A 525,719-nucleotide genomic window follows, 5' to 3' on the forward strand; every position below is an offset into this window, starting at 1 on the left:
AAACTAGCAATATTTTGAATCCATTTTTGTTTGTCTTGATTATTTGCCTGCCTTTCCACACATCCAGTTATTCCTTAGGGTTCCATAAACCTTCATTTACATTAAAGGTAAGACCTGCTCACACACCTGTAATTTAAAGTAAGTCGGAGTTCTTTTCATGAACCTTTCCAAAGACACATTTGCAAAAGCATTCGAGTAAAACAATGACTGTTTATAAATGACAAAATTTAAAATGATAGGGTTAGAGATTTGAGTATAGTGCTATTGTTAAACAACTTTGCTTCTTTGTAAGATATAACTTCCAAGATAACAATTTCTTGGTAAGTAATAATTACTATGATACTGTTACAGAACAAACAAGGGGGGGCCTGGGACGATATACTATTATTGAAAGAAGGCCCCGGGTCCGTTATGTCCACTGCCCAAGGAAAGACGTCTCTCAATGCCAGAGATTCGTGAAAAGGAAAGGAAATGTTTATTTAATGCTATACAAACTTCAAGTAGTGACCTAATGTCTTTATCAAAAATCCTAAAGTCCCTAAAAACACCCACAAACACACAGTCCTTCTTTCCTTCCCCTGTTGCCCAGTCCAGAGTACCGTATCTCAGGAAAGGAAATAGAAGTCCATGGCTCAGGCAGTCCTCTGGTTCTTCCCAGTTAGTACTCCATCTCGACTGGGAGACCTCCCTAGGTTCCCAGCACCCTCAGCTGAGTTGCTGGGATCTCTGCTAAAACTGGGTGGTGGTTCCCCCTTCTAAAGCTGTGGGGTTCCCCACTCTGGCAAAGGCACGTGGTCCTCTCTCCCAGGGCCACGGGAGTCCCCACTCTGTCAAGGCTGTGTGGTTCTCTCTCTCTCAGGGCTGCAGGAAGTGAGAGTCCCCACTCTGTCCAGGCCACGTGGTTCTCCCCCAGTCGCTGCCATGTCTGGGTTTAAATCACCTGCGCCAATCTTTTTCTGCAGCCCCATTTCCGACTCCTCCTACACTCGGCACACTTGCCCTCAATCTGCTGTCTTCTCCAGCTTTTCTGGTCACCATCGTGGGTCTGGGCAGGTGTCACCCCATGTCATGGAGCCAATCTTCTCCCAGCTCCCACACAGGTGCTGTAACTCAGGGGACCTGCCCCCCAGGTTCCATCTTGGGGGGGAGGTCCCTTTCCATCCCCCTGGCCTTCAGCATGGCCATAGCTATTTAGCATATCTAAGTGACCAGCCAAAGGCTATAGGTATGCTAAATGACCATGCCATGGATTAGCTGCAAAGCTGCCCTGCATGTTCTTGCTCTGTGTGCCCCTTCCCCCAACTCACACCTGTGGGGGAAGGGGTGAAGACACCTTAAAAATCTCCTGGACACCTTAAGTTCTGGACCCCATTTCAAATGCGTATTTGGGATCCTCCCTCTTGGCTGCACCCTGTAACAATACGACATAAAAGAATAATATAAAGCCCATATTTTAAGATTCACCACATAATTTCAAAATAGGTAAAGACCAAACACTGTGTAAGATTTTAAAACACTGCAGAGAACTTACCAGCAGTGTGCAGTGAGCATTGGAAATGATCCACAAATCCCCACCGTGTGGGTCACAAACACCCCGAGTACCACTGCTGGACGTCCCCGGAGGGGACCAGCACCCTCGGCTTGTCGGCTTGTCCCCTGTCGTGTCACTGACAGGACACCTGTTACCCCTGAGCATTTCCTGTTTGAACTTGGATTGAACTTTTTGCCAGTTTCTTCCTAGGGCAGGTTGAAATTTCTAAAGCATCTAGTTTGATAAAATAGTTACAGAATGACAAAACAACCTGAATAGTTATTATTATTCTGTTCAGCAAAGCTTCCCCTGTAATTTCAAGCATATTCAATAGGTCTAATTTTAAAAAACAAACAAACTTCTCTTTCATAAGGAGAGAATATAAATCCTTGAGGCATTCCAGGTGTCCATTGGAATAACCCAAAGTGATTTGTCAGGTTTTAAAATTTAAACTTTGGGAAGGTTGTCAAACAAGCTTGACTGAAAGATTATAACGTAACCTCATAAAACAGTTAAGGTCAGCCATGCTTTAGGGGGTCCAGCCAGCCCCGGGAAAGAGGGCCTGAGAAGGTGGCTTTTGCCCTGTTACAATATATCAAAATTTGTGAGGCACAGCTAAAGCGATGCTTAGAGAACATTTATAACATTAACCCCAATCAAAATATCATCAAGAATTGTTTTAGAAATCATTAAGCAATTTGAAAATCCTTTTGGAACTGCAAAGAACCTAGAATCTTCAAAACAACTTGGAGAAAGAACAAAGTTGGAGGAGTCATACTCCCTCATTTCAAGGTTTGCTATAAATGGACTGTGTTGCCAAGGCAACGTGGTATTGTCGGTCATAAGGATAGACAAGTAGGTCCATGAAGAATTAGGAGAGTCTTGAAATAAACCTACACCAGGATGGTCAATTGATCTGAGATGAAGGTGCCAGGTTAATTCGACGAAGAAAGGCTAGTGCTCTCAACCAATGGTGCTAGGATGGGACATCCATATGCAAACAACAACACAGACCCGTACGGGAGTGACCACATCTGAGGGAGCTGTACAGTTAAAAGCATGAATCTTACTGTGTGTCAATGATGATCTAATAGGGTTTTAATTAAACTTACTGAGGTGACACTGGCTGATGAGATTATATAGGCTTCAACTATACAGTCCTATGGTATAGGACCTGTACATTGCACTGCGGGTCCACCACTCAAAGTCAAACCATCTGCTGTCGCCACATACTGGGTTCCCTTTTCCTCCCCCCCTCCTACCATGCTGTTCTTCTGGTGACCGCCATACTGCTGTCTGTGTCTGTGAGTTTCAGTTTCATTCTCACATATGAGTGGAGTCGTATGGTTGTTAGTTTTCTGTGACTGACTTGTTTTACTGAGCATATTACTGAAGATAATCTGAATAACTAAACAGAACTTGTTACATCAATGTTGTAGGTCACATGATGCAATATAAAGCAACCAGTAAGAGGCATAGAAGTATGTTGGAAAGATATCCATGACATATTATATTAAAAGTAGGTTATAATTTTTAATACATGTGAATGTATATACACTTATATCTAAATACACAAAGATACACATCCTAACCTACTTCACTTTTTTTAGTCTTAATCACTTCTATTTGACTTAATCGATAAATAAACACAAGAGAATGGTTGTGAAACCACTGGCAAAATGGTAAACTTTAAAGCATGTATTTCAACTTCACTCACTATATCTCTTACAATGGGAATATATATTTTTCACCAATAAATGCTTAATGCTTTAAATTTACAATTATCCTATTTGCAAAAATTTGAAAATCTCTCAGATTCTTGAAAAAATCATTCCAATTAAATTAAAAGAACAAAAATTCTTTTATTCTTACACTTTAAAATATATTCAAAATGACATTTTTACAGCAGCCCAAACTTTTAACCAAAAATTCAGAACCATAGTCTCAGAAGCTAACCCAAGTGGCCACATCTAATCTCAGTATCCTGACTCTTTTTTTTTTAAGATTTTATTTATCCATTTTTAGAGAGGGAAGGAAGGGAGAGAGAAACATCAATGTGCGGTTGCTGGGGGCCGTGGCCTGCAACCCAGGTATGTGGCCTGACTGGGAATCAAACGTGCGATGCCTTGGTTTGCAGCCCGCGCTCAATCCACTGAGCTACGCCAGCCAGGGCTAGTATCCTGACTCTTAACACTGGGGAAAAACGCCCTGGCCCCTAAAACAAGGCAGACCAGCAGCTGGTACTGTTTTCCCTTCTGGGCACTCATAGCTTTGTCCTTGGTTATGATTTTTATTTCACCTGCTCAAACACAGACAACTGCTCCAACTTTAAAGAAAGTGTAAATGGACGTTGGGCATTTCATATGTCACTCCTGCCAAGATTTAAGACCTCCAGCAACAAGAATCAGAAGACCTACAGTTAAGGTTACTAAGGGATTTACTGCTACCAGTACGATCTGTTACCCAACATCAATAGTGGTTTTGAATTACATGGTATTTCTTCACATCTGTAGCGCCTCATTAAATATCAGGTAAACACTTTACAATCACAAAAAGGGTTGAGAACGAAATTCCAATGACAATTGTGTGATTTGCTTAAGATAGCCCTTCGAGACAGGGCTCAGACACAATCAAGATTGGGAATGCGCTCTGTAGGTTCCGGAGGTCTAAGAGGGCGACGACCTACTTCCCTTTAAAAGCCTCGGAGAGAGACCTGAAGACGTAAACAAGGGAAGCCCTCGCACCATGGGACGCGATTGCTGGCGATGTCTGCTTGTTGCCAGTGGAAGTGGGGCCCTTGTGCTGCCAGAGAAAAGCATTTTCAGGGACCCACAAGGGAGCAGGAGGTCTAGCGATAAGGTTTATTTGGGTGAAAATAAAAGGCTGCCCCCAGGTCCCAGGGTCTCATCTCCATCCGCCCCACTGTGGAAGACGTCCAGTCTCGTCTCCATCAGGCCCAGAACGGGGCCAGTGTCCGGACACTTGGCGCCATTGGTTCAGTGCATGTCTGTGTCCAGATGCGGCATAGTCTGTCCCCGCTGGCCCTGTGCTTGGCCAGCGCAGCCTGCCACCCGTTGTCCCAGGCGGCTGCTAGGGCCACAGGGCTGCTACAAAGAGAAGGCTCCCATGAACAGGGCGCGTGTTACCAGGATAGAGAGAGATTAAATTATTTTGGGCTGGGGAAGGACCAGGTGCTTTTTCAAAATAACCAATCAACATCCCAGTCTTCTGTGGCCTTGTGTTGGATCCTCCCCCTAATCAACCCACTTTCTAGATCTTTTGGGGCTCTGTGTCCCTTATCCAATCTGATCCTTTTCTCAGACTGCATCGACAGGCCTTCATGATTGCCACGCTGGTCCTATTTGCGCATGTGCTCACCTGCCCCCGCAGCCTGGGTGAGTGGACTGGGGAGATGGAGTGACGGCAACGCCCTCTGCAGGGCACTGCTGCCCTCCCCTGGGGAGTGCACGCGGCTGTAGCTTTCTGCGTGGCTGGGCTTCGTAATATCTGATTCCCTTTGCTTCCTTCCTTTATCAATATTTAGTACCTACGCTAACATACTTTTGCCAGTATTTTTAACTTTTTCTTAATTATGTATTTTACTCATAGAATTAAAACATAAAAACAAAAATTCCAAACAACACCAACCAAAATAATATATGGGATTTATTAGGAAAAAAGCTAAACAGTGGAAAGCAGGGAAGATTGAGTACAATTGTGTGTGTGTGTGTGTGTGTGTGTGTGTGTGTGTGTGTGTGTTTAAGACTTCCAGCCCTAAGATCTATGAGTAAGAGCAAGGCGAGACAAATTACCCTGGTTGGCCCGGCAGAACAAGAGCCATTAAACTGAAGGCGCGTGGAGGGAAAGGACCAGATCGTATTCATTGCTGTACTATCAGCTCTGAATTCAGGGTTTAGCAATCAGAAAATATCTGTGGAAGAGAGGGGGATGGGTCATGCTATGTTCCAGTCAATGGTGGGGGGAGAAAGGGAGGGAGGGGGGAGAGAGAGAGAGCGCACGAGCGCACCGGAGGTGGTGGGAAGGAGAAAGCGTCTACTTGGTGGGTTGAGCTGTTGAAACATCAATACCCATAGCTGCATGGGAGTGGGTTTTAGCACTTGGAAAGGCTGCAGGAGTATTAAAAATAAACAGGGGCTGAATGGGAGGCCAAGGCTAGGGAACAACAGACCAGGGTGAGGAAGGGCCAGGTCTCTAAAGCCTGTTACAGAAAGATCTGTCACAGCAGCATACAAAATCCACGCGAGTACCCGGTCTGAAGAGAGGCATGGGGATGCACAGGTCCCTACAGCCCTGGGATGCATACAGGAGCCTGTCACCTGCAGAGGAAGAAAGACCAGAAATGAGGGCCTCTGATCTATGGCCTCCAAGTTCAGGTGTTTACTACATAAGAGGTAAAAAAAAATAAACATTTGTTAAAAAAAAACGTGGTTCAATGAATGTGGAGAAATAGCACATTGTTCAAGAGGAGATGGACTGCCAAGGTAGGAAGGGACATTAGTCACCAGGTCCACACCCTTTCCCAGGTTCTTAAAAAAAAAAAAAAAAGTCACACTCAGCTTCTGCCCCCAGGGCTCCTGAAGCTGCCACGGGCTCTTGAAGCTCCCTCAAGATCCAGCAAGTTCATCCTCCACCCCAGAGACTCTTCAGGCCCCACTCACCCCTATAGACCTTCTTCACGACGCACTGCTGGCTGCCTTGCGTCTGGCAGAAGCTTTCCCCGCTCAAGCAAACCCCAGTGGAGTTGACTAGATTGCACTTGAAACATTTTAGAGCTGAAAGGCAAAACCGGCATGATGAGGCTCTTCCCGCCCAGCTGGGGGTGGGGGTGTGGGAGAGGACGGGGAGCACCGCTGGTGGCCCAGGCACAGCTGGACAATGACCGGTTGTCACCCCTGATGAATACGCAAAGCAGGTGATTTCAGAGGGACCTGGGAGGAGGCGTGCATGCCTCTGGGTGCAAGGTTTGTGCCCAAGTGCAGACGGGATCTCCCTCCACTCCCAGGGATGGAGTGAGCTGCTGGAGGAAGGTCAAGTCCTACCCCGTAGTCGATCTGACCTCACTGGTAAAGGCTGGGGAGCGTTCCTCCCAGGCCTCTCGGGGTAGCCCACATTCCCTGCCCACAGGCAGAAGACTTTCTTTGCTCACTTTCAACTCCAATTTAGGGCTCTCAGCAAGAAAGGCTGAGAAATGGGGGAGTACTAGGGGTTAGAAATGAGCTGGGAGTTAGGTGAAGGCCTAAGTAAAGTGGGGGCAGAGGGAAAAGAAGAAAGGGTGGAGGGGCACAGTGAGGCCAAAACTGGAAGAAGCAAAGGGGAGAGGAGGCAGAGGCAGAGGGTGTGGGGGTGGGGGGGGTAAGAATGGGGTGGGGTGAAGGCTGTGGTCACCCCTAAGGTTATGGGTTGGTCCTTGTACCTTTTTACTCACTTTCTCATGGCCCCTCAACCCGTAGCCCCCCAGAGGGCCTGCTCACCAAGATGCAGTACCCATGGACCTCCCAGATGCCCTGTGGGGGCTCACCTTGCAGAGAGCCCAAAAACAAGGAGGGGCCCAGCAGCAGCAGCAGGTGAAGATGCGAACCCTTTGAACCCATCGCCGACCCAGAACCAGGAAGAGCAGCAGCAGGTCAGACAGAGCTGCAGGCACCCAGCCCCGGTCCGGCTTTATAACCCAGCTGGGAGGGGCAGCCAATGGGAGCGGAGCAAAGGGCTGCCCTTCCCCAGGGCCCAGAGGGAATGGAGTCCCTGCTGCCTCAGGCTCTGCACACCCCCACTGGCCGAGGACAAAGGAGGGAGCCCTATTATTTTATGGCTCTTTTACTCAATTTTTTTTCTGAGCTTTTAAATGGGAGAGTTATGTGTGCCTTACTCAGCCCAAGTACTTGGGAGATGTGGGTGAGCTGGTGAACCCGGAGGGGTAGGGCACCCTACCCATGACCTTCCTAACTTAAGGGACCACTTCCCTACATGGGGCGTGAGTCCAGCTATGGAAATCTCCCGGTTTCATGGAAATGGACATGTGCCTAGACTGTTGCTAATAAAGCACTCAACTCAAAATAGCAGATTTAGGTGTATTTTCCAGGCAGGCTGCATTCCAGACAAAATAGAGATTTTTATGTGTTTGTATGCTTGATGGGTGTAATTTTAAAACACTGATCTTTTGAAACAGGGCATTGAGCTAGATGGGGTTAAAACTCGGGGTAACTGAGACAATATAAAAACAAAACAAAACAAAAATGATAAAAATTCTCCACACCTGGCTAGGGGCTGGGAAAAGGCAGTACAGTAAGTAAAAGTTACTTTGCATATAAATAAGAGCTGGCTAGTATTATAGAAATGCTAATTGCCGTGCAGCTGGAAGCAGGGAAATGGGGTCAGGTCAGTAGCTCTTTAAGGAGTCGGATGCCCTGCCACTAGAGGCTAGGAGCTTTTCACCAGGCCGTGCCTGCCCAGACTGATAAGGTAGTTGGGGAAAAGCTTTACCTGCACTAAAAAGCAAGGAACTCACATGAAATGTAAGAAATCCTGTAAGACGTAGAAGACTCAGCACAAGTGTTTCAACGGGCCCGCGTAGGGATTCTCTCAAACACACGGTTCCGGATTGAGAGCTGGAGAACACCCGGGAACTGTGGGATCCTAGCCGAGCGAGGGCCACGGGGAGAAGCTGGAATGCTGAACGGGAACCTGCGTAGCCCAGCTGCAGACTTCTATTTTTGTTCCTGAAAGACCGTACCTCTGACTGGCCTGGTTTGGCAAAGGGAAGCAAGACGGCGTGTGTTTATGGGTGTTTGGTTTTTGGGACTTAAAAACAGAATTCTGCCATCATTCTAGATCTATATCACTTTTAATAAAGGCTCCCTCTCCTTTTCACCTAACTCTGGCACTGGGAGTTGCATTTTTCGGCAATAGGCGATAGGCCCCTAAATCTGTGCCAGAACCACATAGCCTGGCGTTCTGTGACGATCTGGAGAAAAAGTGTTGTAGCCTTGGCTTCAGGCCGCTCTGCAGCCCTTAGCATACCCCATAACACGGGTCCACCTTCACCCCAACACCAGACTCAAGAATAAACACACGCCTCCCCTCTGCACCGCCCTTCTCCCCCAGCTGAAGAACAGGAAGCCGGGGGCTGACTCCACAGGCTGAACTACCCCCCGGCCCAGCTCTGAAGCCTGAGGAGGTTGTCACATCCTCCATACCAGAACCGCATGTGGCGTTGAGAGACTGCGACAGGCCGGACCGAAAGGAAGCCATCGGCCCCAAGTGATGAAGAGGACAACTGGCAGAACCGATCCCAGATCCGCAGACTCCATCGACCCTGTGTTCGTACACCCAGACCCAGGGAAAAACCCTGAGACTGAAAATCCACCTCCGGAAACAGAGAAAAACAGGAGGAAAAAAAGCCGCACCACTCCAGGGCGGTAATTAATGAGTTTATTAAGGGAAACTCATAGACGAGGAGTGTCTTAGGTGGCTGCAAGATAAAAAGGGTCCTGGTGCGCTCAGCAGGCGCTGAAGAACTCTGTAGGGTAAGGGGGTGTGTGTGGGGGGGGGAACAGTCATGGGCACCAGTCCGTGAAGGCTACCAGGTAAGGGAAGTTACATGCTTGACCAGGTCAGGACAACAGCCTGTTCCAGGAACCAGCACACGGCGCAGGCGAGAAAGGGGTGCTGATTCATAGCAGAATGAACAGTTACCGCCAGAAAGTCTCTAAGGAGGGCTTGCAGAAAGCAACCTCACCTCCGGCCCAGGTCCGGCTTGGGGACAGACAGTGGCCTTGTCATGGCACAGTCTCTCCTCCACACCCTGTCACTCTGCCAGGGAAACCCAGGTTTTCATAGGTCCCAAGAGCCTCCAAACTCCTGTCCAAGGACCAGAAGGCAGTTTTCCTGCTGCCAGAGGTGGCTCCTTTGGGCAAAGAAGGTCTCTAGCACAAGCTCCATATTGTGAACAAGAATGGATATGTTTCATCAGAAATAATTTTTATAATCTGCTAAGAGTAAGATGTTTAGTAAATGTTCTTCTGGGAATCCATTTAGCTCTGATCCTAGAATGCTCTGGAGGGGGAGAGGGATTGCGCCCTGCTGCTTTGCCCAGCCCTAGCGGCTTCTTTTCTCTCCACTTTCTGCAGCTTCTCCCTGACCCTTCTTCCAGAGCACCCAGGCGTCCAGGCTCCCCCAGGCCTGGGACTGCCCCACCTGCTGCTGCCACGGCCCTTCCTGCAGTGGGAAAACAGACAAGGCTCACTTTAATCCGTAGGGCGCTGAGGGACTCGGCATGAATTGGGACTGGGGACGGATAACATCAGACTCCTAGGGTGGGAGAGCATGTGTCATTTTAATAAATATATTAATATGGTTACTATAATACACTTGGGAAAAGAAAATAAAACCTAATTATATTCTCGGTACAAATTACGCAAAGCTTAACAAAGTGATCTCAGACCATGGAGGTTTAAGGAAGCAGTCAAATACCATCTCGGCCACCATCAAGGAGGTTTAAAGGAGGCCTCTGTATATTTACCCAAAAAATGGTATGCATGTTTTTAAGAGGAAGAAATCCTTTTCTGATGCTCTCTGTGAGGAGAGGGTGGAGGCAGGAGCTCAGTGCTTCCCGGGCTCATGCGGGATCAGCCTCCGCACCAGAGACTCGCCACCTGGGCAGCGAGAGCAGCGGCTCATCCAGAGCAAACCCCTGAACCTGCCTCCGAGGCCCCCTTTTCTCTGACTTCTCAGGGAGCCAAGGCCACCCCGCCTGGGCTCTCTCCTGTTGCGGCTTCTAAGCCCTTCTTTGTTTCACTGTCCCCAGCTTTAATAAATGTACTAAAAAAAAGTAAAAAAATATATACTGAAAAAATGAGAATAGTTTAAAGACCTCCAGGACAACTTCAACGTTAAGTGTATCAACATTTGCATTATGCATGGGGGTGCTGGAAGGAGAAGAGGGAGCAAGGAATTGAAAGTCTATGTGAAGTGATAATAATGGAAAACTTCCTTAAGTTGGTGAATGAAAAAGACACATAAGTCCCGAAAGTGCAGAGAGGCCAAACAAGATAAACCCAAAGAGGCCCACATCAGGGCACACCATAATCAAAATGTAAAAGGTTAAGGACAAAGAGAGAATCTTAAAAGCAGCAAGAGAAAAGCAGTTAGTTTCCTAAAGACTTCCAGCTGATTTCTCAACAGAAACTTGCAGGCCAAAAGGGATTGGCCCAAAATAGTCAAAGTGATGAAAAGTAAGGACCTACAACCAAGATTCCTCTATCCAGCAAAACTATCATGTAGAATCAAAGGACAGATGAAGAGGTTCACAGACAACAAAAAGCTAAAGGAGTTCATAATCATCAAACCAGTATTACAGGAAATGTTAAACTTTAAGAAAAAAGAGTCAAAGCAGCCCTGCCTAATTCACAGAAACAAACACAAGGAGGCTGCCAAAATGAGGAGACCAAGAAACATGGCCCAAATGAAAGTACAGATTAAAACTCCAGAAAAAGAGCTAAACAAAATGGAGATAAGCAATCTATCAGGTTGCAGAGTTCAAAACACTGGTTATAAGGATGCTCGAGGAACTTAGTGAGGGACCTCAGCAGCATAAAAAAGGTCCAGTTAGAAACAAAGGATTCACTAATTGAAATAAAGAACACCTTACAGGGAAATGACAGTAGAGTGGATGAAGTCCAGAATCAAATCAATGATTTGGAACATACGGAAGCAAAAAATAACGAATCAGAACAAGAAGAAGAAAAAAGAATACCAAAAAATGAGGGTAGCGTAAGCAGACTCTGGAACAACTTCAAGGAGTCCAACATTCACATCACAGGGGTGCCAAAAGGAGAAAAGGAAGAGCAAGAAATTGGAAATTTGTTTGCAAAAATAATGAAAGAAAACTTCCCTGATTTGGTGAAGGAAATAGACATGCAAGTCCAGGAAACACAGAGAGTCCCAATCAAGTTGGACCCAAAAAGGACCACACCGACACACATCTTAATTAAAATACCAAAGGTTAATGACAGAATCTTACAAGCAGCAAGAGAAAATAGAGAGTTACCTACAAAGAAGTTCCCACAAGACTGTCAGCTGATTTTTCAAAAGAACCTTTGCAGGCAAGAAGGGGCTGGCAAGAGGTATTCAATGTGACGAAAAGTAAGAACCTACAACCAAGACTACTCTCTCCAGCAAGGCTAACATTTAGAATAGAAAAGTAGATATAAAGTGCTTCCAAGACAAGGTAAAGCTAAAATTCATCATCACCATGCCATTATTACATGAAATGTTAAAGGGACTTAAGAAAAAGAAGATCAAAACTGTGAATATTAAAATGACAACAAATTCAGAACTATTAACAACTGCATTTAAAAAATAAAAAACAAACTAAGCAAACTACTAGAACAAGAAGAGAATCATAGATATGAGGATCCTTTGGATGGGGAAGGGGGAGGAGGAGGGGCAGAAAGGGGGAAGTGGTATAGAGATCAAGAAGCATCATTGGTAGGAATGAAATAGACAGGGGGATGTTAAAAATAGTATAGGAAAGGGGGGAAGCCAAAGAACCTATATCCAGAGCCCAAGGACACGAACTGAGGGGGGGATTGCTGGAGGGGAGGGGGTACTGGGCAGAGGGGGGCAAAGGGAAAAACTGAGACAACTGTAATAAGGGCATAATCAATAAAATATACTTTAAAAAAGCACAAGTAATAGTAAAATGTAGTAAAATAATTAAGAAGTGACAAGCTTTTGAGTATCTTTGTTTCTAATATAATTTGTCAATTTATATGTTACTTTTAATAATATGTGTCCAACAATCACGGGTAAATTTCCTGAATTCTTAACAACCAGCTCTCACAAGCCAGTTCAGGTCAGGTCTCAGCACACCACCGGCTGAGCACAGTTATGAAAAGCCAGTCAAGTAAGAGGTAGAAGTTACTGTATCTCTTTACTTACATAATTCCCAGTGATAGTATCACTCACCTTATTTCTGATGTGATCTGGCATATCACAGAAGGGGCAAATCTATATGGACTACCAAGGAAAAGATTCCCCCACCTTTGAACAGTCTTCTCTTTTTCGGGTTGCCGCAGTCTGACAATGGAGAATGCGTTGTCCCCAAGGGGCTCTGCGGTTGTGTCTGCCCATCGGGTAACAAGCCATGCTCTGGCAGGAAGGAGAGGCTGTGGGAGCTGAAGCGGCAGAAGCCTTGACCTCAGAGAGTTTTATTTGGAGTTTTGGCAAGACGATTAGGAGGGACCTTATTACTCAGGATTTTAGTGTTAGAAGTCAGTTTTGGCAACAGAAAAAAGAAAAGTCCTGATGAGGGTAACAGAGGTGAAGAGGGAGCTGTTACAGTGGTCCAGGGGAAGAAAATGAGAGCCTGAACTTGGATTATGTGAGAGGAATACATTGAAAAACTAGTTAGAGGGAAAACTGATATTAATAGGATGGTGAGGTGAGGACAAGGAAGAAGTCAATAGTACTGAGCTAAAGGTCCCAGGAACAGAGTTGGGGTACAAATGACGAAATCCCTATTAACAACTGTTGGGTGGAGGTGCTCTGGGAGATCCAGATAGAGATGTCCAGCTGGTAGTCGGCTCTATGGGTGGGAACTAAGAAGGGAGTCTGTGGGCCAGATTGGTGGACTCGGGAAGTCTTCATTTGTAGATGGTGATTGGCATGGGGAAGGCGTCCCGGGGAGTGTGTGAGGAGTTCAGATGAGGTGGAATGGTGCGATCTCATTTCCTCTCCCCTCCCGTCTCCTCTCCTCTCTCTCTTCCTCCCTCTGTGTGCGTGTCTATTCCCCTGTCCATCTCCCGCTGACTACACCCTATCTGAATCCAAACCCAACCACCACTCAGACAATCAAATCAACAGAGGTCAGCCTTCTGGGGTGCAGGGCAAAAGGAGGCTGATTCAGAGAGCTAAACAGAAAACAACCAGCCAGCCACACTTCTCTGTCAAGAACACTTTAAGAAGAGAGTTTATAGCTTTAAAAATTTATTACAGAATATATGTTATTTTGGTAATAAGATTTTTAGAAATAGAGCAGAGAGCCCCAATACACCACCTTACACATGACAAATATAAAACCTGCACCAGTGCAGTTGGATGGATTATTGGAGGGCCCAGCTGAGAACCTCAGAGCACAGCCCATTGTTAGCAAACATGGGCTGATTCTGAGGTTCTAGAATTCCCAGACTCGGTGGCTTAGCACCGGGAGCTTCAGCTCACAGTTTGTCTTCACGGCTCTTGGGCGACCCACACCAGGTCCCCTCTCTCCCAAAATCCAGATGAAGGAGTTTCTCCTACTAATGTGTCTTTATCTGCTTGGATCTGCCAGAGGTGAGTCCTCCACCTTAACTCTGGGTAGATATAGAAGAGGCCTCTTAAAGGTGTTTGTGCCCTTGAAGAAGCGAGACCGGTATCTTAGTTACCCAAACCAATCTGACTCACAACCACGAATAGCTAAATAATAGTTCTACTCTGAGCACTCCTGGACCAGCTGACTCCTAGTTATGGCTGTACTGTCAGAGCCCGCTGGCTTGGCACAGTCCTGCTCCTACTTCTCTCAGCCACTCGGTACTTGTACCTGATGCTCTGTGACAAAAGGAGAGAGGTCTAGGGCTTCTGTGGAAGTCCAACGAAGGCTCGTTCCAGTGAACTGAGTGCAGGAGATCCCATGTTGTTAATGTGGCAAGGAAAGATAAAAGGTGACAGAAATGTAATGTGCCCGGAAATCTATCCGAGACCCAGCAGGGCTGTTGGCCCGAGATGTACACGCTTCTCTTTCATGGCTTCCGGTTTCGTATTTCCTCTTCCAGGACCCCCATGCCTGGTGGGCTGTGTTCCCTCCTCCTTCGTCCGGGAGAAGAGGGAGGCCACGCATTCTGAGCTGTTGGTTAAATGACAAAGTGTTTCCTGTAACATCAGTTCTCAGACATTTTGTTTTCGGCTTTCTTAGATTTTCAATGGTTGACTCAGAGATGTAGATACGTAGCTACCTGCTGGTAGTAAAGTGACAGCCAGATGGTGAAGCAGTGACTCACGAACTACACGAATGACTAAGAAATCAGTGCACCTCTTCACGTTTCCTTTCTAGGGTAGAGATATCTCTTTATTAAGCTTCGGCTAACTATTAAAGAATCAGTCAAACAGACAATTCTGTAACAACTTTTTAAAAATAAAACCTCCTATCGTAAATCTTGCCTTTCCTCCTCTATCCACATATTCTCATCTTCGACTTTCAGAGAGTCATTTCTTTAAAGACTGCAAATCACACAGAGTTAGATGATTTTATATATATAAATATATAAATATAGATTTATATAAACATACATCTATATACATATATATATTCAGAACTCTTACAGAGCTAGAGTACTTTGGGGCCTTAAGCTACCTCAGTCTCAAAGATCTTGTAATTCCTCTCAGTTTTCGGCTGGGATTAATGACTCACTCGTTGTAGTTCACCCACCCTCCTCTAGGTTACTCTGTCGAATCAAGGAGTAATACTCAAATTCTGTTTGGTGCTACATTCAGTAAAATGAAACTCATAATTAAGGAATATCTATCTGTCTACAGTCGCTGATGAAATGGATTAAAGGCAGAAGAGACTGGCCAGAGGAGGATGGCCAGCTAAGAGTTTTGTAATTCCTAGTGTAAGGTGGGGAGAACAGAAAACGAAAGTGGGCTGAGCGCTTAAGCAAGGGGCTGGGCACTTCACAACTTATCTCATTGACTACTCATGACAACCCCATGAAGTGGGTGTAAATGTTATGTCACAAGGAATCTCAATTCAGAGATACATAAGCAAAGAATGTTTTCACCTTAAAATTGATAGAAACTTTGCCTTGAGTCTCCAGCCCACATGGATTGGGAATTGAGGACAGGAAAGAACTTGAAATGGTCAAATAAAGGCGTCTTAATTCCTTCTGATAATTTTTGTGTTCATTAGGTATTTGTCATCTCTAGTTTAAAAGTTATCCTGTCCAAATGTTAAAACCTTCCACCCTCAATTTCAGCTAGTATTGCCCTGCCACTGAAAAAACTTGCTTTCTCCCTCTTACTTCTCTGTTCCTCTGGCCTTCCACATGCAGAGGACCTGGCGTGAGGCTGGTGGGGGGCTCCCGATGACATGAGTTGGTGTCCAGATGCTGCTCTCTCAGGGAGGCTCATAAATGTCCCTTCGGGTGGTTTTGGCGCACGAGTGAGGGGCCTCTCTGTGCATTTCTTAATATTTCGCATCTTAAAGTTCTTCCCTTTTATCCCAGGGATAGTCTCTGAGTTTCATTAATACCTGTGTCCTTCATGGTCTCTAGGGTAATTAGCTGACTTCCTCCAACAACTGTAATATCTTTAGCTGCCTGACGTAAGTCCACAGGAAACCTAAGGGTCCCACAACATTAGCTTTACTCCACAGGAAAGTAGTCTTTACCCCGGACACACTTTCTCTCACCTTCATCATCTCTTTTCTCTTCCTTCTCCATCCCAGGGGCATCAGGCAAGCCTGATAAGCCTCCTGGCTCCACGAATCATCAAGCTTCTGTTCAGCGACTTTCAGGTGAGCACTTTTCACTCTCAAACCCTTCAGGCAAAGTGGCTTTGTACGTGACTTCTCCAGGCAAGATTGCTTTAAGTGAGCGCCCTTCCGAAGAGCACACTTTAGTTGGGCGCGCTTTGGGGGAGCACGGTTCAGGGAAACACACTTCAGGCGAGCCCAGTTCCAGTGAGCACGCTGCCGGGAGTGAGCCTGCTGCCGACGAACAGCCTTCCGGTGATCAGCCCTCGGGAGAAAAGCCTTTCAGTGACCAGCCTTCTGGTGACTCCGGTGAACAGCCTTCCGGCGACCAGTCTTCAGGTGAACAGCCTCCGGGTAGAAAGCCTTTGGGTGATCAGTCTTTGGATGAAAAGCCTTCAGGTGAACAGGCTTCGGGTGAAGATGACTTAGGTGAACCGGCTTCTGGTGAACAGGACTCAGGCGAAAAGCAGTTGGGGGAACAGCCTGCAGACATTCCATCGTCCAACACTTCTTCAGGTGAGCCACGCTGGGGTGGGCGCCGGCCCTTGGCTTCGGGTGGGTAGTGGACAACCCACCGAGAATCCCAGTTTTCAGGGAAGAGTGTAGAAGAGAGAACAGCGGACCAACACTTCACAAACAGCTCTCCTAAAGACCCTCTTTACAGGTTAAACAATTTGAAATGCCCTCTTTTAAGAAAAATAACACAAGTGTAAGATGCCAGCATTCCCTCCAACCTCACTTTACATAAGAAATTGTAAATACAAATGCCACAGCTCCCCTGGAAGGGGCTCCTGGAAGACTCACCTTTAGGAGCTCCACACTAAACCTGCCTCTTAACAAACTATGTTAGAATGCTTTGCAAACTCTGCCAAGAGATGTCTAGCTCTGGAGCTGGTGGCTCTTTGTGTTTTATTTTTGTTGTTGTTGTTGTTGTTTGTTTGTTTGGTTAAACATGGAAAGTGAAGCATGAAGACACTTTGTTAGATCCAGAAATATGTTCTCAGGACAATGGCACTTCTTGGGCTTTTACTAAAAAGGGGTTGTTTGAGGAAGGAAAAACAAGATCCAAGTTATCACCAGATATATATACTTCATACTTCACCCCACTGCATAAGTCGTAGTAGTGCCCCAAATTCTCAGATGAGAGAAGTGAGACTAACATTGCATGGCTGGAAAATGGGAAACCTCGGATTCAAACTCAGGTCTGACTCCAAAGCCCTATTCCTTCCTCTTCTTACACTTCCTTAACTAGGGAATGGGCAGTGGAGACAGTAAAAGAGGCAACGTGGGGGCATTTTGAAGAGAATGCCCTTTGTGACAAACTGACCTTGTCATAAAGGCAATCTGAAAATAGAGAATGATACAGACTCTTTACAGGTTGGCAAAATTAGAACATTCTGACATAGCTTATTCATCAGTCCAATCTGACTCCCAGTGTTTGTGCTTGTGGGTACGAGCATGGTGGAGAGGACGAAAGGGGGTCGGTCATGTAGTAAGTTACTCTTTGCTCCTATCGAGTCAGACATGGCAGAGGGCCATCTGATTATAAATGTCCAGGAAGTCAAGGGGGATATGAATTGGAGTAAAAGTACAAGAGAGATAAATCTGGGATTCATTAGCAATGGACATCATAGATGAAGCAGAAAGAATGAAGGGCTTTCCTCTGGTACAGAAGAGAGATTTATACTCTGTCAGACTCAGGACCCACAGATCCCCAACAAAAACCAAGAGACGAAATGTACTGTATTGAGGCTACTTGTTGCCCAGCATCCATCCCCAGATATGTGACTCCTGGCTACACACCTGGGACACAAGAGAATTTCATCTGGCTTCTCTTACATTTTCAGCCCCAGCATTGAAATGTGTCACATGCTCTTACATGAGTGATCAGGGAAAATGTCTTCGTGGAGAGGGAGTCTGCTCCGCTCAGAAGTCCCAGCAGTGCATGTTGAAGAAGATCTTTGAAGGTACGTGGGGACTTCATGAGACAACCTTCGCCAGAATGCACATCAACCAACTTAGCACTCAGGGGGAAGAGTGGGGGGATGGGGGGTTCACAGGACAGGGGCCTGAGGAGGGATCAAGCTTTTGTTCCCAGAAATTTGGAGATTCAGAAAAACCTTATCTTTTTTCAAGAATTAAGAGAAGAATTCCAGATACTGATGCAGAGGTAGAGACCCTTCCCAGAAGGCCTAGGATATCTTAAAAGGAGGCCAGGAGACTGGCTATCTCTTTTTATTAAGGAAGGATGAGTTGCTCCTTGAGCCAGTGACCACAAGCTCAGAACCGTGTCTATCTCGTTTACAGCTATATATTCCTAGCACTTGGCACAATGCCCAGTACATGGTAGGCATTTAGTAAATATTGAAAAAATGAATCAGCAATTGTCTACCAGTTTGTGCCCACAGGTTGCCAGACCTGTCTGAGTATGTTCCAAAACCTCTCTACCCATCGACTCACTCCTCATCCCCGAATAAGGGACCGTGGTTACTTGCATCCCACATTGCCCGAAGAGAGGGAGTGGGCAACCGATGCAAGGAAAGGCAGGTGGGAAGGGAGGTCTGACTCGTGCCTGCACGTGGACACTGGGGACCACGGGAGGACAGCTGAGGTTGGAGACGGGAACCTCCTGCCCACCACGGTCTGTCTCTGCTTCTTTCAGCTGGAAAACTCCAATTCATGGTTCAGGGGTGTGAGAACATGTGCCCATCCATGAACCTCTTCTCCCACGGGACGAGGATGCACATTATATGCTGCAAGAACCAGTCTTTCTGCAACAGGATCTAGAAGCCTTCCCTGCTTCTGGCTCTGACTCGGGCAGCAGAAATTCCCCATCAACCTCATGGGCTCAATTTATATTTAGTTTCTTTTCCAGTTAACAACTAATCACATGGGCCTCTGCCTGAGTGTCAGACAGGGTAGCCAAATCTCTCTCCTCCCCTATTCATGCCATTACCCGTACACTTCTGTCCTCCCTCTCCCCTGTTCCCCGAACCCATCTCTCAACATTTTCTTTTTCAATAAATTCCGCATGGTTAAAGAATGCAGAGTCTAGAGAGACTTCTTTTCCCATCCATCAGTCACAGAGTCAGCCTGTGTCCTGCGCCCCACACATGAACTGGATGCATTTTTAAACTACTCCATGTTCTCCCAAGTGTAGGGATCCTCCAGGGTACTGACCTCTTACAAGTTGAAACAGAAAGAGGACCCTTCTCTGACCCCCTTCATTCCCATCCCCGAGAGGTACCACTCCTTCTATTTCTCACAGTGTCCAAAACTTACCTCTTCTTTGGCCTTGACACTTTTAAGTCTTCAAGAGTCTACTCATAATTATAATAAAATGACTCCTTTTTATCTGTTGCTATAGAAATATATAGCAGGCCATAATGCTTAAATCTTTTTTCTCATACATGATGTTACTGGATCATCTCAGCCTAGAGGAGATTGAAGAAATACAATAATAGTCCCTCTTACCTTGTATTAGTGTTACATTCTTCAAGGTGTTCTACCTCTATTGCTGACTTCCAAGTTAGAGATGGGACTACGATTCAAGTGTGGGCAACCCATAGAAGCTGGAAAAGGCAAGGAAATGTCTCCAGAAAGGACCAGAGCTGACCAATACTTTTATCTCAACCAACTGAAACACTTGTCAGGCTTCTGACTTATGAAAGTATAAGATAATGATTTTATGTTGTTTTAAACTAGTGTGTGGTAATTTATTACAGCAACAGTGAACAACAAATACAAACAAGTAGACAGGAAATTAGCAAAGACATAGAACTCAAAATACCACAAACCAAAAGAATCTACTCAACATTTACACAACCTACTCAGCAACAGTTTATACATTCTTTTCCAATGCCCATGGAAAATACAAAAAAGACCCTGGGCCGGTGTGGCTCAGTTGGTTGGAGTGTCTTCCCATACACCAAAAGGTTGTGAGTTCAATTCCCAGTTAGGGCACATACCTAGGTTGCAGTTTCGATCCCCAGTTGGGGCACGTACAGGTGGCAACCAATCAATGTTTCAGTTTCACATCAATGTTTTTTTCTCTGTCCCCTTCCTCTCTCTAAGAGCAATAAAAACAAAATGTCCTCAGGTGTGAGGGTTAAAAAAAAAAGAAAAAAAATACAAGAAAACTGACCATGTCATAGGCCATAAAAATACTTAAATGTTAAAAGAATTGAAGTCATACAGATGATTTCATCAAACACAAGGGAATCAAACTAGAAATCAGTAACAGATAAGAGGAAAATATCCAAGTGCATGGAAATTAAAGAACATATCTCTAAATCCCCAGTCAAAGAGGACATACCAAAGAAAATAAAACATCACACTTAATGAGAAGGAACACACAACACACCATTTGTAGGACACAGCCAATACAGTGCTGAGGGGGCACTTATAGCAGTAAATGCATAGTTTAGAAAATTGTAACAGGCTCAGAGCCAATCATTTAAGTTCTCATTCTCAAGAACCTAGAAAATACAAAGCAAAATAAACCCAAAGTGAGCAGAAAGAAGGAAATAATTAAGACAAAAGCAGACATCAATCAAACAAAACAGAAACATAGAGAAAATCAGTGCAAGAGTTGGTTCCTTGAAGAGATCAATTAAAACGGACAGACCTCTGGCAAGACTGACAAAGGAAACAAGATTCAAATCACCAGCATCTCAATGAAACGGGATACACCTAGACACCCGAAGACTCCAAACAGATCCCAAGGGCATACTATAAACAACTGTAAACACACATAAATTTGACACCTTAGTTAAGTAAACCAATTCCATGAACAACACAAATGACCACAACTTGAGCATTATGAAATGGGTGATTTAAACAGCTTTAGATTATTAAGGACTCTGAATTTATCATCAAAAAACTCCCCTAAAGGAAATCTCCAGGCTGTGATGGTTTCACTGGAGAATTTTACCAAATGTTTAAAAAAAATTAACACCAATTGTATATCATCTCTTCCAGAAAACACAAGTGGAGAGAACACTCCTCAACTCATATTAAGAAACTAATGTTACCCTGATACCACAACCAGACAAAGACAATGAAAAAGACAGAAAGAGAGAGAGGGAGGGAGGGTAGGAGGGGGAGAGAGAGAAAGAGAAAGGAAAAAACTACAAACCAGTATGTCTCATGAATATAGGCAAAAAAAAAAATCTTGAACGAATATTATCTGATAGAATTCAGTAATATGTAGACAGAATTATATACCACGATCCCAAGGTTTATTCCATGGCAAGGCTGGCTCAGTGTTTGAAAATCAATGTAATCCATATTAGCAGGCTAAAGAAGAAAAATAACATTGCCATATCAATTCTTACAGGAAAAAAAGCATTTACCAAAATTCACCAATCATTCAGGTTAAACTCTCAGAAAAACAGAAACAGAGGAGTTTCCTCATCTTAAAAAAAAAAGCTACAGATACATTATCCTCAATGATAAAAGACCAGATGACTTGTCTCTGAGGCTGGGACCCTACTCAACATAGTGCTGGACATTCTGGTCAGCACAGTTGGGGAAGAAAAGGAAGTGGGAAGCATGGAGATCAGAAAGAAAGAAAACTGCTATTTGCAGATGCCATGAGGCTCCCTATAGAAAATCTGAAGAAATCTATAAACACTCCTAGGACTAATCGGTGAGTTCAGCAAGGTCACAGAATACAACATCAATGCACAAAAATCCACTGTACCTCTACATACTAGTAATGAACTGAAAATGCATGATCATTTCCAATGGCTAAAAACAAGAGAACTATCTGGATAGCAACCTAACAAAATACACATACATCATGTAAGCTGAAAACTACACAATGCTGCTGAAGGAAATCAAAAACATCTTTTTAGAAATGGAGATATGTACTTACTGTGTTTGTGAATTGAAAGACTTACCTTAGGAAAGCCGTCAAGTGTTGAAGCTGATAGGCCAGGTTTTAGCAGAATTCCAATCAAAAGCCCAGCCGTGGGGAGCGACGTCAGCAAGACCTCTTTTCCCTGTGGAAATATTGCTTAAAACATTAAAGACTGGCGAAATTAATTTAATAGGAGCTTTGGAAAACAGTCAAAGATTTACAGCAAACAAGTGAACACCCAACCAGGAAAAAGCCACATTAAAAATGGTAGGAAATTTCCCCGTGTTTTCACTCATCCTCGCCCCATCCCCGTTTCCACCGCGGCTGGCTGCCGCCCAACGGCCGACGCGCACACAGCCTCTAACCCCAGGGAAAGACCTCGTTTGCCCCGTTCTAACCCGTGGCAGGGGGGTGGGGCTGCCTGAGGACTGCCGTGTTGCGATCCACTCCAGAGCTGAGCTCTGGAAAAGGTAGGGAAAAGCAGAATCGCTCCGATCTCAGGCTGGAAAAAAAAAAAATGAGGAGAAGCAGTGAGCCCCGGAGCGCGTCGCGTCAAAGCTGCAGGGGGCCTGCCGGTGAACACAGGCCTGGTTAGGAGGCTATGGTTCGGTGGTGAGAATGTATATGGCGAAGCTACTGTGGCAAACAATACGATGGTGCCTCAGGAGATCAGGCGCAGAATTGCCAGCAATTCCACTTCTGGGTATATGAGCAAAAGAATCGAAAGCAGAGACGCAGGGAGGTATTTGCACACCATGTTCATAGCCAACAGACAGAAGCAATACAAATGGCCATTAAGGAATAAACGAATGAACAAAATGTGGCATTCGAAACAGCAAAATGATTATGGCAGCGTTACAAAGGAACAAAATCTGATACATGCTAAGTGAAGTGAACCAGACACCAGTGAACAAATACTGTATGATTCCACTCATATGAGGAACTAGAAGGATTCGAATTCATAGAAACGGAAAGAGGAACGGTGGGTGCCAGGGGCTGGGGAGGCAGGGTAAGTGGGAAGTTTCATTTAACAGGTAAAGAGCTTCCGCTGGGAAGATTATGGCGTTTAGGAAACGGACAATAGGGATGATCGCACAACAATGTGAGTGTTCTGACTAGCCCTGAGCTGGGGACCTAAAAATGATTTAAATGATAAATTTTATGTTTTATATTTTATCACAAAGAAAAAATAAAACCCAGCCAGGTATTTGGTAGACACAGAAAAGATTTGTCTGAAATTTATATGAAAAGGCCAAGGACTAAGCTAGCTAAAACAATGCTCACAAGGACAAAGTAGGAGACAAACCGGTATACCCGAATTCACAGTGCACGGGTGTGGTGACCAAGACTGTGAAGCATGTTACTGGAGAGACAGAGAGATACACACCAGTGGAACAGAACAGAGAACCCAGAAACAAACCCACAAATGCAGCCAACTTTTTTTTTTTTTTACCAAAGTGCAAAAGCAATTTGGTAAAACAGCAAAGGGCAAAAGTTATCTTTTGGAGAAAAGATAACCTTATCATCATATGGTGGTAGAAGAGGATATTTAGAGGCAAAATAATTAAACTTGAACTAAGGCTCACACCTTATACAAAAACTTACTCACAATGCATCAGTCTTAAATGTAAAATAAAAGACCACAAAACTGTCAGAAAACTTTCAGAACGTAGGAGAGAATCTTCAAGATCTAGGCCTAGACAAAGGATTATTAGACTCTCTATCCAAGAGACACAAAAATACCGGCCATCAGAGGAAAAATAATTGAATTTCACTGAAATTAAAAAAAAACACCTTTGCTGATTTTAGACCTATGAAGAGGACAAAAAGACAAGCAGCAGAATGGGAAAGTATATTTGCAAACCACATGTTTGACAAAGAACTAGTATCTAGAACTTATAAAGAATTTCCAAAACTCAATATTAAAAAACCCAATTAGAACATGATTGAAAGACATGAAGAAACATTTCACCAAAGAAACAGAGATGGCAGTTAAGCACATGAAAAGATTTTAACATCATTAGCTATTAGGTGATTAGCCACTAGCCAGCAGAAATGCAAATTAAAATCACAATGAGAATTACTGCATAGCTATCAAACAGAACGACTGAAATAAGACATAGTGACAACATCCAGTGTTGGTGAGGATGAGAAGAAAATGGATTACTCATGTACCAATGGCTGAGATATAAAATGGTACAGCCACCCTGGAAAAGGTTGGAAGTTTCTTTAAAAACTAAACATACAACTACCAAGTGACCCAGCAGCCGCATTCCGCAGCACTTACCCCAGAGAAATGAAGACTATGTTCATACAGAAACCTATATGCAAGTGTTTATAGCAGCTTTATTCACGATAGTCAAGAAGTAGAAACAACCCAGGTGTCCTTCAACAGGTGCAAGGACAAACACAGTGTGGGGCATCTGTGCCACGGAACACTGCACAGTCAGAAACGGGACTGAACTTGATCTATGGTAACCATCTGGGTGGGTCTCCAGAGAATTTTGCTGAATGATAAAAGCAATTCTAAAAGCTTAAAATACTGTATGATTTTATTTCTATAACATGATTATGATGGAAAAATATAGAAATGGAGAATAGGTCACTGGCTTACTGGCTGCCAGAAGATGGAAGTGAATATGGCTATGAAAGGGCAACATGAGAGATTTTCGTGGTGATGGGAATGTTCTGTCTTGACCATGTCCAGGTCAACATTCTAGTTATGATATTGTTTTATAAATGTTGCCACTGGGAGAAACTGGATAAAGAATATAAGGATGTTTCTGTATTACTGCTTACAACTATACACATGAATCTACAGTTTTCTTAACATTTTAAAAGGCACATTTACATTCTAACACACATATTAAAATACACAATAGTACATAAACTACAAAACTATAAGGTCCCTTGATTGTATAGAAAGAGTATAAGGTATTAACTTCAGAATTTGACAAGTATGTATATCATAAATTATACAGACCCCTCCCCAAATATAGAAAAGCTATAATTTCAAACTAGGAGAGAAAGAGTAAATGAAATCATTTGTAAAGAAAATACTGAACAAGACAAAAAAGAGAAAAAGTACAAATCCAGTGGGGCCAAAATAAGATGGTAGAAATAAATCTAAATCACGCAGTAATCATACGGAGTGTCAATGGAGTAGGTACTCTAGGTTAAAAGGTGAAGACTGTCAACTAGATTTAAAAAATAACATAAAGGGCTGGATTTCACACATGATTTAGAAAAGTGAAAAGTAAAAGGCTAAGAAAGACATGCCATGCGAAGCAAGCCTGTGATGCTGGCCTTATTCACTTGTTTGTTTTAATTTTAATTTTTAAAAATTAACATAAAAAACAAAAGCACAAAACCATAAAGGCAAATTTTAAAAATGCTTGTAGAGCTGTATGAATCAAGCTGAAAGCATTACTATATCTATAATGAGGACTACTTCTAGCCCTGGCTGGCGTAGCTCAGTGGATTGAGCGCAGGCTTGCGAACCAAAGTGTCGCAGGTTCGATTCCCAGCCAGGGTACATTCCTGGGTTGCAGGCCATAACCCCCAGCAACCGCACATTGATGTTTCTCTCTCTCTCTATCTCCCTCCCTTCCCTCTCCAAAAATAAATAAATACTTTTAAAAAAAGAGGACTACTTCTAAATAAGAAGTTTAATTCATTGAGAAAACATGACGTTTATACCTGTATGCAGCCTATGAACATAACTCCTAAAATACATACAGCGAAATTAATAGAACCACAAAGAGAAATATGCAAATCCACAATCATGGTGTATTTTAACCTACTTCTTCAGTAATTCATTGAATAAGCAATAAGAACATAAACAATTTGAATACAATTACCTAAGCTGAATACATACCCATACATAGAAGTCTACCCGACAACTCTACACGCCATATTCTTTTCAAGCACTCATTGAATATTTAGGCACATGTGGGGTATTATGAACTAAACAAGACTCAACAAATTTCAAAATACTAAAGCATAGAAAGTATGTTTTATGACTAACTTCAATTAGCTGAAAATCAGCTAAAAGTATTCACAAAGCCATTACCATACAGTAGTTCTACCCACAGGTGTACACCCAAGAGAAGTGAAAATGTACACACACAGAAAACCCTGTGCGTTGAAGCCCACAGTGGCCTTTTCACAAGAGCCAAAAGCAAGGACCCAAACGCCCAACAACTGATGAACAAACAAAACATGGCTTACACATACAATGAAATATTAGTCAGCCACAAACAGGAATGGAGTACCAATACACGCTACAACATGGACGAACCTTGAACACATCAAGACAAAGAAGCCAGACCTGAAAGTCTGCGTATTATACAGTTCTATTTCTAGTAAGTGCTCACAATGAGCAAATCCATTCAGACAGAAATTATTATAGATGAGTATTTCTCAGGGGCTGTGGCGGGGGAAAGTGGGAGGGACTACTAAGGAGGAAGAGGTTTCTTTCTGAAGTGATGTAAGTGTTCTGGAATCCAGCAGTGGGGACGGTTGTGCAACTTTGCAAACACACTGAAAACCACCGAAGGGACCCTTTGGAAGGGTGAATTTTATGGCATATAAATCATCTCAATGAGAGTTTTTAGTTAAAAACAATTCTCAAGGTTTTGGAAATTCAGAAACTTAATTCTAAATAATCCATGGGTCAGAAAAATCTATCCTAAAGAAATTAGAAAGATATTTAAGCCAGATAAAAAAATACAACACATGAAAATTTGTGGTATCAAGTGGTACTTGGAGGGAAATTTAAAATTTTAAATGTTTATGTATATATAGCACATATAATTGACAGAGGACTGGTATCCTGAGTGTACATATTTATAGAAAACACTGAGAATAGAGGAAACAAATATGAAATTGTACCACAGAAATACAATCAGCAAACTCAGAGCAGAGAAAATGACAGAGTAAAAGAGCTGCATTCTTTTACCAATAAAAATTGCAAGGGGGAAATAATTCAAAGAGAGGGAGGATGAAGGGGAAACTTATAGACCAAAAGTAACTTAAAAGACATCAGTCAATTGCTCATGTAGACTTTATTTGGATTCTGATTCAAAACATACTGTAATAAAATAATAAAATCCGAACACTGAATGGGTATCAATAAAGAGCTGTAAGAAAAGAATAATCTTTTCTCTTTATTGAATTTATTGAGGTGACGTTGGTTAATAAAATTATACAGGTCTCAGGTGTGCAACTCTGTGATACATCATCTGAATACTGGCTTGTGTTCACCACCCCAAGTCGAGTTTCCTTCCATCACTGTTTATCCCCCCATACATTCTTCTACCCATGTCCAACCCCTTCCCTCCGGCGATCACCATACTGTTGTGTCTGCGAGAGTTTTTATTTTGTTATTGTTGTTGTGTTGTTGTTATTTTTGCTTAATCCCTTCACCTTTTTCACCCAGCCCAGCAACGCCCCCTCTCCTTTGACAGCTGTCAGTCTGTTCTCTGTGAGCCTGTTTCTGGTTGTTATTTTGTTCATTAGATTCCACACATGAGTGAAATTGTGCAGTACTTGTCTTTCTCTGACTGGTTTATTTCACTTAGCAAATGGTCTCCAGGTCCATCCATGCTGTCTCAAAGGGTAAGATTTCTTTTTTTATGGCTGAGTAGTATTCTATTGTGTAAATGTCTCTATCTACTCATCTACTGATGGGTATTTGGGCTGTTTCCAAATCTTGGCTATTGTAAATAAGATTGCAGTGAATATAGGAGTGTATATATTCTTTTGTATTAGTGTTTCATATTTCTTCAGATATATTCCCAGAAGTGGAAATGCTGGGTCATAAGGTAGTCCCATTTTTAATTTTTTGAGATAACTCTGCACAGCTTTCCACAGTGGCTGCACCAGTCTGCATTCCCACCAGCAATGCACTAGGGTTCCCTTTTCTCCACATCCTTAGTAGCACTTGTTTATTGATTTTCCAATGACAGCCATTCTGACAGGTGCAAGCTGATACATCTCATTGTGGTTTCAATTTACATTTCTCTGCTGATTAGTGACATTGAGCATTTTTTTCATGTCTCTTGGCCATCTGTATGTCCTCTTTGGAAAAATCTCTATTCAGGTCCTTTGCCCCATTTTTTAATTGGATATTTCTTTTTGGTGTTGAATTTTATAAATTCTTTTTTTTAATATATTTTATTGATTATGCTATTACAGTTGTCCCATTTCCCCCTTCACTCCCCTCCACCCTGTACCCCCTCTCCCACCCACGTTCCCCCCTTTTACTTCATGTCCATGTGTCATACTTGTGAGTTCTTTAGTTTCTACATTTCCCGTACTATTCTTGCCCTCCCCCTATTTTCAACCTACATTCTATGCTACTTATTCTCTATACCTTTTCCCCACTCTCTCCTCCTCCCACCCCCCTGCTGCTAGCCCTCCATATGCCCTCCATTTCTGTGGCTCTGTTCCTGTTCTAGTTGTTTACTTAGTTTCTTTTGGTTTTGCTTTAGGTGTGGTTGTTAATAATTGTGAGTTTGCTGTCCTTTTACTATGCATGTCTTTTCTTTATCTTCTTTTCTTAGATAAGTCCCTTTAACATTTCATAAAATAAGGGCTTGGTGATGATGAACTCCTTTAATTTGACCTTATCTGAAAAGTACTTTATCTTCCCTTCCATTCTAAATGAGAGCTTTGCTGGATAGAGCAATCTGGGATGTAGGTCCTTGTCTTTCATGACTTGGAATATTTCTTTCCAGCCCCTTCTTGCCTGTAAGGTGTCTTTGGAGAAATCAGCTGACAGTCTGATGGGAACTCCTTTGTAGGTTACTGTCCCCTTATCTCTTGCTGCTTCTAGGATTCTCTCCTTCGTTTTTACTTTGGCTAATGTAATTATGATGTGCCTTGGTGTGTTTCTTCTTGGGTCCAGCTTCTTTGGGGCTCTCTGAGCTTCTTGGATTTCTTGGAAGACTGTTCCCTTTGCCAGATTGGGGAAGTTCTCCTTTATTATTTGTTCAAATAACTTTTCCACTTGTTGCTCCTCCCCTTCTGGTACCCCTACAATTCGGATGTTGGAACGTTTAAAGGTGTCCTGGATGTTCTTAAGTTTTTCCTCGATTTTTTGAATTCTTATTTCATCATGCTTTCCTGCTTGGTTGATTCTATCTTCCTTCTGGCCCACTGTATTGTTTTGAGACTCAGATTCCTTCCTTTCACTATTGGCTCTCCTCCGCGTATCTTCCTGCATCTCTTTTATGGTAACCTGCATCCTTTCATCTAAATTACGCCCAAAGTCAACCAATTCCGTGAGCTTTCTGATCATCAGTGTTTTGAACTGTGCATCTGATAGATTGGCTATTTCTTGGTCGCTCAAAAGGATGAGTCCTGGGGGACTGATCTGTTCTGCTGGAAACATGTCTTATGTCTTCCCCTGTCTCTCCTATTTATTTATTTATTTATTTATTTATTTATTTATTTATTTTCCGGTCTGGTCGCTCTTGTTACGGTGGGGGGCGGAGCCTTAGGTGTTCACCAGGGCTGGGCACCCCAGTCGCTAGATTGTGACGTTATATGTGGGGGCGGGGGCGGGGGCGGGGGCGGGGGCGGGGGGCGGGGGGCGGGGGCGGGGGGCGAACAATGGCGGCAGTTCAGTTCTCCTGGGCTCAGACACTTCCCTGGGATCCTGGGCTGCGAGCTCTGCCCTGGTCCACAATCGCTGCCTCACTGGTTTCCCCAGCCGCAGCTTGCGTACTCAGGGATCCCCGCTGCGTTCTTGCGCCCGGGATTGCTGTGGCGCCGATTTTGCACCAAATTTCCCCCGACCTCTGCGTGCCGCCGACCCGCGCCAGCCCCGCGCCCTCCCGGCTCGTCGTCCCCTACCAGTCTGGATGTACGGGTCTACTTCAGCTTCTTGGCTGTCCGACTTCCATTCAGATAAATCCTCTGACAGTTCTGAGTGATACTATATTTGTAAATTATTGTTGTTCTATTCTTGGTTGTGCGCGGAGGTACGGTGTGTCCACCTATTCCTCCATCTTGCCGGAAGTCCCTGTTTACAAGTTTTTTTTGAATTTTATAAATTCTTTATAAATTTTGGATATTAACCCCTTATCAGATGTATCATTGGTGAATATGTTCTCGCATTCGTGGGTTGTTTTTTCATTTTGTTGGTAGTTTCCTGGGCTGTGCAAAACCTTTTTAGTTTGACGTAGTCCTATTTGTTCATTTTTTGTTTCCCTTGCCTGAGATGATACATATCATAAAAAATGATTGCTATGAGAAGTACTTGAGCTTTCACTGCCTGTTTTCTTCTAGGATTTCTATGGTTTCAGGTCTTACATTTAAGTCTTTCATCCATTTCGAGTTTATTCTTGTGCATGGTTAAGAAGGTGGTAGTTTATTTTTTTCATGTATCTGTCCAATTTTCCCAACACCATTTATTCAATAGACTATCTTTACCCCATTGTATGTTTTTCCTCCTTTATCAAAAACTGACTTTCTATTCTGTTTCAGTGATCTATGTTTTTATGCCAGTGCCATGCTGTTTTGATTACTGTGGTCTTGTAGTATAGTTTGATATCAGGTAGTGAGATTCCTCCAACATCTTTCTCAAGATTCCTGTGGCTATTGAAGTCTTTTGTGGTTCCATATAAACTTTTGGAATATTTGTTCTAGTTCTCTGAAATACATCATTGGTATCTTGATAGGAAAATGTGTTCAATCTATAGATTACTTTTGGTAGTAGGGACATTTTAATGATGTTAATACTTCCTATCCATGAACATACCATATGCTTCCACTTGTATCTTCTTCAATTTCTTTCTTCAGTGTCTTAGAATTTTCCAAGTACTGGTCTTTTACATCCTTGGTTAAATTCCTAGGGTTTGTTCTTTTATTTTTGGAAGCAACTGTGAATGGCATTGTTTTCTTAGTTTCCTTTTCTAATAGTTCATTAATGATGTATAAAAATGCAACTGATTTCTGGATATTTATTTTATATCTTGCTACTTTAATGAATTTATCAGTTGTAGTAGTTGTTTTTTTTTTTTTAGTGGAATCTTTAGGGTTCTCTATGTACAGTATCAGGTCATCAGCAAATAATGTTTTTCTTCTTCCTTTCCAATTCATACATCTTTTATGTCTTCTTGTCTGATTGCTATGGATAGGACTTCCAGGCCTATGCTGAGTGGTGAAAGCAGACATCCCTTTGTTCCCCACCTTAAGAGAAATGCTTGTAGGTTTTGCCTCTTTAGTGTTTTTTGGCTGTGGTTTGTCGTAGATGGGCTTCATTACATTGAGGTATGTTCCCTCTACTCTCACTTTGCTAAGAGTTTTCATCACAGATGGGTGCTGGATATTATCAAATGCTTTTTTTGCATCTACTGACAAAATCATGTGATTTTTATCCTTCATTTTTGCTTATGTGGTGTATCATGTTTATTGATTTGTGGATGTTGTACCAACCTTGGATCTCTGAACAAAGCCCACTTGGTCATGGTGTGTATTTTTAATGTATTACTAGGTCCAGTTTGCTGATATTTTCTTGAGGAGTCTAGCATCTATGTTCCTCAGGGGTATTGGCTGATAATTTTCTTTCTTTGCAGTGTCTTTATCTGGTTTTGCAATTAGGATAATACTGGCCTCATAAAATTAGTTTGGGAGTCTTCCTCCTCTTGAAGATTTTGGAATATTTTGAGAAGGATAGGTTAGTTCTTTTTTGAATGTTTGGTAAAATTCACCTGTAAAGACATCTGGTCCAGGACTTTTGTTTGTTGGCAGTTTTTTTATTATTGCTTCAATTTTACTAGCTGTAGGATAATCTTCCTAATAACTAGCAGTACTAAACTGGATAGCCATATGAGGACAAAAATAATACTTGACCTCTATCTCACATACACACACACAAAAAACATTTTCAGGTGGATTGTAGACCTAACTGTGTAACCCAGAATTATAAAGCTTTCTAGAATACACAAGAAAATTTTCATAATCTTGAAGTAGGGAATGAGTCCTTCAATAAGAAACAAGTAAAGATCAATTCTCTGAAGAAAACAGAATAATGTGACAGTGACTGGAGGAAGTAGAAACATTCTGGGGTTTCCTGCAGAAGCTACAGAAGCCAAAGACTGGAAGGAGATAAGCCTGGGCTCATTCAATAAATAGAAAGAAGCTGACTCTGCCTACGTTACAGAGAACAGAAGCTGAGTCATGCTGGGCCAGGTCAGTCAGAACAAAGACTTTCGATTCCATTCTTGATGCAGTGGGAAGGCACCGAAGGTTTTTACGCAAGAGAATGTCATAGTACAACTTACCTTTTTAAAAAATGACTGAAGACCTACGTAAGAAGACTGAGGGAAGGGGGAGAGCTGGGAATTGGCAAGAGAGGAAGTGGGAGATATTCGTTGTTATTAAGAAATCCAGGAGGAGAGATGACGGAGGCTGAACCACAGTGGGAACAACAAAAATGGAGAAGTATTCAGCTTCCAGATACATTTTGAGGGTAGTTTAGATCAAATGAGTGTCTATTTCTTCATTAAACAACCATTTACTGCATGTTGTAATATAACAGGCACTGTTCTATGTATTGGAGATATAGGGACAGATAAGGTCCCTGACCTCAAGGAGCTTATATACTACATATTCCTATGGGGGAAGCAGACACTTAATAGATATACAAATAAAAATATCCTAGAATGTCAGGTAAGCGTGATAATAAAAAATAAAGTGACAGAGGTGGGGTGATATTCTAGGTAAGTCAGGGAAGACTGCATAGGAGGTAGCATACAAGTAAAGATGGAGAGCGAAGCACAAGCCACGCAAATATTAGAAGTAAAGTACTCCGGGTAAAGTGAACAGCAAAGGGAAGGGCCTTGAGGGGAAAACGTGCTCACGTTATGAGCAGAACAGCAAAGCCATTGTGGCTGTAGTAGCACAAGTGAGCAGGATAAGTGTCAGATGAGGTCAAAGAGGTGACTGCAGGACAGATCCCACAGAGCCATGTGGATCAGACAAATGTTTGAAGCTTGTTTGAACTGTGATGAAAAGCCAGGAGAGCTGGGAGCAAAGAAGGAATGCGATTCACATTTCAGAAGGATCGCTCACTGCTCTTCTGAACTCTGGGAAGATAGTAATGTGAAAAGATAACAGCGCCTCCAACTAGAGTAATGCTTGTAGAGGTGTAAAGTGGGGTATATTTGGGTATATTAGTTGAGTTGAATAGGAGTTGCTGAATTTAATGCAGAATAGGAAAACCACATCAAGGATGATTTCTAGTGTTTTGGCCTAAGCAACTGAAAAGCCATATGTAACATTTACTGGGATGGGGGAAACTAGAGAGGTGCGGGGTGCGACACTGGATCAAAAGTTGTTTGGGGTCCTGAGGTGGCTATGAGTCCAGGGGAAATATTAGGTAGACTGTAAGATGTCAAAGCCAGAGATGACTGTTTTTGAGAGCCACTGATGGATGGATGGCTGACAATCTTCAAAAACAAGGTTTCTTCGTATCTGAGAATTTACTGGCTCAATTTGTAGGAGCCACCTATCAGTTGAAATTTATTCTTCCTATGGGTATACTGCAGTGGCACAATTTACCAGTACATGAATACAAAGTCCCAACCTAATGCATTCAAGGTAATATAAATTTTATTAGAACAAAGTCTTAATAAATCTAAGATAAAAGAACCAGGAATCACATCTATTTCTATCATAGCTTCCTTATTTCTCCCTTCTCTTTTATTCCTTACCACCTAGAAGCTTAGTCACCAATGAGTGCACAGAGTTAGCTATTCAATTTCAAAATAGAATTTATTTCTGTAATAAAGAATTAAAATATAGCTGTGAAAGTAGAGAATATAAAAAATATTTAAAATGTGCAATAGTAATTTTAGAGTAAATGTAGTTAAGCATTAGAATTTGTGCTCAACTTCTACTTGAAAGATCAACCAATATTTTATATTTACATTTTATTAACTAGAGTGGGAAAACCATACCAACTTTCAATTTCAATGAAAAATTATCACTCAAGAATGAGTCTACATACCTTGTCATTGGGCCCTTTTGAGAATGAGTACAAATCTTGGGGATATATTTTCCGAAGTTGGCTTCACAAGTGGCAAGAATTTTTTTTTTAACTAATTCATCCACTTAACCCAATGTGGAGGCAATATATACTTTTTGAACATAACCATTTTGATAAATATGGGACAAGAGTATCATCCTTCACTGTACTGGTATAAAAGCTGGTAAACTCATATATCCCCAAAGCTTGGTTTTCCAGGTGGGTCTCAAATGTAGACACTAAACACAGATGAAGAAATATCTAATGAATTCTATCCCTTCCCCAAAGTTTTATTTACAATTAAAATATAGGTATTATTTTTATGCAGAACATACAACAATATTGGAAAGTGTTTGACCAGGATGAAGACAATTCTTCAGAGACTACTGTTTGCAGTTTGCAGATTAGGGTAATCTTCTCTAGGAAGAATAATGTCAACATAGCAGTACTATATTCACCAGGGATTCCAAAGCCAAAGGCTCGATCAAGTGGCAGGAAGCCACACCTTCTGGCTGCTTACAACATCACTCAGCTTCCCTTTAATCTTCAGGAAGTGTCTCTTGAATTCCAATCCATCACCCTATATTAGGAATAATATCCAAAAATTAGGTCAAAAATCTTAGAAGAAATGGCTAAATAAATCATCCTGACTTGACTTCAGGCCCATCGCTGTTCCCGCCACACTGGGCTCAGAGGGGCAACCCAGTGACATCCTGTCTGTTTCAAGCGTTGACATCTCTGGACCTAAGCCATTGTTTCCATAGGTACTGGAGGTCTGTAAACTAAAAAGAAGCTATGCAGCTACACTGAGCCTTGCCAAAATACCGTGACAAAGGAGCCAGTGATTCAGTGATACCAAAAATTTTGTTACACTAGGCTCTTAACGATGTAATTCCATACCAAGCAAGTGCTGGGACAACAGCGTTTCTGCACATCTCCAACACAGAGTGCGCGACCTCCTCCTCCAGCCTCCCTTAGGGCTGCGTGCAGCCTCTCGGGAAACAGAAGCCACTATTTTTGTCTTGCATGTCAAGGGCTTTAAAACTACATATAACCCCAGCACCAATAATTTCTAAGAAATAATAAAAAATGTGAATGAAACTCTATGTCTATGAATATTAATCATAGCATTATTAACAGATAAAAGTTCATTAATTATAATGTGCACATATGTTTGACAAATCAATATTTATTAAAAAGATATGTAAATTCAATACGAAAAATTTGAAATGCTTCAAAATTATTAAGGGTAATTATTTTAAAGGTAAAAATCATTTAGAATTATTTTACTTTTCTTATTCATTACTTAGTTACATATTCTACAAAAAACAAAAACTTTTACAAAGAAAATGACATTTCCATAAGCTATACTTTAGGATAATGACAAGAACAAATGTTTATAATATTATATAAAAAAAAGCAAGTTACGTTTCTAAATGTTACATATATGTAAACTTAGTACCATTTTAAAATAATCTCCACATAAGAGTATGTCCATAGTACATACTATTAGTTGCAGTAAGACTACTATAATGAAATATATCAAAAATAAACCTGTGTTTTCTCTGGAAAATAAGATTAAATTTGATTCTCATTTTCTTCTTTAAACTTTTTTGTATTTTTAAAATTTCTACAATGAACATGCATAAACACTTCTTTAAGCGAAACAAAGTTTTTTGTTTGTTTTTTTTAAATATGCTGTTCTACATACCTTAGAAAGCCGGAAGTCAACCAAAATCTTCTCATCCATCTCTACCAAATTCACTTTGAAAATCAGTTTATTGTTTCTTCGATCAGTTGTTGATACAGTAACCTAAGGCAATAAAAATCAGATTAAGCCAGGTGTGTGAGCAGAGGAAACTCTAAATAAAAACTGCAGTCCCGGTTGGTGACACCACTGAGATAAGACGTGGACACGCACACTTCTACAACGGGAGCCCGGAGCTGTGCCCACCCACAGGCTCACCCCTGCGGGGTTCTCCCTCCCTGTGGCTGTGCGCGCTCTGCTTGGGCCAGCGGTAACTAGCACACAGCTCCATAACCAGGGCGTGGGTCTGGGCGAACTCTCGGCCAACAAAATAAAGCAGTACGCTACCGAAAAAACAAGTGAAAGAAGAAGTAAAATGAATAAAAACAGAATGAGAACAAAGCAAGATTATTAAAACATCAGAAAGAAAGAGTCCAGATTTGTGGCTGAAAAGCTACTGTAGTTCTGATAAATGCTACAGCACGAAAACATCACAGGACGTGAAGGCAGACACGAGGGCCATGTATCACATAATTCCTTTTGCATGGAAAGTCCAGAACAAGCAGTGCACAGACAGAAGGTGGACTAGTGGTTGCCAGGGAATGAGGGAACGAGGAATAAGAAGTAACTGCTATTTGGTGCAGTTGATTCTACGGGCGAAGAAACATCCTGAAATTAAATGGTGACGGTTATACAGTCTAGTGAATATACTAAAACCACTGATCGGTACACTTTCAAAGAGTTAAAGTGATGATTTTCATGTTATGTGACTTCTGCCTTAATAAATCTTCCTTAAAAAAAAAAGAGTAAATTATCCATATTATCTATATAAGTGAGAGAAAAGTCAGTTTGGCTTCAGACTTCGGCACATAGCATTTTCTCTTAACTTTAATTTTGAAGCAGAAAAACAGAAAGAACTGTGTAATAAATCACACCAGGCCCTTCGACCTTACTGACCTACGTAAGTATGTGTTTACTTGTCTCTTTTTATGTGCTAGTTTTTTTTTTTGTTTTTAAACTAAGTTATAGAGAGCAGATACTTCACTTCAACATGTTTCTCCTACGAACTAAGACATTCTCTCACAAACTACAATTTTAGGATTATACCTATGAAATCGGACGCTGATACAGAACCATTAATATAAAACCCACATTCACACTTCCCCAGCTGATCGAATAACATTTGTTATAGCTTTGTTTCTTCAAGTCCACGGTCCAGTGGAAGATCACACATCACATCCTTCATCAGGACTCTTCGGTCCCCCTTAATGCGACAAAGTGTCCCTTACTTGTTTCTCATGTTATGAGGGTTTTTGAAAAGCCTAAAGGCAGAATGTCAATGTTACAAATATGCTATAACAATATAAACAAAAGGTGATGTGTGGGAGCAGAGGACACGGGGGGGGGGGGGGAGCGAGGGACTGTTAGTGTGTTCATTCCTTTCCCAAAAGGGAGTCAATTGCTGCTGTTACAATTAAGTATATATAGGTTTTAAGGGAATAATGACTTGAGTCTCAATATTTGTAACAACTTACTAAAGTTATTAATAAATCTTTTAAGAAATATTATTTCTTAAGGTAAAGAACATTTTACTTAAGTTCCTTTCATTTCAACTGTTTAGTTTTCAAACCGAACTAATTACTTTAAATTTTAAAAATGTACCAATGAAAAATTTTTACTCAAATATTTAAATTTTTCTTTAGGAAAGGGTATAATAAAAAAATCGATGAGATGTACCTGATTCATACAGCTCTTCTTCCACTGATAGCCCAACTTCTCGCAAGTCTCCTTCAGGCACTGGTAAGACTTGTCTGCATCCAGTTTGGTAAAGAACCGTGTCATCCTTTTGACCAAGCGCTGCCAGGGAGTCTATGTGCCAAGTGAGGAAAAGCAGGATTAATCTCATACCCTCGAAAGCGGTCACATAGCTATGGTATTTAGTGTGAAAATTCTTTTCTGTGACTTAAGATTCTCATACATAAAGGTCTCCTCTAATGATCTCTTACTTGTCAAAAAAACTGTTGTGAAGTATTAATACTTTAAGATTTATACATTGAAAAAAAAAAAGACTTTAAGACAATAAAAAATACACGGCTTCCATTATTGAGCTGAAAACTAAATCCTCTCACCTGTGAGGACCCCGGGGTGCCCAGCAACTGGCTGTTCAGGAGCATGTGATCCGGACACGCGGGCTGGGAGAAGCTGATGCCCTGCACCAGCTTATCGATGCACGAGGGGCCGGTGTCCCACAGGGAGAGGCCTGTCCGCGGCTCAGGCTGGGAGCTGGAGCACCTCACCTTCTCTTCACTGGCGTGTTAGGATGTGGGGAGAAATCGATCTTGGAATAAAATCTGCCAGGCCTTTTTATAATACATTACACACTCTCACACCAGTAAAAGGGACAATCATTATTAGGATAAAATATATACGTGTATTACTTTCCAGGGGAATATTACCTTCACAAGTACTTGATCTTTGTTCATCAATCTTACCTGGAGGCATTGTTTGCCAGGGAGAAGTCCAAACTGGACTGGATGTGCTTCGAGAACCCGCCGGGAGACTCGGACACCCCGCCTGAGGTGGCTCGGGGCCTCTTTGCCCCTGCAAACAATGAAGTAAAATAAATACAAAGGCTTTCAAGTTTTCTATGCAGAAACTTTTTAATTAACACAACTGGCAACCTGAAGCAGTAAAACTACATCTGAAGTCACTTAACACAAAATACTTACACAACAAATGGCTTCTTCTACACAGATTTTATGAGAACTGTGGTTATGATGAACTTACTAGGACTCCCTTGTCAAACTGCACAAGTCCTGATCAGGAAGTATGTCCCAAGAGTGGAGTACAAGGCCATAATGTTAACGGTACCATTTATGGTGACAGAGAAATGTTCTATGAAGACAGAGAGACCTAGCTAAAGAATAAAAACTTCTTAAAATAAGAAATAATTTATGATACTGGCAACGAACACTACGAATCTGCTCTACCCAACATCCCGTGCTCCACTGAAACATCTCTAACGAGAGTAACTGTCACACAGAAAATGAGTTGCTATATATTCGCGTTACTACCCTCGGGGCGGGGCCCTCGACACCGATACTCAGTGCTGCGTTCCTCTAGTCCGCTTCCTCCCCCTTTCTCCACAGGGACTGTTTCAAAAGCTCTGCACTCGCCTCAAATTCCGCAACCACCCCACAGGAGGCACCCCATTCCTTAGTGTACGATACCGCCTCTCATTTCCCAGACAGAAGGGTCACCAGAAACTCCCTCAAGCTGCACTACCGAATCTGCTGGTTCACCTGCCTTCCTGCCCATCCTCTCCCCCATCGAACATTCACCCCTCTACTTGTTCTTGGGCCCGCTCACCTCTCCTGTCTCCTCAGGGACCCGGACACCCCTTTACTCCCTCCCCAAGAATGCCAGCCTCCTCCTCTCAACTGGATGTGTCCCCAAACCATTCAAACACGCTGAAGCCTAGCCAACCTTTTTATTTGTTAACCCATTCATTCAAGCACTTTGGTAAGCCTACTAACATTTTATTAAGACAGGAGAAACAGCGTGCTGGTAATGCTGACAAGATCCAGGAGAGGGGGAGAAAGAGAAGAATGACGAGACAATGCCCCCGAAGAGGCAGAGGAGGACCGGGTCTCATGCACGAGAGGCAGCACTGGCTTGCACGTGGAGCAGCTTATCCGTAGCAACGGGGGAGAAAACAACTGTGAGCAAAGAGACAGCTGGGTGGGGGGGGATGGTGGTGGGAGCTCGCGGAAGTTCTCTTGTGACTGTCTCTATTTCCCAGTGAAACAGAAGTACTGGCACCCCCCAAGACTGAGCGTGGGGAAGAGGTATTAGGCGCTGAAGAGAAAAGGAGAGGTTAAATAAAGTGACTTAGGAGAGCGGCCATGAAAGAAGTGGGGAGATGCGCTATGACTGCCTAGAATTAAGGGCCCACTCAGGATTAGTGATCCTGAATTTAGAGTGAACATTGTTTTATGTTCTTCTCCAGTCGCCACGAGCTACGCAGGTGTAAGTGTAGAGCTCACAGAAAACTTGGGTTAGGTTTTACCTGTGAGTATGATGAAGAGAGAACGAGGCAAGGAAGTTGAAGGTGAATGTGAACAAGTATTACAGTGACTGGCCTCAGGCTTTAAAATAGTGAGGGTGAAACACAGGACCTCGGGAGTTAGCAGAATTAACGGACTGCCAGCCCAGGCAGGGGCAGCAGATTGCTGGGGCTAGGGTGCTAGAGGGGGGAGGAAAAATAAACCCGCATCCAGAGCAGAACGCCTGAAGATCAGAGAGCACTAGCAGAGAAAAAGGTCAAGAAAACGTGAGGCCAGGGTACTAGAAGGATCATCCAGATGAATATTTCAATCACCAAGAGCCATGACAAAAATTACATGGCCTTGTGATGGAGAGAGTGACAACGTGAAAGAAATTTTAATTTGGGGTTTAAAAGGTGATTGTAACAAGTAGGAATGGTGGGTGGTGGCAGTCCAATAACGAGGTTTGGAATAAATCAGGGGTTGGGAGGGGGAAATGAGAAGAAAGGAGAAAGTGACAATGAGGAAAAACAGGATGCCTGCCTCACCCCCAAATCCAAGGCACAAGAGTGTGGGAGAAACATCTACTATTTCAGATGCAGCAGTGCCCTCAGGGGAGAGCTGGACTTCAAATAAAGTAAGGTGAAAGCTGAAAAAACATCCAGAGAAGGGTTAAAGACTCCCCATCTGCCTCCAGCTGGTGTCTCCTCTCAGCCGTGCTTTTTGACTGGGCCGTCTACAATCTGCTCTCCCCCTCGCGCGGACTCCAGTCCCTGTGCAAACACCGTGCTCCAGAAACACCTCCCGACTCTCCCCCGGAACTGCTCCCGCCACGTGATGGGGTACACTGGACCAGCGTTTCCGCCCCTGGCCTCCACCCGCCCCTTAAATGCTGGCGGTCCTTAGCATTCTGTCATACACCCAATTTCATCACCGACCACTGACTACATTACCATCTACTTGAAGAAAACACCTAAATTGACATCTGAAGTGTAGTCCTGTCTCCCGGTACAAACACACACCTAATTTGACAGTTTTACTTAGCTTCTCAAATGCAACACGTCCGCAGTCAAAGAAACAGACCCCCCAAGTCTGTTTCCTCTTGAGCTACATCCAGCAAATGGTGCCGCCATTTATGTACAGTTGTTCCAACTAGAAAGGAATCGTCCTCGATGCCTCATGCTCTTCCTTTCCCACACGTACACCACCACCAGCCCTGTCCATTAAAGTTCTTAGGTTTCCTTGGACTCTGTCCCTTCTCTCCAATTCCCCTGTCACCAACCTAGTCCAGGTTACCATCTTCTCACAGCTAGGATGAAAAACATCAAAAGCAATGGGGAAAAAAGTAGCCAGAAAGAGCTTTTAAAACCGAATATATGATTATGTCATTTCCTTTCTAAAATCTCTCAAAGGTTTCCCCAACAGCCTTAAGGGAAAGCACAGAATTTGTAACAAAATTTATAACATGGCTTACAAGGTCACATGGCTTAGAAGGTCCTCCTCCACAACCTGGTTGCCATCTACCTCCCCCGCCTCCTCTCAGACCTCTCCCCTGCGCTGTGCACCGGTTCACTGGGCAAGCACGTGCTGACATCTACCTCCCCCCGCCCGGTCTCTGACCTCTCCCCTGCGCTGTGCAGTGGTTCACTCGGCAAGCACATGCTGAGTGCCTCTGATGACCACACGCTGCAACCACTGGGGAAACATGGGTGTACAAGCTGGACGTGGTCCACACCCTACCGGCCCTTCTTTCAAGTTCCTCAAATACCCACTTTCTCAACCTCAAGACGTCCCCAAGGCCACTCCCCCTGTTCGGAATGTGCCACTTATCTTGTCAGTATTCCTCTGGCTAACTCCCCTTTAAGTCTTCAAACCTGAGATGTAACGTGATTTCCTCAGGAGGACAAGTTTTCTCTGTCACTTAAGACTTGGTCACACAATTAGCTCTAGTGCCCTGACTTTCAACTCTATATGGCTGTCTTGTGCTGTTGGCTTGTGATAGCGACTCTGCAAGTTCTTTATGTTCACAGAAAAAACTACTTGTACGTGAAGGACATTACCTTTCTTGAGTGCTTTGTTGTACCATCTATCCTTTTTGATGTCTGGGATGGTAATCCTTACTGATGGGTTCTCCACTAGGATTTTATGCAGCAGAGCTGAAAACAAAACCCCGAGACAACATTTACAAAAGAGTCACGCGAAACAGAAAAGCCTGCAGCCTGTGGTATGGAACATTCTCTTGGTCTCCTTACGTCTAAATATTACGTGCGAGGGAGAAAAAGAATAAACTATTAAAGCTACTGCATTATGGAGTTCCTTTCACACAGTTGTCCTTGGCTACTGTCTACACCTTAGGACACGATGCCCAGATCTGAGCCTCAATTATTGGTAAAAAGTAGCCTACGGGGCAGGTAGAAATGTTTCTCCCCAGGGGACATTAACAAAAATATACAAAAAACTCTCTTACCCATGCAATGTCAAACCTGTTCCACTGTCATGCTAAGTCCTCATTCATGCAGTTTAAAAAAAAAATTTACTCTCCAGTATCTTAAGGTGTCTTAATTATCTTGACAAGGAACTCAACTATCTCCTACCACAAAAATAATTTTCTAATGGACAAAAGGCTTAACTGAAAAAAGTGAAGTCATAAAAACACAGGAAATTTTTTTCTAGTGATAGAGTAGAAAAGACTTTTCCAAACCTGACAATATAGTCAGGAACCACAAAGGACAAGAGATTTAAATAAATAAAAATGTAAGCTGTTTTGCATGTCAAAATAGCATAAAATAAAACTGTATGACAAATTATGAAAAATATTTGTAATAAATGCAAAGACAGGAGGTGGGAGAGGGACAAGGCGTGTGACTGGTGATGGAAGGAGACGTGACTGGGGCGGTGAGCACACAGTACAGTGCACAGATGATGCCTTAGAGAACCAGGCACCGGAAACCTGTGTCATTCTGTTACCAATGTTACCCCAGCAAATTCAATAAAAAGTTAATAAATGCGAAAACATTATCACAATATATTAAAAAAAATAATAAATACATAGTAGATATATAACTTCATTAGTACTAAATTTAAAATAACAAAAAACAGTGAATATATTTTTATAGGTCTATCAGATTAAATATTTTTTAATGTAAATTAATGAGACTGTGATGAAATGATATGAACTTTCTGAAAAGCAACTTGGCAAAGTAAACCAGAATAATTAAAAAGTACATATATTCTTGACCCTGCAATTCCACATCTGGAGTTTTATTTTGATTAATAATTTATATGGATAATCATCATATCTTTCATAACAGTGAAAAATTAGGAAGAAAATCTAAATCCCTAACAAAGCGAACCAGATCAGTGTAATAAGGAATATCCATTCAGCAGGATACCTACAAAACAATGATGTGGGCCTGTAATTGCAGTCATGGAAAAGTTCACAAAGCATTAACACAAAAAAGCTACAAAGTATCATGTATATGTAGTGTGATCCCATTTTTAATAAAAACACAAATAGTATACATATATAACAAATGTTACATATGAAGAGTATACATATGTAACCAATATATGTACTTACATATTTTTATGTTTTTACAACAAAGTACAGAAGCACATATCAAAATACTAGAAGGAGCTATTTCTGAGGGATTATAGGACTTTTTAAAAAATTGCTATTTTTTATGTTTAAATTTATCTACAAGAATCATGGATTATTTACCCGATTATTTAAAAGTTAAAAACATGTAATAAAAAAAAAATCAAACAGTAATACGCTTCATTATCCAAATCAGTGCTTTCAATCAGGACAACCCAGTTACCTAGAGGAGCAGAGTCGATTTTTTTCCAAGGGTTGAGGTATGTCTTCTTTTCTTTCCAATCGGAATACTCCTGGCAGCTGTCACTGGGCTGGTCCCACGGCAACTCTGAAAAGGAAACAAGTCCCCGTTTCCTGAGTGTTCAGATCATTATGCAGCAAAGGTTCCAAGGAAAAATAATCAACAATACGAGTCCATTTCTTGCAGGTTAATTCAATACAGTGTTCAAGCCAAGAGCACCAACTCACAGAAGTTTCAGAGGTACTCAAAGATGCACAAACCACGTCCTGCCTTACCCCTCCCAAAAGTATTCACATGAATCTTCAAAGCAAGAGCTACTGTGGTATTTCATTCATTTTTTAAAACTGTTGGGATTAGAAGTTCCAACCTAGTTATAAAAAACTCACTATTAAAATACTGTCATATAAATATGGATGCCTTTGGTTTCTTTCATTGATCTTGGTATAACAGATCTGTCTTTCCACAGGACAGGAGTTCTCTCACGAAGAAACAGTTCTCACCTCCAGCCAGCATTGCGGTGAGTACTATTCCACAGGACCAGACATCAACGGGTTCTGCATGGAACTCTTTTCTCTTTATGAGTTCTGGAGCCACATAAGGCAAAGTCCCGCACATCTTGTTCAACAAGCGCTCCCGGTTATTATGCCGGAACACTGTCGCCAAGCCAAAGTCGGAGATTTTGAGGTTATCTACACCAAGGAAAAAGAGATGGCACTGGGTACAAATGTTTCATAACTAGATATATTTAAAGAAACTAAGTTTTATTGGAAAATCACTGGTGTTACTTAAGGTTTATAGAACTTGTCTACCTTAAAATGACCAATTTTTAAAAAGAAGAAATAAGACATCATCCTCTAGCTAGAATTAGCGAAAGGACTCATCGCTTCTACTCAGAGAAATAGCATCGATGCACAAAACGAATTAAAGAAAGACCCTGGAGCCAAAAGGGCCTGCCCTTCTGGAAAGGGCACCACTCCAGACCAGTGCTGAGTGCAGAGCCGAGCCCTTCCTGGGGAGTGCAGCGGGCAGGAGGCATCGGTGATGCTCAGGCACAACTTCGCCAGCAGCAAACAAGCCCTGCCGGCCGGAAGAAAATACAGGGGTGGGCAAAGGTAGGCTTCAGTTGTTCATATGGAAAAAGACACGCGGGTTACGATTATTGCCATCGCTTTATTCACTCTGTGTTTCACACGCTCACAACTGTAAACCTACTTTTGCCCACTCCTCTATGTAAAGACACACCAAGACTAAAGATCTACAAACCAATAGAACTTCCTGTTGAAATGGGTAAGTTTAGAAAAGGAGGAGGAACTCTGTATAGAAAACAAACCAGAAAGGCAAACTCCCCCTCTAACTTCCCATCTTCAACACACAAAAACTGCAGGCAGAACCTTCAGTTTAACTCCCGCCCAGTGAGAGTCTCCTGGAACGGAGTGACACTGCGCTAGCCAATGCGGGGAGAGAAATTACTAAAGAAGACCAACCACAGACATCTGCTGTGCAGGTCAGGAAGACACAGAACATTTTAAAACCTTGTAGCAAAGGAATCTAGTCTTAGGGTTAGGGAAGGTTCCCTATTTTCAACCTCTTTAGAGGGTAATCTGGCAAAAGATGTCAAAATCTGAAACATTCACACACTCTTTCAACTATCAATTTCTACTTCTAGGACTACATCCAAAGAAATACATACACCTACAAACTCACAAACATAAGGATATTCTTGCAGTGTTACTTGTAAATAACTTAAATGTCCACCAATAAAGAAGTGATTAAATCTTATCATAAATGTACACAATGAAACTATCTAAGTAATTGTTTTTAAAAAGGTATATTTACATGTTCTGACATAAAACTGGGTATAAGGGGAAAAAAGGGCAAGCATCATAACAAGTATTCATAACATGACCCAATTTTTATATTGGGTCTGTGCTCAAATTCATAGAACAGTCATCACTGTTTTATTTGTTTTTAAAAGCTACAAGCTACTGTCCCAAAATAGGAGGATTCTTTAAAAATCACTTATATCTGCACAATATAATATGTAAGCCATTGATGACGTTTACCTGTATTTGAGTTGGAAGGTACCTCCTGCAATTACCTTTACATGTGACACAATCTTAATAAATCACTGAGATTGCGTCCCAAGTCACTTATTAGTACTGATCACTGAAAACACTAATGGATGACCACAGTATTCCTTGGATTTTGTTCTTTTGTTATATTTGCAACATAAAACAGGTTAGAGAACTGCTAATAATAAATTCTAAATTAAAGAGTGTGGTTATTTCTGAGAAAAAGGGAGGTATACCTGTGAAGGAATATACAGGAGGACTTCAACTATATTGGTAATGCTTTATTTTTTTAAGATTATTATTATTGGATAGAAATAAAAGAGTATTTAAATAAGATGCAAGACGAAGAACAATACAATGAACACCCACTCACCCAATGCCCAGTGTTAAGAACTTTTATCTCCTTTGAAATCCCCTTAAACACTTCCCAAAATATATTTTCTCCCTTACCTTCTCAGAAATAACCACCATTCGGAGTTTTATTATGCCCTTTCTTGTGATTTTCTCCATGTTCGTATTCCTAAACAATATATTTGGTTTTATATATTTTTGAACTTCACAGAATCATACTTGTATGAATTCTTCTACCATTGTTTTTGCTATATATCACATTCCAGAATTTTATCCACGTAATTAGTTGTAGCTATAATTCACCCATTTTGTAATTTATGTGTTCTATTGCTGAGAGATATTTAGGTTGTTTCCAGTTTTTGCTATTATAAACACAAAGCTGTGAGCAGTGCGTACACGTGTAAGGTCTCATTGTTTAAGCTGGGGGGCACACTGGTGTTCGTATGTATCTCCTTTATACTCACAGCCCAAGTAGATACTCTTACTATTCCTATTTTACAAATGAAGACAGTGAGGCAGAGCGAGAAGTGAAGCAACTTACCGGAGGCCACAGACCCTAAGAGGCAGCCTAGATCAAACCTCGGTTCCAATGACTCTGGAGCTCAAACTTTTAACACTATGCTATACTGCCTACCATATTTAGAGACATGCAATCCTTCTTTTCTTTCTTTCCTTTTTTAAATGGCTTTTCATTTAGTTTTTGAGATTTAAAAAAAAATTTAGAGGGGAAAGGAGAAAGAGAGGGAGAGAAACATCAATGTGTGGTTGCCTCTAGAGCTCCCCCTACTGGGAACCTGGCCAGCAACCCAGGCATGTGCCCTGACTGGGAATGGAAACCAAGCGACCCTTTGCTTTGCAGTCTGGCCCTCAATCCACTGAGCCACATCAGCCAGGGTTTTTTCTTTTTAAATCCATCTTTTTCATAGGATTTTATGTAGACTGAAACTGGCATTTAATTTCTAGATGAGGAAGGAGAACTGATTACAACACCATCAAGGCTTTTAGTATTCAAAAAGTAACGGAATGAAAAATAGAAGCAAAGGGAACTCCCCCAGCTTGTGCTTTCTTTTCTCAGGGTTCATCAACAGGCTGCTCTAGAGTTCCTTTTCCCCTATATACCAAATTTTTTTATTATCTAAAATTTTGCTATGTGCCTTATGAAACAATTTACAGAAAGCTAAATAACCAAAGGAGGCTCTTAAGTAGCTAGGTTGGTAAATGACCTAATACAAGGATTGCTGGAAGATATTCACCAAAGCACGAACAAAGGTACTCACTGAAACAGTTAACTGACTGGTGGGTTTTTGGTGATTTTTCACTTTCTTCTTTATACTTTTAATCTCATTTCATGATCACATTTTATTTTTAAAAAGAAAAAAAACCCCAATATTTTTAGTTTGGGAACAAAGTTTTCGGTTTTCCAGATATTTTTACACGTTCATATCTCTGTTATTTATACAAGCTGGCTTTTCTTTTTTTTTTTAAATGCTCTTTTTTTAAAAGATTTTATTTATTTAAGAGAAGGGAGGGAGGGAGAAAGAGAGAGAGAGAAACATCAATGTGTGGTTGCTTGGGGTCATGGCCTGCAACCCAGGGACGTACCCTGACTGGGTATCGAACCTGCGACACTTTGGTTCCCAGCCCGTGCTCAATCCACTGAGCTATGCCAGCCAGGGCTGGCTTTTCTTAATTTAGCCCCTTGTATGGAGGTCTACTAGGGAGCTCAGGAAGAAGTCGGGAAGAGGCAGATGAGACAGGACACTGTTACCTGCTGAGGGGAACAATCCTGCCAGAAAACAGTACATCTCAACGTTGAACGAGATCCTAAAAGTACTTCGGTCCAACTTTCCAAGCAATGTTTCAATTCCCTTCCCAGTGTCCCTAACAATCAACAATCCAGTGTTTGACTCACAAGTTACAAATCCACTGTTTTCCAAAGCAACCTACTCCTTTTCTGGACAGACCCATTAAGAGGGGTCATCTTGTACCACCAATGCAAGTTGCTTCTGCACAGTTTCCCCTCAAGTGTTCGGAAGAACTGTATGGAACAGTTAGCAGGTTTCCCTGAGTTTTTTCAATTATTCCTTATTTTACAAAGTTTTATACCTTTCATCATTCTGGTCACTCTCCTACAAAAGTACTTCAGGGGCCCACAGGCCTCCTACAGTATTTCCCCAGGATACCCATTATTTGTGGTGTGGCCTCACCTTAGCTTCCCAATGACCAAATTAACACTGGTGACTGTTACGAACTTTTAACCTATTTTGCTGCCAAAGATAGGCCATTCAACAGTACTTACCTGGTACTTTTTTCAATCCAGATATTGGACTTTAGATTTTTCCCTAATGGAAAACAACTCACTAAATCTGACTCACCTCTCTGGTCTGCTAAATTCATTCATTCAATAAATATTTTTGAAAGCCTACTATGTGCCAGGCACTATTCTAGTGCATTAAGTACAGCATTAAACAAAACAGACAAAAATCATTAGCTCATGCAGCTGACACTTCTGTCATCTTCGTAGATCCTTATTCTACAAACTAACACTTTCACTATATACCCTCTCAGTTTCATCCATAAGATATGACCCAACTCCTTGCACCTTTACCCAAGTCACAGATTAAAAAGTACAAACAGGGCAAAGCTAAAGTCCAGGCTATTCCAATAAAAACATTCACTTAATTCATTAAAGAGCTGTTTAAGACTATTCATATAGCTGTTCATCTAGGGAGCTACCCTGGCATCCAGCTTAGATTTCCCTATCTCATCCACAACATCATGAAGGACTTGTGAAGTCTAAATATACTACAAGTCACCCAAATTCCCAAGACTTTTCAGATGGTCTGCCCTGAAATGTCACTAAAGGAAAAGCCTCGAAACACCCTTCTTTGGCTGTGTTAAAATAATTTAGGTAGCAGTGACAAAATGCTAAACTTACCCCTTTCATCCAATAGGAGATTTTCTGGCTTAATATCCCTATGAGTTATTCCAATACCATGCAGATAAACCTAAGTGGAAAGCAAAGGGAACCATATCAGAATTTGGTAACTGACTTCATTCATGCTAACTTTAAGTAAAAGGAAATGAGACAGCTGCACCTACCACCCCTGCCATGAGCTGGTGGAAGAACCTCTGAGCATCTTGTTCGGGCATGCCTATGTCTGGCTCTATGAGAATCAATTACGAAAGTTAGTTTACCAGGTACGTATAATCAGGAATCAACCACAGAGTCTTCTTATTTCTAAGATTAAACATTTATGACTGGACCTCAGCAAGCACAATCTTATGCCAACAAAAGACTCTGGAGTCCAGTAACACAATGAGTAATAACTCTTCTTTCTTAACTTAGTAACTTAGTAACTCAAATTTCCCCATCTGTTACGTGGCAAAAACAAATTAACATTACAGGGAAATTACAGAGAGAAATAACACACTATTATCCAAACCAAGAATGCAAACCACCCCTTGAAAGCCCCTGCTTATCTTATATTAACCATGATTTGAGCTTTCAGATTCTCCCCTAATTTCATCAAAACATTACGCCCGTATTTTTACACTCCTGAAATGTAATTGCCAAAGTGGAAGCTTAGGCAAATCTAAGCTAATGTCACTAAACATTTAACGACAGATTTAAACTTCATATTTGACTTCTCACACCAAACAGTCACGAATGCCAGTGAAGTTTCTTTACAAAACACAGTTTTATTAAGAAATGTTCCACTGTCAGTTATTTTATTCTATCTTGATCTTCTTTATTAATTCTTGATTTCTTTTACACTCAACTCTCTCCTGAGATTAAATACTAGAGATTCTAAAAACCAATTTTAATTGTTAATATGATGGCTTTAAATAATAAATTTAGGACCACAGAATATATTTTATGTACTTCTCAGCGTCCTATAACATCAAGCCTTTGAGTCTACACAGAACATTCAAGTAGCAGAAACAGAATTTACTTCGTATACATAACAGCAATCATAGAAAACTGTAAATTATTTCATGTAAACAAATAATGAAGAAACATAACAACATGCTATTATTTGGGATCTGTAAATATATGCAATGATTTCATGTAACTAGTGTCTACAAAAAGTTGTACAGGCGAACAATGCATCTCATTTATAATACTTCCCCACGGGATTAGTTTATCATTCTTAAAATCCACAAAACAACATTACCAACCCAAATCACTTAGAAAACTTGGGAAGATCGTTTTCTTTACTGACTTCACGCTTTCAGGTGTTAAGAAGCAAAAACAAAACAATTTACTTCAATTTCTCTGTTGCAATTCTGAGTGGACACTGACCAAGGAGCACACCCAAGTTTAAAAAACAAATTTAGAGACTTCTTTAGCAGAATAATTATCTTAAATCTTTTCCATACCTATGCGATCAAAAAGCTCTCCCCCACTACAGTACTCCAGAAACAGATACTGGATGTTGCCTTCTCTCCGGTGGCCGTAGAACTTCACCACGTTCTCGTGATTTAACATTTTATTGATACAGATCTCTTTCTTAATGTTTTCTGGGCAGTCTACCGCACGCTTCATGTCGACAATCTTCACTGCAACTGCTTCTTCAGTTCTTCTATTCACAGCAAGTTGGACTCTACAAAGAGAAAGGAAAAGGTATAACACTCCAGACACATGAATTCCATTTCTTTTTACAACCTCAAAAGATTCAGCGCGACCCATCCAACACTATTTTACCTTCGTCAAATTCCTCCACCAAGGAGAAACCATGGGAATGGTTCCTGCCATATTCTCAAAAGATACGACTCCTTTCTGAAAGGTGAGGTACAAACAAATGCACCAAGACAGAATATGCCGGTCATATGCTGTACAACCAAAAGTCACTGAACAAACGCTTGAGAAAATAAAATGGGGTAATAGCCATGCTAGGCCCCATCATGAATACACATCCTCTACTCACTCAATTGTAGTAACATTACCCAACGTTTATTAATCCTGTGGTCACTGTTCTACGCACCCATGGGGTCAGCACCATCATTGCCATCTTACAGCTAAGAAAACAGAGGCACTCAAGGACATTAAGACGCTTGCCTAAGAACAAAACAATGACCCGCAGGGCAGGTGACAGAGTGACGATGTGGCTGGCGCCAGGCAGTCAAACTCCATGTGATAGTTCATTTAAGCATTACGCCTAAACCACAGGAAGGAGTATGTGGCAGGAGAAACTGACTTTAGCGGTCCCTTTTAGCTCTTTACAAAGAAAATGTAAAACAAAACAAAGTCCTTACAAAAGATCGTATAGCTTCAGTACCCACAGGTTTTGGATTTCAAATGCAGAGATCTGTTTTCTAAGCGCCCAGTGTATTAAAATGAACAGGGGTGGGGGTGGGAAGGGCGCCGACTCACTCTCCGTAGGCGCCTTCGCCCAGCGTCTGCACCAGGTCCCAGTCTTCCACGAAGGGCACTGCCATGACTCCGCGGGGCACCCGGGCTGCAAGGGGCAGGCACCAGAAAAGACGCGAGATGAGTTCGAGCTCCCATCACTTGGGAAGCCGCGGGGCTCCGCGTCCTACCAGGAGCCCTCAATATAAATAACAGCTCTGGTTTCCCCTGGCACCTCATCACCCATATTTCGCCCCGGTCTAAACCACAGGCCAGTATCCTAAACTGGGGGGTTGGGTCCCGTGCGCATCCACTGGCGCGCACACTGCATGCTCAGACGCGGCCGTTCTTGCCCCCGAAGGGGACAGAGCAGTGGTGGTGATGAAACCCCGGGGCCGGTGCCTCCTGGGGGATGGGGAGGCAGGTGAGAGGTGAGCGGAAGGTAGCTAGAACCACCGCAGTTCCTCCTCTCCGCCCCCTTAACGTCCCCTAGGCCGGGGAGATCCGGGGCGGGGCCAGCCTGCCCTGAGAGGCGGAAGGGAGGGCAGGGTGGCACACAGACTAGCCCAGGGGTGGCGTCTGCAGTCCCTCTACCACCCAGGTCCCGGGACCCCGGGACCCCCGGTTCCCCCTCCTCTGCTCTCTGGAACCGCCCCTCCACGGGAGAGTCTCCGAGCCCTGAACCCGTTGCCGTGTCCCCCGCATCCAATGCGGACCCCGAACTCCTCTGCAGACCCCCTTGCTACGCTGTCCGCCGCCTTCCTCACCCGACCGTCCTCTGCCTGCCACCACAGCAATCCAAATGCAGCGCTTTTCCCGCCAAAACTGGCAGCGTCACACTGCCGCAAACGTGGGCGCCCTTGCCGTAAAGCAGGGAGGCGCGCTTTCCTGTTTTCCAAGTTTGGAAGGGTGGCCACTGCAGTGGCCGGCGCTCTGATCCTACGGGCTTCAGCAGCGAGGCCCGGGCTCCTTTGGGGACCGGAGGAGGCCCTGGCTGCCGAGGGCGCCCCCGCGATAGCTCTGTGAGCCCAAAGGCGTCTTCGTCCTGGGCGGCGCTGGAGCCGAGCGCGCATGGCTGCGTTTCTGCCCGTGCGCGCCGCCTGTCCGGTCCTGGCACCTTCGCACAGTTGCTCCGCTACGGGACAGGAGTGTGTGGCCCATGGTCACTCTGTCACCTTCCAGTGCGGCTCAGACCGAGCTCGAGCCGAGAAGCTGGGAACGGGTGCTGAGAAGCAATGCTGAAGGGGCGAAGGAAGTTGCGGGGAGCCCAGAACCTGGTCCTTCCAGAACCAGCTGGGAAAGCAGCCGGTGCAATCTCTTGTAGTTTGCGGTAGTGGGGGGATGACCGGTTTTGCCCAGTGTTTCTTGAACCCGCTCCAGAGCAGCACCTTAGCCCCACCGTTTTGGAAGAAGGGCATCTGCATAGCTTAGTCCAACCTGATCTCGTTCTCACTGTGCAAGAAACAGCCGGATGGAACGAAAAGATTGCTTTGCCTCATTTCACAATGCCAACTATAAAAGTAGAGTAACTAGTTTACATGAGAAAGTGCATTCTGGAGAAAGGAGCCTGCTTGAGGATAAAATATGGAAAACTGAACTAGGTATTCCCTCTTGACAGTAAACGACTGAGAACTCCATAAAGTTCTCCGGTTCTGAAAACCGGGCCACATGCACTGAGCATAACTAGCTCGGTTGTGTTACCGGTAATGGAGTAAAATAAGTGTAAAATATGTTGTATAATTAACTGTCACCCAGTAAATTTAATTTTGGGGGGAAAAAAAACAAAACCCTCATTTTACAACAAGCCCAGAACAACCGAGAAGTGTTGAACCATGACATCACAGGTTAGGCTTCATGTAATGAATTAAGTTTTCAGGTCATTTACTACATTTTCTCTGATATGTGCAGTGTGTTACAAAGAATATGAAGAAACCAAGAGGAGGACCCGCTCAGTTTCTATGTCTCTGGGTGGAATTAGTTATCTTCGCTTGAAAATGGTATAGAGATTTTGGGCAGAATACAGGGTTAAAGACAGCACATGGGGAAGTAACTGCACACAAGAGCCTCTAAAGGCACAAGAGCAGAATATGAAAAACAAGGCTGGCAAATGGATAGTCTTTAGATAAAACAAAGATGAATGCTGAAGCCAGCAATGGGAGCACTGAGAAGCAACTCGATTTACATCAGAGCTTCCAGAAGGCTCGAGTTAGTGACACCAGGTAACTGAAATGTGGGTGAAGGTGGGGTTGAAAGGGGGTAAGCTGAAAGACCACTAAGAAGCAAATGCTTCTTAGCTGGATCCTCTCCCTTTGTGTACCCAAAGAACTGCCCCGCCCCAACCCCAGGCCGGTACAAAACCGGAGGGTAATACATGGTATGTGAGCTGGAGAGCATCAGGCACAATTAGAGGATTGGGCGCCTTACTGAAAACAGAGAGATTATGCACTGAAGGCTGAACTTCTAAGCCTTCTTTCTGCCCTTTCCTCTTAATCTGGCAGCCTGGCTTGTATCCTTAGAGGATAAATAAGCCTTCTCAAGGGCACGTTACCTATGTAAAAGGAAAGATCTACAGATTTCCCAATGGAACAACTCAGCCAGACCACAGAAGTGAGGCCCACATTCAATGAGCCAGACCCCTCTCCCCAAACAGACCTTCCAATCAACTTTTTAGGATCCCACTCTTAAAAAGAGCAGACAACCAAGAGTTTGAAAAGGCCTTTAATAGGAAAAGAAGTCAAAACAAAGGAATATTAAAGCAAAAAACCCTCTTGGACATTAAAAAATCTGAAAGCGGAATACAGGGAAACTATATAGGCAAGTTACAAAGATCTTTTTTTAGGAAACCTTCCAGAAGGAAGCATAAAGATAGTAAAAGGAGTAAGAATATTGGAAGATTAATTAATCCAGGAAGTCCAACATCCACATAGCTTTTTTTTTTTTTTTTTTCAGAAAGAAAAATGAAATTGGGGGAAATCCACAGATAACTCAAGGAAATTTCCCAGAACTGAAGAACTTGGCTTTCCATGCATACTTAAAAGTTTACCCAGCACAATGGATGAGCCACTCCAAGACACTGGAGAAATTTCAAAATACTACATAAGAGGAGGCCTGGGGTGGGAGTGAGAGGGAATGTACACATGCAAAAAAAAAAAAAAAAAAAAATCAGAACAGATTGCATTCCTCAACATTTAGAAGGGAGAAAACAATGAGCCAATGCCTTCAAAATAATTCTATAGAAAAGTTATTCACAGCCTGGACCTCTGCCTAGCCAACCTACTGAGTGTGGCAGGAGGAGACAGAGATCTCAGGAACTTTATCTCCTACACACTTTCTCAGGGAGGTAGTTGGAGGTGACAAATCAAGAAGGAAGTCAGGGGATTAACATACATAACGTGACAGTGAAAGGATACACCCACCCAAGAGGTGTGCAGCAAACTCAGAGTAAACCAAATGAACCCGGCAAACAGAAGACATCTCTAAGACATACCTTATGAATCTAAACATATTAAAAGGAAGTTGGCACAAACGAATGAGAGTTTGGGGAGAAATTAGTAAGCACAAAAAAATAAAAATAAAAAAACTCCCTCCAAAAAAGTTAGGCAGGGGGTGGGGTGGGGTGGGGTGGGGTGAAGTAGTAACAGTATACCACATGGCCTAGTTGTGAAAAACTGTAAGGTAAAAACTACCACGCTAACCTAAATCATAACTATAACAGAACCTCAAAATAGTCCGTGGGAATAGCAGGATGGTGAAAGAGATAAATCTTCACTTTGAACACCAGAAAGTCAACAAATGATACCTAAGATTAAAAAAAACAACAACACAGAGCAAAATAAAGCAACTTACTTAAGGAGATGGAGGTAAATAATGTGAGAATCAGTGGAGTTGAAAGAGGGTGTCTCCCAGAATTGGAAAACACTGTTTTGCTTTTTAGAATTGAGTTTCTTTTACACTAAGTGTACTATAACAATGAAAATGAAAAGTAAATTTTTCAAAGAGATAGCTTTATGCAGCCTAAAAAGTAACAAAATTAAAATTATCAAAGAAAGTAACAGCTATAGTGGTAAGTTCAAGGGTTATACCATATATATTATAGAGGAAGATCATTAATGATTTCTAAATATTATTCATGTTGGTAAAAAGAAATTTAAAAAATAAAACTCAGAATAACCCTTTCCACTAGGGAGAAATTCTGCATATAAATCAAGTAATGTATTTACATATAATAAATCAAATATTACATCAAATCTAAATCTAGTATATAAATTGGTTTGGAAGGATAAGTTTTCTGGGTATGTAAGTACACCTGAGTATACCCTCTGGGAGCACCATTTTGCTTTGCCTAAAAGCCATGTAATTGATCCTGTTCTTCAACAGGTAACAGTAAACAGTTACCTTGTACTTTTTAAAATGACTTGAGGTTTTTATACGTCATTAATATGTGTTATATTATAGCAATGTCCTACTATACTGAACATAAAGCTGTTTATCCTGACATTACGTACCCACGAGACTACTGTGGTTTGAGTTATTTCTTTATGTTTCTCTTCCCCTCTACTGTAGTAAGGCTAGCGCTATTCTCAGGCTACTACTAATAGCAACCCCCCCTTCTCACTTGTAGTTTATTTGGCAAGAACGTCAGAACCAGATCATTGAGATAGTGTTTCACAATGACAACAAACAGGCAGAGACTAAAGGATAAAGAAGCTCACCTTTACGTAACTGCAAGAGTTTTAGAGCATAAACTAAAGGAAATGAGCAGAGACATGAGCTATGTCGTGGTTAAGTGAGAATACTAAAGGGCTGGATTTCAAATAGATACGTATGGTTATACTTTAGTTGACTCAAAAATACCCACTGACCAAGTTTTATACATAACGGTGCAAGAGTTTCTCCCTTCACTTAGAATGAGAATAATAATGTCACTGTTTGCCTTGAATCTTCAAAACTGCTGATTTATTCTCACTTGATTTATTCCTGATAAACACACACACACACACACCCCTTGCTAGTCCCAAAGAAAATTTTTAAGATCCGGTCAGCTAGCCACCCTTTCCCCTTCACAGAGTCAAAGAGCCTCCAAGGACAAGACGTGTGGCGAGCAGAGACGCGGTGGCATGCAGCTACCATCCCTGCCCAGACACGGCCCTCCTTCAGTCCCACATTTATTCCGTCGGTATGAACTCACTGAGCACCCACTGTGTGCAAGGCATTGTGCTCAGTGCTGCAATTTTTGAAATGACGAAGTGTATGTAGGATCTGACCCAGTCCTTGACAGCTTAACTGATGCGAGAGAGACGGAATGCCCCCAGAGAGCTGACTCAGGGAGCAAAAGCATGGGTGAGGTCTGCTTTCTGTCCTCCCGTCAGCCCACCATAGACTTCTGCATTCCTCAAGCTGGTCAAAAGTAAAAACAAATAAGGCACATTTAAAAAAAAAAATTCCCTCCCTTTAATTGACCAAAGTAAAGCCATGACATTTCATTTGGTAACCTGCTCAGAATTATAAAAATCATTGCATTTGGCCCAGCCCATACTGCCCAGGGCAAAACTTCCAGACAATTCTAATCACGTCGTGTTCTGCTGTTATAAACTGCATGTTTAAAAAACGTCTTCGGCGTCCTAAGTGAGACGCACACAGTGTGAAGCATATCGGAGCTGGAAGAAACGTTTATGTCCTTGACAAGCCTCGATTATCCAGGTCCTTCACCTGCAACACAAAGATGTCAGTTTAATATTCACAATCAGGTCACCTTGGAGAGATTCTCTACCAAGTTGAGTCCCCCCCTGGTTTAAGACTAGCTCCTCTCTGCTTAGCCTTTCAAAATACCTCTGTGAGGAGCAGTATAAGTGATGTACCGTCAAAACACATCAAGGGTTCTCAATCTTCTCTTATGTTAGAGATGTAGCAAACTTATCTGTGACTCTGTGCCACAAACCCTTCAGTAGAAGAAAATGTAGTTCAAAACACACACACACTTTCTCTTCCCTCACTCAAAGCCTGACTAATCACTAAAAAATATCAAGTTCAACCCCAATTGGAAAAACATCACTGCAGCCACTGCCAAAATGACAGCAGATTGGGGGTCTATGCTCTCAGGACAATCTAAATGAAAATGGTAGCATTCTGACTTGCAAGCTAGTTTCCAGACACTAGAAATGTGCAGCCCCCTTTGAAGTACAGGAGCCCAGCCGCAGACAGGATGGCAGCTTGCTCCACACGACACCTGCCCACCTTGTATATCCTGACCAGCCAGTGCTCTGTGGTGTACGCTTCCTCCAGGACGTCGAGCTCAAAGTCTTTGTTCCCAATCTCAGCGTTCCGCACACGGTCGAAGCCTGGTGGGCGCTCTAGACAGGGACAAAAAAAAGAGACACACTTCTTTCTACAGTGCTAATTTCCTAAGGAAAGAGTAAATCAATTTGGTAAATCGCCCACTAATTGGAATGTTTTTCCTTAGCCTGCAGTGTGCTTAGAGAGTAGGACCTGCCCAGAAGGATGTCAGGTCGAAATGGAAATCCAGTGTTACCCTATCCAAGTCCTCTCCAGGAGGATGCTGCTTCTTATGTCTTTTGAGAGGTGGGGGCTGACTCCCAAGCCTCTTTATTCCTGAGGATTGCCACCCTGAGCCCTCTGTGACACACCAGTAACCCCCCCATAGGTCAGAGAAGAACCTGTCAGATATCAAAGGCTCACAGCTGGTTCAGAAATTGTTCCTAGTGCAGAACTAAGAAACTGAAGTCAGAAGGAAAGACTTAACCTAATTGAATTACTCTCAATGTATTTATCTAAGAAATGAAAAGTTCTTTATCTATCCTATCCCGCTTCATTTCCTTTTTCCACTGTGATACCTTGTCCTGAGAGACAATAAAAAGTAATGGGTAAGAGCACAGACTCTAGAGCCAGACTGCCTGAGTTTTATTTAACCTGACTCTGCTACTTAGGTGACTCTGGGCAGTTAAGTATCCTATTTGTCTCTGGATTTCCTCATATATAAAATGGAATAACATTAGTATTTATACCTTTCAGGTTATTGTGAGGATTAAATGTGTTAACAGATGTAAGGCACTTAGAACAGTGCCTGGAATGTGAAAAAAAGCTCTGTGTTCGCTACTAGCACTGCTCTTACTATTGGTATTAAAGTGGTCAGGAATCACTCACTGGCTTCCGTGTAGACCTGTCCAAAGCGGTAGTAACACATCTTGTACATGAGGCAGTTCAGCAGCACGGGAGAACCCTCACGATCCACACGGAACTCCCCTGTTGGAGTGTAATAGTCATGCTCCTTGATATGTCTGCCTGTGTCTGTGCTGCCTCCAATCCGGACCATCCACAGGAACTTGTTGATGTCTGGGGAAAAGAAAGAGGAAGAAAGAGCTGCTGCATCACAAAGGTTGCTAGAGCTAAATCACCTAAAGAAAAGGTCACTATTTCTAAGGAAATTCCCCAAATATTTTTTGAATGGGAAATGGTGCCCTTTAACTCATTTATAAAAACTGGAAAGACAATGTATGGTCAAAACTTTTTTCCTCAAAATATACAGCCTGTCCCATAGATTACTGGACTCCTGAAACCCTATACAACCAGTCCAGACTTAGGTCACAGCTGAGGTTTTTCTCAGATACTGGCTGGGCTGAGCGTCCAGCACAGTAGCCACTAGCCCCACGGAGCCACGCCAGAGGCACCGGCAATGTGGCTAGTCCAAATTCAGACAGGCTGCAAGTGTAAAATACACACCAGATTTCTAAGACACGGTCCAAAAACGAAACGAGTGATACAATATTCAGTTAAATAAACTGATTAAATCATTTCTGGGCGGGGGGAGGCAGAAGAGGGTCATGAGGGGGTCAGTGGTGATGGAAGGAGACTTGACTTGGGTGGTGAACTCACAATACAGTGTACAGATGATGCGTTACAGAATTGCACACCTGAAACCTGTATAATTTTACTAACTACTACCACCCCAATAAATTAGACAGTTAAAAATAAATAAAATTTTTCTTTTTCTTTTTTTTTTTTTACTTATTTTGATGTGGCTAACAGATTTTTAAATGACATGTGTGCCTCCGCTGTATTTCTACTGCACAGTACTGACCGAGGGAGCGGCAGCTGTTTACCAGGGAGGGACAGAAGACATGAACACGACGCTCCCTTTCTTGACCTACAGCTGCAAAGTTACAAATTCTGAAGCATATCTATGAGAAGTCAACACTTCTATGTCAGCATACCGATACCACTATCAACTCATCTCTGAGTATGTTACCCTCTGTATCTCCCCCACAGGCTTTAGGGAAATGATGGTTAGTACAAAAAGTATTACTGACCCACAAGAAAAAAAGATTCCTACTGTACTACTACAGAGGATTCCAGGGTGTATCACAGTGGGTAAGAACAGACTCTGGATCTGAACTGCCTGGGTTTGATTCCTAGCATTGCCAGTTCTACGTGGGTGACCTCTAGCAAGTTACTTAACCTCTATGTGCTTCAGTCTCCTCATCTTTCAAATTAGAAAAATGATAGTATCTACCATACAGCTACTAGAGCATTATGAGTAAGAGTATGTAAAGCATTTAATGCAAGGGTGTCAAACTCATTTTCACCAGGGGCCACATCAGCCTCACAGTTGCCTTCAAAGGTCTGAATGCAATGTTAGGACTGAGTAAATGTAACTATTCCTTAATAGTTAAGTGAGAGCTCGGTGCTGCCACTGGGTAGAAACAAAGTGGAGGGCTGGATCCAGCCTGTGGGCCTTGTGTTTGCCACCTGTGATTTAACGTATCATTTGTAAGCATTCAATAAATAATGTTGCTGTCTTCACGTAGTATCTGCAGTCTTATCTCTACCCTGTAAATGGGAAAACGAAGGCACAAAGACTTGCCTGGATCACATGGCCAGAAACAGAAGCAAAAACAAACCCCAGTGTATCAACTCTACTCTCTTAGAGAACTAATTCTGTAGCTTCCTTGTATGTCTTTGCAGTATGTTTGAAGGAAAAACCTGACAAGCTTTGAAAATGAAAGAGTGCATAGCAGAAGAGACAATCAACAAAACAAAAAGGCAACCTATGGATTGCAAGTATTTGCAAACCATGTATCAGGTAAGGGCTTAATACCCAAAATACATAACGGACTGATATAACTCAATAGCAACTCGCCCCCAACAACACACATATCCAACTAAACAACAGACAAAGGACCTGAACATTTTCCCCAAAATACTGAGATGGACAACTGGTACATGAAAAGGTGCTCAACATCACTCATCATTAGGGAAATGCAAGTCAAAACCACAACGAAGCCCTGGCTGGCATAGCTCAGTGGATTGAGTGCGGGCTGCGATCCAAAGCATCGCACATTCGATTCCCAGTCAGGACACATGCCTGGGTTGCAGGCCACAGCCCCCAGCAACCGCACATTGATGTTTCTCCCCCCCCTTCCCTCTCTAAAAATAAATAAACAATATCTTAAAAAAAACACACAATGATACATCACCTCACACCTGTTAGAATGGCCAGAGGGAACAAATGTTGGGGAAGGTGACAGAAAAGGAAACCCTTGTGCAGCACTATTAGTGGGGATGTAAACTGATACACCCTCACTATGGAAGACAGTATGGAGGTTCCTCGAAAAATTAAAAATAGAATTACTACACAACCCACAATCCCAGCTCTCGGTATACATCTGAAGGAAATGAAATCATCACCACAAAGAGACAATGCACCCCCATGTTCAGTGCAGCATTATTCCTGACAACTGGGATGGGGAAGCAAATGGGGTGCCCGTCAAAGGATGAGTGGATAAAGGAAATATGGCATACATTTGTATTATATACAGGTACATACATAGATACTACTGGTATATGTGATATGTACATATAATGGAATACCATTCAGCCATAAACAGAAGGAAATTCTGCCATTTGTGACAATACAGGCAGACCTGGAGGGCATTATGCCAAGTGACATAAGTCAGAGAAAGATAAATACTGTGTGAGCTCACTTACGTGTGGACTCTAAAAAAAACAAACTCACAGAAACCGATCAGATGTGTGACTACTGGAGGCTGGGGTGGGATGGGGGAATCAGGCAAAAACGGGTAAACGGCACAAACTTCCAGCTATGAGATAAGGAACTCCTGGGGATGTTATGTGCAACTGATGACTATAGTGAATAACACTGTGTTGTTTAACTGAAAGTTGTTAAGAAAGTAGATCTTAAAAGTTCTTATTACAAGAAAAAAAACTGTAGCTACGTGAAGGGGTAGGTGTTGACTAAACTTATGGTAATCATTTGTCATACACACACACACACACACAGAAAATCATTACATAATACAGCTTAAACTTATACAATGTATCAATTACATCTCAATAAAAACTGAAGAAAAATGGAAATACATAAATGAATGGGTATGGCTGTGGTCTTAATAAACAGACCCCTGGTCTACCAGATCATCATTCAATGAATACTATGTATCGTATCTTAAAATGTCCATATAATGTAATATCTGAGAAAACATTTTAAATCTTATTTGTTTTCCATAGGGATGTAAAGTATAGCATAGAGAATATAGCCATTAATTTGTAATAACTATGCACAGTGTCAGATGGGTTCTAGACTTACCAAGGGGATCACTTTGTAAGTTTTATAAATGTCTAACCACTACGCCATACACCTGAAACTAATTTAATATTGAAAAAGATTTTTTAAAAGAAATGCACTTTAAAACTGTATGTAGGTAATATCACTGCATATGGGCATTGGAAGAAAATACACCAGGAAGTAAAAATACCTGATAAGTTTACTAAAATTAACTTTTAATTTGTTTTCTATTAAAAATTTCAAATGTTAAAAGAACCAAAAAAAAAAAAAAAGGAAGACTGAAAAGTAACAGAAAATACAGGAAGGACGGCTCATTACTAAAAGATGTTTTTCAACCAAGGAATGCACCAATAAGTGGGACATTTTCACAACATTTTTACACAGCTACACGACCAATTTATGATGAAGGAGCAGCTGCTTCATCATCATTCCAACATCTGTATCAGCACTACACACATGCGCAAATGGAAAAGATTTGTAATGCCAGGTGTTGTTTAAGGATGTAGATCAACCAAGAACTTCAGAAAATGCTGGAAGGGACGTAAACTGATGCTACTACTCTAGGAATCTCTTTGCCTCTGGGACCTGATGTTATAAGAGGATGTAGGTTCAGAAGTGCCTAACATTTTAAAGTATGAAGAGGTATTGTTTAATTTTTTAAAAGTTTTTTTAGGCAGAGAACAATATTTAGATGATTCTTCTAAAACTATGGTTTTGTTAATAATCATAGGGAACTATGGTAACATATTCCATACATACATACATATCTGTGTATGTATGTACAATGTATACAAAACATTTTAAGCTGGCAGATCATTCTATGGCTTAAACCCACTGGAAAAAAACATTAAATCTTAGATTCATTTTCAGAAGCCTTATGTTGTTTGTTTACTGGCTGTGGAACTCCTCCTAGGTCTTAGACAAATATAGCAGGCCATACCTATATGAGAAATATTTACATTTACTTCCTACTTGTTGCAAAAAAAAAAAAGAAAAGAAAAGAAAAAGAAATCAAAATAACCAAAAGGCAAGTTGCAAATACTTAGGACCCTCCCCAACTAAGAAAATGTTAGTAACAGTACAAGCACAGAAAAACAGGAGCATCATCTGGTTTTCTTAGAGTCTATGCCCTGTAGCTAGAGATAGAATCAAGTACATTACCATCAGAGGAATACCCAGTAAGGCCTCCAAAAATGACCAGCACATAGCTAACATCAAGCTCCCTCATGATCTCATAGGCTTTTTCTTCTGTGGATGCCATTGCCTAGAAAAATACGTGCACATTTCTCAGAGTAAAATTCCAGGTCATATGGTACCTCAGGGAGAAACACTCCCCACTAGGCCCTGTGGGCCAAACACCCAAATGATCCCTTTACTTACCTGCCCTACTCGAGAAATGTGGGTATTATTCCACGTGTTATTGTCCACTAAGATCGTCCGATTCGCCATGGCTGTAATCTGGTAGCCGTAATCCCACCATGACATGACCTTTGCATCCTGAAAGAGGCATGGGAAGTGAAAACAACAAGCTTTCCACTGCATCCAAAAATCACATACACAGAATGGAGTGGAAGTGCATCTGACAGGAAAAGAGGCATGGACAGTTAATCAATTTCTGTACAAAATACTGCATGCCTCACTGGGAAACAAAGCTTTGCACCTGGCCCTGCATTTATACACAATCATAAAATCTCAGTGCAAACCACACAATCCAACATTCCCGAAACTTCCATCGCAGCTCACCTTTTACAGACAAGTGTAATGGAGTGGGAGTGTAGGGGCTGTTCAATATTTCCAAATAAACAGCCTGGCACCATCAGATGATTGTATTAAATAAATGGTTTTTAACAGCATCACAAACATCAGTTATAAAGATGGAGAAAACACAGATCACAGGTTACAACAGGGAAGGATTAAAAAAATTCTTAAAGTCTTGACTCTTTACAAATCTAACTCAGAAGTGCTATTTCCAATAGCTACTGCAAAGGAAATCACTTCAGACTCTTAAAAGGTATAAGCCAAAATGTTAAAAGTGGTTATCATTAGATGATCACTTTATGGAAAATTTATATTTTTTCTTGCTTCTATTTTCTGGTTTTTCTACAATGAACATGTATTATTTATCTGTAAGTTTTTTCTTCTTTTATAATTGGGAAGGTCTACCTCATGATGAAATCACCATGCTGACAATAATTACCAATAAGGGTCACTCCAGAAGAAACCCTAAATTGAATGGAGGTGACCTTTAAGGCTCATCCAACACCAGAGTTCCAGTTACATCTTCTCTAGTTACATCATCTCATTTTAGATGAGCTTTCCACTCATCTAAAAACTATGCTTCGCCGTAACATCAAATGTCCTGCTCCCCCCCAACAGCAATGCCACTCCTCCCAAATCTTTACCTCTGGGGTATTGTGACGAAGCCAATAGTACGCTTCTCGGAAATCATCGAAAATGATCCTGCTGCCATCCCCGCCACGAGCAGACAGCACAATGGAGGGGGAAGAGTAGGCCTCACTGGTAACCCATGTCGAATGAAAGGTGTAGGTGATGAGAAAGAAAGCCATGACCAGTACCATCCCACTTGCCACCTATAACACGGAAAAATGTGTTATAAAACCAAATTAAATTTACACAGCACAGACCAGCTTCTTACACACAGTCAATGATAGAGAGGAGATGAATCAGAAAAACTTGGGTTAATTCTGACCACTTACAACAGTCCTCTGCTCCCTTACTCAAAAAAAGATGTATCTACATTCACACACGCATAGGCACACAGTTCCCCAAGCCTGTTCTTGGTGTTGCATAATTCTCACTTCATTCTTAATAGGGTAGGTAGAATCCTGCTGCTTCTTGCTCTTCTTGTCTGGACGACTGATGTCCAGGTTCTTCATGTAAGTGGACAGCACCTGCGAGACTCCGATGCCAGAAAGAATGCACATCACGGGTGCCAACACCAGCATCAGACGCACCTAAAAGAGATCGCAGTCTAATCAGTGGTGTACAAATGACAGATTTCAACCTATGAGGAGGTTATGACATCAATTTAGGGGTTTTCAAAAAACATGACTTTTCAATGAAATAGAACAAAATAGAAAAGAAAAATAATTGATAAATCTACAGAACTATGTATTTCTTAAACTTTATTTTTCAGTTATACATGTATATGTGTCCTAAGTAATTTAATATAAAATAAATTTCATTTAAAAAAAATTTGGGGGGAAGAATTCTCAGCAACTTTAATATGCTGATTTACCTTGTAATTTTATTTTATTTTAATTTAATTTTTTTAAAGATTTTATTTATTTTTAGAGAGCAGGGAAAGGGAATAAGAGAGAGAAACATCAATGCGTGGTTGCCTCTTGTACGCCCCCTACTGGGGACCTGGCCTGCAACCAAGGCATGTGCCCTGACTGGCAATTCAATCTGCAACCATTTGGGTCACAGGCCTGCGCTTAATCCACATCAGGCCTGCGCTTGAGCCACATCAGCCAGGGCTACCTTGTAATTTCAAAAAATCTATTTCTTAACTGTGGTTTCGGATCAAAAAAAATGTGAGAAACAGTCTTGTTACATTATATAAAATCTCTTCTGTTTTTAACCTAGCACTGGACAATCCTCACAGGCATTTAAGAAAACCATTGTCTCCCTGTTTAAGACACCCAACAAGAGAGCGGAAGGAACCTGCCCGGGGTCACAGTCTCCAACAAGTGTCCAAGTGCCTTGCCCTCACACACAGGTACAAACGCAGGAATGCGGACCCACAACCACAATGTGTGAGCACCTCACACACTCCTGTGATGGTAAACAACAACAGTGAGCAGCTTTGTAACTCAGCCCTCAGATGCTCAGCGGGAAGCACCTGCACCATCATCGGGACCTTCTGACTCCTGCTACGGAGGAAACAAAAAAGCACCTCAGAGTCAGGAGTGGAAAGGTGTGCCAGGACTGAGGGAATTACTCACCATCACAGCTGAAAAGTACATGCTGGTCACACCATACATGATGATGAAAATCCGGGCATCAGACAGGTTGCTAAAGCAGTAATAGAGACCAACTACAAAAGTAAAAGAAAAAAGAAGAAAGCAGCTAAAAATAACAATCACAGACACATGCAAAATGTTCACTACAGCACTCCTTAAAATAGCAAAAAATCAGAGAGCACCTAAATGTCCAACATTAAGGAGATAAATTATGGTATATTTGTAAACTGGAGAGCAATACAGTAATTAAAATATTGCTGCACAGAGATGGACCATTTGCCTTCTCCTTTACACATCTCTGCAACTTTAAAAAACTAACAAATGATATATCTTAAAAAGTATTTCTCTAAAATAATACTAACCAGAAATTATCACAATTCTTTGTGAAATGAAAAAAGGGGAAAAAATGTATCATCTCATTTGTATTCAATAACTGGATGAATATACATCAAAATGCTAAAGTAGCAACAGATATGTGGTGAGAATTGAAATTTTTTTCACTTGTATATATTTTTTACAATAGATAACTTACTTTCAAATAATAAAAAAATGTAAAAGTTATTTTATTTAAAAAAAAAAAGGAGTCTGCTACATCATCGGTAAATTCTAAAACATGTTTGGATTGGCCAGAAAATAAGTTAGGTGAAAAGGCTTTACAATCAGCCATGCCTATTCTGGATTTCGGTACCACCAAGAAGATAAATGGGAGGAGTCAGGGGTGGGTGGTAGGAGAGAGGGACGCTAGAAGTATTAAAACAAAAACAAAAACAAAACCACCTGAGTATGAGTTAGGGTTGAATTTTAACTTATACATGAACAGAAAACTAGGAAGCTCTGAACTTCCCAGGCTCTGCAACTGTTCAATTCTATTGTCTACTCTCCTTCAGTATCAGAAGAGAGTGCTCAGCCATCTCTGTACTGCACGAGGTAAATAGGCAAAAAACAAAAGCACAAGGGCAAGGGTATTTTGCTTATTTTGAAAAAAGTGATTCCTACAAAGGATACTTCAACACTTGGCAGACAGACCTGGAAACATGAAGACAAGAAGCTGCAGGTCAAAATAGTACGAAGACCAGGTCGTGGGCTGATGCTCAGACACAGAAGCAATGATGGGGATGTTGTTCTTGGCGTAAGAGGGATCCAGCAGCGAGTAGAAACGCCCCGTCCAGGGAGATATTTTTCCTGGCAGCAAAGAAGCAGCAAATATTTCACAATCACTCCTGAAACAAAACAGCCCTAACTAATCACAACTTCTCATTTTAATTAGACTCTCTGAAACAGAGAAGGGCTAGGTCTTTGTTTAAATGCTATCACTACTTCGAGAATTTATTCCACGTCCAAATCCATTTACGTTTAATACTAAAAGCCACGATGAGCCTTCCCTACCTGTCAGCATGAGGAGAGCTCCCACGGTGAGAAGGACAAAGCCTACCAGGGAGATGACACTTCGGAAAAGGACTTCGAACTGCTGTGGGTTCAACTTGCTGCGCAGATAATCCACAAAGGCGTGGATCTGGCAGAGACCAAAGACCCCGAAGGCCGCCATGTGCTCTGATGACAGGACAGGCTGTTGGTGAAAGCACATGTATGAGAACAGTGTCTGAAAGAACGGGTCCAGCCTACACCTGAAGTATGCTGACCCTAGCTCAGACCAAAGGGTCAAATGAGTTCTGAAGCCCCCAAGGAACTAGGAACAATCTAGAGAAGGGTCTAATTCACCTGCTACATGGTTTGAAGAAAACATATCACATCTCTGGCCTTTCCTCAAGCTATTACCTTTCAGCCTGTACTGTAATTTTCTCTTCCCAAAAACTTGCATTCACTGAAATTCTCATCATTCAAGGCCCAATGCAAATACCATTTTCCCCTGATCTGCTGAACTAAAGTCCATCACTCCCTTCAGTGGTCACTGAACTTTTAGTCTCTTCTATCACTTAAAAGTCTCTGTTTAGACCAGCTGTTCTCTAACTCTAGCAGCCATCCTAATAATCATGGGGATCAGGGAGAGGGGGGCTGCTGAGCCCCAACCCCAGAGTTTCAGATTCAGTAACTGTGCCCTACCCACCACAATTTGCATTTCTACCAAGTTCCCAGAACCTGCTGATGCTGGTGGTCCAGGAACTACGTTTCCAGAACCACACGCTACAGACCACAGGCAGCTGCATGCAATTCTATCCCCACAGCAAGACTGTAACCTCCTTAAGGACCAGAGCCATATTGTTATACTTTTCACACTTCCAGGTTATTGGCAAATTGCATATAGGAGATGATCAGTAAAGAAATACTTGCTGACCTGTGAATTAGGATTCCATTCTCTTAAGACAACATGGGAAACCAAACACATCATATTATTCTGATTTAATACCTGTCTCTTAACTCTGGAGAGTAATGTGGCTAAAGGCTTGTGCTCTGCTTCCTGAAGGACTTTGGCTTAGCCCCACTAAGAAGTTCAGAGGTCATCATCTTTAAAAAGAACTACAAATAACTTTGATCACTCACAACAACTTGGCTCAACCAAAATCTCACTCTCTCCTCCTCCTTCAGGCCCAAGCCAAATAAAGTCATAAATTTATACTTCATGAAGCAAGTGTTAATGGACAGAGGACTTTAATGACTAATGATTGTTACTTCAGTTAACGTAAGCAGCCAAGGTTAGACCTGAGAGTAAGTCTCACTCCCCTCACCAAAGTCCAGGATAAATCGACCCAGTTGGAGCTGCTTAGGAAAAGCAGAAGCTAAAAAACCCACTCAGCCGCGGGCCCACCTGGAAGCCCACAAAGGAGATCTGCATGGAGAGAATGGTGCCCAGGCAGTACACCGTGCAGTAGGCCACGTAGATGCGGTGGGAGAAGCGTCCTGTGAGCATCAGCACCAGCACGTGGAGGGGGATCAAGTTGATCAGGAACACGTAACCGCCCCACGAAGAGACCTGTGGCAGCATAAAAGAGAACAGTTCCTCCGAGCGCTCCCCCTCAACCACCACCATTATACTGTAGGATGTAACCGGCGACCTTTTCAAAGAACACCTCTTTACAAAAACTGACAAACCTTATTTATGTCAAGTGGCATAAAGAGTTTAAATAACTGATTTCTTTCAACAGGAATTTCAAATTCCCACCCATAAATCAAATTCACACCCACTGCTATAACTCAATCCCATTGTCTATGGCTCCTGACATCAAAATCACAAACCGAGAGGCACTCAACCTTCAGGGTTAATCTGGACTCAATCTACTTGCAGTTCACATGGAGGGTTTAGGGATACATGCGAAACCTGAGCATGTGGAAGTAGGTAAGGGAAGAAATCTAAGTGCACACATAAAAATCAAACAAATAAATACATATATACAGGAAAAATTTAAGGAGAACACACTAAAATTTAAGGTGAATAGTACTGTCAGAAAAGAGAGTTGGCCAACCAATATGTACCCAGAGGAAAGATGGAATCTGGAGAACTTTAAAAGTTAAAACATCTCTATCTTGCTATATACAGTTGCTATCCATGCCTGCCTTGGATTAGTCTTCGTATGGATACAAGTATAAAGACCTCTAGCTTCCACTCCACAGTCTCAAAGCCTAAGAGCTACTGCCAGTTCCTATCAGCTGACCCCAGCAGGTATTCAGACACAGAGACTCCTAGAAGATAGGAAACAGTTACCATGTAGAAATAAGCAAGGGCACACTTGGCTGCCCAGTAGATGGAGCCAGTCTTCACCGCTTTGATCCACATGTAGTAGGTGAGGAGCATGCAGAAGATGGCAATCCCTGCAGAAAGGAGGCAACGCAAAGTCAACAGAGGGCCACGCAGCCATCATGTTTAAGAACACTGTTCTGGAACGGACCGCTTGTGTTCTCATCTCAGATCTACTGCTGATTTATAATATAACTCGTGTGCCTTCCTTTGTCTCAGCTTCTTGTACAAGTGAGTCAATAATAGTATCTACTTGCTAAGTGTTGTGAAAACAAACTTAATTGCTGCACACAAAGCACTTACCACGATACCCCACACACAGCAAGCACTGAGTGAGTGTTGGCCACGACCATTACAATTCTTCCCCGGCACTACGGTCCCTGCCAGTGCAGCCCTGAGCATACCATACCCTGTACCGTCCCACGTCTCCCTCGTCTACAACCTGGTCCGTATGTCCTGATGGCCCCTCTTTTCAACTTAATTTGGCCTTTGGAAGTCCCAACCTCAGGGTCCAGTTCAACCTAAACTGCTTCCAAAAAGCCTTCCCTGACCCCCAAATCTGAATTAATGTCCCCTTTAACTACATTCCCAAAGTGCTCTGTTCTTACTTCTTTACGGCACACAATACTAACTGCCTGTTAGTAGTAATTTTTATAAGTCTGTGCTGTATTTATCTTCCTTAATAGATTACGGACCAACATAATTTTACTCACTAATCTATGTCTGTAATTCCTTAATTATGAGCCAAAATAACCTTATTCATTATCTTTCTTTATAATACCTAACACTGTTTTCCCAATAACACTCTATAAATATAGGCTGAAGTGAAAATGAGTCAAAGTCATTGTAGTTTTAAAAACATTCACTCCTCTTATCTAGGAAAAGCAAGAAAATAAATGATGTTAAAACAAGAGTATCATTCAACACTAAAAGTTCACACCACTTTTATGAGTCCGGAGACAAATCAAACACCTTCCATAAGGAAAATTCCCAGTTCCCTTCCACAGGGGTGGCAGAAAGAGAATATAAACCTTCTCTGAGGTCCCTTTCCGCCCATTTCTAATCTTCTTGCCCAAACGCCATTATTGCTATTGCAAAACAATAGATGTGCACACAGATTCTAATGCACTTCAAGAAGTTCTACCGGAAAATGAAGTGACAGATCTTCTTTCCATGTTAAGCCTTACCTTCATTGTCGTAGGAGCCAGCCACTGACCGGGAGATGTACCCAGGAACCACAGCAATCATGGCGGCAGCAAGAAGTCCCGCCCCTGCATCCTGTAAGAAAAGAGGGTAGACAGAAGTTAACAGCAATACATCTACAAGAGGGGAGAAGAGAGGATCTACTAGTCCACTCTGTTCAAAATGGGCCCAGAGAACAGTCCAACACTTTCAAAAGTAAATGTGATGCTAGAAATGCTGGAAATGTTCACAGCACAAGACAGCTAAAAATTTCACACCAATTCTCCACGATGATACCAACTCTGAAACTAAGTACACATATGCTGAGGACGGACAATCATGCAAGCTGTCAGACATCAGACACTGTCCCAGAAGGGGCTGTTTGGGGTCTCCCCAGGCTCATGAAGCCCTACCTACTATCCCTAACAACATCTACACTCTGCAGGACACGACTCACACCTCTAAATGCTATGCAAGTACAAGCAAAGGAAGACAATTATTATTTGAGCTAAAAAGTTAACTAAGGTGATAACCTATCTGAACTAAAGATCCCAGGAGCTTAGATAATCAAGTTGGAGGATCACTAGGCAATCTGTGAGCTCAGATGAGGAGCAACAAAATGTAATCCACACCCAAAGAGGAAGAACTTATCTATTAATAAGAATCAAATTTGGAACAAGGGCAGCAAGGAGAAGCATGAAAAAGCTGCCAAACTAAACTCAAGTTCCCCAAACCCTCCTACAGTTTCCAAACATCCTCAGGTATCTCCCTGACTCCGTAGCCACAAACTACAGACAGCCTCCAAAGAGCCAGGGTCTGTAGAAACCTAGAAAAAGAGTCAGTATTACTGAGTCTACTACAAAAGCCAAGTGGCTTAAGAATTTTTAAATAAATACTTTTAAAAATCAACAAATAACTGCTAAGTGTTCATTTCCAGTACGAAGAACTAACTACTTTAGAATATGTCCTGTAGTTACTTTTCCTCTCCCTTAGACTGTGAGAGCTTCAAAATCTAAACCTCACATTCTGCATTTTAAATGTTTTCCCCCTTATGTAGCAATTTACACGTGACCCTCAAATGTTCTCTTTCAAGGACAAACAGTTGTGGATGGTAAGAAACCACAGACTCTGAGGAGGAGCGGGAGTGAACCCACAGGCCCAGCAAAAGCCGTCTTTAGCCTCCAGCTCCCTGCCCTCTAAGGTGCAGCCCCCACCCTGTACTGTCTCCTAGAGAGGCTCAACAACAGTCATCCCCCATCCTCCTGTCACCCCCAATCCTTCACCTTGAGCTCTTTGGTAAGGTGGTACGTGACGATGGTGGTGAAGGAAGAGAAGAGAGGGGCCAGGAACACACAGACATTCCGAATGTCGATGGTTATGTGGAAAAAATGGAGTACATGGTAGATTGCAGCAGAGGTGATCATTAAGCCTGTAACAGGAAGAAGAAACTCCATTAGGTTATCCTCGGACAAAATGGTTAAGGGAAGCCCTGGCTGCTGTGGCTCAGTTGGTTGGGTGCTGGCCTGTGAACCGAAAGGCTGCTGATTTGACTCCCGGTCAGGGCACATGTCTAGGTTGTGGGCCAAGCCCCGAGTTGGGGGTGGGCAAGAGGCCACTGATCCAAGCCCTGGCCAGGTAGCTTACCTGGTCAGAGCACTGTCCTGATACACTAAGGTTGTGGGTTCAATCCCCGGTCAGGGCACATACAAAAAGCAATCAATAAATGCATAAATGGATGAACAAGCTGATGTTTCTTTCTCTCCCTCTCTTTCCCCTTCTCCCCCTTCCATCCTTTCCTCCCTCTTTCTCTCCCTTTCCTCCGCTTTCTTCTTCTCTGTCTCTAAAACCAATTAAAAAACAAAACGGCAACTGATCGATGTTTCTCTCACACACTGGTATTTCTCTCCCTTTCCTCCCCTCTCTCTAAAAATAAATAGATCTTTAAAAATAAAAAAAGAACTTAAGGGAAAGAGAAAGGAAAAATCTGAGCACCAATAAAGTGACAACACAGGTCTTGACAAACCACCAAAAATACTAACATAGCAACTGCAGTAGGCCTATAAATTTCCCTCCTAAAGATTCAATCGGAAGCCCAGAATTTATGAGAAACCACCAATCCCTGCTCTCCTATACATGCTCTCCTATTTATATAAGATCCACTTGGAGGAATCTGTAATCAGAACGAAATTACAAATGCCACACAATGGAGACATCAGACATTTTAAAATGGTGCAATAATATACAAATACCTACTGGTTTAAAAGAAACACCCTGTTTCCCTCACCTGGGTAAATCGTTCCTCCGATGATCCGGCCCAGTGGGTACCAGGCCCGGTCATCAAACCAGTTATGGAATTTGTAAAATCCCTCCTCGGCAAGGAACCGGGTAGTCCGATAGTTAAAGTACCTACAGCAAGGAATAAAGGATCCATGTCTCCTCCTGTTCACACTCAGGCACTCACACCAATTTGCAGTCAAGTTTATTCCTTGGATCACAACCACTCAGGAACTTACCATTACTCAGTAAAGTCAGTTTGGTACCAAAAATTATGCCAAGCATGAAATCATCTTCTATTACTGGAAGCCTCATTTCTAGCTCCACACTTGTCTCAACTGAAGCACTGCTTCTCTCATAAGGAAATGCAATGAAAGCCTAACAAGATCACAAAGCTCCTGGTAGGATACTTCGGCAGGCTGGCAGGTCACAGGCATCACCACCAGACAGAGTGCCGAAGCACCCAGAAGACGCAGCAGCAGGGACAGGGGCACCATACCACACATAAGGACACACACCTGCGTTCGAGGGTGAGCACCTCTAAACATGTCAGTTGAACACCATACGCAGGATGGAAATTTTTTAACCCTCTCCATTAACACAAACTTCTTAATTCTCATGTTATTTAAAACAGTTATAAATGCCACCTACCTAGTAGTATAAAATGCAAATTACACGTTAAAATTATAATTGATATAAAATCCTTAGCATTATGCATGGAAAGGCACAGTTGCTTAGATCCAAATTATATAACCCCTTAAGTTTCACACTTAAAAAGAAATTTTTTAAATGGCACAAATATAAACAAATAAATAAAAGGACTTGTTTCACAATCAAAGGTAATCATCACCAACCATTATTCCTGCTCAGCCCTCTCACCCCATTTCCTCCTTGGCCAGTCCGGGTTTAGCAGCTACAACAGAAGTAGCAGAAATCTCTATCCTTCTGTCTATTGCTAATGATTGTTATTTTGGTAACTGTCAAGGAGACAAGGGATAAGAGCAACAGGCAGTCAACATGTGTCAGAACTGCATCCTTTGCCAAACGGTAGGAGAGGCAGAGGGAGACGGAGGAGGTGTAAGTTGGTGGGAATGGGTCTGGACTAGGGTCCCACGCTGGGCCTCCATTTTCTGCTCTGCGAGAGGAAATGTCAAATCACAAGATCCCTACAGCCCCCTCTGCTCTGTGACTACAGTGCAGGTACTCTTGCTTTCCCTGACCGTCTCACCCCAGAGCTCACCCATTTAGAGGGTCTGAGGCAAAGCCCTGATTGGTCATCAAGAAATGAAAGGATGTGAGTTTCCTCATTCATGAGAAAAAATAAACTGTTTTGGCAGAATCCCAAAGTAAGTATTTGCATGCCTTCAAAGTACTTTCAAATATCGATAAAGAACAAGATGACAAATTTGTAAATACACGCAGGAGCATTTTGAATCAATGTTTCATAAGCTGACTATACTATTTTTAAGATATCAATGGTATGTCAAGAACCGACGATTCTGGCTCTCAATTTTTAATTAAGCCTTAACTTTAAGCAATATAGCACAGTGACTCCGGTGTCCAGAGACAGACAGACCTGAAGTCAAATCCCGGCTCCTACACACACTACCTGCGTAACCCTGATTTATCGCTCCTGGATGCAGTCTCACTTGTGAGAAGGAGATAACGTGTTCCTCCCTTTCACAGGGTACATAGTTAGGTTTTAGAGATAATCTGTAAGACACTGCTTGGGACAAAATGAATGCTCAGTAAATGTCTTCCACCTCTATCTTTCATCTAATAAACAAAATCCCTAATCGAACTGGTAGTTTTCCATTTTCCTCAGAGTCTTAAAACTTGACCGATAGGCCCAATTTCTACCATATAAATTGTTAAATAGAAATAAAATAAGTCACAGATCTCCAATTCATGCCTTGTGATTTTCTTTTGAGCCTAAAACATACCAGCTCCCTTTCCTTCAGTCTGCATGGCTAACTGCTGACCAAGCTCAGAAGCCGGATGGCTTCTAGCGTAGCCAGATCTTAAGTGATAAGCAGGCATACCAGCAATGCCTCTGACATTTTCTGTAAGTTTAACAGACTACTTTGTTTATGCTAACAGAAATGTTTCAGAAGAAGACAATTATTTCCTTCAGAAAACTTGAGGGATTCCCCCGGTACAAGTATATAAAGTACATCCCCACCACTAAGAGCTGACTGGAATGTGAATTTAAAATCCATGAACCCGAACTCTTCTCCAAGAAAACAGCAGACCAAGCAAAGATACTCACGGGTCGAACTCATGGATGACACTTTCGAATCTCAGGACAGCAAAGAGACGAGTAGAGAATGCTGCAAATATTGAGAATTGACATTTTAATGGTAATGTGCCATGGAAAATAATAGTAGATAGTAATAAAAACAATAGTATTACCCAGCACAGATGTCCCAGGAATATAAAATGATTCCTAAATAAAGTATTTATCCATCCCCCTACATAAAAGAAAGTTCGCTTCCTCCTGACAATGACACCTGCATTTTCCACGTAGGCAGGACACACTTAACTAGTTCTTACCAATGCCTGCAATGGTGCATTCACCTATTAACACTGCACTCAACTTACACAATTATCTTTTATGTAAGGTGAGTCCCTAACAACTAACCTTAACTTTGCAGCAAACTGAGAGGTAAAGCAATCAAGACTATTCTTATAACTCATAAAAGACTAAAATACTTTAAAACCAGAAGCTCAAAAGAGACTTTCAGAAATACTAAAGTAGGCAACTAAACTGGAAAAAAATAAATGTCCTGCCCTGGCTGGCATAGCTCAGTGGATTGAACTCGGGCTGGGAACCAAAGTGTCCCAGGTTCGATTCCCAGCCAGGGCACATGCCTGGGTTGCAGGCCATGGCCCCCAGCAATGGCACATTGATGTTTCTCTCTCTCTCTCTCTCTCTTTCTCCCTCCCTTCCCTCTCTAAAAATAAGTAAATAAAAATCTTTAAAAAAGATATTATTAAATAAATAAATAAAAATAAATGTCCTTTTGAAATTATGTGTCCAAGGATCCTCAGTATCTCTTTCAGCCCTATAAAAAACCAGAATTAGCACAGCACGATTCCCATTCTTTCCCGGATGACCACTGGTCCTTTTAAAATCCTTGGGGATTTTTGCCTTCATAAAATTATACTGATGGAAAACAGCAAAAAGAACGTATTACCATCTGCTGAAAATAAGAAAGCCATTCTTGATTTTTTCCCATCCCCAAAGAAAGAGTGGTCCACATGCAAACTCACACAGCACAGCAGCCATTGAGAGAATGAGAAGCTTCAGAAGGGTGTCCTGCTTCTCATAGGACAGCCGCAAAAATCCCAGCTTAGTCATCTTGACATTGATGGGTGGCAACAAATGTCACTGAAACAGCTAAAACGGAAAATTCGAGACCATGAGATATCGGACACCTTCAATCCACCTAACTCATTTTCACATTTTATGGTGGCCGAGAAACATAAAGTGACAGGAGCTAGAGAACACACCAGAGAAGGTCAGGGCTAATACTAACACCCAAGTCTTGTTTGAATTATGGTCAGCTAACAAGACAGTAGGTACAGGTCAGGCCTAGGTGTCAAGACTGAAAAGGAATGATTAGATGTATCAACATAATCCTGTTTCCCACTTTCTCGCAGCTAACGAGTACAGAAGCAACACTGGCAATCGCGTGGTACAAAGACGAAAGACAGGAATAGAAAGATGGGGGTTGGAGAAAGAGATGTGAAGAAAATAGAAAAGCGTGTAAATAGAGAAAAAACTGTATGGAGAGAATATTCAAGAAAAGGCAGGAATGCACGAAAGAAAGCAAAGGATGAATACTGAGTACAGAAGTTGAAGTAGAAAGTGGAGAAAGAGAAGTCACGACTGAATTAGCACAACTTATAGCTCTAAACTGCAGCTTCATTGGCTTCTTCTGTTCCGAACACCAGTGGGACAGCAGGGTCACCTCGAAGAGCGTGACTGATGATGAATGCAGGTGTGCTTGCCATGCGCTCAAGAAGAGGGGCAGACACACAGATCACTGCACTTCCAATTGGATACATCACACCGTAATCACCGTTCAGATTTCTACCTGCTTCTAATCAGCTGTCTCAGGGCATCTCTGTAACTGACACTACTGATTCAAGCCACTGATCCCAGGGACAGCTCATGGAAGCAGATGACAATCTGGAGGACAAAGAAAATGTTTCCTGCTGAAGCAAGAAAAGCTCACGGGAAAAATCGGATGAAAATGAAATGCTCAGGGAAGCATTAGGCATGGTGATCACTTGATAAAATTTATTAGCACTTATTTACCAAAGGAGGTTTAGCTATTTCTGTTTAAGATAGTACTGGCTTCTTAAATCGTCAAGAGCTAAGTTATAAAGACTAGAATAACAAAGGATATGTAACATTGTTCAAGGCTGCAGGTGAGGGGGAAAAAGGAAAGTGCCCCTCTCTTAGTCTTTTTCCCAGTGTTACTAGAGGAAAGGAAAAAGAACAGAAAAAAAAAAAAGCATCGGACTGGGTAGAAGGCATGAAGAATCATACATTCCTAGCCCAACAGTGAGAAATTAAGCATCTTTTCCATAATTCACTGTCCCAGAGGAGCAGTTTCAGGTATGTTCTTAATTATAACCCCAAAGAAAGCCTTATCTTGCAATCAAAAATAAACACCTAACTCCAGGAAGTCAATATTCCAACCACATCCCTCAGGTTTGTATTTGTTCGCTGAAATGCCTGAAAAGAAAAAACTTAACACCACTGCGCTGATATTCACCCACACCTAGCAGAGGAAAGGAGAGTACTCGAACCTCTACCTGAAAGCTGAGTACAGGAGCTGGTAATTTAAGTCAGTTTTCGGTGTACTCTGTGGTCGCTTTTCGAACAGCTTCCGGCAAGTACGAGCAACAGCGCTTATCTTAAACACTGAGCAACCGTTCTCCTCCTCAACTGTGCCTGCAAGCCTGGGGCACCCTTGCCTGCACCCTTTCTCACCCTCTCCCACTCCTTCATTCCCCTCCACCCCCTCACACTCACTCCTGCGGGTCCCACCTCCGGTCTCCCACCCCCACCTCGAGACAACCGCCACCTCGACACCCTGAGTGTCTGCCCCTCCAAGACCAGCAGCCTCAGGATACTAGCTTCCCCACGCGCTACCGGCCGAAGTGCAACTGCTTCCCAGACTTGGACATCTTTCCCACCCCGGACCCCCGACACCACGCCCCACGCCCCTTCCTCCGCGCTCTCCAATCGGCTTCTCCTCCCCACCCACGCTTTCGGAGCCCCACCTCTGGTACTTCCCTCAGCCCTACCAATGTCCTGGGCCGCACCTGCCGCTATTCTCAAGTTTTATCGCACGGCCTTCTCACCTGGCCAGCGTTCCTCAGGAATCCGCTGGGCTCCCACTGCCATCCGCTCAGCGGCGCACTCAACCCTGGCAAAGGCCGGGTCCGCCTCCTGAATAGCTCCCTATTGGTTGGCCCACGGCCGACACGACACTTCTGGAGAACGATAGGGTCGTGAAACTGTCTATCAAACACAGAGGCGTTAACAAAGCCGCACTCCAATTTCTTAAATGGACAGCACAGAAGTCACTTAGCACCTGGGAGGCGGGACTTTATGCTCCTGCTGAGCTGTGACTGGTCCGCTAGTGAGAGCGAGAGCGAGGACAGAACGAACTCCAAGCAGTTTGGTTGAGGGCCGAGGAGTGACGTGTCGGTCAGCGGACCCGGAGGAAGTCGCGGAGTGGGGAAGGTGTTGCCCTTTGACCCCAGTTACGTGACCAGAAGAGGAAACTGCGCGAACGAAAAGCAGAAGCATCATATCTCTGGGCTTCGATTATAACATTTTTTTTTCTTTAAGGTACAAATTGATTGTTACCTAACATAAGGTTAAAGCTTCCTACCTGTGACATTGAAAATGTAAGCGCTTTCCGGTGCAGACGGGGAGTCCCGTCTCAGACTGGTAGCTCACGTGCTGTTTGCTGTCGCCCCGGAACCTGTGGTTGACGCGAGCCTGGCAGTCTTGGGGCGTTTCCTTTTTAGGCCCTGCCTGTGCGTTTCGCTTGAAGGGGCGGCGGGACCAGTAAAGGAACCCGCGACGGCCGCACGCAGCCCTTCCCGAGGAGCCGGCCTGCGGCCGCGCGCCGCACCAGCTCAGCTGCCCGGGAAAGCTGCGCTCTGCCCCCCGCTGCCCTCACCACGCACGCACAGAAAAGTTGCTAAAGACTGGCGGTTTCAGTTTCTAGGAGTACAACCCGCCAAAGCACATTTAAATCGGTGTTTCGGAATCGTGTGCCTTTTTCAGAATCCACGTGACCAGGCTCACCACTCGCAGACGTTATAACTCAATAAATGCTTGTTTTTATGTGTTCAATGTAATTTTAACAGAATGAAACTGAAGCTGAATCTGAAGGGATTGCAGAATCTCAAATAAATGCTTCCTCAAAACAACTCACGTTTTTTTCCTTAATAAGGGGGAAGGGGAATTAAGATTCCTCTAAAGTGAAAATAAAAAGTATAGTTGCAAGACCATTAAGATAGGGTCCTCATTAATTTTTTAAGTTACTGAATGTGTTTCCTAAAGGAAACTTTGAGAAGTTAAAAGATACTACTCAAGAACAAAGTTTAAAGTCTAAGCCCAGTTTTGGGACATTCTTTAACCCAATCGATAGGGAAAGACTTATTATCTACAAGCAAAATCAAAGTCAGGGCAGCAGTCATTATTATAGTGGTCATAAACCAAGAGTTCATACGTGAATTCAGTGTATCAAGTTAATCCTCCTGATCAAAAGTTTTGACTTTGTTCTTTCAGAAAAACTCTAATATTCCATCAGTTGTTAAAGATAAAGCTATTTTTAGATTGCTTTGTAGAATCATGTTATTCCCGTGGAACTTTTGGTCTCTCCCAAAGTGTTTTTTTACCTCTTTTATATAATTGTTCAAAAGAAACAGCTCATCTGGAGCACACAGGAGTAATAAGATCAATCTATTTTCTTCTTGATGTTCTCCCCAGCACCCTTTCCGGTGTGCTGCACAACAAAACTACCAGGATTTCTTCTCAGTGCACTGATTCCAGGTTGAGGTTTGGTTGGATGTTTTGTTTCCTTTACTTAATCTGTTTCTTGTGCTTTTCGCTTTGATAGATTTTTCAAGTAACTTTTTTCAGAAAAGCTGAATGGAAAGCAAACAGTGCCTTTATTTTGTCCTTAATCACTAGCAAAGATGGGTCTAGAATTACAGGAACAAAATTGGGACCGTTCTGTCGCATATACACAGGAGCACAGATAAAAGCACTTTTTCAAAGCATTACAATTTTGTCTTCTGTTGGGCTGGCCAAAATGGCTCTAGGAATGATTAGTTGTCTTGAACTTCATTCAAAACAATTTTGTTAGATTACATTGTGACAGTTCTTATATTTGTGTGCATTTAAAAAAAACATCAAAATTGGTGAATGGTTATGTAGCCATTTTAATATTGAAGATAAAAGAAAATAGGCAGCATTTTCAGCATGTTATACTTTATTATTTCGAGAAAGGTAAAAATGCAACTGAAACATAAGATTTGTGCAGTGTATGGAAAAGGTGCCGTGACTGATCGAATGTGTCAAAAGTGGTTTGCGAAGTTTTGTGCTGGAGATTGCTTGCTGGACAATGCTACAAGGCCAGGTTGAAGTTGATATCAAATCAAGACATTAATTGGGAACAATCAACGTTATATCACGTGGGAGATGGCCGACATACTCAAAATATCCAAATCAATAGTTATTGGTGAAAATGAAAAATGTGTCTTCTTTCATTTTACAGAACTCAGACAGACTTTTTGGCCAACCCAGTGTCACCTGGAGTTGTTCTTGAGAAGTCTGATGCCAACATGAATCACATTTCTTTGTAGGTGCCCCGTTTTTCTGATAAATTATTTTTCCTCAGAGATCACATCTCTGTGGGTTTTTTTCCTTCATTTTTCCTGCCCTGCACTTGTCAGTCCTTTTCTATCTGCAAACTCCAGTTTCCACCATTGGAAGAAATTTTTTATTTTAGTCTGTTTCTATTCATTTTAAGTTATTAGACAAGTACTGGATTCCTGATTCTTGGATACCTGTGTGACTCTTAACTTTTTCCATGTCTAGATTGTTTTGTTCTATGTTCTGGGAGATTTCCTCCGTTTTATCTTGCACTTGCCTCCCTGGGGTCACTTTTATAGGCCACCTCATTTTATGCCCGCAACGGCTTTAATTTGTCCACTTTCCACAACAGTTTTTGTTTCATTGATGCACTGGCCTCCTAAACTTCTGTGGAAGTAGTTAACATTTTTAAGATTGTATTTATTTACTTTCAGAGAGGGTAAGGGAGGGAGAAAGAGGGACAGAGACAACGATTAGACACCCCCTACTGTGGACCTGGCCCCCAACCCAGCCATGTGCCCTGACTGGGAATCAAACTGGTGACTTTCCAGTTCACAGGCTGGCCAGCGCTCAGTCCACTGAGCCACACCAGCCAGGGCAGCCAGAATTAAAACGTGTCTCTAGAATCACATTTCCCCCAGGAACAGATATGTATTTTGGGAAATCAGAGATGATCCTGAGGCTATTCTCTGGTTAAGAAATACTTACCTGCATGGTCAAATGGTCACTATTTTCCCCAAAGCCTGGAAGCACTAAAAAACACCTCAGTGTGAAATCACAGAATGAGTTAAAACAAGAATGAGGCTGATGGTATGGCCTAATCTCTCATCATACTCCGATTCTCTGAATTTCAATGTCATGTTCAAGTCGAGACCTGTGGAAAATAGTAGCTAGCTATTTTAACACATAATTTCTAAAAACTTGCTGGATCACTTTTGTCAGCCTCCTTCACTGTGCTGTGAGGTGCAAGTAGGCAGTAACCCTGTCTTTCTGGTTGATCCTGGAACCCACAGTGCCTGGCAGAGAAGGCACTGGGATGCTTGTTACATGGTAAAGTCATCTGTTCTGCCGCCTGAACCTTTTACTGGTTCTGTGGGTTCCTTTTAGGCACACTCACAATATCCAGATGTATGGCTCACATGGTTAAAAAGCCTAAGTTACACTGACCTAGAGTCAGCGTCCTTTCCACTTCTGAGTCCTGTAGCGTAGAATTGATCGTGGGGGTGGGGAAGGGGTGGTGGTTGTTGGAGCCCCTTCCATTGTACTGATGAACTGATAACCTTTACCCGGGCAATCTCAGTCCAGGTAAACACCAGAGTGTAGAAACTGAATAGATGTCCTACTTCTACACTCAGAAAATGTAAGGGGGTGAAAAATGAATAGACAGCAAGCAACTATAGTTGCCCTTTTATTCTCAGATGTTATCCTTTTAAGGTGGTTCACAAACCTCTAACCATTTATTACTCTCTCCTGGGTTTGTCCTGATTCCTCCCTTACAACATAAGAGCACTTAACAAGCCAGCTCACGAATCTGTTCATTTAAGTTTCCAGCAGACTTAACATACCCTGCCCAGGTCTGAAGCAACCATTTTCTAACCCCTCCAGGGTTGTTACAATGGACAGCCCATCTCTAGAAAGGATGAAAGAGTAGTGTTTTGAACCACGTATACCTGTCCAAGCTGTGATGTCTACCCCTGAAGAGAGTTTTTGTGAACACGATTCCTCAGATCTCACTGGTTGCATGATTAAAACTCACGCTGATTGTCATCTTTAGTAATCAACAAATTTCCATTGCAGACATGCCACAGGCCTGGCCTCTCCGTTACACTAGTAAAACTGCAGATTCCTCACTTCCAACTATTTCAACTTTAAGCATTTTCTATAGCAAGATGTAGTGCTGGGTAAAATCATGTGCCCTCATCCACTCAACCTCCTTCACCTTTCTAAATGAATACTAACTTAGTTGATACACATACAAATTTCAGGTGACAAACATGTGGCCACTTCAATACTAAGCTCATTTTAAAAACTTAAACAACTACACCCTGGCTGGTGTGGCTTAGTGGATTGAGTGCTGGCCTGTGAACTGAAGGGTCGACAGTTCGATTCCCAGTCAGGGCACATGCCTGGGTTGCGTGCCAGGTCCCCAGTGGGGGGCACGTGAGAGGCAACCACACATTGATGTTTCTCTCCCTCTCTTTCCCCATCCTCTCCCCTCTCTAAAAATGAATAAATAAAATCTTAAAAAAAAACTTAAACAACTAATCTTAAGATAATCAATGATCAGTTACAAGCTGATGAAATACTGAGGTGTTCAAACCATCCCCAAAGCAACCTGGCAATTCTCTGCAATACTACTGACAAATCACCAGAGATGTCACAGAGGAGTACTGCAAGTAAATCTCATTTTAAATGATGTCTTTTACAGTTTTTTGCACAAGCTGAAAAACAATACCTACTTCCGAAATGTCCACTATTTTAAAATCTTCTACACCTTGAACTTGGTTTTCATCTCCCAGCACTGATTTTTAAATCCTTGTCTTGTACATAGTAAAGGTTTCTGTTAACCAGATGTCTAATCTCTTCTCCAATGAGAATGTTCAATACAATGAAATCTAGAAGGATCTCTCCATTCATGCATACATAGGAGAGACATACCCATAGACTTTAAAGCAAGTAATTCAACAACCCTAAATTCTCTCCGAGATGTTAACATGATCATCATAACCACATAATCCAAACTTCCTCAGGGAACATTTTCAGGACTAATCGCTCAAAAAACTGTAACCAAATTTACTCAAGACAGTCTTGGATTCTATGACTGTTTCTTGAGGTGATGGTTTGTAAATTCTGCCATCACACACACCTTGTGGGAAACCAGCTAGCGTTTAATTGTGACATTTGAAAATTATTCAAGTGTTCTGACATCTGCCCCCTCCCCCCATAATTAGCATCTGTGAAAGGACAGAGAAACACCACTCACAGGTTTAATGGGTTTAATAAGTTTACCCCGTCAGTTCCTATTTGCAGCACCCAGTATGCTTTTGAAACGCCAGACAGACCCGGCAGTGGCCGACAGTGAGTTCAGACCCGCAGAGTTTAGAGATTCAGGTTCTCCGAGCATTCTGTGTTGCAGTGGCACTTGTCCCAAATCGGTACATCCCTGTAGTGGGGGACTTTAAATGTACCAGTGAAAAAAGCTTTTTTCCCCTTCAAGGGGAAGAAAAATCACTCCTCAAAACCCAGCAGATCTGGCTGTGAGGTCTGTTCCTCCTGGCCCATCTCTTCAGGCTTATTTTTTGCAGTGGAGCAAGAGAGACCAAAATCTAACCTGAGTTACAAGAAACAAGACAGTGATGGCTATAAAGGGAGTGGCCAGGAGCAGCTGGGAGACTCCTTTACCTCCCACATCCAATATATGTGCTTCACAGAAAAACAACAAAAATAACAGGTCCACAAAATACAAAAGCTAGAATTACAAAACCCATTCATCCAAGGGTGGTGGAAGGCAGGAAGGGGAGGTGGAGGGGTAAATGGCACAGGGAGAAAAAGTGTTTAAATCAGTCCAGGCGTGGGGGCTGGCAAATGCTAGAAAAGAGCTGCAGAAAAACCTGTGGTCCTTTCAGACTGACAGGTGTTAAAAACCCACATGTTGGTGTCAGGAAGATTGTGCCTTACGTGCACCAGAGACGAAAGTCCCAGTTCCTCGTAAGGGAATATGCAGAGGGCCCTTGGCAGAGTGGGTCCCGCCTTCCCTTGGCGGGGAGGAGAACGAGGAAAGGGCTACACAGCCTCCTTCCAGTGCCTCTCATGCCCAGTGGACGGCAGGTGAGTCAGTGGCCTGTAGCAGCCTTCGGTTTGGCAGGAGACGAATGAGGCGAAGGGAACTTCTCTGAAGAGGTGGAGCTACTCAGGGCAGACTGCAGGTAGACCGTCTTGTGGAAGAGTCTGTTGCTTAAGAAAACCACCAAGGAGAAGAGGCGCAACTGGAAAAGGCTAAAACGTAAGAGAGCCAACTCGTTAGATCCCCAGTTGACCAGAATTATTATTTAACAACTGAAATATGACTACATTAAATTTAATATGATGGGGGGAAATACGACCAGTGAAATTTGATCAAGGAAGTACAGATATTAGACACAGGGATCAAACAGGCAGCAACTAAACCCAGGTGCACTGGGTCTCATCCCCACCACTTAAGGCATCAATGTTTAATGGAAATAAGGTTGTGTTTCAGATTAATTCTGATTTGAGAAGCACTTTTTATAGTTGACTTTCAGGGCACAAACGTCAAGCTATGACTGAAGACATCATATGCTGTATATGTCTCATTTTCCAGAGAGTTTCAAGAGAAGGTTGGCTGTGCCTACTAAGATACCCCAGGCACTGCTGGACAGCAAGTGCGTGCAAAAACCCAGGACAGATCAGACACCCACAGAATATGCATCCTTACTGACTTAACCAAAAGTGATCACAAACTGAGTTTTGGGAAGTGATAAAACTTTTGGCCTGTTAGTTTTACTGCTAAAGATTCACTTTAAAACACGTTGTTTTACTCTTATTATCAATAAACTCCTAGAGCCAGATCACATGGCCCCAATACCTTTGTAAGAAAGTTGGCCACTCTTACAAAAATGAGCTTAATTACATTTACAAGTGCCTTATTCAGTAAATTGTTAAACTTTAAACATATGTAAAAAAGCATTTTTTAAATAAAGACTTTATTTATTTTCAGAGAGGGGGGAAGGGAAGGAGAAAGAGAGGAAGAGACACATCAATTGGTTGCGTCAGGCATGCCCCCAACCTGGGGACCTGGCCTGCAACCCAGGCATGTGTCTTGACTGGAACTGAACCAGTGACCTTTTGCTTTGCAGGCTAGCACTCACTCCACTGAACCACACCAGCCAGGGTATATAATAGCATTGATTTTTAAAACATATTTATGTACATATATATGCATGGGAAAATTTTTGAAATATATCCCAGAAGTGTTTTTCCCCCATTAAACTGTATATTAATGTTTCCAGCAATGTAAGAGGTTATTTTTAAAAATGTCTCATTCCCATAATTATGATATTAAAGCCCCAATCCTTTACACAGAAAAATACTTTTGGCTCATACTTACTAAGCTTTGCCAGGGGTCTTTGCTTCATTGGCGCTGATAATGAATAACGGAAAGAGAATAGAGAAGAGGCAGCCACTGTAAAAAAAAAAAAAAAAAAAAGAAAGAAAGAAAAGAAAAGAGATAGTCAGTCACCTTCATAACAGTCATGACTTTGGAGAAGACATGAGAAGCCCAAAATTCCTTCGCCTCTGGCGCTAACATCGTGGCTTGATAAACTTCTAATTAAAAAAAAAAGGCAGGGGGACATCTTCCTAAACACTGGCTATGTCTAACACTGCTACAGGAGGCAGCTCGGGAGAAATACGGTCTGTAAGATCCTGCCAACAAGATGTTAATACTGACAAATGTCTATGACTATTTGTCAAGGAGAAAAATCCTATGGGTATCCTGATGGTCAGCTAGGAATGCAGAACTAGCAGAGAACCAGGCATCCAGAAGATGCTCCCTCCACTGAGCGTCTGTACTCGTCTCCTCCCAGTCCCTGCAGCCAAATCACCTGATAATGTACGAAGACTGCATCGCCGTGAGGAAAGCCAGGGGCAGACCAAATCCGAAGTAGTAAGGCCAGTTCCTCTCTATATTTGACAACCGCTGGTGCATTTCAATTCCTAAAACAAGGGGCCGATGTAATTAAAATTCATATTTCCTTTTAGTAAAATGACTAAATGTGGTAGACACATTATCTGAGGTTTGAGTTTTAGATACAGAACTGCCATTTAGAACACAGCTAAAGCATATAATTCAGAATTGTCCAAATCTGATGCACAGCTTCTATGCAAAGTCTTTACGACTCAGTAATCAGAATTCAAAGCTGGCAGGCTAAGTGCATCATGAGTTTAACTCCAACACCCTTTGTCAGGAATAGTCCTAAAGCAAAGCACGATAGCAAATAAAAAGGCAGCCACCATCTAGAAATTAACCTCTTTCAACCACACATAGCCAGACAAATATGCCAAGGGCTTTTAAAATATCCAAAAGAATCTGAATGTTCTGACATTAAATTAACTTCTCTAATTCAGAATATCTCGTGCTCATTTATGCTGACTTACGGCTCAGACCTGCATCACATTAAGCACCACAGAGGGAATGCTGCATTACTGTAACCCTGAGCATCCAAGTTAAGGCCTAAATCCCAAAACCCAAATGTAAGTCCCCCCTTGCCAAAGATGCTGCTTCCTTTCAAAGACAGTTTGCTGAGGGCCTACGCAATAAATAGTTTTAGGAAGTCTGCTTAGCAGCAGCATTTCCAAACGGGGCCTCCAAGTTCTGAGTTTCTTTAGATGGACTTACCTTTATTAAACCAACGATATTCAAAGCAATACAGTGAGTAGAGAAGGGACATATGCAGAAGACTAACCAGCTGACCAACAAGGTGGATGGGAAAGAGACTCACAAACATCCCCTAAAGAATAAACAGGGAAAATCTTAATTCTGGAGCTTCAGAGACCTAACGCGATTCACCTGATACTCTGAGTCATTACTCTCTTCCTAGATAGCCACACGGTTGCTTTTCAAGTGCCTCAAGAGCAGGAGAGTAGAGAATGCGGGCCGGGGCGGGTGGGGCAGGGGGGTGCAGGAAAGAGCAGGTACATTCATGTTTCCTATCATTCTGTGATTTTTGATTTTTTTAAATTGCCTAGTTGTTTCTGTAAAAAAAAATGATTTAAAAATCATCACCTCCCATAAAGCATACCTGCCCCAACATAAATGCAAATACCCTGTCTTTGTAAACTTCCCTCTGGTGAACCTTGTCTTTGTAAATGTGTCCATACGCCCAGAAGGCCAGCCTCACCTGGATGAGGAAAAGAGCCTGAAGCAGAAGGTTGAAGAGCATGTCAGCAATGATTTTGCTGACACTAGGGAACGGGTGAGGCTTCCTTCCTGACACTTCGAATGCCAGATCGGCTATATCCTGTAACAGAGAAAGTGGCTCACCCAAACAGGAACTGAATAGTCTCAACATCCAGCCCCAAAGCTAAGGCCACTGATCTGCCCTTGGACCTGCCAGGTGAGAAAAGCCCCTGGACATCTGGCAATGAGATGCTCTGGTGGCCTGAGACAATAATCCCATTTTACAAGAGCACAAACGTCACCCGCTGCCCGCCTGACCAAGAAAGGCTGTAAGATTGCTCCCTGCATGGCCACCAACTTCACAGGCTAAAGCCTGCCACCTGTCCACCCTCGTACTGTAGGACCCAGCCTCTATTCTGCCCTAGACCTACCTGAAACCAAATGGCATTCACAACTTTGCTAAGCACAAACAGGGGGAGCACCCAAAGAGCGCTGAAAATCGACGTGAGGAAGAATTCCAGCCATGACCAAACATCTCCGTGTAGAGAGGGATCACCTAAGAGAAGGAAAAGGAGTTATTAGTTTAACTGGAGAAGTGGAAAACCAGAAGACCAAATAGGGAGCCCCTAGTTGTGACTATTCCCCCACTCTGACTGCCCCTCCACCCCACCCCGCACAGCTTTGTTCCTTGCCAGCACGTCGCTGTACCTATTTTAGACGGTCCTACTCTTTGGAGAGACACCATATTCTGGCTGCCACTCCCCTTCAGAGTGGCCATAGATAGGGGCTGCTTACCTGGTGGTGGCTGAGATGTCAGTGACTAACAGTGCCCAATACACAGGAAACCACCTGAGTATAAACCCCAGCTCTGCCATTCACGAATGATTTAACCTCGGTAACTCACTTCCTCTTCCTCCCCATAAAATGGTATCTATTAATGATACCCACTCAAAGCGTTGTTGAGAGGTTTGAGTTAAAAACATCCCGAGAGCCTGGTACTCAGGAAGCGTCCAGTACCCCAAGGAGACAGGAAACAGCCTCCTGCCTCCATCCCAGTGGACAGCACCGCGGGCGCTCACCGATAATCTGGGCCGTTACCGACTGAAGCACAGGAATGAACACGCGGTAGAACAGGAGGAGACTGAGCTAAAGGAAAGAAGCAGTGAGGTCAACATTAAAAGCCCTTCTTTAAAATAAGAGTTCTGAGTTTCAGGGTAATTATTTTCCAGATGGAGGTGACGTTATGAATTAGAAGGCTTGAAGGGACACCAAAACTGGACCCGTGCCTATTCCCATTATTCCAACTGACAGGCACAAACCTGACACCGCCTATGAACACAGTAACACTTTTGTGGGTAGAGTAGGACTTTTCAAATAGCGTTCAGGACTAAACACACAGTAACATTTGACGAATTCAAGCTAACACCTGAAACATCTGTAAAATGTTTAAATTAAGGAAACTTGAATTATGGTGAATTCCAAGTCAAAGGAAATATTTAACTACCTGTTCTTCAAAGTACTCAAATTTCACCTAAGCCTGCGTTGGTTCTCAGTGACTTGCAGGCCATGTCTCCTGGTGTGCGCTTGATCAGATGTCAGTTCTCATAGACCGCCATGACTACATGCGGGGAGAGCCTTGCCCTTGTCCACCCGTCCTTCCCCTCTGACCCCCCATAGATGCTCTCAGCCAAAATGTCCAGTGTCAAGAGGAATTGTTAATCTGTGACAACACTAAAACTTGGAAGTCATTTTTAGGAAAAATTAAAATGCTCTCCCTTTCTTTCAGGGATAGCCGTTTATTTACACACAAGTGGTCCCCGAGTGAGAATAAAATCACCGCAGTTGCACAGAATCCTGAGTTATGTTCTTAAGCATGTATGAGCAGGTGAGAGCTACCTGTCTCAGTTTAAAGAAGACAGTTAACTATTAACAGCAATGATCTAAGGATGCTTATAAGGCGCCTGGAAGTTAAGAAAAAAGAACTTACCCAGAATACTCCGCCATTCCAAGCGCAGCACTGGAAAATTCTACTGACAATACGTGGCTCACTGGAAAAGACCACAGGTATTTAGCTCATAAGGCACATGGGCTGTTCCCGTGCTGTCACGCAGTAGCTCTCCAGTTTACATCTCTCACTGGTATTTGTTCTCTAGTACCTGTTGTTATGTTCTCCTCACGGCAATCAGTGAGAAAAGACTAAAAATATTTCCAGAGAAGCAGCTTTTCTTAACGCAAAAATTTCTTTTCCAACACCCAAGACTGGAGAAGATGAAAAGAGGCTGTCTGAGGTTCTATCAATAAATAAATCCACATAGGGTTTCCTAAAAAATAATTTTTTGTGGTTCTCTATTCACCACAAAAGATACTAAAAAAAAATAAAAAGACCATGGCATTTGAGCAAGGATTATGGCTAGAGCCTAGTTTAATTCAATGTGGGAGTATGGGGGAAAATCACTGATAACATTTTGGGGGAGAAAGTACAAAAAGAAGGGGATACTAAAACTCCAAGTCACGACACAGGGTTTTGATGGTATGCTGAGGACGGGTCGCTGCCCGAGTGCCTCCTGGGAGAGAGCTCCGATGCCCCGACACCAGCCTCCCCTCCTCACCTCTCCTGCTTCCTCTCTGTGCTCTGGGCCCTCCTCTGCGCCAGGGCACTGCCTGCCCTTCTCCGACGCTGCTCCTCTCTCTTTTGCTGAATTCGCGCATCAAGCTTTGAGATGGTACAAATTCCCCAGATGGAGTCTTTGATTCCCTATAGGCAAGAATATTAGTTTTAAAGAGGGAAAATTATGGATCAGAGAATACTTTCCAAATTTATATGCAGCAAAGTGAAATCACAGTAGAAACCACTGCATTTACTTTGCTATGTGGCTTAAGGGAAGTTTGATGTTTTAAAAAAGGGAATTCTCAATTTGCAGAAGAGTTGCAAGAACAGAAAACTTCCTAGTACCCTTTCCTCCAGATTCACCAAATTAATATTTTACCACATTTACTATTTTTTATATATATATACACGCTTTTTCCAAATCATGAGGTTCCTCTATCATGTCCCTTTGTTTTTAATTCTTCAGTGTGCACTTCCTAAATAATGAACAATAATATTCTTTTATATCACTACAAGGCAGTTATCAACCTAAGAAATTTAATATTGAAATACTTTAATCTTACAGTCCACGTTGCAGTTCTTCCATTTGCCCCAGTACGTCCTCTGCAGTATGTTCCCCCTTGAGCGTCAGACTTCCGTTCAGAACCCTGGGTGTATTCAGTCTGCCACGTCTCTCTAGTGTCCTCGGCTCAGGGACAGCTCCTTAGCCTACTCTTCTTTTTGAAGTATACAGGCCGGTTATTTGGTGGTATTTCCTCAACTTAGGTTCGTTTCCTCATGACTGGGTCCAGGTCACACATTTGTGGCTGGACTATCACCTAACTGTGCTCTCCCAGGTATTACATCCAGAGGCACGCAGAGTCCGTCAGTCCTTGCTGGTGGTGTTAATTCTATAAACTCAGTCAAGGTGTTATCTGGCTTATCCTTAATATGGTTGCAGGTTGTTCCCCTTGCAACTAATTTGTAATCTGTGGACAGCCACTTCTGAGACCATTCGAATGCTCTGACCAGCCAAATATCCCACTCAAAGTCCTCTTACCTAGATTCAGCATCCACCGACAATTCCTGCCCAAGTCAATCTTAAAGAACGTGGTTGCAAAACAGTGGTTTTCTAATCCCTCCACACGAATCACCACTATAAAGCCAAGTTACTGCCCTCCCTTATACTCTTCCAATATCAATCAAATGCCTATAGTATGATCAATGTCCTGTACTAAACTAGTGACACAAGGATAAATTAAACGCTGACTTCTAAAAAGGACCAGGGCTAGACCAAGGTTAGAGAAAGACACAAAGAAATACTTACTGTGAAAATGTGAAAAGCTGCAGGAAAAGAATAGGCCAATGAGACAGAAAGAGCATGGCAGTACAGCTGGAGGAAAATGTCCTTAAAGAGTGCACTGGGGGACGGGGTTGTTACGTCTATAAAGACAGTGACGGAGGCACTTGCCGACCACACTGGAAGCGCTCCAGCAGCAGGAAGGTTACTGTTTACTGCAAGCACCAGAACCGCACTTCACCCAGTGCAGGCCCGCACTCTCTCACCTACCCATCCAGATACCAAGCCATCTTCAATGAGCCAGACACTGGCCGCGTGGAAAAGCTCAAGAAACAGAACTTGGCAGGAGAAGCATATAAGTAAACAGCAACAAAAATTACAGTTTAATTAAGTGCCACAACACCTATGTCCAAAGCAGAGCTATAGCATGGGGGTGTTTGATTTCAGGAAGCAACAGCACACAAAGGCAACCTGGAGGCTGTGGCCAGCCCGGGCTAAGGAAGGCATTTTCACTTACTGCTATTGGCTACAACACATTTTGGAGATAATTGCCAGGATACAGAGAATAGGGCAAGTGTATGAACTACTGACTGATAAGATCATACATTGGCATGGCTTGCACCTGATCTTTACCTATAAGTAACTTTTAGTCTCATTTTGCTTTTCACTTCTAAATTTTCTAAAAATAGTTTAAATATTCAAGATAGTTGAGTTCAAAGGGCTGAGGGCCTAGCATGTGCTGGAATGCAGACAGAATCCCCACCTGAGACACTTGAGTCTCGTGGGGCAGACAGACATGTAAAATGCACAGTGCAGAACGGACCCGGGGCTGAAATGTTATCACACCAGAACAGCAAGACGAGGAGGTACAGGTATTAAAAGTGGATCACATTGCATGATGTCTCTTTGGCCCTTCCAAGACCTTCAATTTCCCTTTAACGCAAAGATAATAAACTTTCAAACATTCCCATTGAGAAACCAATTCCCAGCCCCAGCCCCCGCCCCCGCCCTTCCCCTTCAGAGGCGGCCTCTCTCCTGCTCCTTGGAATATAGCTAGAGGGGGGCACAACTTGGACATTAGGCCTCAGACATCCACTGCAACAGAAGTTCATGCTACTGGAAATTTGGGTGGCTAGGTTCTAAACAGATCTTTCTGGGACGTTTTCCTGAGCATCACCATCTGCACCTCATAGAATGGAGGTGGGGGTTTCTCTAATGTAAATCCAAATGAAACAGTTTAGGTAACAGTAACGTAACCAATGTTTGCCACTCCGTTTTGACCGACACATCATGGTTAGAGAAGATGTTCACAGTGGCAAACCCTAGTGAAGTATACAGAAGAACTGTGTACCATTTTGCAACTATTCTGTAAGTCTAAAATTATTCCAAAATAAAGTTTAAAAAAAAGGCTCTGGACCCAAGCTGGCCAGAATTCTAATACTGGAGACACTAGAGAGATCTACTGAGCTTCTGCGAGATGCAGGATAATGCCTGTCTCTTGAGAAGAGTGGATTAGGATGAAAACCTCTACATGAAAGACCCAACAAATACGATATCAATTCTAAAACACTTAAAAGACTTCCTAGTCAGTTTCCACAGCAAAAGGATCAAGAGGTGGCTTGACGTACTCACCCTGGCAAGGTCCTGGAGAAAGGTTTTGACACTGTCGGCCATCTCTCCACCACCCACGCTACCAACTACATAGAAGAGAGAGAGGCATCCCAAAATCTTTCATCATGAAGAACCTGGAAACACACAGAGCATAATGGGGGGGGGGGGATATTTACCTAAAGATAAGTTACTTCATGTACATTTCTGCATGATGCCATTTTCCACATACTCGTGTCTCTAATAGGAGGACTGCAGACTCCAGCACTGAGACACCAGGACAGTGAATGAAGTAAGATTATCCCTGTAACTACTGCCATCTGCAATTGATAAACTATTTTGTACTCACTTACCACCCTTTCCCTTTCACAGAGTACATTGTTGTGGGACTAGCAGTCGCCTCACTGGGACCTGCTGTCATTAACTGCCTCCCCTACACATTGCAGTATCCTCTTACGCTGTATTTATGCTTGACGTACAACCTCAAGCACTTGAATGAAAGTACAAGAGCAAGATGAAAGTTCTAACAAAAACTACTAAATACGCACTTCATATACAAGGCCCTCCAGCACACAGTTGCATTTAAGGTATGATGTGAAATTTCCCACCCTGACCTCCAAATAGGTCTCTGTATGCTTTCCAATTTTAAATATATTAACATACAAGTGCCATTTTAATAAGCATGCAAGAAACAGTGGATTTTAAACTAAGTCAAAAAAGTTCACATGCATAAATATTCCTTAACTCACTATAGCTTTCCCATTTTATTTCTCAGCTAAATGAGAAATCTAGCTTCCAAAGTTAAGAACCTGAAAGTCCATATGTATAAACAGTCTTAAAACCTATGTTCCCATTTACTGTCTTTAAGGGGAATGGAAAATCCATTTTCAAAATTTTATTAAGAACTTGGGATTCCAAAGGTGTCAACCCTGACTAAGCCATCCTAGGGTATTGTCAGTTCAGAGCTAGATCATAATGACGGAATTTCACAGGCAGCTTGTTTAAACCTCAAATTTCAAAACAACCACACTTTCCCTGACCTACAACCACTCCACCATCCTGTCCCTAACTGACCCTACAGGACTACTGCTGCCCAGAACTTAAAGAGGAGGGAATATAACAGCAGCGGGGTGACTTGCACAACACAGAATGAACCCCTGCCCCTTAGGTCAAATCCTACACAGATGCACTCACTCAGGTAGAGTGGTTTCTAGGGAAGAAATTGCTGTTAAGACTCCCAATTAAAAACAAATACAAAAGCATCTCAGAGTGATTACTCAGTGCCAGGGGAAAAGTAAAATGTCCAATTTTGACACACAGACACTAGTTTGTAAAAGCCTATCATGAATTCACTCTTAACCAGCTACTTCCTAATCTGTACAGTAAGGGTATTAAAATCTTCATTTTTTGCTTTTAGTATAACATGCAATAACATGAAAACAGAAAGTCCTCCATAAACATAATCCCACTACAGCATGAGCTAGCTTGGGAGCCTGAGGAACCCAAAAGCCAATGACTCCGTCTGGATTTCTCAAAGGGCAGAGAGCCTGAAGCATGTCAGGCCCAGTCCAGGACAGCTTTGTTATCTGAACCATGGCCATTAACACCTGGCTTCTGCATGTACCAAGTGGCAGGTTACCTACTGACCAGCAGTGGCCTTTGAGAGACAAGTCACTGCAATTCTATGTGGAGATCCTAGCAGTCATCCTAAAGGACTATCTGGTGAATTATCGGTTTGACAAATTGCTGGGGCGTGGGGAAAAAGTAACTTGTCACAATTTGAGACCACACAGACTTAGGGGGAACACTCCCACTAAACTGGAAGGACAGGCGATGCATCTAGTTCACATCAGGTTACAGATGGAGGAACTGAGAATCCAAAGATAAATCGCCTAACCCAAGATTACAGCAAAGTGAAAGGTTAGAGCAAACTTGAAAACTCTGGTGTTCCAACTCATCTGGACCTTTACTCCAGAGGACTGTTTACCTGGAGCATCCCACGGACAAAATGTTTCTTAATCCTGGCAATACACCTGGCCATTAAATGCTCCCCATTCACTGGAATTTGGGAGGTATCTAGTGAGGCACTGACCCCAAGTGCGGAAGGCAGGGAGCGGTCAGACTCACTCCAGGTGCAGGAAAGGTGAGCACCCTCCTTTTCACAGGCTCCTGGAATAATGGCTCCAGGTCCGCTCGGACGCGGCTCCCCACAGTTCCTTGGCAAAAACCGAATGAAAGCCGTGGTCTTCCTCCGCAGCCACAGCTGGGCACCAGGCGCGGAGCCGCTCACCTCTCATCTGGGTCACACGGAGCCTAAGGACAGCCGCGCCGCACCTGGGCATTCTCTTTCCAGCCGGGGGACCCTCCCGGAGTCACTCCCGCAACCACAAGACCCCGAGCTCGGGCCCTGCTGACTGCCCTCAGGGCTCTCACCACACTCTCCTTACACCCAGGGCCCTGTCACGCGCCAGTGGCCTGGATCCGCGGAGACTTCACCTACCCGGCAGCTCAGCCGCCTGGGCTCGGCCCGGCCCCGGCCCGGCCTCTAGCCCACCGCCGGCCGCTCGGATCCTCTCCGCCCGACCGCCGGCTGCCGCACGGGCGCTTCCAGGGCCGAGGCCACTGCGCCCGCACTGGGCATGCCCAGGCCGCGCGGGGCGGTGGGAAGTCGACTGGCTGGGAGCCCAGCTGCCCTGGGCAGAGGGGGCGGGGCCGATGCGGCAGAGGGGGCGGGGACAACACGATAGGGGCGGGGCCTAGCTGCGCCTGCATTGGGCATGCCCGGTAGGCAAGGGGCCGGGGAAGTCGGTGGGAGCCGCCACAGCCGAGGGGGAGGTGTCGCCGCGGTCTTGGAGAAAGCGAGGGCGAGCTGCTCTCGCTTTGGGCGTGCCTAGGCTGCACGGGTACCCTGGGAAGTTGGGTGGGCACTGAAGAGAGCCGCGAGGGCGAAGGGGGCGGGGACGACATGGGGCAAAGGATCCTGGGAAATCCAGTCAATCCGGGGCCCAGCAGGTCCCCGGCCTCATCTGGGATGCCCGGGCTTCTCCGAACTCTTCCTTACCTTGGCTGTCCTGTTTTTTGCACTCGCCCCTTTACTTTTGCAGGGTTGCTTGTCCAACAGGAGAACAATAAAATACAAGTCGCCTTGGTTTATTTGGTTGGAGATTTTCTGTAACCAAAGGGTATACCGCAATGATCGGTTTAAGTCAAGCTTCAGATGATTAATAGGACAAACCACCATGCCATTCGGCTGCACTAGGTGTGCACTCTAAGACATGGTTGAGATAAAAACAGAAAGTAAACAGAAATAAGACTTTTCATCTCCGTCCCCATCAGTCCACTTCTACCTTGGGGACAACAATTTCTTGACATCAAGCCCTACCTATAACCTTTTTCTCCCTATTGCCAACCTTTTGTAGATATCTCACTCCCCATTTCTTCTCTGTTCACTTTCTATTTTCCTTTCCCTTTAGCTGTGCTTAGAGCTGCTAGGGCTGGGGCTACCTATAGAATCAGATTTTTACAACCGAAAGATACGTAGTGTAACCTTGTATTCACGGGGAACCTTAAAGTCCAGATGGCAGTGGCAGAACAACTATCCAGGCCTTCTGATTCTTCCAGTTCAGTGGTCTGGGCTGTTGACCTTGTCTCTGGGGACCAACTTCCAGTCCCATTCCAAAGCAAGCCAGCCCCTACCCTGAGCCTCTTGAAACCTTACCTTCTCTTTAAGGAAGAGGATGCTCGAAGTTGAAACTAGAAGATGGAAGTGAATGAAGCATTCAGAATAAATGAAGCCTTGATGTAAAGGGCCAACCAGGAATTTATAGATTTATATATGTAAACTCCAGTAGCGATGGGCGGGGGGAGGTCTTCGTATGTGTTTCAGCCGTGGGAAATAATCTCATTTTCACTGAGAACAGATCTAGGAATATCTACTCCTTTCCTTTTCTCATAAATATATTTATTAATTCCAGCACTGAAGTCATTACAAAGAGAAGACATTCCTAAACTTTGCTTTTGTTCTGTAAGAGTAAATTTCTTGGCCCTGGTTGGCATAGCTCAGTGGATTGAGCGCAGGCTGTGAACCAGGCATTGCGGGTTTGATTCCCAGTCGGGGCACATGCCTGGGTTGCAGGTCATGGCCCCCAGCAACCACACATTGATGTTTCTATCTCTCCCTTCCCTCTCTAAAAATAAATAAATAAAATCTTTAAAAAAAAGAGTAAATCTCTTCAACTGCTTATTATATGGAACTATATAGAAAACATTTTTATTTCTTTTGGAATTTTATTTTGATTCAAATGAACTATCTGCTAAGACTTAGATATCTTGTTATAAAGACATTTAAGTGGTTTAATGATAAACTGATTATTGTAATGATTAATTACAATAGTAGCAATTGCTCCAAATTCTATCCTTTCTCAAAGTGTGATTTTAGGAAAAATTTAGTAGATATGAATCTACTCCAACTTGTTTGATGGAAGGAAATCTTTTTTGGATGGGTGGGGGAAATTATAACACTTTACTTTGTGCAATATTCTGGTCCACTCTTATTTAGCTCCTTTTTTCTCCCTTTTGAATTATGCAATTAAAAGAGCACTCAGCACAGACCTTGACACAAAGCATGTGTGAGAATGGACCAGTGACAGGAACCCAGGCCTTCGACCTCATGTCCCAGGTCCGAGCTCCCCTTGCTTCTCCTGCTGGGGCACTGAGCTACAAGTCCAGGAGGGTGAAGTAGACAGCAGTTCGACTGCAGGAGTTCGCCTTGTCCTTGCTGGTACTTGGCTGTCAACACAGGTCTTGCCCTGCACCTGTGGCTGGGAGGGGAGCCCAGTGTCTTCTGTCCAGTAGGTCACCTTCCCTAGTTGCAAGTTGGGAGACTGAGACCCTCCCCCCACCACACACACACAGGGGCTGCCTCAGCCCAAGGCATCCAGGTCCACTTTGGGGATTGGATCTCACCTGGAGCAGAAGGAGCTGAATTCTGGGCAGGAAAGGCAGAATTCTGTTTCTTATTGAGAAGTGAGAATGTGTGCTCCAAAAGCTTGCTCAGTCTGTGACATGGTGATTTGTTTCCTTGGGTCCTTTCTTGCACTAAGTCACTCTTGGGGTTCACAGTGAACATTCTGTGATCTAGAACCCACTTGTGTGTGAGCATAGACATCCTTTGGATGGTTTCCAAAGGCAGCCTAAAAGGGCTGCTTAGGTGGGGCCAACAGATTCTTGATGTCATTTAGACACTCGATGTTGAATCTCTCTGGTTTATTTTCCATCACTTCCCTGTGGAAGGTAGAGAACAAGCTGCTGGGGGACAGCATCAGAGGACCCCACAGCAAGATCGTGTGCCCTTGCCATTGACCCAGTGCAGGTAGCCATGAGTCACGTTGGCCAGCAGTACAGACACTTGTAGCCATTTTTGATGGTGGTGTGAGAGAGCTTTGCAATACCAAGTGTTTCTTTTTTTTAAGGTTTTATTTATTTATTTTTTACAGAGGGAAGAGAGGGAGAAAGATAGAGAAGGAGACATCGATGTAAAAGAGAAACATCAATCAGTTGCCTCTTGTAAGTGCCCCAACTGGGGACTGAACCCACAACCCAGGCATGTGCCCTGACCGGGAACCAAACTGGCAACCTTTTGCTTTGTGGGACGATGCCCAACAAACTGAGCCACACGGGTCAGGGATGATGAGCCCAGGGATGATGAACAGATGATGAACAATATGTTCCAAAGCATCAGACTTGGTTATTGTTCTGAATGTATCAGAAATGACGATCTTGTTATTCCAGTTTCACAAGTAAATGGTGCCTGCATAGCAGCAGGTGTCTTGATACTGGGTTGTAATACTAAATATGGCATCATTTGGGCCATCTCAGAGCTTTTGTGATCTGGTCTGAGGAGAGGTGGAGAGACTCCTTCTACAAGGTCATGGTCATGGTCATGGTCATGATGCTGTGGCTCAGGGGCTCCGTGGGGCCGGGGTCCTCTTTGATTGATTCTTCAAGCTCCTGTGACTCCTCCTCACTGGATGAGTTATCCTCTGCTGGCCTGCCACTGGCTGGCTCCATTGTCCCTAATGGCAGGTCACTGCAGGGGTAGCACCTCGGGTTTCACTTCCTTAGCCTCTGGCAGCAGTTGAGTTACACTTTCTCTCTTACACCAAAACCACCAGATTTAACCAAAGATAAAATGCCAGATTTCTTTGGCATCTGATCTTTGACTCACGACTTGATGGTGGCCTTAGGCAAACTCTTCTGGAACACTTTCAAGCTAAGGATCATGGGAGCAGCCAAAGCCCGGTTTTATTAGCGGTTATATATCCATATTACAAGGTTATGATTACCTCTAAGTCCAGAGTTTTCTGCAAATTCGTGATAAGTAATGATATGCTTCATGAATTTTTCTTTAGAAATTTCTCCGTTCTCACTGAGGTCCCCACAAAGGGAGAGGGTGACATCAAGCAAGTTCATGGCAGAATCTGAGAGGCACACAATGCCACTCTTGCTGCTGCACATCCCACGGACCGTAGGGACTGGGAGCCAGGCAGAAAGTCTGACTTGGGCCTCTGTCTGGAACCAGGGTCTAATTCACTTTTAGGGAAACAGAGAGCTTCATCCTCAGGTTCGAGGGCCTTTAAGTCATCTAGGTAAATATCATCAGGTCCCCAGTGTTGGCTTCTCTTGTGGACACCTTTTTCTTTGATGGCGAGTCTACTTTAGCTGCTGGTTTTGATTCTGAGGGATGCTCCACCAATGATGACAGCTTAGGAATGTTGTCTGCTTCTAACAGATGAAACTGGGGTCAAGGGGAGGCCGGAAGAGTTCTGCTGCAGAAGTTGCATCACTCACCTGCTTACTCAGGGCACCGGGTGTGGGTTTCACTGTGGTACAGACCGTTTCTCCCACAGATGCATCCTTCTCAACTTGATGGAAGGAAATCTTACAAATCCCAACGATTATAACACCATCTAGAATTAACAACAATAATAATTACATCTTGCATTTTTAAAGAGTTCTCAAATATGTATGTAAGATTAGAAGCCACCTGTGAGACAAGTAGGTAAAGGAATTCTTTTCCTGGTTTTATGAATGAAGAAGCTCAGGCAGAGCACTAAACTCAGGAGATGTGACCTCCAGTCCAGCTATGAACTTTAGTTTCTATATCTATAACACAAGACTATTCAAGTAAGTAGTGTCTCTTTGAAGGTCCCTTCCGATTGTATGGTTCCATAACTTCGTGGATTGGTGACAATACCAGATCTAGAGGCCAGATATATCCTAGCTTCTAGCCTTGGAATCTTCCAGGGGTAAGGGATTCTATGATTTACTAAGCATGTACCAAGTATCAGACCTTTCATATTTATTATTTCACAACCACTGAGACTGGACAGTGAGAAGCTAGGAGAATTCCTTGGCAAGTGGAATAGGGAACTGAGACAGAAAACTGAACACAATGGCTGAGCAATTCACAGCCAGATGCAGAAGGTCACCTCTCTGGAGACAACATCTAGGCCTCAGTTGTATTTCCGCTCCAGACCCAGAACAGCAGCAAAACCAGGTGGGCGATGCCAGGATCAGTTACAATGACTAACAACCCCCTGCCCTGTTATTGACCAGTAGAGGAAACAACAACCCAGAAAGGGCAAACCTGGAAAACTGATGCCTGTTTTGCTGAAACCTTCCTCTGAGACCTCCTCTGAGTTGGGGAGGTGGGACCTGCAAGAGAGAGACAAAAGCCTCAAGACAAAGGACCCAGCACATGTGCTGTTCCCCTGGGGAGCAGCCACACCATCCCCTTTCCCCTCTTCTCCCCTCATTGCTTCCCCCATAGGCACACATCTAAACTCTAAGGGACCCCGAGATTTGCAATCGGGGAGCAATGGGCAGCGACAGCTTATCCAGGGCTAACCCCCTGAAACTGTCTCCAAGGCCTCCTTTCCTCTGACTTTTTCAGTGAGCTGAGTCAGCCCCGCCTAGGCCCCCCTGTTGCTTCTTCTACCCTAGGCTCTTCCTAGTTTCACTGCCCCCAGCTTGTAAATGTACAAACTATGAGGTAACCGTGCCCTCAGAGTCGCCTGGACCCATGTTGTGAAATCTTTCCTACTTGAACTCAAGAACCCAGACACCACTGGCTGGCCCTCGGCAGACCTGCTCGGGGCCAGGACCCCTGTCCAGCAACAGCATCAACATTTGTGATGAAGGTTTATCTAATGCAATTTCCCTTCCTGGTGTGTGTGGCCAGAGTCTTCCTGGGAGTGAGGCTCCCTGAGGGGATTTATGACGGTTTTACACATGGAAGGCTTTGTCTTTTATTCAGATAAAGAGGCTCTGGAAAAGAATCTTGGTCTTCAGTTTAAAGTAATCTTTACATGGGCTCTGGCCAGACAGCTCAGTTGGTTAGAGCATCATCCCCATATGCCAAGGTTGTGGTTTGATTCCCGGTCAGGGCACACACAAGAATCGACCAATGAATAAATAAGTGGAACAACAAATCGATGTTTTTCTCTCCCTTCCTCTCTCTCTCTAAGAAAAAAAAATCAATCAATAAAAAAACTTTTAATAATCTTTATATGAACTCTGGAGGTCCGAGTAAGTCTCCACATCTAGTATGTTTCATGTAAATGGAATCATACAAATGTAATCCTTTGTGAGTGGCTTCTTCCACTTAGCATAATGTTTTCAAGGTCCATTCATGTTGTAACATGGACTTATGTTGTAGCAAAGAAATGAAAGTATTTTATTTTTTATTGCTAAATTATATTGGTGGGGGACTCAAGAGTTGGAAAATTTTAGTTTTAGGTGATAGTCAAAAGGCTTAGTAATTATGCATGCAAAAAGCTATTGTTTCAGAAACTGAAGGTGTGACCCACTCAGACTCCAGGAGACCACAAGCAGTGCCACCTCTGTGCCCCAGGAGGACTGCAAACGATCACATTGGTGTCTGAGCCACTGTGCTCCAGGGAGAGAAGGCTACCGCCCACGGCACAGACAAAGAATCATCAGTCAACAGATGGAAGAATGCTGCAGCTTTTTATCTAATTAACCTTTTCCCTGAATTCCAAATCTGATGCCTACGCTTTTCTTCTCCTTATAAAAAGGGTCCATTTGAAATGGAATGTAAGATGGTCTGTTAGGGTGCATAGCCCACCCTCTTCTCAGATCACCGGCCCCCTGAATAAAGGGCCCGTAAAGATTCAATCCCTGCCTCTGCTTATTGGGTCCAGCAGTGACAGGCAGCACCAACACCGGCTTTTCTAGTTTCATATTCTGGCGACTCCTTTCTGGGAGAGACATGAGGACTTCCTAGTAAGTCTGAGTATTTGGCATAGAGTCCCATCGGCTTCCTAGACTGGGGGCCCTGGGTTGCGGATTTGGAGACTCCCTAGCAGCTGCCAAGTGATTTCACTTGGGGACTCCCCTTCTCCAACTCTCAGCACCTCCCATTGTCTTCAGTTTTTGATTGAATCGCTGCACTTTCTGGTTCAGGTTACAATCCTGGGTCATGACTTAGATCATCAGGAATTAAGGTGCCTTCTGGTTCACAGAGCTCTGTCTGGTAAAAAAGGTATCTTCTGGTTTAATTCAGGTGCCTTCAGGTTTTTATGCTGTTGCAGAGCTCTGTCTCATAGTGAAACCAGAAAATCTGGTGTTCATGCTGCCTGTCACTACCAGACCCAATAAACAGAGACAGGGGTTGGATCTTCATGGGCGCTTTATTCAGGGGGCCGGCGATCTGAGAAGAGGGTGGACTATGCACCCTAACAGACCGTCTTATATTCCATTTCAAATGGACCTGTTTATAAGGATAAGAAAAGTGTAGGTAAGGGGTTTGGAATTCAGGGGAAGGTTAATCAGATAAAAAGCTGCAGCAGCCTTTCATCTGTGTCCTGCGTGGTGGTCTTTATCTGTGTCCTGGGTGGTGGGCATCTCCCCCTGCAGCACAATGGCTCAGACACCATCCTGATGGCCTGCAGTCCTTCTGGGGCACAAGGGTGCTGCTGCTTCTGGTCTCCTGGAATCAGGGTGGACCATACATTCAGTTACTGGAACAACAGTTTTTTACATGCACTGATTGCTAAGCTTATTAGCTATTACCCCAAACTAAAATTTTCCAACTCTTGAGTCCCCAGTGAGTAGAATCGAGGGAAAAAGCCTCTGTTCTGGGAAACAGTCCTTTGGGGAAAATTTTGGCTGATTGGTCGACTTACGCTTATAAACCTATCACGAAAAAAGAAAGTGGTTTTTACTGTAATACTGTTTGGCTTACAGATGATATAATCTAGACTCAGGAGAGTGCCAGCTACCGAATGGGTCTTTAAATCACTGTATTATTCTATAATTAGAGCTGTTTTGTCAAAATCAAGAAAGTGGAACAAAATACTTTACTTAGAAACTTTCATAAGTTTACATAATAAGGATGCAGGGTTGAAAGGAAATAAATTAATGGTCCAGAGAAAAGGGAATTTGCTTGTGAAAACTAGTGGAAGCTCAGAGGAGAGGGCCCAGGAAGATCTAGGTATTCCGGCTGCTGTGAGCACGCGTGCCCACGGCCCCTCCAGCCCTGGGGGGATCTTCCTCCTCACTCGGCTGAGGGAACTGGGGGAAGTGCGCCTGAACTGGTCTCACCATCTGGAACCCATCAGGAAACCAAATTTGTGAAACCAATTTTGGTGAAACCAACTGGGGCAGGGCAATACCCTTTGTGAAAACTTCCAGTGGGAGTAGGGCCAGAGGGCCAGCCTGCTGGGTATTATTGGGCACATGCTCCATTTTCTACATTAGAAAAGCTCTGAAAGAACCCTTTTGGAATGGACAAAGCAGCATACTCAGGCTTTTAAGTCCCTGGAGGTGCACCTGGCTTCTGCACAGCCTTGGCAGCTTCCAAACCCACTGAAACTCTCTCAATTATAAGTTCATGAAAGGCAGGCCATTTCCTTAGAAGTCCTCACCCAAATGATTAGTGACCTTCCACAACCCACTGCATACTTGTCAAATAAACCAGATCACACTGTCCAGGGTGGCCAGCCTGCTTAAGAGCAACCACCTGCAAGCTCTTACAGGAAGGTGAAAACTTTCCCTGCGACAGCCTATCACCATTTATGTGCCCCAGTGAGTGTTGAGCCTGCTGGAGCAAAAGGGAGATTTGTGGCTCACTGCTGAAAAAAGGGGCAGGTACCAAGCAATTCTCAACAATCTTAACATCTCCCTAAAAACTTTAAGTTCAATCCTGCCTCTCTTCTCCTGGAGACTGACTCGGCTGTGCCAATACATGACTGTGCTGAGATAATTAACGGAGTTTATTCTCACAGAATTAATTTACAAGACCTCTAAAAAATAGCAGGCTGGACTCTCTATGCAGATGGAAGCAGTTATATAGACGAAGGAAACAGGAAGTCTGGGAGTACAGTTGTGATTCTGGAAGGAGTCGTGGAGGCCAAGGCCTTGCCGCCAGGAACCTCTGCTCAGAAAGTGAACTGATTGCATTGACGAGGGCACTGGAATCGTTGCACACACAAAAAGTGAATGTGTATACAGACTCAAGGTACACTTTCCTGATTTTGCATGCACATGGTTCAATATGGAAAAAAGAGGACTATTAACTTCCAATAAAAAGAAAATTAAGCATGCAACAGAAATTTCAAAATTGTTAGAAGCTGTTCAGGTACCTTTATAGGTGGCAGTTATACACTGCCCAGAGCGTCGGACAGAGGACCCTGAAGTGGCTAGAGGAAACAATCTGGCTGACTGAGCAGTGAAAAAGGCTGCTAAAAATACGTTTATAATGCCTTTGGTACCTGTTCTAGGCTTGTGATGGTTTGAACCTGAATATTCAACTGCATATGAAAGCTTAAGGTTGGGGTTTTAATAAAGAAGGTGCTAATAGTGAATTAAATTTTTTTAAAAGTTATATTGCTTCTTAAACATTCAATAAAGCCAGTCATGACTCATTTGCATAAGACCACTCACTAAGGAAGGGGCTCATTAACCACCTATATTACACTGTGGTTCACAGGTCCTGGAATTTCTAAAGCCATACAAAAAAAATTGCTAAGTATGTTATGTGCCAAAAGAGCAACCCCAGGGCAAAGTCCCCAACCAAAAAAAAAAAAAAAAGGAAAACAATACCAAGGACAGTGCCCACTTAAGGACTGGCAAATAGACTTTACCCAGAAGCCAAGGGTCCAAGGGGAACCATTTGTTAGTCTTTGCGAACACCTTTGCATAATGGGTGGAATCCTATCCTAAAACTGAGAAATCCTCAGAAATAGTGAAAGCCTTGCTGGAAGAAATAACCCCTCGTTTTGAACTGCCCAGCAGCATCCAAAGTGACAATGGACCAGCTTTTGTTTCAGAAGTTACACAAAACGTTAGTAAATTTTTAGAAATCAAGTAAAGACTCCACACAGCATGGATACCTCAGGCTTCTGGGAATGTAGAGAAAATGAATCACATCTTTAAAAAAATGTAGAGCCAAGCCGTGTCAAGAAACTCATCTCCATTGGAATCAAGCTTTGCTTCCAGCCCTGCTCAGGATAAGGGCGGCTCCTCAGAGTGGAATTCAATTAAGTCCTTATAAAATTGTGTGTGGGCGACCATTTCGGGCTATGATTGGGGTGGGAGATGTGTATGTAAGTCCAGAAGTAAAGGTAAAGAAACATGTGCAACACTTAAATCAGACCTTAGCTGTAATGGATGACCTTGCCTGTACTAGAGATCTCTCCCCTACAGGTTCGCTACATTCCTTTAAGCCTGGAGATGAGGTGCAGCTCAAGACTTGGACGACAGCATCTCCAGAAAGCCAACTAGAAGAAAAGTGGCCTGAACCTTGGGACGTACTCCTCACCACCCCCACTGCGATAAAGTTGACAAAAATAAAACCTTAAATTTATCACACCAAAGTAAGAAAAGCAAGAGGAACAATGGACCACTAAACCTCCAGAAGACCCAAAAGTCATCTTTTAAAACAATGACTTTTATTCTTTCCATTACTTTTGTTTAATCCCATGTTATGAAGAACTTGTTCCTTTCAAATAAAATAAAAAATATTTGGGTATATGTAGCATAAATGTTCTAAACATTTCTAAATTTTGTCTTGCGGGAAATGTTAAACTTTTACTTCATGTCTTATAGGTGTTTGCACTCCCCTGGAAAGCCTTCAAAATTACACTTTGTTTAAGCATATCAATAAGAAAATAACCTACTCCAACATTTATAATTAAGGGCCTGTGGTAACTCTAAAGGACAGGGAAATGTTTTCCTTAAAAGTCACTCAGGTAGCCCCAGCTGGAGAGTGTGTAACTTTTGTCAGCTGTGCTAGAACCTGTTCTGTGCCTCAGCAGAGCTTACTGTTGCACACAACGTGCCCCCTTGTGTGGACCTGCAATTAGATGTATTCCTAAGCCCCCTACCAGATGGTCTGATGATAGGATACGTGCCTAACAACAAAATAAGGACTTCCATATAAAACTAATCTTATAAAAATAAAATAGTTTAGACTAATACTGGGGGAATAATGGGGCACCCAAAAGTTGGAAAATTTTAGTTTTAAATAGTCAATAAGCTTAGTAATTAATGCATGTAAAAAACTATTGCTTCAAGAACTGGAAGTATGACCCACCCTGACTCCGGGGGACCACAAGTAGGCCCACCTTTGTGCCCCAGAAGAACTGCAAGCAATCAAAACACTATCTAAGCCATTGTACTCCGTGGTAAGATGTCCACCACCCAGCACACAGATGAAGACTCACTGGTCAACAGATGGAAGAATGCTGCAGCTTTTTATCTAATTAACCTTTTCCTTGAATTCCAAATCCAATGCCTACACTTTTCTTCTCCTTATAAAAAAGGTCCACTTGAAATGGAATGTAAGACTGTCTCCTACGGTACATAGCCCGCCCTCTTCTCAGATCGCCGGCCATCTGAATAAAGTGCCCATAAAGATTCAATTCCTGTCTCTGCTTATTGGTTCTGGTAGTGACAGGCAGCATGAACACCAGCTTTCCCGGTTTCAATATGATTCAAAGAATTGTAGAGTACCAGCTATTAATGCTTCCCACCGACAAAATGCTGAGAAATTCCTGTAATGTGCAATCAAACCATTTGCTTGGACAGTACAGTCCAGCAAAAAGTAAAGTAATGCTAACGAAGACAGTGAAATACCTGTCTTGTGATTGCAGACAGGACTTACTTCGTAAGAATAATGCAAATAAAGTCCTTAAAATAGTGACTAAAACCTATTAAGTATACAGTAAATGTAAGCCTTTTATTACTATCCTTATCTAACATTTGAAAGCTCGATTTCTTTTGATGTGATTACCAGATGTACAGTTGAAAAATAAAATAAACCTATGATGAAACGTCTTTTTTTGTAATGATTTTATTTATTTAATTTTAGAGAAGGGAAAGGAAAAAACAGGGAGAGAAACACTAATGTATGGTTGCCTCTCGAGCGCCCTCTACTGGGGACCTGGCCTGCAACCCGGGCGTGTGCCCTGACTGGGAATCCACTGGCAACCCTTTGGTTCTCAGGCTGGCATTCAATCCACTGAGCAACACCAGCCAGGGCCTGTGATGAAATCTCTAATAAGGTAAATGTATACTTTCTCCATTGAACTAAGTTTTGTGTTGCACTGGAAAAAGCCCACAGCTAGAAGTGCTCCTCATTTTACCAGAAACAGAAAGGTTAAAGGATAATTTTCAACAAAGGTGAAATAGGACTCTCATACAGATTTTTTTTTAAAGATCATGTTAAATTTTAATTAATTATTAATGAGGGGACCAGTAAGATGTTATAACCAGTTCAAAGGAGAAGTTGAAGAAACACAAGTTTATATGGAGTAAAGGAATATAAAAATAAATTTAGGAATGAATGGCAGTCTGACTTTTTCCAAGGTTCAGGGGAAGAGTGAAGCCATTGAATTTCCCCTTGAAAGAGTTAATTTGCATATATACAGGCAAGAATTGCTTTGCATTTCTATTAGTTATTTACTATCTAAAAGTAGCTCAAGGGCAATGAAGTTGGTCAGAATATGCGACCCAAAATACACAGCTTTAGCATATTATTTTGAGCTGAAGGTGTTTCTACCTAAAAGCAGGTCACAAAATTTCTCATGACAAAGGTGGTCTTCCTGGACCACAAAAGAACATTCCCATCACTGGTGACTGGGATCTGAGGCTGAGATAAATTTGTACAAACACACCTGCTAAAATAACCCTGGCTTTCCATTAGATTTCCCCCATATATTTCCTAGTCACTGTGCCACTGTTTACTGCCCCTCCCTCAAACCCCTTTGTCTCATTGGTGGAGATCAGGCTCTTTCATGGGATTGAGGAAAGCATTCCAGGGACCCATGCACGGGAGACCGTGGTGTGACACAATGGTTTATTCACGTGGAAGGCTGCCCGCAGGTCCCCTCTCTGTCTGTCCTGCCATGGAAAATCAGAGCCAGAAATAAAGTCAATGTCCACAGATCCTGGGCCATATTAAATGTCCAGAGATCCTGGGCCATATTAAAGCTCAGTTCAGTCCTGCATCCGGCCAGTTTAGCTTGTGCTCCTGGCTGCAATCTGTTGTTGTGCTGGGGTATTCAGGCTCCCACCTGGAGCCTGCATGTGCAGCCATTGACCACACAGCTGCTAAAGCCACAGGACTGTGGAGAGAGGATGCATGGGTGCACAGGGTGAGTGCAGGTCATGAGCAAGAGAAAGAGCTTCTGTGTTCCCTTTGGATTATATTAACTTGGTTTGGGATGGACCAGGTGCTTTTTCAAAATGACTAATCAATTTCCCAGGCTTCTGTGGGTTTTTGATAGGCTTACACCCCACAGTTAGACTGATCAGCCTCTATGGTTGAGCACCTCCTCCTACATCCCCCCAAAAATCTGGTATCAGAGGGGAAAAGGAGGGGAGCTTTCATCCTGTTGGTGCGGAAATGCTGGAATCCCCAGGAATATGTGAAGCAGTAGCTTCCTAGTGAGGCAAACAGGCTTGTGCTCCCCAGTTTATTAAGCGCTATGTCTAATTCCCCTTGCTCCCTTTCTTATTAATAATCAGCTAACTACTGATGGTAGGTAACATTGTGACTTCTCCACAAATTTAGCATTTTTTTGTTTAAAAGTAAATAAGCTCTTGGTCCTAACTGCTTTTTCAGATCTTCATTTTCCTTATGAAGACTTCCAGGAGCACATAAAAATGTTTTAAATATTTCGTGTTCTTTTCTCCTGTTAATTTGATTTATGTCAGTTTAATTCTCAGGCACAGAACCTAAGAGTAGAAGGAAGTTTTTCCTCTCCTGCAGTAGTGGAAGTCTAGAAACACATCCATAGCAATATGCTCAAAACAATGGCTGGATTTTCACCCAGGGTGGAAAAACCCCATAAAATTTTTTCTCTTATGCAAGGGAAGGGGTTCAGAACAAGTCTTCCACAATGTGCCACTTTGACATGCAGCTGATTTTGAGCTGAAGATAACTAAGGCACAAAGACTCCACAAGAACTTTCACCTCCCTCTTAACTGCCTAAAAGAATGTAGATAGAGGGCCTGGGACAGGAGGAGAACTATCACCAGAGATAACTACAAGGAGTATGGGCAAGGTGTGCTGGGCTGAAGGTGTTAATGGTGAACAACAGTAGATGTTAGACCTCGGTCCTTGAGTTTGGCTAAGAAAGGATTCAGAACCAAGAACTCAAATATAAATGCAAGTTTATTTAGAAAGTCACAGAAGTAGAAGTGAGCCATCCAGGCTGCGTGAGCTCAGGAAACAAGTTACAGAGGCAAAAGAAGGGCCCTTGGAGCTTAGGAGAAAGGAAGCAAAAGTACACACCTTTAGGGAACCAGGGGGTCGGGAAAGATGAGGGAGAGGGAGAGAAAGGGAGAGGGAGAGAGAGGGAGAGAGGGAGGGGGGAGAGAGAGAGAGAGAGAGAGAGCGAGAGAGAGAGAGAGAGAGAGAGAGAACTGGGTCCTTCATCTTAAGGAGCTTTATATGTTTTCCAAAGGTGGGGGTTTTTAGGGGAGGTCTTAGGGAAGGATCTCAATAGAATATTCATCAGCTTGCCAGGTGTGTCCTTTCAGGGGCATGGTGTCTACTGACTGGTCTGCGCTAGGGTAGGGGGTCATTAGTCATTGCAGCTCCATGATGTCGGCTGTGGCATTGCTTCACAGATTTCCTGCTTTTCTGGGCCTGGAGTTGAAACACTACTGAGGCCTAGATGTTATTCCCAGTTTGACCAAAATTCTGTCTCTGTGGCCCAGAGACCCTAGGCTTTGTTCCTAAGATTATTTGATGCAGACCAGAACCTCATTGTCCTGAGGGCTTAATTCTTAAGGGAGTGGTCATGCAAGGCTTGTATGGGAGTCCTATGAGGTTATTCTCCAGCCCCCTTGTTCTCCCTCTAAGGGGTCTACCACCTGCCTAGGAACACGTCAAGGGAAGAAAGGTCAGGGGACAGTCTGAAGCACACTATAGGAGATGTGAAAGGTCAGGTGGTGTAAACTGCCCAAGCAGCAACATGCTATGGAGGAAGGGTCACCCTGGGTGTGAAGCCCCGCTCTACAGTACTTTTTTCCCCAGTTTTGCCCATTGCTAGGTACTCAGGGCTGTCTGTCCTGGTGACCTTCTGTCTGACCTGGCACATCATTGCTATTCTGCTCACTTCTGTCTGTCTATTATATCAGGGGGAACTTGGAGGGCATATTTGTTTCAAGTTCTCTCTGTGTCCTTACGTCTTTGCAAGGCATGACAGACATTTGCTCACCAAACATTTGCTCTTCCCATCTTCCTGTGAATTGCCTTCCCTTTGAGGACCCAGACAGCTACTCCCTTCTCCTTAGGCCTGAATTGCCCAACCGTCTTTGAACCTCTCATCTCTGTGAGGCTCCCATACATACAAAATTAATTCATTTTTCTCCTGTTCATCTGTATTATGTCAATTTAATCACTAGGCTAGTCAAAAGAACCTAGGCAAGTAGAGGAAAATATTTTCTTCCCCAGCACAAACTAACAGGAATGATATTTATTACTGTTACCATTTTAGTTATGATGAAATTGAAGCAAAAGAAAAATAAGTTGCCTGAAACAAAGTGGTGTGTTAGGAATTTCCCTCTCAATGAACATTTAAGAAAGTAGCCCTCTTCACCTAGGAATTAAAGAAGCAATATATTTATGACAAAGTTAAAAAAAAAGGTTTGAACTGAATCTGCAGAGCCCAGGAATTAAAGCAAAAATAAAAGAATCTGTCCTTAGTGAGCTAGAGATTCAAGCCCAGGGAATGGCTTTGCTTGGCTTTTCACATTAAGCTACTAGATTGATTAGAACTCGGCAATTTGCTAAGACTTAAATACTTTTTTTATTGTTGCGCGTGGGTCTCCGGCCAGCAGTGACCACGGAACGCTGCGGATGGCTCGACGATAAACATGCGAGAAAAAACAACATGCACAGAGACAGACTAGTTTCTGTGGGGAAGTAGGGACGAAATGGCCACCCCCCCTAGTAGGGAGCATGCTGATTTACTGTCCATACCTGCTTTTATTGGGCTCATTTTGCATAATAATTCAAGTAAAGTACAGTACTCATTAGGGGGAAGTAAGGAATCATAGAAAACAAAGAACTCTGCCGGTCTATTGAGTCGGGGTCAAAGAGCTGTAAGACTGAGGAACAAACTAACTTCCTCCTAAGACCCTTCTCATTCAACTGAGAGCATTCTAAACAAAGAAGGCTTCACAGTAATTTACATGTTCTTTCTTAGGCCTGATCACTCTGGGGAATCCGCACTTCTCAGCACAGAGCTGCACCACCCTGTCATTGTTTCAGGCTTAGGTGGAGCAAGGGAACTAAGGCAACTGGGAGACAAGGAGGTTTTTTTCCCAGACGCTGAGAACTCAGGCTATGTCAAAGCCGAGGAGCGAGGGTCCATCACCCCCTTTTGCTGCAGCCCCCCCCAAGTCCTTCTTTTGGGGGGCCTCCCAAAGTGATCGTGCCTGTCTTAGGTCATTCCCCCGTGGGGAATCTTACCCGTCTTTGGCTAACCGACCAAGCTTTTTGGGGGTTCAGTTATGAATAAAGCAGCAGAAGCAGCATTCCTGCCAGGGAGATAAGCTTTTGTCTCCTTGCTGGCTTACAGTTCCAAGGGTGTTCCCTTAGCCTTAGCCTAGGCGGGGGTTACAGCTTCTGATACCAGTCAGGGTGGTTCCCAACATTTTATTTCAGGTTTTAACAGCTTCATTGAAATACACTTCACATACCCTACATTTCACCCATTTAAAGTGTATAATTCAATGGTCTGTGGTGTATTCACAGACTTGTACATCCATCACCATGCCCATTAGCTGCTACCGCCCTTTCTCACCTCTCTCTTCCAACTGCAGGCAAACACTAACCCTTCTGCCTCTGCCGATGCAGAAGGAGTGGGTGGAATAGATGTCTGCTCCGGGCATTTCATGTTAATGGCATCGTACAATATGTAGTTTTTTGTGTCTGGCTTCTTTCACTTAGCAAATGTTTTCAAGGTTTATTCATGTTATAGCATATGTCAACACTTCATTCCTTTTATAGCTAAATAATATTCTGTTGTATGAATATACCACATTTTGATGAACAATTCATTAATTGATAGACTTTTGGCTTGTTTTTATTTTTTGGCTATTATGAATAAAACTGATATGAGTGTTCCTGCACAAGTTTATATGTATAATATATATTATGTATAAATATACAAAATATATACTAAATAATATATAATGATATATTTAATATTATATTATTTATATATTGACTGCATATAACAACATATATTTATATATTATACATTATATATTATGCATATAATATAGGCTATATATTACATAATATGATACAGTATATGTAACCTACATATAACCTATAATACTATATATAGTATTATATAACAATATCATATTATATCATATAATCTGTAATATATAATTATATAGTTATAATATATTATAGATTACAAATAATATAATAATGTTATATATAATGTGTAGTATATATATCACTAGTAACTCTCTTTGGATCATATAGGATCTCTATGTTTGGATTTTTATTAATATATAATATATTATATGTATTATATATTGTAGATCATATAAATTATATATTATATAATATAATAATATATACACTATACATTGTGTATAATATATGATAATCTTATATGTAATCTATATTATATACATATCACTAGTAACTCTCTTTGGATCATATGGTAACTTTATGTTTGTTTGGATTATTTAAATTGTAGTAAAACACACATAACATAAAGTTTATTATCCTAACCATTTGTAGGTATGCAGTTCAGTAGGGTTAAGTATATTCACATTGTTGTGCCACCAATTTCCAGAACTTCTTCATCTTGTAACTAAAGTCTGTACTTATTCAATGACAACTCTGGATTTCCTCCTTCTCTCAGTCCCCGGAAACCGCCGTCCCATTTTCTGTTTCTATGAATTTACTCTAGATAGCTCCTATGCGTGGAATTATAGAGTGTTTGCCTTTCTGTGACTGGTTTATTTCACTGAGCATAACGTCTTCAAGGTTCATCTGTGTTATAGCATGCATCAGAATTTCCTTCCTTCTTAAGAGGCAACAGTATTCCATTGTATGGATGAGTCACAATTTGTGTATCCATCCATCCACGGATGGACACTTGGGTTGTTTCCATGTCTTGTCTATTGTGAGTTGTGCTGCTATAAACATGGGTGTGTCAGAGAAGAGAAACTTTTTCTTTACTCTCTTCAATCCAGTTCCTGGGGTCTGTGATTAAACTGACTAAAGATTAACAGTATAAAAAGCACATAATTTTTATTAATGTTTATGTGCACAGAAATTCACAGAAAAGAAGTAAAGCTCAAAGAACCATTTAGCCCAGGGGGCTTCTATATCTTTTTAACAAAAGAAAAAGTTTGAGTTTCAGTGGCTAATAAACTGTGGGGAATTGAGTAGAAAATACATGGAGGGAGCTAACAGATAGTAAGGTCTGTTTATGCAAAGTCATCTTGGTATTCACTTCCCATCTTCGAGATAAAAACTACTTTTCTCCCCTGATTTCCAGGAAGGAGCACTTTCCTCAACATAAGTTCATGCTCTGCTTTTAGGTGCAGAAGGTGACTATGATTTTTTTGAGGAACTGCCATTTTTTATTGACAAGTGATAAAAACAGAGCGGGAAAAATCTCACCATAGCAAAATCTGAATAAAGTAAATTGTGTTTCAAAAATTATGTGTTAGTGTTGTCGGTGAAAATGGGATTCTTCCACAGCATCACAAGAAAAGCATTGTGAGGACCTGTAGCAGAGGATGAGGTGCTGGTTAATTTATTGGGGTAGAAAAAATGCCCCCAGGTTCCCACTGCCTCATCCAGGCCAGGTGGCTCAGCTCTGTCCTGCTGCAGAAGAAGTCCAGTCTTGTCTTCCCCGAGCCCAGAAGGAGGGCCATGGTCCAGAAATTCTGTGCCATTGTCCTGACACCAGTGCGTTGCAGGGTCATTCAGTTCACGCCAAAGCTTAGTCTAGCTCAGTCTCCGTCCTTCTCTGGCTAGCGTGGTCTCTGCTCCTGATTGTGCTCAGCGGCACTGTGCTGCCTGCCTCACCCCAGCCTGTGTGGGCCCACATCTGGAGCCTCACTGGGACCTGCATGCTGGTGAGGCCCGCACTGCAGTTATGGAGAGAGAACGTGTGAACAAACGGGCAAACGTGTGCTGCCTAGTGGGAGAGAGGCCTTTGTTACTCTTTGATTGCTTCGCTTTGATAGCCTCGAGCTTGGGAAAGACCAGGTGCTCTTTCAAACTAACCAATCCCTTTTCCAATCCCTTGTAGGCTTGTGCTGGGCCCTCCTCCTAACCAATCCAGTCTTTTCCCCAGATTAGACTCCTCCCCTTTACGGTTGTCATCTTGGCTCCTACGGGGGCGGGGGGGGGGCGTGCCTCGTAGTAGAAGCACCTCCCTCTACCATCTTGGCTTCAACTGGGCATGCGCCCAGCAGAGGAATTTTTTTTTTTTTTTTCCCCTGCTGTTTTATGGGTAACCCATTCTTCCTGCTGGCTTTGTGGATTGGATCCTGAGAGTTGAGGTTGCGGTGGTCCCCTGGGGAGGCTGTGAATGTTACAGCTTCCTAGTAAATCAGGCTTAATGTTTGATTCAGCTCCCTAGTTTATTGAGCTCAGTATCTGATTCCATTTGTTCCTTTATTTATATCTAACTAGCTACAACTACTTAACTATAACTAACACTACAACTACCTAAGACAAACCAGTAACAAAAACTGTGTATTTTAAAAAGAAAAAAAAATAAACTTTTTGTTTTGAAATTGTGGATGATTAAAACATTTTTTCTTCATTTTTGAATTTTGCATTAAAATATATTTCTTTATATTTGAGAAAAAACAAAATTTGTTTTTTGTTTTTGAAGTGACGTGGCTTAGGCTAGTCAATTCAGGAGGAATGCCACAAGGAGAAAAGCAGCTCCTCAGAGGAGACACCCAACTGAGGAGACAGCGGAGCGTGTTTCGCACTTTGCCATTTTTCTAGCCAGACAAAGAGCCCAGATGTATTAGTATATTTACATATTAACAGGATCTTCACAATGTGGTGCCTATTGGACGCCACACTAGGCAAAACAATGGACTTGAACTAGTGCCAGGCGCTTCTTTCCCGGTTTAGGGAATGGGGAATTTGAGTGGGAGCAGCAAGATTTGGTCCAAGGTCCAGCCTGGAGACATCAGGATAAACAAGATGTGTCTTCCAACGTTCCCTGGCCTGAGACCCCAGTTTGTCCCTTTTTTTTGTCCTGGGGGCAATAATGGTCTCCCTTTCTCCTTTGGTGGATAGGCCCTGGCTGCTGGAATGCAGCAGCTCTTCTTAGTAACCATGGGAACCTTATTGGCATGGCAACCTGGCAGCTTCAGTGAAAGGCAGCAGTGGGGGGAGAGGTGGAAGGGGAGGGATGCAGTTCTGCAGAAGGAAGGGGTGGGCAGCCTTCTTTCCTGCTGAGGAGAGAAAAGGAGGAGGAGAGATGCCCTATTCTCTGGATGGTCCCTGGAAGCCCCTGATGAGTTCAGACCTCACTCCATAATCCAGTTCAGGAGGGGCTGGGGCAGGGTAACAAGCCAAACTGGACACCAAGACCTAGACCTATTGATGCTTTTGTGTTCTAAAGTGTGGCTCAGAAGCACTGGGAAAGGAATAGGGGCTGGGGGGACACAGAGCAAAAGGTCTCACATGTGAGCAAATTCTGACATTAAGTTTTCATTGCCAGCAAAAATATCACATGGAGCTTTTGTCGGGCTCCAAGAGTCCAAGCACCTTTTGTTAAAGACGTCTAGGGATGAGGACATTTTCAAGCAGCATCTAAAGCAAGAAATACGTCTATTCAATAAGGAAGGCTGAGAATGCAGTAAAAACACAAATAAATAAGATCTACTAGGGAGAAAGAATTACCAAAGAGGAAGGAGTGGGCAGCGGGGCAGCTTGCAGTGCCCTGCCAGGCCTCTCTCTGGGCTCACTTAGAATTCTTGTCATTATTGGTTTTTCTGATAGACAGGGTGTGAACCATGGCTATTCTGGGTTTTGGGATCCCATGGCCCTGGGTGAGAACCCTGCCCGGCACCTTCCTTACTCTGAGTCTATTTCCTGTTCTCTCGAGAGATGAGGATAGTAATACCTATTCTATAGTGTCACAGTGAAAATTAAATAAGGTTTTTAAAGTTTAGTTAACAGCAATATTAGTTAAAGCTCCCTGCATGACAGCCACACAGACAAGAGCCTCCCCGTCACAAAGCCATCTCCTTAGAAGTGGCCCTGGGTGGTTCTGTGGCGTCACCTGACAGCTGACCATGCTTTTTTCCCTTCCTGCTTCATTTTTAAAATATACTCTTTATTTATATTTTTTCTTATTTTTTTTAAAAAGTGCATTCACTTAAAAAAACAGCATTATTTAGATGTAATCATCTGCCATAAAAGTCACCCTTTTCAAGTATACAATTGGGAGGGTTTTAGTGCAGTCACGGAGTTGGACAGCCATCGCTGTTACCTGATTTTAGTACGTTTCCATCACCCCAAAAGAAACTATAGAGGCTACACACTCATTAGCATTCACTCTCCATTTCCCTGTCCATGAACCCCCTGACATCCACTGATCTACTTTCTTTCTCTATGGATTTATCTGGACATTTTACATAAATAGAATCACACAATTTCTGACTTTCTGTGTCTGGCTTCTTTTACTTAGCATACTGTTTTTAAGGTGCACCCGTGTTGCAGCATGGGTGAGTGCTCTTGTTTCTTTTTATGCTTGAATAATGTTCCATGGCATGTACCTACCACGTTTGTTTATCCATTCATCTCTCCATGAACACTGGGGTTGTTCCCACTCTTTTTGGCCATTATAAATAAAGTTAATGACATTCAGGCACAAGTTATTGTGTGTACCTGCTGATCAAGTCTAAGTTCATGGTGTATCAGGCCTCGTGGTCTGCATGTGATCAGATAGAGACAGGTGGATATCATTGCTTCTTTTTAAATTTCCTCTTGACTATACCTTCCTCTACTTCTATTTCTTCCTTACTCTTTTTTTTTTAAGATTTTATTTATTTATTTTTAGAGAGAGGGGCAGGGAGAGAGAAAGAGAAGGAGAGAATCATCAATATATGTGAAATATGCATTGACCAGTTGCCTCTTGCATACCACCATCTAGGGAACCTGCCTACAACCCAGGCATGTGCCTTGATTGGGAATCGAACTAGCTACCCTTCAGTTCACAGGCTGGTGCTCAATCCACTGAGCCACACTAGCCAGGGCTCCTCCTTACTCTTGTTCTCATTTCTGCCCCATAAAGCAGTCTAGTCAGTCTCATGCAGATTTCCAGATGTGGCACTTTGACATACTCGTAAAGTATATTATTTTTTTGCCCCACAAAAGGTATTCTTGTCCCTGGCTGGTGTGGCTTAGTGGATTGAGCGCTGGCCTGCAATCTGAAAGATCACCAGATCAATTCCAGTCAGGGCACATGCCTGGGTTGCAGGCCAGGTCCCCAGCTAGGGGCATGTGAGAGGCAACCAATCAAAGTTTCTCCCACACATCAGTGTTTCTCTCCTTCAGTTTCTCCCTCCCTTCTGTTTTCTCTAAAATAAATAAATCAAAAAGAAATAAACTGCGCCTGGACTTCAAAAAGCATAAAAGAAAGATATTCTTTTAGGTGGGAAAGGGGGAGAGGAAGAGAGGGACAATGATACATAGACCAGACTTATTTTTCAAGAACAATTAAAATAGAATTTAGAAACATTTTTCTGAACTTTTTCATTGAGATAGGCTATACATTCTAAAAAGTATATAATTAAGTTAATTATTACACAGACACCATTTAGGAATTGCCTGTGTCTACGAAGGTAAGGATTGATAGAGGGTCGCTCGATAAAATGCAGATGCACATTGAGTGCCTAGTTAAATCTGAATTTTATTTATCTATTTATTTTAAACTTATTTCTTTATTTTTTAAGACTTTATTTATTTTTAGAGAGGGAAGGGAGGGGGGAGAGAGAGAGAGAGAGAAACATCAATGTGTGGTTGCTGGGGGTCATGGCCTGCAACCCAGGCATGTACCCTGACTGGGAATCAAACCTGTGACATTTTGGTTCACAGCCCACGCTCAATCCACTGAGCTACACCAGCTAGGGCCTGAATTTTAGATAAACAATATTTTTTTTAGTGTAGTCTATTCTATGCAATATTTGTGAATACTTATTTAAAAATATTCACTTTATCTGAAATTCAAATTTAACTAGGTGCCCCTTATTTTTATTTAGTAAATCTGGCAACTCTGGAAGGGAAAAATTAAAGAACATCCAAGAGACATAAATCATTTTTATGATTGGATAGCAACTGAGGTTTGGTTATAGGAAATCCCAGAATAAAATGAAACATGGAGTTAATTGGTAGATTTAATTTGCTCCCTCCCTGATATCTTGTATAACTGAGTGTGTACACACTTTTGCCTTCTCACAATATCTCTATGAAACAGTCAGGAGACTACAAATGGGGAAACAGGCAAAGATACTAGAAGACACTTCAAGATCTCTCGGTGAGTTTAGGGTCAACTTAAACAAAATATCATGATTGACTTTTGAAAGAAAATGTAGATTTAGATTTATTAACTTTAAAAGGAGGAAAGGAATTTATCTTAAGCCTTTTATAGTTTATAAAGATTTTATTTATTTTCAGAGAGGAGAAGGGAAGGAGATAGGGAGAGAAACCTCAAGGAGGGAGAGAACCATCCTTTGGTTGCCTTTTGCACATGCCCAACTGGGGACCTGGCCTGAAACCCAGGGCATATTTTTGTCATTTTTTCCATCAGGTAACAGAGATGACTACTCTGGAATTTATCATTGTTCCTGGGGTTGATTTATTGTCAATTTTTACAATAGTGCTTATTCTTTTTGAAAGCAATATGGTTTTGCCCTGGCTGGTGTGGCTCAATGGATTGAGTGCTGGCCTGTGAATCTAAGAGTAGCCAGTTTGATTCCCAGTCAGGGCACATGCCTGGGTTGCAGGCCAGATCCCCAATAGGGGGCGCTCAAGAGGCAATCGCACTTTGACATTTCTCTTCCTTACTTTCTCCCACCCTTTCCCTCTCTTTAAAAATAAATAAATAAAATTAAAAAGCAAACAAACAACCTCAAAGCAATTGGCCTTGTTCTTGTTGCATGTGCTTTGTGGTAGGGAGTAATTACCTGCAGACTACATGGCTATGAATAGATTTTGAATCCTGGGGAATATTCCATTTCCCTTGTGGAAACAAATCAGGGAGTCTAATCAACCCTGGAGATCAAGGGTGAAGATGAATATAGGCCTGAATTGCATGTTGGTGTTTGAAAACTACCGGTGGTGGAAAAATCAAGTAGTCTTAAAATATTAGCAGGTACGAGCTCATCTTTATTTACTGGGCTGTGATTGACATAGGTTTTCAAGAAAGATTCAGCAGCTCATTTCCTGAATGTCAAGGAAAAGTGGCTTTTTCAATATGGATTCTTCTGAGGAAAATCAAATAAGATGAGCGTGATACACACCATCCCATCAGCGAATTCCTAATGTAAATGAGTCATTACTAGTTTAAAACCACTCAAGAAAATAAAACCACTCAAGAAAAAAAAAGGACTGGACAGCCCGTGAAGCCAAGCTTCTCCTTGCTGGAGGTATCTGCGTAGAAACTGTGTGTAATGTTATATTGGTCTCTGAGTCCGGTGTGTGGCTAGACTAGATGATTGTGAAATGTTTTATGTACTCCAAGAATCTTTGATTCTATTTAAGTAAACTAGGGACTAAAAGAAGTTTAGTTTAGGAACTAAAATAAGCCCCTAGAATGGCATTGGTGTGCTTCTAGCAGCAATTATTTGTGCTGTATCCCCACCAACCAGCAGTTTGTACCTATGACCCAGCCTTCTTTGTTTTTTTTCTTACTTAAAGGTGTGGTGTGCCTTTGTACATACCCAAGCTTTACTGTCAGTTCCCTCTGTATGGAATGCAGCCCCATCCTGGCAAAATGTTCACTTACCCCTTAAAGACCTATGTCGAAGCTAGTGGTTCTCAACTGGGGTGATTTTATCATTTCCCCTCCCCCATGCTTGGGGTTACTTGAAGTCTGGAGACATCTTTGGTTGTTACAACTCAGGGAAGAGGGTGGCACTACTGGCATCTAGTGGGCAGGGGTGCTGCTAACCGTGTACGACACACAGCACAGCTCCCAACAATAATCACTTAATCTTAACTAACTACATCTGCAAAGGCCTTGTTTCCAAACAAGGTCACATTCTGAGGTTCTGGGTGGATGCAGATTTGATGAAAGAAGCTTTTCAACCCATTACAGGTTTCAAGTAATAGAGTTTGGAAACCAGTCTCTGAACTCTCAACCTCTGGAAGGCATGCCCTCATTTTCACCTTCCCGGCTTCTAGCACAGGTCACAGAACGCAAAACAAGAAAAATGTTGACTGGAATTTGTACACCTCTGTTCATAGCAGCATTATTCACAGTAGCCAAAAGGTGGACACAACCTAAATGCCCTTAGACGAATGAGTGGATAAACAGGAAGTGGCATATCCATACACTGAAATATTGTTCAGCTTAAAAAAAAAAGGAATGAAATTCTAACATATGCTACAATATGGATGAAACTTGAAAGTACTCTGCTAAGTAAAATAAGCCAGACACAAAATGACAAACATTGTATGATTCCGCTTATAGGAGCTACTTAGACCGGTCAGATCCGTACAGGCAGAAGGCGATTGGCAGGGGCTGCAGAGAAGAAGGAAGGGGGAGTGATGACTTGAATGGGTACACAGTTTCAGGTTGACATGATGAAAAAGTTCTGCGGATGGATACCAGTAACACAACAACAGTGTGAATGCACCTAATGCCACTGGATTGCACACTTAAAAACGGTTAGCACAGCCCTAGCCAGGTGGGTCAGTGGGTTGGAGCATCATTCTATATACCAAAAGGTTGCGGGTTTCATCCTTGCTCAGGGCACGTACCTAGGTCAGGGCGCACACATATGGGAGGCCACCAATTGATGTTTCTCTCTCATATCAACATTTCTGTCTTTCTCCCTTCACCTCTTTCTGTAAAAATCAATAAACATATCCTTGGTGAAGATTTAAAAAAGTGGTTAACTAAGCCCTGGCTGGCGTGGCTCAGTGGATTGAGCACGGGCTGCGAACCAAAGCATTGCAGGTTCGATTCCCAGTCAGGGCACATACCTGGGTTGCAGGCCACGGCCCCCAGCAACTGCACATTGATATTTCTCTCTCTCTCTCTCTCTCTCTCTTTCTCCCTCCCTTCCCTCTTTAAAAATAAATAAATAAAATATTTTTTAAAAAGTGGTTAACATGGTAGATGTTGTTAGGTGTATTTCACCACAATAAAATGAAAGAAATGTTTGCTGGAAGAATAACTGCTTACGTTCAGGGCAGTCATCCCAGATGCCTAGAATGTCAGTCCTCAGCCTCCAGTTCCTTCAAATCCTCACAAAAATAAGAACAACAGAATTCACTTATTGAATACTCACTATATGCCAGCTGCTGTGCTAAGCATTTTGCGTGCATATTTTTTAATTTGCACAACAACCTTGTAGTAGTAGATATTCACATTCCCATTTTACAGACAAGGAAACACGCATGGGGCTCAGAGAGGGTAAAACTTGCACAGGGTAACCAGCTAATAAAACACGGGGGGTTGAACCCGAATTTTCTGCAGAGCCCAAGGTCTTTATCACTTTGCTGTACTTCCTGGAAAACTTCTTTCAAGCCTGTGAGCGCCATGCCTTGCAGATACGGACAGAAGGTGGCCTCTGTCTTGTACAGGATCCCCAAGCTTCTGCTAAGGAAAATAATAGCCAAGAGTTAAATAGCGAGTTCTGTTGTGCCCGGAAGCACTTTACACACAGTACTCTAACACCACAACAAGCCTCCAAGGTAAGCGCTATTAAATATCCTACTTTAGAGAGAAGGACCTGAGGCACAAGAGGGTTAACCCGCCCAAGTCACAGCGCTGGGTGTCATCCCAGGAAAGCAGACTCAGGGACCTTCTAACCCCCCATTTCCCTTCCTCTCACAGGAAGAAACCCTCTGCTTCCTGCCACCAGGAAGGCAGAATGACCAGCTCTTCCTCCTGTTTCATCGGGACCTTATTGCCTTGCTTTGCCTCTTTCTTGTGATTGAAATGTTTGTATAATGAATGAAAAAAAAGTGACGGAAAGGCTCCCTGCTGCTTTTAGCTGCGGTTCTCAGCTTAGCACAGGCTCTCACCACTTCCTCTGACTTCACCTAACTTGACAAAAGTACTTGGGTTCTCCGAGCAGACGCGCTCTTCCAGGTACCTTTCATTGATACTCGCAGTACTCCCACTTTTCATTGTCTGCTTTGATGAATTATTAGACAGCAGGTAAAAGCACCTGTAAGCACAGGCTTATGCATAGTGGGCCAGACAAATGAACGAGGAGTAAATTTTCATAAAGCCCTCAGCTCCTTCCTTATATCGCCTGGTGAGTTATCCTCATCACAAGTCCGCCGGGTCTGGAAACCTCACTCAGCATTATTAGCCTCGATCCAGCTCCCGTTCCGCACAGTTGGGAGGTGAAGTGTTGATCGCCTTTGACTGGAGGTCTGACCTGGCCTGTGGCTGGCAGGCATCCCTCGACTTGCCCACCTCAGCCCCAGTACGGTAGAATGGGCAGCCGGGAAAGTCCGGGAGTCCTTGGAGCGTGCCTGGAGGCATTCACTCGCTCACCCACTCAGGCACCGCCTAGTTTTTTCGAGAATTTACAGCGTCAGGCCCAGTGAGACTTCCATCCCGAGTTACTGCACGCGCACAACTTGGACTTTCTGCATATTCCTGTGGGAAGCAGGCCGATGTTAAATGGGGTGGGGGGAGGCACTGACTTATAAATATTAATAAAGGCAGCCACCTGCTCCAAAGAAGGCTATGAATGTTAACAAGGAGATGACGCATGGGTCCCGCGCGTGCCAGTGGGCGGGAGCCGGAGCGCGGGCGCGCTCCCGGAGCCCGGGCACGAGCGCGGGGAGGGGCGGAGGGCGGGCGGAGGGGAGCTCGCTGCTGCCGCCGCCGCACTGCCCCGCAGCCGCTGCCCCGCCGCTCCCTCGCACTGCGCTCCGGCCATTCTGTGGATGGAGGTGTCCCGCTGAGCCCCGGGACCCGCCTCCCTCCGCCAGGACCCGCACAGGTGCAGTCGCGGGGGGCGACCTTGGTCCGGACCGACCCACGGCCGTGGGTGGGGGTTGGACAGGGTGGTGAGGAGGCCCTGCGACCCCGGGCTCCCCTGCCCGCAGGTCTAGGAGAGCCGCAGCCTCGCACCTCTTGCCCCGTGCCATCCTGGAATCGGAATGGAAAAGCCCGGAGGCCGGCACTCTCTGTCCAGCCGTTCGCGGGAGCTCAGCGTGGACGCAGCGCCCGACCGGGGATGTGGGACCACGGGCACTGCAAGCAGCATCAGAGCCTGGGCCCCCAGCCAGGCCTGGTGTGTGTGTGTGTGTGTGTGTGTGTGTGTGTGTGTGTGTGTGTGTGTGTGAGAGAGAGTGACTGAGCGTGACAGTGGATGTGTGTATGTGAGTGTGACAGTGTGTGTACGTGTGAGCTGGCCCGTGCGGGGGTGCGTGTGTGCATGTGTGTGTCTGTGTGCCTGAGCACGCGGTGTGGGCCGGGGAGGCAGGGGACTCTGCGGACGATGCCGGGTGGTGCCGGAGCAGTGGGTCGGTGCCTCCTCCTGTCCGTCACCTTAAAAGCTCGAGTCGTCTGTGTCCCTAATAACCCGCCCCGCCCTACGCTGTGCTCTCCCTGGGGTGCCAGGCCTTCCCCAGGACTCAGCATGCCTGCAGGGTCAGCACCCTGGCCGCTGCCGCAGACGCTGGGGAGCGATTGTTGGACCGCAGGACAGGTCGGAGGAAGGAGGAGTGTGGTGGAGGGCGCGCTGCCTACTGGGGGCTCAGGGTCTCCGGAGCTCGGAGCGCTACGCTGGACAGAGCTCGTGGCGGGGGTTACTATCACAGCCCTCTGTTCTCTCTTGCCTACCCATTCCATCCTCGCCGATCGACACCCCCAAATCCTTACCCATTCCTGTGTCCCGGTCTTGTTTGGTCAAAAGGACCAGTGGAGTCTGTGTGCGGCCAGTGGGGTGAGCCCAGCTTTCTTGGAGCGCCAGCCATTGTGTTGCTCGCAGGAGCCTTTATTTACCCCAACAGCCCAGGGGCGGAGGGTAGGGGGGATGCGAGATGAGGGTGAATGGAGCAGCGGGAGGAGGGGAAACAGGGGGGAGCAGAACCGCAAGGGGATTGCTGGCTTGTATGTGATGAAATACTCTTTCCATCAAAATGTGAAGCTGGCAGGATCCTGTGTACTGGCTGGGTGTTGCTGAGTAGCAGCAGGAAACTGAAGGTACATTAGTGGAGGGCAGGTGTGAGGGATGGGGGGGCACACAGAAACAATTGATCTATGGGCAAGTAATGGGAAGAGGGGAGCAATGGCAGGGGGCCTCTGTGGAGGCACGGTAAATTCTCTGCTCTCTGCTCCACTCTGCTCAGCTCAGCAAAGCAGGGACTGGAAATCTGTACCGCAGCCCCGAGCTGCAGCCAGTGCATCATTATCCTGCACGAGAGAGAGGAGAGAGAGGCTTGTGTGTTTCCTGCCGGGCCTCCATGAAGCTCCGAGGTGCCTTTTCTTTTCCAAATTACACTATCCATTGGGAGCCAAAATGAAGGGAATAGATTATAGGACATAGTCAAACTATACTCCTGCCCTCTGTGCTTAAAGAGAAAAGGATAAGACAAGCCTTCTGTCATGCTTCACATGCTGTTTAAAAAATCAACTTTGAAAGTACAGAGAAAGGGGGTAAGTGACTGATTACATGGACCCTAGCTTTTAAGGTGGGGAGGAGACCTCGGAGGTGACCTGCAATGAAGACGGGAAGATAGGCAAGCCTGCCAGGATGCAAGAGCAGGACATATCAGTTGAGGGGGGCGCAAAGGCCCTCTTCCCTTAGGGAAGAGTGAAAGACGTTGAGCTGAAGGAAGGAGAGAAGGGGGCACCATTTCAAGAAGGGCTTCGAGCCCCAACCCAGAACCCCCTCCTCAAGACCGGTCAGAATGCCTGGCTCTCATCTCCTCTGCCGCAGCCGGAGCTTTTTCTACAAATTCTGGGCTCACTTTGGGTGTGGAGTGACTGCTCATCCCCAGCACAGCTTTCAGTCTTAGCATCGTGTCCAGCTGGCCTTTCACGCCAAGCTTCTTGGCTCCCAGGCAGTGAACTGGTGGAAAGCAATCAAGCTCCATTATGGATTGTGGTCATGTTTCTGAACTCTCGAACTATGATACCGATTTCTTCCTTAATACTCCTCTAGATGAATCTGTTTCTCTAGAGGCTGCTGAGGATGGGTGCTTTCAGCATAATCTCCCTGTTGCCAAGGCTCAAAACTCAATCTGAGTCCTAGATAGCCCTCTTGTTGCTGGTTAATTAGTGTAGATTGTGCTGTTTCAAATCCCCACCCCCTTGGTATCACCTATTCCTTCCAGCACACTGTCTCTCCTGGAAAAAAGCTCACATTTAAAGGAAATGTAAGTTTCTGGAACATCTGCTGGTTCACTTTCATGTCTCTCTGAAATGGGACCCATGAGTCAAAAGGCTTTGACCAAATGAACTAAAATATGGGTGCCTTAGCAAAAAAAGATGGTAAAGTTCATTCAGCAATAGTTCTCTCACTTGATGAGCATTTGGAGGATAGTATGTCACAGCAGGGACAGTTTTTCTGTCACTTGGAGCACTCTCACTCCACATTTCCATGGAACTAAGTTATTCCCATTTTCCTAAAATCACTGACATGCATTGGACACTATGTATTCCATACATGGTGCCTAGCGTTTCAAAGATGATCTTATTTACTCCACAAAATAACCTTCAGTGTGAGTGCTATTCTAAATCCCATTTTAGAGACGAGGAAACCGAGGCACAAGGAGGCTGATGATTTGCCCAAAGTCTCAGAGCGAGGAAGCGATAGGATGGGGGTGGGAACCCGGAGTCCAGGCACCTCACCCTCACGGAGTCCTCCCTCCATCGACACAAACTCCTCACCAGTAAAACCTTCCCCACTCACTGTTCACTCTGTGGTCTTGTCTAAACTCGCATTGGCACTAAGGGACCCCTGATCATTTCTGTGCTGTGGGTGGGCCCTTTTGGCAATGTGGAGAAACCTATGGGATCCTTCTCTGAATATGTTTTTAAATGCATTAACTAAAATGTAATTATACTTAAGAGCCCTTGGCATCTGTGGCCCCTCTGTGAAGAATCACTCTCTGACAATTAGTTGTGTATGGCTTGGTAGCTGTGTTGTCCAGTAGGGTAGCCATTGGTTACATGCAGCTCTTGGGTACTGGAAAGGCGGCTCGTCTAAACAGAGGCTTACTGTGAATGTAAAATATACCCTGGATTTCAAAGACAGTATGAAAAAGAATATAAAAGCATATCATTAATATTTTAAAATATGGATTACGATTTGAAATGGTGATAGTTTGAATATGCTGGATTAAATAAAATACATTATTATAATTAAGTTCATATGTTAGTAAAATCAAGTTCCAAAGGTGTTAGCTCTATACCACCACCTTCATTTTAACAAGTGAGGTGATCAAGACCCACCATGCTTGTCACTGAGCCAGACATTGGCAGGCCTGTTGGCCCTTAAGCCTGTGTTCTTTCCAAGATATCATCCTGCCTTTGTATCTTTTTATATTCTAAGGTCCTATCATGTTGCCTTCGTAAACTGTAAATACTCAGAATATGCTTTGATGTGATGCTGTGCCCACTGACTCAACCCCAGTAAAAGCCCAGGAAGAGCTGTCCAGGGCCTGGCACGCCCTTCGCTTTGCTTGTTTAGAGTTTTAGTTCCATAGAAAGAGATGGAAAATGGCACTCCTAGGGCCAAACCCGTAGCTTTTGCCGTCTGTTTGGTTCTCCTCAGGTAGCGGTTCCAATGTAAGCATCTAACTGGATCAAAGATTCCGGAGACAGGAGAGAAGAGTTGGGTTGCCTGGCTTTGTTGCAAGGAAGGGAGTTGTGTGCGCAGACAAGGGCAGGATAGATAATGGTGCTTGTGCTGCCTGAAATTGAAAATGAGAAACTGAACGCAGGGTGAGAAGATCGTTCTTCAGTGAGTGCGCAGTGACTGATGGCCTGGCCGCAGGGCAGCGTGTGCTAGGACCGGGGAGCGGGGAGGTGGTCAGAGGACGCCTGTGCCCTTGACAAATTTAGATGCAAATTGGCAAAGGGCTTGGGGCTGCACAGATGGATACATCACAGATGAAGGCAATGTATGAAGAGGGCCCGGAGCTGTTGGGAACTGAAGGGAGGCCAGAGTGTGCAGCCTTCCCGGGTACAGGGTGCAGGGTGCTGCTCATGGGTTCTGCTCTGGGACACATGGTCTGTCTTTTCTTTTTTTTTAATCAATGTGAGAGAGAAACATCGATTGGCTACATCCTTGTATGCACACAACTGAGGATCAAATCTGCGACCTAGGCACATGCCCTGAGCAGGAATTGAACCCTCGACCTTTGGGTCCATGGAACAATACTCCAACCAACTCCTACTGGCCTGGGCAGTAGTGGGTCTGTCTTTTACGGGATAATGGATCATGTATTCCATTCCTCTGGTCCCAGACATATGTTCTGTGTCTGGGAAAAACTCTGCTGCTTGCTTGAACGTCTCAGTTGGCATTCTATTAACCTCTTATTTATTGAGGAAGGTAGTCATATCCTGGCCCATGAATTCCTACCCCAAATCCTTGGGGTCATGCATGTTTCAGAACTTCAGTTATCTTGAATTTTGGAAGGCAGCAGTAGAGTGCATATTCTGTATATCATCCCCTGGGGGTGAGGGAAACAATCTCTAGAAATGGGGTAACAAAACCATACGCAGCTTTTTTCTTCACATAGATTAGGTTTACCTGCCAAATGAGCTTAGGTCAGGTCAGGTTTTGCCACCAAGTAAGTTATGAAGAACCACCAGCTTTTTGGAGTACATGGTTAAGGATTTGGGCATACACTGAATAATATTAACATTTACTGTCTGCCAGCCACTGTTCTAAGCTCTCCCCTGTGTTTGCTCCTTTACCCCTATGACAACCCTGGGAGGTAGGTCCCATTGTTATATCTGTCTTGAGAAGGCTAAAATGCAGCACAGAGAAGTTGAGAAACTTGCTAAGGCTGGCGCTGGTAAGGGGCAGAACAGGATGCGAGCCTAGGCGGTCTCGTCCAGGGGCTGCACGTGCACCGCTAAGCTTTGTTTTTCAGAGCAGGTATGTCTCTCAAGTTTACTCTATTTGGGTTAGCATTATTCATACGGACAGTGATGTTTGAACTCCTTAAGTGCACAATAATGGGGAAGTGCAGGAGCGAAGGATGCTGGTGAAGTGGAATCTTTGGTTTTAGGGAGACACAGAGTAATGGAATGTCATTCCACTTATCAGCAGAGCTGGCCCGAAAGCCCAGCCCAAGCTCACTTTGCCTCGTTTATTTCTCCTAGATAAACGAATCCTGAGAGCTGCCGCTGTGCCAGAATGGAGGCCCCACTAGTGAGTTTGGACGAAGAGTTTGAGGACCTCCGGCCCTGCTGCTCAGAGGAACAGGAGGAGAAGCCCCGGTGTTTCTATGGCTCATCTCCCCACCATCTAGAGGACCCCTCCCTGTCTGAGCTTGAGAATTTTTCCTCTGAAATAATCAGCTTCAAGTCCATGGAGGACCTCGTGAATGAGTTTGATGAGAAGCTCAATGTCTGCTTTCGGAACTACAACGCCAAGACCGAGAACCTAGCTCCCGTGAAGAACCAGTTCCAGATCCAGGAGGAGGAGGAGACCCTGCAGGACGAGGAGTAAGAAGCCTTAGTTGCCCTCTTCCTCTTCATACCGGAACCCTGTAGCCTGGGGCTCCTTGTCATAGAAGTAGTTTCTGGCTGTGAGTTCGTGGCTTCCTGCCTCCATTTCTATGTCGGGGGGCAGTGCCTGGCAACGGCTGACGCGGCTCTGCGATGATGCGGCTCTGTACGGTCGCCGGTAGAGCTTTCCCAAATGGGAAGAATGGCTTAAAGGAATGAAGGAATTTTAGGAAATAGAAAGTTTTTCCTCGATACAAAATAGAATTTCAGGAGCATGGTACATTTGGGGGGCTATCTTCAGCTTTCTTTATGTCAGTGGGAATCCACCCAGATATAAAAAAAAAAAAGACCAGAAAAAAGAAATTAACTATGAGAGAGGAATCTATGTCATTAGAACAATTTCCTTCAAGAAACACCAGAATTGTGAACATCTCCAAATTGTTTATAGTCTTTCACCACCGAAAAAAATATCTAGAAAGGTTAAGATGTGTCCAAATAGGAACACACATACACTGAACAGAGAGCCCATGGGATTACCCCGGGCAATGTCAGGGTGATAACTGGGAGAAGCGGCTTCTGGGTGGGCACATTCCCCATGTCACTTACCAGCCGCCTTCTCGGGTCTGACCTGTAGTCAAGAAAAAGGATCTGGGAATGGAGCTATTTGAAGAGGGACTAGAAAGAGAAGGGGTAATTTGTCATATAAATGAAAGAACAGTGTTTGGGGGCATTTAGAAAAAAACACATGAATTCCCTATAGAGATAAAATATGTACCAGTTGTTCTTTAGGCATCTCACAGGAATGGCACGTGGATGGTGATGGGAGTTTTGAGCAACCGTGCTTTGGGTTCTCTTTTCACGGACTTGAGTGGGAAGAGTTGACCGTAAACCAGCTGGGTAAGAGGCATGTCCTGGAGGCTTGGGTCTGACCATGTTTGGCAGACGGTTGCGTCTGTGGTGACTAATTAAGACTGCATCTCTGAGGGCGACCCATCTGTGTCTTACTATTATATCCCCGCTGTCTAATACAGTGCTTGGTGTGTAGTGAGTGATCAAATAAATATTTTTGAATGAACTATTGAATATGGAATGAGTTGGATGAGCAATAACAGCTAGCCTTGTAGGGATGTGTAAAGTATTTCTAGGTCTACCCCCATTTCTGTCTTTTCTTTTTAATTCAGTCTCGCCTAAAGACACGGGCATAGAGAACATTTCGCTCTGGTGACCGGTACCGTCTCTGTGCGCTGCATGTTCTGATTCCATTTTACATTTCAGACAAATCCTTTTTAGATACTGAGCCGATTATAATTTGCTCAACTCTTTTAAATCAAAAAATGGGTAAATGTGGGGCTTGACTGTACAGAGTATTTTTTCACTCCAGTTCATTGCACCAGGCAATGAACTAGAAATATAAGGACTATGAATCTTAATTTTCCTGCTCTCACTAACTCGCTGTGTGACCTTGGGCTGGTCTCCTAACTCGAGTCGGCTGCGTGCGGCCTTCTCTTCGAAACCTCCAGGGCCCGATCTTGATGAAGCGGGACTAAGGACTCGCAAAGAGCCTAATGTCTTACCTCATCCCGGCTGTGCTCTGAAAATGACATATTGAGATGTGTCTCATATCTTTTTCTTCCAGTAAATCATTTCTCCGTTATCTAAATCCCCCTCTGCCTCATTAAGGATGGAGGCCCAGCAAGCAGGTTCTTACTCTCTCCCAGCACATCGGCAGAGGCCACTCAATGTCAATTACCGTCATGTGGGATTATTGGTTTTATCCTGATTTTTCTCACTCGCCTGCCTCATTGACTGACTCGGCTAAAAGACCAAAGGTTGAATGATTCCTTAGAGATCAAATATGACTTGGGGATAGTGTAGAGGGAGGAAGCTGGTAAGAGAGATATGAACACTGCTTTCTAGCCAGTCCGTGTATCTAACTCTTTACAACCTAAAATAAAATCAGAATTAAATTGCATACTTTATTTTCCAGACACCTACTCAGATATTTCAACTGTAAAATTATGATGAGGTAAAGGAGAAAGATAATTGAATATCTAATCTGCTTGCAATTCTCCTGAGCCTAGCTCTCATGTTCTAGAAACTTGCTTAGGTTTAATATTTGGAGGGATATTTCACTTCCAAATGAATTGAAAGTGTTTGGGGTGGAATAGAACTAAATACAGAACCTTTTAAAACAAAAACAATGACGTTTTTGGTCACACTAACCTCCTTAAAGAAAGCACAAATCATAAAGCAAATGCAGTGATTCCCTCTGAAGTTTGATTCCTTTGATTCCCATTTGGAGTGTCCGGCTACTAGGGAACTGGCTGAGATATCACCTTATCTCTGACTCTTTGGGGCATGGAGCCTTCAAGGAGAGTCAGGCTTGAATATACCGCTCCTGTTTTTGAATTTAGAAACGATTTCAGAATCTCTTCTTGGCTTAGGTGTGATCACTCTTTCCTTTATCATAAGAGATTGAACCTGGGGACCAGAGCTTCTTAGAGGCCAATACAAAATGGGAACGGACTGTCTCACCTCACCTCTTGCCTCATTGGGGTCCCTACCAGCCCTCCTACAAGGGCCCTGGATACAAAGGGGCCAAACATGCGAGAACAGTGACAGTTCTCCTGTTCTTGAGATGAAATCATGGGTTTAAAGGTGATGTTAAAGACACAGGCTAAGTCTGCACAATATGTAAATAGCCTGTAGGCAGCCACACTGTAAGTTGAAGACAAATAAATATTAAATAATCAGCTAGGAAAAGCTGACAGATAACTGTGATTTTTAGGAAAGTTAATTCTTTTATTAGAGGTGCAGTGTTTCCCTAGAGAAGGCAGAGATAGCATTAATTCTGTTTAAGCATTGGGATGACTCTAAAAAGTTGTTCAAAGTCATTATTGTGCTAGTAATTAGTTACTTCTAAGTGTTAACTGCAAGAGCGTACTCATGTTAACACGCATCTAAGGGTGGACATTGGCACTAGACACAAATGGACACTGGACAAGGTCCATTTGAGGGGGTTCAGCCTGAGAGGGTTCAGGGACATGTTACCAAGTTGCAATTCTGAGGAGCCCTGTACACTACTTACCATATTGCCAGGAGTAGATGTGTAGGATGTGTGTGCGCACACGCGTGTGCAGCAGGATTAATGTAGCCTTGATGGCTATACTGCCGGCTTCAGATCCGAGCTCTTGTCTAGGTGTATCATCACCACCCATGCTGTCTGGTGTCTTCATCCTCTGCCAGCACCCTTTCCCCCTAGCCCTCTGCCGAACGACAGTGTAATCAGTTCTGCAGGCCTCTGAGCCCAAGCTATATGACATATGCACCTGAAAAGACTTTTCTGTTATTTTCAGCAAACTGAATCTCGGGGCAGCAGGACAGGAACTGAGGCAACCTGTTTAATCTTAGCTCTTCGATGAAAGATAGAATAGATAGCTTTCAAAGTCTCCTTTCTCCAGGGTAAGAGTACAGAGCAGGCTGCTGCTCAGGGAAGTGGGATTTTACGGTCCACTTCAGGGTACCCACAAAAGGGAATTTGTTCATTTCCAAGGACCCTGCTTGCCATCGGAGAGTTAGCCTCTCTGGGGAGAAAGTCCTTCCCTCTCTCTTCCTCTTCCCACGCTCCTTGGTCCCATGGCTGCCTGCGTCTCTGCGTTCTGCCTTTGCCTTCCATTTGCCCTTCCCTGGGATGGGGATGGAGGCAGAAAGCAGCGTGGGCCCCTGCTGCCCAAGCCATTGTCTTCTGCAGACTGGAGAAAAGCACTGCCCTGAGCAAGGTAGCTGCAGGTGCTCCCCGCACAGCCAGGTTCCGAACCGCAGTCCTAGGTGTGATTTGGAACTTTACAGTGTTCTGTTGCCCATGCCCGTCAAAAAATTCATCAAGAGTTTGTGGAGTTCAATGGTTAGGAAGCCAGGCTCTGTGGCTCTATTGCCTGGATTCAAACCCCACCTCTGTTTTAATGGCTGTGTCAACTTGCACAAGTTAAATGAACTTTCCTAGGTTTCCGTTCTTCCTCATTAGCATCTGCCCTACAGAGCTGTGAGAAGTGACTGAATTAATCCACAGTAAGTGTTTAGGATAACACCTGGCTTACCGTGAGTGCGTGTTGGTTACATGTTGGCTGCTGTGATTGCTGGTGGACGGGAACCCGATAAGTACAGGAAGGGCCTGCGAGTGACTGCAAAGAGATGAGAGTCATTCTGCCAAGGCTGTTCACAAACCTCAAAGGATAAAGAGCACCTTGAAAGGAAGAAGAAAACCTGGGCAAAACCTCAAAGAGAATGAGAATGGCTTGAAATTCGGAGGAGATAAAGGGTTAGGAAGTCATCACTAAAAATCTAGGATTAGGAGATAAAATACACTGTAGGGTCATGAAGGCTCAGATGAGGAAAGTTGCTGTTCCCTAAAAGATTGGCCAGAGTTTCCAGCAGTCACCTTAAGGATGTAGACAATTTGAAGATCATTGGACAGTGTGCAGCCTATTGAAGTTCCCAGCTTCCATCCTGCCTGGGAGAGAGGGACACGCGCTGCGGACTATTTTGGGCTTTGCTGAATTTCATTTTCTAGGCACTTGCTGCAGGGACAAATCCGAAGGTCAGTGCCTGTGTACATTTTTGTTACATTCTCACCTCCGAGAATGTGATGCAGTGATCTGATGCAAGCAGGGGTTGTCCCCACCTTTCTAGTGGGCGTGGCGTTTGGAGTTTGGTCTTGGAGACAGCAAATCACGTTTGCCTCCTGACTCTAGAATGCTAATGAGACATGGATTTGGAATTAGGCTGGATTAAGGAGGCGCTAATAGTGCCTGATAGAGATTGGATTATTGCAGTGTTTAGGGAGTAGACTCTGAAACCCTGCTGAATAGCCGTCTAATGAACGATTGGTGAGCGCTCACGAAGTGTTTCCTGTAATCGTAGGAAAACAGTAAATGAGCCGATCACCCAAGCACTGCCATTAAATCGTGTTTTTGAGAACTCATTTCATTTCGTTGCCAGTTCAAATTGTATGCATCATGAGCTAGGAAAATCTCTTTGCTTATACACTCATATATCATATAGTATTCCTGATTTTATATACATTAAGTGTTAAGAACACTTTCCTCCTTCATTTTATGTATCTGATTTTGATTTCAAGTATCTGTGCTCTGTTTTGCTCTCTTTATATATAAAAATTATAATGTCTAATGTATATAATATATTATACAGATAATTTGCACTTGTTTCAGCATTTTAATTCATATTTGTCATTTTTTCAATTTGATCCATGTATTACTTATTTTAAATGGCTATTTTCTTATATTAATATTATCTAGATAATATTATCTAATATTATCTGTTGGTTTCATAGGTATCACTCATGTTTGACATGCACAGGCACCGGAAGGATGTTGCATAGAGCCCTCCTTTATTGTTCTTTAGTGTTAGCTCAGGTGCTGCCTGCTTCCATGGTGGCAGTATTTTAGGGCTTGGTTTACTGATTCACATCAATCCCTTGCTATTGACTAGTGTATGTGTTTTCCTCTGCATGAGAGTTTGTGACTTCTGGATTTTCCCCACCTCCCTTTTCCCCCAAACAAATCGTTCTGAAATAGGTGAGTTGAGCAACAGGAATTGTAAAAACCTTTTTTTTAAAATAATGTACATGTCACAATTTAAAAAAGAAATACAATCAAGGGAGCACCATCTTCTCCCACTGAGAAGTGATGATGGAGACAGAGGTGTGTTCATTGCTTCCCCCCATATGGTTGCTTTAGAGGGTCCATGATGGAGGCAAGGGACACTCTGACTCTGCCATTAGAGGGCAGATTATGCCCCCCATGGGCTCGCTAAACCTTTTGGGTAATAAGTAAGCATCAGCAACATTGACCCAGATGACGACCCTGTTCTTAATGAGATCCAGCCAGAAAATCTGCCCAGATCTCCCCTCCTCTCCCCCCGTTCCTCTCTTCTCTTCCACTCTTCTCTGCCCATAAGAAAGGAAACAGGGGCATTACTTAGTTTCATGAGATGTGAACTATTTTGTGGAAGGGCAGATTTATTTTCTGGGGCAATTTTGTTATTGCCAGAGGTGGTCTCATCATACTGTCTACCATATGCATCTCGATGGTGAGAAATTTCTCTTCCCCGAAGCAAACACCTTGCACTTGGAAGCTCCCGGCCAGGGTCCATTCTCTGGGCCGTTTCTCTCCCAGTGGAGCCTCTGATTCGGTGTCTAAGCTGCCTTGCCCCTGCATGCTGGAAGACAGATGCCTCAGCCTGGCGCTCCTGGGGGCCCCTCTGCTCCCCTGGCCCAGCTCTTCCTTCCTCCAGGGGGGCGGGGCCACAGATGGGTGCTAATGAGAGCTTCTCTTTGTTTCCAGGGTCTGGGATGCTCTGACAGACAATTACATCCCTTCACTCTCAGAGGACTGGAGGGACCCAAACCTGGAGGCTCTGAATGGCAACAGCTCTGACACTGAGGTACCTCTCTGCTCCCCCCAACACTGCCCCCAACTTTATAGGGCTTGGGAAAATGTGGATTCCAGTTTGAAAAACACTTAGGGACTAAACGGTCTTCCCCATTGAACACTCAAAATCACCACTGGGAAGGAGGAGCTGTGGAGGAGGGGCACGTCCTGTGTACACAGGGTGACTGGAATTGTTACCTGTGAAAAACATAGTGCAGGTACTTCTGTGCTGGTCTGGGTGCTCCAACATGGAACATTAGGTGGTCTGAAGGAAGGGGAGGGCAGTGGCTACCATGAGTTTCTTTTGTGTTCAAGTAAGAGTGGTTAAAATGGACAGTTCAGTCCCATCAAAGCAGTGCTGAGAGCAAGTGCTGACGCTCTGTGGCCAGCTCAGGGCCTGGCTCATAGCCAGAGTCGGGGCCCATGCAATGGGGAGGAATTCTTTTTTTCTGAATTGTTGTTCTATTACAGTTGTCCCAATTTTCCCCCATTGCTCTCCTTTGCTCCGCTCCGCCCCGCGACCTCTTCCCCAGTCAATCCCCACCTGTTGTCCATGTCCATGGGTCATTTATGGGGAGAAATTCTTCATGGAACTCAACCGAGGAGACATTTATGTTGCTGGACCTGAGTCACATTCTGTGATTACTGATGTCAAAGAAAAAAGTAGCATAAAGGCTTCTGAATAAATAAAGACAATATTTATTTTGAGTTGATTTGCATAGGCTGTGGGGAGTGAACTTCCAGAAAATCCAAACCATCCCTTCTAGCTGGTTCTACATATAAAAAGGTGTACTCATTTAATGGCTGAAAGCCCATTTCTGCCTTGCTTGGTTTTCTAGTTGCAGCTAAAAAGGCACTTTGACAATTTCTCATCAGGAAGGGCCGGCAGGCACAGTGAATGAAGGAGGCAGGATGGATCTGCTGTTCCTAGGTGTTCTAGAATTAAGTTCTAGTAAAAAGAGCCAGAAACAAATTTCCCTTACTGCACAATATTTCTGCATATCATTGCCCAAAGTGGCAGATAATCAGTTGGTTGATTTTTTTTTGAAAGGTGGTTGTATATCCTTCTTAACTCTTCCAATACTTAGCAATCCAAAATACTCAAAAATCTCAAGGCTTTGTTGACTGTGGCAGGTAAGATGTTGACTTTCAGACTAAGAGATTTGTTACGAGACCCTCTCAGGTCCTGTTTTGAGCTCCCCACTGTGTATTTTCTCCTGCAGTGCTTATGTGTATGGTGTTTAGTACGTACCCAAAATGCAAAGGAGAAGATAGTCAATAATGCAAACAAATCTAGTTACCGAAATTAAATCAGGTCCATTTCGGTGCAAGAAGCAGATTTTGCTTTGCTATCTCTTTTGCCACCTTCCCAACTCATTCTGAGGATTAAGCCAAAGGACATATAAGATAGCCTGTCCTTCAAAAGGACCTCAATTTATCCTCATTTGCAGATTTCCCTCAAGAGGGTTAATATTTCAGGGCAAATTGAATGACCCTGAGAAGGATGATGATCTTGAGCTTCGTTCCTTGTAGAATTTCTTCCATCTCACCCAGGGGAAAAGGACAAGGTAGCAAAAGTGGATGGATCAAGGTTGTTTTATTTCATCCTCCTTAATGATCTGCATTCATTACAGTTGAAATGACTTGCTAGATTAACCAGGGCCCTGTGTTCCTTCTGTAAAACACACTGACCGGACGCCCTTGGCATGTGGGACGCACACGTCTGGTAGGCTTCTCTCTAGCAAGCTTGCATATCTCTGCTGCTTAGGTGGTTCATTGCCAAGAACCAGGTGTGTTTGTTCCCAAGCCTGTTCATGCTTGTACTTCTGACGGTAAATAAGTAATTTAATTAGGTATTATAGAATGTGTTGGGTTATGGCTGCAAAGAGGGTCATTTTTGCTTAAATTTTTTTATTTTTATTGATTCCAGAGAGAGGGGAAGGGAGGGAGAAAGAGAGGGAGAGAAACATCGATGTGAGAGAGATACATCGATCACTTGCCTCTTGCATGAGCCCCCACTGAGGGCCAAACGTGCAACTGGGGCATATGCAGAGGCAGGGAATCGAACCTGCGACCTTTCCCGTTGCAGGACAACGCCCAACTAACGGATCCACTCTGACCAGGGTATTTTTGCTTTTTTTAAATCCAAGTAACACATGCGCATAGTTTTAAAAATCAAATAATACTTTAAAATAATATAAGACTTAAATCATACAAAAAGGGCAGTCCTGACTTGCCCTTCCCTGCTTATGGAGGCGACCACATTTCTTTCTTTGAACTGATGATCTTTTTGGCAGATATCTTCCGTTTTCTACATAACACTTTTACATTGCTATTTCTTTGATTATTTGAAATGAACAGTTTTGGCTGTTACCTATTACTTTGTAATATGGAAGATAAGACTCAAATCTTTTACATCACCTCAATGCTCTGACTCAGCCCGCCCCATTCTAACATAGGGTTGTCGTCAATGTCTAGTTCAATCGGTGTTCAATATACAAGCCCATGGTTTACTCTGTAAATACTCCTTAAGTACTCTGTCTTGCTGAATCATGCACAGTGTGTTGTAAGAATGTCTCCTCTCTTGGACAACCTTTTGTTTAATCTGGAGGAAGCATTACCTTGTTTTTTCATTTGTTTCATTTCCTTATATACCCATCATTAGTTCGACCCCAAACTCTGAGAGAACTCTAAATCTCACGATCAGGTTAAAAAAATCAGATATTCTATCAATTCAACTTTTTTCTAGAAAACATCTGAGCTAGTACCCTCTATGTTCCTGCTATGACTAGCCTGGTTGTGCCCCCGCCCCACCACCCTGCTCCTGGCCCCCCCCACCTTCATCCGGGGGTTTCTTCTTGCCTCTCTCTCCAGTCCTGTGCCTGACATTTTTCTCTTTTTGTTTTGGTGAGAAAAAAATCAGTACATTCTTCAGAAAGAGTATAGAAGGATATGCATTTTAGAATATATGAGAATGTCTTTATTCTTCTGTCATCTCTTTGATGGAGAGTCTGACTTGATAGTTATTTTAAGTTGCAAATTTTTTGTTCTCAGAATTCTGAAGACATTGTTCCTTTGTCTTCTGGCTTTCAGTGGCTGTGGGGAGTCCCAAATCTATTTGATTCCCTGCCATTTTGAAGATTTTATAGAGAGGGGGAGGGAGGGAAAAAGAGAAAGAGAGAAACATTGGATGTATGAGAGAAACATCAACCGGTTGCCTCTTTCACGCCCCCAACTGCAGGCCTGGCCTGCAACCCAGGGATGTTCTCTGACTGGGGATTGAACCAGTGACCTTTGGTCCGCAGGCTGGTGCTCAACCCGCTGAGCCACACCAGCCAGAATGATTCCCTGTCTTTAATATGTGACTCTCTTTTGGTTCTCTCCAGAGCTTTTAGGATCTTTTTCTTTTCCTTTCTCATTTGAAATTTTACGGTAATGTGTGTTATAGTGAGTTAAAAAAACTTTTATTCGTTCAATCTGCATTAATTTAGTGGCTCCTTTTAACCTGCAAGCCCTCGACTTTATACTGTAGCCTATTTTCTTGTGTTATTTCTCTGAAGAGTAATTATTTCTGTTTTCTGTTTCGATTGAGTTGAATATATAGTTTTCTCCTTCATTATGTTAATGTGATGAAATGCATGAGTTAATTCTCAAATATTAAGTCAACCCTTTGCATTCTTGGGATAAACCCAACGTGGTCATGATGTATTTTTATTTTATTTTATTTTATTTTATTATTTGGGGAGTTTCTTTTTTCTTCTCACAGCTTTGTTGAGGGATAACTGATATAAAATAAATGGCACTTATTAAAGTGCGCATTTTGATGAGTTCTGAAGTGTGTATACATCTGTGAAGCCATCACCATAATCAAGATACTGAGCACATCTGTCACTTTTCCCGTTCATCCCCCAACCTCCAGGAGACCTGCTTCTGTCACTGTAGATTAGTTTGCACTTTCTAGAGTTCTGTATAAAGGGAATCATGCAGCATGTACTCTTTCTTTTCTGGTCTGGTTTTTAAAACTCAGTATAATTATTTAGACATTCATCCATTTTATTGTATGTATCAATAGTTCATTTTTTATTGCTGAGTACTACTCATATATATATATATAATACTATAATTTGCTTATTCATTTACTTATTTGGTGGGCATTTAGGTGGTTTCCAGTTTTTAAACGTAAATAAAGCTACTAAGAATAGTCTTGTGTAAGTCTTTTTGTGGACATATGTCTCCATTTTTCTTGGGTAAAACCTGTGAGTAGGATGTCTGCGTTATGTGGTGAAGTGTCTGTTTCACTCTTTAAGAAACCTGCAGAGTATTTTGTGGTCTGAGAGCTCTGATCATTTCACATTCTCACCCATGCATCTTATGGACAGACTTTTTTAGTTTTAAACACTAGAGTAAGTATACAGTAGTGTCTTCTTTTGGTTTTAATTTGCATTTCTCTAGTAACATATGATACTGAGCATCTTCTCATGTGCTTCTTTACAAGTGTGTCTTCTCTATAAGAGCGCCTGTTCAAATCTCTTGCCCATTTTCTTAGCGGTTGGTTTGTATTCTTATTATTCAGTTGTTAGAATTCCTATGATAAAAGGTAAATAAAATGAGGTATAGTAAGTTTATGAAGTGTTTGAGCAAAAATCAAATCAAATTGGGCAGTGGCAAGCCAGAAATGGTTGGGAGTGTTCCACCGACATGAGACAGGAGAAAAGACTTCTGCAGAGAAGAGACGGAAGCAGAGGAAAGAAGTTACTTGACTGGCTGTCGCTTGCTTCAGTGGCCGTGCTATGTGGGAAAGCCTAGCTGGTGGTTTGTGGTTGGTTGTCCTGTGGTTTGAATTCTTAACCTTGAGGCATTAGAGGCTTAGGTTTAGGTTTGCTTAACAGGCCACTGAGGTCGTAAAGCCTCTTCAGTCAAATAGCCCTGTTTAATTAATTTAACACGTATATTCTAGATATAAGTCCTTTGTCTGATCTATGTGTTATGCATATTTTCTTCTTACCCATGGATTGCCTTTTATTAACATTATCTTTAAAAGATCAAATGTTATTTAAATGTGAAGTCCAACTTATTGATTTTTTCCCCTCTTTGTAGTTTGTGTTTCTTGTATAGTATTTCAGATACAGCCAAACCCAAGGTCGCTGAGATTTTTTTCCTATGTTTTTTTAGAAATTTTGTAGTTTTAGCTGTCATATGGTTTATGATCCATTTCAAGTTAGTTTTTGTATATGGTGCAGGGTAATGGCCATGGTCTGTGAGTATGTGTGTGTGTGTGTGTGTGTGTGTGTGTGTGTGTTGTGTGTGGCTACCCATTGTTCCCGTACTATTCATTGAAAACAGCATCTTTTCCCTATTGAATTATTACTGTAACTCTGTTGAAAATCAATTGACCATATATGTGTGGATCTGTTTCTGAATTCTCTAGTCTGTGTCATTGATATATGCTATTTTTATGTCAACATCATGCTGTATTCATTACTACAGTTTTATAGTAAGTCTTGACCTAAATTAGCATGTTTTCCAGCATTGTTCTTTTTTTCAAAATCGTTTTGGCTGTTTTAGATCCTTTGCATTTCTATATAGAATTTGAAATCAGCTGATCAATTGCTACAAAAAAGCATGCTAGAAATTCAGCTGTGATTGTATTAAATACTGGGACTATATAGATTGTATGCTGGGACTTTTTCTTCCTCTATTTTCTGAAAGAATTGTGCTAGATTGGTATTATTTTTTTCCTTAAATCTTTCATAGACCACACCAGTCAAACCAGCAGGACTGGGGGCTTTTTCTGGGGAAGGTTTTTGATTACAGATTCAATTCTTTAATAAATATAGTTCTATTCAGACTTTTCATTTCTTCCTGGGTTGCTTTCTATGAAACTTTACTTTTTAAGAAATATGTTCCTTTAATCCATCATTAAATGTTTCACTACAGTTGTTTAGTTGTTTATGCTGTTCTCTTAGTCTTTTACTGTCGGTAGGATCCATGGTGAGGCCCCCTTTTATTACAGAGGTTGTTAACTTGTGTTTTCTCTCTCCTTCTCCCCCTCACCCCTCCCTCTCATTGGTCTGTGCAAGGATTTATCACTTTTACTCATCTTTTCGAAGAGCCCCTTTTCTTCTCTATTGTTCATTTTCTGGTTTGGAGATGTCTCCCCTTCACTTCATTATTTCCTTCCTTGTATTTACTAGGGACTCGCTCCGCCCTTCCTATTTTAAGCTTGTTAAGATGGCACCTTAGATTAAAAGGCCTGCTTTTGCCCACGTCCTCAAGTGGCACCAGGGCCTCGGGGGAATTTTGTACATTTACCCACATACTCACCATTTTTGGTATTTTTATATTTGTTCCTGGAGATCTGATTTCCCAGCATTTCCTTTCAGGTCAAAAAACCCTCCGTAGTAATTGTTGTAGTGTAAAGCCACGGGGGGCAGATTCTCTCAGCTTTCATTGACTTCATGTTTTTCTCCTCCGCTGGGGCCCGCAGCCTTGCACTGCCAGTGTCCGGGGCCGGCAAACAATTGGCTCATAGATTTGGCCCAGATTTATAGCTGTTCACGGCGGGAGGGGTAAGTCAGGCCCTAGCTCCCCTCTCATGGCTAGTGAGGCCATCTTTCATGTTTCCACTTTTTGAAATTCCTTTCATTCAAGTGTTGAATGTAGAAATCTCCTGATTTTTTTTTCCTTTCCATTTTCCATCTCCTTATTTTATTTTCCCCTCTAAGCGATTTTTCAACCTTCTCAAGTCTACTCTGCATTGAAATTTGCTATCACATTTTCAATTTCTAAGCACTCTCTCCTGTGTCAAGGAAGCAGTGTTTCCTTGCTATCCCTCCGAGGGGAGTGATGACAGGAAGGCATTTCTTCTGCCATCTGTATTGCTTTTCCCCCAAAAATTATAAGAGGAAGTTCATTTAGAAAGTCACAGAGGCAGTAGAAGCGAGCCAGCTGGGCTGTGCAGGCTCTGGAGACCAGTAACAGAGGCAGAAGAGGGGCCCTTGGAGCTCAGGAGAGAGCAGGGCAAAGGGAACAGGCTTGTGGAGGAAGGCAGGGAGCGAAGAGGGGCGGGCGAGGCTCGGGAGCTCTTACTGCTTTTGCTTTTCCTTTTCTGTAATTTGTTTTTGTTTTGGGAACTGTCCTCAAATGGCTGACAATCCTGGGGCAGCTTTTCCTATTTCAAAGTGAGGTCAGGAGGCCAAGCTCCATCGGCGGGGCGGGGCTTGCCTCCTGCTGGAACACACTGCACAGGGATCCGCCAGAAGCCAGCTGGTCATTCTGTTTGGGAACCCCCAGTACTGGCATGTATCTGCAGGACCTTTTTCTTAGACAGCATCCCAGAAATGTGCTGGCCACAAGGCGCACTTGTCCAAGGACAACTTGGCTGAGGAGAATAAGCCCGAGTGCTGGCGTCCTTGCAGCCTCGTCAGGGCAGGAGGCTGGGGTGTATGGTGACTAAGCAGGTTTTTACTCAGTCCCACTGCTTTTGGTAAGATCCTACACCCCTGGTTCCAGGTGACCTGGTGTCTCTGAGTCCAGAGCCTCCCTGGTTCAACCTTCCCAGAGTGAAATTTCTGGAAGTTTTTTTTAATCCTCTCCTGAAGATGTGTTTCTTGATTTTTAGAGAGAGAGGAAGAGGGGAGTGGGGAGAGAGAAAGATGTAAGAGAGAAACATCTATCGGTTGCCTCTGGCACGCACCCTGACAAGGGATCGAAAGTGAAACCTAGGTATGTGCCCTGACCGGGGATCGAACCTGCAGCCCTTTGGTGGATGGGGCGATGCTCCAACCGAGCCCCTCGACCAGGCCAACATCTCCAGTGCTTCTGAGGGTGAGAGTATGGTAGTGGCCTTTCCACACGGGGAGAGAGAAGAGACCTGGGGTCTCACTGCTCCTGATGAAAAATCCTGACAAATCCTTCTCAGCCACCTCCCACCGCTCCCTGAAACTCCAGTCCTGAGCCTTTCAGGCTCTTCACTGCAAATCCACTTCCTTTTGGCAGCTTCCTGCGCAGGATTTAAACTCTAACTCTCTCTAGTCAGGTAGGTTGGCATTTGCTTTCCAGGATCTCTCTTGCCATTCCCGTCCCTTCTTCAGTTTGTTTTGTCCCTGTGGGACATTCTGTTTTGATCCCGCTGCTCTCGCTTATGGAGGGCCTCGGGAGGACGAGGAGATAAACGCGTGTGCTCGGTGTCCTATGCACTTCCTTCTACTTTGAACACAGAAATGGGGAGCCATTTAAAATTGTGTTACCGTAGGGACGATGCAGGAGAGAATGTGGAACTCTGTTCAGAGGCCCACCGTAGAAGATGTCTTGGCCTTATATTAGGAGCTTGGTGAATAGATAAATGCACTTTTATTTTTTCACATTTATATTTTTAGGTCAAAATAATATGTTTAAGTCATGTGTGTCTGTATGTATTGTTGTTATTACTATTCACCATCTTCATTTTTATTGTTTTTTAAAGATTAATTAACCCATTCTGTTTCTGACTGTGATATGGAAGATGGTCTCTTGTCCCTATGGCTTTAATTAACAGGAGATGGTGGCTGTCTTGGACCAGAGGACGTGGCAGTTCAGGGTGGTTGGTTACATCTCTCTGTTTCCCAGGTGACGGAGCAGCTCAGTCACCTGTGGAGGTGGGGCCGAGTCCAGGAGGCCACGGTGCTACCCCGCAGCCCTCTCCTTTTCATTTGTTCCTTAATTCTTTCAGCAACTATCCGCCGGCTGCTTGCTGGTGGCTGTGCCCTGTGCGTCTGTCTCACTTTGGGGACCCAGAGGCACTGACTTAACCCACATGGACATTTCCCGAGGGCCCACAGCCCCAAAGGGATATGGCAGCTTTTCCCTTGGACTAGCTACATATTGGTGACTTCTAAAATTTTTTCTATTTTCTGACTGGAGGTGAAAGTATATCTTTGTTCTCTTAATTTTGGTCAAGAAGGCAACCCCCCCGTGAACAGGCATGGTGAGGGGAGGGAAGCACTGTGCTGCAGACAGTCCCTTCTGTTTACGGACACGGTAATTTGGAATGCTTGAGCAAAGGACCATGGGTAATGGTTGTGGTGAACACAAGGACTCACTGTAATTTTACTTTACTTTATTTTATTTATTTATTTTTTAAATCCTCGCCTAAAGATATGTCTATTAATTTGAGAGAGAGAGAGAGAGAGAGAGAGAGAGAGAGAGAGAGAGAGACATCGATGTGAGATACATTGATATGTTGCTTCCCATAAGTGCCCCGTCTAGGGATCAAACTTGAAACTCAGGTATGTGCCCTGATTGGGAATTGAACCTGCAACCTTTTGATGTACAGGACGACATTCTAACCAACTGAGCCACCCAGCCAGGGCAGGACTTGCTGTAATTTTAAGCCTCATCAGAGGACCCTGCAGTGAGATTAGCGGTGTTGCAGGCACCATGTCACAGTCCTGAAGCCACACTCTTGACCAAAAGCACGAGGAAGGAACGGCTTGCTGAAGAGTATGGCCAGACTCTTGCTGGCCTAGGTCTCCTCTTCCCAGTTCCAGAAAGAAGACAACTTGGAAGAATAATTTTTCTTGAAAGAGCCATAGTTCATGTCGGTAGTATGGCAACAGCTTGCAGTTTATGTCTGCAGAGAAATTCAGGCCCAAATGAGCTGCAGATCGTTTTTCACTGTAGCCTTCCCATTGTCACCGACTTCCCGTCATCATGCGAGAGGCTAATGGAATGCCTCGGGCCTCTGTTTCTGCGCCTCTGTCATTTGTTAGGACTGAGTGTGTTCATACGGTCTTCCAGGCACACAGCGCTCATCTACCTGTCTGCCTACCTACCTATCACCTATCAGCGCATCTATCAATCATATCTTACTCATCATGTACATAAATGCCGTCATTTTTCGCAACTCTTTCTTTTCATCCTGCTAGTTCCCTTCTAGCTTTCACTCTCTGCATAAGATATTGTCCTGGTCACGGAAGGCAAGTAGGAGTCTGTGAGTGACACTGTAAGGAGAGAGGGCTTGTTGGGAAGTGACAGCACACGCAGAAGTGGAAGAGAGTCTGGCAGGACTGAGAGACAGCGGGGACTGGGGGCCCAGGGAGAGAGGAAGGGAGAGAGTTAGGAGGAGGAGAGGCCAGGGACGGAGTGTGCGTGGTAAAAGCAGACAGAAGGAGGGGGTACGCCACGGGTAGAAGAGAAACAGGGCTTCCTGGGGAATACTTTGTGAACGCTTCTCCTTTTATTTGATTTTATGTTTAGTGGCAGGCTTCTGAGGTCTGAGAAAATATGGGGTAGGTACAGCTCCCATAATACTGGGAACTCTAGGTAGCTTTTACAAGCTTGCAGTTGATTTTCAAATCTCTTTTAACCCAAGCCTGACAAATCCGAATCTAGGCTTTGTGCCAGAGAAGGGGAGAGGGGAAAGCTCTGACTAAGAGTCATTCATGCCCCGGCCTAGAACATTCGAGCAGCGAGAAGGATGTGTCTAAAAGCTCCCGCCTGCCTTCCACCAGGGACGCCAAGGGAGGCTCTCGGGAAGGGAGAGGGTGTAGTTGAAAGATGCCGTGTTAGCAATCAGTGACGTAAACCCACTAACATTGGCCACATTTCAGAAAATATGAACCCTCTGTTTTTAAAATAGACTTAATATATTTTTTAAAAACCTGGTTATAGACTAACCCTTGCTGTCAGGTGCTTATAAAAAAAATAATCCAAACAGGAAACAGTATGAACCGTCTTCTACCCCAGGACTTTCTGGCCCTAAGAAAGTTCTGCCCTAAGAGCGCAGCTGTGTACAGGCTGTGGCGCTGGGAGTTGTGTTCTGCACGGCGGGGAGCTGGGCAGCCGCAGGCGGTGGGCTTGGCAGAGAGAGGAGCATCTGGGCTCGACAGCAGAAATAGATGCCACCACCTGGCACACAGTCCCCGAGACGGTCCCATTACCTCCCCATCCTACCTCTTCTACAGGTTGAGCGCAGATGGCATTTAATATATATCTGATTAATTTTTTTATGACATAGTCCTGGTTTTAAGCAAATGGAGACAGAAGGTGTGTGTTTTGTTAGGGGAGTCTGCCAAGGCGGAGCTCATTGAAGAGGGAGGAAGTTTCTGAGGGCAGACGGCTTCTGGTGTGGCTGCTTGGGCTGGAACCTGGTGTCTCCTGTTAGAATAGGAACATGTAGCCCCAGGGAAGCGGCGGAGGAGCATGCCAGCCACTGGCGAGCAGAGGAAAAGTGGGCTCTGTGGAAAGATTTCCTGAAGACACTTTGTGGCGGCACCTACATGACCTTCCAATTGGATTTCTGGACACAGGCAGCTTGTTAGGTGGTTTAGTGGCTTATTTTTTTTTCCAGATTTGAACATAAATGCCAGGCTATGGCTGTTTGGGATGTGATCGGTGAAGCCAGATATTCTGTGAATACCTCATTGGACACCGATATCTAGAATCTTGATGGTTGTGAACTTTCAGAATCTTACTTGGGATTATGGAGTTTTGGAGACACAGGGCAAAAGTTTGACAGTTTTTGTTGGTATTATGTCCTCTCGTTCATGTGGTCCAGCTATTCCGTGGCATGTCCCGATGGATTCATTCGTCCTCATCGGCTGTGACACCGTGCCTAGATTCCACCGATGGGAGGGCACTTCGTCAAACTCTAACGGCCCGACACTCTGTGCGGGAGCAGCCTGCCTCTTAAAATGCCTAATGAAGTAAATTCTGGAAACAAACTCCCAGATGGAAACTCCTTATACACAGAAGTCTGTCTTTGCTGCAGGAGTTGGGCACAGTATCACTCCCCTCGAGAAGGTTCCTGCTCACACAAGGGCGACCTGCCTTTGGGGGAAAGAACAGTGCTGTTCCCTCCAGCTCAGGCTGGTGCTGGCCGCTCACCTCTCGGTGTCTTTTGCTGACCGAGCTGCACTCAGAGGGGCAAGCAGTGTGCTGGAGGCATGTGTGAGGTTGGACTCTGGGTCCTCTTCACAGTCCCTTTAAAAAAAACATTTTATTTATTTATTTTTAGAGAGAGGGGAGGGAGGGAGAAAGAGAGGGAGAGAAACATGGGTGTGTGACAGAAACATCTACTGTTTCTCTCTCACACCCCCCCGACTGGGGACCTTGCCTGCCACCCAGGCCTGTGCCCTGACCGGGGATTGAACCTGTGTCCTCTCCATTTGTAGGCCAACGCTCAGTCCGCTGAGTCACACTAGCCAGGGCCAGACTCCTTTTTCACCCAGTGGGTGGCTAGCGTGGCCTCTCAGGCAGTGTCATCTGTCCTGGAGACTAGAGAGAGCCCTAGTTCTGCTGATGGTCAATCAGAATTCCATCCCCCCCCGCAGATCCACGACAAAGAGGAAGAATTCAATGAGAAGAGTGAGCATGATTCCGGCATCAACGAGGAGCCTCTACTCACAGCAGACCAGGTAGGGGCATCTCCTCCATTCTGGGGACTTTTGCTGTTTTTGTTTTTTTGACAGAGAAAAAGTTGAAGAGAATATACTTGTTACATTCATTGAAGGCAGAAGAAAAATGTGTGGATGACCTGGAGTGTCTTTTGGAAGGGGTTTCATTTCTCTTTATGCTGCAGTTTCCGTAGCTGCTGTAGATAGGAAGGAACCCAGTTTCTGACGCTTGGTTTGGGGGGGTGGGGCTCTGTGTTTGGTAACAGCCAGGGGCGGGCCTTGCTGACTTCGCTTCCCCCTAAACCTCACTCGAATTCATTGTGCCCGGAGCCAGGGCCCCAGAACAAGGGCCCCACGCACCTGTTCTTCCACAAACAGATGCGGTGAAGGAGGCTTTCGTGTGCTGGGTATTTGCCCACATTTCAGAGAACGCTGAGAGTTCCGAGCCTTCCGAAAGGAGCCTTAGGGACACTTGTCTCTCTTTGTTTGTCAAAAAATAAAAAATAAAAAAGATATAGTGCTTCACATGTGACTGAGTTAATTATATTTTGGGCTTTAATAATTTATTCCTGGAGGAGAATAATATTGGATCTCTGGGTGCCTCACTGAACCTTTTAGTCAACAAACAGCTGTGGATGGCTGTTCCGAGCAGGCTCCACACACGTTTTCTCACAAAGTATTTCTGAAAAACCTCCGTTGGGAGCGTTGGATGCCAGAAAGCTTTTCAGTGGAAGGAATGCTATTGTGTTTGTGGTAAAAAGTGGGATATAAATAGGTTAGGATCCAGAGATCGAAGGGAACCAGGTTAAGAAGGACAGGGTGAACAATTATTCCTGTGAGTTTTAGGAGCCGGACAGCTCAGGGACACAATTCAATGGCAACTACTCCGAGAGAAAGGGACTCAGCCATACAGTTCCGAGAGGGGGTGTCACTTGCTTGCCTTCTGTGAATGGCTTTCGGGAGCCAAAGATTGTGTGTGCTCTAAATTGATGACTAGAGAGGAGAAGGTCTGGGAATAAAACAGCAGTTATGCTAAAGGAGGGGACCATATGTCTTCTTACCTTTGCTTCAGCCCAGTGTGAAGAGACCCACTTCAAAGACCTCAGCCCAGTGGCCTGGGAGCCAGAGTCTGTCAGAGCAGCAGGCACAGGCCAATGCAGAGCTCAGGTCATGGCTGTGACCAGTCTCCTCTACGGGGTCCTTTCAGAAGTAGTCTTTGCTTATTCGCCTTCCTCTGTGTGTCAACAGTTAATGGACAAAGTCGTTCACCCTTATTCCTCTTGCTCATCATCTAATTTTGCTCTCACTTCCAGGAGCTGTCCTCCCACCAAGAGTGTAGATGAGAGGGGATTTCTTACCTATGTTCTGTTCTCCAGACCCTACACAGCCTTTTCTTACTTTATTATCTGGATTTTCACTTGTTGCCAGGCAGCTCTAGTTCCTGTCTGGAATTCTGGACAAATGGCCATTTCCCTCTCTGTCAGAAAACCTCTGCCTCTGGAGTTGTGGCAGGAACACTCAATGTCGTTTCCCCCCAGTCATACGCATTGTGACAACGAATGGACTGAGTGTCCTGTGAACGCTGGGTGGATAAAATGCTTTCCCACTTAGAAGTAAAGTACTCAGCAAATTGAAGTAAATGTTCCCTTCCGGGTAGCTCCGCTGCATTTCCTGAAAAAGCTGTTTATTTCCAATAAAGCACTCACCTAAACACTGTTCTTGGAAGAAGCTTTGCATTAAAGAAAGAGCAGGTGTACGCTTCTGGTCAGATCTATTTTTATTATTATTTAATATTTATTAAGTAACAACATGGCCTTAGGAATCTTACAGACAGCAAATGAGCCATGTCCTTCTCTGATCAAAATTCAAGCCCGAATGTCCCTCCAGCAGAGGACACAGTCAGCGGTCTCTCGTGTGCCTTCTTCAGGTAATTGAGGAGATCGAGGAGATGATGCAGAACTCACCAGACCCCGAGGAGGAAGAGGAGGCTCTGGAAGAGGAGGATGGGGGTGAAACTTCCTCCCAGGCAGACTCGGTCCTCCTGCAGGAGATGCAGGCCTTGACCCAGACCTTCAACAACAACTGGTCCTATGAAGGTGAGGGCTGGGGGAGGGGCAGCGGGCCCGCTGAGGATGACCCCTGCGGGGGCCAGGCACTGGGCATGCGCTCCACATGTGGCCAATAGAACCTCGGACCTAGGGAGTTGGCAACATCTTTCTTACGGGGCATCAGGGCAGAAGTTAGCATTTTTGGAAATAAAAAGGCAGTTGAGCGAATTAAAATGGTAAAACTAAGCAAAGAATAAGACTAAAGCAGGCTGAGTAGAAGAAATCTGAACCCACTATTCAAAACGATGCCACTACAAAAATTGATTTAAAAACAAACCCTAGAAAAGGTAGTAATAGTAGCTCATGAGTTTGAAGAGTTCTCTATGAGCCACCCTGTTCTAAGACTTTCTACGCACAATCTCCGTTCGTCCGCACACCAACCCCATTCTGGTTGAACTGCGTGTTCTGAGGGGTTAAGCAACCTTTGCAAGGCCACTGTTGCAAAAATGTGATTATGAACAAAATCTCCTTTCACTCAGAAAGCCTTTCCATGGAAGTAGGGAGAAAGAAAACAATTTTCTCACTGAAGAAGCATTAAGCCAGAACGTGACGTACGCCATGAGCCACCCTCAAAGGGACTACAGGACCAGAAAGAAACCTCACTCTTGTTGGGAGCTAAGTGGATGCAATCCATTACTCTAATTGAGGTTTGTAATTTGGAGTCAGGTGACCACGCAGGTCCCATTATCCTCCTCAATGATTGCTTTTCAAAGCATGGACTCCCCAATTCTTGAGGAAACATTTCTGAGCCCGGAGACTGGCAAGAGGCTTATTCAGCCATTAAAATGACTGACATCATTTGAAGAGGACAGAGAGAGAAATTCTGAGGGAACAGGGGGTCAGGGAGAGGGAAAGGCTCCTCCCTTATTTTCAGCAGGGAGAAGCAAGCCTCTTACTGTGAATTTGCATTTCCTCTTACACCACATACAAGTCAGAAGGGTCGGAGCCAAATCTGAAGCTAGGCAGGTTAACTCCAGAGTCCTGACTCTTACTCTGTGTATTGTATGGATTCTCTGCAATGGATTTATAGTAATTATGATCATGGAAAGAAACAGGTGGGTGAAGAATGAAATGCAAAGGGTCTGGCTGGTGTGGCTCCGTTGGTTGGCACATCGTCTGGTAGAATGAAAGGTCCTGGGTTCAGTTCCCAGTCAGGGCACATATCCAGGTTGTGGGTTTGATCCTCGATGGGACACATATGAGAGGCAACCTGTCAGTGTCTCTCCCTCACATGGATGTCTCTCTCTCTCTCCCCACCCTCACCTCTTCCTCTCTCTCTAAAAGCAATGGAAAAAAATGCCCTCAGGTGGGGATAAAAAATGGAATGAAAAGATATAACACAGCAAGGGCAAAGCTGAGTATAAGGTCCATGGATCTGTTGGGGTTGATGTCGTTCTTGCTGCGGGAGGGGCCGCGCCCCTGGGAAAAACTCCTTTGGATGGGGGTGGGGGATGCTGGTGGCAGGGACTTAGGGACAATGGAGGGAGAAGGTGGCTGGGTCAGGCATGCAGATCCAAACAGGGATCAGAATAGCGGTGAGAGTGGAGGCGTGACCCGAATCGCTGCAGTGGAAGTGAGACTGGGCAACGAGGATCAGAGGCAGGGCGGTGACTCGCAGGAGGAGCCTGTGTGGAGTCATGCAGGGGACTTGGCTGTGACTCCGCATTCACAGCTGCCCCAGCCAGGCCATTCTCAGCCACACAAAGGTCCCAAACATAGGCATGGGCCGCAGAAAGCTCGTGAGAACAGCTGAAATGCAGAGTGAAATGGCAAAAGCAGAAGGAGGCGGATGGTGCCACAGAACAAAATAAAGGGGGAAGTCGGACGGAGTCAGCAAGTATCCGGGCAAAGCAGAAACGAAAAGGAGGAGGAAATGGAGATTCTGAGGCAGAAACAAAAGATGCCCTTAGAAAATGGTACATTTGCCAAGATGCTTTCTGAGTCCATTTTGTTTTAAATCCTCACCCAAGAACATATTTAGTGATCTGAGTGACAGAGATAGAGAAAGAGGGGGAGAGAAAGAGACAGACAGACAGACAGACAGACATTGATGTGAGAAGAAACCGAGATTGGTTGCCTGCCATAGGGCCTCAACCAGGGATCAAACCCGCAACCTTTTGGTGTACGGGACGATGCTCCAACCAACTGAGCCACCTGGCCAGGGCTTGAATCCATTTGAAATGAAGAAGTCTTGTGGGATAGGAATTTGAAATGAAGTTATCTTGTCCTGGCCAGTGTGGCTCAGTTGGTTGGAGCATCGTCCCATACACCAAAATGTTGCAGGTTCGATCCCCAGTCAGGGTGCCTGTGGAAGGCAACCAATCGATGTTTCTCAGGTTGACTTTTTTCCCTCTCTCTCTTTCCCTTCCTCTCTCTCTCAAATCAATAAACATATTTTTTAAAATTTAAATGAAGTCATCCGTCTCTCATGATCTCAGGTTCCCTTTCCTTTCTCTGACAGTAGTAGTAGACCACTCTCAGCCCATCAGCGTCCATTTTCCACTGCGCATTGCCAGTCTTCCACACATTCCACACACGTGTGACTGCAGGCACTGCCACGCAGGACGGCAGGCAGAAAGAAGGCCTCCAACTGCTCTGCTTGTTTTGCTCTTGATCAGTTCTGGGGAGGAGGCAGCACCCTCCATTCCTCTTCAGCACCAATGCCCAAAGCTCCTCTTAGCGCCCCTGCCCACCACCACCAATACTCGATCCATTTCACATGAGGAATACAATAGTACACAAACAGGAAAATGTGCAGACTGAGCAAGGGATCGGGGAACCACATGTCTGTCCACGTACTTGTTTTGTGGGCAGAGTCCACTAGCTTCCCTGGGGGCTGTTTCTTCTTCCCCCTTTGTTTCCCTGAGAGTGATGTTCTTTTCTGAGGATGATACACTGGCCCCGCCCTTCCCCACATACCCCTAAATTGTGAAGGCCTTTCCTGGCCCTTCGAGGAGTTGGAAGGGGTCTCCCCCAGAGTGGCAGTCCCACTTCAAGAGGCAGCGGCCCCAGGACCCTCCCCAGGGGCTCTGGCTGGACTGCAGGTGTCACCTGTGGACGGTCTTCCTCTCAGGACTGAGGCACATGTCTGGCCCGGAGCTGACAGAGCTGCTGGACCAGGTGGAAGGTGCCATCCGAGACTTCTCGGAGGAGCTGGTGCAGCAGCTGGCCCGCCGGGACGAGCTGGAATTTGAGAAGGAAGTGAAGAACTCTTTCATCACGGTGCTCATTGAGGTCCAGAACAAGCAGAAGGAGCAGCGAGAGCTGATGAAAAAGAGGCGGAAAGAGAAAGGGCTGAGCCTGCAGAGCAGCCGCGTGGAGAAGGGGAGCCAGATGCCTCTCAAGGTACGTGAGCCCCCCAGCCGGAAGCCTGGCCGAGTTCCGCCTTACACCGTCAGTGCTTCAGGCCCCAACTCCAGCCCTGCAGTGGACTCAGAAATAGGCCTGTGCTGAGCAGTGACGGAGCAGGACACTGTGGTGGACAGGGGATGTAAAAAGGGAGAAGAGGCCACCTGTCTCCTCTCCTCCCCAGCGGACTCAGGTCTAACTGGAGGGGACAGAGGTAAACACAAGAAAATCACTGGATGCATCCTCTTAGTCAAGACCTTAGAGAAGCGGGGTGAGGGCATTTAGGACTCGGGGTCAGAACTCCTGCTGCTTGCTGAGCTTCGAGTCCTGACTTCGCTCTGTAGGTTGTCAGTAGGCTGTTTCAGGATTGAGAATTAGGATGCTTTATTGTTATATCGACAGGATTCTTCAGACCAGTGGTTCTTACTCAGGGAAGCTCGGGGTAGAATTATCTAAGGAGATTTTTCAAAATGCCTTTGTCTCAGCTCCACCCCATACCCACTGAACTGGGCCTAGGTCGGCGCATTTGGAAAACGCATCCTGGACAAGGACTGTTGCTTGACATCTGCCCTTCCCAGTGACTGGGCGTTTTGTTTTCTTCCCTGCGATTTTTGCATCACCATCTGTCCACGTTTTACTGCGTGGCTTTATCTTCCTATTTACACGGTGGAGGTGGAAATGAGGCAACCCTGGGGATGACTTGCTTAGATAAGAGTCTTTGAGACTCTTTATTCTCTGAAAACTCAGGTTTACATTTGACCTGTCCCAGCCCATGGCTTACATTTACTGTCCAGTCACAGGCCACTAAGGTAGTTGCCTGGACCGAGTGGTGGCTCGTGGGCCTGGGTGGCTGGGGGAGGACACTCGAGTCCTCCTGGGGGTGACCACCACGGGGCAGGAAGCACTTGCTCTTCTTCTGTCTCTTTCCCCCAGCGCTTCAGCATGGAAGGCATCTCAAACATCCTCCAGAGCAGCATTCGCCAAACTTTTGGCTCCTCGGGAACTGACAAACAGGTACGAGCTGTCTCCCTGGTCCCCGAGGTCCTCCTAGACTCTTGGAACTTGGCCCCCAGCCCCACCCGCTGCCGGCAGAGCGGAGAGGGGTGATTCCATAGAGTTATCCCAGTGCTCTGGCAACCGGGGTCCTAACATAAACACCTAACACCTAACAGAATAAACCTTAAAACTCAACACTGCTTGTAGACCTACAAGTTAGCTTGTTTTAAGAACTAAATGCATAGAAAGGGAAACGCATTTGATGATCCATCCAGTGTGAGACCTTAAACCCGCCCACCAGGACTTCCCCCTTAGCCTCCCTCCCAGGCTGTGAGCTGTGGCTCATCTCTGAGTTGGCTCTGTGCAGGCAGTTACGTGCCTGAGACGCATCTCTGGTTACTTAGCCGGTGTTCAAAACATGTCCCGCACACCTGTCCCGTACTGACCTCTGGTGCTAGGCCCCCGGGCACAAAGGTGAGTAGTTCCAGTAGTCCGACTCCCGCCCTCATCTAGCGCACAGTCGAACAGCAGCAGCCCGTGTGCGAATGGACAAGGGTGAGATTGTGCAATAAGTGCACATAAATTGTGTATGTGTTTTACACACGTTGATAGCTGAATTCTGACTGTTAGAATCCTGGAACACGTTAGGGGAAGAGATTTTAGGAACGTCTGACTCAGTCCCCTTATTTCACAGCACTGACAACTAAGACCCTGAGAGGTTAGACAAGATTTTCTCAAAGCCACACTGCTACTGTGCGTGGGAGCCACCGGGCAGAGCCAAGACTAACACACAGCCTTCTGACTTGGTTTGGAGGTCTTCCCACTCACTCTGCCGGGCGCCCTTAGAATCCCCTTCAAGGTCTCCCTGGCCTAGTGCCTGGTATCCCGTGGGGCCCCGAGATGATTTTGTTGTAGCAGCGCCTCAAATCCAGCAGAGGGCGCAAACCCAACATTCAAGCCCACGGGCTGGTTGAGGTTCTCCCGCCTGTCATTTTGACAAAAAAGAAATACTCATTCCCAAATTGCACTGCGAAGGGTAAGAAGATATAACACCCTTTCTGTGCTCCCAGCCCACATAAGGAGAATCTCACCAGGACTTTTTAATAACCAAAGAGTTTCTGGTGTCTGGAAAACGCACAGGTTGGAACGGGGGCGGGTGGGGGGGTGGCATTTTTCCTGGTGGTCAATTGTTAGTTTGTTGAGAGACACTCCCCAAAGACAAAGCTCCTGAAACGGTGGTGTGCGAGTTATTGTGGGTGTCGTCGAGCACGGACGGAGCGTGTTTCCTAGAGAAAAGCGCAGTCCCCGTGCAGGTGGTCTTACACGTCTCAACCCCAGAAGACTCGCATGCAGCGTCTCAAGCCCTGCGTGCTGTTTGTCTCGTAGTACCTGAACACAGTCATCCCTTACGAGAAGAAAGCCTCGCCCCCGTCGGTGGAAGACCTCCAGATGCTGACAAACAGTGAGTTACTCTCGTTCTCAGTGAGGTCAGCTGCTCGTTTTTTCTGCACCCTGCCCTGTGAGTCGCGTCCTTGGCGCTTCAGGCCTGAGGTTTCCGGGAACGGTTCTAGATGGGTCAGGCTGTGCTCTGTATCATTGCCTCGCTTCCCGGTGGGCGGGGGCGGAGTTAAAGCACTCTGCAGCGTTGTCTCTCCCAGTTCCCGCAAGGGAAAAGATTTGCCAGAGGAAAATGAGCCTGTGAAAGAGGTTGGGGGCGGGGCTGTGCGGGGATGTTCTGGCTCAGCCAGCAGTTCTCCATGCTCGGCACTCTCTGCCTGTGCCTGTTGCCTCCTCCGCAGCTTGAGGACGCCCCTTAGTCTGAATTCGTGTCCCCAAAGCAGGGAACTCGGTCTGTGGGGCTGGCTGTATTTTTAACGAGAAGTAAAGTTTCTTGGGTGGGGGAAGGCTGATTGGAAAGGAGAGAGTCTGGTTTTCTTTTCAAAAAATGACTGCCTCCTCTCCTCCACTTTGGCTCTATTGTCAAATATTGATAAACATTCTGAGCTAAGAGAGAAAACAGTGTGTATAAAGAGCCTTTTGCAGGTAAAATCTCTTTATATACATCTAACACTACAACCCCCAGAGCGCCGGGTCGCATGGGGTGAGCCGTCAGTGTCAGCTTGATTCTTTTAGGAAGAGAACCCTAGGCTGAGATGTGACAGGCTCAGTGAGTCAGGAGCCGTCCATCTCCCTGGCAACCGTGCACTGCGTGAGTGGCGTGCCAGCCAGGCTGCCCAGCCCACGGCGGTGCTGCGGGGCGGCACTGCGCCGGCCGCAGGGGTTACCTCCGCGGATGGGAGAGGAGCTCCCTCTGCCCAGCTGAGGGAGACGGATGCGTACTGGGCCCCAGGGCTAAAGTGGACCAAACATTATCATTTTGATCAATTTGGAAAACTGAAGCAGGAGGTGCTGGCAAATAGAAATCCTGCTGACATCGATGGGTACTTCGTCCTTGAGACTCCGGAATTTTAAATTCAAAAGACGTTGGCCTCCTCTTGACTCATTTTAAACTCCTTTATTTGCATAAATATGCACTGAGATTTTTTTTAAAGGGAGCAGATAGAGATGAACTGACATTTATAGGTGTTTGTGTTTTCACAAGTAGTCAGCATTTGGAAAATAAATTGGGCAAATGATGAAGGCTGATATATGGAAAGTGTTCTATCATGGTCTTAACAAAAGGAAGAGCAATGTATTTATTGCTCCTCGTTACAGATCCTCGTTAAGGAATTCAGTGTGAAATCCTTTCATTTTAATTAAGAAGCAGTGGGTTGGTTGACATTTTTTAAGCTCACTTAAAAAATCGTAGCTAGAGTATATCAATCATTTAGAACATGGGGGAAATACTGCAAAGTGAACAAAGGAAAATAAATAATTCATTGTCCCCTGCACTGTGGTTACTATTTTGGTGTTTTTCAGCTATGATATTTTATGTCTTTTTCATGTCGTTGGGATTAAACTGGCTATAAAATTTTGTATCGTGATTTTAGTCACATCGGTTAACATTTGGTTAACATTTTTTTTATGGCTCTCTCTTCGATCATGTGGATATACCACATTCCCATATTTTATTCCCATGAAAAGAAGAAAAATGTCCTCTTTCCTGAATACCAATTCTCTTGTAGGTTATGAAAGCTTTTTTTTTTTTTTGCCAAACCCTTGTGTGGATTCGTGGACAACAGTCCTCTGTACCCTCCTCCTGAGCAGGCCAAGGACCAGCTGTGGGCACTGGGCAGCTCATACGGATTTTGGATTTTGGAGATCAACTCAGACACCTATTGGCTGAGTGCCCTGATTGTACTTTTACGGCTATCCTCTTGGTGCAGCATCTAGTCTGGCCCCTGCTCAGCTGCAAAGTACTTCCAGCCCCTTCAGTGGACAGGAATACATCTCTAAAGATACAGAAGAAACACACAAAAGAAGCCAGCACCCAGAGGGCCTCGAGTCCAGTCTCTTGTTCTGGACCTGGCCGCTGACTCCTGCCGGCGCCAGCTCTGTTCTTCATGCACTCCTGATTTCTAGGGTCACGTTTCACGACCCTGCCCTGGAACTGCGCAGGGTCGTCCAGGAAGAGCAAGGGCGTGGACGTGGGTTGGGCGCCGGCCTCTATGGTCAGGGCTGCCTCTGCACCCTGGTGAGCCGGGCCTGCTGCCCTTTGCTGTTTCCTCCGCTGGCAAACAGCAGCACCTGCTCACTGAAAAGGGCCAGACACTGTGGACACATCATGGAGAAAGGAGCGTCCCCTGTGGCCTCGCTCTCAGAGATAACCCTTTTAACGGTTTCATGGACGTTCTTCCAGATTTTTTATGAATATTAGCATTTATTTAAAAGTTCTTTCTTCACTGTTAAGTATGTCTTTTACATATAGATCTTTCTCATTTTTCATACACCTATATAAGACTACATGGGCCCTGGCTGGTGTGGCTCAGTGGATTGAGCACCGACCTGCGAACCCAAGGGTTGCTGGTTCAATTCCCAGGCAGGGTACATGCCTGGGTTGTGGCCTAGGTCCCTAGTCGGGGTCCCACGAGAGGCAACCATACATTGATATTTCTCTCCCTCTCTTTCTCTCTCCCGTCCCCTCTGTCTAAAAATAAATAAATAAAATCTTTAAAAAAAGACTATGTGGGATAGAGTTTATGCAAGGAATCATCGATGAAGAAATCCATTGGTAGACCCCCTCCTCACCCTCCTTTTTGACGTTATAAACAAGGCCCAGCCACCTCCTTAAAGGATTTTCTGTAAGGTGACTTCTACAAGGTGAATTACAAGGATGAGAAGATGCTGCCTAGTTTAATAACAGAAAAAGCTATTTTAAAAACTTTTACAAAAAGCCTTTGGGCTGCAATAACACCTCATCGCGTGCTGCGTGTGGAGCCCTGTCCCGCTCCAATAAGAAGTCTGCACACTCCTCGGGGTTCACCGGGTCTTGCATCTCCACAGATCCTAGCGCCGTACCAGGCACGAAATAGAAAGTAAATATTTGTCAGATGAAACTCGTTCGTTATTAATAAATTGGAGGTGAGGGAGTTTTCTGATGACGGGTTTATATGAACAGAATGTCTCTAGAGACAGTTTCATTGGTTATTCCGTGATGCATTCCCACATTTACATTGACTGCATCTGAAAGCTGATTCTTTTAAAAAAATGTTTTGTTTATTTATTTTTATGACTATTAAAGGCATACACTTAGGAGATGATGTGGAAATTATAGAGAAGCAAAATAATAAAAAATAAAAGTGAAAAGGTAAAAGATAGAAAAGAAAAGGCAGTCACCGCCACTCTGACTCTGGTGGGTCCTCCACCACCGCGGTGGATGCTGACTCTCGGCAGACGGCTCTGCACTTGCGCTCAATGCTCAGCTGGTGTCTGGTCTCCTCGCACGGTTTCTCACGCACATCGGGTTGGCGGGTTGTTTGGCCCTAGACATGAGCTTTATGCCTTGATGGTACCCTGGCTCATCTGTCTCTCTCCTTCCCTAGTTCTCTTTGCCATGAAGGAAGATAATGAAAAGGTGCCAACTTTGCTAACGGACTATATTTTAAAAGGTAAGAGTGGCCCATTCCTGGATGGTGTGGCTCAGTTGCTTGAGTGTCATCCACAAAGTGAAAGGTTGCAGGTTCGATTCCCGGTCAGGAAACCTGCTTTGGCCGTAGGGCTGGTTCCCGGTTGGGCTGCATTTGAGAGGCAACCGATGGATGTTTCTCTCATGCATTGATGTTTCTCTCCCTCTCTTTCTCCCTCCCTTCCCCCTCTCTAAAAACAAATAAATAACATCTTACAAAATAAAAAAAAAGAGAGAGGGAGAAGCCCAGCCCTCCGGGACCAGAAGTGGTCCTCTGGGCTCTGCCTCCAGGACTCCTGCTGGAAGTGTGGACACTGCCCTGCCCCCTCCCCACACTAGGCAGGGCCGGGGAGGGGAAGGGGACAAGGGTGAGGTCCTCGAGGTCAGGGGGTTTGCCTTGGGGTGTTGCTTGGAGGCCTGAGAAGAAGATTCCATTGCTCCCAAGTCATCAGAGTGACTGTTCAGGAAAAGTGGCCAAACCGACAAAAGGCTTATTGTGACATTTCTGTGGAGTTGGGCTCTTCCGTTGGGAGAAACAAAGCCCGAGGAAGCTATTGACAGTGTTCAGCTGCGTAAAGGCAACAAACGCGAGTCACCATGAGCTACCTCTTTTCATGAATGTTTCTTGTTTTATTTTGTATGTATTCAACATCGATGAAAGCAGGGTGAGTGACATAAAGAACTTTTAGGTACTCAACATCCTGCTTTAACAATTATTAACGCATTGTCAATTGTGTTTCATTAATAGCCCTTTCTAACTTCGCCCTTCCAATGATTTTCAAGCAAACCCTAATCCTATTTTCCATACATGCATATTTCAGAATATATTTCTAAGACATAAGGATTCTTGAAAAACATATCCACAATCGTATCACAACTAGGCAAATAAAACATTTCTCAGTATCATTGACTATCCAATAATGTTCAGATTTCCTTATAAAAGTTTTTCCAGTTTGTGTGACTCAGGATGCAGTGAAGGTCTGCGTTGCAACTGGATCTGTCTGTTGGTCTGTTTTAACACAGGGTGTAGGCTCCCCTTTCCTGCCTCTCTCTCAGTCCTTATTTTTTTCTTGGAGTAAGCAAGTTGTTTGCCCCTAGATTTTCATCATTCTGGCCTTTGCTAGCTGGTTTAATTTAAGATGTTCTTCCATCTTTTGTACTTCCTGTTCATCGGTAGAGCTAGAAGCTTGATCAGATTCAGCCGAAATTTTTTGATAAGCGCTGTGTCATTCACGATTGTGAACTTCCATTAAGAGACACACACATGCTCTCCGGTTTTCTTCCTTTTCGTAGTGTTGATACCTGTGTTAGCAGTCTGCCCCGCTGCTAAAACAAAATACCACTGCCTAGCTTAAACCACAGATATTCATTTTCTCACATTCTGGAGGCTAGACACCCATGATGATAGTGCCAGCAAATTTGGTTGCTAGCGAAGGCTCTCATCATGACTTGTGGAACGTGGTCTTTCCTTCTGTGCTTGAGGGAGAGAGAGAGAGAGAGGTAGCGAGAGAGAGCTTCTGTCTCTTCTTATAAGGACACTAGTCCTATCAGATCAGAGCGCCACCCTTATGACCTTACTTAACCTTCCTTTTTCAGCAGCTCCATTTCCAAGAACAGCTGTCCCGGGGGGTTAGGACTTTAGCATATGGACTTTGGAGAGACACAAACCTTCAGTCCTTAACAGTATCCACCGACGGTCAGTCGTTGTGAAGATCCTTTGCTGGACCAGTTTTTGCTCTGCACGCACGCAACTCTGGGCTCGGTTTCAGAAGGCTGTGGGCCCCCGCTATGAACCTCTGAACTATATTGTTTCCATAAGGATCAGAGAGATTAATCTTAACTTTCTGCAGGAGGGATTTAGGCTAAACATTGGGAAGAACTTCTGACTCTTAAAGGTTTTAAAAGAGCAGCAAATTTCTCAAAGGACATTTTCAAAGGAGGTTTATAGAAATGGGTTCTGTAAGTCTGGGAACCTGAGGGCTGGACTTTTCCCCACGTGAGCCACTGAAATGTCAGTGAATTTATAAAACTAGTTAACATTTACTGGGCCCCTTCTACTTGCCTCTGAACAAGCCTTCGGGGTAGGCGAAGGCACAGTCTGTTGTGTACATGAAGAAACTGGTAAGAGAGGCGAAGTCATTCCCCTGAGGTCGTGGAATTAGAACCAGCGGATCCAGGCAGAGGGTCACCGAAGACTACACCCTCATTACACCAAACAGCCGCCCATCATCAACTCCTGCTGCTTCTGCAAGAAAGACCCGTGACTGCAATTATTTCTGATTCTAAGGGTGCGGCTCTCTGCTGAGCATGCCGGTGGCAAGCTGGTTTGACCCCTCTCAGCCAGGGCCACTGTGCCTTGACCTCTGTCTTCTCTTCTTTTTCCAGTGCTCTGCCCTACCTAACCTCGACCCTGGGAGCAGCCTTGCCGCGGAGGTCACTGAGCAAGAGTCATTCCATCACAGGGACTGCATGACGCCACGTAACCTCCGGCGTGTATTCAAACGTGTAGAGCTTAACCTGGATTAAACACGAGCAAACGCGCGGGTCCTTTGCTGTTGTTGGCTTCTAGTCCTAGTAACCATTGGATGCATGACAAGGGGCAGGGCTGGGGACGACTCGGCCTGCCCTCCGCCTGTGTGGGGGGAGGCAGACGCCCTTACCACTCCTTATGTAGTTTGGCTCCAGCCCCCCAAAACAGCTGACACTTTAACACTAATTTTGAAATAAACCTTCATTTAATTAATATTCTTCATGTGCTTTGGAGTGTGATGTCCGGTGGCCCCGTTACCAACTCTCCAGAGAACGGTTCCCTTGTGTGATGGCCCGCGTCTGCGGTGGCTACGTAGTGTCTGGGGACAGGAGCATACCGTTGTGGCCTCGATGGGGCTGCACGTGGCAGAGGCAAAGGAAGGGGCCATCCCCAGGCTCAGAGACCTTATGCCTTGGCAACCATAGAGGGAGCTGCAGGGTGTGTGGTGGGAACTTCTGGCTGGAGAGGCTGTCCAGCGGTGGGGAGGTTGTAAAGTGAGCAGATAGAACGGGAGCTCAAGAAGCAGTCAGGCAGCTGCACCCCTCCTGGTGAGATGGCCAGCCTGGCTCCCGGAGGTCCCCCACAGCCCCTCCCCAGGGACCTGGAGGCTCGGGGGGTGGGAGGGAGGCAGCTCTGTGAGCTCTTTGAATGTGTGGGACTTCTCCTGCTCTCCTGCCTGCCCCCAACGACCCCTGGGAATTGTATCCCATGACCGTGCATACCCAGCCCTGCCCTTCATGCCAACCTGGGGTTCCAGCAGCTGTGACCCTTGCGTGCTGTCTCCAGCATCGGTGCTGGGCAGCTGTCTTCCTTCTCCGGCTGGAATGATAACAATCTTGCCAGTTGCCACAGCTTTATCTTAAACAAAAACCTTCATCCAGCACTTGCTAGGCGCCTGCCGCTGGCCTGAGCATTCTCCACACATGGCCTCACATCACAGCAACCGCGTGTGGTAGGTGAGTGCCGCTCTGCCCTGATGTCAGAGACGACCATGCTGAGCAGCAGAGCTGCCAGACTGGCGTTCCGTCTCTTACCCCATTAGGCCTCCACTCACGTGTAGGAGCTCAGTGTTTGTTGAATGAAGGGTGGCGACTTCACAGGAGGCCACCTATCCACATGGGTGACAATAGAAGGCATCCTTGGTGCCTGCCTCTCACTTTCTGGGCCTCACCTGGGGGGAGGGGGACTTATCCTACTTGGGGCACTGCCCCAGTGCCTGCAGCTCCGATTTGGGCACCTACATGGAGCAGAATGTGGGTGTAGACAGAGCTCCGGCCATCACAGAAGAGAAGCAAATAGGTACCTGTGCACATTCTCAGGAGTCAGTGAATGGATGGGAGTTCCAGGCTTTGATGCTGGGGTGACTTCGGCTCTGCATTCATTGGTGCTCTGGCCAAGAGTGCAGGGGGTCACTGGCACTGGGTGGCCCTGAGCAAGTTAACACTGCCAGTGGCGGGGTTCACCAGTCTCAGCAAAACGGAAGCACCGACGGCCTGCCTTGGGTCCGTCAGATCTGGGTCAGCCCCTCCTTTCCCAGTTTATCTTGCTGGTAGGCGTCCGAAGCAGCACAGGCCAGTTCATCAAAGCTGCTGGCAGTTAAACATACATCTCATGTGGCAGGCAGGCACTCCCCGCTGGGAAGGGGTGTGTCCAGGAGGGAAGCCTTGGCTCCTTTTCTCCTTTCATCCATGCGGGCGCTGAGAGGGAATAGTAAACCAATTTCTCCTGGGTTTTCTGCACTGCCCTTCCCTCTGGCTTTGCTAGTCAAAGTGTAAACGCAAAACCCCAAGCCCTACCTCAGACCTACTGAGTCAGAGGCTGCACTGTGATAAAGTCTGCAGGCAGCTGGTGTTTGGGTTACGTCATCGTGGAGAAGCTGGCCTCTAGGTCTTCAGTGTTGCTGCAGCCCCGGCTCCGGGACGTAGAACCTGAGCAAAGCAGTAGTGTGAGTGCAAGCAGTGGTGAATGCCGCTCTTTCCCCCAGTTTCCTCTCTCCTGCTTTAGGACCCGAGGTCTTGATGGCAGAACTCAAGGCCAATCTTAGAGGTCCACACTCAGCAAGGAGTCCTGGAGAGTGAGCTCTGCAGGGTGGTCTCCTAGGTAGGGAAGAGGGTGGTCTGGACCTTGGGTTCTTTTTCTTAAATTATTTTTTTAGAGAAGGGCAAGGAGGGAGAAAGAGAAGGAGAGAAATATCAATATGTGGTTGCTTCTCACACTCCCCCTCCAGCCTGGCCCATAACCAAGGAATGTGCCCTGACTGGGAATCGAACTGGTGACCCTTAGATTTGCAGGCCGGCACTCACTCCACTGAGCTATACCAGCCAGGGCTGGTCCATGGGTTCTTTAACTGAGGTGTGTTCCCATCAATGAAAGGCCTTGAGGAGGATTTGGCCAAGCCTAATTGCTTCAGGTCCTAGGAGCGGCAGCTCCACTGCAGGGCCGGGCAGCGGCCTTCGCCAGGGCCGAGCTGAGAGGATCCCATCGGATCTGATCTGGGGAGGCCACGTCATTCTCCAGCTGGGTTCTCCCCACACTCCCTGTCCTTGCATTTCTGTTTCAGGATGGGAGACACAGGGGATATCTCAGAAAGGAAACCCCAAAGGAAGGGTGTTGTGGCCCTGATGCTGGTGAGATAAAATGGATTTTAAAAATTAAATCAACATTTTTCCTGCTCGCTGGAATCACGTCCGTAGCAGGAGCATCGTCCACTCGTGGCCAGGCAGGAAGGAGAGATGGAGGAGACCAGTGAGAAGGACGACCCATCAGCTGTGTTGGGATGAACAGTAAACCGAGCCCTAACGGACATCAGAGAGTCTATTCGGTGGCCACCTGGGGGCACTCACCGTGTCCTGGGTAGGGGCTCCTGCCACGGGGGCGGGGGGGGGGGGTGTCTCAACAAAGGTGTAAGCAGGGAGCCCAGTGCCCCCTTTCCTTGTGCTTGATTTCCACGGAAGGCAGGAGAGGTGGCTGTCCTCACCCAGCCAGCCTCCGTGATTAGTATGCGTGGAGAGTAATTAACTGCTGCTCTTGGAGAAAAGACGCTCCCGTTCTTGATGGCGCCTGATTATTTATTTTCTTGGGAGGGTGAGAGCATGTTAGGATTTCTGTCTGAGCCTGAGCCTTGCCCTCCTCCTCCCTTCGCCAGAGAGGGGAAGCACAGGCCACTCCACAGACCAGGACGGTGCTGTGGCTCCACATTAATGCCTTTCTTTTGAAAGAACAATGAGCCACCTTAGCCCACAGCTCAGCAGCTCCACACCGCGCCCAAGCCCTCATGCATATTCATCTCACTTTAAAGAGCACAGCATGGAATATGCAAATTAGTCAGGCAGGAGCTGGTTGGCATTTTGATAATAGCTTTGTCTGAAAAACCCCAGAGACATATGCACCTCTAGTTCCTCTCCCTCTCTCTCTCCTTCCCTCCCTCCCTTTCTCTTTCCTTCTCTCTCTTTCCTCTACCTTGTGTCCCCATCCCCATTCTCGCCTCGGCTCTCAACCTGCCAGAGAAGAGGGCAGCGAATCGCAGAGCCAGAGAGGCAAATCAGGGAAAGGGCCAGGTGTCTGCATTCCGGTCTGCTGTGTTTCCACTGTATCATCTAGCGCCTCCTCCTCGAACAGACCAGACGTGTCTTGCTTTTCCCCTTCCTGCGGTGGGACCCAGTCTGACAGCGCCCCTGGCCCTGGCCTGTCCTCAGCTCTCAGCAGGCCCCCTCCCCCTTCGTCTGGGCTCCCATTTGCTCTCTCTCTCCCAGACAGGAGCTCCCTTCCCTTTGTTCTTCCTTCATCTTCCAACCTGGTTTTCCCCTACCCTCAGCATTCAAGCCCCAAAACCAGGCCTTGCCCTCTGACAGGCTGGAAGGGGTCACCTGCACAGGCCAAGGGCTCGGAGGGCTCGGAGGTCAGCTGTCGCCCCTGACCTCATGCCTCAATCTAACACGTGACCGTTAGCAACCGTGCAGTGGACCTCCTGTTGCCCCCTCTGCACCCGGGTCTTCCGACAGTCCGCAGAGGCCTCTCCCCCAGACCAGCTCCTCCTCGAGCAGCACGCAGAGCCACTTCTTCGGCTCAGGGGACCTAGGCCCTTTCCCCTCCCGCCAAATGTAGACAGCTCGAGTTGGGAACAAGTGGGCTGTGGGGCGGGGCGGGGCGGGGCGGGGCGGGGCGGGGCAGGGAGGATGCTGGGAGAAGCCGGCTAAGGTTTGGATCCGCGTCCCTGAGAGCTGTTTCATCTGGGACCTGAGCGGAGAAGAGCTAGCGCCAGTGCCGGGCTGCTGGCGGCTCTGCGGATTTCGGGAAGCGGGGGCTTCTCCCTTGGCTCCGAGGGCCAGCCCTGGTGAAGCCGAGGCTTAGGGAGACACGTTACCTTCCAGGGGGAGCGCGGGTTTGCCTTTGGGTTGAAACCCCAGCTCCACTATGTAGATAATCTATTCAATGTCTTCGAGCCCTAGGTACCTCATGTTGGACATGGGGACAGAAATATTAATAATAATACCAGCAAAGCATCCAGGGTTATTTGGAATAATCTACAGTATCTAGTGTATAGGCTATGTGCTCAATCCATTGTGACTTTTGTTTTTACTCGTGAACTCTGAAAAGCATAGAGAAAGGGCGGGCACTAAGGCCTCCTGAGCCTGGGGGATCTGATCGTCTTTTCAATTCGTTGGACACAGAACCTGAACTTAAAAACGAAATGACTCAAAATGACAGGGTGTGGCCTGTTCCCCTAAAATCAGCCCTATTCCTACCCTTCATTCTCACAACATCCTGCTCACTGGTCGTCCATGATACCTGGCACCTGCTGATTTTAGAGCTGGGGGCCTCGGGGGACCCTGGCCGAGGACACAAAGTGAAGAGGCAGGAGTCGTGCCATATTCAGGTTCATTTGTGCAAAGTGGTGGAGGAGTGAAGGTCAAATCCAAGTTTATTTTGTGCTTAGAGAAAAGATTCTATTTTCACTGGTGAGAAGACAGGTGGGGTGATGGAGGGGGAAGGACAGGCTGCCAGACACCCTCAGAGAAGCTGCAGGCGCTTCATGACCAGGCCACACAGGCGGGGCAGGAGGACCAACGCAAGAGGTTGGAGGACGGCGTCCCCCGTCTCCGGAAGTGCCGCTCCCTCGCAGTAAGCCAGCCTGGAAGACCACAGGTACACCGTCTGGAGCGTTTCTCCACCAACCGTGCATCTGCAGAAAGCAGAGCTCAGATCACTGGTGGAAGTCAGGGGGCTGGGTGGCTCTGGACAGCAGTTTGCTCTTTCTGCCCCGAGTGTGCTGGGCAGTAGAGGGAGCTGGCAGTTTATAGTGCTGAGGACAGGAGGCCTGCATGGCGTGGGCAGGTTGGGCTTACGGACCCTTGGTGACCTTTCCAGGACTGAGACATGATGTTTTCACCCCAGGCTCAGATTCTCACCTGCAGACACAGCTGGGAGGGGCCGCCCTGAGAGCATCAGGCGTTTCGGGCTCAGAGTGACTGCCCTGCAGACGCTTCTGAAATCACGCTTGACTGTCATTGCTGCTCAGCGTCACTGGAGGGCTTTTAAAGTGTACCTATATTGGTCCCACCCTCGGAGAGCCTGATTTAGTCAATGGGGAGGGGAACTGGGGCACCTGCCACTCCTGGAGCCTGCAGCGCAGGTCTTGAGGACTCCTGGGGCAGGAGCTGGGGGGCGACAAGGTGCCCCTGGGCCTGGAGGTGCCAGGGAGACTCCCTCAGGAGAGCGAAGTTATTTCATCGCCTTCCGACATGTGGACATACAGCAGCATCCAGTCCGAAGGGCGGCAAGGCGAGTGAAGTGGTCTGGCCAGGGGGCGGGGCTTGTTCAGGAGGAGGAGCAGCACCCCAGACGCAGCTGGGGAAGCGGCTGCACTGTCGTGGCCCACGGGGCTAGAGTTTTGCAGAGTATCAGTCAGCCGAAGGGGAGCTTAGCAGCCACATCCTCTGACCCCCTCAGTGTGCGAGTGAGGAACGAGTGCACAGATGGTCCCTGTGTGTCAGGGGAAGTTATTGGCAGCGTCGTGGCCGACTCCAGGGAAACCAGTGTTCTCCCTTTTCCTGCAGAAAAGCATGGGAGGCCCACGGGTGAATGGAGTCCAGGGTGTCCAGCCTTTTGGTGCCTCTGGGCTGCACTGGGAGGAGGAGGGTTGTCTAGGGCCACACGTTAAATGCACAAACACTGACAAAACTAAAAAAAATCTCATAATGTTTTAAGTAAATTTACGATTTTTTGTAACCACCCTGGGCTATGTGCGGCCCGCAGGCTGCAGGTTGGACACCCCTAGGCCATACATGATTTTGGTATGACAAAAATTCTGCAATACTGGGGGGACCACCCCCCCAAATTCACAAAACAACAGGTGGATGTGAGACGCGCGTACCTGAAGTGAGTTCTCTGAATAATGCCTGGGTGCAATAAGATGAACACAAATCTGAAATGAAAAGGTATAATGAGAAATACACAACTGAAGGGAATTGTCTTAAATGGCTGATTGTAATGAGATGAACATAAATCGCAAGGCTTGTAATGAAATGAAAAAAAAATCTTGCCTGATAATACTGGGTGTAATGTCTACACCTGAAATAAGTGGTCTCAGTGCATTGCGTGTAATGAGATGCATATCATTTTAAAGAGTGTAATGAGATGAAAAATAAATCAAGCACTTGTCTTAAATGGAAGCCGTACTAAGATGCACACACCTGAAGGGCATTGTCCTAAATGGGTTTGGTTTAATGAGATGCATTCCATTTGCAAAGGGGCTAAATGAGATTGGCTCAGAGAGAGGCTGAGAAATAGAGAAGCACAAGATACCTACACTTGGACGTGGTGTAATAAAATCTGCGTCGTCTGTGGGATGGAAAGAAGACGCCGAAGTGGAAGGGCACACAGAGTGTGATGGGATCGGCGTCCCTCTGCGGGTCCTCGGGGCCCCTCGGCCTGGGACGCTCCCCCGGGCTGAATTGTCCTCTGTCCCCTTCCGATGTCAGCCACGGAGTAGGCACCTGTGGATGCTGACTGAATGCATAACGGGCTCAGGGCACTACAGTTCATATAGCGAGAGGGAGTTAAAACAAGGAACTGCTACAGGCAACTGAAAACTGTTTTCTGAGGGCGATGCTTCTCGGAGTCTTCAGGCATCTTACCCAGAACCTGGGGAGAGACGGGCGTGGGGCCTAGCCTGCATTTATAATGAGTGACCTAGGTTGCTTTTTGTGCCGAGGCTCACCACGACCTGTAGAGGGCAGGCGGGCCGGTAACACCTGAGTGAAGATGTCTGAAAAGAGACACAGGTACACTTTGCAACTGGTACACCGTCCATTGCAAAAGTCTTTACTTCCACCAACAATATGTCATCTCTGTGGTTTTTTCCCCAAAGGCAGAGCCGTCTGCACCGTCTGTTTTCTTGATGGAGCAATGGGCAGACAGACATAGTTCCCTTCTTAAAAACAACCTCTCAGCCCTGGCCGGTGTGGCTCGGTGGGTGGGACATCATCCCAGAAAGTGACAGGTCACCGGCTCGATTCCCCGTCAGGGCACAGGCCTGGGTTGTGGGTTTGGTCCCCTGTTGGCAACTGATTGACGTTTTTCTTTTGCACTGCTGTTTCTCTCCTTCTCTTCCCCTCTCTCTAAAAATAAAGAAATAAACTTGTCAAAAAACACCATTCAGATATTGGAAAGGCAAAAAAGGGTGGGGGAGAGAAAGGGGAAGCATAACTAATCAATGAGCCAACCAATGAGGGCCAGCCTGATAATGGCGGGCTGCTGCCCCTCAGGTGCAGTGTGGGGGCCGCCTCCGTGGCCACCGCCACGAGGCCTGGAGGCCACGCCGGAAGGAGTGGCTGTGGCCTGACCATACCCAGCTGCACCTTCACATGAACAGACGTCCTGAGCCTCCCGAGTGCCTGATGTTTCAAGAGAAACCGGGAATCTGAATTTTTATGTGCAAGCTTTTAACTTTCAAACAAATTTGAAAACAATCTATGGTCCAAACAAAACACGTCTGCAAGCTGAATTTGGCCTGCAGTCCGTGTCTGACCTGAGAGCCTCCGGCTCCGCCCCTCGGAGTACTGAAGTCTGAGGTCACGTCTAGGACGAGATCTAATCTTAGCTGTTGGGGGACATCTGAGCACACGTCCAGTCTCAACCTTTTTTTTTTTAGAGGCGCTTTCCCTTTCTGAAAGAGGAATTTTATTTTATTTTTTAAAAGATTTTATGTATTTCTTTTTAGAGAGAAGAGAAGGGAAGGAAAAAGAGAGGGAGAGAACCATCAGTGTATAGTTGCCTCTTGTACACCCCCCACTGGGGACCTGGCCCACAACCCAGGCATGTGCCCTGACTGGGAATCGAACCAGCGACCCTTCAGTTTGTAGGCCCGCACAGTCCAGTGAGCTACACCAGCCAGGGGTTCAGTTTCAGTCTTGCACGAGAATGTAAACTCCTTAAAGGCAAGAGCTCTGTCTTTGTTGGATCACGACTGTGTCCTTGGTATCCAAAACTGCCTGGGACAGAATCCGAGCTCAGTCCACACTGAGTGAACGAGCCCACGCAGACGGCCATGTGACAGCGCCAGGGCCCGCATCCTGTCCTGTCCGAGGCAGTAGGAAGCACAGCTCTGGGGATCTGCTCCCTTGACCGGGAATCTCCCAACCTGAACCATCTGGGGTGGGTGCCGGGGCCAGCAGGTGGCCTGAAGAGTTCCCACGGCCCTGACATCAGGTCTCTCTGGGGGTGAAGGAACTCCCCCCACCCCGCACCTCTCTCCACGCACACTGTCCCGTCTCTCTTCCGTCCTCAGGGACGGCGGCACACCTCCTTGGGCTGGATGGGGTTTGGATTGTGCTCAGGGTTCCTGCCTCCTCTAACTCAACCGCCCACATCTCGAATGATTTAGGGAGCCTTTTTTTTTTTTCAGTTGGCAGCATGGCCGAGAGATGGCAGAACGTGGGAGAAAAACTCAGGAAGGGGCGGGGAAGGCCGGGGCAGACTGCTCTGTCGTTTCTTAGAACAGTGGTCCCCAAAGTGCGTTTTATGGAACACTCATGTAACTGAATAGATATGACTTGCCAAAAGGCAAATAAACCTGGGGAGCAGGTTAAACAAAGTTAAACAGGTTTCTTTCCTGCAGGACTGTTCAGAGGTGTTGCATAGTAATGTGCCTTTGGAAACTCCACTAGCAAAACATAATATCAGTCCATCCTAGACTCATTTGGCCATGGAATTTTTTTTTATAGCTTATCTTTTAACAGTGTATTCTCTGGAAAGCACTTTTTTGAGAGGCTGCCCTCTTCCTGGCTCTGGAAGTGAGGTTCTGAGGTCCCGCTGGCTGAATGTGGAGCCCTCCCGGTGTGATGGGAGAGGGGCGGCGTGGGGACTGGGCTCGGTGAGAGCAGTGATCCGTGGGGCCGCCACCAGCGTCGGAGCTGCTGCAGGCCCATTTTTTCCCGTGTAACCAGTCCCTTCCCCATCTTACTCAGCCTGGCTCTGGGTGTTCACGGGTGAGGGCGAACTCTGCGGCCTTTGCAAATATGAGCAAGGAACTCCTCCTCCTGCTCCCCAGTGAAGCTCTGGACACCTCGGCAGCAATGCAACGGTGCAGGGGAAGGGCACCTCTAGGCTGAAGGTTAGGAGAAAGCCTGCCTCTCACCCACCTGGAGAGATCAGAGATAAGCTGCCCCCCGAGTTTCATGTTGCTCCAGGGAGTTCAGTGTGGACTCTGGGTTTCAAGGGTAGGCTCCCATCTGGAGGCAGAGCCAGGGTCGAATGTGGTGGTCAGAACTTGCTCTCGGATAGGGCGAGGTGGGCATGTGAGGGCAGGGGCGCAGCGGTGGCACCAGCGTCAGTGAGGAAAACCCTCGGAGCCCAGGATGGAGAGGGGACAGCAAAGCCTTCGGAGGGAGGTGGAGGCTGGTGGAAGAGAGAACCCGAGTTCCGAGCTCCCCGCCGCCCAGGGGAAGGTGGTCGGGCGTGGGCAACACAGAGCTCCCTCCAGGCTTCTCTCCCCTCCCCCTGCCTCCGAGCTAGACACACGCAGTGAGAGCGCCAGACCTGGTGGTCTCCCTCCTGAGGTCACCAGAGAGCCCTCTGCCTGTCCACGTAGGTATCAGTTCAACGCAGGGCAAGCGGAGGGCTCCTCTGGCCCACAGTCCCATTAACCGCAGACAGAGAAGCACGCAGCGCAGTCACGGTAGGTAATGAGATTTACTGGAAACTTCTCAGCCACATTCAGCACTGGTTTGGTGGATACATCAGGAGGTTGCATAACATGAGGCAGGCGGAGGGGCTGGGAGGAGGCGTGGGCACGTGTGTGCAGGCGCTGGGCCGGGGTGCGGTGCCCGTCCAGGGTGGTCAGTGGGTGTGCGCGTGTCAGTGCATGCGTGTGTGCGTGTGTGTGTGTGTGTGTGTGTGACCAAGAAAAACCAACCAGAAAAGGAAGTGTATTTTGTCCCACTGCACGGTGCCAAAAAGCTAGACTCTCTCCTACCTGTGGCATCAAAAGGGAGTAAAAAATGATCGAATCGTCAAGATTATAAATAAGGTTATTTGTTTTTCAAAAATCCCTATTAAAACATTAAATATCAGCTCTTTTGGGGAAGAAATACATTCATTTTAGGGAGACCTCAGGAAAGCGGCCGTCCTTCGGCTCCACCCCAGCCAGGTGGGGGAGGGGGAGCCCCCAGAGGGCCCTGAGGGTCCCCCACGCTGAGCCAGGCGGCCACGCACGTTCTGCCACAGAAGACGGCCGACGAACAGTGTACGAATGAAACCGCAAGTCCGTTAAACTAAACTCAATGGGAAACAGGTGTGTGGTCGGTCCTGCCTTCACAGCCACTGGGGTGAGGGGTGGGGTGGGGAGGGGGTTGCCAGCCGTGGGGACCAGAGGTTGGGGTGGAGGGTGTGTGTCAGGGCAGACGGTGGAGAGCCTCCTCCCTGCGGGAGCCCCAGGGCCCCAGGGCCGAGTGTGACGGTGGGGTGCAGTTAGGGAGACAGGTGGGGGCACCATTTGGCTCTTAGGGGCCATTTCCGTGGCCCCCCACACACTTTGGAAATTGACGGGAGGAGGTATGTAGCACCTTCTCCAACCCCTGGCTTTTCACTGGGCTGGATGCTCCCCTCCAATGTTTCTTCTGCCTCCTTCGAAGGAGAGGACGAGGAAGAGAGGTGGCGACCGCTGAAGCGAGCCTGGAGCAGAGGGCCGAGGGTTCCAAGCAACCCTGGCCCCACCCTCTCTGATGGTCTGTGGGGGGAGGGTGGGCCAGAAGAGGAGCCCCACCTGAGGGCTGGAGCATCTGGGACAAGACACCACTGTCCTGTCGTCACAGGAGCTCAGTTCCGGGAACGCCTGGGGACAGCTGCACTCCCCAAAGTCACTCTGATGAGGCTCCTGGCCCGGGTCCTGCTGCCTCCGTGGGTCCTGGAGCCAAACCAGGTAAAGGGACTCCTCTTAATCTCCTACAATTTGAGCTCACCACCTTACTGTTTGTTTCCAGGAGAGAGGGAGGGAGGGGGGAGGGAGAAAGAGCAGTCGGCTCTGGTGGCTCCATCCCCCCCTCCCAAGTCCATGGTTGCCTGAGCCGGGAGACGGGGCCTCGGAAGAAGGAGCTGGAGCCCCGCGGAATCTGGGCCTCTCTCTGATCTGCACACGTGATGCTTCAGGCCTTGCCAGTCCTCCAGCCACCGGCTCGATGTTCGGGCTCCCTCCTGCCCTTGAACGTCTCTCAGAGGAGCTGAGAACCTGTGGGGGGCGTGGAACCCCAACCCCCTTGTCTCTGCCTCTTCTCCTAAGTGTGTCCCCTGGCAAAGGCTGTCTGCGAACAGCACTGGTCCGCCTCACAGCGCAGGGCTTGTAAACGATGCAAGTCCTTCCGTCGGGGCCCCCAGGGGCCATCCGCCCTGGAGCTTTGATGAATCCAGATCTCACTCCTGCCTTTCCTCGCGGGTGGCTGGACCAGCCCCACCAAACCAAGTCCTCCGCGGCTCTAGGGGAGCAGGGCTGGGGTACCATGGAAGCTCGGGGGTTGGGAAGGAGCAGGTGTCTCCTCTGCATTTTTTCAAGCTACTGATTTTGGGAAGCTGGGGCCCAGCTTCCTCGGTCTGCCTGCCTACGTCCCCTTCCCCCCCACCCTGAAACCCTCCTGGCGACACTCCGCTCCTGCCGGGCCATCAGCGCCATCTGGGCCGCCAACTACTCCAGGGGGTCACTGTGTTCCAAGCCCAGGTCACCGACATTTGTCGTTTGAAGCTCGTCAGCCTCCTCCTCCAGTTCCTCTTCCTCTTCCTCTTCCATCTCGTCCTCGTCCTCCTCTTCCGTCCCGTCCAACGAGTCCTCGTGTGCGGCCATCATCGCCTGCTGCATGGCCATGGTGGCATTGTCCGAGGACAGGGACTGCAGGTTGTCCAGGCTGATGGAGCCTGTGCGAGAGAAGAGGGCGGGGTCAGGCCTGGCAGCCTCAGAGGCAGAGAGTTCAGCAGGCTGGCTGGCTCCCCCAGTGCTGAGTTGGACAAGTCCCGGTGTGAAGCCACCGTCCTTGAACTTGTCGGCCCCTCCCGGCCCATCCCGAGCAGCAGCACGCCTAGTCACCACCAGCGAGCCTCTTCTCTGCAAATGTGTTACATGCTTTTGACTTTCTAACAATCCTGCAGGGGAGGTGTCATTATCCCTTCCAAAGAGGAGGGAACGGGGCCTCAGACAGTGAAGTCACTCGCTCACGGCGGCAGTCAGGCGTGAGAGAGCTGGCATTCTCTCCCTGGCTGGTCTGGCTCAGAGCCTGGTTCTTCCACTGCACCTCACAGGACAATTGCCCGTCATGTAGGAACCGCCTTGCAACCGCGTGAAGGCGTGTGTACGTGAAGGTGTGTACACACACACACGCACACCGGCACGCCCCCTCCCACATAGCTGTCTGCATGTGCTGTGCCGTGGTGTACGGCTCCGCGTCATCCACTGTGCACCGGGCGACCGGCAGTTAGAACAGTGCACGGGAAGGTGAGAGGGGGCGAGGCCCTTCCCGGCCTCTGTTCACAAACCGGCTGCCTGTCCGGTGTTTATGGACGGCACTCGGGAAGCTATGCAGACACCGCCTGGCCCTGAGCAACTGAGGGTGGGTGTGGGAGTGGGGGTGGGGCTCTGTGGAGCCGTCATGGGCTCAGATGACCAAGAACTCCCACTGGTTCTCATGGGACTGCTTCTGGCTTATTAAAATATCTGCGCAAACACCCCCTTCTTTCTGGCTTACACTCTTTGACGGGGACCAGGGAGGGACAGCTGTTGTGACAGAGGGGCCCCTGCCTCTCCAGCAAGTAGAGGTTCAGCCCTCGGATCTTTGCACGGCTGTCCTGAAGGACTTCCAGGGGCCTCCCGCCCACCAGCCCCCAGGCTGGAGCCCACCAGCCCCAGGCCTTACCATCGGGGCTCGTCCCTGGGGCGCCGCCCTGCTGCTGCAGCACCCCCGCAGCGATGGAGTTGGGCCAGAATCTTTGGGTGGGCCGGTGCTGCGACTTGATCTTCTTGGCTTTAGGGGCAGGGTCGGGGTTGCTGGCGTCCAGCATGGGCTGCAGGATGCGCCTCCGGGCGTTGATGAACCTGCCCGGGGTGAGGGTGGACACCTGGTTAGTCCTCCTGGGTGGTGGGTGGCAGCAGGTATGTGTGCACGTGTGTGCGTGTGTGCGTGTGTGCAGAGAGGGCTGAGCTGCTTCCAGACTCTCAACAGCTGATCTGCTGTGCAGAACAGACTGGGGTCTGATCTGGGGGGGCGGAAGCCCAGCTGGGAAAGGGCCCCAGGCACTGAGGAGTTCAAGGAATCACTCGGTGAGCACGAAGCAGCACAGGACAAATGCATGAGAACAGTCGGACATCTGTACTCGAGACCCGTCAGGGTCGAGCCTAGGAAGGGACAGCCCCCTTTGTCAAAGGCACCACCTCCTGGTTTCCCTGCAGACGGCCGAGGGCTCAGATCAGGGAGCCAGCCTTTGGGCGTACTCCCCTCCAGCCAGAGCCCTCCCTCTCAGATTCCTAGGACAACCCCACCAGACACAGAGAGGGGTAACTGAGATCCCTGGCAGGTCAGAGAGGCCGATTCTGCCTCTTCCTTCCCACTCCCACCTCTGCAGATGTTCTGGTCTGCGGTTATTAGCTCACGAAGTGAGAGGGTAGACCAGGGGTTTTCTATCCAGCGATGTTCCTGGCACTGCTTCCCAGCAGAGGGCGCTGAGAAGCTGCAGATGGAGCCACAGGGGCCTCTGTGGATCCCGGCCTGTTGCTTCCAGTCCAAACCCCGGGACTGGCGCGGAGCTGGCTGCAACTGAGGCGGGACTGGGCACTCTGGTCTCTCCTTCCTGCTGTGCGTTCCCCTGCCAAGCAAGTGCCCCCGCCCCCCCAAGGATCTGCGAGCCTCTGGGCGGGCGATGCTAACTCACCAGTTATTGACTTGCAAGAGGGTGAGGTTCGTCTGGGCTGCGATCTGCCTCTTCTCATCCTCCGTGGGGTAGGGGTGCTGAAATGAGAGGGGGAAGGCCAATGTGGGGGGACACGTGGTGACCAGGCCCCCTCAGGGACCATGCCCACCTACAGGCACTACCTGGGCGAGGCAGCCCTCGTGGTTTGGAAGCCCAAACTGGGGAAAGTGGAATGTTCATTCCCCTGAACAGTGGGCCGATGGCTTGGGGAGCGGCTGCCCCTGCCTCTGGCGCCACAGTCAGGGGGGCAGAACTCTCAGTGCGGCCCCCCATCGTGGGACCAGGGCGGCTTCCCCGTGGGTAGATACTGATTGCCTCCAAGGCACTTTCCACCCTTCGCTCCCGGTCCTCTCCCCACACCCACCCCGGCAGGCTGGGCAGGCCGTGCTAGGGTGGGGACTCGAGGTGGCACCGAACACCCACAGGACTCTCAGCAGGTGGCAACCGGGGTGAAACAGATCAATTCGACGCGAATGAACCGACATGTACTGTGTGTCTACTGTGTGCCCAGGCTTACGCCAAGCATCCTGGGAAGCAGGAGACACAGAGGACGATCCGCACCGCCCGTGTAACACCGACAACAGTAAGCCGTTCTCCTGCTCTCACTCTCGTGTAACCGAGCGCACCGCTGGCACTCCGTGAGGTGGCCGGTTGGGCGGCGTCACCCCTGCTTCGCTGAGGCGGAAACTGAGGGCCTCGCCCGTGTTCCCTGCGCAGTGGCCCTGGGTCTGGAGCTCGGCTCCTCGGATTCGAGTCCAGGTCTCCCCTCCATCGCGTCCTGATGCCACTTGATTAGACTGGGCCGTGGCGGGCTGGGGGTGAGTGCGGGAGCGGTGAGGGTCGGTGAGGGTCCGCCACGGTCCCCAGGGCCCCCCAGTCCGAGCACCAACGAACGACACGTGTGTCTCTCTCGGAGACTGTGGCAGAGACCACGTCCTCTCGCCTCGTCGTCCGCGTGCGGTGACGCACGATGGCTGCCAAGTGCGAGAACGTGGAGACAGAGCAGTGGGGGCTGTGGTGTGGGTCAGGAGCAACCTGCGAGCTTGGGGGGAGATGAGTGTTGGCCAGAGGGTAGGGAAGGCTGAACAGGCCACATTAAACAATGGGGGAGTTTTGAGGGGCAGTGGGAAGGGGTCCCGTCCAGCGACCCGGGGTGCAGAGCCACGTGGTGACTGGGTCTCTGTATCTTTTCAGGCCCCTGCACAGCACTGACCCTGGGAGGCACGCGGTGCAGGGGTGACTGGTGTTTGAACGGGTCAGAGCGCTGCCCTGGAAGCCGGCGGGGATTGGGGGGCTCCTGGGCCGAGGGCGACGTCATCCTTGGCCGGGATTATGCCTCAAGGTTGAGGTGGTGTGAAAGCGGTGTTCAGGCTTCCCAAAGTCCCGAGGGCTGGGCCGACGACTCCAGCTGCATCCGACGACCAGGGAGCTCTCAGGCACGTCTGCACCCCAGAGTCCTCTAATGATCAAATGAAATTACACTTGCAGAGTGCTCGGTAAGAGGTGGTTCTTCACATTATTAGTACTGGCTGGTGTCAGCAAGGTGTGTAAAGCTCTCCGAGGAGCGTCTGAGATCAACAGTCCTGGGGGGGCCTCATTATCATGACAACGGCAGCCTCGACACCCCGCCTGGACGAATTGGAATCAGGCATTGTTTAATTCCCACCTCTGGTTCCACTGCCCAGCCAGGACGCAGGCCCTGTGAGCCATACAACATTAAGATGCTAACAAGGAGGAAAGCACATCTGTGTTGAGAAGCTGGTTTCATCCTGATCGGGAGGAAGCTGGGGGCTGGAGGAGGCTGCGGGGCTCCAAGGGGCAGAGGAGCAGGGGCTCTGTGTGTCCAGACACCCTCTGGGGAGGGGTGGTGCCCCACCCTGCCACCTGCTCCTTGGAGGTCCCATCCCCCTTACCGAGGGGCCAGCTGCCTTCCTGACCACAGCCAGCCGGTCTGAGAACACAGCTCTCAGACTTTCTAGCTCTCTTGGGCCCCACGAGGCCCTCTCATGCCTTCATGCCTTTGCACATGCTGTTCCCTTCGCTGGAATGCCCTTCCCCCTCTTTCCCTGCATGAGTGAATCTGTCACAGATTGGGTCCTCCTGAGGCCTTTCCCAACTCCCTGGGGCAAAGTTAGTCTCTGCTGAACTTGAACGACTGCATTTAGTGGTCAGAGTAGCAGTAGGCGATAACAGGTGTCTCCCCCACCATCCCGGGAGTTGATCCCAGGCAGGGGCCCAGTCTTATCAGATGTTGTGTCTCCAGTGTCCAGACCAGCAAGAGGCAGAGCAGATGTTCAATGTCCGTGTGTAGGGGGGTGCAGCCAGGGGGTCCCCAAAAGGAGGATTTGTAATGGAGTTCAGAACTCAAGGAGTCCAGGAAATATTGGAAAGACATATAGGATGTCCTCACCCTCCACCACAGGTGTGAGTTGGGGGAAGGGACACATGGAGCAGGGCCATTGAGAGCTGTTTTGCATAGCAACAGCTTTGCAGCTAACCTCTGGTGTGGTCGTTTAACATATCTATAACCTTTAACTGGTTGCATAGATATGTTAAATAGCTGTGGCCATGCTCTGAGCCAGGGGGATGGAAGGAACTTCCCCCCAAGAGGTAACTGGGAGGCAACTCCCCCTAGTTACAGCACCTGCGTGAGAGCTTGGAGATGATTGGCTCCATGACATGGGGCCACCCCTGTGCAGATTCATAATGGAGCCCAGTAAAGCTGGAAGGACATTTAAACCCAGACTCAGTGGCCATTGAAGAGAGAACCATGCGGTTTTGGCTGAGTGGAGACTCCTGCAGCCGTGTAAGGAGAGGGAACATGCGGTTGTGGCAGTGAGGAGAACCACGTGCCTTGGCCAGAGTGGGGGGACCCCCCTACCCCACTGCAGCCATGAGAAGAATCGCCATGCAGCTTTAGCAGAGAACCACCACGTGGCTTTAGCTGGAGATCCCCGCAACACAGCCGATGGTGCTGAGAACCGAGGAAGGTCTACCAGCCGAGCACGGATTACTGGGAAGAACCGGGAGCTGCCTGAGCCATGGACTTCTATTTCTTTCCCTGAGATAGGGTACCCCAGACTGGGCAAAGGGGGGAAAGAAAGGACTGTGTGTGTTTGTGGGTGTTTTAAGGGACTTTGGGATTTTGATGAAGACATTAAGTCATTACTCTTAAGTCTGTATAACTTGAATAAATAGCTCCTTTCCTTTTCACCAATCTCTAACATGGAGAGCTATAATTCTCTGGTGATGGGAAAGGTGAACCTAGTACAGGGAGACCCCAGAAGAAACAGGGATCAATTCGGTAGCATTGTGTTGGGACCCTCTTCCCTGGTGGCCAATCAGGGAAAGTCATGGGAGACCACATGCGCAGTAGCTTTAAAGTAATACAACTACTAGTACATGCTCAGTAAAAGCCCACCAAAACTAGCCAGGAAGGATTTGCCCTATAAGAATAGAGTCCCTCCAGCCCGTGAGGTCAATCTCTGCTTGGAGTTGGCCTGCTCCCATGTTCTCTGCTATAAACTCTGCGTGTTTGGTTCGATTCTTTGTCCTGATCACTAAGAACCTGGTTACCTGTGCCCACCTGTGACACGTGTATGGAACAGATGAATGAACCAACACAAAAAAGAGACAGCCGGCTGAATCCCTTGGCAGAGCAAAGCTGGCCTTGCCGACCGTGCTGGTCCGCCTGCCTGCAAGTGCGGGGAGGCCGCTGCAGCCTGGTGCCCACTGGTGGAAGACGCTGGCCATTAAGTGGGGAAGGCTCTAGGCGAAAGGGAAAGCCCTCTCTTCAAGGGCAGTGTGCAAGTCCGCTCGGTGCTAAGAGAAGGGTGGGCTGTGCTGGTCAGGGAGGACTCCCCACGGGCGTGGGCCTCCTGTGGACTTTGAAGAATGACCAAGCCATCCTAGTGAAGGAGGGGATGGGCCTTCCAGGCGGGAGCCCTGCACTAGGACTTACATTTAAGCCAGTGGAAGGAAATCTCCACTGTAATGTCCTCCAGCCCTGGCCGGGTCACTCAACTGGTGGGAGTGTCGTCCCGTACTCCAGAAGTTTGCAGGTTCGATCCCCGGTCAGGGCACATGCCTAGGTTGTGGGCTCTGTCCCTGATTGGGGTGCATATGGGAGGTCACCAACCGATGTTTTCTTTCACGCTGATGTTTCTCTCTCCACTCCTCCCTCCCACCCCCGCACCCCGCTTCTTTCCTCTTCAAAGTCTGGGGAACACATCCTTGGGTGAGGATAAAAATAAATAAATAAACATATAAAGGAAATCTTTCAGCCCCCCACGGCTGGTAGCATTCACTGTCTCCAGGGGGCCTCTGGTGGGGCCTCTGGTGGGGCCTCCGTGCAGAGGGGACGTTGGGAACCCACAGACTGACATCTCCGGTAGCTGAAGCAGGGTGAGGGGCTGGCACAGAAGCCAGCTGGCTGCTCTCCGTGAACCAGGATATTAGCCCTTTAGCCTCCCAGAGGGCAGGCCCAGCACCCCCCACTCCCGGGACCACCGGTGTCTCAGGGGGTGCCTGCCGGAGGCCGCCGCGGGCGAGCAGCAGCGGTCGGCCCAGCTCGGGGACAGGCGTGGTAGCCAGAACATTCCTGGTGCCGCATCTGAGCACTCCTGGGAGCGGTCCAGCTCCGCCACGCCTCAGACCAGATGGCTCTTGAGGACACAATCAAAATAGCCTGGCCCCTGAACAGACCTTGATTCGGTCAATGCTACTTTTAGCACAATTGGAACGGCTCGGGGCCAAGGACAGGGCGGGGAATCAAACGAGACCCGGGGAGCCATCCGGCCCTGGTGGCGGCCGCCCGATGACTCTGCGGAGGAACTCCACGCAGCCGGGAGGGGGAGCGTGGGCAGCCGCTCCCTGGAAGTAGACCTTTCTCCCGTGAGGAAGAAATACCGACGGGCTAGAGAAGGACGGGTCCCTCCCGGCGCCTGCCTGGAGCTGCACTGACCAGCCAGGGCTGCCGGGTGGCTGAGAGGGTGACCTCCAGAGAGGTCAGGTCCTGCACCCGTCCTCCCACCCCCTGCCCCGAGCTGTGTGACCTTGGCAACGCCCTGCTTTCCGTCTTCCATCCTGAGCCCCCTCAGCTCTCATGGAAAATAACAAAAGAGTGTCTACCCCTGGGGCTTCGGGGACGATCGAACGAGATCACACAGTGACTCCTCCCAGACACCCTCACGTGGCTGAGTATTCAGTCTCCAGAGGAGGGAGCTGTAGTGTTTACCTGGAGCAGGTGCTCAGAAATCCAACCTCAACTGTCCCCGCCTCTCTCTGACCCCTCCCTTTCCAGCCCCACAATTCAAGTCTCATCTGGGCTCTGTTGGAGCTGGAGGCATCTTTCAATTTGAAGACGGGTTCTGCCCAGGGTCTGGGGTCTGAAAGAAGCTTGGCCAGGGCTGGGTTACAGGTCCCTGGCCGCTTCAGTCACTGAAAGCCACCCGAGATCATCGTTCTATCCTTCCACCTCCAAGCGGATACCGATAAGCGTGTGGCTGGCCGGGTCACTGAGGGACACAGCACGTGGGAAGGAGCTGCCAGCCAGTGTCACTGCTCCGTGCTGGCGGTGGGATGGGACTGGAGCCAGCGTCCCCTCCCCATTTCTGGCCGTGACCGGCACAACACAGGAGTCAGACACACCCTTCTCACTCGTGACCAAGAGTCTGCTCTGGGAGGCTCAGGGGCCAACCAGAGGGAGACAGCACGGGGGTGGGAAACAGACCCCCTTCCCCGGAAACAAACCACATTTCGTCACCCACGGCAGGGCGCACCTGAGTCCAGAGGTGCGCAAATGGAGAAAACAGGCCTTTTAGCACGGAGAGAAGCGCGGCATGTCACCCAGGAACTCGTCTCTCCTGCTCTCGCCGCCCCGGCTCAGAGCTCCCCTTCCCTCTTTCGTCGACCCGCTCGTGCTCCCCACCCCCCACAACGGTGCGCACGCAGGAAAGCGCAGAGAACTAAAATGCACAGCTTCTTATATTATCACGACCACCCAGGTCAAAAATAAGACACTGTCAGCACCCAGGAGCCCCCTTCTGCCCCCTCCCAGCCACAACCCCTAAAGGATGTCTGGTTTTTATGGTGATTACTTCCTCGCTTTTCTTTATTATTTTAGTCTTCATGTTACACCTGTAAACATTAGAGTTGGTTTCTGGACTCTGTATAAACAAACCATGTAGTGTGTAGGATTTCACTGCATGGTGAGTTCCTTTATGGTAGTTTTGCGTAACTCTAGCGGTTCATTTTCCTCGCTGTCTAGTTTTCCCGCCTGAAAATCTACTGTTTTCCTTTCTTCACCCTCCTGAAGTCTCAAAGCTGTTCTCCCTCCCTTTGATTTCTATCTTGATCCGACCCTCCTGCTGCAGCAAACTGGTGTCTTAACCTGCCCCCGACCCCTTAAGCTTATTCTGATTGACCCTCCCATGGGCTCTGAGCGCTTACCCCGCCCGGGATTCCACAGGTGGTTTGTTTGGTGGCCCAGCACCCAGCCAGACAGGCTGCAAGTTTTTGAGAAGAGCAGCCACACCTTCCTTTCCACCCCCACCTCATCGGTGGAGAGAAAACGCCTGGCACGTGTTAGGTGTTCAATGTGTCTTTGTGGAATGACTGACCACAGGGACCCAAGGGGCCACTGGCACTGGTCACCTTCTCTTGTGTATCTGTGGGTGTGGAGGTAGGCGGGAGAGGGTGGGGAAGCTTCAGGGATGCCATCCGCAGGGTCTGGTTGGCCGACTCAGTAAGAGTGCTGTTCCCGCCTGGGCTGTTTCAGGAGCGTCTGGGGTGGGGGCAGGAGGCGGGGTGCTCAGCAGTCTGGTGGGGCGCACTGCTCAGCTCTCCAGAGGAGGCTCAGAGGCAGCCGTGAGAAGTGGGCGAGAGTGTGGGTCTGGGCCCAGGCCTGCCCGCCTGCTGTGGTCCTGCTCTGTCACCCGCCTGAGACCTCGGGCTCGTCCCAAGCCTCCTCTTCCGTAAAATGGGGAGCGAACCCCACCTCCTCAAGGCCGTGATAGAGATGGAATGTGTCCATATCTGAAAGGCACTCCAAACAGCGTCTGGCGCACGCTGCGGTGTCTGTTACATAAACAAGTGACCAGGAAGAGGAGCCTGCTGCCTGGTGCATGTGGCCCCACCTCCGTAAAACCACAGGTGGGTTTCCCCGCGGAAGCCGAGAGCCCCGGCTGCCCTTCTGCACACGCCCCCCGAGTGTGCTCCTTTCTGCCGGAGGGTTTCGCCTCCAGCTCGCGGGGCTGCTCCAGCCCCTGTGCGCACACGATGGGGCGTTTTCGCCTAACCTGGGTCTCAGGCTTTTTTTGGGAGGGGGCGGGGGGTTGTTGTGAGGTTGGAAATCTCCCCTGGCCATTTTTCGGGTGGGATCTCTGACTGCAGCTGCCCAGGAAGCGCTGTGGGGCGCCTCGAGTGTCCTGCTCACCACAGGGCAGGTGGGGCAGCGCTTCTCTCCGGTCAGAAGGAATCCAAGTGATCCTCCTCTTTCCTCCCAAGTCCCAGCCACCCTCCCAGGCCCGGCCCCATCCAAGCGCCTCCCCCAAACCCTGTGAACTACAGCCTCACCCCCAGGGCAGGAGGACTTCACACCAGAACTTTCAGCCACACACTGGAGTTAAGTTCAGGTGTGCCGAGACAGTGTCACCCCCAACCCCAAGGATGGCTTGCTGGAGGGAGGCCGGGCAGCAGGAGTCCCTGGCTGACGTCCAGCTGCAAGCGGCCTCGTGGGGTTGCTATCACTTTCCATGTGCGCCACCCGGAGAAAGGGGGGCACTTGGCTGTGCGGTGCCCAGTCACTCGGTCACTCAGTGTGGCAGCTCGCTGCCCTGGAGCTGTGGAAGGTCTGCCCGTGGCCCGCAGGCCCGCCCCACCACCCGCCCAGCCGGAGAGCACGTGCTGTCCCCTGACGTTGGAGCCCCACAGCGCGGCCTCTCCCCGCCCAGGAAGTGTTTCCACCACGCACGAGGTGCCTGGAGTTGGGCTAACTTTGAACACTGCAGAGTGCTGACCTCACAGGGTGCTCTGGGCAAGGACAGGGCATGCGTTCTCAGGGACCTCTCCAGGCCCCTACGCAACAGGAATCGTTATTTGTATTTTGCACAAGAGAAACTGAACCGGGGGGAGGGGGTCCAAAAACTGGCCCCTGGCCATGCAAGTAGTGAGGGGCAGAGCCAGACTCACACCCTGCATCGCTAGCCACACTCACACTGGCCACACTCCCACTCCACCTCTGCACACGAGCACCTATCAGGCGCGGTGCTTTTTAGTATATTGCTGATTGTCTTCACCACAGGCCAGCCTCATTACATCCACCTTATAAAGAGGACATTAACATTGGGGAGAGCAATTGACCGGTCCAAGGCCATTAAAAATGGAGCTGGGTTGGACCTCAGGTCTGTCTGCCTCCAAAGCCCCACTACATGCTTCCCTGACCCAGCGAGTCCCTTCTGCAGCCCGGACACCCGGCACCGGGCCCCTTCATCATGGGACATGTCTCCTGTCAGTCATCTGAGCAGACGTCCCCCATCCTGGCTGCCCTTCTCTGGGCACAGCTCGCCAGAGGACCTTTGGAAATCTGATGCTCGGTCCTGGGCGCACCGTTCTGGACGTGTCTGGCCGGCGCAGATGGCTGGAGTGCTCTCGACTCTCCTGATTGCCCCGCTCTCGGAACCTGAGTACGAGTGTTTGTGTGACAGCACGTGACGCTGCCGTGAGTGGAGCACTCAGGGTGTGTAATTTATCCCCCTAGTTAAGTCACCAGCCCCCAAGTGCTGAAGTCACGTCACATACCTGGAACTCGTGTGTTTTAGTGGGTGGATATGGTGTCTGGAACTTAGAACAAGCTGTTTTAAAAGCAGCTGCTCTCCGAGCTAGCCTGGAAGGCCCGTTTCGTTAAAGACCTGTGTTCTGGTGGAGGGGCCACAGGCTGAGGGAAGGACAAGCGAGCTCTTCTTCTCTCAGGGGACAGAACTAGGCCTGGGTAACTCTGATGGGTGAGCACCGACTTCCGCAGCCCCTCCTGCTTTACGGCCCTGGTGACACATCCCAGCACCTGCCCTCACATGGCCCCGGGGCTTTCCTGCAGTCACAGTGTTCGGAATCTGCAGCCTCGGCATCTGGAGGTTCAGGGCCTAATCCCCTGAAACCGTGTTTGTGATGATGTAGATCAAGCCTTCATCAGATTCTCAGAAAGGTCAAGGGCCTGGAAGAGGTTAAGAATTGCTAGAAACCATTCCTCTGGCCACCCCATTCTGGCTTGCCTGCTCAAAATGCTGAGTTAAAAAAATGTCTAGTCTTCATCTTCTGCCACTAACAAGCACTGGCACCCTTCCCATGAAGCTGATCTTAGCTGAGTGGGAGTAGGAAAGCAAGCTTTGCACTAATTCATACTAAACTGTGAATGAATAACAGCCTCCTGAACTCTCTGAGGCAACTGCTTTTGGCAGGGATTGGATCATTTTAAATGGATCTCGGATGAGCAAAGTTTTAGATAACAGGATGACGTAAAGGAAAAAGTAGCAGACCAGATATTCTGCAACAAGGGCAGTCCAGTCTCTCTGAGCCATTTTCTTGCTCTTCAAGGCTTTCTTACTTTTTCTTTCACAGGTTCTCCAAGAGTGTTAAGGCCTCGCAGCATTTCCCAAGGCAGGACGGATGATGGGGACTCTCCAAGTGAGGCTGGGGGGTGTGCCACCACAGCTGCGTCTCTGTCAGGACAAAGGGCTTTCACTCCGCTATCTTATTCCATCTTCATGAGAGGGCTATGAGCTGGAGACTGTGGTCTGCATTTTACAGCAGAGGAAACTGAGGCTAATGTGGGGTCAGGCAACTTGTCCCAGGTCCCCTAGCTGGACAGAGGGGCGGAGAAGCCGCAATCCAGATCCCGCCTCCAGGTGCCGTGTCCCTTCCACAGACTGCACTCTTTCTGTTGGTCAGAGATCTGGTTGTTCCTGTCAGCCGGACAGATGGATGCTGCAGGTGGGTCTCTGGCAGAGATACATGCAAAATTCCTTTAGGGCTTCACGCAGTGCTGGGTACAGTGAGGGTGGCAAGGCACGTGAAGACTGAGTGACCAGCAGCAACACCGAGGTGCAGAGGCAACTGGCCAGGTTGCGCCTCCTCACGCCACATGGCCAGGAGCCCACAGGCAGGGCCCACGCTGCAGCGGGCGTGCCGCTGTCCCGCTGCCCCGGAGGGCTGACCGGGCCCAGTGTGTGAGGCTCTAATGCCGTGGAACCTGCCACAGTCCCTCAGGCACAGGTGGGCTCGGAACCACATAGGGGACAGCAAGTGTTTGCAGCAGCGTCTCCCAAAAGCCAGAGAGTAGAAACAACCCGCCGTCCGTTGGCCGATGGATGGATAAACCCCGTGTGGTTCACTTGTGCTGTGGAATATCAGTCAGTGGTCAGCCGTGCACCGGAATGAAGCTCTGATACACACGTAGTACGAGGTGGATGGGCCGTGAATACATTATGCTAAGTGACAGAAGCCAGTCACAAAATACCGCGTGTTCTACCTATGATTCCATTGCTGTGAACTGTCGGGAACAGATGCATCCGCGGAGACAGAAAGCACATCACTGGTTTCCAGGGGCTGGGGGACCGGCAGCTAGTGGGTGCAGGGCCTCCCTCAGGGATGACGGGAACATTCTGGAAGCAGATGGTGGGGATGACGGCATAAGTTTGAAATATGCTCCACACTTCTGAACTGCACAGTTGAAAAGTGACTTTTATGGAATGTGAGTTATATTTGATAACAAGTCAAACAGAGAAGACTCTTGGTGCTTTTTCGTGATGACGGCAGCGCTCCTGGGAGGATTGGGAGCCGGGCCTCAGCTCGGTGTGGCCGGGTGGGGAGCAGCCACCTGGAAGACAGGGTGGGCGGATGGCAGCAAGCAGGGGCAGCTGTGGCCCCGCCGGACGCCGACCAGGCCCGTGAAGGTGGCGGGTGGGGAACGCACAGGAACAGGAGAGACGGTGAGGTGGCCTCTCCAAACCGGAAAACCGCGGCGGGCATGCAGAGTCCTGCCCCTCTGCCAGCTCCGGGCCTGGTGCCTCAGCTGAAAGCCAGGGACTCTTTGCTTTACCTGTGGGGGAGCCCAGAGGTGCTGTGGTTCTTGGGTCACCGGGGAGGCAGTACGGTCTAGTGGGTAAGAAAGTAGAGCCTTGAGTTACACAGACCTAGGTTCAAATCCTTCGAGGCCTTGGGGCCTGTGTTACCTTCTTTGGGTGTAGTTTTGCTGTTTGTAAAATGTGGGTGACAGTGGCGCGCACTTCCTGTGGGGGCTGCATGGGCCACGAGACGAGGCGGAAGACTCAAGCCCGGCCCACGCCGTGGTTGGCAAGGGGTGGCTCTTTTGGCATGGCAGCGGGGGGCTGCCGGGTGAGGTTTCCTCTGTAGGGAACTCTTCCCACTCAGAATAGTCTCGTAAAGCCGCCCACGTGCTTGGGTGGCTGCAGCCCAGAGAACTGTCATATTTTGGATGGAAAGGCGCAGAATCACTGGGCAGGGCAGGGCAGGGCAGGGGGAGGCTGGGACCTGGAGTGGGGGACAGGCCAGAAGCTGGGGAGGAAGCGCAGCCTCTCCCTCCGCCCTCTGCCAGTCTTCCTCGCCCGGCCTGGGTTTGCTACGGAGCCATTCCTTCCAGCGGGAGCCTAGTCTCTCCCAGGCAAAGTGCTTTAGCAGGAAACCGTCACCGGCTTCTTCAGGGACCTGGAAGCAGAGCAGCTCATGGATGAAACCATCCCGTCTCCCTGCAGCCCAACAGCAAGAAGCCTCCGGTTTGCTCTCCATCCTAGGAGCACTCTGTCATCTGCATACATTCCTGTGGCTGCTACTGCCACAGAACAGACGACAAGAAGCCTCGAACACGGGACAAAGAGTATCAGAGAACACCAACTTGTGCCCGAGAGGAAGAAGACAGCAGGCGAAGCCAGCGTTTACTACAGAAGTTCGAAGTTGCAGATGGTACGACGCTCCCCATTTCTTCCGTAAACCGTCAGAGCCGGTGTCCACACTGCCCCGAACGCCCGAGACGAGTGGGCTCCTTCACAGGTGTGCGCGTCAGCTGAGTCATCCGCATACCAGGAAGTCAGCGTGCTTGTGTCAAACTGGTTTATGCCGGTCACATGTATGGCAATCACGTAATCAACCACTCTGCGACCCAGTGAAACGCCAGTGCACAAAGAAGGAGTTACTGTTACTGAACGCGCACACGACAGCACAACCTACGTGGAATGCTTTGAAAAGACCTGAGACTCAAATCTGCTTACAAATACCACACAGTGGGGCAAAGAGGGGCAGGTGTCAGGAGGCTGGAATACACAACAGAAATCCAGGAAGATCCTGCAGCCAGCCAACTTCCCAGATGTCAAAATTCTTACTCCATTTCAAGTAGAGATGGAATTTGTAGATGTTATATTACAGGAGAGCTTTGTGCAAGTAAAATGACAAACTTTAATCAGAAAAAGATCTTGGCCCTATACCAAAAGTTGAGTGAATAAGTGTATGCACATCTTTTAAATTAGAGTAAAATGTGACTTTTTAATGGTCGTTCCTTTCTTTAACCAGCTTTTTCCATGACCCCGGACGCAGGTGTGTCGTCTCTGCTGCACCGGAGGTGAGAACACCTGTATGCTGGTGTCGCCCTTCCCTCTACCCTCTTTCCTGCGACCGCACGGCTGCTACCTGCCCCACACAGCGTCAATGCACGGTGGGGCGGCCCCAGAACAGCAGTCGCAGGTTGTTCTCCAGACGGCAGTGGGAACAAGGGAGACTTAGAGTGATCACGTGTGTGTGTGGAGAGTGTCAAGCCACACCCCCTGCTGGCAAATTCGCAACGCCCCCTCGTGTGCTGAGAACACAGAAACAGGCTAACTCTGCCTGACCCAGACCTCCCCACACGCTCCCCCAAACCCTCCCCGGGAGCAGCGCCCCCGTGTCCTGCTGCCCACGACTCTGGGACCCACTGGGGCCCGCAGAAGAGGCACAGGGTGTGCTGCCGGCCTTGCACAATTCGCAGCTGAACCGGAGACATGAGGCGTGTAGATCTGGCACACGCACCCCCACATGGGACAGGGAAGTAGCCACCTTATGTCAGTGCATCCTTGTGGTGAAACCAGCAGGGGTCGCAGGTCAGAACCCCAGGTCAGCCATCCGCCGCTGATTGATTTCCACAAATTTGGGAAAATTAGCCCCAAAACTCACTCCACTGTTCTAGAGAGTGCAGAGGGAACTAACGTTTCTTACGTGTGACTGTGTGTCCGGTATGGGCTGCCTCATTCAACTTCCACACCCATGGAGAAGGGGCGTTCTCTCCTCGTTCAAGGAAAGGGGCAGAGCAAGGGCACGGCTGCTGGGCAGGCCTCTGTCCACGTCCCTGTTTGCTCGGCTTCTGAGCCCGGCTCCTGTCCGAGGTGCCCGTCACCAAGAGCCTCTACTGCCTCCTTCCTGAGCTGGTGTTTGGGGCGGGGGGGGGGGGGGGTGGGCGGCCCTGGCCTCAGAGGACAGCTGGGTCATGCTGGGTCCCTATAGTCTGGACTTGTCCCTCCCCCCCGTAAGTTCTGAGTTCTGCCTGAGAGGCCCAGAGGTCTCTCCCTTGTCCCCCGTTCTGCTGCTGTGAGGACGGCACTCACAGTGGAGGACCTCTCCAGGGCTGAGCGCTGTGTTGATAGCACCCATACTATGTGCCCCCTGAGCTGGAGAGGGTCTGGGGCGGAGGATGCGGTGAAAAAACCTTATTCATGCTTTTCACTGAGTCCTCCCCATTGTCCCAGGTCCCTCTGGTGCAGCCCACCTGGGTTCCTCCTTCCCTTCTGCTTTGTGCTCCGATTACCCCTCTCTCTTCCCCACCTTGACCTCCCTCTGCCACCCTGAGTCTGGCTGGAAGGGGATGGGAAGCTGAAAGAAGAGGCCCTGAGCTGCAGACGAGGCTCAGCAGGAAGGGGTGAGAGTGCAGGGTGTGAGCTGAGGTCGGAGAGGAGGCACAGCAGGAGGCACCCGTCGGGCGAGGCCCCAGGCTCAGGCTGGCAAGTGAGAGGAGCTGTGGGAGGTGGTGGAGGAGGGGCCCATGGTGGGTGAGGGGACTCGGAGGGGGTGCAGATCCCAGGGGATGCTCGGGATCTGGGAACCTTGTCCTGCAGCTGCCTCTTCCTCCCACACCTGCCTTTTCTGCCCTCAAAAGTGAGTTTGCAGGTTCATCCACAGCCGTCTTTAAGAATGCATGGGGGTGGGAGGCGAGGAAGGAAGGAAAGGGGACTGACACTCATTGAGCACCATTGTGCCAGGGCCTTGGCAGTGATTTCGTTGCTTCAGCATCATCTTCACAAGAGGTGGGTGTGGCCAGGTGACAGAGGGAAAGGTGAGGCCCAGGTGTGAGCTCAGGTTTGGCTCCCTCAGGAGCCCAGGCACTCCCTACCGCCCCTCGGCCCCACAGCCACACCTCCCTCACCACAGGGCTGGAGGCCGCTCTAGATCCGTGGTGGGGAGGGGAGGGGCCAGGCTGCCCGCTGCCCTTGGGCACAGCAGGCCAGGGCACAGAGAGGATCCTAACTCAGGAGCTCTGCTTCCCACTGTGGGGGGCTGGGCATGGGCCCCGGGGCCACGGAGCCCATCGGAGCCCGTGGGTTCCCCGGCAGTGGGGGAACCAGAGCAGGCAGGGCCCTGGGCGCCCCTGCCAGGAGCTCGAGCTCCTCCGCCAGGGCTGCTCCCAGGGGCCTGAGGCCGGCCCTGGCCCTGGCCCCTTGGCTTTACCTCTTGGCCCTGGAAGTCGTTCCAAGCTCTTCTCCTCACCTTAACCCTCAGGTCTGCAGCCCCTTCTCTCCAAATTAGGTTGCTGTGTGTCCCCTGGGGGTGTTTTCAAGAGGTATGCCCTCAGCCAACGTGTGGTGGCCCCAAGCCCCTGGAGTGGGGGATATGTGTGGGGAGACGCAGAGGTCCGGCCACAGCGATTCCCGCACAGCGGTTCTTCCCGTCCACCCGGCGCCCCGCATTCCCGAGGCAGGGTCCCCAAGATCGCACGTCTGAGAGCTGCCGCCTCAGCCTGGGCCCTGTGGCTCTGGGAGGCACTCCCGTTTCCCACAAGGGACTGTGCCGTGACTGACGGACGGATGGACTGATTCCTGGAGCCATTCGACTGAGGAGGAGCTTCCTTACTCGTGGTTCTTCCCACACTGCACAGGCCAGCTTATGTCTACAGTTATGGTCCCGAGTTTGGCATTTGTCTGTCGTCTGTGTACCTACGTCCTGCCGGGCCAGGCCAGGCCATGAGCTTCCAGACCTCTGGGCGCCCACCTGCGCTCAGAGACTCTACCTCCCCATCCACACGCATGCACACACACACACACACACACACACGCACACACACACACACACGCACACACACAGAGTCAGCCCAGGCTCTCACTGGCCTTCATTTATCGCAAAGGCTCTTGGATGGCGCCGGGGACCGAAGTCGTTGAAGTGATGCTTGATGCTCAGCCAAAGGCCTGCTACTGCTCGAACCCTGCAAATGCAGCTCCTGTCCCGCTGGTGCACACAGCAGGCCCCTTATAAACCTCACGTTTAAACCTCAGGCTCTGCCTCCATGTCACAGAAGTAGCCACAGAGGCTTATGGAAGCATTTGCTCTGCCTCGAGGAGCTGAGCTGGTTCAGAGAGGAAGCCGGGACCCCCCAGAGTCAACGGTCTCCACCAGGGCTCCCCTTCCCTGTGCCTCATTGGGGGCTCTGGGCAGAAGGAAAGGGACACACAAGCTCTGCGTCCCCAGTGGTGGGGACTCTGGGAAACAGAGGGGCGGAGAGTGAACATTTTCTTCCTAACGTGAAGGGTGGGGGCCAGCACGCTGCTGCGGAAGGAGGGTGCGTGAGCAGAAAGTGCAGCCGGCCCCACAGAGCCGCAGGCCACTCACGAAACAGTTCCGCCCACTGGCCCAGTGCTCAGGGCTCTTCAGAATACATCCGTCCCACTCCCTCTTTGACATCACCCCCCCCACACACTTTTTTTTGTGGCAGCAGCAGCAAGCACTAGAGATAGCCTCCCCAGCTTCTGGTCCCACAGGACCCTCCCCTGTGGCCTGGCCTCTGGAAGGTAATATCTTCATCTGAGAGCCTCTCTCCGAGGCCGGGCCAGAGGGCAGCAGTGCAGCCTGGCGCCCCCAGCACACACTCACTCACTCACTCACCATGAGATGCTGGAAGAGCCAAGAACGCATGATATTGGTGGCATGCTTCGGCAAGACTCCACGTTTGTTCTTGGACTTCTTATCCTCATTGTCCAGGAGGGAAGTGAGGTCAAGGTTAACCTTCAGGGCACGTGGAGAAAAAGTCAGCATCAGCAGCCTGGCGCCCAGCAGCTAGGGGCCTGTTGTCGTAGCGATGGCAGGCTCTTGCTGCCAACCAACCCCCTTCCCAATTCATTCTAGGGCCCCAGGGGGTCACCTTTCCCCTCACTATCCTCGGGCTGACGGGCGGGGGGAGGGGGGTGTCAGGGGGAGGAGATGAGAGAGGAGAAGGAGGAGGCAGAGCTATGCACAGAAGATGAGAGATGGATTTGCCATAAACTTCTCAATAGTTAGCATTTCTGGAGGCGCTGACAGTGCGCAAAGCGACTTCCATGACCAGGTGAGCCCTCAGGCAGCCTGTGGGTTGGTAGGGCTGCGTGCAGTTGCTCGTGTTAATCCCCCTTCTGTGGACAAGAACTCGGGGGCTCAGAGAGGTTGGGCGACTTATCCACAGGGACAGAGCTACTGTCGGATCTCAGGCCTCTGGCCTCAGAGCCTCGCGCTCTCCCCCGTGCCCCGTTTCTGCACGTGCTCTGCCTCACTGAGCTCCAGAGGGGTTCCAGGGGGAGGCCAGAAGTAGGAAGAGCCTTTGATGTCACCCGGGGGGAGGCAGCAGAATCCCAGGAGTTGGTAAAACCCCTCTAACACCCAGCTTCTTACCTGTGAAGCGGGGGTGAGGCTCTCAGAAGAGTAATGCGGACTGTGTGAGTGACTTGTGAGCAGGTGGTATGTGGTTGCCCTCCCCCTCCCCCAGGCAGACGAGCACACACTTGTTCACACTCACCTGTGTGTTCTGGATCTGGATGGCTCCCTGGGGGATTGCTTGGGTGACCACCTGACCCTGGGAGGTTACCATGGTAACTGGCTGGTATAAGGCTCCACCTGAGGAGACAACCAGGTTTTGTGTGCCCTGTCATGGGGGCATTCACACGTAAACGCTTTCTGATCTGGAGACATTCGGCCCCTGTGGGAAGGGGGGGATGGGGGTATGGAGGTGGCATGTGTTGGAGGAGGGACAATAGCCTTGCTTGGCCTCTAAGGGGCTCATAACACTGTGACCCAAATCACAGTCAAGTCCTGGCGCTAACCATTGACGAACTTACAGAACACTTTAGGTAGGAAACCCAGCGGGCAGCCCCGCTCCTGCTTCCCTTCCCAGGGGCGTCCCCACAATCCCCTGCACCAACCTGACACCACTTGTGAGTTGACAGTTGTCATGGCGATGTTGCTCTGCTGGAGCGCAGAGGCTGGGACCACAATGCCCTGGGGGTTACTGGAGACTCCAGACATGGAATTGGGAGAGTTCTGCAGGAGGTCCTGGAAGCGAGGGAGGTGGCTCGATGTTGCCACAGCCCGATTCCTCCTTTCCCCTTCCTCCTTCCTCCTTCCTGCCTGCCTTCCCTCCTCCCTGTCCCTGCCCAGACCCAAATCCGAACGGCTGTTCTCATGGCTTCTAGAAAGAGTGAATAAGAAGGCCCCATATTAAAAACCAACCAACCAACCAACCAACCAACCAACCAACCAACCAACGACAGTTACCCATTGAGCCATTCCATCCCCTGCGGACCTGAGCCATAAATCACCCCAGGACCCCAAGTGGTCCCCACTCGGCCTCACTTTGGAATTTCCACCGTTCATGCCCGGGTCCAACCCCAGAGATTCTAATTTGCATAGGCATGGGGGTGGCTCAGGTTTTGGGGTTTTAAAAGCTCCCAGGTGATACCAATGTGCAGCGGGGCTGAGGCCAGGCCTTACCAGCCCCACCACCACCCTGCACACTCAATCGGCTCCCGGAGCCCCACCCCCGACCCCGCTCACTTCTGCGTGCGCCCAAGTCCCAGCGCTTATTATACCAAGTCCACCTACAAAGCGGCCTCTCAGCTTTTACCTTTGTCTCCTTAGCACCTGGTGGCTGCTAACATACTTGTTAAATAATAACTAAAAATGGCCACCCAGGCCCCTGCATGACTGTCTTCGAGGGGCATCTCTCATGAGCCGCAACCATGTCATTAGTTCCTTCCTCGGCCTCAGGCCCCCGACACAGACCCCATGGCAGGCCGAGTCCCTTCGCTCCACACCGTCAGCCCGCCAGCCCTATTTCCCAGTGCGCAGTCTTGCAGTTAGTTTCTGCAGTAGCCAAAATAGCTAAGAAGATCCGCCCCCAGTGCCCCCACCTCTGCCCCAGCACCCTGCTCCCCTAATGGCCATTTAGCAGCTGGGCAAGGAGGCGCTAGACTTGATGCTGAGGAACTGTGGCCGGAGGGGAAGGAGGCTGGGCCGCAGGCCTCAAGAAGAGGCCGTGAGCCCTCCCGGCTCGGTGGCTGGGCACTAAGGGAGTTTGTGAGGAAAAAACTCGGGGCGGGGGGGGGATGAGAGGTCGAGGTCTCCAGGCTTTATTTGCAGAAAGTGAGGTGGACAGTGAATGAGATGTGGTGGAAGGAGCTGCAGAAGACCTGCTGGGGTCTCTCAGCTCCTCCAAACACAGGGGGTGACCCCGATGTCCACCGGCCACCAGGTGTGACACCCTAATGCTCAAAGCTTGGGTTCCTGCAGTATGTGTGGAAGGGTTTGGACAGGCATGCTGTCAAGGAAAAAGACCAAATAGGGAAGGAGACAACCCCAGCTTCCTACTTTTTGTTCTAGGACTGGCGGAAGCCTGGGCCTTCCTCCTCCAGGGGTGGTCTCGAGTGTGGGATGGGGAGAAATGTGTGTTTGCAGGAAACCTTCAGCCAACGATTGCACACTGGAGGTAAGACACGGGAAGAGTGGCAAAGGCCCAGGGGACAGCCATGGTGGGCGCCTCCCAGACCCGGGGACCTGGGAAACGACAGAGCCCCTCAGGAAGTGGGGTCAGCCCAGGGAACCCCCGGGCATCTCCTCCAGAGCTGCCATTTGTGTCCTCTTGGTCTGGGCCTGGCCCCAGAGCTAGAGATGCAGCCCCCCGAAAACGGGGGTCACTGTCCCTCCTCCCCCCACCCGTCCACGCCTGGCAGGGCCTCTCGTCTGAGGCCTCGCTTCTATTCGTGGCTCCCCTCCACTGCTGTGGCCGTGGGGAAGGGGTGGGCAGTTCTTGTTCCACTCCCGTCCCCCTTTCTGATGCTCGGGGAGCTCCTCCCAGCCAGCGAGGTTTATCCTTTGAGCGGAACTCTCGGCGTTCCTGCTCACGCACTGAGAGTCCAACACTGAGTCTGACCCGCGGAGGCCTAGCAACTGGCAGGGTCCTTACGAGCCACATATTCCAACTTCCTGAGGTCAAAGAAGGAGCCGAGGCTTAGAAACCCAAGTGCCTTGATCGCTATGGCAGCTGGTTAGAAGCCATAGGGCTTTATAGCCCTCCTTCACCCACAGCTGCTGAACCTTGCACCGAGAACTGGGCTGCAAGGCGCCCTTGAGTCACAGGGTTTCAATAAACACTTAGTGAAGTCCAGTGGACAGGGAACCCAGACCCAGGAGCGCAAAGGCAGCGTGGGCGCCCTGGGCAAAGACGATGGGAACCAGCATGTAAGGGCCCTTCCGTCTCCTCGTGCAGAGAGTGTGCTGGCCTCCAACAGCCCTAAAGCCCGAGCCTCTGCCTGTGTGTCTGCTTCAAGGTTAAGCTCCTCTCGCCCACGTCCCAGACAACGGTTCTCACAGGGTGTGAACAGCACAGGCGTCATTCGAAGCTGAGCTGACCTTGGAAGGTCAGTTTCAGTGAGGAGGCGGCCCCTCCATGCACGCACCCTGAAACTGAGGGCAAGGACTTTCCAATGTGCTCTCGCTTGGACTCAGCCATGCCACGGTGACGCTCCGTGGGGAAGGATATGGGGGGAGTTCCAGCATCACAAGTTATCCCAGATTTTCCTGCCCACTGCAAACTACCCAACAATGTTAGAGAGATACAAAGTCGGTAAGATAAACACGAGACGTACACCCTGGGATCCAGCCAGCACGCACTTCACTACGCAGGGGCGAAAGGCTGACCGTCGCCCTCAGCGATCACCTCATCCGTTTGTTCCGACCCTGGCTGGTCCTCGGCCTTGCGGCCTGGCCCGCCTCCGTGTCAGCTCGCCCTGTTTGTGTGACTAAGTGCATTGCATGTATTGGATCAGATGTTTTTCTTTCCCCCTACTCTGGGCCGCTGCTGGGAGGTGCTGAGGGGCAGCCAAGCTCTGTCGGCAAAGGGTTGGAATGGAGACCTGCAGGTGGAGAGCCGGGGCAGGGCCGGCCACAGCTTGGCTGGGCAGAAGAAAGAAGCAAAACCTTGGCATCCCCGAGGACTGGGGAAATGATATTCACTCCTCACATTTGTAAATACGGGCTGACCGGCAAACCCGCCTGGGCCCTGGGGTGTTTGCGAAGACACAGGCTCGGAGCCATGGAGGCGGGCCCTCGAAATCTGCATTTTCACTGAGCTCCCTCAGGTGGTCCCAAAGATTGGATGGGCTGGGGAACTCCCTATTCATCGCACACACTGAATATTAGAGGGCGTGCTTTCCCCATGCTATTTCACTTTCCTCTCCCACCACTTGCTATTGCCTGAAGAGGAGCTGAGTTCCAGAGAATGGAGGTTATTTCCTAGAGTCAAGTAGCTGTGCCTCGAACCCAGGTCTCTTGGTTCTGAGTGTAGCACCGCAGCTCACATCGGGGGACATGCTTCGGGGTCAGACAGCCAGGTCTCTGCGTGAGCACGGGGACTGGCACCCTTAGGCACTCAGTGAATCACTTCCCACTTCCTCTGGCTAAAGTCACTCAGTTGGGAAGTGGCACAGCCGTGCTCGACCCCGGTCCCGGGAATCCCAGCGCTGCTTGGGCTCTTTCCTGAGTCACAGAAGAGATTCCTCTGGGGCTGCACACCTAGGCACAGAGGTCGGTCCCTGCCACGTGCCCCCCTCATTCCTGCCTCCCTGCCTGAGACGTTCTGGGGCCACGTGTAAACCCCCCAAGTTGAAGCCGTAGTGCCTGACCGGCTCCATGGCTGGACTTTGCAGCTACTTCAGGCCGACTCTCTGTCTCTGTGGGGACCACAGTGCTCTGAACCTCTGGGAGCGGTCTCAGGTCTTTCTGAGGAGGGAGCCACTGCGGCAGCTATGGGAGCCCTTGGGGGAGAAACTGCTGGCCAAGCACACGGAATTACTGTCTTCTCCCCAGCCTCCTTTCGGGCTTGTGGAACCAAGTGGAGGCTGCTCCGTCTAGACCCTAATAGAGAGCTGCCTCCTCAGCACCCGTAATGAGGGATGGAGCACATTTGGGACCATTCTAGTGACATTTTTCAGCCTCCAGTCCCATGTCTCTGCTTGAATTGTGCAGACACCAGGGGCTGAAACCTGCATATCTAGCTCAGGAGCTCCTCATCTTGTCCCACTGCGAACACGGCCCTGTGTCCCCAAGCCTTGGGAGATGGCTGGGAGCCAGGGGGCCCTGGGCATCCTCCTGGCTTCGGTGGTGGGGCCATCCCACTGGACTGGGGAGTGTGCGGCCTCCTACTTTCTAGCAGTGAGATGTTCTGGTAGCAAACAGGCCAAAAAGCTGAAGGCTGTCACAGTTTCTCCAGGACGGTGTCTCCTGGGGCACAGACCCGGTGGCTCGGGAGTCAGGGGAAAACTGGCTGCCACCGGAAGCCAGCCTTGTCCCGCTGCTTGGGCGCAGGCTCCCCGAGATACCAAGAGCCTCGAAGGAGGGGAGGGGATCAAAAAATGGAGGAGAGCTTGCACCCCTGGACTGTGCCCATGAACCAGCTGCCAGGCCCTCGCTGCTTGGGCAGAGTCACTCCTGCTAGGTGGACCACAGCGGCCACTGGGTGAGTTTCCCTCCAAATCTCATCTTTGGGACCCCACCCCTTGCAAAAAAAGACTTGTTTGAGAGGAAGACCTGACTGAGAAAAAGTGAAAGGCTCTGGGATTGCCTTTGGGAGCTGAGGTGGTGGGGGTGGGTGGGGAGCGCAGGTAAACTCGGGGTGGGCTGCAGTCAGCCTGGAGGGGCCGTGTCCAACCGGCCAGCCACAGGTCTTCACAGTTAACAGGGAAAGAGCTTGTGCCGCCTGGGAAGATTTGATTCCCACTAACGGAAGGAATTTCTGGAATAACCCGGGAAAGGAGGAAGAAATGAGGAGTGAAGGAGGGAACTGATAGAAAAGTTTTCCTTTTAAGTTGTTTTGGAATGCTGGAATTTTTGTCTTACCAGGAGGCCTGTGAAACGGGGGATAAACTGGATGACTTGCACAGGTCCTTCCACCTGCAGATTTTTAAAAAACCAGTGCCATTCCCTATGGTTTACTGGGTGCGTGGGTTGAGGGAATAGGGGGCCAACAGAAAGCCCGGCGGGGCCCCAGCTGTCTGCCATGCACACACCCGACCACTAGGCGTCTCTGCTGATCCACCAGCTCCATGCGGCTCCCCAAAGCCTCCCCATTCCCCACCCCCCACACCCTCTTCCGGGGGGGCAGGCTTGTTCTCGGACTTGCCAGAGCTGGGGTGTGGGGAGATGACCCAGAATGCCTCACTGCTGCTGGAAAGCTTGTATTGACGGACCCCGGCGTGCCCTCGGCCCACCCTCTTGACTAATTCGTCGTGGAGGCCCGAAGTACTGGATGTACAGCAATGTGTTTTCTTAGCGTGTGACTTCTCTAGCTTGGATGCATTCTGGCTGCAGGGTTCTCGAGGGAAGAAGGGTCTGTATTTGAACTCCCCCAGGCTGCCTAGCATGGTGTTGGGCACGTGGTAGATGCTCGATAAATATGTGGCAGGCGTGGGTTTGGGCCTGAGATGGGGTGAGGGTGTGCCTTGTGGGTGTGGGGAGGTCACCGCTGTCCCAGGCACAACTTCCTGGCAGTGTCACCTCATTCTGGCAGTGCCAGCCTCCTGTCTCAGGCTGGGGAAAGCTGGGTTTCCAAACTCAGGGAAGCCAACTGCATGTAAACAGCCGCCTAATCCTGTGCTTATTCGACTCCTGCTGGGGGCTTTAGTCTCAGGGGAAAGACGCTCCAGCCTGTGGGGACGGGAGCAGCTGCCGTTCTTAAGGAACATTCCTTCACGGAAGGGGAGACCTGCTCAGGTTTCACTGGGCTGGCTGGAAGGCTGCCTTCTTGGTCTCCTGGCCACCTGTGCTGGGGGCTAGGGGTTGGCAGGGGGAGAGCTTAAGTGTCTAGGACGGGATTTAGGTAGGGGAGCTCCTGGGACTCAGTTTCCCATCACTGTGGTCTGGGGGCATCCTCTTTCCATCCTAGTGGTGCTCCCGCAGGAAGGCCACCTTCTCCTGCTTGCACCCAGCAGGAAGACACCCGGCCAGATCCTCAGGGTCCTCGGCCACTGGGTGGAACTTTTGGGGGCCTGGCTGAGGTCACTGCCCCCCACTTCCTTGGCCTCCTGTTAATCTTGAAGATGCAAACTCTTTGTGTAGGTCAATAGGCAAGTCTACCTTCTTCAAGGAGGAATGGACTGATGAGTTCCCTGTTTTTTTAGGGAGTAAGTAACACAGCTGGAGAGTTACACCTGGGCAGCCAGGCCCAGAATCTCAGAATTGTGTTCATTTTGTACTTCTCTTCTCCCTACCCTCAACAGATTAGCAAATCCAGATTCTTGCCTCCTAATAATCGGGTTCTTTCTCTCTAGTCTCTAAAGCCTCGAGCTACAGCTAGTGGGGTCGTCCCTCCTTATCCAGGTCCCAGGACCCCTGGTTATCCTCCCTGAGTGTCACAAAGAAAGTGAAAGGACTTATTATGATAAGCAGAACATCGACTCGGGAGAAACCCATCCCTACTCTGCGGCTTATTAGGTGCGTGACTGTGAGCCAGCCCGTGCCTTAGCTTCTCTGAGCTTCCCTCCCTTTGGGTGCAAAATGGAGAAAAGAACGTGCCCCTCGCAGCCTCTGTGTGAGGAGTAAGAAAGGCGACGCAGGTAAAGCACCTGGTACCTCCAGTGCCCGAGACGGCGGGGGTCCAGGAGCCACTGACGTTCTCCCCTTCTCTGCCAGGCCTCCTTGGAGCAGTATGAGAGGCGGCTGGCTAAGCAACTCATTCATCTCCACCCTATCTCCAGCCTCTACCCCACTGCCGGCACTCTCCCCTCCCTTCACAACCGTTGGTGATAGGACATCACTGTTGGCTTCAAAGCACAACCCTCCCCCCAAATTTGGCTGCAAGACCCTCCATCATTCTATTTGCAGGCTGCAGCCATTTTCACATGGCTGGAACTGGGCAGGGTTAGTAGGTGCTCGAGTAGGTGCGAGAATGGCCGCCCCTTCTCTCCAGGGACTCTAAAAGGCTGCCTCTCTTCCTTCCCTCTCCCAGATTTTTCTCTGTCCTGGGAACACTCACCTCCAGGGTCACAGACAGTCTCCCATCAAAAAAGCCTGCCTGAAATGCTCCCTCCCCCGGAAGTTCTCCCAAGGCTGGTGGCCTGCAACTTCTCCGGTCATAACTTGCCTGGTCACCGTGGGCAAAGCCTTCTCGCTGCCTCTCTAGCCCACACTGAGGTTTGCTCATTCTGTCTTTGCAGGAACAGACCTGGCCGTGAGGGTGGGCAGGCTGCGCCTGGGCGTTCCCTGGGGAAGGAAGGATGCTGAGTGGTGGCCGGGGAACCTCAAACCACACAAGTGGTTTGCTCCATCCAGACCCCTTCCTGCAGCTTCTGCAGTCTCTTTGGAGGCTCTTTCCGGGCCCTTCCTCGGTGCGCCCCTGACCCCGAGCCTTCTGGGGCTCACGTCATCCAGCTCCTCGGTTGTGGCTCATAGCCCCTCTCCCTGAGACGGGAAGCCTGTCCTGCTCGATTCACTTGTGTTCTCATAGGACCCATCATGGTGCACACCAGCAGTGCCCTGCAAACGCTTGGCCACTGCACGAGAACTGTGGCTCAGCCCGGTTGGCTGGCACAGAGCTGGGGTTTAAATCTCCATGGAGACAGAGGGATGGATTTCAGGTCAAATTAATACTTGGGCGAGGTGGGAGTTAGATTCTCGCTAGTGGAATCGTTTTGCTTGTGTCCTCGAGACAAAGACAGGAGGACACCACCTGGAGTCCCATCTGAGCCTTCCACCAAGGAGCTGCCTCTGCAAGAAGCCTGGGCCCTGAGGGGTCGGCAGGCCGGGTGTCAATAGGCGCAGGCCAGACAGGACGCTTGCCCAGGGATGTGGGGAGGGAGAATGGGCTGTGGCCAGAGTCCTTGAAACTGTGGTTCAGTTCCCCAGCCGGGCAGAAGCAGTCTCCCTGGCTCCTCATCCCTGTTGCGCCCGCAAAGAGAAAGCTCACGTAGAAAAGGAAGACTAAGCAGGGCTGTGCCCTGACCGCATTGCTCTGGGTAGGGACACGGTATGATATCTTAGGTGATGGTGCGGGGGACTCATTGGAATTAAAGAACATCTACTTTGCTACTTTGCAACACGGGGCTGAGTGATTAGTACACGGGGAAAACCATGAGCCAGCAGTTTGCAACAAAGCTGGCCGGCTGCTGGAACGCTGGTCCCGAGGCTCAGGTTCCAGAGCGGACACGCCTCCTCAGGCCAGGCTGGAGCTCAGTGCCGCTATTTCAGGCTGGGGGGAGGGAGACTCAAGCATGGCAAACATGCAAGCACATGCATGCACATGCATTGACATACATGCACACATGTGCTGGACACTGTTTTCCTCTCTCCTCCCCGTGCAGGCTCCTGCTCCCTGATCTTGAGGCCCGCCTCCTGCACTGGAAATCCCCTGGGAGGCCTGGGTCTCTCCTTCCTTGGAAGGCCCATGCCAGCCACAGCCTACCTCAGGGACCCAGGGCGTGGCTGGGGACAGCCTACTGGCCTCCACCCCCTCCGCACACCTCCGACTTTGCACAGGCCCACGTCCTTCACCTCAGGGTCGCTGCCCATCCTCCTTCCGTCTTTTCTGCCTGTTTTCCTCCACCTCACTTCCCTGTTCCAGTCCGAGTCTCTTCCCCACATCACCCTTTTCTTCCAATCCTCCAGTTCCTTCAGCTCCTCCGGTCCCTCCAAGCCTTCCTCTTGAGTAAGCCCCTCAATACCTGTCTTTCTTTCCCTCCCCTTTTCCTTTCTTCTGTTTCTTCTCTGTTCTCTGTCTTCCTCTTGCCTCTCCATCTCTCCCTCCAACTTTCTCATCACATGACCTCTTTTGACAGATATTTAATGGCCGGCTCTTACGCACAAGGCTTGTGATGGCCGCCATCGGGCTGTCTGTCTCTACTCGGATGATGATTGTTATCTGGAGAGGAAAGCGAGGCCTATGCCAGTGGTCATACTATAAAACCACGTGTGATATTCACCGTACAAATGGCCTAACATGCTCCAGCTGTTGGCTGACAGGGAGAAAAATCCATCCCGGGTGGGTGTCAGGGAGGCTTCCACTGGGAGAGCAGCCCTCTTCCGGCCCTTGGGAAGAGGCTGGATTTGGTTCTGCAGAGCTGGGAGGCGTCACGAAAGCAGAAGGGCGGGGAGGAAGGGTGACTTGGGGAGGCCTTGAACGTGAGGGGGAAAGATGTGAAAACTCTGGGGAATGTCAGAGTTTTTGAGCAGGACAAGGATGCAAACAGAGCGCTAGGAAGATAAATCCAGCAGCAGAAGCTTAAGAGAGAGGTGTGTGTGGACACGTGTGCACAGGTGAGGGTGTGGCTGTGTGTGCATGTGTGAGCGTGTGTGTACACACGTGGGTTTGGAAGCCCTGGCAGGGCCTGTGTGTGACGGCCGTATCTGCCCACTGAAGCCTGGGCCACGGAGGCAGCGGCAGGCAGAGGAAATGAAAGGACAAGCTTGCTGAGTGTCTTCCCTTCTCTTTCCCGAAGTGTTTATTTTCGCCCAATTGTCTGATTTCGTTCTAAGTGGACCGGGCCTTTCCGCGGCAGCCACCCCAGGGCCAGCTTCCTGGCCAGGCAGAGCTCTGATTCGGGCCACCAGCACCGGACCAAAGTTCTTTCCTCTCCCCTGGACCTCGGAGGCACCGAGTGCTGCAATCCCAGGAGGGCTGACTCCACAGCCGGCACCCCCGAGACCCCACCCACCTGGAGCCCATGCCCGCGTCTCTGCCAGCTCTGTGTCCAGTGACCCTGCCCATCCGGACACACTGCCAGCCTCGGGACCCCAACCCGAGCGGCTACCATGAGTGCTGAGCCCTCTGGCCCTCTTCTCTCCTCCCACTGCCCTGGGGCACCCCAAACGCCAGAGCTTGGGGTGGGGCTGGAGGGCCCAGGAGGGGGAGACCCAGCACCTCTCCAAGGGCCTGATTATTTCCAAAGACTGGTGCTAATTTTCTGATACGATCCTCGCATCTCTGTGAGGCACTAAACCCTCATTACTTTTCCTGACCGATGCATTCTAATTAGATCAACACTTAAAAAAAAATTCACAATAGCCACAGGATGGCTTTCCATCTCATTAACTCCTCACTTATTATTTTCATGAAAATTACTGATAAAAATGTGCATCTCCATTTGGTGAGGCCTCACAGCCTCCTCGGCGCCTATCTTGCATCTCTCCCATCACCCGGGCTGTGCAGCGTCGCCATGGTAACCCACAATAATAGAAACTAATAAATTACAAACGAGATGCTCGTTGAGCAATTATTGTCCTCTTTTATGCAAGTTTCTTGCTAATTTTGATCATAAGGGAAAGTACAATAAGACTCTGAAGGAATGAGTCTATTTCAAGAGAATATTAGCAAGCAGAAATCTGGGCGGCTGTGTTCAGATCTGTAATAAAGTGATTTGGTGATTGCGAGCAATGGGGAGAGGAAATAAACTTCCTGCCTCCTGTCCCATGCACTGTCGTGCCCACTGAGGCACGTGTCGAGTCCCACTGAGGTGGGTGTGGTGTGACACTTGTTGTCAAAGTGAGCGGGGCATGGCTGGCCTTCCAGAGGTCACCCTGTCCCTTCTCCTGCCTCTGCTAACTTAAGTTGCCTGTGTTGGTCCTTAAAACTTAGGGATTAAAAACAACACCTCTTTTCTGACGCACTCTTTCCAGGGCTTCCCATCACTCATCTTGGAAGGTTTACCTGGATCCCCAGCCTGCCTGTCTAATGAGAAGAGGCTACCGTGGGACCCTCCTGGGGACCCTCTGTGTGTCTGTCCTGGGCTCAGGAACTCAGTGGGAAAGGAAGGAAGGGGGATGCCTGTGGCTTATGTAGACGCCAGCCAGTTCAATGGAAAGGTGTCACCAGCTTTCTCAGTCTGTAGCTTCTGGGAAAACGCTCTGCCCTGGAGAGAAGAGCCCACCCTCACCTGGAGCACACAGCCACCGTTTTCCGAGTTTCCCAGTTCCCAGAATGAAGGTAGCAGGTGACTCCTGAGAAACGGTGACTTGAGGTGACATTTGCAGTGACCCTGAACCTTAGGGAGACAGGTGTGCCTGGCCAGGGCAAGCAACTAGACAACACCCGGGGAGAAGCAGCCCCTGGGGGAGCTGTCTTCATCTTTCAGGCGTGCAGGGTTCGGGGCGGGGCCCCTTCCCCAAACCGTCCTTGTCAGGAAACCGGGGAGCTCAGCAGGGCTTGCTGAGAAGTCTGGGGGGTGGGGACGCCTGGGTCCTCTCCCGGCTCTGTCCCCACCTCAGCCTCCAGTAAGGCTTCCCGTCCACTGAACTCGTGCGCCCATGTCCTGGGGTATCTTGGGCCAGGAAGCCAGGAGTCACGTTGGACACTGTCCCTTTCAGATCTGGTCATCTCTAGGGAAGACTAATGCCCTGTCATGGTGAGCACGGTTGGAAAGCGACTAGGGTGCCTGATGGGTAGAACTGGGAGTCTGTCAGAGGAGACCCTCCCAGTGAAAGGGTCTGCTGTCAGGGGCCTCCAGACAGCCCTGCGTCTGGCTTAGGTGCTAGGACCCAGCCCTGTGTGTTACCTGTGAGTGAAGATTTATGGAGGGCTGGTTGGGGGAGTAGGGCCCCCCGAGATCATTCCTGAGCAGGTTATCGCTGTGCATCTTGGTTTTGAGGCAGGTGATGTAACGGTTACAAAAGTCCTTGCAGAGTTCGTTGACTTTCTCCAGCTCCAGCAGGTGGATTCTCAGGACCTGGATTGCCTTCACCATCTGCAGAGAGGGAGGACAGGTGAGCCTGGGTGTCCCTGCCACATGCCCCTCGCTGCCTTGACCCCCCACGCATACCGGTGGGGAGGAGCCCACACCCTGGCCCGGGTCTGTGCCTCCTCACCCACAAGACCCAAATTCTCACCATCCACGGCCGAGGCTTGCCTGCCTTGAGCCCACTGCTATCACTGCTGTTTGGGGCCAGTTGTGGCGTTTGCTCTGAGGACAGTATCGGCCTTAAAGGTAGGAAACTGGGTCCCGAGCCCCAGGCCTGCCTTTTCGGATCTGTGCGGCCTCGGGCAATTGCTTAAGCGCATTCTCCACACCTTTCTGTCTGACAAGGGGGACATGATGTCCTCCCCCACACTGTGCAGGTTTGCTGGGGGGATCATGCAAGGGGCTGCTCCCGCTGCAGAGCACTGAGGAAGCCTGAGAACTGAGATTAGAGACTCTTGCAGGTGCCTCCAGAGCCAGGGACTGTCCTTAACCACGTGTGCTGAGCGAGTCACGGGACCCGGGTCGCCTTGCAGATGCTGCACTGGTCCTCGCTGACTGACTGAGTCATCCAGCATGACTTAGCCAGGCGCTGGAAGACCGAAACATGCGGCCTTTCCTGTGACTTTTGGGTTGTACGTGTGCCTGTCTCCCCTTCCAACGGACATTCCTAACCTTCTTCTGTCAAGAAGCTAGTTCTCAATTGAAGTTTTCCTCTTCATCACTGTTATCAGCATGAAGGAGAGGCGCTAAGGGAAGGATGGAGAACAGAGGGTGGAAGAAAACTGCCCTTGGTCCAACCATTCCGCAAGAATGATCATGTTTTTGGCTTTTCCACACGCATGTATTTTAACACAGTTTCTGTGCATGCAAGTGTGTGTCTTGCCTTTGCCCTGGGTTCACCAGACGTAGTTTCGTAAGCAGCACAATTGCCCTCTCTCTCCTCCCACCCAGACTGTGGGCTTCCAGGGGCAGCAACAGCGTCTGGTTTGCCCACCGCGCACCAGCACAAATAGATACTGAATAAGTATTTATCAAATGGGTGAAAGTTATTGAGCAAATATATTTGTAATTATTGCAAATTATTCCATGTGTGTGCCATAGTTAACCAATTCCTTATTATTGGACGTTTAGATTACTTCCAATTTTTCAATTTTATAAAAAAAAGTTACAGTGACTATTTCCTAAACGTATAGCTTTTACTTATGGTTCTGTATTATTTCCTTAGAATGGATTCCCAGAAGTGACAGGAGAAAAAGCAATGGGCATTCTTTTTTTTAAGATTTTATTTATTTATTTTTAGAGAGGGAAGGGAGGGAGATAGAGAGAGAGAGAGAGAAACATCAATGTGAGGTTGCTGGGGGTCATGGCCTGCAACCCAGGCATGTACCCTGACTGTGAATCGAACCTGCAACACTTTGGTTCGCAGCCTGTGCTCAATCCACTGAGCTACGTCAGCCAGGGCTGCAATGGGCATTCTTTAGGCTCACGGTAAATATCGCCAAGTTGCTTTTCAAGAAAGCGTTGTTCAAGTGGTGCTGGTGCAGCCGGACGTCCACAGGCAAAACGGTGAGTCCTGATCTGCGTCTCACATCTTTTGTGAAAGTAAACCCACGTAGATTAAAGACCTAAATGTCAGACATTAAACTGTAAAACTTTTAGAAAAAAGAATCAGAGAAAATCATCAAGACCAAGAACTAGGCAAAGAGGATTAAACTCGACTCCAAAAGCACAACCCAGAAAAGGAAAACTGGGTAAATTGGACCTCATCAGAATTAAACACGTCCGATCTTCAGAAGACCCTGTGGAGCAGATGAAAGGACAGACAGGCCGGGAGGGAATGTTTGCAAACCCCGTAGCTGACAAAGGACATACCTAGAACGTATAAAAAGCTTCCAAAACTAAACAGTAAAATAACAAGCCGCCCAATTAGAACGTGGGCAAGAGACAACATCAGACTTTCTGCTGGAGAGGATATACAGATGGCAAATAAGCCCATGAAAAGATGTTCAGTGTCATTAGCCATCGGGGAGATGCAAATGAAAACCACAGTGAGGTATCGCTCGCACTTAGAAGAACTGTTAAACAAAAAGTAGCAGTGACACCAAACGCTGGAGAGGGACTGGGCACAGGGTCACTCATACGTTGTCGGGGGTGTGTACAGTGGTGCCGCCCTTCTGGAAAACAGAGTAACAGTGTCTGGCAAAACTAAATGCGTGTTTACTGTGCAACCCAGAAATTGAACTCTTAGGCACTTGACACAGAGAAAGAAAAATGTACAGTTACACAGAAAGCCCGTATGCAGAGTTCACAGCAGCCTTATTTCTAATAGCCAGAATCTGGAAAAAAACGAAACACACTTCAGTAGGTGAGTGAATACAGCAATGGTGGTGCAGCCCGATCATGGACTAGTACTGGGTAACAAAAAGGAATAAACTATTGATACACTCGGTAAATTGGGTGGATTTCAAGGAAATTATGCTGAGAAGGGAAATCCAGCTCCAGAGATCACACCTCTCACACACTGTACGAGGCCACTTATGGAACAGCCCTGACACGACAACATCACAGAGAGGAAGAACAGAGCACTGGTCGCAGGCGGTGGGGCGGGGGAGGGAGGCAGTGTGCTGTGTCCTGACTACCAGAGTGTGTATGTGCATTGCATGTGTGATAAAACTGCACAGAACTAAACACACACACACACACACGCCTGTAAAACCGATGCATCTGAGTAAGTTTGGTCTACTTCCTGGTTGTGAAGTTGTTCTACAGTCGTGAGAAGGGAGTCAGGACTTCTCTGTGCGAGTTCTTGCTATTGCTTGTGAATCTATAAATGACAGCAAAATAAAAAGTGAAAAAAGGTGGGGCTTGCTGCCTTTTGAGAGCCATCTATGTTGCCACAGGCAATAGCAAGAGCCCCTGTCTCACCGCACCCCCCCAGTTCGGGCTGGTGTTTTGATGCGCAGGGAAACCAGGAAGGGAATCTGTCCCAGAGCGCCTGCCTTCTGCGGGGGGCACAGCTGCCAGCCCCTCTCCTCTGAGCTCCGTTGCCATTTCAAGCGGGAGGCGACTGAGGAGAGTCCCTGGGTTGGCGTCAAGTTGTCTGATGGGCAGGCGCTGTGCTCAACTAACGAAGGGCTTCTGGAGTCCTGAACTAGACGAAGCGTCACTCCAAGACTGAAACCAACAACCGTGGTTCTCCACGCAGCACTCCGTCAGAGGGTCTGGTCCTAGGGACGTGCTCCCTCCACGGGGCCGCGACTGGTGGGGACTGTGCTGTCCTAGGCACAGAGGAGAACAGTGACCTTTGTATTGATGATCTGAACTGAAAAATTGGAGTTAGGTGCTGCATAAGTATTTGCTCTTGCCTGAATTATCTACTTGACTTTGGCCATGAAGATCTTGTTTTATGGCTCTCAGAGTAATTAGCACAGTGTAAGGTGTTTAATAAACACTCATTGATTGATTGATTGATAACAATACCGAACATTTCTTATTCTTACTATGGTTCAGTCCCTGTGTTAGACCTACGGCGTGCCTCTTCTTACCCACTCCACAGCCACCCCCACAAGTGGGTGCATTATAGCCCACACTTTACAGTGGGAGGGAACAGAGCCCACAGACACTGTGTGATGTACTTAAAGTCACCCAGCTGGTGAGTGACAGAACCAGGACATGAAGCCAGGTTGCCTGTGTTGCTTTGCCCTCAATAGGGGTTCTCAGAATTTATGTAGAAAGAGAAAATGGTAGTTTAAATGGTACATGATTTAGGGAGAAAGTGGCTTCATGGCAGGAATTATGGGACTCCAGGAAAACCAAATCATTTTGGGGACATTATAGTGATTTCCAGAACACTCTCTCACTCAGCCACTCGGATGTCCCCTCTCGCACTCCTGGCCTGGCCCCCAGGGGTCAGAGTACCTCACCCATGGAAGTAGCTGCTTCCTGGAGGTGGGGGATGCGGGGGGTTGGACTGTCAGGTGCCTTCAGCGCCTGATTCTCTGAACATCACCGGGGTGCTTGCCCGCCCTCAGCTCACTGACGGTGCTGGGAGGGCTGCCTTCTAGGTGAACCGAGGGTCCGGACTCCCTAGGACAGGTGGCTGTAGCTTCTCCTTGGAGGCTCTCCCAGTGAGAACCTACCACGCCAGACCACCTCTCTGTTCTCTCCGTCTGCTTACTGGGTTCTTCCGTGAATCTGCCAGCTTCTCTGCTGCCTTAAGAGAAAGTGCTTACCCAGCCTTCCACAGGCACCAAGAACGCCTAGTGTCTCTCTCAGCACAGCGCCCCTGACTTTCATGTCACCCACTCACCGTAAACACCGTCTCGCTACGTGCCATACACCGGACAAGGCGTCTAGCTTGAATAAATTGTCCTGTTAGCTTTGTCTTCTCCAGGCAAGAATCCTAATTCCTTAAACTTTTTTTCTTTTTCTTTTTTCTGTTTCCCTTTCTATCTTACTTCTTCCTCTCTGCTTTCCTTCTCTCTCTGATCTTTCCTTCACTGGCCTGGTCTTCATTTGTAATGACCACTTCATTCGCTCATTTATTTTTAAGTCTTTTCATGAAGTAACACACACATATGCACATACAGAAAAGTGCACATATTTATTCATTTGTTTAAAAAACACAGCCCATAAGTACTTATTATTATAAAAAAGGATCAGAAAATGCAAATAAGTGAAACAAAATAAAGGTAGGATGCACCCAGCCTGCTCTGCTGAAATGAAACGCACACAGGGCGCCTGGGCCAGACCTGGCATGCGGTGCTCAGAGGGGGCCCGCCCTTTGGTCTGATGAAGCGCAGCTGAAGGATTACTTTTTCATGGAATAGTAGACTTGGTTTAAAGATTCAAGAAGGTAGAATAAATCACAGTGGTATCCGAAGGGATGAATATGTAGGGTCTATTCGGGGTTGGAGGAAAGACCCGGCAAAGCCACTGCCGAGGGGCGGCGGCCTGGCCGAGCAGAGGCCCGTGGGGGGACTGTCCGGCAGCCGGAAGCTGCGTCCAGGCCTGTGGTTGAGAGAGCGGGTGACATCGGGCCAGGCCGTGACTTCTCTGAGGCCCAGTTTCCTCGTTTGTCAAACGGAGATAGGATCATCCCTAACTCGCAAGGTTTTCTAGGAGCTAAGGGAAATGAGAATGTGAAACTCTTTAGAAACCTCAGGGAACCAGAAGTGTGTACATTTTTAAACTTCTTTTAATAATTTCTAATATCTCGTTGGCCTTTGTAGTGCTATTCTGTCTTCAGCTAGTGGGGAAAAAATTATTCCTGGTTTTTCTTCTATGTTTATGTTTTGTAAATCATCCTCTGTCCTATGAGTTTGCAGTTTGGGGTTTTTGCCTGTAAATCAGAATAAAACTCTGATTTATTCAACTACTTTTCTAAATGATCAATGCCATATAAAAAGTTATCCCAAATTTTCTAGAGTGATAACAATTCCACATAATTTAATATCCTCCTCCACTGTGACAAATGTGTCCTTAATTCCTCTCCCCAGGTTTTGCTTCATCTTTCAGCTTTTCTCACTCCCTGCTTTTCCGAAATAAGGAGACAGCCCCAGTTCTCTACGAAGTGCCCTTCGAAGGAGCAGAACGAGCGGCAGCCTTGCATTCCCGTCTCAGACCACGGCACAGTGGCCCCGCGGGTCCCCAGGAAGAACATGGGTGGGAGGGGCGCCTCGCTCTCTGTGAAGCCACGTGGCGGTGTGATGTTCCACACCGACTGCCTCCTGCCTGGGTGTTCCGGCCACGTGTCTTACCTCTCTGTCAGATTTAGGGTGATAATAATGCCTGCACTGTAGGGTTGGTTATTGTGGTAATGGAATAAGATAACGTATGTAAATGTTCTGGGCACAGAGTGGCTCTTTGATAAGCGTCAATTCTCCATGCCAATGCGGGCCCTCCGCAGCCAAGCCCCTTCTAAAAAGTGGCCTCCTCACCGGTTGGTACTAAATCTTGCCTTTCAAAACAATTACGTAGAGAGCACTTGACCAGTCAAAAAACGCTTTTCGCTCCATTATCTCATTTGAGTCTCATAAGCACAGGCCGCATCTCTCCCGGGGACAAGGGGACTGAGGCTCAGAGACTGGGTACCCCGAGAAATGGCACACGCTGTTGGGGAGGCGCTGGCCCTTGTTAGCCCGGAGGCGGGGGAGCTGGAGCTGTTCTCCCTCACTTACAGAGGAAGGAATTTATAAACACACATGCTCTGATATTTCCTGGCGGTCGTTGGGGCAGCCAAAGCTAAAATCGAATCGGGAATTTTTCCAGGCCAGGCCAGCTCTGCCGGACCAGTTCTAAGTGCAAGGTCACAGGAGCAAGAAAGGGGACTTGGAAGGAGGAGGGGGGCTAGGGGCTGGGAACTGCCAGATCACTGGGGGACAGGATGGACATTTTATGGAAGACATCGAGTATGACAAATTAAACACTTCTGAATGAGTGACGTGGCGCTTCTCAGACGTCCTCCATTGCAGGAGCGGTGTGGCGCGGAGGTGGGAGGCGGGTTTTGGGGGTGAGACCGCCTGGTGCAAACACCGGTGGGTGTGTAACTTGCTGGCTTTGGGTTCTTGGGCCTCCAGCCCCTCCCCTGTGAGCTGTGGGCAGGGCCATGGCGATGACCGAAGAGCAGAGCAGAGGCTCCAGAACAATGGGTTTGGGAGGCTGAGGCCGGGGTCTTCCACCCGCTGAGAGGCCCAGGGCAACGCACATGACCTCTGCAATTCACTGTCCTCCTCTGCAAAATGGGGTAATAGCAGTGGCTCCCTCGGAGTCACACTGAGGAGTGGCTGGGAGGTGGCTAGGAAAGAACTGAGAAAAGACCGGCAAGAGGGCAGCGTGGCTGTGAGGGGGCGGTGCTGGGGCCCCTCAGGTGACTCCCCTGCCTTGTCAGCTGTGTGCCTCGGCCAGGGACAGATGTCACCTCGTGTCTCAATCGCCTCATCTTAAAATGGGAATAGGAATCATAATAATATGTGCCTGTGGGTTTAAAAATAGACTTAAATAAGAAATTATATGTCAAGTGTTTAGAAGAGCACCTGCCGTCTGATGAGTGCTCTGTAAGTACTCGTTGTTGCTGGGTCAGGTCTTGCCTGCTTCCTCTCCCTCTCTGGGAGTCTGCAGGGTTTCCTGCTCCTCTCTGGGAGTGGCCCTGGAGGTTGGAGTCACTCTGCGTGGGGCTGGCAGGGCTCTGGGGGCCCAGACCTCTGGCCTGGCTCCCCCCTCCCGGCCTTGGGCCTCTGGCCCGGCCTCCGCAGCGTGGGCCCCGGGGCCTGCGGGGCCCCCGTTTTGGAGCTGGCTTCGCGGTCAGGCAGCCATAATCTCTCCCCCGAGCCACACCAGAGTCTCATTAAAACGTGCCCCATAAATGTTAAAAAATTTACACATAAAAAAATTCCATGCATGTAACTGAAACCGTAGATTTTACAGCCTCGGTTTGAAATCTTGCATAATATATAAAACCTTGGCCCTCCACTGGGGGCCCGTAAATCAGATTTTATAAAACAAAAAGCTTTTACCTTTCAAAGGGGTTTGGGGAACTTGCAAATTTTACAAACTTTACCAACTGCCAGTCAGAGGCTGTTGGACCCAAGCAGGGATCAGCGGGCCAGGTAAGAGAGGGGCCCAGTGAGCACGGGCTGGGCACGGGAACCGGGGTGGTGTGTACCTCGGCGCAGCCAGCCAGGGGGCAGTCCAGCCCTGCCACCAGTGGCTGGAAATGGGAGGCAGAGAGGGTCAGGGTGTGGGGCTGAGGGGGAAGGGGGCAGGGGTACTTCGGTAAAGGAGGACTTTATTGCCCCCAGGGAGAAGGGAGGTGGGTGACACAGTGGAGGTGGCACCACGTTAGGAGCCAGCAGGCCTGGTTCTGGCCCGAAGTCACTTCCCTTCTCTGGGCTGCGGTGTCCGCATCCATCAAACAGACCTGCTCCTCTGTGGAGTTGCGTTTCCCCTAATGTGCGTGGGAGCAGCTGGCCAACCGGGAAGGGAAGCTCCCTCAGGAGCTGCGGCCTGGGAGCCTCTGGGCCCTGGGCAGCTCTAGGAGAGCTGGGCCAGCCGTTCCCGCAGGAGCTTGTCTGGGAGACCCGCCTGGGAGCAGGGGAAGGCTCAACATGCAAACTGCTTGGAGGAGGAGGGGGAGGCTGGAGCGGGGAGGACTCAGGATGCCGGAGGGCTTGGTGGGGCTGGGGGGAAGGTGGATTCAGAGCTGGAGGTCCCAGGGTGGGACAAAGTTTGGGGGACCCCAGTGTCCTCCTGACGACTCCATCGGTGAAAGTCAATATTCAAGGGCAGAAGAAAGCCGCCCTGACACACACACACATATAAAATAAATCTCCCAATTATCTCAGCTCATTTGCTTGGGGTCTCTCATTTTATGTCCCTGCTCCGCTGCGCAGTATATCTGTCCGGATAGAGAGTTACAGTCCGCTGGGCTACGTGTGCGGGGTTGTAAAAAATACAGATGCCAGATTAACTGGCTGTGGCGCTCGGCAGCTGATTGAGCTGATAATGACGCGATCTGACCTTTTTCTAATTTCTAATTATGTGCATTTCGGCTGTGCTGGCTACATGATTCTTGTTCTAATGACGGCCCCTGCGGTTGGCACCCCCAACCCCCTCCCCGCGGGGGACTACAAGAGGGGCGGCGAAGGGCACTGCCTGTCTCCCCAAGTGAAGTTTCGGGGGCCGGGAGGCGAGGCTGGGAAGCTAGAATGCCTTGTCTTCAAGATGCCGCATTTGAGATCGACCTTCTAGATGACATGCATTCCTAAAGGCCACTTCGTCCCACGAGCCACCTCACAAACAAACGTTTTTCATATAGTCCCTGGGCGGGGGGGGCGTGTGAGGTCTGCAGGGGAGGAAACTCAGACTCCGAGGAGCGAAGTCATCAAAGTCACAGCAGGGTAAGCGGGGAGCCCAGCCCCGGGGCTGTCATCTCTACGGGACACTCCTTCTACAGCCCCATTCACATGAATGACCCACCATCGGGGGTCACTTTGTAAAGGACATGATTGCCTAACCACTATGCCGTACAGTTGAAACTAATACAACATAATATTGACTGTAAACTGGAACTGAAAAAAATTTTAAATCATAAAAAAAAAAGAAATAGTTGACCAATCAACCAGTCCTGACTGTGGTAAACTCCTCTAGGTAGATCAGGTCCAGTGAGCGGGAGGGAAGTCCATGGATGGCTCCGCCTACTGGGCCGCCCCCAGCCAGTGCCCCGGGAACTAGGAGCTCTGCAGGGCGGGGCCTCCGTGCCAACTTCTGCAATGCGCCCTTCCCTAGGTCAGGCTTGGCGCAGCGCAGGCACTTAACGGTGGTCTGTGGGATCGAATCAAGAAACCTAATTATTTCAGCGAACAGACCTGGAGAGACCCAGGTAGTGCTGGCAAGGGGGGTGCCCAGAGTGGGACACTCTTTGTCATTTTCCAGGCTGTACGAGAACCGGAGGCTGTCCTGGTGGGCGGCACTGGGCCAGGTGTGTGAGGCTTACGTCCCCTGGACCTCTGCCTCTGAGGACGGTTTCTGTTCTCCCACACTACTCAGTCTCATTTTAGCTGTTTCCTATCAGCACAGGCCTCAGTTTCTTTTCATATCGAGTGAGGGGACAGAGCTCTGACCCCCTCCCCCAGCCCCGGTCCATGCCAGGTCCCGCAGAAATGGCTGCCTCACCCCCGGCTCCGTGACTGCTGTGGACATAGGTTCTGAAAGCCAGTTTCACTGCTGCTGTGCTAGGATTCTGATCAGTGGGCTGGCAAGGCAGGGCCAGACCAGCCTGCGCTACAGTTTGACCAGCTGGGGACCAGCATGGGGAGGGCTGTCTGGGGGCCTGAGAGACAGGGTCTGGGCTCCTGGGGAGTGTGGCTGCTCTCTCCAGCTGGGGCAGAGGGAGGCAGGGAGGGCACGGTGCTCCAAGGCTCTGGGGCACCTGCACCAACGCTCCTGAGGGCGGCGGGGGCTATATCCTCTGGCCCAGGCCTGCTCCCTCTCCGAACGCTGCCCCATTCTTTCACTGCCCACACGCCCAGGCCAGGGCGGGCTCTCCTGGTAGCTCTCTGGACTTCATAAACAGCACATTCAACCCTTGAGGGAAGCAGTGTGTGGATACCTTGCAACACAGACTAATACCCAAATAACCGAAATCTGCTCGGCAGTGCACCGTGCCATGCCTGTGTGTGGTCGGGCATGTTTCTTTCTTCCTATCTGGAGCCACACCTGCTTTTTCGTTTCCCTTCTGGGAGCAGGTACCAGCTGACCTATGCACGCGAGAGGTCAGCACTGGAATCAATCAATTTGTGGAAGAGAGTTTTGCAGAGTTTTCAAATTCACTGTGCATCATCTGGGTAATCCACCCACAGAAAAAATCAAGAATCACGGCTAATGATTCCAGGAAGACCGTTTTTCACAATGAATGAACAGAGCACCCTCTCTCTCTCTCTCTCTCTCCGTCTCTCTCTCTCTCTCTCAGCAGAATTCACGGGCCTTGCTGAGAATTTCAGATGCCATCTAAGCTGGTGACTACCAAGCCTTGATAACTGCAATCGCCCAGAAGACTTACAGCTGTAGACTGACCAAATGTTCAGATTCACAATTTCCTGGTGGTCAGGCCCAAGAATGTTTATTTTTTAAAAAAGCTGTGGGGACCCTGGCCGGGTGGCTCTGCTGGTAGGAGCATCATCATGTGCACCAAACGGTTTCGGGTTTGATTCCCAGTCATGGCAGGCACCTAGGTTATGGGTTTCATCCCCAGTTGGGGCGCGTACAAGAGGAAATTGATTGATGTTTCTCTCTCACATCAATGTTTCTTTCTCTGCCTTCCTCTCTCTAAAATCACTGGGCATATCCCAGGTGAAGAATAAAAATAATAAAAATAATGAGAAGCTGTAGTGATGATCTGGGTGACAAGCTAGTTTCTGAAGCCTGATCTTCTCTGTCCCCTAAATGGGCAGGATTATCTGCTGGCCTCCTTTGCAACACGACTCTGCCTCCAGGTCTTTCGAGCTACCGCTGCGCTTGCATACGCTGGCCACCTCATCCTCCGCACAGCAGCGCCCAGCCATCAGCTCCTCTCTGGGCAGCCCGACAGGCTTCCTAACACGCCGGGACTCCGGCCCTCGGAACTGCTGCCCCAGACAGGTGGGGTGTGGTGACCCTCCTTTCCTCCTGTCTGCGCTGCAAGAGGCTGGGCAGGGGAGGCGGGTGCCACTGCAGGCAGAGACCAGAGAAGGGGAGAGCTCCGGCAGAGTGCCTGTGCCTGCAGCTCTTGGTTTGAGGGACTTAGAGGTGGTTCTCAGCTGCTGGGGGGCGTCCAGTGCCTGTCCCACGGCGGGCATGCAGCACTTTTTTGTTGAGTGGATGAATGAAAGGATCCTCTCTAGGGCATTTGGAGGGGACCCCGGCGGGGAGGAGACCCTAGCTGGGGTGGGGCTGGAGGGTCTTTACCAGATTGTCCAGTTCCGGGTCGTCGCTGAAGAAGGGTTTGTGCTCCTGCTCCTGCTGGTGGACGAAGTTCTCGATGTCCACGTCGAAGCTGGCGGACGTGATGCACTCAGAGCCCTGGGTGGCCTGTTCACATTTCTCAAACAGCAGCGTCAGAAGCGGGAAAAGAGGGTGCCTGTGGGGGACAGCAGGAGCTCACACATGTGCACACAGACTCCAGCTGCCGGCTGAGCTCAGAAGCTATGAGGGTCCCTTTCCCACACTCCCATTGTTTCTTCTCCCAATGTCCCCCTCCTTGAGAATGTCCCCAGTCCCCATGGTCAGCCTAGATGGCAGCATTTCACGTGCTGGTGGGGAAGGTCCTGTCTCTAGTGCCTGGGGCCTCAGAGGGCCTGCCTTCCTCCCCACGGGGCTGGGGGGCTAAGTTTTCTCTTTGGTACAATAAGCTATGTGGACATTTAATGAGGATGATGGGTACAACCCTTCAGAGAAGTAGGTGTCCATTTCTAGTTCAAGGTAAACTTCTGGGTCAAGGTCAATCCAAGAAAGAAATGTGGGAAGTGTCCAGACAAGTCCTGGACGTGAACATTAGTGGTGGGACACAAACCCATTCCTGGCTGCCTGGAGTCAGCTAAGGGCGGCACCTGTGTGTCGGTGAGTGTATCCAGGGCACGTGTGTGAGCCTGAATTCTGGCCCGCACCAGACGGACAGGTGTCTCCACCTGTCCTGCGTCTGTGAGTGTACTCAGTTCAGGTTGGACACCCCAGAGCGTGAAACCAGCTCCCTGCACTTGTCCAGCACCGCACGCTCAGCATGTCTGTGATGAAATGATGATTTGCGTGGTTATTTGCTCACTGTTTTCCTCCAGGACTGCCCTGTCTGAATGGTCGTTGTATCCTCAGGGCCTTGCTCCATGTGCTCATGGCGGGCACTTGCTCTTTGGTGGATGGCAATGACCCAGGGGGTGAAGAGCATGTGAGCGAGCGTGGGTGGTGCGTGGTGTGGTGCTGGGGTGTGTGATGTAGGTGGAAGGGCTTCCCTCACTGGCTCTGTGCATCTTAGCTGAGATGTCACCCACTCTGGGAAGCTCCCTAGACTGCCCCTCCCCCATGAGGTGTGGCTGGCTCCCTCAGCTCTTTGCTTTGTCGCCTGCCTTCCTCACTAGAATGTGAGCTACATAGGGGCAGGAGGCAAGCCCACGTTACTCATCACTGTCTGTTCAGAGTCTAGCAAAGATATGTGGGTCCCATTCGTCTGTGTGTCTATGTGCGTATGTAAGTGCATCCCACTCTCATTTGTCTGCAGTGCATGCGAATTGCTGTGGGTTAATACCCAGCACGTGTGCCTGCATTTGCATGGGCTGTTGACACTGGAGCCCCAATTCCTCTCCTGGTGGTCCCCATAATGCATCTGCATGCTGGGACGGTAGGAAGCAGGAAGCACGGGCCTGGGCCCTGGGCCTCTGCAGAAGGGGTGTTCTGGCCAGCACGGTCCAGTAGCCCTTCTGTAATGATGCAAATGTTCTCTGCCTGCTGTCCAGCATGGTAGCCACCAGCTAGTCAAGGCCAATGGATGTTTAAAATATGACTGTATGTCTAGGCCACTGAATTTAAATTTTATTTAATTTTAACTCATTTTCATTTCAGTAGCCACCCGTGGCTCGTGGCTACCACACTGGAAAGCACAGTGAGACCTGAAAAGGCAAACAGACTGTGCCTCGCCCTGCAGCGCCCTGTGACTAAACGCACGGAGAGGGGAACCAAACACCCCACCTACACAGTGTTCGACGGTGCAGCGGGCAGCCTGTGGGCCTGACCCCTTTTGGGGTCCTAATAATTCCAGGCAAAATACAGAGGCGCTAAGCCCCACCCACACTCAAATCCATGCGTGCTGGTCTTCCTACTCAGGCTCGGGGGCAGTGGGGGAGAAGGGAGGCAGATCCCTGCTTCGCATGAGCTGCTTGGCTTGCAGAGCCTGCCTCTGGACACTCTCTCCCCGACCCTTGTTTTGGGGGCTGATGCAAAAGCGGGGGGCCCCAAGGCTGCAGGCTGGGTTATAGACGGGAAAAAAGGGTCAGTGCAGAGGGTGGCCCATCTGCGCCCTGAGCCTCTAGACGGTCTATCCAGCACCCCCACGAAGCTGGTAGGGAAAACACTGGATTCACTTAGCTATCCGGCTGAGGACAAAGAGAAACCAGGTGAATGGGTTAAACTCCAGTGTAAGTCTTCATTTGCAGCCACTAATACCACAGCATATTATAGTCTAATCTAACCTGATCCCAGTTTAATGCAAGATTCTCCTGGCCCTGAGCAGAATACCAAAGGAAGCCTCGGTGGCTGTAATTTAAGCAGAGCCTGCTGTGGTTTAGCTGAGGGACATGAAAGGCAAATTCCAGACGGTGTTATGAATTATTGCGCCTGATGAACCTTCCTACTCTCAACAGATGCCTGCTGCCATTTAAACAGCCACTAGATCAATTAGGAATGAAAGGCACAAATCGACTCTGTACAAGGGCACTAAATTACCAGGAACTAATAATCCGCAGCACAGTGCCAGGTGGTGGGGGCACCCCCGCCGGTCACCACTCCTTCCCTCCTCACGCCGGAGGGAGGGTGGGCAGCTGCCGAACGAAGAGGGGCCGGTGTGCACGCACGTGCGTGTGTGTGCACCTGTCGGGAAGAGCCGGTGTGCGTGTTGTGTAAATGTGTGATCTGGTGTGTCCCTGCCATGTGCACACACGGTGTTGGATCTGCATGATGTGGGTGCATGTGGGTCAGGTGTTGGGAGCTGGGGTGCGGGTTTCGTGTACTGTGAGCACAGAGCACGTGTGCCCTATGTTGCGTACAGTGCTCATGCCTGTGCCACGTGTTTTCTGTATGTGCTTTGTGTGGGGATTGAGTGCTGTGTGTACACAGCGTGAGTGGCGTGTGGGGTGGGGAAAGAGGGACCAGCTGGTGCCTGCGTCCCCCACGAGTTAGCACCAGAGTTGGGGTGGGGGCTGGAGGGTGGGCTCCTCTGAGGAGGCGACCTTTAAGCTAAGCCTTGAACGATGAGGAGGTGGTCATGCAAAAATCTGAGGCAGAGGCATTCCAAGCAGGAGAAAGAGTGAAGCACTTGAGATAGGAACGAACTTGGCCCCTTTCTGGAACAAAATCTAGACAAGAGTGGCTGGAACAAGGTGGACAGGAGGGGAGTGGAGGGAGATGACGGTGAGGAGATGAGCAGGGGTCAGACCGTGGGTCTCAGACAGAGCTGGCTTTGGCGGGGGTGGGGCGCAGGGGTGGAGGCGTTGTCACAAATGCTGGGAACAAGGGTGCCCTTCGTGCAGAACCACGGTGCGGGTCCTTATCATGAGCCTCTCACTTCTGGGTGTCAGATCTCCCCAGAATGTGTGTGTGTTGGGGGGCGCATATCTGAGGGTATTTTCTGGGGCTTCTGCGATCTCTCAGAGGAAGGAAACATGCTTTCCACCCCACCCCTGCCCCACCACATTAACCAGGGGCCCGTGGGGCACAGAGCTGGCTTCAGGGATGCTGGCATAGCTCCCCGTCTCCAGCCCCTCCCACCCTGAGCCAAACCATCAGCTCCCAAATCCTCCCTTCTCGCCCCCCACCCTCTCCAGGCTCCTTCCCCTGGTTCCACCTACCCCAGCCCCTGGGTCCCTGAGCCCAGGAGTTCAGGTGGCACCTGAGCTCAGACACATTTTTCACGTGGACCGCAGCCAGGGGCAGTGACCGCCTGTGGCACTGGTGCTCTGCCCACCTGGAACCTTCCATAAATCCAGACTGTTTTCGGGCACCTGCTACCTCCAGGGTAGGGGCCGCTGAGACACCATGCACCACCTCCTGAGAAACAGGCTCAGCTCTAAGCCTGGTCCCAGCCCTATCTCCAGCCTATCCCCAGCTGCCCAGCCCACAGACGCTGATGGATCACCCTGTATTTCTAAGCCACCCACCAACACCACTGCTAAGGCTGGAGGTGAGGCTGGTAGCCATGGTCAAAGACAGGGACGCTGAGAGCTGGGGTCTTAGTCACCTGGGACACGAATGCCAGGCACCGGATAGGAAGAAGGAATTCCGGGTAGGCCTGGGATACGGGCCCCCCTGAGCTCTGGTTTATCCGACTTATATGGGTGTGAGGAGTTCCTGCTGGTGCTATCCAGATCCCTCTCCTCAGAGGCTAGAAGCAGGAATGTGGGAACTCGGACCCAGGGCCCAAAGATGATGGACAGGACGTGAGAGATGGCCGCCGGACCCTACTTCGGGGACCCGAGGGCCCCGGACCTCCGCATGAGCTCGCCTTCTCCCTGTGCTCGCTGCCCCCCACTCCATGTCGCCTCGGCCCAACCGCCCCTCCACCCCAATCTCTTTTAAGCCGTTCAAAATTTGGAGGAAATAAATCTCACTGCACCAGTTCGGCGAGATTTGGAGCCTCGTCAGTGCAGAACAAATAAAAGGAGTGAACTGGCATGACATTTTACTGCAGAAGAGAGGTCGTTTCCAGCCACTAATAAAAAGGATTTGACACAGACTAATAAAGAGAAATGAATTTCTCTAATGGACTAATTTAGCCCACTCAGCACTGTGCCCGGCTGCGGGGAGGGCAGGCGGAGCCGGGGCAGGGAGGGTGGCGCGGCCGGAGGAGAGGGCAGGAAGAGATGATCTCAGATCACACTTTACTGTGTCCTTTTTCTTCCCCGAGCCGCCCCACCCGCCCCACCCTCACTGCCTCTCCCCAGGACACCTGAACCCAAATCAGCTCAAGTGCGCAGTTCCTGACAACAATCCACGGAAGTAAGGGACCCCTCCCTCCACTGGATTCCAGCCCTGCACGAGTTTCGGGAGGTGATTAAGCCGGTTATGTGGATTTCTAAAGGGGTTCAAGCCTTGGCTTGGTTTAATTACTTCTGGCATTTCTGCCTTCGCCAGCCTGGGATGCCCAGTTTGGGGCCGGATGGGTAGGAGCAGCCGTCCCCCCAACACACACCTGGGCCCCAAGCTGGGCAGGATTTTGGCTGAAGCCCTTTGTGGAGGTGCATGGCGCCCTCTCTGTAGCAGCAAGACCCCTTGTTCAAGCCCCAGTTTTAATGCAGCGCAGAGGGATCCCCTACACATGCATGCACACACGCATGCACACGCACACACACTCCCGGGAAGACTTCCGAGAGAGTCCCGGGCGGGCAGGTAGGCTTCAGCGCAGCCTGCTTCAGCCCACCCCACCTCTCAACAGAGGCTCTTAACGTGAATTGGCTCAGTAGGTTTCCCTCACATTTTCAAAGACCTCCTGGTTTGGAAACCATGACTTCCTGGTAATTTTTACAGGTACTCATCCTGACTTCGGGTTGCCCTATGAGGCAGAAGCTTATTTCCTTTAGTTAAAAGGACTCGAGAAAAGACAAGAGGACCCTTTTCTGCTTCCTTTCCTTCTTCCTTGGACAACCTAGGTTAAAAAAATTTTTTTTAACATTTCTTCCTGCTTAGAGGGTCAGACACAGAGAAGCAGAGAGAGGAAAAAGGAGGAATGCAAACATGTAGAGCTTTAGAGAGGTCCAGATACACAGAACCCGAGAGACAGGGATGGGAGCGGACAGGTAGCCAGAAGCAGGCCACGCAGCCCCGAGGGGGAGGGGGAGTGGCCACATGCAGGGGAGCCGTGAGTGTTGATTCTCTTTCTGGGTGATAAACCCTGTGATTCACAGTCATGCCACTCATCGCGTCTGAGTCTCTCAGCCATCTCTTCCCTTGTGACCTTGGCCAGGACTGCAGACCTCAATTACGGGTCCAGCCAAGTGTGCGGCAGCTTGCCTGGCTGTCCACCTTCTGTCCCTGTGACTGACCTTGGAGCCCCCAGGCCCGTTCCACACCTCACCTCACAGCCCAGCCTCACCCAGTGGACGGGGGAGGCCACCAGGGGAGGCCGGGCCAGCACTTCTGCCCTCCCTGAGCCCCAGTGGCATCTCCCAGTGGGGTGGAGGGTTGGGATGAGGACAGGCGATGGTGGGGCTCTCATCCCCAGAGAGCACAGTTTCTGAGTGGGGATTTTCAGTGGGCTCAGAAGCCTGGCCTGGGTCACACTGCTGAGAAGAACCTTAGTCTGTGGGCTGGTGAGGTGGCAGGAGGTGGGGCCAGCAGCGATGAGGCTGGTGGCTCTCCAGCTCCCCAACCGCACCTCTGCGGGCACCCAGTGGAGGTCTTGAGTGGCCAAAGCCCCGCCACCTGGAAACGATGCTAAAGGGCTGGGATTCTGATCCTCTATGTCTATTGGCCCAGGTTAGAGGTCACTGGGGTCACAGAATCAGGGACAACACCCCAGAGCCACTCTCCAGATCCACCCGCTGCTGCTTCCCTGGGCACCTCTTCACGGCCACAAGGCCTGTGACCAGTATTCACCCTGAGGACTGCCGTGACATTTCTCTTGGACACCGGTGAAATCCGGCGTCCACAAATGAACACCCAGGCACCCACGGTGTGGCCTCGGCTTTCTGCTCCATGTTTCTCCCCCCAGACTCGGCAGCGTGTGGTGGGTGGACGGGTGCAGGTGGCCCGGCCCCTGTATCTGAGCCATCCCCCTTCGGCAGCTCCAGCAAACCAGGCTGCTGGTGCCCCACTGGTCCTTCCGCCTCAACCGCCTTCCCCTGCCTCCCTGCCTCCCTGCCTGTCTTTCCGGGTCATCTGCAGGCTGGGCTCTGACTGCCATCCCTCCCCCGAAGGCTCCCCCACTGGTAGGTCCAGCGAGAGGAAGCCTTCCTTCCCCTGAGCCATCAGGAATGTTTTGGGGTGTGCACCTCCACTGCACCCTAACGTAGGGTGAGAAGCTGGGCGTCTGAAACAAGTGCAGACTTGGGAGTCTCATCCCTGAGTGACTTTGGGGCAAGTTCTTGAGTCTCTCTGAGCCCCGGTTTCCTGTTCTGTACAACAGGGACGACACCGGCCCCGGGCAGGCGGGCATGAGCACTCCGTGAGGAAGCCTTTCTGAGCATCAGACACGCAGTGAGCTGCTCCTTTCCCCCTGAGTGGTGTGCGCAGGCGCCTTTTTCATCCGGAGCCACCTTGACACCACTCGGTTCATGTCCCCATCTCCACGGACTCGTTTGGCAGGGAGAACGGGCCCACGTCCAGTGAAAACAGAGGTACAGAAAGAGGAGGAAGAGAGGCGATGCACGATTTATCAGAAACCCAGAACCTCATTTTTTAAAACCGAAAGAACACTGGCAGTACGAATTTCATTTCGTTTCCCTTATGACACTCGGTTCCACCAACTGCAGCTGCCCGTGCCCGGACCGGCTTTCCTTACTACACGGTGAGCCCCTCTGGCCCACAGTCTCCTCAGACCCCCTTCTGAGTCTCCGAGGGTCAAGCACCGTGCCCGGCACACAGCAGAGGGTCAGAGATACTCAGTGAATTGCCCTGGCCAGGTGGCTCAGCTGGGTGGAACGTCGCCCTGTACACCGAAAGGTCTCAGGTTCCATTCCTGGTCAGGTATGCGTGGGAGGTAACCGATCAGTGTTTCTCTCTCTCTCTCCCTCCACCCTCCTCTCTAAAAATCAATGAAGAATATCCTTGAGTAAGAAAAAAACGTTTGGTGAGTCAACGCACAGGAACAGATGACTGAATGAAGCAGCGCCGCCCGTGAGAACGAAGGTTTGGAGACACAGCCCTCAGCTTCTTTCCAGCTCAGAATCCACTCCCACGGCGGTCGTGGGGTCAGCTACTGCCGTCTGCCAGCCTCTAGCCACAGTTGCTACAAGAGGACCTGCCTTCTCTGGTCTCTGCTGGGGTGCGGGGGTGGGGGCTGGCAGGGTCCTAGAGGGAGGGGGCGTGAAGGAAGTGCCCGCCCAGCCCTCCATGCCACCGCCCCTCAGAGGCGCCAGATGGAGAGAGCAGAGCGGGTGGAGGAGAACGAGCCGGCAGCTCCTGGTTGGGTGTATTTTTGCCTCAGGTGTGACGTTAGCGCCATGCGGGTGTATTTTTAGCCCTGCCCAGTGGGCGATGTGTTAGCCTGGGCTGTCTTGGAGAGCACTTCTCATTGCTAAATTGGAATCGCGTCTCCTAGGGTCTCCGGCTCCATCCGGCGCTCCTCCCCCAAGTGGTGGCCATGTCTATTCCTGGCAAGTGTGGGGCCCAGGGCAGACCACGGTCCCCTGTCCCCCTGCTTCACATACATCCACGCACACGCACACCCCCCTCTCACACATACACGCACACATGCACACACACCTCCCTGCTGGCACATTTTTAAAAATGTGAAATTGCAACCAAGTGATTGTTAAGGCTAGTCTTCGGGGCAAGAATCCAAAGAACCTAAAACTGGAGCCCAGGTGGGATCTCACGTCCAGCCCCTTCACTCTGCGCCCCCTGCCCCGTTTTATTAAGAAACAATGGACACGTCTCACTGTATACGTGTAAGGTGTACAGCATGTTGGTGTGACTTCTATACATTACAAAATGATTACCACTGTCGGCTCAGCTAACATCCATCTTCTCACAGAGATACAATAAAAAGAAGAAAAACAAAAAAAATTGCTCCTTTGAATGAGAACTTGGGATTTCCTTTCTTAACAGCTGCCCCGTTCATCGCAGAGCAATGTTGGCCACAGTCTGCGTGTCGTGTGGCATTACAGCCCCGGGACCTGTTTGCCTTACCTATGACCCCGGTTTGTGCCTGTGACCACTCCCTCCCGTGTCCCCCCCCACTGCTGGTGACCACAAGGATGATCTCTTTCTCTCCGGGTTTGATGTGTTTGCTGTTTTTTCAGAGTCCACCTGTGAAATCACACAGTATGTGTCTTTCTCTTTTTGACTTATGTAGCGTAATGCCTTTAAGGTCCATCTATGTTGTTGCAAATGGTAAGATTACCTCATTTTTATGGTTGAATCATAGTCATGTATATGTATATGTATATGTATATGTATATGTATATGTATATGTGTATATATATCTCACATCTTCTTTATCTATTTATCCACTGATGGACACCTAGGTTGCTCCCACGTCTGGGCTACCGTAAACAATGCTGTCAGGAACACAAGGGTGCAGATAGGTGTTCGAGTTTGTATTTCTGTTTCCGTGATGTGCTGTCCCCAGAGGCAGAACTGCTGGATCAAGCTGTAGTTAACTTTCTGAGGCTCCTCCACACTGTTTTCTGGGGTGGCCGTGCCAATGCACCATCCCCCACCGTGAGCGCTCCCTTTTCTCCACAACCCGCCAGCCTTTGTCACCCTTGGTTTTTCGTTATCCCTTTGTTTTAAGGAGCGGTCACTCGGGCCCAGAGGAAAGAAGTGTCTCTCCTGAGGTTAGGGAGCGAGCGAGAGGCAGTCAGAGCTCCCATCCACGTCACCAGGGATTTCACAGCCCCAAAGAGAAAGCGCTTTGGGGAAGGGGATGGTGTGGAAAGGGGCGCTCGGACCGTTGTCCTTGGCCACTGGCAATGACTAAACACACACCCACGTTCGGTGGCACTTTGTAAGTTACAAGTGCCTTGCCATGTACTTACTGCGTTTAAACACCCAACATTCTTATTCTTCCCATTTTACTGATTAGCACACTGAGGTGCCGTGTGGTTAAATAGTCACATCCAGCTCGTAAGTGAGCCAGCTGAAATTTAAATGTGGGCACGTAAACTCCAAATTTGGGCTCTTTCCCCTTCCGTGTACTATTTTTGAACGGTGATTGGACTCACTCATCCTCCTCCCCCTCAACCCTCTACTGTCCCCATGTCCTGTGTGTCCTGAGGTCCCGGAGCTGGGCCACCTCATTTTCCCTGCAAGGACCAGGCCCGCTGCAGCCCAGGAGAGTCCCTGCTCATCGGGCGAGCTTCCAAAGGGAGCTTTTCTCCTCACAGTCCTCTGTGTGCTTGGACAGGGCTCTAACCTTTTCATCGATCTTTCATTTTCTCCCTTGATGTGTCCCTGGTGGGGGAGGAAAGCTCCTCCAGAGCGGTTAGATCATCTGCCCAGTGGTGGAGCCAGAACTCAGACTGAAGTCTCAGTGCAATGGTCTTGACCATGAAATGGACCAGTGCTTGGGAAGCGCAGAGAGTGGCACTAAGACTGGCTTAGTGCAGCCCCGGTGAGAAGCCACGGGCCATCTACGCCGGCAGAGACTCTGCCTGCGGTCTCTCCTTCGGCCCTAGCCCCTGCCCCCGACCTCCACGCACACTAGCAGGGGGCCTAACTCCTGGGGGCAGATCCAGTCCAGCACTGATCACAGTGACTCCTCCAGACGAAGCCACCACTCACTGCATGTCTTCTACCTGCCAAGGGCTGTCCTGTTCACATTGGTTATCTTAATCCTAACATCACCTTGTGAGACAAGTCATTGAGATTCCAGTTCCGCATCTCGTACTGGTGTGCCTCGTCCTTGCCAGGGCCCTGGACTTCTCAGCTCTGCCTGGGCCAGGCAGGGAGCTGTGGGCGCAGCAGAACCCACTGGTTGCACACATGCCTGCTTTCAGGGCCAGCCAGGGAAGCCTCGGGGCCTGCAGTGGGGTGTGCGGAGGCTAGGCCGGGGGGGAAGTGTCTTCAGATGCCTGCAGAAAGGGCAGGGGACAGGCTTGCCTGGTGCCAGGGGAGAAGGGGCATGGTTTTATGTCCAGATTATGGCTCCAGCAGGGTTGCCCGCCTGACTACAGGCAGCAGCTGAGATGTTAGTTCTATGCCAGCAAATCTACCTCCTTCAAAAGGGCAGGAGTATCTGCCAGAGCCCCCAGGCCATAAAGCCCAAGGCAGGATGCAGCCTGAAGCATCTGCTTCCAGCACCTAGTCCAGAAGCGCCCGGTCCTGACTCCCGCTTGGCGTGGCTGACCTTCTTCCACACGATTCCCAGGCCACCTCGCCCAGCACGTTCCAGGAGCCACCAAGGGCCATGCCACGGAAGACACAGGGTTAAGCTCCAGGGTCAGCTCCCTGGAGTCAGAACACCCTTTGGTCATGAGGTGGAAGAGTTCCCTCAAAGACACTTCATTAGGATGGACCAGTTCCCAGGGTCCTGGCCGGGCTGCTGCTCAGAGGACCGTCACCTCTGTCTAGCCCCAAACTGGGCGTTCCTCCCACCCTGTCTTCCAGCCCCGCCCCAGGAAAGGCAGCTGGGCTACCATTCCCAGGGGTTTCACCTCCCTTAGGATAACTAGTACAACTCTCCCACGATGCACTGTGGGCCAGCAGCTTGCCGTCAATTCCACATACACTTTTCTGAGTCCATCCTATGTGCCAAGTTCATACGACAGCTACTTTCTATGGCGTCTTTCCCCCACTCCTCAGACTGAGTTTTCCTTCTTGAGGACCCGTCCTGGAACCCACCGCAACACTTTACACACAGCAGAGCTCGGTGCACGTTTAGCTGGATGGCGGGGCGAAGACCACCCGTCTGGGAGCCCTCTCCCGTCTAGATTTTTGCCACATCACCTCTCAGCTTTACTTTGCAGCCTGACCAAGCCCTGCTTGCATTCCCCCAGACTTCTGGTAGCAGCGAGCACACGCAGAGGGCTCGCCTGTGCCAGATTCCTTTTTCTAATCCTCACCCGAGGATGTTTATTGATTTTAGAGAGGAAGGGAGAGAGAAACACTGATCGGTTGCCCCTCACCCTGTACGTGCCTGACTGGGATTCAAACTCATAACCTAGGGATGTGCCCTGACTGGGAATCAAGCCCGCAACCTTTTGGTGTATGGGACGATGCTCCAACCAACTGGGCCACCTGGCCAGGGCCATATGCCAGCTTCTTTACCAAGCTCTTTATATGCATCACCTCACTTAATCCTCGTGAGGATCCTGACGAGGAGAGAGCACTGTTTTTAGCTCTACTTTACAGGTGAGGAAATGAGGCTCAGGGGTAGTGCCCAGCTGTGAAGTCAGGAGGCAAACCTAGGCAATCTGAGTCCACAGGCCGTGATCCTCACCCTGGACCCCACCTGCCCGAATGCACCCGACCCCTTCACATCTCAGACATCCCACAGGACACACACTGGCCCCGCCGTTCCAACCCCCTCACCCCAGTCTACCTAGCAAACACTGATCTGTGTGTCCGGTATTGTCACATAAGATCTAATTTTCATCTAGCTATCACTGTTTTCTTTTTACAGTTAAGAAAACAGAAGCTCAGACTCATAGATAGAGAGCAGGATGACAGCTCTGGGGGCACTGGTCAGGGGGCGGAGGGCTCAAGCAGAAAAGTAAAAGGGCTCATGGACATGGACAGCAGCGTGGTGATTGCGGGGTGGGGGAGGTGGGTGGAGGTGGAAGAGGGTAGAAAGGGGGGTAAATGGTGGTGGAAAAAGTACAATAAGAATGTTTAAAAAAAGAAAACAAGAAGCTCAGAGAGATTAATGTGCCCACAGTGACAAAGCTAGTTATCATCAAGTCTATTTTCAGAGCTCGTCCCACTGCCCAGCGCAGCCACTCTGCAGCATTGGCGCCTTGAGCTACAGGACCATCCGGACCAAGCCGGGGACTCCAGTGACCTGCAGAAGGGTGGTCGCCAGGGAGCCATGTGGACGCTGCCGCTGCCCTGTTCCGACCTTTCCCCAGATGAGTGCGGATTCTAGAGGGACCCAGTCTCAATGAGAAAGGAACAAGCATGGTAAAGACAGGGCTCTAGAAATGCGTGTTACTTTTATTGAACTAGAATGGGACAGCAGGTCACACATGGGCAGGGGAAGTCTGAGTTTGCGGCTTGTGGAGAGAGGGAGAGATGGAAGTGCTGGAAGGAAAGGTCACAGTTCTGAAAGCTGAGAAAATAAAGAGGCAGAAGAGTGATGTGGTGCCTGGCAGGGTTTCCGGAGCTGCCGGGAAGGAAGCTCTTCGTGCATTAAGCAGGAAAGGCTTGGACTCGACTTGGAGAAGGTGGGGAAGTTGGGGGTGAAGGGGGAGCCTTTACTCAAGCAGATGAAAAGAGAAAGACAGTGTTGGGTACGCTCTAGAAAGGAGAGAATTCACTGCGTGAGGGTTAAGGAGAAAAATCACAGTTGCCAACTCTTACAAAGCACGCACTCTGTGTGAGGCGCTGTTCTGAGTATTAATGCGTTAAGAGAGAACTTTCAAACTCAGGATCAGGCATAGACCAGACAAGCCAGGGAAGACCAAGGTCATGGCTAAAGACGGGAGTAAAACCATTCCAAAGAATCGGTTGTAAATGTGCTGAGCTGTTTAAACACAGAGACTGTGCACCTGTAACTTGACCACCTGCGTGGGGTTTGCGCTTGAGGCAGGCGAGGGCCACCTGGGCCTCTTTTCCCAACTCTGCTTAGCAGCAGCACATTGGTAGCTTGAAATGGGCCACGGTGCGGGCATCTACACTGTGGAGATCGGCAAACGCTACAGATCAGGGCCCTCCTCGCTCCTCTCCCCTTGCCCCGAGAGCCAGTCCACCAGCACACCACCTAGGACCACGGCAGGTCCACGGGGCCCTGCCCGGCCCAGGTGGCGGTTCTATTCGACAAGCACTGATGTGGCACGTCAGCCAAGCTGCTGACTCTAAGGCGGCGCACAGTACGCTGGGGATAAACCAGTGAATAAAACAGACACAGACCCTGCCCTCACCGAGCTAACGGTCTGGTGCGGGAAACAGAAATAATGTTCACACGATCAATTCAATTGTGAGTGGTGCCACAAAGGAAGAAGACAGCCGACTCTCGAACACCTCGAGTTTGAAATGTGCGAGCCCAGTTACACAAGGAGTTTCCCTGCCCCCCCTCCAATAAATACATGGCCCTCCGTATCCATGGCTTTTTCATCCACAAGTCAACCAACTGTGGGTCACATGCCAACAGCATTTTGCATTCCCAACTTGGGTTCCCCGACCGTGGACCAAAAGTATCGTGTTCTCTCTGCAGCTGGTTGAATCTGTGGATGTGAAGGGCTGACTGTAGTTAAGTTTTGGGGGGGTTTTGACTGCCCCGGGGTCAGCACCCCTAACTCCCTGTGTTGTTCGAGGGTCACCCTCTGGGCTGCGGCAGGCTTTCACCCTCTGCATCTGACCTGAAGCTCAGATCCCTAGCATTGTTAACGGAGAAGCAAAGCACAACGGCCCCACTGTTTTCTCAGTGCTCAGGCCTCCGTGTGGCGTTTCCCGTCAGTAACAGGCAACTTCTTCAGGCCGGGTGGGCACTTCCTGGGTTCTCAGAGAGGCTTTCAGCCCTAGGGGTGAGAACCGACATGGGAGCCTCAGAGCAGCCTCAGCAAAGCCAGCCTCCTCCTCCACTCGCACCTGGCCAGGCCCAGCTCCCTGCCTCGCTCCTGCTCCCCAGGACATCACGGTTTCCATGGGAACCCACTCACTTCAAAGGGGAAGGAAGGAGACAGAGGGGAGGAGGGAGAGTGAACGCTGAATTAACCTCAGCCTCTGGGCCCTTCTCTGCGCTGCTGCTGGAAACCCAACCACCAGGTCGGGCAGCACGAGAGATGGCCCAGGCTACACTGTAACTTCCTCGGGGAAAATCCAGGGCTGAGGTGGGGGCTCAGCAGGAGAGACCTGAGTAGGTCCAAGGCTGCAGGCTCCACTGTGCGGGGTGGGGGGGCCTCCTCCTCGGACCCCCTCTCAGTATTGTTCCTGGGCACAGACATAATCACCCGCAACACGCACCCAATCACGGGATCTGCTCAGACCAGACTGCAGTCATTAATCTGCGGGGACTCCTGGCTGCCTGGCTGATTAGCCCAGATGATGCTCTGGTACGATCCAATTAAAGGCGGACCGGGCCTCCCCTCTGCCCCTCCATGCACGCGTGCGCACACACAGGCGCCTGCATCCGAAGGAACCAGTACATGTCATTAACACGTCCTCATACACAAGTAAAACCTCAGGGGCCCTGGCAGGCCCCCTCCGTCACAGGCACCCCTCCCTTTGTCACACTGCCCGTTGCTGCCCTGTGGGGGCTGGGGGGGTTGGCAGGGAGGGGCCTCCCCTACTCTTTCTTTATCTGTGGTTCTGGGATGGGCTGCGTGGAGGCTCCCAAAAGTCAGTGTGGGCACTAATCTGAATTGAAAGGGTCTTGTTACATTTATTGACATGAAATGCCAGCTCCCTGAGTGGTTTGGAGCAGCCAGGCTGCCCCAGGCAGACAAATCTAATTAAAATTACCCGACCCTACAGAGGGCCGGGCTCCCTCCCAGTCATCTCAAAGGGCTGCAGAGAGGGCAGCTGGCACTAATGGGAGAGGTGTGGCTGTGGGAGAGGACCCCGGGGCAGGGGCAGGCAGGGGCTGCAGAGCAGAGAGGCTGGGCCACCTGCAGAGATCAGCTGGGCACACTCTGAGGGCTGTGGGGGTCAGCCCAGTGGGAGGAGGTAAAGCCTGGGTGTGAAGGCGGACAGGAAGAAGTGGCGTCCCCGTGGACACTTCCCACAGGGGACCACCTGTCTGCCCTGCAGCTTGGCCGCGGTGGAGAAGGAGCCTGGGATCCTGGGAAGGGCTTTGGAGCCCAAGGAGCGATTGGTGGGAGCAAGGGGACCTCTATGGTTCATGCCAGACATGGTGCCAGGCACGCGCATGGGCTGCGTCTTGATCCAGTTGATGAGTTTCTGCCATAAAACTAAAGCTCAGAGGCTATCACAGCACTAATCTGGGGGTCTCTCCAGACTCCAATCTGTGCCCACTCCAGGTCCCTGCACCCAGGGGCGTGGGCGGGCACCCAGGATCAGGCTTTCGTGTGCATATGAATCGTCTGGGATCTCGTTACAGGCAGATCACCAACTCTTAGGCCGGAGAGGGGTCTGAGATTCTGCATTTCTGCTCAGCTCCCAGGCGGCACCAGGCTGCTCGTTGTGGGCCATCCTTTGAGTAGCAGTGATCTAAATGGGGTGTCATGGCTGTACCCCAAGTCATCAGACCATCAGACAGTTTCCAGAGGCCATGTCATTTTCCTCTCCCTTCTTGCACACCCCACAGAAGCACCAGCCCACCATGCAGGTTAACTCACAGGCAGCCACGGAGCCTCTTCTCCCCATACCCAGCCACTTCAGCTGCAGCCAAGCCTGGAACACATCAGGTGCTCTGCTGCCTGGAAGGCCCTACTCCACCCACTGCTTCTCCTGGTGAACTCTCCTGCTGGCCTTGAAGACCACACTCTTACATGGCCTCCTCTGTGAAGACTTCGTGCTAGAGCTCTGTCTGGAGAGACAGAGAACCCATGCTCTTATCTTTCTAGGGTTTTCCTCTCTCCCCTGCAGTCCAGCATGGGGCCCCACATAGAAACAGTGAGGGTTCAGTAGAAGCGTGTGAAAGAAGGAGTGGAGGGATGACAGGCACGCCCAGCCCCGTGACGGGGTGTGCTGGCTGACCCCCCAGCTTCGAATCTGTCTGACAGGACTGTGTCCAGATTGTGGTGTTCTCTGGGGCCCAAGACAGAGCACACATGTGGCCTGCAGGCAGCTAGGCCTGCGCACTGGACGGGCGGGGAGGGGAGGAGGGAAGGGGGAGTCAGCACTGTGATTTATTTTCTCCTCCAGGCCCGGCAAGGACCCTCGGGCCAGGATCTGTGGACCAGAGCCCGCTGTTCTGAACTCCCAGCTGTTGGCATTAGAGGCATTCAGCTCACCTGAGCAACTAAAAATAATGCTGATGATAATGATAATAACAGTGATAATCACCACCATTACCATAAAGGCGCTGTCATTTGGGGGTGGGGAGGAGCGAGGAGGAAGGAATCAATCTTCTTTCTATGCACCCTGGGTGGCCCACTGCGCAGATGAGCCGTTAGCACCTGCCAGCCACAGGTGAGCCGAGCTCACCGGGACGGGACGCATGGACGTCTACGCTCGCATGGTGGACGTGAGCAAGGCTCCAGCCTCAGGACTGAGCATGACCCGAGCACCTTCTCTTAGTGCCGTGTGCTCCCCGTGGGCAAGTGGGAGTTTGGTCCCTGCTGGAGCCCCACTCAGGCCTGCCCTCAGGTGGCTCCAGCTGCTTACCAGCTTCGGACATCAACAAGACTTGTCCTGAGCCCATACCCTGCTCAGGACCATCCAGGGCCCAGCCCTGGGGACATGGGCTGGGGCAGAGCAAGAGGAAATGAGTTCCTGCTCTCAGCAAACCCCGCATTTGGGGAAGGTGCCAGAACCTGCACAGCTGCACACAGCACCTGTTGCTAAAAACCAGAGATTACCGTGAATCAAAATGTGGTTCAAGGAACAGCTGCATGAGCGTCCCAGGAATGCTTTTACAAGTTCATATTCCTCTTCCTAGAGCTTAACCTACGGTTCAGCATTTCAGAGCAGGGAGCCCCAAACATGCATTTTAACAAGCTCTGCCAGTGATTTTCCGGCATGCTGAAGTCTGCACAATACTGAGTCCTAGATGGTGAGATAGGTATCCAGTGCTCTTGTGGGAGTAAAGGCAACGAAAAGGCGAGGAGGCAAGGGAGGGGTCCCCAGCAGCTGCTGTTTGCTGAGCTGAGGGTTTCTGGCTCATTAGGGCTCATCTCCCCAGCTGGGATGAAGAAGAGCTCCTCCTGGAAGATACTGCCCAGAAAGCATCGTAGACAATTCCAGAAAGCTAGTGTCCACCCACAGTGGCCAACTGAGGGGTCTCTGCATTGATTTGAGAGAGAAGCTGCGAAGGGAGCAGCTGTCGGCCATTGTCTTGGACCAGCCCACCCACTGGCTCGCCATCTCCTCTCCCACAGCTCGGGCCTGAGGCCGGTTTGTCGGGGGCTTCTCAACACAGCTGATGCTCTCCTACCTGTACACAGCTCGCTTGTCAGCCTCCAGCTGGGCCTGGGGGTCGATGGGGGCGCTGGGCACGGGAGTGCTGGCAGCAGCTGCGGGGGCGGAGATGTGGACAGCCTGGGCCTTGGAGGGTGTCTGAGCAGTTGCCGTCATCTGCAGGGAGAAGAAAGAGGAGGTGGCGGGTTAGCGTGGCCAGGACAGCTGCTTCCTCGGCTGCAGCTGGGAGCCCGCCTTGGCCCGGGGGCGTGTGTGTGGCTCACAGACGTTTGGGAGGGTCTGTGAGCGTGCATGTGCTACAGTGGGAAGAAAGCACATCTTTCCTCAAATAAGAATGTTCTAGAGAACAACACAGGGCCTTCCAAGCCGAGGGAGCAGGAGCATACTTTAAAAGAGATGAATCTTCCTGCAAGGGGAGGTGGCGACCTCTGTCCAGAAGCAGAAAAAACCAGAGTGATGGCACTTTAAACCGAGCTGATGAGCCATCGGGGACGTATCGGGCAGTGTGAAGTTTGATTCGATGCCTTTGGAGAGGAGGAAAGATTCGCTGAGTCAGTTCTCATCTGGGCAGAGGTCTATTCCATTCAACGCTAGCCAGGGGTAGCTGTTTTAACGGTTTTGATGGAAAAGGAATGATTCTCCAAATTTGGTTTACCCAGGCACTTGAAGATAAGTGGATTTTAATGGACAATGGGCAGACTTCTGTTCTTTTATTTAAAATTCTTTTCTTTTTTTAAGTTTTAATTTCTTTTTAGATTTTATTTATTTATTTTTAGAGAGAGGGGAAGGGAAGAAGGAGAAAGAGAGAAACATTAATGTGTGGTTGCTTCTCACATGCCTGCAACCCAGGCATCTGGCCTGCAACCCAGGCGTGTGTCCTGACTGGGAACTGAACTGGTGACCCTTCGGTTCGCAGGCTGCCACTCAGTCTACTGAGCCACACCAGCCAGGGCCAGACTCCTATTCTTAACCATAACAAATATTGAGAGTGGTTGTTTTCGTCCTGCTGTTTTAGAAGGTGCCTCCAGGGCCCTATTTTTTTTTAATCAGAGCAACTCCTTTAAATATCATATGTTGAATTTTCTTTCTGTAGAAGATTTTATTTAAAGAAACAGTTAAGTGGCTTTAAAATTTGTTGCTAACCACCAGTACAGAATATAATGCTTTTACACTTCCTTAGGCCCCTAAGATGTCACGGATGCTGACCCGTCTCAGCTGGGGCCTCCCTCCAGCCTGTCCGTGGCACCGGGTTCACTCTCGCTGCACACCCACCCCCCGGTCCCTGTGCTGTTGGGCTCACAGACTCTGCTGCCTCCCGAACTGAAGCTCTGTTCACATCTTCGCCCCCAGCACCCGAGTGGCACAGAGGAAATGCTTAGTATTTGTTGAGAAAATACATGAATGAATAAACGAATGAATACACCTTGAAAGAATCAGATATTTTATAGCCAGAAAATTTAGCATATGATCTAGGTCCCTGCTTCCTGGAAGAAAAACTAGTGTACATCCATGAACACAGCGCAGAGTGGCTGGTGCTGACATCCCCGGGACAGCGGCCGTCTCACGGTCCTCCCTGCGTCCCTGCTCCGATGCCTTGTCCCCAGAGAAAAAGGGCACCCCTTCGCCTCTTCCCTCGCCTTAGCGTTGTCCTTAGTGTGACCATGAACTACATACCTACTTCCTGAGTTATTTGCTCTCCCACCCCCAGCTAACATTTAAGCTCATTTAAAAGGGCTTGATTTAACTGTTGTATTCCTGGGGCTCGGAGTAGCCTGGCACTGGTAGGTGCTCAATAAGTATTTGTCAAATCAGTGAATTGAATTAATCAATGAGGGTTAGTGAATGAGACTGAGACTATAAAAGAAATATATCTGATTTACTCTGCTGCATCCCCCTCATTTCTCGCTGGGATGGAATGTCCTCGTCACTGTCGGCCGAGCTGGGGGATGTCCCCAGACTCAGCACACAAGAGCTGGACACATACGGTGGTCCCTCGAAGCCAGCGGACAGTGGCTTGGACACTACTGTCTCCGGACATTCGCTTTTGACTTTGGGCAAATCCCTCAAGTTCCCCAAGCTCCTCTTTTCTTATCAGTAAGCAAACTGGCGTCCTTTTAGGGTTCACGAATATTAAAGAGATGCTATAAGGAAGAACATAGAAACGAATGTTCCAATCGTGAAAACAGAGAAAGAAGGTGGAATCAGAAATACTGAACATTGCTAATGTTGGTCTGGGCCCATTTCTTTCACTCACAAGTGCAACCGACTGTCTCCTCGAAGCTTCTCGAGCCCCTGCCGTGTACTGGGCACCGTGCTGGGCCCACCAGGCCAAGTGCCCGCTCTAAGGGAGCTCAGCCCCTGCAGTTGGCACGGCCGCCGAGCTGGCAGGGCAGGAGGGTGCGGTGGACGTGGATGCGTGGTGCCGGCGACCTCAGCACGGCACCTCCCGCGACATCCCTGGGGAGACACGGAGCGACGCGCCTGGGCGGCAACGGTGTGAGCTGGTCCGCTCCCTGGAAGGAGGGCGCGAGAGCGCAGACGGATGGCCGCTTGAGGGAGGCTTCCGGGAGAGGGCTCTGCTTCCCGCCTAGCCCTCTTCCTCAATGTTTCTACCGGCCACTTAGAGGACATCTGAAGAGATGCCCAACAAACGTGTGGGTGACGTGAAACCGGGACCCGAAAGATCCTTACACGTGCTGAGATCCTCAGCCACACTCGGAGTCTAACAAGATGCATTTTCATCTACTAAGCCGGAACTTATCACTTCTAACACTTTGGTCAAAAAAAAAATCAGTAACTTAAGTGCAGCACAGGGGCGACCCGGTTTAGCAGCCATGCTTTCGCTGACGGCCGGTCCATTCTGGCCAAGGCGTCACATGTCTGTCAAACACACGCACGGGAGAACCGAGGCCGCACTAACACAAGCACGGCTCGCACAAAACGTCCAGTCCCCCTGCCGACACGGGTGCAGGGAAGCACACTCAGAGGGGCGTCGGCCAGGGGAAGGCACTTCGCACCTCGTCGAGTGGGGAGTGTCGGAAGGAATCTGAATGTGTAAGAGAGACTTGGGAGAGGGGGCGATGGAGAGACGCGAGAGCCCCCATCGAACAGCTGAACGAAGGAGTCGACTCTACCAGTTCTGGCGTGTGTGCCTCAGAGGGCCAGACTACCAACTGTGCAATCAGTCTGCTTGAACTGAGACAGACTTGGGCTCACCCCAAACAAGCTCCTAAGCCTCCAAGCTCCGCAAGGCTGAGCCAGGCTGTCTCCCAGAGACTGGCTGGGCCTGGCGGAGGCTGACCGGTCAGTTGGGCCCCTGTGCAGGGTACGGAAGCATTCTAGCTGGGTGGCTGGGGTAGGCAACATCTGAAGTCCCTTCCAACACTAGCAGGCTCGGACTCCCTGAGTGTGCTCCAGTCACCCCCGCCCCACCCCTTGCCTCCCCACCCGCCCCCCAGAGCTGGGCCAAGGCTCGGGCTAGGTGATGCATTGTGTGTGACAGTGCTGGGGAAACTCCGAAGTGCTCCCCAGGTGGAGGAGTGATGGCTGTTATTAACACAAGATTCCCAGACTGTGTTTCTTCCCTAAGCAACACAGTGAAGTTTACGGTGAAGTACAAAGCCGGCTGCTGTGCTCCGAGGAGACCGCCGCGCATCCTGCACATCCTGCGCAGGCAGCAAACTGGGGGTGGGGGGTCGGCAGAGCACCGCACAGACGGGAGGACTGGCCTTTTCAATGAGGGGAATGAGGCGCAGAGGAGGAGAGCCACACTGGAACAGTGTCTGGGGAAATTTCTGGGAGATCAGAGAAGTCGCAGAGAGTGGAAGGAGCAGGGGATCCAGGCCCTGGGTTTGATGCTCCTTTGTTAATTATTAGCTATGCATTTTAGGGTGAATTCTCTGACTTTTAGGAGGCTTGGTTTCCTTGTATGTGAAATGCAGGGGTAACACCTACTCCTTGTGAGGCTCTGAGGGTTAATCAAGAGAACAGGATGATGACTAGTAGACAGGGGTCAGGGTGGGGGTGGGGGCAGCGTTCCCTGGAAGGCCGCCGCTATGAGCTGTGGGGCTGTGTCCAGAGCCTACGCAGGGTCCTAAGGCTCCAACCTCTCACCCTAGGGTCCTTCCTCGGGACAAAGACCCAGGCCCACAGTGGCTCCCCACTCTTGCCTCCATAGATGCTACAGGCTCTGGATTCTGTCATCCAGCTGGACCCGCGCCTGCCTTAAGCTGGGCGCCAAGGGCCCTGACTGACCTTGGTCTGTGTCACCTAAAGATGGAAGTCCTGCCCCTGTCCCCATCCTGAAATGGAGTGGGAAGGGTGGGGGTTGTAAGCTGTGTCTGGAGGTGCTGACAGTGTAGACTGACCATGGAGATGGGCCGGAGCTGCTCCGGGGGTGACTCGGGGGGAGCTGGGGAGCAGCACACCTGCCTGCCCACCTCAGCAGCTCTTCCTGCTATTGGAACGCACCATAGAAGCCTTCTCTTCCGTTAGGCGTCACCCCTGCCCTCCGTGCCATTGTGGGGCAGAGTGGGCACATCCGCTCTAACGAGCTGATAAAACGTTTCTGCAGCTTTTGTGCTCAGCAGCAACCCCCTGCAATAGATTAGTGTGATCCCCATTCTACGTGTGAGGAGCCCGAAGCCACGGAGGAAAAGAAGCTTCTAGACATCACAGACAGTTTGTGCAAACGCTGGGGCAAGAGCCAAGGACGTTCTGCCGGAATTACACCGTGTGAATTATTGTATGTAATTACTTTCCTTTGAAGAGGAGCGTGGGAAGATCCCCCACCGCCACCCCCGAGTGAAAAGGAGGGCAGAGAGGAAGGGCGCCGGAGTCAGGACTAAGCTTCACTTCCCAGCAGCACATGTTCCTGGGTCTCCACCCAGCTCACGGGGTCCCCCCTCGGGCCCTGCTTCTCCCACCCCGTGAAGTGCTTCTGCATGGAGCCCGAGTAGGAAGGTGCGGGTGGTTTATTAATCGAAGGTGGCTCAGGGCTGCTTCCTTCGGAGGCTACGAAGGAGCTGGGGGGACTGAGGCCTGAGAAGCCCAAGCCTGCAGGGTGCCCAGGCCCAATCGTGGTTGACTGCCGCCTACTGCCAGCTGCCCTTCAGAATTCCTCTCTTCTGTTCACGGGAGGTGGAAGCCGGTGACTCAGAGTGGGGACCACACCAGGTTTTTCTAGAACCCCACGAGGAAGTTTGCAGAAGACACTGGCATCAGACAGAACTGAGCTCTGCCTTTGCCATTCACTGCTCAGCGACCTTGGCTGTGTAGCTGGATCATTCGGGGCTCAGTCTGCTCGTTAGTGAAATGTCAGTGGTGCTCCTACCTCCCACTGTCTCCTTCAGTGGGTCTGGCTGAGCATCAGGGGCAGCCAGGCCTCCTGCTCTGGGCCTCCATAGGGTTCAGCTGTGTCTGCTTCCTCACCTCTCTCAGCCACTAGACAGTGGGCCCTGAAGGGCAGGAACCACCTTTTCTGTTTCCTGTTGCAGCCCTGGTTTCAATACAGAGAGGATCCAGATGTCTACTGACGCAGAGACGGCTGGTGAGAGTGGGCAGGTCTTTTCATCAAATGGTACCATTTTAGCTTCAGATTTACTTTCTTGACCCCAAATGCCTCAGGCTACAACACAGAAGTCACAGTCCCTGATGTACAGGGTGTGACGGCATCCAGCCCAGAGCCGGAGACCATCAGACGCAGCACGAAGTGCCGGCAGCGGCATCTAAGGGACGGGACTCTCCATCTGTGTGACGTGGGCCAGTTGCTCACCCTTTCTGATCTGGGGCCTTCATCTACGGAGTGGGCACCACAATACCTAAGGCCCAGGGCTGTTAGAAGTAAGAGATGATGCTCGCAGAGCAGCTGGCACTTGGAAGACACTCAGCTCGTGGGGGTTACATGAACATAATCCACATGGCCTGCAGCCCACGGCCAGGCCGCTTTCGCTTCTGCCACATGGGCCACCCTGAGGGCCCTGCCCCTGCTGAAGGAAGCTGCTTGCCTGTATAAGCACCCAGGGAAGTGGGAGAGGGCACTGCGGTGCTGTGGAAGGTGACATTACCCATCACTAGCTATGTCACTTTGGGCAAGAGACTCAGCTCCTCTGAGCTTCAGTTTCCCCTTAGGTAAAAATGGAGCTGCTAACGCCTCTTCCCAGAGCCACAGGAAACCACAGTGAGGGCGCACTGCACACGGTGGGTGTCTCCCCTCTGAATGCAGCCCCACACTCTGCCCGAGACAGCCCAGGAGCCACACCCCCCATGCCCCCGACATATGCCCTTCCCCCCACAGCTGGCCCTGTTCTTTGTGACTTTAAACCTTTGTGACTTTAAACAACTTCTCACAGGGTCCTTTACGCAAACCCTGGACAACCTAGGCCTGTAGCTTCTCCGCACGTCCTCCTCAGTGGACGCCCACCCCGGGCAGGGTGAGAGCTGCCCGTGGCCAGGGCCCGCCCCGCCAGGCCATGGAACATGGGGGTAGGGGCGGGGCGGCACAGGCCTTGCCTGGTAGGGGCCGCACTGGGCTTGGCCAGGGGCAGGCACTCCCTGAAGCCCACGGCCAGCAGCAGAGCAGGATCCGGTTTCCTCCCAACCAGGAGGGAGTCCAAGGACCTGGGGGGAGGTCAGGGCTTGAAGCCATTTGGTAAATACGAGGTTGGGCCCGAACAGGTGGGAAGCAGCAAGGGACGCGGCCGATGTGCTGTGGGGCGGGTGCTGCCGCAGGCCTGGGCCTGCCCACTGACCCCGGCCTTGTCTTCGGTGCAGTACCCCCCACCTATGGGCACCGGAGCAGACCTCACTGTGCAGGGCTGTCTGAACCCACCCTAAGATATACGTCCTGGGGCCTCTGCCCCCACAGCTGCCTCTGTAGGAAGTGTCCACGAGCCCACCCAGCCTCCCTCCTGGCCAGATGTAAGCCCATTCCTTTTCCTGCTTGTCTGGGGCACCGAGTCTCCCCGGAAGCCTTCCCGATTCTGCATACCCCCCACCCCAGGTAGCCGTGCCCCCCGCCTGGTGTGTCTGTGTGTTAACCCTAATGCCGGGGACACTGTGGGGCCCTTCCCTGTCTGTCTGCCTGGTGGACTGGTTTTCCAGCTCCCGTTACCATGCTGGCTGGTGGTGAGCTCCCCGTGTGTTTGTCGAATGACTGAATGACTGACCAACTGGAAGAGGAGTGAGTGATGTGTCAGAGGTTCAGGGATCCAAACTGGGATGGGGCCGACAAGGGCTCCTCCAACTGTCCATCCCCCACCCCCCACCCAGTGAACACAAGAGGGGCAATTTAGCTCCAAGAAGCTCCTGGAACAGGAGGCCTGGGTCACCTGCACTGATCCCAGGCTGACGGGTGGTACAGACCACAGAAATGTTACCTGGAGCTGTAACATGGGAGTCTTGACTAACTAACTAATCTTACTAGAACTTGTAGGCAGTAGTTTGCAAAAGGAAGCTTGTGAAACTGGCCCTGTCCGCACATCTGGGGCGTTACTGACGTGTGGCTCGTGGGAGGGAGGCGGTGCGCTCGGGCCCGAGTCTTTCACATCCCGGCTTTGTGCACTTCCTGGGAGCCGTCTGCCCCCACCCTGCCGTCCATTCCCAGGAACCTTGCCCTTGTTTATAACAGTGCCGACCAGCGATCGCTAGGAGGGCCCTCGAGGGGCGTGTGAGAGTTGCAGTGTGCACACATTGTGTGTGCATGTGTGTGTGTGTGTGTGTAAAGGGGTGTTTATTGCTAGAATCACACATTTGATATGCCTGTTGTGTTCCTAAGAGAAAGGAGAGTACTTCAAGTTCAACCCAGCCTTGGCCACGGGACAGGCCTGGAAGATGGAGCAAAGAATCAGTGTCAGCGCCAGGGGGGAGAAGAGGCTGAAACCCCACTGTGCTGCGCCTCGTGCCCCACTCCCCGCAGTCCCGTGAGGCAGGGGGGCAGAAGCGTTCCCACCTTCTCCCTGAAGAAACTAAGGCCCCCAGTGGACTTTGAGCTCTGCTAGGGCAGGAACAATTCATTTCGTGCCCCCAGGACACTGTGCACGCACGGTCTGCAAGACCCCAGGAGGCGCTCCCAGTGTCTGGGACGGGCAGGCGAAGGAGAGAACCAATGAGGAAATCCCTCACCTGCATTCGTACAATTCGTCAGCAGTGGGGCTGGGACACAGCCTGGGGTTCCTGGACTTCTACTACTCGTATGTGGAGTCACCCGCTCCTCCTGCTGCAGACCAGGAGCTCCAAGGACCGCAGACACCCTCGGGCCCCTCCTCCCCCGCCCCCACCCGCTGGGCCCTGCAGACCCTGGAGCTCCTGGAAGGCAGGGCTCCTCGGCTGAGGCTGCTCCATCACCTGTTCCCTGATTTATTTTAAGCTTTGTATACTGGGGCCATTAACTATTTTTGTAGTCGTTTAGGGCACTCGTCCTGCTTGGAGGCAAAAGGCTAAGACAATAAAATCTCTCTTCTTTGAGTAAATATCAGAATTCAGGCAACAACAAGAGCATCGAATGGAAAGCCTGATGAGGCCATCGGAGTGGCAGCCTGTTCACAAGCCTGGGCGCTGGCCCGTCCTCCCCTGGGGGGAACGTAAGGGGCCCACAGTGGGACCTGACGCTGCTTGGCCTTTTACGCGTGAGGACTCCAGGGCTCGAGTGAGCTGGAGCTTGGGGACATGTCCAGTTTAAAGACTCTGGTGGCCCAAGCGGCCAGGGGGAGAGGTCACGGCACACGAAGAGAAGAAAGACCCAGCAGAAAATTAAAAAGGAAAGAGAAGAGTCTGTTTGGAGTTCGTTTGGATGAGTCAAAGCAAGGGCAGGCAGGTCGCCCATAAGGTCCCTGGGGTGCTGCCCCCAGGGGCACAGGGAGCTGTCAATCACAGCCACAGAAAAGGCTTAGGGGGACGTTCAAAGCTGCTGAATTAACTCCATTGCTGCAAAGCGAATGAGTTTCACAGGCAGCTGAGCAGAGGACCCCCACACAGCAGGGGCTCCAGCCCTTAAAGAGATGAGAGGAATGTAAAGTGTGAAAACATCTGAACCAGCTTCTGCCCATCACAGCTGCACGGCCCAGGGTGCAGGGTCAGGGGTTGGGGGCGTTCACAGCCAGGGGCCCGGCCGTCCCCTCTGCCTCCAGTTAATGACCCCAGCAAGGGAACCCTGATGGCTGATCAAAGGTCCAGCCGCCCAGGGTGTCTGCTGCACCTCACTGCCCAGGTGGGAGTGGAGCAGGGCATGGGAGGGACAGAGGGGTCTGGCCGCCCTGCCCCAGCGGCCCAGGGAAGGTCAGATAGCACCGCCTTGGCCCCAGGTCCCCAAGCTCAGTTTCATGGGGTCCTGAACACCATTCCCCCCACTCCGTGGGCTGCGAGAGGTTAGAGGGGGATGGAGGAACCCATCTTGAGCCAAAGGGTCCCAAGGAAATGCCGGACTTCCTCCTGACGTGAGCTTCCCACGTGGCCCTGAACCGGAAGGTCTGACTTTGGCCCTGCCTCCCCCTGGCCAGTGACGAGGCTGCGTCCTCGTGAGCCGCCAGATCTTCCTATTCAGTGCCACCCACCAACAGGTCACGCCACATAAGTACCTCGCTACCTACACATCAGTGTGTCCCTGAACTGTTAACCGCGTGCCCTCATCAGAGGGGCGGTGCCTAGCGGGCGAGGTGACACCCGCCAGGACATCTGCTTCCAAGTCTCTCACACACGTCGCCATGTGCCAGGGACCAGCGGACACAGGGAGACCGGACGCTGAGTATGTGCACAGCCGGACCAGATACAGTGCTTGTCTTCTGTAGGCCAAGGGTAGAGACGTTTGTGGAACAGTCCACCTGTGTCTACGGAGGAAGAGCGGGGTGGGGTGCAGGTAGCAGGAGTTTTTTGTGTGCGGATGAGGTGAGGGTGGGGCAGCTCAAGTCTGGGGGTTTCCTGCGATCACGGGTGGAGGCACCGCGGCGAGAGCTTTGCTCGGTGGGCGATGCTGCCCGTGGGACGTTACGGGAAATGGAGGTCTTGGAGGGCATTGGGAGGTGGAGAGAGAGTACGTGAACGCAGGGTGCGTACCCAGGAGTGAGAGGGCTGCTGTGCTACTCGAGGATTCTGGGAGAGACCGGAGTGAAGCTCGCCGGGAGGGGGAGCAACAGCAGAGACCCGAATAACTGAGAGTCCCTTGAGAATCAGTGGGGCACTGGGCTATGGGAGGGGGCGTTGTGAGAGGCCAGGTGGGGGGTGGCGGGGCTGTGGCAGAGTCGCAGGAATTCCCACAATGGAGTGTGTGGAGGGACCACACACCTGGTCTTTGCAGGTCTACCTGGAGACGGTGTTTTTCTTAAACCATCATTGCAGAACTTCATGATCTCGGGTGACGCACCACTGCCTCGCAGGGCACACGGGAGGGTCACCTGCACCAAGGGCCCAGGTACAGCACGCTGTACCTAAGGGGCTGCAGTTAGAGGTGGCAGGGGCTGCGGCTCTGGCGGAACTTAACAGGAAGCCTCCAGGAGGAGGACCCTGGTAACAGGAAGGTCTCCAGTGGTCGCCGCTTTTGTGCTTTCTGAGCTCGGGGTCTGTCTTTAGTGCACACTGAACACAGAGCGGCGTCCTCACTGGTGATCAGGGAGCTCCCCCGCGTCAGACAGACCGACACAGACACAGGGCCCAGGCGCCGGATGACCGTTAACCTGCTCGGTGCGCCCCACGGCATGGGGCCAGGGCCGCTGCTGCTCCTCTATTGAAGTGGGAGGAGGAAAAAAAACTCCCCATTTTAATAACTTTATTCCCTAAACTTCAAAAATGAAATTGCCAAGTTAAGAACTTGCCTTGAAAAAAAATTCTAATTTATTATAAAGAAGGTCCGGGGCTTGGGAATTTTTTTAATGCAGATTCCTAATTTTCCAAAGTGAGGTTCTCCTGTGCATTTGAATAGATTATGCTCAGTGCTGCTAGCCCTTAGCACAACGGGAACGTTATTAAAACGACTGCATGGGTCTCAGAGGGAGGGCTCCGCTTCTCGCTTCCTTTTTCATTTTGGGGACTTCATATCAGAGACCGTCCTGTCTGACTGCGGAGGAAATTGGGTTTCCGGGGAGGCGACCTGGAGATGTGCTCAGCTCTGCAGGCCTCGAGGAGACAAGTCGTGCTGAGTCCCCAGGTAATGAGATCAGACCTCAAGGAACGAGCAGGAAGCGGGGACCCTTTCCACAGGGCCTCGTGCGCCTGCCCCGCGCTCCCACTGGGCCCGGCTTTCCTGAGGACACCGCGTGTCAGAGAGTGGCCAGTCCTCCAGAATAATGAGCACTTGAGGGCCGAGGAGTAGGGCTTCCTCTGAGAAGCAGGCTCAGCCTCTTGACATCATAGTGCGAGGAAGGCGGGAGGACTGGAGCAAGTGCCCCCAGCAGGACTCTCACAGAGAAGACAGTCCTCTGCGCGAGCCACTCTCAGCAGCCCCCAAGAGCGGGGAGCGGGGCCCTCGGAGAGCCGGCTGGCCTCCAAGTCTAGCAGTGGCCCGAGAGACGGCCTTTCCAAACCGGGGGCCTGGGCCCTGGCCACCGCACCCACCACTGCCCTCCCACCCACTCCATTGCTGCCTGAACTCCTCCCACGATTCCCGCCCAGATCAGTTTCCTTGGGAACCAGCTCTGGCCCAGGGAAGCCCCATGGCAACCTAGCTATAGCCTGGTGGCCTAGCCAAGGCCATAAAGACCCCCGACCCCGGCCTGGTGACAACCATGGATGTGAGATTTCCTGTCAGAATCCTCATTCCTGGATATCTGGGGTCACAAACAGGTGTGTGGCTTCCCCAGGGCAAGCTCTTCCCCTGCTGCAAATGGGAGGGAGTTTTCTTTTTCTTGCCTTCCTCCCTTCCTTCCTTCCTTCCTTCCTTCCTTCCTTCCTTCCTTCCTTCTTTCCTTCCTTCCTTCCATCCTTCCTTCCTTCCTTCTTTCCTTCCTTCCTTCCATCCTTCCTTCCTTCCTTTCATCTTTCTATTCCCTTGCTGTAAATATTAGTTTCCTTCCTTCCTTCCTTCCTCCCTGCCTCTCTCCCTCCCTTCTCTTCCTTTTAATGTGAGTAGTGTCAATGGTGCAGTACCGGTGACCCTTTGCAGAGGAGAGCCTTGGGACGGTCCCTGTGCCAGGAAACTGGAGCCTCCCTTTCTCACTCAAAGGCCAGGACAGCTCAGCGGTGGCTTCCAGGGCGCTGAGTGCCTGAGCGCTGCTGCCCCCGCCCCCCACCCCATACCCTCCGTGGGCAGCCGGGATGTGGTAAGGCTCAGCTGTATTCGGAGGCTCCTCTACCAGACTGTACCTGAATCAGCATTCGTGGGCAACACAGGCCTTCCTGCGGCTCTCCTGCTCATCCCCAGCAAACACAAACTTCTCCCATCTGCCCAGACAGCAAAACACGTTGGGGGAGAGGGAGTAGCTCCCAGCTGCCAACCCAGTGCTCTCCGACCTCCTGGCCCCACCCTGCTCAGTCCCTGATCTTTGGGTGTGGGGGTGAGGGCCTTCGTGCCCACCGCCTGCTAAATGCAAGTGGTGTCCTCTTGCCGCTCCCACTGCTACTGTGGGTCTAGGGGAGCAGCATCCCGCCGAAGTTCCTGCCTGTTTACCAACACCCCTGGGCCCCCAACACTGCCTGAGTGGTGAGGGCACGGGTCCCATGCCTGCTGAGAAGGATGATGCTTGCCCCTGTTGTGGACCCTAGCTTCCCAGGTCTCCACCAGTCCCAGCCGCCTGTTCTTCGTTCTCTCTGCAGAGGGAGGGGGCCCAACTGTTGCTCGCCTGGAAGCTTTCACACAGCAGAGCTGTGTCAGTGCCAAGTCCGAGCTGGGGCGATCCGTGGAAAGCTCCTGTCAGGGCGGAGGGTTTGCTGGGCGTGAGAGCAGGTGGTGGGGGAGAGCCGGAAGGAGCCTGGAGTCGATATGTGGGAGCAGGGGTGGGAATGAAGGGAGGTGGGCTTGAAGGCAGGCTGGGAGTCAATGGGATTTCTTGCTGGACTCTCTGCAAAGTATAATCTCACAGGGAGGGACGCCAGGACCGGCAGAGTGACCACCACATGCTCCCTCCAGGCTGGGGTGTCGGGGCTCGAGGACCTCATGTGAGCCAAGGTCTGCCCGCCCTGCGACCGCCTCCAAGCACCCTGCCCTGCTGGGCAGAGCTCTGTGTGGGCCACCAGAGCAGCCGTGGGCAGAGCATGTGTGAGGGGGCCTCAGGGAGGGCAGAGGCGGGAAGGAGCGAGAAAGGCCGCCTGGCACACGGCACCGCCACGCATTTGTTCAGTGAGTGAATGAATAGTCTAGCCGGCTGCGTTTCACGTGACAGACACTCGATAAATAATTATTGAATTAACACTGACTTGTGAGACCAGGACAGAGAAAAAGGACAGTGGGAAGGTCAAGGTCAGCAGATGGAAGCCTCCGTGAAAGCAGAGCATCGAGACTAAGTCGGAGTCTCAGAAGAATGAACTGTGGGGTGAGGTGCACGTCGGGGAGGGAAGGGCAGAAGCGATCAGCGCAAGGACAGCAGGAGCCCCGCCCACGGGAGCTGGGCCTGGCTTCCAGGCAGAGGGGCGAGGCCACAGGAAGATGGGGACAGGATGCAGCCTTCCACAGGAGCTGTGGCCAGATGGGGGTCTCCACGGCACTGGGGGGCTGCTGTGTCTGAGCCGAGGGATGGAAACCGGGGACCCAAGGGAAGGGTAGGAGGGCGTAGAGAACCAGGCCTGGTCTTTTTCTGGGTAGAAGCTGAGCAAGTCCTGGAGGGAAGGGAAATTCTTCCAACAGGCAGGCAGAGAAGGGCGGACAGAGGGACTCTAGCGACCCTGAATGGGCAAGGGGGGCTGATACACAGGAGCCTCTAATTAAAAAGTGTCCCCAGACACTTGGAGGCAGACTCCCTGTACCTGTGTCTCCCCGAGCAAGGGGCTTGGAGTACTTGCCTGGTGGCCGCTGTGAGCGGAAGCAGACAAGGGCGGGGACAGCACCGTGGCTTGGCGCTCTAGGCAACGGTCCTAGTTGCTGGTGAGTTACCCAGGTGGGGTCTGAACCCTGTGCTTGTCAAATGCAACCACTCTCTTCCGGGGTCTGTGTTTGCCGGGTCCTCCCCAGAGACGCCTCCCCAGGCCTGACAGGGAAGAGCCCAGAGCGCACTGGACCCTGCCCTGGGCCCCTGCAAGGTGACCACCCCTCCCATTGGCTGGTGGACACTCACTCACCTGTGGACTGTCCTGGTAGGGTGGGGGAGGGACATTTTGCGTGGCCATCATCGTCAGAGCTGGGGCTGGGGAGGCATGTTGCATCATGGGATTGATTCACATCAAGGATCTGTGGCAGGAGAAAGGGGCCACACGTTAATACTGGGCACCGGGAGCCTGGGAACCAGCAGGTGGACATCTTCTCAGACTGGGTCACCTGGACTGACCAGACACAGCAAGGGATGAGAGCCCTTTAGGGGACCGACTGGGAGCTACGGGGAGAGGCCTGGGAGGGGCTTGCTGTGAGACGTGACTTGAAAGAAACGATATTCAAATCAGATGTAGGACAACCTGTACACAGCCATGCTCAGTTTAGCACCAGCTGGGGGTGGGGCTGGGGGGAGGAGCGGGGCAGGGCTGGTGGCAGCACTGGACGCACATTAAGACAAAGGTGCTTTCCCAGTCCCAGGCCTTCCGAGCAGCCAGCCATACTGTCTGGGCAGGGAGGCCTTGGGCCTTGGGCCTTCGCCCTTCCAGGCTGGTCCCCACCTCTCTGCCTGCTCCCAGGTGTGCTCACCACACCCCCTAGTGGTGGGAAGGGATATGGGGCTCCGGTCCCCTTCTCAGACTGGAGGGTGGAGGAGGCCGCCCAGGGACCTGGGAACACCTGAGGGCGTGGGGAGCGCCCAGCACCTGCGGGTCTTTCTACATGTGTGTTTGTGATTATGGGCATATGGAGGTGCTGCCCGTTCTGCGGAGGGAGACTTTCCTGCGGCTTCGCTCCACATGGAGTGATAGCCATGCAGGGCCAGAGGGGCCATCAGAGCCCACTTGTCCTCCCGCTTCTTCCAGAGGAGGAGACAGAGGCCAAGGGGAGTTTGGGGGTCGGGGTGCTACTGATCAGGGATGGAACCCAGGTCCCCAGGTTCCCAGTTCCTGGTCTGCTCCACTGCATCCCGATCCCCACCCCACAATGGGACAGCGAGCCCCCCGCTGGACCTCATGCCTTCTTCTTGACCCAGGACGTGCTGCCGTAAGTGGAGACAGCCTGGCATTACCCCTCCGCCCCCCGTAACAGGATGCCCGGAGAGCTGTTTAGCTCAGCAGGTGCCCTGAATGCTTAGAGCTGGGAACCAAAGGCTAGCTTCCTGATACAGGCCTGTCACTGTGGGGCCTGGAGAAGCCTGAGAGTTTCTGTGGGTGCAGGACCTGTCCCCCAGGGGAGGGTGCTGACGAGCTGAAGACCTTCGTGACCCGAACACTCAGACATCCTTCTCCTCACTGCCCCCTCCCACCGCCCTCCCCAGGGTCTTTCAGAATGTGCACCGCCTGAATTCTGGGGGAGTCTGAGGGTGTTCTGGAGCTGCCCGATAAAGGGGAGTGTCTCTAGGGTGCCATGTAGTGTGTGTGTGGTGGGGGGGTTCTTTTTCAGGAAGAGGAGAAAAGGTCAGTTCTGGCTGACCCCAGTCTCCGAGGGGCTGGGTCTGCTTTGACCCTAAGTGCACACGCAAAAGCACCGCAAGTCCAGGGTGCCACTCAAATAAAACCGATAAATGTCAGCCGCGTGCAAGGAGTGGTGCCGGGGGACGAGGGACAGTGGGAGGGGGCCAGGTCTTCTCTGTGAGGCGCCTTGTGAGTACAGGCAGGTGACAGTCCAGCAGGAAAGGGGAACGCAGGTAGGGGGGCAGCTTTTCCTGTGAAGCCTCTGCTGCTTACTCCCCGCCCCCACCTTACTGCAGAAGACGGCCACCAGCGTGCTTCTGCAACAGAGGTGCCCAGGGTCGCCCTGCCTCACTGGGCACTGAGACCCAGATCCGAGAAGAGGCTCCGAGGGGCCCTGAGAGGAGCCCCATCCCCGGGAAGGGAGCTGATGCCCATTTATGTGTCAGGCTTTCGTCTGGGAGGCGGTAAACATTCCAGGAAGGCCAGGGTGGAGGGGAAGTTTCCAGAAGGGAAAAGAAGATGTAGGCTCCTTGAGCAGGGTGTAGGCTGCTTTCAAACTTCCCGAATTAAGGCTTTGGAGAGACTCCAATGGGTGCGGAATCTCTCTCTTTTGGACCCTGAGGGAATAAAGACAATAGGGGGTGTCAGGGGTGCGTTAGGCTCAGCCTTTCCTGGGACTCTGGCAGATGAGGTAACTTGTTGGGCCTACAGGTCCTGAAGGCAGATCCCTTCTGGGGACCCTGATGTCAGATGCTCCTTTGCCTGAAGAAAGTGAACCTCCGTGGGGCTGTAGTGCCAGTAGCCTCCAGCAGAGGGAGCCTGGGGGCAGAATCTGGGGTGGGAGCTCAACAGGCGGTTTTAGGGGCAACTAGTTCCCTCCAACGCGAGGTCTGGGTCGTTCTGCATACTCATTCCAGGACAAAAAAGTCCCAGGGAAGGCAAAGTGGAGGAAGTGCAAAAAGAGGAGGATTTGGGCTGAAGGGAGGAGCCTTTAATCTGCATTCTTTTGTTCGCCGTCCAAGGACTGGGAGGTCAGGTCACTGCAGAGTCACTGTCCCTAGAAATATTTGCAGCAGCAGGGGCTGCCCTGCCTGGGGGTGAGGAGGGGCGGTGAGAGTGCTCTGCGCCCAGAAACAGCCACTGCACAGCTGAGAGGAGGTTTTCCAGTCCGGAGCCGCCTGCCTCAGAGGACGCAGGAAAATTTTCCAAGGATCCAGATGGCCTTTGCCCCTCCCCCTCTCCGGGGTCACCACAGGCCACTAGACCACTGCCCCATTGCCCTCTGAGGGCTTCTCCTGCAAGAGAACAGAAGGCCTTTTCATCAGGGGCTTAAGTTTCCTTCTCTGCTCACTCAGGCACAGCAGCCCCTGGTCACCTGGCACTGCAAAGACCTGCTGTCCTCACCTTCCTCTTCTTCTTCTAATCTGCACCCGAGGACATATATTTACTGATTTTAGAAAGGAAGGGAGGGAGAGAGAGAGAAACATTGATCACCACCCCCCCATCTAGTATGTGCCCTGGCAGGGGATCGAACCTGCAACCTAGGTATGTGCCCTGACCGAGGATGGAACCCACAACCTTTTGGCGCACAGGATGACCCTCCAACCGACTGAGCACCTGGCCAGGGCAGGTGCCCACCTTCTTTCTTCACCAGCTCCCAGCACACACAAACTGCCCCATCCTCGGGAAAGCCCACCATCTAGGCGTGGGGCTTGAGGGGCCATGCAGAACCATCTGGAGAAGAATGTGGGATCTGACTTGTCTTGCCTGAGACCCCACAGATGGGGTGTGGGGAGCTCCTTGAGCAACTTCTGGGTACCCAGCCCTTTGGGGAAGCCCACCCTTTCCGCACTTTCTCTGGGAGCCGGGAGGGGAGCAGCAGGCGGCCTCTGAGCCCATGGCAGGGGCCGGGAGAGGCTGCGCTGCCCTGTCCAGAGGCCCCAGTGCTCTGTTACCAGACACCAGGGTGCTCGAGGGCACACGGCCAAGGCTGCAAATGGAGAACATGCCGGGAGCCATTTACCACAGGGAAATTTCCCGTGGAGGACAGGCTTCTGTCGCAAGATTGCTTTTAATGCTGAAAACCTTTATTATGTGATAGCTGGGGGGGAAGAAAAAAACACCCTCATGCAACAGCCCCACATGATATCCAAGGAGAAATAATTTGTGTCACTGATATTATCATCAAAAGGAGCTACAAATGCCATTTTCCAGCTCCGGGAACCAGTGAGGCAGCCTGCCTGGGCTGGGGTGGGGGAGGGGCCAGGGAGGACACAGCTTTTGGAGGTAGGGATGGGCAGCTGTCCGTCTCCCCAGTTCTCTAGCTCCCCCAGTGAGGTCCTCAGGCTGGAGCCCAGACTGCAGCCTGTAGACCAACAGGCTTAGAAACAAAAGACCAAGCTCGTTAGGAAGGAGCTCATTAGGACTTGTTGACATGAAACCCATTAGACCAATTAACATTCCATTAACTGTGGGGGCACGGAGGGGTTAATGCTGCCCCCAGTAATTGGGCTAGGGTCCTGGGGTTGGGGGGCTCAGGGCCTTAAGGATGAGAAACAAACTCTAATTGGGAACTCTCTGGCCAGCTGGCCGCATCGCATCTGTTCCTGCTCCGGACCCTAGCTGAGTCCACTTAGCCTCCGGCTGAAGTGGAGAGGGGAGGATGGGCCGGCTGCCCTGTGGCTCTCCGCTGTCCCACCCCCTTGCTCCAGACGGGCGCCTGGCACAAGGACAAGGTGGGCAGTATTTCCACCCTCTCGGACCCTGCGGGTCATGCTTTCTTCATCCAGCCCCTCCCTTCTGGACCAGTTTCTTATTCCCGGGGAAGTCAGTCCCTTCTCCTCTCAGTTGGATGTGACCCTCCTCTCACCAAAACTCTTTGGAAGAGCTAGAATCTTTGAGGCCCAGAGTCTAATTCATTTGGGGAGTGTTGTAGGTTAGGGCAGAGGGATGGGGCAGGGCCAGCCAGCCTCCCCCCCGCCCCACTCCGTCCTTCCCTCCCCAGCATGGCAGCTGAGAGGCACTGCCCAGGGTCCCTCAGGAGCCCTTCTCTTCTGCCTCTGACACACTAGCAGTATTTTCATTACTTTCCTCCCCTTGCTACAAGCAGAGGCTGCAGAAGTCCCATTCTCTGTCCGGGCCTCAATCTCCTCATCTGGAAACTCCCCAGTTGCAAGCCTGTGCTTAGGGTCCAAACATCTGGATTCCACACCCAGCTCTGCCCCTTATGTGTGGCCTGCACACGTCACTGTCCCTCTCCAACTGCAAAATGAGGGATTTCACCAGGATGTTCTGAAAAGTCTTTGCCCATGGTTAGCAAGCCTAGAATGGACTAGAAACCGTTGGGTGAGGCTTGGGATTGAGGGACGGAGGCCCCTGAGGTCCGAGGGAGCCCTCCTCTGCCCCAGCCCGCAGCCCCCAGGTGGTTAAGTTACCACAGCTCCCCCCCCCACCCCCCAGGCCAGCCCCTCTGAGCAGCTGCTCAGGCCGGGGTTCTGACGTCTAGACAGATTTGCAGGAGGCTGAAATAACACAATGAACTCAGCAGGAGAGACCAAAAGGCTGCATTAGTAACCAGGCTGGCTTCAACCTCTCCCTCCGGAGCAACCGCCTCAACCTGGTGCAAGCCGTTTATTTTCCTTCCGCCTAGAGAGCTCGGTCCACAATGCTGGTCTCTCGGGCCCAGCGCCCTTCCCGCGGGCGGCCTGTAGGTGGCGCCGCGGAGCCCACTTTAATTGCATTATGTAATATAACCTGTTTACTAAATCGTGTAATCAGTCGCCTCAGGATTTACAGCTTTGGATGTGTATAGAGAATTGGACTTTGAGTCAGATTTAAAAACAAATAAAAATGAGAGACAGCTGCCGATGATAGTGTGATATTCATCTTTTGGAAACAAAGCACCCCACCGCTATAAATTATGCCTGGAAAAGAAATGCTGGTGGTGGGAAGGAGTTGGCTAGGTCCCCTGTGCTGGCAGCTTAGAGCGATGAATCTTGAAATAACGGTGTCAACCTGTCACTGATTTCATGTGACTCTGTGGATTTATCTAAAGAAACAGAGACACGTGCACAAACACACACACAGATACACACCCACCCAGGCCTCTTCACAAAACCGGGAAAGGGCTGGAAATCACGAGCGGAAAGGAACTCAGTGCTCCCTGCACGTGGGCAGCTGGGGTCAGCGCTGGGCGGTGGTGGAGGGAATGAGCGCAGCGTGGGCAGGGTGAGGGGGACCGGGTGAGCGAGAGGAGGCACCTGTGGCCTGGGAAGCTTTAAAATGGGAGGAGGTCTGGTTAAAATGTCTCAAAATGACGGGAAAGCGAAGGGTCCTTGAGGAATGATGGGAAGCGGGGCCAGCCCCCAGGAGCACCCCCACCCCACAGCACCAAAAACCCTGGACCTGTGACTTTTCACTCAGGTGCCCGGGAACTTGGGGGCCCGAGGTAACAGAACACAGTGGCTGAGTGGACCTGTTTCCCCGTCTTTCTCACCTTGGGGGCTGGGGGCAAATGGGAGTTCTCTAGTTTGAGGAGCCAAGGCTCAGCGTGTGGTGTGGGAGCCTGGGTTGGAGAGGCAGCTGTGTCTGTCTCTGCAGGAGGACAGGTGGGAGAAGCAGTGAGCAGAGTTCGCTCTCGGGGTCAGATCCCCCGGCTCGTTACTGTCCCAAAGGCTGGCTGGCTACTAGGGTTGAAAACGAGCTGCCACTCCATTAACCAGGCCCCAGGGGACACTGGACCTGGCACAGAGCTCAAGTGTTTGTAGGATGTCCCGGCCAGGAGGGCCACTCCCCTGGTGCCCCTCCGGGTCCTGCTTGGAACTCTCAGTGGGACTCTAGCCAAAAGCAGAGAGGACAACCACGACAAAGGGCAACTCAGGCCCTCTGGACACCACGGCTCTCAACACTAATTGTCACTTGCTACCTTTCTGGGAAGTCTTTGAGGTGGCACCCAGTCAGGCCCTATTATGGTGATGCTGGTCTCCAGGGAACAGAGCGGAGACAGAGCAGGACCAGCCTGAGTTTGGACGAGGACTGCAGGCTTCTGTGCCCTGAGAGAGGTGGCAGTCTCTTCCCTGCTCCCTCCCCTTATCCCGGCCCCTGGCCCCTGTGGAGTGAGTGCTCTTTGGAAGGCAGAGGAGCCTCTGTGAAACCACGACACCCAGAGACCCCTGCTCCCACCCAGGAGTGGGGCCTCTTCCTCACGGCCCGTGGTCCTCCTCCCAAAGGCCTCTATCTCCTCTCCTTCCCCACCCCCAAGGCCATTTTGCTCTTTGCTCTTTATCTGGAATAACAACCCACCCGCTGTGTGGCTGGGTCAATGGGTCAGTTATGCCCTCACTGACCCCAGCAAAAGCTTGGCTGGAGAGACCCAGCTGGGGGAAGGGATTTTATCCCCCCATCCCTCGGAGCCCATGGTGTATTGGAGAGGGGAGAGGTCAGTGGTCACAGGAGGCAGAGGATTTGACTACACCCTGGTGTGAGCGGGGCTGCTGGCTGGCGGTCAGAGACCCACCTCACCCTCCTGCTCCCTGCCCAGGTCTTGCCAGAGGGGCCCCATCTTGCCCCACTGCTTCCTGCCACGCCTCTCGGACCCACGGGCTTTCCCAGCGTGGCAGGGCCCAGAGTGCGGGGCCACCACTCCCCTCCTCGACTCCCCCTGTTCAGCTGTTTCTCAGTCTGGATTCAAAAAGTGAACCCGAGTCAGAATCAGGAGGGAGAGTCCCACTCTGCCCCAGCCCTCTGCTGCCCGGCTCTGCCTCTCCACCCTGGGCCCCCCAAATGGCAGCCCCCGCCCCCACTTTTGTTGTCACACCTTTTCTGGCTTCAAAAAGCCGCTGATATATTTTACAAACCGAAATAGCAATTTAATTCCCCCTGATAGCGGCAATTGTCCATTAGATCTTCCTACCGAGGAGCTTAACAATAATTCCTTTCATCCAACTGCTTGCTGCGCCCTCATCTGAGAATCAATCCCACGCGAGCAGGCAAGAGCTCTCTCATCACTCTCCCCTCCAGCTCTCAGCACCTCATGAAGATCCTCATCTCCTCTTTAAGCACTTTACAACTTGGCGACTTCCCCTCCGGTTCCTTTAAACAAAATAAAACAAACAGACCAACAAACAGAAGGGGAGGGGGAGAGCACGCTAGCTGCGAGGGTGAGCGCAGCCCCTGCCTTCTCATGAAGAAATGGCCGCACCTTCCTCTGCCTGACTCTGTGCAGGTCGGCAGCCACGACCCCGATGGTCACCCCTAATCTGCCGGAAAGTGGGGGCCTCTCCGCCCCCGAGGGGCATCACTAGTCTGCTCCTAGAGTCACACGCTCCCACAACTGGGACCTACTTCAGCCAGTGATGCTCCACTCGGAGCACCCTTCCCTTTCCAGGAGGCCCGCCCCTTGTCACCGCATCCCGGATGGGCAGGTCAGGGGCCTCTCCGCTGGCCTGGGGGCGGAGGACACAGGCAGGCTCCTGGCAGCCCTTCTCCCTGCTTGCCGAGAGTGGGGTTCTGCCCTCTCTTTTTCTTCTCCAGCCCCCTTCATCTCTGTCTAAACAGTGTGAGTGGGAGAGGTGGGGAGGAGCAGGGGAAGGAGAGCTTGTGGCCTTTTTATTCAATTATTTTTTTTCCTTTCAAGCCTCCAGGCTGCCCCAGACACCAGGGGGCAGAGGCAGGCTCTCCAGTGTGGGGGTGGGGATGTGGGGCGGCGCCTAGGGTGGATGGCAGGGCCCAGGCCGGCTTGCTCCCTGAAGACACCGTCACGTGCCCTCCCGTCTGCACGCGCACGGAGAAACAAATCTAAAAATGAACCCAGGGACTGAAATCCCCCTCGACAAGCCCGATTCCCAGGTTTGTTATTATTTGCCAAGAGCTGACAGCAGACGCTGCTCTGGAACCCAGCTGAGAAAACAACAGGCCGGGCCCCTGAGGCTCAGGCTCAGCAGAGACAGCCCGGCAGCCCTGGTGCCGGGACCCAGGTGGAGGAGCCCGCTGCTCCGTGAGGCGCCCGCGGGGCAGCCACTCCCTGGGAGGTGGGGTAGGGAAGGAGAGCAGCAGCAGCCAGGGGCCCAGGGGCCGGGAAGGGGTGGGCGGGAGCGTCCGCAGCAGCAGGACTGGGTTTGGTGGGGTCCGCAGAGGTGCTCGGCCCTGACACCTGCCTGGTCTGTCACTGGCAAAGTCCTCCGTTCTTCTGGAGGCAGAGGATCCTAAGAGGGCCAGCCAGGCCTCTTCTCTCTGCAGGACTGTCCCGCGTCCTCTGGCTGGACGGTGCCTGGTTCCATTTTTAAAACATTCCTCCAGGAAAACTAAATGGTCAGGAGTGAGGGCTGCAGAAGTAAGTGGCTCTCGAGGCCGTTTGCCATCAGAAAGCTGCTGCTCATCTCTGACAGGGCCTACCCAGCCAGCGCCTGCCCTTCCCCTCGGGCCTTTGTGGTGCTTCGGGTGAGCTCACAGGAAAAAGGAGGACCAGGGGGAGTCCACAGCGGAAGGGAGGACAGGCAGCCCTGGGGAAGGGGGAACAGTGGCTGCTGCAGGAGAGGAAGTGACGCTGGGCAGCGAGTCCCCTCCTGGCCACTGCCACTCCAGCCCCAACTGAACAGACACACCCTCTGCCACCTTCGGAGAAGCGTCTCCTCCATGCCTGTGCTGGGTCTCTCCCCGCCAGCGAGGCCTTCTGCACTGCACTACGCTTCATCGAAACGCGGCTCAAACCCCCGCTCTTCCATGAGGCCGCCTCCCCCTCCCACTGCAGGGCCATCCTGTCCCCGGGACCTCGCCTTCAGACAGAGCGGGGCGAGGTGGTGCCAATGGCCGCGGTGTGCACTTCTGTGTTATGGAAAATTGCTTCCCACCCCATGTCCTCGTTGTCTTTAAACCCTGTACTCCCGGGCAGACAAGACCATGGCTTTGGCCTTGACTGGTGGTTTAGTTGGTTGGACATCATCCTGTAAAGCAAAAGGTCGCCCATTTGATTCCCAGTCAGGGCACAGGCCTGGGGTGCGGGCCGGGCCCCTGGTCAGGTCCAATGTCCGATGTCTCTCTTTTTGTCATGATGATGTTTCTCTCCCTCTCTTCTCCCTCCACTTCCCTCTCTCTAAAAATAAATAAATAACATCTTAAAGAAAAAAGACCATGGCTTTGCTTTCTCTTCCCTCCCTGGGGGGAAGGAATCTGTATGACGTGATCTCAAAGGGAGACCCCGAATATACGTGCAGTTACGATATGTCGTCTCTGGTTTGCCGTTTAGATGTGAAACCATCGGTCATGTTTTGGGAGGAAAGCGGGAAGCCCCACCAACCCCCTGGAGTGGACATGGACGGGGGTGAGAGGGTGACACGGGTTAATAACAACTTCTAGCAGGAGCCCTCCCCAGGCACCCGGCGTGTACTAAGCTTCTTACACAGGCGATCTTGCTGCCTTTGCTCAATGATGACAACAGAGTGTAGGTGTGCTGGCTGGTCCTCCTCACGGGATGGAGAACTCAGGCCTAGAGAGGTCGGGAGAGCTTCCCAATGGGACTCGAGGTCTGACCTCGGAGCTCGGATTCAAGCTAGAGGCCTCGGGGTGGAGGCAGGAGCCAGCAGAGGAGAATGGGTCCCCGAGGAGGTGGGGCCGCGCAGAAGGGGCCAGGCTGACCTCGGAAACAAGCCGCCCTGGGCTGTCGAGGGTGACACTGATGTTATTCGGACAATTGCCAAATGGGGGCCTTTGTGCACCAGTTAATGCTGGTGCCTTTGGGAGGGGGCGGGTTAAACAGCGACAGCTCGTTTCTGGCGCCTGGTCACGTGCAGACAGCAGTGCGAGTACAAATTGTTCAAATACTTCACTGCAGTTTCTGAAATGAGTGGGAATGGAAAGCTGAAAGTTCTCAGGCCAGCGGTAAGAACGTGGGTCTCATCTACACGATGCGCCTGAGACAAAGGTGGGAACGTCGAGCTGAAAGAGACAAGTCTCGAGTCTCGATCGTAGATGCGCTGGACTGTGGGTCCAGTTATGGAGGGAGGAACAAGATTGAAGGGGCGGTCTGAAATGACGGAAACACGTGGCCGAAGATGTATCTAGAAGGCAATGATGTGTCATGGGGACCAGATCGCATCTTTCAAGCTGCTGGCAGAGCAGCTCTGGGGACACAGGCTTCACGAGAGTGGGGGCTGCCTGTGCCCTGACCCCGCTCTCTGCAGCTCTGGGGCCGAGACTGTGACTCACACGGACTGGGTGCCCTCAGGGTCCCCTTCCTGTCAGCCAGGACGGAGGGGCCCTGGGGTGGCCCAGGTAAGGTGGGGCCAGCCTGCTCTCTGTGCCTGTCTTGGCCTGGCCTTCTTTCCCCACCCCACCCATAGTTGGTTTGGGAGGACCACCCACAGCTGCGAAAAGTCCCCGTTCTGGAGGGAAGCGTGCCCATGACTCACAGGCTGAGAGGCCTCCGGATGTATCTGTGGAAAGCCTATGTGTTTGAGCGGTACTGGTTTTGTTCAAGTCGGGGGACCCCATCCTTAGGGGGTATCTCAGCTTTCGTCATGTCTCCTGGAGCCGTCACCTTACCCCTGTAGCAGTCCCTCCCTGCATCTCCTCATGTCAGGTTCCTTTCCTGGCTCTCAGCCCGGAGGGGTCCCAGGCAGCAGTCGGAGAGGGTGGTGGTGGCATCGTCACCCTCAGGCTCCGAAGCAGGCAGCCATTGAACAGGAGAGATGTGGTCTGCCTCCCACTGGCTCCCACTGGCCGCCCCCTCTCCAGCCCACCCCCTCCACCTCCAGCCTTGAAACCGGGCTTGTCGCTCTCTGGCCTCTAACAGGGAAACCTTCGGTCACATGCTGGCCCTTTCAGTACTCAGGCACCAAGGAGAAGAGTTTCATGTGAGCAGCCGAAGCTTTGAATACCAGCAGCTTGTCTGAAAATTGTAACTTGCATCAAACCTTAATTCTGCTTTCTGTGGTGATAGCTTATTCCTATCACTACGGTCTCAGTGGGAAGAAAGTCCAGCCTTCAGCACAGAATTTTGTTGACTTGAGGTTCAAGATTGCGCCTCTGCTTTCCCCTCTTCTTTCCCCAGTAAGGTGGACCCCATTTCTCAGGGCAGGGCAAGGACCAGCGATGGAAGAAAAGAAGACGCTTTTGCCCAGTGGACTCTGGCACTCAGGGGCCAATTAGGATCCTCCGACTTAGAACAGAATGGTCCCCTGGGATCTGAGCCCTTGTTCATCTGGACCTTCCCGCACCTGGCCCCTGGGGAAAAGGAGTGGGGCACCTTGGCTTCCAGATCTAGAGGTTCTGTCCAGAGCAGGTGGGTCTGGGCAGGCAGGGGAGCGGCACTGGGGGTGCCTGTCCCTAGAGCCAGGCACCACAGGGTGGAAAGGAGGAGTAAACGGGAATTCTCACCTAAGATGCCGCCCCAAGGGCACAAGGTGGCCTAAGGCAGGGGCAGGTTCCTGCTGTGGGCAGGCCTCTCCAATCCTCTCTTTTTAGGGCCTAGCTGTCTCAGGCCAGGGCATCGGCTGTCTCTTCGTCACTAGGACAGTTGTCATGGCCAAGGATCCTGTCACCGACAGGAGCTGTGTGTGCCTGTGAGCTGGGCACATGTGAGGAGTAGGGGAGATGGGTAGAGTGGGGTCAAGAGGAAAGGAGCCCATTTAAGAATGACTGGAGGGGGGTCAAGGAGGGGAGTGCCCAAGGGGGACATCAAGGGGATGCTGAAGCAATGGAGGGTTCAGGGAACTGTCCCTGGTAGGAGGTGGGCCACTCCAGCTGCCCTGAGCTTGACCTCAGCTTCCACCTCCCTTGTCACCCCTCACCCTTCCCCAGCCCCAGAAGCGGTTGGACTCGAGGCTCTGAGCAGACTGCAGAAGACGACGGTGGTGGGCAGGGAGCATCCCGAGCGGCCGTGAGGTCTGATTTCTTCCTGTTCAAACGGGAAAACCTGCCCAACTTCACGCAGAACGCTGGAAATAGGGACCCAGTTTGAATCTAGATCCCAAATAACAAATTCAATAATTGCTTCCTGTGCACCTCTATGTGCCAGGCTCTGTGCTAGGCAGAGGAAGTTCCAGAAGAACAAAACAGAGGCAACTGAACAGAGTAAATAAAGAAACAATGAGATGAAGGGTTCCCCTGAGCTGAAGCAGGACAGGTGACTCAGACTGAGAGGTTTCCCAGGTGCTGAGAGCCATGAGAAAAATGAGGGAGCCAACGAACATCGAGCCTGGACCCATAGAGGGGAAATCTCAAGACTTCGAGGAGAAAAGAAAATTAAACGTTTCCATAAATTCTCCTTGCAAGACTAGAAGTAAGATTCCCTGGCTGGTGTGGCTCAGTGGATTGAGTGCCGGATTGTGAAGCAAAGGGTCGCTGGTTTGATTCCCAGTCAGGGCACGTGCCTGGGTTGACGGCCGCGTCCCCAGTGCGGGGGCACACATGGAGCAACCACATACTGATGTTTCTCTCCCTCTCTTTCTCACTCCCTCCCTTTCGCTCTAAAAATAAATAAATAAAATCTTTAATAACAATGACTAGAAGATGGCACAGCAATGTCTTCAAGATGTTGAACGTAGGATTATGAACCCAAGTCAAGTTTGAAGAGAAAACAGTCTGTTTTGGACATGTAAGAACTCAGAGTTGATTTCCCACCTGTCGAGATAAAAAAGTTCCAGCAGAACAAAGAGGCGGGAGGTAGAAAGCAATGTCTACGCAACCTGTGCATGGGGCCCAGCGTGACCTGACGGGTTGGGGGGCAATGGGAGGGACTGGGGGGCTGGCCATTACCCCAGGGGGCTCATAAGTTTCTATAAAAATTCCATTTTAAGCCCTGGCTGGCGTAGCTCAGTGGATTGAGTGCAGGTTGTGAACCAAAGTGTCGCAGGTTCGATTCCCAGTCAGGGCACATGCCTGGGTTGCAGGCCACGACCCCCAGCAACCGCACATTGATGTTTCTCTCTTTCTCCTTCCCTTCCCTCTCTAAAAATGGATGAATAAAATGTTTTTAAAAAAATTTCATTTCATTTTCCATGGTCAAACCACACTATTGACTTCTGTAGTGGAATAATATTTCTGCTTTATAGTCACCCTACAGTTCAGAATGCAGAGGTCACTGCAGTCATATGCCAGAATATTAATCTTCTAAACCTTAATGTAAAGATACTAAACAGACTACTACTATAATAGTATAACTATATATAGTACTATGTACTACACTGTATATACCATATGATATATGTACTATGTTCGATATATTGCTCTTTATTAAACATAGATATCAAATATAGTTTGATAAAAATGATCAACTTACACAAATTGGAAGGGGAAAATGTGTGTCAGTTTCCCCAGCTTTCACAGTAGGGAGCTAATAGGTAAACACATAAACTCAGAAGGAGGGACTTAAGTATATGACCCACCACACCAGGCATCAGCCAGCAAATATCATACTTTCAGACCATAAGATGCGCCAAATTTGGGAGGAAAAGGGGGTGCATCTTATAGTCTGAATGTAGCTCACCTGGCTCGCTGTGGGGGCTGGGGGGACGGCCTATGTTATTTATGTTATTAAATATTTTACCACATTTTTTGCTTCAAATTTTGTTTCCCCTACTTTCCCTCTCTAAAACCTAGGTGCATCTTAGGGTCCGGTGTGGCTTACAGTCCGAAAAAACTTGGTAACTAAAATCAGAGACAGCTCTGCACTGCGGTTGGCTTTGGGTGGTGAACCTCGTGGGTCAAGGCTGGGAAAGGAGGGGCACCTTTTATTGTATCTTATTTTATATCTTGTACGTTGTTTGCTTTTCCTCACACAGATACTTTAATTCTAATTTTTTAAATAACTAACATAAATAATGAACATCTATGTAAAAGAATACTATGCAGTAACCAAAGCTAATGCAGTACATCTACTTATTTTGACCTGGAAAGTTGTCCATTACGTGACCTACGTTTTAAAAAAAGCAAATTTCTAGGAAAGTATTTAAAACACAGCCTTTAACTGTGTCCAACTAAACACCAAAGCCAGCACGGTGTGGTCCCTCCCTATGCTCTCTGCCCTGGGCCAAGTGGCCTGCTTCTGGAAGTCTCCCCTCTCTGGTTTCTGGAGGCACGCATCACCTGCGCCCTAGGTTGGAGCTATTTCACGGATGTTTCGAGCAGGGGATGCAAGCTCTTGCCTATAAGTGACCAGTGCAAAGACTGGCCTGGAGGGAGCTGCTCTCGGACGAAGGCCTTCCTCAGAGACAGCTGCTGGAGACACAGAGCGAAGACGAGAATCTGAGAGGTGCAGGCGTGAGGACTGACAGGTGATCAGAGAGCTTGGGGACCACCTCCTGCACTTCACAAGTGAAGAGCAGAAGTGGAGCCTCATCTGAGCTCACTCCGCTGGGTTCACATCCAGAAGAGAGAGGACAAGGCTTGTTAAAAGCCAGTGTCGGGAAGAGGGGCCCCAAGATGTTGAAGCCCAGGGCAGAGGCTTGAAGCCACGGCCTCGCAGGGAGCCCTATGGGGAGACCGTGGAGTGTGTGATCCATTTCAGGAGCTGCTCGGGTGCAGGGGGCTGTGGACATGACAAATCAGACCAGATCGAGCTTCCTTCGTGCCCAACGAAAGAAGCGGCTTTCACATGGGTGGGAGGCAGCATGGTGGGGCAGCTGGGCCCCACAGCCCACGGGCACTCACCACGGGCCCTCACCACGGGCCCAACACTGTGTGAGGGGCTTTCTAGTACATCATCCTGTCGGACCCTCACAGAAGCCCTGTGAGAAGAGATCGCGCCAGTTACCTAAAGACAGTGATGGCTGGAAAACTGCAGCTACCTCACTTGACCCAGATCCCAGTGGCGGGGCTAGGACCTGGGTCTGGGTCCGTCTGGTTCTGAGTCCCTGCCTAAGGCATCAGAGGGCGTCAGTAAATGCTTGATAACGGAATGGTAAGAGGAAGAGTGCCTCTCCCAAACCGGGGCACATCCAGTTCCATTCCCCTCCAGAGCCCTGTGTACGAGCTGGCCTGTCTCCCCCGTCCAGGGGCACTGGCCAGCTCTCGGGAACTAGGCTATCCATTGGCCCAAATGGGACTCTGAAAATCCGCCCCCATCCCAGGGGGAATCGGCAGTCAAGGTGCCCTTTCTCACGGCTCTGGGCTCCTCAGAGTCCTGCTGGGACTGGGAGTGGAAGGAGACAGGCTGGTAGGAGCCTCGGCTGCGGGGGGGTGGGGGGGGTGGGGGGGGGGTGGGGGAGGAGGGCGGGGAGAGAAGCTGTCATCCCCGTTCTCGGTTTCTAGGTGCTCACCTCTGTACCTGTCCTCCACCAGCCTCCAGGGCTCACTCAGATGTTGCCCCGGCCTCCCCGTGTCTCCCTAGGTGCCTCTGCTTCCACCAAGTCACTCGCTTGGGGGCGGCAGGCAGGCCCAGGAGAGTCTGTGTCAGTCCGGGTGTGTCATTGACACGTGGAGATCATTAACAGGGCTTATTTTAAAGTTCTAATTGCAACATGTAAATGCTCCCCAAACTGATGTGTAATTGCTACCCCCTCCACCCCGGCCCTTCCCTTCTGGTGCCAGCTTTGCAAGGAGAGAATTAGAAAATAAAAAGGGGGTGGATTATGTAAGCAAAAACGATTTTAAAAAAAGAGAGCAAGAGAGCTAACAATTTAAGTGAGACAGCTGGTCGCTCCTCTGATTGCCACACTTCCAGTATCAGTTGCAAAAATTGTCCCTGCCGCTCACACCCATCCGAGCAAGAGTGTCAACTATATTCGGTTCCCAGCACAGACCAGCCTGGCACTCCCTCGGTGAGACGGCTCGGGGGTCAGTGTGTGTGTGTGTGTGTGTGTGTGCTCGCGCTCGTGCACGTGCGTGTGTGTGTGTGTGTGTGTGTTGTAGGGTGTGAGGAATCGGGGTGATATCTGAGGTGGCTGCTGTCTCATCCCCGGAAGCCTCCATTCTACAGAAAGAACCCAGAGCAGGAGTTAGCCCCCTGTCCACCAGTTCCCATCCTTCCCCATATTCCACTGCGTAGGGAGGGCAGGGGCCCCTCCACGCTCCCAGGCACCGTCTGGCGGGTTTGGACGCCAGCATCTCCCTATCTTCTTCAACCCCACCCCCACCCCCCGCCCGACTCCCCACAGCCATCACCTGCAGTGGACTCCTTTCAATAGCACTGTGCATGCAGGCCCCAAAGACTGTGAGCCTGTCTTCCAAGCGGGCATCGCCCCACCCATGCTCACCGAAGCCTTGACCCCCACCCCAGATATGCCCGTGTCTCTCTGGCTTTCACCTCCAGGAGCCACAGCAAGTTCTAGCATGTGCCCCACCTTAATGCACCTGGAACAGAGCTCCCCGAACAGCCAGAGGGCATAGGAAGGGGACAGTGGTCACTGGCCAATTCTGCCGCTCTAAGAAAGCAGTCCTCTTGAATATCCGTGTCTTCACTAACTACCTGCTTGGGAGGCGGGCCCAGGAACATTCACCTTTCTGGCTAACTCTCCCTCTCTCTCCGGGGAAATCGGCTTTGGTGAGGATGTTGGCACAGATTACTGTCCCCCAGATGACGGCTGATGAACCGTAAGGTCCTGGTGGCCCTGAGGCATCAGGAAACTTACACAGTCCTGGGCAGGGTCCCTTAGAGTTGGGGGCCAGTCTCACCACAAGAGACCCGGCCCTTACCATGGCATACTGGAAAGAGAAGAGTGGTTTTGGGCAACTGGATTGCTAAATCCCTGCATCTACTGGTATATCTCCTAGATCTTGAAGTTACTTAAGGGGATTTAAAGAACCCTATCTGATGAGAGGATTAAATGAGATTTTCTATTCAAAACGTTTCCTACATTCTAAAGAACAATTTTCAGAGTTCATCAGAAACACCTGGGAGGCAGTCTCCTTCAAGTTCATCATCAAAACCATGTGGGGTGCAGACTCCTGGGCCGTAACTCAGACTCACAGATGCAGAACCCAGAACTGCACTTCTAGCAAACCGCCCTGGGTGAGGACGCACCTCCGGGGCTGCACGGCTGTCACCCCCGTGGTGACGGAGCGGTGGCCCCGCCGTGTGTACCCGTGCAATGCACTGTCCTGCAGGGTCCATGCAGGGTGTGCGGGAGGGAGGGAGGTGCTCGGGGAAGGGCAGCACCCTCGCAGTATCCTCAGGGAGGAGACCTGAGAAACGAGACAGCCGGTGCGCTCTCCAAGGGAGCGCGTGCAATGTGCCGGCTCACGTCTTGGGCTGGGTCTCGAGGCTTTTGCAAGACAAGAGCGTCTGCCAGGAGCGGTTAACTACGTGTGAAAGGACGAGGAAGCGTGTCTTACTGTTTGGTGATCCTGGCGGCCTCCTGGATGGCTCTCAGGAGACGCACCCCCTCGTCTCACTTCCAGCTGGGCCAGAAAGCCTTCCTGTCAGCTCCAGCCAGCACACCTGTGAGGAAAGGCAGAGCAGCTCTCAGAAGGGAAAGTGGAGGCGAGGGCACCTGGGCCAACAGGGGGGCGCCCACACTGCACACCACCCGCTCCCCGCCCCCCGCGGTTGGACAGGGTCCGGTGCATTTGCCCTGTGCACCTGGCTGCCACGGTCCCCTCAGGTCTCCCTGCTCGGTGTAGCTGCTGGGGCCCACCCAGCCATTCGAGAGCCCAGCCGCTCACCACAGCGGGAAGCGCCCTGTCGTCATCTGTCTGGTTTCCTGACACCGGGCGTCCATGTAGCCTGCCCTCTGCACCCCCCACCCCACCGTCCCCAACGGGGCAGGGAGGTCTCAGTGATGCTGGGCCCTTGTCTTAAACTGCTGGGGACACAGAGGAAGGCGCTGAAGGTGTGACCATTTCAGATGTGCGGATGGGTTTCAGAGGTCTGGGGGCCTGGGGAGACACGGATGGGGTTGGGGGGTGCCCTTGGGCAGCAGGCAGGGAGAGTGGGGAAAGCAATGGGCCCTAAGCGGATTTTAACAGTAAGGGGCAGGCAGCCTGTGGCCCCAAGGTAGCTTTGGCTACACAGCTTATCTGTTTATTTTTAGATTAAATTGAATCAATTTTATTTCTCGCTATTTGAAATGGACCAAGGTATTGGGAAATGGAGGTCGGTGGTCAGTGCTGCCCTAGGACCTGGCCTGGCATTTCCCAAACACTCACACCCACTTCTCCCTGTGGATTGGGCTGCTTAGGGCGGGCAGGGCAGAGCGGGGGTTGGCGGGGGGGCACTGCTTGGTGCCCGGGCTGTATTTTCAGCAGCACCTGGCACCTCTTCAGCCAAGAGCCCCAGCCCTACACCAGAGGTAAATGCATCTTTAACAGTCACAGCTCCTTCCTAGTTAACGCCATCTCAGTCTCCCTGTAAAAACACATTTGCACCTTGGTAAAGAATGTAATTAACCAGTGACATGACAACGGGAGGAGCTGGCCGGGAGCTGCAGCAGGGTGTGGAAATTCAGACATTCATCTGAACACGACTTTCCACCTTCCTTCCAGGGCATGAGTGTGAGTGTGAGAGTGCGAGCATGTGTGAGTGTGTGCACATCTGTGTGTGCACTGCAGGGCAGTGAGCAGGCAGACACAGCCTCTGGGACCCCCAGGGAGGAAGGAGCCCCGGGCTGCAGGGAGAGGGAGCTGGGGCAGGCTCGGAGAAGGGAGGAGCTGAGAGGAGCTCCAAGAGGAGGCAGGGTGGTTTGTGACTTCTCATGGACAAACAGGGTCTGGGCTGAAACCTTTCTCTGCACACCCCACATTCTTCCCGAGGAGCTGAGGGTGCCAGACACTCACAGCAGCAGGAGGCTTGGGTACCTCCACCCCGCATTGCCGGCCCTGGGGCAGCCACCTGGAGGGACCCGAGGACCGGGAGGAATGGACAGAAAGCCTGTTGCGAGCACCAAATCACTGCCCTTCCACTCCTGCCTCAGCCGCCCCTCCTGCTGGTGGCCTGGCCGGTGAGTTTAGTGGACCACGTCCAGTTCTCCAGCCCCCTGGGGGGCAAGCCTGGGAGATAAGTCAGACTCTCCCCTCCTCTACTTCCCACCGCTCTCCAGTCAGGGTGGAAGATGGTCTTTTCTCCTTTGCATTCTCAGTGACTCAACCTAGAGAGGGCCCTCGGCCCACCTCCGCCTCACACCCATGCGGGCCAGTCCCCCAGCCCCCGCCATGTGAAGCCGGACTCAGCTTCCCAACCTCACCCCGCCTCCGTCCACGCCAGGCCTGCCAACACAGCCGTGAGGACCCCACTGCCCTCAGTGGGCTCACAGCCCCGTCACCTCCTCCTCCGGAGTTTTCAGTGGCTCCTGACCCACAGAAGGCGCCAGTAAACGATCGCCGACTATCTCACCAAGCACAGCCTCCAGAGTGCCTGCAGCACGCCCCTCCCTGCCTTTCCAGACTCACCTCTCCTCCGTCCCCGCAGCCCGGCTGCCCTCCCTCCACACAGGCCGCCTTCCGACCTCCAGACCCGGGCCCCCTCCTGCTGCCAGGTCTGCATTCCTACCTGACAGCTCTCACACTTCCGGCCTCACGCAGTGGGGTCTCAAGTATCTCTCCTCCCTTCCCAAACTGTAGGCCCCTCATGGGCAGAGACTCCGTCTGATGCCTGCATGGTTTTTCAGTTTGCAAAGTACCCTCACACGTAATACCTTCTTTAATGTTAAATGCTAAATGTCCATATTGGAATATAATCTGTATAATCTGTATTACCTTTACCAAATAATACATGCTATTGTGCAAAATAAATAAGAGGGAGAAATTTTAGGTTTGTTGTAATTAATCCTATGATGCAAAAGCAACCACAGTTAATATGTGAAGCAAAACTCTTCTTAAAAACAGTGTCAGACCGCCCTGGCGAGGTGGCAAGGTTGGCTGGAGAGACGTCCCGCACACCAAGAGGTTGAGGGCTCCATCCCCGGTCAAGGCACGAAGGGGGGCAACCGATCAATGTTTCTCTCTCACATCAATATTTCTCTCTCTCACCCTCCCTCTTATTCTAAAATCAACGAGCTTGTCCTCAGGTGAAGAATTAAAAAAAAAAAAGAATTGCTTTAAAAAAACTGTCACACTCTAAGTACTATTCTGTAACCAGCCTTTTATATTTAGCAACATATCATAAATACCACTGCATATAAAGGATATGTATATTATAATCTCAGTGGCTGTCTGACACTCCATTTATGGATACACTGGAATCGCTCAGCCAAATTTCTGTCGTTGTGGTTATTTCCAGTTTCTGATATTGCAGAGAAACAATGCTCACTCTCTCGGCCAGCTCCGCTCCAGGCTTCATCGCTGTCTTAGAGTAAGTTTCTAGAGGCAGAACTGCCAAAGCTAAAGGCGTGGTCATTTTAAAGAAAGTTTACGAAGGACTTGCAGGGAGTTCCCACCAGTTTACAAGGCTCACTCTGCAGTGTGCGAGAGATGCCCGTTCCCTGCCGGCCATTGTTCCCATTTTACAGATGTGGGTGACAAGGCTGAGGGAGGCTAAGCACCGGCTGGCCCAAGAAAACAGCCAGCAAGTGGTTCGTCCTATGACTCTGGGCGTTCTGCTCTTCCGACCTCCGCACCTCTCTTCGCTCTTAGATGTCTCATCAGCCCAAAGGGAGGGTTTGCCGGAGTCAGTGCCATTAAAGGCCGGGCTCCCCCAGGAATAGGAAGAGGTGATGTGCCCTGAGTCGGGGGCTGGACCACTCCCGGGAGCCCTACTGGTGTCCACCGCCCCCACCCCCTAACCTTCCCAGGAGTCTGAAGCCAGGGGAACAGGAGCTCTGTTCCTGGGTAGAGTTTTACTATTCCCTATCCCACCCGCCCCACCGCTTCCTGGACAAGTGCAAATCGCTTCAATTTAGCCTCCGTCTATGAAGAACCACGTGCTGGGGCCTGGGTGTACAAAGATGAAACACACACTTACACACACACTCTCTCTCTCTCCCTCTCTCTCTCTCTCTCTGCCTGTCTCCGAGGTGCTCACAGTCTAGATGATGAGGAAGTAACTGTACCCTGAGACGTGTGAACCGTGCTGCACCACAGCTGCATGCTGGTTTTGTCGTCCTTCTGCCCCAGCTGCACCTCTGCCCCCCACCACACCCTGAAGGCGGCGGGGCCCCTCCGAGAGGAAGCACACCCGTGTGGGGGAAGAGAAGTCCACCGCACTCCCTGCTCCGGGACCAACAAAATGTACGTTTGAGAGAGGAAGGACAATCCGAGGGGACACTGCGTGCCCCACGTGGGGCACACTTCAGGGCTACGACTCACATAGATTCCTCCTTTCCCAGAACTGGCAGCGGCCTGGCTGCCAGCAGCCTGGAGGAAGCTTCCAGGCACAAACGCAGCCTGTAACCTCCTTTCGCTTGCTGCCGGCCATTCCTCTCAGCACAGGGAGGCAAGTCACACGGCAGGAGCTCTGGGGGGAAAGAAAGGCGGCTGGGCTGGAGCAAGAAGGTTGCCTGCGGTCACCGCCACCCTTCCTACCCCAGCCACCTCTCCCAGCCACTTCCCCTCCACACTTGAGCCTCCTTGCCCTGAAGGAGGGTGCCTGGGTGTGCCTTTCTAGGTCTGGGCCAGACAGAACCCACTGCCTCCCCTTGTGTTGCCATTCAAAGTCCTCCCCCCACAGCGATGAGGGCAGCCTGCAGGGCCACTGCTCTGATCCTGAGCTGGGCTCCGGCCGCCCGACGAGCATGGGGACAGGCAAGGCAGCAGCCAGACGGAAAGGGGAAGGATAGGTGGGAAGACACGGGCTCTGCGTGACCCGGTGGGCCAGATGTTCAGGGGACAAATAAGGAGTCAGGAGCTTCATCTTGAAGGTAAAGTCCCTTCTGTACCCACAAGGCCCGCAAGAGATGGAGCAGCTCCAGCCCCACCTCCTCAGCTCTGATCAGGCCCCCGCTGCCTCTCCAAGGTCATTCTCCAGGGCACCTCTGACGGGGGCAGGCAGGCGGCCCCAGGGAACAGCTGCGCCTGTTTTGCCAACTTGCACTTACACTTTCTGCAGACGAGCAGGACAGGGGTGAAGACCAAGCTTCTGGGCTCTGTCCAGAAAGCCAAACCCAGGGCGGTCCCGTGACCACTTTGAGAATCTGCCCCACCTTGGTTTCTACCCCAGCAGCACCCCCACGCCCAAGTCTTCCTCCACATCAGCAGAAGAGCCTCAAAAGAGTCGATTCTTTCCCCGGAGCCCACCCAGGGTTGTTCTCGCCCAAGCACAGCGGAGGGGATGTGTGTGCCTTCCAGGTCCTTTCAGACGTGAACCTTTTCTCCTGCTACGTCTGGCGACTGCTGCCTCACAACCAAACACACTGTGTCGGAGGCCTCTGTCCCCTGCCCAGGCCACATGCCCTTCTGGAGGGCCACACGCTCCCCCATCCTCTCCGCTGACCAGGTCCTACCGGAGCCTCCAAGACAAGTTCACATCCTGCCTGTCTCTGAACCTCTGCAGCTGAGTGAAGTCCACCTCTTGCACCTGCACCCTGTCCTTGCATCTGCACCTGTACCTCGGCCCTTAATCTCACTCTGGTTTGTAAACTTCTGCTTTCTGTGTTCATCAAAATCTCCTCAACGACACCACACATTCTGAGGACAAGGCCCATGTCTTTAATTCCTCTATGCCTTCCATTTATACCCAGGTTAGTACTACAATCATGTAGGTCATTGAAAGTATTATTCTTACCACGGGAAAAAGAACCACTACTCTGGCTGATGTGGCTCAGTGGATTGAGCAATAGCCTGCAAATGGGAAGGTCGCAGGTTCAATTCCCAGTCAGAGCACATGCCTGGACTGAGGGCCAGGTCTCCAGCTGGGGGTGTGTGAGAGGAAACCAATCGATCTCACACATGTTTCTCTCCCTTTATTTCTCCTCCCCTTCCCCTCTCTCAAAAAAAATTTTTTTTAAAAAGGAACCACTATAGGAAAATATTATAGCAGATCAATGCTTAGGCACTTTAGTGGAGAGTTTGCCTATCTAGTTAGTATCACTCATTGTCAAAGGCATTGCAATTCTCTGTATTTTGATGTGTCTCTGAATTGAGAGCTTTTGGGCAAATTATGGGTTATTTCATGTCTCCTGCACTAATATTAATAAGTGGACATGGGAGAGAGAATACAGTGGGGTGGAAAAGACTCTGAAGTCAGACAGACTAGGACTTCAGCTCAGCTCTCCCTCTCACCAGCTGTGTGGCCTCTGTCAGTCTTGGCTTTTCCATTTCCGCAAACGGGAACTCCCCGACCCCTGATGCGCTCAGTGGATACGGCGAAGTACTCGGCCCTGACACAGACTAAGCTTTAATAAATGGTGACTGTCGTCTTTCACGACAGTGACAGTAATAACAGTTTGTTTAGATCTTATTTGGCAAAATCCTACTCATCCTTCAAGATCCAGCTCTGTAAGGTTTTCTTTCAACGCCACCCCACCCCACACAGGGTAGGTTCTTCCCTCCTTTCTGTCCCCCGAATAGCTGGGACCGTCTCCCTCTTAAGAGAAAACCATGAGCTCCAGGCTGTGTCTCACTGAATTATTACCGCTTGCTCCTGAAGGCCTCCCTCCCATAAGCGCTGAGCTCCCTGAGCCAGGTGTTCCCACCCCTGAGCTTCCAGCTCTGGCCTGGCCTCAGGCCCCACGCGTGCTGGTTAAGGGAGGGGATGATGAGTGAGCAAGAACACCCAGAGCAATCGGGAGACCTGACAAAACGTAGAGACTGGTGATAGCAAATCTGTCATGGAAAGCAAATATCCCTTTTAACTCAACTGAGACCGGCCGTACATGTAGAGAAGTCACTTAATCTTCCCACCAGGATTTCCTGTCTTGGGGAAAATTTCAGCCCCACCAGAAGCCTTTGAAAGTCTCTGCAAAGCCCACCTGTCTCCAGCCCTCCTTCCCCTCAGGTGCACTCAGTCCCTTCTCCTACTCCCTGCCATTCCTTTCTTCAGTGGGCATCGCTCTAGCTTCACCCAGCCAGGCTGCTGGGTGGCCCTGGTTCTGAGACGGCCTTTCCAGCCCCAAAGGCTCTCTCCAGAGGCAGGAGAAGGCCAGTGCACTTGGATCAAGCTAATCACTCTGTCTGGCCCCCAGGTTGAGCGATCCCCGCTGTCTCCTCTCCATCCGCTACACCTCTCCATCCGCTACACCTCTGCTCAGCCATGGCCTCCCAGCCGGTCTCCCTGCGGGCTGCTCCGCAGCCACGGGGACGGTTCAAGCAGCAAAGATCATCCCATGCACAGTTCTCCTAGCACTTACCCCCCAGACTCTGCTCGTCTGCTTGCCAGTCTGTCTGTCTGTCTGTCTGTCCCACGAGATTATATCACCCTAAACTGATGTGTGTCTTGGACATATTAGGTGTTCGACAAATATTGGTTGAATAAAGGAGTAAATGAATGGATATATGCAGCAGAGGACATTATTTAACCCTTTCAACAACCCTATCAAATAGGAGGTTCTTAGTCCTGTTTTTAAAAAGGGGGACTGAGCTTAGAAAAATGACGCACCCAAAGTCACGAAGCTGGTTTAGGGTCAGAGGGGAAGCGCAGAGTCCGAGGGATCGGTGGTGGCCTCCGGAGCACCCGGCTGCCCATCCACCCGCTTCCCACCCGTCCCGCCAGGGAAAGGTGCTAAGAGGCCGGGCTGCTTCTGCTGCTCTGCCTCGCTTGGAAAATAAACAAGACAAATTCTTCTTCTCATCATTTGGTGAGTCGGTGACATTTCGTTTGACAACAAACCTAGGAAAAGCCTCTGCGGGGACCAGTTTGGGGACTAGGCTGTGATAATATCACTCTATTGAAAGAGGATGTGAGGAACTGGGCTCCGGATGGCCTTTTACATGGAGTAATTAATGCAGGAAATGAGAAATAACTTCTTTAAAAGAAACAGCGATCTACACATGGTCACAACAATAGCAGTGGCAAGAACACACATGCATGTACACACACACAAATAATCCCAGAGACACACTCACAGACCTGTGAAGGTGCGAATTCCAGCTCACGGTCATGGTCATGGACGAACGCCCAGGAAGAAGCCCAGAGAGGCCTGTGGACACACCCACCAGCGAAACACTCTGATGGCCCTGACTTCCCCTCCCAGGACGCCCAGGGTGAGTTGTGACTTCCCCCCACATGTGAATTTCAGTCACTAGGAATGCACCGGAAGCGTGACATTGAAGAAATTCCTCTCCCTGTGCCTCCCTGCCCTTCTTGGGGCCCTGGTCCCTCCCACGGGAATCCCACTGCACATGGACGTGCTGCCCCCTGAGGACCTGCGCCCAGGGCGTGTGTCCCCTCCTGGGCGGATGTCCACCTTGTGTCTCATGGAGGCTCCAGTCGTAACTGCCCCTGGAGGAGAGCAAAGGATGGAGGACAAGGACGGGAAAGGACGTGTGTGTACAATCCCCTTTCAGGTGCTACTGGGAAATGATGCTCAGATATGGAAAAGTTGGTACAAGAATTTTATTTAAAATGCCTTTCTCCTGTGCTGGCTGGCTGGGTCAGTTGGTGGGAGTGATGTCCCGTGCACCGAAAGGGTTCAGGTTCAGTCCCCGGTCAAGGTGCATACGGGAGGCAACTGATTGATGTTTCTCTCCCCCAAACCCCGTCTCTCTTCCTCTCTCTCTAAAATCAATAAACATGTCCTCGGGTGCAGATCTAGATAAATAAATGCACACATACACACATACATAAATACATGCATAAATAAATAAAATGCTGTTCTGCCCGGGCTGTGTGACAGGTGTGTGAAGGGCTGGGACTGGAGAGGGTGTCTGAAAGTCGGAACCGCTCCGGCTGCAGTGATTCCGACCTGTGGTGGGAGCGGAGGCCAGAACCCCTCTTCTTGTGTAATCAGCCACCGAGAACCTCGGAGAGGCCGGAAACGGCGCCCAGAGCCAGGACGCCTGGCATTCTCTGTACTCTCCTGTAGCAGCTCAGGATGTGACGTCGGGCACATCGCTACCTGGGCCTCAGTGTCTCCGTCTGAGGAGTAGGACGGTTAGGACCAAAAGGTCACTTCCACCAGGTTCTCATCTGGGGGTGCCCGGCTCTGCCGTGGCTGAGGTTGGTGGGACTTCACATACCCTGCGTCTGTGGATGATTTCCATCCCCCAGCACACCCAGCCACATCCATAGGCTTGGTGCTAGAGCTTCACCGAAATTCTGTGCAGCTCTAGTGCTGGAACCAATATTCCCATTTTACAGATAGAATAATCAACACTGAGACTTAAAGTGTTTTGGCCCAAGTCACAAAAAGAATCATTATTAGTTCGAATTCCATGGAATTAAAATCTTCCTTTGGGCATCATTTCCCATTTACATGGGCAAGGGGAATGCAAAACATACCTTGAAAGCCCTGGAGTTTGTCTGGAAAATGTTGTTTTTCTGTTGCCTAGGTTGGACTTGTTAAATAATAACTGTGATTTTAAAGCTTCTGCTGCCTTTTTGCACCACTTAGGGTGGAGGCCCAGGTCCGATGGTCTTTCACTTAGGAAAAGATTTAACATCTTTGGCTACTGAGGGAGAGACTGGGCCTAATCTGGGAGGAGGAAGATTAAAGAAAAGGAAACTCGATTGTAACTCATTCAACAAAGCCTGCAACGTGCCAGGAGCTGTTCGCATGAAGACATCTCAGCAGTCGTGGGGCTCACGCTCTGACTGGGGGAGAGGATGAGAGCAGCAGACGATGACAAGGCACATAAACGAATCAGCAGTGCCAGACAGCACGGGCAGAGGAGCGAAGGTAACTGGAAGGGAGCAGACTGCCGGGAATTTACAGCCCCTACTACCTTCCCAGGACCACGAGGCCAGCTCTCCAAGGAAGAAGAGCCCAGAGCTTGGAGCAGAAGGGAGAGAGGAGAAGGTGCTGGGGAAACAGGCCAGGCCGCAGGACAGACAGACAGACAGTGAGACACTCCCTGCGGGGACAGGAGAGGGGTTTGCAGCTGGCACCTCGAGTGCGAAGGCTCAGTGGCTCCTGCTCAGGTACCCCGAGGGCTGGGACCCAGGGGCCACGAGTGAGTCGCTCCCCTCGAGGGCAAAGTTCAGGGCCCCCAAACCTCAGCAGTGGCGTGGAAACAGGATTGGGGCAGCGCCCCGACTACCATGCTAGAAAGCAATGGAATTCTGAGAAGAATCAGGAGTGGCTGAGCCTCTCATCATTTAAAACTTTGATGTTTTGCTTATCATGTATCTTTACTACAAATTTTGACTTTTTAAAAAATATCACGTTAATGCTCTGGCCAGGTGGCTCAGTCATCCCACACAGGAAAAGGTTGCGGGTTCGGTTCTTGGTCAGGGCATGTATCTAGGTTTTAGGTGAGATGCCCAGTCGGAGCGTGTGCGGTAAACAACTGATCAGTGTTTCTCTCTCACATGGACGCTTTCCCCCTCAACCTCTCTCTCTCTGTCCCTTCCACACACTGTCTCTCTTCCACTCTCTCTAAAAGCAAAAAACATATCTTTGGGTGAGGATTTTAAAAACATTGCATTAAAATATTTCTCTTGATCACTGAGTTGTGGGGTCCCCCTCAGAGTTCCTGCCTGAGGTGAGGGAAGCTGGCCCAGCCTGAATGGGTAAAAATGTACATGCAGCAGCTTCATCACAGCGACAAAGAGTAGGGGCCATGCCCCCTGGGAGAGCCGTCCAGGGAGAGAGCAGGAGGCCACACAAGCAAGATGGGGAGAAAGGGGGCAGGGCCTTGAAGCAAGACGTGACCCGGAGAATACGCACACCCATCCTCGCTTGCGCCCGGGGGAAGCGGGGCTTCATGCAGTGTAGGAGGGAATCTGAAGTTGCTCTGCTGGGATACTCATTCCCGCTGCAGAGGGCTTGGGGCCACGCTGGTGACAGCATGTAGCTACTGGTCCCCCATCTGGCTCTGCAGTCAAGGGTCTGCCACAGCACACCGTATGGGCTCAGGGCCCTGGGAGTGAGGGTGCTGAGCAGCCCTTGGGCCCCGCCAGGGTTATGCTGTCACCATGGCCCTGCCCTGGTTGGGGTGGGGGTGGGGGGAGAGGAAGGAGGCCATTGACTGCCTTCTCTCCATGGGAAAGGAGACAGTAGCAACTGTCAGGCGTCTGCCTAAGGAAAGTGAGTCCTGGGGACATGGGGTGGAGGGGAGGATGGAGCAGCAGGGAAGATTCTGCAGGCTGAGGCCCGCGTCCACCACGCACGCCAGCACACCAGCCTCAAGGCGGTGGCCGTGCCCAAAGCCAGCCTGCGTTTCTCATGGTTGACGCTCGCTTCTCTCCAGCGCCTTCTAAACCAGACCATGAACCTGTGACCTTAGACGATTCACTCCCATAGTCAAGAACCTTATAAGTTCTCTATTTAGATTTTTGTTTATTGATTGGAGAGAGAGAAGCATTGTATTGTTGTTCCACTTATTGATTCGTGCATTGGTGGCTTCCTGTACGTGCCCTGACCCGAGAGAAAATCCGAAACCTTGGCATATGGGGACGATGCCCTAACCGACTGAGCTACCCGGCCAGGGCAACAACCTTACGATTTAAAAGCTAAGTCGGGTTACAGGAGACCTTTCAGGATAGGGCTCCTACCTACCTTTCCAGGCTTATCTCTTATCTCTCCTCTAGGCCAGGGGTTGGCAAGCTCCACCCTGCAAACCCTGAGGGTGTCTGCTTTTGTAAATAAAGTGTTACTGGAATGTGGCCCCGTCCACTGGTTCTGTGCTGTCTACCGCTGCTTTCCAAGACAGTGGGGGAATCAGAGGCGCAGCAAAGCCCCTGAGCTGGGTGCCGTCTGAACCTCTCCACAGAAGATCACCGAGCCTGGTCTGGGGCGGGGCAGTGTGCTGCCCTCTCTCTCATCTACAGACTCCACGCACAGACGCCTCTGCTCCACCTCCCTGCTCAAGCAGCTACAATACCGCTCCTCCTCCTTCAAGGGCTCCGTGTAAATGTTAGTTACCCTGTGAAGCCTCCTGAATTTCTATAAAGAATCACTCACACACCTTCACAGCCACGACACATTACCTGGGTGGCGGCCCTACACTCGGTGCTGAGTTTGTTCTGACTTCTGGGAGTTCATTGTGGCCCCATCTAGCGCCCCCTGTAGGCAGAATGCTCAAGGGCACAGACAGTGGTGGCGGGTGTTTGCCCCTCATTGGAGCCTCACCCACAGAACGCGATCAATGGATGCTTGCGGGAATGAGAGAAGGAAGGGTGCTGGTCCTAAATGAGACCGAGGCGGTATCTGTAAACAGCAGCAAGCTGGACTAGCCAAGGACAGGGGAGGCCGCAGCCAAGCGGGGAGGAGGTGCTGGCCGCTCGCCACCAGGGGAGGTGGCCTGCTTGTGTTGGAGTCCTTCTGCCCTCGGACTCAGCACAGGAGGCCGAGACAGCGCCTGGCAGCCCCCAGCCGCCCCCGAGTCCTGCTTCTCTGGCTCGCGGCGGCCCCCACCACATTCCTCCCAGCTCTGCCCGTCCCTGTGCTCAGTGGCTCCCCTGACATCTCCCAGGCAGGCTGGGGTCTCCATACGTGGGGCCCCACCTACATCGAAATGCTGCACCTGCCGTGGCCAGGGAGGTCATGGCCGCCCGAGTCACGGCCAAGCTGGGAAAGGAGGGGCACCGCTTCAAGGGCGATGGCTTATTTCTGTGGGTTCTGAGCTGAGGCTGAGTACTGATCAGAATTTGGATAAACATCTCCTATCATAAAGCTCCAGCACATTCTCCAGACGTCAGCTCACCGAAGTGGGAGACTAAGGCACTGAGCTGACCTGTGGGCACAGCGGTGTTCTCCCTCAGTTCTCCACGATGCAGCCAGAGAGCTTTCTGAGGTGCAACCCCTGGGCTACCCCCTCCCCACGCCTCCCCTGTTTCAGACACATCACTGGCTTCCCGTCCCTCTTGAGATCAAGGTGGACTTGCTCACCACGGCCTGGAAGGTCAGGTGCCTCTGGCCCCGCCCACCCCTCCTGCTGCCCCTCACTGGCTCTCTGTCCAGCCACCCAGGCCCTTGGTCCCTCCAACAGGAGGTGCTTCTCCCCACCACGGGGACTTTGCACAAGAGTCTCGTCTTCCTGGAAGATGCTCCCTCTTCATCCACTTTCCAGTAATAACAGCTCCACTTTCTCAGCTCACCTCTTGGGCCAGGGAAAGCTCCTTTGGATATTGTGTTTCTTAATTCCGTTTGTCATTAGACATTTCTTTGCCACTGAGTGAGGCCTGTTTTCTCCACCAGGCTGTGAGCTTCACGTGGGCAGGGCCCGGGATGGGTTTGCTCACCTAGGATCCCGGAACCCGGCAGCACCGGCAGAAGGATGGAGTGATCATCCTCCCCAGCCTGAGCCCAAGGTCAGGAAGGCGACCTCTCTCGCCATTCCTCGATGCAGTAAATTAGAGTGACCGGGAACCGGAGCTAGGGGTTCAATCCCTCTTTCAGCTCTTCCTCCTTCTCCTTCCCCTCCTCACAAGGCTGCCTTCAGGGGGCCCCTGCAGAGAAGGCCCCATGGTGGAGTTCCCACAGGCCCAGGCATGGGCTGTGACTTCTCAGGTCAGGACAGGCGCAGATGTGGGCAGACCCATCAGGGCCGATCCGCAGGGGGCTGGGCCAGCCAGGTGAGAGTGAGGGGGTGCAGCAGGGCCTGTTTCCCCCTCGCTCCTCCCCACCCCGCCCTAGGCTCAAAGGGAACCCAGCAGAGCCTCTTCCCTAGGTCCCTCCTTCATCCCTCTCTCCCTCCTTTCCTCCATCTGCTGTTGTGTAGTGTTCCTGGTGTTGCGTGGTGTTCCTGGTGTTGTGTGGTGTTCCTGGTATTGCGTGGTGTTCCTGGTTTTGTGTAGTATCCTGGTGTTGTGTGGTGTTCCCGGTGTTGTGTGGTATTCCCGGGGTTGTGTGGTGTTCCTGGTGTTGCATAGTGTTCCTGGTGTTCTGTAGTGTTCCTGGTGTTGGGTGGTGTTCCTGGTGTTGGGTGGTGTTCCTGGTTTTGTGTAGTATCCTGGTGTTGTGTGGTGTTCCTGGTGTTGTGTGGTGTTCCTGGTATTGCGTGGTGTTCCCGGTATTGTGTGGTATCCTGGTGTTGTGTGGTGTTCCTGGTATTGCGTGGTGTTCCTGGTTTTGTGTAGTATCCTGGTGTTGTGTGGTGTTCCCGGTGTTGTGTGGTATTCCCGGGGTTGTGTGGTGTTCCTGGTCGTGTAGTGTTCCTGTTGTTGTGTGGTGTTCCTGGTGTTGTGTGGTATCCTGGTGTTGTGTAGTTTCCTGCTGTTATGTAGAATCCTGGTGTTGTGTGGTGTTCCCGGTGTTGTGTGGTATTCCCGGTGTTGTGTGGTATTCCTGGTGTTGCATAGTGTTCCTGGTGTTCTGTAGTGTTCCTGGTGTTGGGTGGTGTTCCTGGTGTTGGGTGGTGTTCCTGGTGTTGGGTGGTGTTCCTGGTGTGCAGGGACACCTAACCCCACTGCAGTCCAGTCTCCTCGAGGAGAGGGACTGTGCCCTAAATGATGTGGGTCCACACCATGTGCCAGGTCACAGCCCCTGGCACAAGGTCCAGCATGTGGGGAAGGTTGGTGGATTCCCGCTCTCAGGGGCCGTGTGTGCAGTATCGGGATGTCTGCCTGCGGTGGACAGATTCAGGCCTGGGTGTGGGGTAACACCAGGGAGCTCTTGGGGACACTGTGGCCCCAAATATGCAGAAAGGGCCAGCCAGTGGGCCAAACGCGAAGGCCTTCTAAGTCCAGCTCACTCCATGGGCGAGCTCACCTGAAGTGCAGGGAGGACACAGGCTCCCCGGCTGCCGGCTGCCGCAGCTGGGGTGGGACCAAGTAGACAGCCTGGGGCCCCACCTGGGAGAAAACAAAGCAGCTGCCCAGTGCTGGCGCCAGCCTGCTCCCGGGAACCTGGGGCTCACCACTAAATAACGGAACGTGCATGTGTCCCGAGGCAGAGACTCCGACTCCAAGGCCTGGCCTCGGGCAGGACAGGCCACCGATGGTCTGGTTGGAGCAGAAGGATTAATAATGCATCAATTTCAGTGCAGAGAGAGGGTTTTTTCTGCTTCAGGAACAGCAAAGTGAATGTTTGAGCATCGCGGCAGGGGGTTAATGAGGACTCTGATTAGTTATTCGGATTTCTCCACATGCCTCGATTCATCTTACCCTAGAGGGGACAGGGACTACAGCCCAGCCTGCCTCTCCCTCCCCTCCCCCACTGGGCTGGAACAGGGGGCTGGACAGGACTCCAGAGGACCCAGCCCAGCCCTGACCAGAGGGACCACCAGCCACGTGTGACACAGGCCACAGCGGGCTGGCAAGGGCGCTATCTCAGGCCTAACCAGCCCGCGGGGGCACCCCTGCTGCACCCAAACTCCCCTCTCATGCCTCTCCCCACCCCAAGGGGAACACTCTCCTTTCCTCTCAGGCGAGGCTGCGGACTGACCAGTGACGGACGATCCAGCATTCACCCAAGGCCCTGGGCCGGGGCTGTCTGCTGGGCTGGGGGAGCCATGGGGCATCCTCGCCCGGAACGCTCTGCCTTTGAGCCCAGGCTGGGTTGGCTCAGGGCGGGAAGGTGGGGCTTGGGGCAGCACAGCCTCCTCCCAGCCCAGCTGCAGGCCTCCTACAACAGTGCCGGTGCCTGTCCCTGTCACCCCAGCGCCACCCCAGGGACTCCAGGTGTGACGGAGCCTCTTCATCGGCCCCTGACATACAGGGTACAATAAAGGGGCAAAAGCACGCGGAGAGGCAGCCTGCTCTCAGGAAGGGACATCGCCCGGCCACCTGGACAGAAGCCCTGGGTGTTTCCCGCTATTATAGCACAGATGGACTTCTGAGCAAGGCTCTCCCTCCCCTCTGGGCCCCTAGCTTCCAGCCTGGCTGCCGCAGCCCAGGACCGAGATCTGGACCCAGATCCATAGATAAGTGACATCACAGCAGAGCGACGGCCACAGCTGGACTGAGATCCTCTTGGCATCGTCACCAAAGTCCCCCAGATGCCCCTCTCTGCCCCTCACGTAAACACCAAATTTGCACGCTGCACTTCGAAGTCCCTTCAATTCTCCCCAAGGTCAGGGCCTGTCTGTCACCTTCTTGGTGCCCACAGGGCGTCTTCGGCCTGACTGCCTCGGGCCAGGGCCTCAGCTGTCTCTCCCAGTTCACTCGGAATAGCACAGCGGGCACCCTCGGGCCTCCTGCGTCCCGGCCACTGCCCTGCGCTTCACCCCAGGCCTCACTGAGCCTCGCCACCTGTGAGGAGGGGCTCACACTGCCTGCAACAGGACTTCTGGCCGTGGAGTGTCCTCTGTCCACATCTTCCGGTGCCGTGGGCACCGTGGAAGATGGAGCACTTGAACTGTGCCTGCTGCAGCTAACTCAATTTTTAATTTAACTGAATTTAATTTTAATTTAAACAGACGCATGTGGCTGCTGGCTGCCGAAACAGACAGCACAGACGCAAAGGGTCAGGCAGCACCCTTGGGGTCCCGCGGGGCCTAGAGGCCAGGCGCCAGATAGGCTGTGTCTGCCCGGAGGGCACACGCGTGTTTTTTGGCCACTCTCCTTGAGGCCTGATCATCGGGCAGGCACAGGAAGAGGCGAAGGCCAGAGAAGGGGAGGGTGGAAGGGAATCGATGAGTCTGGGGGCTCTCCTGCCGCCGCCGTCCCCCAGCCCGGCCGGCCATGAGGAGGCTGGAGGAGGCCACAGTGCTGAGTCACACCCAGGCTCTGCCCTCCAGGCGCTTCGAGTTCAGCTGAAAGGCAACACACACCCTAGCCAGCACAGTGGGGTTTGGATGCGATCCCTCAGCACCCCACCCCAAACTCAGCCCCCACCTATGAGCGCGTCATCTCCATTCCGCACACTCTCCCCACGTTCGCTCCTGCTGCGTCGTCATTTGGGACAAATGGCACCATCAGCGGGGTGCACACTCAGGAGCGAGACCTAGAGAAGCCCTCGACCTGTCTCTCCCTCCCCCCGCCTCCCCTCGTCTCTCCTCGTCTCTCCTTTCCATGACATGCTCTTTCTCCCCCATGTACTTTTTTTTAATCCTCACCCAAGAATATGTTTTTTATCAATTTTAGAGAAGAAGGGAGACAGAGAGAGAGAAACATCCATCAGTTGCCTCCCATAGGCACCCCAACCAGGAATCAAACCGGCAACCCCAGGCACGTGCCCTGTCCAGGGATGGAACCTGCAACCTTTTGGTGTATGGGATGGTGCTCCAACCGACGGAGCCACCCGGCCAGGCCGCCCTGCATGTACTTTAAGTACTGCTTCATTTCCATCCCCGTCGGCCACCTTCCCATTGCCCCGTGCGCGGCAGCCTCTTCCCGCTCACATCACCACGTGCTCCAGCCTTGTGCCTTAACAGCCACTTTCCGGAGCTCCAGGTGCTTTCTCCGCCTTTGTGCATTTGCTTCTGCAGTTCTCTCTTCCCCGGGCACCCTCAACCACCTCCTCTACCGGACAACTACACATTCCTGACCTCTGAGCATCCTTGCCTCTGGCAGGTAGTGACTCCACCCCTCACTCCTGCGACCCTGGGCTCGCCTCTTTTGTGCTGCTCACCATACTGATTATGTGTTCGCACACCCCGTGGCGTTCTCTGAGCTCTGCTTGGTGGCCTCCTCTGCAGGCTCAGAGGGCCTGCAATGTCTGTCACAAGGCAGGGGACCAGGAGGAAGGGTGCAGGTGTGGCTCGGGTGCAGCGATCACCCAAGACCTAAAGCACCTTCTGCCCCTGCCTTCCCTGGCACTCAGTGTGAGCTCTGACAGCCCTGACGAGTCTCAAAGACAGCCTGCCTCAGCCCCAGCTAAAACGGGCTTGGGTCTCACCAACACCTCTGGCTTCACATCCTGCCTCGTTCATCATCCCAGGTCCCTCCACAAGGCACATTACTAACAGGAGCACCGGGCACTGCTCGCAGGGAACCTCAGTGTCATCGGAGAGAGTGCAACACACGGCGCACCCACCTAGGGGCCAGCGTCACCACACGCCCGTGGTTCGTCCCCGTACACATCACTTGACCACTTACAAAGCAGTGCCCTCCACGCTTTCTCTTCTGAGCCTCAAGACTCTCATGCCAAGAGGGACCTCGGGCAGTGTTTCCCCAGTTCACAGATGAAGAAATGGCGGATCAGAGGAATGGGGGGACTTGTCCAGTCTCAGAGTGCTGGGTCCTGGACTCAAATTCCCAGGCAAGGGAAACGAAAGAAAAAAATGAATACATGGGAGTACATCAAACTAAAAAGTGTGTGTACAGCAAAGGCAATCATCTACAAAATAAAAAAGACAACCCACAAAATGGGAGAATATATTCACTGATACATCTGATAAGGGGTTGAGATCCAAAATTTATAAAGTGTTTCCAAAACTCAACATCAAAAAAAACAAACAACCCAATTAAAATATGGGCAAGGGACCTGAATAGACACTTCTTTAAAGAAGACATGCAGATGGCCAACAGTCATATGAAAGGATGCTCGACGTTACTCATCATGAGAGATGTAAATTACAACCACAATGAGACGTCACCTCGCACCTGTCAGAATGGCTGGCATCACTAAGTCAACAAAGAGCAAGGGCTGTCGATGCGGAGAAAGAGGACCCCTGTGCCCTGTTGGTGGGCGTCAGTCTGGTGCAGCCGCTGTGGGAAGCAGTATGAAGACAGCTCAAAAAATGAAAAATGGACCTGCCTTTTGACCCAGCAATCCCACTTCTGGGAATATATCCGAGGGAACCGAAACACCAATTTGAGAGAACGTAAGCACCCCTATGTTCACTGCAGCGTTATTTACCATCACCAAGATATGGAAGAAGCTCAAGTGTCCATCAGTAGATGAGTGGATAAAACAATTATGGGACACAATGGAATTCTATTTGGCCATTAAAAAAAAAGAAAAAAAATTTTACCCTTTTCAGCAGTATGGATGGACCTAGAGAACATTTTGCTCAGTGAACTAAGCCAGTCAGAGAAAGACAAATACCATTGTGATTTCACTCACATGGGGAATCTAATGAACAAACCGAACTAACAAGGAAAGTGGGGACAGACTTCGATGGAGAGCAGATGACAGCTAGTGAGTGGGGGGAGACGAGGGAGTGGAGGGATTGAGCAAAAAGGAAAAAAGGACTCATGGACTTGGACAACAGTGTGGAGATTGCTGGGGGAGGAGGGTATAAGAGGATTAAATGGTAATGGAAAAGTACAATAAAGATTAAATTTAAAAATAAACAAATTCAGATCTTTGATTCTAAGGTCAGTGCTCGATCTACTCCAAGGATGGGGATGTCAAAAAGAAAGACTGCAGAGGAAGGATGAGTCTGGAGGGGGCGCAATGAGTGTATTTGAGGATGTGCTGAGTTCAGCGTTTCCATGGGGTCCCGGGGCAGAGCAGAAAGTGTGGAATGAGTGCCCGGGCTGCACCCCCCACCCCCAGCCCACCACACAGTCCAAGCACCATCTCATTTCTATACCTTCGGACCCTCCCAAGGAATTCACGACCTTTCCTGCATCTCCGACTTCTGCTGTTTACCCAGCCTGCCCACCCACGCATCTTCCCTGCATCTTTCCGAGCAGACACGGTCTCTGCTCCTTCGGGCTCTCGTAGCACTTCGTATACATCGGCATTGTCGTCTCGGGCTCCTCCTGTCTGAAGTTACGGCAACTGGTGTGCCCACCTCCTCCACCGTGTTTAAGGCAGGGACCATTCTTGTTTACCTCCCCAACACCCACAGTATCTGGAACTGTGCCTTGGGCATCAGGGGTGATCAGAAAACATTGGCTGGGGTGAATCTCATTGCTAATTGTATTTGTAAGGAGGGCTGGTAAAAGAAGGTTAACCCTTGTCTTACTGACGGTGAATGTGAAATTTAATGGACGTCCTATCTTCTGTCCCCACGTTCAGATCTGAGCTCCGGGATGACTGAAGAAGCACACGTGCAAAACATGAAAGGAGGGGCTGGTAAACAAGAGGCCACACGGGCAACCCTGTTAGCGGTGCTCTAGGAGGGCCAAAGACCAGAATGCACCGTGGTGTGAGATCACCTCTCTCCCCACCGCCCCCCAACACCTTCTTCCACTCCTCTGTCTCTTAAAAAGAAATACTTGAAGCAAAATGGAAAGAGAAAGAGAAAAAAAAAGAATTGAGGCGGCTGTAGCCTGGGGCAGACATGTGAGGTAACCAGATGACAAAGGAAAGCAAACAATTTAACTTCCACTTTGCTTTGTTTTCTGCAAGGACAACTGCCATCGAACCAGAAAAAAAAAAAAAAACAACACTTAGAAAGAATTCAGGTTTGAGAGCTGAGAAAGCAATAACCGAGTACCTTACAGCTTCAAATGAAGTCAAGGCTGTGGACACCAGCAAATGACCTCCTGTGTGGGAGACAGGATTTTAGAACCACTGTTAGTTGTTTGTGAACTGATGAAAAGAAATAGTTTTCAGGGACAGAAGTATGCAAAAGTGGTCTTTTCATGAAGTGGCAAACAACAAATTCTGGAAGCTAGATAACTATAAATTTAGTATTAGTCATGAACAAAAAATCTACGTTGGATTAATTACAGAAGGAAGAAGACATAATGGCCAAGAACAAGAATTGCTTCATTGAAAAAGCCACATCAAACCAACGTTATTGCTCCTTTAAAAAAAGCACAGAATTCCTAAGTTTCCCTTTCCATTGGTAAGGAACATTCTGAGAAGTATCTTGACGTTAGCAAGACGTCTGACAACATCTCCTGTGATGCCCTTCTCGATAGGCTGAGGGTGAAGAGTCAGTTGGATGGGAGAATAAGTAGGTAAGATTTTAGCTAGACTGTGACTGTCCCTGAACAGTATTTTTTTTAAGTTTTTTAAAAATTGTTTTTCAAATAGTTGTCTCCATTTTCCTGCCAGCACTTTCCCTGGCCCCATTTTTAAAAGATTTTACTTATTTACTTTTAGAGAAGGAGGAAGGGAGGGCTAAGGAGACAGAAACATGGACGTGTCACCTCTCCTACGCACCCCAGCTGGGGACCGGGCCTGCAGCCCGGCCTGCGCCCTGACTGGGAGTCGGACTGGTGACCTTTCGCTCTGTGGGTCGATGCTCAACCAGCGGAGCCACTCCCATCAGGGCTCCCAAACGGTACTGATTAGTTTTGAGTCCGGGGACAGGTCTTTCACGTTGCAGTAAGCAGCTTTGTGCCGTGGAGCATTTTCCCCAACAACTGTAGGACATTGTGGAAAGGGCGCTTATGGCGGCCCACGCTGGAGAGGATGGTTAATGGGTTCAAGGAGAGAATTAAGACTGAGAAAGAGCGTATGAGGCAGGAAACAGGCTGAAAGCAAGGCGATGCTGAAGAAAGAGACGTTCTTAGAGTGAAATGCAGACCTCGCCCACGAGGGAGATGGAGCTTAAGAGCATTTCATGTGAAAGAACCAGGGGAAGCTTGACTGGAAATCCAACAGGTACCAGTGTTATTATATGTCACCTGCCACGCCCAAGGTAACTGCAACCTTGGGCTGCATTCCTGCAAGTCCAGATGAAGGAGGCGCTGGTTCCGACGGCACTGGGGGACCATGCTTACCTCCTAAGGGGAACACGGTTAACAGGGCGTGCATCTGGGGCAGGAGCCAGGATGGTGAAGAAGGTGTGTGAATGCACACCTGCGGACTGTAGACCTGGGGAGGGGCATGCGTGTTGCCCTCAACATGTAAAGGACCACTGTGCGGAGGAGGTGCTGGTCTTGCACTGGGCTGCCCAGATAGCAGAACTAGGACAGGAAGGCAGAAGGGATGGAGACAAATTTCCCCTCTGTGTGAGGGCGCCCACCAGTGAGCGCAGCCACTGCATGGAAGCCTGGCTGCTGGAGAGGCCTCCCTGGCACGGCAGGCAGGTCAGACCCGTTGGCCTCCAAGGCCTGTTGCACCTCGAGGATGTGATGATACCCCTGAGTGGGGATGATCTTTCTGACTGGGGCAGAGCCTCTCCAGGGTCTTCGAATACATTGTCGAGGTCACCGTCTCCTCTGCTGGTGCAATAAATCTGGTTCTGCCTTTGGGGGACCTGCTCTTGGGAGCCATCAGAGTGGTCATCACATGTGGAATTTGGAAGAGAGCCAACACTGTCCCTCACATTTCTCACGGAGACTGCCCCCCTCCCAACAGTTCTGGGAGGAATGCGGCTCCCGCTTAATCTTCCCCTGGGCTGTGAGCAGCACTGGGCAGAGACGGGAAAGAACAGCAAAGGTGTGGCTGCCACCCAGGGAGCTCAGGGGGCCGGTGAGGCTGGCCGGGCCCAGCCCCAGTACAAGCCGGAGGGCTGACCACCACGGCCAAGGGCATGACCCACAAGCTGATGACTTGTCAGAAGGGCATAGCAAGGAGCGGTCAAGAGCCACATTCTAAGGAAGCCACCCCAATTGACAAATGGCCTCCTGGGACCCTACACTCAACACGCGAAGATGTAAATGAAGTACTGGACCTGTGAGGGGTCCCTGGTCCCAGTCACCTTTACGTCTTTGCTCCCCCCGCTCCCCCTTTTCAAATAGCCACCCCCTCCCAACTGCCTCTGCTCTCCCCTCCCAGCTCCCCCACCAGGGCCCACCCTGTGTGGTCCCCCTTTAGTCTCCAAATCGAAGGCATTTCCCACTGCAGCACTCGTCACATTCTGCCCGGAATTGTGAGGAGTTGCATTTGTGCCCGAGGTGCCCCCTGCACTAGCAAGCAAGCTCCTCGGGGGTAGAAAAGGGTTCTTTGCATATCAGGAGCCTTGCGTGTTAGCAGCAGGATGGCAGCAGGCGGAGCATTGGACTGGCGGCCCGAGGTTCTGGTCCTGCTCCGACACCAAGCCCCCTGGGCCTCACGCCCCCAAGGATGAAACGAGTGCGGCGGCAGATCCCTACGCTCCATTCAAGCTCCCACGTTTATGAATTTTTTTTAAATGTGGGATTAGGCATTTTCCCCTTTATCACTAATGTCAAATGTTGTTCATCTCATGGTCTGCTTTTTGTTTCGGGATCTTTTTCTGCTGTCACTCATCCAGCCCTGTATCCGCCTATCCATCCATCCATCCATTGGTCCGTCCACGCAGCCTCACCTCCAGCCGACATTGATCGTATCCCTCCTCTGTGCGGAGTCACCAAAAGACTCAGATGTGCACGCTGCTCGTGAGGAGGGCACGACTACAACAAGGATACAGCCAGGTCAGCCAGTGACGGAATTACAAGGCGATGCGGGCTGTCCAGAGGGGAGCGTAAAGCACACTGGGAAAACAGGGGAAGCGATGGGGACAAGGATGCTGTCGGACCCTCTCAGCCCTCTGACCCTGAGGCCTTCAAGCCTCTTTCTCGGCCGATTCTCCCAAAACAGCTCTGGGGAGAAGGCAGAGACGTGTGGGAACCGGAAGCAGAGAGCAGAGGGGACTGGCCTCCTGGTGCCCAGGGTCTGGGGTCAGGCCTAGCCTGAGCCCAGCCCCCTGCCCAGCCGGGCTCGGGCCTCTCGGGTTCAGAGCCTGCGCTTTGCAGCCGCCGCCCCTCCCCACCCCCACTGTAGCGGCTCCCTCGGCAAGTCATTTATTCCTCCATAACATTTGCTCGGAGAAACGTTACTGCTGAGTTATAGCCGGGACCATTATCTCACAATAACTGTCTGGGAAATGTTAATGTTAATGCATGGATCCTGCGGAATGCCACATTAGGGGTTTTATGGTGGACATAACATTTTTATGAACTTTTTCTCTGGTAGCATCAGCCTTTGATGGAAAGAAAGGAAAAAAGCAAAAAACAGACAGTGGAGAGGAAGAAAGGGAGCCGGCCCATGGAGCAGTGGCCCAGGGAGCAGACGTGCATTCGATAGCACTGGAGGCTGAGCCACTAAGCGCCATGCATCCTGGTTCGGGGTGGGGGGGGGGGGCGCTGCCTGCCTGGCGGGACTCCAGTGGGCCGAATATCTTTAGTGTTAGGTATTTGTGAGTGGGGAGCAACCAGCCAACTTGGCAACTGGTGGGAGACAGGGTCTACCGGGGCAGACCCATAAAACTTGCAGCCCATTCAGCCACCTGCTGCCTGGCGGGCACTCATTCAGTGCCGATGGGGGCGGAGGGAGAGGTGGGAAGGGTGCGTGGAGCTTAGTGGGGTGGCCCCCGTACCTCCTGGGTGTGGGGAGGGACCCCTGGAAGAGTCACTCTGAGGGCTCACCTTGGGGAGTGATGGCTGATGGCTTAAGGAGACTTTAATTTCTGCCATTAAAAGAAAAAAAAAAGGAAAACACAATCTTGAGAATGGCAGTATTTTACACCTGGCTTTTAGAAAGGACTAATAAAGGCAGTGTTTAGCATTTTATATCCTTACTCAAAAATAACGATCTTTGGTTCTCATCTCAGACATATTTTAAGTGAGCTTGTGTCTCTTACCTCCAGAATATTCTTTCGGGAGGCTGGATTTATAGCTGTGTTCTTTACCTGCCCTGGGCTCCAGTTTGAGCCTCACAACCACTGCATCGGGGCTGCTCGCCTCTTCGCTCCCTTCCCAGCCCCCTCTGCAATCGCCCTTGACGCTGTCACTGCGATTTTTCCTACAGACATAGAGCTGTTCAGCTCTCAACCCTACAAGACACCCCGCACCTGTCTCCAGCCATTGCTTTGAGCACATGGAAACTTGCGCTGGGGGTTGGGTGGCAGTGCAGCTCTGCAGACCCCTCTCCAGCTGTGCCAAAGTCATGGCCAAGAGTCAGCCCGTGTCCGGACCACGCGTGCCTGTGAGCGGGGACGGGCGGTGCAGGTGGGAGCCTGGGGGGTGTGTATGGTCTCTGAAGCAGGACGGGACGCAGGCAGTTGGCAGGGGGCTGGCCTTCTTCGAGAACACAGCTGTGGGCTTTCTGCGAAAACCTGACAAGTTCACTTAGTTTGGTACAAAGAGCCTGCACTCGCAGGCCAGGACCTTCAGGTTCCAGTTCTGTAGTCCTGTGACTGACCACGTGACCTCAGACAGGTCACTAAGTCTCCAGAGGTCATTCTCCCCGCCCCCTGTAACAGGCTGAGGCCCAAGTGGCAGTTTCTGAGCTCTTCCCGCTCGGGGACTCCGTGATTCCGCTGCCCACCCTGACCACTGGGGGTTGCTCGGGTGGGCGTGGGGGCCTTGGCCATCTCTGAGGCAAGGAGAGTGCCTTGGGGAATGGGTGGGATGGTTTAAATCCGGACTTCGCCACTTCCTAGTTCAGAGAATTTGAACAGTTGTTTTTGTTTTTGTTTTTTAAATAAACCCTCAGTTTCCACTTGTTTGCATGTAAAAAGGAAATTGCGATGCTTGCCTTGCAGGTTGGTTTCCTGAGGTTCACCTGCTTTCGCGTTCCACACTGGAATGGGAACTCTGTGAGGTCAGGGATCTGGGTTTGTTCTCTTCAGAGTATTAATGCCTAGGATAGCACTGGGCACACAGCAGGCCCTCAGCCAACATTCAGTGAATGAAAGAATATCAGAGCGTGCCTGGGTGAATATTAGTTCCTCAGTACGCCCATCCTTTCCCCAGTGCAGACCCTGGGTGTTTGCCCTAAAGCCCTCCAACCAGGACATTCTCTGGGCTTGGGGGATTTTCGAGTCTCTTGACCCCAAATGCCAGCTCGAGGGGTGTTGGATGGAACCACGACCTGAGAGGCAGAGGGCATTTGCACAAGCCCTCACTTCTGCTAGAGCAGGTGCACCTGGACCAGGCAGCATGCTCGGAGCCTGCCCCTTTCCGAGCACACCCCGCCCCTCCCCAAGCGGCTCCCCTCCTTTCTCGGCTGCCCCTAGCTGGCTCCTGGGGATCTCCTGCCATATGTTTCATTCCACCTCGAAACTGCGTGCTAATTGTTCTGAATGAACTGCTGCAGCTGGAAAAGCAGGCCGGTCATTTACAGACCTTAAGATAACACCCAGCTTCCCGTAAGTGAGGGGGGTTTCCAGGGAAGGGAATGGAAAGTCTTCCTTTTGGAACCAGAGCCAGGCGGGGCGGGTCCCGGGGCTGGGGCTGCAGTCAGGGCCTCAGTACCTCTCGCCCTCTGCCCACGGGGGCCCATCTCCCAGCAGCCCCACCTGAGTGGCATCTCCACATATGCCCAGAGCTGTCTGCTGATTTATTGTGGCTGCTGAGGCTGCTCACACAACCATGTCCCCGGCATGTGCAGAGCGGCCCCTCTGACCATGTCCCTCGCCTCTGGAAGTGGCAACATCCCTGCCTTCTCTAAGAAGCTTTTCAGGATTGGCTTATATGAAGACCCTCATTCAGATGGGTGTCCCGCGTCTATGGGAGGAAAGCAGGACCACGCAGTGACCACGCAGCCTTAGGCACCCACTGCTGGCTCTCCACTCCCATTGGACCCCACAGCCTCCTGCAGTAAGGGGCAGGAATATTGTCTTTATCTGTGACGTCTCCCCCGTGCCCGTCCCAACACGGACACCCAGGGCCTTCCACAGGTCCGGGGTGCTGATTCAGCCTTGTCCTACACTTCTGTCAATGTTCCCCAGGCACAGAAAAAGAAATGTTTAAGTGGCAGTTTCCTGATCAAGGAGGAGGAGCCTTGAAGTCAGGAGGAATCTTAGAGGCCAGGATGCTAGACTCCCTTAGTCACGGCGAAGGCCACGGCGGGGCACGGGGCCTCACGGTCCGCAGGCCCGGACCAGTGCTGGCCCTGGGCAGGGAGGACCCCCTACCGCCCCTCCTGCTCTCTGTGCCTGGGGCTGGGCTTGGTACATTAGCAGGGAGCCGGGGGGTTTAGAGCAGAAGCTTGGAGACTAGGGCCCAGTGCCAGCTCTCCACAAAATAGCTGTAAACCTCAAGCGCGTGATTCAATCTGTACCCCCTATTTGCTCATCTCTAAAAGTGAGGGTGATACAATATTTGCTCCGATTACCCATCAGGGTGGTTTGAGGGTCCTAAGAGAAATAAATGCAAAAAGGCAATGAACGCTGAAAAGCTGAATTCAAAAGTAAGGGGTTAGGTTTTGCTTACTTCCAAAGCTCGGGGGCTCCCACTGCTGGGGGCTAACATCCGGGAAAGTGTGGAGAGAGAGCAGTCTGGGAAAGCGCTTTTCCTCCTGGTTCTCCGCACCTGGCATAGGAGCTGCTCGAAGGGGGGCTGCTGGCGAACCAAATGGAGGCTTGGGTGCACTCCGCCTGCACCCCTTCTAGAGGCAGACAGAGGCCTGGCCTCCAAGCAAGTGGGCACTGGCCACCTCGTGGAGCGGTGAGCAGGGATGGCCACTTGGCCGTTTCTCATGACTCAGGCGTTCCCTGACTTCCGAGGCCCTCCTGGGTAAAGACAGGCCGAGAGGCCATGAAGGAGGGGGCCAGGGGCCGCCCTTTGAGGGGTGTCGAGCCAGAAGGAAAAAGGGCTGTGGGGCTCCCGGCCCAGCTGCCTGCCCTGCATCCCGGTCAGGTACCAGGATGGACATGGGACCGCCAGCTCTAGGCGGGCGGTGGGGCTGAGCTGGGGCAGCCCTAAGCCTGGAGGGCCTAACCCAAGCCCCTTGGCCCCATGGCCCCACCAGCACATGGGGGAGCCAAGAGCTCCCCAAAAGTGGGCCTCCCTCTAGCCACATGAGAAAGCAGCAGGGACAGTGAGCCAGAGGCCCGCCTCTTCCCTGGAGGGCTCTAAGTCCAGCTGCGGTCTATGCCTGCCTGCCGAAGGCATGGGGCTGGTCAGCGGGAGAGTCACAGGTAGAGAACTGCAACCGTATCAGCCTCAGAGGAGAGTGTGGAAAGCAGGTCTCCAATCAGACAAGGCCTCAGATTGCCTGGGCCTGGGTCAGCTCAGGGCCAGAGAGTTGGCTCAGGTGCTATCTGTCTCTCCAGGCCCAGCTTCCAGGCCTGAGGGCTGCATGTGGCCTTTTGACCCATGCATCAGGCTTTCTTCTCTTTACCTGGGATGCCTTTGCTCCCTCTTCTGCCAGTAGACAGTCTACTCATCTTTCAGGGACCAGCTCAGATGTCACCTTCTCTGTGAAGCCCTCCTGGGCCTCCTCCAGGCAGCAGCACCACCCCGGCTCCGGATTCTGCAGGCAGGCACAGTTGGCTGTGTCTGGGGTGCCTCAACCGCTCTTAGCACAGTCAGGCAGCACGGGGCCCTGAGCTCCTTGCAGCCATGACCTTGCTAACACGCCGGGGGGCTCCAACAGCACCCCATACAACCTTGCACACAGTAGGCACTGACACAGTTACAGGCATGCAAGTGTGTAATTCCACGCTTGCCCTGGCCTAAATTACACGTGTGAACCTGACACCCAGAAAGGAAGGACTGGAAGGAGGGTGGGGCCCACCGAAGCCTGCCCCAGGGAAATACTCCGGTCTTCCTCTCCCACTGCCTGCTCTTGCCCAAGCCAGAGCCAACCAAACCCAAGCTTTTTTATTTTAATCAACGATGAAACAATAGATGATCTTTTGACATTTCTAGGGCTGTTTGGAAGGACGAAAGATAATATGTAATGAATTCATATACTTCTGTGTGTTTCTTGGCTCCAGCAGCTCTATTTCCATCTCTTTATGTAGGAGTCCTGGGGAGCTGAAATCCTTGATAATGCCAAACAATTCAACACTTTATTCTCTCTTTACTCTGCCTGCACCACAGAAAAATACCGACTGAGTGCTGCCAGCTGCGGGAAGTGAAACCAGAGGCCGAATTCCTTCTGGCATGCAGCAGAAGGCAGCTCTGCTTCGGAGGCCTCGTCCCTCCCCGAGGGTCTTGGGAATGAGCACTCGGGCTGCCGTCTGACCAGTCCACGGTGAAGGAGAGCCTGGCCCCACCTCCCTCTGGAGGTCATGGGCTGGGGGCTCTTGCACCCCAGAAGTGTCCAGGATTGCCTGAGACTCTTTCTCTCCACCTGTCTGTCCCCATTGCCCATGGTCATTTCCCAGACAGTCCCAGCAGAGGATGCCAGCATCTGGTCGGAACTCCAAACACACACTTCCCGAGCCAGAATCAGTCCAGGGCCCTGGCGGTCAGCACAGCAGGCTGATGCCTTCGAGCCCAGGTCCTCAGCCTGCGCAGCACACTTCAGCACGGGACTGACCTAAGCCTCTGTTACCAGCACTGTCATTTCCCAGAGAAGGGGACTGGGGACTAGAGAGGGGATAAGAATTGCCCAGAGCCACACACCACGATCTGCTACAGCTTGAAACCTCTCTTCCAGCCCCTAGGTCAGAACCTGTTTGTTTGTCCCTCCATCCTTTGAGCCATCCAACAAATATCAAATGTCTGCCATGTGCCAGGCACTGCATTCCCACCCCGGCCACGTTCCCTGAGTCTGGGAGCTCGGCCTTCAGGTTTCCCCGTAGAGACACAATGCAGGCCCCCCACAGCTGGACCCAGATAGGCTCTGTCAGGACAAACAATATCTGGCTTCAGTAGGCACTTGAAACTGCCCCCCCTTTCCCTCCCCTGCACCCACCTCTTGTCTCTCTCTCTCTCTCACACATACACATACACATACACACACACACGGACACACTCTCACTCGCCTGCAATAAGCACACTGAGCGCAGAGGCAGCCCTGATACATTAATGCACCATTCCCTCCTTGTCACTAATGGTAGTTCAGAGTATGGGCTCAGGAATGTAAATACCAGGGCTGGACTCTCGGTTCCACTACTGCTTGCCTGCTGGGGGCCTGGGGCAAGGTGTTTAGCACCAATCTTGTTAAATCCATCCCTCCAGCTACTGCTCCTGTGCTTCCGTCCAGCCTTAGACAGAGCCCTCCACTCTGGTGGCCAGGCTGAGGGACAGGCAGACCGGGTGGGGTGGGGTGGGGTGGGGTGGGGTTGGGGCAGGCAGAAATGTTCCTGCAAGCCTATGAGCAATCAGCCAGCTCCTTGGATCTTTAGCAAGGACACTCATGCGCAGATGGCCCCAGGGCTCATGTCCTGCTTCGAGATGCTTGGATTTTCTCGACCTCCCGAGCCCTTTGGGGGCCCTTCATCTGCCCATACACACCTGCACAGCCCACACTCGCCTCAGCTCCTTAGGGTGGCCCGCTCAGCTGCCCTCATGACCTGGGGGCCTTCCCAAGCCTTCACACCCTCTTCTCCCCTCCAGCGCAGGCTCAGGTTGGTCACCCCTGGGACAGAGCAGCCAGAACAAAGGTGACCAAGACAGCTTGTCCTCAGAGGGGTACGGCTGGGAGGGAGTCACAGAAATGTGCCAGTGAGCTTGTCTATGTCCATCCAAGGAGGGAGGTGATGCTAAACTGAACCATGACAGAAAAGAATGGGCCGGGAGGAGAGCGTTCCAAACAGAGGAAGTGGCACTGGCAAGGGCAGCAAGTGGAAGGCGATGCTGGAAATAATAATGAGCAGCGTGTGCTCGTGAGGAAGGGGCTGCAGGAGACCAGGCTGGTGAGGCAGGTGGAGGCCGGGGGGCAGAGGGTCCCAAGAGCCTGCCCTTTATCCTTCCAGCAGCAGCCACTTTTCTTGAACGGAGAGCACTCATTCAAAGAGATCGACCTCAAACGTCTCCTCCTCCAGAGCCTGCTCTGGCTTCTCTAGAATTAAGCACTTGCCTACTCATACTTTCTGAATGATGAGTTCCTGCCTCTCTTACAGTACTTATCACATTACTCTACGTTTTTGTTTAAATGGCTGTTTCCACCACCAGACTAGAGATCAGGAAGCATTTTCTATTCAATTTTAGATCCCCAGAAATTAGCGGAGGGCCTGACTGACTCAGGTGCTTCCTAAATATTTTATGAATGAATGAATGGGAGCAAATTGAAGTCAAATGATCTACTCACTCCCTGCTCTCTGCCTGCATTCTGAGTCCTCAGTTTAAATAATAAATACTGATTTGGACCCATAATTATCTGTTTTCTCATCTACATAATAGTCATAATACTCTGAGGATGGTTGTGGAGACTAAATAGTAAAAGCGAAAGTGCCCAAGATACAACTTGTAGATGTTAGTTTCCCTTCTCTTTCATTCAACCCGTATTTATTAAATATCTACTATGTGCGAGGCACCGGGCTCATAGTAAAAACAGAACAAACTCCCCGTCTGCATAGGCTGTACCTCTAGTTGGGTGAGACAGATAATAAGGAAATGAGCAAATGTACCACGGGCCAGCTGGAGATATGGGCCACGGAGAAACACTAGCCAGGAAAAAAGAAACTGAAGGCACCAGGAGCCGAGTGGGGTCGCTCTTTCCTGTAAGGGGGTCAGGAAGCCTCAGCCTCACGGGCAGAGACTTAAAGTGACCACAGGATCCAAGGCAGGAGGGTGTGTTGGAGGGACAGCAAGGAGGCCAGCGTGGCTGGAGCACCACGAGCCAGGCAATGTGGCAGGGCTGGCAGTGACCAGGCCAGGTGGGGCCGGGGGAAGATTTGGAGTTTTACTCTTCCTGGCATGGGGGGCCAGCCATTGCTGGCTTTTGCACAGAGAGGGGTGTGATCCGATTACCGTTGGAGAGGGAGAGGTCGTCTGTGGGCTCGAGAACAGACCAGAAGGGAGCAGGGTGGAATGGGACGCCGGGTGAGGAGGCTGCTGCGGTCATGCAGGCAGGAGGCAGTGGACCCTGGGACCAGGTGGAGCAGGGGTGCCGGCAAGGTCTGATCGTTTCTGAACGCACTGGTATAGAGTGTGGAACGGAGGGGCTGGGTGTCCTCGAGGTGTGGGGCCTGGACGGGGAAGGCTGCCCGCCATGTGCAGGTGGTGCACAGGTGGGGAGCACAGAAGAACATTCCCATACACACACGTTGGACGGGGGAGGATTATACGCTGTACATACGAGGGAAGAACGGGAGAAGGACAGAAGAGGGCAATTATGAAAGAACGAATCCAGCAGAAGAGCCGGAATGGCACTGACAGTGGCACACTCCCCACCAACAGTGCAGAAGGGCTCAGGCTCTGAAACTGCTCTCTTTAAAAGCCACCCTCTTGCCAAATTCAGTGACCTGTCTCAGACCTCGTTTCCCTTTCACTGATGACCATGTCTGATGCAGGGAGGTGCCCTGTTCCTGCAGCTTCCCCCTGCTGCCCCCCTCCCGCAGCTCCAGGTCCCTGGAAGCTCTTCCCCCAGACACAAGCATCCTCCGCCAAAGGCCATGCCTGAGACGCCAGCACGCTGCTCCCGGGCTCCCGAGTGGTACACAGTGTGCACACATGCGCACACACGTGGATTGATGACTGAGTATTTGAACTCCGTGTCTCTGGAGCTGACCCCTTTCCCAGGGACTTTCGTCTCATGTGGAGATTCCCTCTAGACCTCCAGCGGTCACCTCCTGTTCACGCGGTACTCAGTGGCCCTCTCTCTCGATTTTCATGCTGTTCTGTCAGTGCCACCAGGGTTGTCCTGACGATTGGGCTCCGGCCCTAAGCTCATCTTTGGCTTGTTCCTCCTCCCCACCCCTTATCCACTCAGCCATCAGGTGCCATCCCCACTTTCTAGGAAATTCTCCCTTGCAGCCGATGGCCGAATCCCTGCGACACTGCGTCCCCGCCTCTAGCTTCCAGGTCCGGTCAGTCCTCCCTAAGGCCACTGCCAGATTGGTTCAGTGAAAATGACCTTACATGCTACTAGTCTGGTTTTTAAAATAACTTTTATTTTTCATTTTTAGAGGGAGTGGAAGGGAGGGAGAATGAGAGGGAGAAAAACAACAATGTGAGAGAGACATATTGCCTCTTTCTCATACATGCCACGACCCAGGACCCAGCCCGCAATCTAGGCCCGTGCTCTGGCCAAGAATCAACCGGCAACCTTTTGCTTGGCAGGATGACACCTCGACAACTGAGTCACACCATTCAGGGCTCTACTGGCCTGTTAAAAGGCTCCTGGGGGTCCTCAAGTTTGGTGAGACGGAGCTGCAATTCCTCAGCATGTTGTTTCCCACCCTACAATCACATCTCGCCCTTACCTCTTACTGGACCCCATACTCCGCCTGTCCGGGTAGTGGAGGGAGCTGGCACTTGCTGGGCACCAAGTACTGCTGTTCATGACCCCACATAATCCTCATGACAGCCCCCCGCCCCTGGGCAGGCATCAGCATTTCACTTTGCAGATGTGGAAATAGACTTCTAGGGAGAGCAGCAGCCCAGGCACTGACGCCCACGCCCTCCCCGCCATACCGCGCTTCCCGCACACACACCAACCCTCCCACGGTGGAGAGTCGCTCCCACTCTTCCGCCCACACACCAGGCCCTGCTGCGCGCCTCCCCACGCAGCCTGTCCCCTGACCCCCACCCTCTCATCCTTCATGGCCCGGCTCCCAGGTCCCCTCTTCACCTGCCCCACTTCTCCCAGCTTCTGTGACTTCACTTCTCCCTTCTTGTCGCGCATAAGTCAGTTTTTCCTGTCCGTCCTCCTCCCCCGATCACCTAACTAGAGAAAGTCACCCACTGTAGTAATTGCAGGCCCCTAGGAGCAGGGGCCTGTCTCAGCCTCCTGGGTGTCTCTAAAGGAGATAATCCATAACCAGTCGTGGGAATGAGAACAGGAGAGCAACTAGTTCCTCAGCAGAGGTCTTCTGAGCAACTACAAGCAAGAATCATTTGTATTTCATTTGTTTAATGGGTTAATGTCCTCTGGTTAACATGGAAATAATTGTCTGAAATTACAAGTGAAGTAGGACATCGATGTCAGGAAGCTTTGTTATTTAAGAAAAATGTTATTACAACATTAGTGGCGGTGAACCTCAGAGTTCGGCTTAGGAGACAACTTCCTTCCTTAGCACACAGTTTTCCACGGCTCAAACGTTCTGTGACGTTCAGACTTCTTCCCCTCCCCCGCCCCGCACCCCTCTCAGCATCTGACTGAGACCCAGGCTAATGGGCACAGCCATTCTGAAAACATTTGAGTGAGCGGGGAGAGGAGGAAGGGAAGGGAGAAGTATTTCCCCAGAAATGGTGTGAGTGCGCACACGCACGCACGCACGTGTGTTACAGACACTCCAAAAAAAACAACCTTCACACGCGGCTGGCCATCGTCGAGGGCTGATTCTCTCCAAAGTCGGAAGGGAAAAGGTTTGCAAAAGACAAAAGATCCCAGAGGGTAAGAGAGAGAATCTTCCAGATGCGAGACCAGAGGTATTTGTCCAGGCCAGACAAAGAACAAGGCCATGAATTATTGAAAAAGGAGAATCTCTTCCCAAGAAAGAACTTCAAGTAACACCTAACACTGGGGATCTCCCCGGGGACTCCTCTCTGAAAAACACTAAAAACCCGAAGGTGGGGGTGGGGGCGGGGCGGCGATGCTGCGTGTCACTCACTTGCCCTGTTAGTCAGCCACCTGCCCGCCAGCAGCTCGTGGTGTGGGCCAAAATAACCCCCCAGGAATTCGTGTTTGTGATTAGGCGATCGAAGGCACGGGCAGGGAGGTAAAGAGCCGAAGCAGCCCCTCCTGGGGGTGGTCTACGCTCACACACGCAGCTTGGCAGAGAGGGCAGCGTGCCCACAACGCTGTTCTGCTCTTTGCTCTCTCTCTCTGTGGTGTTGGACTCTGCATAAGCGTAGGTGGTCTGCAGTGACTGCCCCCTTTCCCCCAGAACAAGCCCAGGGCACCGCAGTCTGTCCCAGTCTGGGTTCTGGTCCACCCTGGACCTCTTCTCCTACTTCCACATCTCACCTTCAACATACGCGTCCCCAGGCTTGAGCTGATGTATGTCCTCCCCTCTCAGGTATAAAGTAACGTGGACCTAGGTCTGAGCGAACCCGCTGCCTGCTCTCCAGGACGTGAAGTTCTGATAGGAAGCCCAGGGCAGAGGGAAAGGGAGGGGTCGCCATCCCCAGTCTCATGAACGAAGGCCACCTTCCGTGCACAGCCAGACCTGCTGAGTTTCAGCAGTCTAGATGGAGTGCCCACTATGTGCCCAGCCTGGGAGGAGGAGCTGGGGGCTCAAAAACAAGCCTCCGCCTTTACAAGATACAAAGAGGGTGCCCCCAGCATCCAGCATCAACATCACTACCAGGAAAAGTTCCTTAAACCGGAACGGGCTGGGGTCAGCCCCTCATCCCCACCCCACCCCTGAGTGCCCAGCAGAGGGAGCCCCATGGGGGCTGGCATTCACTCATCTGGGGCGGCTGCTCCCACCACCTCCAAAGAGACTGTCATTAAAGCTTTGTCCCTGGCTCTCTGATTTACATGTACAAATAATCGCTGTCAGGGGCCCGAGCCCCAGAGAGCAATAATAGATTCTGGTGGAAGCAGATGCAGATGCAGGAAATAAAAACAAAAATGAAACGCGCCAGCCTGGCAGAGCTCGATGCTGAGGAATCCTGGGGGTGGGGGGGCAGGCAGGCTGGAGACGGCCCATCAGCTCAAGTGGGGACTGGTTGCTCTTCTGCAAAAGCTAGTCTAGGATTCTTCTCTTTTTCGTAAGTCGCAGTCACACATATAACATAAAATAGGCAACTGTAACCATTTTTAAGTGTATGACTGAGTGGCAGCAATCAGCCACACTGGCATGCAGCCGGCACCACTGTTTCCCCAATGTGTCCATCGCCCCAAACAGAAACTTGCCCCCTTTAATCGCTAACCACTGTTCCCCGCACTCCCGGCTCCTGGGAGCCTCTGATCAGCTTCTGTCTTTATGAATTTGCCTGTTATAGGTATTTCATGTGAGCAGAACCATTTACTATTTGTCCTTTTGTGTCTGGCTTGTTTCACTTAGCTCCTGTTGTCACAGTTCATGCATGTTGCAGCGAGTGTCGGAAACTCCTCCCTTTTCTAGGGCTGAATACGGTTCCTCCGCATGGGTGAACACTGCACCTTGTCTGCCCGGGTGTCTGTGGGTGGACACTAGGCTGTGTCCACCTTTGGCTGTTGTGAGCAATGCTGCCATGAACACAGGTGTACGGGCTGTCTGTTGGAGTCTGCTTTTCACTCTTTCAGCTTTATGTCTAGGAGTGGAGTTGCTGGGCCGGGTGGTAATTCTACACTGAGTTTTGGAGGAACCGCCGGACTGTTTCCCGCAGAGGCTGGCCTGAGGCTGGAGAGAACGACCTGGCCCTAGCTCTGGGGGGCAGGGTCCTGGGCGCCCTGGTCTAAGGAGACCACATGGCACACTCGTGCCCGCCGGCCTGGCCAGGAGTGGGAAGAAGGGGAGAGGCCAAGTGGAGAGGCGTTGGAGGAGCGGCTAGTCAGTTTGGAGGGGGCTAGGGCCCTCAAAGCCGCTCCCTAGAGTCCCAGCCAGCTCCTGTTTGGGGCGGGAACCTCAGAGACGCCCCTGCCCCTCAGCTGCCTCTTGTTTTACATGCCAGAAAGTGAGGCCAGGAGAGCTGCCAACACTCGGCCTGTCTCCTATCCCTGCTGCTTTCTGCTGTGCCCTTGCCGGGGCTGGGGCTAGGGGCAGTGGGGCCTCCCAGGGCAGAAGTGGGTAGAGACACCCAGGTGCTCTAGCTCTGCTATTGTCGTGAGCGGGTACGGGGCGGGGGTTTCATCCGGGTCTGCGGGCCTGCGTCTGTTCCTTCTGCCAGAAATTCCTTTTACCCATCCCCTCCACCTGGTTAACTCCTCGCTGCCCTTCAGGCCCAGCTCAGGCATTACCTTCTCACACCCTGTCCCACTGAACCTCACCCCCCGCCTCCTCAGCGGAGTTGGGTGTGCTCCTCTGGGCTCCTCCAGCACCTCGGGGATTCACTCCAGAGCTGTCGTCATGTGTTTCGTGCTGGTCGCAGCTGACTGGCCCATTCCACCCCCCCTCCCCGCCACACCGTGGGCCTCCTGGGGTAGAGAGCGAGTGTTTTACCTGTGCATCCCTAGCACAAGTCTCGGTACCTAGTGTTCGATGCACGAATAAATGAGTGAATGATGTGCTTTTTACAGGCATGCTGCTTAACGAACGCCAACTGACGGACGGACTGTGTGTGTGGTGGACGGTACTCCAAGGGCGGAGGAGAGCCTCTGCAGTAGACTCTAGGCTCATGGCCGAGCCCGCACCCCCTCGTCTATTCATTCATGATGGTCACTGCTGCGTGCCAGACTCCTACTTATTAGGGGTTCAGGTGCATGAGGCGCTGGGACTCCTCAGGCTCTGTGTCCAGGAGCCCACAGAGAAGTGGGTGCAGAGTGAAGTAAACAAGAAGTGTGATCCGACCGACGCCATCCCCCCAGCGCACGGGCCTGGCAGCCCATCCGGCACCTGACCTGGCCTGCCCAGCCCACACAGCTGTCGGCGCTGCCCCCGGGACCGGCCCCGGAGAATTGACAACCGGGAGGGCGTGGGGCGCTCCCAGCCTCCAGCCCAGCCCACATCAGAGACCTCATTCCCCTTCGGGGACTCATTCCCTCTGCACAGCTGGTTAAGTTTTCATCAGGGGTGGGATGGGGGTTGGCAGCGAGCTCTGATCCTTGCTCTTTCATGCTGGGCTTCGGGGAGAAGCACAACATCCTCCCCATTTTTTCTTTTAGGTGAATAGGAACAGACCTCGGTTGCCGGGCTAGACCCAGCCCTCACAGGCTTGTGCTGCTTCGGGGGCCGTGAGAGGTTCTTGGGTTCAGGATAAAGCATGCAGACGGCGCAGGCGCCCGCTGAAGGCGCTCACACAGTTAACGAACGCTTGGCAACTGGCTAGTGGTGAGCAGCAATTTCTTTTTCTTTAAAGAGTGATTAACGGTTCTAGTCTCCCTCCCACCTTCACCTCCTCTGCCAGTAGGACCTGGTCTGGCTGACCATGGGCTCCAGCTGGGGTCACGGGCCCCTTCGTACTGGCCCTTTGCAAACACCCCGTCTCGGCGGAGCCTCGAGCTACAGCCCCAGGGCAACTGTTTCTGCTCAGATCTGACTGGGAACAGCTGGCTCGGGGCTGAGAACGAAGTCTCGGTTTTCTCACCCAGAAGACAGGGAAGGGAAGACCCGAAAACGGCCTGCCGTGGGAGTACAGCGAGAGACATCGAAGAATTTGCACGCTGCCCTGGCCGCGTGGCTCAGCGGGTCAGAGCGTCGTTCGGTGCATGGAAGCGCTGCTGGTTCAATTCCAGGCAGGGCCCGTACCTAGGTTGTGGGTTCATCCCCATTTGGGGTGCTACGGAAGGCATCCAGTTGATGTCCCTCTCTCTCTCTCTCTCCCCCCCGCCCCGCCCCCTTCCTCTCTCTATACAATCAATGGAAACATGCCCTCAGGTGAGGATTAAAAGAATAAAATAAAATAAAAAACTTTCACATCAATTGTCGCATTTGATCCTCACTGACAGCATTAACTGGCTGCCCCCAATTCAAGGTGAGCCCAGGAGGTCTGTGGAGAGATGATGTAATTCCCATCTCAGAACAAGGGAGCCGAAGGACAAAGTCACGGCTGCCTCAGCCACATCTGCCCCGAGCGTCTGCCCCGACCACAGGCGGGTCAGTGGCTGAGGCAGCACGAGTGTGGAGGTCCAGGAGGAGGGACACTCCCTGTTCCTAGGCTCCTCCCACTGTGGGAGTGTCCCCCCTGGCAGCTGCAGTGACGTCCCCTGGTCAGCTGGGTCCCCTCTCTGTGGACTGGGCTGGAAGAGCCGACCATTTCCTGACCTCGTGTCCGTCCTCCTGAGATGTCCACACCCAGGACAGCTGAGAGAGACCGTTTCAGGGCGACCAAAAGGTAAAAAGCACCTATTGTGTGCCCAGTGCTATGCTATGTGGTTGTGCATTCTGTGTAAGACACGTAAGACGTGGCCTCCTTTCTCACGAGGAAAGCAGGTCTACGGTGAGACAGTCTGCTCACTCGTGAGTCTGACGGAGGGCGGGTGCCCAGTGAGCGTCGGCGCTGCGCCCGCACCTTCAATGTGCGCACGGACACGCGGCCGCGGGACCCCGCTGACACGCGGCCCGGGAGGCCTGAGGCATGTCTCACCCGGGTGAGCCGGTGCCACGGGCCCTCGGACCACACTCCGAGTGGCAAGGCTACCTGCGGTCCGTGTCACGACAAGTCCGAGGAGCCGGGTGGACAGCTGCCTAGAGGAGACACGTTTATGCGTGGTTCAGAGGAGGCGAGGGACACAGGCCAACCGAGAGGTAAAAAAATAAAAAAAAAAAGACGGCCTCAATCTTGAATAGAGACTCGGTGGGCCTGTGGGTCATGAGGCCTCAGGGAGGGCTCCTCATGCCCCGGCAGCACAAACCTCCCACTGGGAGCCGGGGGCAGAGTGACTGGTCCTGACTGTGTGACCTTGGGCTGGTCACTTCCCCATTGTCTTCCTCTCCGAAGGAAGAGTTTAGTGGTCCCCAAACTGGGCAGGGCATTAGACCATCTGGGGAGCTTTTAAAACAGAACCACACCTGCACTCCTCCCCGAGAAACCTGTACGTAGTGGTCCGCGGCAGGGCTCGGCCCAGGCCGGGTTTTAAAAGCCCCCAGTGATTCTGACGAGCGGTTGGGCTAAGAGCCGCTGCACCAGGCGAGCTCAAAGGTCCCTCCTAGCTTTCTCATCTTTCCGTTTTGGACAGAGAGTGCCAGGACTCCCAGCTTCTGTGTCTGGGCAAGAGGCCTGGAGCATAAAAAAAAATGAGAGAAATCCTAAGAACAGCTTCACCACGATGCCAGAAATCGGAGCTTTGCTCTGATGGAGGCCAGGTGGAGGGCCGTCCTGCCCATCTGGTCCCCATTAATCCCAGGGCATGCTTCCCATCCCCGGCAGGTACTTGAGGCTGGGAGCAGCCCCCTGGGTGGCCCTCGGCAGGGGCCTTTCAAGCCAAGCCCTGCTGACAGGCTACGGGGCTCCGTGGGGCCTTCCTGGCTTCCAAGTCACTCGCCCCCTCTTGGGGGTACAATCCCAGGCAAATTAGAAACCAAAGAAGGCAGATGCAGAAGCCCTGGCCTCCCTTTCATTAGCAGTCTGTCACAAAGCGTGAAGGGCTTCCATAAATTCTGCAGCTCAGCAGCTGCCGGGGGAGACCCGGGAGGCAGAAGATTCATTTGTTCCCCAGAAGACCGAATCTTCAGGAATTTCCAGCCCCTTCCCCCCCACCCCCACTCTGCCAGGAACTAGCCCGAAGCCACATGTTGCCGTCTGCCTGTAGATTCCAAGGCTTTGCAGGGAGGGGAGGGTGGGTCTACCCCATCTGGCGAGGCCCCCCAGGACCCCTTCCTCCCTGCTAACGTGGGCTGGGGGAGTCAGGCTCTGTTTCCATAAGGAACCCCGAGCCTTTGGCTGCTAACACATGCCACCCCCATGCTGCAGAGCTGATGGGTGGCTCAGTGTAAGTGCATGTTGGGGGTGTGTGTGGGGGGGTGCATGTTGGATCTTAGCTGTGAGATGCCCACCCACCAGTCCCAGAGTTGCTAAGCCAGGTTGCTGGCGTTGGGGGTGGGTGGGCAGCCCAGATGCAGAGTGCCTAGGCTGAACCCCCACCTGGATCCTCCCCAAAAAGGGGCTGCTTCTCCTCCTTCCCCTGGCCACACCGGAAATGGCAGAGTGCGGTGGGCGGGCCTGGGCTCTGGGACCAGCCAGCCCTGCAGAGGGGTCCCAGTGCCACCACTTACTGGCAACACGACCGTGGGCGAGCTAACGTTTCCTTGTGCCTTCGTTCTCTCATCTACAAAATGGGATAATAAAATGTAAACCTCATAGAGGGATGCCGACCACCCGTGTGGTAAGATTACTAACCTCGAATGCCTGAGGGAAAGGGAGATCAGAGATGAAGGGTGTCTCCCAACTGGCAAGTCCCCAGGCAGCAGGGGACTCAAACCACTCACTCGCTCGGTGAACTGAGAGGCTGCCCGTGCAGCACATGCTTTCCAGGGTGAAAGCTGCTGAGACACCCTCCCTCTATGGAAGGGACGAGAAGAACCCACGGCTGCAGGCCACGCTCTGCCTGACACTCACAAAATGTGCTGCCTACCCTGCACGTTCTGGCCAAGTCCCCACTGGGAGGCTGTGGCCAAACAGCAACACCAGCCCTGGAGTGGGAAGGGGCCAAAGGCCTTGCCTGGAAGTGTCCCTCCCACAGGGAACCAGGTCCTGATTCACAGGAGCGGGGGCGGGGGGGCGGGGCGAGATGGAGAAACGTGCTGTGGAGCACTGCCCTGGCCACGGCTGGGCCCTGGGCAGGCTGACAGCAGGCACCCCAGCCACCCCCCAGCGCTGCAGCGGCCATGGGCAGTAGGGAGGAGGGACCCCCAGAACCTCAGTGGCTGGCAAGGGGTGGCACAGTGGGTCAGTACCCACCAGTACATGAAGTCTGGAGAACCTTACTCTGAAGAAATGGAGTTTGTGTAAAGCTCCATCTTTACACCAAATTCCATGGTGGGAGGATTATTTATGTTTCAAAAGCATTCTTTCCTCTAAAAATCATTTACCGTGGGACTTTAAAGTGACAGCTTCCTAATGCCTTAAGTATGACTTGATTTGTGAAAACTCAGTGGACATGCAAGTTTTCAGCCATTCAAGTTTGTGAAGTGCCAAAACCTCTTTTAGGCACCAGCTCTATGTTCTTCACCCGCCAGAGGCCTCTGTGCCCTCAGTCTGCCCGGCCTGCCCCCAAGTTCCTCCCTTTGTTCTCTGTCACCCGGGTGCACCCACCCCGACCCCAGTGTGCACCTGGTGCCCAGCACCGGGCCCACAGCTGGCCTCGTGGTCACTTGTTAATCCTCACAGCAAGACCCTCACTGTGCCCCTCCCTGCCCGTGGCCCACCCAGGCCCAGTGCTGTGCTGATAAATAAAAGTTGAACAACCTGCTCTCTGGAACGATGCCCCCAGGGCCAGTTTCAAGCTACAATGAAGGAAGAGAAGGAAGAGTCACAGACTAGCCCATCATTGCGCAATACTTCCAACCCTCATAAATAACTGCAAGGGAGGAGATAACAGTAAAATGTAAAATGCTTAGGAAGTCACGGGTTTTGAGTATTAATTTACCTTCATTTTGTTTTCTAAATTTTAGTGAACTATATATGACAGAATTCACCACTTTACACACTTTCGGGGGCTATAACGTACAGTGTGCAACTGTAGTCACAGTTCACAATCCTGTTTTGCATATTTGAAAGTTGCTAAGAGAGTAAATGTTTAAAATTCTCAGCACAAGAAAAGAATTGTAACTATAGATAGTGACAGATGTTAGCTAGACTGGTTGTGGGGATCCTTTTGCAAATCCACAAATATTAAATCGTCATGTTGTACATTTATCTGAAAGTCACATGTTGCATGTCGATTGTACCTTAATAAAAACACATTTACGCACACACTTTGGTGTCAAGTCCATTCACACGCTGTGCAACCACAACTGCTATCAGCTTCTGGGATCTGTCACCATCCCAAAGGAGAACCACCCCCATTACCTAGGAGTGTCCCATGCCTTTGCCTTGAACCATAACTTACTAAATTTAAGTGGACGTCATTTAATTCTAATCATGGCTGCTTTTAGCCAAATTCTTGAAAATTTAACAATCAGCTCTTGCAAATGGGTACAAGCTGGCCCCAGAACACCACTGCACAGAGACTGAGGGCCTCGCGCCCTGCATTCATCCACAGTAAGGATGGCGAGCTTTTGAAATGCATTCCTTGCACAGAAGCCTCGCGGCAAACCTGTGGGCTAGGTCATCTGTTATCCCCTGTTGTACAGAGGAGCTCTAGGTGAGGCTACGCTGAAGCTTAAGCCAAGTGAAATGACTTACGGCCCAACATTAGAGCAAATCTAAACCCCTCAGCCTAGCTGTCAAGACCGCAGACTGGGCCGTCTTTACTGACTCAGTTTCGTTTCTCCCCACCATCTGATGCCCTAATCCCCAGCGGGGCATCGGGATAGAACATGGAGTCTGGTTTCCGAAAGCTCTTTCTCCGATCAGGGTGAAGGAGCAGCAGCCTGAGCTGCAGCTTCGGTTCTGCCTCTGAGATGTTGCACAAACCACCCTCTGTCCCCCGTTCCCCTCGGCTAGAGGGCCCCAGACTCCAGGATGCTAGGGGACAGCATTTCTGTCCAGCAGCCCACAGAAAGCATGAGGGGAAGCCTGGGCTCTGTTCCCTGCTCAGTGGCCGGCTCCCCCCAGATGGAGCCCCTTCCACTGCTCTCAAACCAGAGTGGGTCCCAACACAGTCGGTCCCCAAGGGCCCCGGGTGCCTAGAGCACTGGACGCAAGCAGCACCCTCACTGAAGCTGCGGACCCAGCAGTGGGCCAGCCATAAACAAAGAATGGTTTGGGGAAAGCTGCTGAGACCTGGAGGTGGGGGCGGCCAAGGGATCAAATGACCTCCAAAAGTCCCCGGTGTCCTCTCCCAGAGGAGGCCGGCCTGTGGGTTTCCTGAGCGAGATTGATTCCAGGCCTGGAAGACATCATTCCCTTCATAATACAAATAATCACCAAACGCGCTCGAGCACTCGGTAGCCTGGATATTCACTCCAACAATTCTCTGTGTGGACGGTGATTAGACCATCATTATCTTAATGCTTCTTAATTTATCTTTCTGATTAGCAAGTTACCATTTTATTTGCAAAAAATAGCCTTCTGCTGGGCGGAAGCCAGCCGAGCGCAGCAGCTGTCATTTTCCCTGCACTAAATCAGGCCGGGCTTAAGTTGGTCTCTGGTGAAGCTATTTCTTGCGTCTTGGAGCAAACACACGCCACAGTCCATCATGGCTGTGGTTAGGGGCTCAACCTCAGCCCTGGGGGCTACAGGCTGAGAGGGCACCTCTCCCCAGGGCAGGGCACCAGGTAAAACACCCCCGCCCCTAGGGACTCACTCAGGGAAGGGCCGCCGGAGTCTGACCCCGTGCAGCCAACCCGTGCTGAGACTGGGAGTGAAGTCGGGGGTGTGAAGCATAATAATAGTTGCCACCTAAAGAGCACTTGCCATGGGCCAGGCATCGTATAAAACACTTGAGACCCATGATCTCTTTTAATTCTCAAAACAGTCCTGTAGATGTGTACCACTACTATTCCCATATATGGATGGAGAGACCCAGGTTACATGGTTTGCTAAGGTCCCACAGCTCCTAAGTGGCACAGCCAGTCCAGAAGCAGATCTTTGAGACACTCAGAACCGATGACTTTAGCTGCCATGTTGTATCTCCCAGGCTGGGCACGCACAGTACGAGAGGGGAGACTTTAGGGCAAATGGCATCATGGTGACTTTTTCTTTTAAGTCTTTTTTTTAAGAGAGAGAGGATGCGGGGAGAGAGAGAAACATCGATTTGTTGTTCCACCCATTTATGCATTCATTGGTTGCTTCCTCCATGTGCCTTAGCTGGGTATTGAAACCGCAGCCCTGGCATGTAAGGACGATGCTCTAGCCAACTGAGCTACCCGGCCAGGGCGAGGGTGACTCTTGAGTAGCAACGCTTAACTGGTTCCCCACTCACAGGAATGCCCCAAATTAGCATCTCTCCCACCAGCCACAGGCATCATTCTCTTCTTTCTCACTCCACCCCACCCCCCACCCTGAGGAGTTGGTTTGCTTCTTTCAAGTTGCTCCTGAAACACTAGGTGATGAGGTGCCTTGGGTCACCTGACGTTTCCTTTTAACTGGACCTTCCCTTCCCCCATCTCCCAGCCCTGGACAAACCCTGCTGCCTTCTGATCCCCACTTCCTCCAGAACGTGCCTCTTTGTCTTCCATCCCGGGGACATACAAGTCATTGCCCAGGCACGTGGCTGTTCTGCCACTGTCCCTAAGAAGCCCATCACATTTCCTCTATGTGGAAGTCCCACACTTCCTCTGTTTCAGGTGCCCCTGCCCCTCCGCAGAGAGGTATTCCTAGGCATCCCATGTATGAGGGAAGGGGGGTGTCACTACTCGGCCCTTAGACCCCAGAGAAGGTCTTCAGGTAGAGGGACCCCCTGAAGGAGCGATGGCTGTGGGGTTGAGTCTTGACCCCATCTCAGCGCGTGAGGCGTCCTCCACTTAACCACGTGTCCTCCTGGTTGACAGACATGCCCTCTCTCCGCTAAGCCTGAAAGTCTCTAGTCCACACTGTCCAACATGGCAGCCATCAGTCGTGTGTGCGTGGTTATTTCAGTTTAAATGTAAAACTCAGTTCCTCGGTGGGACCAGCCACATTTCAAGGGTATGATTGCCACGTGCTACCAGATTGGGCAGCGCAGATACAGAACGTTTCGATCACAGCCGAACGTCCTACTGGAGAGAAGTAGTTTGGGTAAGCCAGTCCTCTAAACTCACTTGGGAGCCTTCCTGAACGAGTTTGGACACCTGTAAGGTACACGTTAATGGATTATGGTCAAATATTTTCCTCTCTTTGGGTTGCAGAGATCAGCGCTTTTCAAAGTGTGGGCCCAGGCCAGCATCACCTCCCAGAGCCTGGTCAGGAATACGAACCCTCGGGCCCTGTCTCAGACCAATGGAATCAGAGACTCTGGGGGTGCGCCAGCCATTCCAGGGGGGATCCGCTCCTCGCCAGGCACACATATCGATAAATATGAGCACTTTACAAATGTTCTCTCAGCTAAACGTGGCAACAACACTGTGAGATGAACAGTGGGATAGGCCCATTCTACACGTGCGGAAGAGATGTTCGGAATGGGCGGTAAGGAGCCCAAGGCCAACAGCCGGCAGAGGCCGGCTTCCCTCCCAGTTTGGTCTGACTCCACAGCCAGTGCACCAGCAGCCCCGCAAAAAGGTCCTCCCTCCTCACCACCGTCTTGGAAGGTCCTTGAGACAAGCTGAGCAGGGCGACCCAAGACAGGAAAGGGGATGTAGGCAGACCTCTCACGGAGCAGCTGTGCCAGCACTGTCCCCGGCGACAGTGGCTGCCCCTTGTCCTAAATGGGGAAGTGAGGGCATCGGGGTAACTCCAGGGCTAGGTGTGCCCCACTCAGGACAGTGATCTTTTCCTGGGTCCTGTCCTTTGCTCAGGCACACCGGGATCTGGTGTTAAGGGCACATGTGACTTCAGAGGCTGAATTGTTCTAAAAATAAATTCTTCCTGGGTAACTGTAGATTTGCTTTTCTTAAGCGTCAAGAAAACCCTAGTGGTTGCACTAAGGATTAGAGCTGGAAATTGCTGTTGCTTCTTTAATCTCTGCAGTGTCCCTGGGCCGGTAAGTCGGATTTCACAGCAAAAGAAACATATGGTTTGCTTTGTACAGAAGTCGTGCTCCTGAAACATTCAACAAACATCCATCGAGCACTTATGTTACCCAGATTCTTTCCCTCGGGTCACCTCATTTAATCTTCAGGACAACCCAAGAATATTATTCAAGACGGTGGCTACATTAATCCCCATCTGACAGACAACAAAAGAGAGGCATTCAACAAGTGGCCAGCCCGAGCTCCAGCCCCGGCCTGCCTGGTTCGTTACGTGCTCACTCTTGACTACACTACGCAAGTCTACAGCGTCTGGCACTGGGGTGAATTAAGAGGAGGGATTGGCCTCTGGGGACCTGAGGACAAATACGAAAATCTCAGGCACAGCAGCTTGATAAATTTAGAAAGGGAAAGTTCTATGTGGTGGCGGGTCAGCCACTGGGAAACCTTCGAAGGAGCATTTCTAAGGGGATTTGTATAAATTGCACCAGTCTGCACGTTGCTGGAATCCTATTTGATGGGATCACGTGCATGTGTCCCAGGGTTTCCGTGCCTTTCCTCCTGGTGTAGCTCTGAGCTGGTGCTGGCCCCCGATTCTCACAGGCCCAGGGGGGAAGCTTGGCCCCAGCAAGTGCCCTGAGTTCCAGAGGACACTGACGTGAGAGTGGGGGTTGTTGGCCAGACCAGCGACTTCTGCATCCTCCCCAAGGTGTGAGCAGTCCCTGGCTCCAGAAAAGCTATGAATTTCATTCCCAGGAAGCCAGTGCTGTCATGAGACCCCAGTTTGCTCTGTTGCCCTATCTGTTCACAGACCTTCAGCCTCCGGGACAAAAAAAAGGGCCTGCTCTCGGCCACACTGGAAAGCCAGCAAGATTGAGAGGGTGGGAAGCAAAGGGCTGGGCAGTATCCTCGTCCACCTCAGTTGCTGTGGACGTCCGTCATCCGGGCACCGGGCACAGCCAGATATGACTTGCCATGCCTGTGTCATGGCTGGCTGGGCTGGGAGAACCGCATGGAGCGCAGGGGGGCCGTGTGGGGCGTGCGAGCGTGTGAGACTTGGAGCCTCCTCCTTGGGAGGACCCCGCCAGGCTTTTTACAAAGAGCAGAGTAGAAACACCTATTGCCCTTCCAGTTTCCCATGACACTCACAAAGGACCCTGCACCAGGCAGCTCATCTTAATTCAAACCCAGGAAGGATTTCCTCAAGAGAGTCCAGTTCCTCTCTGAACTACAGAAAAGCTGGAGAAAACCCGTCCCACTGTCTCTCTGAGTTGGCCAGGCTTGTGTCTGCCCTTCCCCAGTATTGTGGACACTGAAGGCTGACGGAGGACTCCCCCACGTGGAGAGGGATTTCCTGGAGGGGACTCGGCCTCCCATTCATTGCCTTAGTGCAGAGGGTCTGGGCCTGTCTGCCCCCCCCTAAGGTCCCCCAAGGCCTAACTCCCTATTCAAGATCCTGGAGGCCACTCCCCAGATGCCTGCAGGTTAAGAGGGGTGGTTGGAAGCTGAGCTTCAAGCAGCCCCAGGAGTCTGGGTGCAGGTTCAGGCTGTCGCGAGGTGCATATCAAAGCCGGAGTTTAAAAACTGTACTGGGAATAGTGCAATTATCTCGCTTCACCACATTTCTCAGCCCCGACTGAGGTTTAATTAAAGCCAAGTAAAAACACAGAGTCGCCATTTCAGATATCACCCCCACTGCATGCTGGTTAAAAAAAAAATGGGAAGGAAAAAAAAGTCCTTTATCAGGGACTTAAAATTTTTTCTGTGGTTATCTTCCAGCTCAGTTGGATATTATTCCTTCCTAACAGCCTCTTTAAAGAAAAATATATATATTTAATATATATGTATAAAATGAGTTAATCCCCCATAATCTCCTTGAGTTGTACCTAAAACACAGTTTCTTGCAGGTGACCTTTTTAGAAGAGGCTGTTCCTATGGCAACCACATTGTTTGATTCAGTCAAGAGAAAAATGCTGCATGGAAATGTATTTAATTTTGCTTAATTTGATGCTGTATTTAACACTTGCGCAGGCTGAAAGAGGAGAGGGCCGGAAAGGCGGGAGCCAGCTCACTGGGGCCACAGCCACTGGCTTCCTGTCCTGAGCACACAGGGTCCACTCAGTTCCTGCCCCTGCTTCGGGGCTGGGGCACGGACCGGGGTGCTCAGCATGAGGGGGATGGGTGGGGCTCTCCGGGCAGTGCCTCAGGTGCTGGGCCCAAGGGCAGGTAATGCAAGCTGAATAAAAACAGCACCGGCTGGTGACCTAGCTCTGGGCCTTGTTCTGTGGCTCCCACAGCATTTCACCTCAAATGCAAGGCAATTGAATTCAAAGTCCCTTCAGATGCCTTCTAGCACTAAGCCTGTGAGAGCCTGTGTGCCAGTCAGGTCTCCTCACGTAGACCTGGCGCTTCAGGGAGGCCGGAGGGACCATGATCGGGAAGTGGCTCCTTCATCTGGCCTCCCCAGGGGGTGTCGCAACCTGGTCCTGGGCGGGGGGGTGTGGGCACAGCCTTGCCCACAGCAAGTCACGGCCAGTACACGAACTCCTTGCCACCCAGGCATGCCCACAGTCACAGATGAAGGTCCTAAGGCAGGATAAGTGAGGACACTTCACCAAGGTGCCACAGAGGGTGACAAGGACAGAGTCCCTGAAGACCAAGCTCTCTACTTTCCAAGGGTCCCGCCAAGCCAGGTACATGCCCCTGTTTGCAGCGAAGATGGTGACTGTCGGGGGAAGACAGGCACGGTGAGATGCAGTGCTCCCACGGCAGCAGCCAGGTAGGAAGACCGGCCTCCCTTACATGCCTGCTCCCTCCACCTAGGCCTCTGTTCTAGTCCCACTTACTAATTGGGTGGCCTCGGACCAGCTATTTAGCTCCTCTGGACCAACTTTCCTAATCTGAAAAATAAAAGTTGACTGAGGCTATCTCAGATGCTTTTCCTACTGTTCCTACTTTTTTCTCTGAGCTAGGATTCTACTCTTCTACCCCATGTGCGGGCAGCTAACACACCTCTGGTGGCAGGCCCAATTAGCCGCCTAGGTCCTCGGTCCCCACATTGTACCAACTCCAGGGAGTCAGCCCCTTACCCAGGTCTTCAACGGAAGCCTTCACACCTCCATCACAAGCCAAGCCCTGCTGTGCCACCGTCCTCAGTCACAGACGGCTTTGACTTTCAGAACTAATCCCATCACTCCTCAGCTTCCGGTCCACCCGAGTCACCATCGGGGTCCTCAGTCTGCCTGATGTGGCACCACCGTGTAGGCACTCCACTCCACTCCACGTGGCTGTGTGCACCCCTGGAGCCTCCCCGAGCCTCCTTTGACCGTGCCCTCTGGAATCACAGTCCTCTCTGACTGTCCTTCCCTTTCTTGCTTTAAGTCAAACCTGGTGTCCTCCGAAGGATGTGTTTCCTTCGAAGCCTTTTCCGATAGAGGCAGTTTCGTCTTCTTCATCCAGTGTATTTCAGAAAGTGGAGGTGGGTAGGTGCCTTCCTTACTCCCCATGTGAACTGCCTTTCTTCTTTCAAAACAGCCCAAGCTTACTGGAAGAGCTTATCATCAGACCTCGTGACCCTGTCTACACCTCGAATGCTATCTTTCTCCGAACTTCCTGGTCATTCCACTGAGTCACGGATGGCTCCGGACCTGCACGTCTGACTCCTCTACTGCTACTCCTGCCGTCAACTTTGGAGACCTCGACGTCTGTGCAAACCATCCATCCAGTCCCCTGGTCTTTTAGTTCTTTCACTGTCCCAGCTCTAGTGAGTTTTTGCTCTACGCATACAGCCATTCCTGAGCTGGGACAGTGAGTTTTTGCTCTACGCACATGGCCATTCCTGAGACTTTCATGCCAATAACTGAATCGCTTGCTAACTGTAGATTCCCAATGCCCCGCTTTCTGACCATCGCCACCCTCCTTAGAGCTGCCCTCCTCTGACATTCCCACCCTAGCAAATCTCCAGCCTCTCAAGACCTTCATGTCCTGGAGAGCCCACTTTTGGTTATCCATCACTCCCACTCCCTGCATGTCCACGTTCTTCCTTGCCCAGCTCTGATGCCGCAGTCCAGCACTTGAACCACTCCCTCGCCAACAGCCTGAACTGCTCGGCAGCTCTCCTTCCACTGTCCTGGTCTAGCAGAACTCAAGGCCTGCTGTTCCATCCAGTTATTCAGGCCCTGCCGCACCAGAGCAGCTGAACACTGCTGGAGAAAAATGATACAGATTTCTGAGTAGACTTGCGGCAAACACGACCACAAATCTCACTCGACACTGTCAGAAAAACCTACTGCATCTCCCCAGAAAATTCAATTTCCCAATCTCTGGGGAAACTATCATACCTCCTTCTCTATCCTCAAGTCTCCAACACTCCCTCCCCTGCCTCATTCTCAGCTGATGACCTTGCCATGTATTTCACAGAGAAAATAGATTTCTATAAGATGAGAGCTACTTCATCTTCCCATCAACAAGTCCTTTATTGTATCTGCATCAGAACCAAAACACTCTGCCTACCCCACCGCCAATTCCAATGGGAAAAAAATCAAGGCTCCTATCCAAGGTCAACGCCTTCATTGGGCTCAAAACTCATTTTCGTGTGTTGTTTCAAAAACTTTTTTTGCAGCCTTTTTATCTTGCATTATCATTTTTCTCCGTCTTTCCTGGGTCATTTCCACTGACATGCAAACATATCTCAAACATTGGCATACAAACATACCTCCTTTCAGTGAATGCTTTCTTGACCTTACCTCCCCCCCCAGCTCCACTCTCCACCTCGTCCATTCTTGACCCCTTTTTGAGCTCTCCTGCATGGTGAACCTACTCAGAGGAGTCCGCATCCACTGTCTCCACTTCTCCACCTTGGCTCTCTGCTCACCAAGCAAAGCTCTCTCCAATCACCGCCCCACTGGTGACGCCCGATCGCCAGGGTCACTAATGACTGCATTGTGCTGAAGTAAATGGTCAGCTCTCTCCTCTCATCTTGCTCTCCCAGCAGCACCTGGCACAGTTGGCCACTTGCTCCTTCTCAAAACTCCCTCTGATGCAGGTTCTGTGACCCCTCTCCCTTCTGGTCTTCTCACACTTCCCTGGTGCTCCTTCCCATCTCCTTTGCTGGTGTCTCCTAAAACACCGGAGGGGCCTCAGTCCCTTCTTTCCCCGTGTGATCTTACCTAGTCCTGTGGCTCTAAAACCCTTCTTACACACTCCGGTCTCTCAGATTTACTTCGCCAGCTGTATCTTTCCCCAGTTCCCCAGACATCTGTATTCAACTGTCTACTCGACGTCTCTATTTTGGTGTCTAGAAGGCAACCAGACTTAGCATATTCAAATCAGATCTTTTAACTTCCCTCCTCAAATCCACATATCCCCTCCTGCCAAGTTTCTCCAGCTAAGTAAAAAGTGCCCTCTCCGCCCACTTGCTAAAAATCTGTGACTCGGTCTGGATTTCTTCCTTTCCCTCAACCCCAATCCAGGTCATCAGGAAGTCTCCTCGGCTCTGCTCCCAAAGTCAATGAGAGGATAACCACCTGAACCCAACCACTGACTTCTCCCTTCTAGCTCTGTGGCCAAGACCAAGTCCACAGAGCCTCCCACCAGGTCTCCAAGACTCCACAAAGCAGCTCACGTGGTCTTTCTACAGCCCACTCAGCTCTCCGCATGCTCCCACGTACAGCCCTGCGGCGGGCCCCTCTGCAGGTGGAGTAGGAACCAGATGCCTGTGCGTGGCTTCCTAAGACCCTCTGTGTGGCGCTGCCTGCTTCTCTGACCTCATTTCTCTCCATTCTCCCTCTCATCTACAAATTCCCAGGTGCATGGGGTCAGGCCCAACCTGGCAGCTTTGCTCTTGCTTTTCCTTCTGCTGGAGATGTCCAGATGTTCTTCCCTCCTATCCGTACATGGTGGCCACCCTCCCCAATACCAGCCAAGGCACCATCCCGCAGTGCCGTGCCTCCTCTCTGTCACAGCTGTCTCCAGGAAGGAGCAGTTCTTATCTCCATACATGCCTCCTTGTTCAATTGGGCCTCCCCCCACTTAGAAGAAGAGCTCCCTGATGGTGGGAACCCTGTCGTGCTCTGTTTCTCACACCTGTGACCAGGCCTCGTACACAGTAGGCACTTAACGTTTGCTAACTGTGTACACGAAGGAAACAATTTGAGGCTAGACGTGGGGACAGCAGGAACTCTGAGACCCAGCATAGGAGTGGCAGTGACATGAGAGTGAGGTGCGAGTCTGTGAGGGCCGGCGCTGTCTCCCCTCTGTGCCCAGGGCAGGACCCGCAGCCGGGCCAGCTCCTGGTCGGGGCATAATAAGTACAAATACGTGGGAAGCGTAGCACAGAAACTTGGAGTTGGGCATTCTCTTAGCCCTTCTGATCAAGCTTCCACATAAAGCAAGATTTTCCATGTCTTCTAAAGCATCCCTGCCCGACAAGGAAGCCCCGTGCCTGAGAGGGGGCCCAGGACCACAGAGCTGCCCTGGACCCCCCAGCCCTCGGCCCCAAGGCGATCCTCCTCTCTGCAGAAGGCTTTTTCTGCCCCCACCATGCTCCTTGTTTGCATGTCCTTGCCCATATTCTTGGTGCCTACTTGGTATCACATGGCTGTTTCTCTAGTTTATGAAAAAGTAATAAACAAATAAATGTCCTGGTTTCTCGACGGGCTCTCCTACATGAACTGGCGGAGCCCCATGCACCCAGCCAGCACTGCAGGGGTGCAGAGCTCTAGGGCACATGGTGCTGTTCTGGGCGCTCTTCTGTGCCCTTGGAGGAGACAGGGCCCTCTCTGGGAGCGAGGGTGCCTGGTCTTCTGCTGCCAAACATCCCTCGCTTTCTGGGCTCACTTACTCTCTTCCTCAGGACCCTGAGGTCATGGAAGGGGGTGCACACAGCGGTTAGAAATGTGGATCCCCTGAATCACAAAGACCTGGGCAAGACCCGCATCACGTGCCCATGCCCATTGTCCGAGTTCTGAGAGTCTCCTCTGCAGAGTAAGGACACTAATAAAAATCAGTTCAAAGGATTACTATGAAAGTGAGTGGGGTCACAAATGCAAAGTGCTTAGCCACCCTATAGATGAGAACTGTCACAGATATAAAGCCCCCCAACCCCACCCCCTGCCTCCCAAGCCGGTGTACTGCCACCTTCACCACGATTGAGAGGAAGAAACTTCTCCCTTGACCCCACCCTGGTCTTACTCTGACTATCCAAGAAGATTCTTATGCTGCTGGTTCCTGCTCCTGTGAGTGTCCGTGTGCCAGCTGTGTCCTCGAGGATAAGCTCCCAGAGAGAGTTAGCCACACCTACACCCTCCTGACTTCTACAGCGTGGCAAGGAGTTCAGCACTTACCCAAGGCTTTGTTGATTATGGGGGGGAAGCCCTACACAATGTTAGAGCTGCAAGGACCCCCTCTCTCCCCACTGTGCCCCACAAGAAACCATCTAGTTCTACCTTCTCATTTTGCTTATAAGGAAACTGTGGAACACAGGGGTCCGCAGGGGCATAGGGGCACGTAGTGACCGCGGGGACTCAGGCCTTCTCCCTCGGGAGGGCACACTGCCCGCCCATCCTCATTCCCCGATTCCCCTCCACTGCAGAAAATCACCGTACAGCACACCAGACCACCCGGATTTTACACCCCATAGCCTCTCCATCTAGGCCAAAGCTGAGAAACACTTTCTTTGCTCCGTTTTTCTTCACCCCTTGTGGGTGGGGTGGAGGGTGGCAGAAGGGGGTCTCTGGGACAGAGGGCTGCTCAGTGCCAAGGAAACGGGGGGCCGAGACTCCGAACCGGCTCTCTCCTGCCCCACGCACCCCTGCCCTCTTCCTCCCATCTGCCCACCCTCCTTCCACCTTCTCTCCTTTCCTGGTTTCATCCGGCCTGTTTGCCTTTTGGGCTGTTTGCTCAGAAGCTGAGCTCTGTTTGCTAAGCTGTTATTCATTTTCATATTACCTGGGATATTTTCAGCAGCTCCTCTGGGTTTTTAGGAGAATTTCAAGTGGTGAGAAGCATCGTGGGCTGGAAGGCAAACACACGTCCCTGACCTGCGAGCCCCGCCTGGGGAGCTCGCCCGTCTTCCCAGCTACCTTCCTGAGCAGCCCAGCCACTGTCCTGGGCCTGACACGCGCCTCTCACCCTGGGCTTCTGGGGAGCAGGGCGTGCTTTTCAGCAAACAGAAAGTGAGTTTTTCTGAACGTAAATGATGCCGCCAGCTGGCTGGTTTAGGCTCCCCACCGATGGGCCAGGGACACACGGGGTCTTCGCCTTGTCCCCCCTTGCAGACGTCCTCCCGGCACTGCAGCCGGAGCCACGGGAACAAGGAGCAGCAAGCCAGACGGAGGAGCGGACTGCCTGACCTCTGCAAACAGCACCAGGAGAGCCCCGACTCACTGCCGCTCCCCTGTGCGCACCAGGGCCCAGGGCTGGGGCACCGGAGTGGGGGCGCATGACAGAGACGGGAAAGTCCAGGAAGGAGAAGGCTGCTCCTGTGGCCGGAAGCTGGAGAGCTGTCCCTGGGCCCCGTTTACTCGGCCAGGTCAAACCTGGGCAGCGTCTCTGGTCCTTAGCTCAGAACCAGGTAGAACAAGAGCTGAACCTCCCTCTCCATTCTGGAGGAGAGGGGGAGGGGTGCACTGAAGGAACATGGGCACATATTAGTCCCACATATTAGTCGTGTGACCTTGGCAAGTCCCTTGAGCTCCCTGTGGCTTAGGTATCTCGGGCTGACTTGAGCATGAAGTGAGAGAAGGTGGGTGTGCGCGCTCAGTAAGTGGTGAGGGCTCTCTCAGTGTCGGCTACTCTTCACCAGGCTCAGGCATTTCACCCGAGGATTGGTCACCTGAGGACTCGGGATCAGGCGCATTGAGAGGCTTAGGAGAGGGACACCCAAGGGCTTCCTTCCCAGCGCCCCATGCTCCCTGAGAGCCAGAGGCATGGCCACTGCCAGCTTTCACCCCCTTTCCTCCACACCCCCATGCAATTTGTTCCAACTCTTTGAGGGCACGAGGCGAGAGGCCTGGGTTATTGGATATTGTCCCATTTAATAAGAGGCCCTGGGTGGCCCTGGGCTGATCGTTTGATCACATTCTCCAGGTTTGTCACTGCGGTGCCGTGCCCCGTGCCCCGCGCCCCGCGCCCCAGGCACTGGACATCGGGAAACCCAGAATGGGTTTCCGAGCAGTGCTGCTGCAGGGGTGGGCAGCAGAGGCTCCCCGCTCCCCGTGCTGGGCCCCCAGTGGCTCCAGTCAGAGTCACCTCGCTCCTGGGCTCAGTGGGCTGAGTGGAGCCAGGAATGAACTCTGGGCCCTGAGCTGGAGCCGGGCCCACAGAGGAGCTGTTTCTTCATGAGCCTTGCAGATATTTTTTTTGAGAAAGTCATCAAGTTGCTACTATCTTTCTCTTAATCTGGCTATTTTCACAACAGATGGACACTGAATAACTAAGTAGACCTGAAACCTTCTGGGGGGCAGGGACTGAGTCCCCTCTGAAAACAAAGTAGCTGGTGGAGTGCCTGAAACACTGGTGGGGCATCTGCATGGAAAACACTGAATGAATGGATGGATGGATGAATGAATGAATGAATGAGTGAATGAATAGGGGAGGGGCCAAGAGCCCTCTGACTTGGGATGGAGGTACAGCTGGAAAGCTGCCTGGGTGCAAATGGGAGATGGTCCACTCCAGAGAGAGCACAGGGTGTGTACCCAGGTGGCATTCAGTGTCAGAGAAGTCCAGAAAGAATCAGGAATCTCCTTACAGAGGAGACGTGGTGGACAAATGAGAAGTTGGTCTTACAAATAAGGCAGAAGCCTGTTTTCTGAAAGCAGAGCCAAATAGCCAAGGTGGCCTCGCAGAGCTAACCCAGGGCTCCTTCAAGGCATCCCGAGAAGGAAGGCCCAGCTATGTCCCAGAGCCTGGGCAGGACCTACTTGGAGGCCGAGGTGCTGTGGCCACCACTGTGGGCAGAAGGGGATGACAGGGCACACAGCAGCAAGGTCGTCGGAAAGCTCCTCCCCAGGCAGAAATCCAGTCACCAGGTCGCCCATGCAGAACCTGCTGCTTCCTCCCTGGGAACGAAGGAGGCTCAGCCTCTTGATCCGGCCAAGCAAGAGTCCCCAGCAGGCCTGGCAAACGCCTCACACCACCCGCCCTAAATGGCCCGAGCCTGTCGTAGACGCCGATCCAGAGCCCCCCAGGGTGGGGCAGGAGAGCAGGTGTGGCGATGGGTGATGATTTCCAGGTTTTCCCCACTGTCCTATTTCTGGAGACACAAATGCAGAGAGCAGAGGAGAACCCACCTGGGAGGTCAGCTGGGAGCTGGGTGCCTGCTGTTTTAATTTTCTCCTCAGTGGACTCACAGTTGAGCAGGCCACACCAGCCTCCCAAACAGAGTGGCGAATGGCAACACAAAACAAAGATGTGACCCAGGGCATTAGGTGTCCCCTCGTACTTCCCTACCCCGTGAAGCAATTAGAGAGAGTCAGAGCCAGAGAGAATGGCAGATTTTTAGTTTGGGGATCCACGCTGAGTGGTTTCGGGCATGGGGATGCTAAGAACCATTATTCGATAGGAGGGCGAGACTGACAAATGCCACATTAACCACCCCCCCAGTCCAGGCCCCTGAGGTAGTACATGGAGGGGATGTCTGCAGGATCAGCAGTCTCCAAAAAGAGCCCCTCACCACCTGCAGGGGGAGGACCACAGCTGGAGCCCAGAAGGAAACAACGGTGATGCTGTGATGTTCCACAGTCGGCTTTGGGACGCCTCCCTGGGCACAGCAGCAAAGCCGTCAGAAGCTCCCGGGCAGCGCGGGCAGGGCTGGCTGCAGTCTCACTTGCACGGCAGTGATGTGCCGCAGGAATTGATCGGTCCAGGAAGGCTGCTGAATACGCGGAGGCAACAAGCAGAGTTCCTGGCAGCGGTCAGGGGCTGGCTAGTCCTACCGCCGCCCTGCCTCGTTCCTGCCATCGTCCTGCCTCGTTCCTGCCTCGTTCCTGCCTCGTCTCCAGGGCCAGTGTCGGGGCCCAGTGTGTAGGCAGCCCTCGGTAGATACTGTTAACTGGATGCATGCATGAACCCCGACCTCTGGGAAGCTCACCGTTACTATTTCCCCAGCAATACACTGTGGAAACTCACCAAAACTCCAAGGACCACCACCGCACCCCACCCCAAAATGTAAAGTGGCCTGCATCTCAGTGTCCCAGAGTCCTTTTGCATGCATGCTACCAAACGCACGTGAAGAGATCTAGGCAACGCCCTCCCCATTCTGCTAAAGAGAAAAGTGAGTCTCCTGTCTCACTTCTACATGGGCTCTCAGCTCCACACTGGACAATGGACACCACGAGCCTCTGCCAACTGAACGCACCAGAGTCACAAATGGTGGGGGTCAGGGGGGTGTACGGCCGGGAGGCTGGCGCACCTCTGCAGGTGCCAGCAGGTGGGCCGAATCCCCAGACCTCGTACCAATTGTGGCCCGTGTGCTGATTACAAAATGGAATTAAATGACATGCCAAATTTAAGAGTTATTCTTTCTAATAAATATTTTGCATAGGACGTATTTATAATGGCATTAATTATTTATGCTGCCATATAGAGAAAGCATAAATATAAAGAGAGATATCAGACAGTTCCTGTAGGAGCAATAAAGTGAACATTTCCATCAGGATGATGGATCCCTGTAGTCTAACTCTGGGGTGGGGTGGGGGGCGGGTAGAGAGGGAGGGACATCTCAGGAACAAGTCTGACAAGCATCATGGAGGCTTTTGAAGGAGGAATATGTTAAAAATGAAAGTGAGTACAGAAAGTTTAAATATTTAATACCCGCATTAATTCTAATTCACACTTTCTTTATTTTTCAGATTAAAAATTTACAAGACTTCCCGTCGCTTTCATCTTGTCCTCCCACGAGGCGCTTTCTGGTCACTGTTCCGGAACCACCCCCAGCAGCACCCAGGTGGAAAAGGGGCGCAAGGACAGGACATCCCCCATCGGCATCTCCCCACCGCCCCTCCGGGAAGCTGCTAGTGCTGGGCCTCTGACGCCGGAATGACTGATGGGCCGAAGCCACTTCCTGGCCTCCTCGGCTCTCCCCAGCACGGGGCTCTCGGAGAGGATGCAGCTAAGCTGTGGTTTCAGAGAGCGTGCCCAAATCCAGGCCTTGTCAGCTCGGAAGAAAAATCACCACAGAACTGATTCCTCCTCAGAACACGCAATTTCTGTCGCACACAGACCCCAGGCCCCTGCCCTCTGGGAGCTTTTATTCTCAGGCCGACCGAATTAGCTTTAGCATTATCTGCTTTCGGTGATGTCGCCGTGGCCAGAATTAATTTAGACGCAAGGGAGAAACGGCTCCCTGAAGCTTGCTGTTGGGAGAGGAGCACTGGGCACGCTGGTGCATCCAAGCCATCCGCCCCCGCCCAGCCCTCAGCTGGCAGCAAACACCCTCACACTGATAACACGACACACACCCGTGTTCCCTCAACACGAGCTTCCCAGCGTCACATCTGTCCTCCCACAGACGGGACCCCACAGCACCCCGACGCTTTCATTTCACACACAGGAGACCCAGGCTCAGAGAGGTCACATGACAGGTCCAAAGTCTCCCTACCCCAAATTAAAATGCTTCCCCCGTTACCATGTAGCCTCTCCCGAGTACGGTTCCCAAATCCTGGACCCAGAGGGAAAAGGGAAAGCTGGGTCAAGAGACTCCTTTCAGCCCCAGTCCATGATTTCTGAGTGGCCAGTCTGCTCGGTGGGCCCGCATTCTCAGAGGTGAGAGCCATGTGCGGCGGACTCACTACTCGCTGCTCACCTGGAGGCTCCGCTGGGGCCTGGCTCCTGTTCTCCTTGGCCCTGGGGTCGAAGACCCTCAGAGGGAGCTGTTGGCAAAGTTGTCTCCAAGTCCCAAGTCCCAAGGTCCCCCAGACCCTCCAGACCGTACCTGTCAGACACTGACGTGACATTTCCTCGCCCTCCTCTCAGCACTCTGCCCCTCCCATTGCCTACCACAAACTCCTGTACCAAACACCTTCCCAAACAGTGCCGATGAGCTCCATGTTCTAATCAGCTTCTGCTCTCTGACTGGCCCCGGCCCCAGCCCCAGCCCCAGCCCCAGCCCCACTGCGCCTGTTGCGCCTGCCGATCCACACGCTCGCACGGGGCTCCCTCCGTCCGGAAGCCGAGCTCAGCCGTGCTGGGGACCAGAGCGCTGGGGGTTGTTCGGGGTTGTTTGTTGTTTTTCCTCCCAGGTACCTGCTGGAGGAGAGCCAGCCCTGTGAGTGAGATGAGCAGAGTTAGAAATCATCCCCCTTCACATCTGCAGAGCAGAGTCCCCCTGCACGGCTCCTGCTTCCTCCCTCTCCTATAATTCACACAGCCTCCTGCAGGGCCAGGAGGAGAGGCCCCAGCCAGGCAGGGGGCGTGACTGGGTGGGCTCAGAGACAGCTCCTCTCTGGCCAGGCCCCTGGGCACCAGCGCACCTCAGGACAGTCCACGGGTCTGCCGGGTGCAGGAGCACCCACGCGCAATTGGAGAGAAGGGTGTGCCCGAGTCCGGGAGCCCAGGAAAGAGGAAGTGAGGAGGAAACGTTCTCCTTCCTCGGGGGAGGGGCACTTGGCAAACGGAGAAGGGGTCATCTTAATCCATAAACTGACTTATCCTTACAAAGCTATTTTCAGAAGAATGAATACTCCCTTCCCACCTCCACCCTACCCCTACCCCTCCGAAAGAGCAAGCATTTCATTTGTTCGGGGAGACTGAGAGGCTCGGGAGTAAAGAGAGTCACATTGATAAACACCCACAAACAACAGTGAGACATGCCCGCCCCGGAGGCAAGTTCCAGGTAAAGTGGGACAGCGAGGGATTGGGCGTCAGCACACCGACGAGCTCTGTGGCCTCAGACAAGTCACTTTACTTGGCTGAGCCTGATTTCTCCCTTTCAAAGTGAGAGAAATCTTCCTTTCTGTGAGGGGTTAATCCTCCTAAGCTGAGGCTCCTCGAGGTCCCCTTGCACGCTGGCCAGTATGAGATTTGTCATATCACTCAGTTCTCACAAGAACCCCGTGAGAAGAGAACTCTCCCCCGTTCTGAGAGCTGCGACAGCTGAGTGACCCGCCCAGGGGCAGAGGCCAGGCGGTGGTGGAGCTGGGGTGGGGCCCCATGTCCTGCCTCACGGTGCCCACACTCTCTACTGCACCACGGTGGTCTTCTGACAGGCACGTGAGGTTGTGGGCACCCAAGACCTCGGGCAGGTTTCAAGCCCGGAGCATTGGAGGTGTCGTTTCCGAGCATTTGGACAGCAGAAAGGAGAGGAGCACTTTTCCTTTGTTCAGCTTCCCCATTCAGAGGGAAGGCAGAATTTTCTCCTCCCCTTGGTCTAGAAGCATTGCCTCACTTTTTAAAGAAGACCCACAGACCTGGAGGGGGGCAGTTGGAGGTGGGGGGCAGAGCTGTGAGGGCTTCATTCGCTCTGCCCTGGTTCCCTGGAGGTCGGGGGCAAGGCCTCCGGCACCTGACACCAGGGTCCCATCTGGAGTGGAGGTCATTGGAGGGAAGCTGAGCAGCCAGGCAGGCAGACGGCAGGGGGGCAGAGACCCATGTCGGGGTGCCTGCACCCAAGGGCGGGGAACACAGGGAGGCTTGTCAAAGGGCCATCTGTGGTGCTGGGGACTGGTGTGAGCATCTCAGGCTTTGTCCAGGAACTTGAACTTGCAGAATCTGAGGTTTGCTGGGGTGGGTTTGGTCACAAAGGATTTGAACTATGTGTAGGAGGCCCTAGGTTAAACTGGGTTTTCTTTGGTGCCAGACTTCTTAACACGTTTACCATTGTACTGAGCCCTGCAGCTCTTCAGAAGTACCTCCTTTGCTGTATACAACATGCACCCACATTTTTGGCCCAAACTTTCAGGAAAAAAAATCTTTCATTTTAATTTCTTAATTCAATTTCTTATTTACTTCTATTTAGAAACAAAACTAATTGTCACATTCCAGAGTATTATTTTGCATACGGATATCGCCATTGTTTTCTAGAGTTATACTTTTAATGTGTAAACATAAAAAAAGAATTAAAAACATTTATATAGATACAGAATGAGTACTACCCATGGATAATGCACTTCCTTATTTTTCCCTCCAAAATTTGGGCAGACAAGTGCGCATTATACATGGCAAAACACGGCAGGCGTCAGTGCGGTGGTTCTGTTTCTCCGTCCCGCTCGGTGTTGGAGTACCGCCCGCCCGGCCCACGGAGCCCACTGTGCTACAGAGCCGACTCTGAGAAGTACCGATCTGGGGCGCCCCTCCCATTCCACAGATGGGTCAGCGCTGACCCGAGAGGGTGAGGACCCATGCAGCTTCTAAAGTGGGCTGCCTTCCTATGCACCTTCACCCTGGGAGCTGGGTCCAAGGGTGAGGCAAACGTGTGGCTGAAGCTGCAGAGCATGGAGGAAAGGACATCTGTCCTTTCTTTTGAGGGGGTGGGGGCTGTAAACGGGGTGGGGGAGGGGAAGGAAGAACCAGGCTCCTTGAAAGTGAAGAAGAGGTAACAGCATAGAGGAGAGAGACAGCTGGACAGGTCGCCCCAAGAACAGTCCCTGCCTCCCCTGGTCTTAGCAGGGACCACCCAGGCCACTTCTCAGGACCCAAGTCCCAGCCCCAGTGCCCAACCCTGCAGCCATTAGCCCTACCCAGAGACATTGTCCCTGACCTCAGCCTCCCCAGTTGCTAATGGCTTCTTTCTGGAAACAAGCTCCATGGTTCTGCAGCCAGACAGCAAGCTCAGCCAGGGACAGAGAGGGACTGGGAGAGGAGGCTCTTTGCATAAGCCTGGAGATGCGGCCCGTCCCCAGCCTCGACTCCTCATCCAGGGGACAGGTCAAGGTCTGGCAGCTCCCAGTCTGTATCTTCTCCTCTAACAAATCTCCCTTCCAAGAGCATCAGGTGTGGAGCCAACCTGCTCTGGTCCAGAGAGCCTATTCCTAAGGGGCTTGAGAAAGGTGACCTTCCCCACCCTCTAAAACTGGGGAGAGGACTGGTTGCAGCCTGTCTTCTCCTGAGGTCACTGGGGTGGGCTGAGCAGGATTCCGATGGTCCTGGGAGAGCGGGCCGGAGGGCGCAGGGCGAAAGCCAGCGAAAGCCCCCCCCCCCCCCCGCCCTGCTCGTCATTATCTGTCACAACAGGACCTTCTCCTCCCGGTTCTGAGCCGGGCCACGGCAGCTGCTGTCCAGATCCAGACAAAAGCCCGGTACCTCTTCCAACCAGGCAGTCTGGGCGGTCTGGGGACGGGCGGGGAGGGGGTGGCCAAGAGAGGGGGCCAGGGAGAGCCAGGACAGGAAGGGAGCCGGCATGTCTTGTCCTCCGGCCCTCGCCCTTTGTGCTAGGAGAGGCTCGAGATAGCCACTTTCTGTGGGGCCCGGTCAGGCCCTCGGGCGGCCTCCCCCTCCTGCTTTGCTCCTCAGCCACATGCCCTTGGGCTGAGCTAAGTCCAGAACCCGGCTGAGTAGGGGAATTGTTCTGAGAAAGTGGCCCGTTGGCTGGTTGCTATGGAAACCGACATACCACAGTGCTGACCCCGGAGAGGTTTAGCACGCTCCCCCAGCAGGGATGCCAGCAGCTGGACTGCAGCTGTTACAACGTAAGTGGGGGCTGGAGCCGCTGCCGGCAGTCCCTGCTGTTTGCCCAAACTAGTCTGGCAGCAGCTCCCCTCCATTTGCTCCCACCCCCAGTCCGCGCGCAGCCTCCCTCTCAGGCCGCCAGGAAGGGAGCGGCTGAATCTGCCCGGGCTGGAGGGGTGGGCACAGGGGAGCACGGTGCGTCCTTAAAGAGCAGTGCCACGTCCTCCCCACTGCATTTCAGGGGACAGTGAGGCCCTGTCCCACACCTGGGCACGGCAGAACGGTGCCTCTGGCCCTCCTTGCAGCAGCTGGGTGCCCAGTGTGGGTGCTGGCACCGTGCAGATGGGACGTGTTTAACCCAGCATCACTCTGATACAACCATGGCGGGGAGAGAGGTGTCACTGACCGAACAAAGGGGGCATCAAAAAATCAATCACAAAATACAAAGAGGGATACACAAAGAAGAAGAGTGAGTTGGGGGGCCTTGGGGGGGGGTGGGAGAGGGACACAGGGAGGTTGGAGGAGCAGAGAAAGTTAGAGCAGGAGAGAAGAGAGGAAATGCGATCCTGGTGAGTTGAGGAGAGGCTGGGCTCCAGCTAGGTCCTCAGCCCCTCCCTCCCCAAGGCAAGCAGGTGGCGGCCTGAGGCCTGATTGCTTCAGAAAGGAGAGGAATGGGGAACAAAGGTGCAGCGGGTATTAAAATCAGTTTGGGGAGGCATCTCCTGCCATCCCATAATGCCTTGAGCTCCCCAAGTGGCCTAAAACAAACACACTCCCTGCCTCCCTCCTGGAATGAAGCAGCAGGACAGTCCAAGCTAATCAGGACAGGGCGCTAAATAAACACCCCAGCAGGGGAGGGGAGAGGCACCCCCTGCCCCCTGGGCACGGCGGCCCTAGCCCCAGCCACCTTCGCCAGGCGGCCAAACACACGCTTGCCTCCATACTCCTGCATGGTCGGCCTCACACCAGGTCTGTTCTGATTCACCCCTCACCCCTGCGGTCTCCTGCACCTGATCCTGCAAGCAGAGGTGCAGCCCACCCCTCCTCCAGCTCCTCTTCCTCATCTAGAACCAGGTCCCAAGTCATCAATGCCTTGTGAGCAGGCGACCCCTTCTCTCCTCCAGAGGCGGTCTCACTGCTCCTCACAAATCAACACCCCTTTCAGTACTCTTCCCCAGCCGCTCTAAGTGGGTGGTTGCAGGCAGAAGACGGTGTGCTGCATCTTCTGTCCTTCGGAGCCCTGGACAGTTGTTTTCTTTACGAAGCCTTCACCCCACAGACAGGGCCCTGGGAACAGCTCGGGGACTTGCCAACATCACCACGCCCCGTAATCAAAGGCTGGACTCTGCAATGGGCCAGCAGCTTGCATCGGCTGTTACCACCTTTGTAACACAAATCTGGTATCTTAGGGGAGTGATTTCTATTGTTTGCAGATGCAACAAGAATAGCATCGGAGCTGAGATCCTGCTCCTCTCGGCCTCCCTGCCCTCCGAGCAGGGCCAGCTGCTCAGTTACAGATGCTTCGCCTCGACTTCGGGGTGAGATGTGCTGGCTGAGGAGCCTGGGGCTCTGGCCCCAGGCCAGCCAGATGATCAAAAGGCATCTACTGAGCAGCCCACTCTGCTCCAGGTGCTGGGGGCGTGGCCATGAGGGAGGCCTGTATAGGAAGTCTGGGGCAAGGACCCACGGGTGGAAGACGTTTGCAGTCCTCACGGAAGACAAGAGGGACCCTCTGCGTGAAACAGAGACGCATCGGCGCTCGGCCACAGAGGGCCCTGCATGCCGAGGCAACGGGAGCTGGGCAGTTTCCTGAGGCCAAGCACAGGCGCTCCCTGGGTGGACATGGGTCTCTGATCAAACTGTGCCGGGCAAAACCAGGTCCACAAAACCACCCAAATGGTGCAACTCCAGCCAGAGCTTCCCCCTCTCTCTCCTCCTCGGGAAAGACAGACGCACAGACATCAGACTCTAGGAAGCAGCAGCACCCCGTCCTGACAGCACACGGCTCTTTACCCTCTTACCAGCCAGCCCAGGACCAGCCGTGGGCCAGGACCGAGGACCCCGGGTCTCAATCACTTTGGACCTTGGTGGCATTCCACAGGAATGATGACCAGCATTGACAGGTTCCACCCCGCTTTCTCACTTAAATCCACCCCCACCCCCTGGGACACAGGAGGGAATGTTTCAGAGGAAGAGAGAGGAGCCCGAGGCAATGAGACATGGCCCTGAGCTCATGCAGTTGGAAGGCCAGACTCCCACCGAAGCCTCTGGGCGTGGGCCTCCCTTCCCACTGCTCCACAGGCGCTCCCCGAGACTCTCTGCCTCTCACAGGGCTTTGCACACTTCGGGCGTCCAGTGGGCATCTCTCGTACAGCAGGAAAACACAAAGTGGCCCTGGAGGCCATGGCCAGACGGGCTCAGCTGTGTCCGAGTCCAGGGCAAGTGGTAGAGGGTGTGACCGAAGCCCATGTAAGAACTCAGCCTCTGAGGGACAGTCACCCCCCAGTGACAGCTGCCACTGTGAAAAGATAGTGGCAAAGGAACTCATCTTAAGTTGAATTAACTTCTAAAACATGCTCAAAACTCCCAATTTATGTATGCAGCAAACATCTTTCTGATTCATAAAGAACAATGGAAGGGGGAGAGGGGGGAATAAGTGGGTTGGGACAGTCAGCAGAGAGTGGCTGTGCACTGAGGAGCCAGGCCCCCAGCCAGGCTCACAGGACCCACGGCCGAGCTGCTGCTGGTCAACCCTCTGAAGCAGGGGAAGGTGGGCCCTGCCCAGGTCCTGAGAGGAAAAGAGGCCAAGAATGCCCCTGTGCCAGATACAGCCAATGGCGGTGTTTCAAGCAGGAGCCCTCTGGGGCCAGGCTCAGTGTGCAAGAGCCGGACAGGGGTCTGCCCTTATGATGCCCCGGGGGCGCTGGTGCCCTGGGGCAGGGGGCTTCCCCCCACGACGGAGGTACTCAGGGTGCCCAATAGAAAGAGACCAAACTCCCGCTGCACAAGGAGTGATTTAGAACCAGTGCCAGGAAGGAACAAAAAGGTTACTTTATTGGTCACTTACTACAGAATGTTTAAAAATGTTGGAGCTGGTGGAGATTTTAGGGACCCTTTTGCATGTGTCCTGGCTCAGAGCCTAGAACACAGTAGATGCCCCCAAAAGGTTTATCGAATCGGTGAATGAGTGAGTGAATGGAGAAGGATGCAGAATCCTGAAACCTACAACTGATAATGATATGCTGAGACCCTAAGGCAGTGAGGAACCTTCTGGATCATCCAGGAGAAAACCGCTCTGCACACTGCGGGCTGCCTTTCAGGGTCATGTTCGAGAACCTGTGCTCTCGGGAGGGCAATTCCTGGTGAGTCAGACTGCAGCCCCGCTCTGTTGGACCAACCTGCATGGAGTTTCTAGCATGTGGTAGACACTGAGTAGTGCTTCACTGCCCCTTCCACCCACAGCAGGCTGAACTCCGCTTCCCGCTGGCGTGCACGGCTCTGCTGCTGCAGCTGCGGCTGCAGAGGGGCCAGGCTGTGGAAGAAGCCCAGGCAGAGAGACACGTTCTCCGCACCCTCTGGGGTCCCAAGCAGCTTCTGGCATGTACCAGGATGACCCCCTCCCGCCTGGCCCTCCGCAGCCTGGGGAGTCCTCCACCCGCTGGCAGCCCGGAGAGCAGAGCGAGGGGCTGAGGTTGCCACACGACAGCTCCTCTGCGGCTCTCTCAGTGGCCCTGTTTTTCAGACCTCCAGTAATAAAAACAAGCCAATAAAATGAACATGAAAATATATTCATTAGGATTTATAATGCTCATTAAAACTGCCTGTGTACGAAAGCATGACTTAGCTTCATATAAGTGGGAAAAAATGCAAATTATACAGCATGCAAAGAAGATATTTTCCTAATCGTCCAATCAAATGTCAGCCCAATTATCTGTGGCCAACCCAATGGGTTAAAATTATACTCTCTCTCCTTGGACACAGTGAGGCGCCTGAAAGTGTTTCATTTTAATAAAAATGAAATCTGGACCCTGCAGAAAACCAGCTTCACTAATGACGTGTTTACACAGAGAAAGACAATTTCTAGTTAATGGTGATTACTACCGAGAACAAATTAAACTTCTCAGAGTATATGGGTTAGAGATAATGGGAAAGGGGGGGAAAAAGTTATGGTTTTAGTGTGTGCACGGCGGCATGGGGGGACAGGGTGACAGAGGAAGACAGAAGCTGAGGAAACTTCAGGAGGAAGTTGAGGTGGCAGGGGCGCTGGAGTTGGTGCGGGGGAGAGCACCTGGGAGGCTGGCCGCATCGGTCCTGCCAGGCCCAGCCGTCAGCTCGGGCAGGGGGCGCTGGCAGCTGCCCCTGGGCTGTCAGAGACCCAGGCCAGCCGCCTTCCATGGCGGCAAGGCCCCATTCACTCTCGGGCTCCTGGGACTCTGCCGTTCTTTCTGTCTTGGGAAAGCAAGTAACTGATTCCTACCATTCCCAGTCACTGGGAGCGAATGACAAGGGACTCCTATTTCACTCCACTGGCTCAGTGATGGCTGAGACTGGGGTGGGCCTGAGCCTCACAGCCCTCCCGAAAGGCCAAGGGGCAAGGAAGCTGGAGATGGGCAGTGGAGGAAGCAAAACGGACAGGAGACAGCATGAGAAAACAGCAGTCACGGTGACAACGTGACTCCCCCCACCCTTTACTAAGCCCCTACAGCTGGAGAGCACTGCCCCAAAATGTCACCGGTTTTCATTGTTGCCCATGGGGCAGCATCAGCATCTTCCTGCTCGTTCTCAAAGCAAGGAAATTGAGGCCAAGAGATGTTACCTGGCTGCCCCACGCCACGTACCCAATAAAAGAAGCAGCTGGGTTTCTACCCAGCTCCGTCTGATGCCAGCGGTCATGGTCCTCACCATTGACTGCGGGGTCTTCCTGCGGTGAATGTGAAGCCCTCATGGCTGGCATCCTGAGGCCAGCTTACTGCCAGCCCACCCCCTGCGCTCAAATGCTATCTACTCCTTTGGCCACTGGAATCCATGAAAATGCTACTTAAACAGCAAAATCTCATGAGCTGCCAGGAGCCTTCTCCCGTCTCCCCCACCTCCTCCAGCCAGGTGAGCAGGGCAGGGGGAAGGGAAGGGAGCCAGGAATCCTGCCGTGCAGTTGTAATGGGTGTTCTTTTGTAAACAAGAACAATCATTTGTGAACAAGCCCAGATGCAAACAGTCCCCAAATCAGGAATTCGAGCTCAGAGGTGCAGAATAATACAGCTTTGGGGAAGATTTAATAATAGTAAAATTAAAATTGTAACGGAAGCATAATGAAGAATGTGATACAAACAGGCACTGCAAAAGAGGAAAAAAAACAAACCCCAAAACAAAAAACTCTGCGCAGATTAGCCCCTATGGAATAGCGATTGGTTGAGAGCAATGGTAAACAATGCACAGAAATGCAACTTAATTATCTCTCAGTTCTTAGCATTCTACCAAAGCCACACGGAAAGCTTTGATGTTGGCAGCAGCCAGGCAGCAGCCGCTCTTCTGTGTCCCTGCTCCTGGAAGAAGATCATTACTAAAGCCGGTGCAGCCACCCCGGCAGGCTGAGCCAGAGGAGAGCAGCGGGGTTGATCTGCTAGAGTCCGGGAACCGGACCATGACCTGGGAGGAAGGCATCTGCCCGGGGCTTCCAGGTCAGGGGGTGGGCAGACAAAACAGAAGCTCTGAGGACTGGGCATGAGGATCAGGACCCTGGTCGGGGAGGCTCAGCTGACAACCTGTCCCCAGAACTAAGTGGCGAGGCCTCCTTGGGGAGCCCCGTCTTGTCAGCCCTGGATGGCTTAGTGAGTGCCAGTACTTGCTGGGTGGAATCTGGCCTGCTCCCTGTCCCCACACCAGACACACACACACACATGCAGTGAGCACCTCCTGGTTGGGAATGTCGTGTTGTTCCTGGGTTCGCCCCTGCGGTGCCCAGCCAGGGTTCTGAGCAGTGGGGGAAGAGACCGGAGGAAGGATGACACTTGATCCTGAGTCAGATGTCTCTTTGAAGGGTGCTTCTGATGGCATCTGAAGAGACCATTCAAGGGACATCCACATGCAGAGACCCAGCTCTAGTGTCCGTGGCCTGCTTTCTCTCTTCTGCGCTTGCCCCAGAACGTGGCACCCCTGCCGCTCATCCATTTCTTTCCTCTGGGCGGGGCGGGGTTTACTCTTTGTGAATGGCTATTCTCAGGAACAGGGCAGGTTTGCACCATCGGGTTGGTAGGTCAGGTGCAGTCCCGCCTAGAGGCAGGTGGGTGCCCACGACGACCTGTGGTGGTCACAGGCAGACACAAGTAATGTAAGAAGCCAGCACTACGGACCACGAGGCCTCTCCACCTTCACCTCCTTTCCTCTGCTTGTCCAATCTCCTAGGGAGGCTCCTGACCTTGCTGAATCTTGAAGTACAGTCAAGACTGACCCCAGTGGACCCCCAATCATGAGGTGGGCTGGGGGATCCCGGCCCCTTGGTGACGGGACCAGGCTGCTGGTCCTGGGGCCATCTGCGCCAGGGCTCACCTGATTACCGGAGGTAGGGCCACTCAAGTCCCCAGGAAGCCTCTGATGCCTGAACAAAATCACCAATGAACAGGCGCCCAGGCTGCTGAGGGGTCTGGGGTGGAGGGAGGGAAGGCTTTCTGTGCCCGTGGAATGGGGGTGCTGTCATAGTCCCCAGCGTCGCCGCTGCCCTGAACGAAATGTTTTCTGTGGCTCCTGAGGACTGGAGGCTCCACCCCTGTCTTCTGGGAATCAGCTCTGGAACCACCTTCGTTTTTCTGGGTGGCTTAAGTCCCCATTTCACAGACTGGACCACTCAGGTGCAGGGGCCTCAGAGCAATAGTCCTGGTTTTCTGTGTTTCTTTTACTCCGGATTCCCAGTTGAAAGGGAGGGAGGTCGCTGAGACATCTGCAGGGGTCAGTGGTGAAGCTGAGGGGCCTGTATCCTGGATGCCTTACTGCCGGCGGGGGTGGGGGCAGGGGCGGGGAGGGGAGAGAGGCTCTCAGTCGTGATACATTGACTCGGGTGCTGAGCTTCAGAGACAGGCGTGTCAGAGCTTACTGGAAGCCCGTCCAAATCCGGCCTTATGTGAAAGGTGATTTCCAGAAGTAGACAAAGCCTGTGCCTCACTGCCCCACACTTCCACCTCCACCAACCCCAAACTCACCATCCGGTTAATCTCTAATGTCGCCCCATACATGTCTTTCATAATCCTCATCTCCTGCTCGAAACATCTGCCTTCAGTGCAACTGATTGTCCAACCCCTGTCCCCACTAAGACATACATCCCTAGAGGGTAGGAGGTTTGCGGGTGCTCGGCGGTGTCACCCCAGTGCCTCCCACGCGGAAAGCTCGCCACAGGCACTGGCTGAATGAGACAATAAAACACCCCCAGACCAGAGCCTCAGGCCCCCTGTCATTCCCATCCCGCTTCTGTGGATTTCATATTGGGGGCGGCTCCCTCGAATTTTAAAAACCCGCTTCAACATATGAGCAAGGCTGGCGCTCGTGGCCAATGAGGGGCTGCATGGGACAAAGGGACAGGCTCCTACAGTCTGGAAACCTGATAGGAATGCATATGAAGTTCTCACTAGGTAGGTCCCAGGCCCTTGGCATGTGTCAGCTCATCTTTAGAAGGTGGGTTTTTTCATCCTGCTGTGTCCACTGACTGGCCATGTGACCACGTGATAGCCACTTCCTCTCCTAGGTCTTATTTTCTCTCTCATCTATAAAATGCAGAAGAGCACGCACTAATGCAGAATGTCCGCTGGACTGTAGCATCTGAGAGGGCAGGGCCTGTGCACCCACTTTCACATCTTCCATGTCTAGCTCAATGCCTGGCGTGTGGTGGGCTCTTAGCAAGCGCTGGTTGGATGAATGACGTTGTGTTCTGTCCAGCCCAGTCCCAGACTTCTTGTCCCATGTTTCTCACTGCCCTGCAGCACACAGGTGTGTTTCCATTCCTCCTGGGCTCCAGAGGCCTGGTCTGTCAATTGCAGGAGCCCCAGAGGACCTCAGACTTGGAATTCAGTTGGATCCTTGTTCTCAGTGTCACAGAGAGAGAGGCAGGGACACCTGACTCAGCGCTAGAGCTGGAGGAGGAGAGGGCTGGCCAGGGCAGGAAGAGGACTTGGTGCTACCTGACTTGGACGAGAGGCAGCACCACAAAGCGGTCATGACCTCGTGCATCACCGCAGCTACAGAAACTCAAACCAACCTGGGAGCCAGACAGGCAGGGTGGCCAGTTCTCATCATCTTACAGACGCAGAAACAGGTTCAGAACACGCTGGCTGCTTGCCCAAAGTCGTGCAGCTGTGTAGTGACCAGGACCCCCGCTCTCAGAGCCAGTCCACTTTCCCCCCACTTCCTCCCCTTGCTGCCCTCGTGCTGTGACCAGAGCCCTGGTGCCTTGGCTCCAGAGGGAGCTGCGGAAGGCGTGGCCCTGCTCTTCCCGAGTGCAGAAGCTCTTGGCACCCATGGCAGCCTTGGAGGAAGGCCAATCAGAGTGAGATCGGGAAGATGCAAAGCTGTTGGTGACTTTTTGCACTTGAATATGTAAAGACACATTTTATCCTTTGCAAAAAAAAAAAAAAAAAGCTGCTTGGCAATTGCCCTGGTGCTAAGTCTCTGAGGAAGATGTCGGAGGCGCTCACCTCTTCACTCCAGCGGTCTGACAAGCACAAGTGCTGCCTCTCTGCTTGTCTGCTTCCTCACTGCTCTCTCCAGTCCCCAGGAGCCCAGGAAGCCTGGTGTTACATAAGCACCTCATCAGAATAAACACCCAGCTCGAAGCTGCTTCCTTCAGTCCCCCACCCTGGAGGCGAACTTAGCTCAGTCCCACATTTTCCGGAGTGGAGGGAGATTTTTGCTCCTGGCAGCTGCCCCCTCATTACCGGCATTGCCCTGGGGAGCTGAGCCCAATCTGCAGTGTGTTTGGGCAGCTTGCTCCCCCAGAATGGACCGGGGGATGGGGGGGCTAAGGGATCTCCTTTACTCTGACCTCTAGTGCCTCCCTCCCAAACATGCTGGCCTCCCTACTAGCATGCATTTATTCATAGAAAACCTACAGTGTGCCAGGCTCTGCACTGGGCACCAAGGACATATAAAGAAGTGAGCCAAGATCCCTTCCTGGAGTTGAGGCAACAGACTCACAAAAGAAATAACTATCGAGAAATGTATGTATTCTGGGAACCAGCTGCAAAGGGGGGGTCTGGCTCTGCCAGGGAATCAGGGGCATCACACAGGGCCTCGAAGGACATGGACGGACGGATGGATGGATGGATGGATGGATTCATGGATGGATGAATGAATGAGTGAATGAATGAGCTAGGTTGTATAAACTGAAGGCTTGAAGAGCAATATGGAAAACAGCAAGAAGGACTGAACCAAACCATTTCTCTTAGTCCTCGGCTATCCCCAGGCCGGCTCTGGTCTGGCAGGACTCCCTCTTTTCTTGACTCTGGGAGGGAAACTACTGGCTGGGGAGCCCTGGTAGCCCATTTGCTCAACCTTTTTGTGCCGCCGTTGCCTCCTCTGTAAAACAGAGCCCGTAATAACACCTACGTGGTAACATCATTGTGAGGACTGAATGAGGTCCTGCATGCCAGTGGTTAAAAGGGTGCCTGGGACATAGGAGGCCTTGAAAAATATCGAAATCATTATTATTACTTTTATTACTACTACCACCACGGCTGCTGGCCAGCTTCCAAGGACCTGAAAAAAATGCCTCAGAGGCACAAAAACACTTCTGGATGTACTTGACTCGCCACATGGTGTGAGCTTCAATTCTTCACTTCCAACCCAAACATATCAGAAACGGCCTTTCTACTCTTTCTTGACTGTGAAATAAAACACCCTGCAGCCGAGGCGGCCCTGCGCCACGGGAGCTGCTTGGGCAACACTCAAAGGCCTTGGGACGGGCTCTGTGCCTGGGTCAGAAGTCAGGGCCAACAGGTGACCCGCTCACTCAGAGCCCCCTGCACACGAGCGTGCTAATGAGCTCTGCAGATGCGGCCACAGGTGACCCCAGACCGGGAGGAAATCCTGAGATGTTCTAAATTAGAACTATGGCAGCCAGAAAGTGATGAGAGAAAGAGACAGGACTGGCAGCCTGTCCACAGCGGAGGACCAGCCCTGACAGAGGACAGATCAAATTCCTGGGTATCCGTTGGGACTTCAACAGATTGATTTCCAGGTGGCTATTCCGGCAGATCGTCTTAGCCAGGCGCATGGAATTGCGGGAGGCTCCGTCACCAGCGGCCTTTCCGGCCCGTGGCCCGCAGCCTCTCTGCGGGAGCAGAGAGCCCTTTTCTGCAGGCTGTGAGCCTCTCCCAGAGCTGGCTCCGCGTCTCCCACCCCTTGGCCTGTAGCTGGTGTGAGTTCTTTCAGACGGCTTCCGTCTCCTTCCCTCCTCTCCTCCTTGATGTACAAAAACGCTTGAAACGCCCACATGAAGGACACGCTGTCTTTCCTACCCGGCGATGCTGCTGCCGGTTTAGGCTCCGTGCCCCACAACTGGTTGTTTTTTGCCAGCAGTGGCCCAGTGAAGACTGTTTTCCATAGAAACTTTCAGCCGTGGAAGTTGACGTTTTTGGTGTAACAGCCCTCAGAGGAGTGAGCTGACGCCTGCACACGAGCCACAGGCCCACTGGTGCAGGTGTGCGGTTCCAGAGCTGTCCTTCAGCCTGGGGTCCCACGTCCTGGGGGAGCTACGGCGACTTCTCACAGAGACCCGGCCTTTTCCTGGATTCAGGATGTCGCCAGGAGTTCACCCACTGCCCAAGCCCGAAGAGCAGCTCTCATCCCCGACTCCCCCTCCCCCTCAGCCACACCCATTCCCAGCCTGTGGCTCCTCTACCTGTAACACCTCGCCAATGTGCAGTGTTCTCTTTTCCTGTTGCCACTTCCTTCCTTCAGGCAGCGCATTATCCCTTGCAACAGCTTCCTAAAGGCCTCCTTGCATTTATTTTTTATCTTTATTTTTTGCCTTCCTCCACCCATCCTAGGTACCAAAGCAAGACCAGTCTTTCCAAAACACAGGTCTGACCAAACCAGCTCCCCAAATAGAAGTTGTCTATGGCCCCCACCCCACCCCCTGATAGCCGGACATGCAAGACTCTCCACGGTCTCCCGCCCCACCTCTCACCACAGCCTTGGCCCCACTCCCTTGGCACTGGCTGAGTCCTCATCCTTCAGGGATCAACCCAGACCCCTTCTCCCAGGAGGAGCCTCCCTTAACCCCACGGTTTTATTAGTTGTCCTCCCCGCCCCCCGGGGCTTGCAGGATGGTCTGCTCTCGCACGGTTACAACACTCAACATCTTGGACTGGAAGTGCCTGTCTTCCCGTCATCTGTCCCTAGCCTCTCCCTGTCCTGTAGGCTCCAAGGGCAAACCCCTATCCTCAGTGATGCCGGAACATGGTGTGCAATAAACATGTGTGGAATGGGTAACAAATGGACAAATGAGTAAATAAGGGACAAATGAATGATCAAGTTAGGACGAATTAACTGAGGAAAAAATAATACGTAACAGGAGGTCATCACCACCATGGACGCTGAGCACAGTGAGCGGGCGGCAGAAACAGAGGACAGAGGCTGGGAGAGGTTTGGGGCTGACCCAGCAGGGGAGGAGCCAGAGACAGAGGGAGGGGGAGGGGACCGGGCAGGAAGGTGGGGAGGACATCTGAACACACCGGCCCTTCCCATGCTGCTCCAGAGCTCTGCACCCCACCTGCGGAAATCTCAGCTACCTGAGACCAGAGGCTCGCCAATAAGAGAGACTTATGCTATTTTATAAACTTTCTTTAAATTAAAATCAGGAAACGCACACACATCCACATATACCCCACAGACATCTTCGTTGCTGAAAAGTTGCTCCCTATAAAATAAAAGAAGCTGTTTAAATGTCTTCCTTCCAAGCTAGCCCCACAGAGCTGGAGCTGAGAATACATTAGCCTTTAATGAAGTGAGACTCTCATCTTCCAGGAGACACCTCATTTAGCGCAATTGTTTCGGAGCCATTACGGAAAGACAATTACAAGGAAGCGGGGAGAGTAATTGGAAATGCTGGCAGGAGTTGGGCGAAATGATAATAAATAAAAATATTCAACCTAATAAGCTTCCAGGAGGGGGTGGGATGAAGAAAATCAACATAATTAGAACTGAACCTTAGCAAGGAAAAACAGACAGCAGGGTGGCAAGTGCTCAACTTGTACAGGAAGAAAGGAGAAGTCACACGCAGGGACGCTGGTTCCCGGGCTGCCGGCCGCTGGCCCCTTGGGACGCGGCGGGAGGGCGGAGGCGGAGGCCCAGTGTGAGCCGTTCCTGGACACAGAAAGCTGGGTGTGTGAGACAGGCCGGTCCAGCCTGGTGCAGGCCGTGTGCAGAGAGGAGGCCCAGGGAGGCCAGGGAGGAGCCCGGCCCAGCCTCGGCTCCGCTGCCACCCATCTCCAGCGCTGCAGGCCAGGGCGAGGGGCCTCGGCTTTCCTGGCTGTGCTTTTCTCACTTTCAGAGGAGGGCGGCATGCGGGAACATCTGTAAGCAGCTATCTGCCTCCTGCGAAGGCCGCCTCCCTCTCGTGTTCACTCCTTATCTGATGGGCCTCCTCTCTGGCTCTGAAATTTCAGCGTGGGGCCTGCAAGTTAGGCTGAGAGACTCAGCCTCAGCCTCAGCACCACTTACATAAAAATCATTCCCGACCCACTCTGCATCCCCCAGGGCGTGCTGAGCACACGCTGCTACCCACGCAGGGCCTGGCCATGCCCACGGGGCCTGGCACTGCTCTAGGACACAACACTGTTTGTTGCTGGGCCTGTCTCCCTAAAAGGCCGTGAGTACTGACTGGAGAGTTTGCAGAGGAAATGGAATGAGGCCTGGGATTTTTTCCCAAATAAGCCCAGTGAACGGGGGAGCACTGCTTACATTATGAAGATTGTTTTTTGTTTGGTTGTTTTTTGTTTGGCAGTTTCTGAGAAAAAGGAATGCAAGTAACTGGAGGGTGGGGACCTCTGACTTGTCGCGGAGTACCCAGCTCAGAACCTGGTGCACAGGAGACACGTGTTTTCTGTTGTTATTGCACAGCAGGTCTCCGGTAAATGCTTCCTGTGCTGTCTGGGAGTAGGCCATCGAGGATTAAGTCAAGGTCAAACTGCACAACTTTAAATGATTGTCAGACAGCCTCAATCAATTCAAATAAATATAAATCCAAGTCTCACTTAATTTACCGAGCACCTACAGTGTCCCATGCCCCGGACACTCACGGGGCAATAGGATCCCCAGCTCCTTTACCTGAAGAATTTGCTCTGGGGTCAGATTCAGGAAGTGAAGCTTTGGGCATGAGGTGAGGTCACACTAGGGGGTGGGACATTTGTCTGGAGACACTAGCCAATACACACTAGTCTCACCTCCTGGGCAGTGGGGCACTGGCCTAAGTCTGTGGTCCTCAGATGGGTTTACAACGCTGTCAGTGAAAAATTTTAATGCACTCTCAATCTATACGTATTAAATATGTATGTACATATATATACACATCAGACATGCTCCTCCACCAGTACATGGTGTGTCTTGTGGAACCTATTCAACAGCAGAAACCTAAACGGGATGCGATAAAAACAGAAATAAACGAAGGTGTAACATTTTCTTCTCTTATTCCAATGGCCCCGCTTGCGGGCTCTGCATCGGAGACATTGCACAGAGGGTATCAGCTTGCCGAGACCTGCAGGCCGGCCCCGCGGAGGTAATTCCAATCCGCTCGGCGCATCCGGCAGAACTTAACACCTGATTTTCCCTTGCTGGCCAGGGCGTCCAGTTTCCAGGAACTGGCAACAAAGGTGCCTCCGGGTCCACTGGAACCCTGGGACAGAAAAGGCGGCAGAGGGTGCGAGGAGAACCCAGACACCTCCCTCTGAGGGCGGCCAGGGGTCCCATTCGTTCGTTCGTTGGGTGCCATGTCGGGTGGAGCGAGGGCAGCAAACCATCAGCCCAGGACCCTGCTCTGACCCACTTCATGGCAAAGGACAGATGCGGACACGCTGGGGATGTGGGTGGACGGGTCAGTGCTGGAGACTCAGGCCTGATGCTCTGGGAGGGAGAAACCGCGTTCCACAGAGGGGTCTGAGCTATGTGGGAGGGGTGGCACGGGACGAGGGAGGGGTAGCACGGGATGAAGGAGAGGTGGCACAGGACGAGGGCGGTGCCAAGAGGGGAGAGGGGTTTTCAGGAAAAGGAAATGTCCGTGGCAGAGACACAGGGGCAGTGAATTAAGGGGACCGTTCTTCTCTGCCCGTCCTCAGCTCAGTCTGGAGGCCCCACTCTGAGGCCAGTGAGTGGGAGAGAAGGAAGACTCCCTAGGATTGCAGATAAGAAAGACGGGGACGGGCTCTCAGACCAAACACCCAGAAAGGAGACAGTCTGTCCTGCCGCCGTTACTCCTTCCCTTCACATGCGCCAGTGACCTGTCCAAGGGAACAAACATTTCCTGAGGCTCACAGGACAGGAAGGCATTTATTCTACCTCAACGGGCCTGCCCCTCTACTGGGGGCACTGAGAAGGACCTGGCCTCCAGGCGGGGCAGTGCAGATGCCCGCAAGGGCCGGTGCTGGCTCTGGACGCTACACTCTGGACTCTCTACCTGGACTCTTTTACTGGAGCGAGGCACCTCTAGTAACAACATCACTGAAGCGCAGGGCGATAAACGGTCACAGTGAGAGGACCAAGGTCCACCGGAGCCCCGGAGAGATAACCCGGCTGAGGTGTGGTCACACACTGCACATCACCTGGAAACTGAGCTCTGCCCAGGTCAACGAGTGGGGCGACGGGCCTTCCAGGCAAAGAGACCCTCAAGTGGGGAAGCAGAGGCGTACAAAAGGGTGCAGAAACTGCACACCCTCCTTGTAAAGGCAGAGGGGCTAGATTCAGCAAATCCAAAGAAAGCAGGAACCCTGGGGTCCCTGGGAGGAGACGGGAAGCCCTGGGGGCCACGCTCAGGCTCGCCCTGTGGTGCCTGGAGCTGGGTACCACACACAGTCAGCGCATAATAAATGTGTGCGGAGTGCAGCTTGTCATTTCTAGGACGTAAGAGCTGGGATAAGCAATTCATTCTTATAAAACCCCAGGCAGGGCCTCATGCTGAGATGCAGTTATTAAAGTCTTTTGATGAGAGAGGGAGGGGAGAGAGGAGGGAGGAGGAAGACCCTGCCTGTCATCTTGTCGACAGAGCCCCCGCCCCTCGACATCCAGACGCAGGCAGAGGGTCTGAGAGGGGAAGCAGACAAGAGCCACGGACAAGAAAGAAACACTAGCAGCCACATTCTGACCCCTGAAGCTGCGTAGGCACGCCTGCTCTGCCTTCAGTTTTCCCGACAGTCCTGTAAGGTGAGATTGTTCTCCTCTCTAACACGTGGGGAACCTGAGGCTAAGACACGGTCCTGTCTCATTAGGGGAGGACATGGGGAGCAGGGCCTAGAGCAGAAACCCACTGCACTCTGTCCCTCCAGATGGGCATCTCAGCAGGATCCGTAGTAGACCAGTCCACAGCAGCCTCCCACCCGCTCCTCCCCTGACTCCTCGCTCCAGCCTGGATCTGCATTTTGCATCTGGAAAGCCAGCACCCATCCTGCAAAACCCCTGGGACCTCCTCAGGCCCTGACATTGCCCCCTCACCCAGGAATTAGAACCCTACCATGGAACCCTCGGTGGCCCCAGGCAAACCATTGCCTCCTTCGAGCCTCAGTTTCCCCCCTCAGTACTGAGGAATCCAGTGATCTTTAAACCCTTTGAGCATCCCATGAGCCTCTTCCTCACTCCCTGGAGCTTTCCGTTTCCTCCCTGCCCCACCCCACGAAAGCCAGGAATCCCTCCCCTTGGCTGAGTCACCTGCAGGCTGAGTGACCCACCCTAGACCCTCGGAGCCCTAGGCTTTGCCATCCTAGTGGCCACGTCCCCGATTCAACACCAATACCAACTGCTTCAGTTAAGAGACATGTCTGAGCACAGTGGGGAGCACACCATCTTTGGAGTCGGGGAGGCCTGAGTTCAAATCCCACGCTCCTCTTTCTAGCTGTGGAACCGTGGGCACATTGCTTAACCTTTCCAAATGACCCTGCCCCCGTGGTCTGTGCTGATGGAGGCCCTATCTCAGGGGGCTGGTGGGAGGTGCCCGCAGACAATGCCTGAGAAGCACTGCGGGCTGTGGCTGTCACATAGCAAACGCTATTCCTGTCCTTTGGTCCCTCCTGGGTTGGTATCGCAGTGGGACTCCCGGAGTGCTTGACAGTCGTGGGGATCACATGGCATGAGGAAGAGCTGCCACCCACGCCCAGCCAGTCACCAAGGCTCAGCAGTTTCGTGATGGAAAAACCCACCTGCCAGCAGCAAAGGGCTCTCCCGGGGAGAGACCCAGGTGGGTCACTTGAGTGTGATACACTTTTTAAAAATTGGGTTTAAAGTTATAAAGCAACAGCAGTGAAATGCTCCTGCCTCTGCAGGGACTTGGGCCCAGGTGGGAAGCCGAGGTGTTAATTAAACTCACCCAACCTCTTGGACAAGACCAGCCCGAACACGTCCCTCTCACGCTCTCCTGTGCCAGAAAGTGGCTCCACCACAAGTCCTAGCCTGGAGACGGATCCACCTTGTGGACCAACCTCACAGGCACCCCCAGATGGCCACCCCCAGATGCCCACCCCCACCTAGCCTAATTCGGTCCTAAGTATTCCTAAGGTGCCTTCCAATTTCCCGCTGTAATAAATGGCACAGAATGCAAATGGAGGTGGATGTGGGACACAGATGTTTGCACTAATTTAATTGAGGGAACACCTTGGATTAAACACTTTGCAAAACACTCACAAACAGGTTCAGTGCATTCGGTAATGAAAAGCCTTCCAGCCTCTGGCACTCTGCTGTGGCCGCCTGGGGCTGCGGAGAGTCGGGAGGAGGGTGGGGGAAGGGGAGGCCCTGAGCTGGGTGGGGACAAGACGCCTACAGACGTAGGGATAAAGCAAGGGAGCCAGTCCCTGGGAGGGCTTCCTGCAGACCCCCACCAGCTGGGGCCTCAGACAGACAGAACCTGGAAGGGCTGGGATGGAAGGAAGCAGCACCTGCTTCCCCAGGTGGGTAGCTGCTCACCTGCAGGGGTCAGCAACAGGCAGGCACCTCCCTGTCCTCAGGACTCAGCTGCAACCTGCAGGCCTCGCTGCCTGTCTGGCTGAGGGCCAGCTACCCACCACCTATGTGGGGCTGGAGTCCCCAGACCCAGTGACCCCAGGAAAGATCAGCCTGTTTGACCTTCTGGGCTCTCAGAAATGTGGGGGGATTGAAACGCAGTGCTAAGTTCTCTGGAGCTTCTTCTTCCTCACCTTCCCCTACAGCTTAGGGTGCCTCAAAAACTCCAATCCTGAGCATCTGCCAGACCTCAGCCCTTCCCTTGGCCTTTCCCCAACCACCCATTCATTCTCAGTACCTGCCTTAGCGGTGCATGCAGTGTGGAGGGAGGCAGACTTGATCAGCCTGTGATAAATGCCCTCAGGGAGGTGTGCATGTCCCTGGAAGGGGACAGTCCAGGACCTTGGCAGAGAGGGTCAAAAGACCACTGGAGAAGAGGGGGGAAGCATTTTGGCAGTGGAAACAGCACAGGTTGATATAATGGGGCACAGAGTCTGGGCAGCTGTAGAGCCCCAGGATGGACCACCTACATGGGCCACCAGGGCACAGGTGGCCTGCATGAAGACAGGCCACTTTCACCAGCCTTTCTTCCACCCCAGCCCCTGGAAGTTTGCACAGCCGGGCAACATGAATCAGTTTCTGTAATGATTGCTCTGCAAGCCTCAGAGTTCAAATCAGGCCTGGGCGATTTGATATTCCTGGAAACAGAATCCCTAATTTTCAAACATAGAGATCACTTCAAGTGTAATAATCATTATAGCAACAACCTCTTCTACTTCTAGGGCGCTTTAGAGTTCATAAAACACTTTCGCATATCCCCTATAATCTCCCACCAACAACCCTTTGAGAAAGCTGGAAGAGGCAGTATTAGTATTCTTGTGTTCTGGATGAGAAAATTAAACCCCAAGTTCCCATATGTAAGTAACAGCACTAGGGCTCAGCTCAGGTCTGACGCTGAAGAGCATGCTTGTCCACTCATGCCATCACTCACCCTGTTCATTCAGTCATTCCATGCATTGTGGGGCATTTGTTGAGCACCTACTAAGTACTGAGAAACACTTCAGACTCAGAGCACGGCACGGTGGGGAGGTTAGGAAGATGAGGACCCAAGGTAAAGAGACAGATACTGGCAGACACACCCTGACCAAAGGGAAATGCCGACGGGACAAAGAGCAAAGCGCTGAAAATCAGGAACCAAGGAAACCACAGAGCCATTCTCTTCAAAACTGCCTCAGCCTTACACACACACCCCACAGCCTGCACAAGCACACACGACACACCTGCACACTGAGCACACACATGCCCTGATGACACATGAAGGTCTGAGCTGTTCTCCAGGGCGTCCCTGTGCCCCGCAGCATGGAATGCAGACTCCTCCACCCCGACATCCCCTCCACTGGCTGGGTAGGAGTCCAGCTGGCAGCCAAAGGCCGCCCTGTACAGCTTGGGCTTTGCCAGACGCACAGGGATTCCAGCACGTGTGAGACCTGCCCCCGGGGGAGCAGGTGTGTGGCTTAGATAAGGAGCGTGAATGGGTGGGCAGATGAGAGGGTGAGTGGAAGAATGGAGGGATGTGTAAATGGTGGGGGGCAGGGAGACGGCAAGCACAGGAGCTCTCACCTACCACGGGTGGATCCTGTGGGCCCTGCCAGTGGGCCCAGTTACTTCGTCCTCTGACGAGGACACAGGAGCCCCAGTTCCCTCTGCAAAAACAGCACCCACCTTAGGATCCATGTGAGAGTGTATGACAGGAGACACTGCCGCCTGGTACAGGGCTCGGCACACAGAAGGAAGTGGGGCCTTCCCGCCCGCAGGCGAAGGCAGCAGTACAGGTGACGGGCAGCCCCGAGACTCCGTGGTCTCCACGGGAGTCAGCTCCTGATCCCAGCCACATCCGTCCCGGGCTGGGGACCCCACTAGACAGTGCCGCTCCACCATTCACCCTCTTCTCCGGGGTTCATCCATCCACCTTATCATTCGGCCAACCTTGGAGGGCGCCTGCCTTGGCCAGGCATGATTGTAGGTACTGGGATTAGGAGAAGGACAAGGTCTAGCCCTTAACTTGGATAGACAAACAGACAACCGCAACTGAGGCCCTGTGATGACAGAAGGCACAAGGAGTGCAGTGCAGCCATGTTTCAGAGAGAGAGGGAGGCTCTGGAAGGAGGCAGCACAGGGGATGTTTGAGCTGGGTACTACGAATGGAGAGGGGTGATCCAGGCCAGGGTGATTCCAGGCAGAGGAAACAGCGGCGCGAAAGCACGGAGGTGTGACGCTACACAGAGCATTTGGATGACCCGGCGTATCTGAGTGTTGGGGTGGGAGAACGCCCACATGTCCAAGTGTCTGTAACAGACAGGGAAGAGGGGGCAGCAAGGGCGTGGTGGATGAAACTGGACAAGTAGACGGGGTGGAGCTGCACAGCCCAAGGTCAGCCAGGCCAAGGAAGCTACAGACAGTGAAGAGCCACTGGGAGTGATGGAGCACAGGTGCGGCACCGTCAGGTACAGCAGTGTTTGTTAGGGCCTGGCTGTTGTAGGCACAGCGCTAGGCCCCGCTAACCATAGGAGGCTATCCTTGGCTGACTCTGACGATATGTGAATGTGAGGAGGCATTCTCCTCTTTGATTCATACCATCATTCCTGGAGAAATGGCCAATTTTGGAGCAATTTATCTTCTCTGAAGAGCCAGGCTGCCTGGCTAACAACAAAGGCAAGGAGAGTGGTTCCCACATCACCAACTGGCTTTGGCGTCACCACCGCATCGCCACTGGTCCCCCCACCCCCATCCCCAACCACAGCCAGAGCTACTCAGAGTGGTCCGTGAGAATCCTCAGCCCCTCCCAGGGATTCTGGAAGAATTGGAGAAGGGATAATGGAGCCATAGAGGAAGAGAGAAGGGGAAGAAATCCCTCAGGCTGGACACAGATTTATGACTGTCTGGATTTCCAGTGAGCAGGACAGAAAGGCAAGGTGGGTGGTGGCAGCCACCCTGCAGTTCCCAAACCCCGCCCCCAGCCTCCCAGCCCTCCTGCTCGCTGCAGGGAAGTCTCTCCCTCCTGTTCTCTCTCTCCCCTCCCCAGCCTCCCGGTCCTCCTTCCCAGGTCCCCTCCAGAAAGGTTTAGGAAGAAGCTACAGGCACAGTCACACCAACTGAAAGGAGATTTAATTAGCAAAATCTCGTTAGGCAAACGAAATTATCCGTAAGACAATAGTCCTCTGGACAGGGGGTATGATTAAACAAAGCCATTAATTGAGAGAGCCGCCTTGGCAGCTCCCCGGATGCGCGCCTCCCCGGGCAGGCTCCACCGGCTTCCCAGGGCCCGAGGAACAGTCTCCGCCTCCTGCTGCCTGTCCCACCCCTCCCCCTCGGTCTCCCGCTTCCAGAGCCCCTTCAGTTGGGGCTGCAGACCTCGCCATCTCATCAGCGGCCTCTCTGCCACCAGATTCCTGCTAAAGTGCCTTGATTGCATAACGTCTATTTGCATAATGTAAATTGCAGTCTCCTAGCTCAGGAGGCAGGAGTCACAGAACAGCCATTATTTTTTACCACTCCACAAAAATTCTACATTTAGAAAGCAGATTTGCGGCTCAGAAAGCCGTATAAATCTGAATCTGCCAGAAATGCCATTAAATCACCCCAATTAAGCCGGACCAACGAAGAGCCCCCGTCACCGTTCTCTGCACACGTGAGGACTCCGGGCCCAGATGGAGGCCGAGGCCAACTGGGGGCTGTGGCGGCCGGGCAGGGAGCAGGAGCTGGGGGAGGCAGGAAATTACATCGTAGAAACCTTAGCACACGCCGAAGCATAGGCGCCCATCAAGACCTGGTGGAGAAAGATTTCTTGCGGGCACACAGTGTGTCTCCTGACTTTTAATTTATGCAGCAGGAGAGAGCTCAGGAGGAAGGAGCCTGCACCTGTAGCAACGGTACAGAGGGAGATCCGAGGTGCCTCACGAGGGGTGAACCGTCCCTGCCTGGAGCAGCTCTTCAGTGGCCTGTTCTCTCTCCTCCACCCAAGTGAAGGAAAACTGAGGACAAATCCTGCTCAGACTGGGCTGGGCTGGAATGTTAGCTCCTTTTAAGGGCTGTTTCCTGGGGGGGGGGGGGGTCCCTGGGGAGAGAGGTGAGTCAGAGGCCCTGGAAGGGGGCATTCCCTCTGACAACCACTCGTGATTCCAGCTTCCCCACAGCGCCATACCTGGCTACTCTTTGCCTCTTTATGGCTCATTCAATATTCATCTGTCAAAGGGCAAGATGCTAATGTGTATTATTAAAATATCAATAGTTTATGAGTGCACCTTTATGGAACGTACACTTAAAGGAAAGATTCTTGACCATCTCTGTCGGAAGCAATGGAGAGGAACAACCCCTCCAGCTCCACTTCCTATGTCTTCAGGGGGTGGACGGCTGCCTGAACCGTCCTGAGCAGCTGCTGTGTGCAGGAATGGCTCGGCTGCCGTCGCGCTGGACTCCGCTCAGCCCCACGGCAGGCCTGGGAAGCGCGTGCAATCCCATTTTCGGTGTAGAGAAGAGGAATCGAAGACCAGAGAGATGGGCTCAGGATCCTAAGTCACAGGCCGGGATTCAAACCCGACTTTGGACTTCAAACCCAATATATTACCCCCATGCCCCCCAAGTTGGAGCCTTGAAAATACTAATGATCTCTCTGTTTGCCTCTGTTTCCTTCACCTGCCCGAATTAAACATTTGCTTCCTGACCTGAGTTTCACAGCAGGGGGGGCAGGGAACAGAGAATCACTGCATGCTTCCACACAGACCCATTTCAAGAAAGTGGGCCCCCCCTTTAGACAAATTTAAGCAAGTGCCCAGAGTCTTTTAGAGTCTTGTGCACATTTAGATCTCAGAACTGAGGGGGACATTGGACATGACATAATCAGACACCCCCATTTTAAAGGAAAGTAAACTGAGGTTCTTGGAGCCGCACAGTGAAGCGGTTTCCTAATCTGATTCCAGCTCCATCCCTAACTTCCTCTGTCACTTACTAGGGTGTTTCTGGTGTTCTCTGAGCCTCTGCTCTTCTCTGTAAAACAAAGCTAATTCCAGCACCTCATACGGCAGTGTAAGCGCTCAGTGAGAAAACGCGGTCAAGTGCCCACTCAGCTTGGTGTCTAGCACACGGTCAGGGCCCGGTAAGTGCTGGGTATTAACGTTACCATTGAGCTGACTTGAGGAAGACTCCGAGACTCCCTCCAAACGCCAGCACCTTTCCAGCAAAACCAAGCCCACCTCACCCTCTCTTTCCTGTCCCTCCCTTTCTGCATTAGACACTCTCAGACCTCGGTCCTTTGTGAGAATGGATGGATTCTATGTCCTCTCCTTGGCTGCCTGAATTTTGTTTCTATACCCTTAAGTGACAACAAGGCACCCAGGGCACTAAAATTCTCTTCCGAAATTTAGCTGCATCTGGGTGGGGAAAATGACAAAGGACAGGAGCCTGGACCTTCAGGGCCCCCCTCTGCCCCCAGGTTGTACAGTGTGTCAGAGGGGAAGGAAGGAGACAGAGGACCTGGGGCGCAGGGAGGAAGGGCTGCTCCGGCCTCGCGTCCCCGCACAGCCCCGGCAGCTGCTGACGTCCTGAGCTTCGGCTGGAAAACACCCCAGTGTGGAAGGCCACAGAGCTGGGGGTCTGGGGAGCCCTAGACAGGAGTGAAGGGCTCAAGGCTTATGAGGTCCCTGGTCACAGGTCCAGGTCCCTCTCCAGACCCGCACGTCAGACTGCGGACTGTGAACCAGACCCGCTCTGGCAGAGATGGACCAAAAGGCAGAGGCCTCCTCCTGCCGCAGGGCCTCAGAGAACTGGTGGCCTCAGGAAGTCCCGCCTCGGGAGGAAGCCTGGCGTGGTCCCTGGGGGCCCTCTGAACCCAGCCATGCTGGGGGTGAAGGGACAGTGTCGCGACCTAAGGCAAGGGATTCTTCAGCCTGTCCTGGAAGACAGATGAAGCCACGCTGTGCCAGGCCGGACGGACACTGGCTGGGGGGTCGGGTGCTCCAAGCTCCGTGGTCAGTGCACTGCTGGTCTGCCCTCCGACAAATGGTGATGGAGCTCTGTCTGTGCTCTCTCTTTCAAACCTGGGGCCCTGTCCCTGCCTCCGTCGGGGGATGTGGTGGAAGTGACACCGCCTGCCTCCGAGGGCAGGTCACAAGAGGCAACAGCGTTCCCTCCTGGCTCTGCCTCTGCCCCAGGAGGCACCCCCCTGGCACCAGCTGACAGACAGTGAGGAAGCCCAGCTACAGGGGGAAGCACACGAGTCTGGCCGATGGCCCAGCTGACGTCTCAGGCAGCAGCTAGTATTCAGCCCCCTGAAGGATGGGCCTATGGATGATTCTGGCACCCAGATTTTGATTGGCCCCAAGTGGGACCTGGGGGAGCAGAGACCAGCTGCCCCTCCTGGATTTGGATTCCCGCCCCGCAGACCGCGTGAGCACGAGGAACACCATTCTGTCAATGGGCTCGGGGGCGCCTTGTTGTACAGCCATGCCCACCACGACACAGCTGAAACTAAACTGGCACGTTCGCTGCCTCTCGCCAAACGCAGCCGTCACCAGCCTCCTCTCCGAGACCCCAGACTCTCAGACTGCTCCCTCCTCAGGGGGTCCCAGACCCGCAGAGCCTGCCTCCCCGCATCCTGCCCCCCAACCCCTGAAAGACCATTCGACTCTTCCCGTGCCTGAGCCCTGGGACCTGAAGAAAGCTTCGCCTGGTTCCTCAGTGCAGGCCAAGCCTGTGTCCCCGCGAGGGAGCTGTGTCTGAGTGTGCGTGGCCCAGGAGCCTGGCTGCCCTCAGGGACGGGGAGAGACCATGGAGGCCTATTCCCCCCACGCACTCTGCTCTCATTAAGGTTCACGCTCAGCTTGCTCCCCTCGTACTTGACTTGACTTACGAGGTCCCTCTAACCTCCAGTGCGAGGAGGCATCGATTCTCACAAAGGGCATTATCTTTCCACTCTGGCTCCCTCACCGCCAGCCCTGTCTCCTAGGTAGGCTTTCCTGGAACAGGATGGGGGGAGGCACGCTTCCCACCCCCTGGGCCTGGGGGTCCGACCACTCCAGAGCCAGGGCTGCAAAGGAGGTGCCCCGGGAGCCGTGGCCGTCAATCACAGAGGCGACCAGCACTAAATCGCAGACCATTAGGCGGGAGGGCCGGCGCCCTGCTCGCTCGCCGGGCAGCCATCGGCAGGATGTTAGACGATCGCAGGGCGGCCATTCTTATGATTTATTCAAATACTCATTACAGTCAATCTATTTTTACACAGAGGTGAAGATGTGTGCTGATCACGGTTAATCATTTATAATTCCATGGACTGGTTGGAAGCCAATGTTCTATCAAAGTCGGAGTAGCGGCTCGGCCTCCGGTAGCCCCAGAAGCAGGGTGGGGGGGCCGGGGCAGCCCAGCCTCCCAGCTCACACCTGCGGAGCGGCAGCCAGGGCGTAGGTGCACCGGGGACACGCAGACGTGGGAACCCCAGGCTGCCCCCAGGAACTCCCAGCCTGGGGAGGGCGGGCGGGGTTGGGTGGTGCTCAGAATGTGAATGCAGCTAAGAATTTCGGAAAAGGGAGAAATCATTCTAGCTGGAGTTACCAAAGAAGACCCCGCAGAGGGGCCCGGGCTGAGGCCGGGTCCTACAGGTGCGCGCACTTGGTCGAGGGGGGAACCAACATGAACCAGTCCGCACAAGTACAAGGTGGGATGTTACCGTGTAAGGGAAGGGAAGTGACCAGCGGTATTTCCTGGTCCTTCTCCGCCCCACCCCTAGACATAGCCAGATGCAAAAGCAGGGACAATGACCTTAGCCCAGGTCCCTCTCTCACGGACCCCCGGGCTTAGCCCACACACAATAGGGGCCAGAGTCTGGGTCAGCCTTGCCAACTCCAGAGCGTCCCTCTGTGACACTCTGACACACGTAACCCAGCAAGGCCACCTAGTGCACAGTCAACAGTGTAATTAAGTAGCATGTCATATGACAGGGCGTCTGTGTCGCATTCAGACCTAACCTAATTACAGGTCTGCTGTGGTTCAGATTCCGACAAGCCCATTGTTGAGTGTTTTCTCTCAGCGGGCCTGACGTTAGAGAGCAGGCTCGGGGCTGGTCTTTAACCCACGACCTCCATGAGGCGCCATGGAAAACGCCGATCAGATTTACTCACAGTTCACAGTCCCTCTTCTGCTGAGCGGCATGGAGGACAGACAGCCCCGGCGTCCTGCTCCAGACTTCACCTGTCGACAAAGGAGACGTTTTTACAGGCTGTGTATGACCCTGCTGGGAGCAAGAGCCAGGTGCAGGTGACAGGCAAGTCAGGAGCGGGTCAGCTCAGGAGCAGGGCCAGGGCCCTCGGCCCCATGCCCACAGTGCTCAGTGCACCAAAGTCTCTGGAGCGAGGGACTCCTGGCGCACAGCTGTCATCGGAAGGTGGCTACTTGGGACAGAGACAAGATCGCTCCCTCTCCCTCACCTGCTTGTTGCCTCAATTTCTTTGAGTTCCATCCCCTTCCCCACAGAAATCCCTGAGAAAGATTCCGGGCTCATGGCTGTGGAGAGCCCGGAGCTGGCTGAGGCAACAATTAGCTACTCGTGCCTGCTGTCTGGGAGGACCCCAGGCAGGGACAGAGCTGAGCAGCCCCGTGACAGTGGTAGTATGTGGGGGGAAGGCTGCAAAAAACAAGCAAACAAACAACAAAACAAATGCTGTTGGTTATGGCAAGAACATGGAAAGGGGACGTGGGAAAGAACTTTTAAGCCACGCTGAAGGGTCTAGTTGGGCTGGAAGGAAAAAGATGTGCATGGGGAGTAACCGGGCAAGGCTGGGAAGATCGACCTCAGAACTGTGTTTGACCCTCTTTCTGGGATAAAGCGGCAAAAGCAAGGACGAGAGTGAGGAGGACGTAGCACGTAGCATCGTCAGGTGTCCGAGCCGTGATTTACACTCTTGAGGGGCTGCAGGAATAAAGTCCACAGGTCCTGTTATAAAAATGCTGCCACGTCACCGGGGGAATAAGATTAGCCACACGAAACAGCATCAGATAAAACAAGGCTATATGTGAAGTCATGCTGAACTGCGACTATAATTCTCCCTCCAAAGAGAAGCGAGGGCCGAGCACTCAAGGCAGTTTTCAGGGGGTGGTAAAGCCTGGCCGGGGTCTTGGAGGGCTGGACGAGTGAGATGTGGCTGACGGAAGGGAGGGAGGGGGGCAGTCCCAGGAAGGAGGAGAGGAAGTGCGCAGAGCCCTTGGGCAACACAGAGGCCCGTCAACTGAGAGACACCAGGGCAGGGACTGACGCTGAGCAAGCCGGACCGGCCAGAGCATCGGGGCTGCGAGGGTCAGACAGGGAGGCTGGGCTGGGCTGTGAGCTCATGGAGCCAGGGAAGTGTTTGGTTTTTAACGCTAGTCGATACAGAATACTACATTCGTTTCAGGTGTGCAACACAGTGATTCTACATCTACGTGCCTTATCAAGTGACCACCACAAACCTAGTAACTCTCTGTCATCATCCAAAGTCACCACTGAAGGTTTTTCAACAAGGAAATGACACAGAGAAGAGAAGTCCCACCCCACCCCCACCTTTAGTATTGTCCTTCTAATTAAGACAGAGAGGCTTCTTGGGAGAGGTGGAATTTCAGGGAGAAGACTCAGGCATGGACTGTAGTGTGATGTGCCCATGGAAAGAAAATGTCCTTTTTCACGGTCATGTCCACCAGGATGAGGCAGTTGCTCTGGGGCTGTCTGGTATCCTCTGCGTGACCTCAGAGACAAGACCAGATCACAGGATGGCAAGTCTCTGAGGACAAGGACAAGGACTGCACCTTATTCGGCTGTGTAGCTACCAGAGTACTCAGCATGCGTCAGGTCCTCAGAAAAAGTCAGTGGAAATGTTTAATGATGGATTCTTTTATTCCAGCCAGAATCCACAACCAGCATCTCAGAACCAGCCCCCGGCTGGCAACAGGCTCCAGCCTGTGTCCTCCTCAGGTGCTGGCCCGGTGCCGCTGGGCACACAGGAGCTCAGTACACGAGGTCTCCAGGCTGAACTGCCTGGGGCGGGGCTTTGTCCCGGCCTCCAGGACAGTCTGCTGAGACAGCACTTTCTCTGAAGAAGACATGCGGACTGCCATTTGCAAGCATTGCAAAGCTGGGAAGGGTGGTGGCTTTGCTGGAAGGATGGATTCCAGGGGGTTATAAAGCTTTTAACACGCTGAGAGGATGGGCCCGGACTAGAAAGTCCATTTTCCCTCCATCAGTTTTTGCTTCTTGCACAACAACATCATGACAGCCATAAATAAAATAATTTGGAAAATAAAGGAGAATTGCCTGCCAACCCATCACTCTAAACCATCCAGTCACTTTATGTCCACATGAAAATCCATTTCTATTTTTTGCAGAATTGTAGAAAAAAATTTAACAGGAATATGCACACCAATCCTACTCTTACATTCAAAAATCAATTGCAAAAGCACAGAATAGGCTGACTTGGTTTAAAAAAAAGTGGGTTGAGTGAAACACAAGCTCAGGACGAGCCCAGGGTGTGGTGTTGTTGCCAAACCCATAAACTGGGACTGTCGGTGCGTTCACAGCCGGACCGTGTCCACCCGAGGGGTGAACGCCCTCCTCGCTCTGGGTCTGTTGTGCAAGTCTGGCGGCACATGTTACTAACTCACAGCAGTGAGTAGGAGAGAGCGGCGAGCAAAGACATCTGGTGGTTGGAGCACCGGTTAAAGTTCTACAGATGCAGTGTGAGCTCTGGGGTCAGCCTGCTCAGCTCAGCCTGACCAGCAGCATGGCCACAGGCAAGTGACTTAACCTCTCTGCGCCCCAGATTGTCCTCTGTGAGGCGGGGCTGGTGAGGGCTCTGCCTCAGAGGTAGGTCGTGAGGACTGAAGCTTTCACACACCGTCACATGCTCACGGTACCTCCCACAAAAGAAGCACTCTCAGAACGTTACCTACTGTTGTTATTTTCACCACCAGGAGGCTGCGCAGTGGAAGGTATGAAAGAAGAAACAGAGTTGTGTCTTCCTTCGTCCCACACTGGTGTTGTTCACTGGTCCTAGAAATCCTAGCTAAGGCAGCGACCCTTTGGCCACCTGGGGGTCCCCCAAATGTTCGAAGAAACAATAAAAGAGAAACTGCCTTACTCTGGACTGTAGGGTTAGGACCAGCTAATAGATATTAGAGGAAGCCAGTCTTCAGCTCCATATAAGAAAGCATTTTCCAGCAATGGGAACCAGCCAAAACTGAATAAGGCTTCCTCCGAAGATACTGAGCACCCCCCGCCACACACACACACACACACACACACACACACACTGAACGGAGAATCCCGCTGCAGGGCGTGGTCTCCAAACATGGTCCACCCATCAGTCCAGGGGTGAACAACATTCACAGACTGAAAGAGTGGACAAACTTGTGTACTGATAAAATATTAACCGTGTTCTCTTTCACCATCGTTTCATTAAGTAATTCGACCCCTCAAAGGTGAGGAGAGGAAAAAGAACTGTTCTCTGAGTTGAACAGAGCTCCATGAAAAGCATTTATGATCCACGTCTGCTTTTCTCCCACGCACAGGTACCCGTGCATCCACGCACACATATGCACCTGCCACCTCTCCACATTGTCCTTGCTTTGCATTCCTGACCACGAGCCGGTAGAAAGTCTTCCCCAACTGGCGCCGACCCGCGGACCCTGCTGGGGAAGCATCTGTGCGGAGGCTATTTTAGGCCGTTCCAAAGCCGGCAGTTTGTGGTCCTGGCAGGCCAGTGATCGTGCGGAAGGCCTTCAGACCAGCACCTATGCAGCAATGCAGCCAGAATCTCAGCTAAGGCTTGTTTTATTCACCATGAAAATAAAGTGGAACCATAAATGAGTTTGACTGCTCCGGTTATAAATAGGAGGAAGTTTGTGAAATGGTAAATGTGGAGGGAATTGTTGAGTGCTCATGTTTGTTTGGGAAAGAGGAGGGGAGAGGGACAGAAGAAAACTTCCTTGGGGAGCAGCACATGCTGAGGGACAGTGGAGGGAGGGCCCATGAGGCTGGCTCATCCAGGTGAGCTGGAAGGGTGGAGAGAGGTGACCCATGGGCCTAACACGGAGAGCAGTAGACCCAAGTGTTGCAGACACGGGCTTGTGCCCTGACTTAGACATTAACTGCTACCTGGCACCTACTACTTGGCTCTGGGGCAGCAACCTACCCAGCGCTGCACAGGCCTCCTGGGAGTCTGGTAAGAACCCATGCTAATCCCATGCCCATCCTCGGTCCCCTGGGCCACAGGCAGCGCCGGGCACCCAGATGCAGAGACACCAGGAAAAGTCCCTCAGTCACATTCTCCAGGCCCAGCCCAGGCCCAGGATTCTAACCTTGGGCCTGTACCTGTAAGTACAGGTGTGCACAGAAGACCCCAGAAGGACTGTTGGCCCTGGTGGGCTAATGCTAATAATTTTCCAGCATGAGAGAAGGAACTGGAGACATCGTGACCTGTGGACAGCAGATGGGAGTAAGAGGGGAGACTCACAGGCACAGAGATGTGGGGGCTCCCAGGGCAGCAGGGCCCCTGTAGAGGGGGAGGGTCTGCTCACAGGGTACCTTGCCTGGCCCTGCGGACATCCTCTGGGGTGTGAGCAGACCACAACTTGCTTATTGTCCACTAGGAAGGTCACTGCTCTCCTTCCTGCCCAGGTTGCTGAGCTGCCTCATGCTTTCTTTCTCCTCCTGAGCCCCGACTGGTCCTCTGGCCTCCAGGTTCTCCCCATTTCTGCCTGTTCACCACCTACCCCCAGGCCGGGCTCCTTCTGAAACACACACTTGATTGTGTCCACTCGTCCTCAGGACCCCGAGATGACCCCTCATTGCCTGCCAGAGAAGGTCAGCCGGCAGCTCCTAGGCTAACTCTCCCTTGGTCGGGGTTTTTGTAAATTCTGCCAACATCTAACAAGTGGGAAAGCTCACATTTGAAAATCCAGAATTCTAACTCTTCCTAAGGACCTGGATGACCTAGCAAGGCCAGTCCTGCACTTCCGCGTGGCACCCACTGACACTGAGTACCAGCTGCCCCCTTTCAATCAGACAGAGGTCCTCCTGTTGGACCCAGAGAGAGGAGCCAGGTGTCACCTGGAAGTCTCTCCTGTCACAGGCCCCAGCTCCTGGAGACTGAGGCAAGCTGCCTGCTGAGAAGTCTTGGGTTCAAGGCGACCACATGGGTGGGTCAGGCAGAGTGGCTCATTCTGTTCCCAGCGGCAGGCTGAAGGATCGGGTCCAGAGAGAGGCCAGCACCACCAGCAGGCCCACCCGGTGTCCTTCCCTCTCCCCTGGGCAACTCCTCCACTCCAGGCCGGGAGAGAGCAGGCCAAGGCAGCAGGGCTAGTCTCCAGGCAGGCCAAGGGCTCTGAGTCAGGTGCAGAAGAGGCCCCACCCCCTTTCTTCCTGAGGCTCCACCCACAGTGCCCAGCCTCTTCCCACCCCCAACCCAGTGGTGCTGCACCCCCTCCCTTTATTTCCATCCCCCTATTCCTATCAAAGCCCTAACAGCACATATTTTGTTAATTGTACAAACCTAATGGGGGAATGCATTGGCAAAAAAGGGTAATGGCCATCAGACCAGCAATAAAACAAAATTAATGGCCCATAGGAAGAAATCATGTCCACTTAATCCCAGCTCTGAAACTCTAATAGAATAATGGAATACCAGCGGAGGGTTTTTCTCTCTATGTAGATTGCTTACACCATGTTAATCACTTGCAAAGCAGGCCACATACCACTCCGGCTCGCATGACCCTCCAGGGAAAGTAGCAGACCAGAAACATTTAGTGCAAGACTCATTACTGACACACACACCGCAGTGACGCCTCCCTGCTCCCGCCCTCCCCCAGGTGACTCTGGGACAGCCAGTGGGAGGGGTCAGCGAGAGCCATCGGGGTGGTGGGCTGGGAAGCAAGTCGAGTCATACCCAGTAACAGCAAGCATTTACTGAGTGCTTACTACGTGCCAGACATGGGGCCAGCTAAGCACATTCCGCGTGTTGCAGGGACATGTCCCATTTTCATCCTCGACAGCTGCCCAGTCTGATGAGGTAGCCACCAGCCACACGTGGCGTTATAAATTCAAGTCCTTGTTAATTAAAATCAAGTGAAACCTAAAATTCAGTCTTCACCCTCACTGGCCACATTTCAAGCCCTTGGCAGCCAGCTGTGGTTGGTGGTGGTTGTGCTGGAGGCTCAGAGACCACTTCCTCCGCCGCTGTGGAAAGCTGTCCAGACAGCGCTGCTCTGGAGCGCTGAGGCGTTCATCTTGCCTGTTTAACAGATTTGGGAATTGGGGTGCAGAGAGGTGAGGCAAGCTGCCCCAGGCCGCAAAGCCGGCACACGGCTGAGCTGGGTCCTGCCCCGGGTCTGACTCGGTCGGTCTGGCTGCAGGTTCCCCACCTCACACTCTACTTCCGTGCAGAACCAGCAGTTGAGGCGGCGAGGAGGCCTTCTTAGGGAGGTGGGCCGAGTGTCTCCTATGTCCTCTGCAGTGCCCTCCCCCAGAGCAGAAAGGCCCAGGGCACTGCCCGGGAGCCGGCTCTGGAGGTGTCTCAAACCCAGGAAGGGCAGCAGGAGCCGGAGGGCTTCACGGGTCATCTGATCCATTTATGAATGAAGATGCTGGTCCACAGAAAATCTAGGTGGTCACCCAGAGTTAGGACTGTAACCAGGTGTCCTGACGGCCCCCTCACTGGCCAAGGAAGAGGACGGAACAATGCCCAGGGTCCACCTGTACCCACACAGTGAGAGAAGAAGGTGTCTCCCCAGCCTCTCTGGGGAGTCCTGGGCCAGACCGAAGAGGCCAGGACGAGCCCAAGGGCACTGGGCTCTGTGGAAAAGTGAAAAGGGAAGAACGAGGGGCAGTTTGGGGCCCAGAAACGCGGTGATGACAAGCGTGGCACTGGATTGCTACTCTGTCTGGGGAAGGTAGTGTGACAGGGTCCATGACAATCACAAACACACACACACTCTGACCGCGCGGCCCCAGGGTGAGAATGCATCCCGCAGAGAGGGAAGTGGGCATGCCTAAGGGTAACGCAGCAGCGTGCACGGCGGGAAGACCTGCAAAACCACCTGGATGTCGCACCCACTGGGGAACGGCCAGAGAGCTCGGGGTGTAACCACCCCGGAAAAAGTACAAGTTGGACCTGCGCCTTCACCACGCAAGCTGGCCACCACGCTCAAGGTGGGAAGAGTAGGGAGCAGAGCATGACGCGAGGTATGGTTCCGTGTGGTGGAAGCAGAAGACTCCAGAACGAGTCCACCTCTTGCATGTGTGTGTGTGTGTGTGGGAGCACAGAGAAGGTGGAGGGGACTGCCCGGAGTATTCCCGAGGGCGTGGGGGGTGGGGTGGGGTAGGGGGGCGGGACCGTTTTTAGCATTTCTCTGCCTTGTTTCTGGGTGCAGCGAGCACTTCCACTTTGTAATTTCTTCAAAGAAACTTAATTTTAAAAAACTGATAAAAGAAAGAAAAAGAGGTTGGACTTGAGAGGCAACCGGGCCTGACTTCAGAGCCGCCTTGCACCCCAGCTGCATGGTCTTGGGCAAGTTCCTTAGTCTCTCCGCATCTTGGTGTCCTCAGCTAGAAGCTGGTGACAAAACTATCGCAGCATGGTGTTGTGGGGGGACTGATGGGGCTTCAGTGACCCAGCGTGCAGACTTCTTCACCAGTGTTGAGGGGTATCCTGCCTGGCACGCACATGCGCTTCCCAGGTTGGCCCTCAGGGCACTCTCACACTGTGTTAGGGTTCTCAGGGCCCCCCGAGTTTGCCTCGTATTATAGTTTTAGTGTGCTATCCCCCCACTAGATTGTAAACATCTTGCAGGTAGGAACAGCACCTTGCTTATTCATTCATTCATTCATTCATTCAATCACCCATTTATTATTCAGTTAATAATAACTTAATAATTATGTCTGAGGCGTATGCACCAGGCACTGTGCCTGACAGCAGAGGTGTAACACCAAAGGAAACAGAACAGTCCCTGCTTTTCCGGAGCTCACACTCCAAAGGAGAAAACAGGCTGCACACACAGGTGACACCTATGTGCGTGTCACATCACAGACATGCTCCACATAACGTGGAGAGGGGATGAGCCCTGAGGAGAAAAGCGCAGCATGAGAAGGGGGCAGAAATGACTTGAAAGGGAGGAGGACACTGAGAGAGGGGGGACAGAAAGGAGGCTTCAGAGCTCCTTCTTCTCTGAGAAAGTGCCCTTTGTGGCCCGTGCCACAGACCCGGTGAGATCAGCAGCTGCTAAAAAAGAAAAGTTAGTTTAAGAATAGAATAAAAATAGACTTGAGTGAAAGCAGAGAACAATAAAGACACCCCAAAAACATCCCTCCACTTCTGGGCATGTACTCGGAACAACTGAAAGCAGAGATTCGAAGAGATCAGCAAGAGCCGCCCCCCCCCCGTGTCCAGCGAAGACGAATGGATGAGCACGTGGTGACATGCACGCACAGTGGAATACTATCAGCCTTAAAAAGGAAGCACATTCTGACACGTGCTGCAGCACGCATGAGCCTGGAGGACACTGTCCTAGGTGAAATAATCTAGGCACAGCAGGACCAATGCCACCTGACTCCACACCCAGAGGTGCCGGAGTGGTTGGCTGCATCGGGACGGAAAGCGGTGTGGAGGGTGCCGGGGCCGGGGGAAGGGGTGGGTGACGACTTAGGAGACACAGAGTCTCCCACGTGAAAAGAACTCTGTGAGTGGAAGGTGGTGACGGTAGCACTGTGAATGTACTTAATGCCACTGAATTATACATCGAAAAATGGCTAAGAGGATAAATTTTATGTGTATTTTACCACAATTTTATTTATATATTCATATAATTTATATATTTATATAACATAATGTCTATATATATGTAATATTTATAATAGGTAAATATATCACATCATATATAATAATGTCTATATATTATATACTTCAAATAATATATAATTATGTACTTATATAACTATGTGTGTAAATATACATGTATATATTTATAAGTATAAATAAATATATATACACGCACAGGGGTGGGCAAAAGGAGGTTTATAGTTTTGATACAAATCAATAATACAGTAATGAATAAATAATAATAGAAGAATAAACTGTTTCACGTACTCACAACAACTGTAAACCTGCTTTTCCCCACCCCCATGTGCGTGCGTATTCCACCACTAACTTCTGCCAATTTCTATTAAAAAAAATAGCCTGGGATGTTAAAGAGTGGGAAAAGGGCAGGAGCAAGCAAGGGGAGGCTGTGGGGGCCCAGGCAGGCGGAGGGGGCTCGAGCCCCATTCTCTGAGCCACAGTGGGGAGACCTTGGTGGGCGGCAGGACGCCTCCAGAAAGACAGGGGTTGGGCACCGGAGCCAGTCTGCCGACCGGGGACCACCCAGGCCAAGATGGCTCCAGAGGGTTGGGCAAATGAGACACGACTTAGAGTAGCAAAGAAATGCAAAAACATTTTTTTTAACTGGTGGGGGATGAAAGGCTGTCGGCAGAGAGCTGGGCCCCCCTCTAGTCTGAAATGAAAGACGGTCAAGGAAGACAGCCACAGCAATGGAACGATGAGCAGGAATCTAGGAGGGGAGGGGACCAGGGGGCCCCTAAGCTGAAGCGCCGTGAGCAGCCTGGGGTGCTGGAAAGGGCTGTGGACCAGCCTAGGAGCTGGTCCTGGTCCTCACTGCTCTCCGACATGATGCGCGTCACCCTGACTCTCTGTGCCTCGATTTCCTCGCAAACTGAACCGAGTGGCTCAATGAGGAATCTTAAGGTTGTAGGGGTCCACAAACCCTTGACATTTTTATCCAGAATGGCATTGCTGTATATATTTTTCTGCAATTTATAAATTTTCGTGAGATTTCAAGGCTGTCCACAGAGAGGTTAAGAATCAGTGAAGAAGAGATTCACTAAGCTCGCATTCAGCTAGAAAGTTTTGAGATGCCAAGAAATCTTGGACGAGAGACCAATAAATATTTGGGCCTGAAATAAATCAAGATGTTTATCCTGCCTTGACTGCAACATAGGCATATTTATAAAGCGCACTGAAATGATGATATACTCTGAAAAGTTAAAGCCATTTCTTGGTTGCTGTTCCACAGAAAGTAGGCAAGGTCTTGGGTGGTGCAGAGGTGGGCGCAGAGGTGGGCTCAGACTTGGTCCCACCTGCTCTCCCGAACGAAGGTGGCAGCGCACAGACCGTGAGGGCTTCGGGCCACCGTGGCTGAGGGGAAGGGACCCTCCATTAGGTCTTGCGGAGAGGGGTCAGGGAGAGAAAGAAAAGTGCAGCCTCCCCAGGAGGTGTGGCCCAGGGAGGGACAGATGCATTGCTGCATGCCAAGCAGTCCTCATTTTGCATGGGGCTTGCCTGCGGAGGAAATTTCCAACTGTTTGACTCCGAAAAGTGACAGAAGGAAGACATGTCAAGGGGGAAAGCGCAGGTAGGGGATGGTATCTGGCCACCACAGCGCAAGAGCCAGACTGAAACCCCGAGGAATGACCAAGCCGGGTCACCAGGGCAGAGGAGACTTCAGCCACGAGGGGCAGAGCCCACCCGGAGGAGCCCGGCGATGGGGGAGCTAGTGGGTTGCAACCAGGCACGGAACCTCAGAGGTCATCTGTTTCGACCTCCTCCTTTCACATCTGCAGAAACGGGTTGAGAGGGGCAGAAGCCAGGCCAGAGGTGCCTTTGTTCTTCACCAGACGTGCTTTAAGTGTAACACATCTTAAACAGCCCTTTGCTGGACTGGAGAACCCAGCTCCCTGCCCTCAAGCAGCCTACATAGGAGAGACAGATGCCGGGGGACAGAGGGGTTCAATGTCATCTAGAAGGCATGTGGGGACCTATCAGAGGAGGGACTCCCCACTTCAGGCAGGTGCATCCAAACAGGGCTGAGGCCAGGGTCAGCTACTTCCCCTGACCAGTGTGGGGAGGTAGCGGGAATGTTCACTCTGACGTCCACGCCAAGCCAACAGCCACCCACATCTCAGAGAAGGGTGCCCACCATGGTGACCTCAGAGGGAGCCCCCACGCTTTCCACCCCCACAGGGCCAGCGCCCCCTCACCAGGTGGCCAGCTCCAGGCCCCATGGAGCATGACTCTCCGCATAGCACTTCCCACTCATCATTCCCAACTCGCCTCCGGGGGCTGGTCCTGCATACTGTTTCATGAATAACTTAACAGGCTCCAGCTTGTTTAACAGAGGTGAGGCAGATGCGTGTGGCACGGGCTGAGCAGGAGGACTCCGGCTGGGCTGAACGGCTGGGACCCTGGCTCTCTGCGGAGGGGTGGCTTAGTGGAGAAAGCCACCTCCGTGCTGGTGTCCCCACCTGGATCCTGGAACACAGTGGGATGCTGAAAGAGCATTTGTTTCCAATTGTTCTGAGCCACTAATTTGGCTCCAGGGTGTAACACCAATCTGAGAACAAACGGAGTAGGAAAACCGTGCCTCTCTTGAAGGAGGCCCCTTTTCTCTGTAAACAGGGGAGGGCGGGGAGGTTTCCTGAGTTCAGCGCAAGTGCGCAGCCTCCAGAACAGACAGAGCTGGCCGTGTCCCTCACCAGCCGGAGTCACCTGGCTGCACTGCCATCTGCCACACCTGCTCATTGCTCCTCTGAGGGGCCTCCAGCAGAGGACAGATCACTCTGATGGCAGGCAGATAAAAACGGGATCCCTTGCTAGCAGTAACCACCCAGAACAATCTCTCTCCTGAGCAGCTGACTGCCTCCACCTGGCACCTGCCAGCCAAAGCGCTGGCAGAGGGGCTTCTCCCATGTGCGGAGGGGATGGGGAGGCCCCTCTGCCCCGTCACATCTCTACTTCTGACAGCAGGAAGAGCAGGCTCCCTCCAGGGCTGAGGGGAGGGAAGAGCGGGTAAGTCAGGGCTGCCTTAGGTGCTTCCTCAAGACGGAGGCACAGAATCCTCTCTCTGAGGGGCCCTTCTCATGCTGAAATTGCCTCCTTTTGGCTTAAAATGACCCGATCGGACACTTTCCCTCTGAAGGTGCTCTTGAATGGAAACTGGTGGACAAAATGCCTTGACCCAGCTCACTACTTCACCCCCACCTCCCAGGAGACAGGCCGCAATTTTCATTACAAAAATGCCTTCTTTACCAGTGTGTGATTTAGCTAGGCAGTGAACCCATACATCCAACCTAGTATAAACATATGCTGAAAAGAAATTTTTTAATATCTCCAAGCAGTCAAAGTACAAGTCACAAAATCTTTGCCCTAACGCTTGTGAACCTTCTCATAAGGAAAAGCCCAAGGCTCTCACTTACAGCTTCTTTACTCTGACTTTACACACGCTTCTAATAGGCACGGTGTCTGGTACCTCGGGCCTCAGCTGATGAGAAGCAACAAGAGAGGAGGGGGCTGGGGCTTCCCCAGAAGGCACGCTGAGGTCATGGAGGGTGGACCAAGGAGAGAGTATCACTTAAGGTTGTGGATTAGTCACTTTGGGAGATGGGCAGCGTGTCCACTGTTTAAACATCCGTGGAGCACTTTAAGAAGTAACAGTCTTTAGCTGTCTTGAAAGTCCCAAGGTAGTGTCCTTCTTGATGCTTCCAGGCTGCTGGTTTCTTCCTGCAGGTGGTCCCGAGCTTGTTCAGAAGCTGCCTGTGTTCCTTCCTGGTCGGCTCGGGCATTCACTCACCAGGCAGCAACTCTCACGGATGCTGGGGCAGTGTCTTGATACACAAAGCAAGACGAGGCGGGGAGGTCTTTTGATGCCGCACATACACACATGCGTGCACGCACACGCACACCAGGAGCGCCTATTCACAGCAGGTGCCCAACTGGAGCGTGTGTACAGATGGTAGAAAAGGCACGTGAGGGGGAGGGGCAACCAGCCAGGTTGTCCTTTGACCCAGTCTCTAACTACTCACGTGAGAATCTTTGCGGGGAAGGGCTATGGTAAATCAGGCATCAACTACAATGTCATCCTACCAAAACGTTGCACAGCCCCCCAAGACAAACAAAAGGACAGCACCACATCAAGCCTGGAGGAAGGTGGGAAAGATTCTCCGGTTCACCCTAGAGAAAGTGGATGCCCCCTGTGGACGTGGCCTCCCGGTGATGAAATGAGCAGTTAGGGGCCACCAGCATCTGAGAGGCTCCCGGCTCCCTGGTCCAAAGGACCCGGGTTTGTGCAAGGACCTGCCCACCCACCAGCCTGATTTATTCTCACCAAATCCTTGGAAGGAAGGATTTGGGTCAGTTGTCTCTCTCCAGCCTCCAGCCAATCACTCAAAAACACGTGCATTTTCTTCACAACCCCTGTAGGTCACTGCCCAGGTGCCCAAGCCAAGGAGATAGCCAGTGGCTCTTCATCCTCCCCCCAGGCCCTGGGACAGCAGGCCTGGCACTGTCATTGTTTTGGGGACACAAGGTCTTTGAGAGACTCATAGGGATGGTGGGGGAGAGGTTGAGACTCTGACAATCTGTCCTGAAGAATTCAGGTTAATGATTTATACATGCATTAAAAAAATCTTCTGAAACAAATGGCATACAGATTGTGTGACATTTGAAGGGAATTTGCCAATGTTGCTCAGTAAAGTGTAATAAAGATATGCAGCCCATAATAATAAGTTACTTAAACTCAGGGCACTAAATGATTTATTAATTGCCTCCGAATCCTTTCCAGCTACAACTGAATCCAAGAGTGTGGCCACACCGCACACACCAGCTCATGACACCTTCAACGCCGACCTACACGGCTGCTGTGAGCTGCGAATGCATTGCCTTCCCGCCCTCATCTCTGCCAATGGCCCAGAGCAGGGCCCAGAGCTGGGCGGATGTACCCAAAACACACCCCAGCCCACCGAGCTTCTCACATGAATGTCACATAATGCACACTCGTCTTGCCGAGAGGTCCTCTCCTCTGGTCCCCTTCCTGTTCACCTCTCCCACAGCCCTCGGTGCCATGCCCTGGGGCTACATCAGTCCTGAGAGGAGACTGCTGGATTCTTTCTGCAGGAGGTCCTGAGTCATGGCCAGGCTCATGGCCCCCGGGGCCTCGCCAGCAGCCGGTGGTGATCCAGAGAGACCAGAACGGAGGTGAGACGGGGAACACAAAGACCTGCCCTTCCTCTGGGACACGCTCACTCATGGGCAGGGTGAGGTTTCTGCTGTCCTGTCTGCTTACTGGGCCTCCTCCCTGTCCCTGGGGGCCAGGGACCTGGCTGCTCTGCTCCCTGGGAGATCTCACGCTCAGGCTGCTGCCCGGGCCACCAGCAGAGCCACCTCTGCCTTGGATTACACCCAAGGGACTGTGCTGACTGTCTGGTGGGAGGAACGTCTCCTGTGGACACACAGAGACAGAGGGCCAGGTCGGCTCTCAGGAACTGAGTGACCGGAGAACTTCAGAGACCAACCTCATGGGCTGAAGTGACCCTCGAGGCTCCCTCACTTCCCCAGCAGACTTCCCTCCAGCGCCCGCCCCCCAGAACAGCGCCCCTTCCACCCATGCCCCACGCCTGCGAACCACCTTCGGTTCTGCCACTGCCCCCTCCCTCACTCCCACAGCCGACCAAGGCCATTCACCTCTAGAACAGTTCTCAGATCTACCCCCTGTCATCTCCATAATTCAGAGCCCAGGGCTGAAAATCAGCACCTCTTCCCAGATGTTTTATGGGATTTGCACAGTGTTTCTGGTTTGGTCTTATTTTTTAAAATATATAACATGGTTCAAACATCAAAAAGTGCATACAAGTATACACTGAAATATCTCCTTCTCATTCCCGTCTCCCATTTGTCCAAGTAAACACAAATATACGTTCTTGTTTACCACTCTCTAGGCACATGCTCTGAACCTTGGTGGATTTTTTTCTTTTTCTAGCTAATATATTTCTGGTGATCTTTCTACCTCGGTGCAAAGAGAGTTTCCCCATTCCTCTCTTTAAATGCACAGTATTCCATTGTCGGGACATCTGAGTTCTCTTCAGCTGTTTGCTATTACAAATCATGTTGCAAATAATAAACTTAACACATATCATTCCACACATCTTGCAAGTATATCTTAAGATCAATTCCCCATTATGTAACTGCTAAGGCAAAAGGCAAATAATTTATAACTTTGATGAATATTGCCAAATTGCTGCCTGCAAATACAGCATGATAACACACTCTGTGAATGCTGCCCGTCTCAGACAAGAGTGACTAATGCTGTCTCGGGAGTTCCCATTTGCATTTCTCTCACTCTGTGTAAGACTGAGCAGCCGTTCACATGTTCAGAGTTGTTTGCATTTTCTTTTCTGTGAATAGTCTGGTTGAATTCTCTGCCCATTTTTCTCTGTTGGGTTGTATTTTGTTGTTGATTTTTAGAAACTCTTTGTATGTTAGGGAGAACGGCCCTGTGATGTGAGTTAGTTGCAGTTTTTTTTTCCAGTTTCTCATTTGTCTCTTGACTTTACTTCAAGTATGTTGCAGGTGCTTCTTAAAGTTTTTATGGGAATTTCCGCAGGCCATTTGTCACCGCCTCCGGTATTCCCACGGTTTTACAGCTGACGCATGTCACTGCTTTTAAGGGCCAGCCCGGACTCGGGGACGATGCCTGGGACTGTGGCCAGCACTGCGGGGCCCAGAAGACAGCCCGTCTGCGAGCATAGATGATATCCGGGGGACGTCAGAGAAAGAACTGGGTGCTTGTCGGTGTCATTGGGCCACTGAATTTGTCAGCCTGAGAGCGGTCCTGGTTCTGAACTTTGTAACGTACAAGGAAATAACTTCCCTCCTGTTTAAGACACTTAGGGTTGGGAGTGCTGTACTTTCAGCCAAAGGCAGTCTGACTGATACACACCTAGAATGTTCTCCTGGCAGAAGTCTGATCCCTTCCGATGGACCTCCCCTGCTGCTGAGGACAGTGTTGTGGAATGTCAGCCTGACAGTGACCCTCCCCTGTGTTGATGCCGGTCATAGCTCCCCATCACCTGCAACATACAGCCCAAGGGTCTCGGCCCTCAGTCTGTCCCCTTTTTCTAGCCTTGCTGCTTTACGCCTCCACGCTGTGGCTCACCCTGTCCCCTATCTGCCGTGAGAGCCCTTTCCCTCCACCCTACTTCCCAGAGCTTGCTCCACCGTCACCAACTCGAAGCTAACTTCAGACCAGGCCCCTGTCCCTACCCGTCACCGCCAGGCAGCATCCCTCACCTTCCTCTATGGTTGCTCTGGCCTCAGCGTCTCCACATCTTCCTACAGGCCTGAGTCCCCACCCTGCTCACTTCTGTGCGCGCTCCGTGAAGGCGGGGACAACACCTTACCCATTTCTGCGTGCCCGGTACCTGGGTCAGGGCCGAGCACAGGAGAGGTGTTCAACCGGCAAACCGGAACAGAGCCCTGGGTCCCATCTCACATGCCCCCACAGATGCCCAGGCAGACCTCCTCCAGCCCAGGTCCTCGGAACCAGTGCCCCCCTACCCGAGTCCATGTCTCTTTCCAGAGAACCCAGAAGGAAGGCCCATCCTAATGTGCCTGCTCTGAGATGAGCTATTAAATCACCAGACTGATTGGGGCCATTTGCCTCAGGCCAGTGTCCCCGATGCTGAGCCAATCACCTGCTTCAACAGAGAGCCGGGGCGCGGAGCAGGCTCCCTGGCCGCCTCGCCAGCTGTGTGGACTCAGAGAAACTTCTTCATCCTCTGGGCCTCAGCTGCCTTATTTGGCCAAAAGGGATGAGCAGGCTGCTGTGAGGGTGCACTGAGTACGATGTCTCACAGACAGCGCTAGGTAAATGACGTGCTACTTCCCCCAGGGAGCTGAAGCCAGCCCGAGGTAAACGAGCAAGTCCACGTCCAGCGGACCCCAAACACTCCATTCACTGGGCTCAGACACCAATGTGGGGACTGAAGAGCTGAAATATATCTGTGGGAGCAACCAGGGAGAGGAGACAGCCAACATCCACCGAGCCCCACCCGCGGGCCAGCCCGGGCCACGTGGCTCGTACCTGTCACCACAAAAGCACATCAGAGCAACTCTGCATGTTGCGTTTCCATCCAGCTCCATGGAGAAGAGTGGTGAGGCTTAGAGAAGTTAAGCAGTGTGCCCGGTGTGTCCTTGTCATGAGCCCAGTTGGCCCCGTGTGTCCACGTCACAGACCCAGTTAAATGGGGGAATTCGCTTCTCAGCCCAGCCCTGTCTGGCTCTCACACCAGAGATCTTTCTACTGTCTTTTCTTGCCTCCAACCCACAAATCCAGGATTTGTGCTCCTGCTGGTAAAGTGGGAGGAGGTGAGCAGGAAGGGGAGAGGAAAGAGGGAGATCCAGGAGTGAGAGAAAAGGGGAAATAGAGAGCGAAGAGAGAAACTCTTAGAAAAGACTGCTTTCATATCACCGGCACGCCTGTATGTGCCTGTGTGTGATGTGTGTGCATGTGTGTGTCTGTGTGCATGTGTGTGCCGGTGTGTGTGACTCCACATGTGTGACTGTATGATTTTGTGTTTGCATATGTGTGCATGCCTGTGTGTGTGAGACTGTGTATGTGTGACTGTGTGCATCTGTGTGTGGTCTGTGTGCGTGTGTGTGTGACTCCACATGTGTGACTATGATTCTGTTTGCATATGTATACATGCCTATGTATGTGTGAGACTCTGTGTATGTGTGACTGTGCACCTGTGTGTGGTCTGTGTGCATGTGTGTGTGCCTATATGTGTGACTCCATGTATGTGGCTGTATGATTCTGTTTGCATGTGTGCATGCCTCTGTGTGAGATTCTGTGTATGTATGGCTGTGTGTGCCTGTGTGCATGTGCCTGTGTATGTGATTTCCCATGTGTGACTGTATAATTTTCTGTGTTTGCATATGTGTGCATGCCTCTGTGTGTGTGAGACTCTGTGTGCCTGTGTGACTGTGTGTGCCTGTGTGACTGTGTGTGCCTGTGTGTGGCGGACTCTGTGACTGCTCCACGGTCATCTGGCCTCGGCCACACAGCAGCGCCCTCCAGGGTTTCCCCTGAGCAGGGCAGCAGACTACGTCGTGGGGTCTGGACTCAACACAGATTCTTCCCCTTTCCCTGGACACCAGGGACAAAAAGTGTATCCTTCTTCTTACTTAACATAAAACCCTCTCAGAAGCTGGGGAAAGCCTCATTCTCCCCACTCTCCAGAACATACGAGGACCTCGGGTCCCCAGTTGATCTAGAGGCAGGTGACTCAGTGGACCAATGTAATCTAGTCGCAAAGGCTGACTGGAAAGGCCCTTCTTTACCCGCTTCCCAGCTCCTTCAGAAAACCAGGGGCTGACGCCAACGACCGAGCCTGCCAGGTGGCCATCTGGCCTGGGGAGGAGGACCAGCAGTCGTCCAGCCCCCCTGGCCTGTCCCAGCACCGTTTACCTCTGCCCTCTGGTTTTCCTGAGTCCCGGGTCATGCAAAACAGCAGCTCACTCCCTGGCACAGGCCCTGCATTCCGAGCTGAAAGACCCCGGGCAAGTTCTGCCCGTTTTTAAAAGCAAGGCCTGAAGGGAGACCGAGTCACAGAACTGTGCCACGCAGAGCACCGCGCCTGCCAAGATCCTGCTCACGGTCCAGAGCGCTTGCCCCCAGCCTTCCTGTTCCTTGTGCGAGCCTTGATTAGAAAGCCAATTACTCCTGCACTGCCGCCCAGAGCTGGTCTTCCTGGTGGGAGGAAAGCAGCCCCTCACTAGCAAGCTGATATTTGGATAGTCTGAGAGCCTTCCAACCATTCCGGAAGACGCAGCCCCCCCTCCCAGGACTGAGCAATGCTGCCAGCACAAGAGGGGAAAGCTTCCAGCCAAAGTTTGTTTTCACGGAGATTCAGTTTCCTTCGCCAAAGCTCCCCCACCCCAGATTCTGCTTTGTTGGAGCTGGCATTCAGAAGCCACCAGACATGTGGCCACGCACCCTTCCTGCCCTCGCTGGGGCTCATGCCTTTACCCTCTTCCCAGGCCCACGGGCTCCCCCACTCTCCTGACTCAAAAGGCCCTGTGAGACGCTCTGGAGAGAGAGGGGGCTCTCGAAGGGACAGAAGCTTCCTCCCCCGCAAGTCGAGGCAGGGAGGGGGGAGAGAGAGCTGGGGAGCGGGCACTGCATGCACGTGTCTCTGAGCGTCCGCAAGGGGTGAGGACTCCTCACTGCACCCGGTGTCCCTCGGGCGGAGGCCCTGGGGGTGGTTTACTAGGGGCTTAGACAGCAGGCGCTGATTTCCGTGGCTGCCCCAAGGCAGGGCTCAACGTGCAGGGGCAGGGCTGGCCCAGGCCAAACTGGGAAGGGGACAAAATGTGTCTTAGGCAGACAACCCCTTCAGGATCAGCTGCCCTCCCAGGTACACAGTTTAGAGGTTTCACTCAGCTCTCTCTGAGAGTGGAGGAGAGGGGTTAACAACAGAAATATTGGCTTCGGAAGCACCCCCCACCCGGGGTGAGCATCAAAGGGAGAGGGAGAGGAAGGCAGTGGGTGGGTGGGGCAAGGAGAACCAGAGGAGTAAACGGAAGGATAAGTTGCTAAAGGCAGAATCACAGACAACTTAAGGGGGGATAGGATCGGAGGTGACGGGGAATCGACAAATGAAGGAGGCCCAGCTGTCCTCAGGGAGCCCCCGGAGGTGGTTCCTGACACAGAATGTCACAGGCAGGGACGTCAGGGTCCGGCAGGGTTTGGTCCTCGGCCCCACAGCTTACTGACTTTGTAACAGCTTCCTTACCTACGTGGGCCTTGCTCCCATCACCTGCTCAGATGGGGCTGAGCCCCTCGAGGCTGGTGTGAGGGACAGACGGGGACTGAGGTCGGGTCAGCACACTCCAGACTTCTCCTCAGGTGCCCACACAGATGGGGGGTCTTCTCCCCCGGCCCACCTCTCACCCTCGCCTACCCTGTGTGAGGCCAATGGTAGAATTTCAAATGTCCACCTTTGTAAGTGTCGTTTCATCATGAGCAGACAATGAACACAATTGCAAAGTGCGTTTCAAAACTGGAGTTTCATTTGTTCCCCGAATGGTCTCATTCCCATTTAAGAAACGGGGACGTCGAGAGTCAGAGACGTGAAGGGACTTGAGCAAGTCACTCAACAGCAAAGGCGAGACGCGGCCAGCCTGGTCCGTGTCTGGCGCAGACGTGACGAAAGGAACCCGCCCCAGCAGGGCCGGGGCAGCAACGATGGGAAGAGACATGGGGCTCGTACACCATGGGCAGCCAGCCTTTTGGAAGACGGCGGGTTCCAAACAAGCCCTCAGAGCCTGAGCTGGAAAGACCAGAAGCTGACTGCAACTCTGAGGGACATCTGTGAGGCCAGGGGGCCGGGAAGAAAGGATGACTTCACACAATTTCTGTGGCAGACCAAAGGGTGAGGGAAAGCTGTCATACTTCATCCGTGACAGGGACACCTGTGGGAAGGAGCCCTGGGCCAGACCGGGGTGCTAGGCACTGACCATGCAGTAGAGGCGGAATCTACTTAAGTCTACTTTCTGGTTCACTTAGGCCAGTCAAAGTGAGTTCTGAGGCTAGACCCTTAATTACGCACCTGCCTACCGAGTATGTACCCAAGGTCCCCATCACATGGCCATAAACAGGGATGGGGAGGAACCAGGGGAGGCCACGGGGCCTGCCCTAGCTGAGCCAAGAGGACCTTCAGCCTGCTGGTGGGCTCCATGGATTGTTTTCTTACCAGACACACCTTCCATTTGACTGGGGTACACAAAGATGGCTGTGATGTTCCTGCCCCCCCATGTGGTGCGGTTCCCTGACAACACGGAACTCCAACAGGCTTCATCCTCCTGACCAGGCCCAGCTGGCCAGTGCCCAGCCAGGTGCCATCAGGCCTGGACTGGAAGGACAACTTCTGGAGGACACCCGGCCCCAGGTCCCAGATCTCAAATCCATAACTACCAGCTCCAGAAAGCACACCATCCGCCTGCCCCCTCCTGCACACACGAGGCTGGAGACCTGTTTCTGGACCAGAGCCCTGCCTGGCCGGCTGCAAAGGAGCTCTTTCAAAGGCAGGATGAGGAGTGCCTCCCGGGTGCAGGGAAGCTGCTCCTCTACACTGTGAAGCAATTTCAGACAGTCTCCTTTTGCTTTCAAATGTACTTAATCAACATGAAAAGGATTGTGAGGGCCAGAGCTCCTACAGGTAGAACTAAGGGAGAAGAATAATGTTCATAAATCATTTACCGTTCGATCTGAACAGGGCTGTATTTTTTTTCTTAAAGGCAAAGGCAATGCCAAAGAAAGAGAGCTGCATAAGAAACTGAACGCACTGTGACTTGTCCCCAAATGTCAAGTGTCCCCAAATGTCAAGTGTCCCCAAGCAGAGCAAGGCAGACTGTTTATATGATTTTCATATGCAACCTGACCCTCAATACTAATTTTCCAGGCTGGGGTCCTCCCTCATCCCAAAAGCTCAGACCAGCAGAGCAGGCAGCGCCCTGAAAAGACAGCTGATGGACACAGCTGCACTCCCACCCACTGTGCAGCTCAGCCCAGGGCCGGCCTGCCTGCCTCCCTGGCAGCTGACTCCACTCTGGGGCAGCTGGGCCGAGCTGGGAGCTCCAGGGCCGGAGACGTCAGGCTGCAAGATCCCGGCTGCATTCTTTCAGGCCTCAGCTCAGATGTCACCTCAGAGAGGCCTTCCCTCACCACCCTGGTAGAATGTTGCACATGGCCCTCCCACTCTCTACTGTCTTAACCTGCTTCATTTTCCCTTCCAAGTAGTCATCACTGCTTTGCATTAAATGACCTAGATGTTGATCACATGTCTCCCCTACCAGAATGTAAGCCTCATGAGGGCAGGAAGTCTGTGTTGACAATCGATCCCAGCACCCAGAACAGTACCTGATGCATAGTGCTGTGTTTCTGTTGGATGGGGGGATGGAAGGATGGATGGATGGAATGATGGACAAATAAATAAAAAGGTCCCTTACCCTCACTAGGCAACACTGCAGACAGAAACCCTTGTTTCATCCCAAGGAAGAAGATGGCAAACGAGACCTGCACATCTTGTTGATTTCCCAGTGTGTCACCTCGACAGAGAGTGAACTCCTCCTGCTCACCATCGGCCTCACACCCTCCACCTGCAGCCGCACTCTCACTCCAGTGCCAGGAAGAAGGGGGCAGGGGAGCCGGGGAGATCCACCGTCTCCTGCCTGGCATCACCGGCACCACGCCGTGCCCCTGACCTACGAACATGGCCTCGAGCGGGCCTCGCAGCCTGCAAGATGGGTGTTATGGCCCTTTACCCCAGATAACAGCACTGGGGCTCAGAAATGGAAAGTAACTCACCCAGAGTGAGTGACACAGGGGAGCCAACCCCTGGTCTCTCCCTTCCCCAGTGACGTCACACCGCAGGGTCTAGCCTTGTGCCTGTGCGTCGGCGTGTCACCCCAGAGGAGAAGCAGCCTGTGCCTGGCACACCCCGGATATCCTGGCCTCGGCACAATCTTGGAGGTAGAAGGGAGACGGTGTAACCGCCTCATCCTAGTTTCCCTGAGACTTTCCAGGGTTCCCCACTGAAGGCTTCATGTCCCAAGAAAACTCTTTGTCCCAGGCAAACTGGACAGTCAGTCACCCTCAGCAGGAGGCCACCACAGCTGGAAACTGCACCCCAAGGTCCCTGAGCTGAAGAGCACAGGGTCTTCGGGAGGAGCCCGCCCCCTGCTCATCCCACCAGCAGCGGTGGGAAGGCCCATCTGTGTGTGTGCCTGTGGCCATGGGTCCCCCAACTCCATGCCTGCGCCTGACTTGGGACACACAAGTCAGCAGCCACGCTGGCATGGGGGCAATGCAGGAGACTGGGAGGCATTGTGGCCTTCCTGCACCCTGAATGCAGACTTTGGTCTCAGAACAAGAGCTACGTGGGCTCCTTCCCTAAAGGACTGCCCCCACGAGGACTAGAGGACCTCCCAAAGTGAGGAGGGCAGACTCCTGGAACTCCAGCCAGTGAGGCTGGAGAGGAAGCACAGAGTTTGGAACTGCCAGTGAGTGACCAAGAAGTGCTACAGGGTCCTTGGGACAGAGCTTCCCGATGCCCAGATCAAAGGTGTGGACTCAGAAGGAAAGGGCGCCTCTGCGGGTCTCTCTCTGCACAAGAAGCCGGCCCTCTGCTCTCCACACAGGCTTCGGCAGAACCTCTGTTGTGCATCTTCATTCTCCTGCCTCCAGAGGGAAGACCCGTCCAGGGTCGGGTCCGTCCCCCAGCTCTCACCACCTCTACCACCTCGCTTCACCTCCAGGGATGGCCAAACTCCACCCCGGACCACGCTGATTCTGCGCAGGAGCTAATCAGTCCTTCCGCTGCTAGATTAAGAAGAGAACTGCCCAGAACATGGGCAGGGACCAAGTGGAGGTGAGGGTGGGGTAGAGAAGGCAGGGGGCAGGGTGTGAGGGTGCATAAGGCATGCTGTCCGTCTTCAAGATTTCTGTCAGGGCCTCAGGAGAGGGGTTCTCGGCCCCTTCGTTCATGCACAGCAAAGGTGGCTCTGACCTCACCTTGCAGCCCAGAGCTTTGGGCGCACCTGTCCTCTCCACCCTCCAGACCAGCCCTGGTCATTCCTGTGCTGTGGGCACATGACTTCACGGATGTCCTCAGCTTTTCCACCTGGGTGTTTCCAGTGTGCCCTGGCCCTGTATCCTCGGAGTTTCCCTGATGTCCTACCCGTCTTCCTCAGCAGGCTGTACCTCTCACCCCCTCCTCCTCCTCCTTCCCTCCCACTTCAAAAGCAGACCCCCTTCTCTTCCCCCAGCTGGTCCCACCTGGGCTCTGACCCTCCATCCACATGCACTCATCCACGGTGAGGGTGCATTCCTGCATCTTCAGCCTCCCCACCTTCACCTACAAACACGTGACCTCTCCCAGCCCCGTAGGCATGAGAGCTCAGGGAAGGGCGCAGCCCAGAGGCCCAGATATCTGGAACACTACTGGCCTGGGATCCTTCAGGGACCCACTGCTTACCAGCCCCCACCAACTCCCTTAAACATGGTACAGATTAGGTAAGCTAATGGACTTGAAGTATTTTATAAATTATAATGTGAATGTAAAGAATTATTTAGTCTTTAAGTTATTTTCTTAACCCTCTGAAATGATATCCCTCCCATTTCTCTCTTAAGCGATCTGTGCTCACAACGGCCATGAACGCATGTCCCCTTCTCTCCCAGCCCCTGAACCTGGCCGCCGCCCCACGACTCTAGTGGCACTGCCTTCGTGGTGGCCGAGTGCTCCGCAGTGGCTGAGTGCTCCAGGATGGCTCTCTCTGCGGGTAGTGATGCCAGTTGCTCCCAGGTCAGCACCTCCAGTCACCACGCACAGGCTACCAGCGCCAAATGTGATGAAATGAGTGACTTTGCTCATCTCGCCCGCTGCTCTGTTCGGCAGCCAGTCTCTCTCCTCCCTCCTCCACAATGGCGAGGTGGCCACCCTTCCCTGTGGGAAGGGACACCCAGGGTTTGCTGCCTTTACCGATAACAAAAATGCTGGAGAGCCGGGTAGCAAAGCCATTGCCATTGGCATCTGTCACATGAACTACATCAAAAGAACCAGGGCGTCTCTCTCTCTGCTGGTGGTCACACCAGCTCTTCCCGGGCCAGCACCTCCGGTCACCATACACAGGCTACCAGTGCCGGACCCGACACGGTCAGTAGTTTTGCCAGGGCCCAAATCAACCAGAAGGGTGCCATCCATTGAGATGAGGGGATCCGGGTAGCGGGTGGTCGAGCCTCGGGAGTCACCAGGCAAGGAATTCCTTTCGTGCCCACAAGGATCTTCCTCACCATGCACTTGTCCTTGGCCTCCTCAGGTGGGGCACGATGGACAGTGAAGTGACCATTGGTGTCAGAGATCAGATGGAACTTCTCTCTGGTGTTGTCAATGCTGGTCACACCCATAAAATGAGCAGGGCAGGTTACGCAGGTTGAGAGCTTGCCCTCAATCTTAATAAACTGCTGCACACAGATCCTCTTCACTTCCTCGCCTGTGAGGGTATGTGAGTCTGCTCCTCCAGAAAATGATGAGAGGGAGACATTCTCTCAGCGTGTGGGGACCGGCAGATGGCCGAGAAGCAAGCACACCAGTCAGTTTACCCAGCATCCTATGTTTTGGGGCTGCCGCACGCTTCACACACTGCTTGGGACCACGAAGCTGCACTGGGCACGGAAACAGCTTGTCTTCGCCATTTCTGCTGAGGGCACCACTTCCCCTCTGATCGGCCATCCGAGCTGCAGGAACCCTGGCATCCTTGTTGATGCCTCCCTCACCACCACCCCAATTTCACTTCACCCCCCCCAACAAACCCAGACCGACGCATTCCCACGGGGCGCAGTTTAAGCCCAGCAGGTCCAACCCCGACGCGTACCTCCCTGTTGACTTTCTCCTTCCCCACCGCGCATGCGCTAGCTGCTTCCTTTACCACTCTCCACCCTCCGGCAGTCACAGCCGTCTCCGGACTCCCCGCTCTCTGCTCTGGTCCACCCTACACACTGGTGTGGGCAAGACCTTCCCATAAGGCAAAATCTTCTCTTGTTGCTCCTTTTGTCAAAAACCTGCACTGGTCCCCGAGTCCAACAGAACAAAGTGCAGATTCCTTCGCACTGCGCCTCCGACCTGACCTCCAGCCCTAATTGACAGTCTACCTCTGTGCCACCCCACACCCCAAGTAAGTCAGAGTAGCTCTCCTTCCACGACTGGGCTGCACACCGGGGTGACTTGATGCTTTGGCGTGTCCCATCTGTCTGTCAGAGTGCCTGTCTCCCACCACCACCTATTTGAACCCTGTGCTTCCTCCACGCCCAGCTCGCACGCCCTCTTCTCATGGAGCGCTCCCTGGCAACCGCAGAGAGCAGTTCGTGTCCTCACCCAACTCGCCTGAGTCATCTGTGATCCTCACGTCTGTGGCGCAGCTGCTCATGCCTTGTCCAGTCTCTTCTACCAGACTCGTTCACCACTGACGCATGTTTAACCCGCTTCTAAGTCCACAGTAGCTGTGCAATAGCTATTTGCTAAATAAAAAAGTGAATGACTAAACTACGTCTCTCCGGGGGTTTCCACTCTAAGTACCAAATAGGGGATTTGCTCCTCCCCCATCCATGTGTCCTTTGGACGAGTCAGGCTGACAGCCAGCCATGCCTCCAGTCTGTCTCTTTTTGAAAAGATTTTTTTTTCATTTTTAGAGATAGGGGAAGGGAGGAAAACAGAGAGGGAGAGAAACATAGATGTGCAAGAGAAACATCGTTGCATGCCCCAACCAGGGACCTGTCCCGCAACCCAGGCATGTGCCCTGACTGGGAAAAGAACCAACGACCTTTCAGTTCACAGGCCAGTGCTCAGTCCACTGAGCCACACCAGCCAGGGCTGGCCTGTCTCTTACCAGATTTGCTGCTGTTGTTATTGTTGTTGTATCTGACGCAGAGGTCTCGTTCTCTGTCGCAAAGCTTTCTGTTCTTTGCACCCTTCCCACATTCTCCTCCCACCCCTGTGTCTCCCAAGATATTTCTGGGGGGAGTGCTCTGTCTCCCTCTCTTGGATGCTGTTTTCCTCCGGAATCTGTCTTTGCTCACTGCTCTACTCGTGAACCCTCTCTCTGAGTGATCTCACCCGCGGACCAACAGCTCCCACACCTCTGTCTCCAGCCGTGTCCTCTAGCAGGTACGTTCAATTTCCTGACAGACAGCTCCGCATCTCCAGCTCAATGTCCCACAGAGATAGAAACTCAGTATGTTTTTTTTTTCTTAAAAAAAAAAAGGGATGGAAGGAAGGGAGAGAAGAAGGGCCCAGAAGACCCATCCCTCTTCCTCTTTCCCTAGCAGTCATTGAAACTGCCGTCCACCCAGTACACAGGTAAAATCGTAGGTCTCCACAGAGTCCTTCCTTTCCCATACCCTCTCAGAGCGCTCCAGTCTGGCCCCTCCCCTGTACCCACAGCACCACTGCCTCAGCTCGGCCCTCGCCGTGGCTTCCCGGCATCTGTCTGGTCTTTCCCGTGTTAGTCCAGCTCCTTGGCACCTCCCACGGGATCTTCCTGAAACACGAATCTGTCCAAGGTGCTCGCCCGCCTAAAGTCCCTTATGCTAACGACAACTACAATTTACGGAGCACCCTCTTGGCTCCAGAATTGCCCCTGGCACTTTATGTGATTAACTCAGTCCTCCCAACAGCTCAACAAGATAAGTACTATGTTTACACCTTCTTTACAGAATAGAATATTGAGGCACCGAGGGGTTGTCACTTGCCCGAGGTCACACAGAAACAAATGCCAGAGCAGGACACCCGGCTCCTGCGCCTGCTTCTCAGCCCCGATTTCCTTCTGTGTCTTCAAAGGCTCCGCACTGGCTGTATGAAAACTATCCTCCTTGAGACACCAGTCCAGCAAGGCTCTCCGAGACCCGGCCATGCCCCTGTTCCCTCACCTCCTGCTATTCTCTGGACCATGCCTCGTGCTCCCAAATCCTCAACTGCTTGTATTGTGCACGCACACCATGCTGGCTCACGTACTCATGCCTCTGTGCAGGGGGGGTCTCTTTGCTTAACTCTTTCATGCCCGCACTGGGCCACATTTTGGACCATTTTTACACAAGTCAGCTTAGACGTCACAAGGAACAGTTCCTTCCAACCTCCCAACAGCATCCGCCTGAGCTGGGTGTCCCTCTGGTGCTCCCACCCTTGAAGTTTCCTTTGCAGATTCCCCCCCACATTGCAGGCCCCCCAGGGGTGGGGTTAGGGCTCACTGGCCTCTGTATCTGAGGAGCACACAGAGTGCCAGGACTCAGTAGGTGGCCCGTGCCTATTCGCTCCACCCCCTCAACTGCCTCCAGCCCCAGAGTGCTGCTTGCTTCGCCCCGCACTTCAGAAGGCTCACACGGGAGCGGGAGCGAGGGAGGGACGGATGGATGGAAGGAGGGCCCTGGAGGGGCTCTGGTGTTTGTCCCCTGCGAGTGAGGGGCTAAGAGCTCTGTCTGCTTTGCAGCAGCGCAGCCCCTCCCTGGGCAGCGGTGGGGACACGCAGGGCACATGAAGACCACCCTGCACCTCAGCAAAGATGTCTCCTCCATGGTACACCTGCAGAGCCACCAGGCCTCTCTGGGGACAGACATTTCTGCACGTGGCAGTTCAGTTACTTCATCCACGGAGGCTGCAGGGCTTGGAGGGAGATTCGAGGAGGGAGGAAATGGGGTCCAGAGCCTCATGGCTCCCCACCCCCCGCCACTGCCCCTACCCCACCATCAGCATTTAACATTTCCCCAGGACCCAGCGAAATCAGGGCAAATGCTCGGGAGCAGCGGGGGCGGGGAAGGGTCACAGCTGCAGCCCGGCAGGCCCCCGGCCCCCAGCATGTCTGGGGTGAGATGGGGGCTCTCTTGGGGATGCCATTCAGGCCCTGTCTTTGGGGGGAAAAGAGCCAAAGAAAAACATGTATTTATAACGTGAACTTCCCTCTTCTCCTTCCCCTCAGCTAACTGATTAATTAAATGAATACAAAGGCCGTCTTGTTGGGAGCCCCGGCCGCACGGACCCTCTGTGTTTTCTTTAAGCCGACCCAGCAAACAGGAAACAAAGGGCTTAATTCTGTCTGGTTTCGTGACGGGGGCTGGATGTCACAGCCAGAGGCTGGGGTTCCTCCAGACCCCGCAGAGCCGCCACAAGGTGGCTCGAGACCCCCAGCCTCCCAGTCGAGCCCACCACCTCACAAACACACGATTCCCCAGCCCCGAGCAACAGCCGAGCTAACCTGGTTCTGGAAGAAATGCCTACGGGCTGGGGGAGAAGCGACAGGGGAGCCAGCAGGGCCCCAGAGAAGGCCCTGGAAGGAGACCTCCGAGGGAGTGAGTCGGAGGAATGTGACCCGCTGGGCCCCTAAGAAGGGAGCAAGGGAGGCAGCTGACTCCGGGACTTTCCTGGTGAGTGAGCTGAAAAATCGCTGTTTCCCACCTGCCACACTCCCTATCCCCGTGAGTCTCCCCGGCAGTCTCTCGTGGCAGCCACACCAGTGCTGCGGTCTCCCCCTCACAGGCGGGCACTGTAGGCAGAGAGGGGCCGAGATGGCCTGTCACATGCTGCCGTGCACCCTCCCAAGCGGCCCTGACCCGAGCCCCTAGCATTATCTCCTTCTCTCCGAGGCTGTGCCCTCTCTCCCGTGGCCAGGCCTGAGGAGCCGTTTCCTTTTCTGAGAGTCCCCAGAACTTTGATGTTGTGGGATGCGGGGTTCGGGGCAGGGGCTACTTTTTTTCTACCAAGGAAGAAAGCAGTACCTGGGGATGACTTTGGCTGCTCTGGGTGTACCTCCAGAGGAGCTCCCAAGACATCGTGGGTCCAAAGGATGTGCCCCAGCCCACCTCCCCCACCTCCCAAGCCTAACCCGGACGGCCCCGGCCGGGTGGCTCCGTTGGTTGGAGCGTCGTCCCACACCAAAAGGTTGCGGGCCCGATTTCCAGTCAGGGCCTATAGCTGGGTTGTAGGCTCAGTCCCGAGTCAGGGCGCGTACAGGAGGCAACTAGTCCATGTGTCTCTCTCACATCCGTGTTTCTGTCTTTTTCTCGCCTCCTCCCTAGCTCTCTCAAATCAATAAAAACATATCTTTGAGTGAAGATTTAAGAAAAAAAACTAAGGACATGGCAAAGAGGACCCACCTCTTTGGCCCCACCCAAGCTCTCAGCTCAGGAAGCTTTCATGGGAACCAGGCTCTGGGACACCAGCGAGGAGCCCGACGGGATGAGATGATGCCACAGACAAGGTGACTGGGGCCGAATAGAGCCCCGTGGTCTGAACTACGTGAGCCCAGCCGCGCCCTCTCCTTCAGACTCGCAGTGCACTCGGGAAGCTTCACTGAGGCCCTCCACGTGCCAGGGTCCTCAGCCCCAGGGCGCGTCAGTGAACAAGGGAGACACGTCCTGCCCGTGCGGGCGCGCATCCCTCTGGAGGACAGAGCAGGACGGCCAGTGCCCGCCGGGTCGCCCACCCATTCCTTTGCTCAACAGGCACTTACCGAGGGCAAGGAGGACACAATGGTGGCCAACCAGACATTGTCCCTGACTTCCTGAGCCAGGTCGAACAGGCGAGTCAGATATCAAACGCCAGACCACACCGATACATACATACGTGACGGCGAACTGCGATGGCCCTGGATGGGGAAGAACCCCGGGGTCTGAAAGATCCCTCCAGCGTTGGCGGGGAGAGGAGCCGGGGGCAAGGGGCCAGCAGAAAACAGCCACAGGTGCCGCAGTGGGCCAGGCGGGCGGTGACAGGTGCGGGCCAAGGGCGTGACACAGGGAACGGAAAGACGTGCGCGGGGCCAAGACTTAGCTTATATAAAAGGTCGTGTTGACCGGACACGGGACTGGGCCAATGGCTGTGAGGGGCAGACCAAAGTCCAGGACGATGCCCGGTTTTCAGCTCAGGCACCTCGGCGAATCCTGCAGCTCTTCAGGGAGACGGGGGTGCGGGGTGGGGGGCGGGCGGGGGAGGCACAGACTAAGTTGAGGACAGAGGAGATCAAGTTGGTCTGGTCCTTTCTCTTCCCTCCCCGGCCTCCAACCCTTGAGAGAGAATCTCTGCTCCTCCCTTTGCCTTATTTCCTGGGGTTCCTGAAGACGGCGGCCATGGAGAACAAACTTCCTCGGCAGGAGGGCCCTCTGGCCCAGCCTGGTCACCACCTGGGAGGCGGGAGGCCCACACCCGGGACCCGATGTGCACTGAATGGCATGCAAAGTGCGCTCCTCGTCTCCAGAACATCAGTGTCCTGAGAAGGCTGAGCCACGGAGGGGCGAGCGCCCTGCCCCGGCATCCAGTGCGAACTGGGGCTGCGCCTCAGCTGGTCGGGCTCACAGCCCCGGCTTTCCTTGGCGAGTGGATGTTAAGCCTGTCTTGTCCAGTCCAGAGGGAAGCGAGAAGAGACCCAATAATCCTTAAGAAGCTGAGGAGCCCCAAGTTAGTGATCTGGGACAGTGACATACACTGTATTGTTTTCTTTGCAATAACTGATTAAACTTCCGTTTTGGGTTTCCCTGGATGGATACTAAATTACATTTGCACTGAATGAGTGTGTGGAGCTGCCGAGGTGCCTGGCAGTGAGTGAAGGTGAGAACGGAGGAGGTTCTGCGATGAGAAGGGGGTGCCCAGAGGCGGTGGGCTGGTCTGCTGGGCAGAAGTGCCAGCAGGTGCCAGCTGGGGTGGGCAGAGGGCCTGGGGTGGGGACTCTGACAACTGCCAGTGAGAAGGGGAAAGAAAGGAGAGGAGGGAGAGGAGGAGGAGAAAGAGAGGGAGGAGGATCTGCTAAGGAACAGGAAAGAACGGAAAGGGAAAGGGAGGGGAGGGGTGGCAGGGGGGATGCACCTGGGTGGGAGAAGCCCGGGGTCAGGTCTGCGGGGCTAGGACTAAAGGTCACCTGAGAGCAGGCCCCTATCACAGGTTGAAGAGACTCCCAGGAAGATAAAAATGAACCTGCATTGATGAATTTGCTCTGCAGGGAGAAGACTGTCTCCCAAGGTCACCTGTGCTCAAGTGAAAGTTACCTCGACACTCGCATGACCGGGCTGCTGTGGGCAGGAATGAGTATACTGAAGGAGACCCAAAAAGCAGGTTTTAAAGGGAGAAAAGGCTCCCACCCCACCGCCCCTCCTTCTTACCCCTCGGGTGCAGCCAAACAAAGCGGGATCCCAAGGTAGAAAGGCTGGCAAAGGCGGAGTGTCCCCAGCCCGCCCCTGCGGATCTGCCCTTTCCAGCCTAAAAGCCAATGGGAGCGAATAGGATTCCAGACCCCCGAATTCTTGGGACTCCGCAGGAGAAGCGAGGGTGGAACACTGAGAGCCCTCCACATGGGGGCTCCGCTCTGGGTCCTGACATAGCTCATCTGTCTGCTCGCCGCCTTTCCGATCAGTAGACCTGAGAACAAGCCCTGGCAGACACAGACTGGGAGCTCAGTCTCCCAAGCATCTCACCAGCACAGGCCTGCCTCTAAGGTCCAAACAAAGAAGAACTGGCTGGTTCCCTGGAAAGTCCTCCATGGGTCCTGCAAGGCCAATGGAGTTTGTGGGAAAGTAACAGCCAGGCTTCCCAGAGCCTGCCATCTGCGGCCCTTGGCTGTGGTGCAGCCCACAGAGCTGGCTACGCGCAGGGCAGCAGGGGCGGGAGCAAAGAGGACCCACACAGAGACCCCCATAGCCCTTTCCAGGGGTCCCACCAGCTCTCTGCAAAGGCAGCTGCTGCCTGAACAGCCCCAGCTGCCCCACTGACCCCAACTTTACAGCCACCAGGGCCCCTGGGCGTGTGCGCTCTCCCCAATGACCCCACTCTTGCCCCATCAGAGCTTGGACAGGAAGGGACTCTGAGGCAGTTATTTATTATTAAGAAGAACCCCCAGCAGAAGAGCTCTCCCAGCCTAGTTATGTGTTACTAAGCAAGTCATCCACTCTCTGAATATCAGTTTTTACATGTATAAAATGGGATAATAATATCTCCCTTGCAAAAGCAATATTTCTTGCACAGTTTCTAAGTGTTCAGGCTCAGAACCAGACTTCCAGGGTGCTAATCTTATCTTCCCAAATCACTAGCTGTGTGACCTTTGGCAAGTGCCTTAACCTCTCTGTGCCTCTGTTTTGTTAACTATAATATAATAGAGGATAACAGTGTCTACCTCACACAACTGTGGTGAGGAGTGAATTCATGTGAAGAGCTCAGAACAATGCCTGGCATGTAGTAAATGCTGAATATGTTTTAATTATTATCACTGGTAGAGGTCATGGTGAGAATTAAATGATCTGGAGCATACAAAGCATCCAGAGGCAGGCAGGTTTGTGGCCGCCAGTCCTGTGTCCCCACAGGAGGGTCCCCCCACCCGGTGGGGACCACATTGCCCGGCACACAGTAGATGTTCCCTGGTGATGGCACCTTTCTCCTCACTGAGCATGTGTTGAATTAGCCTGTTTTAAATTTGTGGGGTTTGCATTAGTGGCAAACTATCCAAGTGGGAACATTTTAGCTGAAGCAGTTGGGAGGAGGAGCAAGGCCCCAGGGGACGTTGAAGGGAGAGTAGGACTGGGGGGTCCACTGATTGAAGGACTCACGGAAACCCCAAAGAGGGGCTGAACACCCCCTTCGGTCATCCAGTGTAATCCCAACCTTGGGAAAGGGGAGAATGGCAGGCAGGGGGTGAGGGGGCAGCAAGAGGCTGAGTCCCCTGCAGTACAGTGAGGACCCTCCTGGGGGGACACCAGACTGGGAACCACAAACAGCCCTTCAGACGCCCACAGCCCACTGAATCCGTCTTCCCAGGAGCCCGCTGGAAAACCCGCCTGAGTCACCTCCGGATGAGAAGCAACCGCGAGGACCCAGGGAGGATGACTGCTCCTGAGGAAGGCTGGGAGTGCAAATGGCCTAGGGCAGGGCAGGGGTGGCCAGCAGCTCTGGTCCTGAGGGACCAAAGAGCCCTGGTGGGAGCAGAGGAGCTGAGTGTGCAGAGCTGTCTGCTGGGGCTTGCTGGAGCCCTCGGAGGTGGGTCCATAGGCACTGCCATGCAACCCGGGGAAGCCCTGAGACATCGCGCTGCTCTTCATGTTCCCGGCCTCCAGGCAGCCAGCAGTTTAGAGCCCGGAGTAGCGCGCATCCAGCTCGTGGATACCGCCTTGGCTTACAGAGAGCCTGCAGGGTCATTAGTACGCCTCGAGCCCACCACACCCCAGTGGGAAACTGCTGGCCCTGCCCCCATCCCGAAAATGAGGAAACTGAGGCTTAGGAAAAGCAGCACATCTGGAACGTGCTCCATTGTGGCCTGGGACCCCAGCCTCCTGCTGTGAAGTTCCCACTCTGCACCCACAGTGCTGTCTCTTATTCAGCCCCTCATCTCACAGGAAAGGGCACAGGCCCGGGGCGGGGGGGTGAATTCCTGCCTGCTCCCATTCCCAGGCCACTGTCTGTCTGCAGCAAAGCTTCCTCCCTGGGTCTGAGGCGGGTGGGGAGGGGTCGGGGTTATGGCAGGCACAGGACAAAGCAGCCAAGCCTCTCGTAATAAGGAAGAGCTGGCTGTACATTATGCACACATTTGTAAGTTATGAGCATTACAGAGAGAGAGAAGCACATAAATTAAAGCAGCCAACTTGTATGCGCACATACACGCTGGCACGGGCAGAAGGCTGGCTCTAAATGGCAAAAATTAGCAGCTTGAAACAGTAAAAAACCTCAACTTTGCCTCAGAAAGACGCAGGGCAACTTCACAGAGTTTTATGTGGCCCATAAATTAGAACCGAGAGAGGGCCTCGCTGCAGACAGGGGCTCTCCGCCGCGCAGATCCGCCGTGTGGCAGCATTACAAATGTCCCGGGCGGTTTATATACAACAGCACAGCGTGAGTTTGCTGGGGGGTATTGGAGCTGGTAATTGCTATTCTAAAACTGGCCTTGTAAGCTTGAAGAAATGTTTTGAAGGGGGGAAAGAGCCAATTTAAGAGCTTTATAAAGCCATAAATGCCTTCTGAGCAAACCAAAAGTAATCTATCTGGAGAGACAGGTCATCCCTCAAACCCCACAGAAGACCCCTGCAATGCTGCATGGCCCAGAGGAGTCCCCCTGAGGTCCCCGCCGCCACAACGGAGTCACCTATATGGACCCGGGGCTGCCATCTGGTGACCTCGGGACAATCTTCCCCTGGACGCAAGAACCCGCCGGCCCCTGACAGCTCCCAGTGATTTTCTCTGCCAGCGGGACTGGTTCCCCCAAACAAACAGGACAGCCATGGCTCCGTGTGTCTTCCTTCAGGGGCCCTTCCTTCCCGGGTGGGCCTAGCAAACGGGGAGGGGTGGCCACGGGGGAGGTGTGGGCAGATCCCCAACCTGGCCTCAGTTTCATCCACAAAGTGGGGCCGTTGTGAGGACCGAGCAAGGGAGAATATGTCAGCACCTGCCCCTCGCACTCAATAAAGAGCAGCTGTTATTATTTTATGGGTGTTGGTACGTGTGGAACAGGGGTGCCCCGGTCAGAGGGCACCTTCGCAAGGCCCTGCCTTCTTCAGACCCTCCCCTGCCAGGCCCTGTGGGTCAGGGTGCCCATCAGGGCGTCATTTAGGAATCCTCGCCAGCGGTGCGCGGGCTTGGATGCCAGCCGTTTCCCCGGGAAACAGTCCCAGCGCCTGCTTCCTGACTTAATTTACTCTCATCTCCCTTCAGACACATTCTTTAGCCACAGCCCCTGCCCTTGCCTCGCACTTTTGCCCAGACCGAGAGTGCCCTGCTAACCCGGATTACCATCTCAGGTTCTCTTCCCGCCACGGGAGGTGTAACCTCCCCCAGGTCTGTGGCCAGGAAAGCCAAGACTCAGGGAGAGGCAGCCAGACTCCTGTTCTCCCACCCTCCGTCCTCACCCCCCAACCTCCTGCTCCTCCCTCTTCCACAGTGGCCTCCGCCCGATAATCCCACTCGCTTTCGGATGCCAATATTTCATAACGGAAAACAAAAGCCATATAATGCACAATTACCCACTTTCCATTGTGTTTTAATGGCCCTATTGACAGCACGGAGCACCACACAGGAGCCGTAGAAAGGGATTCAAGATCAAGCTTCCAGTGAAATGTGTTTTTAGTTATATGTATTTTCATAGCTTTTGCAACACCTTATTAAAGTTGAAAGCTATATATAACAGCACTACCGGTGGCACTTTCCAATACACCACTAAAGTCACATTTCTTTACGGCCCAAACAAATGTGACCCAGCTGCCTCTAAGCAGGACTTCCCATGTCCTCTTCCAGCCCTCCTGAGCTGTCCCCGACGCCCCCTCCCAACACTTCTGAACAGTGGGCGGGGATAAGGGACGTTCCGCTAGGGCTCTGCGGCAGGCTCAGCCACGCTGGACCTCTTACGACCCGAAATCACAAGATCGGAGGTCTTCCCCGATCCACCCCTCCACCCACAACTCTCCTACTCAGAACTGTCTTGGTCTAATTGCTGTCCCCTGCCCCAAATCCGGCGAGCGAGTTCCTATCTCCACGACTTTGCTGAGGCCGTGGTGTCCTCCCTGCTCGCTGCCCCTCTTTCCCTCTGCCGATCTAAGTCCCCGCTGGGCCTCGTGGCCCAGTCACACGATAAAGCCACCGTGCGGGAGGCTGCCTGGGAACGGGGATAAGCCCGGGACTCGAGACAACAGAGCTGCTGCCCGCGTTAGCTGGGTCCCCTGGAGCAAGCCTCTGGCTGCTCTGTCTTCATGCTGTGGTTCAGCTACAAAATAAAAGTTCGAAATGCAGGATTACAAGGGTCCTTCCAGTTCTGGAATTCTTGCCTGAAAACATATTAAGGTTTTCTGGGCAGTATTTACTTAATACCTACTAGGTGCTTGGTGCCATAAGGACAAGACAGGGTCCCCGTTCTCAGGGAACCTGCAATTTCCTGGAGGAGAAAGGCACATCAGAAGGAAAAGTGAGATTACAGCAAACACTTTCAGCTCCAGTTCAAGATAGCGACATATAAAAAGTCATGAGGCAGTACCTGATTAGACGCCAAATGAATTGTGCAGACAGTAATTGCTCTAGGCCGAGGAGTCCCGAGAAGGAGCGAGTGCCAGCCAAGGGTGGGCTCATCACGGGCGCCGTGCTCACTAGGTGGGGACCTGCCCTGGGCCTGAAGGACACACGCGAGACTTGCCCCTACAGGAACGGCCAGAGTGTGAGTCCAGGTAAGTGGGCCTTTACAGTCATGGCGGTCGTCAAAGGGCAGGGCCAGGGCACAGGGCATCACCCAGTGACAGCAGACGTGAGCTTCGTGCCAAGAAACTAAGAGAAGACTATAAGCCAAAGCAGAGGTGAGCTGCAAAGGGCTCTAAGTGCCAGGCTAAGATGTTTGAACTGGGTCCCGTGGGAAGCAAGTAACCATCGAAGTGAGCAGAGTAGTTTTCAGAGAATGACTCGGCAGCGGTCTGCAGAATGGGTTGGAAGTGAGAGGCACAGGCAGGGAGGAACCCAGAAGAAGGCAGTGGCCGCAGTGCAGGCAGTGAGAACGGAGCGACGTGCCAGGCACAGAGAAGGCTGGGAGGACAGCCCGGCCTCAGAAAGGTTGTGGATGGGCTGACCGTTCGTTTACTGTTCAAACTTGAACACTTTCAAGAGTGAGGAAGGAGCCAGGGCAATGGCACTGGGACAACAGACTGCAACCAGGACTGTCCTGGGCGAGCTGGCGTGGACGGCAGCTCTGCAGACCAGAGCGTGGAGGGGAGGAGAAGGAAAGGTGGCCTCCACTGCTTCGAGCCTGTGAGACGGGAGGTGTGAGAGTGGACAGCAATAAACAGGTGGGCGAATCTGGGAGGCAGCGGCACGGAGCAGCAAAGACATAAGGGAAGGGAAGGGTTCGGAGCAGATTTCAAATTCTTTGAAGACAGAACTCAATCGTATCTGAATTATCACACAGACATTTGCCAAACTGAAAGGAGATCAGGAACCTGCTGAGTGGGGGGGACTAGGAGGCAGGGTACCCCTCTGCCCTGGGCCTTGTTTGTTTTTAGGTATGTGGTAAACACAGGCACCAGCAGAAGTGACGCCATTGAGTGGGGTCAGTAGGGAATGACTGCATGAGATAGATAGCGATTTGAACATTTCACCTAAAATGTCATATAGTGTGCTGGAGTGTGATATTGTTGTTACGGAATTACATGCTTATGGTTTTGTGGTAAAATATTTTTATGTAATAAAAAGGGGGCATTATTTGTGCCAGACCCTGCATTTCAATAAACGTACCTCCTGGTGGGTTTGCCCCACCGTCCTCTGCAGCCAGGGACATCCCATGGTGCCCTGGCGATTCAAGCATGCACTGAAAACCTACACGGGACCCGCACAGGCAGGGACTCAGCCTGCCCTGCTCCAAGCAGGGCAGAAGGGGCAGGGCACCAAATGTATCCACGCCCCTCTTCCGACTACAATGCAGAAAATAAAGGCCAAAGAAAGAGGAAATTCAGCCTAAGGAATAAAGAGAGCAAAACTGCAGCCTTCCCCTGCCCTGGGCTGACTGGGACTTTTCTGTCCAGGAATCTCCAGTCAACAGCTTCTGCTGCATCCTGTCCAAGCTGAGGGGTAGCACTCAGGACCAGCACCCAGAAATCCGAGGACTTCCCTGCAGACTGACTGCCGCTCCCCGCAATGGGGCTCGATTCCGGGGTCACACCCGCACCTCTCTAGCCGACGTACAAGCTCGCCAGTCGGGTCGCATAACATTGTCCTCAGTAGGATCTGATAGAGCTCCAGTGACCCAGAAATTCGAGGCAGAAACTAAACTTTGACCATGAATTATCCAGGAACCTGTGACTGCAGTTACTTGATCGAACTAATCTCCCTGAGAGTGTTGATTACTGCTGAGTTAACAGGACAGGGATTTGGGGCAGGACAAAGTCGCCTGGCTCAGGACTTCTCTTTGACCTGCAAGAATTTGCTCCCAACCTCAGAAAGAGTTCCCTCTGGGGACCTTCTGACAACATCAGCTCCACGAGTCTCCTTGCTGATCAGGCACCGGCAACATCAGGACAGAACAGCAGCATGGCAGGCCTCCACCGCTTCTGCCCGCACACACCTGCAGGGTGCGGTAAAGCTCTTTCAGTCCTGACGGACGGGCAGCCCTGAGCCCTGCTGAGCTCAGGGCGCTCCTGAACGAGTGACCCATCAGGACAGTCTGCGGGGGCAGGCAGTGTTGAGCCCCAAGGAGGTTGCCCTACACCCCATGGAGAAGAATGGTTCTCACTCTCTCCCCCTGACAATCACTGGGCAGAAAACAAGGACTCAACTTACAGCTCAGGAAACGCACCGCACACAGCTAGCTTCCTCTGAATGCCTGCACATCGCCTCCTACACTCGTTTTCATTGCCTCGCCTCTGAATGAGAGTGGGGACGATACCAGCCTGTCTCCAGGGGCTGTGGTAGGATCAAATGAGGTAATAAAAGTGCCAACATAGTAGGAACTTAGCAAATGTTAGGGTTTTAGCTCAGCTGACATTTTAACAGTGCAATTAGCGCTGCCATGAAATTGGTGTTTTCTAATTAGTGGGTGTTTTCTGTGCTCTGGACTCTCTGCTGTAAATGTGTGCACCCAAACTCACAGGCTGAAATCCTAATCCCCAGTGCGATGGTGTTTGGAAGCAGGGCCTCTGGGGTATAACGTGGTCATGAGGGTGGGACCCTCATGAATGGGATTAGTGCCCTCATGAGAGATGACCCAGAGAGCTTCCCCACCCCTTCTGCCATGTCAACAAGACAGCAAGAAGCCAACTGTCTACAAAGCAGTAAATGGTCCCTCAACAGACACACCAGATCTGACAGTGCCTTGATCTTGGACTTCCCAGCATCCAGAACTGTGAGAAATGTATTTATGTTGTTTATAAGCTAGGCAGTCTATAGTAATTTGTTATATCGGCCCAAACGAAGTAAGTCATTCTCCTTCATTTTTTTTGTTGAGCTATAAAACAAATGGTTGCCCTCACCCCCTCCTGACCCAGGACCCTAGGAGTGGCCCATCATCCAAAGGGCAATAGGCAGCTAACATCATACTCGACGGTGAGAGACTAAAAGCTTTCTCCCTGAGATCAGAAGCCAGACAAGACGCCCACTGGCAGCACTGCTGTTCAATACTGACTGGAACTTTTAGTCAGAGAAACGAAGCAAGAAAAAGAAACAGAAGGCATCCAAATTGGAAAGGAAGAAGTAAAATAATTTCTGTTTGTAGATGACATGATGCTACATACAGAAAGTCCCTACAAATCTACAAGAAAGCAAACAGAACTAGTAAGCGAATTCAGCAAAGTCGTAGGGTGCAAGATCACATGTAAAAACCTGACGTTTCTATACACTAGCAACGCACCACCTGAAAAGGAAACTTAAAAAGCAATTCCATTTACAATCGCATCTGAAAGGATAAAATGCCTAGGAATATGTGTAACTAAGAAAACGAAAGACTTGTTCACTAAGAATTCAAAAACATTGCTGAGAGAATTAGCGGGGACCTAAGTGAGTGGAAACACATCGGTGCTCGTGGACGGGCAGACCCGACATTGTTACAATGTCAATACCACCTACAGCGACCACAGATTCGAGGCAGCCCTACCGCCCTGCTCTGGACAACTGGGTTTCCACACACAAAAGCAAGAAGCCAAACGTCTACTTCACACCAATATAAAAATTAATTCAAAACAAGTCACGATCTAGGTATAAGAGCTAGTGTCATAAAACTTCAGAAAAAAACATGGGGATAAATCTTCAGGACCATGGATGTGGCAATGATTCCTAGATGTGTCCCCAAAAGTATAAGCAAAAAAAAACAAACAAACATAAATTTGTCTTTATTAAAATTAAAAACTTTTGTTCTTCAAAAGACATTATCAAGAGAGTAAAGAGACAATCTATAGAATGGTAGAAAATATTCGCAAATCACGTTTCTGATGAAGGTTTAACTTCCAGGGTGCACAAGGAACTCCTGCAACTCAACAACGAAAACAACCCAATTTAAAAATGGGCAAAGCACTTGAGTAGATGTCTATCTACAGAAAATACACAAATGGCCGACAAGCACAGGAAAAGATGCTCGACATCATCAGTCATCAGGGAAATGCACATCAAAACCACATTGAGATACTACTCCATAGCTACAAGAATGGCTACAATTTAAAAAGAAAAACAGAAAATAACAAGTGTTGACAAGGATATGAAGAAATTGGAACCTTTGTGCTTTGCTGATATGAATGTAAAATGGTGCAGCCACAATGAAAATCACTCTGGCAGTTTCTCATAAAGGTGAATATGGAATTACCGTATGACCCAGCAATTCAACTCCTAGGAACGTACCCAAAAAACTGAAAAGGGGGACTCAGACAGATATTTGTACACCAGCATTCACTGCAGCATTATTCACAATTGCTCACACATGGAAGCAACCCAAGTATCCATCAACAGAAAAATGGATAAATAAAATACAGTACATACATATAATGGAATATTATTCAGCCATGAAAAGGGATGGAATTCTTAGATATGCTACAACACAGGTGAACCTTGAAAACAAGCTAAATGAATAGACACAAAAAAGCAAGCATATTACAATTGCACTTTTATGAAATATCTAGAATAAGCAAACTCATAGGCACAGAAAATCGATGAGAGGTTACTAGGAGCTGAAGTGAGGGCGGGGGAGGGGGTTACTGCTTAATGGTTTCAGAGTTTCCGCTGGGGTAATGAAAAAGATTTAGAAGTAGATACAGTGCTGTTGGCACAACACTGTGAATACAGTTAAAACCACTGAATTGTGCACTTAAAGATGGTTACAATGGCAATTTTTATTATATATTTTAGCACACTATGAAAGGACAGTGGAAAGATAGGGTATAATTATTTAATTTCCCATGTATGACTAAACTGAACCAGAGAGCCTAATTAAAGAAGAAAATGTATTTCTTTCAAGCTTGAACTCAACAGCTGTAAATGCACACGGGCTTTGGGACAGCTCTGCTCAGCTGCGGCCTGGGGCCCCGGCACAGAGGACACTGAACAAAGTCCCGGAAGGAAGGACCAGGGGTGCCACCTGTTTTCTTCCAAGGTTCCCACAAATAGAGTGGGACTCCCCCAAAATGCATTCACTGGACAAACGTTTATCTGGTACGTATTACGCGCCAAGTGCTGCACACACAGCGGAAAACAGTGAGTAGTAACCTGGCTGAGAACCTGAACCTGGCCGGTCCTCTGAGATCTGAGAAGTGGCCTGGAGCCCTGGGCTGTGCTCATCCGTCAGGAGGATGTCTTTGTCACAGTTTGTTTCGGGTTTCGAGTGAAAGCACTGTGTGGATGGCGAGGCACGACCCAGGAGTGAGACAGTGCTGTTGCTGTTACCACTACGCTAGGGACTTACTAGGTCTTCCTGGAAGAATCAGCCTGGCTGGCCGGCACCCAGCTTGAGGCCAGGGAAAGCAATCAGAAGCTTCCTGACTCCAGAGTGTGGGGAGGAGAGGCCCCAAGGACAGGGAACACATCAACAGGCGCAAAGTTCCGGGGGCTAAGGTGTCTACCCCACAGGGAACCCAGAACTGCGGGCCCCTGTCTCCCCTGCAGTGGCTGGCTCTCCCCCTTCCAGGCCGCTTGGCTCAAAGCCCTACCACAAAGTGGGGTCTTCGCTCACCAGCTTTCCACACACACGCCCTTGTTTAGGGTTCCCCCCACTCTGCCTCGTCAGTCCTACCCAACCGTCAAGGCCTGGCACCTGCAAGACAGGATTTCTAACAGAAAAAGTTCAAATGCAGGTGGGCCTGGGTTCTGATCCAGCCTTACCAGCTGTGTGACCCGGGCCTCTGCCACACGTCAAAATGGGGCTAGACAGACCCCCGTCCCGAGCCCACTGTCAGGCAGTGCGTGTCTGGGGTTCGGCACGCCGCCCACTCCCTCCATTAAGTCCCTCCTGGTCCCTCCAGCCGCCCTGATGTCCCCTTCCTTCAAGAGCCTCCCTCTTCCCAGTCAGTGTCTCTCATCTGGCAGTGACCCCCTGCATCCTGCAACGTCTCGGGGTAACCCACTCTGGTGTGTACCATGTGATCCTCCACAGTAGGGTGACTTGCACGCCAACCGGAAGCTCCTTCATGTAGAGGCCAAATCTTATCCCCTTCGGTTGCCCTCCATGGTGGCCAGCGCACAGTAGGTGTTAATAAACTAAAGCATATTTGAGCAAACGGAGGGTCCCCAGGCAACAGAGGAAAACCCCACAGGAAACAGACACATCCAGCTCTGAGGAAGGGCCCATTCATGCCCTCTGCTCTGGATGAAACCATGCGCTGCCCACGCTGGCACTTAATGAACACTCCATTCACTGCTCGAGTTAAGTCTGCGGATGCCCCAGCTCATTAAGGTCAATTGTAGTGCGGCTAATCCAGGGAAAACAGTTGGTCTGAAGAAAATCGCCTCATTTTATAAATTAGGATGTCTCTGAAAATGATTTTATCTTCTCAGTTTCATTTGAACATTAAGAAGAGTCCATGTAAAATCATTAATGTTTAAAAAAAAGAGTCACCATCCCGCGAGCACCCCTCCTGCTCCACTGGGGAGAGGCGGCCCAGGAGCAGGCTACAGTGGCCGAGCGGAGCTGGCCAGGAATTCCAATGTGTCACCCATCCTCCACAAAGCAGACGACCTGCGGTCAGAACACAGGCCTGCTGCATGGGTCCCCAGTTCCTCGGAGCTCCAAGGACCCCCCACCCAGCCTGATGGGCCAGCAGGCCATGCGGACCTGGGGTGGCTCCAACCATGGGCGGAGCCTCAGGTGGGTCACAACTTCCCTGTCCTCAAGGTGCCCATCTGAGAGGAGGCCAAAGTGGACTAGAGGCCCCTCAACAGCCCTCCTGCACGTTGCATTGTTTCCAGTGAGACTTCCTGTTTCCGGGAAGTCAGAGGAGTCGGGGAAAGGCGAAGAGACACGTGGAGAGCCCAGGGGTCTGCCCGTCAGCTCAGCCTCCAGGGCAGGGAATACAGCAGGTCGCCCATCCCTCTCCATCTCTCGTCCACAAAAATAAGCCCTTCACGGGCCCCTCTCCGGAGCTGCTGCCAGGCCAGGACTCGGCCACTCGCAGCCCATGCTCAGCTAGCGTGGAGAAGCTGGAGAAAACCTTTCCCAGCCTGGCCTCTCTGGGAGAAGGAAGCAGCTACTTCTTCCATCCCAGCCCAACACTGGGAATAAAAGTGGTGGCTCAGAGGGCTTAGCCTGCCATGTGTAACACCTACCGTGGGCTGGGAGCTCTGTGTGCCTCAGGCCCTGGGAGTGTCGACACAGCCCCGTGGTGGGGTTCTCAGAGTCCCCATTTTTACAATTGAGGACACAGAGACGCAGGTTAAGATGCTTGGCCAAGGCCAAGCTGACAGTGCATGGCAGATGTGGGACTTGAACTCTGGTCTGCCTGAAGCCAAAGACTTTTATCTTTCAACTAAGCCTTCCATGGACTCCTACTGTTGGGAGATTCAGAAGCCAAATGGAGGGAACAAGGGGATGGCCACTAGCAGGTGCGGGAGCCCCGGTCCCACGACGTCCTCTCCCTCCTGACTGACTCATAGGGTGACCAGCTGGCCCAAGTTGCCTTGGACCGGGGGGCTCCCCAGACATGGGACTTTCAGCACCCAAACCAGCACAGTCCTGGGCAAACCCAGAGGATCGACCACCCTGTGACTGAGGCTTCCTTGAGCTTTGTGGTTCTCCAGAAAAAAAAAAATGTATTTTCAGAGTGCAGACATAATCGAGGGGCACTATCAGTGACTCCTACTCTGAATGGAAGAGCAGCTTTAGTCCTCTCCCCCAGCACAGTGCCACAGGGCCAGGTCCCACAAAGAAATCTTCTCTCGGTGTCCCCGCTCCAGGCCCAGGCCAAGAGTGGCCACTCTAGGCTGAGCTGGGCGCAAAGGGTGACAGGAGTGAAGTAAGACACCGCCCATCAGGTGCTCACTACATTCCCGCAGAGGGAGATTATCAGCCTGTTTACCGACGGAACAGCTACAGACTTGGAGGCGTTCAGAGGATCTTCGTAGAAGTTCCCCAAATGTTAAAGAAGTTGAATCCTAAGTGTCTCACCTAGGAGAGAATCTAGGCAGAGGCCCCATGACACGAGCCCATGGGAACCTGCTTCTGTGGGGTGGGGTTGCTCCCCCAGCCCGCTCTGGGAAGCTGGGAGAGGAACCCCCTCCTGTCTGTCACTTCCGAGCATACGCATCAAGGCAGGAGGGCACTTGTCCCTACCACTCCGAACCACTGTCCCTTCCATCTGGCCATCCAAACACTCCTCTTCTGATTTAGGCAGTACCTCCTCCAGGAAGCCATCCCTGACTACTCCAGCCTGCAGTGGAACCGTCTCCCCTGACCTCACACTGCCCTCCCATGATGCATCCTCCATTCTCGCCTTGGGCTCTTTATTATTTAACTTAACGAATAAGAGGGTGAACCCAGGTGACAGATCCCCTGAGCTCAAATCCTGGCTCCCTCACACACTAGCTTTGAAAGGGTGGCTCCCCGTCTCCATGCCACAGGTTATACAAATAAACAGGAAAGAGGCAGGGCATCCATCCACCCGAAAGAGTGGTCCTGAGACTCAAATGAGTTAATAGGCATGAAAGTGTTTAGAAAGTGCCTGGTACACAGTAAGCACTCAGTACGTGTTTGCTATTACTATTATTTTGATATTGATATTAGCGAAGTACCTGCCTAGCTAGACTCAAATTTCCTGGCATGCGGGACCCGAAATGGATGCTTCTCTGTGTCAGTCCCCACGGTAGGCAGACGCACTGAGTAGGAGCTGCACACGCCTTTCCTGTGGTGGAGCCTTTGCAGACACCGGCAGCTCCTCATCTCACCGCCGAGGGACGGGAGAGATGCACGTCTGCCTGCCAGAGACCACCAGCCACCCTTTCCAACACCCCTCAGGTCACCCGAAAATGTCTCCCAGGAGCTCAGCAGCAGCAGCAGCAGCAGCAGCAGAGATCTAGGAATGAAATTACAGCTGCTCAGGCCATGGGCCCCCAGGGACAGAATTCAAGGAAGCCAGAGCCCTCAGGCCATCCCCCAACCCCCAGCTGGGAGGCACAAAGCAAAGCCCCCAGGGGCTGTGTCCTGCAGAGAACCCAGATCTGCGCAGAGAGAGTTCTCTTGCGAGTCCCAGGGGCCTCCGTTCTCGTTCCGACCCTGTGCTCTGTGATCTTCCCCAAACCCCTTGACCTCTCTGGGCCCCTGGTTACTCAGATGTTAAATGACCAGTTAGTCAAAGACCAATTACTTAGTTCCTTCCAATCCTGACTCACACTGAGTCAGTTTCAGAGAAAGAGAAAAAGAGAAAATGAACCTAACAAATAATTTCACAAGCAACTTGCTCCCCACAAACATACCCCAGGCTTTTTCGACATGCAAGCACTGTTCTGGGTTATAGTTCTGGAAAAAAAAAAAAAGACAAAATTGGTTAATTATTGGAGGGAAATAAAGGGGACCAGGGAGAGCCAGGGCTGGGAGAAAGGGGGTTTCATTTTAGATGCGGCCCTCAGAGAAGGCCTTACTGGGGCGGGGAGCATGGGTTGATCTCTAGAGCAACCAAGAGCCCCCCAGGCGGACACTTGGAGGAAGTGCTCCACCCAGAGGCGGCAGCAGACCACCCTGTTCCAGACACCACAGGGAAGTCTGGCGTGAGTGAGCGGGGAAGGTAGCCACGGGAGTGGAACTAGGAGGCAGAGACGCAGCCATGGTAATGACTTTGGCTTGTGTTCAGTTATACATTCAAGTCATGAAGGCTTTCACACAAACAGCTTTGACACTGCTCACTTCCAGGATGAAGGCAAAGCTCCTTCTCCGTGTGTCCGTCTGTCCTCCCCTCTCTCCGCCCCATGGCCTGCGACCTGGTTCACGACTGTTACCACGGCTTGTTGGGAAGCAGGAAATGACAGCTTGGAGATACCCGATCGCCCTTCCAGGTCTATAGCCCAGCGCGGGCCTGGTCCGCACTTTGGAACCTCAGGCAGGCTCTCCCACCGCTCCGGGAGGTCCGGCCCTCCAGAGTCAGACCCAGGCTGTCCCGCTGGGATCAGCCCTGGCCCTGTCACTCTGCCCAGCCCCCTTGCCACCTGTCAACCCCTGCTTCTCTCCCCAGGCCCTCACACCTGCCGTTCCCCCTGCTGGAACACCCTTCCCTCCTGTCCTTCCTCACTTCCGTCTACTCTCCCCCCAGGTCCCAGATCAGACACCACTTTCTCAGAGAGACTTCCCCGCTCTCTCGAAATAAAAGCTTCCTGTTAAGCGTTCTCCTGGGTTCGTGCTCCTCCCGTCAACATTCTGATGACACTTGCATGCTCATATGTATTTGTACGGTTGTTAAAAATCAGTGCCTCTCTACTCCACCTGACTGCAGACCCTGTCAGGACGGAGGCCTTGTCTGGTTTCGCTCACCTTTCTACCCCAGGAACAGGACAGCGCCCGGCACACCCTCGGGCACCTAAAAACCTGAAGGACACGGTTGAATGAAAGGATGAGTGCACGTCCCAGGCCTTCTGGGGCACAAGGTGGGGCCAGCTCGGGGCTCTTGGGTGGGCTCTGCGGGTGTGGCGAGAGCCGTGAGCCAGGCAGGGAGGGGGCAGGGCTGGGAGGGGAAAGGACCAGAGCCCACACAGCCCCTGAGCCCAGGCAGGCGCTTTACACAAATTATCCCATTTCATTGTCATGGCCGCCACGAACTGAGAATTACTATCCCATCTTACAGCCAAGAGAGCTAAAGCTCAGAAAGGAGGTTTCTATACACGTGTCTGTAGCCCTGACCAGTGTGGCTCCGTTGGCTGGATGTCGTCCCACAAAGCAAAGCGTCACCGGTTTGATTCCCCATCAGGGCACAGCCTGGGTTGTGGGTTTGGCCCCTGGTTGGGGCGCATGAGAGGCAGCCAATCGATGCTTCGCTCTCACGTCAATGTCTCTCTTCCTCTCTTCCTCCCTCCCTTCCCCTCTCTCTAAAAACAAATAAAACATAAATGCATCTGCAGTCGCACTTAGTCTTTCTGATGCCACGGTCTATGCTCTTTCTGCTCTGCCCCAACTGCCCTCGCTCGGGCAGTTTCTAATCCAGCTCTGCCCTTGATCTCCTGTGTGACCTTAAGCAAGTTTCTGACCCTCTCTGAGCTTCAGTTTTCTTATATATGAAATGCAGAGGTTGGAGTAGATGCCCCATGTTCTGTCCACTTCTGCGATTCCGTGACTTTAAGACTCTATGCTTCTAATTGTACGAAAACAATAATGGGCACTGCAGCACCTAACTAGATGTCAACCACACCGTAGACACTCCATAGATGCTCACTTCCTCCCCCTCCTTCCCTTCATCCGTTCCTCTTTCCCTCTCCCCTTCCCAACTCGCCGTTTCAGAGAATCTCTGCTCCACAACCCTCGTGGAGGCCGCCCATGCTGCCCTGGTCCTTCCAGGGACCCACAGCCCCACCTCCCTGCTGCCCAGGAACCCCGCCTGGCTCTGGCGTTGACGCCCCCCAGCCTGCAGTGCCCTCAGACAGCCATTCCAGCTGTGCTCCCCAGAGAGGCTCAGGGTCTTCCTGCAGCCTGGCCCCTCCTGCATCCTGAAGGGGCACTTGGTCTCTGTCCAGCACTGTGGGGACAGAGGAGGAAGCGACAGGAAGGGGACTCACATACACTGAGTACCTCCAGAGGCCAGGAGCTGGACCAGGCCGTTTGCTGGCTGTCTCGTTTAATCCCTGCACAGAGCCATTGTTGCCCCCGCTTCACAGAAGGGAAGGGACTAAACGAGGGTCAAAGCGGTTGAGAAATCACACATCCAGCCCTGCCGGTCGGGCCCTGGGCAGACACCCTCGGCCAGCCTGGGGACCTGCACCTCAGCCCAGGACCCTTTCTGCCCCTGCGGCCCTGCCCTCGAGAGCACCTTTCTTTCCATATCCGTGTAACTTTGGATTCACACCCAGCGACTGAAGTCCATTAAACTCTCTGGCCACCTCCCTCGTGCCTCTCCTCACCGCCTCCTCCCAAGTACCAGGCTGCAAACTATTCACAAACTGTCCCCAGAGCCTCTGAAGGGATGGCATGGCTGTGGCCACCGCACCGAGGAAGCCACGTTGAGAAGTTGATTCCGTCCCATCTGGAGGACAGGACTGGTCACCGATAAACCCCATCCTCCAGCCGGCACTGGGAAAGAGGGGTGAGCCTTTCCCTCCCAGCTCCCAGCTGCTGCACATGAGAGCAACCCAGAACCCAGACTCGGGGAAGATGTGAACGTGACTGTCTCCAAGCACCCCCAGACGTGACTGGGGCCCTGGCTGGGGCTGCAGGAAGAGTGGAGAAGGGTGCCTGCCTTTTCTAAAGGCTCCTCTGGAAAGCCACACCCTCAAAGGAGGACAGCGGTGGGCTGGGGGAGCAGGGGGTGTGGGAACAGCGTCGGCTGTGCTCTGACAAGCAGCCTGGACAGGAAACACAGGTGAGAGCAAAAAACCCCTGGCGGGATTTCCTGTGGCCCACTGTCCTCTTCTTGCCTGCTCTGTCCTTGTCTGGGATGGAAGCCCCGGGGATGGCAGGGGTGGCCAGCTCTCCCCTGGGAGGGGCCTCACTTGAGGACCAGAACTCCAGGGGGCCCTCCGAGACCACCAGAGGGGGTTGCATTCCCCAGCTATGTTCTCATGACCTCCTGGGCTCCTCCATGGTTCTTGTCCTGGTTTCACAAATTACCTACAGAGCTTGAGCTCCCGCCTCCCCTGCAGACCGTGAACTCTACTGGAGCCCAGCTGGAGAGCTCACAACCGTGTGCCCAGCACTTCCACCACGGCCAACACACAGAAGGCGCTCAGGAGACATTGACTGAACACACGTTACCAGCAGGGAAGAACCCAAGGCATGGTCAGGCTGATGGGACACGGCAGGGGCCACCCCCGCACCCCAGGCTCTGGTGGCCCCTGCACTGCATGAGGTGGGAAACATTATCGAGGACAACCATTGGCACATAGTAGGCACACAGGTCAGGTTTGTGGGCTCTCTGCCAGGATCTGGAAAACCCGCCGGGGGTATGGCGCACACCCGGCCTCGAGGCAGTGGTGGCCCGTCAGGCTCTCGCCCGTAAAGGAGCTGTCAGCACTGCGAGCACGTGCTCTGCTTTAATCTAAGCAGAGTCACAGCGTTGGTGTTGACCGATTTTCTCCCCAGTAGTACAGGCCAGACCCCGTGTAGGTGCTTTCATTTGCGTGTGTGTAGCGTTCATGACACATTCGCACCCACTAACTCTCCACAGCCCGGACAGCATCACGACCACCGTTCACTGATGAGGAAAGCGGGGCCAGCTTCCCAGGCCATCCAGCCAGCGTCCGGCTGAGTCAAGACTCACGCCCCAGCCTTCGGCTTGTCCTGCGCTGGCCAGCCCCAGGAACCCGGGTCACACCACCGGCGCCCTGCACAGCCCAGGGCCCTGGACCTTACACGGGGCCCTGTGTGTGGTGGAGTACCGGGTCAGGGGCGGCAGCGGGATGGAGAAGGCAAGCAACAAGGAATCCGGAAACCTGCCCCCAAACAGACACCTCCTGTGAGCAAGCAGCAAGCTGGGCTGGAAAGACCACTGGGCCCAGGACCACACAGGGCCAGCCGGGTTGACCATGGGCAGCTCTCTCACCTCTCTGAGCCTCACTGGATAAAACAGAGGCAAGAGCCCCTCCACACACAGGGCCCAGCCCACAGCAAAGGAGCCTGCAATGCGTGATCTTATTCTGCTACCCAAAAACCACAGAGCTCAGCAAAATCCTTCTCCCTCAGTCTGTGGGTGAGCTGTGGTGGCTGCCCCTCCCAGAGAAAGTGCAGGTCCGCGTGGTCAGGCAGGGCCCCAGCCCAGGGCCTGTGCAGGAGCGGGGAGCCTCTCCTCTGCCCTGCCCTGCCCCAGCTAATGGCACTCCCCAGAGCACAGAGTTCTCCTTCCACTGCCTCCCTTGCAAGTCCAAGGAGACGACTGACAAGTCCTCCAGGGGAGCAGAGGTCCGGCTTGGGAAGGGGCTTTCCTGACCATCTGCAAGTCAGCAGGAGACAGCAGTCTCACCTCGTTGCTGCTAAGAGGCTCTGCTGGATGGGGGTGCCCTCCCGAGGAGAGCTGTGCTGGAGCAAGGAGCAAGCCGCTGTCCCTGAGCATGGCCTCCAGGGCAGGTTGGGGGAGGCCACAACGCTCCTGGGCTCTCTTCCGGGTCACATCACAGTGAGGAGTAGCCTAGGGGACGGCTGTCCCCGGGAGTCCAGCCCTTTCAGAGAGGTGTCCTGGGGGCAGGGCCAGAAGAGGGGCTCCCACAGGGCAGCAGAGCAAGACCAGCACTTCCACGTGGGCCACGTGAGAGCAGCAGCACTGAACGCCCACCACCGGGCTCTCCTGCCCCACTGCTGTCCCCGTGGTCCTCCTGAGGCCCAGGGGACTCAGAAGGGTCCCTCCAACCAAGAGCTCTCCCACCCCCTGCAGTCGATTAAGCGAGGCCCGTGGCCACTGCAGCCACACCTTCCCTTGGGTGTAGGGCCGCACACCTAAGCAGAGTGAGACAGGCCTTAGCACCGCTGGGCTAGTCGTCCCTTGGTCTCCAGATCTGTGGTGCTCAGTGGTCTGGGCCACGCACTGCAGCGCGTAGTCACAGACTGTAGACCCAGGGAGGGGCCTTGGGGTAACCTGGTCTAACTTCCTGGTAACATAAAATGACAATGCTGCAATCCAAGGAAGTTACGAGAGTGTCAGAGTCACACAGCTTTTCCTGGTGGCATGATCTGTTCAGGCTCCAAATGAGACAGTGTGGCTCTGAAGGAAAGAGGCCCTGACCCCACACAGCCCACGAATGGTCATGCATTGCACCGCGGGCTCAGGCCATGCTGGTGACAGGAAAGCAAGCACCTCGGGCACCGCGGGCCCTGGGCACAAAACCTGAGTCTCTGGACCTCTCTTGCCTCTGACCTGGAAGTAGAACCCACGATCTATAGGGAATATGGCCTCCTCAAGGAGAGGCGCAGTCCTGCACCCCCATGGCTTAGCAGGGGCGTTGGGATAGAGCAGTGCCCAGTGGCAGCAAGCCAAATGAGGGAGGCCAGTTAGCAGAACCTCTGGGGGTGGGGCTCGCTGCCCCCACCGTGCCACCCTGGAATCAGTGAGACGGTGCCCACCCCACACCTCCTCAGAGTCAGCAGGCCCCTACGAATGGGCTGAATGTCCCTCGGTGTCTGTCAGGACTGTGAGTGGGTTGGCCATGGGTGTCAAGCCCTGGGGACTCTCTCCTCCCCCCAGGCCCCTTACAGCTCAGCTGGCAGACGGAGGCAGGAAGGCCGCAGGGCCGCTCTGTCACCAACAGCCACTGCCATCGCTACACCTCCCTGCCCCTACATCCACCGCCACCTCTCCGTCTTTGCACTGGCCACTGGAGGCTTTGTGGGAGTGAAAAAGTAGATCTTCTAGGTTTAGGTTTCCTTAACACCCGGAAACTTTGCCCAGAGTTTGCCAGACAAAGGTGTGGGTGATGGGGGAGATGTGCTTTGGCTCCTTTAAGGAGACTCTCAGGAGAGACCTGGGTGGACCTCGGGGCAGAGCAGCCCTCCGAGCTCAGCACGGCACTGGCTCTGTCCCCCAAAGGCCAGAGAAAAAGCCATGGCTGTCCCAGGTGGACCTGGGCCTCCTTAATTACAGGGCTTCCCCCTCAAAAGGGCGGACACACGGCGCCCCCTTCCTGGCCCCCACACGGGCGCCGCTCTCAGAGCCTCAGCTCCTCTCATCTGTAAAATGCTGGAACCACACCCCTTCACCTGCTCCAGAGCTGACCAGAGACCAGAGGAGCGGGCCCCTGAGAATGTGTTTTTTATTAGGAAAGAAAAGTCATATCCACCATGAGCTTGCCACGTGCCAAGCACTTTTAGGTCATTTCTTCAATACTCCCATGTGCTCTGTATTATTATTGTTATTATTATTATTATTATTATTATTCTGGCTATATAGCTTAGAAAACTGAGACTCAGAGACGTTAGATGATGTGCCCAAGGACACACAGCTGAGTAGTAGCAGAACCAGGGGCAGAATGGAGACTCCGACATGAAAGCCTGTGTTCCTTCTCCCAGCACCACACTGTCCACAAAAGAAGCCAACGTCGCTTTTCAGGAAGAGGCCGGTGAGTTTTCAGACTACAAATGCCGCCCTGGTGGAGCCAACCCCTGCTGCCAGGACACGCCCTTTCGCCCCAGGAACTCCAGTCAAAGCCAACCCACTCTACCGCCCTGGGGCCCACCACACGAGCCCAGGGCACCTCACCCTGGCCAGCATGCCTCTGCAGCTGTGTGCAGTCAGGACGCCCGCCTGGGGGTGCTGCTGGGGGTGGGGGTCAATGACCCCTCGGACATACCACAATACAATTAGGAGGAGAAAGGGGGCTTCTGAGAGCAACTTCAAGCTCCTCATTGGGTCGGCGAGGAAACTGACGCCCAGGGAAGGCACATCCCTTGTGGAAGGTCGCACACAGCCAGGGTCTGACATGCAGTCCCAAGCCGGGTACTCTCCACCATCCCCACCTCTCTGACATCAGTGAGCTCCGGGCCCTGAGCCGGCCGGGTTTGGACCTCTGATGTCCGAGCCCACTCTCTTGGCTCAGGAAAAGCGGGGAGAGTCGAGAGCGAGAGCGGTGGGCTGGTATCAGGAAAGGAGTTAGAGTGCCTCATGCGCTGCCATTGGCCTAAGCCCTAACCCTGGAGAAGGCTACATGAAAACCCACCCGGGAATTCCTCCATGCAGGGCAGAGGCCAGGCCTCACAGGGGGCCCCAGTGGTTTCCCCGAGGCAGGGGTGGCCCAGGTGGCCCCCAGGCATGCTCAGAGAGGGCTGAACTCTTCACCCTGGTTCTGCTTGGCCCCCAGCACTCCCAGGAGCACTGCTGAAGCTCATCTCCCCTAAAAGTCTCCCTGCCCCCGCACTCCCTGTCCCTCTGCGGCACCCAATCCCACCCATGCCTCTTCTGGTTTACGACAATCCATGTGCCTTTTTTCAGGCACCTCCGATGTGTCACCTCCGATGTGTCTGTGTGTTCCCCCACCCCCTGAGGACAGGTCTATTTCTGCCACAGCCCTGCCGGGTGTGCACACCATAGGCGGCACCAGGCCACAACGTGACCAGCTGTTTGTCCACCACTTGCTGATGGTGCCAATGACCTGCAAAAGGGCCAGGCCACGTCCTAGGGAAGCAAAAAGGAAGGGGAGTGGTAAGCTGGGTAGGCCAGCCACTGGCTCTTCAGTCCAAAAGGACAGGGAGGGGGAGACCCATGGCCGAACCTCTCTTGTGTGCCAGGCACTATGCTGGGAGCTTTACAAACGCTCGCTCCACAGTCCCGCGAGCTTTATACTTTCATTTCCCACTTTCCAAGGGGGAAACTGAATCAGAGATGTTGAACAACCTGTCTAAATTCGTCTGATTACCAACTAGCAGAGGCAGGCTCTCGAGGCAGTTTGTCTGATGCTCACTAAGCCTGGACCCCACTCTGTCTGCCAGCAGGCCAGCGACTCGTGGTTACATGGAGGGGGGCTTCCATTTGCTGCTGCTGCTGCTGCTGCTGCTGCTGCTGCTGCTGGATCCTCGATGCGCAGGACTGCGCCCGGCACACCGCTGACACACTGAACACTTGCTGAGTGAGGGTACACCGTGCTGCCCCTCGTCAGCAGGCCAGGACAAGGCTTGTGATTCCAGGTTCCTGGGCCCTGTTTCCAGGAACCTCAGACAACTCTTTGTTCCTTTGCCACCTAGAAAGGTCCCCCATGTATGCAAGTTCCTCCAAAGGCCTGGTGAAGGGTGGATGGATTCACTAGGCCTAAGATGGGACTGGAGTCCCACTCCCGCGTAAGCTGAGCTCGAGAGACTAGACCCTAACGAGGTGGGGAGTTTAGATGTCCTCAGGGCTCTGGGACCTGCTGATTCTGGGCCACTCTTTGGCTCCTCCCCATCCCTGGGGCTCCCTCAGACCCCCGCTGCCTTGTCTGAGCTGTACTGGAATTGGCCACATTCCTATTAAGCAGAGAAACTAACAATTACGCCACCCACCCCAGCTCCATCGGAACCCTCACAGTCTGCTCCGGGGCCCCAGGGCCAGCTGCTTTTCTCCACATTCCAGCCAAAAATAATACGAGAACGAAGCTGTTTGGTGGAGACTTAATCTAATCTTCATTGCTTCAGTTTTAAAATATCCTGCCTGGTTTAGGGTTTCTTATTACACGCAGGGATGTGTTTTTAGTGAGATAGGTCTTAGCAGAAACGTCCTTCGTGTAATTAGAAACCCAGGCAGGCAGGGCCTGCGGCGAGGCTTCCAAGCCAAACAGCAGGTCCCCTGAAGACAACGCGTCTGCAGCGAGTCCTCCTCAGTCGTCCAGGGCTCCGTGCTCCCTCGCTCCCCGGGGATCTGGTAGAAGGCCTGGGCCTTCCCACTCTCACACATTGTCTCAGCAAGCCAGTTGCTCCTTCCACCTTCAGGCGGGCTCTTCCTCCCAGTAGGAATAGAGACGAAGATGCCGCCTGAGACTGCAGGAGGAGGCTATGGAGAGGAAAAAATTACCCCAAGAAGTCCCCATAGACGAGGGAGAATTAAAGGCAAGCCTTCCCCTGGAGCCACGTCTCCGGAACCAAGGCCGGCTCTGAAACATCAGGGGCGGCAATGGAAGGAGTGTCCGAGTGCATACATTTTCATGTAAGTGCCAGGAGTAACTTCTCGGGCTTCTCTGGCCCAGAATCTACTGGGACCTGCCAGCATGGAGGCTGCTGAGGGAGGGTCAAGCAGCGGCTAGCTCTGGCCCGGGGCCCATCCCCCAGCACACCCTCCCGGATGTCACACACCAGTTGGTGCTCAGGCCTCTTCTTCCCCATGGCACAGAGAAGGGGCTGGATTTCTGACAGGTCAGACTCTGTGTTCATCTGATGCATGAAAGCCATTCCAGGTAGCACCACTGGCAGAGAGCATGCCGGTTCCCCCAGTGCGGCAACTTAACTGTCCCTCCTGATAAAGTGCAGGTGGTTTTTGGAATCACAGCAGGGTTTTCAAATTCTAGGATGTAAAGAAAGGCAGGAGTCAACCCTTTCGCCCAAGTCTCAGGATTCCTGAGAATCACGAGGGAAGGCTGCGGGACCAGACGGGGCCAGAAAACACACTGAAGACTGCAGTGCTGCTCAGAAGCCTTCCCTCTCCCGAGCCCTTTGTTGCTTAGAGTCCACCCAGCAGATTCGTGCAGGGGTCACTCCTCGGAGCCCCAGGAGCGATTCCTGCCAGGCACTCACTTTGCAGATGGAGAAACCGAGACCCAGAATCCAAACGACTGGCTGGAGCACTGTAGTCAGGCAGTAACGGGGTGTAAAGCTGCCCGGCCCCCAAATTTCAGCCTGAACACTAGCTCAGCACGATGACCTGCCAGCCTTGATTAGCTCCTTCCTCCGTTCCCACCAGGTATTCGATTTAATTAAATTAGCTGATCCCCACTGCAACGAGCTGGCCAAGCAGCCTGGCCAGAACCCAGCCTGTGTGGCTCCTCCCTCTAAATTCTGCTTCTCAATAGAATTCAGTCTTCAATAAGTCACGAGTGTCACGTGAAGTGTTTCGTACAAAGTGTGGCACGGTGGCGGGGCTCAAGGCTAGTGGTGGCTCACCATAATTTGCTTGCATCCTCTCCACACTCCGATCTGCGTTTGAGCAGACGCCCTGGTTCCCATGCCATCACCTCTAGCAATTGCATCACACGTTTATATATATCTCAGCATCGCAGGCCTGGTGCCACCCAGCATAGGAAAAGGAAAACTTAGAACAGCATTTCTCACCTTCCCCAAACTAATTTAGAAAATGTGCTCCAAATTAAATAAATGGGGAACAAAAGTCTGAAACTGGAGATAGAATTGGTGGGGGGGGGGAGGGTGCTAAATAAATAGCATGGAAATCTTGCAACATGCGGGAAGCCTATAAATTTTATAGGTTGTTTCTTTAATAAAAACAAATTCAATTGCTAACAACACAGTATTATTAAGCCACTAACATTTAAAAATCTAATTTGGTCTGCTCCGCACTGTTCAGGGGCGCGTGGCATTCACCCAGAGTAAGGAAGGCGAGTTGATGGGGTGGGGTTGGTTTCTAAACCAGGCTAATAGAAGCCCCTTTAAAACTCAGCCTTTTTGCTTTCTAGGCATGCCTTGGTCCCTAATGAGTTACAGCCCCTGCTTGAAGATGGACATGGCAGAAAGAAATTCAACACACACTCCGGTGTACCCATAAACATCAAGGCCGAGGGAGAAGAGGTGTGTTTCCAGTTAAGCCAGAACTCCATGAATTCAAGATTCTCCACTCACAAGACAGTAATTCTCCTTATTTCATCACTAACTTACTTCAAATGTGTTTATACAATTTATTGCTACTGAACTTCCAGGCAACTGGTGTAGAGTTAATGAAACCCAGCTTGGAGAAGCTTTGAACAACTAACCGCAGTCTAAATGGTTATGACACGCGGTCGAAGCCGCAGCCCGGGCCCGCTGCAGTTTGTGTGTTCGGGCCCAGTCAGAAAACGCTGTCATCTCACCTCCTGTGCCAGAGAGATTGGAAAAGGGAAAAGTGCTGAAAAATAGCTTTCCACATTTCTCCTCAAGGTTTCCAGACTTTCTCCCTGACATTTTAACACATCCATCTTACTAAAAGCAAGGCAAAGCCCCTCCCCCGGTGCCCAAGTAAATATTTTAGTTGCAGTTTGATTTGGCAGCCAGTCGAAATCCTGAAATCCAGTTGGAGTTTAATTGAATAGGGTCAGACCTGTGTAGAGCAATGTTGAGGAGGGATGTGGGGGGAGGCACTAAGCAACACGTCAAGTCAGACTCCGCGAAAGTCCAGAATGCGAGAAAAGAATGTGCAGACGACACCGGACCGGAAAAGGAACAAACTCGACGTGCTGCATCACTTGGACATTGGTGTTTATTAACCCTCGTTGTCAAAGGGCGTCCTGCCCCTGCTCGCCGCTGTGGGGACTCCAGGAGCCTCTCTTTACGAACAGGCCCCTTTTGGGAGAGTAAAGGGGAGGTACTGGACTCATCATGGCCCCACAATAAAAGCCCCTTTTGAAAGCAGCACTTTCATTAACTTAAAGCAATCTACAGACTTAAAAGCAGAGAGCAGTAAACTCCCAGTAAGGACCATAAAACAGCCGGCCGCGAGTTCGGTGCACTTCAGTGCAATTTGCACGAGGCATTTTACTGTGAGCGGTGGCCGGCCCATCTCTCTCCAGTAACCCCCTGCCCCTTTTTCTAAACAGCTTCTCTTTCTCTCGGCTTTCAAGCTTTCGGAGCTCACAAAGGGGAGGCGGGGACGGGAGTCTCCGCAGGGTCACGGCTCCCTCCTGCACTCAGGCTCGCGGCGGGAGAGAGTGCAAGAATTCCAAGCCTGCAGAACAACAGCGTGGAGCTCCGCGGCGGGCAGTCGCCGCGCCCCGGGCCGCTGCAGCGGCTCGTGGGTCGCGCGTCTTCTGCGCCCCGGAAGCACGGTCTCGCAGCTCCCGAGGGGCGCGACGGGTGCGAGAGGTTGAGCTCCAGATTGTGAGGAGGAAATTTCAAACCTCCTTCCAGCGCCCTCCCCCCCGCCACTCCCCGCCCCAACACACTGCTTCCCCAGTTGGCCAGAGGGGCAGCCTCCCTCCGCGGTCCGGACTTCTCTCCCTGCCCGGAGCTAGGCCCGAGCCTGAGTGGAGGGTGCAGCTCGAGTAGGAGATCGAGAGTCCAGAAACAGGAGACCCTCCCTTCCCCCAAGGTCCCGAGGCCTCGAGAAGGCCAGGATGGCAGAGTAAACGGGAAGTCTACGGGTTAGACTTCACAGAATTTCTGCTTTTGTGTTTGAACACCATCATTTTCTCCGTGTGCAGGAGGGGGTCACCTAAAGCCGTCCACAGCGCGAAGCTTTAGGCTTCCACCAGTTGGAGAGCATTTGATATCTGAGAAGTTAACACGCTGGAGAAATCCGGGGACAAGGGGGTGAGGGTAGGAGACCCTGAGATCCCCACTCTCCCAGGCGAAACGTCGCTCCCGCGGCACCTCGAGTGGGCTTCGGGACCCGGCCGCGGTGCCTGAGGGTCCACAGCCAGCGAGTAAAGTCAGAGTGCTCGAGTTCGACCCCTCCCGGCCCTCGGCCGCAGTCCAGACTTCCCCGGGCGCAACGCGGCTCCTCGCTGCTGGAGCTCCGGCGCAGGCCGCGGCGCCTGCGGACAACCGAACCCAGCCCGATGCGCTGCGCCCGCAGACGACCGAGCGACTCCCGAGGCCTGAAGAGCCGCCACGGTCCTCGGATCCACCTCGACCCTGCGAGGCTGCCCTGTCGCTCCACCCAGAACGCCCCTCCGATCTGTCCGCTTCCTGGAATCTTCCTCCTAGGACCAGGTCCTGTGCGCCTCGAGTCCTCTCTCCCAAAGCCTCTTTCCGGGAGAAGCAGCAGAAATCCGGGACTCGCCTGCCGTGACTCGGATCCACTACTTCCATCGCCTCCCTTGGTGCTTTTCCACCCACGGAGCGTGGGGAACAGCGCGCACGACCATTCCCAAATTTCAAAAGCCTCAACCCCGATAAAAAGCCGTAGTCCTTTGCCTAAATCCTAAAGAGAGCCACCCGTTCCTCCGTCTCCAGCCTCAGATGAACTCCAGGCCCCCAACGCCCACCCCCAGCCCCCTGCTCTGGCGGGGCTGTGATTCCACCCTGAAACTACTCGGTGGCCCTTCAGTCACTCTTCTGAAATCAGCCCGGACCCTACCACCCAAACTCCAGCGGGGCCCGACCCCGAGCCCTAGATCAGGGCCGATGCACCACCATCCCAGCCCTGCCGCACTCCCGGCCCGAGCCCAGGTCGCCCTGCCGCGCGGGCACCTCTGAGACCCCGGAAAGGAAGCCCGCTTCGCCCGTTTCTTCCTCTGGTTCTGCAGCGGGGAAAGCCCGCACACCTAACCCGAAAGAGCCGCAAACTTTGCGGCAGACCCAAGACCCTGCCCATTGACCTTTGCTTTCCGTCCCCTCTTTTACGAACTCGTGCCAGGAGGACTAGATCCAGGAGGGCTCCTCACTCTCAAATCTCGCAGGGGGCCCCAGGCATCCCTCACCTCACCAAGGACTCCCAAAAATCCGCCCAAAGCCCACAACCCTACAAATCATCGCTCCTGGGGGGCTGGGGCCCCTAAACTGGCCCCGGGGGCTCCAGCTTCCCTGACTCGTGTTCCGAAGTCCCCTCCGATCCGCCGGCGAACCCCATTCGCCCAGGCCGGACGTGGCGGTGGCTCGGACTTCAGTCGCCCGGCACGAGTCTGGGGCTGCTCCCGCTTCCAGCTGCTCAAAGGCAGCCTCAGGGTGGCAGCGCCCGCGGCGCCCGCCCAAAGGGCGCCCGAAGCCGGGAGAAAGCGAACCTGCAGCCGGCCTCGCCGTAGGATCGCCCGGCCCCGACCAGCCCGCGCCGGGCTCCGGCCAACGCGCCTGTCCCTGCTCTAGGTCCCCGGCGCAGCTCCCCGCCCGTCCGCGACAGGGCCTCGGGGCCGGCGGTCCGCCTCCCGCGCGCGGACAATGCGCGCCCGGCCCCTGTCCTAAAGGGCTAGGCAGCGGCCACCGCGGGGCTGCGCGCCGGGAGCCGGGCGCCGGACCGCCTCCTCCCCAGCCTCGCCCCGCTCCGCGTCCGCCGGCGCTTCCCCAGCTTCTCTCTGCGCGCTCCCTCCCCGCTCCCTGCTCCCTCCTCCCTGCCGCCTCCCTCTCTCCTCCCGCTGCCTCCCTCGCTCGCTCTCCTCCTCGCCCTGTCGCAATGAATAATACTCCGGCTTGGGGACCGGAATAAAACACGCGCGCTCCGAGGCAGCCGCCCGCAGCCGCGCCGCCTGCAGAAGCGGCTCTGACATGGAAATGAATGACAGCTTACCTGATGCCAATCTTCATCAGACTGACACCGGCGTGACAACACAGCCTATACTTCCCAGCACCGCTCAGGACGTCAGCGCTCAGGGACCCGCCCCCGCCCCCCCACCTCCCCTCTCCCCACTCCCCTCTCCCCACCCCCACCACCCCACCCGCTCCGGCCCGCCGCTTTCCCGGCCGAGGAGCCGCCGGAGTGTCTCCCTCTGCTGGAGGCTTTTCTGAGACTCCGGGTCAGGGCCTGCTCCTGTCGCGGGCGCGCGCAGAGCCGCGCCGGGCAGGAAGCTTCAGCCCGAACGGTGGCCTCGGACGTGGGAACGCGGCGGACCCCGCAACCTCGGGAAAACAGCCCCGTCCCCTGTGCCAAGCCCTTCCGAGCACACCGCCCGGACAGAGCTCTGAGACACCCCCTGCTGAGCGGACGGAGACGAGGACAACAGGAGAACCCCCCGAAATCACAAAACTTAAAACTGGCAAGAAATCCTTACTTCCATCTTCACTCCGTCCCCCGCCCCCACCCTATTCCTGCCAGGCTGGCCTCATTTTTATGATTGCATTTGAATAATTCTTGTTACCCTTGCCCCAGAAAAGGTGTTCAGACGAAACTCCGGTTAGTTATTCCTATTCTCAAGAGCTTTTCTGCCGTGGGCTTCCTGGGGCGTTTGGGTCACAGAGGGAGAGGCTGTGTGATGGGCTGGGGCGGAGGGAGAGATGAAAGGGGGCAGAGGCTTTGTCAGTAAATCACCTCTCTGCAAATACCAGGCGAGCCTGTGCTCTGCACCGCTGTTTTCATTCTAAAAAGTCCCAGGGTCCTGGGGGGTCGGGTTGTTGAATGTGAAGGGAGACCAGCTGGGCTGTTTCAGCCTGGGCCCGCTGGGGTGGCTTCGGCTACTTGGGGGAGGACATTAATCTAAGTGCCTTCTCAGAGGAAGGCCAGGGCAAGCACTCCACAGAGATCACAGTGCTGCTGAGCCTTGGTGCCGGCACCTACGGATGCTGGCTGGCTGGCTGGCTGGCTCCACAACTCAGCACATGGCCCCCTGCATAAAGGGGCTGGAGGGCCCTTTCTGCCTCCCTGAAATTTGCTCTTGGCTCCCCATAGAGGAGCCATTTCAGCCACAGTCAGGCGGCCATTGATCCTCTGACCTCAGAGCAGGCAGGGGGCCCGGGGAAAGCCCAGACAAAGACACTGATGGAAGCAAGGAGGCAGAGAGTGAAACCCAAGCTGGCCAGGTTTTCTGTAAAGAATCTGACCCCAGGAGCTGGGGGCGGCCCCTTCCCTCCTTCCAGGCTTCTGGGTGACTCCTCATCTGCCCCCGTCCCGGGCAGGGTTTTGAGCCATTAGCATTTTATGGCTCAGAGGAGACAACTGTGGCCTTTTTAGCATCACAGCCCCGATACACTGATAACACTGTTTGCCCCAATCCTCCCAGTCCCCCAAGTTTCAAACTCCGAAGTTGCCTGGGGAAGAAACTCTTCCCTGAGAGCCTCCATTAGAGAGGAAGCTGATTCCTCTCACCTTCACGAAGAATCTCCAAAGACTTCACTGGGTGGATTTATGTCACCCCAGCCTCTGATCTGTGGTCAGAGACTCTGGCTGCTGACAGCATAATCGCTATTATATATTATACATTGTATAATAATAATGAATGCACTTGCCCTTTTTATGTGGTACAGAAGCAGCCAGTCCCTCCAACCCAAAGGCTGGAGGTCAGGCTGCTGGAAACTCCCAGAGGGAAGCCCTCTTCAGATGCAGGAGGGGGAGGGGAGGTCCTTCTGCCCCTGCCCGGGACCCCTGTCGGGAGGGCTTCTCTCTTTCCCTGGGCCCCCAGAGGGCCGCTGCTGCCTGCGGAGTCAGAGAGGGGAATCGGGCTGAATGTAAATACTTAACCCCATCGGCTGAATGTAAATACTTAACCCCATCGGAGAGGTGTCCGGAGCCGTGAACAACAGTACTGAAGGCCACGGCCACGCACCACTGACTCCCTCCTGTCCCCCCCTCGTTGTCTGAAACCTAGTTCAGTGCCCAGCTCTTTCTTGATCAGGAGGTCCATTGGCACAAGCTGTCAGTTTTTGGAGGCTTTTTAAAATACTGCGATTTCTACTAGTACCCTTTGGATGCTTTAACATGCCCATTGTCATTTTTAAGTGTATCTTGTTTTGACTATGGTTTTTGAATTCACAAAGGCTTAAAAAATGATGATCTAAATCAGAAGGGGCAAACACAAGGCCCGAGGGCCGGATTTATACACCTTGTTTTATACAGCCGGGAACCTTGTTTCTACCCGGCGGCGCGCCGAGCTCTCGCTTAACTGTTAAGGAGTAGTTACACTTATGCAGTCCTAAAATTACACTCGGCCCTTTGAAGGCAACTGTGAGGCTGATGTGCGCCCCGGTAAAAATGAGTTTGATGCCCCTGACCTAAATGTAACCGTTCTTCTTCAACCATTCGGAGCAAATACTTGTCCTGATGGCCACTGGATGGCCAGCTGTACGCTGGCGCTAAGGATAAAGAGCAGAAGCAAAGCTGTTCAAGTGCAGCTCCTGTCCTCAAGGAACTTTATTCTAATGAAAGGCAAAACACTAATATATAAAACATTAAATAATAATAATGCAAGAACCCAACAGATGAAACGAGCTAGCCAATAATCAGTGAACTAATGAATTCACAATAAGTAAAAAAAAAACTTCGTGAGTCCCATCCCTACTGTTGGCTCTGTCAGTGAGTCTAGACTTCACTTCAGATCCCCTGCCCTCTCTCCCCAGTTGTACTTCTGAGAGTGAAGATGAGGGCGGAGAAGGGCCCCGTGTCGAGTAAGTCAGCGGCACACCGACATTATAGCCACACAGGGATTCCTGCCAATCCCTGTCACCACTCCTAACGCTAGTGCTGCGAAGCCTTGGTCCTGGGCCTCCTTCTCACTCTCTCTGCACTTGCCTTGTCTTTAGGAGAAGCAGCCCACACCAGCCCAGGTTGTCTCCTCTGAGCTTGAGACAGGTACGAGTGGTGCCCTAATACTGTTTATGTCGCCCCGCGAATAAACATTTACGACTTTGTATTAATCTGCTCCGGCTGCCATAACAAAACACTACAGACTAGGTGGCCCAAACAATAGACATTTATTTTCTCACAGTTCTGGAGCCTGGAAGTCCAAGATCAAGATGCTGGCAAAACTGATTTCCAGTGAGACCTCCCATTCTGGCAGCAGAGGGCACCTTTCGGCTGTGTCCTCACGTGGCCTTTCCTCTCTGTGCACCTGACACTGCCCTCTGGCGTCTCTGCCTCTCCTCATCAGGGCGCCGATCCTGTTGGGTGAGGGGCCCATCCTATGACTTTGTCTGCCTTTGCCTCTACCTCCACGAGCCCCCCACCCAAGCACAGTCACATAGGAAGTTCAGGACATAAACTTGCAGGGGGGCAGAATTCAGTCCATACCACTGCCCAGGTACCAGCTCCCTTTTTCTCCACCTAATTGTTTTTGATGAATCTGGATGGATGGTGAGTTCCTTGAGGATAGGGGACAATATTCTATTTCATCCCAGGGTCTTTAAAACCTGGTACAGGGCTCGGTCCAGAAAACATGTTAAGGAAACTCTTGTTGCGCTGAACTGAATGGAACCTCTTTCTCCATCACTGCCCAGTCCTGGCTGAGGGACTTGCCACCAGTCACCAGGCATATTCCGATGATTTCTTCACTTGTCTAATGCCTCCAACATCCTCAGTGCCTTCTATACACTACCACCAGGCCGTGCTGCCTAAAACAGAAGTTGGGTCACACCTTGGTTTCCCCTCAGAGTCTGCAGTGCCTTTCCATTGTCTGTAGGGTTTGGCCTAAGATGTTTATTGAGCCTTATCATAAAAAGTAGGGTCTTCAAAGCCACCTTCCCTAGCACAGCATCCACGTGCTTCCTCCTCATTGGGCCCCACCTACCTGTCAGGCTAATCTCCGGGACTCCAGCTCTGCCAAGTAGAGGCGCCCAGTGCTGGCCTGGGACTTCCTCTCTAGCAGCCTTTGCAGTTCGGATTTTCTGGGTCCACCCCTAGAGAAAGCGGTTCTGGAGAAGGGTCTGGGAAATAAGGATTTTAAAAGCTGCTACATGAAGACAATGAGAAGATAAGCCACAGCCTGGGAGAAAATATTTGCAAAAGACATACCTGATAAAGGACTGTTATCCAAAATATGCAAAGAACTCTTAAAACTCAATAATAAGAAATGAACAACCCGATTAAAAAATAGGCAGAGAGCTGAACAGACACCTTACCAAAGAAGACAGCAAATAAGCCAATGAAAAGATGCTCCAATCATACGTCACTAGGGAAATGCAAATTAAAATGAGGTGCCATTACACACCTATTAGAAAGGCCAAAACCCAAAACACTGACAAAACCAAATGCTGGTGAGGATGTGGAGTTGGTGTGGGCATGCAAAATGGCCCAGCCACCTTACAAGACAATGTAATGGGTCCCTACAAAAGCAAACAAACCCATGTGACCCAGCAATTGCACTCCTTGGTATTTACCCAAGTGAACCAAACAGTTGTGTGCACACAAAAACCTGCACACTGATGTTTATAGCAGCTCCATTCTCAACGGCCAAAACTTGGAAGCAAGCAAAATGAATCAGTGGGTGAACAGAAAATGAAACTGTGGAATACCATCCAGCACTAAGAAGGAATGAGCTATCAGGCCATAAAAACACATGGAGGAATCTTAAATGCATGTTCCTAAGTATAAGAAGTCAATGAAATGTATCTACATTTCATGTAATCTACATATTGTATGATTCCAACTCTATGACGTTTTAGAAAAGGTACAGCCATGGACAGATGAGAAGAAGATCCATGGCCATCAAGGGGTAGAGAGTGAGGGGAGGGGTGAACAATCAGAGCACAGAGGATCTCAGGGCAGTGAAGATCCTCCGCACGATACTATAGTGATACATACGTGTCTTCATACATTCGCCCAGACCCACAGAACGCACAGCGCCGAGAGTGAGCCCTGATGTGAACGACGGACTGTGGGTGATGAGAGGCCAGCGTAGACTCACCAGCTACAACAACTGTTGATAGTGAAGGAGGTGGTGGGGGCTGCAAGAGCAGAGATGGGAATCTCCACATGTCCTGCTCAATTTTGCTGCGAACCAAAAAGGCTCTAAAAAAAAATAAATGTTACTCCGTTTTTAAAAGCCGCTGCAATGGGAGGTTTGGGCCCTTCCATTCCAGAGCTCAGCAGGCCAGAACTCCCTGTGCTGCTCAGCCCTTCCTGCTGTTCCTTCAGCCTTGACTTCTCGGTCCCCCCTCCTACCTTCCCCAATTCCATCTGCTGTTAAGACTTAGCTCAAAAATCATCTCTTTTCCAAATTCCTCGGCTTCCCCAGCGGAGAGCACCAGCTTTGGAGCCATGTGGACCTGGCTCAAAATTTCAGCCTGTCACAGGAAGATACCGACACTCTCCAGGTCTCAGTCTCTGTCTTTGTGAAGCAAGGAAGGTCAGTGTGTTCAGCTCATGGGCCCATGGGGACTGGAGAAAACGGTGAAGGCCAAGATCTCAGCACAGTCCCTGGCACTCAGGAGGCTCTCTAGTAAACGGAGCTGTTAGATTTAATAGCCCTGACCTCAGGCCTCCACAGCACTGGCCAGCACCTTTGTTAGAGCCCTGATTTCACTGGCCTGAGGAAAGGAGACAGTGCTTCCTGAGAACGCTGTGGCGGAAGCACTGCGGCAGGCTCGGGCGGCTGCAAGCACAGAGGAGGGGAGCACACAGAGGAGAAGGGCGGGTGGCCTCAGGCCTCCTTTCTGACGGTGCAGCCAGGTGGGACTGTGGTGCTGGGCGGGGAGCCAGGACCGAGCAAGGAAGATTCTGTTCCTGATTCAATTAACCAGGGCCCACCCCTGCACAGTGTGAAAACTAGGGTGCTCTACGTCCTCCAAAGGGTGAGGCTCCAGGATACTCTGCTCTGAGCCGGAAGTAGGGACGTCCAGGGCCTGGCCCATCTCTGATGCATTGCTTGGCCCCGTGAAAGTGTCTGGGCTCCCCCATTCCACTCCTACCGTCTGAAGATGGGAGATGCAGCCTGTGCTCAGGGTACATGATAGTCAGTTGGGTTGTGTCTCTGACCAGCTTCTCTAATACAGGAGCAGTACAGTCCCGAAACCACTCAGAAAGCCTGTCTTCCTTACGCTACTGACTCAGGCAGGGCAAGTTTCTTCAAGCACGGCCCCTGCCTGCTGCCAAGCCTCACTTCTCTCAACTGCCAGTGCACGTGTGCACACATGTGTGCAACACATATGTGCACACACAGTACACATATGCACATGCCTACACAAGCCCTTGAGGGAGCTGCCAGGCTCTCCCTCCAGATGAGAGGCTCCATGAGATGCAGGAAATAAAAGAGAAGAATTTTGAGTGATTCTCCAGTTCTTCCCAGGTTCTGGCAAGGGGTGGCAGTACTGTAGCCAGTGTGAAAGAACAGAGAAAGAGGAATATTGTATTTAGACTCTAAAATGTTACAATGATCTCCAGAAAGTGCCGCTGTGGGAAGTGGCATCCCAAGAGCTTGGCCACAACACCGTGAGAGAGGGAGACGCGAACCTGTGCCGTCTAACGCAGCAGCCGCCAGCCCCAAGCAGTGACAGAGCTTGAGATGCAGCACGTGTCAGGCCCACAATGGGTTTAGAAGACTTAGTGTTTAAAGAAGAATGCAAAGTGTTTGTTAATAATTAATTTATGTACGGGGTGGCTGAAAGCAGGCTTACCGTTGTGCACATGGAAAAAGACACGTGGGTTGTGATGATTACAATAGCTTCATTAACTCCAAAGCAGGTCACGGTGCATCTGGAAATTTGCCTTTGCCCCCCTGTATACTCGATACTGAATGATGCTATTCTGTTTATGCTGAATTAGATAAAGCAGGCTATCAAAATATGTTCACCTTTTCTTTTACCTTTTTGATGCAGCTACTAGAAAATTTAAAATCGTGTGTGACTGGCATTGGATTCTCACCAAAGCCGCTCTCTGGGCTCTGGCTCTGCCCAGCATAAACTGCATTTGCATGCTGAGAACTTCATCACTGACCCCGTGTCACTCTGGCTCCCCAGCTCTTCCATCTATTCTGCTTCATGCCTGCACCCCTCCGGACCAGCTGAGGGGTAGGGTGGGGGGGGCACAGCGGGACATTTGCTGCCCACCCCCCAGACTGCAAAGGCTCAGCTCTCCCTCTTCCATCCCAAGGGCTACACAAGGTTTTAAAACTTCTCTCCCCAACACAAAGTCCTCTTCTCCTACCTGTACCAGAGCACCCATCCCTGAACTCCTGGTCCCCTACCCCTTTCCAGCACCTCATCACCCTCACAACCGTCACCCCTACTGTCACCATGCTCTCCCCTGACCCTATTCACAGTTTCACCACCCTCATTGTCACCGTCACCGTCACCACTCTCACAGAACTGCCCTGCAGCCTTCTGCTCCTCCCACAGACCATCTCCTCCCCGTCTCCAGGGACAAGCCCTACCGGCTGATGCTGCACAGGCCCTCTGGAGCTGAGGATTTTGCACGGCTGGGCTCCCAACTTCTTTCTGGTGGCTGGGACCTACAGCAGCCGGAGCAGGGCCTCAAGAACCAGGCAACAATTCTAGGAAAGGAGAAGTGGGTCCTGTCCTATCATATTCAGAGGGAGGGGGAGGAAGAGTAACCAAAAGAGGGAGCGAGATACGCAGCTCACCCAGCATGGTTTGCCTACCAAGGGGGGACAAAACCAGAAGTCAGCAACAGCAATTGCTCACCCGTAGGGATGATTTGCTAAGTGCCCAACATGAAGCCCTCCTCCACACAGTAACACTCAGGTAAGGGGAGTAACTTGTTACCAGGTGTGGACTTGGGCACTCTGCCTCCAGAACCCACACTCTAAACCAGGATCTGACTCTGCCTGGCTTCTTTGTAAAGCAAACATTCACTCCCTCCCTCCATCATTCATTTGCTGGCTCACTCACTCAGCATGCAAACACCAACAGCCTCTAAAAAATGTACCTACCAGTGTTGGTTCCCATTCAGCATCTAAGCTGTTTTCAGGCACATGCTAGGCCCTTAGGCTGTAAGAATGAATAAATTACAATCCCTGAACTCAGACATCATACAGGTTTATGGGGCCAAGTGAGATGCAGAGATGCAGAGAAGCCTCCCTCTGCCTGCAGATCCCACTCCCATTCTACAGGGAGAGAAACCGAGGCCTCCACGAGGGACGAGGATGAGGCGAGCCTCTAATCTCCCCCATTGTAATAGGGCAGGGAGGAGTCGGGCTGGGCTCTCTAACCAAAGCCATCGCACCCTCCCCTGGAAGTTCCGAGAACACACCCCGTCACTGCTTGACAGACGCTGCACCGCACGTCTTCTCCTGCCACCATCCCTGCTGGCTGCCACCACAGTGCACAGAGGAACATCCACACTCCAGTTACAGCTCATCCTCGCCAGGACTCCCACTGCATTCGGTACATCCCTGCCCTGAGTCCTTCCGAACTGCACGCTCACAGCTCCACTATGGTAGTGTGCACTTGAACGCCGCTGTGGACCCACTCTTGCACTTCAGATATGAATGCATAAGCTCCCTGGGCAGATTCTGAACTCCTTAAAGGCAAAGGCTAAGTATTTCCTTCATATCTTACCTTGTCCTCCCAGTGTCTCAGCATTTGGTGGGAACCTTAGCCTGTGTGAATCGCTTGAATTGATGGCTTGGTTTACTGTGCACAGCTCTAACTCTGTACTCACGTGTGCATATGGGTAGTACCCTGAACCAGCGTGCAACATGGGGGTGTTTGTGCATCCAGGCATCTGTGTGGGCATACGCACGTGTGTGTGGGTGAATGCTCCAGCTACTGGAGTTTTGGAAGCTTAGGCACACATCTGTGCCATCCATCAATTTCCAGACATTATCTCTCATGATCGTTTCCTGCCAAATCTTCAAGTTGCAATTAAGAAAGTAGATAATTTGAAACATTTTCCTCTGCGTGTGGAGATAGATTATAATCCTAATTTGATAAAGACTGTTAATGACTCATTAGCCACCCTTGGCTTCTCCTCAGGTCAGCCAACTTCCCAGGCTCTGGGCGACAGCCGGCTCAGGCCGCCCGGTGTTGTCCCTACCACGGCACAGAAACAGAGAGACACAAGAAAGCCACAACCGCTCGACAGCCCTCGAATTCTTTTTTCCTGCAGCTCCCAGATTTGGGCATCGATTTTCTTTTCCTGGCTTTGAACAAAGCCTCTAATTTCCTGACAACCAAAATGCTCTCCCCAGGGTCCTTGCTCACAGCCGGAAGTGGCCTGCACGAAGCCCCAGCCTCCCCTTGCAGAGGTAGTGGGGAGAGGATCACTGTTCTCAACCTCTGGGCCCCTGCCCCCCACCCCCGCACTGCACAATCAGGTTCACAGGAAGTGCTCCCCAAGGGCGTTCCTAGGAGCACTGACTATTTCAGGCTGTTTGTAGACGGTGACCACACACTGGCCCCCTTCTGCCTTGGCTGACCTTGAGGCAGTGAGTACAAAGGCCATTTAGATGGACCCCCACTCAGCCCCTTCCCTCCTGGCAGAGCGCCCCTTCTCCTAGCCCCAGGCTTAGATGGCAGGATGCTCCCCACAAGCTAAAGTCGTGGGTCACCCACCTCTCAGAGAGTGGACTCCTGCAGCCATGTGCACAGTATGTAGGCACACACAAGCACTCGTCATGAATTAGCATGCAGGACACACATCCCCAAGCAGAGAGGCTGCATGTGTACATGTCCAAGGACTTCTCTGAATGACCCTTGACCCTGAGATCCAGCAGTGGCACAAGGAGGAAAGGGAGGCTTAGTCAATCAACAAACACAGAACAGATCTTTGTCACCTGCCTGCTATGTGCCAGGCACTGTACTGTGTGCTGGGGCGACAATTATGCACAAACAGAATGGATAACCTGGGGACCAAACACGGCAGGACCAGCAGTCACTGCATTCAGACCTGAAGCAGGTAAGGGCAGCATCTGCAGTCAGGACCAGCCTCCGGAGCACTAACTCCCTGTCTGTCCCTGCTCCGCATTGTCCCTGCTGTCACTGGGGAGGCTCGAGGTGAGATAAAAAGCCTCCGCTCCTCCACCCCACTCCGGCCTGCACACTCGATCAACGTGACAAATGCCCTCTGGGCAGGACCCCAGGCTGCCTCCTCGGCCACCCACCCCTCCCTGCTGGCCAACGAGTCCAGGGAGATCTGAGCAGAGGGGTGACAGATAGCCCTGTCGAATTGTTCCAGACTCCGAATCCAACAGGGGCCTGGAGAGCTGTATAAATCAGAGCAGGGCCGGCTTTCGCCGGCGTGATGGCTCGAGGAGCGAAATGGAAGGCAAGGGACCGTAAAACTGTCTGTGGGCCAAGCCGCTTTATTTCAAGTCAGGGCCAGGGAGAGGAAACCTCTGCCTCTCGGGAGACAGGCTCACTTGAAAAGGAGGCTAGGCCGGCAAGGTCTGGATGTCTGGGTGCACAGAGAGGCGGGGACAAGAGAGGCTGTTCCACAGACGCTGGGCAAGACGATCCTCATCTCTGGTGTCCACGTGTTCCCATCATCCGAGAGCAGTGGGGTGAGGCTCGGGTCCCAAGCTTTGGTAAGATTTCAAACAATTAGCCTCTAGTGAGGACAGAAGAGTTACACTGTACCTTCTCTGAGGCAGGGGCAGTTAGAAAAGAGAAGAAAAAGGCAGGGCTGAGCAGGGCTCTAACCTTCTGGCATGCTCAGGGGCGGCAGGAGTTCTGGCCGCTTTGTCTCCTCAGAACTTCCGGAGCAGCTACTTTGCACAGGCCCTGGGCGAGGAGCAGGGACGCAGCGATGACAGCAGGCTGGTTAGGCCCTGCTCTCAAATAGCGCTCAGTCTGGTGGGAGAGACAAGGAGGCTGACGCATGAATCAGGGGCATGTCGTCCGCTGTCCCGGGTCATAGCACTCATAACAAATCGCCACATTCGTGGATTTGCTTGTCACTCTCCCCTCATTCAACTGGAAGCTCCTCAAAAGGGGAAAGGAATGGGAACCAACATTTTGGTGCTGGTTCTCGGCTCCCGTTCGGCACCGTACAGTCACTTCATCAGCACAGCGTCTGGTGGAGACCTTCACGGGGGACCTCTAGTACCCTCTCTGCAGGTGAGAAGACTGGGGCTCACAGAGGTCAACCCACTGGCCCAAGACCGAAGCTAAGTGTGTATAGTGTGGGTGGAGGGAGCTGGGACTCAATCCATTTCAGTGTGTCCCCACACCCTGCACAGGGTCTCTCTCTCTCTCGTGTTGTGCCTTCAACACCTGATTTAAAAAGGTGCCAAGCAGCGTGTGGTTAATACTGTGTGGGTGGGTCAGGGAAGACTTTTCGGAAAAAGGGCTTACTCAACAGTTTTAAAGAACAAATGCAATCTGCCAAAATGACACGGGATGGAAGTCGATATAGATGAACATGACGTGCAAAACAGCCTGGAAGAATGGAACAGCGTCAGGCGTGCTGCCCACCTGCTCAGAAGCTCCCTGCCTCACCCATGACCCCTCCCCAGCCCTCCCGGCCGGATCCTAAGGAGCTCAGCAGTTGGTTCAGATGCTAATGGGCGGCAGAGACACAAAGGGGCCTCTACCAGGGAGTTTTAGCTTTGTTGCTACTGTTGCTATCTTTCCCGGGGCTAGAATATAAGGTCCAGGCAGGATCCAGTCTGCTTTGCGCACAAGTAGAATTCCAGCACCTGGAGAGACAGAGCGCGACTGGGGAGACGGGGCGCCATCTGCATTGCTGCCCTTCCGCGATGCTGGTACCATCGGGCCAGTCTGGGGGCCCCTCCTGTTTGGGGTCAAGGAAAAGCATTTTAAGGCCAGACAAGAACCAAGGTAAGACCAGAGGAGATGAGGCCCAGGGCCACTGAGCGGCTGGCCATGCCTTCTCACTCTTCTCCGTGTCCTCCTCTCTAGTTCGGGGACCCAGAGTAGCACGTGAGCACAGAGAAAAGGGCCACAAGTAGACCCGGGCCCTGCCCCAGCTTTCGTCCTATACCGAAGGGACAACAAGCATCCTCATGAGGCAGAAGCCTGAGGAACACCAGTTTTTAAGAAACAACATGAAGAAGAGGTGCTTACAGGGGAAGCTAAGGAACTGTGAGGCCCAGAAGATACCCAATAGCCCATCTACCTTCTCACCCTAATGGCTATCACCCTGGGAAGGCCTACCTCTAGAAATCACAAAAGTATTCATTAAGGACGAGAATGGGAGAGGCTGAAAACAGTGATTGCAGAGTTTTGCAATAATTTCTTTAACAGAACAAAGAGGGGATGATGGGAACTGGCTCAACGGAAAGGTCACAAGCCAAGGGCCTGCAGTGGGGGTCGGTCCACTGGGCAGAGCCCCGAGAAGGTCAGCCCTCAGAGGCACCAAGCCCCAGCTAGAGGGGGCACTGGTGGGAAGTCCGTTTATAGAAGGGGCTCCCACCCGCCCCACACAGCCGTCCAGTCATGCCCCTCTATCCTCCAGCAGACAAGAGCTTATTTTCCTTGGAGAACCTGAGTAAGCATTTGGACTGGGGACACCAAGCGTGGTAGAGGGTGACAAGAATTAAAGGTCTGCATGCTGACCCGCGTGCCCCGTAGTCTTCTCTTCGGCCTTGCTGGCAGCCCCCCACCCCCCACCGCCAACCAGTGGATTGCGAGATTCTTCTTTAAAGAACTGAACAGCCCCAGAGAGAACTCCGCTTAGTGATCTCTGAGGTTCCCTCAATGCAAAGATTCACCCGCCACCTGATCCCCCCAGAGAAGCCCACCAGTCAACACACTCTGCCATTTACATAACAAGCTTCCTAAATCTACTTCTGGTGCCTCTTTCTTAAATATACATAAACAGTCGAGAATTCAGATATTTAAAGGAAGCCTCAAATACGACAAAGGGAGCAAACATACAGGGAAAAAAGGAGATCTGAGTTGACAGAGATTTTTCAAGGAGAAAAAGAAAAGTTCAAAAAGAGCAATAACACTAATTCAAAAGATAAAAGGAAAGGTTGCATTCACTTAAGAACAAAGAAGGAGTTACAAAGGAAAAAAATAAAAAGCCTCTTTTAAATTAAAAATACAATTAGCCTTGATTGGTGTGGCTCAATAGATTGAGTGCTGGCCTGAAAACCAAAGAGTCACTGGTTCAATCCCCAGTCAGGGCACATGCCTGACTGTGCCCTAGTGGTCCCCAGTAGGGGGCTCTCAAGAGGCAACCACACATTGATGTTTCTCCCTCCCTTTCTCCTTCCTTTCACCTCTCTCTAAAAAATAAATAAAATCTTTAAAAATATAATTAATTTTTCCCAAAAACTCATAAAGATTAGAAGATAAAACTGAGGAAATTGTCTAATAGGTGAAGCAAAAAGAAAAAGAGATAAATAAATAGGAGAGAAATAAAGGACCTTCACTTTCTGATTAGCCCAGTACAAATAATGAAAAAATATATACACCAGTGCCCACCACCATTGTCATTATGACATTTTAAATCATGAGGGATAAATAAAATTTCCTGAATCTTCTTTTTTTTAATATTTTATTTATTTTTTTTTTAGAGAGGGAAGGGAGGGAGATAGAGAGAAACATCAATGTGTAGTTGCTGGGGGTTATGGCCTGCAACCCAGTAATGTACCCTGGCTGGGAATCGAACCTGGGACACTTTGGTTCCCAGCCCGCGCTCAATCCACTGAGCTACGCCAGCCAGGGCTGAAATCTTCTAAAGAGGAAAAAAAAAAAAAGGTAAAAGAAACAAGAATAAAAATGATATCAAACTTCTTCAAAAGCAACATCAGATATTTTAAAATAGCAGGAAAATATCTTCTAAATTCTTCAAAAATATGTTTTCCCATCTAGAATTCTATACCCCAGTAAACTGTCAGTCCCATAGCAGAACAGTACAGAGATAGTTTCAGGTAGTCAATGACTCAAGACAATGACCTCTGAAGCACTCATTCTTCAGAAGCTATTGGACGATGGGGTTTAGTAAAGTTAGGTGATGGTCCAGTAAAGAAGATAGGGAGTTCGGGAATTAGGGCGCGCAACACAGGAAGTCAGTAAAGGAAATATTCAAAATGATGGTAAAGGGAAGCCTCCAGATGACAGACATTCAGTATCCCAAGGCCAAGAGCAACCAGTCCAGATTAGGGCAGAAAAACAGAAGCTTCTTGGAGGGATGACTGTAGGAGGAAAAGTGGAACAGACGGACTTGAAAGTATGGGACCCAGCATTGACAAGTATGTAACGGAGTTGCTGAACCACTTTTTAAAATTAATTATAAGTACACTTTATTGATACCAGGTCAATTTAAAAAAGGAGGCAATTGCTAACCTCAGAATAAATAAAGGATTGTACAAAAGAGGAGACATGCCCACAGTGCACTATTTGACTTAGGGAGTAAATAATATTTGCATAGTCATTAGTATATACACCCAAATACCAATTCAACAAAAAAGATAATTCATATTGGAGAGATAGGAGGGAAAGTACAAGGATAGATTTGGGGGAGAAGGGTGTGGAAGAACCAAGTTCTCATCTACCATGAAAGTTAATATGTAATTTAGTCAATCAAGAAATAGAAGTACACACATATTAATTAAAAACATAGCAATATTTACAAATGAGGACAGAACCGGAAGTGGAGGGTGATCACTTTGGAAAACAGGAGTTGGGAGTGTGAAAGGGTGAGGCAAGACAACCGTTGATTTCCAATCTATGTGTATGTGTTCTTGGATTAAAATAAAAATTAAACTCTTTGAAAAGGGTCCCTATGGCACACACACAGTCCAGCTTAGCTCCTCAGGATGTGAGATCAGGTAGTGATTTGAGACCAAAGCTCCGACCAAAATAACTGATGCATTTATGTCTGAGTATTTGCACACACCCCTTGGGGGTCTCACGGAGTGTCTGGTGGTCAGAACTTTCAAAGACTGAGAAACCTGACCCTGGACGACAGTGGTGGACATTGCAGGCACTTCTCAGACACATCTCAGTGTGTTGTGCTGAGCGTGCTACCCTCCCCGACGAAAATACCTTGACGAACAAATCCCCAAGCCCCTGACAAGGTGAACTTCCCTTCAACCTTGGAAACTCTTCTACACTATTGCCTCTGGTACAAAGTTTTTTTCTGATGCCTCCTTCTCAAAGAGTCCTTTTTCCCTCTTCTGGCCTACTTTTGAGCCTTCTGTGGACAGCTCTAGCTGGAAATAAGCCAACTCTCCCATGTGTCCCGTCGGTGGCCACCAGCTGCTGTTAGTTAGGCTGCAGGACCAACCACTGCAGGTCACAGGGGCTCGCCTCACAAGGGTGTACCTCTCATCTGACTGTGCATCGGTGGGGGCCGGTTCTCTCTGTCTTCTCCCCAGGTGGGACCCAGCTGGAGGGACACACCTCTGGACGTGCCACCCTCCTGGCAAACAGAAAGAGAGAAGGTGGGTGGGACCACACAATGTCTCTGAGAGCCTCTGCTCAGAAGTAACAACATTTTTGCTCAAATTTTATTGGCCAAAGCAAGTCAGTCATGTGATCAAGGCTGATGAGCATGACACAGATAGTATAATCTTTTCACAGGCAGAGGTAGCAGGTAATTGGGTACAATCCCAGCTACTGCAGTCTCCTTGGTGGGACCCACAGCTCATTTTTGTGTCCTGAACCCAGTACATGTTTGCCACCAAGTAGATATTCAGGACATCTTTGCTGACCTGAACTGAATGGTCAAAATAATAACTTAGCCTAATATACAAACTGGAGAACAGAGGGAGGTTTGGGAAAGGAAAGGGGCCCGAGGTAGCGCTGGTAGGGCAGCGGGAATAAGCTCATGGTGTGTGGGTCGGCTCTGGGCTTGAAACCCAGACCCCTGGGTTCTAGTTCAGACTCTGAGAGTCCTTACTTCTCTCCGGCTCATCTGTGACATGGAGATGAACTGCAGGACCCCCAGGGTCCCTGCCGGCTCTAACCTCTTAGCAGTCTCTAATGGAATCCCTCAACCCAGGCTCCTCACTACCTACCTGCTGGCCCACCTGCTGACGTCTGTTCGTCGCGGTATCCAGTTTTACAGCTGGAAAGAAAATCAGCCCCACAGTCACTCCCGTGCTACATGAACTTCTCAAACTGAAAATTCACCCATGACAGAAATAAATAAATAAAACTACACTTCAAAAATAAGTAAGTTTTCAACAAGAATGTTCAGTGGCAAGTGTTTGTGTTTTTAGACACGTATTTTCTGTTTCGAGCACTTTGCTCCAGACAGGGGGCCTCCCTCTCACAGGAGCCGCTCACCACGACTATGCAGAGCAGAGGCCCTCGCCCGAGGGCACCGGCACGGAGTCCCGGCTCCCACAGACTCTGGTGCGTCCCCTGAGACTTGCACACACCTAAACCTGGCTTTTGTTTTTGTAAAGCTTTTAGGAAAAAATTCATCTAAAAAGCCTTGAGAAATTCTGTGGCTAATGGGCTGACGTGTGAAGAGAATTATTTAACAGAGGCTGAGCCCTGAGCCCTGCGTTCGCGTCAGCAGAAGGCAAGTGCCGGGATGACCCCATTCGGGTAGAGAAAGTGCTCCCTACGTTTCCACCCACACATCCTGGACGCCAGCCCAGGCACCCACCACCATCAGGTGATAATAACAACACATACGTAGCCTTTGCTGTCTGCCAGAACTGCGCCAAAGTTCTCCCATACACTGACTCTCACAACTATCACAGCAATAGGTGCTGAGATCGTCTCCATTTCGCCGATGGGGCACCAAGGCACGGAAGGGCTAACTGGCCAGTCTGTCCGATGTCACACATGCCATGGCAGGGCTGGGCTTTGAACCCAGGCATCCGGCTCCAGAGGCTCTGCAAAAGCCACCTCTGTGCTGCGCTGCCCGCGTGTGCAATAGGCTGCCGAGCTGGATTCAGTCCTGGATATAGATGTAGCCTGGAACCATAAATGTACCATCACCCCCTTGTCCTTAAAGAGCCTTTTCATCCTGTCCCTGCAGCAGGCAGCCCAGAGACCAGGGTCCCCACCCTCTAACTGTGGAGTGATGAAAATGCATATAACTGGCTCCCTTCAAATACCAGAGGGTAACTTTTTAGGTGGATGCCATCTATCCTCCTCCATGACCGAGCACGCGGACTCCCGTGCCCCTGGCCTGGGAGCAGGTGAGGAAAGGTAACGTCTGGGACAGACGAGCCCAGCTCCTGGTGGCCACCGCACTGCAGTCACCAGGCCAGGCCCTTTCCTGTAAGGCCAATCAATGCTGCCCCATCCCACATCCCCACCCTTTCCTGCTCCTCGGTCTGTAACTGCTATTGATTATAGCAGAGCTGGGAAGCAAATGCCAAAATATATCAATCAATCACCAAGATGGCAAAGAGACTTTATTAAAACCATTACACCTTCTTCTGTTTTCCTACCCGCCCCAGCTTCCTCAGCCCAGTGGCCATTTCTTTTGGAAGGTTTCCAAGAACTTTGCAGACATGATCTGCTGGCTGGTGGAATTTCCTCTGTTTGGGGAAAATTCAGACCCAGAGACGGAGCAAGAACAAGCCCCACAGTGAGAAGATGGAAACCAGGTGTGTGAGAGTGTGCGTGTGCACACGTCTGCACGGTGCGTGTGTGAAAATGGGCAGGTACCTGTGTTGGTTTGAAGAAAAACCTAGAACCTAGTCACATTTCGGGAATATTTTGTAATTATCACTGAAATTTTTACAAATCAGTTCTTTCTGGTTGCTTAATGTCCCTCATTAACTGGTTTAATCATGAAATTTCACTTTATAATTGGGTTCTAATTGGGTTCATTTTAATGCTGAAAGAGGTGATTTGCATAAGCAAATGACAGGTAACAAAATCCTTTAGCAGAGACTCAGGAATCCAATGAGCCCCAGACCTGGGGAGTGGGCTCAGGATCAGGAGTCCCGCCCTCCCCCAGACCGAGTTCTGCTGCCGGGACCCAGACACAGGGGACAGCAGAAAAGCATTTCGAGAGTCTCGGCAGATCTGTGGGGCAAGTGGAAGTCTGCCTTGTGGCAGGAGAGGTGAAGCCAGGGAGGACCATTGCTGGTCAGTGAAAGATCAGAGCTTTCTTCGTAAGGGAAGTCCAGGCAGGGATTTAAGAAGCATCACCAGTCCCGCACGGCAACTTGACAGCTCTCGTTCCGGGTGAAAAGGGTGCTGGACTCAGAGAAGAAGGGAAAATGGCAGATCTGACATCCAGTCCCTACTCTGTCACCAACTAGCAAGGATCCACCTGCTGGGAACCTGAACTAGATCCCATCAGAATGTCCCCAGGTTCCCAAGCTCCTACTATCATCACAAGTCATTGAAAAGTTCACTCGCTCGACAAACATGTACTGAGCCCTTGCTGTGACCAGGTATGGTAGACGTACAGAGGGTCACAGTGGGATGGTCTGAGCTCTGAGCTGAGCACCAAGGGCGAGGCCTTGTCTGACAGGGCCATGTCCTTACAAGAAGAGGAAGAGGCATCAGCATGTGCCCAGAGAGGCCACGTGGGCACAGAGCCAGAAGGCAGTCCTTACCAGAAACCAGTCCTGCTGGCCCCTGGATCTTGGACTTGCCTCCTCCAGAACTGAGCTCTAAGCCCCTGGTGTGTGGTCTTTTCTTGTGATAACCGGAGCAGACTAACACAAGTGGGGAGAAGAGAAGCACCCAGCACTGTGGCGCACAGGTCAAAATCACTTCGCCTCAATAGGGGATGAGGGAAGGGTCCCAGAGGGGCCGACGTCCATGCAGTCTGAGGATTCGCAGGGGAAGACTGGGGAAGGGTACCCAGGGCAGGGTGCCTGCACGCACAGAGACCAGGAGGCAAGAGGCACAGGTACTGCTGGAGGAGCTGAACACGTTTTCTGCGGAAGGAGCCTGGGTGGCCACAGGCAGAGCGGCGGCCATGAGGTTGAGGAGGGACTGGGAAGCCAGCTGGAGGAGGTTTCAGGGCCCAACTTGCCCCCAGAGGTCTCCAAGACCAAGAAGCTGTTGTATCTTTTACAACTTGGAACTCACACTGTCGATGCTTCCGATGTTGCTGGAAAAAACACCAACTTGGGTTGTGCAGGCACAGAGAGGTAGTCAGCCTCCTCCCCACCTGGCTAGGGAACTCCTTCTTGGGCGCATTTGCATATTTCCTTGTGGAAATGCTTGGCTTTGTCTTTACACACATCCTCCCTGCCTTTCAGAACATCTTCTGCTGACATCCGCCTTCAGGTCTGCAAAAGCTTTGCTCTTTGTTAATAATTGCGGTACTATGGAGTTGGCTAATGCTAACCGTGTACCAGGCACTGTTTTAAGGGCTTTGCGTACATCAGCTCTTTTAATCCTCACAACATCCCTAAGAAGCAGATTCTATTAACTCCAGTTTATCAGTGAGGAACCTGAGCACAGAGAGATTAAGCCAGTTGCCTGGGGCCACTCAGCTAAATGGAAAACTCAGGATTAAAATCTAGGCAGTTGGGCTTCGGTGTCTGTACTCCCAACCTCTACGCTACATTGTCTTTGGGAAAAAAGAAAAGAAGAAAAGAAAGCGATAAAGACACTGGGGCTCAGTTAGGTTCCCATAGCTACTTTAAATTGGGGTGGGAGGGTCCTTTCTGATTCTAGAGTCTCTGCTTTTAATCTGTCGAGGGAATATCATGGAGTGGTCGAAGAAACCGGAAGTCAGGAGCGACACACAGGGCTCTGGGTAAGCCACACAAGCATCGTCATCCTGGGCCACCTTATTCATTCATTTGACAAATACTTATCCGGAGCCTACTCTGTCTCAGGCACTGATCTGGGGAGAGCAGGAAAAGAGGAGGAGGTAGATACCGAGAATGACTGTGACCCTCACCTGCCCCATCCCCTTTGTCCTCATCTAGGGAGCTCAAGGACATCTGAGCTCAAGGACTTCACCTTCCAAGGGAAGCGGTTGGTACATAATAAATACAACAAACTATTACAGTGCAACTATATATATATATTTATCAGTATGTGCCATTTGAGCTGGTGGCGAAGGATGATGGGAATGTCCTAGGAGGGTCACCGGGCTTCTCGGAGCTTTCCTGGCAAGTATGTCGCAAATCCCCCAAACTCCTGGACACAGTGTGTGGCCCAGCCCTGAAAATGAGGCACAGCTTTACCGGGGTTCACACACCATTACGGCAGACCGCCAACGGCCAACAGCACCGGGCAAGAAGGCCGCACTTCCACCCATTTTCTGGGCTTCGCAGCTCACGGGCTTGGAAAGCAGGGAGGAAAAGGCGGAGAGTCGTGGGTAGGTTTCCATTCCTACTGTCGGGGCCACTCTCAACTTCCACCCCCACCTCCCTCAAGCCCTCTCCAGTCCCCTGCTCCCTCAGCCCCAAGTCTTAGCTTCTCTTCTTCCCAGTGTCCTTCCTTCTCCTCTGTCTGTTACCTGCCCTTCCACGCCACACGGTCCCAACAGTTATTCCACCTGCAGATTCTCCTCTCTGCCCCGTCCAGCGCCTGCCTAGTGTCCGCCCAGCCCCAAAAGGAGCTCTGCACCACAAGAGGTCCTAGGGCTGCAGTTCAACCATCCGCCAGCAGGGAGCAGGCCTGGTGCGAGTCTCCATCCTGACCCCAACCTCCCAGCCCCCAACCCAGTCACAACTCCTTAGAGATGCAAATTGAGAAGCAGCCTTCCTAACCGGCGAGGGCTGCTAATTCTCTGACGAGTATGCAGATTTCCGTACTGCCTTTGCCTGGGTTTATTTGTTTTACTTTGCAATAAATTTAATACAGACTCCCTGAAGCAGAGAGGCAGATGGACTATAAACTCTGCATTTTGAGCAGTCTTGGTTACTAGGTTTGTGTGGGTTTGATCCCTGCTTAAATTCTATCTATGAAATTTGACATGGATTTGGGTCTGGGGTTTGCCGGCTCCTTGGTGCTCTGGAGCTGCTTCTAGGGAATTTACTAGGGTTGATTTGATCATTGGGGCTTTGATTTCTCACAGAGGCTAACAAGGAGGCTGGGACGCCTGGCTAGAGCAGGACCAAAGGAAAGCAAGTGAGGGGGCTGGGTGCTACCTGCCCCAGGGTAGGCAGTGTCAGCATTGTTGTCCCAGGCCCCTTGCAGTGCCCGAGGTCACGCCCACCAGGGACCCAGTGCCAAAGCCAGTGCTGGCCGAGGTGGGAAGTGGGGGGCGGGAGGAGGGGGTCGTGTAGTGCAAAGTGCCCACAAGAAGTTCAGAGTCCAAGAAAAAAGTCCGAAGCAGGTATGGGGCAGACATAACTAAACATTTATAAAGAGGCAAGGACAAGGACGGCACAAGTTAGCATTGTGTAGCGATGTAAACTGGGCGTGGGGGGTGTGGGGGGGGCAGGGATTGTAACTCACCCCTGCCTTAACACCTTGCCCTGCGCAGCAGTGTGTAGCCTTCTCCCCTCCCCTGGGCCCTCTCGCAGGGCACGGAAGATGAGGAGGTGTGATGAACTCCGAGTATGACAAACTGGGTTCTCGCCCCAGTCCCACCAGGCACTTCTTTGTTCAAATACTGGATAGCATGCCTACCTTCTCTGAACCTCAGTTCCGCTATCTGCAAAATCAGACTCACATGATTATCCTGAGGACCAAGTGAGATGACGTTGGTGAGAACGGGTACACTCTAAAGGGGGGGACCATGAACGTTATGTAATGGACCGGTGCCCCCTACATGGTGAACTGACTGACCACTCAGTGGAGTAGGAAGGGCCCGGGGTGGAGGAAGGGTATGGAGGGGGTTCTGAAAACCTGTCAGCGCGATTGTGGAATGAGTGGGACCCCACAGTCCAGACGAGGTGTGGGGTCCAGCTCTCTAACTTGGCCCTTCTGCTCACCTGCATGAAAAGCCTGTCTGTGAGCGGGGAGGACAGGCCGGGGCACCTGGGAAGTTTCCAGCAGCAGCACACCCCAGGCGCTGCTCTGCAAAACTCTGAGGGCCCGGACTACCCAGGCTGAGATGGGCCCCCAACACCCATCTTTCCCCAGGGGGAGCCCCAGGGACTGGGCAGAGCAGCAGACAGGGGCAAAGGAAGGGCCCCTTTCTCTGTCCCGCTTCTCTGGATTTCTGCATCCTTTAGCCAGAGGGTGGAGTAGGGGAGGGAGCTCATGGCGGCACTGAAAGGAATGTGTTTGAAGAGCTGAGACAAGAGAAAGCTGAGTTGCCAAAGCAAAGGAGCAAAGAGAAGGCAGAGGGCAGATAAGGAAAGAGGGAGGAGCCAACCAAACTGCGTGGTTTGCTCCCCTGCACATTGGGAGAATCCCCAGAGAGGAGGGAAGAGTGAGCCAGAGAAGATCCAAGAGGACAGAGAAAGGAAACAGCCAGGCTCCCCACAGGGAGATGGAGGCCAGGATGAAATGGAAATGGGGACGTGGTCACCATGGAGAACGAGGCCGGGAGCTCTGGCAGCAGTGCACTGTTCGGGGAAAGGAGGGGCTGCAGAAGCTGGGGGCATCTCACACACAACCGGACTGGAAATAACACTGAATTTGGTGCAAAGCAGGGGGTGGAGGGGAAAGGGGGTACAAACAACTAGCAGAATTCTCTCCAAAACAGCAGCAGTCCCCCTCACTTTTCCAACCTTCCCCAAGAACCTACTAAAGCACAACTGTTAGTTGCCAAGATTTTGTTGAGTTAAATGTGGGGATCCCCCATACACACCCCAGTGATGTGTGTGTGAGGAAAGGGAACCCCAAGTGCTACAGCTGGGACGGGAGGAGAGGCTGTGTCTGAGACTCAGGAGGAAGGGGAAGGAGTGAACGCAGACACAAGAGAGCCAGTCAGATGCCTGCTCTTCACAGACCCTTCTGCGGGAGGGTGAAGAAATCCAGCAAATACCAGCCACAAGGCCAAGAGGATGACCACACAAGTGCTCCAGAATTTCGGGGGGGGGGGGGCAGATATAGCGGGGACAGTACCACCCTCAGACCCACCACCTGGTCTCTGCCTGACTACGAACTTCAGAAGGAGCCCACTTTGGTTCTTTTCTAGGTCCACCCCTCCCCAGGGGCAAGGATCAGGGGGCTCACTCCCCCTTCTGGGTCACATTCCAGCTACCCAGGCCAGCCCAGGGATAGCTGTTAGGGGTGGGGGGAGTGCCCCTGCAGAGAGTGTGGGCAGGTCTCGGGACTGGGGCCAAGGGACACAGGGGTCCTTGCAGTGTAGAAGCGAGCTAGCAACGGGCATTATGGGAATGGGGGCAGGCACCTGGGCCAGGGCCTCTGCTGGCACTGGTGCCTTGGCCCGCAGATGCCAGCAGCTGCCCTGGGCAGGGGAGAGCATGGCTTCCCAGGTGAAGGTGAGGAGACTTAAAAAACGGTAGAGGTTAGAAGCTTAAAGGGAAAGGGAACAAAAGGAGGAGGGACAATCCGACTGCACGTGTGTGTGGCAGAGGACAGTGGAGACGAAGAGACACAGACGGATCTCCTGTCATGAGTGGTACAGGCTCAGACTGACCACCACTCCCTGTTCCTCTGAAAGTCATATCTGACTGGCTGTCTTATATTTTACCTGGCATGCCTCCCTGGGACCGGAGGGGTTGGAGTGGTGGCCCCAAGGTTGTGTCATGAGTTGGATGAGGACAGGGGCCCTGCCCAGGCCTAAGAAGTCAGAATCCTCCTGGAGCTACACAGGCCAGAGAGCCCTCACCACACTATGGATGCGGTTGTGAAAAGCAGGGTCATTTTCAAAGGCCCTGGGCTACATAGAGATTATGGCCAAAGTCTCTTATCTCTGCCAAGGACTTCTGGATGGAACCAGATTCCTCAGGGAGAAAAAAAAATCTCTTTTTGCAACCACTGGAATCCCAGAGGCTAACTAGGTCTAAACTGATAAGAATTTCCTCCATTGGGAGAGCATTCTGCCCCAGTCTTTCCAGTTGGGAAAAGGGACCCTATCAGCCATGGGAGTGAGGGGCGGGGGGGAGAGAGAGAACAAGACAGAGAGAAAGTGGTATAAATAACACTTTTCTCAGAAGTTTACACAACTTGGCCCTGGCTGGTGTGGCTCAGTGGATTGAGTGGTGGCCTGCTCGCCAATTTGATTCCCAGTCAGGGCACATGCCTGGGTTGCAGGCCAGGTCCCCAGTGGAGGGTGTGTGAGAGGCAACCACACATGGATGTTTCTCTCCTTCTCTTTCTCCCTCCCTTCTCCTCTCTCTAAAAATAAATAAATCTTAAAAAAAAAGTTTACACAATTCTACACTATTTTTCTTTCTCCTACTAAAATTGATGCTCTTTAAAGTTCTTTACAGAATCTAACCTCTCCAATGCTGCATTCCAGGAATAAATAAAGAAGTACATAAATCAATAATAACCCTATGTTGATCTTGAACTGTTATGACCACAGGAAAAAAAAAATCAATGGTTGCCAAATGAAAAAGGACAGATTCAAAGGAAGGTAGTTTTTTTTTTAAATACAAAAAAGTTGTACAAAGGTATTATGAACAATAGAGAATGGAATAAAATTAAAACATCAATAATTTTAAAAGCACACCCAACAGTGTCCTGTTAAGTAATTGGATGAGATTCATCAGGGCAGCAACTGGTGCGAGCGTTTTTTTTAATTTTCTCCCTGCTGGGCCTTGTCTTCTCACGGCATCAGCAGACAGATTGACTACGTGTCAGAGCGGAGGCTTTTGCGGAGCACAGTCGAAGTTTTCAGCATTTATTTTCCCCTCCGCACCTCGTCCCCAAAGAGGGAAATCTGATCATTATTTTTTAAGACCCCAAATCTAGTAATGATCAGTTCTGTGCATGAGGATTATCTGATCACATCATGTGAAGAGTTACTTGCCCCACAGCCCACCCCAAAAGCTGGGTTCAATAAGAACTACTAGTTGCCGTTCCTTCTGAAGAAATCAACTTTGAAAGTGTGAAAGACAAAGGCAGATGCGATGAATACGCCAGTGTGGCGAGTGAAGGCCAGAAGGGCAGCCTGGGGCTTTCAACAAACACACTTTTTCCAGAAATTTGAACCTGGCAGGACAGTGGGGCCCACAGCACGAGGGGGGGGGGGCGCGGCAGAGGGGGGGACTCAGTTTTAACCCACCCCCATCCCACCCGTGACTGAGTACCAGGGCTCTGTGCTCTTCTGCAGCAGGGATTTAGTTTAGGGAAAAAGGTATTACGGTTCGAATTGGACTAATACTGTTAACTTATTTTTTTTTAAAGATTTTATTTATTTATTTTCAGAGAGAGGGGAAGGGAAGGAGAGAAACATCAATGTGTGGTTGCCTCTGGCGCACCCCTCGTTGGAGACCTGGCCTTCAACCCAGGCATGTGCCCTGACTGGGAATCAAACTGGCAAGCTTTTGATTCACAGGCCAGCGCTCAATCGACTGAGCTACACCAGCCAGGGCTTAACTTATTTTTTTTTAATTTTAGAAATTTGTTAGCTATAAACATTGCGAAGTCATACCTGACTTTTGCTTGCACCTTGTTCTGTGATGTAAAAGTCTGTGTCCACTTCAGATGTTGGCGGGAATATGTTCCCTCTTTGAAAAAGGGGCTGTACATTACTCTAGTGTCAGTAACGGTGGTAGAGTGGAGAACTTTGACCTGGAAAGCCAGACACTTTGGGGCCTGATTCTAACATCATTTGCTGGGCAACTCGGCAAGTCTGCGACTCCGTTTCGGCTCTGAAATGGTTGTTGTATATGTGCCGTGCAGTGCTATGAGGGGCAAATGAGTTAATGGAGGTGGAATAACAATTTTTTTAAAAGTGCTGCTCAAAACATTGTGAAAAGTGTTTTTTCCATGGCATCATAATAAAGGGCAATCAGTTTAATTCAAGATGCATAGTTCCTGGACTTGTCTGCTGGAACTCAAGGAGATTGAAGGAATTGTCGCTTCCACTGCTGTTTTCGGCCATGCATGAAAACTCGGCATGTAATAACCTGGTATCGGAAGTCAAAGGGTGAAGGGCAAATTACTTCATAAATGGTGAAAGAAATTTGAATTGCTGTCTCATCACTGAATAAGAAAATAAACCTCATATGGATTTAATACCTAAATGTGAAAGGTAAGATTATAAACTAATAGAAGAAAATATGAGGTGGAAAAGTGCTTTTTCAACCAGATCCAAAAGCAATACCGTAAGGAGAAAACTGGACTGATTTTACACCAACATTAAAGCTTTCTGTTCGGGGAAGTACCCCACCAGTGGAGTTAACAGGTGGGTAATGCCTGGAAGGAGACATGTGCACCAACAAATGTTCAGGGAATCCCAACAAATTAGTAAGGAAAAAAAAAAGAGGAAGCAATGGAAAGATGAGCCAAGCACATAAACAGGTAGTTCATAGAAGGGGAAATCTTAATGGTTAGTGAGCCTTTGAAGTGACATATCATTTCACAAATAATACGAAAAACACAAAAGAAAAAATAAGATCTGCTTTACATCTAATAAATTAGCAAAAATTAGAAAGCCTGATAATACCAAGTGCTGGCAAAGATGAGGACAAGCAGGAAAACCGACGGACGGGAAAACTGGTAAAGCAATTTGAGAGCATTTGAGAAGGTGACTGGCGGGAAGGAGGCAGAGAGCCTGAGGCCCCTCCCGCCCCGACACTCTGTGGGTACACGCCCTGCAGAAACTCTCACCTTGCTGATGGTGGGAGCAAAGTGCCTGGGTGTCCATCAGCAGGCAAACAGAGGGGTAAACTGCGGTAACTATAGGACATAAGCCCCCTTTTCAGGCTCTTCAGGGGGTCTGGTCCACGGCTGGCTGGACCCCAGAAAGCCAAGCCTGACCCTCATTGTTCTGTGAGCCTCTATCCTCAGGGCTGGAAAATCACTGGAAGTGCCCTGAAGGCTCAGAGGCTCCGGGAACTTACGGAACAGGACGTACCGGACCCTGCGCCCAAAGGTAACATCGAGACAAGCTGCAGCCCGTGCAGGACCAACGGAAACGTCCTGCTCCACAGCCGCCCCATCACCCGGTAAAAGCTCAAAGCCCCGGCCCCTCAGGGCTGCTGCTGCTGCTCAGCTCCACACCTGGCCCTTCCCTCGCTTAGGAAAGCACAATAAAACCTTTACTCTCCGCACTTTCTTCTCTTTGTGAATTCTGTCACAGCCGGCATTGCCACCCACCCTAACAATAACTACAGATGACAAAACTTCATGCACTGGTAAGAAGAAATGAATAGATCCATTTAAAACAGCATGGCTAGGTAGATCTCCAAAACAGAGTTGGGATAGGGGTAGGAAGAGGACAGATTTATAACACTATACCATTTATGAAAAATTTGAAACACACAAAGCAACGCTACATGTTTCAAGGACATATATGCCGATGAATAAACTGATGGAAGGTGGGTTGGAAGGATACATATCATTGTGGGTATTGGGGTGCGCCACCCGGTCCCTTCTTCAGGGCCAATGTGCCCACCCCAGGTGCAAGGATATCAGTGCTGAGGCTCAAGGTTGCATCCTCTGGGAAGCCCCACCTAAGATTATGCTGCTTCAGGGGGTCTGGTCCACCGCTGGCTGGTGCAGAGATATAAAAGGCTTGGAGCCCTTTGCTTTGGTTTGGGAAAACTCTAAAGAGTCACGCCAGGTCCAGAGCTTCCGTGGGCTCAGTGGCGTCCTCAGATGCAACCACAGCGGGGATCAGCTTCCAACAGTGACACAGGCAGAATCAGTTCCACTCTGCCGTCTTCAGTTCCTTCCACGTGCATCTCACCAGAGCACCCTGAATAAACCTGCACGCAGCTCTGCATTCCAGGACTTGTTTCCAGAGAGCTTTGTCTAAGGAACACATTAAACAACCACGAGCGACAGCCTTCGGTGTGGAAGAGGAAACAGAAGGGGAAAGTCATCCAGCAGACCAACCAGCCGTCTCACTGGACCCGTGATGATGGTGTACTGTGAGATGAGGGGTCTGGTCAGCTCAGTCACGTGCACCCGAAGTCGCAATGTAGAACAAAAACAAAAGCAAAGGCAGCCATCTCCCTGTGGACACTGTGTAAGTTGTTCTCTCGCTTGTTCGCCTTTTTCCTGTAATTAAACATCAGTTAATCTGCTGGTGGGCCAGTGGTGAGAGAAGAATGGACTCAGAAAAAACACGGGAGGTGAAAGGGCAAACACTTAGGATTCTTAGCCCTGTATTTTCAAGAATCAGGAAGCGGGGGACCCTCTCTGGCCCATGTTTATCCTTGCCACAAAGAGCTATGAGGGATAGATATGTCCCACCAAGCAAGAGGGTGTGGGAGTAAATGAGAGACAGAGACAGAGACAGAGACAGAGACAGAGACAGAGACAGAGACAGAGACAGAGACAGACAGAGGAAAAGACAGAAAGCGTGTTTCTACTCAGGCAGGGCACAGAGGAGACTCAACAGAGATGTAGATCCTATTCTTCCCACTCACTCCAGCACCAGATGGAGCAAGAGGTCTTTATAGCTCATGTGGGGCGGGGGCTGCTTACATCTGGGGGAGCAGCTCCATCTGCCTCTGAGCCAGATGCCACACTGGCTTGAGCATCTTGCTCTGCCTTCCACTCCCCTTCCTGCCCGCTTCTCCCCTCCTCTGACTTGCCTGCTTGATATTTTTCTGTAACAGAAACTTGTTCACTTCCCTGGACCCTGATGCAGCCCATTTCCTCTCCATACCCGCCCGCCCCCACCACCATGTTTAGAGTCTTTTGCCCTCTTCAGGGTCTATGGGGGTCTCCAGTTAGCTTCGCACCCAGACACTGACGCCGATGAGGCGAAAGGGAGAGAAAAGCTGGTGCCGTGGTGCCTGTGTGTGCCCTGGGAAGAGGCTGGCTCAGTGGCTGACCAGAGGCTGAACTGCCTGGAGTTTCCCCTCTTCCCATTCAAAGAAAAATAGAGGGCCATGGTTGAAGGTGCATAAATGAATTATTATGTGAATTCACCAACCCACTCCTGTAATAAAATGTAGTGAGCTCCTGCTATGTAGTGTGTACATTTGGGGGCTTCCAAAATGAGTAAGATGGGACAGTTGGTATCCAGGAGCTTACAGCCTGGCAAACACACAAGACTCACACACAAGTATCTACAGTATAACATGTAACATGGTAATGGCGATAAGAAAGTAACCCCCAGATGCTACGGGTGCTCAGAATACGGAAGCTCAAATTAGAAGGAAGAATCAAGTGTTTCCTGGGCCATGTAAATTTTGAGGTGGACTGCAACTGATGGATAGAATTTGCTCTCAGTATACTTTTTAAATTAATTTTAATGTATTTGAAAAATACAGTGAATATTTTTAAAAACTACTGGTTTTTTCAAAAACTGTCTGGAGTGAGAAATCAATATTCCCCTTTCACCCATCACATTCCATCCCCCCAAACTAACAACTACTTTCACGGTTTGGTGTGTATCAGCCCTAAGCTTTGGTTGCAAATGATTTTAACAAAAAGGAAAGAGGAATGTATCACTGGTGAAGAACCAGATATGAGAAAAGGCAAGTTGTGTGCATACAGCGTGTGGCAAAAGTAGATGAGAGATGACATCGTAAGAGGAAATTAGTGTCATGTCACCCAAGGTCTGTTTAAGACGGAGTTTGGGATTTGGGATCTTCTTCAATAGGCAATGTCTTAAAAGAAATGGTTGAAGGAATTAGGGATTTTTATCTAGAAGAAGATCTAAGGGGCACCTGGTAGCAATAATTCAATTATATAAAGGGTTGTCATGTGGAAGAGAGATTAGGCTCTTAATTTGAGGATCCATAGGTCAGAATTTGGGCTAATAACTGGGATTTTCAGGAGTGGTACTTTTCAGACCTGTGCCAGGAGAGAAAGCATGACCTTGGGAGGAAGGAAGCTCCTCTTCAGTGGAGAAGCTCAGGTAGAGGCCCTCGGACCAATCACTGCAGCAGAGCATTCGTGCATCAAGCAAGGTGCTAGTCCAAAGAACCTCTAAAGTCTTTTCTAACACTAAGATTCTACAGTAAAATTGCAAAGCAGTAAAGGGGTTTTAACTGAGGAGTTATATGATTAGATCTGTGCTTTACAAAGATTAAGATTAAACTGGTAGAAATGTATAGATTTGGTCAAAGTTGAAACAGCCTGAAAACAAATGAACATGCAGCAAATGGAAAAGCTCACTCAAACGCAACTAAAAATAGGTAAACATGGTCCATCTCCTCACACAACCACATCAAAATTACAACTAAATTATACAACAATCATCACTCAGAACCAGCAGAAATCAAGCCAGATGGAAGTCTGACAACTATGGAATTAAAGAAACCACATTCATCCAGGCTGGTAGGAGGGGCAGAGACAGGCTGGAGTGAGGATTCCCAGCCCCACACTGGGTCCCTCAGTGCTCTTGTGCCGGGAAGATAAGTCCTCATAACTTCTGGCTGCAAAACCCAGCAGGGATCGAGTCAGTGGAACAAACTTCTGGAGTCCCAAGCAGTTTCTCTTAAAGAACCTGTTACAGGGTGCAGCCAAGAGGGGGGCCCCCCAAAAAATATTTGGAATGGGGTCCAGAACTCAAGGTGTCCAGGAAATATTAGGATGTCCTCACCCCTCCCCCCCACAGGAGTGGGTTGGGGAAGGGACAAATGGAGCAGGGCCATTGAGAGCTGTTTTGCATAGCAACAGCTTTGCAGCTAACCTCTGGCATGGTCATTTAATGTATCTCTAACCTTTAACTCGTTGCACAGGTAGTTAAATAGCTGTGACCATGCTCTGAGCCAGGGGGATGGAAGTGACTTCCCCACCAAGATGTAACTGGGGGGAAGTAACCGAGTTACTGCGCCTGCGTGGGAGCTTGGAGAAGATTGGCTCCATGACATGGGGCCACGCCTGCCTAGACTCACGATGGCAGCCCAGTAAAGCTGGAAGGATGTGACAGTGCTGGCAAGTGTGGCCAATTGTAGGAGGAGTCGGAAATGGGGCTGCAGAAAATTGGCTCGGGGACATAAACCAAGACGTGGCAGCCATTGAGAGGAGAGACTAGGCAGCCATTGGAAGAGAGGACCATGTGGCTTTGCCAGAGTCCTGGGGACTCCCACGGCCATTGTGCAGAGAGGACCACGCAGCTGTGGCAGTGCAGAGAACCATGTGTTTGTGGCAATAGAAAGGAAAGCCACACAGCTTTGCCAGAGTGGGGACCCCCACAGCTTTAGAACCACCACCCGGCTTTAGCAGAGATCCCAGCGACACAGCTGATGGTGCCGGGAACCGAGGAAGGCCTACCTGCTGAGATGGATTACTGGGAAGAACTGGGGGCTGCCTGAGCCACAGACTTCTATTTCTTTTCCTGAGATACGGTACCCCAGACTGGGCAAAGGGGGGAAGGAAGGACTGTGTGTTTGTGGGTGTTTTAAGGGACTTTGGGATTTTGATGAAGACATTAGGTCACTACTTTAAGTCTGTACAGCATTAAATAAACATTTCCTTTCCTTTTCATGAATCTCTGGCATTCAGAGATGTCTTTCCTATAAGGCAGTGGATATAACGAACCTGGGGGGTTCCTTTCGGTAATAGTATATCGCCCTTAGCCCCCTTTTTGTTCTGTAGCAAACCCACACATATGGATTCACATACTCAGACTCACTCCCTCTGAGCTTCAGCACCAGGATAGCAGCTTGGAAGGCACCAGTGCCATACAGGGAGGAACTGAAGTGGCTGGCATCAAGGTGAGAGCTGGGAGACAGCTTTCTCCCAGACAGACAGGTGGGTGGAGCCACAGAGCCCTATCTGAGACTTCGAGGAGCTGGCTAACATGCCCTGCCCTGGAGATCCCCTGAGGCTCCACCCCACCTAACATAGAGTTGTTAACAGTAGCTTTTCCATACGAATGGCTGGTAGTAGCTCAAGCTTCAGAACTTTCTAAATCCATTCAAACTTGAAACAGCAGGCCTCAGTTAGCCCCCAAACCCCACACCTCTTGCTAAGTGGCCTCAGGCCCAACACTAGCAGCTGCCAGCCTGATTCACAGCTTGCTTCACCTGGGAACCTCCAAGCCCCACACAAGTAGCAACCATCTCCAATTGCCCCATAGCTCAGGAGGGTGGCCCCAGGCAGAACACCAGTGGGGGCTGACCTTGGCCTGACCACCCAGGAAACCTCAGGGCCTGGCATCTAGTGGACACCTACAGACCACGTGGAAGCACCACCACCCTGCCCCTGCATAGCTGTTCCTCCAAAGAGGGCAGAGGTTGGTGGTCAGTGGTCACAGCCAATCCTTGCAACTTACAGGCCTGGGTAAATCCTTCCCATTGACCTGCCAACAACAACCAAAGCTGAACTACAAGAGAAGGGTGTACTTAGCCCATGTGAAGGGTGCACCTAGAGTCCCCAGGTAGGGTAGTAGGGGAGGCTGTGTCACTGGACCCCACAGAACACCTACTACAACAGGTCACACTGCCAAGACAGGCAGTCATAACAGCTCCACCTGATACATAGAAACAAACACAGGGAGGCTGCCAAATGAAGAGACAAAGAAACATGGTCCAAATAAAAGAACACATCAAAACTCCTGAAAAAGAATTAAACAAAATGGAGATAAGCAATCTATCAGATGCAGAATTCAAAACAGGTCATAAGGATGCTCAAAGAACTCAGTGAGGACCTCGGCAGCATAAAAAAGATCCAGTCAGAAATGAAGGACACACTAATTGTAATAAAGAACAATTTATAGGGAAACAGCAGTAAAGCAGATGAAGCCAAGACTCAAATCAATGATATGGAAGGAACATATGGAAGCAGAAATCAACCAATCAGAACAATAAAAAGGAAAAAGAATTTTAAAAAATAATAATAGTATAAGCAGTCTCTGGGACAACTTCAAGAGATCCAACATTCATATCATAAGGGTGCCAGAAGGAGAAGAGAAGGACCAAAAAATTGAAAACCTGTTGCTAAATGGCCAGATTCTTGCCCAGTCACTCTGCCATAAGACCCACTAGTCACCAAGACTAAGCATCCCCCCAAAACAAGGCACTCACACATACACACACATTCATATATGTATACATATACACATACACACAGACTCATCTTTAGGGTATCATTTTCATACACTAATTTAGAGCAAATTTTCAATAATCACTGAAAACTTGAGGTAAATCTCTACCTGAAAGAACTAGAGGTCAAAATAAAGGAATTTTGAGGAAGCAGATGCAGAAAGAAAAAGAAACTTCATAAATAAAATGACTAAAAGTTAGGAGAATCAAGAGCTAATACTGTATTCATAAAAAAGAACAGAGAACAAGAAGTGCTTTTCAATATTAAAATGTAAAACATTTAAAGTAAAACAGAAATAGAAAAAAACTGCTTACAGTAAAACAGTAAAATAGAAAAGCTAGAAAATAGTTGGGAATCTGTCACCAAAAAATAGAAAAAGAAAACCAAAATGGAAAAGAGAAGAAACGGGGTAAGAATATTTGAGCATTACTCTGGAGGTTTCAAAATTCAACTAATAGGAATTCTGGAAAGAGAGAAAAGAAAGAATTGATGAGAAGAAATTATCAAAGGAGTAACACAAGAACAGTTCCCAGAATGAGAGGCCACAATTCTCTGGGCTGCAAGGGGTCACTGGGTGCCAGCCACAGTGAATAAAACGGAGACATCAAGGAATGTCACTGTGAAACTTCAGAAGATTAGGGATAAAAAGGAAATCCTAGTAATGAAAGCATTACTCATAAAAACTAAAAGTTGGAAATAACCTAAACATCCATCGACTTAGTAATGAATAAACAGAATGTAGTATATTCATAAAATGAAACATTATTTGGCAATAAAAAAGTATGAAGTACTCAGACATACTACAGTAAGAATGAACCTTGGAAATATTTTGCTAAGTGAAGGAAGCCAGTCACAAAAGACTACGTATTGTATGATTCCATTTATAGGAAATATCCAGAATAGGCCAGTCTATAGAGACAGAAGGGAGGTTGGTAGTTGCCCAGGGCTGTGCAGCAGTTGAGCGGAGTTGGGGACTGTTAGTAGGTACAACGTTGGTTTCCTTTGGGGGCGCTACAATGTTCTAAAACTTGTAATGGTCACATAACTCCGTGAAGACACTAAAAACTATTGATTATATACTTTAAACAAATGAATTGTATGATAGATGAATTATATCTCCATAAAGCTCATATATTAAAAAAAAAAGAAAAGAGAGAGGGAGGGAGGGAGGGAGGAAGAAATGCAGGGAGGGGGAGGGAGAGACCTAAAAACTTGCAAAGAGGGAAAAAGTTTGCATACAAAGGAATAAGAATCATAATGGAAATGGACTTTTTGAAAACAAACCTAGATTTTTAAAAAATGGTAAAACAGGAATGGGAGTAAGTGGGAGAAAACTGTACTTGAACAATGATTAAAATAAAATTTAAAAAAATGATAAAACAAGGTCTTCAAAATTCTGAAGGAAAATAACTTTTAACTAATGCAAATTATGGATCAACTATAAAGTCAAACAAAGACATTTCCAAAAATACAACTACTTAATACTATCTCCTGTGAAGGCTTACAGAAGGGTTGAATCCCATAAAAACAGGGAGTAAATCAAGAAAGTGGAGGGCAGGGGATCCAGGAAAGGAGAGGCTCCCGCGGGAGAAGAACGAAAGGAAGTCCCGAAAGGTTGACACAGGAAAGTGCCACAGGACTCCAGACTGACAGTCTGGGCTGAAACAGGAGGAATAAAAGAAAATGAACTGAGGGGACTGATAAATTATCCAATATCCAAATGAGAGGGAGTTTATAATTCTAAAAAGTTCACAAAATAGATGAACAACAAAAATATTAGACTCAAACTATAAGAATCCTAGAGGAAAACATAAGCAGTAAAATCTCGAACATTTCTCATAGCAATATTTTTTCTGCTCTATAACCTCAGGCAAGGGAAAGAAAAGAAAAACAAACAGGACTAAATCAAACTAAAACGTTTTTGCACAGCAAAGGAAGCCATCGACAAAATGAAGACAACCTACTAAATGGGAGAATGTATTTGCCAATGACATATCTGATAAGGGGCTAATATCCAAAATTTTATAAAGACCTCATATTACCCAACACCAAAAAACCCCAAACAATCCAATTTAAAAAATGGGCAAATGACCTGAACAGACATTTCCCCAGAGAAGACATACTGATGGCCAATAGACATATGAAAAGATGCCCAGTGTCACCAATCATCAGAGACGTGCAGATGAAAACCACAATGAGATACCATCTCACACCTGTCAGAATGGCTGCCATCAATAAATCAACAAACAAATGTTGGCAAGGATGCGGAGAAAAGGGAACCCTCATGTACTGTTGGTGGGAATGCAAACTGGTGCAGCTACCGTGTAAAGCAGTATGGAATTTCCTCAAAAAATTAAAAATGAAACTGCCTTATGACCCAGCAATTCCATTTCTGGGCATATATTCAAAGAAACCCAAAACACTAATTTGAAAGAACACATATATGCACCCCTGTGTTCATTGCAGCGTTATTTACAATAATCGGGATTAGAAGCAGCCCAAGCGCCTACCAGTGGATGAGTGGATAAAAAAGCTGTGGAACATTTACACAAGCAATACTGCTCAGCCACAAAAACAAGGAAATCTTACCCTTTGTGACAGCATGGACGGACGTGGAGAGCATTATGCTAAGTGAAACAAGCCAGTCAGAGAAAAATAAGTACCGCATAATTTCACTCACATGAGGAATCTAATGAACGAAATACACTAATGAACAAAATAGAAACAAACTCAAAGACAGAGAACAGACTGACAGCGGTCAGAGGGCAGGGGATTGTGAGGCTGGGTAAAAAGGGTAAAGGGATTAAGCAAAAACAACAACAACAACAACAACAACAACTGATAGACACAGAAAACAATATGGTGATTACCATAAAAGAATTATGCTGCCCAAAATATTAACTGTGACAAGGCTGAGACGGCACGTTTTAGAACAACTATTAAGAAAATTTCGCCAGCCAACAGAAGACGGTGGGAGGATTGTGCAGCAGCAGCACAGGCCAGCCCAGGCTTAAAGAGCATGAACTGATAGTGAATCCAGTCGGTATGGTTTTTTGAAGTTTTATGGTTATATTAAGCAGAGAGAGCTCATATAAATAGAATGTCTCACTTTGAAGGGCTTTGCAAACATTTGTCATGAATCAATTACTAAAGGTATAAATAATATTTATTACCTTAAATCTCTGAGGTAGGTAACTTATCTCTGGTTTTCCAGGGGCAGAAACAAAAACATGGGGAGGGAAAGTACCTTGCCCAAAGTCACACAGCCGGTTCTGGGCAGAGAAAGAATTTAAACCCAGGCCCTTTGACAGGAGTGCCTTAATTCTGTGCCCTGCTACCTTTTGGTGACCTCTCAAATTGCTTCCACTTCTCATATTGACACTCGTAAATAACCTCCCAATTCCGGAATGTGATGCTCTGGCAAAGGCATGTCTTTGGACAGTTCTGCACCATATATATCTCCTCCCCTTAAAATGCAGAATCCAGTTCCGATTTCAACAACGCAAATCCTTGATGCTAAGGGCTAGGAAGCTGGTTAAGTTCTCCTCAGAGGGAAATCAAATATCTGATATATAACCTCCCAGATAGCTACTTTTAATGAGATCAGCAACCTTACCCCTTAAAAATTCTGCAAATGACCAGTCTGTTTTATGAACCACCGTGCTAGGCATGCCCCTTTTTCTGAGATTACAGAGTGATTTAATGCCTCTGAGTATTATTCATTCTACCTGCAGAGGCCTTTTTGACTATTGATCCCTGATCTTTGTTCTGCTCTGCCCAGGTCTGGAATTACCAACCTCCCAGGGGTGTGCTCATCAGGACTGTGCAGCAGCACTCCTAAAGTTCTACCTCAAATGTGCGTTAGTTCAGGAGAACTCAGGGAAACCTCATGCGTGGCCTGTGATAAATGCTGTGATGAGAAATGCTCAGGAAACAGGTGGAGATCCGGCACTTTGAAGCATTACCAATCCGTCCTTGGACCCTGTTTCACTTCTCACCCGGCTCTGGCACAGGACAGCAAGAGGGCTGTAGGCCCGAGACCCCCTGCCGGTGTGGTGGCAGGGCGAGGCCAGGCTGCTGCAATGGGACGTGGAGAAGCAAACAGCCCACCAGAAGGACACTGAGGTGAGAAGCAGTGAGGAGAGGCCAAGGGACAGGACTCCTGGCAGAGAAGGGCTGCATCTCTGCTCTGCCCCATCATTCCTCTTCCCAGCCGTCGTCAGCTCCGCCTCCAGGGTCCGGGGCTCACAGCAGACTCAGGGCTCCCATCTGCCAGCTCCCTCCATCCTCTCCACTTCTCACAGCTCCTGAGTCTGGCTCTTATGCTCCGTGCCTGATGCCGTGCTCCCTCCTAGCTGCCCTTGTCAGCATTCAATCCGCATCCGCCGAGCCACAAGTTTTCCTTGTACGCTCACTCCCAGAAAGTACTTTTTTAAGAAAAATTTTATTTACTTATTTTTAGAGAGAGGGGAAGGAAGGGAGGAAGAGAGGTAGAAAAATATTGATGTGAGAGAGATACATCAATTGGTTGCCTCTCATACGCGCCCAGACCAGGAACCGAATCTGCAACCAGGCCTGTGCCCTGACTGGGAATCAAATCGGTGACCTTTTGCTTTGCAAAACAACACCCAACCCACTGACCCAAGCTAGTCAGAGATCCCCAAGAGTCTTTTTTGGTTATGTAATGACATATGAGGAAGACAGGACCAGGATCGGAGAATGTTTTTATTTCTAGTTCAATTACTAAGTTCTCTAAGGTTTTCCCTCTGATCTTCATTTTGGTTCTTGCTTAAGTGCTTAACTCATAGAGCACATTCCTCAGATCACTTTTCCTATTTCCCCAATAATTCACATCTGATGGTTCCCACGACTCTATAGCTAGGATAAAATCTTCAAGGTTTTAAACACTAGGAACTTCAGTTAACCCAAATTCTCGAAAAAATACTTAAAATTTTGAGTCTAGAGCATGATGGGAAGTTACTCACGCCATTCAGGGCAAGTGGTTCCAGTTCATGCATTCAGTCGTACATCCGTCCCTTACCATTAGGAAAACCCTGCTTTTATGTCACTTAAAATTACATGCTCTGTGCACTCCATCCCGGGAGAAGTCCAGATTCTCATCATAGTACCCCTCTAATGAGTCCCTCACACCCTTTAAAATAGTCACCATCCTGCCCTGACCGGTGTGGCTCAGTGGGTTGAGCCGGTCAGGGCGCTTGCCTGGGTTGCAGGCTAGGTCCTGGGTTGGGGATGTGCAAGAGGCAACTGACTGATGTTTCTCTCCCTCTCTTTCCTCTTCCCTTCCCTTTAAAAATAAATAAGTAAAATATTTTTAAAAATAAATAAAATAGTTACAATCCCAACCTTCCCATGCTATAGCACCTGGGACAGGGAATAAAATTCCTGTGTTTGGGCAGACAAGGAGACTGACGTCACAGAGGAGAAGGGGTCATGAGTCACGTACCTGAGAGAAGGCCACGAACAGGGCCCAGACGCTCTGGCCCCCAAACCTCTGGACCTCCCGCTGCTATCCACAGAGGGCTTGCCCTTTCCCGAGCCTCCATGCTGGTCAGTTGGTCACTGCAAGTGTCATTTCCTGACGGCATTTCCTTTCCCAGCATCCCCAACAGTGAAGCTGGTGCCAGCCGGTGCTTCAGTTTGTCTGGGATTCTAACTCCAGTTACCAGCTCTGCGCAGGTCCCTCTCTGAACCCAGAGGCTGGCTCTCCTTCACACGCCGTGCTGGCTGGTTTCTGGAATGACACAGTTGTACATGTCTGAAGCTGCTCACATCTTGCTTTCCTGTTGAGACACTCAAAACCAACTTCTACCAGGGGCTGAAGAAAAATGATACAGCCAGCCTCCTCTGCGGTAGAAGACGGAGTTCCCTGGGTGCTACTGCACTCTCTCTTTAAATTATTTGGAGTTTGAAACAAGTGATCTGCTTAGACCTTTAGACTAACTGAGTGGTGACAAGGAGACTGTCTGCTGCTCCTGTTCCTCCGATGAGAGTCATGAGGAAAAGACAATGATGTCGGTGTGAGTGGAGCCCATCTTCCCAGGGGCCTGGAGGAGAGGCACCACCTGCCAGGTCAGCCTCTCATCGGGTGACCCCCTAGGCTTCCAGGAGCACTTCTCATCCAAACAGGACCCTATAGCGATGAAGCCATGTGGTCAGTGCCCAACAAATATTGGTGGTGGGTACCCAATAAGTATCATTGAATAAATTAAAAAGAAATTTTAATGGCTGCAATATCTCTTCAGTATTCAGATTACCCTCGCTGTGAGTAGATAGAGGCTAAAAGAGGCAGAAAGGAAATGAAAATGAGTTGGGCACTGACCCAGAGGAAAGCTGTGTATAAACACGAGGCAGAAACCTCGTTCTCTCTGAGAGCCCTGGCTTCTCCACTTGCAATGACTCAGGAGATAATATGGCAGATGGAAGAGAATGAAAACTTATTTCCAAAACCACCAAACCAGTGAGAGTGTTCCACCTCCATGATCCAAAGAACTCCGAGGCCTATTTTTGACCAAAAGAGAGAAAAATTCCTCCTTGGGAAACCCACATTTTTGCAGAGCTGAAGAACTTGCTGTTTCCCAGTGTTAGCTAAACAATGCCAGCTTGATTACCAAATATTAGAATTGGGAGAAACAAGCATTGATGCAAGTAAAAGAATATTCGGCTGCTGATTTAAAGACAAGTGAATCGCTAAATATTTTTATTAGCAGCAAATTTGCTGCTTGCTGGAACTAATTTCACGCCCTGTAGATATGGTGCTTAAGTTGGAAATGGCGTTAAATTGCTGTCTCCTTGCAGCGGGCAAGGCTTCTCTGGTGGCAACAACCGCTAGATGGCAAGGACCAGGTAGCTCCTCTGAGACAGGCAGCTCTGGAGCCAATCACAGGGAAGCCCACAGGAAGTTCCGCCCTACATTTCCCCTCCTGCTTCCAAAAAAATGTTTGTGTCTGAAAACCCAAACCTTTAAAAAAAAAAGAGTTGAAAAGAAAGGACTGTTCCTCTCAAGGTCCTTGAGTTTCCCAGTTCAATCTTTTCTCTAAATGCACATTACTCTTTAGTTAGTATTTTCAATTTCTCAGTCAATTGTAACATAGTTTCTTGTGTGTCAGTATTATCTTTTCAGTGACACCATGTAGTTCCTAGAAAGGAAAATGCTCCATTTTATCTCCTGAATTGGAGCCAACGTGAGCCAAAAGGTACAACTTGCAGGCCAAGGAGCCAGAATACAAGAACTGATGTAAATATAGTAGCACCAAGGATGAAGCCAGCTTAGAACAGGGCTGAACAAAAATGCAGAGATCTCAGCAGATGGTGCATGAAGCAGGTGAGCAACCCATAGTGGAGGCCACCCAGCTCAGAGGAAGGAGCTGCTGTGGCTCAGATGCAGAACCAGAGGACACATTAAACAGTGCAAGTCCGAGCAAGCTGTGGGAGAACAGACAGACCAGCAGAACACAGAACCAATGCCTAAGGACAAAAAAGGCAAGGGTCCAAAAGGTCCACGTGATGGTCAGGAACTACAAGGAACCTGAAGAAGGAACAAAACACGCACATCCACATGCACAGGTGGATTGAGGTGCTCATTAACGATGCTTAGTGGTCAGTTAATACAGAACCAACATGGGTTCACGAAGAATAACTTTGCCAAGTTGAATTTATTTCCTTGTCAGCATAGTTCTGTAGCTGATACAGCAGATCATGTTACTTATTCTCTTGGTTAGTGACTTCTGATTTGGCTGAGCTCTTCACCTTCAGGATAAAGTCTTAATTCCTCAGCGTGGCACCGGAGACCTCCACACACTGTCTTATTTCTCGCCACTCATTTCCCTAAACCTGGAGCTCCAACCACTTCAGAATACTTATTGTTCCTGAACCTTCTGAAGATATTCGCCACTCCATGTTGGCACGTCACATTTCTTCACTCTGGAAAATCTTCCCACCTCCGTTCTCCACTTACCTCGCCACAACCCTATGTATCTTTCAGGGCCCGGTTAAAATGTCCCCTCTTTTAGGAAGCCCTCCTTTCTCCTTTTCCACATGAAGGAGTAATCGCCCCTTGCTCTGTGTTCTCTGCATACTTTGTTTATACTGCTAAGGACAGTATGATGTAATATATACTACATATTACCTACTATATTTTATATTGAAGAGTATATATAACTCTAATACACATTACAGGTGACGCGTTTAATTATACACATATTGATTTGGAGCTGGTGGATATATGTCTGTCACCTCTGCTAAATTGCAAGCTCTTTAAGACAAGAATGGCATCTTGGTTATTTTTATGTCCTCAGCACCTAACACAGAACCTAAAAGATAGGAGATCAACAATAAACATTTATGGGTTTGAATGGGAAGAAATGCCAAACACAATGTATCGTCAAAGTTACTGTTGTAAAATAAGGTTGTAAAACGGGTCACTAGGCGGAACGGAAGCTGTCTGAATACACACCCGGACTGGAAGTAGACCTCCAGTACTGCCAAGTTCTGCCCTAGAAAACATTTTTATTAGTGACTTGAATTAAAACCTACAGTAAATGTTTATCGAATGTGCAATCAGAGCCACTCATGTCGTCAAAAACAGAATCAAGACGTTAAAAATGACTCTAATAGGTTGAAATCTAGTAGTCTGGAAAGTGAAAAGATAAATATTAAATAATGTAAAGTACTATATTTAAACGTCAAAAATAAATGGCAAATACCGAGTATCGTGAAGGTTTCACTTGGCAATAATTAATGTGCCAAAGAGTTAGAAGCTTCAGTTGATCAAGAGCTTTTTAAAAGCAAACAGTGGGATGTGACCAGTAACAAAGTAAGGAGACGAGCGTTCCTGCTGGTCAGGGAGGGTCCAGCTCAGAAGCAGCAGTAATGGCATCACTGTTCTCCATGCATTTCGAGCTTATTTGAAGTGTTAGGAACTATTCTAGTGCCAGATTCCGAAAGATGCTTTGATAAACCAAGGTTCATCCCCACAGCTGTGATGGGTGGGAGGAGTCTGGAAGTAGTGAAATAAACAAGGAGTGGACTCTGGTGTGCTTAACTCAGAAAACCGAAAATTAAGGGGAGGTTTTACTGATATCCTCAAATCTTTTTGAAGTGCTCTTTTATGTGTTTCTACAAATGGCAAAGCTAGACACCGTGAGTAGGAGTTATGAGGAGGCAGAATTTGGCTCAACATAAGAAAAATATTCTCTAAAGTTTACAGCCATCCCTCAATGAAGTGGGCAGCTGTGGGAGGTTGAGAGCTCCCCCACCCTGAACAGAATGTATACAGAGGTCAGATACCTCAATAAATGTAAGAGATTTATGGAAGAGATTATTTTTATACATGCCAAATGTAAATACCTCCCTTTGTTAAATCTTTCAGTGGGTCAGCAGAATCTGCAAGATACCGTCTAACTTCCTGATCACGCCATGCAAGCTCTTCATGACACAGTCCCGTGACCCCTGGCTTCATCTCCTGCCCTTACCCACCTCCCACGCCTGCAGCCCCAGCGCACTGCACCCCACAGACACTCCCAACGCCTCTCCCATCACCTACCCTCCTATTATCTCTCCTACCTCCAGAAATTTGCACGTGCTGTTCCTTGTGCCTAGAATCCCTTTCCTCTTACTCTCTGTGGCTAATTTCCAGTCACTCATAAAGACCCTGCTCAAATGTCACCTCAGAAACCTTCCGTGACCCCTCTATTTCCTCTCCTGCCCTTAGGAAGCACCCTGGATTTACCTCCAATGTGGCCTTTATCACACAGGGGGTTTTCTGGTCTGTCCCCAACAGTACAGTGTGAACAGTCGGAAGAGAGGGACCACAGCGTCCCCATTTCTAGGGCACTGCTTAATGAATATTTCAGGTCATTTTCCCTTAGGTTGGAACCTGATCGAGGGGTCAGGCGGAATCTAGTTCACTCCATGGGCATTCATCTCCAGAAACAGCGGCTTTGGGGAAGTGACTCATGGGGAACGGTAATCCTTCTCAATGGTGGGCCACCGAAGCGAACCCACATTGTGCTTCCTCTCTCTTTAAGGAATCTGGCTTCGTATCTGTCGTTCCTCCAGCCACCTGTCCTTTGTCACTCCCTCCCTCCTTCTCCTTGTCCCTTACTTATGTGCTTCCTGACTCTCCTAACCTAACTGTCTCAACTAGGGGAATATGTTGGCAGAGCAATCAAAGAAGCAATTCTATTTACTAGAGTAACTGAAATCACATCTACTGCCCTCAGGGGCTCAGAGTTTGTGCAGCAAACTCACACACTAGCACTTCCTACTCAGGAGAGCCTGGGTGGTGCCCCAAAGGGTAGCGAGACTGGTTCTGAGGCAGAAATTCCCAGAACTGACATCTGCAAGGCTTCTGTCCCCCTTGTGGACAGTGGTCCTCACCAATGGAGCGTGGAGTGTTCGTGAGCTTCGCTCCATGTTTGTGGCCCACACCCAGGGGTTCAGGTGTCTCTGACAGTTTCTCTCCTGGTCTGATTTAGCACTGAGATCTTTCCTAAGTCGTTGGTCTTTCAATCCCAGAACACAACACCCATCTATGAAAAAGCTTTCCATTTCAGCAGCTGAGTGCTCAAATAAGATTTGCCCCCCAACCTCCTATTTTAAAATCCCTAATTATGGGTCTGGCCATCTCCTTCCGCTCGGAGCTCAATCACTGTGGCTACGCTACCCAAAGCCCCAGCTTGACCCTGCTCGGAAACTCCCTGAGAGAACAGACTGAGCGTGCTCATTGGCGTGCCCGCAGCTGGAGGAGTGGAAGCATATCTCAGCTGTTTCTTGGACACAGTGAACTTGACATCTTGTAGGGAGGCATGGGGCTCAGGCCTGTCATGGGCTGCAGCAATGCCCCCAGACATCTGCTAATCCAGAGGCCCCACGGTTCTTCTAATACTCTCACACTCTCCATAAAACATCACGAGTTCCCTCCCCCATCTACCAAATGTTCCTGTATGGGCTCCAGCTGAGTTTGCCATATATATCCTCCCAGCAGCTGCCTGCTGTTGTGCCTCTCGGGCTGCGGTCCTGTCCTCCACAAGAGCTGAAGAATCACAACTCCCAGAATCCTTCTCTTGCCAGCCTCTTCACATCGGCTCCCCAGAAAGGATAGCTGACTGCAAACCCAGCGCTGGGCAGGCCCGGTGCTAACATGTTCTCGTGCTGTTGGAAGCTTCACACTCTCCTTCTAATCTGTAAGAGCACAAAGGGAGGTGAAACACCACCGTATCACCACCCTCGGCACTCTCCAGGAGAGGAGGCTGCTTTACAAAGAACAAAGAAATCTCACCCACCCTACAGATGCTGAGAAATGAGCCTTCCACTACACATACCGGGAGGCACTCACCAAAAGCTAGTTAGTGGCTTGCTATTACGAGAATGGAGCCCCATTCTGACCTTGCGCTCCATTGACTGGTATCCAGCACACTTGTTCTGTTTTTGTTTTTTGGCAGGCGGGTCAGATCACATCACTTTTCTGTGCAAAGCTCCTCCAATGGCTTCCATGCCACTCCAAAGAAAGCCCCAGCCCTCCAACACCTCCTGTGAGCCCCCTCCCCTCCAGCTCCACTGGCCTGGCCTCCTTAGCTGTCCTTGGAATCCACCGGCACCCCTCAGGACCTTTGGGCTTGCTTGGCCCTTGGCTCTTCACTCTCCCACTTCAGGTCACTGCTAAGACGCCACCTGTTCAGGGACATCTTCCTTCATCACCTGTACAAAGTAATGCCCCATCTCCTGCTCCTTCGTCAGACTTTATTCCCATGCCCCACGTTTCCCTTCATAGCTGAAGAGATTTTTTTAAACATGTTTATTTGTTGTTTTATGGCTCCTTCCATTGGAGTGTAAGTTCCATGAGAACAGAGCTTGTTTTGTTCATTCTTTATCCGCACTTCCCGGGCACACAGGAATACTCAGTATAAGTATTTGTCAAACGGATAAACAAATGATGAATGAATGGCCCACTCACGGGTTTCCACACTAACGGTACATGATCATGTACCGTTAGTACGTAAGCAAATAAGGAGGCAGTGCCTGGCAAACAAAATGAAGCTCATCATCCCCCCTATTTTGCTGTACAGAAAATAGAGGCTAAAAGTTGAAACTAAGATTGACATAAACCAACTATTGCTCCATTTACCAGGACCCCAGCTTTTCAAACGATGATGCACATAATCAGAGTTCCACTTCCCCTCTGCCCAGCAGGCCTTTCCTAGTCTTTAGTTTAAGAAGCAGACCTTAGGCCCTAGCTGGCTGGCTAAGTTGGTTGGAGCATGAGCTTATATACACGGAAGGGTATGGGGTTCGATTTCTGGTCAGGGCACATGTCTAGGTTGCAGGTTTGAATCCTGGTTAGGGCACATGTGGGAGGCAACCTATCAATGTTTCTCTCTCACATCCATGCTTCTCTCTCTCTCTCTCTCTTTCCCTTCTTCTCTATCTAAAATCCATGAAAGCATATCCTCTGGTGAGGAAGGAAGGAAGAAGGGAAGGAGGGAAGGAAGGAAGGAGGGAAAGAAGGAAGGAAGTGGGTAAGGAAAGAAGGAAGGGGGGAAGAAAGGAAGGAAGGGAGGGAGGAAGGAAGTCTTAGAACTCCTTCCCAGCACAAAAGACCTTTCCATCTACCAAACAAGCCGAATGACCCCAATCTTCTGGTGACTGAGTATCCTAAAACAGCTCATTCGGTACTTGTGAAAGCAGACCAAATTCTTCCTTGTTTGGGCACAACAGTGCTTTCAGAGACTACACAAAAGCTCTGACTCCCACTTATTGAGCCAACTGGTTAAATTTTCTCTGGAGAACACTTTGATTTGTAAGAAAAGGCAAATAATTTAAAATCAAAAGCATGTTACTTGTCTTGTCCATTTCTGAGCTTCATGAAGATGGGATTCATCCCCTTTCTCCCAACCAGGGGAGGAGAAGTTTTCGGGAGACAAAGCCGCAATAACGCTGAAGGGAGCTGTCCAGGTTGCTTCCCATTCTGTTGTCTTATTCTGTCTGCTTCCTCACCTCCCGAACCCAGGCTTCACAATGTGCAACGGAAAGACATTTAATAAGGAAACGGCCAGATTGGAGCTGTCAGCACCGCACAATGGGCTGTTTGCTGCAGCACCCACTCTCCCAGCTTGCTTCAGCTAAAACAATCCCGTTTGCTATTTTCCTAAAATTAGTTCCTCTGCAGTTTCTATTAATCGGGACACTCTTTGGTGAGAATTATACTGGGATTTCATCACCATCTGAGTTCAACCGCTTTGTGAATCTGATGAATTTTTATCACCTTTTTGAGTGGCAGAGAAGATAAAAAAAAAACTTGTGTGGGCTGATGTGAGTGGGCAGAGAGCTCTTCCCTCTATCAGCTGAGGTCTTACCTGAGAACCTACATCAGTCTCCCTGGCACACCTCCGAGCAGCACTCTTCCCCAAACACATCTTTTATGTACCTGTAGTTCCAAATCTTGGGGTCGAGGGCTCTTAAAAATCTTAGGAACACCATGGACACTCTCCCCAGAAAAGCCAGCATATGTATGAGTAATACAGACTAAACCTTAAGGGGAGCAAGAGGGGGAGGGGTGGGGGGTATGGACACTCCCTATCCCCTGTCCACACAGGTGGGCCATCCATGCACTCGAGTCAGAACTGCATTCTGTGCCTTTCTAACCGTCCTCACCTCCCTTAAGAACCTTAAACTGGAACAGAAAGTCAACCACTTGTGCACTCCTTTGCTGCAGGACAGAGGTTTTGTAAAAGAGAAAAAGAGCATAAAAGTGAGAAAGTTTTTCATGATGGCCGTTCACCTTTTGAGAAATGAGAAACATAGAAAACAGAAGCTGACTCCTATTGGCTGAAACAGTGAAACTCCAAGTACCCATCAACTGATGACAGCGCACTGCATTTGTCTGGAGGAGACGAGACCAAAGTTAGCAGAGTGCTGAACCTCCTTGCCTCGGACTACAAAGCTCCTACCCCACCCTGAGTAAGACACAGCATATATGAAACTACCCTTGAGCCGACGGAATCAGGAGTCCACTACCATTGACTATGTGACTTTAGGCAAGAAGTAACTTGTCTCTCTCAATGGGAGATTTTAAAAAATGAACACTGCATGATTTCCAAAGTCTTTTTCAGTGGCAACATTCCATGGGATCTGATTCATGAGTGACCTCGGAGACAGTAAGGCTCAGAGCTTTCTCTTAAGGGCCCAACAGTAAGTATTTCAGGCCTATGTGCCATACAGTCTCTGTGTCAACTCCTCCACTCTGCTGCTGTAAAGTGAAAGTGGCCCACAGACAACACATAAATGAACCAGCATGCCTGCGCTTCATTGACGGAAGGACACTGACATTGGGTTTCATGTTTTTCTTTTGATTCCCCCCCCAAACATTTAAAAATGTAAAACTCATCCTTAGCCTGCAGGGCATACATAAAATAGACAGCAGGCCAGACTGGGTCCACGGGCCACAGTGTGCCACCACCCGCATGAAGTAATCACAGTGGCACCCCACTGTTTGCCGTTACTTCGTTCCGATGAGTGGTGAGCAAGTCACGATTAGTGAGGCATTTTCTCTTTCAGGGTGGCCTCGTGACTCATACAAGTTCTAGCAAGTGTGACGGTGGCAAGCAAGGGCTGGGGGCTGAAACACTTTTTTTCTCATCAAAACACGACAAGTGCCAGGTTTGATGAGTTCCGAAGCCAACAAGTACAGAGGTACCACTGCATTGCAATCTAGAAAATCATGGCGGTAATTTGGGTGGCCTTGGAAGTTCCGTAACTACTGACAATACAACGGGGGGAAATTTTTTGTTGACCCAGTTTCCCAATTTAGCAGAATAGAACAACGGTAGCATTTGAGTCCCAGCCAAATACCAACAATTACTGAAGTTTTAGGTACATTTTCAGAACATGCCTACAGAAACGTTAAAATAATCACACATAAGAAAATGTAAGCAAAAAATGCAGGGCTCTCTGTCAGAAAATGTTTTGATAACCATAAAATCAACCAGAAAATTTTGTCTTCTCTGGATTCATATCTTTTACTCCATGACCCTAATAACCTCTTTTTTTCTCCTTACCCTACCTCTCTATCTGGCAGCACAACACACAGTTGAGAAAGAGGAAATTAGACCTTGGTATGTATTATTGTTGTTGCCTGGACTTTTTTCTTTGTGTAGGAGAAAAGAAAATTGTAATAAACAAAATGATGTGCACTGAACAAGTATACTATGAGTGATTATATATATATATATGCGCACACACACAGATATAGATATATACACATATACGTGCCATATATATATATATATATATATATATATATATATATATGCTCCATACATATATGGAGCAATGTGGAGAGGCACAGTGTAGAACGGTGTACAGAAGACAATTTTTAAAAAGAGAAAGACAGGATAGTCAAGTGATCAGTCTTTTTTAAAGTGAACTTTGATTAAGAGATGGCAAAAATGAGTGCTATGGTGACAGTATTTCTTTCCATTTCACTAAGAGGGTAGACTACCATTATTTAATCAGAAGACTAACACTGCTTCCCAGTTAAGGAGTGAGACAGAGGTGGGGTTTGGGGGCAGAGTTCCTTCTTATGAGAGAGGAAACCTAAAATGTTATATCCAGCCTGGGAGATACAAGAAGTCCAATATATCTCCTCACGCAGACCCGATTCTTAATTTATAACTTACTGAGTCACTTTGATCATTAGAAGTGTGAGAAATAGAACCTTCCCAAACTCAAACATTGAACACTTTTCCCCAAAACATTAAGGCCTCAAAACTGGTCTTAACCAGCTGGCCTGCAAAATGTTATTTTCCATTACCTGTCTCCACTCTGGCTGAGACTAGTTTCCCCATTATTCCCCAGATACTCAGTGCTTATTCGTGTCTCAGCCTCTCCAACTATTTTCTCTCCTTGGATTCCCTTCTGCCTCTGCCCCACCTTTTCCATTACTGCCCATATGCCAGGGCTCAGCACTAGTTCTAGCTACACCATGAAGGCTCACATTAGCTTCAGCCAAAACAATATTTCCCCCAAATAATACAAGTGAAGATGCTCTGAAAACTACACAATGCTCTGAAAATATGAAGTACTGTATTATTATAATCTTTTGGGGCAATTGACTATAAATTTGGCCCATTGTTATAGCTTGCTTTAAAGTATTTCCTGTTTCAAATGCTATCGACATTAGCAAACCACAGGCTATTAAGCCAGTAGTCACACTGTATTTCTTTTGTATCCTCACAGTCCCTGCCAGAGCCTAGCTACAATTAACACTAAATTCCAATGAAATGAATTAATCAAAATAATGGCTTTCTTAACCACGCAGCTCCTCACTGGTCTAAGTAAGATCAAGTTGTTAAATACCTAAGAAATCGTTGGTTAGTACATATCACTGTAAATGAAACCTTGAAAATAGAATAAATTTGAGACGTACATTCAATGAAGTTCAACCATCTTCTTCCATTTCATCCATAAAGCTATGATTCAGCACTGGATTCCCTAAATCAAAGATTCAGTGCCCCAGGATTGAATCGTTTGCTTCATGATGTTTCAGAATGTTGTTTAAAGTCAGAGGTTCAAATACTGCAGTTCTCAGATATGGTACTGTTTTGATTTTTGTTTTCCTTTCCTGGTCCAGCAATACAGCATGCATCCTCTGTCCTATTTCCTTTGGTAAGCCTGGTTTAGGAATCTTTTGGTCTAACAGGCTACAGAACCAGAACAAAATCATGGCAAGTTTTAGTTTGCAGTTAGGTAAGAGCAATTTGCTAAAAGCATGGGTCAGCTCCAGTTACAGATGCCTGGAGGTGTGGCTGGAGAAGATTCACTTTATTGACCCTGGCCTCTTCCCAGTTCTGTCCTGTGAGTAGAATGATCCTTGCCACAGTCTATGCCATGAGGATATCGGAAGAAGGTCACATATAATAAGGCGAGGTAAGGATTACTGAAAATGTGATGTTATCACAATTAGTGCTTCGTACTCGGTTCTCTCCCGGAACACTGTTAAGGACCCTGAATGACCGGGCCCCCACCTTCAACACCGAGTCTGATTTGCCCACCGGCGCCAGTGGGTCAGGGTGTGAGATGCCCATCAGACCCCAGAACGGGCACTAATGTCCAGACTGCTTTACGTATCCACCACACGGGAAAGGGGTTGCCCAGACCGCGTGCATCCCGGTAGGGCTCAGCTGTCTCCACAGGGAGATCCGGAAACCAGCTGTCTTCCGTCCGACAGCCCGCCCTCAGGTTAGACTGACCAATGAACCTGCGGTTACCTAGGGGATGGTGTGATTGACAACGGGCGGGGCGTGCGCGAAACCGACCTACGGGCTCTGACCAATCGGAGGCCGTAATGAGGTGCGGTTAAAGCGTTGCCTGGAGCCGCGGTGGGCGTAGGCAAATAAGGGTAAACTGGCGGTTAAAAGAGCGACGCTGATTAGCGGATCTAAAACCGCCTGGATGAAAGCCCACTTGTGATTCGTTCTAGTAGACCAAAGCCCTGGTGGGCTGGAACCAGCCGGACCGCGAGGTGTGAGTAGGCACCCCGGAGGGGGTCCCGGGAAGGGCGAAGGTGAGGAGTGGGGCCTCTTGCAGAGGAGAGGACGGCGGAGGGGAGAACGTCGGATTCTGGGCGCGAGGGAGCTCGGCCCGAGGGAGATCGGCCGGATGAGGCTGGAAGAGGCGGGGCGGGAGGCGGGGCACTGGTCCTAAGACCATCCTGGAGTACCCTTCCAGACCCGAGACCCGCGGGCCAGTAAATACATAATTTCGAGCCGAGAAGGAAGGAATGTTTTATTTCTCATCCATCTAAGAAAGTGAAATGTTAGCGACTGAGTCAATATCTTACGACCCAAAACCTTAGTCTCTATCCCAGATTCCGGGGATAGCGAGTGAACTTTGTGAAAGTGACACGGGAGGTGGGGGTGGGGCGGAGAGTTGGGACCCGGGGAGGGAGGGAGGTGAGACCCGGGCAGTGTTCTCCTGTGGCCGGGCGGAGTCAGCACAGGCCCTGGGAGAGGCCAGAGTCCCAGAGAGTGGCATGCCCACTCCGCAGCCCTGAGGGCCCGGACCTGGGCCTGGGCGATGCGGTGACCGACAAGGATCGCCTGGCACTGACGGCCACATGCCAGCACTGCCCAGGAGAGGGGACGGGGAGACGTGGTCTGCATCCACGGATCCCCTTTTCTGTGAGTTCGTTAAGAGATGGTGCCACGCCGAGGGCATTTAGGTGGCTTGACCGTTGGTTTCCCTCCCTACCCTCCACGACTTGCATTCTATTTAGTTACAAAGGTAGAAAAGGCATTATCCTACTGTTTTAAAATTCAAACCACAATGAAGTGTTTAAAGTAGAAAAATAAAGTGTCAAGCCCCCTCCCCGCGCCGCCAATTATTTTGGAAGGTTTGGAACAGCTACAGCGGAAAACGAAAAGGAATTCTCCAGAAGGCACTTCAGCGTCCTAACCCACTGGTTTCTGCTGCCTCCGCGGGCTGGCGTTTGAAAGTCAGGGAGTGGGTGAGACATCTGTTCTCCCCCACCCCCCACCCCGCCCCAGCGACACTAGGGCCGCCTCCCCCTCCTTCAAGTCCGCGTTTGTACCGGCGGTAAGTCGTCGTGTAACGGACGGCCTTTAGCGTTCTCGCGCGTGAACGATGGTGAGCAGTGCGTCTTCCATCCAGCAGGCCGGGTACACGTGTGCAGGGGCCGGTCTGCCTAACGCAGCGACTTGCAGCCGGCGTGCCGCAAGAATTTTTAAAACAGGCATTACCGGACTGTTCAGTCAGGGGCCCTGACCTCTTTTTCCTTAGAATGACAAATAAATGACAGCAGCCGACACAACAATAGCCATCCAGTGTGAATGCATAAAAATTATACCTTTTCCTGGCACATCAGCAAAAAAAAAAAAAAGATTTTTTTGGGTGTGCCGCAGAATTGTAGTAATTAGTTTAAGTTTGCGGGACATGACAAAGGCTGAAAGGCGCTCCTTGATGCGCTGCGGCCACTCCCAGTTTTCCCCGGAGCTGGGTGAAAGGGCCGCAGGAGCGACTGTTACCTGAAGAATGCAGGACAGAGAAGTTTGGGATAAACTCTTCTAAGGAAAGACCTCACAGCGTGAGCACAGGGAGGAAACATTGGCCCCTTATTTGCTCTTCCTGTCAGCTACTGAAGAGGGTGTCGAGGTTTAGATTATTTTGTTCCAACTCCAATCTACCTGTTTTAAATGCCACAGACATTCAGTAAATGGACTTACTCTGGAAACCAGGTTGTTTAAACCATCAGTTCTCAGGGAAGGTTCAAAGAAGCCCTGGACGTTGCATAACGACACTGGTGTTTTTATTTTTTTAATCAAAACTTACTCAATAATTGAGCTATTCCAGGACGGGGAAATAATAGGAGTATTATTAACATTACAATCACACTGAATTCACAAGATGAAATCACTGGGCGTTTGCTCCTTCCCCACAGTAGCACTCTATACTGTACCCAGCCCTTCCTTCTCACTCTTACGGTTCGGTTCTAAGGTGTTGAAGTTCATTCTTATGAGAGCTTGGGGATATTTATCTCATTACATTAAAGCCAGACCATATACTGAACCTAATGTCTCACCAAGTTTTAAGTTTCTGTGGAGGACTGATGGGCAGTATTTCTAATGACCAGCTTCAACACTTTGCCTTGCATTCCAGGTGCTAGAGTCAGTCCCAGTATTACAGGTTATTTGTGTAACATCCCAAACAGCAGCAATTAGACTAAACTAGCTGTCTTGTTAAGGCCGTACTATCAGCTCCATCAACCAAGCAGGAAACCTGTATCATTCTCTTTTTTTTTAAATTCAAAAAATTTTATTCAATTACAGTTTACACTCAATATTCTCCTGTATTACTTTCAGGTGTACAGCATAGCGGTCAGACGGTCCTGTATTTTACAAATTGCCCCCCCCACCCCGACATTTCCAGTGCCTACTGGCCCCACCCCCAGCTCCCGCAGTGTTATTGACCGGACCCCCTGTGCTGCACCCACATCCGGGGAACTGTTTTGTAACTGCCGGTCTGCACTTCTTAAACCCTTCACCTTTTTTCACCAAGTCCCCCAACCCCTGTCCCCTCTGGCAACCATCATTCTGATCTTTGTATCTATGAGTCTGTTTCTGTTTTATTTGTTTGTTTATATTGTTCTTTAGATTCCACATATAAGTGAAACCATATGTTATTTGTCTTTCTCTGACTCGCTTATCTCACTTAGCATAATACCCTCTAGGTCCATTTATGCTGTTGCAAATGGTAAGATTTTGTTCTTTTTATGGCCAAATAATGTTTCATTGCATATATGCACCATCACTTTTTTTATCCACTTGTCCATTGATGGGCTGCTTCCAGAGCTTGGAATAAATAACACTGCAGTGAACACAGGGGTGCGTATATGTATTCTATCAAGTTAGCATTTTGGGTTTCTTCGAATATATATCCAGAAGTGGAATCGCTGGGTCATAAGGCAGTTCCATGTTTAATTTTTTTGGTTAGCTCCATACTGTTTTCCACAGTGGCTGCACCAAGCTGCATTCCCACCAACAGTGCACAAGGGTCCCCTTTTCTCACATCCTCACCAGCACTTGTTTGTTGATTTACTGATGACAGCCATCCTGATAGGTGTGAGGTGATAGCTCACTGTAGTTTTAATTTGCATCTCTCTGATGATTAGTGACATTGAGCATTTTTTCATAAGTCTGTTGGCCATCTGTATGCCCTCTTTGGAGAAATGTCTATTCAGGTTCTTTGTCCATTTTTTAGTTGAATTTCTTTCATGGTGAGTTGCATGAGTTCTTTACAAATTTTGGATACTAAGCCCTTATCAGATATATCATTGGCAAATACATTCTCCCATTCTGTGGGTTGTCTTTTCGTTGCATCGATGGTTTCTTTTGCTGTGATCTCAATTCATATGTATCTTGCCACCAGTTACCTTTTTAAAAATTAACCGAAAATTACAAAAATAGTAAATATTATACTGACAAGTATAAAAAAATGCCTATGCCCTATAAACTAGATTAACAAACATTAACATTTTGGCACATCTGTTCAAGGTTGTGTTTTTTTTTAATCAAATGTTACAGATTTAGTTCAGATCCCTTTTGATCTCCTTCCTGACCGCATACCCCTTCCTTTCGCCCACCCGGAGGCAAACACTCTTCTGAAATTGCTATGCATTACTCATGCCTATGTTTGTGTATATATACATCATAAACAATATATATTTCTATTAGGTGTTTGTAAATTTTTTAAAGATTTTATTTACTTATTTTTAGAGAGGGAAGGGAGGGAGAAAGAGAGAGAGAGAGAGAAACATCAATCTGCAGTTGCTGGGGCCTATGGCCTGCAACCCAGGTATGTGGCCTGACTGGGAATCGAACCTGCAACACTTTGGTTCGAAGCCCTCGCTCAATCCACTGAGCTACGCCAGCCAGGAGGAAGTGTTTGTAAATTTTAAAAATACAAGTATTATTATACTATGGCCTTCATTTTACAACTTGCTTTTGTCACTCAACATTATTTCTGAGGTGTATTTGTATCAGTACAGATAGACTGAGTTTGTTCATTTTGTGATCATTGTGAGTAGGTAATATTGCATCCATTCTCTTCTTGATGGACATTTAGGTTTTTCCAGGTGTTTTGCTATTATAAACTGACCTCCTTGTCCATATCTCTTTGTGCAAGAGTTTTTCTAGAGCAGTGGTTTTCCAAGGGGTTGGTACTGCCCCTTCGTCATTTTGGAATTTATGAGGGCATCTTTCGGGGTCTGCAGAGCAGGGCTGGAGACGGCAGGTGTTCTGTGGTGCAGGGACAGCCCCTCACAGTGACGAGGTGTCCTGCACCCTGTACAAACTTCTGTGTCCCACAGGACACTCAGTTATAATCTGAACCTAGAATCTAACTTTATTTTTTTGTATAAACATAATGTCATTTTTGGCACAGTTGAATATAGTTAAAATTTCCAGGAATGCAACTCCAATGTAAATCAAGGGGAAATTATTCTTATTTGTGGTTTGGAACTTGAACAAGAGTTGTTCATCACTCTAGAAAAATCCCATAACTGAAGGCAGCCCAGCTCGTGGTATTTGCGTTGCCACCCAGTGCACCTGCACCAGCTCACATTCTGTAGCTTCTGCGTTCCTGGTGGTGCTAAGTTTAGGTGCAGGCATCTGACTGCTATACTTCATTATGTATTCTAGTGTAGTCAGCCCGAGCATTTGTATCGTTAGGCATATGCTGTTTTATAATGAATTGCTTTCCATTTAAAATTGGTTTCCGTGTATGATATAGAGATCTAATTTTATTATTTTCTGATAGGATAATCATTTGTCCGCACACCGTCTATGAAATCCACTGAAGCACAAAGCCGGCTCCGTCCTGTGCAGAGCTCTCATAAATGCATGGCCCAGTTTCTGGGCGCTCTGTTCCATCCTGCTGGTCCCAGTGTCTTTATGCCACTGTCACACTGTTTTAATTACCTTGGTTTTATAATGTGTCTTGTGGCAGTTGGTAACAAGAAAGGCAAGTTTCCATCCTAGTTCTTAAAATTGTTTTTGCTATTCTTGGGCTTTTGCTTTTCCATATGAATTTAGGATCAGTTTTCAAGTTCCACACAAAAAAATTATTTTGAGATTTTGGGTTAGAATGGCATTGAATTGATAGACTAAGGAAAATAAAGACCAGTTAAAGTTGGACCATTCCACATAGGGACATGGGTTATTTCTCTGTTTGGGTCGGTGATATTTTTCTAATAAGGTCTTTAAAAAATATATTTGAATAAAATTTTATAATTTCTGCCATAAAAATCTTACACATCTTTTGTTGGATTTTTTTCCTACTTATACATATATACATATTCATATACACATCTTTTATTATGAAAGTTTTGAATATATTCAAAAGTGTGGAAAACGACATATAGCAAACACTTAGCAGCTAGTTTCAAGTTAACTCATGACCAGTCTTGACACTAGTTCCCTCCACCTTATCTCCCCCAGATAACTATCAAGTTTCTAGATATCATTTTCTGTTCTCTGTGTTAAAATAAACATTTTTCACTTAAAAAATAAACAAGCAATTCCCTAATATCCAGTATCCAGATACTGTTCTGTGCAGATCCCCCAGCTGCTCATCCAAGGTTTTGCACAGCCGGTCGGTTTGAGTCGGGACCCAAACCAGGTCCATGTATTACATGGGGCTCATAGGTCTCGCCATACTCTTTCTTCAAAGGAAACTTTTTATTATAAAATGTTTAGTGAAATGTAACACACACACGGAAAATATACAAATGAGATACAATTTAAGGAAAGTAACAAAGCTGTGTAACCAACACCTAAATCAAGAAACAAAATTGTAGGCACCCCAGGATCCTCTTCTGCTTCCTGACTCACTACTTTGTACAAGGTAACCAACCATACTCCTGACTTCTAACCTCAAAATTAGTTTGACTTGTTTTTGAACATGATGTCCATGGAATTACACAGTGCAAACTCTTGTGCCTCTAGCTCTTTTTCAGTCAATATCTGTGAACCTCATCCTGTTTCTGGGCATAGTCGTAGTTTGTCCATTCTCATTGCTTTATGCTGTTCCACTGTATGAATGAGTAGATCGTATGTATACCACACTCTATCCATTTGGCTGATGAATATTTGGGTGGTTTCCGTTTTTAGCTATTTCAGATAGGGCTACACTAGACTTTGTGCATGTCTTAGTGAACTTGCATGTGCACTTCTGTTGGGAACACACCCAGGAACAGAGAAGCCGGGTCTGGGACTGTGGACACAGGTAGCGTCAGCTTTGTCAGATGCAGCCTTCAAAGCGGCTGAGACAGTTCACACTCACCCACACTTTTGGCAACATGTGGTGGGGTCTGTCATTTTTGTTTTAGCCATTCTGGCGGGTGTGTAGGGGTACTCCATTGTGATTGCCATTTGTAATTTCCTGGGGACTAATAAGGTTGAGCACCTTTTCACATATTTACTGCCCATTTATGTATCTTTTCTGTGAAATGTTTATTCTTATTTTTTATCTGCTTGATCTGTCAGTTTCTAAGAGAGGTATATTAAAATCTCCCACTAAATTTGGGGGCTTGTCCATTTATTGCAGTAATTCAATTTTTGGCCTTACATGTTTTGAGTTGTATCTTGTTGGTAAATTATTCCTTTTGTGACTCTTTATTAATTTTTTTCCAAAACTTTATTCTTTATTAATTCTTTCCAAACTTTACATTCTCTTTTGCCTGATACTAATATTGCTTCCCCAGGTTATTTTTTATTTTGTTTTGCTTGTTTTTTTAATTGTGGTAATAAACACATAACCTTAAATTTACCATCTTTGGTGTTTAGCTATATGTTTTTAGAACATGTATATTTTCCTGAACAAAGCCAACAGGTAATCATTAACTCCCACCTCCTCCAGAGAGAAAAAAATAACCAAAGGTAATAATGATTTAACTCGGAACTACCCTTTCTCATCTTCCATATAACTGTCGGCAAATATTTTAGTTCTATCTTGTTTTAAACTAAAAAAAAAAAAAATTAGCATTACTTAGCATTACAGAAAACTTTACTGTCAACATTTCCTCCTATTTTCCCCACCGTTCCTCCTTATGTATCACACCATCTTTCTTGGTGCATTTTCCTTCTTGCGAGTGAAGTGTATCTGTCTACAAGAGGTGAACTCCGTTTCAGCCTTTGTGTGTCAGAAAGCATCTCCATTTTACACTCACCCGTGGGGGAGCCATCGTGCTGACGGCGGTGCGTCCCTGCAGAGGGATCTTGGTGGGTCTCTGCTGGGACCCCGTGGGCTTCTCATTCTTAGTGTGGTTTTCATGCTGAACTTGCTCCTTGGGATTCCACATCATACCAGCGGTGTGACTTGACCCCCACACCTCATGTGACATAGGATTGGAATTCAGGTTCTCTTGGGGTATCCTCTTTTATCCATGGCCTCAGGTGCTTGACCAGCTTTCCTCCAAGTCAGCGGCAGACTTAGTCCCTGTTTCAAACACAGGTGAGGCCTTTCAAGGCCTCTCTTTGTGCCTCGTGCTCAGTTGCTGTTCTCTGGATCGCGGGTCTGAGACCTCATCCGGCCGGGAGGGGACACTGTATGGCTGTGTCAGGCTCCAGTGGCCCCGAAGACCTTTGGCCTCAGCTCCAGCTCGCCACGCAGGCTTCGAGTTGGCACTGCTTTTGACAGCGTTTAAGGGTTTTTCTTTATTGTTTTTGAACTCCCCTGTGTATTAAATTCTTTTTGTTCTACTTTATTAAGCATTTTTCTGCGTTTGTTTTGGTGGGAGGTACTTTCCTTGTGAGCGCTGTCCCTGCTCTTTCCTACAGCAGGCTGACCGGAAGCCGCAGGTGTCTTTCTAAGACCAGATCCGACCCTGCCACTCCCCCTTCACTTGATTTCCACGAAGGACTTGTCAGCACTGCTTCATGTATTCGTCCAACAAATTTTTACTGAATAGAATCTCTGGTAAGAACTGGGGTACTGTGGTAAGAAAGATATAGTCTCTGTCCTCATGGAGTCTTCTGTTCTACTTGGAAAGACAGGAAATGAACTGTAAAAGATCAATAAAAATGTGAACTCTACTCTGTGAGGTGTGCTCTGAAGGAACTGGAGTGATGGGGAGTAACTTTTGGGGGGCCACTTTCGCTAGGCCAGGCAGGGAAGACCTCCCTATGGAGGCCGCATTGAGAAGGAACAGGAGTCCCCCCTGCCCCCGCCCTCCTCTCTGCCCACCCTTCCCTTCACGCTCCGCTCGGCCGCACTGGTTCTGCCCCAGAGGAGCCCACGCCAGGTTGCCCACTCAACACCTCGGTTCCCATCGCACTGTGTTTTCCTGCGTTTCAGAGGGTGATGCGCACAGCTGTTTATGCGACCATGACCTCCAACAGGCCGTAAGCTTCTGTCAGACACGGCATCTCATTTACCTTGTGAGCCCAGCATGCAGCCCAGTGCTGCATGTGGTGGGCACCAAGAAAGGGAGATTGAATACACACTTGGTTTTATTTTTCAGCAGTTCTTGCTTAGGGCTTCCTTCCCAATGCCTTTATAACCGGACTTCTCAGAGATAATGATGTTTGTGGTATGTAAGCCACCAGAGTAAAGAAAACCATCACCCCGAGGAAGAAGTTTTGCTTACGACTTACCTCTGACACTGTCAGGGAAAATCAGGGGCGGTCCAATAGTGTGGTGTTGCCCTACGGTGGGTCGAATGGTGGCTCCCCAAAAGATATGTTCACGTTCTAAGCCCCAGAACCTGGGAATGCGACCTTATTTGGAAAAGGGGTCTTTTCAGATGCAATCAAGGTGAAGGATGTTGAGATGAGATCAAATTGGGTCATTTGGGTGGAGCCCCTAATTCAATGGCAGGTGTCCTCGTGAAAGACAGAGACGCAGAGGAGAAGTCAGCAGAAATTGGAGGGATGTGGCCACAAGCCAAGGGGTGCCAGGAGCCATGAGAATCTGCAAGAGGCGGGAAGGATTCTCCTCCAGAGCCTCTGGTGGGAGCAAGGCCTGGATGGCACTTGATTTCCAACTTCTGGTCCCCAGGCTATGAGAGAGCTGTGGCTTTCCACTGTTGTGAGCCATCCGACTTCACTCCTGTTGCACCCCAGTTACCTTCTGTAACGTGATCTAGTAATACCTTCCTTGGAAGCTTATTGCCAAGATTAAATGAGAGATATTCGTAAGGCACTCGGCACACAGGGACTGCTCAGAAATAATGGGCCCCCCCTTCTTCAAGGACTTAGGTGTTTGCTTCCTTTTGTGAGTAAAAACTCATCGGCAAAGTGGGGCAGTTCTGTCTGTGATTGCCTGGTGAGTTGAAGGGCATACCAGGGACTTACCCGGAAAGCTCCAGCTCCCACATCGGCTGTGGCTCCCTCGGGCCCTGGTGCCTTCAACAGCGCTCCATGGGGGTTTGTATCAAGGGAGAGTTCGGCTTCCTCCTGTGGGCCGAGGGACAGCAAAGGAGATTGCAAATTTGGAATGACCCACCCAGAGCAGAGAGCAACCTCTCCGTCCTCACCAGCAAGGAAGGTTTGGTTCTAAATGTCTAATTCCTGATTATTTTAGGGGCTTCCAGCCAAGATGGAAGCGTAGGTAGACACACTGTGCCTCCTTGTACAATCAAAAGAAGGACAAAAACAAAACACAAAAACCAACCAGAACTGACAGAAAATCAAACTGTATGGAAGTCCAACAACCAAGGAGTTAAAGAAGAAGCATTCATCTGGACCGGTAGGAGGGGCGGAGCCAGGCAGGTGGGTGGAGAGGACTTGCATCAAGGCGGCAGCTGGTGGATCGGCGGCTGGTGGGCCAGGTGGTCCCACATTCGTATGTGGATAATCCAGGAGGAACAACTGGGAGGGGAGGCAGATCACACAACCCAGGGTCCCAGCGCAGGGAAATCAAGCCTCAAACCTCTCATTGAAAACACCTGTCGGGGGTCGACGTGCCGGGAGAGATTCCCAGCCTCACAGGAGAACTCGTTGGAGAGACCCATGGGGTCCTAGAACATACACAAGCCCACCCACATGGGAATCAGCACCAGAAGGGCCCAATTTGCTTGTGGGAAGCGGGGGAGGTGACTGAAATCTGGCAGAGAGCAGAGCAAGCACCATTGTTCTCTCGGACCCCTGCCCCACATACAGCGTCACAACAGCAACTGAGTTGCCCTGCCCAGGGAACGCCCAAGGCTCTGCCCCTCACTATGTGACAAGCATGTCAAGATGGAAAAAATGGCCCAAACGAAAGAACAGATCAAAGCTCCAGAAAAAATACAACTAAGCAACGAAAAGGTAGCCAACCTATCAGATACACAGTTCAAAACCTGGTAATCAGGATGCTCACAGAATTGGTTGAATTTGGTTGCAAATTAGATGAAAAAATGAAGGCTATGCTAAGTGAAATAAAGGAAAATGCACAGGGAACCAATAGTGATGAGAAGGAAACTGGGACTCAAATCAATGGAGTGGACCAGAAAGAAGAAAGAAACAAACAGAAAAGAATGAAGAAACAAGAATTCAAAAAAATGAGGAGGGGCTTAGGAACCTCCAGAACATCTTTAAACATTCCAACATCCAAATTATAAGGGTACCAGAAGGAGAAGAGGAAGAGCAACAAGTGGGAAACTTATTTGAACAAATAATAAAGGAGAACTTCCCCAATCTGGCAAAGGAAAGACTTCCAGGAAGTCCAGGAAGCTCAGAGAGTCCCAAAGAAGTTGGACCCAAGGAGGAACACACCAAGGCACATCATAATTAAATTACCCCAGATTAAAAATAAGGAGAGAATCTTAGAAGCAGCAAGAGAAAAGGAGACAGTTACCCACAAAGGAGTCCCCATAACACTGTCAGCTGATTTCTCAAAAGAGACTTTACAGGCAAGAAGGGGCTGGAAAAAAGTATTCCAAGTCATGAAAGGCAAGGACCTGCATCCAAGATTGCTCTATCCAGCAAAGCTTTCATTTAGAATGGAAGGGCAGATAAAGTGCTTCCCAGATAAGGTCAAGTTAAAAGAGTTCATCATCACCAAGCCCTTTACTATATGAAATGTTAAAGGGATTTATCTAAGAAAAACAAGATAAAAAATATGAACAGTAAAATGACAGCAAACTCGCAGTTATTAACAACCACACCTAAAACAAAAAACAAAAGCAAACTAAGTAAACAACTAGAATAGGAACAGAATCACAGAAATGGAGATCACATGGAGGGTTATCAGAGGGGGAGTGGGAGAGGAAGAGATGGGGAAAAGGTACAGAGAATAAGTAGCATAGATGGTAGGTAGAAAATAGGGGGAGGGTAAGAATAGTATGGGAAATGTAGAAGCCAAAGAACTCATATGCAGGACTCATGGACATGAACTAAAAGGGGGGAATGTGGGTGGGAGGGGGTGTGCAGGGCAGAGGGGAGTGAAGGGAGGGAAATGGGACAACTTTAATAACATAATCAATAAAATATATTAAAAATAAATAAATAAATGTCTAATTCCTGCTAAGGCCTCTGAGACTGGACATGCCCCCAAATCTGACACAGCCATCAACAGAAATCCCTCACAGTGAGTTTGCACTTGCTGCATTTGGCTGACTGCTTTCTCATACACCCCGGGAGCGTGCAGAAGGCAGGCGGTGCCCAGGGCCGAGGGTCCTGCCGCATGGCCCAGGGCTGAGCGGCATGCAGGGCTCACGCCTCCTCTCTCCACAGATGACCGGCACGGTGCTGGGAGTGGGGGCCGGCGTGTTCACCTTGGCTCTGCTGTGGGTGCTGGTGCTGCTGCTGTGCATGCTGCTCTCCAGAGCCCCCGGAGCGGCCAGGTAAGGCTTCCTCTCCCCGGGAGTCCACTGCAGAACAAGCAGCAGCGAAATCGCTGACACTCAGCACACGTTTAGAACTCAGAGGGCCTCTTTGTAACCACTGGCACACTGTAACCTCTCCTCATGCACACTGTGTCCCAGGCTCTGAAGCAGAGGCGGGAGGAGAAGGGAAATGGTATTTGTCAGTTCACTGTAGAGGAGATGGGGGCACACGAGCTGAAAAGAAAACCTGCTTTCACTGCCTGTTGGATTTCTTAGCTTTGTACGTGTGTGAGTTTCACAATTGTTCAGACTGCGGCCAGTGCTCCGTCCAGTCCCTGAAGCTCTGGCCCTGGGCCCAGGGAAGCAGAAGACCTGCCCGGTGATGGCTGGCTCTGCGTGAGGCCCAACTGCAGCAGGCAGGCCACGAGCCACTCGAACAGCACTGTAGTGTCGCCCTCTCTGGTCAGACAGTGTCAGGATAGAGCCACGAGTTACAGAATTTACTGAGGTGTTCTGGTCTAAAAACAATCACAGAAGTGGTGGGGGGAGGGGGGGTTCTCATGATTATGACTGTACAGAGGGAAAAATACTAACTACCAATTTCCACTCTTAAGAGGAGTTTTTGGAGTGACTGGGAATAAACGGGAATGCACCTGCTGGCACCTGCCTAGGAAGAAGGGCTTTGGGACAAAGCCGGAAGCATGTCTACATTTCTGGGGCCAGTGCAGACAGCAGGGCCCTGGGCATTGCTAACGGGCAGGGAGGGGACGGGAAACAGCGCGCTGACACCCTCTCTCTGGCCCAGGTTCTCCGTCCTGTTTGTCTTCCTCGGGGCGCTGATCATCACGGCGGTGCTGCTGCTCCTCCCCCGAGCCGGAGAGACCCCAGCCCCGGAGGTCGAAGTGAAGGTACCAGGATTGGTTTTATTTTGCCTCCCGAGATGTGACTCTTCTTTCCCTTGACCTAGTCCTCGCTCCGCCCCGCCATGGTCCCTGATGTCAGGGTGGCCAAACTGTGTGCGCAGATTTGTGAAGTTAAAGCCAGGACGATGAAAGCTGGTGGGGGCGGAGGGATTTAAGTCGTTTTTGGACGCCCATCAGGGTGAAGGAGCGATGTGTCTGAAACCCGCCTCGTCCTGCGGGCGGAGAGAGGGGAGCGAGCTCCGCGGAGGGGCAGGCCTGGTGGACACCGAGGCCTGGGCCCGGACACTGGGTCCACCCCTAAGCCCGCAGTGCCCTCAGGGTGCTGAGCGGCACACTTTTCTGCCTGAGCGGGCTCGCATTTCCCATTTCTGATGTGAGAAGGCATTTCTCACAGAGAAGAGCGGTGAGGAACGGAAAAGGCTTCTAGGAAGCATAAGCCGTGCGCACGGACTCGTGCAGCGCTCAGCGGCCTCCTCCCCGGCCGCGCCTGCGGGAGCCCCTTTCCGGGCCAGTTGTGTTCATCTGTCTCCTCGGCCGTCTGGACGAAGCTCCTTCTGGCTCCTTCCTCACTGGCCTAGCTTTGTCCTGCACGGCTGGTCTCAGATCCCTGCGACCTTGATAATGGGGTTGACCTCTGTGCCATTATTCCTTCCATCAGCTTCTTTCCTCCCAACCTCCACTTTAGCTTTTTCAGCTGGAATGATGAGAATAGCTGACATTTTGGGGGGGATTATTGCGTGCAAGGTCCTGTGGTAAGCACATGGTTTACATTGTCTCAGTTAAACCTCTGATGACCCTAAGCAGTGTGGAGTAGGGACCAGTGCTGTCCCCCCCTTATAGATAAGAACAGGGAAGCTCTAGGGGGTAAGAGCTACTCGCCCCAGTCAGACATATGTAGGGAGAGAGCAAGGACTGAGGCTGGGCTGTGTCTTCAAAGCTTTCATTGTTTTGGGGACTCAACGGACTGTTAGGGGCCAGCACAGAGAGTTTGTAAGTGACAGCTTTGACACCAGACAATAGCGCACAAAATCATAACTTCTGACCTAAAATTGGCACCTATTTGCAACTCTGTCTAGGACTCACCATGGCAAAAGGGAGAAAATTGTTCAGAAAATTCCGGGGGAAATAATAGCGCACCTCGGAAGGAATCATTCCATTCATGCGTTTCTCTCGCCAGCATTCGCCAGCCACTGTCGGCGTGGGTGCCGTGGGTGAGCGAGGGGCAGGCCCCCACCCCAGCGTCCCCATCTCAGTGGGGGCACAGCCAAGAAGGCTGCCGTGTTTCTGGATCGCTGTAGATGTGGTGCTGGCGGAGGGCACAGAGCACCCGCCGCTCTGAAGTCCACCCCTCCGTCCTCTGTCCCGGGAGTTTCAGACCCAGGAGAGGGGAATGATGGGGTTGGAGCAAAAGACATTCATCAGCATGGCCGGCAGGACTGGAGTCTCGTTTTCAGGTTTTGAGAACCGGCCCCTGCAGCTGCCTGGCTCAATACCTATCAATAATACATGTCCTGGGCCTTCTGCACCCAAGGCCTGCTAATTGGCTAATTAAAAAGTGAAACGTGTCGAACGAGCAAACATGTAGCCCGCAGGAGACTTGTTCAGTACCGGAGCCAAGGTCAAAGTTATGTTAAAGCTGTTTGATCAAACTGACCTTTGTTCTAAGTTGGCTGTGGGGGTGTCTCTGGAGCAGCCCTTTCTTCTTGGTGTCTTTGGGTCCCAGCGATCACAGCAGCGTTTGGACTTGACAGGTCCTTGCTGTGTTGACCCTGCATTACCACCTTCCGACTGCTACTGTAACAAATCGCACGAACCCGTTATCTTAAAACTGAACTAGAAGTCCAAAATCAGTCTCCCTGGGCTGAACCCGAGGGCTTGGAAGGGCTGAATCCCTTTCTAGAAGATCTAGGGGAAAATCTGTTTTCTTGCCCTTTCCAGCTTCCAGGGGCCCCCCTTGGCTGGGGGTCCCCTTGCCCCACCTTCGGACTCTGCTTCCCTCTTCTGCTTTGAAGATTCCACAGGCCGCCTGGGTTCTGTTAAGTTCCGCTAATTAGCAAGCTTAGTTCCATTTACAACCTTAATTCTGCTTCACCATGCAATCTACATTCACAGTTTCAGAGAATTAAAATGTGGGCCTTCTCGTACCATTCTCCCATCTGCCACAGTCACCTTTCAAGTGTTGGATTCTCTCCTGGGGACTGGGTTTCCAAAGCTTCTCGAAGCCGTGAAGTACCCCAGCCCACTGGTTTGTGTAGCTGCCCCACTGGGTCCGCAGAGTAAATGTCCTGCCCAAACCTGAGCACCGCCCCGTGGACCTGGAAGCGAGCCGAGCTCCGCGGCGGGCAGCAGACAGGAGGGCGAGCCAGCACTGACCCCGGGTCTTGGTCAGCAAAGACTAACAGCTCTGGGGCCTCACATGTGATGGGTCCACAGGCAGCCAACTGTGTGATTTGGGCCCCTTACTGTTTTATTTTTAATTTACTTTTATTGAATTTATCAGGGTGACATTGGTAAATAAAACCGTACAGGTGTCAAGTGCACAACTCACTAAAACATCGCTGCATGCGGCACTGCGCACTCACCTCCCACAGGTTGCTGCCCGCCCCTCTTCTCCCCCCTTTGCCCCTCTCCGCCGCCACCACCCCCTTCCCTGGTGATTGCCACATTGTTGTCTGTGTCCGTGTGTCATGTATTTACACACACGCACACAAACACACACACGTTTAATCCCATCACCTTTCTTCACCCCTCAAACTGACAGCTCCCAGTCTATCGGTCTGTTCTGTGTATCTATGCTTCTGTTTCTGTCTTGTTTCTTAAATTATTTTGTTTATCGAGTTCCACATACAAGTGAAATCATATGGTGTTTGTCTTTCCCTGACTGGCTTATTTCACTTAGCATAATGTTCTCCAGGTCCATCCACCCATTCAGGGTCTTCTGGTAAGATTGCCTTCTTTTTTATGGTTGAGTATTATTCCTTCTGTCAATGGACCGCAGCTTTTTTATCTACTCATTTACTGATGGGCATAATAGCCAGATCTTGGCTATTGTAAATAACACTGCAGTGAACACAGGGCTGCACATATTCTTTAAAATTAGTGTTTTGGGTTTCTTCAGATATGCTCCCAGAAGTAGGATCACTGGGTCAAAGGTAGTTCCATTTTTAACTTCCTGAGGACACTCTGTCCACAGAGGCTGCACCAGGCTGCATTCCCACCAGCAGTGCACGGGGCGCCCCCTCTCCACCACGCCCTCGCCAGCACTTGCTATTTGTTGATTTACCGACAATGGCCATCCTGACAGGTGTGAGGTGACATTTCATTGTGGTTTTCATTTGCTTTTCTTTGGTGATTAGTGACATTGAGGATATTTTTATATGTCTATTGACCATCTGAATTTCCTCTTTGGAGAAGTGTTTATTCAGGTCCTTTGCCCATTTTTTAGTAGGGTTGTCTTCTTGGTGTTGAGTTATACAAAGAAATCTATGGATTCAATTGAATTCCTATTAAAATACCAATATTTCACAGATATAGAACAAATATTCCAAAAAGTTATATAGGGCCACAGAAGACCCTGAATAGCCTCAGGAATCTTGAGAAAGAAGAACAAAGTGGGCGGTATCACCCTACCTGATATCAAACTATACTATAAGGCCACTGTAATCAAAACAGCCTGGCACTGGCATTGGAACAGGCATAGAGATCAGTGAAAGCCCAGAAGTAAAGCCGTGCTTTTACGGTCAATTAATACTTGACCCAGAAGCAAGAACATACAACAGGGTAAAGAGAGTCTCTTCAATAAATGGTGCTGGGAAAACTGGACAGGTACATGCAAAAGAATGAAACTAGACCATCAACTTACACCATCCACAAGAATAAATTCAAAATGGATAAAAGACTTAAATGAAATTCACAAAACTGTAAAAATCCTAGAAGAAAACACGGGCGGTAAAATCTCAGACATCTCTTATTTTTGCCAATATGTCTCCTAGGGCCGGGGAAACAAAGGAAAAAGTAAACAACTGGGACCACATCCAACTGAAAAGCCTGTGCACAGCGGAGGAAGCCCTCAGAATGAAAGGGCAGCCCGCCGCCTCTGTGGGAGAACCCAGTCACCAGTGATCCACCCGAGAAGGGGTTGCTTTTCTCATAGCATTTCAGTGTCTCAGGCAAATGGCCGTTTCCCCTAACCCTTGGAACGCTGGGTGACGAATGTTAGGGTTCAGGACTCTTCTCATGATTTCTAAAGAGCTGCCTTTTCATTTTGAAAATGAACCCTCCAGAATTGGCAATGGGTTGACGATTTTTGGCTTAGGATTTCGAGTACGTGGGATTTATTACAGTATTGTATTTTTAGGTGCGTTTAAAATTCTCCATGATAAGAAGTTAACAACAGAAAGGAGCTTTTCTAAGATCAAGCCAGTTTCTCGGGAATGCTTTCAGATGACATAACACACGATTCCAGAACACAAAGGACTCATCCAGGGCGTTCCACATGTTTATGAATCTCCTAACTCAGCCCTTTGTTTCCTGTACTTCATTCTTTCTTTACCTTGCACTTCTGGCGCTGAGAGTTAAGCACTGGTTCTGCCCAAGCACTTACAGAGGAGACCCAGGGCGGGGCGTTCCCGGGAGGTACAGCTACGAGCAGACCCTGGGCCCGTTCCTCTCAGACTGCAGGCGAGCGCAGCAGGTGCCAGAGCGATAGTGATGTCCTTGTCCATGTTTCCTTCTCCAGATCGTGGATGCCTTCTTCATCGGTCGCTACGTCCTGCTGGCCTTCCTCACTGCTGTCTTCCTTGGAGGTCTCTTCTTGGTTCTAACCAATCACATCCTGGAGCCAATCTACGCCAAACCGCTGAGGTCCTACTGAGCGCCGTTCACGGAAACCCTCACTCGATGTTGTCGCTGAGCAGTGCAGCACTGTCCGGGGCCTCGTCTTCACGGCCTTCGTGGCTGAAGGTCAAGGGGACACCGGTTCATGGCTGAGACAGACTCCTGGCGTCCTGTCTTCCAGACACGTGGTCACAAAATTGTCTCTTTGGAGGCAGATTCTGGCCAGCTTAAGAGGGATACTGCGCTCTTCTCAGCACCTGTACGTCGTGGGCTCCACCTGTTTCGTGAGGGGGCTAGCAACAGTGAGTGGGCTGCTTCGAGGAGGTTTTCAGTCAAGACGCCAGTAAGTGTGGATTTGGGAAAAAGGAGCACCTGGCTTCTGCTGTCCAATAAATGAAAGAATTTGGTCCTTTTGATAATTCATAAAATTCTTAGTTATAAGAATTTTATAATTCTTATAAAATTCTTTTAGAAAATCATTTTCTAAAAGAATCATTTGGAAAGGAAAGGGATCATTTGGAAAGGAAAGGTCGTTTTAATGTGATGAGGTGGAAGACTTACTCAGGTGCTGGTTGCTGACCACTCGCTGTGTGTATCGGGACGCAGGCCTCTCTGAGGGCCACCTCAGTGCCCCCTCAGCTCTAACAACACAGGACATCCCCCCCGCCCAGCTCTAACAACACAGGACGTGCTGCCAGAGGCCCGGCTCGCACGTCAGACTCGTGGCCACAGCTTTCTGAGTCTAGTATTTATGTATTTCAGGGTTCATGAAAGAGTGAGGAAGAGTTGATTGTTTGCTTGCTGCTATGTATCTCTGGAGTCTTTTCCTTCCAGGATTTGGTGGCCTTTCTCTGTCTTATTGAATTACCATAGGAGTCCATTTGGGGTTATGGTCATCTCTTTGATCTCGAAAGTAGCCCTTTCTCCAAAGCTGATGAGGAACGTGTGTTCCCAGGACTAGATAGAACTTTGTGCCGGTCGGAGATCCTAGGCCAGGCGACATGTGTCGCCACGCGGAAGGGCCAGCTCCCCTTGGCAGCCTCACCCTGCCTCTCCGGAGCTGTCTGAAGAAGGATCTCCTGGCTTCAGATTGAGAGCCAGAAAACAAGCTAGAAAGAGAGCTCTGACTGAGTGAGTACGTGCTGTTCTGTCAGCAGCCCACTAGTCCCCTTGAAACTGAATGTACTTAATGTGTACAACAATCTCTTACCATCCCCATTTTAAAGGAGAAAAAAATAACGTTTTAAAGAGACTTGCTGACCTGCCCGAGCTTCCCAGCACAGCCAGCAGGCACACCAGCTGGGCAGCCGGCAGGGCCCATCTTCTCCTGCAGGGAAGGCATCACCAAAGGAGAGTGCGAGGGAACTGGGGCCCCTTCTCCTCTGCCGTCTCTCCGGGTCCTGTTGTCATTGCAGACACAGTCCCGCCGCCCTGGCCTGGCAGGGTTGAGCTCTGAGCTAAAAGTGGAGCAAACTGGTGACTGGGGAGTCCTGGGCCAGGGAGGGCCGGCTGCAATGATCCCCACCTACCCTTGAACCCCGTCTCATTCAGTCTGGAAGAACTTCGCAGGAAAGGCTCTGTCACAGGAGGCTTCAAAGGAAATAGTTTCCCAATCTTGCCTGGAGCCCTTAGCTAAGAAAAGAAAGAGCTCCCCCCACTGCAGCAGATCTGAGGAAGAAAGGAGGATGCCGATGCGGAATGCGGAGGGCGGTGGGGCAAGGAGTGAGGCATGCTGTCGCTTCTCCTCCGGGCTCCCAGCACTGAGGCCCCCAGGTCCTGGCTGTCCTTGCTGCTGTCGAGCCGGCCCAATGACTCCTAACAAAGCACAGGCTGCCACTCGTCACCTTCTCCTGACAGACTTGCTGAAGAAGCAAATCTGGGAAAACTCTTACAGGTTTCTGACCATGAGTTCATCTTTTTTATTCCCCAACAAAGGTGTCCAAGGGTTAGATTAATGGACAACGGCAACCAAGTTTGGGGGGGGGGCGGCTGCTTTGGTAGAGAAAACTGTTAAGGTTGAAAACGAAACTCCTTCGCCCACACCACTGCCGTCCGACTTTTGTTGATGTTTCCACAGATGTAAGCGGCAGGCTCGTGTGTGAGGGCAAAATCATACTTGGAACCAAGTGTATTTTTAGCTCAGCCACCTTCTATACAGAGCCTGTCTGTGACTACCAGCCGCAGTGAAAAGGGGGATAGGTTGCTTTCTGCCTTCACACTCAAAGCCACCACATTCAACTGCCCCAAACCCCGCAGGGCTGGGGTAGGAAGGAAAAGGCTGCCGGGGCACAAAATGGCTTTCCCCGAGAGTTCTGCAGGGGCACCCCCCAGCCAGCGTCCAGTAGGGCACCTCTTGTGCACATGGCCTTCCCGGAGGCTGTCCCTTCAGTAGAAACAAACCATCTTAGTGCCCCCATTCACCATTGTTTGATCGGGTGGTGCTATGCTGTTCCCTACCCAGACGGATCCTATGGCAAAGAGACTGTGGTAACGCCTACTCTTTAGGGGTGGAGAGGGAGAATAAATCAAGGCCTCGTGTAAGTAAACGGGCTATATTTCAGAGCCTTCTAAAACTGCATTTTGGCAAAAGCTAAATCGGCAGGACATCCCTCACCCCCGCGCAGTGCCCACATTTGTCCTATCCACTAGGCGGCGCTGTGCTGCGTTTTACAAGCCTCTCAATCCAGGGAAAGCACACTGGGTAAATTTTTTGACAAGCTCCTTAAATTTGTCATTAAAAAAAAAAAAAAAAAAGAAAGTGAAGCTAACTTTATTGATGCAGGATATCGGACTGTTAATAAACAATTCACCACAGTTTTTGGACCAGTGTTCTGTTACTCTTCGCTTCTGTGGCAGACACTTCCATTGCCTGCCGCGCACTCCCTGCAGCTTCCGCTGATTTTAACTCACTGGATAAAGGAACCTGCCGCGGTTGTCCGACAGATGAGACACAGGCAGTGAGATACCGGGGTTTTGAATTTGTTAAGATTTCACAGCTAGTTAGTAGAGGGGCTCAAACCTGACACCAGGATTCCTGATACCTCATTTCTCAAGACAGTCTAAACATCATTTTGGGATTTCAGACAATGCCTTATTTTTACATTGGTTAATAGTATTTCTTAGCTATTTGTACCCACCATTTTCCTAGCCCATATCCCCAAAAAATGGTGAAAGTTTTGTTACAGAATTCCTAAACATTTAATCATAACTTCTTGGCTTAAACCTTCAAGTATTTGGAGGAGCAAGTTTCCAGATGTGGGAACCGGAGCCACAGGGGAATGAATCTGGAAAATGCTGATTATCCTCAGAGGGACATAAAACTCAGCATTGGAGGAGGTTTCATAGGTCATGGAGTTCAATCTTTGGTCTGCATTTCCATCTCAGTATTGGGGAATATTCCGTTTTTCACACCCTGGAATCACAGTTTTTATTATATTGAACAAACACGTGCTGCAGATTTTTCTAAGCGCTTTGTAAGTACATGCAACCCTCCCAGCAGCCCTCTGAAGCGGGTGCTCTTAATGTCCCCACTTCACAGGTGGGGACAGGCGCAGAGTGGTGCGGTGATTTGCTTGAGGTCACTCAGCAAAGGGGTAGACTGGAGTCAGAATCTGCAGTCAGGCAGTGTGGCCCCAGTGAAGCTCTTAATGACTATACACAGTGTTGCCCCATCAGATGAAAACCAAGAAGAAGAAAAAAGAGGGGCCAGGGTCAGGTGTTGCAAATCCAGTTGATAGAAATACTGAGGAGAGGCCACTGAGCCTAGTGGAAAGCCCAGAACCTTAGAGATCGGCCAGGAACTTGGGCAAAGCAGTCACGTGCCTCGGAGACAAGTTCATGGGTCATCTGTGGTTTGGGTGGGTCTTTGCTCTGTTGGACTTTGGCCCCCTTCTTGCTTAGTGACACTGAACAATCGGGTAGCCCCTAGAATGAGTTTTTAAGGAGGACTGACACTGATCTCTCTCAAACACTGTCTACCCGCACAGTTTGATACTTGGTTTTCAGAGGTGCCAATGGAAGACTCAAAGCCACAAGCCACGAATGTGTGTGTTTCTTGCTCTGTGTCTCTAACAAGTCATGGCAGCTGCTGTTAAAAGGGAATAAAAAGTTTCCAAGTCCCCTACTCTGATCCCCACCCCAACATGCAACCTTGGCTCAGTTTCCTGGGACAGGGCAATGGCAGCCCTGTGTGGGAAATGGCAGCAGGACCCAAACCAGCGCCCAAACACGTGGGTGGAATGATGAAGTTCATTTTCCCAGTTTCCCTCGTCCTGTGCAGTAACAGTAACGGTAATGGATGTGCACTTAGCAGGGTTCCCGCCTTCAGAGGGCTCTTGGGTTGGGACAAGTGTAGCAGGTATGAGCTGCCTCAATGCCCCCTGGACATCTCCTTCACTGATGTTTAGCCTCTGGGGACGTGTTTGGTTTCCTGTCTTCAAACTGTCGCCCAGCTTTACGCTGAGAGCAGGCCGTAGTTTCCTCCAGCTGCTGTGACAGATCACAGCAGACTCAGTGGTTTAGGACAACACACGCGCATTATCTTACAGCTCTGCAGGTCAGAAATGGGAAATGGGTTCCACGAGGCTCAAGCAAAGGTTCTGAGGGTTCTTGTGGTGCGTCCCGGTGTCTTTCCTAGCTCCCGGAGGCACCCACACCCCGTGACCAGCGTGCACTTCCTGTGTCTTCAAAGCCAGCATCTTCTTATCTGACACCTGACCCTTTTGCCTCCCTGTTTGATTTCTAAGGCACTGTGTGATTACCTTGGGCTCACCCTGATAATCCAGGATGTTCCCCCAACCCACGGTCCTCAGGTCTTCAGTCACATCTTCTGTGTAAGATGACGCAGTCACTGGCTCCGGGAATGGGGATGTGACCGCTTGGGGGAGGGGCAGCCTTCAGCCCCACCCCCTTCCCTAAGGATTGCCTCCTTCCACCCTCCGTCTTCCGTCGGCTCCCTTGCCCCGCTCCTTCCTCTACCCAGGCCACCCCTTCCTCTCCAGCGTGGCCCCCGATCCTCAGGGTTCCCACCCTGACACTCACGACGCGTTAAGAATTTCCGTCCCCCGCCCGCAGTGCAGTGGCGGCCTCCGAGCGCTCAGGCCCGCGGAGAGCCGCTTTCCCTCCCTCCCGGTGGCTGTTTTCCGCCCCCGCTTCCGCACTCGCGCAGCCTCCCAACGGATCGCTAAAGGAGAAATGCAAAGAGTTATTGCTTTTTAATTACAAGTGCTATTGTAACATCTATAAGGAAGAACACTTTCAGCTTAATTGAGACCAAATGTGAAGTTAAATTAAATGAATAACTAATTAATGGAATGCTCCCGCACGAGCCCCCAGTGAATGCTGAGGCCCGGAGAGGAGGCAGGTGCCGCCGGGGGACCAGGCCCGCCCAGCGCGGGGCTGGGGCTGCGAGCCGGGGCCGGGAGGTCGCGGCAGGTCGGACCTCAGGCTTCTCCCCACACTCCCGCCCACAGCCACATCCCGCTGGCCGAGGCCAGGCTCTGCGCCCACGTCTGTTTGTCCCTGGTGCCACACTTACCTGCGGGCGCGCGCGGGCGTGCCATTTCCCAGGCCCTGGGCCTGACTCATTTTAACTCCCTGCCTCGCCAGCTGCGCAGCCCCGTAGCCCCGTAGCCCAAGCCCTCCTCGCTCTCCCCTTGCGCGCCTTTCCCGCTGACCCCTCCCCCAGCCCCCTTCGGGGCCAAGCCCCTGCCCCCCGCGTCCCCTCCCGCGTGGTTTATGGACGCGCTCTCATTGCTGGCGCGTCCCCCACTAGCCGGGCTTTTCGAGGGCGGGCAGCGTTTTGTGCCCATTTTCTGGATGAGGACACGGGCCTGAAGCTAGGAAGTGGGGGGAGCAGGGAAAGCGAAGACCTCGAAAATGCCAAGTACAGTGTCCGCCCTCTGACCCTGACCTGCCGGCGGCAGGAAGAAAGCCGACGGCTGGCCCAGTGGAGAAACCTCTGTCTGTCCCCGCGAGGGGCAGGAGGGAGCCCGGGTCACGCGGGACTCTACCACGGGGCTAGGGCGCCATCTAGCGGCTCCTTGCGGAACGACTCCGGGAAAACCTTGACGGGCAGCGTTCCAGCAGGGAGCGCCGCCACCCGAGGGCCTTGCGGACCACCGGCCCCTAACTAGTTCGCGCTCCCAACGCCGGTGTCAGGCACCCGAAGACGTCGGTCTCAGTCACCACTGGCGTGTGTGCTGCCTGTTCCAGCGCTGAGGGACGTGTGTCCAGCCAACACGGGGCCCGCACAAAGGCCCAGTTCACTCGATGGCTCTTTTACCTTCTGTGGGGCTTCCAGCTCGCCCCCTACCCCTCCGAGTCACCGGCACTGTCCAGAGTAACTCCTCCGGAAAGGCCTGCGAGACCAGCCCCAGCACCCTGAGGGGGCTTCGGGGAGGTCCGGCAGGAGCCCAGCCCCCAAAGAAAGCTGCGTGGGCGCGGAGAGGCGGCTGCAGAGCTCAGACCAACACGCCAGGAGCAGCGAGGGAGACAGAACGCGTGCACAGGGGCCCAGGGTACAGGGGGCCCCACGTGTGACAGCTCCTGATCCAGCCAGACTCGTCAGCCCGGTGCCAGTGCTCAGGGCGTCCTCCGAGTTCTGGGTGCGGCTTCTCCATGCCAAGAGCAGCGCTGGCGCCCACAGAGCACTCAGTGACCACCGACACTTTATCAAAACACTGGCGTTTTTATCAAAATACACACTGGTATTTTCCGTCGTGCCCCCCCCCCCTCACCCCACAGCACTGCCCCACGTGTTGTCTTTGCTGCAGACGTGGAGGGCTGGGGTGGGGGGGGCGGAGAGGGGAGGCCCTCACTCTTTGGGGTGGCACAGGCACCAGCCCAGAGCAAGGGCTCCAGCTCCCACTTTGCCCTGCCTCCAAGGGTACAGACAGCCCTGCGCTTTAACCCAGGTGGTCAGGAGTTAGAAGCAGGATCAAGAACAGCAGACAGAACGCAGACAGAACAGCTGGTGGACAAAGGGACGAGGAGAGCCTGGGTAGCCCTGCAATCGGGTCAGAGCCCCATCGTAGGTGCCAGCTGATCACAGAGGCTCAGACTTCACACAGAAGGGACAGCTGGGCCTTTTGGGGGCCTTGGCCCTGCAGCCTCTGCCTTCTGTGCCAGAACGAGAACAATCAGGGGTCTGGGCAGATGTTTCCGTCAGCCAGATGCAGGCACCGCTGTCCCTCAGCTCCAGCCTGTCCCTCTGCCTGGCGTCCTCTTCCCTCGAAGGCTCCCCCAGCTCCCAAGCGTCCCTGAGCGCAGCGCTGGGCTGGCTGGCGTCATCGGATCAGCAGGCTTGGCCTCAGCAGTCTGTGGTGGTTGGCCTGTCTGGCCCGGGGAGCACTCGGGGACCCAGCTGGGGCCTTCTGTGCTTCTTTTCCATTGGGGCCTCATATTTCTTTATACCTGAAGGAGGAGGAGAGGGGCGGTGGGAGAGTGAGACGAGGGTCCATAACCTCCTGCACCAGCAGTGGAGACAGGGAAGGCAGATGCCTGGGGTCCTCCAATAACCGCCTTTCATCCTCACCCTGTGCATCGGGGCTTCCTCTCACCTCTTCCGCAGGGAACAGAAGGCCCCGTTAAATCTAAAACCTTACAATGTTTGCACCACAGCTGACTGCTTTAAAAAGCAACACTGTGTATCACATGTCATCTCAGCCTCAGATCAACCCCGTCAGGCATTTAGGGAGAAGTGTCTCCATTTGACACGTATGGATGTGGAAGTTCAGAGAATTAAGCCCAAGGTATTGTAAGATAAAGGTAAGCGAAGAAGTCGGGACTGTGCAGGGTTCTGGTTCCAAGCAGGGTGCTCATTCTGCTCCCCACGCACAGGGACGAGCTGAACTCTTAGGCACATGGGAGTCCTGGGCCTCCGTCCTCTCACCTCTCAATGAGCGTGTCTGCCTCTCTAGGAGGCTGAAGGGGAGCTAATCTCTCTGCACCAGGCTCCTTCCAGGCCCGGAGCAGAGGCTTCCTAAAGTTCGTTCTTTTCCCGGTCTGCTTCTTTGTGACCCCTCCCCTGCCCTCGGCCTGGAGCAGGGAAGGCAGGTGGAAGCAGCACTGGTCCCGCGGCCCAGGCCCCCTGCCCCTGCAGCGCAGGGCAGGACAGAGGTCTCCATGGCTCCTGCTCTCAGCTTCTCTCCCCTGACCCTGGATGAGGCCTTCCCCCAACAGTGTGCTGGTTCCCACAACCCACATCTCCGTCCAAACCAGGTCTGAGGCTCTGCCAGCTTCTCCTTTGCAAGAGGAGAGCTGGGAAGGCCAGGGCCGACCTCAGCACCCCAACAGAGCCCGCCTCTCGCCACCGCTCAGCCAGCAGCCCCTCTGTGCAGCCTCCGCGCCCACCACCAAGGTAGCAGACAGAGAGCACATTGGCCAGTCACCAACACTGATTTGATTTTGTCCCAGAAGCTTTGATTGGGTATTGATTCTCTCTGCACACCACGGGCAGAGGGGCCCAGGGACCCTTGGGTCAGAACTTCAGGAGCACGGGGTTGGGTTCAGAAGGAAACTGGTTTCCCAGGCTCTGCCTCCTCTGCCCTGGGGCGTGACCGAAGCCCTGCTGCTGTCCCAGAGAAGGGGCTTTCGGCCTTAGTGGATCTCAGACCCCTTAGGAAACACGTCCAAAGCACCAGGCTCTACTTGGGCTGACAGTCTCTGGAACTGGCCCCAAGGAAAAAGAGGAAGTTGGAAAAATCACACGGACAGAGAGAGGATTTGCATGCAGGACCCGCTCTGATGGCACATGAGTTGCAGGTTGCAGGACATACTCACAAAAGTCATGGGACTTGAGGAAACTACTACCGCATGGGGGTTAAGGCCAGACAAGAGCTAGGGAGACACATGGGACAACACAGGGCAGGTTAGCGGCTGGGGCAGGGGCAGGGGCAGGGCGGGCCTTCTCGGAACTCGCCCAGGGCGGGCTCCGCTTTCCCCAGGTGTGCGCTGCAGCTGGGCTCAGGCTGGGCGCAGGGCACCTGACCGTGGTTCTGAAGTGAGACTGGGGGTGAGGGGCAGGGGCCGGCTCTGCAGAGGACTCACCCGGTGTCTTTGCTCAGGGCTGACTTCCAGGCCACAATCTCTTTGTACACCAGCCGGCAGAGGAGCTGGGGGAGGCCCAGAGGGAGAGGAGGACATCAGCCTGGAGCACATGCTCAGGCCGCAGTGCTGGTGACCAGCAGTGGGCAGGCAGGAGGGCAAGGAAGGGCTGGGCCCACAGCCTCACTCAGCAGGGGTCACCCGTGGCAGGTAAAGTGGCTCTTAGTGAAGTGCTGCTATCCCAGAGCTCCTGGGGGACAATGCTCAGGGTTCTAGCCTGGTGGGACGGGACACCCCACAACATCCATGTGGGCACCCCAAGAAGCCTCACCAAGCAGGCCAGGACGTCTGCGGAGATGAGCATGTAGAAGACGTTGTTCCATCCCGTGGGGGAAATGAGCCCGGCCAGCAGGGGCCCCAGGGCCGCGCCTGTGGGGAGCACAGTGTCAGGGCAGGGGACATGCCAGGGGACCCCGGGCCCCGCCCACGTGATGGCTGCAGTCCATGCAGTGAGCCCCAGACCGGGCTCAGCGCTCAGTGGCCAGAAGCCAAAGCCGGTCACGGACCTATGGACCCGGTGCCGTCAATGATGGCCGTGACGGTGGACAGTGCCTTTGCGTTGCCCTTCAGGCTCTTGTGAGTCCCCTGGGGAGAGAGAGCCGGGTGAGGGCCCGGACCAGGCCTGAGAGGCACGGACCCGGGGACAGGAGGCGCTGGGGGACAGGGGGCGCTAGGTTGAGAGGAAGGGGTGGGGAGCCATGGCAGATTCTGAAGGACTCTGAGGATCTTGTCTGTGTAGCCGAGAAACAGGGAAAGGGCTCTGGGGAAAATGGACCGGGAGACAGAGGCCCTGACCAAGACCCCAAGTGACCCCTCGCTTCGGGGAGGTGGCGGCACTTACTAGGTCTGCAGAGACGGCAGTGGTGATGAGTGAGTAGGGGCCGTTGACCAGGGCCCCGCAGATAATCAGCATGACTGTGGGGCAACAGAGACAGCCCGGTCAGAGGCCAGGGGCCATGGCCAGCCCCTTCCCCGCAGCAGGGTGGACCCCTGACATCAGACCGAGAACCTCGGCTTCCCTCAGCCTCCCACCAATGTCCCCAAGGCAGTGCCTTTCCTGGGGCCTGCCAGCGTCTCACCTATGGAGATGGTGATCCCGTTCTGGCCAAAGTGGTTGTACAGGAACAGCTGGGAGAGAGCAAGGGAGAGGGGGAATCACACCCAGGCTTCCCCCAGGCCGGCCCCCTGTGACAGACCAGCCCCCTGTCACGGGCCGGCCGGAGCGCCAAAGTCTGGAGCAGCCCACTGTGTGCTGCCCTGGAACCCAGCAGCTCGCCCTGCCCCTTTGCCTTCTCACACCCAGGCCTCTCGCCCTTCAGATGTCCCAAGGGTGGGGGGCGGGGTTCTAAGACGTGGTAATTTATTGTTTCCTTTCCCCAGAAAATCTCTCATATCTAGCCTCAATCTCCTATTCTTCCCTTGGTCCAGAAGTTCATCAGCTGGTCTGTGCTTCTCCACCAAGGCCAAAGGTCACTAATCCCAACTCTGAGACTGGGTCTCTTTGCTGTGCACAGGTGCACCCTCTTCAGCAGCCACACACAGGTACACAGGCACAGGCAGGTTGTACGCACCATGGGGGCGGCCAAGATCAGCATGACGCAGCAGGTGGTGGCTCTGCCGTTGGTGTAGTCGGAGATGATCCCCGCCAGGATGCCGCCTGGAACACAGACCGACTCAGGCTGCCCCGGGCCCAGCCTCCCACCCGCATGGTGCCCCCACCTGGGCCTGGTCACCCCGCCCCTCGAGGGCCTGGGCCTGGCCCTCCCGAGCCCGAGGAGGTCTGCCTCTGACGTCCTCCTTGTACCCACTGCTTTCGGGAGGACCAGACTCCAGGGCTGTCCTTCTTAGGGCCATATAGTGGGGCAGGAGCCCAGGTCACATCCCACAGGCAACCTGTCCCTTCCTTCTGCACCCCCACAGGAGAAGACGGTGCAGCACAGAGGCCATGCAGGGTGGGGCCTCACCCATGATGCCGCCGACATCGAAGAGCGTGGACAGGTCCCCTGCCTCCTTGGCGCTGAAGTGAGCTGTGGAGAACGCAACAATGCAGTCAGTCCCGAGGGCTCGGGGCGGACGTCCTGGATGGTCACAGCCGGAAAGACCAGAGCCTGGGGCCCAGGCCCACGGCCTCCTTCTTCAGGGGAAGCAGTGAGAGCCTGCTGGGAAGTGACCGGCTGAAGTGACTTTCCAACAATGTGGCCAGACCCCCTCTCCGGCCCCCAGCCTGACCCGCCGTCTTCCCGGGCAGGATGGCCTTGCCACTCAGACCAGCCCTGCCCTGAGAGCACTGGGACCTGGCCCGGGAGCCCGGCCCACTGGGCACCTTCCCATGGGGATAAAACTCTCCCCGAGCCTTGGCCCACCCAGACGGCTCCTGCCCTGCTGCTGGCTGAGTGGTGGGCCACCACCAGGAGGCTTCCCATCCACCTGAGGTCTCTGCTAACGCACAGGGCCAGGAGGGAAACCCAGGAAAGGGTCCCAGGCCTTGCCCTAGGATTAGGAAAGGACTCTCCAGAAGCTTGACTGACAGCCCAGCCCTCTGGGCTGACTCATAATCCAAGGTCAGCACCGAGGCCACAAAACAAAGAGTCTCAGGTCCATGGAGCTGCCCTGAGGCTCCACCTGTATTTTTGTAAGACGCCCCTCAGATAAGAGGTCTGGGGCAAGTTATAGCTTGAGGTTTGGCCCTGACTAATGCCCACAGTATCCTGCTTAGAGTGAGCACGGTATATGGCAGGCAGCCTTGGCCCTTGGCACTCTGTGGAGGGAACAGCGCGGCCCGGGGTGGGGGCCGGGGCCCTGGCGCAGCTCTGAGGCTCAGGGACTGGGGCAGGGTCCGCTCCCTGCGGAGTAGCCGCCTGAGTTATGGAACAGAAAAGACTCAGGCCGGGAGGACACAAACATCCTTTTCAACCACAAAAGGGACCTCTCCTCTGTCCGTCCTTGGATGGGGCAGAGGCGGGAAGAGCAGTCCGTGGGGCGGGCAGGGGCAGGGGCAGGGCAGCCAACCCAGCACAGGGCAGAGCCCCCTGAGGCTGCAGGCAGGCCCTGGGAGAGGAGAACAGTGTTCCCCGCCTGGGCTACAAGCAGTGGGTGGCTCCCCAGGCCTCTTCCTGCGGTTGGGAGAAACTGTGGGAGGCATTTGAAAGGCAGGCCTTGTCTAGCACCCTCTGATCCCACCCTCAGTTGGCTGAGCAGGTGGAGGGGTGGGTCTCTTCTACGCTGATCGGTGGAGAAGTTAGCGAGGGTTACAGGACAGAGCTCAGAGTTCTCCCCCCATTCCCAGGGGGAGAGGCAGCTGGAATCAGGGTGTCGGGGGCAGCACACAAGGCTTGACGTTCCATTCAAAGACAAAAATCTCTTCTTGCCCTACAAGCAGTTCGGCAGGGATCCCTCCAATATCCCAGACTAATCTGCATCACATAACAGGCATCCTGTCGGACCGGAGACCCTGCCTCACCTCCCCCTGCCCCGGGACTTACCCACATTGGAGATGTAGAGGGGCAGCCAGTAGAGGAAGGTGTAGCTGACCAGCTTGGCGAAGAGCAGACACAGCGAGAACTCGATCACGCCCTGGGAGGCACAGCAGAGGGCTCGGTGAAGGGGGCGCTCCCCGAGGGGCAGCCAGGCACCACCCAGCACCTGCCGCCCCCACCCCACGAAGCCCCCCCAGGCCACACCCACTCTCGGTAGAAGCACTGCCCAGATGCTGTGGCAAGACAAGCTCCCCGACCCCACCCCAGGCATCTCCTGTAAAGAAACCCTGGACACCACAGGTCCCCTGAGCATCCCCATCTCCTGCTGTCCTGCAGAAAAATCTAGAGAGCCTCTCTCTCCCCTCCGCCCCTCAACTCCTCACCGGGATCATGAGTGCCCCCCAGAAGCTGATGGCGGCTGGCTCAGCGCTCGGCTCCTTGGAGGATCCGGCTGCCGCCTCCAGGCTGCGCTCCTTGTGAGAGTAGGGGTTGCTCCCAGGGTCCTCGGGGTTATTCTGGTGTTCTTCCGGCCCACCCTGGACAGAGACGAGGCCCTGCTGTGGGCACGCCCGTGTGCCACCTCCTGCCAGCTAGGGGATGACCCGCCCCGCCTGAGAGGCAGGGGCTCCAGAGCGGGAAGGCGTGCGTGTCCCTCCCCCGGGCGGGACTAACCACCCGCAGGCCCCTCGGGCTGGTGAGGAGCCAACCCAAGGGCTTGGCATCGGGCCTGTGCTGTAGCTTTGGGCTCAGGGCTCCCCCCTCTGGCCCCCCAGGCCTGTCTAGGGGTGGAGTGGGGGACAGGGTGCAGGCAGCGGGGGGGGGGCTCATACTCACGTGGTGCTGAGGGGGGGAGCAGTCCACATCTTCTGGGTCTGAAAATGAAAACCTTCTAAGAAACTTTCCTCAGGTCAGGCCCATTCCCTTGCACTGGGGCTAGTCCCCAGCCCCAAACTGGCCACAGGAGAGAGCAGGAAGGGGGGTGGTCGTGTACCGGGGACCACCTGCCGGGCCTGGCTCTCCTGGCAGCCGGCATCGCCCTGCTGCCGCCCCAGGATTTCCGTATTCTCCCGATACAAAGCGGCCCCACCACCCAGCCAGGCTAACTCTCAGGCTGGCAGGGAATGGGGCTGAGACCAGCCAATGTGGGGGTGTCCTGTCCACCCCACCTTCCCCTTTCTACCCCTCAGATCCAGCCCCATCTACACATGGGAACGCTGAGGCTCAGAGAGGCTGCTCGTCCCACCTGGAGTCACACAGCTGGCCCCCGGCCCCCGGCCCCATGACCCTTACGCTTCCCGCCAGAGCCAGCTGCCCTCTCCCAACATGATGGGCCCAGGGGAGGGGGTCCGCTCACACTCGATGAGAAAGAGGAAGGTGAAGACGCCCATGGCAGCAGTGATGATGCCCGGCACCACGAACGACAGGCCCCAGGGCCCGCCCACCCAGACGCCAGCGATCAGGGTGCCCAGAATGTTGCCCACAGACGTGTGCGAATTCCAGATGCCCATGATGAACCCCCGCCTGGAGGGAGAGGGAAGGGAGGAGAGCAGAAAAAGTAAAAAGGCGAGCACAGGGTTCCTCTCGCCTGCTCTTGCCAAGTGCGGGAAGCTGGCTGCCGCAGTCTCCGTGCTGGGACAGGGGGCGGGATGGCTGGGACCCAGGGAGGGGCAGCCGGGCCTGCAGTCCCTGAGCAGCACACAGGGCTTCCTAGCGGAGCTCTTGCTGTCCTCAGGGGTCCAGCCCCCAAGGTCTTCTTTTCTGTTTCCCGGTGGCTGTAACTCTTAAAGCACCAGCCCTCCCCCTGTCCCCGCCCCCCCCCCCCCAGCCACCTCCACAGTGTCTGAAGAGTTTTGATTGATACCGCCTGGGGTGTGCTAATGGCGGTGGGGGTGGGTGGGTGATGCTGCTAAACATCTGCAAGGCACAGGACGGCCCAAAGCTGAGAACCATGCAGCCTCCAGTGTGAAGAGTGTCGAGGGCGAGAAACGCTGCTAAAAGGGACTTTTTTTTTTTGCACAAAAGCCAGTTCATGAAAAAAGAATACAGTCTTACAGACTTCATTTGTGCCATCAGGAGAAATGGAAATTCATTTAGTATGAGGAAAAGTATAATTAAGGTTGTGTTTTATGGCTTAAAACCTTGTTAATGGAAGATTAATACTGCTTTCTGGTCACTAAAATGTTTGTCTCCCTGAGCACATGAGAATCAGCAAAATGGAGACAAGTTTCTAATTTTTCCCCTGAAGTTACATGAGGGGGCCACGAGTGACCTTCTCACTTCCCCAGCCTTCCCAGGGAACCCCCTGCTCACACTCACTTCCCCTTCCCGAACCAGTTGCCGACGCAGGTCACAACCGAGGGCCAGCCTGTGGTCTGGACGAGGCCATTACAGATCTGCAGGGAGAGGAGTGGCAGATGGGACGGGCCTGGTGTGCTGCCACCTCCCTGCTTCGACCCACCCCAGGCTGAGGGGGGTCAGCGTCAGGGTTGAGGGGCCCCCACGGACCACCGTACAAGCTCCCCTGCCCCTTGCACACATACACACACACCCCTAGCGCCCTCTGGCCCAGATCCTCGGCTGCGGAGGCCCGGCCTCTCCAGCATTGTGAGTGAGTGAGTGACACCAGGGCGGGCCCCAGGGCAGACTCAAGGGAGCAGAAGCCCAGCCTGGGAGGTGGGGGTAGGCCCTGCAGAACACCACAGAGGAGCAGCCGTGTGGGCAGGAGGGTGGGGCCCAAACCGTGACCTGGGAGCGGCGGGGAAGGACCAGAATCTTTCTGTGATGGAAACAAGAGGCCGAAAGCAAGACGGAGGCTCATACCTGAATGAGCACAAAGTACCAGAGCACGTGGATGTTCCAGAAATAAGCCAGGCCGACGAGCGCAGTGAAAAGGCCGCTGAGCAGCAATCCGGCTGTCAGGTAATAACGCAGGGGCAGCCGCTCCCCAAAAACCCCGCTGGAGAAGACAGAGTTAGATTTGTGGTTAATCCTCGCTGTCTGTCTGTGCCCTTCCATCCCTCTGCCTCCACTTCTTCCCCCACCACACCGCTGGAGCGACCCTGACCGAGGTGGCCACCGGTGACCTCTGCCGTTGCCACAGCCAGGGACAGCCTCTGTCCGGCACTCACCAGGCTTCTCCACTTTACTTGAAACTACTGACCACCCTCCTAGCAGTGTTCTCTCTACGGCCTGTTCGGTTGTACTGTTGCCAGTTGCAGCCCCTACCCCTGGCTGACCACAACTTCTCATTGACTTCCCCCAGGAGCAGTCTGGGATCGAACCTGAGGCCTTTACGGTGTACGAGGGCGACACTCCAACCAGATGAGCCACCCGGCCAGGGCTCGAGGAGCAATCTCTCGCAGCACTTTCGTGGTTTTAACTGCCACTGAGTGCACACCCTCGGTCTGTTCTCTCCCTCCCCCAGGGCGGCCGCACCACACACAGATCCCCTCTAGACGTCAGGGCTGGGGGCCCCCAAACACTTGACATTCACAACTCTAAGACTGAACTCCTCTGCCTCCTTCCCCAACCCAGCGCCTTTCCTTGTGCCCTCGTCAGGGCGAATGGCACCCCACCCTTGGCCACTCAGGCCAGAAACACCAGAGGTGCCTCAGTTTCCCGCCTCTCCTTCCCACCCTTCACGTTCAAGCTCAAAGGCCCTCCCATTCTACTCTTTTTTAAAAAATTGATTGGAGAGAGAGAAAGAGAGAGGGAAAACACGATGTGTTGTTCCACTCACTCATGCACTCATTGGCTGATTCTTGTCTATGTCCTGACCAGGGATCGAACCTGAAACCTTAGCGCATCCGAATGACACTCTAACCAACAGAGCCATCTGCCGGGGGCCGTTCTTCTCTGACATGTCTCTCCAGGGTGCGGCCTCCTTCCTACCTCCATTACTACTGCTCTCTCTCAAGCGCTCCTCAAAGCTTAGCTGGACTCTTATCAACCTGTTTCTCAGCACGACCAGGCCTTCGGTCTCGCCCTCCCTTAACCTACCTTTCGTCCCCCTCGGAGTGACCAGTCTGCAGCACAAACCTGAGCACGACACCCTGCGCGGCACCCTTCAGTGCCCTCGGGGGTCTGTGTCTGTGTCACACAGGTCCTCACTCCACCACCCTTCAGCCCACATGCCTGCAGACCTGGTGCTAACCCCGCTCACCCGCAGAACCTGCCGCTTCAGGGGCTCGGGAGACGCCCCCACCCCCACCCCAGTCCGCCTCGCCTCCCTCCACTGACTGCTCTGCACCAGTGCAGACAGGATCTCCTTCCCACAGCCTTCCCTCATCCCTCTTCTCTGATCCCAGCTGGGCAAGTGACCACCTCTGAGCCACCAGACCTTCCTTTCCAGGCAAAGGAGGTCCTGGAAGCGGGAGCCGGCCGGGTGAAGGAGCAGACTCGGCGACCCCGGAAGAAACGAGAACGGCTGCACGCTGATTGCACACGCAGAAGCCTCGGTCTTGTTTCCACCTGGGGAGCCACCTGCTCTTTCACTGGGACCCCGCGCCCCCTGTTAATCAAGGGGAGGCAGCAGCTCTGAACCAGCCACCCCGGCTCCTCCTCTCTCTTACCTGATAAACATGCCAATGGCATAGGCCACAAGGAAGGCGTTGTCCACGCCCCCCAGTAACTCCTTGTAGTTGTCCTGGTCTGAAAGCAGATGGCAGAGACGAGGCAAGTGGCTTGGCTGCCCCTGCCAACAGGCCTTCCTGGCCCTGGACAGCCCTTCCCTGGGGAGGGGAGTGGGGAGTGGGGAAGCGACTGGCCCCTTTCTTACCAAACGGAGCCCAGCTGCACCACGTGGTGTCGTTGGGATCGTGGGTGGCATTGGGGGGCTGGATTATCTCTGAGCAGTTCTGGTGCAGACGGCTCTGGACAGGCAATGGGATGCACAGGTCAGGGGCCCGGAAGCCCGCTCAGCCCAGAGAAGAGCGAGCAACCGCACTCCCCAGCCACCCCAGCACCATGGCCAACCCCAATGGACTCTGCTCCTGCCTCTGGGGCCTCCTCCTGCAGGAACCGGCTACAGGGACAGGCAGCCACCTCGCTCCCTCAGTGAAGGCAGCACCCAGAGGGCCCAGGGCCCTCGTTCTCTCCACCCATCCGTAGCCACCCGCACAGTGGTCCCAGTGAATTAACTCTCGAGGAGCTCCTAGGAAAGTTCTCTGGAAAAACAGCCACCCACAAAAGGGGGAGCCGGTCAGTGAAGGGGTGGCTTGGCAATCATGGAAGAAGGATGACCATGGGCCGAGGTCCAGATCATTCCGCTGCAGTCTGTTTCCGCCAGGGCCCAGGGTCCCCCGTGTTCTTCCCCACCCCAGGCCAGCCTCACCTTCACAACACTGATGGGCTTCCTGGACATGTGAAAGCAGGCATAAATTAAGAAGGTGAGCAGCAGGATGAAGCCTCGGTACCTGCAGGAAGAGGTGGGCATCTGGATGAGCAGGCAGGTCGAGGGCCTCCTGTGCCACTCAGGCAGCCCCAGGGCCTCGGCACCCCCAATGCTGCACCTCCGGGCTCTCCTTCAGGTGCACGTGCCTCGCACAGAGGCCACGGGGAGGGTAGGAACAGATGCCTGAGGCCAGGGGGCTCGGGAGCCCTGTCTCCCAGGTCCCGACGTCCCAGTGCTTCCCACAGGGCGGGCCCAGCACCAGCACCCTGGCCAGCACAGCATGTTCCTCCTGCGCCTGCCCCTCCGTCACCTCTGCGTCCATCTGGCCTCACTGTGGTCGGGGTGCCTCGTGTATGCATGTGTGAGAGAGATGGGGGCGAGGAGCTGAAGCCTTTTATTTTTAAAATATTTTATTTATTTATTTTTATAGAGAGAGGGAAAGGAAAGGAGACAAACATCAATGTGTGGTTGCCTCTCATGTATCTCCCACCGGGGACCTGGCCCGCAACCCAGGCATGTGCCCTGACTGGGAATCGAACCGGTGACACGTTGGTTCACCGCAGGCCAGCGCTCATTCCCCTGAGCCACACCAGCCAGGGCTTAAATTCTTTTTTTAAAATGCCAGAAATGGTGGGAGCGGGTGGGAGGCTGATGGGGGAGGAGAGTCCCCATTCATGGTGAGCCAGCGCCCCTCACACGCCCAGAGCACAGCAACGGCCCGTGCATGGCCATGTTCGAGAGAGCCCAGACCGCGGCTGGAAAGACACACCCGTGGGAGCACTGCTGACAGTGTCCTCCCCTCTGTCCCAGTGTCGTCCACCCCACCGGTCAGCAGGTCATGCTTTCCGTCTGGCTCACACATCACATGTGCCCTTTCCCATCCCCCACCCCTCACACCACGCACTGGTCTGGGATGGAAAGAACAAATCAGCCAGACACCGATGAAGTTTCCATGCATGCCCCCCTGCCACCCTTCTCCTGAGGGTCAGGGAAGGGGCTCCGTGCCTCTGAGTCACCGTCTGCTTCCCCAGGTCAGCGTCAGCTGGGCAGCGTCAGCAGCCGGGAGCCAGGAAACACATGGAAAATGAGCTTCGTGATGGTCCCCCGGCCCAGGCGAAAGGGCCAGGCATTCAGAAAGACCCAAAGCCCCAGCTCAGTGACGATCTCATGGAGAAGGGCAGGGAGGAAGGGCAGGAGGGACTCGGATGCCCTTTGCATCCCTCAGCTCGATGAACCTAAGGGGCAGGTCACTGTGGCTTCCATCTGCCCTTTCTGGGATCTGCCTCCAAAGCCCAAGCTCACTGCCTTCGAATGTGTCGTGCAGACTGCCACTTGCGAGACGAAGGGGTGTTTCAGCAGAGCCTGGATTTAGGCTGGGCTCACCCCTGGACCTGAGCTTCCTGCTGGGGTTCTCTGTCTCCATTCGCTCCACTGTCCCCCATTCATCTTGTTGTAACCGGGAAGGCACACCTACCTGCCCTGCTCCATTACCTGCCTCGAAATGTCTCAAAGGCTCTCCCTTCTCTTAGGAACAAAGTTCCAACTACGATCTAGTCTGGCTTTCACATTCCTCTGCAACCTGGCGCCTCTGGCTACCAGGTCCCAAGGGGGCATGGGTTCCTCAGGGACTTGCTTTTTCCGGGGAACCTGGGGTTACTCCAGGGTGTCCGTCACAGTGACTACCACCAGCAAGCTTGGCCGCAGTAACGTTTTCCGGGCCCCACGCATTGGTAGATGGCTCAGGACTCCCAGTTCTCGGGCTGAGAGAATCCGAGGGGCATTTGGAGACGGTGCTGCTGACCTTCTTCAAAGGGCAGTGGGCAGAAGAAAACCGCAGCCTTCCAAGAAACTCCGACCCGAGCCCCGCCTGGGAGGCTGCCTGGCCTGGGGAAAGGTGGGAAGCTCTGAGTGAGGCCTCTGACTGACGGGGCAACCAAACGCAAGTCCCTCACCCTTCTTTGCCCCTGGTTTCCTCCTCCAGGGCACAGGGAGGGCAGCACCAACCACATCTATCTCAAAGAAAGGTGAGCACAATATTACTCTCCCCTAGTCCCTAGGTCCCTGTTATGTCACCATTAAGACTCCTGGGGCACAGCTGAACCTATCTCGATTGCCACATGGCAGCGGCCACTGACCCTGGTGACGAATTGCACCTTCTCTGGACCTGACAGGTCCCTGGGGCCCTGGCTCTGACCGTTCTCCCATGACAGGCCCGGCAGTGAGCCCCCTCCCGTGGCGGCGCCTGGCATTGCCCAGGATACCAGGCTGCACCTCACCAGACACGCGGAGCCCCCCGAGCACCCCGAGGGGCCAGTCAGAGCCACCGAGGGGCTCAAAGCCTAGCTTGATCGCCAGCCCCCCTTTTCCCACACTCCCACTCGCCACCAATACACGGATCCTACCCAAGCGCCAGGCCTGCCCACCTACGAAGGACCCAGGCCAGCCTCCCTTGGCTTTCTCCTGCTCATGTCCCCGGTGTTCTCCCTGCTTGGCTCCATGCCCCTCTCACCGCACTCCTCTCCCGGCCCGGGAGGCAGGGCAGCGCCGAGGCAGCAGACCCAATAATGCCACCTTCTGGGGTCCTGATCCTGTCTGGCAGAAACAAGACGGCTCCCCAGTCCACGTCCACATGCTGCCACGCACGGGCACTGCACAGGGATGCAGCGATGAACGAGAGAAACTCTGCCCTTCCGGCGCTCACAGGCCAGTGGGGAGACGGGCAGAGTTGGGGCGACAGCGCCGTAAACGTGGACAGCTGTGCAGGACAAGGACACAGGGGAGGGATGCCGGGGCCCCTGGGGTAGAGCAGGGTCAGGAAAGGATTCCCAGCGGGGAGGCTGTAGTTGAATCTTCCAGAACAAGCAGGAAGCAGCCAGGTCAAGCAGAACCGGGGGCAAGGAGCACGTCCGGGGCAGCAAACCGCGTGTGCAGAAGCAGAGAGCGTGAAATAACACTGCCTGTTTGGGGAACACCACGTAGTCCCGGATGTGCAGAAGGTGGGACCGAGCCAAGCTGGGAGGGAGGGGGGACAGGTCCTGTGGGGCCGAGTGGTGGAGGTGACGGTGACGGAAAGTCGTGGAAGGGGGCCAGGATTTTCTAGATCAGAGAGGGCTGGACACCGTGCAGGCGAAGCTGAGGGAGATGCAGGGCTCTGCTCTGCCCTCTGCTTTGGGAAGCCCGTGATAGGCCTCCTCCTGAAGGCAGGGCCAGCTCCCGCTGCCTTTGCCGTCCTGCCTCCCCTGCCCCGGGCACACGGCTTCACCTGGGGCACCCTCGGTGGTCCACGGCAGGGGGTTTGTTTCTATGGCAGAAGAGAGCAAGGACTTAGGGCTCAGGCAAAACCTGGCTTCACTCCCTACACCTGTTTGCTCCTCTGAAAAGCAGAGTTGACACCTTCCTCACAGAGCTACTGATGGGCTAGGGAGGTGAGGGAGCAGAGCTGGATGGGCTGAAACAGCCCCTGATGCTCTGTTATGGGAGGTGAGTGGGGTGGGCTGGTGCCACACTCCCCTGTGGTGGGAGTGCAAGACTCTGGATTCCCTGGAAGGTCGGGATTTGGAGGCCAGGACGCCCCCTCCTGTGCATTTCCCCAGGACACACACCTGGGCTAGCTGAACTAGCAGTGCCCTCCCCGTGCCTGGGGCACTGTCCAGTGCCCACAGGTGGCCTGCCGGGGTACCAGGGTTCCCTTGGCAGCAGACATCCACACTGACACCCTAACTGGAAGGGGTCCAGCCCTGTTCTTCTCCAGGGGCCTGGCCTAACCTCTCTCCCAGCTCTGGCCCCAACCCTGAGTCATCAACCAGGAGCCTTGGGAGAGGCATGACTCCTGGGGACGGAGGGGCGGGGGTCCTCCACGGTGCTGTGGGACGCACAAGACTTGGCACTGGCCTCCCTGGGACTTCCTGCCTGGCCTCCGAATGATGGACAGACGAGCCCAGAGTCCCACGACTGCTGCGCAAAGTGCACTTGGGGCCAGGCCTCCTCCGAATTCCGTCCGCTTTCTAAACCACTTTGGCAGCTGTCCTGAGAAAAAGACCAAGGTGCCGCTGTTCAAAGGGGACTGCGGACATCTGTCAGGTTAATGGCTGGGCCAAGCTGAGGCCACAGCAGCCAGACTCACAGCAGCTCACGGGAAGGACAGCGGCCACACTCCCGCAGCACAAACCTTGCGTTTCACTTTTCCTCGAGCAGCCCTGCCTGCGGAATCCGGAGGCCCGGGGGTGCTCAGAGGGCAGAGACACACAGCCTGGCTTCGCCTAGCTACCCAGGGTGGCTGTGAGGGGAAGGATGGCAGCCTGGGTGCGGGGTCAGGCTGGCCTGGCACGAAGGCCAAGGACCACGGACGTGTGTGGCGAGGTCCCCAGGCTGTCCCAGCAGGGGCCAACTGCCCCCTGACTCCAAGCCTTCATTAGCAAGGTCCTTGTCACACAGGATCTTGGACAAGAGGCCGAGAAGCTACGGAGAGGCGGAGAGGCGACGCTTTTCCAAGTCCCACCTCCACCCGCCCGGCACTGGTTACTGAGTAACCAAGTCCAGCAGAGAGGAGCACAGGCAATCTCTCAACGATAAGCTGTCAGTCCAACTTACTCTTTTGAAGGAACATGATAATGGCTTTATCAAGCATATTAAGACTTTGCTCGAAGAATGCCTCCCATGTGGGAGCCAAGAACAAATTGTCACAAAGTAGCAACAGACAATGAACAAACAAACAGGTTGGCCTGTTGCCACCCAAAGGACCCACCACCGGCACGACCCGAAACAAGAAACAACATAGCAGAGATGCCGACCTCCGGAGACAGGGAAGACGTCCCTTCCCCTGCGGCTACCCAGCCAGTGGTGCCCAGTCCCTGCGTCCTCTCTCCTTGCTTTGCTGACATGCCGACGGTCCCCTTGCCCATGTAAGGCCAGTGGGGACTTACACTCCCTCATCAGTAGACCCCCACAGCTCTCTGCCTTAGCCAGAGGCTGCTGGTAGGTGTCTAGGGTTTCTACAGTGGCCACGTGACAGGTTGGGCTGGCTGTGGCTGCAGGTGACCTCGGCACTTGCCCAGAAAGATCTGACTTGGTGGCCTGTCCTAGGACCCAGCGGACCTGAGAAAGACAGAGCACTGGGAGCCACAAGAACCAGGCCAGCGGTGACAGCGCCCCCACTCTACCCCCACCAAATCCCCACTGCCTCTGGGAGACTTCACGGTGGGCAAAGGCCAGCCCGGGACAGACAGCGTAGGGAGGAACCCTGGGCCAGGCCTTCAGTGTACCAGATGGAGCAGGGACAGTCCAGGTCTCAGGGACAGTCCAGGTCTGGGCGGCCTCTGAGCCTTGAGGACACGGAACCAAGAGCCAACCCGAGGAGCCCTCCCTCTGCTTGCTGCCCTTCCTCAGGCGGAGCCTCGGGCGCTTGCTCAGAGAGAGGGCGTGAGTCAGTGCTTGGCCCCGAGCTGCTTCCTACAGGAGGGTCCCACAGGAGGGGGCCAGTGTGTACAACAAGCCCAGGACTTCATAGCATAATTGAGTAGATAATAGAATGATCTTTTTTAGGAATGATTAAAACATGGGTTGTTTTCCTTGGAGAAGGAAGCTAAGTGGGGAGCCCAGAGCATTCAGACGGAATGAAAGGACCTGGCTTTAGGCTTCAGCACAAGCTTTTATTCAGGCGACTGGAATGACTTCGAAAGGGTGTGAGAGGCGGCCGTTCTCCTGAAGGCTGGGCCAGCAGCACAGATGGAATCGTGCTGATGGTGGCAGAGCCACGTCCTGCCCGGGGAGGGAGATGGTGGCCTTCCTCTCAGAATCCTGTGGGGGCCTGGCCTCATGTCTCACCCTCGTCCCCTCCCCCTGAGCAGGAAGGACCCAGGGGATGAGATCTCAGCAAGACCAGCAGTGCTATACAGCCCACTCCGCCCCAAACACCGACTTGGGGACTGGACCTCTGGTGTCTGTTTGTCTTCAGTTCTGCTGTGACTCCCAGACAGCGCCTCTCTGACCCCAGTGCTCGTTGGCACAGCTGGACTGGAAGAAATAAGGTCCTGGCCAACCACTTGGACCATTCCCAAACCCTTGAGGCCTTCCAGGGGCCAAATCAGACAGTGCCACCCAAAGCCAGGACGGCGCACAGCATTCTGGTCTGTGCGGCGGGAAAGAGGAAACAGCAGGGTGGAAGAGGAAGCAGAAGCCGCTGGGGAGAGGGCAGCAAGCACACGAGGGGTGGGGGAGGGGATGCAGGGTCACGCGCTCTGCTCTGCGGGATGGGCCCCGGCCCTGGGGGCCCCAAGGAGAGAGATGAGGATAAGGGGCGTGGCCTTCCTGGTGTGCTCCCCAGCTGTCCTCCCTGTTCAGAGCAGCCTGTCACTATCACAGCTCAGTCTAAGGGGCCCCTTTCTGCTACCCTGACCTGGTAGTTCTTTGCAGTTACCAGGAAAATAAGGCCCAAGAGAGCTGTCCGGGCAGCACCGGGACCCCTCACCCGAGGCTGTCGCACAACTGGGAAAAGAACGTGAGACTTGGGCCAAAAGAGGATGAGTCTCAGTCTCTGGCTCTGCTGCTTCCTGTGACCTTGGACAACTTGTCTGATCTCTCTGAGCCTAGTTCGACCTTCTTTTAAATGAGATAATCAGCTGCTGCCACACGAGACTGTCAGAAGGGTTAGACAAGATACAGTGGGCCTGGTAGCAGGAGCCCTCAGCAAACTCGGAGGACAGGGCCATTCGCCCTAGCAGCAGCCACGGGCCAGCCTTGGCCTTTCCAGCTCATGTGGGAAGAGTCAGCTGCTTTTGTGTGTGGGGAGACAGCAGGGTGGGAGGGAGTTCACAGCTCCTGCTTTCCTGCCTCCCCTCCCCCCATCCAGGCTCATCCAGCTGGTCCCTCCTCCCACAGGCTTCCCTTCTCCGGGTCCTGAGCTGTTCCCACTCGCAGGGCCCCAGGAAATGGGCCCAGCCCCATAAGTGCAGCCCCAGTCATGTCTCTGGCAAGATGCCCATGTTGCTAGCTGCCCCAGACATTTCAGCACAGACGTGGACACAGAGGCAGGGCACTGACCAGACCCAAAGCTGTGGAGGACTCCAAAAGGCCCTGAAGGAGCTAGCTCTGCCCCATCCGGACCCAGAGGGCCTGAGGGAGACGGGCGGAAACTCCGCACTCTCTGACTCCTGCTCGAACACGCTTCCCGGGACCGTGAGTGCTCCTGTAGCCCCCTCGCACCCAGCTGCAGCTACACCATATGCTCTTGAACAGACAGGTACACCTTCACTTCCAGGCATTTTTGCTCCACCAAGTTACAAGCTACCTTTTCCTCCTAATGAGGGGGAATTCCTGCCTCCATGGAAACTCGCAAGCACCCAGCAGTTACCAAATACTGACTGTAATCTAGCCACTGGGCTAAGTGCTTTAAGTGGCTTCTCATTCAAATGCACTAAAACCCTGTGATACAGGTTCCCTGTGATTTCCATTTTAGGGACAAAGCCCTGGAGCCTTAGGGAGATTAAGTGATTTGTCTAAGGCCAAATGGCCAGGTGATTGATTGATCTTTTCCCCCTTCCCTGCTCTGATCCGCAGGACAGCTTGGGAGTCAGGTTCACCTGGATTCAAATTCCAGTTCAGCCACTTACAGGCTGGGCGATGCTAGGTAAGCAACATAGCTTCCCTGTGCCTCAGTATATCCATGTAGGTGGGGACGCTTTGCAGTGAGCCACAAATCAACAAGGATGGACACAAAGTAAGCAAAGCAAGTAGAGGGACAGTCTGTAATTAGTGTCTAGTCAGAGCTTAACCCGAGCTGGTCACTGATCTGAGTACTTTGGTCCGCACAATACGTTATGAGAAGGTGCTACTTGGATTCACACTTTACAGATGAGGAATCCAAAGGTCTAGCTATGCCTGCTTTCTTCACCTCACTTCCACGTCCTCCCTGGGGACTTGTGGAAGCAGTAAATTTGATAATAAGCATCCACACCCTCTCTCCATTCTGATCCTTAGTTCCCAGACGGTAAGACTGTGTCTTATTCATCTTTATAGACCTCAAATCTCAGCATAATAACGTGCCCACAGCAGGAACTACAGTAACATGCAGTGTTTGATAGGAGTCCAAACCTACGTTCACAAGCAAAAAAGTGAAAGAACAGTTCTTGGGCCCTGGCTGGTGTGGCTCGGTAGATAGAGGGCCGGCCTGCAAACCAAAGGGTCACTGGTTCAATTCCCACTCAGGGTACATGCCCGGGTTGCAGCCAGGTCCCCGATGCGGGGAATGTGAGAGACAATGTGCATCAATGCTTCTCTCCCTCTCTTTCTCTCTCCCTTCATCTCTCTCTAAAAATGAGTAAATAAAATCTTTTTTTAAAAAGAAAAAGAACAGTTCTTGAGCACCCTCATTAGCCACAGGGGGTCAAGAATGGTCACATACCATGTTTATGGCCCTGGACCCAACTTTTACTGACAGGGAAACTGAAGCTTAGAAAGGCCAAGCGCAAGAGGCACGCGGCGGCGAAAGGGCTCCAGTCCACCTGGGAGATGCTGGCGAGCATGGGGGTCAGACTCCCGCTGTAGGATGTGTGTGACCGAGCTCTGTGTTTGTGATCCCTTCTGAAGTGCTGGTGTGGCTCAGGCTGTTTATAACTGGCCAGCCTCCCTGCATCCCCCACCCCCATGTTCTCTGAAATGTAAGGTAGTTTGGTTAAAGGGTACGATTCACATCTATGAATGAGACTCTATTAGGAACAATGGCTTCGGAGAGGTACAATTTTGTATCCATGGTAATAAGATGGATTTATGTTTATTAAGAAGGAAAAGGAGAAGTTTTATCCTGAAGTGAGATGGCTGGGCCCTGGCCAGGGTGCTCGGTGGGCTGGAGCGTGGTCCTGCACACCCACGGTTTGCGGGTTCCATCTCCGGTGGGGTCGCATAAGAGAAGGCAGCCGATCAATGTTCTTCTCTCACGTGTCTCTCTCTCAAATCAACAAAACATCCTCAGCTGAGGATTTAAAGACACGTCGTTTAAAATGGCTGGTTGTTCCAGAAAAAGGAGAGAACAATGAAGGACAAAACCTGAACAGATAAATCTGCAGGCTGTGAACAGGGGATTCGATTTGCTTTGAATGCCAGTGTGCGCAAATAGTGAGTCTAGAGAGAAGCAACTAAGTGTCTAGGAATTTTGTCAAAGCTGGCTCAGTTTTTCTTTTATTCATATTATTTTTAAAAAAGAGGCTATGATTCCTTTAGTATCAAATATAATGTCAATGCAAAAGTAGAATTTGATTTTCTGTCCATTACAATCATGATTTTAAAATTCAAGAAATTTCCTTGAATATTGGTTACTGGTCTGCTCTTAATGAGAGATTATAAGATGTTATTTTTTACCTGCTGTGGAATCTGCCTAGACAGCACAAATTCTGTACCTTACTAGAATAATGCTCCATACTTTTTAAAACAAATAACTCCCTTAGGAAAGAGCTGTTTCTTTATGGCATTACCTTCTATGTTCATTTTTAAATGAAATATTATCACTTTCAAATGTGTGGGACAAGTACTGTTTCTTAGCACTCGTGATAAGCATCCAAATCTCTTAGCCACTCCTGATTTTGCTTTCCCCAAATAAAATCCTAGACACAAAAGAAAAGGATATCTTCTGTGCCTAAGACTATCTCTGAGATGCCCAAGAGAGCTCTTGGAAAATCACAAAGATTAGTTCTTTCACCTTTTAAAAAGAGAGGCTAGAAAGAATCAGGTTTATTTAATATGATATTGTTGACCAACTGCATGGAAATAATTGTGAAATAAGAAGAGATACTCAACCTTCTCTAGGTTAAATTTTTTTTATCCTCACATGAGGACATTTTTTCATTGCTTTAGAGAGAAATTCCAAGGGACAGAGAAATGCTGATGGGAGAGAGAAACATGGATTGGTTGCCTTCTCGTACACCTGCAACCTGGGTATGTGCTCTGAGTGGGAACTGAACCCGTGACCTTTTGGTCTACTAGATGACACTCCAACCAACTGAGCCGCCCTGGCCAGGACTCTAGATTAAATTTTAAAAGGTAAATGTTGTTATTTATATAAACAGTTCAGGAATCGTATGTTGTGTGAGGAGTTTCTGTGGATCTCTCAGTGCCTCCTCTGGTCCACGATCTGTTTCTATGTTCCGGCGTCTGGTGATGCTGTCCCCAATAATAAGAGTATAGTGCTACTGGTCATGATTGCGGTTATGATTGGAAATGTCACCTGGGTGGCAACCTTACTTCTCGGAGTCTAACACCTTCTAGGTCAGCAGTTTTTCACCAGGGGATGTGCATCCTCACACAGGTGTTTAGGACTTTCTCAGGACTTCCCGAATCTCTTCAGTTGATCTTCTTGGTATATCCTTGGTATGTTATGTAAATTATGTCTTGGGATTTTTATCTATCTCAAGAGTTTTCCTCTATAAAAAGTATTTTCATCCATTTTTAATAAATCAGACGTTATGTTCACTGTCTTCTTTGAAATTAGCCTCATTACATTTTTAGCCACTGTCTAGGTTTTTGGGGGTGAGGGGGTGGCTTTGTCTTGTTTTGCATACTTCCGGAACAGCTGCTACACTTGCTTGTCGGCTGCATTGTTTTTGTCACAAATTCTCATCAGGTCACTCACTTTGGAAAGTTATCAGTAATAAGTTCACTTGCGCCTTTTTAGGTCTCTGTCACCTACAGTAGGGTTTTGTCTCACTCCGATGCTTCCTGAAGTCTCTGCAATCAGCTGCAGGTCAAAGGTCTTATCTTTAACGACCAAGAACTGTCTCAGAAAACACTGTACCAAGAACTTCCTCTTGGGCACAGGCTTCTGGTGGCAACACTCAGACATCTTCAAGGACACAACAATGGACTAAGTCAGGACCTGTCCAAACTCTTTCGTCAAGAAGCAGACAAGTTGTAAGATTGCTAACTCGACCTGGCGGAACAAGAATTGACCACACAGAATGGAGTGACTGCTGAGGGGTGGTTACCGTGTGCATTTGGAATACTGCAGGTGCCGTTCTCTCGTTCTCTTCTCTGGGTGTAGAAAGAAGCCCTTTCTTTTTCTTCTTAAGCTACATACAACCCAGGACAATTTAGCAGACTCTACCTTTGTAAACGGAAATGAAGCATTTGTGAATATCCTCCCTACCTAATTCCCGAGAATTCATCAACTTTTGTGGAGTCTTCTTACTCTCCATAGCAATACGGTTATTTGCAAAAATTCAGTAAGAATCTGTCCTCTTGTTTCAAACCGCAGCATTATTAGAAAAATTGTTTATGCAGCCAAAGCCTTCCCTGGAATGTCATAATCGACAGTGACACTCATTTAATCAGACAGAACCAGGCCCTTTTAAGGAACTAAGGTGGACTCTATGAAACCAATACCAATTAACCGCCCCCCCCCCCCAAGAAACTGGCTACTGTTTTCTCTTATTGGCAAATAAGGAAGGTCACTTCCTGGGCAGCCCAAGGACCTTAGGATGTTTGGGGGACCTCAAGAAAGGATGAATTTGCCCAGATTTATAGGTAGAGCAGGTAAAACCTGATTTATAAGTGTGCATGTTCTTTGGAGTCTCTCTTTTTAAAATTATGGTAAAACACAGGGTCTGACTTGAGTGTGGTTGGTAGGGTAATAGTATGGGTGTAGTAATTTATGGTTTTCATTTGAACATGTTAGCTAAAATGTCATGGTGCGCTTGAGTGTGATAGTTATGTTACAGAATTACATGCTTACAATTTTGTAATAAAAAAGGGGTGTCATTTTGCCGGACCCTGTATATGTAACATAACATTTTCCATTTTAACCATTTTTAAGTAAATGGTGCAGTGGCATTAACTCCCTTCACACTGCTGCACAGCCGCCTTCGCCAGCCGCCTCTGGGGTCTTTTCACCTCCCCGGATTGATGCTCTGTCCCCACTGAACAGTGACTGCCCCCCGTCCCCCACCCCCCAGCCCCCTGCATTTTCTTTTTCCTAGATTATAACACCTTCTGAGTCCCTCATTATGAGTAAAATAAAATCTTTAACCCATGCTCATTTTTATATCCTTATGAGAGTCAGGTTTTATCTGTTTCTGAAAAAATATATTTTAACAGTCCCAAACTCAAAAGGGACCAAATGCATCATGTACCGGAGTGGGGGAGGCAGGGAGGCATGAGGACTGTCACCAGCTGGAAGGTGCCCGGTGTGACCAGCGGCCCAGGACCACGGGGTCAAGGATGCGGGCTCTGCCGCTGTAACACCAGGCGCAGTGGGCCGTGCTCAGGGCACCTGCCCTGTTTGAAGGGGACTCCTTAAGTCCTATTAATACAATTTGGGGATTTAGGCTTGGCATTGCTTCACTTGTTTTTCAAGAGAAACCATGAACCTGGCTATTTGTGCTAAATTTCATAATTTGTAAATGATGAAAAATTTGTAAACTAACACTGTACCAACAAAAAAAAAAATGAAACACTGAAGACCCAGCAGACCCCCCAGCGGCCCGACCTCTGAAGAGGGAGCTGCAGGCTCTGCACCCCCACACCCCAACACGTGTGGTCTCCCCGGCCTCCCTTGGTCAGGGGAAAGCTACTGGAGAAGTGGCTGGTTGGTTGCTGGGGTTGCCCATCATGGGGGTGACCACCCAGCTGAGGGGCAGCTGCCTGCTCTGATCTGAAAGGTAAGCCCTCCCTGTAAGTCCCTGGAGGCCCTCAAAGCAAGCGCCCAGAACTGCTCAGTTTCAGCCTTTGTGTTATCCAAGGGCGAAGAGACCACACGGGACACTCCGCGACTCCAAAGGCCACTTTTCAGCAATTCCACCACCGGGCCTCGGCTCCCAGGCCCGCAAGTTCAACAATGTGAAAGTGAGGGGCTCTGAAGGTCCGCCCCGTGTGTGTGTGTGTGTGTGTGTGTGTGTGTGTGTGTGTCCCCGCGCGTGCGCCAGCCATTCATTTTCACCCTCCTGCCGCCCCAGCTGAGGGAGCCCCGGCTCAAGGGCTGCGAGACAGCCCGCCGCCCGGTCCCTGGTGCCCCCGCTCCCTGCCCGCGGAAGGGAAGCTGCCCCGGGCGGCGCGCCTCCCTCCCCAGCGCTGCTCACCAGCTGTCCCTGGAGAAGGTGCGGAGCAACCAGATGCCCGGAGCCAAGGAGGACCGCATCTTGCCTGCTGGTGCCCGAGGGAGGCGGCGAGGTGAACAGAGCAGGGAACAGGGCGGTGCGTCCTAGCCCGCAGCAGCTGGGTTTAAATGCCCCGCCGGCCGGCCCGCCCCGGCCGCGCCGCCGCTGGCGGGCAGCCCCCGCCCCCCGCCCCCCGGAGCCTGACCGCCCTCGAGTCCCGGCCAGGCGCAAACCGACTGCCCATCCTCCGGTGGCTGCGCCAGCCCGGGGCTTTCTCCTGCTTCGCCTCGGGCTGGGGACGCGCAGCGCACGGAACTTCTGGGGCTACTCCCGCCCGAGTTCCTCGCTCAACGCCCCACAGGGAACCGAAAGCCACAGCCCACACGTCTCAGCTCTACGTGACGCCCCGTCTGTCGCAGCAGTTCTTGCAGCGCCTTCCGGTCCCGAGAAGCGGAGGCCCGACAGAGACGGGAAACTGAGGCAGGCTGGAGGGCCGGAACTGACACCCGGTGCCCCTCATTACACCGCTGAGTGTGGGCGCCCCCCGGAGAGCAGAGGACATCTCAGGGAGTTACAACACTGGTCCCAAATACACCTCCGGCCGGGGCAGAAGCTTCCTGTCCCTCGGACCCCACACCACCCCACACCGTGTGTTGAGAAAGACAGGACCCACCACGCCCCGCACAGAGACCAGAGACGGGCCTCCGCGTCTACTCCCGGTGACAGTGTGGCGACAGCGCCGCAGCCAGTGTCTCCCAATGGAGGCAGCAGCCACGAAGGGGCCAGCGAAGGGCCAGGCTGAGGCACAGAATTCTCCGCTCTCAACAGCACCCTTCCAGCCTCTAGCCTGATATCTCCAGCGTATTGCCACCTATACAAAGAAGACACCGTGAAATCTTTGAATAGGAACCCAAGGGCGAACCACAGAGGGGTGGAGAGGGAAGTGCTCGCCCTGAGAATAAAGTTGCTAACAGAACATAAAACAGCGCTGTGTTCGTGCAAGCGGCTGTCAGCCCTGACCCCACCCTGCGCCTAGTTCCTGGGAGTGCCCAGGCCCTCGGTTGCTCTGGATGTGGGGCAACACCTCCACCAAACCGGTTAGGACCCAGAATAATGAGCTTGGCTGCCACCAGCAAAGAGAGGGCAGCGCCCCTGGAAAACCCTCTGTGCACACCAGGCAGCCAGCGGCTGGCTGTCGGGACAGAAGGAAAGACAGCAACCAGCAGAGGCCAGAAGGCAGCGGGATACAGGGGGGAGGAGAGAGGGGGTGAGGAGCCCGACGTGGGTGATGTGAAGTACACAGAGGTGCAATGCCCAAGGGAGGGCGCAGCTTGCCTGCTCCTTCACACACCTGCAGGGGGGGCAGTGGGACCTGGAGGAAGTGCTGGAAGGGACAAGCGACTGGATCAGAAACTAAAGGAAAAGATCCTCCGTTCTTACTGTGAACAGACCTATAATTTTCCAAAAATGCTTCCTATGGTTTCAGAGAATCAAACACCTGTGAGACTGGAGCTGGCCGTGCACGGCCCTTTTGCCCCCAAAATACCAGTTCCTACCGCTGGCCAGTTTCACTGACCATCCACAGGAGCTGTGGGCGGCCAGCTATCTGTTCAGCTTTTCAGACACGGCAACGAGTGTCCTCCCTGGACTTTCAAAGGGACGCAGGGGCCTGACTGCCCGAGAAAGTCTGTGAGAGTATAAGTGCCACGAGATTGAGCCACTGGGCACCAGAAGCCCAGAATGTCACCACACACACACGTGTCATTCTTTGAACATGCCAGCTTCCTCCCCTGCTCTCTTCCTAGAATCAAGACCCAGACCCTTGAGGCAGGAGTTGGCATATTAGGAGAAAGAGAGATAATTCAACCTTTTCAAGGCTTGGTGTCACATTAGGTGTCACATTTTCCTTTTCTTTATTTGTTTATTTTTAGAGAGAGGGGAAGGAAAGAAGAAAGAGGGAGAGAAATATCAGTGTGTGGTTGCTTCCCATATGCCCCCTACTGGGGACCTGGCCCGAAACCCAGGCACGTGTCCTGACTGGGAATCAAACCAGTGACCCTTTGGTTCGTAGGCTGGCACTCAATCCACTGAGCTACACCAGCCAGGACACATTAGGGTTTTTTTAGAGTGGTATAGTGACAAAAACATGGGCTTTGAGCGGGGCCAGTCCTAGCAAAGACATGTCTACCTCTCCGCATCTCAGTTCCCCCGTCTGCGAGGTGTGGAAGAGGACAGTCACCTTGCAGAACGGAGGTGAGAATTAAACACGATGCCTAAAAAGCTCAGGGCCACATCAAGTGGGATCGGTAAGTGGAGCAATCACTATGCGTGCGTGAGCTTATTACTAGAATCAGAGAGTGGTGACAGCTAACAGCAACTCGTGGCATTTAGAAGTGAGAACAGACTACTACACAGGTCAGAGGAGTAGAGTTCTTACGGTGTCAGTGGGTACAACAGAATAGGTCTTGCCACCAAATCTTTAATGTCCCATGTGCGCATCTGTGTCCGTGTGTGAGTGTGCATGTATGTGGGTAGCTGTGTGTACACACAACCTCACTCACGGAGTTACTGTTAGCATCAAGATAACACACCCTGAACAGTTGCCAGCCAACAAGGATTCGAATGTGGGTGAGTCAGTGTCATAAAAATGAACAAAGCTATTATATCTCAAATATGTCAGATGTTGAAGTGTTACTAAGAAGGGCAGCTGCTGAATTTCTTTTAGCTAACACAGTCAAAAGATAGATAAGCAAGGCAATCACATCTCCAAAAAGATTTTGTTTCTCAATAAAAGACAATATTCTAGAAGGGTTTGGCAAAGAGAGTCCTTGCCTTGACATAACCGGTCATAGTAGGGGCTGCCGTCTATTCAAGGCTAGGCTCGTGATGGATCAGGTGGCCTGTGAGTGGGCTTTGGGGACCACTACCAGCCAAGCAAGAGGGCAGCCCTGCTCTCAAACGGCCAACCAGTGGTGGCTGCAGGTGTGTATGTGGCCAACCGGGAAGCAGGCAGTCCCCAGAAAGTGAAGGGCAGGTTCAGCCAGTGGTTAAGTTATTACAGTCTCCCAAGGTTGCTTTGTTCACGGGGGAAATTAAAAGGAGTATATAGTAATGCCAAAAGGGAGGCAGCCTCAGGTGGCCCAGTCACACAAGATGACAGCCTTTGGTTGCTCCCGTGTCTGAAAGTAACAATTCATTTACTCATTTAACAAACCCTTGCTTAGTGCCGACTCTGTGCCAGGCACAGTGCTATGTGCAGAGGGCACACTGATGAATAAGACAGATACAGCCCGAACCTCAGAGAATTTACAGTTGAGGAGGACAGAGCTGCGCAGAGGCGCAATTCCACCTCAGAGAGCTCTGGCAGAACAAGAAATTACTTGCAGAGTAATTTTCACACGGCTGTGGTCACTTTGGTGCATGGGACAATGCTTTGGTGTGTGGGATGATGCTCCAACTTGTCACCTGAGCCATCTGGCCAAGGCGACAAGGTTTTTAAGGAGGCCTGAGACATGATCAGATCTATCTTCTTAGAGGCGAAATGGCCATTTAAAAGCCCTTTGTCAGACTTCTGGTTCTAGGCCAAGATAGAATAGACGCACTTCTCCTTAATCTGCTTGCTAAGTGCTAAACCCCCCAGGCATTAGATATACAACAACAACACCAGAGCACTCTGGAAGAGTAGAGAGAGGAAGGCAGATTAGTGAGGAACCTGGCAATCTGAGGAAAGACACAGCAGTGATCTGTCTGGGTTTACTTTTGCTTCATCTGTCTTTGACGGGGCTGGAGGGGCCGCAACCCAGAAGTGCCAATGGCACAAACAAGGAGGAGGAGAAGGAGGGGGAGAAGGAAGCGCCAATAAAAGCTGGCTTTATCTAGCTAAAGGAACAAGAACAGAGGACACCGCTGCCCCACCCCACCGCCAGCAGTAAAGGCGGTGTGAGGCCTCCTTCACACCTGGCTGTGATGGACTGTCCTGAGCCCCACCTTGGGGGTGGGGTCAGGGAACTCCAAGGAGGAAGCCAGGATTTACACCACCTTCAGGGGAAAATGAGCACCCCAGCCCCACCACCCTGTGTCGGTGGAGGTCACGTGGGAAGCAGCACAGAGGCACCTGCCCCCGCCCCCGCCCATGCTGGGTGGGGTTGTCAGAGGCCCGGCAGAAAGCCAGGACACCCACTCTCCAGGCAGCCCAGGTGCCCTTCCCCAACCTGCCAGGCGTAGCCACCGGGCCAACTAGGACACCTGGATCTGGACAGCCCACCTGAAAAGAGGAGTAAAAACTGGATCCAACGACATGCAGTCACTTTCTTAAAACACCAAATATACACTTACCATACAATGCATCTGTTGCACTCCTGGGTATTCCCCAATAAATGAAAATTTCTGTCCATCACAGTAACCTGTACATAATGTCCATAGCAGCCTGTAATAGCAAAAAACAGGAAACCACCAAAATGTCTCTCAATAGGAGAGCAATTAAACAAACCTTGGTACAGCCACACCATCGGATACCACTCAGCAATAAGAAGGAACAACACTGATACATGCAACCACCGGATGAAGTTCTATGGCACGATGCTGAGGGAAAGAGGTCAGTCTCGAAAGGCCACGTACTGTGATTCCCTTTATATAACATTCTCAAAGGGACAGAGTTACAGAGACGCGGAACGGGTTGGTGGTGGCCGGGGTGAGGGGTGATGGTGGGGACGGGTGTGGTAATGGCGCTACCGCAGTGATTTTTCAACCTGAAAATGAAGCAAGAATCTTTAAAACATGCGATGCCTGGCCATTTAGTCAGGGCACTGATCTCTTTTCCTTGGATTGTCAAATAAACAATGACAACAGCCAACATACCAAATAGTCATCTGGTGTGAGTACCCTGTCTTGAACCATAAATATCATAGGTCATTTAATAGTTTCATCTTATTGGTCATGTCACTTAATAAGGTTGCATCTGATTGGTTAATTCTTGGTGCCAGAAATCCTTATATTTAAGTGTACACACATGGTTTTTAAAAAAAGTCACTCTGCAGCAAAAAGAGTAATTATTACTATTTTGGGGGATAAATCAATATAAATTTACCTATTTTTTGTCAAGTCAGCAAAAATATAATATCGTTTTTGGTGCACCACAGAATTTTGGTAATTAGTTTATGCGTACTGTGAAATGAAAAAGCTGGAAAATCGCTGCTCTATAGAGTAGCACCTGGGAGGCGTTTGTGGTGATGGATGAGTTTTGTATGTCAGTTGTGGACGTGTTTACAGAAGCGACACACATGGGGAAATGCCACACAGGGAACTTCACTTGTACATACACACTGCACCAAGGTCAGCTTGGTGTACTGGGCCCATCTGAATTATTTTTGCAACTTTCTGTAGATCTGTAATTATTTTATACCAAGTTTTGAAAGGAGTGGGGAAAAACAGTCCTTTGTCAACTTTTTAAAAACATTTAATCCTTAGCTCTGGCTGCTGTGGCTCAGTGGATTGAGTGCTGGCCTATGAACCAAATGGTTGCTGGTTCAATTCCCAGTCAGGGCAGATGCCTGGATTGCAGGCCAGGTCCCCAGTTGGGGGCGTGTGAGAGGCAACCAACCCATATATCTCTCCCTCTCTTCCTCCCTTCCCCTCTCTCTAAAAATATAAATAAATAAATAAATAAACTCCAGTACCTACTGAATAAAGTATTAGCTTAGTGGTATATAGTTAATTTCAGGTCCACCTAGGTTCCAAGTTTTAAAAAAATAACTAAAATGAAAACTTAGTCTTTATTGTACTTTTTCCATTACCATTTAGTCCCCTTGTACCACGCCCCCACCCGCTGTCAGGAATCACCACGCTGTTGTCCAGGTCCATGAGTCCTTTTTCCTTTTTGTTCAATTCCTCCAAATCCCTAATCCCCCAACCCCTGAGCTGTCATCTTCTCTTCATCTATGAGTCTGCCTCTGTTTTGCTAGTGAGATCAGTTTGTTCATCAGATTCCACATATGAGTGAAATCATTGGCCTTTGTCTTTCCCTGACTGGCTTATCTCACTTAGCATAATGTTCTCCAGGTCCACCCATATACTGTTGCAAAGGGTAAAATTTTCTTCCTTTTTATGGTTGAGTGGAATTCCATTGTGTAAACATCCCCTAGTTGTTTTATCCACTCATCTATTGATGGGCACTTGGGCTGCTTCCTTATCTCGGTGATTGTAAATAATGCTGCAATGAACAGAGGGGTGCTTATGTTCTTTTAAATCAGTGTTTTTGGTTTCTCGGGACATATTCCCAGAAGCAGGATCTGGGTCAAAAGGCAGTTCCATTTTTCATTTTTTTGAAGGATCTCCACCTGCTTTTCAGTGGCTGCACCAGTCTGCATTCCCACCAGCGGGCATGAGGGTCCCCTTTCTCCTCTTCCTTTTTCTTGTCTGGGAAGCTCCTTATTTCTACTTCAATTTTAAATGATAGCCCCACTGGATAAAGTAGCTTTGGCTGTAGGTCCTTGCTTTTCATCACCTTGAATATTTCGTGCCACTCCCTTCTGGCTTGAAATGTTTCTGTTGAGTAATCAGATGCCAGTCTAACTGGTGCTCCCTTGTAGGTAATTACCTGCTTTTCTCTTGCAACCTTTAGGGTTCTCTCCTTGTCTTTGAGCCTTGTCATTTTTATTATGATGTGCTTCGGTGTGAGCCTCTTTGGGTCCAACTTATGTGGGACTCTCTGAGCTTCCTGGACTTGTGTGACTTTTTTCTCCACCAGGTTAGGGAAGTTTTCAGTCATTATTTCTTCAAATAGGTTCTCGATGCCTCACTCACTCTCTTCTCCGTCTGGTGTTCCCATGATGCGAATGTTATGTTCCCATTGTCCAAAATGTTTCTTAAGCTCTCATTTTAAATTTTTTTTTCCTTTTGCTGATCTGCCTGGGTGTTTTTTTCACCTTGTCTTCCAAAACACTGACTCTATCTTCTACTTCATCTAACCTACTGTTTATTCCTTCCAGTGTGTTATTTATCTCAGATATTGTGTTCTTTATATCTGACTGGTCCTTTTTTATGGTCTTTGTGTGTTTTTTTCATGCTGTTGAGTATCCTTATAATCACTACTCTAAACTCTCTATCGATAAATTGCTTGCCTTCATTTCACTTAGTTCTTCTGCATAAGTCTCTTATTCTTTCATTTGGTGTCTCTTTGTCTTCCCATTTTGGTTGCTTCTTTGTATTTTGCACTTTAGATGTTAAACCAATCAGCCATTAAACCTATCAGTTTTTAATCTAACCAAGCTGGGATCAGCAGTCCGGCTTAAGCACCATGGGGTGGGGCAGAGCTCTGGCTTCCCCTCAGGCCGAACCGAGGTCACTTGGAGAGGAGTGCTTTGCCTGAGAGAGACAGCTTCTGCGGGGTATGGCTCAGCACAGCGGTCCTGGCAGCTATTCCTTCCATGCTGTTTCTTCAGTTCTCTCCCCAGAGCCACCAGCCCTGGACTCTCCTCGAGCATCGCTACTCCACTCTGCCTTCCTTCTGCCGTAGCCCAGGGTAAGTGGCTGCAAATGAAATTTTGTGTGTTGGCCATTTAAGAGGCTCTCCCTGGCAGACAGAAACCCCGCTGCTTCTCACAGCTGAATGTTATCTGGGTTTCTTTCCGGTTCTGGTGTCATAGGCTGGGGAGCCCAGCTTTGGGTTTAGACCCTACAGTTTTCAGGGGGAACTCCCCGGCTGCCAAAATATCCCTCCAGAGCTTCAGCTGCTGCCTGTGGGAGCCCAGCCAGCCCTCTTGTGCTTCCTCCGCACCCCCTACCAGTCACGTTGTGGTGAAGTGGTTTATTCTGTCTGTCCATGGTTATGAGGCTTCTCTCCAGCTAGTGTTCAGTTGGTTATTCTGGATGATTTCTCTACAATGTAGTTGTAATTCCAAATCGGTCCTGGGAAAAGGTTAGTGCAGCTTCCAATTACTCCTTCAAGATCTTTGATCTATCTCTTTGTCAACTTTTAAGTTCCTTCTCTAGTAGTTCTCTGCTTGCTAATCCTTTTTTTTAATCCCTACATGAGGACATGCCTACTGATTTTTGGAGAGAGGGGAAGGCAGGAAGAGAGAAAGGGAGAGAAACACCAAACAAAGGAAGAGAAACATGTGAGGGAGAAAGATCTATTAGTTGCCTCTCATAAGCGCCCTGACCAGAAATCAGAGACCAAACCTGTAACCTAGGCATGTGCTCTGACCGGGAATCGAACCCACGACCTTTCAGTTTGCAGGACAAGGCTCAGCCAAGTGAGCCCCATTGGCCAGAGCCCAGTTTGCTAATTCTAGCAACAAGGGATGTCGGGGACTTACCTTTTAACTGTAAATCTTTTGAGAACTGCAGTGCAGCAGCAGGTTAACTCAAGTTAACATCTGACTCATCAGTGAGCATTTTAGGACTACCCTCGATTCCAAGTTATTCCAACCCTGCTCTTGTTTAACTCCTGCTTTTCCACGACTGGACGGCTAGGAGACCACACTCTTTGCATTCCTCAGACAAGGATATTTAGGCTTATCAGGGAGAACTAGCATCTGAGTCACACAATATTGGTGGGTAGGTGAGATGCCAGCTCTCCCAAGGGAAAGCAGACTCCTTCTCGGCACCCAGGATGGTGATGGAACTGCTGAGCTGCCTTCCGCTGTCACCATTTTATGTTTGTTATGGGGAATACTTTTTATTTGTAATTTCGTGAAGCAAAAGCAATAAAACAGGGAGAACAGGTTGGACAAATGAACGTTGAAAATTGGGTTTGGAAACCAGAAAAAATGTGACTTCGAAGAACAATGATTTTTTTTTTTCACAGGCAAGAGCTGGAAGGTCTTTAAGGAGAGACACTGACTAGTAGGGTTAAAGGAGGTCTGAACGAGCAAAGCAGAGCCACACAGTGAAGGACTGAAGACCTGCCTGCTGCCCCCTGGATGTCCACGGCGGCAAAGGCAGGCCCTGATCTGGAAAACCTCTTCCATCTCCTTTGCCCAGCAATACCTTCACCCTAGACATTTTCCACAAAACTCCTTAAGGCTGGCCTCGGATCTCTGGCTCCGAGTACATTGTGGGCATCCCTTGTGAAAACACATGAAGAATGGGCTACAGGGTGCAGAAACCAAGTCTGAGACTGAAATTCCTGGGAGGGAGAGTCCCAATCCTAGACCTGCCTTCTGAGAAATGCTTACTCTCAGGCCCAAGTCTTCCTCTTCCAGAGCTCAGTATCGTCGAGATGTTCACCCTTATGCCAGTGTGTGCTCTCGTAACTTCTGTTTACTGAGTGCTGTTTCTAAACTGCTTTTCCCCCCTTCCTACTAGTGAACTTGGAGAGGTTCTTCCCAGTTTATAGTGACAGAGCTTCAGGTAGGGAAAGGGTGGTTGGGGGGGGGGGCGGGGTGTGGGCGGTGGTGCCCAGGCATCTCCAGAAAAAAAACAAACCAGAAAATTCATCAGTTTCAAGTCCTTGTGTTGCCTTTAAGTCCTTCAAGTCTAACCAAGTCCTTGTCTATTTATTGCACAGAATGAAATTTAAGATGCCCACACAAGTCTCAAAATTAAAAGATCCAATCAGGTTGAAAATAGATAAGCCATGAACAAAGACCATATTTTGCCATGTATAATGCACACCTTTTTTGCCCAAATTTTTGAGGGAAAAATAAGGGTGCGCATTATACATGGGTAGTACCTCAAATACCTTGTATCTACTCCTGTGTTTTGTGATTCTTTGTTGCATAAAATTTCTTGTGCCATAATATGTTAAAAAATAAAAGCTAAAATTCCTTTTAAACACATGAAACAAGTATCTAAATATAAATAAATAAATAATTGAACTAAATATTACAACAAAAGATTTTTTTCCTGAAAGTTTGGGCCAAAATCATAGGGGTGCACTATACACAGGAGTGCATTATATACAGCGAAATACGGTGCAGAGCATTTAAAAAGTCATATCTGAGGTTCCTTTTGAAAACTTCCAGCAACTCAAACTTCAGAGGACCTGTGTGGTAAACTGACGCTCGTGCTCACCTTTACAATCAGATCCAGTCTAACAAGACCAGCCTCAGTTTGTGATCAAGAATTATCTTTCTTCCCCTGGCCAAGTAGCTAAGTCAACTGGGGTGTTGTCCTGATACGCCAAGGTTGTGGGTTCGATCCCCAGTCAGGCACATGCAAGAATCAACCAGTGAATGTAGGAATGTTTAGAACAAAAAATTGATGTTTCTCTCTCTGTCTCTCTCCCTCTCTTTAAAATCAACCAAATAATTTTTTAAAAAAGAATTATCTTTCTTTGAGATTATTTTTGATTTAAAAAGGAAGGCTATAAAAAACATTTTATCATCAAAATGTCCATACTACCAAAAGCAATTTACACATTGAATGCAATACCTATTAAAGTACCAATGTCTTATTTCACAGACATAGAACAAACACTTCAAAAATTTATATGGAACCATAAACGACCCCGAATAGCTGCTGCAATTTTGAGAAAGAAGAGTAAAGTAGGAGGGATCACAATGCCTGACACTAAACTATACCACAAGGCCACTGTAATCAAAACAGCCTGGTACTGGCATAAAAACAGGCACATGGACCAATGGAACAGAACAGAGAGCCCAGAAATAAACCCAAGTCTCTACGGTCAATTAATATTTGACAAAGGAAGCAGCAACATAAAATGGAATAAAAATAGCCTCTTTAACAAATGGTGTTGGGAGAACTGGACAGCTACGTGCAAAAAAATGAAACTCGAGCACCAACTTACACCTTATACAAAAATAAATTCAAGGTGGATAAAAGACTTAAATATAAACTGTGACACCATTAAAGTCCTAGAAGAGAACGTAAGTAGGAAAATCTCAGATATTTCACGCAGAAACTTTTTTACTGACATGTCCCCTAGAGCAAGGGACATAAAGGAAAGAATAAACAAATGGGACCTCATCAAAATAAAAAGTTTTTGCACAGCTAAAGAAAACAGTATCAAAATAAAAAGAGAACCAACTGTATGGGAAAACATATTTGCCAGTGATACCTCAGACAAGGGTTTAATCTCCAAAATATATAAAGAACTTACACGACTGCACTCTAAGAAGACAAGTAACCCAATTAAAAAATGGGCAAAGGACTTGAACAGACACTTCTCCAAGGAGGACATACAGAAGATCCAAAGACACATGAAACGATGTTCAATATCGCTAGCTATCAGAGAGATGCAAATTAAAACCACAATGAGATACCACTTCACACCAGTCAGAATGGCCATCATAAACAAAGCAACAAACAACAAGTGTTGGAGAGGTTATGGAGAAAAGGGGACCCTAGTGCACTGCTGGTGGGACTGCAGACTGGTACAACCACTATGGAAAGCAATATGGAACTTCCTCAAAAAACTAAAAATGGATCTGCCTTTTGACCCTGCAATTCCACTGCTGGGACTATATCCTAAGAACACTAAAGCACCAATACAAAAGAACCTTTGCACCCCGATGTTCATAGCAGCACAATTTACAATAGCTAGGTGCAGGAAGCAACCTAGATGCCCAACAGTAAATAAATGGATCAAAAAACTATGGTCCATGTACACAATGGAATTCTATGCAGCAGAAAGAAAGAAGGAGCTCCTACCCTTTGCAACAGCATAG

General features: G+C 50.8%; 8 protein-coding genes and 2 pseudogenes across 23 annotated transcripts; 3 read left to right on the forward strand and 7 right to left on the reverse strand.

The window, feature by feature from the left end:
* The first annotated feature begins 13,830 nt into the window (after nt 1-13,830).
* On the forward strand, nt 13,831-18,845 carry ACRV1 (acrosomal vesicle protein 1). Of its 4 annotated transcripts, none has more exons than XM_045860354.1 (5): nt 13,831-13,882; nt 16,032-16,106; nt 16,359-16,574; nt 17,906-18,025; nt 18,721-18,845. In XM_045860354.1, the coding sequence occupies exons 1-5, from the start codon at nt 13,831-13,833 to the stop codon at nt 18,843-18,845; spliced, it is 588 nt and encodes a 195-aa protein (XP_045716310.1). The 4 variants fall into 4 exon arrangements, with proteins under 4 accessions (XP_045716310.1, XP_045716308.1, XP_045716306.1 ...); XM_045860352.1 differs by having other exon boundaries at nt 16,032-16,100; nt 16,251-16,574; XM_045860350.1 differs by having other exon boundaries at nt 16,032-16,574.
* Nucleotides 18,846-33,525: 14,680 nt separating this feature from the next.
* On the reverse strand, nt 33,526-52,204 carry CHEK1 (checkpoint kinase 1). 2 transcript variants are annotated; one of them, XM_045860261.1, is made up of 13 exons: nt 52,134-52,204; nt 51,391-51,475; nt 50,397-50,620; nt 49,116-49,180; nt 48,952-49,021; nt 44,091-44,279; nt 43,573-43,677; nt 41,812-41,907; nt 38,198-38,306; nt 37,835-38,012; nt 37,443-37,574; nt 35,670-35,771; nt 33,526-34,538 (listed from the first exon to the last, which is right to left on the reverse strand). In XM_045860261.1, exons 2-13 carry the CDS (start codon nt 51,453-51,455, stop codon nt 34,443-34,445), a joined length of 1,431 nt encoding a protein of 476 aa, XP_045716217.1. In that variant the 5' UTR covers nt 51,456-51,475; nt 52,134-52,204; the 3' UTR covers nt 33,526-34,442. The 2 variants fall into 2 exon arrangements, with proteins under 2 accessions (XP_045716217.1, XP_045716218.1); XM_045860262.1 differs by having other exon boundaries at nt 52,083-52,143.
* A 1,864-nt stretch (nt 52,205-54,068) lies between these two features.
* Nucleotides 54,069-79,305, reverse strand: STT3A (STT3 oligosaccharyltransferase complex catalytic subunit A). 5 transcript variants are annotated; one of them, XM_045860218.1, is made up of 19 exons: nt 79,015-79,304; nt 78,479-78,904; nt 76,373-76,499; nt 75,369-75,429; nt 73,110-73,231; nt 72,109-72,254; nt 70,831-70,921; nt 69,611-69,717; nt 68,717-68,881; nt 67,339-67,519; nt 66,979-67,134; nt 65,935-66,026; nt 64,786-64,941; nt 64,369-64,557; nt 63,347-63,463; nt 63,128-63,230; nt 58,528-58,716; nt 57,601-57,716; nt 54,069-57,075 (listed from the first exon to the last, which is right to left on the reverse strand). In XM_045860218.1, exons 3-19 carry the CDS (start codon nt 76,458-76,460, stop codon nt 57,037-57,039), a joined length of 2,118 nt encoding a protein of 705 aa, XP_045716174.1. In that variant the 5' UTR covers nt 76,461-76,499; nt 78,479-78,904; nt 79,015-79,304; the 3' UTR covers nt 54,069-57,036. The 5 variants fall into 5 exon arrangements, with proteins under 5 accessions (XP_045716174.1, XP_045716177.1, XP_045716175.1 ...); XM_045860221.1 differs by lacking the exon at nt 78,479-78,904 and having other exon boundaries at nt 79,015-79,305; XM_045860219.1 differs by lacking the exon at nt 79,015-79,304 and having other exon boundaries at nt 78,422-78,538.
* Nucleotides 79,306-83,990: 4,685 nt separating this feature from the next.
* EI24 (EI24 autophagy associated transmembrane protein) lies at nt 83,991-96,104 on the reverse strand. 4 transcript variants are annotated; one of them, XM_045860257.1, is made up of 11 exons: nt 95,923-96,104; nt 93,447-93,559; nt 90,537-90,682; nt 89,915-89,975; nt 89,007-89,073; nt 88,359-88,483; nt 87,929-88,048; nt 87,427-87,538; nt 86,633-86,744; nt 86,137-86,211; nt 83,991-85,007 (listed from the first exon to the last, which is right to left on the reverse strand). In XM_045860257.1, exons 2-11 carry the CDS (start codon nt 93,486-93,488, stop codon nt 84,845-84,847), a joined length of 1,023 nt encoding a protein of 340 aa, XP_045716213.1. In that variant the 5' UTR covers nt 93,489-93,559; nt 95,923-96,104; the 3' UTR covers nt 83,991-84,844. The 4 variants fall into 4 exon arrangements, with proteins under 4 accessions (XP_045716213.1, XP_045716216.1, XP_045716215.1 ...); XM_045860260.1 differs by lacking the exon at nt 95,923-96,104 and adding an exon at nt 95,713-95,903; XM_045860259.1 differs by lacking the exon at nt 95,923-96,104 and adding an exon at nt 95,550-95,685.
* A 2,240-nt stretch (nt 96,105-98,344) lies between these two features.
* On the reverse strand, nt 98,345-101,239 carry LOC123832534 (annotated as a pseudogene).
* Nucleotides 101,240-124,012: 22,773 nt separating this feature from the next.
* FEZ1 (fasciculation and elongation protein zeta 1) lies at nt 124,013-162,916 on the forward strand. 2 transcript variants are annotated; one of them, XM_045860280.1, is made up of 10 exons: nt 124,013-124,163; nt 129,506-129,850; nt 136,216-136,315; nt 148,614-148,697; nt 150,604-150,772; nt 153,858-154,129; nt 155,066-155,146; nt 156,515-156,590; nt 160,111-160,176; nt 162,579-162,916. In XM_045860280.1, the coding sequence occupies exons 2-10, from the start codon at nt 129,540-129,542 to the stop codon at nt 162,593-162,595; spliced, it is 1,176 nt and encodes a 391-aa protein (XP_045716236.1). In that variant the 5' UTR covers nt 124,013-124,163; nt 129,506-129,539; the 3' UTR covers nt 162,596-162,916. The 2 variants fall into 2 exon arrangements, with proteins under 2 accessions (XP_045716236.1, XP_045716237.1); XM_045860281.1 differs by lacking the exon at nt 124,013-124,163 and adding an exon at nt 124,335-124,457.
* A 9,991-nt stretch (nt 162,917-172,907) lies between these two features.
* Nucleotides 172,908-415,105, reverse strand: PKNOX2 (PBX/knotted 1 homeobox 2). The gene is made up of 13 exons (XM_045860322.1): nt 415,008-415,105; nt 354,833-354,902; nt 267,417-267,522; nt 249,729-249,837; nt 235,549-235,688; nt 217,881-218,052; nt 206,256-206,444; nt 194,643-194,772; nt 194,240-194,337; nt 193,357-193,476; nt 177,130-177,206; nt 176,118-176,296; nt 172,908-175,125 (listed from the first exon to the last, which is right to left on the reverse strand). The coding sequence occupies exons 4-13, from the start codon at nt 249,813-249,815 to the stop codon at nt 174,899-174,901; spliced, it is 1,419 nt and encodes a 472-aa protein (XP_045716278.1). The 5' UTR covers nt 249,816-249,837; nt 267,417-267,522; nt 354,833-354,902; nt 415,008-415,105; the 3' UTR covers nt 172,908-174,898.
* LOC123832536 lies at nt 378,950-379,848 on the reverse strand (annotated as a pseudogene).
* Nucleotides 415,106-465,349: 50,244 nt separating the features above from the next.
* Nucleotides 465,350-483,463, forward strand: TMEM218 (transmembrane protein 218). 3 transcript variants are annotated; one of them, XM_045860371.1, is made up of 4 exons: nt 465,350-465,484; nt 477,190-477,299; nt 478,087-478,189; nt 482,943-483,463. In XM_045860371.1, exons 2-4 carry the CDS (start codon nt 477,190-477,192, stop codon nt 483,075-483,077), a joined length of 348 nt encoding a protein of 115 aa, XP_045716327.1. In that variant the 5' UTR covers nt 465,350-465,484; the 3' UTR covers nt 483,078-483,463. The 3 variants fall into 3 exon arrangements, with proteins under 3 accessions (XP_045716327.1, XP_045716326.1, XP_045716328.1); XM_045860370.1 differs by having other exon boundaries at nt 465,381-465,524; XM_045860372.1 differs by lacking the exon at nt 465,350-465,484 and adding an exon at nt 473,432-473,452.
* Nucleotides 483,464-489,696: 6,233 nt separating this feature from the next.
* On the reverse strand, nt 489,697-514,460 carry SLC37A2 (solute carrier family 37 member 2). Of its 2 annotated transcripts, XM_045860215.1 has the most exons (19): nt 514,072-514,460; nt 500,954-501,035; nt 500,399-500,492; nt 500,193-500,271; nt 498,442-498,577; nt 497,938-498,014; nt 496,976-497,142; nt 496,456-496,493; nt 496,005-496,157; nt 495,628-495,718; nt 494,110-494,172; nt 493,717-493,802; nt 493,225-493,273; nt 492,987-493,060; nt 492,652-492,730; nt 492,417-492,514; nt 492,089-492,153; nt 491,822-491,878; nt 489,697-490,453 (listed from the first exon to the last, which is right to left on the reverse strand). In XM_045860215.1, exons 1-18 carry the CDS (start codon nt 514,128-514,130, stop codon nt 491,848-491,850), a joined length of 1,521 nt encoding a protein of 506 aa, XP_045716171.1. In that variant the 5' UTR covers nt 514,131-514,460; the 3' UTR covers nt 489,697-490,453; nt 491,822-491,847. The 2 variants fall into 2 exon arrangements, with proteins under 2 accessions (XP_045716171.1, XP_045716172.1); XM_045860216.1 differs by lacking the exon at nt 491,822-491,878 and having other exon boundaries at nt 514,072-514,450.
* Nucleotides 514,461-525,719: the final 11,259 nt, after the last annotated feature.

The sequence above is a fragment of the Phyllostomus hastatus genome, unplaced genomic scaffold (genome assembly GCF_019186645.2).
Source record: "Phyllostomus hastatus isolate PE091 unplaced genomic scaffold, TTU_PhHast_1.1 phas_scaffold_193, whole genome shotgun sequence".
NCBI classification, from domain to species: Eukaryota; Metazoa; Chordata; class Mammalia; order Chiroptera; family Phyllostomidae; genus Phyllostomus; species Phyllostomus hastatus.

Coding starts and splice junctions, on each gene's coding strand:
- ACRV1 (XM_045860350.1), top strand. CDS start 13,831: ATGAAGGAGTTTCTCCTACTAATGTGTCTTTATCTGCTTGGATCTGCC. Junction 16,575..17,905: donor ATCGTCCAACACTTCTTCAG/GTGAGCCACGCT, acceptor TTACATTTTCAG/CCCCAGCATTGAAATGTGTC. Junction 18,026..18,720: donor GTTGAAGAAGATCTTTGAAG/GTACGTGGGGAC, acceptor TGCTTCTTTCAG/CTGGAAAACTCCAATTCATG.
- CHEK1 (XM_045860261.1), bottom strand. CDS start 51,455: ATGGCAGTGCCCTTCGTGGAAGACTGGGACCTGGTGCAGACGCTGGGC. Junction 49,022..49,115: donor ACCAGCTCATGGCAGGGGTG/GTAGGTGCAGCT, acceptor CTTTCCACTTAG/GTTTATCTGCATGGTATTGG. Junction 38,307..41,811: donor CAACAAAGCACTCAAGAAAG/GTAATGTCCTTC, acceptor CATTGTTTGCAG/GGGCAAAGAGGCCCCGAGCC.
- STT3A (XM_045860221.1), bottom strand. CDS start 76,460: ATGACTAAGCTGGGATTTTTGCGGCTGTCCTATGAGAAGCAGGACACC. Junction 64,942..65,934: donor TGTACTTTTCAGCTGTGATG/GTGAGTAATTCC, acceptor GATCTCTTTTAG/GTGCGTCTGATGCTGGTGTT. Junction 64,558..64,785: donor CCTACCCTATTAAGAATGAA/GTGAGAATTATG, acceptor TCCGTGTTATAG/GTGGCAAGTGGGATGGTACT.
- EI24 (XM_045860257.1), bottom strand. CDS start 93,488: ATGGCCGACAGTGTCAAAACCTTTCTCCAGGACCTTGCCAGG. Junction 89,976..90,536: donor ACAGAGAGGAAGCAGGAGAG/GTGAGGAGGGGA, acceptor GGTCTTTTCCAG/TGAGCCACGTATTGTCAGTA. Junction 88,049..88,358: donor TGAATGCCATTTGGTTTCAG/GTAGGTCTAGGG, acceptor TCTCTGTTACAG/GATATAGCCGATCTGGCATT.
- FEZ1 (XM_045860280.1), top strand. CDS start 129,540: ATGGAGGCCCCACTAGTGAGTTTGGACGAAGAGTTTGAGGACCTCCGG. Junction 150,773..153,857: donor CAACAACTGGTCCTATGAAG/GTGAGGGCTGGG, acceptor TCTTCCTCTCAG/GACTGAGGCACATGTCTGGC. Junction 155,147..156,514: donor CCTCGGGAACTGACAAACAG/GTACGAGCTGTC, acceptor TTTGTCTCGTAG/TACCTGAACACAGTCATCCC.
- PKNOX2 (XM_045860322.1), bottom strand. CDS start 249,815: ATGATGCAACATGCCTCCCCAGCCCCAGCTCTGACGATGATGGCCACG. Junction 194,338..194,642: donor CAACTCACAAGTGGTGTCAG/GTTGGTGCAGGG, acceptor TTGTCTCCTCAG/GTGGAGCCTTATACCAGCCA. Junction 193,477..194,239: donor TCCAGATCCAGAACACACAG/GTGAGTGTGAAC, acceptor CGTGCCCTGAAG/GTTAACCTTGACCTCACTTC.
- TMEM218 (XM_045860371.1), top strand. CDS start 477,190: ATGACCGGCACGGTGCTGGGAGTGGGGGCCGGCGTGTTCACCTTGGCT. Junction 477,300..478,086: donor AGAGCCCCCGGAGCGGCCAG/GTAAGGCTTCCT, acceptor TCTCTGGCCCAG/GTTCTCCGTCCTGTTTGTCT. Junction 478,190..482,942: donor CCCCGGAGGTCGAAGTGAAG/GTACCAGGATTG, acceptor TTCCTTCTCCAG/ATCGTGGATGCCTTCTTCAT.
- SLC37A2 (XM_045860215.1), bottom strand. CDS start 514,130: ATGCGGTCCTCCTTGGCTCCGGGCATCTGGTTGCTCCGCACCTTCTCC. Junction 500,272..500,398: donor GTGCAGCTGGGCTCCGTTTG/GTAAGAAAGGGG, acceptor ATCTGCTTTCAG/ACCAGGACAACTACAAGGAG. Junction 494,173..495,627: donor CCTCTACATCTCCAATGTGG/GTAAGTCCCGGG, acceptor CGTTCTCCACAG/CTCACTTCAGCGCCAAGGAG.